The sequence below is a fragment of the Peromyscus californicus genome, unplaced genomic scaffold (assembly GCF_007827085.1).
Source record: "Peromyscus californicus insignis strain IS unplaced genomic scaffold, ASM782708v3 Scaffold_18__1_contigs__length_77618521, whole genome shotgun sequence".
Taxonomy (NCBI): domain Eukaryota; kingdom Metazoa; phylum Chordata; class Mammalia; order Rodentia; family Cricetidae; genus Peromyscus; species Peromyscus californicus.
Window position 1 is genome coordinate 11,133,278 of NW_026294480.1, and position 576,716 is coordinate 11,709,993.

The following is a 576,716-nucleotide window of genomic DNA, read 5'->3' on the forward strand; positions in this document are numbered from 1 at the left end:
AGCTTAAATTAATCCATTTCTATTAATCTATACTTTGCCACGTGGCTTGTGGCTTACCGGTACTTTACATCTTCCTTGTCCTGATGGCGGCTCGCAGTGTCTCCCTCACCAGCTTCCTGTTCTCTCAATTTTCCTCCCTGTTAGTCCCGCCTATACTTCCTGCCTGGCCACTGCCAATCAGTGATTTATTCATTGACCAATCAGCAACACATTTGTCATACAGACCATCCCACAGCAAGTATATAAACCAAAGAATGTCTAACAAAGGGCTTTAAAGATCTCAGAGTTCAGAGAAGTATTACAGAAAATAGGCAGAGGGGTGACATGAATGGAAACTGAGTAACTACAAAGTTACTAGATAAAATATCAAGGGATCCATTCAGGGGGCTTTCAGGGGCTGTAGAAACCAGCCTGTTCTGGTAAGGTAGGTTAAAAGCAAGTGGGTGAGAGGAACAGGACCAGACCTGTCCAAATGAACAGTAGTCATGAGTTGAAGCCATGAGGATGGTCAAAAATTCATTGTCTGGCAATAATGTACATACACAGAGAGGGAGAGAGAGAGAGAGAGAGACAGACAGACAGACAGACACAGAGAGACAGAGACAGACAGACAGAGACAGAGATAGACAGAGACAGACAGACAGACAGACAGATGCACACATTCACAGAGACAGAGACAGAGACAGATAGACAGATGCGCACCCAAACACACATACACACACAGAGAGAGACAGACAGATGAACACACACACATACACACACACACACACACACACACACACACACACACACACACAGTAGGTAAGTTAAGTGACAGGTTGGTTGGTTCCACTATACACCAAAGTTAGGTATGCCTCCTTTTATTCTGTACACAGGACTAGTCTTTCTGATTTAGTTTCTCATGACTATGTACTCATTTGTACCTGATCTGTATTGACCAACTCATAGGAAACACTTTTATTTAACTTGCATGAGTAAGTTACTCATCAATCTGTATCAGTAATAGTTGCCTCTGCACAAACAAAATAATTATACTACCTCATGATTTGTACTCCAAACACAGCGAACTGCTTTGAAAATGGAGTAATCAAGGACAACACAGAGCTTGAAAGCCACTATTCCATACAGCAGCATAGAGCAGGGTACAGCTTATTCTAATATGTTTATTACCCAGATTCACCTTCCTGAAAGATTGCTACCTTTAGCTGCCAGGTCCTTTAGTCTTTTTCTCAGCTACAAAGAACTTCCTAAAGGACCTTGAGATCATCCTTAACTCCTTGAAATAGACCTTGGCATGTATAGTGAATATCCAGACTAGGTTTAGCATTGACCAAAACCAGAAATTTCAAAGTAAGCTATAATCTCTCACCAAATTCCCTTTGCTCTGTTGCCTTTATGGAAAACGGTCTAGGGCTGTGTCTGGTGTTGATTACAAAGTCTCAGCAGAATTAGAGATTCCCCCAGAGCATCCAGGTTCTGCATCTCATGAGACTACATTCAATTAGCTTTTGAAAATTGAAAAGTCACTGCTAACTCTATAATTTAAGTAACTGAGTGCCCGAGGAAAGAAAGGTCACTGCAATAGAAAAGGAATTTGGACCTTCAAGATACTCTGACAGTTTACACAGTCAATACTCCAGAGTCAGGGAAGTGATGGTATACATCCTTATTCCAATGAGTGAGTAAGTCTTGGACCCTGGTCATGGATGATAAAGTCCTATTGGTTCACAGGGTACAAAATCAAGTCCTCTAGACTCCCAGTGCTGACCTCATTTTCTACCTACTCAATGGGAAATGTAATACACTCTCATCTTCCAAATTAATCTACTAAGTCATTAAAAAAATAAATTTCATGCAAGCAGATCTCCCTTGTAATGACAAAATTAATTGGATAGGGATGAGGGAGAGGAGTTCATAAGATCATAAGGAAAAAAAGAGAAAGGCAGCATGCCAAAGGCAGCAGAATACATATAAAGAAGTACCTCTTGTAACCTCAGCTTATAATCAATCAATGGCTGTTAGCACATAGAACTCTTTTTATATATTAACCAGTCAGTTTGCACAGCATCTTTGCCATGGAAAACCATCTCTGAACAGTTTCTACTTCCCCACATGCAAAGAAAACTGGGTGCTCAAAACAGAGCCTTAAAATGCTATTCACTGGAAATAGGAATATATGATATAAACTGAGATGACCTGGAGCCTCCAGGAGAAAGCTGGTTCACAGAATTGCAAAGGACATCACTGACCACAGAGTTCCAGTTGGATTCGTATCTGCATTTTTCAACTAGTACCAGTATGTTTAACCTGTTTGTTGGTGATTCAATCAATGAGATAATATGGGTCACATATACATCAATGTCAATAGAGATGAAGAATGTGCTGTTCCAGTATAGAAGGGCACTATCAAATTTCATCACTAAGGTACAAAATTTTTAACAAAATAGTAAATAGTAAAAAAATTAATGCAATATTTAAATCCACAATAGCGATTAAAAAAAAAAAAAAAACAAGTAACTCCAGATGTTAGTGTCTTGGATAAAACATTAGTAGACCTTGACTATCTAGCTTTTCTTTAAAAAGGTTAATGCTTGTAATTGGAGACCAAATGATAGGCTGAACAGCATTGGTCTACATATTTTTTATAAACTCAAACAGCCGTTATCTCCAGCCGTTATTTCCATCGTAGTGAAAACTACCATGTTTTCACACCATACCATTACTCAAAGACTCCAAAATACTTTAAAATTTCCAAATTTCCAATGTAAAAATGACAATAGAGATACATTTATAATTCATAGTTGTGTCCTGTCCCAAATGATGTCATAGCTAGTATAAACACAAAGAACATAATTGTATAATGTATTGAGTAATAAGCTGCAAAATGCTGTAAACTAAAAAATACATGTTAGAAATAATATAATCAAATTGTGTAGCTTTGGATCCTGTCCTGGAACTCACTCTGTAGACCAGGCTGGCCTCAAATTCACAGATATTCACCTGCCTCTGTCTCCCGAATACTGGGATAAAAGGACTGAGCCACCACCACCTGACTCAAAATGTTTTCTAAACATCATGGAAACAGTAAGAAAAAAGCAAATGACCACATTAAAATGAGTCTCCATAAAATTAATCTCTTTTTTATCAGGAATAATAGGGGGGAAAGTACTGTGTGGTGACCTAGTTAAAATCTTGGAAGAGAGTGATTGTCATTAAAAAAAAACAACAACAACAAAAAAAAAAACCTATGTATGGTAAAAAGTATTCTTCAAAGCTCAAGCAACTTTATATGAAAATCCCAGAGAAAGAGTCCTTGCCCATTTCCAAAACATTATTCAATTCAGTACCAGCATGCAAAAAAAAAACCTGTCAAATCCCCGGGAGGAATATCCTGCACCATTAGAGGAAGGGGAAGTGAAAATGATTCCTTGGCACTTTCCCAAACAGATATTGCTGTAATTTTCTTTTAAAAAAATTACACTGAGAAGGGATAGATGATAATGCATTTAGGAATGTTGGATACAGTTTTTGATCGAACAAAATGTCTAGATTCTCAAAAACATTAAATACAAAATTTATAGATTCTTTGAAATACTGTCATGCTTCTCATCTTAGAGTATGGTTATATAAAAGACATGTGCTAAATGAGGTCCTCACCAAATTCTATCTTACAGTTTACATATTGAGTCCATATTGATTCATGTTGAAGTAATTTCCCCTATTTACACAAGCGTAATTGGTACTGAGATATTTGAAATTTGAAGTAATTCACACATTGGACTGCTAGTCTCTGGAATCAAAGACATCTGAAACTGCAGCATGAAAAGGGCAGTTTGAATGAGAATGAACCCACAGACTCATATATTTGAATATTTCATCCTCCATTGGTGGAACTGTTTGAAAAGGATTAGGAGGTATAGCCTTGTTGGAGAAGGTGTCAATGGATGAACTTTTAGGTTCCAAAAAGGACTCCTGAAATTTCCATTTCTCTCTCTCTCTCTCTCTCTCTCTCTCTCTCTCTCTCTCTCTCTCTCTCTCTTCACCTCTCCCTCTGCCTCCTAGTTATTGATGGGTTCTCAGCTTTTCCTTTACTCTACCATGGGGACTCTAACCCACTGAAACCATAAGTTAAATAAACCATTTCAATTATAAGTTGCCTTGGCCATGGTGTTTTATTACAGTAATAGAAAAGTAACTAAGACAATGCAGTAGCAGATGTTATGATGAAAAATTTGGATGGCCTGTTATAAGTGACAATGAAATAACTACTCAGAGACAACACACTACATGGAGTGAGTATAATGGACACAATGAATCAGAGCCTTTTATCTCGTGTCATGTCTCCAATAAGAAAAATGCCTGAGTGGGAGGCAAGAGTGATCTTGCTTTTCAGTGATCCACAGGATATCCTTTACCCCTCCCCTACTCTAACTATACTCTCTAAACAACTGGAGATGTTGGATCCAATGGCTTTAAAAGCCTACTTAGCAAGTAATCAGGAAGGGTGCTACTGAACTACAACCAATGGATATGGTCAGGGAATGTCTGACTCCTTGTGCTCAAGGACTAGCCAGCAAGTAGATTTCCTGTCTTTCAGAGATGAACAGCTCTGAAGAGTAAGAGCAAGAACTATTTCTTCATGGTGAAGAAATAAAGAACATGTAGTCCTATGTTAGTGTCCTTTGATACTTTTTTTCAATTGTGACTGTGATAAATATATGTAATCACCCAAACAGGAGACAGGGACAGTTTCTAGAGGCTCAGGTCTCTCAGAAATCAGGATGTGATTGTTTTCACTCTTATATACAGCCTGACCACAGTTTCCCCTCTCTTCAGTCTCTCACCCCCACTGTCCCTTTCCTCCAGATATACACGCCCTCCCTCTCCCCCCAGAAAAGAGCAGGCCTCCCAGGAACATCCACTGAACACAGCATAGTATGTTACAATAAGACCAGGTACATCCCATCATATCAAGGCTGGATGTGGCAACCCAGAAGGAGGAAAAGGGTCTCATAAGTAGGCAAAAGAGTCACAACCATCCCTACTCCCATTGTTATGAATCCCACACTAACCCCAAGCTACTCAGCCATAACATATATGTAGAGGATCTAGATCAGACATATAGGCTCCTTAATCTCTGAGCGCCCCCATGAGTGCAAGTCAGTTGATTCTTTGGGCCAGATTCTCCCTAGTGTCCTTGTCCACTCTGGTTCCTCTGGTCCTTCCTTCCCCTCCTCCACAGGACTCCCCAAGCTCTACCTACTGTTTGGCTGTGGGACTCTGCATCTGCTCCCATCAGTTGCTGGATGAAGTCTCTTTAATGAAGATTCTGATAGGCTCTGGTTGCAGAACACTCTACAGACAGGACAAACTGTAGGTCCAAGGTTTTGTGGCTAGGTTGGTGTCCCTCCACTTGAGGCCTGGTCGAGTTACAGAAATGGTCAGTTCAGGTTCTGAGTCCCCATTACTAGGAGTCTTTGCTAGAGTTACTCTCGTAGATTTCATGGAGTTTCCATTGCACTAGGTTCCCACCTTGCCCCAGATATGCCCCCAATTCCAGTCATTTCTTCCATTATCTCCCCTCCCCCTGCAGTTGATCCCTCCTGTTTCCAACCTCACCCACCCCCATCCACCTGTGATATCTATTCTATTTCCCCTCCCTAGGGAGATCCTTGCATACTCCCTTAAGCCCTCATTGTTGCTTAGCCTCACTGGGTGCATGGATTGTAGCACAGTTATCCATTACTTTACAGCTAATATTCACCTATAAGTGAGTACATACTATGTTTGTCTTTCTGGATCGGAATCATCATTCAAGATGATTCTTTTTAAATTCCATCCATTTGCCTGCAAATCTCATAATGTACTTATTTTCAACAGCTGTGTAATACTCCATTTTGTAAATGTATCACATTTTCTTTATCCATTCTTTGGTTGAGGGATATCTATGTTGTTTCTAGTTCCTGGTAATTATGAATAAAGCTGCTATGAACATAGTTGAGCAAGTGTCCTTGTGATAGGATGGAGCATCTTTTGGCATATGCCCAGGAGTGGTATAACTAGGTCTTTTTGTAGATTGATACCAAATTTTTCTGAGAAACCATCATGTTGATTTCCTAAGTGAGTATACAAGTTTGCACTCCCACCAGCAGTAAGGAGTGTTCCCCTTGCTCCACATCCTCACCAGCATGAGCTGTCACTTCTGGAAAACAACAACCTTCACCATAGCCACAAATAATGTAAAATATCTTGGAGGTAACTCTAACTACACACGTGAAAGACCTGTATGAAAAACCTTCAAGTCTTTGACAAAGGAAATTAAATAAGATACCAAAAGAAGGAGAGATCTCCCATGCTTATGGATCAGTAGGATTAACATAGTTAAAATGGCCATCCTACCAAAAGCAATCTACAGATTCAATGCAATCCCCATCAAAATTTCAACACAATTCTTTACAGACCTTGAAAGAACAATACTCAATTTCATATGGAAAAACAAAAAGCCTAGGATAGCTGAAACAATCCTGTACAATAAAAAAAACCTCCAGAGGTGTCACCATCCCTGATATCAAGCTCTACTACAGAGCTATAATAATAAAAATCACATGCCATTAGCATAAAAACAGACAGGTGGGTCAATGGAATCAAATTGAAAATCCAGACATAAATTCACACACCTATGGACAATTGATTCTTGGTAAAGTAGCCAGAAATATACAATGGAAAAAAGAAAGCATCTTCAATTAATGGTGCTGATCTTACTGGATGTCAGCACATAGAAAGATGCAAAGATCCACATCTATCACCCAGCATAAAACTCAAGTCTAAGTAGATTGAAGACCTCAACATAAAACCAGATACACTGAACCTGATAGAAGAGGAAGTGTGAAATAGCATTGAACACATTGGCACATGCAACAACTTCCTAAACAAAACACCAATAGCACAGGCACTAAGATCAACAATTAATAAATGGGACCTAATAAAACTGAAAAGCTTTTATAAGGTTAAGGACATTGTCAATAAGACAAAAGGACAAGTCACAGAACGGGAAAAGATTTTCACCAATTCCAAATCTGACATAGGGCTAATATCTAAAATACATAAAGAACTCAAGAAACTAGATATCAAAAAACTAAATAATCCAATTTTAAAAATAGGTCACAGATCTAAACAGAGGAATCTCAAACGGCTGAGAAACACTTAAAGAAATGTTTAATATCCTTAGCCATCAAGGAATTGCAAGTCAAAACAACTCTGGGATTCCATCTTACATCTGTCAGAATGGCTAAGATCAAAAACACAGTATGTAATTCTTGTCAACATAGCAACCATTGAGATCAACAAAATAAGAATAAGGAGAATAGAAAGAAAGAGAGAGAGAGAGAGAGAGAGAGAGAGAGAGAGAGAGAGAGAGAGAGAGAGAAAGGAATGAAGGAAGAGAGAGAGAGAGAGAAAGAAAGGAAGGAAGGAAGGAAGGAAGGAAGGAAGGAAGGAAGGAAGGAAGGAAGTAGGGAAGCAAGGAAGGAAGGAAGGAAGGAAGGAAGGAAGGAAGGAAGGAAGGAAGGAAGGAAGGAAGGAAGAAAAAGGCGTAGCCATGTGTTCTGGCTAAAACCTGAAATCCAGCCGCATTCTCACTTGAGCCAAGTCAAGCCTGGGCTCCGGCTTCCATAAGCTCTGACCACATGAGTTTGTGTTTTGGCCGCAAGCAGCTCTATCTACAGTTGTGTGTAGCTGCTGCAATTACAGTCGAGTGCAGCTGGACCAGTAGCTCCGGCAGGGCCTGAGTTGGTAGCACTGGCTTTTTTTTTTTTTTTTTTTTTTTTTAAAGCCTGAGCCACTTGAGTTTTCAATCTGGCTGCAAGGAGCTCCAGCTGCGGGTAACTGCTTGTAGCTACATCGGTCAGGCCTGGGGCCTAGGCTGAGCTTTGCCGAGGCAGGGAGCTGGGTGATAGGGAGCCAGGCCGCCAAGCCGAGCTGAGCAGTTTTTAATGAATCCTTGCCACTTGGGCACCAAATGTAGATGGAATCGTCTTATGAAATAAGAAACACAGAGCCAAATGCAGAGTTAAAAACCCAAGAGGTCAGAGCAGTAGCTGAGAGTCTCTGAGAGCTGAGACTAAAACCGTCTTCTTATCCCTTGCTGCCACTGCCGTCCTTCCCCTCAGGAAGAGACCTACTTTCTGTGTGTGTGTCTGTCTTTTTATTGACTTTCTGTTCTGCCTTCTCATTGGTTGTAAACCCAACCACATGACTGCCTCATCACTGCCTGTCTATACAGACCTCCAGGTCTCTATGGTTGATATTGAGATCAATTGGCTGTATCCTTGAACACACAGAGATCTGCCTGTCATGTGATTGGGATTAAGGGTGTGTACTACCACTGCCAGATTTCTGCTATGGCTTGCTATTAGCTCTGACCCCCCAGGCACTTTTATTTATTAACATACAAATAAAATCATATTTCAGCACAAATAAAATATCATCATATTCCCCCTTTTCTATTTTAATAAAAAGAAAAAGGAAAAACATTATAACTAATATAAGAAAAACTATATACAAAAGTACAATAACTATATACCATATATACAAGCAATAAATACCTAAACAATGTCTAGTCATTTCTCTGAATGGACAAATTCAGAGAAAATAATTCCATTATCTATCCTATTTTGGTAAGTCCAAAATGTACCTGATTCACTTTCTATCCTAACTTATATTACTAGCAGAACTATCTTATAACGCCTTTCAAATTCATACACTTACACCTCTTTAGTGTGTTTTCCTTTTCTAAAATTCTTAACAAGGAAAACTACAACTATCTAAATTTTAACTATAACTATCTAATCTTCAACTCCCGCAGAGACCCAAGAAGGAAATAATAAAAAAATAAAAACAGGAAGTGCACGTGTGGCTTCCAAAAAAATGTGAGTTCACAGAAACAGCCAGCTGCCTGGACAGTCACCCGAGGCTTCTCCGCAGCATTGAGGCATCATCTTCAGCCTATAGGCATAGCGTATCTGACAGACTCCTTTGTGAAGTAGGATGTACACAAGGCCAACAGTTCGACCTCACATTTGGTGAGAGCAGTCCATGTACCAGAAACACCTGAATTCCACTAGTGTCCTGTCATGATTCAGGATTTTAAATTCTGGAAATCATTGATTTTTTTTTTTTTTTAGAATTCAGCTATCCATTCTTCTTGGCTTGTGTGTGTGGCTTCATCTCAGCATCCCGTTCTTCTCCGTATCCCTTTCTTCTCAGCTTGTGGGTGGCTTCAACTCTTTTATTAAATGCCAGTCTACCATTGAGAGGTTAGACTCCATCAGCTTAGTTACTCTTTCAAGAATAACTGTTTCAGCTGCTGTTCCATCAGGAGCCATCGGCCCACTGCCAGTTCAGCTGCCTTCGAAGAAAAGATCACTGTACCTTTTCTGGATTGCAAAGGCCACTTCAGGGATAGTGCCATATTGTCCTGGTCTCAGAGGATGCCTGTTGCTAAAGCCACAACCACACTTGTCTTGGCAAGAATCGGTAGTCCTTTGTTTCGTGTTCTGTTTGTCCATTTTGTCCTGCTTGTCAGAAGTCGATTCAAGGATACTTTGTTGTCCAGTGGCTAACTTTTGCCACAATGAAAGTTAACTCCATATGCAGTTTCTTCAATGCTCTATATAAATAAAATGCTGATTGGCCAGTAGCCAGGCAGGAAGTATAGGCAGGACAAGCAGAGAAGAGAATTCTGGGAACAGGAAGGCTGAGGCAGAGAGACGCTGCTAGCCACCATGAGGAGAAGAATGCTGTAAGAAATCGGTTAAGCCACGAGCCATGTGGCAAGGTATAGATTTATAGAAATGGGTTAACTTAAGATGTAAGAACTAGATAACAAGAAGCCTGAGCCATTAGGCCAAACAGTTTAAATAATATAAGCATCTGTGTGTTTATTTTATAAGTGGGCTACGGGACTGCCAGGACTTGGTAGGACCCGGAGAGAAAAACTCTAGCTGAAGATTTAAAGGTGAAGTCAATTGAAAAAGAAAGAGATGAATGCTAATTTCAGCTCTGATATTAACTTTAGCAAATGTAGCAACAGTTTAACCCATGCATGTTAAGTAAGAGTGAGAGTCCTCTACAGCCAACAACTGTACCAGGTTCCTTCTAGGCTTATCCAGTCTCCCTGAGAGTTGCACTCTAATTCAGGCACTCCTGTTTTTTTTTTCCCATCCCACTTTCACAGTTATCATACAGAAACTACAACAAAAGTCTATCTCTGCTCATTTTTCCATTCATCCCATCGCCCACTGGCCTATTGTGCTTCTAACTACAACATGATACCTCCTTCTAAGTGTTAAAATCTAAGAGAACACAACTCTTTTTTTTTTTTTTTTGGTTTTTCAAGACAGGGTTTCTCTGTGTAGCTTTGCGCCTTTCCTGGGACTCGCTTGGTAGCCCAGGCTGGCCTCAAACTCACAGAGATCCGCCTGGCTCTGCCTCCCGAGTGCTGGGATTAAAGGCGTGCACCACCACCGCCCGGCCGAGAACACAACTCTTTACAATGAAAAAAATAAATATCAGATAAGCAAATTGAACAGACCTATAACTCCTAACAAAATAAAAACAGTAATTAAAAAAGCAATTTGAACAGACCTATTACTCCTAATAAAGTAGAAGCATTCACTAAAAGTCTACCAAACAAAAATAATAATGCCTGGGGCCAGACAGTTTTACTACAGAATTCTGCCAGACTGTAAAAGGGTTAATGCCAATACCAATGAAATTATTACACAAAATAGAAACAAAAAAAACATTGCCTAATTCTTTTTATGAGGCTATAATTACCACGATACCTAAAACCACAAAAACACCCAACAAAGAAAAATGATCACAGAACAATTTCCCTTAAGAACATAAATACAAAGATTCTCAATAAAATACTTGCAAACAGAACATAAGAACACATCAAAAAGATGATCTATCATGATTAAGTAGGCTTCATCCTAGAGATACAGGCATAGTTCAACATACATAAATTCATAAATGTAATCCACCATATAAACAGATTGAAAGACAAAAAACACATGATCATCTCATTAGTCCCCAAAATAGCCTTTGACAAAATCTAACACCTCCAAAAAATAAAACTCCTGGAGAGATAGGGATATAAGAAATATATCTCAATGTAATAAAAGCAATTTACAGCAAACCCATAGCCAACATCAACTTAACCAGAGAGAAACTCAAACTACTTCCACTAAATTTAGGAACAACAAAATGCTGTCCCCACTCTCCATTCCTATTAAATGTGGTGCTTGAAGTCTTACCTAAAGCAATTAGACAACTGAAAAAGATAAAGGGATACAAAAAAGGAAGGGAAGTAGTCAATATATCTTTATTTACAGGTGACATGATAATATATGTATATGATCCTAAAAGTTCCACCAGGAAACTTCTACAGTTCATAAATTCCTTAAGCAGAGTAGAAGGATAAAAAATGAACTCACAAAAATCAATGCCCATCTATATACAAATGACAGACTGAGAAAGAAATCATGGAAGCAATATCTTTCACAATAACCTCAAATAATATAAAATATCTTGGGGTAACTCTAACCAAGCAAGTGAAAGACTTGTATGATAAAAAACTTAATGGCATTGAAGAAGATATCAGAAGATGGAAAGATTTTCCATGCTAATGTTCAGTAGGATTAACATAGTAAAACTGGCCATCGTACCAAAAGTAATCTACATATTCAATGTAATCCCCATCAAAATTCCAACACAATTTTTCACATTTCTTGAAAGTATAATTTTCAGCTTCATGTGAAACACAAAAACCCAGATTGGCTAAAACATTCCTGAATAAAAACAGAACTGCTGGTGGTATCGTCATTCCAGAACTCAAATTGTACTACAGAGCTATAGTAATAAAAACAGCATGGTGTTGGCACAAAAACAGACAGGTTGATCAATGGAATAGAACTGAAGTCTCAGAAATGAGTCAACACATCTATAGATACCTATTTTCTAATAAAGAAGCCAGAAATACACACTGGAAGAAAAGACAATATCTTCAACTCTTCAACAAATAGTGCTGGTCAAACTGGATGGCTCCATGTAGAGGAAATCAAATAGACCAATACTTTTTACCCTATACAAAATCCAACTCCACATGGATCAAAGATATCAACATAAGACCATGTACACTGAATCTGATAGAAGAGAAAGTGGAGAATAGTCTTGATTTCATCGGCACAGGGAAAGACTTTCTGAACAGAAACCTAATGCAGAAGCACTAAAAACAGTTAACAAACAGGACCCCCGAAAACTGAAAATCTTCTGTATGGCAAAGAACACTATCTTTTAGACTAAATTACAGACTACAGAATGGGAAAAGAGTTTTACCTATTATGATATCTGATAGAGGATTGATATCCAATGTATATAAAGAATTCAAAAAACTAGATATAAAAAATTAATCTAGTTAAAAAATGAGGTTCAGATCTAAACAGAGAAATGTTTACCATCACAGGGAAAAGCAATCTGATACAAGTCAGAATGGCCAAGGTCATAAAGACAAATGTCAGCTCATTCTGGCAAGGATATAGAGTAAGAAGAACACTCCTCCATTTCCTTTGGGAATGTAATTATGTACCATCACTATAGAAATCAGCATGGAGTTTGCTTTGAAAGCTGGTAACATATGTACCTCAAGATCCAGGGGCCTGCCCCTTTCTGAGTGGAGACTGATTAAGAGTGGATGGGAAAGGGGATAGATGGGAAGAGGGGAGGACCTGAGAAGAGGAGGGAGGGAAAACTGCTGTCCGTATGTAAAACAAATAAAACAATATTATTTAAATAAAATAAAATTTAAACAAAAAGATCCAGCTATACCACTCTTGGGCATATACCCAAAGACTACTCCAGCCTACTAATGATACATTTGTTCAACTATGTTCATTGCTGCTTTATTCATAACAGCCAGAAATTAAAAGCAACATAGTTGTCCATCAATGGGTGAATGGATAAAGAAAATGTGGTACATTTACATAATGGGATATTACTCAGTGACTAAAGTAAGTGAAACTACAAAATTCACAAATAATGGATGGAACTCGGAAAAAAAAATCCTGAGTGAGGTATCCCAGATCCAGAAAGAGAAATATGGTATGTAGTCACTTGTATGTGGATGTTAGCTCTTAACTCATTGATAAGCAAGTTACAATCCATAAAACTACAGAAGTTATGCATAGAGTAAGGGACTGGGGAGGAGGGCTGGATATCCCTATAAGTAGAACAGATAGTTGTGGATGGATGGGGGTGGGTAGAACATAAGGAACAAATGGGGAGAGAGGTAGAAGAGGGGGATGTGGGGAGAACATGAGGAGGGACAGATAAAAGTAAAGGACACCCTAGGGATCATGTAGAAACCTAACCCAGTAGAAGCATTCTAAAATATATACATATGGTGTCGATCTAAATGTAATTGCCAAATAACAAGGGAGGCAGAGCCCCCACTGGACATCACTCATCACCAAATAAAGCTTCCCATACTAGGAATGTGTAGCATGAATCTTGGAAGGTCTTATTAATAAAGTCAAACCCAGAGCCAGGTATTGGGGTGAACACTGGAAGATCAGAGAGACAGAACAAGCCACAGCTAACCTCACCTGGCCAACTTCTCAGCTGATCTTGTTTCCTCAGACTGGAAGCCTCTGTGTCCTCATATCCGAATGGCTCTCAGCTGAACTGTGCTGCTCAAAACCTAAAAGCTTAACCAGGCCAAATGCTTCTAGTTTCTGGTCCTTATGCCTTATATATCTTTCTGCCTTCTACCATCACTCCCTGGGATTAAAGGTGTGTGTTACCATGCCTGGCTGTTTCCAATGTGGCCTTGAACTCACAGAGATCCCAGATGGATTTCTGCCTCTGGAATGCTAGGATTAAAGGCGCGAGTGCCAACATTTTCTAGCCTAAGTATCTAGTGGCTTTTCTGTTCTCTGACCCCAGATAAGTTTATTAGGGTACACAATATTTTGGGGAACACAATACCACCACAGGAATGGGTTACATTTAATCCAGCTGTTGGCCAAAGGCTACAACGCAAGGCTATTGCTAAGGCTATTATTTGCCTCCACATACCAAAGGCCCTATTGTTGAAGACAACATCTACCCAACTCATTGAACATGGAGAAGTGGGGTTGGTGCCTATGGAGAGCCTTTGCCCCTGCAGGCTAGTCCTTGGTGATAGAAGATACTCTGCATGTAAACACCAACCCAGCCACAAAAACCTTTGAATTACAGTGGTGACTTGCCTGCAAGAGATGCTGGTGCTGTAGTGCCACAGAGTTTCTGCAAGTAATTAAGCGAGATCTTATTTGATTGAAGGCCTACTCCATGAGAGAGAATCCCGACCCACCATTGCTCGGGTGGCCAAGAATCTGAGACTAGATAGGCCAGGGACCCAGGGGAAAAGAAAATACTTCTGTTTTGGTAACAGAATATAGCAATAAAATCACTCCTAGGGACATTTGGTTGTTCTCACAGGCCAATGCCTTTGTCGGCCGTCATCAGAAAAGCTTTTGCCTGCAGGAGAAGGGAGATGGGAACAAATAGAGACACCCACAACTGGACAATGTACAGAGAGTGAGATACCTTGGAACATTAAGTTACTACATGGGATTTCTTCATCAAATCCCTCCCTCAGGGTTCAGGAAACTGTGGAGGAGAGGAGATGGAAAGAGTGTGAGAGCCGGAGGGGATGGAGGTCATCAAGAAAACAGGCCTTCTATGCACAGCATGATGGATACATGTGAACTCACAGAGACTGTGGCAGCATGCACAGAGGCCACACGGGTCTGCATCAGATGGGTTCTGGAGCTACAAGAGAAGTGGACACACCCTGCGTACCTAATGAAGACACTAGCTCCAAATGATAACCACTTGTGAATGAAAAATTAGTTTTCTCTGAGGGAGTCTCACTGGGCAAACGAACCACCTTTAAGTGTAGGCCCCATGCCCAGTGGTAGGTGGCCAACACAAAACAATGTCAACAGCATCTTTGGAGGATCTTTTTCTCATAATGTTGAATCAGGGAATTTTTTAAACCTTACAGGTCCTTTGACTATATAGCATGACTTCCAGTTTTGTGGGTTTTGGGGTTTTTTTTTTTTGAGATTGCTGTGTGTGCAAAGTGTGTGTCTCTGAGTTTATATTTGTTTCTTGTGCTTTTTCTTTGATTCTTCTTCTTGTTTTTTTTGTCCTGTTATGATATTTTTATTTCTGTTTTGTTTTGTTTCATCACTATTCCTTAGATTCCTGTTTGTTTTCTAAAAAGAGATAGCATATGGCTAGAGTTGGAAGGGGAGATGGGAAGAAAATGGGAGGGATTGTGGGAGAAGACACTATAATCGGAATATATTATATGAAAAAATGTCAGGTAAAAGAAAAATTGTATGCAGAGACAGAGGGAGTGACTATAAGTGACTATGGTGTGTAGAAAGTTTGTAGAAATGGAAACAGGAAGGTAAGTAAATGGTTCAAATGCTTATATTAACTAAAATAACATCTCTTTAAATCTCTTTTATGCTTATTTTATTTGGAGACATAATTTAAAAAAAATATGTCAATTACAGTAAGGAAAAAGTTTTCCCAAACATTTCTGTGGCTTTTTTTTTCTTAAGGGGAAATTTAAAACTGGTAAACATTTAGGTTTCAATGGAGGATCTCAAGTCGTTATTGTATAAGAAATAAGAGCTGACATTATGATTCTCAGTATAAGCTTGCCAAATAACTGCTGAGTTTCCCCTGCATTGAGACCCAGTAACTGTGCTAATAATAATCAGATCCTGACTATGTGTCAATGAAGAATAATGCTTGTCTTGGGTGTGACAGATGTAGATAATGCCTAGTTAGTGTCAAGGAGACTTGGTTAAATTGGGCTTGGGTAAAAGGACACAAGACCTTCCAGGGCAGAGAAGGTCTACAGCAGAGGCTCTCAACCTTTCTAATGCTGGACCCTTTAATACAGTTCCTCATGTTGTGGTGACCCCCAACCATAAAATTATTTTGTTGCTACTGTTATAAATTGTAATGTAAATATCTAGTATGCAAGATATCTGATGTGTGACCCTGTAAAAGGATCTTTTGAGTTCCAAAGGAGTTGTGACCTACTTGTTGAGGAACACTTGTCTAGAGCTGAATACACTGGTTTATTCAGGTAACTCTTCAGTCCCAGATTAGATGTAAAATCTTTTTCCAAGAAGTCCCATTTAACTAACTGGATAAACCTTAAGCTTTGTTTTATTAGCTTTATTATGTGAACAGAAATGGAGAGAGGAGAGCTTTGATGCTAAATATGTTTACTTATATGGGAGTTAACATAATCATTCTTTGCCAAGGTGCCTGCCACCTTGAAGACTTATCCAGAAATTTCTGTGTAGTAATTAGCACCTGCTCTGAGCCTTGGGGAACGTGTAAGGTTTGAAGGGGTAGAAAACAGATGGAAGCTTCACACAAGAGGGGGATAATATGAGCAAATTCATAGTCAGGGAATCAAGAATTGGAATTCTGGATGAGGATAAAACAGGATTAAGAGATGTGATTCAGAATGGAAATATGTTTGTCAATTTGCTAAATATGAATGTTGTAACACATATTATCCTGTTTAATTTTATTTAACATGTGAATCTAAGATAAGTAATGCCATTTCATCTGCGCACGTGCATGCGTGCGTGCGTATGTGTGTGTGTGTATGTGTGTGTGTGTGTGTGTGTGTGTGTGTGTGTGTGTGTGTGTGTGTGTGTGTAACTGGGGCTTTTGGAGGCTGATAAATAGTTCATGATTGCACTGCTAGAAAATTGACAGGCTGGAGATAAAAGTTCAGGTCAAATAGCTAAATGTGCCTCACCCAGGTCTATAAAACACAGACAGAAAAGAAGATTAAAAGAAAATTCAGGCCGGGCGGTGGTGGCGCACGCCTTTAATCCCAGCACTTGGGAGGCAGAGCCAGGCGGATCTCTGTGAGTTCGAGGCCAACCTGGGCTACCAAGTGAGTTCCAGGAGAGGCGCAAAGCTACACAGAGAAACCCTGTCTCGAAAAACCAAAAAAAAAAAAAAAAGAAAAAGAAAATTCAGAGAGCAATAGAGAACTTCCTTCCAAAATAAACACAGTGAGTTTTATTCTGTGAGCAGATGTGCATTGCAGAAATGCTATTTGACCTGTTTTTGAGGGAAGGATGGGAGACAGCTCCATGGGAACAATGTGAGTCTTGCAAGCATAAGGACCTGAGTGGATCTCCAGCACTCATATAAAAGGCTGAACACAGTGGTGTACATCTGTAACATGTGTGCACCTGTAGTGTGATCACTGAAAAGAGTTCCTGAAGCCCATTGCTAAGCAGACAGCCTAGCCTAATTGATGAGTTCCCGGTTCAATGAGACCCTGCTCAAAGGCTAAAGTAGAGGGTGATAGAGCCTGCTAGTGAACACTGGCTGTACATGCATGCACATACATGTACATATGCACACACATTCACCTGTGTATATATCTACATTGATAAACCACACACAAATGAATAAATAGGTTCTGATGGAAAACATAGTGATCACTTGGGGTGAAATTATAGTTCCCAGATAGAAGACTTTATCAGAACTGCAGTGTCCACCACTTGTCTCATTGATTCCTCCTGTTTTGTTTATCATAATGAGTCAATGGAAGCATCAAACATGTCCCCAATACACAGATGAGGGGACATTTTATTTCTCCATAACTTTCTTTTATTGCTCAATTAGACAAATAATACTTTTGAGTTACAGTTTTGTCTTATCTACTCAACCTATACAAATCATCATATTGGGTTTTTTTAATGTTTCTAAATATTATACCATGGGCTAGAATTTCTTTGTATTACATCATAGGTGCTCTGAACATTTTAAATACAATTGTACAAAAGGAAACATTCACAACAGCTTTATTTACAATAGCCAAGAGATGGAATCAGCCTACAGGTCCACTGGAGGTTAAATGAATAAAGAAACTATAGCACATACTTATAATGGACCATTACTCAAACTTTAAAAGTGAATCTTCTAACATACAACAGCACAGATGAAATTTGAGAACACTGAGTAAAGGGATCAAGTTAATAAAGGACAAACACTGTAAGATTCCAGTTGTGTTAAGAATCTAAAGTGTGAAGCAAAATGACAGGTACTAGAAGTGGTGGAAACTTGTTCAATGAGTATTGAATTTCTACTTCATAAAACCTAAAGTTGTAGAGATACGTTAAACCTCTGTATGAACATAATTAATATTACCAAACTGTGCAGTTACATCTTTTAAAAATACAATTGAAATAATGATTAGTTATGATATTCTTGGGAAAAAATGATAATTTCCTTCCTTATCAAGCAGTTCATAAAGAGCACTTCATAAGCAAAAGTAACTAATAAAATGAAAACAGCACCAAAGGAGGTGCTGACTGGTGCAGAGTTTTGCACGTCCCTTGCCTGTAGGAAAATATCTCCTGTTGGCCCCAGGTGTAAAGAGGGCAAGCCCTGCAGGCCACAGTGCCAGCAATAGGTTAACAGCCATAGCACTCATGGACACATCAAGCAAGTCTCCACACCTCTGTTTGCTTTATTGCTTTTTCTTTCTCCCTAGACCCTGAGCCTAAATGCAGACATGATGGATGCTCTTGTCACATTGAGTGCTGATAACTGTCACCCTTCTCCTCCCAGTCTCACTGTAATTTCCTTCAGGAGGCTTGGCTTGGTACTGCCTGAGTTAGAAAAAAGCCCATTTTTGTCAAGCTTAAGAGAAAGGAGAGAAAAGAAATATGGATTTGTGAGCCTCCATATAAATGAAGAGGTAGCACTTTCCTTGGAAATATTAAATTAGAAGACATGGTTCAGGCTTTTGGGTTTCATTCTAGCTGCTGGCTTTCACTTAAGAAGAGGGCTTGGCAAAGAAAAAAAATTAAACATAGTTATGATGCCATTATTTAATAGGACATTGGCATGGAGAATCATTCAGGTGCTCCAGTGAGACTTAGAATAATATCATAAAATGTATTTATTTCACATATCAAATTATATTGGTTACTGGGGAATTTGGAATCCTTGACTATGTATACGACCCTTTGGGGCAGATTAATCAAGAAATGTTTCCTGTTTGGAACAATCTCAAACCAATTGAGAACTTCAGAGAAGGGTGTACTTGATAGGACCCAACCTAACCAGAAGTTTTAGATCAATCGATTATGGTGAATAATGGAATAAGGCTAGATGTTCACCAACAATGAACAGGTAATGAAAATGTTGTGGTACTTAACAGTGGCATTTTTTCAGCCATAATGAAAAATAAAATTAAGTAATTTTCAAGAAAATAGATATTATTTTGAGAGAGGTAATTCGGGTTCTGAAAGACAAATACCACATGCTCTCTCTCACATGAAGTTCCCAGATTCTAAGTTGTATATCTATGTGAATGAGTGAGGGTGGAGGCCATGAAGCTATAAAGGAGCTGACCAGAGAGGAAACAACTGGTTTTAAGAAAGGGAGTAAGTGGGGTAAGAGGATGCATGTGTACTGAAAGTAGAATGGGAAATGTTGGGGGAATAAAGGTGAGGAGATAAGAAGGGAAACTGAAGCAAGGAACATGGGAGGAGGAGGTGACTCGGCGTTTAAGAGCATGTCCTGCTCTTGCAGAGGATCGGAGTGCTATTCCTTGTGCGCTCATCAGGAAGCCTTCAGCCTCATGCAATTCCAGCTTCAGCTTCAGGGATCCAACATCCTCTTCTGGGCTCTGTGGGTACTACAGTCATGTGTGCAACATACATGCACAGACATACACACACATGCACACACAGAGATATACAATATATATACATACACACATATAGGCATATATACACATATACTAAAAATAAAGGAAATCTTTAAAAAATAAAGTAGAAATTAAAACAACAAAGACATAAATTAAAGTAAATAAGGTAAGGGCTCCTTACAGCATCAGACAATACAGAAGAAAGTGAGTCATGTTCTGTTCTTAGTGTATTCTGACAGAAAAAAAATCAGATGGCCAACATCAACAGACGCGTATGATTGGAGGTACAGCTGCTATGATAGGCATTTCTACGGAAACTTAAACAAAAGGACATCTAGGAAGTCACCATTCCAGTTCAGTAATATCAGAAGAGCTCTTGTTTCAAACCTCAACATATCTTACTGACTTGGGGGCAGCAACTTCCAGGCAACTGAGGCAAAAGACATTGGTCCCTTTAAAGGAGTTCTGTTTCAAGAGTCAGAGTGTGCTCAGATCAGGTCCTGTGGTTACCATCTGAATCATTTTGAAGAGATAAATGAGCCTGTGAACCTAAGCAAGGAAGGGATTCCTGAGTAGGACCTGCTTCCCTTTTGTTAAGCCCAGTTCACTGTCCTAGAATTTTAAAGATTTTTTCAGTCAATGTGGGCATAACACAGTAATACCAAAAATTTAGAGGAAAAACAACTTTTCTTTAATTTCTCTTTTGACTTGGAATGTTGTTGCACTTTAGTAAATTAAAGACCATATCTAAAATCAGGCCGCAACTTATTGCTCCCACCTCTTACAAGGCCACAGGAGGCTGCAGTCTAAATGCTATCTGCATTAGAATCATGTTCAAATTAAGCTGCCACATAAAATAAGAGGTGCCTGGGTGGTGTTTACCACTCTTTCTTAATTTCTAAGTGTACAAGCTGTTCATCAGACCATAAAGCTGCCATACTGTAGCTGGAAGTTTCCCTGTGTCCTGCAGCTGCCTGGTCCCAAATAAATGCTCAGAGGTTTATATTAATAACATATTGCTTTGTCTATGGCTCAGGCTTATTTCTAGGTAGCTATTACATCTTAAATTAACCCATTTCTATTAATCTATGTATTTCCACATGGCCGTGGCATTACTGGTCTGCTGGCATCTTATTACTCCTTGGGCGGCTGGATCTTGTTTCCTTGACTCTGCCTATCTTCTCTCTATATCTTTGCTTGAATTTCCCACCTGACTCTAACCTCTCTTGCCACAGGCCAAAGCAGCTTATTTATTAGCCAATGGTAACAACATATTCACAGCATACAGAAAGACCATGCCATAGCAGTTATACCTCATAGGCAAGCAAGCTAAATACAGTATCATGGGCTTGGGAGGGTGGGGGGAAGGAAAACTAAGAGTTTCATTCAACACTCAGACCTCAGCATTGCCTGCTGGGACACACATAGACATCTGAAGTAAACCTGTGAGCCAAACACAAAAAGGGGGAGCCAAGACTTGTTTTGTTTTACTTTTCCTGAACACAGAAAATTACCTGAGAGCACAGGAATGGCCATCTTAGAAAGACAGAGGGAACCCTCACACTTGCAGGCAAGTATATGTGTGTATATGTGGAGGTTGTGGATTTATAGATGATTCCTCTCCAATTTCAACAACTGTAAAATGCTACATAGGTTGGGTTTTTTTTTCTATTAAAAAATGCAGGTAAGCAAATTAAATATAGTTGTTGCTAAGTCAGGATTCCAGGGCATAATAAAACTTTCTTTTATAGATCCAAAGTAAGGGGACAGTGCTTGGTAGCACTGTGATGATGCTGACCTCACAAATTACTGGATAGCATCCCTTTATCCTTAGCACTTTTGCTAAAGTCTTTTTAAAGACTAAATAATGTGATTTTAAGAAATTATAGGAAGCACATATATATTGGATATATATTACAGGAACATATATACACACAATACACACACAGACACACAGACACACACACACACACACACACACACACATATATATATATATATATATATATATATATATATATATATATATATATATATATACACACATTATGGGAACTTATAGTATAGTGTGATATGTGTCAAAGTGGTCAGAGGGCTGAGATCTTTGCAAAAGCTGATTATTTAGTGTTTAGATACTCCAGTCTCTGGGCCTTTGCATGGGCTGCTGTGGGATGTTCTGTATGGCAAATGTGTTGCTGATTAGTCAATAAATAAAACACTGATTGGCCATTGGCTAGGCAGGAAGTGTAGGTGGGACAAGGAGGAGAATACAGCTGGGAAGTGGAAGGCTGAGTCAGAGAGACACTGCCAGCTGCCACGATGAGAAACAGCATGTGAAGATGCCAGTAAGCCACGAGCCATGTGGCAAGGTATAGATTAATAGAAATGGATTAATTTAAGCTGTAAGAACAGTTAGCAAGAAGCCTACCACGGCCATACAGTTTGTAACCAATATAAGTCTCTGTGTTTACTTGGTCGGGTCTGAGCAGATGTGGGACTGGCAGGTGAGAGAGATTTGTCCTGACTGTGGGCCAGGCAGGAAAACTCTAGCTACAATGGGCTGTACCTTTCTCTGGCTGTCTATACTCAGAGTATCAGTAAGTTCCCCCATTCAACCTTTTTGGGTGTTTGCTCACCACCTTTCAGAGGCCTATATATGACTTTATAAGGAGCATGTAACTGCACAGACATGTAATAGATGTGATTAATCGATACAGTTGACATTAAACAAGGATTATTGATAATTGAAGTGGGTATAATTATATCAACTGAAGACTTTTTCTTTCTTGTCTTGATTTTTTGAGGCAGGGTTGGCTAAGTAACCACAGCTCTCCTTGAACTCAGAAGTCCCCCAGTCTTCCCTCTCTGCTTTCTTCAAGTTGCAACGTCAATTCCTGCCCAAGCTTTCAATGTGCCCCACAGACTTCAGACGTAGTAGCCACCAAATTTTTACAGTGTGTTTACTATTCCTTAAAACAGTGTGTAGCTTGTACAAACACATACACACACACACACACACACACACACACACACACACACACACACACACCTCTGTTTATCTAGAGAATTCTGATTGCTATTGCCTTTTCCTCCCTTTTTTTCCTATTTCATCATTCTTCATGAGAGTTATCACATCACTTCTCAGACATATACACTTGTTTCTTTTTAGTTAGGTCCATCACAGCAACTAGGATTAGGAGCTTCAACACTCAGGCAGAGAAGGGGCACTCTCACTAGTCCCTGACGCTTTGCATGGATGTTCTTATTTCCTAGTCCTAATTAGACTGTAAGGTTGATATTCTGTCTTGTTCCCTTTTTGTAGGTACAGAACTTGAATATAAAATGAACCCTCAAATCCACAAAGTTGGCCTGAGTAATATTGTTCACTGAAACAAGGCAGCTGGACCCTGGAATCCAGACTCTCAAACATTTCATCTTAGACCTATTTCTGACTTTTCAGCTGCACCAAAAGACCATTTGCAGAGAGAATCTTCTTTACAAAGCTAGAAGAATTATTCATATACAACAATGGGTTAAAATTATCTACCAATCTATAATCCTGTGATTTGGAGGGACTCAGACTAAAAACAATAGATTTTTATCTTAGAAAAAAAGAGAAAAGAAAAAACGAAGGGACACTGAATATTGTGAAATGTTACATAGATTTTAGTAAAAATAGATCTAAAAAAAAGTAAAGTAGAGCAAATTGGCCAATGCAAAAGCTCTAAAAGGAAACACAGCTGAAAGATCAAGGGAGACATTTGAAAATGAAAGCATGTCTACCATCCCACATCATTCTAGTGAGGAGGTAACTAAAAATGCAGGGAAAGAAACCAGAAAGAGACAGACATTTGGAGCAGTCCTCTAGTGAGCCCCAGAATAGGAAAGAATAGGATCTTTTCCCTCTGGCTGTACCTTCCCACTAGGTCCTAGAGTCCAGCCCAGGCATCTTAGCTTCCTAGCCTGCTAAAAGTCCTACTCAGAGTTTCTAGGACACTGTCCCCACCTAGAGGCCAGACAGCAAAGAAAATGAGATGTGTTAAATACTGAACCACAGAATCCAACTGACAAATTTAGTCAACAGTGGCCGTACATCACTAATGGAACAGCTTTTAAATGTCCAATAAGAACTTACCCAAAGAGGTGGTAATACCAAAGAATAATCATTAATGAGTTTTCAGCCATAGTGGTCTTTTAGAATACTGGCTCTAAATTTTAGCAATATTTTTTTAACAAAAATTGCATGGACAGTCTGGGGGAGCATTATAAAGAAATATAACTGACTTATAGTCACTTAGTCTGAGAGATGATTCAGAAATAATATGCAAATGTTGTGGATTACATCCCAGGAGAACAGCGATGTAGCATGAATCTTCAAGAGTCTTATTAATAAAATCAAACCTAGAGGACAGTTATTGGGGTGAATGCTGGAAGATCAGAGAAGCAGAACAAGCCACAGCTACCTCAACTTGCCAATTCCTCAGCTGATCCTGCTTCCTCAGAAAGGAAGCCTCTGCGCCCTCATATCTGAATGGATCTCAGCTGAACTGCTTCTAGAAGCCTAAAAGCTTAACCAGCCAAAAGCTTCTAGTTCCTGGTCTTCATGCCTTATAAATCTTTCTGCTATCTGCCATCACTCCCTGGGATTAAAGGCTCACTTCTTGGGATTAAAGGCATGTGTCACCATGCCTAACCTCTATGTTTAATATTGTGGCTGTTCTATTCTCTGACCCCCAAAAAAGTTTATTAGGGTGTACAATATTTTGGGGAACACAATACCGCTACACAGCATTGTGTTTTACTAGAAATAAAGCGGAAGTCATAGTCATGGTGAAGCAATGTGGTACCTGGCTGAGAAGGGGCACTCTATGTTACCTGGTGGCTTCTTACTCTGACTTCATCACCTCCATCTTCCATGGTCTATGTCTATATTCAACTACTGGGAGAAAGGAGAATGCAGTATGGCTGTGTAACAGAACAGGTTGTATGTTTGGACCATACCTAGTCTCTGCAGATGGCCAGTAACAGAGACCCAAGAAGTCAGAGCTGGCTCTCTTGGATGATTGAATCACATATTTGATTTGGCCAATCCTTGAATACACCATGTTATGCGTGCTTGAAAATACACATCAGTGTGATATGGCTGCCTGTTAGTTGCATGCTGTGAAATTCTGAACTGCCTCTGTCATTTCAACACTCAACTCCTTGACATACTACTCTACTACAAAGCATGAATCCTAGTTCTCTTCTCTTCAAAAAACAGTTTGGCAAAGCAGAGATTGACTCTGGAATGGGTGATATCGGAAAGGGACTGGCATTTTAGGACTGGCATTACTTGAATTTGGATCATTTTTTTTTTTATTGTTTTGGAGGTTTAAAGTGGGTTCTAGATCAACTTTCTAAATCATGCATTGCAAACTCAAGTCCAATAACACATTTCTCTCAACTCTCTCTTACTGAGAAGCCTGACTATTCATCTGATGTGCGCTTTACCAAAGTGTTAGAACAAGCTAAAAGCAGGCTTTGTTTTCCTCCGGTGTATTCCTTGTGATCCTCAACTAGCAGTCATGAAAATGAAACATTGCCGTTGCCATCTATCAGGTTGAATATTTAGTCTTTTATAACTTCACCGCTTCAACATGCACATGAACCAAATGATGGGTTGGGTTTCTGTTTGCTTGTTGTTTGTTTCTTACAGTGCGGACTCTGACAGCAGAAGGAGGTTAAGAGCATAATATTTCGTATCCCTATCAGGCTCTAGATCAGTGATTCTCAACCTGTGGGTCAAGACCCCTTTGAAGATCAAATGACCCTTTCACAGGGGTTGCCTAAGATCATTGGAAAACACAGATATTTACATCAAAATTCATAAGAGTAGCAAAACTACAGTTATGAAGTAGCAATGAAAATAATTGCATTGTTGGGGTCACCACAGCCTGAGGGACTGTATTAAAGGGGCGCAGCATCAGGAAGGTTGAGAACCACTGCTCTAGATGATGCCCACATGAAGCCTATATCACTGATCTAAGGCATATATTTGGTTTTGACATTATGTCTTAATTTTAATAAAATCGGTTTACTATAATTAACTTGCAGATAAAAAAAATCACAGTTAGAATAAGACTTGTGAGCGACCATCTAACTATGTAGACATTTACTGAGTTGCTCAGAATTTGGGACATAGCAAGAATTTGAGTGGCTACCTTAACCTGTGAGAAGGCATACACTTTGAATAGTAAGACTTTAGCTCAATGAAATTCAAGCCAGCATTCTGTTTAAATCACTAGGATAGCTACAAAACATAACAAACACTGAAACTTGGTTCTCAGTTGCAGGAACCCAATGTACCTGGTGCCATCCAGATGAGTAAGTCTGAAAAAGTAATTTCTACTGCTCTGCGTTCGATTTGGAGGCATTAGGGCAAGGAAAGTTAAAACAATAATTTTATAAAAGAGTTAGAAATTATTCAGAAGAGCCAGGCACAACTGGGAAATGATTGGTATTTGTGAAATCACAATAGTGAGGACAGTGAAACACTAATATCTATGTTCTATGTTACTCAAGTGATGGGGCTATTATGATAGTGGTGTTATAACATGCAACCCACATTTCAATTTAAAAGGCTGTAAGTATAGACATGGTTCCAGCAGTCTAATCAGCAGCACCATGAGGAAAGTTCAGAGAGGACAATGGAGACATTGTGATGCATGAAAAATAAGACATCAGAAGGAAGGACATCGATTATTAGCAAAAGTGTTCAAGGGTATGTGTGTGCATGTTTGTGTGTGGTCTTTGAGGACTTATGGACTCTGTCAACCATAGCTTCTCCCCGTGACTTCGGTCAAGTCATTATGTGCAATAAATTATGTAGTTAAACATGTCATCTTCCTCTTTTCAGTTACCATTCCTTATAAAGAAATGTCTGTGCCTACCCTCTGGTGCCAGACAAATCTCTCCTCATTCACTTGCTGTTTCAGTCCTTACCATCAACTCTTTGTTTGGTCTGATCACAGCAAGGACTAGAATCCAATGTCAAAAGAACCACCGTCAAAGTCTGGGGATGAATCCTTACTCTAAACTGACTCAGGACAAGTACCCCTTCCTCGCAAAAGAATCACCACCAGCCACATCCATAAGGGACATTTTATTTTCCCAAAGTGAACTCATCTCTCTCCAAGGAGTCTGTTTATGAACAAGACAAACCTACACATACTCTTTAATTTCAGAAGGATGCATTCTCTCTGCTCAGTTGTATGAATAAAAGCTTTATGCTGTTTGGTACCTAGTTGATGTAGGTATGAATGGTAGCAAACACACTACTCCCTTCCATTTTCCTTTAGGTGATGTTATCTAGCCTTCAGCTGTTCTTTATCTTTAAACAAAATAGCAAGTAAATGAAGTTAGTCTCCTTTTAACATCAAATACCCTCACTTGATCTCATAGTCTGCAGATCTCAGCCAAATATTTTTCAAAGACCTCAGCTATATATAATAGCAATTAAGTTAAACATGACCAAGCTACAATCCACAGATTTTTACCCCAGAGAAGCTTGGTAAAAAGGAAGACCTTAAGAGGGACACACATAGAGGGCCCCAGGAAGGGAAACTAAGATCTCCTGTGGAAACTGGGAGAGGAGGCAGAAAGGACGGGACGGGGGATGGGAACAGGAGGGACTGAGATGACCAAGTGGAGGGAGGGACAGAGAGGGAGAGCAATGACAGAGATAGATATCTTGGTAGAGGGAACCATTAGGGGATTAGGGAGAAACCTGGTGCAAGGGAAATCCCCAGGAACCCACAAGGATGACACCAGCTAAGATTCCTAGCAATAAAGGAGAGAGTACCTGAACTGGCCTTCCCCTATAATCAGATCAGTGACTACCTTAATTGTCATCATAGAACCTACATTATAGGAGCAAGTGAGGTCAAGATTATAATGAGGCAAACCACAGAGACAGCTGACCCAAACTGGAGGGAGCTCATGGACTCTTACCTATCAGTTGGGAAACATACATTAGACTGCACTAGGCCCTCTGGATGTGGGTGACAGTTATATGGCTAGATGTTTGGGGAACCCCTGGCAGAGAGACCAGGACGTATCCTAGGTACATGAAATAGCTTTTTGGAACACATTCCCTAGGGTGGGATACCTTGCTCAGCCTTGACACGGTCGGGGAGGGGCTTGGTTCTGCCTCAACTTAGTATGCCAGACTTTGTTGAGCCCCCAAGGGAGGCCTTACTCTTTCTCAGGAGTGGATTGGGTGGGATGGGGGAGGTGGGGGCATTAGAGAAGAGGGGAGAGAGGGTACTGGGATTGGTATGTAAAATGAAAAAAATCTTTTCTTAAAATAAAAAAAAAATGTTTTTAATGTTTATGCAACAATGCCTTCCAAAAGCAAACTCTGAAAAGCACACGTTAGGAGGAAATTGGCATGCCATAAATAACACTCAATGGGTAGTTATCCCTAATGCAAAAATGCTCTTACATAGAAAAAATGAATATGCTTGCAGGAAACTGGTAAAATGTGAAAAATTGATATATAGAAGAAAAGGTGTAAGTGGAGATAGACATTGTTCTTATAGTTCAACTTACCAAACCTACTTTTAGTGGATCATATATGGACTTATTTGTCTAATAATGTGAGAAAGTGAATAATTATAATAATTATATGTTACAAGAAGAAATGGTACTTGCTATATTATTTTCCATAAGTAATTTACCAATTTCCATCAAACCCCACAAAATATTCTACTAATTCAACTTTTAGGAATTTGATGTTAAAAAAAGTTTCAGACATATAAACTAATTTATTAATAAATATGTTAACCACATTGTTTTTATAAATAACAAAGAAATAAATGTGTAGCAGCCTAAATCTAAAGCACATGTGTGATATAATATCATAAGCAACAGATATGTCATGAATCAAAATTTATATCAGAAGCCAGGCATGGTAGCACACACCTTCAATCCCAGCACTTCAGATCTCTGTGAGATTGAGACCAGTTTGGGCTACATAGTGAGACCATGTCTCAAAAAAATTTATGTCAAAATAGCATTCAATGAAGTAGATAAAGAATAAGTTAGAAAACTATGAACTCTGTAATATACATACTTTTTAAATAAATCAGGGGATAAGTGGGTGTGCTTATTTCTAAAGAGCATGATATATACTCATCCAGTGTGATATAGGAGCGGCAGGATAGGTTAGAAGATTGAAAGAGGGGAAGAAAAGATCTGAGGGAAAGATGGCAGGGAGAAACAGTAGGTAACAGAACACACAGGAAGTGAAAGTGAAGGGGAACACTGATTAATGCAATAAAGAACCCAGCAGTAGGGCTGTGGAGAGATGAGGAGAAAGTACAAATCAAAACAAAATATAATGATGTACACATGAAACTGCCTTAACAAAAACTATCGCTCTTGTCCTAATTCAACCTAATGCAAGCTTGGTGGTAGCTCAACATGAGAACAGCTGTGAATTCCAAGCCAGCCTGGGCTACGTAATTAGATCTTGTCTCAAAAAAAATGAAGAAGAAGTAAAAACAGCAATCAAAGTAATTTATTGATTGGTTGGTTGATTGCATTGTTGTTTATTCTCTCTCTATTGTGGTATCAAAGGTAATTCAAATGTTCTACATTCATATTTTTGTCTTTATTTTACTTTCAAATATATTTGAAAATATATTTATAAACTGACAAGTAAACACTGGGCATATTTCTGAATTGAACATGAAGTCTAACATAGTAGTTCTGATATTTATTGTATTCATTTTAGCTTTTCTCTGGTTTTATTTTTGGCTTTATTATGTATTTATTACTTTTTGTGTTTGTGTGTGGGTGGTGTATTTGTAGGCATATGGGTGCCATGGTACTTCAGTGTAGGTCAAAGGATAATTTGGGGAAATGGTTTCTTCTCTCCCTTTCTACCATAGAGGGCCTTGAGACTGAACTCAGGTCCTCAGACTTGGTGGCAAATGCACAGTGAGCCACCTCATCAGCCCTCATTTTCCATTTCTAAATAAAATTTGGTGCCCTTTGAATAATAAATACCCAGACTTCTCATATCCCACCCAACTTCTGGTAGGCTATTTATCTTTCTCTGCCTGGCTATGTCATTTAGTATCTCCCAGGTCTACTTTAAGCATAATTACAACACCTCTAAGTTTTTAGGATCAATATTATCATTGTGTGTGTGTGTGTGTGTGTGTGTGTGTGTGTGTGTGTGTGTGTGTCACATTTCCTTTATCTCTTCACCTACTGATGGATGCTTTGATCAGCATTTGTGAATGGACAGCAAGGAACCCAGAAGTTCAGCTCCCTCTTTCAACAAGCTGATGAAAATTCTTTGAACTCCCCTCCCTGCCCCCAAGCAATACAAGTTATTGCCATTGCTCTTAGTTACCCACCATAACGTCTTGGTAAGCCTCTGTTGTTGTAGACAACACACACTTAAGTCATAGGACATGGCAAAATCAAGCTGGTAGTGACTTGGAAGGTTTTTTTCTGCTATCCAGTTTTCATGGTACCAGAATGTTCAATACAGGCAACTGAGGAAGAAAAGTTATCAGTTGATAAACCTAGCTAGACGACCCCAAGAGCTACAATGTTGACCAGCCTGGCCATACCCACTGATACAATAGTGGCATGAACATTATAGAGGTAAGCAGCAGCTCTCTGCTTAAATCTAAGGCTTACTCCACAGAACAGAACTCATGTCTGGTACTATAAACCTGGTCAAGAATCCATGGCTGTGCAGATCCTGAGCCCTGGAAGAGAACCTTATACTATTATTCTCATAAATAGGCATAGTATTAAACTGCCTTCTAAGTACCTATCTTTATACCTGTAGACTAGTGCATTCGAAAGTGGATGATGCTTAATGCAGACACTCATAACTGGTCTAAATGAAGAGATTAAGTGACTTTGGGGTACTCACCCCTAAATAGGACATCTATATTATCCCATCTTCCCCCAAGGCTTGGAAACATCACAGAAGAGAGAGTAGAAAGTTTATAAGAACCAGAAGTTGGGTCCAACTACCATGAAATAGTGTCAAGTTCACTGTACTCATGAACTCACAGTAATTATGGCCGCCCCAACAAGACCTGCCTGAGATCAAGTCACAGTGGGTGGTCTTACATCCGATTGCATACAGGCAGTAGTAGCTGGACTCAAAGAGTCAATTAAGAAAACAAAGAGGGAGGTGGACATGGAGGGGTCTTGGAGGAGTTGGATGAGGATGAATATCATTGAAACATATTGTATACATGCATGAAGTTCTCAGAGAATAGTATGTGGGATATGTCTAAGTAGGTCAGTTAGCTATGTATAAATAAGTCTCGAGTCCATCTCTTAGCATCCATCCTAGGCTGCTCTTAGTATTCTGGCTTCTGTTTCCTCTGAAGCCCAAACCTAACCCCTTCATAATCTTGACAATTAAAAGCACAGCAGAAAATTATCAGATGCTATTTTCCCTTCCAATAAACAACATCTCCTCAGTAAAGTTATTTCTTCCAGGAATGCCAAAATCATATTACCTCTTTTCTCCAATCTAAGCTTTTATGTCTATGGACCTGAAAGGGGGACGAGGCTCAAGAATTGTCTGTGGTCAGTCTCTGGATAAAAGACTTTTACATTCTCCTCCTGATATATAAATCTGTGTTACCTGACAGAATCTCTCCATATCTCCAAGAATAAAATAGAGATATTATTTGTAACACCCTTGCTAATTCAGAATCTCCATTATAAGCAGCAATTATGCAATGGACAAACTAAGATTCAGATCTTTGCATCACAAATGAGTTAATGTAATTGGCATCAAGTAAATTCACTTCTTTAAGCCTTTTGTTCCTCAAAATATTTTCCATCAAAATATCTCTTGATGGTTAAATGGCATAAGTCAGAGATAATTTAGCACATGATGAAAAGTGGCCACTCTTTCCCCTCTTTTGCTTTTAGTAGTAAAACACGTGTATGTAATATTCTTCATAATATTATTTTAGTACATTTACTAATTCATTGAAAATGTCATACAGTGTATTTTGGCCATATCCACCCCAACTGCTCCCTTAGTTTCTCCCATATCTGCCCCATCTCTCTAATCCCCAACTTTTTGTTTGCTTTGATAACACATCAGCCCCAGTTTGTGCTGTCCATATACTCTGGATGTTGGGTCATCCACTGGAGGATGACTGATTACCTGGAGCCATACCCTTGACGAAAACTGACTCTTCACCCAGGAGCCATCAGCTTAAGAGTGGGAGTTCCTCACTCTTCCCACTCCATGTTAGAATGTTGACTTGCTTCATCTGGTCCAGGCAGCCACAGCTGCTGTGACTTTATGAGTACTGTGGCCCTATTCTGTTAAGAAGACACTGTTTTGCTCTGGTTCTTCCAAACTCTTATTCTTGGTCTCTGTCCCTTCTCCCAAGATGGTTCCTCAACCTTGGAGATGACTATGATACAGATGTTTCTTTTGTGTCTGAGCACTAATCTGTCTCTTGGACCTCAACCCCTAAATCTTGGGTAAGAAGTACAGTCTTCATGATAGATGATTGTTTTGTAAAGGATACTGGTCATACCATGTAGAACCATATAAGGCTTTTCCTTTTCCTCTTTTATCACCCCACTCAGAATTATTTACTGTGAAGCTACTGTCTCAACTCTAATAAAACAACTCTACTCTGTTCTATTTTGTTCTATGATGCTGGAATGGGGTGCTATAAACCAAGCCTAATCTGCAGAGGCTCAGTTAGTTGAGTTCTCCCAAATGAGGGACCTATAGTGAGATACAGAAGAAATTAACTATAACACAATAAAGAGCATACAAGGCAAGGCCATAATTCTCACATCAGGCTCAATGATGGAAGAAGTGGAAAGATTTTCTTCTAAAAAAATAAAAGGGTACTATGAGACTTGAGATGTAAAGTGGCAGTGTCCTCCCAGTTGGGTTTCTGCTACTATCAGCCACTCAAGTACTTAGTTACAATCATGGGAATTGGTTCCAGTTTAATATTTTCCAAACACTTGGATAACAAGCCTCAGAGTCAGTAACAGCTAACCAGAATGAGTGCTTGGGAGTCTGTGCCCTGGGGCAATGTTACCTTTACTTTAAACATTTTTTTACAACTGTACTAAAAATGTGTATTTAACATGTATTCTTTATTTTTGTTCTTTATTAAGAAATTTTTATTCATTTTATATACTGACCACAGATCCCCCTTGCTTCCCTCCTCCCCCTGCCTCCCAACCCTCCCCCCCAACCCATCCCCTACCCCCTGCTCTGAAAAGGTAAGGCCTCCCATGGGGAGTCAGCAAAGCCTGACTTTCATTTTTTTACATTCAGTTGAGGCAGGTCCAAGGCCCTCCCTCTGCATCTTGGCTGTGCATCCCACCATAGGTAATGGGTTCCACAAAGCCAGCACATGCACCAGGGATGGATCCTGATCCTACTGCCAGGGTATCCCTTAAGCAGACCAAGCTACACAACTGTTTTGCTTACGTAGAGGTCCTAGTCCAGCCCATGGAAGCTCCACAGCAATTGGTCTAAAGTTCATGAATTCCCACTAGCTTAGTTTGGTTGTCTCTGTAGGTTTCCCCATCATGACCTTGATGCCCCTTGCTCATAGAATCCCTCTTCTCTCTCTTCAACTGGACTCCTGGAGCTTGGTTTCGTGCATGGCTGTGAATCTCTGCATCTGCTTCCATCAGTTACTGGAGAAAGGCTCTATGATGACAGTTAGGGTATTCACCAATCTGATTACTGGAGTAAGACAACTTAGGCACCCTCTCCACTATTGCTAGTAGTCTAAGTAGTGGGTCCTGTCATCTGCCATGTAGTAGTGTGAGTGAAGGAAAGATGCCCTCCCCCACTCACCCTGTCAACTTCCACAGGCATGGGAACTGGCCCTCCCCTTTACGAGCTGTAGCCCTCAAGAAATCACGTCTTGTACCTCATCTTGGCAGCACAGAAAAGCTGATCCTGTTGATGGGGGCAGAAATGAGCCAGCTCTGAGAACATGAGCTTGGGAGATCTGGCCCTGCCCCTCATCTGCCATATGGTGGCAGGGGCAAGGGAAAGATACCCTCCCTCACCCCCCAGGGTGGATGGGAGAGCTGACCCTGAGGTCATAAGAACAGGAGAGCTGGTCCTACAGCACCATGAGAGCCGGTCCTGCACCTCTCCTGGGCAGCATGGTAGAACCAACCTTTAGGGAAGGGGGCACAGGTGAGCTGGCCTTGAGGGGTGAACTTGGGAGAGCTTGCCCCACTCATATGTCATGTGGCAGCATGGGCAAGGGAAAGATTCCCCTGTTTAATCCTTTGCCCCTTGCCACCTGTGACAGATGAAGGAGCTGACCCTTACCGGCTGTGGCACTCAGGAAAGTGGGCCCTGCTTCTCACCTGGACAGCACAGTGGAGCTGACCCTGTTGGCAGGGGAGTACGTGAGCTGGCCCTAAGGATGTGAGTGTGGGCTAGATGGCCATGCCCCCTCATCTGTCTTATAGTAGTAAGGGTGAGGGAAATATGCTCTCCTCCCCTTTGCCCCTGCCACCTGGGGCAGGAGAGGGAGCTGACCCTTCTTCCCATTACCAACTCAGACTCAGGAAAGTTTCTTCCACAAGAGGTTATTTTGAAGTCACTATCACCAACATGTCAGCTGACATCATTTACCCATAAGAGTGATACAATTTTTTCCAAAGAGTGACCATGAAGTAGCTGTACAACCTTTTAGCAAATCAGAAGAAAATTTCAATGGCTACATTTAAAGTCTAATCCTCATACCATGTCTTCAAATTGAATACCTTGAACTTGCTAAGACTAACTGTGGGTGCCTATCTCAAGCAGTTCCTGGAATTACGGAAAGTGCCCATGGCTATTGTGGAAAATGCATTATTCTGATTACAGCCCTGCCTCGGGTCTCATTATGTGACATTTTATCAATATGTGGTGACTCATTCGTTAATTCTTTTTGAGTTTTCCTGCAGATGACAAGAGACAGCATCAGCTAGGAAAGGGGGAACAACACGTCCCACGTAAATCAGAGATAATTCCCATCCCTGCTGGCTTCATGGGGCTTGAAATGAAAATGTGAACAGGCTAAAAGCATCAGCAAATTGAAGTTTGAGGAAAATCTTAGGGTGTACATTTTGCAAGTGAGAAAATGTGATTAAATACATTTCTTAAATAGCAGAGGAAAAACGATGGCTTAATCTTATTAGGCATTTTGCTTGTTTGTTTAGTTTGGGCCTGTCTTGTTTTGTTTCATTTCTGCCTTTTTTTTCCAGCATGGAGACGTTGTCAGAACAATTGAAAACAATTGCTTCTCTCTAGGAGAGAATGACTCATTAAAAGGAAGGAATTCATCCCAGTGCAGTGGCAAGGAGGAGTGTGAATGCACCTTCGGGATATGACTGCCTCGTGTGCTACCAAGACGAGGTTCTGACCAGTATCAATGTCACTAATCTCATAGCTCCGGTCAAGCAGGGGAACTTGCGACTCAGTTACCAAAGTTCACGAAACAATGCTTCAGCAAAACTGTTTACTTAGCTAAAAATTAGTCAAACTGCAGGTCCTAAATATTAATTCTGATGAGAAAAACAATGCAAAAAAGTCAGTCTTCTGACTGGCTTGGCCTCTTAGCTCTAGCTAACACAGCCGTGTTTTTTTTTTTTTTTTTTTTTTTTTTTTTTTTTTTTTTTTGAGGCCTCAATTAAGTTTTCAGTTTCTCTAGAAAGATCATTCCAGCAACTGAAATTGAGAGCAAAAGCAAAGGCAGTTTCATAGTCCCCTGTCATGTTTTTTCTTTGGCTGCTTACATCCCTGAATCATGTAGAGTAGACTAGCTATGAGCTTTACCAGGGCAGAAGTGTCTTGTTTTGTTTTATTCCTTTTTCTCTGTCCTTTCACTCACTTATTATGACAGTTTCTATCGTGTATTGATTCTCTGCTACCTGCCACAGTCTGTCAACAAATGGCAAGGTCTCTCTCTGATCTGCAAAGTTTGCATTCTAGCAGAGGATATAAATAGCAGGTAAACATACATGCATTCCACTATCAAGTAGCAAACACTATGTCTCCTAAACAGGCTACAGTAGAGGAAGAGGAGAGTGTGATGAGGATGTTATTTCTCTCATCAAGGGAGAACTCTAGGATGCAGTGAGAGAAAAGCATGTGATCATCTGAAAAGCTAACTCGCAGTGCAGGGGGAAAACCAAGTGTGTGGCACTAAGGAGCATTTGTGAAGGGTTGGAAGGACAGAGTGATAGTCAGAAAGGAGTAGAAGATAATATACTCGGAGGCCAAAGAAAATATATCACCTCGCCATTATGAACCATGAACAAAATTTTGGGATTTACTACACAGGTGATGGAAAGTCCTTACAGAGTATCACTGGCTGAGAAACATTACAGGTAGAACACAGATGATCCCTAAGGTGCTGGTTAAATTATTAAGGCCACTCCACATAGTTAAAAGGGAGGTTTATTTTGTGGGGTACCTTACAAGTGAAGGTATAGGTAACAGGGTCTGGGAAATGTGTGGCACAGTCCGGCGGTGTTCTCTGGAGAACTCTGCTCGGTCTACCTCCAGCGTCCAGGGTCCAGGAACCAAGAGAGCCGGCATTTCTGGATCTCGAGTCTTCAGGGTCCTCTCTCAGCCCTGCCTTGTAGGCGTAACAGTTACTGAAGCCTCAATGGGGGTTGGAACTTCCAGATCAAAGCTGGAATGGCTACCCACTACACTAAGGAGCTACTCAACAGTCAAGACAAGAGTTTTCTAGAATAGAGTAGTTGGAGCAGACTGTGGGAAAGAGTGGATTTGGAGTATATTTTAAAGATGCTGGCAATAATTATATAAAGGGATAGATGTTAGGGAAAGAAGAAATAAAGACAAGAAGGTTTAGAATAGAATAGAGGATGCTATTTACTGAGCTAGAAATAACTGAGAGAAGAATGACGATACCATAGGGAGGGGTCTCAGATCTGTTTGAAATGTTCACTCTAAGAGTCTTGTTAATTTTCAAGTACTGATACCAAAGAGCAAATTATATATCTATATCAATATCTGTATCTATATACACACATAGATAGTATTAAAAGTCACAGGATTGAGATTACCCTTAACATACTCCACAAACTGGCTCACAGCCACATGGAGTCATTTTCATTCTTTTGTGAAAATGCTTTACTGAAAGAAAGCCAGAGTCATTCATTCATGTGTCATTTGTGGTTGTTTTATACTATGGTGCCTGAGTAGAAGGATTGTGACAGTGAATATTTAGCTTAAAAAAGTTATCATTTGATCATTTGTGGGATAAAAAAGAAAAGGTCAACATACCCTAGAATTAAGTAGAGATAAAGAAAACAGCCAAGTCTGAAGACAGGGCTACGGTATCTTTGAATGTCTAAGAACCACCCCCTCATGTCATTGGAGTACATGCAACATACCACACGGAAGGATCAGGCAAAGACACATTGCTTCACACCTATTTCCATCACACGTGGAACAGAGGCCACAGAGAGGATGCTCAGAGGATGCAGCTGAGATAGCAAATTAATGAACGAATGTAGGAAGGAAATTAATTTAAAAGTGAATAATTAAAGCATTTTTGCACTGCTGCCTGTCAGTGTGTCAACATGATTTTATGACAAAAGACACCTAGATTGCCCCCCGAGGCTTTTAGGAGAAATACAGAGACAGTTTCAAACTCACGTGGCTGAGATAATAACAGCAAACTCAGATGCAATTGTGATGTTTTAGGTTTACCTTTTGAACCTAAAACCAGGTCCTGCATATTTATATTGCTGGATCCAAAGCAAAGATGAGATTGCTAAAATGAGAGGTTGGGTCTTCCTGTGTTTGTCGTATCCCATTCCTGGAGGAGATGGGCACTTTAGAAGCCTGTCTGTGTAGTGTAATTTGTCCTAGGCACGCAGCAGACCTAAGTATTACTTTGGGGCTTGTTCATTCTCTGTGGTGTTTCATTTTGTATGCCATCCAGCATTTCTCACATCTTACAGCTGCACATGGTATCGAATATAAAACTCTGTCCCCAGGGGGCTGTGCACACTGCCCCCTGGGTTCCAGGCTTGTCGCCACAGGGCCTGTGCAACAATTGACCTATATTCTTGAATCCACCCTAAAGATTTTGCAGAGAAGTTTAGGCACCGTAAAGGTAAGAGTATCCTTAAACGTTTAATGAGCTATCCCCACATACTGCCCTATTTGGTAACACAAAACCTTCCAGAAGACACCAAAAAAATAATTAAATTCCAATACTATCAATAATCAGATTTCACTGATAAATTGTATTAGGCTAGCCTCAAAGTTTTTATGAGGTTTTTGTTTGTATGAAGAAGGTAGTTTGGGGCGGATGAGACGCCTCGCTGGGTGAAAGCACTTGCCACAGAAGCATGACGACCCGAGTTCAATCCCCAGAATGAAAGGAAAGAATCAGATTTGAAAATGGTCCTTGGCCCTCCACATGTGCAGCATAGCACTGGCATACAGACACACACGTACACATAGGTACATGACACTTATTTACAAATGTACAGGCACATAAACTCATGTGCACATGCACACATATGCACACAGATTCACACACACACACACATACAAATGCATACATGTGCACATACACACACTCACATATGCACACAAACACCAGTCACTGGTTCACATGCACACATACCCAAACATATACACACATATATGTAAACTAATAATAATGTACAAACACATTTTTAAATACTTTTATATTTTAAAAGGAAGAAATTTGAATCGGACTATAACAGTATAGCAAACTTTTCACTAATGCTTAAAATGAACTACCAGAATTTTACCTCAAATATTTGTGGCTGTAGCATTTCTCTTTTTTGTTTTGTTTTTCTGGATTTGATTTATTTTATCATTCACTCATCCTATACTTCTGTGAAGCATAGAAATGACACATGTATGGTTTTAAAAGAACACAAACAAGGCCTCCCATGATTGAGGGAAGCCACTTACGAGTACACTCAAGGTACAGATTCCATAAGGGTAACACTACCCTCGTGTGATGCAATCTAGTACCAATGCATTATACTATGATTAGCTTAGGTAGCTTTGTGACCTTGATAAGCTGTCAATTCAGTTTGGCTGAGATCAAATGACAATGCCTAACTTAAAAATCATGCATACTTATCTTGATAGGATTTCATTTCTACTTAACTTCCTGCCAAGTAAATGCTACCAAGAAACCACAAGGAGCATTTTCTTCATCTTTGCTAATTATTCTGCTTACCTTGTCCTAAACAAGCACTTTCTAAAACATACTTCATATTTTGCAGCATCTCTCAGGAATAGTAGCAGATGTCTCACCTGATAGTCTTTGGTAAAACATTTCATCGTTAATCTGCAAGTTTAAATCATCCTTCAACTTCTGTTCTTATTGTTTCATTTAATCTTTGATTCAGAGTGGAGCTCCAAGACCCTGAACATTGTATTTTATAGTGTAAATGTACTCATTAAGTTTAAAAAGTGGATGCCTTCTGATATACTTCAAACACTTCAACTATCCTAGGGTCCCTACTTGCTCCCACGCTCCAAGAAGCACAAATGCGTGCATCTGACTTTGAACATAATGGGCTTTACCTGCCATTTTCTGTTCAACCAACAGTTTGTAGCCAGTATTGGCCAAAAGAAAATACAGGATCTGAAGTTAGGAATAAGTGTACATGGGATGGGGGACCTACGAGGAGTTAGAGAAAAAAGGGGAAAGCATATCATTAAAATATATCAAATCATCTATGAAAATTTCAAATAATAAAATAGAGGCCCACAGAAATCCACAAAGATACCCCCACAACAGACTGCTGGCAATGGTCGAGATACAGCCCGAACTGACCTACTCTGGTGATGGGATGGCCAAACACCCTAATTGTCATGCTAGAAACCCCATCCAACTACTGAGGGATCTGGATGCAGAGATCCATGGCTAGGCCCCGGGTGGATCTCTGGGAGTCCAATTAGCGAGAATGAGGAGGGTTTATATGAGCGAGAATTGTTGAGACCAAGGTTGGATAAAGCACAGGGACAAATAGCCAAATGAATGGAAACACATGAACTATGAACCAATGGCTGAGGGGTCACCAACTGGATCAGGCCCTCTGAATGGGTGAGATAGTTGATTGACTTGATCTGTTTGGGAGGCATCCAGGCAGTGGGACCAGGTCCTGTGCTCATTGCATGAGTCGGCTGTTTGAAACCTGGGGCCTATGCAGGATCGCTTGGCTCAGCCTGGGAGGAGGGGACTGGACCTACCTGGACTGAGTCTACCAGGTTGATCTCAGTCCGCGGGGAAGGCTTTGCCCTGGAGGAGGTGGGAATGGGGGATGGGCTGGGGGTAAGGTGAGGGGGGCGGGAGGGGGGAGAACAAGGGAATCCGTGGCTGATATGTAGAACTGAATTGTATTGCAAAATAAAAATTAAATAAATAAATAAATAAATAGACCTCTGAAACTAAAAAAAAAAATAATAAAATAAAATCTAACTTGGAAAAGAGCTAGATGTAAGAAAAACATAAAGAAAAGTAGCTTTGATAAAATAAGGAACATGTTGTAGTTACCTAAGATCGACATGAAAGACCACCAGAGACTGTAAAACTCAAACAAGAGAAATGTATTTTCTGAGGTCAAGATACCAGCAAGGTAGCTGTTCCTGTGCCCCTCTCCCTGGTTTGCAGACACTGTCATCTCTCTGGATCATCATGTGGTCTTCCTTCTGTGTATGTCTGCATGCAAAGATTCTCATAAAAAAACATGCTAATTATGTCTGATTAGGGCACACTCTAATGACATTACTTAAGCTCCATGATAATTTTAAAGATCTTCATTCCAACTACAGTCACACTGAGGTTGGGGAGATGGACGAGACTTCAACATATAAACTTAAGGAGATGTGACTTGGCCCTTAACAGTAGGATAAACAGAGGAGAGAGGGGAATGTGGCAAGTGTAGCCTTGAGCCTTTACTGAAGCGATGTCAAGCCAGTTTCCTATAATTTCTTATTATGAAGATGTCTTAGCAGCAAAATTATTTCTGTCCTCAAGTGTGAATCTCTTTTTTAAAAATTTTTTTTTCTGAATTCCTTTTAAAGGAAGTGTCAGTTTAGGAAAATGTTAAGAACCCCGGAAGCTAATTGCCTGTGGATACGTCACCTCAGAAAGGCTCCTAACTTGCTGTAACACTCTACTTTCTTTCATAGACTGTCTAGTGGTGTGTTCCACACTAGTCCTACAAAATGTTCTGCAATGAGAAGCTTTCTGTGGCCAGGAGCAATGGGGGAGTGCTGATCCTGTGTCATCATTGACAAAGCTGTGTAGAAGCTTCCAGACAGACATGGCAGTATCCATTTTGCATAATTTGCATTCCCAATGTGATGTGCCCACAAACCCCTTTATTCTCATTGTTTATTACTATCTTACAGAACAGACATATGTGAAAAGCCATTACTAGCAGTATTTTGGAGTTATATTCGGACCTCAGTATCTCATAAATCAATCCCAGAGTTATGATTTTGAATGTGGGATCATTAAATGTTGAGACACCGTGGAAACACCCAACAATAAGAATCCACAGAGAAGGACCAACATAGGAAATCCACAGAAGGCATAGACATTGATGATGCCAGCTGTTTTCTCTTACCCCAGAGGGACAGAAGAATTTCTATTCCACAAAAACATCCATGTCCTAGTTTCTGGAACTTACGAGTAAGTTATATTATATAACAAGGGGGATGAAGTTTATAAATTAAGTCAATTTTGCTGATTATCAGACAGTAAAATCAGATTATCCAGGTGGGTTCTATGAAGTTATAGTTCTCCTCAGCAGGAAAAGAAGGCCGTAGAAATGTCAGAATCTGAAAGCACAGAGTGAGAAGAGCGGGACTGGCCACTGCTGTCTTGGAAGAAGAAGACACCAGAAACCACAACATACATAGCTGAGCAAGATTCCCCACTCTGCCTCCCAGGTGAAAATGATGTTTCTAACCACTTGATTTTAGTCCAGACAGCTTCAGACTTCTGACCTTCAGACTACAGGTGGTATGCTGCCTTAAGCCACTAATGTTTTTAATTTTTTATGAAAACGACAAAGAACTAAAATAAAACCTCACCAGGATGATTTGATGCGTCTTACAAACTATTTTCCAAGGGCAAGTTGTATGCTTACCAGAGACACGATGTGGTAACTAAACAGGGGTGTTTCCCATTCACTTTGCATGCCAGTTGTTTCAACAGTTGTAAGCCAACTCTGATTATGTTAAGAGCCACAGAGCCATCCCAGTTAACAGATACAATGTACAGATCAGAGTATACTGTGTGCATTATGTGCATTTGTTTGATTAGAGGTCATTCTCTGGAATAAATCCAAGATTAAGATGAAAGCCTAGAGTGCATAGAAAGACCTTGTCTCACACAAAGTAGAGCTCAGCTAGTCCTGTATATGTTGGTTGCCATGCCAAGCCCCACAATAACCATTCATTCTACAGATATGAATGACATGGAATCCACTTTATCACAAGCACTGTTCTAGGTACAGCGATGGAGATAAAGCAGACCCCTGCTCATGTACAACTTACATTCCAGTAGAAGAATCAGATAAACAATGATGCATGTGTTTTAGGCAAAGGGTAGCATATTTGTTTTCTGGGGCTACTATAACAAGCTACTGGAAACTGGGTGCCATTAGCAAGAGATATATACTGCCTGATAGTTCTGAAACCTAGAAACCTGAATTAAAGTGACAGCAAAGTTGCTTCTTCCTGAGGGATATGAAAGGGAATCTTTACCAGCTTCCCCAGGCTCCTGTTCTACTTGAGGATGGCATTCTTCCTGCATCTGTTCCTTTTGTGTCTCTCTGTATTGTGTCTCAACCAAATGGACCTTTTATGTAAGGACATTAGACATACTGGATTAAAGCTCACCCTAAAAAATCTCATTTTTACTTGATCATTTGCTAAAGCCCTATTTCAAAATAAAAGTATATTTGTAGGCACTGGGGATTATAACTATAAAATATTGGGCCAGAAATGTTGACATATGCCTGTAATCAGCACTCAGAAGGCTGAAACAAAAGAATGATGAATTCAGGGTCTTAGCTACAGAGTAAGACTTTGTCTCAAAAACAAAAAATGGAACACAAGTTGGCAGCTAGCAACTAGATAGTCAACCATAAGAAAGATGAACTGGTGGAACAAAAAATTATTCACAGTTGGAATCAACAGTCATGATGAAGGGTGAGAAAATACTGGAATATGACCCATGATGCACCAGATAAATATTTCAAAAAAGTTATTGCTTTAAGCTGCCTCGGTATCCCAGTAGATAAACTGAGAATTTACCTCTTCAGGTTATCAGTGCTCTGTTGGCTGTGAAGCTGGGAATTCTACCTTAGGAGAAAGCGTCTTGATCACTGATTTCCTGTGTTAAACAACCCCATATTTTACTACAAAAGATGTACACTTCAGCTTAATTCAATTTTATTCTCTTCCATTGTCCTCTTATTTAGATTTTTTTTCTAGAAATATACATATGAAAGGAAATTTACAAAAGGCAGATTAGCATTCCTTCATTAGAGGCTGCTCTAAATGCATTCTTTGAGGGTTTGATGTCTCCACAGTCACTCAAAAGGCTAACCAACTCATGGGATGATTAATTAAAAAGAATGTGGTGCATGGGCTCCAAAGAAGGGGAAGCCTCACTTTTCATTACAGCTCTGTGCTCTTTTGTCTTTGTAACCTTTGTAGAAACTGGCAAGGTGTCAGGGTGGTCCACAGGCTTCAGGATAAAGAAAGAGAATATTTAACAGGAATAGGTCAAAGACTTTGCTATTTCATAATAACTTCTCAGGGAGACACTTAATTCCAATGTGGGAACTTTGGAAAGGTTAATAGTTGGAGGGTGGATGAATCCATGCTCAGGAGTGATCATCAGATAACCTCTAACATCATTATAAGCATGTCTACATGCCAATGGTACACACTTGCATGCACACACACACTAATATCGTGAAAAGACATGATACCTACATTCTTAGAAAATCTCTGCCCACTTCCAGAAGAAAACACAGACCCCTTATCTGTATCTGAACCTCGTGTTGAGAAGTTGATTTATGAGCCTATCTCCCACTCACCTTTTTTTAAATGGGTTTATTTTACTTTATTTATTTTTTAATAACAAATTTTTTTATTCATTTTATATACCCCCTCTTCCCTCCTCCAGCCCCTCTAACCTCCTGCTCCCAATCAATCCCCCATTCCCTCCTACAAGAAGGTAAGGCCTCCCATGGGGAGGTACATTTAGTAGAGGCAAGTCCAAGCCCCTCTGCCTGCCTCAAGGCTGTGAGAGGTGTCCCATCATAGAAGTGGGCTCCAAAAGGCTTGCTCATGCACTAGGGATAGATTTTGATCCTACTTCCAGGGGGCCCCTTAAGCAGATCATGCTACTTTTTCTTAAACAAGAATAAAATCTCACTCTCTGCTCAATCAACACTCAATCTTGTTATCTTGTTATTAGAGTCATAATTCCAAGCAGCAAAAACAAAAGCAAATGGTGGCTTGCATTCACACCAAGGACTTTGACCTATGAGCTTAGATGGAAATATCCCAAATAGAAAACCTCCTCATGACAAGGACTTGACTGCATGGCCAAGCTTCCAGACTGGCTTCTCCCCTTGAAATGGTGCTGATAGACATATGTCTTAGTTAGGGTCTCCATTGCTGTGAAAAGACGCCATGATGGCAGCAACTCTTATAAGGAAAACATTTAATTGAGAGGTCTTGTTTACAGTTTCCCAGAGGTTCAGTCCGTTACCATCATGGCGGGGAGCGTGGGAGCAGGCAGGCGGGTGTAGTACTAGTGAAATAGATGAGAGTTCTACATCTTACAGGCAACAGGAAGTCAACGAACACACTGGGCAGTATCCTGAGCCCCGCCCCCCCCAGTGGCACACTTCCTTCAACAAGGCCACACCCACTCCAACAAGCCACACCTCCTGCTAGTGCCACTCCCTATGAGATTATGGAGGCCAATTATATTCAAACTACCACAATACATGATATGCAATTCGGTCACCTGTTTAGAAAGGAAACTTGTTCTTGAGCCAGGAGGCTTAATAGGTCTCTTCAAATAGTGTGCAAATCACTGCTAAATTTAGAACTTGGATGAATGGGGAGAAAGACAGAGAGAGAGTCAAACAGAAACAAAGACAGAGACAGAGAGACAGAGAGAGAGACAGAAAACAATATCCAACTATACCATAGCTTTAAAAATTTAAGCTTTTAGAGGTTTTGTTCAGGTCAGTTTCTTTGTCTACATTAAGCAATAATTTTATCACATCTCAGTGTATCTCTCTATAAATTACAAAGAATATATGTTACATCCTCTTATCCTCCAGCTTTACCTGAATGAAAGGTAGAGAGTACCAGGAATGTTGATATCCTTGCTTTATTGATTAAAAAAGTGAGGTTTGGAAAGTGTGGTAGTTGAATGCAATTGTCCCCATAAACGCATTAGGAGTGGTACTATTAAGAGGTGTAGCTTTGTTGGAGTAGGTATGGCCTTGCTGAAGGAAGTGTGTCACTGTAGAGGCAGGCTTTAAGATCTCATATATGCGTAAGACATGCCCAGTGTCTCAGTTCACTTCCTGTTTTCTTAGGATCAAGATGTAGAATTCTCAGCTCCTTCTCCAGCGCCATGTCTGCTTGCACACTGTCATGTTCCACCATGATGATGATGGACTGAACCTCTGAACTGTAAGCCACTCAATTAAATGTTTTCCTTTCTAAGAGTTGCTGTGATCATGGTGTCTCTTCGTGGCAATTAAAACCCTAAGACAGAAAGTAAATACAACTTGCTTCAGTTTCAAACAGTAATTGTTACATATAAAAGTTAGGTTTTTCAGGACAGACTACAGTCTCAGAAACAAAATTCAAATACTTTCTAGATTATCTGAAGCTCCATTTCATGAAGCCCATGTACACAGAGTTGACTTCACACACATGGATATCTACAAAGGTTTTAAAACTGTGTGCACCTGAACATGCTCCTTCTCAAACACTCATGTAGTTCCACGAGAGAAATAGTGCAAGGAAGTTGTTTGAAGATAATTTTTAATGTATCCAACATAAGCAAATGCCATTTATTCCACTGATCTTACTCTCTGTCATCTCAATTTTTCAAATATTGTATCACTGTGCATCTTCCCATATGCCAGGGTTTTGTCCATTGTGTCACACCTCCATTTTGTAAAGCTTTGGAATGCAAGAACCATGTATGTGCCTATTGGAGGATTTATTAAGGCAACTCCACATAGTTAAAAAGGAGGTTTATTTTGATGGGTAACTTATAGCTAGTAAAGGGATTGGTTACAGGATCTGGGAAAGGTGAAGTGCAGTCCAGCTGGGTTCTCTGGAGAACTCCACTCAGTCTATCATTCAGCATCCAGGATCACCAGGAACCAAGAGTGCCAGCACATCTGGATCTCAAGGCTTAAGGGCTCCTGTCTCGGCCTGCCCCAGGGGCAGGCCATAGGTAGATGTGACAGTTACCAGAAGCCTCACTGGCGGTAGTACTTCCAGGTCAAAGCTGGAACAGCTACCCACTACATGTGCCACATAGTAAACATGTCATACAGTGATACAGTAAAGAGGGCCCTATATGTCTCATTCTTTCTTATATTCTGAATGCTATGATGGTTCACTTGTTAAAATTAATGAATATTTGTTTTTGTTCATAAAGCCTATATTTTATCACATTTTCTTTAGCTCTCAACTAATTTTTTTCTTGCCTAATCAAGAATTCCACATTAAACATATCTGTTGTAAAATATAAATCATCAATGATTCATTTTCAGTATCTGGTACCTTCTTCTCCAGGCACTCTCTGTTCATCCTAGTGTTCATAAGTTACAAGCAGTCTGCTATGCAACTCCACATATCAGAAAAGGAGGGGATCTCCAGTCCCAGAACACACATTAAATAAGGCTTTGTGTCCTGAACCAATAAGGTAGAAAATTCAGAGAGGGGGCAAAGCTAGACAGTGGAAGAATCGAACATCCGTGAAGAACTCAGCCAATTAGGAATCAGAGTGCAGGAAAATGCACTTCAAGCACAGTTTCCACTTTTGCTTATTCCCTAAGCTGATGCCTAACATTTCAATGGTTTTAAAATAAACTGTTTAGCTTCTGCTATTTAGTCTCCAGTACTCTTATTACAAAGTGAGATTCATTGTTTCTGCCTCTTGCTATGTCTTCTTTCTAAAGGTTTAACTACATTTACCGATTTGGGGACATGAAGACAGGCCAAGGTTTGTGGTGTGGTGTGTGTGTGTGTGTGTGTGTGTGTGTGTGTGTGTGTGTGTGTGTGTGTGTAGGTCAGAAGAAAATTTGTGAGAGTCAGTTCTCTCCTTCCACCTTGTGGGCCCTGGGGTTTGGCTTCAGTTTGTCAGGTGCCTCCACTTGATCACTGATTTTGTCGGGCCCCCATCATGTCTTCTCAAGCTATGAGTAACTCTCACAGTTTTTCAGACTCCTTATTTTTGTTAAACTTGAGGTTATTAGGGAAACAGGTCTGTTTTTTTTTTTTTTTGTTTCGTTTTGTTTTGGTTTTTTGTTTATTGGGTTTTTTTTTTTTGTAGAATGTTCCTCAATTTAGTTTTATCTGAGTATTCTCTCACAGCCAGTAGGATTTTGGTAAAAGAGATCAAAATGTCATCTTAATCATATTGGTTTGGAACCTTTGAGAGCAGCAGAGCTTTCTTGGCTCCTGAGGACTTTAACCTGGGGAGTTAGAGTGCCAGACAATCAATGTTCACCGAAGCTACCAGCCTCCAGTTCATTGTCTTATATCCAAGAAAAACAAGTAAATGCAGCCAAGGATTGACAGAATGACCACACATTCATACAGGGAAAGTAAGAAAGGGCTCACAAGAGTGAGTAGAGATCCAAGGGAGAAGAACCAGTGTGCAGCCCTACCCAGGGGCCTCTCGTGAGACTCATACTTGGAATTGGGTAGAGAATGAGGTAATGTTTATTGTGATTGGTCATTTTTTAGCACACTGTGGGAAGTGCCAGTAAGTGCTCTACATAACCTTGCATGGTCTTATCCAGTTGAAATGATGACCCTGTGTTATTCATCCAATTAGGAGAGTTGACAAATAATATGGTCACCTTGATCCATCTGTCTCCCAAATCTTTTATTTGTTTTATAAGCTATTTGTTTGTTATTTCTCAGTTTTGCTCTGAAGCTAAATGACTAGTTTATAACAATTATGTGCCTACACCCCTACTTCCTATGGAGAGCCAACCATGCCTCAATATGATGTCAAGAATATATAATATCAACACAAGTTATCACTGTGAACCTTGATCATCTAACTGGGGCTATTCGACATCAGAGTTTCTACCAGAAGGTCTCTCTTTTTGTCTCCCTTTCTGTGCTGTACTGTTGGGTGAAAGTCATTATGAATAGCCTTCATGTCACAGAGGGAATTATCTCTGCCTTGTTGAAGACGAATGCAATATACACAGAATTATCTCTATAAAATGTATCTCATTTCCTCCACTTTTAAAATTCATTTGATTATTCAAGAGTTGTTGGATCGCATGCTTATATCAGTATAAACTCACTGATATTTACATTATACTCTGCATTGGGTCTAATTTTTAATTGAAAATATTTTTGCATATAGTATAATTTGATCAGTTTCCCATCCATAGTCTCCTCCCATATCCCTCCTATCTCCTCACCCATCCAAGTCCATGCCTTGTTTTTCTCTCTCTTTAGAAAACCAATAGGCAGGGACGTCCCCTGCCCAAGAAGAACAGGTAGGCCACTTCCCCACAGAACCCTTCCACTCACTTGGTTTAGTTCCCAAAGACCCAGTCCATTGCCACCCCTCCCCCACCACCCCATTTACCATGTCCCTAAACCCAAATCAGGTGGATGTCCCCTTCTCAAGTTCGGGCCATACCAGCCAGAAGAATAAGTAGGCAAGCTCAGGCAGAGACTGACTGTTGGACCAGAGGCCAGGCTAGCCACCAGAACTCCAGATAGGCCACCTGCCAGTGAAACTTCTCCACTCTCTCTATGTCCTCCACCCCTTCACACTATCCTCAATCCCCCCTGCCCTCCTCATTGCTGAGTCCCAGCCCTCAACTCAGGCAGAGAACACCTGCTCAACCAAAAGCCTCAGAAGCCATGAGAAGTCCAGATAGGCTGCTCTACTATGAACCTGCCACACTCTTTCAGTGGCCCCCATTCTTAATACCCTCTCCCCTGTTCATCACCTTGTCCCAGCCCCCAACTCATGCAGAGACTTCTTGCTGGACCAGAGGCCAGAAGATGAGAGCAAACAGAAACCGTGGAACAAAACACCCATCTAACAAAGACAAACTGAGGAATCAGCACCTAGACCTATAATCACCTCAAACTCAGATGCCTAGACACCAGAGTAAGAACATAAGTAACAAGCAGGATAATGTCTCACCAGAAAAGTCCAGCTATCCTACTACAGAAAGCCCTGAGCATTCCACAACAGCTGAAGTGCAAAGAAAAAAGAAAATGCATTAAAACCACCTTTATGAAGATGATAGTGGTCATTTAAGAGGAAGTGAATCAATCCCTTAAAGAATTTGAGGAAAAGACACACAAATATTGGAGGAAATTAATAAATCCTTTCAAGGAAGCCAAAAAAAAAAAAAAACCAAAGAGTTGAAGAAAACAAATAAAACTGTTCAACATCTGAAATGGAAATAGAAGCAGTAGAGAAAACATAAGCTGAAGAAATTCTGCAAATGGAAAATATAGTTAAGCAAACAGGAACTACAGAGGCAAGCATCACAAACAGAATACAAAAGATGGAAGAGAGACTCTCAGGCATTGAAGACACAATAGAAGAAATAAACACATCAGTCAAAGAAAACATGAAGTCTAAAAAATTCCTGGCACAAAACATTCAGGAAATCGTGAACACTATGAAAAGACCAGAGCTAAGAATAATAGGAATAGATGAAGGAAAAGAATCCTAGCTCAAAGGCCAGAAAATGCTTTTTCTTTCTTTCTTTTTTATTTTATTTAATTAACATTTTTCGTTTATAAATTTTGCATACTGACCACAGTTTCTCTTCCCTCCTCTCCTTCTGTTCCCTTCCCTCATCATCCATCTACCCTTCTCCCCACCTACTCCTCCTCCATCTTCTTTCAGAAAGGGACAGGCCTCCCATGGGCATGAAAAAAGCCTGGCATATCAAGTTGAGGCAGGACCAAGCTCCTCCCCCTACATCAAGGCTAGGCCAGGTAATCCAGCATGGGAAACAAGTTCCCAAAAGCCAGCTAAGCACCAGGGACAGGTCCTGATCTCACTGCTAGGAACCTTACAAACAGACCAAGCTACACAACCATCATACACATGCAGCGGGCCTAGCTTGGTCCTATGTAGGCTCCCTATCTGTTGGTCCAGAGTCCATGAACCCCCACAAGCTCAGGTCAGCTGTCTCTACGGGTTCTCCCAGCATGACCTTGAGCCCTGTCACTCATACAATCCATCCTCCCTTTCTTCAACAGTACTCCCAAAGCTTGGCCCAGTGCTTGGCCATGGATCACTGCATCTGCTTCCATCAGTTTCTAGATAAAGTCTCTCTGATGACAATTAGGATAGTCACCAATCTGATTACAGTAGATGGTAGTGGCATCCTCTCCACTATTATTAGGAGTCTTAGCTGGAGTCATCCTTGTGGATTCCTGGGGGTTTTCCTGGCACCAGGCTTCTCCTTAACCCCAAAATGGCCCCCCTTACCAAGACATCTCTTTCATTGCTTTCCCCCTCTGTCCCACCCTCAACCTGCCTCCAGCACCCACCCAGCCCAACCTGCTCCATCAAGTTCCTGTCCCCCTATCTCCCCCGACTGAAAAAGTCTTTAGATTGATTTCATTTATGTAAATGTATGAAGAATCTTCTACTGTAGTAGGCTTGCATATGACCTCTCAGATGGCCTTTAGTTTTAGCTATCCCTCCTGTATTCCCTCCCTTACCCCCCTCTTCCTTACCACTTTGTTTAATCTTCCCATTCCAGTCTCTCCTTCCTTGTCTTTCTGTATTCTGTATTTTTCCTACTTTAGGAACTTCTGTCTCCCTTAGTCCCTTTCTCTGTGCCTAACATCTGTGGTCATCAGGATAGTAGCATGCCTATCAAAGGTTTAAAAGCTAATATTCACATATAAGAGAATACATACCATATTTGCCTTTTGGGGCCTGGATTACCTCACTCAGGATGATTTTTTTTTTTTTTATCTCTACCCATTTGCCTGAGTATTGAAGTCTAGTCTTTTCAGAGGGGGTATCACAAGACATTCAGCTGAGATTTCATTCAGCATTTCTGAGTCTTTCCCGCAGCTACATGTGGCAGTGGGAGCTGCTATAGTACATAGGTACAGGAAATTAAAAGCTGAAAGTAATTTTTCTGCTTAAAATATTCTACTTTGGTCACTGAGAACTCTCTTCGTTAGACAAAGACTTCTATTCATAAAAATTAAAATATAATTTCCAGTTATAAGATGGTTTTAGAATTTGAGTAAACAACACATGCCTTGTAATTCAGATGCTTGGGATCTGGTTTTAAATTTATCTTCCTGCTCTTTCATACTGCCCTTTACCTATTCTGTAAAGATATGTAACTGTTATTTGTCTTCATACTGCATGCAACTAACCCTCACAACTGAGATTGCAAGATCCTGAAGAGTATTTATCCCTATTTTGTAGCCGAGAGACTAAGACATAGAAGGGTAAACTGGCAAGCTACAAGGCTTTGCACACCACATTAGGGAAATCAAACCCAGGATTCATCAGACCCAGCCCTCCTGTGGAGCGCTGGTCACCGCGGTCTCAGCCTCCCCTGATTAAGATGGGCCTTGCAATCAATGTGATGTTCGATGTTCGCCAGGGCCTTTGCGATGACTGGCATTTCTCCTGCAAAGGTCAGCTGGTGCTCCGCACTTCCTCTGGCATACATTGCTCCCTTCTGCAAAAGGAGCCATGCAGAGCAGGCTGCGATTTCAGCGGCTTCTTAGGACCACCTGGAGTTCCGAATCCCCAGCTCCCCAAAGAGACTTCACAAACAAGCTCTTCATTTTTGTCCTTATCCCACAAGACCTTTATCCAACATCCCATTGCCTGTTAGGCTTAGCCTTCCTTTCAAAACAAACAGGGCTCATTTTTGTTGTGAGGAGTTAAGCCCTATTAAGTCACTACCAAACGCTGGCAGGAGACTTGGCTGGGAGCTCCCAGTGCTGCTTCCCGCAGGAATGGGAGGAGAAGACAAAAAGCCAGCGGTAGGACCCCAAGTACCTGGCTTTCAGGTCTTTGCTTAAAATTAGCTTCCTGACTTCAATCCTTGACATTCCTTCTGACCTCAGTCGTCTCTCCATACCAAATGCGAGGTGTGTGAAGACCTGAGCCCTTCCACCCAGGTAAATGGAAGTCTTCACAACACAATTTCATTTTACACATGTACCACGGGATAAAAGTTTTCTCTGAAGCCGGGGAATGTCTCAGTGGGAAAAGTGCTTACTATGCAAGTATGAGGACCTGAATTGGACTTTCCAGAAGCCACATGAAAAAGCTGGGTGTTATAGCCTCGGATGTAATCCTGGTGCTCCAGCATGGAGATGGGAAGCAGACACAGATGAATATTCAGAAACTCTTGGGCCAGCTATAACAGTGTGTTCATCAGTAAATTAAGGAGGAGACTTTGTGTTAGACAAGGTGGAAGGGCTGACAGTTGAAACTGTCTTCTGTCCACCTGCATACCACGACCTGTGTGAGTCTGTGTGTGCCTGTGCCTACGCGCGCGCGCGTGCGCGCGCGCACACACACACACACACACACACACACACACACACACACACTTTCCCCAATGGTCTCTCTAACCAGCACCTATTTATACAAGTGTTTCATCTGAATTTTAATTTGAACGTTTTTCAGTCTCATTTTTAATTGGTAATTAAAAATTGTAATTATTGAGAGTGTACATGAAGTTTTGAGTTATGTATGTATAGTGGAAAGGTTAATGTTTCCTCTGGTGATACGCTAGTATTGTCTTTTGCTCCATTTCACTATTTTGAAGCAAGTGAATTGGGACCTAGTACAATAGTTTCCTGAGTTATTAATAGAGGTCTAAGGCTGGTAGAGCCAGATGGAACCTGACATAAGATCCAATATTTACTCGGCAAGCTTCTAAGTAGATGTTATTATCAGATCCACCACATATATCCTATAATCCCACCTGCTTCGACTGGATGTTTCTGTGTGTGTGTGTGTGTGTGTGTGTGTGTGTGTGTGTGTGTGTGTGTGGTTATTTGAGACAGGGCTTCTCTATGTAGCCCTGGCTGTCTTGGAACTTGCCTTGTACACCAGGCTGGACTCAAACTGACAGAGATCCTCTTGCCTCTGCCTCCCAAGTGCTGGAATTCAAGGAGTTAGCCACCACTGCCTGGCTTGGATACTTCTTTTATTGAAATAAAATTACATCACTCTCTCCCTCTCTTTCCTCTTTTCCTGTTTCAAGGATTCCCAATGACACGTATCAAATGTGTTTTGCCACTCTTCAGGAAGTGTGGGACCACAAGTAGGAAGGTGGTCTCAACTTAATCCATGCTGAAGAGATGGAAAGAATATGTCTCATTGTACCCTTAGTGAGACAATGTATCTTCCTTTGAAGATTTCCAGCCCACTCAGTGTAGTTGCTTACCAGGTATTAGCCATGGAACTTGCTAAGTCTGTCCACTACTCAGAATTATTCAGAAGCAAAGCTTTCCTTTTCTTACTTACTTCTATGTCTCTGCTCTAAGCGTGCTTTTCCAAGTACTTAGGAATTCCTTACTCTTTCTCTAATGCTACACCCCATCCCTGATACTTGCCATGTAGCCCCAAGGCTGACCTCCATGCTGGTTTATTCAAGTAGCCTGGCTTATTTTTCTTCTCTTCTCTATTCTCCTCCTCTAGGTAGCTGCAAAGATTTTCTTCCAAATAATGACAAAATTGTAAACAAGCTTCCATTTGAGTCTGTTCTTACATTCTTTTTATTGATTAAATTAAGAACCCCAAGAAGCCCAGTATCATCTAGCAACCATGAAGTGAACCCTCTCCAATTCCTTGCAGCGATACTCCACATTGTGACAAACAGAAATCCCTGTTACATTTTCAAATGCATTAACTCACACCGGTATTTCTATTGGTCAGGAGCCATTGCAGTCTCTGGATTTCAAATTAACCACTGATTAAAAAAAGAAAAAGGCAGACAACTTAAGAATTTATTGTCAGGGCCAAGGAGGTGGCTCAGTGTGTGAAGAAACTTGCCTCCAAGCCTAGTGAATTTAGTTTTATCCCTGAAACCACATAGTATAATAAGAAAACAGACCACTTCATGTGTCCTCTGACCTCCACACACCTGCCATGGCACACACATATGCATGAGTCCATGCACAGACAACAAATAGATGTAAGGGGTTTAAATAGTTTATTATTTCATAATAAAACACATTTTTATATAAAGATAATATAAAAATAACAGAATTTTAATTCTTTAGGCACTCATAAACCCAGACCCACTCTGTTTCCAGGGGAAAGATTCTGCAAATTTCCATTAAATTCTTTTGAAACTGAAGTATTCACTTCCCCTCCTATCAGAACAGGACAATTGATAGATGAGGGTTTAAACTCCCCAAAGGATAGATTTAATTTAATGTCTTTGCAAACTGTTCTTATACTCACTGATACAAGAAAAGATAATTGTGTCATTTTCCATTTTCATTACATTCCAAGATTGTGAGAAAACGGATTCATTCGATGCCCTTCAGAGTGCTCCTTGAAGACACAATAAAATGGAGAGTGCATTGCTGCACACGGTCCTTTTCTTGTTGTTAGCCTTCATCCCCATGATGAGATAAATTAAAAACAGAAAGGATCCGAATGAAATCCAGTCTATGTGCCTTACCATTCTTCGGGGACTATCTTGCACATTACAAAAGCTCCTTCTATTAGTTGAATTCATTCCCTACACATTTGTTTAAAAAATAAGTAGCAAAGACACTCCCTGATTGTTCATAGAAGTTAATTGCCATATAGATGCAATCCATCTATGCTTTGAAAACTTAAAAGAAATTTAGGACCATTTTCTAGAAACCCAAAGAATTTAATAACATCAAGATTGACTTTATTAACCTTGAAACGTGTCATTTTGGGCTACAAAGTTCTCCAATCTTTCAAGACAAGAGTATAGTAAAGAAAAGAACAAAGTGTGAGGGTAAGAGTATAGGGAAACAATCCTTGACTCAGTCTTGACCAGTCAAGGCCAAATAAAACTTCCCTTCATGAGCAGGTGGAGCAAAAAGACAGGTACAACTCTAGTTCAAAAATCTGATCTTAGTCGGGCGGTGGTGGCGCACACCTTTAATCCCAGCATTTGGGAGGCAGAGGCAGGCGGATCTTTGTGAGTTTGAGGCCAGCCTGGTCTACAGAGAGAGATCCAGGAAAGGCGCAAAGCTACACAGAGAAACCCTGTCTCGAAAATTTAAAAAAAAAAAAAATCTGATCTTTTCAGGACACTTCTCAAACTTAAATAAACACACAACTCACTCTGCAGAGTTTAGCCTTTCCCTGGTGGTTTAAGCATAGGGTATAATTTAGCTTTGGGTCCCAGCATTTCTTGTAGCACTGCCCATGTTGAAATCACACTGGGGTCAGTGCAGTTAACCAGCATTATCCTGGCATCAACTCCATCTTGAATCCCAGCTGAATCTGAGGCCAGAGAATTCAACAACGTGTGGTCACCTGACCAATGACGCCAGTATCAATAGAAGCTATTTTGAATGGCTGAGTCATCACTCCCACTGAGAACTTGAAAATTTAGAATCTGTATTTCAGCCTAATCTGAGAATGGTGGTCTTAGAGGATTTCTAATTGCCTTCATTGATAAAGTGGGCTCTCATTTTTCTATCTCTTTGTGTGTTTTCTCTGTACTTCTGGAAGTCTGTATTTGGGTGGTTTCTGTATGCATTAGGTAAAAACAAAAGTGCACATTTATTTCCCCACATCATCCTTACATATTTTGTATTTCTTATAGTATTTCTGAGACAACAGTGATAAATGGCCTCCAGAAACAAACAAAAGAAATTGCCCTCCTGTGGAGAGAAGAAAAAAAATTATTAAACTGGCTTTGGCCACAAAAATATTTGACATCCAATCAGAACTAGTTATTCCCAAGGTGAGCTAATGTTTTAAGAATGTCAAGATGGAAGTCATTAAACAAGTGGCTGTGTCTTGGTTATGAAGTTCTTCAATCTTGCAAGGCAAGGATATGGTGAAGAGAGGTTAAAGATAGGAGTGTCGAGAAATAATCCTTGTCTCTGAAGCAGATGGAGAAAACACAAAAACTCAGTCAGTCTGGGGAATCACCATGGACTGTTGGCCACAGAGTTCCACAGGTCTCCTGAAGGAAACTCGTACATTAGTAAATATTAAGTAGCTCCAACACCTCTGGGAAAATGAGCTTCTTAGAGAAGTTACACTTGATCTTCTGGCACCAGTGGGGACCTGGAATACTAAAGAATTAAACAACTAAGACTCGCTCAAGCCAGTTAAAAATTCCAATATATGGGATGGGGGTATTGATGCCATATCCCTAGCTGAGGAGCTATTGGCAGATGATGACTGTTACAAGAGAAAGGATCATTTTCCTTTCAGAATGTGGTCACTGGTAGTTTTCCCATGCTCTAGTAACACACATCCATGCCCATATGGGCATCATTGATTAGACTCTTTGGGTTAAAACCACAATGAATACCAATTTAAAAAAAACTCATGAAGTTGCAGAATTTTAGTGTTGATTTATCCTTAAATAATGAATTAATCAGGATGATTATAATTTAATCAAAATGAAACAAAATGCTGATATTGATGAAAAATGGATTTTTAATTATACTATGTGCCAAAGAAACAAAAATTAATTGATATACAAAATTTGAAAACTCACTTCTCTACTTGACAAAAAAGTGGTTCATCAAGCATAATATCAGAACATTAGAAAAATCAGCTAATCATTGATAATAAAATAAAATATAAAAGAATCACCTGGCATTTTGATGGTTAACAAAGAACGGTTAAATCTCCCCTGAAAGAACAGTCCAAACCACCATCTTTGACAGTCTGGGCCACATGCCCTGCCACTCTGGAACACTATATTTTTGATGTACAAAGTTCATCTCTTGCCGCCTTGCTTTCCCCTTAGAGCAGTATACGGAGTGCTCAGTTAGCCTCCTCTGCTATTGACTCTGACTGCTTCATTTTTTTTTTCAGCGTAATATTTTTATTGGTTATTTGGGAATTTCCACACCATGCACCCCAATTCCAGTCACTTTCCAGTCCTCCCAGGTCCGCCCCCTCAATCTTGTGACCTCCCGGACCAAAAAGTGAAGAAGAAAAAACGTCCAATTTGTGTTGCCCATGTACTCACTGGAGCATGAGCAAACCCTCAGTGCCCAGCCCCTTAAGAAACCAAGTCCGTCCCCACTCACACGCCAGCCAGAGGCCATCCATTGTGGAGAGCGACACTTCAGCATCCTTATCACAGTCTTTCAAGAGTTCTCTTTGATGGCTTTCTGTCTAGGTTGTTACTTTCTGGGGGATTGTGATAGGGATAGGGGTTGTCACAGAAGTCTATGTTCTTCTTTCTCAACTCTGACTCTGCAGTAATTGATACCACTGCAAAGGCAGCTTCCTTGCCCTTGACAGTCAGCAGGAGCATGAATCATGGACTTACATGTGGTTTCTCATTCTTATTTTCCCCTTTCTTACTTTAAAAAAAATAAATAAAGGTTTTTGCTGAAGAAGTTGGATTGACAGCTTAAGAGAACACAATTCTTTGTTTATCCAGAGAAAAGTAGAGAGGGAAAAAATTTAGAAAGCAAGGGAGTGGGAGTATCACTGACCTCCAGCATGCCCTCAGTCTCATAGCTGAACCCAAGCTCTCAGAAAGCCTGCTACCAGCCACTTTGATTTTTAAAAAAACTTCCCAGGAGTAGTGGCATTCTGTGAAGCAAGGTACAAGCCTAGTTATCAAATTTATTGTTACTCAATATGGAAAGCAGATGAGTCTGCAAGAAGGTAACAGAACCCACAGGTCTCCTAGCTGCACCATTTCTTATCTCAACAGAGGTGGATTTGACATTGTTCAACTCCACACCCAACATGGGACATCATCTTTGGCCTACAGGCTTAGCATTTCTGGCACAAACATAAAACCTTAAACAAGAGTGGAAATATACATAAAGTATAACAAAATCAAATTTGTATCAATAAACTAAAATCCATAGCAATGTAAAATATTTTAAGCAAGTTGTTGCTCTTTAAAAGTAGATTCAATAATCTACCCTTTTATCCTATCATATCTATATCCTATATTTCTATAGCATATCTCCCATTCTTTTTTTTTTTTTTAGAAAGACATTGACTATGACCTATAACAATTTGTAACTAACAACCTAAACAAAGACAAACATCCATTATCCACTTTTTGGGAATGTGGGTGTAGTTTCCTTGGCTACTTCCTGCTGATTGTGGGTGCTGGTAGTCTTATGGGGATCCCGAGAAAAACCTTCTTCTGCCTCACCATTGGCCAGCTTTATTTATCAACCAATCAGAGCAATACGTATTCACAGCATACAGAATGACATCACCCTTCATAAAACCAAGAGAAAGAAAGAGTCAAGAAGGTTTGACAAGAGATCTAAATCTGCCCCTCCCCCCCAAAAAATGTCCTGTGAAATAATGGCTTTAAAGTTAGGTATGCATTTTAAAGCTATAACTCTGGTAGACATGCTGTGGATAAATTTGGCTGCACTTGTTAAAGATGGTGGTATATGTCTATGTGAAAAACAAAGATTCTTTGAGAAGAGAGGACCATTTCTACTGTGTCTTATTTGGAGATCATTAGTGATTTCCACGGCAATTTGGAGTGGTCACTCAGCCAATAGTGTGTGATGCTATTAAATATAACCAGTTATATAAAAATTAAATGTTGAATATAAACCTTGTTTGTTCATTTTTACAAAATATGGCTCTGCAGAAAACACAAGAAAACAAAATTTAACAGAATGATGTGTTACAGGGGAAGAAAAGGCTTTGGAAATATTTATGAAGAGAATTCTCAAAGAAAAGAGATGAGCAACTTCGGAGAAGGGATAATTGACTCTCAGTGTTGTCCAGGATACCAGGGACTCCACATTCTGGGAATAGACAAGGTCACAAGCCATCTTCCCTCTGAAGACAAGCTCACACAGCAGGGAAGAAAGCTAAGTGGAGAAACAGGCCCTACGTGGCAGGGGTCCACTCAACACAGTGCTTAAGATGTTTTTTTTTTTTTTTTTCCACACATGATTTTCTAGTGGCTAAAGGAAAGGAGATGTATATTTAGAATATTCTCAGGTGGTTACATTGAACAAATATAATTAAAGAGTGATTCTTTTATCAATAATTATGATAAATTGAAACAGCAATGTCATAAAATGTTTTAGCATTCCCATTACTTTCAAAATCATTTATATTCTTCAATTGAGATTTTCAAAAAAGCATTAGTGAGATTGCAAAGCTCTGCTAGTGGCTTTTTAAAAGTTAATTATAGAGTTGCCATCTCCTATGTATTTTCAACTATTACTGCAATTTATTTGGTATGAAAAGAACCAAAAAGAGTTTTACTTTCAAGTGCAAAATTAGGGAAGAAAAACCTCTGAGTAAATATACTGTTTCTACCTCACCCAATGGATGTCTCATTCCCCTTTTATGACCATCCCTTTAGGTTCTTTTCTTTCCTACATGTTATGAACCAAGTTCAAGTTTATCTTCTCACTTCAGAGAACAGGGGCCTCCAGCTCTATTCTGAAAACCCCGGGATTCACAGCCTGTTCTGTATGTAGGTGACAGTGAAGCAGGCAGAGAGCCTCACTGCAGCCTCATGGGGATCCCAGGAGAGAGCAGAGTGGGAGAAAAATCTGCCTGGAAGTGCATAGGAGATGAGAAGCCTCCTTAGAAACACCTTTGTCCAAAATGAGAGAAAGAAAAGAAAAGAGGGAGGGAGAGAGGGAATGAAGGAATGAAGGAAGAAAAAAGCAGAGGGAGGAAAGGAAAAGGGAGCTTGAAATCCATCAGAAAGTGACTGGTTATCTTCATACATTTATAAGCGATTGAACCAAGGGACATATCGTGACAAGACAGTGTTTACTGTTGTTCACAGAGTTCACATCTGGGTAGAAGTACTGAAGAGTATTCTTCCTTAGCAGGTTGAAAAGCCCTGTCACTGAATGCTAGCTCACAGGGATGAAACCTCGTGTTAATACCAACTGCATTTCTCCAAGTCCTGTGATAAACATCTACAGCACAAAATCTTACCCATGATGTTCTGGTGGGAAAATAAGAGGAATGGGCAATGCTTTGCATTATTTGAGGGTGAGGGCTTCTCTGGGACTGCTGACCAACAACTTGAAGGGAGCTATCCCATACTTGGCATTGGATCTTTTATTTAGCAATCTGTGCCTTAAGAAAGGAGCACTATCCCCTATGTAGCGTAAGTCTATATGGGCGTGTGTGTTTATAAAATAATTTTCCAGATGGTGTTTTAGGGTTAGTTATCTCCTCCCCAAACTCTCCTCTCCGCTACCTCTCATCTCCCTCCTTATTACCTTTTATCTGCATGGTTAATGCTTTAAAACCTTAATAGTTAGCAACATTAGAACACATTTAACTCCCTAATGAATGTCGATCTGTAAGTCTTCTCACAACTCAATTGGTATGATCAAGGCGCAGGAAAAAGACAGTTGTCTATAATCTTAAGCATAATTTTCATTTTGTAGAAATCGGTACTCATCAGAACTTATAAGTTAGTTTTCAGTCCTGGAGATCTGCGACAGAATTTTTGTCAAAATTGGAGATATTCGTCATTTGTTCTTATTCCTTTGCTCTATTTTCCAATTCATCCATCAGAATGAGTTGGATATAAGCCACCACAATCATCCCCTCAGCGTTTACTAGAAGAAAAGAACCAGTTATATAACACATGCGGAGATTTCTGTCAATAGCTTGCATGATAGGAGATGGAGTAACCCAATGATAGCCTCCTGGGCACTGGAGAGACAGGGAAGCCAATTGCTGCTCAATTCATTGATCTGGAAGCCTCAGAACACAGAAGGGTTGATCAATGATGCAATCTGGTCCTGTGCCAAAAGCCTGGAAGCTTCCTGGAGAGTTGCTGTTATGTGTCTGTTCTGAAAGGAATTTAGAATCTAGTGTCTGAAAGCCAAGGCACAGCCGTACATGCACTTGTTGGTCCAGGCTGGCTGGTGCCACCATGTAGGCTTTCCCTTTTAATCACTGCCCTACATGCCAATCCTCTCTGAAAACACCCATGAAAACACACTCAGAAACAACTTTGCTAATCCTAATCATCTCTCAATATAGTCAAATTAACAAATTTGATCATAGATTTTCATACCTTTCATTCAACAGATTTTTAACAAGGGTATGTGCCATGCTGTGCACATAAATAGAACTGCTAATTGTGTACCAGCGGAAACATTCATGTTGTAATTGAGCTTATGGTTCATTGGGAAGCCAGAAATAAACATATATTAATACAAAACTACCTACTTAGGTTTTTTTCTTATGTTACAAAGAACAAATCATGAATCTGAAAAAGCAGTTATCAAAATGAACCCATTTTTGTCAGGAAGTGCAGGCAGGTCAAAGAAGGCTTCTCTAAGGAAATAGCATTAACCTGAAAAATGGGAGAGCTGCATAGATATTATCAGGGTGAAGACAAAGCCTTTGTAATGGCCCTAAAGAAGAAAAGGAGTCCCGATAATCTGAAGGAATGCTGTTGTGATTAGATAGGAGTAGATGTTAGAGTTGGGACAGCTGCAGGACTAACCCAGAGATGTCCTCCACTTGGGGTGAGGCATTTTTCTGTGAGGGGCCAGATAGTAACTAAAAATCAATGCTAACATATCAGGAAGTCATGAAAATTCTTTTTACTGAAAAATTGAGGTTTAAAATTAATAGTATATTTTTCTTTAATTAATGAGAAAAATATAATTATTTTCTTAGTGTGAGGAATCACATAGAGCTAAAAGATTTTAAAATTATTGTTTCTTAAAATTAAATTTTATGTATCTCATTTTCTAAAGAGATACCAAAAAAAACTAAAAACGTTGTAAATCCAAGAACATATCATTTTTACCTTGCATGTTTGTCAGTTAGAGTCAGATATTCACAGGATTTTATGAGATTCATATTGTGGTGTTTGCCTTTTACCATGTGGGTTACATATTAATCTTTGGAAATCAGGAAGAAACTATTCAACTATGCCCTTAAATGGATTCTGAAACACAGCAATGTCATTGGCATGTACACTGAGACTTAGAAATGTTACTGGCATTGCCATTGTCACCTGGAAATAGCTGTTTTTGTTTTACTTATATTCAATGATGTTGGATAATCTTTCTCCTGAAGTCCTGAGAAGGAAAAATTCTAAGGTAAATTCTGGGTCACAAGTAAATTGTTGCTTGTTATGAAACGATAGACAGTTTCGTCAGTTTTGAATACATTTGCCTAATTCTCTTAGCAGGAAGCAAACTTTCCATTTTGCAATTTATATAACAAACATGAATATTCCTTCTATTTCTTGACGTTTCCTCGTTTTACATACATAATAGTCAGGAAATAGAGGCAAAAACTCAACTGTGGAAGAATGTGAACAGAAGCTCTATAATTCCTAGGTTCACATCTTTCTTAGCTATTCCCATCAACTTTCTTGTCACAGGTGAATTCCTAACCTAAGATTTCATTTTACTGAAAATTCTGTTTTCTTACAAGAATCTCAGAGGAACTTTCAAAGAAGTTATCCGCAGTTCTTCAGTGTAAGGTAGAGAGCTAAGAAGTGTTGTTCAGTATGACAGTTCCACAGAATTTAATTCTAAGGTCCTGAATGAAGAAGAAAATTTTAAGAGTTTCTCGGTCATCACATAAGTCTACACCCTCAGAAAGAACAGAGGTCTCACTTCCTTCCAGATTCTGCATTGGGAAGGAGTCTGTGTTTGTAGAGAATGTGATCGATCATCTTTGGCAAGTGACTTTGTCAAATCAGGCACATCCAGGTATCAATCCACATTTTAGTGAATTGGGCTGTGTAACAACCTAATCAAAGGTAGTGATATCTATCCTAAGGATATTATTTTGTAAATTGTGGGCAAAGTGGATTTGGGGAACCACTTCAGAATTCTGCCAACCCTAACACCCATAAGACTATTCTGAAAAAAATGAGAAATTCAGATTCCCACACATATATCAGGGTAGATTCTTTTTTCCCTTTTAATATTTTAGATTTCATTTCTCAATCTCAATACTTCATACTAGAAATGGATTTTAAACACAGAATTTGTAGCTGAGGACATAATGACTCCATAAATATAAATCATAAACTCTCATAGGGTAAAAAGATTCATGAGTGTGAGATCACGAATAATGATTTCATTTTTCATGCAAGCACCACTCTTCTTCCATGCAAAACTCCCTTTTTGCCTGCACAGCTTTCTTACAAGGATTATAGTAGATGCAACATTTAGCTGAAAGTATGCAAGATTGAATATTTGTGAGTGTAAGAATATTTGAAATATTCAAATATTCAGAAACTGAACCTAATCTTTTTTTTTCAAGAAAATAAAAATTTTGGAGTTGTAGAAATCATGCTATTGTGGGGAATGCCTGTGTATTGTATAAATAGAATCCATTACTTCCCATAAAACAGGTACTGTTGGCAGAGAGAATTATAAAGGTGAGTTATTTTAGATGAGTGCTAATTGCTGTCTTAAAGCAAATTTAAATAGTCAACACACATGCGTAGTTATCTTTATTTTAAAATCAAGTCAAATTCATGATCATTGTATGAGGTCTTTTATTCACATAGCAATGAAATCATGGCCACTTCATGGCTTACAATGTAATCTAGATTATATTTGGACTTTGACTTCAAATGTGTTTTATTAATTTAGTATTTCACGAAGATTTAGATTTTATCCAAAACGCTCGAGCTATTTAAAGGTTAATGTAATTAAACAGTTTCTAGCTCTTTAATGACAGCCCAATATAAGGCTAAGAGTACTAGTAAGAAGCATATTCATATATATTACTTTATTTATAAAATCAATCAATTCTTCTGCATATAAAAATCTTCCCAGATGGCCAGTGAGATGGTTTAGCATGTACAGGTGGCTTCCATCCTGCTAGCACTCCATTTCTAGAACATTTGCAAGCCTGAGAAATAAGTAAAAAGTAAATACATGCGAATGTTTCACCATTCTTCCATTTACTGTTTAACTATGGTCATTTATCTCTGCCTCCTTATCTGTAGAGTTTATATATCCTGTGAGGTCTCTCGGTAAGCAAACAAATGCCACATTAAAGTTTATGTTTCAATGTTCTGTTTTGGCCATTTCTTTCGTTACACACTTGCAAATATGGACAGTTGATAAAACCATATTTTGAAATTAGTTCATTTATAGAGACAATGGTTGGTGAAGACAGTTTTTAAACTTCAACCATTTAGTCCAATTGCATATCACAATTTAGTCATGTAATGAACACAGCACTTGGTTTTAATTTTTCCCTTCATGAGAGGAACTGAAAGAGTGTTTAGGATCTACTATGTAGCTGTTGAATTAAAACCCTGAAATTAAAACGTTCTATCTTGGGATTAAAGCTCCTTAAGACAGAGATGTTAGAAAAGAGGTAAGTAATAGGGTGTCCTAATGGGAGGTGAAATACTTCACCCTGCAGGGTGATTCATTAAGTCAGGAAGCAAACAACTCAAAGGCTTCAGGAAGTCTCTGAAACTGACAAGATTCAGTAGTCCCGTTCCCTAACTGAGCATATACAAGCAGTAAGAACTTCTGAGGGACACGCTCAGAGGACCAGGGCCTTCTAGAAGAGGGTCAGGCCAGCTGAGTGGGATGGAAAAAGTAAGCACCACCTGTAAAACTCCCTGGAAGAGGAGCAGACCAACTGAGATACCAAAAGAGGATATATCCAACCCTTGAGCTACCTGCAAGTTGTGCAATAGGATCCACGTTTCCAGCTTTCAAGAGCTGTCATTCATTCTAGGGTGATGCATGACTTTTGGTGATACAACTCTCTTGATGCCATTTCTGTTTCTGTTTTGTTTTGTTTCTTTAAGTAATCTCTGACCCATATTCCTGCAAGTAACTCCAATAAAATTCATTGATTCTTCAAGTTGGATTTTGGTGGTCTCCATTTTTTTTTTTTGGTCCATTATTGGTTTCATATCTGTAATTGGCAAACATTTTTTTCATGTCAACTAAAGAATATTTTCTCAAAACTATAAGGTACATGCAATGTATAAGTTTTGTTTATGAGTAGCTGTGTTCAGCAGCAAAGTTTAGGACACGAGTATTACACAACCTGGCATCATAATGCCCATATTTGCAGCAAAATCAGAAACCGAATAAAAATATATTTTTTCTCCTAAAACAAGCAACAGCCCAAAAGAAAATCTCTATGTGGCCTTAGTGGGGTTCATTTTAAATAAAAAGGTTTAGATTTTTCAATAACCCCATACACACATACCTTCTGACGTGGATGCTATCTAGAGCGAACCTGTCAAGTATATGTTCTTTGGAAAATAGAAATGCCCTGATACCACCACTGAAGACTGCCTGTGGTCTAGCGCATTTACTTCTCTTCTAATTGAGGTGGAGAAACTGCTTCTAACTCCATTTCTACCAGTTAGAAATCACAATTGTTACCATGATATCTGAGTATTTAGAAAAGAGGTGGTAGTGTATGAAGAAATGATTGTATATATGTATTTAAAAATGATTTTATGGATATGATTTATTCAATGAGTCATACAAAAATGTCATCATGGAGGGATAGAGACTGACATGAAGTCCCTCATAGCTGAGGACCTGTTGGTATTGCCCAGTTGCTGGGAGAGGTAGGGTCAGATTACTTTAATGATGTGACCCTGGTAAGCTGGCCACACTACACAGCAGGTCCCACACATAAGTGTAGTTGGGAAACATAAACTGGACTAAATGAGCTGAGAGAGAGAGAGAGAGAGAGAGAGAGAGAGAGAGAGAGAGAGAGAGAGCATTTGGGTGGGTAGAGAGTTGGGGTAGATATGGTAGGAACTGGGGAAAGGAGGCTGAATTTGATAAAATACACAGTATAATATTATAAAGGAATTAGTAAAAATACTACTTTTTTTAAAATGAGAGAGGCTTGAGTTATAACCAGAGCTTGGTGCAGACTTACAGAATTTCTACTTGTCTCTTAGGATCCTAAAGACAGGGCTGGTGAGATGGTTCAGTAGGTAAAGGCATCTGCCACTGATCCTGACTGTCTGAGTTATATCCCCAGGATGCACGTAATGGAAGGAAAGTACTAACTCCCACAAGTTGTCTTCTGATCGTCACATGTGCTGCGGGATGCATGTACTCACAGGTACACACATAAAGAAATGCAACATATTTTTAAGACATCATACAGCTAGAAAGGGCTTTCTAATCTAATAACTCATCTGATATGGTTATTATGCCCCATGCCTTTGTTAAAAACTAAGTTAAACTTAGGCAATGACAATAATCCTTATTAAAATCATCAGTGTGGTAGGATTTTTATTTCATTATTCTTGAAATTTTTATACATGCAATGATCATATACATCCTCATTTTCCCCCGTAATTCTTGTATTCTCCCCAACACTTCCCCTAACCAGCTGCATATCTTTTATTAAGAAATAGCCCACTAAGCTTCCCTAAATGAAAGTCTGTTGACCGTTTATTTAATTGTCAGTTTGATACAATCTGAATCACTGGGGAAAGAAGTTTCAGTGAGGGATTATTATTGAATTGGATTAGGTTGGTTTTGGGGAATGTGTTGCAGGATATTTGTACACTGTGTGAAGATATATTGCTGTGATTGGTTTAATAGAAAGGTGAATGGCCAATGGCAAGGCACGAGAAGTTAGGTGGGACTTCTGGGCAGAGAGAGGAACTCAGGGGGATGCATGTAGGTGTGAAGAGAGATGCCAGCAAGACATGGAGCAAGTCAGATGTACAGAATGGAGGAGAGGTAAAAAGGCATGTGGCAGAATGTAGATTAAGATAAACAGGTTAATTTAAGTTATAAGAGCTAGTTGGGAACAAGCCGAAACTAAAGGTCAAGCTTTCATGATTAATAATAAGTCTCTATGTCATTATTTGGGGACTGGCAGTCCCAAAAGAAAGTCTGACAAAAAAAATCAATTACAGGAATGTTTATGGGGGATTTGTCTTTGTTACTGAGAACTCCTGCCCCACACAGATAGCACCATTCCCAGGGCCAAGGGACCCTGGGTTGTATAAGAGAGGAGAGATCAGGCTGAGCACTAGCATGCATTCATTAATTCATTGCTGTCTGCTCTTGAGTGTGGATTTACAGTCATGCCACCATGACTTCCCCAAGATGATGAACTGTACTTGGAAATGTGAGCCAAATAAACCCTTTTCTTCTGCAGTTACTTTTGTCGGGGTGTTCTCTCACAGCATCAGGCGGTGAAGCTAAGACACTCTGGTTTCATGAAGTTTAAAACAACTGAAGTTCAAAATCATCAGGAAAAATGTCCTTCTCCCGTGCACATACTTACATCTCTTGAAACTGAATAAATCCCCAAAACACATTCTCTCTCTCTCTCTCTCTCTCTCTCTCTCTCTCTCTCTCTCTCTCTCTCTCTCTCTCTGAGATATAGGGATACTCATTCCAACCTGCTGTCTGTCTTCCATTGGAAAAGGGGCATATATTTCTTATCATCTTTAAAATTTATTTTTTAGAAGTAAATTCTTGCCAATATGATGAGAAACCCAACTAGAAATCATCTAGCCAGCCACAAAACAGCATCTAGTTATTCTGACAAACATACTCCCTAGATTTGTCACTCACTCCCCTTATGGAATAGTTACTTTTTATCTTTGACCCTTTATTTGTACATTAATTTCAACATCAATATTAAAGGGTAACATCAAAAAGAGATCTAATCCAATGCCGATATCAATATCTAGCTTCCTTGTGTGTTAGGAATTGCTGGTAAAATTTTAAATGAAATTGCAGTGTTAGAAAAACCACGCCTACGTGCTATATCTAGTGTGGTGGGAATCCTAATGATTATTACTAGCAGAGACAATCTTCTACCTTTACAACCTGTGAAATTGCCACTGCAATGTATCTATCCAATTGAGAACTCTGTTTTAAACTCAGCCTCCCTTGCACCCAGATGGTCATGTGAGTTTCTTTGCAGAATATGAATCTGAGTGCTTTGCATCTTTCTTGGAACAGGCTTTAAAATGTCTGGTTTCTCTGGCCTTTTTCTCCTCTACACCAAAGGAATGCACAGGGCTCCAAAGCCCAAAAGAGTGAGCATGAACACTGAATCCCTGCCAGATGATGGCTGCCCAGGAAAACTTGCACTGATTTCCTGCACAGTAGAAATCAACTTCTATTGTGGTCTGCCCTTGCAGCCTCAGGGATTATCTGTTACAGTAGCTGGCATGCATCCAAACTAATAGATTTTTTTTTAAGTGAAGCTGATTGGCTAATTTGTATTTCCTAATCAGTGATATGGAGACAGTAAAATCCATCTCTCAGCATTTCTGAGAGAGTGAGTGAGGTCACATGTGCCAGGCAGTTCAGTTGCTACAATGTAGTGAATGCCCAGGAAAGAATGGTTTACAATCCCACCTATGTCCTGGACACACTCCTCCCATGTGGTTTTAATAGAAAAATCACCCAGAATAACCAATAATTAATTCTGTCCGTTGTAAACAGTGCTTAATTTCTGTGGTCATGTCTTAAAGGGCATTGTGATAAATATACCCTTAACACACCACATTCTCGCACACCAAACACACAAGCAACAAATGCATAAATTGACCTGTGTGTCTACCGTTCTTACCCTTGCCATTGTTCTTATTTGAAAGCAAGATTGGAAAGATGAGAAAAGTGAATAATAGAATGTTCACACTAAATAACTTTCTCAGTTTTTCTCTCACGATCGTCATTCCATGAAATGCCTGGCAGGGCTTAGTAGACGATACTCACAATGCACACACACCAAATACACTGCACAGCACCGTGATACCTACAGATTTTCCTTTCCTCTGTGGTCTGGATTGCTATGGTAGCATCTATTTCTCTCAGCTATTTCCATGAAAATAATGTATTTCACAGGGGAATGGTTAAGGTATAAATTCTTAGCGCATTACGGTCCTTTGAATGAAAGTGGTAACCAGAAGCCCATAGGGAGTGGCACGATTAGGAGGTGTGACATTGTTGGAGCAAATGTGGCACCCTTAGATGTCATCAGTTTTATCCCACCCTTGGACCTCCATTGTGCCCTGAAAAGTCGCCTGTTGATAGCATGCTATGCTTGACTATGATAGTCCTAAACGTGCTCAGGAGACAGTCATGCAGTACTGATGTTTGCCCGGCATTTTAACTTTTGACTTGTGTACTATTTCCAGTGCGGCTCCTGTATTTGATAACTGAGAATATTGAGAGAAGAAAAATTAAATTTTCTTCCTCAGTGGCACTGTTTGCATGTTGGCATTTCCTCACTATGCATATTTTGTTCATAATTTTAATTGCAGAGCATATGAAATTTTTTACACTGACATATATTTTGAAGTCACAATCAAGTACCCCCAAAGATCATCTTAGCAGATGGCTTTAAAATTATTACAAGAGTGAGAAATTTGCTTTCCACAGCCAATTTGTGTGTCCTGAACAGAACTGGCATTAGGGAGGGGAAGCTGTATGGTTGGAGGCTTTCCTTTAAAAAAAAAATAGAAATTTTCAATAAAAGTGTTCTATCTCAGCCCTGGCATCTTGCTGAGTGAGGTCAATTCATTAGGCATTTCATCCCATAAGAAACTACCAGATATCACACTGTCTGGATTCATCTAAGAACTTGGAATTTAAATTCTCCCCAAAGATGCCTTTAAAGTAATTCTATATGGAAGGATTGCACTAAAATTCTACCTATTTTGTTGCTTTGTGCTGATAGACAGAAGAAACTTATTGTTGTTGGTTGTTTTTGCTCTTTTGGGAGCCTGCCACCCAGCTCCCAAATAAATCACATTCTTAATTATAAATGCTCGGCCTTAGCTTAGCTTGTTTCTTGCCAGATTTTCTTAAATTATCCCATCTAGATTTTGCCTTTGGGCTTTTCCCATTCTCTCACTTCTGTAAATCTTACTCTTATTCTGTGGCTTGCTGGGTAGCTGGGTGGCTGCTGGCCCCTGGTGTTCTCCTCCTTCTCTCTCTCCTTCTTTCTGCTCTCCTCCCAGATTCCTCCTTCTATATATTCTCTCTGCCTGCCAGCCCTACCTATCCTTTCTTGTGCCTCGCTATTGGTCGTTCAGATCTTTATTAGACAATCAGGAGTTTTAGACAGGCACAGTAACACAGCTTCACAGAGTTAAACAAATGCAACATAAATAAAAGCAACACATCTTAATATAATATTCTCCAAAAAATTATGCCCTCTCATAAATGCCTGCAGAAAGAAAAACATCCTCTCTGTTCAAAAATCTCAAATCATGGTAGGTAGCAGCTAGTGTCTTAAAAGAAATAGAAAATCTTAGGAAAATAAACTCTACCACTGGACAAGTCTTGTAGCAAACTGTATGTGAGTGATTTAGGAAGATGGTGGCTGTTGTGGGAGATTTGTCCACACTGTCACTCTGAGACAGCCAATGAAGTGAAACCTTGAATCAGAGGGCAGAGTCCATGTTCAGCTGGCCAGAATACACCGTAGAGCTTTTGGTGGACCCAAATTAGGATAGAGAGTCAAAGGGAGGAATAGGGAGAAGCTCAGAAAGATTCTTGAGTCTTTCCAATCTGGCAGAGTCAGCTGATCACTAATATTTAGGTTTCAGTAAAAAGACATACATAATACACTTTGTACATACATACATACACACACACACACACACACACACACACACACACACACACACACACACACTGTACAGTATCCTTGCTTGTGCATGGATAGAATCCACAAATGTTAAGGGAAATCACTTGTAACTAAGTGACTTTGCATCATGAAGTTTAGGGGGCCTTCACAGATGTAGTAAAGGCTCCACATCACTTGGCTTTAAGCTGATTGGTTGACAAGAAAGTATTGTTGGTGACCTCACCCACTGAAATGAGCTCTTTATAAACACTAGACACATCTGAGTCAAAAGTATGGAAGACATTTTCTGTTGGCCCTCTCGCTCCGCCCCCCAACCAACACACATATTTTCAAAATTGCCAGAGTGCCCTTTCTGCACAGAAGGTCTGTGAGAAGATATTTGGTTAGGAATAGAGAATCTTTAAGACTTGAAAATTCTAACATATGATTGACAGCTAGAAAGGAAAGGGGCTCAGTCTTATAGCTTCAAGGAAGTGTTATTCTACCAACAATCTAGGAGCCTGGATATTCAACCTCAGGCCACACTAATCCCATGCACATATTTAGATTTTGATTTGGGAAATTTTTAACTGAGCATCAGCTAAGAGATGGCTGTGACATCGGGTCTCCAGATGATTGATAGAATGGATGTATGTTGTTTAAAGCCCTTCAGCTTATGGTATGTTTTATGCAGCAATGGATAACAAACACAGAAGGCAGTAGAAAAGTCAGATAGGAGAGGAGAGAAAAAACTCAATCAACATATAAGGTTCACCTTTCTCTTCCACGCTGTTTTAAACTTTCTCATTGTACAACACACTTAGCACAGCCAGAGTCCAGGAGGAACACATTGGGGAACCTGAAAACATGTCGACGTCTCACTCTTTGGTCCCCACAGCTATATTTTACAATGAAAAATGTTGCTGTGGCAACATCACAGGACTCTAAATAATTTCTTCTAATTCATTGAAAACGTCAAATGAGGCCTGCAGTGAGCAATGCTTCTGCTCCATAAGAGCTCCAGACACAGGCTGTGATAAATCTGTTTCCATTACCCCACCTGCCACCAGAAAATGTCCAAATAAAAACTTCAAATGAATGACATTGTTTCAACAAAGATTTAATGAAACAAGACTTATCTCCCACAGGAGAAATACAATGTCCATACTATAGCTACCTAATTAAAATCACTGAAAATTATTCTTCATTAAACTACTTTAAAACTCAGCTCTAGTGAAATGTTCTCAGTTCTCTTTAATTAAATACCAATTTAACATCAAGAAAAAGCCATCTATATATTTTGCTTTTAATTATTTCTGCCACAAATGTGAAGTTTTATTAAAGAATGTATCCAAATTGAGACTAACAAAGTGTGAGCATATCTGTAGTTTGGGTTGTTTCAAAGCCAAAGAAGAGCCCCCACACATGAAAGGCACCATGTTAAAAGAGTATCAATACTTTGATGTTGGCTTGAACCTTCCAATATCTCTATTCATTGTATTGGAAACAGGGTAACAAATCTGTAACACTCCCAGGAACCTTTATGTAAGCGAGTAGTTTGCTGCATGTAGAAATAAAACCAAGTAGAGAGCCCCCCCCCCCCCCGCATTTCTGTTTCTTGACTGTACTGTTAGAAAATCTGCACAATTCCCCAAACCCAGGATGTCAGTCCAAGACAAGAGTCCTAGTGTTTATCTCATATCAGTATTAACTAACTGGGACTTTGTTGTGTCATTTGCAAAGTCCAGTTACTAAAGTTTCTACCATAGAGGTGCTGAGATGGATAGGTCTGGTGATGTGCATGTCTAATAATACCCCAGGTGGCCATGATGCTACTGGCTTGGGTCTCCAGCCTGAGAGCCATTCCCATCATCTTCTTAGATGGGTGATTTTGGAAGGTGATGGCTGTTGTGGAGATTTGTTCACAATGTCTCTCCAAGATTGACAACTAAGTTAAACTTTGAATCATCATCATGCAGAGTCCACATTCATCTGGCCAGAATAAACCATAGAGTTTTAGGCTGACCCAGATTAGGGTAGAGAGACACAGGAAGGCCTAGGGAGGGTCTTAGACAGATTCTCAGGCCTTTTCTATCTGGGTGGGTGGAAAGACAAAGTCTGCTGATTGTTTCTCTGTCACTCTGTGGATCTATCAGATTTTCACTCCAATATTTGACTCCTGAGTTTTTATTGATAAAAGAATAACTTAGATAAATGCTTCAGGTGGCCTTTCATACTATTGCTGACAAGGAATGATAGATCTCTTGAAGGCTTGGTAATTTTTTATAGAAAAATTCCATGTGTACTGGAGGAGTACAAGCTGACCTGTTCTCCTTCCTCTTCTGAATGTTGTTAATTTCATGTGATGCCTAGAACATCAGCATTTGTCTGGCGGAGAGACAGAGAGACTAACATAACAAGCAAACATAATATAACAAGCAAACATAGCACCTTGGAGAACTGAAAATACCACCGTTAGCCATCGTACTAACCATCCCTGTCCTACTCTATTTCTGACAACCAGTGTGTCATGTTTTTACCTTAAAGCCTCTTCTGACTCAGTATTACATTACTAGGGGAGTTATCAGAATCAACAAAGATTTACTTTGTCAACCCTAATAAAAATGAATAATAAGTTAATATGGCCCGCATATTTTATACAAAAGAACATCATGTTTTGATTTCCTTGTAATTGCACCATGACTTTGCCTGAGGCTCCATCATACACACAGCCACCCCAGTCTTATTCAAAAGTAAATCTGTAAGTTTTCTCCAACGTTGGTTGGTTCAACCCTGAGCCAATAAAATCTTGTTTTTGTCATGTTGTCCAAATGCTATTGTTCCAGCATACCTTGTAAAATCCTTCTGATGCTTGTCTTTTAAACATCCCCTTGCCTCTACTTCCTTGACACACTCGTAGTTGAGTGTAGCTGGACAGTTTTCTCTCCAGCTTCTGCCAAGCCCTGGCAGTCCCGCGGCCCATTTATAAAATAAACACATAGACACTTATAGTATTTAAACTGTTTGGCCTAATGGCTCAGGCTTCTTGCTATCTAGTTTCTACGTCTCAAATTAACCCATATCTATTAGTTTATAAGTTGTCACGTGGCTCGTGGCTTACTGGTACCTTACATCTCACTTTTCATGGCGGTGACTGGCAGTGTCTCTCTTCCTCAGCCTTCTGCCTCCCAGAATTCTCTGCCTCCTTGTCTTGCCTACACTCTCCTTTTTGTCTGGCTACTGGCCAATCAGTGTTTTATTTATCAATCAATCATAGCAACATATATTTACAGCATACAGGACATCCCATAGCAATTGAATGTGACCTACTTGTTCCCACTACAATGCCATTCTATTCCCAAGTAAATGTCATTGTTTTGGGACGACTATGCTCTAGTTTTATTTCTGTTGCTGTGTTTAACTAGACTTACCAAAAAATAAAAAATAAATAAAAACAGGAAAAGAAATTACTTATTTGGCTAACAATTCTAGGCTATAGTCCATGTTAGCAGAGAAGTCAAGATTGGAACTTGAAATACATCATATCCATAGTCAAAACAGCCAAAAGTGGAGAGAAATGACTACCCCCAGGAATTTAGGCTCAGCTAGGTTTCTTCACTCTATACAGTTCAGAATCCAGCTCATGAGTGGGGCTGTCCATACTCAGGCTGGGTCTTCTCAAATCAATTAACAAAAAAGACAATCTACCACAGACATGCCCAAATTCAACCTTATACACATAATTTTTCATTAAGACTCTTTTCTCTTGCGAATCTAGGCTGTGCCAAGTTGACAGTTAATACTAATCATCACAGACAATCTCTCTCTCTCTCTCTCTCTCTCTCTCTCTCTCTCTCTCTCTCTCTGATATTTTTGTTAGAATTACTCCAATCCTCAGTCTTAACACTATCAAAAATTAGAATACTTATTCATAATTAAAGAGTTGAATAAATAAGAAAATGTCATTATTAGCAACAATAAGTTACTGTTTTCTCTACCTATTAGTCATGTTTGATCTTACCATCTGAACTATTTAGATAATCAGTTGTTTATTATTAAAATTACAATATTATAAAATTAGTTTCTATTTTTTTAAAAAAATTTTGAGTTTTTATAATTACATCATTTCTTCCTTTATTTTCCTCCCTCCAAATCTTCCCATGTATACACACTGCTCTCTTTGAAATTTATGGCTTTTTTTGTTGTTTCACAGACACACATACACATACACAGACACAAACATTCCTGAATATGTAATTAAAACCTGCTCAGTCTGCAAAATGTTACTTGTATGTCGGTTTTCAGGAATGACCATTTCGTATTGGTGTAAATTTTGAAGGTGAAATTTATGAGACAAAATAAAATTCTGAGCATATAAAACTAAACTAAAAAATACTAAAACATTTCTTAAAATATTACTACTCAAAATATTACTACTCCTGGCTTATTTTAAGCAATTACATAGCTATCACTAGTGACTAGATTAAATGAGTAAGCTAGTTAAAATTACTGGCTTTATTAGTTATCTTGTATTAATCGACTTTTGATTACTTCACCAATAATACTTGAGAAAATCAGTGTCAAAGAACTGAAAATCTGGCCTGGATAGACGGCTCAGAGATTAAGCCATCTAGCTGCTCTTTGGATGTCCTGAGTACAGTTCCTAGCACTCACATGTTGACCCACAACCGTCTGTTGCTCCAGTTCCAAGAGGATCCAGCACCTTCTTCTGCCCTCCTTGAGCACTGTATGCACACAGTACACAGAAATACATGAAGCCATAACAGCCACATAAAATAAAACAAATAAAATCTTTTTAAAAAGATGACTTGGCCCAGTAGCTGGAGGCCTGCAGAGGTCTATTGCATCATGGCAGTTGAGGCACATGGTGGAGAAGTTTGTTCACTTTATGAGAGCCAGAAATGAGAAAAATGGAAGATAAGGGTAAGAGACAGGCTTGGGTTCCAATATCCCCTTCAGTTTCTCACCTGCCAACGAAGACCTATCTGCAACGACTCAATTTGCTGTTATTATAGAGAGTTTTAACTGTCAACATGATACACTTTAAAATCACCTGAGAGGCTCAGTAAGAGATTTTCTAGATAAGGTTGGTCTGTGGGTATTCGGGGGTGGTAGACTTGATTAAGGTAACTAAGGTAGGAAGTCAGACCCATTGCTAGCATCACCGTCTTCTGGGTTTGGGCCATGAACTGTACAAGAGTGGAAACTTTGGGCTTGGCACAAGCATGGATTCATTCTTCCTCTGTCCTTGCCTGTGGTGGTAACTAGTTGTTTCTAACTTCTGACTTGACTTTTCCACAAAAATAGACTATAACCAGGAATGTAAGCCACACACGTCACCTCTCCCTTTTGTTCAGGAATTCTATCACAGCAAAGGGAGACAATGAAAACACCAACTCTTAAATAATCTACTACTCCCTGGTAGCACCATGAAATGCTGACCAAGCCTTCAATAGATAAAGCTTTGGAGAAATTTTAACATCTAAATTACATCTTCTCATAGAGATTTGGTTTTTTTTTTCATTCTTTTTTCTTTTTTAGGAAGGGTATTATTTATTTATTTATTAAAAAGTTTTTTTTTCCATTTTACACACCAATCCCAGTTTCCCCTCCCTCCCCTTCTCCTTCACCCTCCACTTCCCCCCTTCCCACCCCCATCCACTCCTCAGAGAGGGTAAGACCTCCCTTGGGGAGTCAGCAAAGTCTGGCATACTAAGTAGAGGCAGAACCAAGCCCCTCCCCACTGTGACAAGGCTGAGCAAGGTGTCCCACCCTAGGGAATGTGAAGTTTTTAATGTTATTTCACTTTTCCTTTCCTTAATTGTTACATTCAGATCACAGTGACTAGGTAGATTTAGGTAGTCTGTTTTGCAGGTGATAATTTGAAACCCAGGGGTCCCCTTCCCTCTCCATTCAATAATTTGATGCTACAGAGATAAAAATCAAAGCTCATCTTGTTTGTCCAAATCAGGTTGGTTTTAAGACTTCATATCCAGGTTAGGACAGCTTCCTCATTAAGAATTCTTTGGGTAATGTACCAAGCAGTGATCTGTTTGGCTTGCACACTTTGATGAAGACATTATCCTGAGGGTCCTTCTTGTATAGAACTTCTGAAAGATCCAAGAACTTATTCATGATTCTGGTGGAATTTTTCTACATGAAGTCACTGTACGCAATTGCCCTTCCCTAACACTCTTTTCTGGAAGTTGCAGTGAACACCACACCCTTCAGTGGGCTACAGGTGCGCTGCTGTTTCTCACATGCCTGTTGTTAAACATGTCCAGGAACATCTCAGTCAGCTCTAGATAGCTCTGGACCCAGCATTCAGACCAGAGCTAAAGGCAATTCCACACCAGCATTGATTCCAGGTCCAGTGGCTGCTCCAGCCAGCACCAGGGGCCAGCACCAGTTTAACAGTTTGAGCCTAAAAGTTCTTTCATTAAAAAAGAAGAAGAAGATTCATAGTTCATGTGTTTCCATTCGTTTGGCTATTTGTCCCTGTGCTTTTTCCAATCTTGGTCTCAACAATTCTTGCTCATACAAACCCTCCTCTTTCTCGCCAAATGGACTCCTGGAGCTCCACCTGGGGCCTGGCCATGGATCTCTGCATCCAGTTCCCTCAGTCATTGGATGAGGTTTCTAGCATGACAATTAGGGTGTTTGGCCATCCTATCACCAGAGTAGGTCAGTTCGGGCTGTCTCTCAACCATTGCTAGTAGTCTATTGTGGAGGTATCTTTTTGGATTTCTGTGGACCTCTCTAGCACTTTGCTTCTTCCTATTCTCATGTGGTCTTCATTTATCATGGATCAGGCCCTCTGGATAAGTGAGACAGTTGATTAGCTTGATCTGTTTGAGAGGCAGTGGGACTGGGAGCTGTCCTCAGTGAATGAGCTGGCTGTTTGAAACCTGGGGCTTACACAGGGACACTTGGCTCAAATACCAAATGGTTAGTCCTAAAAACTTAAATACAATTGATGTTATACAGATTGAGCAGGTTGCATATATCTGTTTAAAAATATGTATACACACACACACACACATACACACACACACACACACACACACACACACACACACATAAATAAAGTAGAAGATGCCATGAATTTGAAAGAGAGCAAGAGGGTACATTGGAGGGTGTAGAGGGAGGAAAGGGAAGAGGAAAACGATGTAATTAAATTACAGTTTCAAGAAAATAAAAGAAATAAAAAATCAAGTAAATATGTGAGGTCTCAAGGTAAACTACACACACACACACACACACACACACACACATACACAGATATGTGTAATACATTATGTATTTATAAAGCTTTTCTATATACCAAAAGTAAGTAATGAGAAATTGGATTTTTTTTTCTTTTGGTAAGGAATGAAGCTATATTTATGGAGTATTTTCTGTATGCCCATGGGATTTTTTTAAAATTTCCTTTTTATTTATTCTTTGTGTCTTTCACATCATGCATCTCACTCAATCCCATTCATTTCCTGTCCCTTTGTATCTGCCCCCTGTCCTTGCATTCTCTCCTCTAAAATAAAATAAAATAAAATTTAAGAGAAAAAAAGGAAAAAGGGAAGAATCTCATCATGGAAGCTGTAATGAGACACATTGACTCACGCAGTAAACCGTTTTGTCCATATATCTTTACTTGCAAGTGTTCATTGAAAAGATTCATTGGTCTGGTTTAAGACCTCTGGTTTCTGCTACACTACCGATGCTGGGAGTCCTTTTGGATATCCTGTTGTTGCCCTGTGTCAAGGAGATCCTACAGCTTTGAGTCTGCAGAACTGGCCCCTTCTCATGGTCCAGCAGATCACAGATGGTGGATGTTGGGGTAGGTCAACTTATAACCCTGGTTCTGGGCCTAGGTGGTTGTAGCTTTCCCCTGTCTTCATTACCAGGGTGAGCTCTCGAGCATTGCCCTGACTAGTTCACCCCTTGAAATGATGAACAAGGGGAGGGGCCAGTTATCCTGCTTTCAAGCCCTCAGGGTTGACTGTCCCATACCTACACCTTCAGGGCCAGCTCTACTGTGTTGTCCAGGCAAGGTGCAACACTTTCCCAAGTGCTGCAGCTGGTGAGGGACAGAGGCAGCTCTCCCACTCTTATGATCTCTCTCTCTCTCTCTCTCTCTCTCTCTCTCTCTCTCTCTCTCTCTCTCTCTCATGTATTTGCTCACCATAATAGTGCCTGATTGCCCAGAACCACAGGGAGGGCCCATGTTTTCTCCTCAGAGCCCTGGGCAATCTACCCTGGACCTGCATGTGGGTCTCTTTGTCTGACTCAGTCCGTCATGGTGCTGAGCAGAAGAAATTGAATTTTAAAACATAGTATTATTACCAAAGAAACAATAATTAAGAAATAATTAAGGAGCTGGGCGGTGGTGGCACATGCCTTTAATCTCAGCACTCAGAAGAGCCAGGCAGATCTTTGACAGTTTGAGGCCAGCCTGGTCTACAGAGTGAGATCCAGGAAAGGCGCAAAGCTACACAGAGAAACCCTGTCTCGAAAAACCAAAAAAAAAAAAAAAAAAAAAATTAAGGAGAAAGCAATAAAATGAAACAATTTAGAAGAATTCTAACCAAATAAAACAGATTCTATACTGCAGAAAAACATAAAATTCTGAAGAAAGAAATCAAAGATGTAAGAAAATGTAGAGTCACTTTTATTCAAAGAATGGCAGATTCAATATTATCAAGATGGCAATTATTCCTAAGTTGACTAATGGGATCAATGAAATCTCCATCAAAATTCTTGGAATCCATTTTATAGATACAGACAAACTGGTTATACAGCTGTGTGAAAGCACAACAAGAATATGCAGTTTGATAATAAAGAAGAAAATCTGGGACTCACATTCCATTTCAAAGCTACAGCCATAAAACTCACAAACACAAGAGGCTGCAGTAGGAGCAATGAAATTCTGAGGCTAGTCTGAACTCTATGGCATGTCCCTGTCTTATAAAAGCAAATCGGAAATCAGTAATCCAGAGACAAAATACAGAAAAGCCTGAAACTTACACCAAAGGTAGCTCAGGTCTGCCTAAATATAAAGCGTAAAAGTAAATAATTTAAAAAAACACAGGAAAATATCTGGGTGGCTTAGATTTCATGAAAATTAATATATAATTTACAAAACAAAAATTACAACCCATCAAAGAACTTAATTCTGGGATTTTAATTAAAACTTAAAACTTCTGTTCTGAAAAGATACTGTTAAGACACTAGAAATACAGGTCATAGACTGTGACACGGTACCTAAACTTTTACCCAAAATCTACAGCAACTCTTAAATTTTACAATATGAAAACTAACAACCAAGTTAAAATAATAAACAAAAAAAATAAAGAGACACATCCTTGAAGAAGGATACGCAGGTCATGTTTATATTGCATATAAAAAGACACCAGCATCACATGGAATTAGGGAAAAAGTCATGACCAGTCTCATTCAACTGAGAGCCCTGTGAGCTATAATAAAGCTTTCCCGGAGAGAGATGCCCACCGATGCAATAGTGGCATGCACATTAGGAGAGTAACACTTGACGATTGGCTTTAAGACCAATTCCATGAGATGGAGTGTAGTGGGTAGCCATTTCAGCTTTGATCTGGAAGTTCCAACCCCCCCTGAGACTTCGGCAACTGTCACGCCTACAAGGCGGGGCGAAGGGAGGCACCTGGAGACCCGAGATCTGGATGAACCAGCGCTCGCTCTGTTCTGTGACCCTGGACGGTGGAGGTGGGCCAAGCAGAGCTCCAGAGAACACCGCTGGACTGCGATACACCTTCCCCAGACCCCGCGACCTACCTATCCCTTAATTTGTAAGTTACGCCATTAAATAAATCTCCTTTTAACTACGTGGAGTGGCCTTAATAATTTCAGAGCCCTACCTGGCACCATCAATAGGGCCAACACCTAAGCAGGTCATAGGCCACCCCCTACATATTGACCACGCAAGGCCACTTTCTTACAGAAGAACATTAAGTAAAAGAGCCAACTTAGACAAACCTGGCCCTAGTCAGATGATCCATCCAAAGTGATTCTCACAACAAGAAGTGATGTTGGGATGATGTGATGACAATCACATTTAAGTTCTTATGTCTTGCCCCAAATGCATAGAAACCCCATCTAATTATGAGAGAAATTAATCCCATTGGTCTTAATAAAAAACAACAAGTTGTTGCTGCTCTAGTGGTTGTGGTTGTGATTGTTGTTTTGAGATGAGGTCTTATTATGGCTGTCTGTGTCTTACTATGGCTGTCTTACTATGAGGTCTACTTGGCTGGCCTGGAATTCAGGCTAGTCTCACATTCAGAGATGGCATAAACCTGTGCCTCCCAAGGGTTGGGATGAAAAGTATGCTCCACCAGGTCCAGCTTATTTTTTTTTAATTACACCTATGTGTATTATAATTTCCCTTCTATAGGATAATGGAGCATTGTACAAAATATGATCAAGTCTCCTAAAACTGTCAAGGTCAAAGGGAAAAGAAAAGTCTGAATAAAATGTCACAGGTAAGAAAATCTTAGGAGAGCATGACTACCACCACACATAATATATTTTATATGAAATTGTAGAGCTGGAAGATTGACGTTAGTAAAAACGCTAAGAAAATCTTTAAAGAGTAAATACTTAGTCAATAACAAAGAATAATTATCAGCTATGAACTATCCCAAACATACTACATCTTGGTAAGAGATTTAAAAGAGTACATAAGAATAAATATTAAGCATAAATGAAAACTCTATACTCAAAAAATTAAAGTTTCGGCAAAATTAAAATTGAAACATTTACATTTTATTATGAAACATCCTCATTAAAATTGACACAACTTTGGAATCTACAATAGTAACCCTATCAAAGACTCCTAGTAATGAGGGACATGGAGCCTGAACCAGCCATCTTCTGTACCAGGCAAGGCCTCAAGTGGAGGGACTGGGACACCAACCCAGCCACAAAACCTTTGACCTTCAGTTTGTCCCACCTCCAGAGTGTTCTGAGACCAGAACCCAGCAAAATTATCGTCAAACAGACCAGAGAGACTTCATTCAGCAAATGATGGGGACAGATGCAGAGTGCCACAGCCAAACATTAGGCAGAGCTCGAAGAGTCCTGCAGAGGAGTGGGAGGAAGGACCAGAGGAACCAGAGTGGACAGGGACACCATGAGAACACAGTCCACAGAAGCATGGGGATACACAGAGATCAGGGAGCCTGTAGGGGGTCTGACCTAGATCCTCACTTATATGTTACAGCTGAGTAGCTGGGGCTGTCCCTGACTCTTTTCCTTGCTTGTGGGACCCTTTTCCTCCTCTTGAGTTGCCTCGTTCAGTCTTGATGTGATGGTATGTGCCTAATCTTATTGTAACACATTATGCCGTGTTTCGTTGATCTTCCTGGGAGGCCTGCTCTTTTCTAATGGAAGACAGGGTATGGGGGTGGATCTGGAGGACAGGGGAGGTAAGGATGAGAAACTTGGGGGAGGGTAGAGAGGGGAAACTGTGGTTGAGATGTAATATATAAGAGAAGAATAAATAATAATAATAATAATAATAATAATAATAATAATAAAGAATAAAAAATTAACGTAAATGTATTTTACTTTCCATCTTAACCTAGGTCATCTCCACTTGTTGAAACTTAGGCGTGTTATTTCCTCTCTCCTGCAATCAGATCCCAACACTCATCTCTGTAGAAGACTCTGCGTTGTCTCTGCTACCTGTAGTTGAGGGGAAAATCTAGTTTCTTATGACTGCTTTCTGAGGTGATGGTCCCTTCAACTCAAGTTTCCATTCCAGTGATTCCTTTACAGTATTCCAGAAAGCGAACATGATTCTCAGTGAGCTGGTTTAAGAGCCATAAAATGATAATTTAAATTTATGAAACACTGAATTAAAATGGAATAAAAAAGTATTATTCTAATAAATTTAGAATACAGATTATCTTGATTTTTCTTAAACTTTTTGTTCCTCTTTTACACTTCCATTTTGTTTCTAGTTTACAATTCTATTAATTAAATTTTTAATTAATTAAAATTTTCTTGGATAATTTCATATGTGCTTGTAGTTTACACTGAACAATCTCAGTCTCTACACTCTTCTATCTTTGTACAACACCTGACTACTCACCTTCCTCCTAATAAATCTTTCTCCTATCCATGTCCATTAGCTTTATTTTGTGACTCCCTTGGTTTAATCATAGCCATCTGTTAAGACTATATTTCATTTGGAGGCAATCTGAATGTATAATGTCAGTCAGTTTTGGCATGATAAATGTTTTAAGAAGACATGATTCAACAGTTAGATATTAAGAGCTCATTTTAATATCAGAAATTACCTTTACTTCATTAAAACTGAGTCGATGGGTCTGTGAGACTATTTCTTGTATTTCTGAATAATTTTAACATATGTATCACTGAACAAACTAAAAGCCACTTGATGCTGAATTGGGGGTAAATAATTTGGAGTTTTATTTTTATCAATGGCATGAAAGTTATCCCTTCAACTAAGTGAAAAAAGTTCTATAAATTTTCTAGGAATATCTTTATGATGGCACTCAATGTATCTCTATTTATTTGTTTGTTTATTTATTTGTTTGTTTGTTTGTTTGTTTATAGATGAAGCATATCCTTTACAAGAGTTTCATATTCGCATCTGTCTCATACCTTCCTTCATTTGCTTGGCTTATTTCTGAAAGAGAGGAAATTCACTAAAAATATACTTAACGTTTTCTAAAGTAGAAAATTATAGAATTTTCTCTCAGATCAACAAAATATCACAATTGCAATTTATTTCTTGTTTCTAAATTTGTGTCAATTACACTTGTCAAGAGTCACTTGTATGGAATCTTGTCAGTCATAAGTGAGTGTAAATTTGTTTGTTATTCAGCTGCGATCAGAAGGATCACAGCCAATTAGTTCCACAAACACCTGAGTATCTACTCTTTTGATGTGTATATGCTCCACACTATAGAGCAATCAGCTGCCTTCTGTAGAAAAGGGTCATAGAGCAAGTAGAATTGGCTTTGTGGACCATAAGAATGAGCCACAATTACTCAGCATTGTTGCATCATGAGAGTAACTGGAGAAAGCACAGTATGTCTGTGTTCAAGTAGTGCTTTATTGACAATAACATACTTGGCTTACTGGCTACAGGTTGCCAACCACTGTCATAGTACAGGAATTAAATTAAGATGACAGAGACCGTTTACTGTATGAAGCCTAGAATGGACCCTCGTTGTCTTTTTCTCTGCCTAGAAAACCTCTTCCCACTTTCCTGAAACAACTCACATATCCTACCCTTTTCACTAGATACGGTTGACTTTCTATTCATTTACTTGTTCAGTGTGTGTGTGTGTGTGTGTGTGTGTGTGTGTGTGTGTGTGTGTGTGTGTGTGTGAATGTGTGCATTCTGTGCATTTGCCACAGTATGCATGTGAATGTCAAAGGACAACTTGCAGAGTCCGCTCTCTCCTCCAACCATGGGAGACCTAATAACCAATCAAGCCAAGGTCATCAGGAACCACTACAAGAACCTTCACCCACTGACTTATCTGGCCTGCCTGACCAGGTTTTCTATTTTTTGTGCTGTCTAATTATAACCATTAATGTTTGAATCTTCCGTTTTTGCTGAAGAGTGGAGTTTTGAAGAAGTGGCCACCTTTATCATTCAACTTAACACATATTTGAGGCCTTTTAGTTGAGCAATGCAGAGATGCTTCTTGGAAACAAGAGGGGCATACAACTGCTGTATCCTCATGTATAATAGAAACAATAGTTAACAAATGAATAAAATAAGTAAAAAAAGTGGTGAGAAAATGCATTAGAAAATAAAAGCATATTTCATGAATTAAAAGGAAGAAGAAGAAAATGTCTTCAACTGGAGGAAAGGGAAAAATGTCATCAAGCAAGTTGTCTTGGTATGATATACACAAAAGAGGAAATGGGTTTCATTCTGCAGCCTTTGTCTGGTGAGCAGCCCCTCCATCACCCTCCTACCTTGGCATGTGTATGCCCTGGATAATCCTCTACTGCCTGCAGGCTGGGTAGAAAGACTCGCTTGGATGAAATACTACAGATGTGAAAAGAGTCCTTTAAAGACCAGGTTACAAGAGCATCATGACTTACATTTTACTCACTCTCTTGTATCACTTAGGAGGAGGCCAGATGGCACACTGTGAGCCAGCCTATAGAAGAGCCTCAGGCAAAGAACTGCTGGCTCCAACCAGCATCCAGGAGAACCTGGGGCCTTGCAACAATCGCAGGAAAAGGTCTAGAGATGGGTTGTTCTCTAGCCAGCTGTGACATGACTGCTGCTCCAGCTGAGACCAGGACCAGATGCTTGTGAGAGATCCTGAGCCTGGGGCACCTGGATGAGCTACCACTGGGTTTCTGACGAGGAGAAATTAGTAGATAATAAATGTGTATTGCTTGCAGCCACAAAATATTGATGTGATTTGTTACATTGCAATATTTGATTAGCATCATGCCAGGAATTTTAGATACATGTTCTGGTCTATTCCCCATAAAAGACTACACATAATAATTATCAGTTTTACTGACAAGAAAACAAAAGCTCAAGAGACTACATATCTTTTCTAAAAATGCACAATGAGCAGCAAATGTAGCATTCAAATGTGCGTTTTTCCAGTGACCACAGAGGAGAGAAAAAATGAGCTAAATAAAGTGAAGGCTTAAAGAAAGAAAGCTCTCTGGGATCACCCTGCTAGGTCTATTTTGTTTTTGTCTGTTGTTTGTTTGTTTTGTTTCTGTTTTTTGTTTTTGTTTTTCTGTAAATTGGGAAAATATCAGGGGTTTTGGACAGTTTATCACATTAGCAAGACTCCCAGCATGTGTTCATCAAAATAGTTGTATGCATGTATCTCAACTGTCTTTGTCTTTCTTCATGAAGCCATCTTTCTTCCCTAGTACAAAAAATCAGCCAAGAAGCAACACACTTTTTTTCTGATTACATTTAGATAACAGAAATAGCTGGATGGTCCCAGACATACCTAAAATCAGTGATCAAAAGTATCCAGTTTGAGCTATGGAGAAGGCTCCATGGGTAAAGTAAAAGAATGAGCATTTGTGTTTAGATACTGTGGCGGTTTGGAAAAAAAAATGGCCCCCATGGGGAGTGGCACTACTGGGTGCTGTGACTTTGTTTGAAATAGTGGCCTTGTTAGAGGAAGTTTGTCACTATGGGGCACACACACACACACTTCAGTCTCTATCCCTAGAAATATCCTTGCACCTCTTTATTTGGCTATACTACATAGACATCTACTATCTTGAGTAGAAACTCCTGGCCAGACTAATGTATATGCCAAGAGGAACATGCAATGGTCTCCTGGGTACAACCCTCCTTTCTTCTATCACAAGTTGCTGTAGCTTCCTCTCGCAGGAGCCAGGTGCCATTCTGCAGTGTCCTTCAAATGCAAAAGGCACGCAGCGAGGGTACTGAGTGAACTCATAGGAGTACTACTACTTGAAGATCTCCTATGCCTAACCATTTAATGGAGGTGGGAGTCACCTTTCAATATTATCAATTCACCATTGTCTCAACTTCATCTCTCCACATTAAAAATCTTATGGATGGAGGAGTTCAGAGTCATGAAACATTCTCTGCTACTTCCTCTGAAAATCTGCTCTAGTCTAGCACTTTGATGAAACTTTGATTTTTAACACCAACTTTTAGCACCATCAGGGTTTTGCTTCAGGGGGATGCAGGCAGTCTGTGTGGGTGATATTGAAGTTTGGAGGCCCTGAAGGAAATGGACATGCTAAGCGGCTCTTGAGTAGTAAGTTATCTGCAAGTGAGATGTGAACCATGGTAATAGAGGTGGGGATAAACATAGGAAGACTGTCTTCAGAGTCGTGGTAAAAGAAGATCAATAGGAGTGAATGAATATGAGCAGCCACAGGGGCTTGCAAACTAAAACAGCCATCCTATAAGAGAAATAACAATTCAGAAGTAATGCATCTGAAGGGGAAATGGTTATCAGGCTTGTGATCTCTGGAGCAGAGTTCCAATAGTATTGTCAATAAATGGCAAGGAATTGGAAAACAGACCTCGGGGTTGACACTTGCAACACTATTTGCGCAAAGGTCATTTAACCCATAGAGGTCATAATATTAACATTAGAAAATGCATGTAACAGCACAAAAAGACTGAAAGGAAATTTCCTCCTAGGGAGGGGCAAGATGTAACTACCATGGAAACATGAGTGCCCAATGCATGAGCAAGGTAGGGCTAGCATGGAGAAATGGTGCAGCCTCGAGAAGACAGGCTCTCTGGACTGTGAGGCAAAGCCAGGTGTGAAGAAGGAAATACTTGAGACAATGAAGTCATTTGAGATAATGAAAATATTAGGAGTAGTTTGGGGATGGGGGGGGGCATTGTTTGTAGGTTTGCTTTTGCAAAGAGTATACACATTTTGAAGCCTGTGCTGGACAGGATGAAAATTTTAAAACAGGCAGTGAAGATGATAAGGAATCCTGACAAATGCTGAAGGTTCAATGAAAACAAACCTTTTTCTTAATTTACTATTTTTAACTGACTCCAGAAGTGCTTGTCAGTTTATCTAGAAGAACAGAAAACTCAAACAGAGCACTGCCCCGTGAAAGGTCTTAGAACAGCAGGTATAGAGGAAAGTCACCATGGGAAGAGTCAGAGAAAACAGAAAAGAAAATCTGTCCTCTCATGGCTATCCCACATCAGTCATGCAAAAAACGGTTATAAAAATGCAGAGGGAGGACAGCTTAGAGTACAGGATGTCAGACAGTGATGGAAGGATGGCAGGCAAGTCTGAGAAAGCAGAGTCCTGGAAGATGGCAATGTCCTTCCACGATTTACAGAGAGATGCAGACAAGCTGAATGTTTCATCTGGCTTGAGCTTGCAGAGGTCCATGTATCTTGTAACACTGACGGTGAGCTCATATGTGGAGCTGCCCTCTTATATCTGGAGAACTGTTTTCTTGTAATCACCCACAGTCTCTGGCTCTTAAAGTTGTCCTGATTCTGCTGCCACAATGGTCCCTAAGTCCTGGGAACAGGGTTGCAAAATATATACCCCACTTAGGGCTGAGTTTTGCACAGTTTTGGTTGGGGAGTAGGCTGGATCTAGGGGTTGGTAGAGGGGTGTGACTATGATCAAAATACATTATATGAAATTCTCAAAGAACGAATTAAAAAGAAAATTGAGTATTTTCAGAATAAACACAATGGCTGGATAAACATGGTTTCTCAGTCTGTGGGTCTTGATCCTTTCACCGGGATTACTTATCAGATATCCTGCAAATCAGATATTTACATTACAACTCATAACAGTAGCAAAATTACAGTTACGAAGTAGCAGCGAAATAATTTTATGTTTGGGAGTCACCACACTATGAGGTACTGTATTAAATTAAAGAGTCGCAATGTTAGGAAGGTTGAGAACCACTGTGTTAGAAGGAACGTAACTACTGGTATTTCCCTTCAGGTATTCATTAGCTCTGCCCTGATTGATATGATGACATATTCTTGATTGTGGGACTGGGAAGAACAAGATGTTCTGAAGGCTCTGTTTCTCCTTTCTCTACTGGGTAATAACTCCTCCTCCTAGGAAACCAGTCATCTCCACTGCTCTCCCATGGCTGGGGAGGGCTACGATCAGGCACGAAATTGCAACCAGTTTTAACGTTCTGGTCTACTTGACTCTTGTGCTAAGTCGCATGATGCAACATGGCTGTCATCCATCATTTTACCCTCCATCTGTCATTTGGAAGAGGATGAAGAAATGAAGGTTTCACAGATGCATCTGAGAGAATTCACGGAGTACTGAAACCTCCTGACATCCTAAATTTTTCAACTGTTTTCAGTCATGAACCATATCTAGAAATGCAACCAAATAAAGAAAAGGTCCTTTCCAGACTGATTTCATGGACATTGTGAGCTAGGCTCTTCACTCTTTAGGTCTCTAATGAATGGCAGAACACTAGCCAAGTAGAATACATAATTAAGCCATAAAGAACAAATTGGATCCAGCTCTACTAGCCAAGGGAAGCTTGCCAGTGGCAGAAAATTGTAATTCTAGCCTGGTTTGTGATTTAAAAACATGTATGAAGATGGATAAAATTGAGCATGTTTTATTTAGAGCAGAAGGAAATATTGAAATCTGCCAGTCTGAAAAAAATTTACAGTGGACTCAAGAAGTTTAAATTTAGAGTAATTTGCTTAAAAGCATTTAAAATTAAGCTCTCTTGTACATATCCAACTAGATCTTTGATCCTTGATTTAGAGTCAGGGTTATATATATATATATATATATATATATATATATATATATATATATTATGATTACATAGGCCATTGCTCCAGTCTCATATAAATAAATAAGTTCCATGTGGTTTTCTTTTTTTCTAAGTACAGGTGTATGAATTCCAATCTGATGCTCAAATTAAATTTATATTATACATAGGAGTCTTTGAAATTTCTATTTCTGTAAATGAAACTGTTGCCATAGTAACTAATGCACTTCCAAAGAGGGAAAAATAGTAGCAAAACTTTCCCTCTTCAAAAGCAAAAATTAAAGTAAATAACAACAAATCACAGCCATTTCATTAAAAGGTCATTTTCTCAAAAGTGGTATTATCAATCTCACATACTTCTTTGAAGAAATAATATCTTGTTCCTCAACCATGTATATTTTCAGTCACTGTCATAAAATAAAAGGTCATTGAATAGCATGATGATAGATTCATGAAGTACTCACCAAGTAAATAAGAATGAAGTTGTGATTACATTACATTCTATAGATTACATGGCCCATGTTTCTGATATAACTAATCCAATCGAATCATGATGACCTTTATCTCATGCGCAGGGTAAATGCCTGGACACAATTATATTCATGTAGTGAAATAATAATAAATTCTACTCAAGATTTTGTATGTCCTATACATATACACATATATATGTACGTACAGATGTGTATGCATGTATGCATATGCATGTGAGCACAAGAACATGGGGGTCAGAGGACAGTCTCTGTGTCAACCCCCTCCTACTTGTGACAAAGTCGTGTTGCTGTTCCCTCTTCCGTGTGCTAACTGGTGAGCTTGCTGTGTTCTCCTAAGGGCATTGCATCTCAGCTGTGCACTGTGGTGCCCAGCTGTAAAGGGGGTCTGGGGACTCAAACCTGGGTCCTCACATTTGCACAACGAGCATTCCCACGCTGCACCTTAGATTCTCCTCAGACTTTGATTCACGGGAACCTCAGAGAAACGCTTTTTATGCTCATCAAGCAGCAGTGGGCAATCATAAATCATAAGTCGGTTCCCTGGTTCTTCATTTGTTTAAGCGCTACTTTGGGCGTAATGTTTTGAGCAAATATATATTTAAAAGGGCTTATTAGATCAATTTATTTTCTCTTTGGTTACATTGGATCCGTGTGATGGAAGAGGTAAAAAAAATTATAAATTTAGATGTAACAACTTCAGAGTTTACTGCTTGGCATATATATTATGAAATAAAGGATCTTGGTCAAAGGTTAGAATTTGAATTTGAGATAATGCAGCATGTCCCACTGTAATAGGCTATGGTAAAGTAATTGAATACTGACCATGAGACTTAACAATCTTTCTCAGTCTCAACATAAATCCTTTCACTTGATCTCTTCACTGCTCTTCATTTGAAGTTTCAATGTTTTATTATTTATGAGACTGATTCACTACTTACTGTGCTGAGGCATCTCTTTGTTATTTAGAAATAACAATTCCAATAAATATTGGAAGCACTGGTTTTGTATTTTGTGTAAGCTAACCAACTCTGAAGCCTGTTGAATGAAGCTCCTCTGTATGCTTTTGTGTAATCAATCCTAATGTCACTCGTAATAGGAATTAAACATGAAATAAGCAAAATGGAGAAAAATAAAATTACATACCAAAGATATGAAAATATCACCTTTATTTGATTAGTAGCCTAATGGGAAGAAACAGAATTATTTGAACCCAACGTTGGTAAAACTTCAGACACTCAAGCCATGATAACACAGCACAAAGAAAAAATAGGTTTATATAATGGTCAGATGAATGACACATACATGTTCTTAGAATGCCTGTCACAGCAATAATGCCTGTTTGGGGGGGAAATTGTGAAATTACTTTTATTTATTTATTTATTTATTTATGTATTTATTTAGGTTTTTTGAGACAGGGTTTCTCTGTGTATTTTTTTTAAGATTTATTTATTTACTTATTTATTTATTATGTATACAACATTCTTCCTCCATGTATGCCTGCATGCCAGAAAAAGGTACCAGTTCTCATTATAGATGGTTGTGAGGCACCATATGGTTGTTGAGAATTGAACTCAGGACCTCTGGAAGAGCACCCAGTGCTCTTAACTTCTGAGCCATCTCTCAAGCCCCTACTTTTATTTCTTGAAAGAAAAGGGATGTGGTGAAATGAATAAGGGATGAAATGCAATGATTCGGCATTCTGTTCCCTTATTTCTAATAAATATTCATATTGAGTTCCTACATGTGTCCTTTAATGAGTTGAGCATTTTCAAAGTATCAATGGCATATGATAATGAAGACATTCAACCTCATGGTCACTGCTGCCATTAAAAGATTCTGAGTGATTCTAATCCAACACAACTGACCACATCTTTTCAGGAAATGAGCCTATCTCTAAATGTTGTAGATTATTACACACAGCATTCATAAGGGATTATTAATGTTTTCTATCACTATGTGAAAACCAAGTTCCTTGGCTCCAATGTTGGGGCAGTTCAACCTATCAGAAATCCAGCCAACCCCAGATGATATTTTGGATTTTGCCATACAGGCTAGAGAGCTGACAGCTGATTGAAGGCCAAGGCTTCGCTGTAATGAGCCTTTCCAGTGTTGAATCCATCACTGCCACACTCACAAACATCAAGACTTGGCACCTCCCATTAGGAATTATTTAACCTGTAAGTCTGCATGGTGCAAGGGCTGGTACAAACTGTCAAGCTAAAAGCTTGTAATAATGAAAACGTCTTTAACTGAGCTGCAAAACTAAGTAGCACATTTGTCTCAACAAAAAGGACCCTGAGGATTGAGGCATTCAAAACTAGCTTGCTCACACTTTTAGCATACATAGGTGATTATTCAAAATTCCTGTTTTTAGGATTCCCAGAATCTAAATACAAAACTCAGAAGCAAAGCATACAAATCTATAAATATAAACTGTATTCTTGGATAACCAGTGTTTAAATAAACTAATGAAAATGTCTGAAGACAAAGCTCAGGCTCTGTTCATAGTTGTTAATAGAGATTAAAATAGAAATAAACTTTTACCAAGGAAACACTTTTCTGAATAGAATAAAGATGGAAAAAAATCACACACCCAGGTGAAACATGATCTGTAGGGTAAATGGGTAGAAACATGTACAGATATCCTATATCCATGGAATTCTCCACACTCCTCAGTTCTCCTAGAGTTACCAGGAAATACATGACTATTCCAGACAACATACTCTATAGAGGAATGAAGAGTGGCATCTCTGGTTTGAGGCATGTGACAGTAGGTGTGGGCTGTGTGAGTTTCCTCCTCCCCTGCCACAGTGATCCATTTCCCAACATGTGCGTGTCATCGGACAGTATGTACCTGTATCTCCAACCACCATTACCAGCCTACATTAGATATGCATAGGGAAAAAAAGACGATTGTAAATGGCCACTGCAATCCTGAAGATAACTTGTAGCTACAGTACAGCTCAACCTCACATTAGCAGATAATAGTGAGAGGAATTACTGATTCTTGGGAAAATAGTTGATATCAGGACAGTTCTAGAAAACAAAAATAAGTGACACTTGACAGATAAGGCACCGTGATAAGGCAGTCCAGAACTCGTTATACGAAGAGTTCCATGCAGATGAGCAGAAACAGAGCCTGGTCATGGCTCAACCCGAAGCATGACTTCTTTCCTGGAACAGGGGTGACAACGTGGAAGTATGCTCATGGAAACAAGGGAGGTGCTCACTTATCCACATAGGGACACGATGCAAAGACAGGCATGAAGCTGCTGAGAGATGACTCCATAAAACTCTCAGTAACGAAGGGTAAAATTTTTGTCAAGGCCATGGCAGCGTTAGACTATGCTAAATGTGCCAGCAGAGGTCTGGAGGTCACAGTTCCACACAAAGGTTATTCAGAGACAGAAGCAAATGTTGAATGATTTATGAAAAACCTGAGAGTTGTAATGAAGCAAGGCATCCAGAGACTTAAAAAATATTTAGGAGTGTGTGTGTGTGTGTGTGTGTGTGTGCATGTAACAACAATTAAAGAAAAAAGAATCCATGAATGTTTAGGAGAGCAAGGGGCAGAGTACATGGGAGAGTTTGGAGGAAAGAAAGGGAAGGAGAAATGATATAATTACAATATAATCTCAAAATATAAAAAATATTTAAAAACTGAAATTTCACATCCAACTAATTATCATGTTTAGTGAGCTTAGCATTTTCTGCTCACATTATTTGGCCATTATTTTGATCAAATTACCACCCAATGATTGATTCAAATTTGTTGCTAAAGCAAATGTCATGAGCTGTCCTTTTTTTTTTCAGTCAGTTAAAGGGATAATCAGTTTGTAAATAGTGATTAATATGACTATTACTACATGTAGACAAACCATGTCTCTATGTAAAAAGGAATGATTTTATTTCTTTAAGTTAGCTAGCCAACTAAATGCTGCAAGCCGTTTAAACAAGCCCTTTCTTGTTTTATGTGCTTTTACTGACATCATAAAAATGAGCTAAACTTTTTCAACTCTCTATGAATTAGTGCAATATTTTACATTTTACATTTCTGTCTCTCAAGCAGTAACATTAAGCTGTCACTTTGGTTGTTCAATAACCTGATGGCAAATGTATGTACATGGTCACACACATTGTGTACATGTGCAGTTTTAAAATGTCACCCCACTCATATCAGCAGCATAGAATTTACTGACTCAATTCTGTTTTGAGTAGAAGGAAAAACAGGCAGCAGAGCTTTCTAACAACTTTTCAGCAGCTCATACAATTTTAAACTTGTTTGTGATTATAAGGAAATCCATCCACATCATGTGACACTGATAAAATAAATAGCCCAGGGATATGTGAAGGGGGCCAGATTGTTGTCCCGAGGTATGCAACCAAAACACCAGGGGATATGTTGAGGTTACAGAATATAAGAACATTAACCTTTTTTTAAACCACAGAGGATGTGTAATTACTTTTTTCTTCTTCTGGTGGTTTCTGAATACTTGAATGGGCAGAAGTATATGTGTATGCTTACTGGGTTCACTGACAAAGACACACACTCAGATTTACAAATTGTCCCACATGTTCTATGCCTGCAAATGTTTTTAACAAAATGCAATGATCGGGTTAGCAAATGTACTCTATTAAATCACAAATAAGGATAAAATAGTAAATACTGTATAAAACTTCAATTCACTGCCAAGAAGTTACTTAATGAATACAACCTTTCCCCAAAATAAAATTATCCTCCCAGGAAATTTACAGCTTAATGAACATTTCTGAAAATACATCACTAAATTTAGACTTTAAGTAAGTCAGTCCTAGATTATCTACCATACACCTGCCCTCAAAATCCAGGGCTTTAGACAGGCAGATATATGGTACATCTTTCAAAATTTCTGTGACACAGTACCGGGTCTTAGTGCCACCAGCCTGAAATTAAAGCATACACATTAAAATATCATAATAAGCAACTTTTCTTTAGAAACAAAAACTATAAATTTCAATTGTCTCTGACAATTATAGCACAAGACAGTGTGATGATATTTAACTGACCCATGTTTTTCTCTAAAGTGTGAAATCTTTCCTATTTGTTTAAATTTACACAAAATCTTATATACAAAACTGTTATAATGACTACCATGTTTCAGGCCCTTCCTGAGTTTGCCCTGCTAAAGAATGACCTTAAACATGCATGCCCACATTCAAGGATGACTTCCCACTTCCATGACCCACAAGAAGAAAAGAGTAAATAAAGGCCATGAGTTCATCAGTGAACTTGCGACAATTTTTAGATCACACAGACATTCTAAAGCAGAATAAGATGTAATAAGTTGAGCCAATTGTATTCTCTATTTATAAATTTAACTGACAGTCAAATAGGAGCCAGAACTATAATTAAAGGCACCCAGAGGAGCCAAAATAATAACTCCTAAATAGTCACCCAGTTTTCCATACAGATTCATATGTTTATGACGAACACATTTGCAAAACTGATTTTGGTATTATTTGAGTGAGTCTGGGAAGCTATTGAACATCTCCAGAGACTAACTCAAGTCTTTAAAATGCTATCATTAAAGACAACATGGGGAACTATGCCTGGTTTCCAGTCTTACACAAATAGATGAGAAAAGATAAATGCCATCTACAGGAACAACATCACCTTTCTGAAAAGTTGATCAGGCTCACCGCATTTGCAGCTTATTTCTAACATTCACTGTTTAATTTGCTCAATAGTAAAATAATAAATGAACTCTGTATTCCTAAAATATTTGGAGGGATTAGAGGATAGAATGATAGTCAATAATATCAAAAGAATGATATTGTGATCCTATATATAATAATATCAGTAAGGCGTAAACATCTGGGAAGGGGAGTCAAGCACACTGATGTGAACAGAGATTGCATATTAGTAATGGCTAGCTACATCGACCCTTAGTTCCATTTTGCATTTGTTCCATTTTCTATTTGAATGAGATATATACATCCCATAAATGGGTTTCTGAAAAAATCCCAACTTTTGTTATCAACATAGGTTTCCTCACTTAGTTCAATTTTTCTTAGTCACTTGATCAAGAGTGAATAAAAATATTCTTTGATACAAAGAATGTCTCAGTGAAATATGCTAAATTTCATCAAGTGAAATGTAGGACTCAATGGGACAATATAAATATTCCCTACATAGCCACACTGCTCTATCTTCAGATCCTAAATCATGGACTGGTCCACAGTTAGCATTCTATAGACATCTAATTAATAAATTAACAACTGGATTAAAGTGAGGAGAATCAACTAACTTGTTGAAAACTTCTTCCCCTTCTCCCCAAACCTGTGTCTCTATAAGCATTGATTTTAACATGTGTAATTTGGTGTCACAATATCTAATGTAAAGAATCAGCTTCATGTATTTAGGTAAACATAGATAGAAATATAAAACAAGCCTTGGCATGGCCCCTATTGCCCCATTCCAGCCCATGAATGTCCACAATGGGCCGCCTGACTTCTCCAGTAGCCAAAAGCAGAATGCTTCTGGAAAGTGAACATTAGGTAAGGAGGGAGTGCTGTGGGATAGTCTGTATGTCAAATTGCTCTGATTGGTCAATAAATAAAACACTGATTGGCCAGTGGCCGGGCAGGAAGTATAGGAGGGACAAGCAGAGAAGAGAATTCTGGGAAGTGGAAGGCTGAGGCGGAGAGACACTGCCAGCCGCCACCATGACAAGCAGCATATGAAGATGCCGGTAAGCCATGAGCCACGTGGCAAGGTATAGATTTATAGAAATGTTTTAATTTAAGATTAAAAACAGTTAGCAAGAAGCCTGCCATGGTCATAGAGTTTGTAAATAATATAAGCATCTGTGTGTTTATTTTATAAGTGGGCTGTCAGACTGCCGGGACTTGGCGGGAGCTGGAGAGAAATTCTCCAGCCACAGATGGAGGAAAATTAGGACAAGAGGGCATCCTGAATCCCTCTACATACAAAGCCTGGATTTGCCTCAGCTAATTTCTCCACCAGTCTCCTCACTCCTGTTTCTGCCCTCTGAGAATGTTTGATTTTGTAGAGCAAAGGATGCCTAATAATCTTCTAAAATGGACCCTCACAGAGGAAGCCAAAACATGACCCAAACACCCAGAATCGGACACCTTTCACACCACTTCACTTTGCTTCCCCACTGACCCTGGCAAAGGAACTCGCAATTGCACCCTGGCATAACTGAGAAATTTATGCTAAATCTTGAATTTAAGCTATTTTGATTGGAAAAGATACTGGTTTTTCTCCCTTGTCTACTTTCTTAAATTGTGTTTTTTGCTTAAAAGATAAATAAAACTGACTAAAGGAAAAGGAAAACTCCCCATCTTCAGACAGAACACAACTCTGAGTTGAGAGAGTCCCTTCTATACAGGCTGGGAACACAAACAGTCATAGCATTGATTTTTATGCTTATAAGCCCAATTCTTTAAAGGTTATTTTATTAATTCTGCTTACGGGTTGTAGTTAATAGAAATAATTAAATGAAACCCACAAGGTATTAAATACTTCCTATTTAATGGTCCTTGTGTTGAACCTGAGAAAACAACAGAACATCACTATTAGTCCACTTCTTCCGAGCAATTTCTGCTAGAAGATTGACAAGTGTAAAAATAGGTTGCCAATTGTATTCACAAAACTGTATTGGGTTACAGTCATTTTCTTAGCTACACTCAGTCCTTGATACAAAAGGTCTCCTGCTGATGTTTAACATGGTAATTTGTAGCAGGTTGTAAAATACTTATTAGTCACCCCCTGAGCTCTCAAAGAATAGATCAAATTCTTTAATCTTATGATAAAATCAACACATTCTACCTGCATTCAAATGGTAGATTTTTAGCTATCAAAAATAACTTAGTTTTGCTTTCTCTGTGGATCTACAAACCATATAATGAAATAAAACATTCTTTACAACTGCCAAAGTATAACAAGGAAACTCTACTCCACATTTACTCTCCCCTCTTGATCTTAAAAATATGGTCAACCTAATACTCTGCCTCAACAAAGTTGCTCATGGACTTAATACCTTGTATAGTAAGTTACATTTTAGTATTGTAGAGAAAAGAACAGTGCCACAGTGGAGAGTGTGTTGACATATTAGCTACAACTGTACTGCACATACAAACTATGAGAATTTGAAAGGAATGTAAGTATGTACCTGTTTTCAGCTAATTCAGAAACAAAGAACATAAATTCATTTATGTATTCAAATTCTGTGCTTTTCAAAAGAGCATCTTTAGTTCTCTTGTATGTTTAAATATAATGTAAATATGATCCTATAAGAGTATAAACTCAAATACATGCCATGGAGAAAAGAGAGCTAGGTAAAAACTTTTTATGAAAATCCATAATTTCTAAATAAATACTCACTCTTGCTGAGCTGGGTACTTTTTTTTCTAAAAAGCAAGAACTAAAATAATAATAGCAACCTGTGATTACTATATACATGTCTATCTGGAAACCCAAGTTTAAGTTTATAGAGCAAGACAATGTTCCATACCAATTGGAGTCTTCCACATATGTAGTAGACCAGAGCATGACACACTGTGGCAGACTGTAACAACCAAAGGTCACTGCAAAAAGAAGTCAACAGCCAGGATGTAGCCATAACTGAAGGTCATGTAATAGAATCATCTCAAAGCCCTCTTAACTAACCCTAAACTAACCCTAAAACACAGACAGAATGGAATTTTCTCAAACCAAGACAAAAACACAGGATTCTGGTGTTGCCCTGGAGACATTTAAAGTAAGTCAAGTTCCCACATTTAATAAGTTCCTGACTTTGGGCAAGCCATTTAAACTCAGCTTCACTAAAATCATCTTGTCTTATTACAGATGTGACGTGGTTATGACAGTTCAGTAGCGAGTGTTTCCCGTGTGATAGACTAATGAAAGAGAAAGAGGCCAATGTTAGCCATGTGAGATAGATCCCACACTTAAAAACGCATGTGTACTCTTTGAGTTTATGAGATTCTTAAAATGATATGTTAAGAATACCTAATTGTGGCAACTCTGTTTCAGTGATAGGAGTCATGAGGAGATGAGAAGGGCAGAGTAATAGAAGCAATAGACTTTCATCGAGAGAAAAAAAGGAAGTCTAGGCACGGAAACAAAGAAAACATAAATGCACTTTCAGAGATGTAACAATGAATGGCTGGCTGAGTTTTCACAGAAACGTATTTTTAGAATTTTTGTTGTCTGAAGTTGGTTAAATTAAAATCTATGGAGGGCTTCCTGTATGAACATGTGTATGTTGTTTGTACATGTGTGTCTTTTAACTTGAGATCATGGAAATCTCATTTCAGACTCTATTAGTTGCTTTTCTGTCGCTGTGATGATAATGCACAATGACCAAGGAAACTTACAGAAGGACAAGTCTATTTAGGCTTCTGTTCCCGAAGGATAAGAGTCCATCACCATCATGGAAGGGAAGCGTGGCAGCAGGCAGGCATGGTGGCTACAGCAGCATGTTGAGAGCTTATGTCTTAAGCCACAGGCAGGAAGCAGAGAGAGTGAGCTGAGAATGATACATAGCTTAAGCTCTCAAAACATACCCGAACGGACATACTTCCTCTGGCAAGGGCATGCCTCCCGAACTGACTGTGGAAGGAGCATTCAAATACCGGAGAATGGGGGCGTGGCCTATCATGCAAACCACCATACAGGCCCTACAAACTTATCCCACCTATTCTTTTCATGGCATAATATCCCATAACGTGAATGGATCTGGATTTATTATATTTTGTTTCTTTTATTACAAGTGTGTCTCTGAGTTTATGGCCTATTTTCTACAAAGTTACAAATTAGATATAATTGATTAGTTGTTTTTAATTGTTTGTGTTCTAATAGATTAAAAGAAAGAACAAAGGCCAAATTCAATTGCCACAATGTATATTTCTCTGAATAACAATGACTCTAATATATTTTTCATGTATTTATAACAATTTGTAATTCTGTTTAATGTGCTGCTTGTATTCTACTTTTTTAATAGATGTTGAAATATTATTTATCAATAATGTTAGTTTTTATCTGCATATGCATTTATTTTATTGTTCATAATTTTAATCTTTTTATATAATTTTTATATATAAATATAATATAATTTAAATATGTTTTTAAGTTAAGTTTTAAATTTTTATATTGAATTTCATATGCAAGCTTTTATATCTAAATTTCATATATATCACTAAATGAAATCAGTAACAAAATTTGGTTTGAAAAAATAATTCAATTTTTAAATGAATATCCAGATATATTATTTTAAAAACTGAATTTCCTAGGTTGATTTAAGATAGAAATTTTATCCTGTACAAAGTTACTCATCCCATGTCAGAGTTCACATGAATATAAATATATATATATATATATATATATATATATATATATATATATATATATAATATTCAGTTACATCTTTTATACCCAGTTTTATATAGAGAGATACATATTTTGTTTCTTGGGAGACTATGTTGACTTTGTTTCTATATGACTATCTTAAACAAAACAAATTTACTTTTACAATAGAATTATAACATGTTAAGTCATCTCTGTACCCATGAAGATATTTTCTCAATCTTGAATATTCTTCCCTGTTCTTTGTAGTTAGTTCCAGCATTAATTTTCCAAACTCCTTTTAATTTCTTTAGTCCTTGTTTCAACATTGGTGGTTCTAAAGTTAATTTTTTAAAAAACAAATCAGTATCTTATAGACTTCCAATAGTGATTGCATATTTTTCCATTTAATAATTTTAGCATTTTTTACAATACATGTACAAATAACATACACTTTCCTGATTCTGAGTAAAAAAATGTGTGCAGCAATATGTATGTTTATGATAATATGTTTCTTTTGTTCAAACTACTTTAAATTTGACAGTGTGTCATGGAGAGAGCATTTAGGAGAAGAAAAAAATCACACTTCTTAATATATTATTTAAATATAGCTAGATATTTTATGCATATTCAAGTATTTTTTGTGCTATCTTTGACATCATCACAAAAGGTTATTTCATTGTAAAAAATTCTATAAAAGAAGCATTTTAATTATGTTCTTTTTAGCTTTCTGTGTATGTTTTGACTGAAATATACATGTGCACCATATGTCTGCAATGCCCACAGTTGTCAGAAGATGGAATCAGAACCCCTGGAGCCGGAGTTACAGTCAGTTGTGAGCCACCATGTGGGTGCTGGAAACCAAACCCAGGCCCTCTGTAAGATCAGGAAGTACTCCAAAAAAAAAAAAAAAAAAGAAAAGAAAAGCCGGGCGGTGGTGGCGCACGCCTTTAATCCCAGCACTTGGGAGGCAGAGGCAGGCGGATCTCTGTGAGTTCGAGGCCAGCTTGGTCTACAGAGTGAAATCCAGGAAAGGCACCAAAGCTACAGAGAGAAACCCTGTCTCGAAAAACCAAAAAAAAAAAAAAAAAAAAAGAAAAGATCAGGAAGTACTCTTAATTGCTAAGCCATCTCTCCAGATCCTTCATTGTATTTTTAATATATCTTATAACTAATATTAAAAACCACAGAATTGTTTTATAATGAAATAATTATTTATAAGCATTTGTTTCTTAAGTATCATGTGCTGGGATCATGCTGTTTTTAATGAAACACATGTTGTCTATTTGTAATGTTTTCTACCAATAGTTTGTTCATAAAACAATTGTGTGAGTCAACTGACTTATTTGAATGTTATTAACCCTGATATTACAATTAGTTGCACTAGAGTGTTAGAAAAAAAAAAAAACACTAGAGAGTCCTACCTCTAGGACCTAGGCCCTCGGGCACAACCCATGCCCCAGAACCCCCACCCATTGCTGCCCCAGTTGCCAGCCAGCAGGGAAGACTCCTGTGGGCAGACTTCCCCACCAATACCCCACATCCAACTCTGCAATCTACAAGATCCACTACCTACCCCAAACTCACCCATCCCTCTGCAACCTTGGCAGATTCCTGATACACAGAATCTGCCAGCTCTGATTGGATCAAGAGGTGAGCAACTCTTTTCCCACCCAAAGAGTCCTGCCTTTGGACCTAGGTTCTGGGGCACAACCTGTGCCCCTCCACCCCCGCTCATCTCACCTCCAGTTGCAAACCAGAAGAGAAGACTCCTGTGGGCAGGCTTCCCCACCAACACCCCTGTCCAACCCTGCAATCTACAAGACCCACTCCCTACCCCAAACACTCTCATCCCCCTGCAACCTCAGCAACTCCCTAAGACACAGAATCCACCAGCTCCAATTAGACCAAGAGCTAAGATTGGACTAAGAGAGGCTCCCTGAGACCCAGACACAGCAAGCACAGATTGGACCAAGAGCAGCTGCCTCAGACATAGACACCTCTTGCACCATTGAAGGAAGAGATGGGTAGACTTCAGTGCAAAAATGTATCCGACAACATAAAGAGCAATATGGCATCACCAGAATTTAGCGGTTCTACAACATCAAGACCTGAACATCACAATATAGAAGAAGCAGAAGAAAGCAACCTTAAAAATAACTATATGAAGATGATAGAGGCCTTTAAAGAGGAAATGAAAATTCTCTTAAAGAAATTGAGGAAAAGACAAACAAAAAATTGGAAGAAATCAATAAATCCCTTAAGAAAGCCAAGAAAACAAAGGAAAAGCAATAAAAAGGTGAAGGAAACAGTTTGACCACTGAAAATTGAAAGAGAAACAATGAAGAAGATACAAACCAAAGGAATGCTAGATATAGAAAATCTGAGTAAATGAACAGGAACTACAGATGCAAGCATAACCAACAGAATACAAGAGATGGAAGAGAGTATCTCTGGCAAGGAGGATACAATAGAGGAAACAGATTCATCAGTCAAAGAAAACACCAAAGTCAAGAAAAGTCATAACACAAAACATCCAGGAAATCTGAGACACTATCAAAAACTCAAACTTAAGAATAATAAGGATGGAAGAAGAAGAATACCAACTCAAAGGGACAGAAAATATACTCAACAAAATCATAGAAGCAAACTTTCCCAACATGAAGAAGAAAATACCTATGAAGAAACAAGAAACTTATAAAATACCAAATAGACTAGACCCAAAAGAAAACTCCCTTTGCCACATAATAATCAAATCACTAAACATACAGAATAAAGAAAGAATATTAAGAGCAGCAAAGGAAAAAGGCCAAGTGACTTATAAAGGCAGACCCATCAGAAAGACACCATATTCTCAATGGAGACTCTGAAAGCCAAAAGGTCCTGGACAGATATAATGCAGACACTAAAAGACCAAAGATGCCAGCTCAGACTACTACATGTAGCAAAACTTTCAATCACCATAGACAGAGTGCACAAGACATTCCAAGACAAAACCAGATTTGAACAATACCTGTCTACAAATCCAGCCCTACAGAAAAACAAGCTAAGGAAGTTAGACGCACGCATAAAAACATAGACAATAGAAAACCCCACAGCAGCAAATCCCAAAGAAGGGAAATACACATACACTATAACCAAAAGATAACAGGAAGCAACAATCTCTGGTGATTAATATCCCTTAATATCAATGGACTCAATTCGCTTTTAAAAAAGATACAAGCTAACAGAATGGATATGAAAACAGGATCCATCCTTCTGTTACATATAAGAAACACAACTCAACTTCAGAGACAGACACTACCTCAGATTAAAAGCCTGGGAAAAGACTTTCCAATCAAATGGACTTAAGAAGCAAGCTAGTGTAGCTATCCTAATATCTAACAAAATAGACTTCCAACTAAAAATCAATCAAAAGAGATTAAGAAGGTCATTACATATTCATCACAGGAAGAATCCAAGAGACAAAGTCTCAATTTATGCTCCACATACAAAGGCACACACATATGTAAAAGAAACATTACTAAAGCTTAAATCACACATCAAACCCCACACACTAGTAGTGGGAGACTTCAAAACCCCACTCTCACCAATGGACAGGTTTGCCAGACAGAAATTTAACAGAGAAATAAGAAACCTAACAGATGTTATGACTCAAATGGACTTAATAGATATCTACAGAACATTCCACCTAACACAAAAGAATATAATTTCTTCTCAGCACCCCATGGAACCTTCTTTAAAATCAACCACATACTCAGTCACAAAGCACATCTCATCAGATTAAAAAAAATGGGATAACCTCCTGTACTTTATCAGACTACGATGGCTTAAAGTTAGACTTCAGCAACAACAAAAATTACAGAAAGCCTATAATCTCATGGAAACTGAGTAATGCTCAACTGAATCATCAATGGGTCAAGGAAGAAATAAGAAAGAAATTAAAGACTTCCTAGAATTCAATGAAAATGAATGTACAATATACCCAAACCTATGAAACACTATGAAAGCAGTGCTAAGAGGGAAATTCATAGCATTAAAAGCCCACAAAAAGAAGTTGGATAAATCACAAACTAGCACTTTAACAGCTCACCTTAAAGCTCTAGAACAAAAAGAAGGAATTTCACCCAGGAGGAATAGATGCCAGGAAATAAATTGAGGGCTGAAATCAATGAAATAGAAACAAAGAAAGCAATACAAAGAATCAATGAAACAAAGAGTTGGTTCTTTGAGAAAATCAACAAGATAGACAAGCCCTTATCCAAACTAACCAAAAGGCAGAGAGAGAGAGAGCATCCAAATTAGCAAAATCAGAAATTAAAAGGGAGACATAACAACAGACAATGAGGAAACTCAGAGAATCATCAGGTCATACTTCAAACACCTGTACTCCACAAAATTAAAAAATCTGAAAGAAATGGACAATTTTCTGGATAGTTAACTACATACCAAAATTAAATCAAGACCAAATGAACAATTTAAATAGACCTATAACCCATAAGGAAATAGAAACAGCCATTAAAAGTCTCCCAACCAAAAAATACCCAGGACCAGATGGTTTCACTGCAGAATTCTACCAGAATTTCAAAGAAGAGCTAATACCAATACTCTTCAAATTGTTCCACACAATAGAAACAGAAGGAACATTACCAAACTCCTTTTATGAGGCTACAGTTACCCTGATATGCAAAGCACACAAAGATGCAACAAAGAAAGAGAATTACAGACCAGTATCCCTCATGAACACTGATGCAAAAATACTCAATAAAATACTAGCAAACTGAATCCAAGAACACATCAAAAAAATTATCCACCATGACCAATTAGGCTTCATCCCAGGGATGCAAGGATGGTTCAACATTTGAAAATATGTCAATGTAATACACTATATAAACAAATTGAAAGAAAAAATCACATGACCATCTCATTAGATGCTGAAAAAGCCTTCTACAAAATCCAACTCCTCTTCATGATAAATGTTTTGGAGAGATCAGGAATACAAGGAACTTACTTGAACATAATAAAGGCAATTTATAGCAAGCCGACAACCAACATCAAATTAAATGGAGAAAAACTCAAAAAGATTCCACTAAAATCAGGGACAATAGAAGGCTGCCACTCTGCCCATATCTATTCAATATAGTACTTAAAGTTCTAGCTAGAGCAATAAGACAACAAAAGGAGATCAAGGGGATACAAATTGGAAAGGAAGAAGTCAAACTTTCGCTATTTGCAGGCAATATGATAGTACACATAAATGATCCCAAAAATTCTACCAGGGAATTCCTATAGCTGATAAACTCCTTCAGTAATGTGGCAGGATACAAGATTTACTTAAAAAAATCAGTAGCTGTCCTATATAGAAATGGTAAACAGGCTGACAAAGAAATAACAGAAGCATCACCCTTTACAATAGCCACAAATAATATAAAACACCTTGGGTAACTCTAACTAAGCAAGTGAAATGTATGACATTTGTCTGTATGACAAGACCTTTAAATCTCTGAAAAAAATTGAAGAAGATATTAGAAAATGGAAAGAACTACCATGCTCAGGGAGGTTTAACATAGTAAAAATGTCAATCTTACCAAAAGCAATCTACAGATTCAATGCAATCCCCATCAAAATCCCCACAAAACTCTTCACAAACCTGGAAAAAAACATTACTCAACTTCATATGGAAAAACAAAAAGCCCATAATAACTAAAACAATCCTGTACAATAAAGCAACGTCTGGTGGCATCACCATCCCTGACCTCAAGCTCTACTATAGTAATAAAAACAGCTTGGTACTGGCATAAAAACTGACATGTGGACCAGTAGGATCAAATTGAAGATCCTGACATTAATCCACACACCTATGAACATCTGATTTATTACAAAGAAGCCAAAACTGTACAATGGCAAAAAGAAAGTATCTTCAACAAATGGTGCTGGCATAACTGAATGTCATGTAGAAGATTGCAAATAGATCCGTATCTAGCAACATGCACAAAATTCAAGTCCAAGTAGATCAAAGACCTCAACATAAATCCAGTTACACTGAACCTGATAGGAGAGAAAGTAGGAAGTAGCCTTGAATGCATTGGCACAGGAGACCACTTCTTAAATATAACACAAGTAGCACAGACACAGAGAAACAATTAATAAATGGGACCTCCTGAAACTGAGTAGCTTCTGTAAGGCAAAGGACATGGTAAGACAAAATAACAGCCTACAGAATAAGAAAAGATCTTCACCAACCCTACATCTGATAAGGGGCTGATCTCCAAAATATATAAAGAATTCAAGAAACTTTACATCAAAATACCAAACAACTCAATTAAAAAAATGGGCTACAGAGCTAAGCAGAGAATTCTCAACAGAAGAAACTCATGTGGCTGAAAAACATTTAAGGAATTGCTCAACATCCTTAGTCATTAGGAAAATGCAAATCAAAACGACTCTGAGATACCATCTTACACATGTCAGAATGGCTAAGATCAAAACCACTGAAGATAGCTTATGTTGGAGAGGATGTGCAGCAAAAGGATCACTCCTCCACTTTTGGTGCGAATGCAAACTTATACAACCACTTTGGAAATCAGTATGGCAGTTCCTCAGAAAATTAAGAATCAATCTACCTCAAGACCCAGCTATACCACTCTTGGGCATATACCCAAGGAATGCTCAATCAAACCACAAGGACACATGCTCAACTATGTTCATAGTAGCATAATTTGTAGTAGCCAGAACCTGGAAACAACCTAGATGCCCCTGAACCAAAGAATGGATAAATAAAATGTGGCACATACACGCAATGGAGTACTACTCAGCAGAAAAAAAAAAAACAATGACATCATAAAATTTGCAGGCAAATGGATGGAACTAGAAAATATCATCTTGAGTGAGGTAACCCAGACTCAGAAAGACAAACTTGGTACATACTCACTCATAAGTGGATACTAGATGTAAAGCAAAGGATAACCAGACTACACCCCACAGCTCCAGTAAAGCTTGCTAACAAGGAGGACTCTAAGAGGGATTCATGGATCACCTTGGGAAAGGGAAATAGAGTAGATCTTAATGGAGGTAAGGGGGTCAATAGAAGGTAGGGGATGGGAGATGAGAACATAAGGGTACAGGATGCTCTAGCTGGAACAGGAACAGAGTGAAAGAGCAATGAAAAAGATAACATGATCAAAAGAGACATCATGGGGATAGGGAGAAACCAAGTGCTAGGGAAGGTCCCAGGAATCCACAAGGATGATCTCCGCTTAGACTCCTATCAGTAGTGGAGAGGGTACCTGAACTGGCTTACCACAGTATTCAGATGGGTGAATACCCTGCCATCATAGAGCCTTCATCTACTAACTGGTGGAAGCCAATGCAAAGATCCACAGCCAAGCACCAGACCAAGCTCCAGGAGTCAGGTCAATAAGAGAGAAGAGGGATTCTATGAACAAGGGGCATCAAGATCATGATGTGAAAATCTACAGAGATAACCAAACCAAACTAGTGGAAACTCATGAACTTTAGATCAACAACTGTGGAGCCTCCATGGGACTGGACTAGGTCCTCGGCATAAGCAAGACAGTTGTGTAGCTTGATCTGCTTAAGGGGCCCCTGGTAGTAAGATCAGGATCCATCCTTGGTGCATGAGCTGGCATTTGGAGCCTACTACCTATGGTGGGACACCTTGCATAGCCTTGATGCAGGTTAGGGGCTTGGACCTGCATCAACTGAATATACCAGGCTCTGCTGACTCCCCATGGGAGGCCTTACCTTGTCGGAGAAGGAAATGGGGGTGGGAGTGGAGGAAAGGCTGGGGTGGGAGGAAGGGAAAGCGGGGATCTGGGGTTGTATATAAAATGAATAAAAAAATCTTAATTAAAAAAACAAAAAACAACCATTTAAAGAAACAGATACTAAGGATATCAGAGATTTAATAATAAGAAATCTCATTAACAGAGCTGCTTGTCCTGGGTCAATGAGGCTAATAAAATTAGAAGCCAAGATTCTATAATTAGCAGCAAATAATCCAGTTAACATCAATATGTGATAACAATGTTAGTCTCCTCATGAACCGGGCTTAACCTACTATTTAAAAGGAAATCATATGTGCCTTCTGATAGTTTCTCTCATGCAATACTACTGGAGAGGTTTAGCATCTACAAGGTCCACAGGGGGGAAAAATCCATTAGGAGGGATCAGGAAGTTTCCCAAGATTTCAAAACCTAAAAGTAGAAACCAGTTTTGTTAGAAGTCACTATCAAGCATGTCAGGTTTCTGTCTTCCATAACACATGAACCATATTTAAAATATCCTTCCACATTTGATATAGTTTAGATGTTGAATATCTCCCCAAGAGCAGGTGTTGAAGACCTGGTGTCCAGCAATCAGAAGTAAAGGAAACTTTAAGGAGATCAGCCCAATGGAAGATGTCAGAATCCAGCTCCAATATGTTGAAGGATTCTTGGGGGTAGGAGAGAGGAATGAGAAAGTATTAGATAAAAATATAGATGGAGACAAGAAAGACAGAGACACAGGATAGCTTCTGGAGGGGCCTGGGTCAACACCTAGCCGCCCAGATTTTTATTCTAAAGGACTTTTTATACACTACCAAGGGGGAGAGGCAAAAGACCTCCATCTTTCAAGATCGAACCACAACTCATAGCCAAGTGTAGACCCTTCAAACCACCTGGTAACCATGCCCCTGGCCAAATCATCCTATTATGCAACCCTGCTGGGTAAAGCAAGCTCAGACTTTCTGACCTTGAGTAAGGCCTTACTAGTGAGGCTCTATAGGCCCCCACAGGAAGGGAGTTTAGGTTGTTGAGAGGCTGGCTCAAAGTTGCTTGTGGGACTTTGGTCTTTCTCCTCTATTCTCACATCCCAGTCACAAAATGAATCGTTTTGCAAATCCTGTGCTTCCAGCATGCTGGGCTACCACCATCCCCAACCAGAGATAAAAAGCAAAGGGTTTTCTACCCACGACTGAAACCTCCAAAACTGTGAGCTGAAATCAGCCTTGCCCTTTGTCTCTTAGAAGGTGATTCTCCCAGGCATGTGTATAGTAACAGAATGAGGAACTGATGATATCAAAGAATTTCTGTTGTTTTGAGTCTCACACATTAACACAGGAGTACGTTCCCTAAGTGGTATATTGTTGCTGGAGTTTTCCTGCCTGGCCCACAGTCAGGACAAATCTCTCTCACCCGCCAGTCCCAAGCCGCTCAAACCCGATCAAGTAAACACAGAGACTTATATTGGTTACAAACTGTATGGCCGTGGCAGGCTTCTTGCTAACTGTTCTTACAGCTTAAATTAATCCATTTCTATTAATCTATACCTTGCCACGTGGCTTGTGGCTTACCGGTACTTTACATCTTCCTTGTCCTGATGGCGGCTGGCAGTGTCTCTCCCTCAGCCTTCCACTTCCCAGCTCTATTCTCCTCCTTGTCCCGCCTATACTTCCTGCCTAGCCAATGGCCAATCAGTGATTTATTTATTGACCAATCAGCAACACATTTGACATACAGACCATCCCACAGTACTTCCCCTTTTGTTTTCTTAAAAAGGAAGGTTTTAACCTTTACACATCTCCAAAGTCAGCTTGGTATATTTGGGAATTTGGGCGTAGCTTTTCTTACTACTTCCTGTTGGAGGGGGGCGCTGTATCTTCTGGGGAAACAAAGAAAATTTTAGGATCATGGAGTAGTCCGTGAGGCTGTATCATCTGAGCCAGTTGTCTTGAAACGGTTCTGGATGTTGGATCATCTGGGCCATGGTGTCATCGGAGACCTTTCAGGGGGTCTTGGCTGGTCAAACCTGATGTATCTTACTCTGGAACAAATCCATAGCCTCTTGATTTCTGTGGAAACAAAAGAGACTCTTTTCCAAAGCAACATATCCTTACATCCAAATTTTGAAGTCAAAGTATCTTTAAAATATACATACTGGTTTAACTCAGCTTCCTTTACAATCAAATATCTTTCTGTAGTTAAGAATCCCAAAGACAACACAATCCAGACTCTCTGTGTAATAGTCATCTCTACGTGGCTTATTTTTTATATTAATTTTACTGTCTCTTTAAAGACTTTATTTTTTTTTAAAACCATGTATTTGTTTCTATACTGTATATATCACCTTTTTTTGTCTCTTTTAAGCCTACGTATATTTTACACACATTGTAAACTATTACATCTGAATCTGTCTTATTGTGAATCTATTGCTTTAAGCTGTAGCAGCTGTGGCTGCTGGCTCCGCCCATCTCAGCTTCCCAACATGGCGGCAGTATGCTTACCGCCAGCTCTGGGAGCTATCGTGGGTCTATGTTTTTATCCAAGCAGCATGTAGCTCAGAAACCTCTTTTTTTGTTTTGTACTAGCAAAGGCTAAATCCATAATGCAGCTTAATGTGCCATTTGCAGAGACTTCATTCCTGCCATACTGCAGGTCGAGCGCGCACGCCAGCAACCCGCCAGTAGCTCAAACCGGCAGCTGCCGCTCATTTGAGAGAGACAATTAGGAACTGTTTTTAGCTCCGTTTTAGAATCTTTTTTCTCAGGTTTTAGGTGGAAACTCTTGCCCCACGTTGGGCGCCATTTGTTGCTGGAGTTTTCCTGCCTGGCCCACAGTCAGGACAAATCTCTCTCACCCGCCAGTCCCAAGCCGCTCAAACCCGATCAAGTAAACACAGAGACTTATATTGGTTACAAACTGTATGGCCGTGGCAGGCTTCTTGCTAACTGTTCTTACAGCTTAAATTAATCCATTTCTATTAATCTATACCTTGCCACGTGGCTTGTGGCTTACCGGTACTTTACATCTTCCTTGTCCTGATGGCGGCTGGCAGTGTCTCTCCCTCAGCCTTCCACTTCCCAGCTCTATTCTCCTCCTTGTCCCACCTATACTTCCTGCCTAGCCAATGGCCAATCAGTGATTTATTTATTGACCAATCAGCAACACATTTGACATACAGACCATCCCACAGTAGTATATGGCCTCCAGTGCTGCTGCACCTGCCTATGTGGAACTCTATCTATGGCCTTCTCCAGAACTTTCTCGCATGGACTTGAGTCCCTGTAAAGCAGCCTCACCTACCTAACCCTAAATGGGGATACCATTTTTTGCTTTTTTAGAGTGTGTGAATTAGATATGAGATTACATTTTATTGAGGCTGTGGTCTCAGATGTGAATGAACAATGGCTTATTGTTAAACATTTTATTTTATCTCCAATTTCCTATAGAACTCAGGTATGAGTTTCATCTCAAAATAATCTTAAATATAAACATGTGATAGAGGTTATTCTAAGACTGTATTATGCAAATAAGAATGGGCCTGACTTTTAGAAGTGAATCACCAGTAACTCATATTGTCTTAAAACATGATCTTATTTTATCAATATATATCCTTTATAGGAAAAATCCAGTTACTTGGGAGATCATAGTAACTACAGTATTGTGATGGGTAGTCTTGTATGGCTCAGAGGTTAAGAGCACTGGCTACTCTTCCAGAGGTCCTGAGTTCAATTCCCAGCAACCACCTGGTGGTCGCTCATAACCATCTATAATGAGATCTGGTGCTCTCTTCTGGCCTGTAGGCATACATGCAGGCAGAACACTGTATACATAATAAATAAATAAATCTCTAAAAGAAAAAATGATATAAGCTAGAATTATCTGAAAGGAGGGACCCTCAACCCAGCTGAAAGTCATTTTCTTAATTAGTGATTATTGAGGGAGGGCCCAGCACATTGTGGGTGGTGCCATCCCTGGACTGGTGATTCTGGGTTCTGTAAGAGAGCAGGCTGAGCAAGCTATGGGGAGAAAATCAGTAAACAACACTCCTCCATAGCCTCTGCATCATTCCATGTCTCCAGGTTCCTGCTCTGCTTGAGTTTCTGTCCTGATTTCCTTTGATGATGAACTGTGATATCAAAGTTCAAGGTGAGTAGACCCTTTCCTCCCTAAGTTGCTTTGGTCATAGTATTTCATCACAGGAAGAGTAACTAAAACAAGTACAATCCAGCTTTCAGATTAGAATCTGGATTTAGGTTCTGTTGATGGAGAAAAGGAAAACCAATCCTATCCTGTTTGTCCAAAGTATGTCTAGATATCTACAGGGTAACCCAGCAGTCAGGAGTACCCAAATACATTATAGCAGCAGCAACAGCTTAAAATTTATCACATCTCCATACTCTGATATGAACTCCAATTTCTTCTTGATTTCAACAAATATTACAAATTATATATATATATATATATATATATATATATATATATATATATATATATATATATATACATATACATCTTAATTTCTTCAGTAAGATGGAGCCCATGAGATGGTAGATAGATTGATAGATAGATAGGTAGATAGATGGATAGATAGATAGATGATAGAGAGATAGAGAGATGGCAGATCTATCTGTATATGTATATGAGAGGGGACATATTTGAGTAGTTAGCTCTGATAACAGGCTGAGCTGTTCCCCCATAGCTGGATACTCTTATATCTGTAGCTTGTCTCTGTCTACATCAAAAAGTTTGAGAACCAGTGGCCACTGAATTTAGTCCTAGAGAAAAGGAGACCCATCCCAACCAAAGGACAGAGAGTTTTCACTGATACCCAAGGACAGGTTGTGTATAACCCAGCTCCAGAAAGGAGAGAGACATATATATGAGTCTTGTGTTGTTCTTCTCTGGAATGGCCAGCATTCTTGAGTTAGTCCACCTAGACTAACATATGCCAAACTCCTGGGGAAAGATACACACTTTAGAAACACTCAAGATAGCCCATACCAGTTTTCTAGCTGTTCCTCACTCCACTCAATGTGACACTGAAAACTAGCCAGCACAGTAGAAAAACAGTACAAATACCTCGCACATAAACCTGCAGCTTTCATAAGCTCTTGCTTTGCAGTCTTCTGTAAGTTTTCTTGCTTTCACAGTCTTGTTAATGGAATATGGGGGGAAAGCAAAGACTAATAATAACACTCTCTTTCTGCGAGAGAGGAGCAGAATAAACTGGTGAGAACTGTTTCAACCACATTCAAAGCAGATTTGAGAGCAGACTCCAAATCCAATTACCATATTCAAAACTCCTCCCTGTGGGAGCTGAGTTCTTAGCATACAGCTTCATCCAGCTTCCCTAGACCCCCATTCTTAATCTAGAGCACAGGCTCTAAAGAACAACAGCGAAAGTTTCATATAGCTAGAGAGGGGAGGCTTCCTATGCACTGCCACATTGAAACTTAAAGACCTTATTAAAATGCATAACAAATCCTTCATCACCAGAGGACAAAAGTAGCTTTCAATACTTCATAGGGGTGTACATATGTTATTACTGCCTGGTACAGAAAGTAGCTCAAACACTTTCCAGAAGTTTCCTTCCTGTCATAGAAAAAAGGGGGTCTGCTTTTATCCCCTTAATCCCTCAACAGTATCAGAGTGTAATTATTTAAAATCTTATGTTGTAACTAGGGGGAGAGAATGGCACTGTTTACATGCTTAAATGAAATCTCTAATTCTCTCAAATTCTGAAACAACTTTTAAAAATCTGCTTCTTCATCTCATACTCTGATAACCCCCTTTGCATCTGCTACCTATGAATCATGTTTTTTTTTTTAAATCTGTATATGTCAGATATACTGCTACTGCTGTCACGTTAGTAGTCCAGTAGAGCTTTCACTAATTCTACAGAGTGAAACATGCCCTACTCTGCACTGAGGCGGTTTCTGATTTTTGTTGAATTCCTTTTTAACCTGAAACTCACAAGATTAAATTTTAATTTCTTCAACAACAACAACAACAAAAAATCATGAAACCCAAAACCTATTTCAGTAGCACAGCTTTGTAACACCTATTAACCCTTTAAGCCATAGTCCAAACTGAGCTGTTATTGAGTCTCGCTCGGTACACCATTCATTCAACTTTAATTCTAGAAATGCTTTGACATTTGCCCTGGGTTTTTATGTCTGCTGGCCCCATCTTTACAGTAGTCAGCAGATTTTATTCCGACCCAGTTAATCGCTAATGTTCAACCAAACCCATAAAGGATTCCTGACCAAGCAAGACACAGAAATGGGAAGCATGTTCCCCTAACCTACTGTCCTACTTCATGGCTCCATTCCTGGTTTCAAGCCTCTCTCATTCAAATGGAATCATCCAAATGGAGGGAAGAGAATGAGAGTGTGAACTGACAGGGGAGGAAAGAAGGAAAGGGGGAGGAACTAGAAGATACCATGAGAGAGGAGTGGTGGGGAATTTCTTCCCTGCTCTCTCTCCTTGCTTCTATGCTGAGTTCTGGTTAGATATCTTTCTTGGTAGAAGCTTATCACAATCGTCTAAATCTCCACTTATACTCTTTCCTTTCCCCTTCCAATTCCCAACCCTACTGTCCCACAGGGTCCTCAGCATGCTCTCTAAGTCCACTAAATTTGTTACACCTCTGTATTTCCTAATTAATGTCTCTCTTGTTGAGAGATTTGAGTTCTGTTTCCTGACAGAATTTCATCTGATGTTCTCATCTTACAATAGACCAACGAAAAGCTTATAGAGAAGATTCAAGCACCAAAAAGGACCTGAGGATGGCATTCTTCCCGTGCTAGTAGTGTAATATGCAGCACGCAGCAGTCAACAACACTGCCATTTATTGGTAGTGATATTAGATGGATTAATAATATTTTCTGATTAATATTATGAGGAATGGTGGATTGTTGTTAGGCAACTGGTATGAGGTTTCTTCTCAGAAAAGAAAACACATTGCTCCTTTAATTTTGCATCCTAGAACTTTTCCCATGAAATAGGCAACAAGACTCTATTTGTGGGAGAGGTGAGAGTACATCTGCCACTGTAGCTCTTTTTTTTATGCCAAAGTCCCTGATGTGGGAAAGACAGCAATCTGTCTTAGATATTAATATTGCAGAAAAAAAGCAGTTGAAGAAAACTGCAGAGTCAATCATGCTACAGTCAGAACAGTAAATGTTTAAAAATTGCTTTTATTTTTAAATTTTAATTCTTTTGTGTATGTGTTTGCACGTGTGATATGTCTGTGTGTGAGTACAGATATACACGGTGCCACCACACTTGTGAAGAGGTTGGAGTACAACTCTTTTCTCTCACCAGGGGTTTCAGGGACAAAGAGAGGTCTTGAGGTGATGGAACTCCAGTCATCAAGTATGCATGGCAAGCACTGTTACTCACTGAACCATCTTGTCAGAAGTTATGAATTCTTTTTTTTTTTTTTTTTGGTTTTTCGAGACAGAGTTTCTCTGTGTAGCTTTGCGCCTTTCCTGGAACTTCACTTGGTAGCCCAGGCTGGCCTCGAACTCACAAAGATCCGCCTGCCTCTGCCTCCCGAGTGCTGGGATTAAAGGCGTGCGCCACCACCGCCCGGCAAGTTATGAATTCTTTAGCAAGAGTGGTGGTCCCTTTCTTTCTTAGTGTCTAGGGAAATGGGAGTCTATGTTTAAGTTATGTGCACAAAGCTTTTTACAGCAAGAACAAGTGTTTGTTTTTGTTTGTTTTGAAGAGAAGCAAGTGAATGTCTGAATCATTTAAGGCATAAGTTCAATAGATTCTCTGAATTTACCAAAATTTTTGAACCAATAGAGCATTTCACAGATCAAATATTCCCGAGAGAGAGAGAGAGAGAGAGAGAGAGAGAGAGAGAGAGAGAGAGAGAGAGCTGACTGTGGGGAAAAAAAGGCAAGCCTGTGGCTAAGAGTACCTACATTTGAGGAAGGAAGGGTACACCCATAGTTAGAACTCAAGTGACCTGCTAAAGTCAGAAAGTATGACTATAGAGTGAGTAGGAAATGAATAATCAATAAAATGGTTCCACAGACTTGCTCACAGGCCAATTTGATGAATGCAATTCTTTGTCTGAGGCTCCCTCTTTCCCAGTGTGTAAAGTTGACAACAAAGGTCAGCCATCACAACAAAAACATGTAATTTATAGTAAATTCTATAGAGTCACTACCCAAATGCCCATGGATTCTTTATAATCTGTAGCTTGTGCTCTAGTCAACAACTGTTGAAAGACCCCCGTTTGGAGTCTTCCCTCTGGAGAGACCCTCACCCAGAGATCACACCGAGACCACAAGTCAGATGCAAACAGCAAGAGGCTTTATTCAGGAACACGGGTACCCTGGGCGACACAGTCCCTCCAGAGGCTGAAGAGACTGGCGCGCCGACGGGCTGGAGTGGAGGGTTTTTATAGGGTTGGGCAGCGGAAGGGCGGGTACAGAAGCAGGAAGCATAGTTTACAGGGTTCTGATTGGACGATTCGTATGAGGCCAGGTTCAAACTCAGGACAGCTCGACACGCCTGCTGACTTGGCTCTTATCCAGGGTACAAGTTGTTTTTCTGACCTTTAGTTCCCTGTTCTGGGGCCAGGTGGCCGACCGCAGACACCCCGCTCGTTCCTGCGCCCATGTCCTCCAACTGAACCCTCCCCGTACTCCTCAGGCCCTGCTCAAAATGGCGTCAGGCCAAGCAAGCATGCTGGGGCCCCTCAGCACCACCCCAGAAGAGTCCCGGGGTCCCGGCCTGCACCTCCCTGCAGGGCTCCCCAGTCCTCAGGCCGCGCCACCCCCACAGGGTCCCCGAGTCCCCAAGCTGCGCCACCCCGGGGGTACCCGGGTCCCAGTTTGCACCGCCCGGAGGGTCCCCGGCCCTTGGCCTGCTCCACCCCGCAGGGCCCCGGGCGCCCGGGTCGCGGCCCGCACCACCCTCGCCGGCGGCGGCACCGGGCGCTGGCGCCGGGCAGCGGCGCCAATCGGGCTCGAGGACACGGCGGGCCCGGGCTGGGAGCCTGCGGTCTCCGCCCGCCGCGCTACGACGCGGGGCCCGGGCGTGCGGGCCGCTGCGGGGCGCGCATGGCGGGCGCGGGCGGCTGGCGCGGAGACGGAGATGCGGCCCGGCCTGCGCTGCCCGCGGCTCCACTCCTGGCGGCCTTTCACTGTCTATACTTGCAAAGACTTGGTGAAGGAGGAACTCACCCAGAGGTCCTTGGGACTTATGCCCTAAACAGAAGCCAATGATTGACTAATGCTATAGTCCATTATCTTGCCTCTTTCACTCAAGTGAAGATACTGTGTGCATTTTATGTCCACGTTATATTACTAAGTATCTGCCTTGGGATTACACCTTGTCTCTTTCTCATTTTGTTACTGAATTTTCTATAAGTTACTCAGAATACCTCATTGCTTAAGAATTTCCATCTTGGGCGGTGGTGGTGCATGCCTTTAATCCCAGCACTCAGGAGGCAGAACCAGGTGGATCTCTGTGAGTTCGAGGCCAGGCTGGGCTACAGAGTGAATTCCAGGAAAGGCACAAAGCTACACAGAGAAACTCTGTCTCAAAAAACCAAAAAGAAAAAGAAAAAGAAAAAAAATTTTCCATCTCACATTTGGCTTCTGAGGAACTTATCTCAACACATAAGCCTTCAGATATAGTAGGAAGAAGAAAATGTGCTGAAAATAGCAGCCAAGAGTTAATTATCAAAAGGAAGACATCGTGGTTGATTAATTGAACCAAGAACTTATATGTTGAAACACACAGAACTCTTAACTGAAGCCCAATTATCCAACCTGAGGGATTAATCACAGCTCTGTCCATTTGTAAAGTCATGGTGCATTATTGAAAACATAATGAAGTTGGAACTCCAGATAGTTCATAGGTCAAAGAAATCGTTGCTGCCATACCAGGTAATTTTAAAACTATGCATATGCATATTTGTAAAAATAAAGTATGCCTATCAGTTATCATGCCCCTGTATGTAACTGATAACTTATTTTTTTCCATTTAATGAATCAACTATGATTTATCAATCTCATTGCATTAGTATGCTTTAATTTTACTCAACAGCGTCATCAAAATCAATACAGTGGTAAAAGAAAATAAGGAAGTGTGAATACACGAACCCATTATTGAATCCAATAAAGTAGAATTAGATGTGATTGGCAGATAAATTTTTACCTGGGTTGGTAAAAACTCTCCAATAGGAAAACGGAAATGGATCATAGGTGTTAAATAGAAATGACATTTTCTAAACACCCTGATTTTGTTACCCAGACTTTAAAAGCACACTTATGTTTGATGTTTTATAAAGCAAAAATGCAAATAAGATCTGACAAGATGTGTTTAGGATAGACTCTGTGGTGCTCTATCTTGCAGGACCCCCAGAGCCCGTGGGAACAGGGAAGCAGTCCTAGGACAGCAGCTGCCTCCTGTAGAGTGTGGAGATCCATAAAGCCCTTCCCACTAGGTTCCAAGCTAAAACAGAGTCAGTGGGTGGACCTGAGGAGATCTTTACCTAATGTAGAGCAGACAAACTCTGAGGAGCTCTACACCAGAGAAATACCTTTCCTTGGTCCATTGGATGGAAAGTGTGGGTTTTGCCTCAGATTTTCATGTCATCTTCATTGAAAGCTCTAGGATTTGAGCTGTCTACCACCTTGGCAGAGATACTTGGTAGGGGAATGAAAAATGTTCAGACTCTTGGGTCTAGAGCTCTCAAACAGTAAGGCTATATCAACCTAGCTCTCAGCCTTTTCTGAGAATTGATTCATATATTTCAGTCCAGACTAAGTTGCCATCACAGAGGGAGATGGGACAGGATATGATTATCTTGTATGAACTGGAAGTGGATGGATAAAACCTCTGTGATATTTTCTTTCCTATAGAACATCAGGACTGGGCTCTTAACTGGTTCCTTTCTGGCTATTTTCTCTTCTTTGAATTAACTCCCCCTCTGCTTCTGTATTTTTCATGTATCCTTCAAACAATGGTATTTGAGTGATATTATTACCTTTCCACATGCCAACCAAAATTTTTCTCCAAAAGGTTCATGCTTTCATTAACTAGCTGGTCCCCATCAAACATTATTTTAGGGGAAGCTACTGAGGGCTTCTTTCTTCTCTTATTTGCCAGCTCTTGGGATAATAAGGTTGTGCCTTACTACCCTCTACTTATGACAAACAAGATTTCAGGAGAGACGCAGGCTACCACCACAATGCCCAGGATTTTAATACCAATTTGTCACTACAAACCCATGGATTTTAAGCTTATTTCAGTCCATTGAATTAAATCCTATTCCAATCCATTATAGTCTTTGTTCCATTTATGTTCAAATTCTTCAATTTCTGGGTCTTTAGGCCCTTCTTCAAATTGCTTCTTTATCCTTTGGCAAGGCCATTTATAGTATAATACTTCCCTTGCTTTCTTTTTTTTTTTCCTTTTTTATTATTAAGAAATTTTATATACCAACCACAGATGATCCTCTCCTCCCTCCTCCTGTCTCCCAGCCTTCCTGCCCAACCCATCCCTCACTCCCACCTCCTCCAAGGCAACAGAGCCTGGTACATTCAGTTTAGGCAGGTCCAAGCTTCTCCCCCTGCACCAAGGCTGTGTAAGGTGTCCTACCATAGGCACTGGGCTCCAAAAAGCCTACCAATGCACCAAGGATGCAGATCCTGATCCCACTGCCAAGGGTCCCTTAAGCAGGTCAATCTAAACAACTGGTTTCAAATGGCTGAAAGACATTTAAGGAATTGCTCAAAAATCCTTAGTCATCAGGTTAATGCAAATCAAAATGATTCTGAGATACCATCTTACACCTGTCAGAATGGCTAAGATCAAAATCACTGAAGACAGCTTGTCTTGGAGAGGATGTGGAGCAAGGAGAATACTCCTCCACTGTTGGTGTGAGTGCAAACTCGTACAGCCAGTTTGGAAATCAATATGGCGCTTTCTCAGAAAACTGGGAATCAACCTCCCTCAAGACCTAGCTATACCACTCTTGGGCATATACCCATGGAATGCTCAATCAAACCACAAGGACACATGCTCAACTATGTTCATAGCAGCATTATTCATAATAGTCAGAACCTGGAAACAACCTAGATGCCCTTCAACTGAAGAATGGATAAAGAAAATATGGCACATATACACAATGGAGTACTACTCAGCAGAGAAAAACAATGACATCATGAGGTTTGCAGGCAAATGGATGGAACTAGAAAATATCATCCTGGGTGAGGTAACCCAAACTCAGAAAGACAAACATGATATGTACTCACTCATAAGTGGACACTAGATGTAAAGCAAAGGATAACCAAACTGCAACCCATAGCTCTATGGAGGCTAACTAGTAAGGAGGACCCTAGGTAGGACGCATGGATTGCCCAGAGATGGAGAAATGGATGAGATCTACATGAGCTAACTGGGGGTGGGTGGGTAATGGAGGGCAAAGGATAGGGAATGAGAGCTTAGGGGAATGGGAAGTTCTAGCTGGAAGGGGAACAGAGTGGGAGAGCAAGGAATGAGATACCATGATAAATGAAGACACCATGGGAATAGAGAGAAGCAGAGTGCTACAGAGATTCCCAGGAATCCACAAGAATGACTCTACCATAGACTACTGGCAATAGTCGAGAGGTTGCCTGAGCTGTCCTGCTCTGGTGATCTGGATGGCTGAATACCCTAACTGTCATCATAGAACCCTCAGCCAGTGACTGATGGAAGCAGATGCAGAGATCCAAGGCCTGGTCCCAGGCAGAGCTCCAGGAGCCCAATTAATGAGAGAGAGGAGGGATTCTATGAGCAAGAGCTATCGAGACCATGACTGGAAAAAGTACAAAGAAAACTAGCCCAACTAGTGGAAACACATGAACTGTGATCCAATAGCTGAAGAGCCTCCATGGTACTGGACTAGGCCCTCTGGATAAGCAAGACAGTTGTTTGGCTTGAACTGTTTAGAGGGCCCCCAGGCAGTAGGATCGGGACCTGTCCCTAGTGCATGAGCCTGCTTTTTGGAGCCTAGTGCCTATGGTGAGACAGTTTGTGCAGCCTTGGTGCAGGGAGGAGGGGCTTCGACCTGCCACAACAGAATGTACCTATGGTGATATTTTATTTGTGCTGATATGTGATTTTATTTGTATGTTAATAAAGGTGCCTGGAGATCAGAGGTAAAAGTGAGTCATTTAGCAGAAGTCGGGCAGTGGTGGCACATGCCCTTAATCCAATCACATGGCAGGCAGAATCTCTGTGTGTTCAAGGACACAGCCAAGCAGTGAACTGAACCTTTAATCTCAGTACGAACCATAGAGACCTGGAGGTCTGTATAGACAGGCAGTGACAAGGAATTCATGTGGTTGGGTTTAGAACCAATGAGAAAGCAGAACAGAAAGGCAATAGAAAGGACACAGGAAGAAGGTCTCTCTCTCTCTCAGGGGAAGGACAGCAGCGAGTGGTAAGATAAGGTGGTCTTAGCTCTTGGCTACTGCTCGATCTCTGGACTTTTAACTCTTTATTTGGCTCTGTGTTTCTTATTTAATAAGACCGTTTAGAATTATATCTACATGTACCAGGCTCTGCTGACTCCCGATGGGAGACCTTGCCTTGGAGGAGGTGAGAATAGGGGGTGGGTAGGGGGGGAAGACTCGGGGACAGGAGGAGGGAGGACAGGGGAATCTGTGGTTGTTATGTAAAATGAATAGAAAAATCTCTTAATAAAAAAATGAATAAAAAATTAGCATTTCCTTCTCAAAATTGAAGAAGATTAACATATTTATCAATATTGATATACTTTTTGTGATACAAACCATAGCATTTTTCACAGTTCTTCACTTGTTCAGCTCATCCTTGAATTAAATAAGAATATTACTTAGATGCACATAAAATATGGTATAGTTTTATTAAGAATAGGGAGTCTTATTTATTTATATATTTTATTTTTAAATTATATGTAATATTTTCCATAAAACACAGATGATGATGTAAAATTTTATTTAATGTCTACAACATACCATGTTCAATGTAATACATAGTGCATATTCTACACCTAGATAGTTATATACAGTTCTTACTGAATGTCCTACTAGTAAGAGCTAAAGGAAGTATACTTTGTACTGTATTTGTTGTGTTTGCTTGAAAATCTTCAAGCAACATATTTCTCTTATAGTGTTTGAACAAACAAAAGGGAAAAAATAATTCTCAGTTCCTAGATTTCCCTAAAACACTTTCGCAGTCAATTATACTTTTTTTCTATTTTTCAGTTTGAGGAACTCTGTAAACTAACTCTCAGTTTCTGTAGACCAGAGTAAAACATGATGCAAGAATTTCAGAAGAGCCAAGCATGTTCTTCTTGACCTTGATCCAGACCTTGTCTGGAGAACTAAGAACATACTAATTGCTTTCCTGACACATTTGACTTGCTCTGCCTTTGCAGGGAGTTGTCAATGCTACTGCCTTTCTGTGTATCATTGGGATGAGTTCCCTTCAGAAGCAAGTATGAAATAGATTTTTAATACAAGACCCATTTCCTCCCTGCTAATTCAGTTTCACAAGGCAGAATGGAAATGAGTAATTTTTTCAGGGATCTGAGGCTGTGGTATATTTTCTCAGATATGAAATTAAAGCATTCTCTCTTTGTAAACAAGTCAGGCCAACTAACTCATTTCATACAATCAGGAACCAATCTGTATTTAGAGGATGCTAACACTGGTATTCTGAGACTTCATTTGGCATCTCTCCATGGAGATATAATAAATAGGAATTGTATCATAAAATGTAATCTCTAAAGGACTCTAAAGAGAACTTTCAAATGTTCTAAAATATCAGGAAAAGTGAAGTATGCAATTAGAGGCACCATATCTAGACAAATAGTCTCTTCCTACAGCATGTATTTTCATTCCCTCTGCACTACCGTGTAGGATCAGAATCTACTCTGAGAATCACTAACCATAAGACCAAATCTTGAACACAGAGCATCTTTCACTACACAGGAACTTTAGAGTGTTAAGAAACTCGGTGACCATCATCACTAAGTACTAACCACCGTGTGGCACTGTTCATGTCAATGATGGGAATACAGCAACACATGAGAATTGATGGAATGACCTTTGCACAGAATGCTTACATTACATTGAAGATGCTTACATTGAATTTGAATACTAACAATTATATGGCTTGGAAGTTTTGGCTTCTCCACATATACACCTGCCCCTTTGCTAGCCCACAAGGATCACTACAAATGGTCATTCACTGCAAGCATGCATGGGTTTCAGACCCATGTTAATGAAAAGAATGTGAGTTTCCTACAGAGAAGTCTCATTCTCCAAGGTTTAATACATCAGATATCCATTTCCTGTCCACGTAACTGTTCTGTACATGTTTTACAGATAGTTTTCCACATGTTGATTCAAGTGTCCAGGCTCTTCCATCTTGACTCTCTGACACTGGGTGTTGAGTTCCACCAGAAGTGGGGAGAACAAAAAGTTGAGGAGAAATGTTTCTTATATAGAAAAGTACAATGTGACATACATTATTTCTGCACACATTCCATTAAAAAAAAAAAAGACAGTTATCCAACCTGACTTAGATGCAAGTCCAGTCAGTAATTGTAGAACTAGGCTGTTCAGATTCTCCCAGGAGCTGGAATCTAGCAGAAACTAGAGGCTTCTCAGTTTCTGTGCAGAATTCAGTGTGTCTGAGATGGGTGTGTGAATGCTAGTACATTGAAGAACAGTTCTCTGAGGATAAAATTGGAAATGCAAACTCTACTAGTCTAGTGATTACCAGGAAACAGTTGTAACTGGAAGGAACACTAAATTTGCTGTTTGGATTCTAAATAATGTCAACTTTGTGTCCATTTTTGCTCCCCCAAAGCCTGATGCACATTTACTATCCCTAGCCCATGCTTGATCTCCCAAGAGAAACAGACCAGCTGGAGGCCATGTCCATGATGTGGACCAATGACAATTTACCTGGTGGCCTCAGGCTTACCTGTTTCTCGCCTTCACCTTATTAAGAGTACAGCTTTTGGGATAAGGCAAATAAAAAACTTGAGTAAACAAATAAGGTGCAGTGAATAGCGGGAGGCAAGGGTCCCAGACGAGGGTTTCTGAGTCTGTACAATCCACTAAGGGTTTTAGGAGAGAAATTTCCCAGCAAGGAGAACAATAAATGATTACCCAAAAGTTATTTTATTTAAAGCACAATAACTGGAATAACTTGAGAGTAATTATCCCAAAGAATCCCCGATCCGTTTCTTACAGAGTTCTTTCTCTTACTTTATACTTTTATTTTTATATGTATTTTCCTTTTATTTATTTACATTTACTATTTACTTACATTTACATTTATTTTACAATGTTTATTTATTTTGTGTGGGAAGGTTGCTGGGGGAATGTCTGACTAACATATCCTCCGACATCCTGAAAGCCAACTATTTTGAGTGCTGGCAGCTAATGGCTCATGTCCGCCCTCCTGTAGGCCACTGTCCTCAGCCTGGCAATGAACTTGGTGGAGAGGTTGAACATGGGCCCTCATATTGACCTGGGGCAGCACTCAGACAATCCCTGCCTGACCTGTGCTACAAACAAATGGCTTCTGTACTGCCCCTGCAGTATGTTGTTCTGACAGAGTAGCATGTGTGATCAGGATGGCACTGGCCTCTAGCTATGGCCTATCAGTCACCATTTCCCCCATGTTCCCTCCTGCCTGCTCACTACTGCTGTGGGATGTTCTGTATGTCAAATGTGTTGCTGATTAGTCAATAATTAAAACACTGATTGGCCGTTGGCTAGGCAGGAAGTGTAGGCGGGACAAGGAGGAGAATAAAGCTGGGAAGTGGAAGGCTGAGTCAGAGAGACACTGCCAGCCGCCACGATGACAAACAGCATGTGAAGATGCCGGTAAGCCACGAGCCATGTGGCAAGGTATAGATTAATGGAGATGGATTAATTTAAGCTGTAAGAACAGTTAGCAAGAAGCCTGCCACGGCCATACAGTTTGTAAGCAATATAAGTCTCTGTGTTTACTTGGTTGGGTCTGAGTGGCTGTGGGACTGGCGGGTGAGAGAGATTTGCCCTGACCGTGGGCCAGACAGGAAAACTCTAGCTACACACTACCCTTCTCCAGAGAGTCCTATGGCATCATAATCCCTGGTTGGGCTTGTAGAAACCCTAACTTAAGACAGTACAGTTTGAAAAAAGAGTAAAGGGAAGAATGCCCACAGCAGAGAGTACAGGATGGAAGGATCTGTTTAAGAGGTCCTCACTAACCGGAAAACTGCAGAAAAGTCCTAAGAGGATGGCTCCTAGAAGATAATAATAGAAGCAAAGGTGGCCTGCCTTGCAGTCCTGAGAACAGTACAGTACAAAGAAAGCCACAAGAAAAGCCACAGCACAGAACTTCACTCGGGGCAAAAAAAGAAAAAAGGTGTCGAGGCACAAACAGTGACAGGCTTTGCAGACACTCTCTGTACAGTGAAACGGTGATGCACAGTCCGAGGCACTCGAGCACACACCTTTGTCATTTCATGCCAAGCCCGGTGCGATTCACTTCTGTTGTATTCCAAGGTTTTCTCTGCAGACCTATAATTCTGTCTCCCAGGAAAATTGCTTAGTGGCCTTCACCCCCTAACAAACTCTGTATTGATGGATTGGCCCCCTCTGGGAGCATAGTTACTGCAAAGGGAGTAAATTTATTTGGCTTGTCATTCAGACCTGTGCTCGTCCACGGCCTGGTGCACATTCACTATCCCTAGCCCGCACTTTATCTCCCATGAGAAATAGACCACCTGGAGGACATGTCCATGACGTGGACAGATGACAATTTACCTGGTGGCCTCAGGCTTACCTGTTTCTCGCCTTCACCTTGTTAAGAATACAGCTTGGGATAGGGCAAATAAAAAACTTAAGTAAACAAATAAGGTGCAGTGAATAATGGGAGGCAAGGGACCCAAAAGAGGGTTTCTGAGTCGGTACAATCCACTAAGGGTTTTAGGAGAGAAATTTTCCAGCAAGGAGAACAATAAATGATTACCCAAAAGTTATTTTATTTAAAGCAGAATAACTGAAATAACTTGGGAGTGATTATCTCAAAAGAATCCCCGATGGGTTTCCATCGGAGTTCTTTCTCCTGTTTTATATTTTTATTTTTGTATGCTTTTACATTTATTTATTTATTTTGTGTGGGAAAGTTGGGGCAGGATGTGGGTGAAGTTGTGTGCTATGGAAGTCAGAGGATAACTTGTAGAACTCAGTTCTCTCCTCCCATCATGGGGGTTCTGGGCTTTAAACTCAGAACGTCAGACTTAATAGAAAGCATTATTATGGAGTCTTCTACTTTCACCCTCTTTCTGGGTTCTTTCCAAATTATCCCTTTACCTTGTATTAATCTAGATGTGGGAAGTGGGAGAGATTGAGGGATGGAGAGGAGACAGGTAGAGACTACTCCAAAAAGGTGCATAAAATAACCTGATTCTGTTTTTGACATACAAACAATTGCTTAGTTTTCATTTACGAAGGTTTGTCTATGGGTTGGTTCATCTTGTTTGATGTTTCTTGTGGTAAACATTTGTACAAATGTTATCTCCTAAGATTACTGGAGCTGAGGTATTCCAACTTGGCTTGCACTCACTGCACAAGAAAGTGCTTTTATTCCACAGAAGCAATGTCTTTCTTCGGTGCAATTAACACTCTGTGTATCTAATACTTAAAAATTATTCTGTGAAATGTAGATCTCATCCATTTCTCTGTCATTTGGGCAACCCCTGTGTCTTCCTTAGGGTCTTCTTTACTAGCTAGCCTCCATGGAGTTGTGAGTTGCAGTCTGGTTATCCTTTGCTTTATATCTAGTATCCACTTATGAGTGAGTACATACTATGTTTGTCTTTCTGAGTTTGGGTTACTTCACCCAGGATGATATTTTCTAGTCCTATCCATTTGCCTGCAAGCCTCATGATGTCATTGTTTTTCTCTACTGAGTAGTACTCCATTGTGTATATGTGCCATATTTTCTTTATCCATTCTTCAGTTGAAGGGCATCTAGGCTGTTTCCAGGTTCTGACTATTACAAATAATGCTGCTACATGTGTCCTTGTGGTATGATTGAGCATACCTTGGGTATATGCCCAAGAGTGGTATAGGTGTGTCCTGAGGGAGGTTGATTCCCAATTTTCTATGAAAGTGCCATATTGATTTCCAAAGTGGCTGTACAAGTTTGCATTCTTATCAACAGTGGAAGAGTGTACTTGCTCCACATCCTCTCCAACACAAGCTGTCTTCAGTTTTTGATCTTAGCCATTCTGATGGGTATAAGATGGTATCTCAGAGTCGTTTTGATTTGCATTTCCATGGTGACTAAGGATGTTGAGCAAGGGTTGGGGAAAGAGAGCTTAGGGAAGTGGGGGGTCACAGCTGGATCAGGAACAGAGTGGGAGAACAAGGAAAGAGATACCATGATAAATGAAGACCCCTTGGGAATAAGAAGAAGCAGAGTGCTAGAGGGGTCCCCAGAAATCCACAAAGATACCTCCACTATAGACTACTGGCAATGGTCAAGAGAGTGCCTGAGCTGACCTACTCTGGTGATCGGATGGCCGAACACCCTAACTGTCATGATAGAACTCTCATCCAGTGACTGATGGAAGCAGATGCAGAGATCCATGGCAAAGCCCCAGGTGGAGCTCCAGGAGTCCAGTGATGAGAGAGAGGAGGGATTCTATGAGCAAGAGATATTGAGATGATGATTGAAAAAAGCACAGGGACAAATAGCCAAACTAGTGGAAACACATGAATTATGAACCAATAGCTGAGGAGCCCCCATGGAACTGGACCAGGCCCTCTGGATAAGTGAAACAGTTGATTAGCTTGAAATGTTTAGGAGGCGCCCAGGCAGTGGAATTGGGACCTGTCCTTGGTGCATGAGGTGGATTTTTGGAACCTAGGGCCTATGCTGAGACACTTTGTTCAGCCTTGGTGTAGAGAGGAGGGGACTGGACCTGCCTCAGCTGAACCTACCAGGCTGAGCTGACTCCCCAGGGGAGACCTTGCCTTGGAGGAGATGGGAATGAAGGTGGATTGGGGTGGAAGGCTGGGGGGTGGCAAGAGGGAGGACAGAGTAATCCATAGCTGATATGTAAAATTAAATTAATTATAAAATAAAAATATTTAAAAAATTATTCTGTGAAATGGTCTGCTGTGCTTTGAATTAAAATGTCCCCCATAAGTTCATGTGTTCAAACTCTTGATCTCAAGCTAGTGGTGCTATCTGGGAAGGTTGAAGCACCTTTAGGAGACGGTAGCTTGCTGAGGAAATGGGTCTTTGGATATGGACCTTGAGCCTTCATAGCCCAACTGCATTTCTTCTTAATGATCTGCTTTCTGACTGTACTGCAATGTGACCAGCCATCCTCCACCTTCTGCCACTGTGCATTCTCTGATTCCTGTCTCATCTTCCTAACCATCTTCCTCTCTTAGGCATGTGATTACAGCAGTGATAAAGAGTGACTAACACATGATCTGCAGATTCAATGTGATGCCCATTAAGAGTCCAATGCCATTCTTGACAGAAATGACCCATCGGACCTGACCATGCAATCTACAAGACCAACTTCCTGCCCCAAACCCCACCAACACCCCATCAGACTGGACCCTGCAATTTACAAGACCCATTTCCTGCCCCAAACCTACCCATTGCCCTGCAACTTCAGCAGGTCTCTGAGACACAGAATCTGCCAGCTCTAATAGGACTAAGAGCTTTGATTAGACCGAGAGGACCAAGAACTCTGATAGGACTAAAAGTAGCTCCCGGAGGCACAGAATCTGCCAACCCTGATTGGATCAAGAGTAACCCCTTGAGACGCAAACACAGCCAGCACAGAGTGGAACAAGAACAGTTCCCTCGGACACAGACACCCCTTGCAAATATTGGAGGAAGAGACGGGTAGACATCAGTGCAAAAATACACACAAAAGCATAAAGAGCAATATGGGACCACCAGAACATAGTGGTTCTAAAACAAGACCTGAACATTCACAACATAGAAGAAGCAGAAGAAAGCAACCTTAAAACAACTGTATGAAGATGATACAGGCCTTTAAAGATGAAATGAAAAATTCCCTTAAAGAAATTAAGGAAAAAACAAACAAAAAATTGGAAGAAATCAATAAATTCCTTAAAGAAAGCCAAGAAAACTAAGAAGCAATTAAACAGGTGAAGGAAACAGAGGCAATAAAGACGACACAAACCAAAAGAATGCTGGAAATAGACAATCTAAATAAACAAACAGGAACTACAGATGTAAGTATAACTGACAGAATGCAACAGATGGAAGAGAGAATCTCTGGCGTAGAGGATACAATAGAGGAAATAGGTTCATCAGTTAAAGAAAACACTAGAGCCAAAAAAGTCATAATACAAAACATCCAGGAAATCTGAGATATCATAAATAGGCCAAACCTAAGAATAAAAGGAATAATAGAAGGAATAGAATATCAACTCAAAAGCACAAAAAATATATTCAACAAAATCATAGAAGAAAAGTTTCCCAACTTAAAGATGGAAATACCTATGATGATACAAGAAGCTTACAGAACACCAAATAGGCTAGACTCCCTCAAAAAAGTCCCCTCGCTACATAATAATCAAATCACTAAACATACAGAATAAAGAAAGAATATTAAAAGCAGCAAAAAAAAAAAAAAAGGCCAAGTGACTTATAAAGGTAGATTCATCAGAATGACACCTGATTTCTCAATGGAGACTCTGAAAGCCAGAAGGTCCTGGACAGACATAATTCAGACATTGAGAGACCACAGATATCAGCACAGACTACTATACCCAGCAAAACATTCAATCACCATACACGGAGTGCACAAAACATTCCAAGACAAAATCAGATTTAAACAATACCTACCCATAAATCAAGCTCTACAGAAAGCACTAGAAGGAAAACTCCAACCTAAGGAATTTAGATGCACCCATGAAAACACAGGCAATAGAAAACCCCACAGCAGCAAAATCCCAAAGAAGGGAAATACACACATACTATTACATAAAGATAACAGCAATTAACAATTGCTGGTCATTAATATCCCTTGATATCAATGGACTCAATTTGCCTGTAAAAAGACACAGGCTAATAAAATGGATATGAAAACAGAAGGATCCATCCTTCTGCTGCACACAAAAAACACCTCAACTTCAAAGACAGACACTACCTCAGATTAAAAGGCTGGGAAAAGACTTTCCAATCAAATGAACTTAAGAAGCAAGCTGGTGTAGCTATCCTAATAGCTAACAAAATAGATTTCAAAAAAAAATCAATCAAAATAGATTAGAAAGGGTATAGTATATTCATCATAGGAAAAATTAGTGGATTTTCAATTCTGAACATTTATGACCCAAATGCAAGGGCACACATATATATGTAAAAGAAACAATACTAAAGCTTAAATCACACATCAAACCCTGCACACTAGTAGTGGGAGACTTCAACACCCCACTCTCACCAATGGACAGGTCTGTCAGAAAGAAACATAACAGAGAAATAAAGGATCTAACAGATGTTATAATTCAAATGGACTTAATAGATATCTACAGAACATTTCACCATAACACAAAAGAATATAACTTCTTCTCAGCACCCCGTGGAACCTTCTCTAAAATCAACCACATACTCAGTCACAAAGCAAATCTCATCAGTTATAAAAAAAATTGGAATAACCTCCTGTATTTTGTCGGACCATCATGACTTAAAGTTAGACTTCAACAAAAACAAAAATTACAGAAATCCTACAATCTCACAGAAACTGAATAAGACTCAACTGAATCACCAATGTGTCGAGGAATAAAGAAAGAAAGAAATTAAAGACTTCCTAGAATTCAATGAAAATGAATGTACAACATACCCAAACTTATGGGACACTATGAAAGCAGTGCTAAGAAGAAAATTCACTAAATGCCCACACAAGGAAGTTGGGGAAATCTCACACTAGTGAAATAACATCACACCTTAAAGCTCTAAAGCAAAAAGAAGCAAACTCACCCAGGAAGAATAGATGCCAGGAAATAATCAAATTGAGGGCTGAAATCAATGAAATAGAAATAAAGAGAACAATACAAAGAATCAATGAAACAGAGTTGGTTCTTTGAGAAAATCAACAAGATAGACAAGCCCTTAATCCGAACTTACCAAAAGGCAGAGGGGGAGCATCCAAATAAACAAAATCAGAAATGAAAAGGGAGATATAACAGAAGACAACGAGAAAATCCAGAGAATCATCAGGTCATACTTCAAACACCTGTACTCCACAAAATCAAAAAATCTGAAAGAAATGGACAATTTTCTGTATAGTTAACTACATACCAAAATTAAATCAAGACCAAATGAACAATTTAAATAGACCTATAACCCATAAGGAAATAGAAACAGCCATTAAAAGTCTCCCAACCAAAAAATTCCCAGGACCAGATAGTTTAAATGCAGAACTCTACCAGAATTTCAAAGAAGAGCTAATACCAATACTCTTCAAAATATTCCACACAATTGAAACAGAAGGAACATTACCAAACTCCTTTTATGAGGCTTCCATTACCCTGATAACCAAACCACACAAAGATGTAACAAAGAAAGAGAACTACAGACCAATCTCCCTCATGAACATTGATGCAAAAATACTCAATTAAATATTGGCAAACCGAATCCAAGAACACATAAAAAAAAATCATCTACCATGATCAAGTAGGTTTCATCCCAGAGATGCAAGGATGGCTCAACATATAAAAAATCTGTCAATATAATACACGATTTAAATAAACTGAAAGAAAAAACAACATGATCATCACATTAGATGCTGAAAAAGCCTTCTACAAAATCCAACACCTCTTCATGATAAATGTTTTGGAGAGATCAGGAATACAAGGAACTTACTTGAACATAATAAAGGCAATTTATAGCAAGCAAGAATCTCAAATGGTCGAAAGACATGTAAGGTATTGCTCATCATCCTTAGTCACCAGTGAAATGTAAATCAAAATGACTCTGAGACACCATCTTACACCTGTCAGAATGGCTAAGATTAAAAACACTGAAGACAGCTTATGTTGGAGAGGATGTGGAGCAAGGGGAACACTCCTCCACTGCTGGTGGGAGTGCAAACTTGTACAGCCACTTTGAAAATCAGTATGGCAGTCCCTCAGAAAATTAAGAATCAATCTACCTCAACACTCAGCTGCACCACTTTTGGGCATATACCCAAGGAATGCTCAATCATACCACAAGGACACATGCTCAACTATGTTCATAGCAGCATTATTCATAATAACCAGAACCTGGAAACAACCTAGATGCCCCTCAATTGAAGAATGGATAAATAAAATTTGGTATATATACACAGTGGAGTACTACTCAGCAGTAAAATCAATGACAACATGAGGTTTGCAGGCAAATGGATGGAAATAGAAAATATCATCCCTAATGAGTTAACCTGGACTCAGATGGACAAACCTGATATGTACTCACTCATACGTGGATACTAGATGTCAAGCAAAGGATAACCAGACTACAACTCTAGAGAAGCTAGGTAATGAGGAGGATCTTAAGAGGGATGCATGGATCATCCTGGGAAGGGTAAGTAGATGAGATCTCCTAAGTTAATTGGGGGTGAGGGGGGACAAAGGAGGATAGGGGATGGGGAGTGGGAGCGTGGAGAAATGGGATGGTTCAGCTGGAACAGGGACAGAATGGGAGAGCAATGAAAGAGATATTTTGATAGAGGGAGACATCATGGGGTTAGGAAGAAATCTGGTACTAGGGAACGTCCCAGGAATCCACAGGGATGATGCCGGCTTAGACCACTAGCAGTGATGGAGGGGGTGCCTGAGCTGGCCTACCCTGGTGAACATATTGGTGAATGCTGTTACATGAATCTTAAAAGTTCTTATTAATAAAAACAAACCTGGAGCCAGGTATTGGGGTGAACGCTGGAAGATCAGAGAAGCAGAGCAAGCCACAGCCACCTCACCTTGCCTGTTTCCTCAGACTGGAAGCTTCTGAGTCCTCATCCAAATGGATCTCAGCTGAACTGTGCTGCTCAAAGCTTAAAAGCTTAACTAGCCTAGTTCCTGGTTTTCATGCCTTATATACTTTTCTGCTTTCTGCCCTCACTTCCTAGGATTAAAAGCTCACTTCTTGGGATTAAAGGCGTGAGTTACAATGTCTGGCTTTTTCCAGTGTGACTTTAAACTCACAGAGATCCAGATGTGCTGTGGGATGTTCTGTATGACAAATGTGTTGCTAATTAGTCAATAAATAAAACACTGATTGGCCATTGGCTAGGCAGGAAGTGTAGGCGGGACAAGGAGGAGAATAAAGCTGGGAAGTGGAAGGCTGAGTCAGAGAGACACTGCCAGCCGCCATGATGAGAAACAGCAGGTGAAGATGCCGGTAAGCCACGAGCCATGTGGCAAGGTATAGATTAATGGAAATGGATTAATTTAAGCTGTAAGAACAGTTCGCAAGAAGCCTGCCACGGCCATACAGTTTGTAAGCAATATAAGTCTCTGTGTTTACTTGGTCGGGTTTGAGCGGCTGTGGGACTGGCAGGTGACAGAGATTTGTCCTGACTGTGGGCCAGGCAGGAAAACTCTAGCTACACAGATGGATCTTTGCCTCCCAAATGATAGGATTAGAGGCATGTGTGCCACCATTTTCTGGCCTCTACATCTAGTGGCTGTTCTGTTCCCTGACCCCAGATAAGTTTATTAGGGTACACAATATTTTGGGGAACACAAGACCACCACAGAATACCCTAACTGTCATCATAGAGCCTTCATCTAGGAACTGATGGAAACATGCAGAGAGCCTCAGTCAAGCACCAGGCCAAGCTCTGGAGGTCCAGTCAAAGAAAGTGAAGCGGAATCCTATGAGGAAAGGGCATCAAGATCATGATGAGCAAACTTACAGATACAGCCAAACCAAGCCAGGGAACTCATGAACTTTAGACCAGCAGCTGTGGAGCCTGTATGAGACTGGACTGGGCCTTCTGCTTGGGCGAGACAGTTGTGTAGCTTGGTCTGTTTGAGGGACCCCTGACAGTGGAAGCAGGATCTATTCCTTGTACATGAACTGGCTTTTTAGAGCCCATTACACAGCCTTGATGCAGGGAGAGGGGCTTGGACCTGCCTCAGCTTAATGTACCTTGCTTTGCCGACTCCCCACCTTTTCAAAAGAAGAGATGGAGGATGGGCTGGGGAGGAAGGCTGGGGGAGAGTGGGAGGAGGGATGAGGGGTATCTGTGGTTGGTATGTGGAATGAATAAAAAAATTCTTAATCAAAAAAAAAGACAAATGAACTCCAAAAGTCCATTGTATAGTTTACTTACAATCATTAGTGACATGTTATACATGGAAACTAAGAGGGTTGATCTCATCTTAAGTATTCTTACCATAATAAAACAAACCAAATGAATATATGGTAAAAAATAAATAAATAAATAAATAAACGAAATTTTATAGCAGAACAAATATGTGCAGATGGATAGAGGAAAAGGTGGATGGAAAGTCTACAGCCCTGAAGCCAATACTAGCCAATATATTTTGTAAACATCTAAATATGACTGAAAATGCACTAATGAATGACACTTGTTGTGGACATGAGGTAGAGAGGCATGGAAATAGCCCAGCAACCTGAGACTCCATTTAGCTTGGGCTGTGCATGCACCCATCTCCTAAAAACGCACCCAGCAACCTAGAACCCTCTCCCACAAGGAACAGCAATGAACACTCCACTCAAAAGAATGAGCTGTTTTTCCTCCTCTAATGACCTTTAGTAATTGCCCCTGTGTTGTCTCTTTGGAGTAAGACTCACAAATGAACAAGGATGGAAATGGAGACAACTGTTTCTTAACAAATCTTCCCCAGTCCAAACCCATGATTCATATTACATTGGTTGTATTTTTTTTTTTTTTGCAATACAATTCAGTTCTACATATCAGCCACGGATTCCCTTGTTCTCCCCCCTCACCTTCCCCCCAGCCCACCCCCCATTCCCACCTCCTCCAGGGCAAAGCCTTCCCCGCGGACTGAGATCAACCTGGTAGACTGGGCTGCATTTTTAATTAAGAAAAAAAAAGACCAACATAAATTTTCTTCATGTGTCACAACCTAAAATGTACCCTTTAAACAAATTCCTTGAAACTGCTGGTGAAATTAAGTTTTGAATACTGAGCTAAATATATCCAAATACAGTTGACACCAAAGCATGACATGCCTTACCAGCCCAAGTTTCTGCCAAGGAATAAGGCAAAATCTTATGAAGTGACCTCATCTTTGTCATTCCATTCTGATGTAGATGGGACTGTGTGTTGTCTTTATTTTGATCCATGGTGACAGGGCTCTGGCCAACATAGCATGACAATAGGGGAAATATCAGTTGAATTCTCTACAACCATCTTCAGCTGGATTGCTACTCATATACACTGAGAAGTCAATAAAGTCCTCATTTACTAGTGGCATGGACTGCAGCTCGGTGGCATGAAGTTTTCCCTGTAGATCCCACTTCCGTTTCTACATTTAACCCAGGTTTGATCTGAAAAGGGACTTGCACACCCCTTGCTCACATAAAGACTACATTAAGGGGCTGGCAAGATGGCTCAGCTGGTCAAGGTCCTTGCAGTCAAACCTGACACCCTGAGGTCAATCCCTGAACCCACAACGTGGAAAGAGAACCAATTCCTGCAAGTTGTCCTTTAACCTACACACGCACGGTGCACACATGCATACTCATATACATGCAAACACAAAAAGAACAGATTAAATGGGTGTAATTTTTAGAAGGGACACATTCATTATCAAGTGTTACAAAAGCTGCGATAATTAGGTTTCAAGGTGAGTTGCACTTGCTTAGGGCCTCTGTCGGGCCTCTTGACCACTTCAGAGTGTGGAGAAGAAGAGGAATGACTTGGAATTGCCTTGGGATCTGCTTATGGCTTTTCCTAAAGGTATGTTACTTGTTTGCTGTCACCCCTGTGGCCACTGGAGAGGGAGATGACAATTTCTAAGACATAATTGGAGCAGAATGTCCCCCCTTTCTTTTGCTCCTAACCACCCTTAGAGAAAATCTGAAGCTTGCAAGGAAATTAAAAATAGACATTCCTTCCCCAGGGGCTCACCTACATGAGTTTGCTCTCACCCTGTCACCTCTGAAAAGGACAAGCGGGATCCCCCTGATCCTACAGCTGAGTAAGACCGAAAACATTTGGTGGCACTTTACTTACCTGCCACTAACTAACATTCTGTGGATGAATATTAGAGATGGTCTTTCATCAGAAGAAACATGAAGCATTTTAATGTGCTTTTTATTCTACATTTCCTCTTCTTTCTAGAAAGTTGTAATCAAAGCTATTATTTTATGAAATGATTTAAAATTAAGTATGGAGGCCTGAAAGAAGCTATCATTTGATCAGACTGCTATCAAGAGAGGAACACTCTGTCTTCATTATCACACTGGTTCTACACAAAGACTATTATCAGTAATTTAGAGAGAAGGAAACAGATCATGAGGTCAACTGAATTGCCCCTAATTGGCTCCATCTAAGAGGAATGAGGACATGGAACTGTAGAGCTTATGATGTATTCAGTATGTAAGCTTTTTTCTTTCTCCCTCCGCCTCTTCAAAATGTGTGTCCTTGGACAAAAATCAGACTCAAGACTCTTTGGTCACTCTGAGGAAGTGAAAGCCTTAGAGTCTGCTCATGGCCAGAGTTGGGAAGTGACATCTGACTTATCTCCTCAGGCAAGAAGCAGAGGAAGAGGAACTCATCCTCCTTTCCCTGTTACTCTTTCCCCTCCCTCTGACCTTTAGGCACCTGACCTATAGTGAGAGACGAGCCTGTTGCCAGCTGGCTCTGCCTACCACCTGGCAAAGGCCTGGCAGAAGAGAAATCCAGCTACACCGTTGCTGGGTACCTGAAGGAATACTGAAAATGACTCCTCAAAGCTGAGAGGTCTACAGCTTCCTGAGTATCCCTTAGCCCACCCAGTGAGAGTACGGCAAGACCGCTCCACTGCAGGGACATTCCAGTGATGTCCTATTGAAGAGGTTCTCTCAAGATCAGCTCTGCCACACATTCCCCACAGAATCATGAAAAGTTGCTCATTATCCTACCACCACAGGACTCTTAGGCACAATCTCTGAAACAAAGGATTTTTGGAGGCTGTGGTGAGCACCCTCAGAAAAACCATGTACTGTCTAAAGGGCTTGCTGAAGCCTACCTATCCTCATTAATAGCCTTAACAGCCAAGGAATAAGTTTCGTAAAACTCAATGGATTCTCTAAGATGTCTTTTCAAATCTCACTCCTCTCTTTAAGAAATCTTTTTTTTTTTTTTTTTTTTTTTTTTTTTGGTTTTTCGAGACAGGGTTTCTCTGTGTAGCTTTGCGCCTTTCCTGGAACTCACTTGGTAGTCCAGGCTGGCCTCGAACTCACAGAGATCCGCCTGGCTCTGCCTCCCAAGTGCTGGGATTAAAGGCATGCGCCACCACCGCCCGGCAAGAAATCTTTTATGTCTTCCCTAGAGGTGATACGTTTGGGAATCCATACTACCGAATCTCACATGTAACCTAGAAACATGAAATCATCTGTAAATGCCCTTGTATTTTGATATCACACTCAATAGTTACAATGAATCTTTATCCACATGGGAGAAACTGACACAAATCTGGACCTGGAGAATACAAACATGCCCTTTTCCCTACAGTAATCTGCTGACATAAAGGTCAGACAAAGGTGAAAATGATGTGATGTGAGATGATGGAAGTAGGAGATTGATAATTAGTGAGGAAGTCTCTTAGAAAACAGCAAGATGATAAAACAACCAACATACCTGATAATGAATACGTAGAACAGAACCTCTTCTAATACAATCATCCACCAGCTCACCAGAGATTCGGTAGTTCTCTTCGTATCATTTTGTGGATTATCATGATTAAAATATATATTTGAAGCCATCTATATGGTCCATAAATTTATAGTGAGGGAAACAAAGACAGAGAAGTTGCTGATAAGCCCAACTTTATAATGGCACAACAGAAACAGCATTCAGGAAACTTGTTCTCAGCAACTTTTCACTTCACATTAGAAATGGCTTAGCACAAAATTAGAAGAATTCAAACAAAATGAAGGTATAGTAGATATGTTTGGGGAAAATTACATTCTTAGTGATGAGATTCAGTGAAGATTTAAAGTATCATCCACATTTCCATTGAGTTTTGAATTATTAATTCTAGGCTGCTTTTTTAAGACTAAGATTCAAGGGAAAAGACTAGAGGTAATACCTGCTAGATTTCATGAGATATAAAATATCTCCATTTTTATGCAAAGGCACCCCCCACCATGAATTTATCAGTACAGATAATTTCCCTAGGTGTACTGAAAAATGAAGCTGTGTGATCCAAGGCATCATTTATGCCCAGAATGATGCACCAATACTGCACCTTGCTTAGTTAAAAAAAATAATACTCCTGCGCAAGTTTTATTTTTCAATCCTTGTTTTCATATTTGTTTCTAATCTCTGAAATATTTACACAGTCAGTTAAAATAAAAATTTTCTGATTAAGGTGAGAATAGGAGACAGAAACTGGTCAGATAGGTCAGGTCCCTAAAGAAGCCGTTGGGAGAATGTCATTAAGTCCAAGAATGCCAAAAGTAGAAGATTGCTCTGCTTCCCATTTCCTGCTACTTCCTAAAAGAGCACCTTTGCCTGTAGCTATGCTTGGGAATGAGATTGAACTGAAAAGAGGCATTAGAAACCTGTAGTTGGGCCAACTGGACTGCCAGCTCTTCCCCTTCCCCTTGCCTAATCTCATATCAGTGTTTCAAACCAGCTTTGGTGTCTGTTGACTTTCCTAGAACTGTAACCCACACAAAGCCAAGCAATGATCCTTCACTCTCAAAAGATATCCCAATATTTCCATATCAATGTTTTCAGAGTGGTAGACTAAGATAAGCATGTTGTGCAAATATGTTTCTGAATAATGATTAACATGCAAATATTCCTATTAACTAAGTAGGACACATATGGGCTCACAAAGATTGAAGTGGTAAACCCCAGGTCTGCATGGGCCTGCACCAGGTCCTCTGTGCTATGTTACGGCTGTTATCTTGGTGTTTTTGTGAGATTCCTAACAGTGGGGTGTGTTTCTGACATGTTTGCCTGCTCTTGGGACTCTTTCCCTCATATTGGGTTGCCTTGTCTAGCCTCATTATGAGGGCTTTTGCCTTGTCTTATTGTATCCTGGTGTGTGTGTGTGTGTGTGTGTGTGTGTGTGTGTGTGTGTGTGTGTGTGTGTTGTCTTTTGGAGGCCTGCTCTTCCCTCTTTTCTGAAGGGAAATGGATGTGAAGTGGATCAAGAGAGAGGGGAGTTAGGAGATGCTGGAAGGAGTGGAGGGAGGGGAAACTCTGGTCAGGATGTATTGTATGAGAGAGGAATCTATTTTCAATTTTTAAAAAAGAGATGCAAATGCCCTTTTAAATTATGTACTGGAAAGATCGCTTTCAAACTACTCCAAACTACTTTGATTTTTTTTTCATTAATGGACAAAGAGGATACTCATTAAAATGGTAAGACCTCTATAGATATACAGACGCATATGTAATAAGGATACAGATTGATACATGTAATAAAGATATAGCCAACATCACTCCTGAGATGAGAAGAAAGGCATAGCATTTACAATTAGCATGGCTTGTTTGTGTAAAAGCATGGTTAAGAATTAAATTCACATAGTCAGTGTGGTACAGGTGAGACACTTGGCCTCTGGTCCTTCTTTTAGAACTGTAACACCCTAGTCTAGTCATTATAAAAACATTGGAAAATTCCCAGTAGTGAGCAAGACATTGAACAAAATTCCTTCTGGCCATGTACCTCAGGAATGTCAAGAGCATCCAAACAAGGAGAAGCTGAGAAACTTGTACAACTAAGAGGAACATATAAAAACATGTGAAGAGATGTAGTTAGAAATGCTGAGGGCAAAAAGAAAAAAGAAAATTATGTAAAAAAATACAATTAAATCTCAGAAAATACGTTTTTTTTAAATAATGAATCAACATTTGCTTATTAATTACAACAAATGCAACAAATTCTTTGAAAAATGTTAGTAAGGAAAAACTAGGTGTGGGATGTTTGAAAACTATACTTCCTTGCTGCTGTGGGATGGTCTGTATGTCAAATGTGTTGCTGATTGGTCAATAAATAAATCACTGATTGGCCATTGGCCAGGCAGGAAGTATAGCGGGACAAGGAGGAGAAAAAACTGGGAAGTGGAAGGCTGAGTCAGAGAGACACTGCCAGCCGCCATGATGAGAAACAGCATGTGAAGATGCCGGTAAGCCATGAGCCATGTGGCAAGGTATAGATTAATGGAAATGGATTAATTTAAGCTGTAAGAACAGTTAGCAAGAAGCCTGCCACGGCCAAACAGTTTGTAACCAATATAAGTCTCTGTGTTTACTTGGTCGGGTTTGAGTGGCTGTGGGACTGGCGGGTGTCAGAGATTTGTCCTGACTGTGGGCCAGGCAGGAAATCTCTAGCTACACCTTGCCATTTTTCTGACAATGTAAAAGTATTTAAAATTAACACTTAATATATAAATATGTAAATGGATCAGCAAGATGGCTTAGCAAGTAAAGGTGTCTTGTGCCAAGCCTGATGACCTGAGTTTAATAGTCAGGACACACGTGGTAAAAAGAGAAATATGACTCTTGTGTGTTTTTCTCTAATTTCACACACATGCATGTTGCTGTATGCTTGTGCTATGCATGCATACACCCACATGCACACAATAAGAACACAGTAAATGTCTCAAAGAGAGACTGGTGTATGTTTGCACGCAGGGCAGAAGGATCTTATTCTACTCTAGGGCAAAGCAGGATCTTTCTGAGGCAATCTTCAAACAGAAGGATTATCCCTGGAAATGCCCTTCCTTTGCTATTGTCCACAATGTCCAAAGATATTTACTATAAAATGTTCCTTCTAAATATCGGGAAATGAAGGGAATTTTCCTGTGTCTCTTATGTATGTACTACTGAATGGTCTAGTGTTTTTTGTCCAGCTTAGATTCACCTAACCATCAATGAGTTGGTATTAGGAGGAGGAACTTACAGGAGCAGTTAGCTCACATGGACAGGGCCCTCACGGACTGAGTGATCTCTTAAGTGACATTTCAGAGAGCTGCCTTCACTTTCTACCATGGGAAGAAACAGTGGGAAGGTGCCATCTGTGAACCAAGAAACATGCTCTTACAACACACCATCTGCCATCTCCCTAATGGTAGGTTATTCTTCTATCAAATAAGTGTCAAGTATCTGTTCTTCTATCAGACTGGCTACAACAAGGGTAAGGACCAAGTCTTATTCATCACTGAATTCCTGTGGCCCACATTTTTACACATTTGATTCTCATCCTCCCCATCCTTCGAAAACATACTGATCTGTTTTCAAAAGAAATGACACAATTTACACAAAGACTCACGTGTTTAAAGAATTTGTCATGTCTATTGTTTTTCTGACCTGCATTTAAAGTAGTCATTTATACTTGCTAATTCATTTTGGAGAGTTTGGACATAGAATTTCATGTCCAGTGCCTTGAGTGAATTCCAGAAATGTAATAGTTTTGAGGCAGAAAAAATCAATTTGTATAGGACATAAAGTTCACTGTAATGGGAATTTCACCTGTTACCTCTACTATATTTATTTTTATGAAGTGAATGAAATGATGAATATGAACTTTTGATGATGTTCTGAGGTTCTCCCCTTCTGGGATTTGTGGCCTTTGGTTGTAGCGGTATCTCTTTTTAGAATATCATTTTTATCCTCAACATTTTGAGTTCTTGAAGAAGGAAGTTAAAAACATTCCTAAGAACATTCTCCTAACTTAAAATTAATGAATTTTATCAGCATCTCAATATTTCCCCATGGGTCTGGTACAGTTGGCTGGTACTTGCTCCAAGTTATTGTTTTAGTCTGGAATTTGGATGAGTTGAAAGATCTTACATGTCAAGTTCAGGTGAAAATTTGTTTTTGTTAGAAAACAGAACCTCAGACAAAACTTTAAGGAACTAGTATTTGGAAGATCCATTGTATATAATACATATAATTTTAAAAATTTTAAATGTTTGGATACACAAAGTAAATAAAACTTAACTGATCACATAACTTATATAAGTAGAAATGAAGAGCTGGGTAATTTGAGATACATCAGTGAACTCACTCATTAATAGGGCCTGCAGAGCATTTTAAACTAAAGAAGCTGACTCCACTGTCTCGCTGTATTCAGGTTGTGCCAACAGATACCCTAGAATAAGTGACTCACAAATGACAGGACTTATTGGCTCACAGTTTGTAGGCTGGCAAGTCCAGAATTAAACCATCTATCCAGTTAGTTTGCTGGTAGACTTGCACTCTGATTCAAAAATGCACCTTCTCATGGCTTCCACTTGTAGCATTAGGACAGAAGAGTAGAAAGCATGAGATTCTAACAGGGTCCTTATGGTCCTTTTGAATGATTTTGATCATTCTTGAGAATGCTAGACAAACATTGTATCACTGAGATGCATCCTTACCTTTATCCTCTGACCTTTTCATGAAGGGAAAAATCTCACTCATCATAGCAGTGCTGTCAAGTCTTACCTAATCCCTTCCTGAAGGCACCGCCCATTAACTTAGTTTGGAGAATGAGTTTCAACACGAGTTTGGAACAGACATTAGCAGCCAAACCATTATTATCTGTGAGTAGATTTAGATCTACTTCAAAAGTATAATGTAGTAATAAATACCCAAATTATAGACTTTTGTATGAACTACAAAGCTACAGAAACATGTAGTACAAACTTATATTAATGACATTTTTTGAAAAGTCTACAAAATAACCACATCTCTTATCCATGAAAAGATATGTCTACAGCAAAATAAAGAGCACAAATAGAAAAGATAGTAACATCTTTAAATAAGCCCCCTTTAAATAAGTCCCCTCTGGGGATGGGGAAAGGGCTTAACTGCGTTTGCAAGTTTTATTGCCTTAAATAATTCTGAAATGAAAAATAAATGCCAGAGCAGAAATTCAATTGTTTAGTATTATTTCTGAATTAAACGAAACAAACCAGAATATAGTTGACCTGTATTAAATAGCCTGTATTAACCTATCACCCTGCTATTTTCTCATTATATTATATATACTACAAAGCCATGGAAGCTGTGATGCACTTAGATTATAGCACAAAAGCTCATTAATCATTAACATATGATTAAGTACAATTAAAGCCATATATTGACTTTGCCTCATAATAGTCAATTAACTTACGACCTTATCAAAGATAAAGCATGGCAATTTGAGCCTATTGGGGGAAGAGTTGGTCTTTATTAAAGGAACAAAATGAATCACAAGAGGTAACTGAATCTTTCCATTTATTTCAAAGAAAAAAGGACCTTATAATTACCAATTGTGTTTCCTTACATTTATTTTGTCCTGTTTGTATTCCAGCTCTGTGAATAAAAAAGCAAAAATGAGAGTCTAGGGCAAGAAGGGAGTGAGAAAAATGAAACACTCTCTAACTGGATTTAAGATCTGCTCTACAAGTTGAACCCATACCTGGCACCATCGTTCGTGCCAAGAACTTGTGGTTAAACAGGTCATAGACCCTAAGGGAGAAATTACCAATAACTCTGCTAAGAGGCCATGGGGTTTTACTGAGTCCTAATGACTTGTGGCTGGATCCATAGATTAGTGCATCTCTTAACCTTCATCAGACAAACTTTTTTTTTCCAATAGGTGGAAATTAACACAGAGACCCACAACTGGTAAACATAGAAAGAATGAGAGACTGCAGAATGCTCAGTCCTAAATGGGGCGTCTATATCATACTCCCTGCTCCCAGGACTCAGAGATCACTCTGAAAGAGATGACAGGAAGAACATAAGATGCAGAGAGGTGGAGATGATTACAGTAAAACAGTGGGGCAGTTGCATATGTAAATCCACAGAAATTGTGTCAGTATGCACAAGGCCATCACAGCAATCATGACAGTATGCACAAGGCCATCACAACAATCATGACAGTATGCACAAGGCCATCGCAGCAATTGTGTCAGTATGCACAAGGTCATCACAGCAATCGTGACAGTATGCACAAGGCCTGTGGAAACTCAAGTAAGACAAAATCCTAACATGGAGAAGAAAGGTGGACACAAAGCCCCATTCCAAGCAAAGGAGCTGTTGGTGATTGACAGCTTTGGAAGAGGGAGAGTTCATTTTTCTTTAGCAGTGTGGCCCTAGTAGGTCACAAGGCCATACATCCACGATTATATGGTCATCACAAATTGTACTTGATGGGTCAAAGAAACAAGACACAATGTTGAGTGGGTGGAGCAAGGAGGACTTTGGAGTGGGAAGAGAATATGATCCAAATACACTATAAGAAGTTCTCAAAGAACTAACAAAAAACAAGAAAATAAAAGAAAAGGAAAGAAAGAGGGTGGTTATGGAAATTAGCCTGGAGAACAAGGAGAGGATGGGAGTGGAGACCAGGATGGGGTGGAGAGGGAAGAAAATGGGAAGTAGAGCCTGGATGGACATTTCCTTACCAAAGAAAATAACCACAAGCACCCAACCCTTCCATAAAAGAGATGCACAAGTATTGAGAAGACTTGGATTTTTTTTCCTATGAAACTTAAACATAATTTTGTTGGCAGGAGGTGGAAAAAACAGAAATTGGAAACCATCCCACTGGTTGCCTTTAATATGGACAAGATTATATTCCCGATAATAGTTTAAATTGATGGCCTCATAAAACATTTCTATTCTCTAACAACTTATAATTCACACATCAGTGAATTTTAGGGAATAGTGAGGACATTCTCAACCTTAAGATCATTTTTCAGAACATTATTTCAGTCTATTATAATTTTTGCTCTTTTTGTGAGTATTGTATTAGAAATACCTTAATTTTAAGAAGCTATAATCCACAAGAAAATATAATGTGCCACTTTGCAAAAGTGAATACAAGCTATTTTGTTTGTGCTCTAACAAATGAGTTTGCCTGCAGATCAGAGGGTGGAGCTAACCACTAGTTAATCATAGAGGCCAAGCAGTGGTGGTGCACACTTTCAATCCCAGCACTTGGGAGGAGGAAGCAAGAAAATCAAGAGTTCAAGGCCACTCTGGGCTATATAAGATTGAACCAGTCTAAAAGAGAAACAGAGCCAGGTGGTAGAGGCTCATTCCTTTAATCCCAGCTCTTAGGATCTCATGCCTTTGACCCTAGTACTTGAGGCACATGCCTTTAATTCCAGCACTAGGGAGGTAAAGACAGGAAGTGATATGGCTGAGCAGAGATAGGAATATAAGGGAGGAGGAGACAGGAGCTCACCCCATTTTTGGTCTGAGAAGTCATGAAGATAAGAAGTGACTTTGGCTAGATCCTTTGTTTCTCTGATCTCTCAGCATTTACTCCTATATCTGACCAGTTAGAATTCACGCCATAAGCTAGTGATTGCCATTAATTTTTCCTATTTTTTTTTTGTTTGTTTTTCGAGACAGGGTTTCTCTGTGTATTTTGGATGTCTGTCCTGGATCTCGATCTGTAGACCAGGCTGGCCTTGAACTCACAGAGATCTGCCTGGCTCTGTCTTTCGAGTGCTGGGATTAAAGGCGTGCACACCACCACCTGGCTTGACTTTTTGTGACTTAGAAAACTATAGTTACTTTGTAAAAGTATAGAAGGCATAGATGAGAAAATCTTTTAAGCTAAATTTTCTAAAGGCTTTTATCTTATATCGTAAAAGTTTTCTTCCTGTTGTAAAAAAAAATTATGAAATCCCATTACCAAATAGAATAGTAATAAAAGACAAGGTTTTTTTAAAACCATAATCCTAATTATCTGGAGGCATCTCCTACTATCTGCTAGTATTTTTACATGCCAATCATGGTTTCTAACAGCAACAGTATTACCACGCTTCCTCAATCTGCATTCTCAAGTTAATCCAAGCAGTACTCAGCAGCACAGACTCCCATCCAGGGAGCCTGTGTTCCAGGATGAGCCCCTGCCAGTGGACTCATCCAGCTCTGGACCCAGAAAGGCCAGCTCACAGTCACCACTGTTGCTCATTTATTGCTAGAAAATGTTAAAGTTTCATTTAATTAGGTACTTTTTTTCCCTTTATGAGTTTCAATGTACTTTGCAGTAATAAAGACTCCAAGGAAAATGACCACCCTGATGGATTTGCTTGTGTGCTAGAGATGAGCAGAAGGCATTCCAACTTGGACTGAAGAACTGAAAACGTTTCAGGGTTGAAAACAAAAAAAGTTTTTCAAGGAAGCTGAGAGTAGAACCAAGATTTGAAGCCATGCTGTGGAAGATTAGTTATAGATGTGCTAAATTTGTTTATGCCATGAAACATTTGTTTAATGATGCAAAGACATGTTACATACTTCATGTTGCATTTGTTTAACTCTGTGAAGCTGTGTTACTTTACCTGTCCAAAACACCTGATTGGTCTAATAAAGAGCTGAACAGCCAATAGCAAAGCAGGAGAATGCATAGGCAAGGCTGGCATGCAGAGAAAATAAATAGGAGGAGAAATCTGGGAAAGGAGATCTAGGATCAAGAGAAGGAGAGGACTCCTGGGGCCAGCCACCCAGGCTACACAGCAAGCCATGGAGTAAGAAGTAAAGAAAGGTATATAGGATATAGATAAAAGCCTACAGGCAAAAGATAGATGGCATGATTAAAAGCTGGCAAGAAACAAGCCCAGCTAAGGCTGGGCATTTATAAGTAAGAATAAGCCTAATGTGATTTATTTGAGAGCTGGGAGATGACTCAGAAGAGCCAAAAGAGTAAAAATCAACAACTACAAAGCAGAGTAAAAAGTAACAATGATTCTGATCTAGAAATCGTCCCTCATATAGTTTGTGCTGACAGATCAAAGGGGAAAGGACCCCAGTCAAATTGAACGAATCCCAAAGTCCTTACTTTGTCTTGATGGCACAAGCCTTTAATCCCAGCACTTGGGAGGCAGATTCAGGTTAATATCTGTGACTTAAAGGTGGGCTTGGTCTATGTAGGAAGTTCTAGGCCAGTCAGGGCTACACAGAAAGATCCTGTGTCAAAATAAATGAGCAAATTAATTAATTAATTAAATCAATTAAAAAAATAAGGTAGTATGGCTTGTGGAAACATGATGAAACAGAAACTGACCTGAGGAAGAACTTCCAATATGTGAGACTCAAGGTAAGCTGGAAAATTCCATTTCTCCATGAGTAAATGCAGGCATGTATTCAGGCACTATAAATCCCTAGGATTTTTTTGCACAAACAACCTATGAGAGGGTTCCCAACATACTTCTCCCCCAAGCAGGAGAGTAGTTTCCTACTTCATGCTGTGATTTTCACCACAAAGTAAAATTCAGCAGTGAGTTTTCCTAGTTCTAAATTACTGCAATAATTCTTAGTGATTTTTAAAGTACATAAGCCTGTTCAATTTTTATTTCATTAAGTCATTTGGGTAACACCCATATCTTTTCTCTCATCCTGGATTATAATCCTCTCAGGACAAATCAAAATTCTTTGTATCTCCCACCAACCTTGGCAAAGCACCTGTCAAAATTAGACTACCCTAGAAGGAAAGCCCATGGAAACCAAAGTCTCTTCTACAGAGGTTAGGAGCCTGGGGCAGTTTTCAGCTACTCACTGCCAAGAGGACTGAAAATTCAGAAAAAAAAAAACAAAACTATGAACTGTCTTGGATTCAAACATCGCAATGAATTTTAAATCCAAGAAGCCATCCTATTTTCATTTTTCTTTCAAGACAGAGCTTGCAAAGCACTTACAGAATTGAATAGACTTTTATTTATTTACCTTTTCACATTGTTGAATGAAATGTGAATTTTTAGTGGTGGCTTTTATTGATTTCTGTCAAGCCAGACAATGATTTGTAGAGCTAGTCTATCATTTCAGGAAGAATGGAAAGAAGGCTGCTATATCAACTCTTCTTCTTTTCAACAAGACATCTGGAAAGAAATCACTCTGCACTGACTTCTAAAAGGATATGGTCTACATTTTGGGGTATAAACAACAAGGATCAGCTCCCTGGTCATTTCTAACATGCTACAAAGCAGAAAAATAAAGGCTGTCACATATTTACAGTTCCCTAGTGGCTTCCAGTAATGGTAGTCTAGAATGACAGTCTCTCCACCAACCAAAGCCAGGGAACTATGCAGTTCATGCTCAGTCACTCAGCCCATGGCCAATCGTCTGTCAGTGTTCCCCTCACAGAAGACTGACATCTGAACATAAACTGACAAGCAGGTATCAACAGAAGGACACAAGCTACCAGCAAATAGGGAGCTCAGAACAACTTTACACACTCAGGTCTTGGTACCACCTCTTCCAAAGAAGAAAACTCAAAGATAATAAGGTATTATAACACACTCATTATACTGGATGAAGGATTTAATAAGTGAAGTTGAGATGAAAATTATTCCAGGGCACTGTATAACATTTCTCAAAAAAACAAAACAAAACAAAGCAAAAAGTTCATGTAACCCACAGCTGATCTCAGATAAAGGGCATTGTGAAGAGTATGAACTCCTGGAAGAATTTAGTCAGGGCAGGAGCCAAAGCCCTTGCATAGATAATGGACCTGAACAAGTGTTTCTAGGGTGGAGACAAAGGAATGTTTCCTATCCTGTTTGGATGCTGTACATCTACTAAAATCAGTGCAGTACACATTAACAGGAAGAAAAGCCATTACAGTTACTATGTACACAAGAGACTCACATGAAAATGATTGCCCAATACACCAATGAGATTCAGAAAATAACATACCCCTCTTCAAAAAGGAGAGGATAGTAGACATATTCAAGACCCAAAGGATGGGCAGATGTTTGTAAATGAGTCTCTCTGAATGTTGAGTAGGTACAAAGAACAGGAAACAGTTTGTGATATTGTTTGTACAGGTTCAGTTCTATTCTTCAGTTCTCTTTCCTGGTCATGAATATAGTCTCACCTGGTTAGTGACATTTGGGGCAAGGACTGAATGCAAGAGGATTCCTTTTGGAGGAAAGCATAACATGGGAGTTTCCAAGAGTGGCACTATGCTTAGGTTTGAAACAGCAAAGATTTCAAAGCTCTTCTTCATCTGCCTGGGGACTAAATCTCCTAAATATCTCCTTTAAATATTTGCCTATAATTCTATTTTCTAACAAACTGAGAGAATTTAATTTAAGAAATTTGGGCTGAAGCATAACTTAGAGCAAGTACCAGCCGACTGTACCAGATCCATGGGGAAATACTGAGATGCTGATAAAATTCATTAATTTTAAGTTAGGAGAACATTGTAAGGAATATTTTTAAATTCCTTCTCCAAGAACTCAAAATGTTGAGGATAAAAATGATTTTCTAAAAGGCGATATGGCTACAATCAAAGGCCACAAATCCCAGAAGGGGAGAACCTCAGAACATCATCAAAAGTTCATATTCATCATTTCATTCACTTCATAAAAATAAATATAGTAGAGGTAACAGGTGAAATTCCCATTACAGTGAACTTTATGTCCTATACAAATTGATTTTTTCTGCCTCAAAACTATTACATTTCTGGAATTCACTCAAGGCACTGGACATGAAATTCTATGTCCAAACTCTCCAAAATGAATTAGCAAGTATAAATGACTACTTTAAATGCAGGTCAGAAAAACAATAGACATGACAAATTCTTTAAACACGTGAGTCTTTGTGTAAATTGTGTCATTTCTTTTGAAAACAGATCAGTATGTTTTCGAAGGATGGGGAGGATGAGAATCAAATGTGTAAAAATGTGGGCCACAGGAATTCAGTGATGAATAAGACTTGGTCCTTACCCTTGTTGTAGCCAGTCTGATAGAAGAACAGATACTTAACACTTATTTGATAGAAGAATAACCTACCATTAGGGAGATGGCAGATGGTGTGTTGTAAGAGCATGTTTCTTGGTTCACAGATGGCACCTTCCCACTATTTCTTCCCATGGTAGAAAGTGAAGGCAGCTCTCTGAAATGTCACTTAAGAGATCACTAATTCAGTTCGTGAGGGCCCTGTCCATGTGAGCTAACTGCTCCTGTAAGTTCGTCCTCTTAATACTGCAATGATGGTGATTAACTGAATGTGAGGGGAACACAAACATTGGACAAACATTAGTAATACATGCACGTAGACAAACATGGTAGTACATGCATAAGAGACACAGGAAATTTTCCTTCATTTCCCAATATTTAGAAAGAACATTTTGTAGTAAATAACTTTGGACATTATGAGCAATAACAAAGGAAGGGCATTTCCAGCAGACAGGGATAATCCTTCTGTTTGAAGATTGCCTCAGAAAGATCTTGCCTTGCCCTAGAGTAGAATGAGATCCTTCTGCCCTGCGTGCTTGCTGTTTGCAATGCAAACATACACCTGAATTTTCCTAGTGCCTTCCTTTTTTCCTGTGTTTTTTGGTTCTTTTGTGAAGTCATCTTAACCAACTTTATTCACTGTGACAGTTTCTCCTAATTTTCAGTTGGAAAGTTCTGGGACATTAAACAAAACATAACAAAAAGGGCTCTTTTAAAAAATATTATTTTACAGAGCTATTTGCTGCATTTATTTGATACACAGCATGATGATTACTTCTCCAGGCTTTTTCCCCTTGTTTTTGCTTAGAGATAACTAGATGAACAATTTTTAGGAGATAGTTACATTACTAAATGCTGAGCACATTTGGTGAAGCTTCAAGACCATTTGTAACACCACTGAAGACATTTTCAATAACTTACACAATTTAGAAATGGAAATTGCTCTTGATGTTAAATTTTAGAAGCAATTTTGTTTAGAAATATTAGTGCATTTTGCAAAGAAACATCAAATCATACAGTGAAGAGGACAACAGGTTTTACCACAGGCTTTACTGACTGAGAGTTCTCATTCTGCACCTATCATTGAGTTGTTTATTTTTTTACAGCTAAGATCAGAGTGTGAGGTTTTATATACAGGTAGGTATATAGATATTTGGCTTTATGTAAGTGTATATAAATATTTTCATTGATTGCGTAACATAAAAACATTAAAAATTTTAGCCAAGGCACACTCAGAAGTTGAAAATATATAGAGGTTGAGTTCATTTTTAGGCTATTTAGAAATTGGGAATAAAGAAATTTAACTAAGACTAGATAATTCATTGCACCAAGGTTCAGACCTTTCTCTCGCTGCCCGGTAACTGCTCTCCCTTAGCAGACATTGTCCTTACACTTACAAAGAAGCCTCTGCTGTCATGAACCACACCCAGACTACCACCCAAGTCAGTGTCAAGGCTTATAGAGGAGTAGGCTAACAATTCAACCTTTCTGAAGCATGCTACTTAAATTTAAATTAACCCCACAAAAGGAGGAAATCCTGAACTGAAATGGGGGAAAAGATGTGAATAAAGTATTAGGCTTTTACTTGGGATGGAATGGTCCTGCTCTATCATTAGAAATAGCCTTTTGATATCATGAATAGAAAACAAAAATGTACTCACTGTGTTACTAATGTGATTAAATAATAGCATTTTTGTTATTGTATAAGCATAAATCAATGCTAAAGCAAACACAAATTATTATAGAAGTAAGCAATGCAGATATTTTTTAAATAGTTGATTCTTAAGATTGACTCAATCTTAAATTTTCCTTGTTCTTCATGTTTCATTCAGTTCCTTTCCCTCTGTATTACAATAAAAGTAAACTGCCTTCAAGAAAAGAAATACTTATATAAGACATAAGCTGCACTACACCTTTCTGCCCATGGGTAGGCCACCTATAAAACAAGACAACAGAATTGGCATGGGCACAGTGCAACTCAACCTCATAAACATCTCCCAATAGGAAATAGGCATCCTGCAACAGGTGAAGAATTAGAGCTTGGGTAAGGACGTATAGTCTCATGGCCCAATGAGATGTATAGCTAATAAGGACAAAGTGTGGCTTAAACCCAGGCACTTGGGCACTGCTAACTCCCAAGCTACACTCTTATGTAAAAATGTCCAGCGTGCCTTCTAGGACCCAACTGTAGACCAAACAATAGAAATTATATGATGACTTAAGTCATCATGTAAATATAAGGTAAACTTTTACTTTAAGGCTCCCAGGATGGAACAAAACATCCTAAGCTAATGAATTCATATCCAAGACATTTGGTGAAAAGTCACATGACTGAGTGTACAGAATAATTGAGAAAGAGAAGAAAAAGAGCTTTGCATATTTCCTAATACTACTGACATTGTGACATTGTGTCTCACCATGAGTAATAAAGAGTCCTGAGTGAGCCGGGAAGTGGTGGTGTACGCCTTTAAACCCAGCACTCGGGAAGCAGAGCCAGGTGGATCTCTGTGAATTCGAGGCCAGCCTGGTCTACAGAGCGAGATCCAGGACAGGCACCAAAACTACACAGAGAAGCCCTGTCTCAAAAAACAAACAAACAAACAAAAAGAGTCCTCAGAGGAAGAGAGTCCTTCCCATTCTAATGCCCTGACTAAAGTATACAATGGAAAGTTTAACTTCTCAGTACTGCCATATAAACTCAGGTTATAAATTTGATATTTGGGCTTACTTCATGCTCTAAGTTAAGTATAAACAACATGGTGCATCACCTATTATCTCCTAGGAGATTTTCTCCCATTCACTGCAATAAACAATAGTGCTGCAATGATGATAACCAATTACTCATTCTTGAATCTTGGTGTATTCTGCCAGTTAGAAAACAAACACCACAAAGGTAAGCTTTGATTGCTATTTTCTGTTAACTTCGATACCTTGAACTGTGTTCCATATTTTTCCTTATTCACTCACAAGTCACAAGATAATTAGGAGAAATGCATAGAATTGTTGAAAATCATTCTACATTAATGTAAAGAATCATGATTTTTGATAATTATTTTCAAACCTAAATGATTTGATAGCCAGGGAATAGAATTCATATATTTTAGAAACTTTTTCTTTCTTTTCACTGGTGGTATGTGAGATTTGAGGGAAATAGTTTCTATTAACTCTTTTCTAGAGCCTTCTTAACCCCATCAAAGCAATTATCTTCACTCACCATTACCTAGGCCAGCAAGAACCCTCTGTAGAAAGTTGTGAAGTACCTGGTGATACAAATCAAAAGCCACCATGTAAGGTGACAAAAGCAGACTCTTCCAGGTGCAAAATCCTTTATCCTTGCCATGAAGTATCTGCCTATGTGTTACCCCTCCATCTATGTGTGACTCCTGGGTAGCAAAACACTCACAAGAAAGCAGATAACTTCTAACATTAACTATTGAAAGAATGTGATGTATGTGGTGGTTTCAATGATAATGATCCCCATAGGCACATATTTTGAATACTAGGCCCCCAGTTGGTGGGACTGTTGGGGAAGGATTAGGAAGAGGTGTGCCTTGTTGGAGGAGGTGTCATTGGCCTTTGAGATTTAAAAAGACTCCTGAAATTCCCAGTGCTACCACTGCTTCCCAGTTGTCGATCACGATGTGAGCACTCAGTTGTTCCTGCTGCCATGTCTGTGCTCTGCCATCATGCCCTCTAAACTTCTGGAACCACAAGCCGGAATTTAACACTTTCTAAGATTATAAGTGCCTTATCACAGCAAAGAAAAAGTAACTAAGGTAATATAAGATGATTTTTGAGAGCTAAAATATTTATTGCATTAAAAATAAAGTAATGGTTATTCAGAACTTATTTAAACATTAACTCTACATCAGTACTGTACCAAGGGGCTTTGCTACAATTAGAAAGACAGAGTGATACTCACAGCTGCCTCTGCAGTGTATTTATGAAGAACCAGCTTATTAGGAAGTAGGACTGATTTTAGTAGGGTATTGGATGATGAATATGGAATTTCTTAGAAGCTAAGAAAGTTCCTATTCGGTTTTCTCCACAAGTCTACTGACCACTGAGTAAACAGAAGTGAAAGACACTTTCCTAACAGTGGACCCCTTCCTAACACACTTAAGACAGAATTCCTAGTGAGACAGGACAAAAGCCCACCGCTCACAAGGAAATCCTTACAAAGCTGCCGTTCTCTCTTGACCTCTGGATTACCGCTGAGCCACTCGTGACAGTGCCACAGAGCACTTTACTCTCTTAGCAATCTCCCAAACGCTTAATCGGAAGACTTTTGGAAAAGTTATTACACAATTCAGATGTCTCTTAGAAGTTTATGCTTGTTTGTATCTGAATAGTGTGTAGATATTCCATACTACACATATAATTAGAGTAATATTCATGAAAGAGTTGCACAATTTATAATTGTTAGTTATTGCTGCTTATGTTCAGCAGACACAAGTCTTCCTCTCTCTACCTTGAGGTTCCATTGAATTCTTGCAGCTTTTGTATTAGTCATTATCATAATCACAGTGGGCACCATCATCACTGGTAACTAAGAGAGCATCAATGCCAAATTTTAAGTGGAATACATGTGTCTCACCAGATCTTACAATGTCCCCATAGGATATCTGCCAGCATATGTCCCACTTAACAGATGAGAAAGCTGAAAGTTAACTACTTTGTTCTTCTAAATCACAATTAAAATGTTCAAGAACTATGATTTGTTTTTCCAGATGACAAGCTTTCTAAAGCTCAAGTTTCCAACTTGTTGTGTGACACTATTCCAGGGAGATGAGAATAAATTTCTATTCACCTGAGACAGGAAACTAAAAACAGACCAAAGTAATGAAACCACCACCGTCCTACTTGGAGAACCAGTGAGTTTACTGGGGTTACTTAGAAGAATATGGGAGAAGCATTGCTTACAAAAACAGAAGTGACTCAGAGATAAAGATAACCAAAAGTCCATGCCAGCGTGGGTGACAGCTCATGAAATCTGAAAATCTGGAGCTCTCTGTACAACTTGTAGGCAGTTCAGCAGATTAGACAACATATACTCAGGTGGCTAGGCTGGTCCTCTAAGCAGCTCAGCTTCTCTGAGAGTGTCTCTCATCAGTCCTGACTACTTAAGAGCTTAGCATATGTGGCCAGTTTCAGGGATTTCCTGAAGCCCTGAGCTGTTTACTGCCTGTGCATAATGAGCCTCCCTGCAAGATGGCTGGAATGGTTCATGGCTCTCTAGAATATCCTGTCTCTGATGAGCTTCCTTCCAAGAGGGAGGATTATCTTGCAGGAAATTGTACAGAACAGAGCTCTAGACCTCTCTGCTTTGCTAGACTTTGAAGCACATGGAAAAGGGGAGAGCTGGAAATAGTAAGACCTGTTGTTAAGATTACGCATCAGGGTCGAGGAGAAAGGGCAAACATTTCTCTTCCAGATGTACCCTGCAGTCCATATTGATAAGTATTGTCAGTTTCCTGGCATGAGTGCTTAGAGTGTACTGTGACCCTTGTCCTAGAGACCTTTGACTGGATCATGTTTATGCATCAAGCTAGATGTCAAATGAATTGTCAGGCAGTGCTTCCAGGCCTTGGACATAAATTTTATGTATAATACAGGACACTGCACTAAGAGAAGTCTAAAGCGACTTTCAGTTGAGGGATAAGGTGGAATGCGTGATCAGAAGACAGATGTCCTGCTCTCACAAGTTTCACTCCCTCCTTCAAGCCCTACTTATCCTCTCCAACTTGCTTATGTCCACCCCACTTCTGAGCTCGTAGAAATTGTAACAAAAGAAGTAAAGCTATACCAGGCGGCTGGACTGTAAATTCCCATTATCTGATTCACCCAAGACTTCTGTCCCAATCGGTAGCAAATTCTGTCCAGTTCAGTATCATTTCCATTCCCCAACATGCTGAGGTCATGGAACTTTCCCCCTCACGCTGTCCCTCATCTCTTCTCCAGCAGTCCTATGGAGAATGGTTTACCTGCATCCTATTCCTCCTTGAAGACTGAAACAGTAAGATTTGAGTTTCTTCCATTTTCTTCTTTCCCATCACAAACTCTCTGATCTTTCACATCTGAAAACACTCATTCCCACATCTCTTCATTTAATCACAACAATTAAATCTCATTACACTCTTTACTTCTTAGAGTCCCAAACTCTCTTGCTTCATCCTTTATCATTTTTGCTTTTGAAAATAAGAGTAACCACCCTTAGTTGTACTTTCAAATGTGGCCGCCATCTGCCACGTAAATCAAACAAAAGGTTCTCGTATTCTAGTCTTCCAAATTAGAGCCTTACTATTCTTCCCCATATTTCATTTGGTCAGTCAATTCCTTATCATGATTCATTCATTCAGTAAACGTGTGTGCTGTCTAAGTATCAAGCCCCAGTCTACTAGATATAATGGACAAAATACCTACCTTGTAATATTTACGGCCCAGTGGGGAAACAGCAATAAAATGTATTGAGAAGTTAAATATTCGCATCTTACAATATTAAAGTGACAAAATTAAATCTGTGAAGGACAAAACAAAGTGTTGAGGAATAGGAGACTGAAGTGACAGAACAGCCAGCATCCGATGAATCCCTTGAGAAGACATTCTCATAAACAACCTCTCAATGCATGCTTTTTCAATATCACGGATCGGTCCTGTGTAAAATGAGAAACAAAATATGGGTGAGGCATTTGTCTAAGCACATTGATATCCCCACACATTCTGAGCCAATTTTTAGAGAAGGAAGAGTGGACAATGGGCAATGAATAGTGACATACATGTTTTTCAACTTTTAACCCAAAAATTATGAAGTTAGGTAAAGTGGAAACCTGAGTTTAGTGGTTATTTTTAAATGTATTAAAAATAAACAAGTAGACTAATTTTTGAGACAGGGCCCATAATAAGTATTTTAACAGTGGGAAAATGCTTATGAAAACTGTAAGTTTCTTATTTGTGCTGTGGGAATATAACAATCATGACTGCCGAAGAAAACAGCCAGGAGCCATATATCTACTCTATATGTATGATCACAGGCAAAGTATTTCAGTTATGGAAAGTGATTCCTCAAAATTCATACCAAATTTGCATCCCCTGAAAATCAAGTATCCATAAATACACAAGAAAGGATTTGGGCACAATGCTGTCAACTTTAAATATTATATACATGTGTGTGTGCCAGTATCATTCAGAAGTCAAGAAGAAAACAGATACAAGACATACACTAAGCTCTCACAGAATTAAAATGTTAGGGAAATATTAAGAGAAAAGCAGGGCCTCTCTGCTGGCCTGATGTGTGGCAGATAAAAGGGACTACATGTGCAATTTCAAATCGTTCTTAAACAAGAGAACTCATAGTTTTCTTATCCCTGAGACACTCTCTTGTGACCATAAAATCCCTTGCATCCCATGGCATCACTATTTCTAGGCATGATTTATTTTTGTGAAACATTTCCAGTTCCTGTAAGGTAGGTTGTTAGTGTTTTTTTTTCCTTTCCCTAGAACTAAACAACCTTCTCCCATTCAGAGAAGTTTTGCCAGTATCTCCAGGATGCTGTAACCCAGAGTCATTCTCTGTAGGCACTGAGTGAACATTAATTAATGATGACTGGAGGATACTTTACCATCTGCTCTGCACTAATTCAAGACACACTGTTGTTACTTAATTGGATTATTTTTAGTCTTGTAGTTTCAGCTGGATGAACACTGGTGGCTGCCACTCTGAGATGCCCTGGCAAATACCAACTGATGGCTGTCACTGTGAGATGCTCTGGCAAATCCCAACTCCTTGCTCTTCCTCCTTGTCTGGAGGGGTGGCTGCATTGAGTGACAAGCACATCCAAAGAACGATGAAAGCTGTGTTTTGACATTTTATTTTCTTAAAGTCATTAAGCATTCTTCGGGATAATCATTCAAGTTGGGAACATCAACTGATAGCCTGGAGGATGGAGAGTCAAAGAAGAAACATAAAGAACTACATTTTTAATTAAAATATAATTATATTCTTTTCCCTTCCCTTTCCTTGAAACAAAGCCCCCATGCCTTTCCCTTCAAATCCCTTCTCATGGCTCCCTTATTCCCTCCCAAATCCACAATCCTTTTTCTTTTTTATTTTTTCATGTATATGCAAAATCTATAAATAAAATCTGCTAAATCCTTTTAGTGTGTACTTCTAAGTTCTTTTAGGGCTGTGTGCGTGTGCTTGTGTGTGTGTGTGTGTGTGTGCGCACGCGCGCGCGCACATGCTCATGAGCACACACATGCATGTATAGAAGAAATTTATCTTTTAAAAAAGAGGTAAAAGTTGGAATTTGCATATGTGGAAACTAGTCCTTTTTGTCTTTAAACCACTGTTTCCTCTTCACACATACTGTTAGACCATGTGATCTACTGGAGCTGTGTTCTGATATGCACTGTAAGCAGCAAGCCAGCTTAGTCATTTCAAGCTCATAGCACAGCTATTTCTTCATGAGACAGTCATTCAGATAGTTTCCAGTTACCTAAAGCAAAACATTCTGAGAAGCTACATCCACTTTTCAAGCACTTAAATTAGGATTATGCATAAGAAGTAAATACATTCAGGTCTGGTTGGTGATTTATGGTTCAAATTCAGTGCCTTGTTTTCAAACTCTTTGGGTCATTGTTCTAAAGCTGTGGTTCTCAATCCCTTTAGGAGTCAAACCACCTTTCCCCCTGCTTATCAGATCCATACATTATAATTCATAACAGTAGCATAACTACAGTTATGAAGTTGCAACAAAAATAATTTTATGGCTGGGGGTCACCACAACATGAACTGTACTAAAGGGTTGCAGCATTAGGAAGTTTGAGGACCACTGTGCTAGAGTGATTTATTATCAATATCCCTGAATACTATGGGCCCACAAGAGATTTAGTGTGACATTTGCCTTGTCTGCCTTGATCTGCTTTGGCAAAACATAACCATCTGAGGTATTCGTTAGCACCATACTTAAAAACTATGTAGAGCACACACCTAAGAGGCATATTCTTGTTAGCAGAGTACATGGCAAGAGGTGATTTCTGGCTTTCAAATCCCGGTTCCATTCAAATTAGGTGTATGCCTTTGGCCAAGCTGCTTAGCATCAATACTCTCAGAATAAAAATGAGTATTTTAACAAAATTGACATCATGAAATTGCCTTCAGTATCACAATCAAAATTCATATAAGGTATTTTATACACTATCAGGATCTCTGAGTCAGTTTTTCCTGGGGAAAAAGAACCATTACAATATATATAAATATAAAGAAAACAATGCAACATGGGAAACAGGCTCATGAGATTATGGTATTTATGAAGTCCTAGAGTCTGCAGTCAGCAAACTAGAAGCATGGGAAATCAAGTGCTGTTGTTCTTATGTAAGTCCAAGGGCATAAAAGTAAGAATGCCAATGACATACTATGTCCAAGTCCAAGGTCTTGAGAAGCCAGATCACCAATATCCTTAGCAGGCAGATGGATGCACCAGCTCAAGAGCAGAGAGAAGATTTGGCTTTCTCCTGTGTCTTGACCTTACCAAGGCCCTCTACTGATTGGAACATCCTCCATGCACATCGCTGAAACTTATTCTGTACTTGATGTAGCAATGTAATTGTTCATCTCTCCCAGAAATGTCCTCAGAGATACACGTATAATAACAACAAACTATGACATACTATGTTATAGTTACACAGTATATAATCATTTGATATAATAACATAATATATTGTATATTCATATATTATATAATCATATAACCAATAATGTCATTAATGTATTATATAATTATAATTAAGTTTTATTATGGAACAAATATTTATTCTCTACAAACACTTTGCTACCCCCTTTAGGTATATTATTAGTTTTAATCTGACAAAAGAATAAAGTATTATCCACATTTCTATAAATACATATTATATAATTAACATAATTAATATAAAATATACTATGTTAGTAATATGATATGTCATCATGTAATTAATAATATTGTATAATTATACTTAATATATTGTTTAATATATAATAATAATATATTACTATTACATGTATATCTATAAAGACATTTCTGGGAGAGATAAACAATTGCATTGGTACACTAACTGTATTACCTCCAAGTACAGGATAAGCTCCCTGTGATGTTTGTGGGGGATGCTCCTCCAATCAGCAGAGGGACACGGGCAAAGGCTGAATCTGCTCTCTCCTCTTGTGCTGGTTCTGTCTGCTAAGGATATTGGTGATCTGGCTTCTCAAGACCTTGAACTTGGATGAAGTATGTCATTGGCATTCTTAGCTCTATGCTTGGGGCTTACACAGGAGCAACACTTGACTTTCTGTGCCTCTAATTACTATATATAATAACATAGACAAATATAAAAATACTTCATAAGGTACCTGAGGATTCTTTAACCTAGTCAAGTTGAAACATAAAATTAACCATCATTTTTTTTACTTAGCATGTTTTCTATAAATCTGCATTACACCTAGTCAGCTGAAATTGCTCTCAATCATTTGAGCTAAAGACTCGCCATTATTCCATAATTCCATGGCATAGTCATCTCCTTAACTAATGGGCTCATTCTTTCCTTGACTCAAATGTTTTTTATTTCTTTTTTTTTCTGTACTAACACTCTGAGATATGCTAGCATGAGAATACTGGCTTATCCTAGCAACGAGGTTTTTTTTCTAGTTTCCCATACTTGCCTCATGTATAAGAGTATACACACCTCCACCTCCACCACCACCACCACCACCACCACCACCACCAGGAGACTGAGTCCATTTTTGTTGTTTGTAGGCATATGGTTTCAAGGCTGACCACTCTGCACCAGGCAAGCAGTGAGAGTGCTCATACCTGCAAGAGGCTAGTTCCCCTCCCAGTCATCATTAGTTCTAGGAACCATTTTTGTAAAAGATTGGAAATCTTTTTTAATAGAAAGTGGTAAGTATGAGAAACCAGAATAAAATCTCTGCACTCCCACTGTATAAGCCTGAACTGAACACCAGCAGAGCCATGTCTTGTGAGCCTGCTGTAATTTCTTAGTGAAATGTTGCTGTGAAATGTTATATATTAATTTTGTAACTCTCTAAGAGTAATTTAATAACTTTAATTCCCAATTTCTTGGGGCTTACCTTATTAAAAAACCACCTACTGCCCAAAAGTAATAAAGAGATACATAATTTCTGATGTTACAGGTGAAACTTGAAGCTCAAAGAAATTAAATGTCTTCCCTGAAGCTTGCAACAAAAATTGGAGAAAGTCACACCAGGGCCCATGAAAACCCAAAGTCTGTGTTGTTTCTTAAATATCTACATTTTAAAAACCTGATGAGAGCATTCTCTCAAAGCTGAGGATAGCAAGCAGGGGAGGGGAAAAACACAGGAAAGTTTGATTTTTTTCTCCTTCCTTTAGGAAGCAATTGGAAGTTCATTGAGTTGTCCCAGAGAACTATGGTTTATTATTTTCACAATACAACTTCAATGGATGGACTAGATGGATGCATCTCTAATTCCTTTTTTTTTTTCTAAAATCACTACCAAATCTTCTCATTCTAGTGCAAATGACTCTCCTATGGTGATATTTTATTTGTGCTGAAATGTGATTTTATTTGTATGCTAATAAATAAAGTTGCCTGGGGGTCAGAGCTAATAGCAAGCCATAGCAGAAGTCTGGCAGTGGTAACACACACCCTTAATCCGATCACATGGTAGGCAGAGTCTGTGTATTCAAGGACATAGCCAGCTTGGAGACACATGCCTTTAATCTCAGTAACAACCATAGAGACCTGGAGGTCCGTATACATAGGCAGTGACAAGGAGGTCATGTGGTTGGGTTTAGAACCAATGAGAAGGCAGAACAGAAAGTAAATTAAAAAAATACAAACACACAGGAAGTAGGCCTCTTTCTCAAGGGAAGGACAGCAGCGGCAGTGAGGGGTAAGAAGGTGGTCTTGGTCTCAGGTTTTGGCTACTGCTCTCTGATCTCTGGGCTTTTAACTCTGCATTTGGCTCTGTGTTTCTTATTTAATAATACTGTTCAGAATGACATCTACACTCTCCTTTGAAACCCTATAAATATAACAAATAAAAACTCAAACCATGAATCAGTTGTAGTTCTTAAAGTACTTACTATGTTATTCCACTTTCTGGACCTCTCTTCTGATAAGTCACAAGCATTCTTGAAGGTAGGAGTTGTGTCTCAAGCAGTTTTGTATTTTCAGCAACTGCAACAATGTATGCAGCTCCTGAAAGATGCTCTGGAGATGTTAATTGTGAAGCAATGAATGAATGAACAGGAAACCCACAGATGAATGTGATGACCTACGATGTGTCACTACTAGAATAATAATGATAAAATACCAAGGACAGAATTCCCCCAGATGGATTCCTCTTTTGTTCAGCTAAACCAGTCAGCAACTCAAAATACTGATTCCAGTTCTGAAATACCTATAACTTTAAAAATTAAATATTAACTTTTTAATTTATGGAACAAATACTTATTCTCTACCAACACTTTGCTATGCTCCTTAGGTACATTATTAGTTTTAACCTGACAAAAGAATGAAGAAGTGTTATCCCCCTTTCTTTCCATATTAACTGATGCAGGCTAAATACACTGAAATAAAGTCACACTGTTAGCCCACACCACCGATAGGATTTAGACCCAGTGTGCCTGATTCTAAAGTTCCTGCTCTTCACCAACTGTCAACAGCTCCTTTTAAAACGTTACTAAATAAATCAAGCTCTGGGGTAATTCAGTGTGGAATAAAAGAATAAAAACAGATCCCAACTCTTAGTGTTTCACTTCAGTTTCCAGCACCGTTTGGTTGGTTGCTTGAGGGTGGATAGACCTGTAATGGCAATTTTATTAGGGAACACTTAAAATGGCACTGCAGAGAATGTATTTTATCACAGTGGCACCTCAGTTTGGCACTGCTTCCCGTGTCCCTGATGAAGCTGTTTCATCTGAGATTTCTTTGCATTTATTGTGTGTGTGTTTTCCACTGTATCCAGCCATTCCGGTGGTAGTATATGGTTAGTTTTGTTAATTGGACTTTCTCTTATGCTGTGTCTGCAAAGCGTCTTGTGATTTATATTCAAATGTTTGTCATGCCTCCGAAGTCTGCTCTGGGATGCCCAGGTTTGTTTTGTGGCCCATGACTATAGCATGTATTCTGTATTCTGGCAGAGATTTTGAAGATTTCCTGATATGTGCTGGCTTTGTATTACAGTGTAATTCCTGCTGTTTCCTTGACCAGACACCAGAGTTATCACAGGGAAGGAGTAGATAAGGGGAAGGGTCATCTTTTAGCCAATTCGAGGAACCAAACTAGAAGAAAGTAGTTTTGTTTGTCAAAGACAGAGTGCTAGAGGATTCATGCAGCATTAAACATTTATGAAAACTTATAATGTGACATGCACAGGCTATGATCAAGGCTCGGAAGATGTAAACAATGAATATAGAGAGGCCAATAAGAGCTAAACTCAGCCCAGATTCTTAAATGCAACTTAACTGAACTCAACAAGGTGAGTTCGATATTCACCAGGTGAGCGACACTGGGCAAGGTATTACAACACTCTGTGCTTCTGTTTCCCACTCTCTTTAGCCAGGGTGATGATTATTTCAGGTCTGGTGGGAGATAAATGAGCTATTGTTTATAAGGAATTTATAACAGTGGATATAATATCACTTCTGGTGAGGAAGACCATGGGAGCAACTTGGTGAAACAATAAGCTATTGACCATGTTTCTAATTGTTTAAGATCAAATTCTTGGAAATTCATATGAAATGGCAATTGTGCAATTATGAGATACAAAGCAGAGGGAGGGAAGGAGGAAGAGAGAGAGAGAAAGAGGGAGAGAGAGAGAGAGAGAGAGAGAGAGAGAGAGAGAGAGAGAGAATCCTTAAAGCAATGTCACCACTAGAGACAAGATCCTGTGGTATTTGGAGTATATTATCTTTTGATAAAATGATGACATTTCTCAGGAAAACCCAAGAGCATCCAAATCCCACAATAAAAAGGACATAAAACCCAACCAGCCTTCTGGGACCGTCATGCCGCTCATCTGAAATCCTGAAGAGAATTTTTCCTCTCCATTTCCACTTAGAGGAAGTATAACATCTGTTTGTTTCTTTATCCTACAGTTTGCCACGTGCTTCTCTGGTTGGGGGAAAGTTAGGAAAAAAAGGGGAAAGAGGGAGCCTAGAGGAATAAATTAAAAGTAGGCAAAAATCAACATGTCTGATAGACATCATTATATGAAAACATAACCTCACTGCCAATGAAACCATACTTTTCTTTCAAAACAAAAGTTGGTATGGAAATACTTTGGCACCTTTAAGTGTCAAACGCTTAGGCATTAGGCACTGAAGAGGACCTGGTGAGCCTGAAAAACATAGTTCCATAGCTGCCCTCGCAGGGATGGCGATGGGGTTTCATGTACAGATCTGAGCTGAGCTGGAAGGAGTGACAGAGAAGGGAAGTAAGTGGCAGCTAAGAATTGGAGGGATGGGTAGAAATGGACAAAAGTAGTATGGGAGAGAGAAGCAAACAGAAGAGAGACAGACAGACAGACTGACAGACTGGTGGCTAGGAATGAAATCAGGGCTTGGTGCATGCTATGTAAACCCCCAACAACTTAGTTAAAACCACCTCCCTTAAGAAGCACCCATCAAATTCCACCATGTGATAGGTGTTGGGGTAAATCGATAGCAAGGGTACACACAGGATGCTGAGGGAACAGGAGGGGCACTCAAGAGTCCGGGCTACAAATGTGGAGGGGTGGAGTAGAGAGCAATGGAGGGGAGCATGATCGTGAAAGGGGCTTTCTGTTCACTCTTCTTAAAGAGGGAGGAGACTAAGTGTGTAAATAGTGTTGAGGAAAACTAGTAGATAGAAACAAAAACCTAAAACATCAAGTAATGTCTCCGAGAACACAGAAAGTGTGAGAGGGAAGAATCTGGAGCTAGATAGGGATTGGTGCCTTCATTGATGCCCATGTGTAGTAGGTAGCCATTCCAGCTTTGACCTGGAAGTTCCAACCCCCATTGAGGCTTCGGTAATGGTCACGCTTACAAGGCGGGGCGAAGAGAGGATGCTGAAGACTCAAGATCCAGATGCACGGGCTCGCTTGGTTCCTGGACCCTGGACGCTGGAGGTAGACCGAGCAGAGTTCTCCAGAGAACACCACCAGACTGCGCCACACCTTTCCCAGACCCTGTAGCCTATCCCTTCACTTGTAAGTTACCCCACAAAATAAACCTCCCTTTTAACTACGAAAGTTTCACCAATACCCATGGTATATGATGACATGGTATATATTAATGGGGAGTTAGATATGCTGTGAAGACTTTATGTATTCATAAATACAAGACAAAAGAAAGTGGACCCTGTTTAGGAAGGCTAAAAGAGGACATTTCAAGGCCAAAATGTGTCAAACAGCAGTAGCTCACAAGCATCTTTTAACAATTCAAATCTCGGGGCTCTATCAAGAGGCAGAATGGTTCATACATAATTAATATGCCTCCTTCAGAACCCTCAATTCTGAGTTTGACTGAGATCTTCAAGTCCTCTAAATCTGAGTTTTCTAACTAGCAGAAGGCAAGAAAATAGACTTGATGGAGGGACACTCCTATGGAGAAGAAACATCTGTAAATTACCAAAACTGAAAATTGAGAACCCAGGGCTGTATATCTTATCACTCACAGATTTTCACACTCAGAACAGTGAAACCTAACAGAGCCATACCAAATAGGTATTTGTATTTATCTTACTTATTTATACTAATAATGATTTCCAAAAATGTTTTTACATTTATTGTTTTAATCTGTCTTTGAACAACTTCACATTTGTATCCAATCCCAATAATGCTTTTTGGCTAGAATTGAAAATGTAGTTAAGGCTACAGTGGAATATTTGGTCTTACGATATGACTCTTGGGTTTATTTATAGTCTAGACCCCGCTATTATCATACAGATAACAAGTAACAAATATATGTCTCAAATCCGTATCTAAATGTAATGGGAAGTCTTCCTAAGCACCAATTAGGAAAGGCTAAAAATTAAAAAGTTGTGGGGCAAGAGACTGAAGAAAGGCTGGGCAAAAGAGATAATAGATCTAATAAATGTATTAAGTGGCAATATATTAATATGTATTAATACATATTTCTCCATATCTTTAGAGAGAGAGCAGAAAGAAGAGGAAGAGAAGATATCAAGTTGAGAGAGGATGTGGGAGAGGGCGCTTAGGACTTGAAGGGAGAACCACAGGGGTAAAGGGTAGATATGACCTAAATCAATTCTACTCATATATGAAATTACCAGAGAATAATTTTTCAAAGAGAGTAAAAAATTCCAGGAATTAAGAAAAAAAATCATTGTTTTTTTAAGTGAAAGAGACATAAAAAGTACATACAGCCTGGTAGTGGTGGTGCACGCCTTTAATGCCAGCACTCAGGAGGCAGAGCCAGGTAGATCTCTATGAGTTTGAAACTGGCCTGGTCTACAGAGCAAGATCCAGGTCAGGCACCAAAACAACATAGAGAAACCGTGTCCAAAAAAAAAAAACCCAAAAAGTACATACATACATTTGCATTTTGTAATGTGTTTAAAACATATGAAAAATGATTCACAGTTATAGGACTCAGAATAGTGAACCATTAATCAGACTTTTGTCACGGTGACATGTGACAAGAACTGTTTAAAGCAGGAAAGATTTATTTTGGCTTACAATTTCAGAGACTTTAGTCCATGGTTGACTGGTTCCCTTGTTCCGGGCCAGAGGTAAAGTTGAATATGGTGGTGGGGAGCAAAGAAGGCTGATTACCTCAGTTCAGCCAGGAGGAAGAGGGAGCAAACACTTGCCCTAGCTTGCCTCCTGCTCCTTCCCATTTTAGTGCTGCCTGCATACCCAGCCTGAGGGATGGTGTTGCCGACATTCAGGGTGGGGCTCTGGTTAGTTAATGATCCCCCAGAAGAACCCTTACAGACACGCGCAAGAGTGATTTACTAATCTCATAGATATCAGTCATCACAAATGGGCATCATAGTAAAGGGTAATGGGAGCATCAGGCCCTTCTTGACCTAAGTGGGGTTTACACGTTGTGTTGATATGATGATGTCATAAGCCAGAGACCGCCAAGAACACACCTCTTCTGAACTCTTCTTGTACTTGGGGCAACAAGAAGCTCCCGTGGGGAAGCTTGTTTTTCTGATTCATTTCCCTTTCACAGTCCAGCTGTCAGTAGGAGGAAATTATATCTTTACCACTGGGAAGATATTTACTGTACATTTGTATATTTGTTGAGTTTTACATTGATAATGCATGTACTTTACTAACCTACCTCATACTTCAATAAGAAGATTAAAAACCAAAAAGAAACAATTTTCTGCATTTCTACTTGGCTATTCTCTGCCTCTTCCCTGATGCCTGTCCACTTTCCCACTGAGCAGCTGTTCTGTAAACCCCAAGACCCTGGCTTCCTCCAAGAATTGCCTTCAGAATGTTGCTGCCCCTGATTCTATAATGTTCTTTGGGAAACAAGCTTCTCTTTTTCTCTCCTGAGACCCTGTCTCTCTCCTTCCTTAAAGAAACCGTCTAAGTGTATGAGGTTTTTCCAAAGCCCCTTGCAGGACAGGAGAAGCAGCACAGAGGGGCACCCCTGGTGCTGGCTCTCCACATCACATACCATTCTGTTGCTTTGTGCAACTCCACACATTTCACTGAGATGGGGTTGTATTTGTGACTATTCCATGTGTTTCAGAAACTTTCCAGCTAAAATATCATCATCTGCGTGTCTCAGATGTTAACAGACACATATACCCATGCCCACATATTCCTTGAAACCTACACACATCATGTCTTCTGTAAGCACATTTTAGGTACGCCGGGTCCTCTGTCTTAGTATGATTTGAAATTAGGCTGTTTTTATATATGATGTTTCAGAATGTACTTTTTATTACATATGAAGGAAAACAGTTTATTGTTTCATTTCATTTGGGGATCAGGAAGTTTCTTTCTCCTGTTCTTCCTTTCTTAATATCTTCCTCTGTAAATAGAAAAGTTCTTATCTTTTACCACTAGGTCATCATAAAGCTCATAGAAGAAGGCCCCTGCTCCGTGATTACATTTAAGGTTACTTTGCTGACATCTACTGGATAGGATCTTATATACAAATATGCAACCAAGGCGGGGCACAACTATTCTTTTTCAGCTGTGATGTACCAATATTTTTAAGATGAAATAAACTGGATTGGCCAAATTTAATTTTCTTGTGTTTTGTAAATAGACTTGTTTCCTTCCTTCCCTCCTCTGTCCTTTTTTTAATAAGTAGGGAAAATATAAAGGCTCAACATTTCAATATTTTGGGCTTGAAAACTAGAGTATTAACTTTTCTCTAGAACAGTAATGGAAGAGAAAATTGGTGTATACTCAAGAGGCTGCATCACATTGTTATCTTCCTGCTGATACATCTCCCAGCTTAACAAAACAGATGAGATGAAAATATTATGTAAATGCATCAGCTGGCTTCTACTGAGAAGTTAATGTGCTCCCCTCAGTCACCAAGAAAGGCCATTTTAACCCCAGCCAAGCACTTAGGAGCATCAGAAAGCCCAAAACAAGTAAGGGGCTTATTTAATAGCTAACTAGAGGTGATGACATTATTACTCTTAGTTGTAACTCTAATGCTACAGACAATGTACACCTATAATAGAACTTAACATTTATCTGGCTCAAGCTCTTCATTGTTAGGTTGTACAAGTGGAAGTTTCTAATAATGAGAATGTCATAAAATGCCTGAGTTAGTTCTTAGTTTATAACCTAAACAGCAGGCCAACATTTCACCCAGTTGCCACTACATGCTTGGTCTATAGGTGGTGACTTAATTATTTATATCTCCATAGCAACTCCTGAAATTACATGAAGGATTAAGATCTGTAGATGAATTTCTAAATGGTCTTATTAAATAAAAATCACAGAGACAAATATAGGAGTGAAAGCCTTAGATCAGGGAAATAGGGAAAGCCACCAGCCAACCTGACCTCACCAACTCTGCAGCTTCCAAATGTGAGTTACTTCCTGTCTACCCACGCCTTTATTGCCTTGCTGTTCTGCCCTCTCATTGGCTGTCTTAGCCCAGCTACCTCACTTCCCTTTCCTACACAGTTCTGTCACCTTCTGTCTGTCTGTACAGACCTCCAGGCCTCTATGGTTGGTACTGGGATTAAAGGCGTGTGTCACCATGCTTGACTCTATTCCCTAGTGTGGCCTTGAACACACAGAGATCCTGCCTGCTAAGGGACTAAGGGTGTGTGCTGCCTGACTTCTTTGTTTACTTAAAATGGCTGGCCTTTTCCCCCTGATCTCAAAGCAAGCTTTATTTATTAACGCACAAACAAAATACCACCACATTTCAGCACACATTAAATATCAGCACAAAGATCAATTGTCATTTCAACTCACAGCTTGTACTAATGACAGAGCACATGACCTGGTGACAAATTTGGTAAATATGCAAATATGCATGTAAATTTAATAATATTTTATAATTTTTATATGTATTTATTACATAGATATTAATTTATTGCTATAAGTCATCCAATATTTAGCAATTTCTGTATGTAATATCTACAGCTGCTGTGCCTCTGAAATTTAAGCACAGCTTGGCTAGGGCCTCTGCTTCTGAGTTCCACAGAACTAAAATAAATATGCTGGCTGGGGCTGTAGTCTTATCTGATCTCATCAAGTCTCAGCTTGGGAATCATCTGTGTCCAGGCTCTCTGGGATTGCCAGACTCATTTTCTCAAAGCTTCAGAACAGAGCTCTACTTTCTACAAGTTATGTGTCAGAGACTGACTCAGCACCGTGAGCTCCTCGCCATGTGAGCATCCCATGGTTACTCATCTCTGGTTTCTTAGTCAAAGTCAACAGGAAAGAGACTCCATCTAGACAGGGTTATACTTTTGTGGACCACAGCCACATTATGCCATCCATATAATCAAATAATGCCTTTGCTAAATTCTACATAGGAACAGATGAAAGATCACTTCTACATGAAAACCTGAACACCAGAGCTGGGAACACTGGGGACCACCCTTGACTCTTTACTTGACAATACAGTTTCAAAATTACCAAACTCATTTTCATGTGAAAGACATGATGTAAGTTTGTCTTGGAAGTGCTGTGTGTACATTAATTTAATTGACAACATTCAGGTGATTCTGGGTCCTTTCAAAAGATGAAACAGCTCCAGTGGAATGTGTGAGGCCAAGGAAACCCCTGGCCAGCATCAAAAACTGCAGGAGATAGTGCAGATGTAGTCAGTGGTAGAGTTGCCTATTAATGCCATAGCATTGATCCTTAGTCTACTATAAGAAACAGTACTTCTTGGATTATGTGTGCCCTTCAGGGACAGAATACATATGTGTCCAAAGAAAATTTATCTCAGTAAAGCTACAAAATAGGCAAAAAGATGAAAATAGACCTGTTGGTATAGCTCAGTGATAGAGAATTGTGTAGCATGCATGTGACCCTAGGTTTCATCCCCAGTACAGCAAAAGTCAAAATCATAAAGGAACCAAGTAGACCATTTTACATAAGCCTTACAGCCAGATAGCTATTTTAGATTTTAAAATCACACTTTCCAACAACTGCAGTCAAATATGTTCATTGCTGATAGGATGCCACATATTTCAACACCTATTTCAATGGTCTTGAGTGCATTTTAAAAATAGCACACATTTGAAAAGCTCCCGCAACAAGCCAGGCACTCACAGTCTTGCCAACCTATTTGTCCTCCATTAATTCTCGAAATTCATAGCCATGGATTTAAGCAGAACTACAAACAATGCTGGAACAAATGTTGGGAATGTTTCATTAACACGAATGAGCAATGGTAAATCGTTTCCTCTATTTAGAGAGCTGGGCTATGATGATATGTGAGAGATGTTTTGTAGATTTAAAGGTGAGTTGCAGCCAACTTAACATCAACTCATCAATGCAAGAACACTCACTGCCAGGTTGATAATGAATGCTAAATAGTCTGATTTAATCTTCAAGGTAACCTTGCAAGCCACAGTAATACCCTTACATTTAAAAGAGGTAACTTAGGCAACTAGCTCACGAAGATAAAGGAATATATGCATGGATGTACCCTTGGTTTCAAAACACTGTCACATCAGTGTTCTGTGGAAAGGAGAGGACACTAGGTAGGTTTGTGGCTATTGGGAACCCAGATTCTTGGGCCTGACCTATATAAGACCCAGAAAGCTGTTGACAACTGCCCTACAGAAACCTTCCCTATTTCCATGGAAAAAGAAAACTTCCCATATGATCCAGAAACTTTCAATATGTTCCTTTCTGTAGCTCAGTTCTTGTGGTACATCATTCCAACTCTCCAGTTCATATTTTTTATTATGACCAAATTCTATCCAGGTCACATCTTTCAGAACACTTTTCTTACATGGGGTTAGGCATAGAACCAGAATAGATGAGGGCTTTTTTTGTAATTGTCCAGAGAAAGATAGATTCTCCCCAAGGTTCTGGGACTTTAATATCCTGTACATCTGAATGTGTTAAAGGAGGGGAAAGGCAGAGTAGAGGAAAAGATGTGTAGTGAGAACAAGGAAAGTAATGAGATAGGTGTAGCACACCTTTTAAATAAATGATTTTAGTCTTGAGGTGATGTTTGAGCCCCAAATTCCTTTGAATTCTGAAAAAGTAAAGAATTACAAATTTTGAAAAGCTGGGGCTCCTTAAGTGACTGTGCTCAACCTTGTGATTTTGAAAGTCCATCCACATTCAGGCAGAAAAAAATTATCTAGTGATGGCAATCGAAATTAAATTCATTAAGAAAATAAGTCATGCGTGTATATTTTCCATTTTATTGTGTTTTATGCAGGATTCTAGCTATGAATCCTTTTTTATTTCCCTCTGTCAACCTCTATTGAAGTCTGTAGAGTTTAAGGAAGCCTACAGATAAGGAGGCTGTAAGGTTTTATCCAGAAAACCTCCGTGATCAGAGCAACCAAGAGCTTATATTAGCATAAAATTCTCAGCAGCACCTTCCATGTTTACCCAAATGCATGCAAAATGATGTCAACTAATTTGTACTTAATCCATTGTTGGAATAATTTATTTATGAAAGTAAACTTGAGTAACATTGTAATCAGTGTGAGAACAGAGAAAAGTGGAGGCATAAATAGCTTAAATAAGTAATGAAGTGAAATAAATAGAGGAATAAGACCATCATTTCCCACTTAAAAGCACGATAGACCTGTAAGTCTTCACCCCATAAAGAAAGCGAGTACCAACGCTCTTGCCTGCAAATGTCACAAAAAGTAGAAAGAGTCAACTCTCAACTCCTCAGTCTTAGAGAATGGTTTTATTTGATATTGAGTAAATCCTGTCTACAAATTCGCTCGGTCTGTTTTACTTTCCCTGTCATTTGCAAAGACTCACAGGTGATGTCATCATTTTCTAGTCACTTTCAGGTGCTGGCTACTTTCAGACGCCATCACTTGGAGACCACTCATACTCTCACGTAGAAAAGTGTGCAGTGAGAAGGACCATACCACTCTTTCTTTTACTTTTCTTGCTACTTCTAAGCAGCAGTTGTTCAGCTCTGCCTGGGACTCAGTGAGTGATTAATTCCTGGAGTCAGACTTTAACAAAGTCATGTACATTACAGTAGAAGTCTCATTCTGCAAATAATTTTGACCTTAAGTTGAAATAGCCCTACATTTAAATTTTCCCTCTGGCCCATTTTTGTTCATAAGATTTTAGGATTTATTTTTATGTTATGTATTTGAGTCTTCTACCTGCATCTATATATGGACACTGCATGCATGTCTAGTGCCCAAGAAGGTCAGAAGAGGCTGTCAGGTCCCCTGGAACTGGAGCTACAGATAGCTGTAAGACACCATGTAGATTCTAGGACCCAAAAGTGGGTCCTCTACAAGAGCAGCAAGTACTTTTAATAGCTGGGCCATCTCTCCAGCCCTCTGGCAAACGGTTGGTTTATTCAGAAAAGAATCAGACAAGAAAAAAAAATGTTATCCCTTGAGTCTTGATGGTAATCTATATGTACTGTCAGTCATTAGGTATGTGATGAGTCACCGCAGGTAACTTGAAACATTCCCTTGTTCTTGGAGCTGGCCTGACCCACTGTACACATGCCAACAGTGAGGACAGAAGCCAGGCCCATTCTTTCACATACTCTCTCCTCTCCTGTTCAATAGAGGATCTTCCCTTCCCAACTCCAAGCAAGGTACCTACCTTTCGTTCCTCACACTCTAGCATTTCCTCACCCCAGGTGGCTGCTCTCCCATGATGGTTCTTTCAGGACGGCTTGAGTCCAGTCTTCCACCAACAGACAGTATGGTAGCCACACTCAGAACATTGAAACCTGAGTCTTATATCCATTATCCAAGTGACCTTGTAAAGTACCAGAATTATATACAATAGAATTTTTTTAAATCCAATAATATATAAAATCATAAAGCACAGCAATGTCCATGCACACAGTATAGTTACAGTGAAAGGTCAGACTAAGATCTCAGGGTTCTCTTTTCCAAAGCAGTCTCACTATTTCCCATTGTGATGCCCCCTACTGCAACCCCTATCTCAATATCCCCCCTTTGTCAGGGATTCCCTCCATCAAGTCACTATTCTGCTCATATGGAATAGATGGATAAAAGTGTAAATATCAAAAGGTGAGTTCGGTTACCTCTCAGCAAGTCCAGAGCTGGCCAAAAATGGATATTCTCTTTGTGATGCGAACTACTCAGTGGCAACTTCAATACACAGCAAATATTGTAGACAATAATTAAGCAATTATTAATGGAGCATGTGATAGAAAAGTCTTATATACCATGACTGAATAAGACATCTCAGCCAACAAGAGGCAGTCCTGGTTAAATCACGCTTCATTACGGAAGTAGGCTCTTAGCTTTAAAGGCCGTCACTGCAGGATCTCGATATTCTCACTTAACTGTTTATAACTGCTTGGACCTCAGTGTCACATGCTTCTCTGTCTCCATACAGAAGAAACAGCCTCTGTTCCTTGACTGAAACTTTGGGAACTCTTAGAGCAAGTGACCCTCAAAGGCCCTGCATGCATTGTTATTAGCCTCTAAACATAATTCCCACGGGTCCTTTAACCATGCTCCTCTACACTACAAGACTACGAGCTTCTGAGAAGCAGGGACCAATGGTCTATCTTGCCCTAACATAGTGCCTGTCCATTATGTAAAATAAAATTCTGTCAATTATGTCAAATGCATATAGTTTAGAACTGATCATGAGAGAAAATGGTTAACTTTGGTGCAGCAGTTATAAGCCATTTCATGGGTGGAAAAAAGGATTAAGGATAGTAAATAAACTACCCTGCATTCAAAAAATGTCCAAGAGATGTTTGGGGAATGAATGAGAACAAAAGAAGGGAGTGAACAGCTCAAAGAACAGAGAAGATAGCCAACTGCATGGTAGGGAGGCTGAAGGTTAAAGGCAGAAGATAATCAATAAAAATGCAGCAGGTGTTCCAGAATGGTTAGAAATGGGGTCCAGTATGTCCACAACAACAGCTTAATTAAGCATGCACACACTTAAATGCCATAAAAGTATTCACAGCAAATAGAAAAACATATTCAAAAACATCTTCTAAATGTCAGTAGGAACAGTGAGGGTTTGTAGCATTTGAATCACAGTCTTCTCCCATTCCACCCCAGTCTCCCAGTCTGTGTCACAGCTTCATCGCACCACAGTAGCTATAACTTGTTAGGATATCCCCTACCCAGCCAGCTGCATATGAGGTTGTGATTTTACCCCCATTATGTCCAGCAAAAGCTCTATTCCCAGTGGCATGCTGTAGCCACTTTTGCCTATCTGAAGAGCAGTGATTCAAGAATATTGAGGTCCTATAATGTCTGCTCAAATGTGCATATAAAGAAAAGATTCTTACACTGGGAAAGCAAGAAGAGAAGATGAGATGCTGTCAGAATCTCCCACTAGTACCCTCGGAGACAGCAGGAAGTGGCACTGTTTCTGCCCAGAGAAAGAAGCAGAATAGAATGTAGACTTATGGACAGAGAACTCCGGTGCTCCCTCTAAGGGAACTGACTTGTTTTGAAACACAATAGTAAGAACACCATGTGCCTAAACCCATGTGGACAGTAGAGTTAACAGTTAAAGGGGACAAGGGGTGCTCTGGTGTTAGTAATAGGTCAAACAGAAGAACAGCACGATTTTACAGAGGGACATGGGAGAGGGTATAGCAAAGAGCCTTCCAGAAGTCACAGGAAAACTGTGCAAGCAACAGACTCCCCCATTCAAGAACACTCCAAGCAGGGTGGATGCATCCTGCTCCCTACGTACCCACCTACACATACGGCATTCCTAGTAAGTCAAGAAGGCTTCCTGGCTTAATGTACTTAGTAGTCATATCAAACAATGAATGTAAACTCAGCTATTCTGTCCTGTGAACAGTTTCTAGAAAAAGAAAATCCTTATTTTAAAAAATCATATACTTACCTAAAGGCCTGGAGGATTGTATGCAAGTTCAAAAATCACAGCTCTTTAGGAAATGACTAGAGATGAAATTTTTCAAGCTATGATCCTTGAGTGAATGTAGAATAAACTACCAAAACTCTTAGAACAGCTTCAAAGCCATATATACAGCCACTGCTAAATGACGGAAGTCTAACTAGTGTGGTACAAAGTGCTTCATTCGGCCCATAAGTGGCTTACGTTGATTCAGGAGCTACTCCAACATGCTAGGTAGAATAGAAGACAAACACAAGAGAAGACAAACTATGCAGGAACATTGGAGGCTACATGGTGCCTGGGAAACAGACTTCAGAGAATTGATTCAGTCACATCTTCAATCAAGTAAGTAATAGAAGCAAATAACAGATATAAGTCCCATAGAAGACGTGCACTAAGGACAAGAAATACAACACAAATCCAGAAAAATAAATAAATTAATTTTTAGGGTATTAGATGTTGGACTTAATATACATTGTTCATGAGATAGATGATATTAATGAAAACCAGAAATGATGAAAGTGAATATTTTAGATGTTCTTGAGTTGCAAAGTATAGCAGCAAAATTATTAAAGGGACATACATCAGTCTATTTGTTCTAACATGTTAAGATGCCACAAACTGGGCAACTTAAACAGCAGGGCTTGATGACGTCACATTCTTCAAAACCAAAAGTCTCAAATCATGTTATTAGTATTACTTCCTTCTGTCTCTCTCTCATGTACCTCATTTTTAGATGCTGATAGCTTGCTGTCAATCTAGAATATTCCTTGATTTCTACTGTCATCTCAGTGACTACCTTCATCTCCACATGTCATCCTCCTTGTGAGAACCAGGGTCAAAATCTCCCCTTTTGATAAGGACAGTGGTCATAGTTGATTCAACGTCCACTCTACTCCAAGATGACCTCATCTTAACTAATTATAGTCTTTTAAGTATTTTATTTATTCTTTGAAATTTTCATATGTGTAGGCAACATATCTTGATCATTTCCACTCCTCGATGTCTTCCTCCCGCTCCCCTTACAAGAAAAAAAACCCCACCTCCCTCACAACTTCATATACCACTGGTTCCAGACATTTGTGGGTCCCACCACTGGATGCTGTGGGATAATCCTCTTGTATACTGTAAAGATTTGTCACTCGAATTGGTTTAATAAAACGCTGACTTGCCAGTAGCCAGGCAGAAAGTATGGGCAGGGCAAGCAGACTCAGAGTGCTGGGAAGAGGAAGAGCGGAGTCATTAGTCACCAGTCAGACACAGAGGAAGGAATGTGAGAATGCCAAACTGAGAAAAGGTACCAAGCCACGTGGCTACACATAGATTAAAAATTATGGGTTCACTTAAGTGTAAGAGCTAGTTAGTAATAAGCCTGAACTAATGGCCGAGCAGTTATAATTAATATAAGCTTCTGAGTGTTCCTTTGGGAAGCAGCTGCTGGGTATTTGGGAGTTGTTGGTGGAACAGAAACTTCTACCAACAACCAGTAGACTGCATCCCCAGGGAAAAGTGACCCTGCCTTCCCCAAAATCTAATAGCTGCCAATGGCTCCTCAGCCAAAGATAGGACCTTGGGGTCCGCTCCCTCATCTATGCTTAAGTTTAAACTGCCTTGATCCTGTGAAGGTCATATGCAGTTTATCACAGTTACTATGGCTTCCTGTGTTCAGCAGCCATCATGTCGAGAAGACAGCATTTCACAGTACTCCTTAGCAATCCTATATTAAAATAAGATCATGCTGTATGGTATAGTGTTACCAGTAGTCTGCATTTGAGGCAGTGTCTCTAGGTTCTCATCCTATTTAAGAAGGAAATAAAAGCCCATACATATTGCAAAGTAAGGAAACTTTACTTAAAGCAAAGCAACATGTCAGACCAGTGGGACCCAAGAGTGACAATACTCAAAGGCCTGGGACTTCTTTATATGGAGTTCTGAAAGACAAAAGGGATCATTACTAATGGGTATAGTTTGGGTGATTCTATATTTTTATTAATAACCTAAATCACATAATCATTTTTCTACTGTTTATGTTCATAATGCTTCTGATTTTAATCATATGCATTCCCAGATATGCAGAGACATAAGATGGTAAATAGGACATGCTCCCTAAAAGTTCATGAGTAAAAGTTCATGAGAGGACATAGTTCCACTTGATTATATATGCACACAAAACCAGTCTAGGCCAGACTGGTATTTTTGGTCTCATACCTGGGCTTGAGGAGAGTAAGACTAAACAGAAAAATCTATCAAACTTGTGAGGGGCAAGAGAAATATATTACATTTTGGGGAGTAGGGTATACATGTAGCCCAGTGTACATGGGTGTTCTAGGTAGCTAACAGGTTGTTAGGTGTGTTGTTTGGAGAGTAGTACATTCACAAAGTACATTCAGGTAAGGGACCTAGGCTGCCAAGTGAGGGTGTGTGCCTAGCCCAAACTAAGTGGAATCATTGGTTGCTGAACCATTTTCTATATCTGCCTGCCTCAGCAGGACTTTTATACATGAGTTAGGGGGTGGTATAGTGAAACTCATCATGGAGTACAAATACAGATTTAATTAGCAGAAGAAAACACCTTTAGACTTAAAGGTAAGTCCATGTTGGGAGTAGAATCTAAAGAGTCAATAAAGTAGATGGTAGATCATTAAAGAAAGTAGACAGAAGTTAGACTTTAAAGCTGATCAATACAAGTTATGGGATCCAAAGAACAGAGAAGAGCCTTTAGAAAAATCAGCAGAGCCTCAGAGGACTTGAAACCATGACTTTTATAAACCAACATGCCCATAGTGAAGAGAATGAAAGGAAAACAGAAAAAGTATCCTAAAGGAAATATTGTCTGAAAACTAGTTAAGGTTGAAAGGATTGAGGTGAGAAGAACAAGGAAACAAGTGAAAAATGGGAAAATAATTAAAATAGAAAAATAGCTAGAAATGTGTAATGGCAATGTCTGTTCCATTTTAGATTTTATATGCGGTTACTTAATTTCATCACCATATCAGCCAGCTGTTCAAAAAATATCTGCTATACTCCACAGTCATATGTGATTAGTGCTGGGGGAAATTAAGAAAGAAAATCACTGAGATGGAGAAGAAAGCCATGAGCATAAAGAGAGAAATAGAAGAAAGATGGAGAAATCAGAGCCACAGCTGACTGAACAGAAAGTAATCAAAAGTCTCCTGATAAATGGCCAAACGTGTTGGCTTTTGCAACATACTTAAGATGGAGTTTTGGCAAATCTTAATTGAATCTTCAAGGACAATGAAAATCCAGCCACATTGATTTTGATTATAACTATTATAAGTTCAAAAATAGAGAATGCAGTAATTGTCTAAGTGGTACTGGATACTTAATGAGGAAGACCTAAAGTCACCACTTATCTTCAACATATGCCTAAGCATTAAATTGTAGAGAAAGAATCCATGTTTCCATCTTGCTTCAGATGAGTATGTGTTCTATTTCCTTTTAAATGTATTTAATTCACATCATTTCTTTGTATACCTATAGGAATGGGATTAAATCAAACTTGCAACTGTCATTTCTTCCATATGATCATTCCCCATCTTTCTGTGTGAATCTTCACCAACAGGAAGTACCTACAAGTGATTGTGCTGCTGGCATACCTTACAGCATATCAAAGCCTCAGGTGTACCTCAGCAGCAAGCCACTCCAGAATAGTAGACTACCATTCACATTATCATAAAGCTCCTTAAAAGCTGGGCACTGAGTTTGTTCAAGTTGAATCCTTATGCATAAATGATCAAAAACCTCATAATAAAGTCTATCCATTTATTCTGAAACTTGGCTTGGAGACAAACACCTGCAGTTGCTCCATGTTTGGACTAAAATAATTTGAGACTACTAAATGAATATATGTTAACAAACACAAGAATGAGACAAACAAATAGAATTGGATTTCTGCGGTTTATGGGAATGGCATTGTTGGGTAGTTTATGATGTCATAGACTTGTATGTGCTGCTGTCCTGGTACCCTTGTTACCCTAGACTAGAATCCTTTTTCCTGAGAAGCACTAACTGCATTATTATCCTCTGCCTTGGCATAGAAAATTTTTTTTTTAATAGAGCTAATGAGCAACCAGTGTCTGAGATTCAGCAAACCCAAAGCACAGCAGGTCAAGGAGCTACTGCAGGTGTTTGTCTCCGAGCTGAGTTTCAGGGTAAATGGAAAGACTAGTTAAGATTAGTGCAGGGAACACCAAACTGAATCTGGGACACTTGATAAATGAACATAAACTCCTCAGCCAAGCATTCTACACTTTTTTTTCTACTTTTAACTTTGGCTTCTGCCCAGGTTAATACTTCTGAGCTACAGTTTTCTTATATGTAAAATGAATACAACTTTTACCACATGAAGTTGTTCTGGAACGTAAGACATGATGGGTATACACCAAAATTGCAAATGTTGAATCTTTGCTTCTGCCATGCCAGCATGTAAAGTAGGTCACAAATAAAATCTGTGAAAATGAGGAACTTGGGAGGGGGAGTGTAAGTTTTTGAAAGGAAGGGTGTTTTTACCTATAAGAAACCCAGTCTGAAGCATCCGTGACTTTCATTTAGAATAAAAGGGGGCTTAGGCCTGCCTGATCTACAGAGCGAGATCCAGGACAGGCACCAAAACTACAGAGAAACTCTGTCTCGAAAAACCAAAATTTAAAAAAAAGACAACTTTTAATGTTCAAAGAGACATAACAAGAATATCTGTTTTAGCCAGGCAGCAGTGGTGTATGCCTTTAATCCCAGAACACGGGAGGCAGAGCCATGTGGATCTCTGTGAGTTCGAGGCCAGCCTGGTCTACAGAGAGAGATCCAGGACAGGCACCAAAATGACACAGTGAAACCCCTGTCTTGAAAAACAATTAAAAAAAAAAGAATATCTATTTCATAAGACTATCATGCCTAATATTAAGTCCTAGGAAATTATTAATTAATTCAATGGTCAGATGTTAAATAAAAGACAGAAAATTGCAAAACTCTTGTGGCCACTTCCACAGAAAGTAAGTTGTGTATGTCATCTTGCAATTCAGAATCTACCTGTCAAAATTCTTGTCTATATAGATGAACAAAAGGCAGGCGGAAGGGGTCACACTTGTTTTATAGTTCTAATTGCCAGTTGTTGTTTTTTTTTAAAAAAAAAAAAAGATGTCATGTAGCATAAAAGCCATTTAATTAACTGACATTCAAGCAATTGACTGATCACTTTTAGCAGAGACATTAGTGAGGATGGATGAATACAGAAATGCTGGTTTGAGGGGAGTCCTATAAGACTGCTAATGAATAACTGAACACCTCATTGAAGCTTACAATAAACCAAAAACACCTGGATCTTATGAGAGATGCTGGGAATTGGATTCTGTGTTCTGCCTGCAGAGGGGTGTTATCATTTGCCATGTGAAGAAGCAGAACACCATGGACAGCTAATAGCACAATCTAGGAAGCTGTGGATTCTGAACCCATCTGGTGCTAATGGCTTGTCTTTGAGCAAGTTACCCAAACTCAGAGGACTCTGGCCTGAAAATACCTACACTATACAACTGTGAGGGCTAAATAAAAGTTGTTCCTGCAAAGGGTTTTCTCAAAATTGAATTTCTAACACTGTAGTGGGGACCTAGGCAAAAACATTCTTGTGGAAGAGGTACCATGTAGGACCCAGAGTTCTGCAATTCTAACATTCTCCTAGATAACTTCAGGGCGACTGGTCCTCAGGTCAACTTTTCAATGATGGAGAGCTCAAAAATTACCTCAGTCCTGGCATAATGTAAATTATTTATAAACATTAGCCCCAAATCCAAGAATTCCATGTTAACTTCTTTTTTTAGTTTTGTGAAATTCCTTTGACTTTCTAGTGACCCACAAGAGTAGTGCCTATGAAGAAAATTTTGCTTATGGTAAGATAATACTAGCATTGCAGTATACTGAATAAGGGTTACCCAGAGCTATCAGGTCCTAAATCCCAAAGACATGCTGTTTTTTAAGGAAAAGTGATAGTTTCAAGACATGATTAAGTCTGAAGTTTGAGATTAAGGTTATCCAAGAATATCTAGGATGCCCCTAAATGTCATCACAGTGTCCTTAAGTGATAAAGACAGGGGGAGATTAGACATATACATACGAAGGAAGGTGATGAGGTGCTGCTAGCAGCTGCCTTAAGCTGGAAGAGGCTGACAGGATCTGTGCTGTTAGGCTTGTGGGAGAAAGAGGAGAGGGCACTGAGTCAAATGAAATCATCCTTCAGGGAATAGATTTATTAATACCAGAGCAAGAAATAGAGCAGGAAGCTGAAGTGAGACGCTTCAGTCTGGTTAAACAAAGCAGTGGTTGTTCTCAAAGGTTCCCAAAGGAAAGTTGAGGTCCTGCATTTCTAGGAAGCAGGCTTAGTTAATCCATGACTATATCAACATCATACCAAGAAATACCAGGTGGAACATTATATGAATGAAACAGAATACCTTATATGATAACAAAGGAGTGAAATCATCATGAAGATGTAATAGTCAATGTAACGACAGAGCTTCATAATACACACAGAGGTATTATATGGTGCCTTGAAGTCAGTGCTAGGACAACTTAGGAACTTTCTAGAAATACCAAGTCACAAGTTCCACTCCTGACCTGAAGATTAAAGTCAGATAAATTATGAATCCACATTTGTAACAAGATGTGACTTCAGTGCTGGTTAAAAACTGAAGGCACTGAAATAGTCTTCTGTGGCATTCTACACCAATATGGAACATGTTGTCATCACAGTTTAAAAGAGTCAGTCCCATGGTTTTATAAGGAAATAGAATTCAGAAAAAAAATCCTAGGTAATGTAGAATTGGGAAATAGGAAATGCATAAACTATATTATCTTTAAATATTTTAATTTTTGTAATTATTTCAAATTGCTTGTGCTTGTGTATATGTTCACATGAGTGCAGGTGCCTGAACAGGCCAGAAGAGGGTGCCAGATTCCCTGAAACTGGATTAACAAGCAGTTGTGAGTCAACTGATGGGGTACTGGGAACTAAATTCATGTCCTCTGCGAAAGCAGTTTATGCTCTTAACCTCTGAGCATATCTCCAGGCCCACAAATTATTTATATAAGAAAAATTCCAACATTACTCTCTAAACTGTGAGTTTTACCACAGAAATCCCTCTTAACTATGTGATTGCTCTAGGTTTTGTAATCACAAAATTGTGTTTCCATTCAACATTCATTCATCATGAATAAATGGCTTTTATTGTGATATTTTCATACATCCCTATAAAGTGCTTTAATGATACCCACCATTATATTTTGGAAATATCACCACCCCCAATTCCCAAATAATTCCCTGTCAATAGATCAGCTACTCTCATGATATCTTAAAATTCAGGAAAACTCATGAATAAAATAAGACAATTCCCAGAAATTCCACAAGGATGAAATTTAAAATCAAAGGGAAAAAATTTAAATTCTGCATATGAGACAAAACAGAATATTTAGCTTTTTAATTCTAGCTTATATAGCTTATAACATTTGCTTATGCAAATGACATATTTTGTTATTTATTATGGCTGAATATTACTCCATTGTGTGTATGTTATGTATTCTTTATCCACTCACTGATGAACAGCTAAGTTGACTCTATAATTACTGTAGTGGGTAGCCATTCCAGCTTTGATCTGGAAGTTCCAACCCCCATTGAGACTTCGGCAACTGTCACACCTACAAGGTGGGGTCAAGGGAGGCTCCTGGAGACCCGAGATCTGGATGGGCCAGTGCTCTCTCTCTGTTCCGGGACCCTGGATGGTGGAGGTGGGCCAAGCAGAGCTCCAGAGAACACTGCTGGACTGCGATACACCTTCCCCAGACCCCGCGACCTACCTATCCCTTAATTTGTAAGTTACACCATTAAATAAATCTCCTTTTAACTACGTGGAGTGGCCTTAATAATTTCACCAATAAATTACTGTTGTCTATTGATAATAGCACATCAATAAAAATAGGTATTTCTAATATATGCTAACCTGGATTCCTATATCTGGGTGTGGTAAAACAGGATCATATGATACTTTTATGTTTAGTTGCTTAAGGAAATTCCACAATGACTTCCAAAATAGCTGAACTAACTAACACCCTACAACAGTACACTCTCAGTAGCCTTACCAGCATTTGTTGTTTTCTTGATAAAGGCCATTATGACTAGGATGAGGTACAGTTACAATGTAATTCTGATTTTTATTTCAAATTCCTTAATGGCTAAAAATGATGAACATTTCTGCGTATCTATTAGTCATTTGTGTCTTTTAAGAAATGTCTAGTTCGTTTACCAATTTACTGATCAGATTCCTTTTTTCATTGCTGTATAGTTTCTTAGCTTTTTGTTTTTAAGTACAGCTCTTCTCAGATGAGCAGCTAGCAGATTTTCCTCCCTTTGTGGATTGTTTTTCTTTGTTGCGCAGAAGCTTTTAAAGCTCACGTGATCTTTCATTTCTTTATAACTTGGATTGGATTCTACCTTGTCAGATATGTGTAGCTGGAAGTTTCTCGAGATGAATCTTTCCTGCCCACAGTCTCACAGCTGCTTATAAAATAATCACTCAGAGGCTTAATATTAATTACAAACTGTATGGCCTATGACTTAGATTCATTACTAACTAGCTCTTACAACTTAACCCATTCCAATTAATCTTTGTTTGCCATGTGGCTTCATGGCATTACCTATTCTCTCACATCTTGCTTCTCCTGGCAATGGCTCACAGCTCCTCCTGACTGTGCCTTCCTTCTTTCTCTGTCTGTCTTGGATTTCCCACCTGGCTATAACCTGTCTTGCCATAGGCCAATGCAGCTTTATTTATTAACCAATGGGAGCAACACATATTTACAGCATACAGAAAGACATCCCACAGCACTTCCCCTTTTCTGTCTAATCAAAAAGGAAGGTTTTAACATAAAATTATGTATAACAGAACAGTTATCAAGCAAGAATTACAGTTACAATATCTAGTCTATTTGTATTTGGTAAAATTAAAGAAAATATTCTATCATCTATCCTATATTTGTTGAGTCTAAAGTTTTATATCTAATATACCTTTTATCATAACTAAAGAAAACTATAATTATAACCACCTAGTCTTCAACTCCATCAAAGACCCCAGAAGGATATAATATTACCTAAGTAAACAAGAAGTGCATTGTAAGCAACTTCTAAAATTCCAGAAATGACAGAGACATCTGGATGCTTGGACAGTCACCCAAAGTTCCTCTGCAACATTGGAGCATCCATCTTCACCTACAGGCCTAGAGTCTCTGGCAGATTTTTTTTGTGAAGCAGGAAATTTGAAAAATTGTCTTACCTATTGGCAAAGTTCATCAGTCTCTTCTACCCATGTCCTGCAGAATATCTGGCAGTCTTCTCTGTGAAGCAGGAACCTGAAGAACCATCTCACCTTGTTTTGGCAAAGTTCAGTGGTCACCTTCCTGTGAGTCCTGTATGTCCAGTTTATACAATATACTGTCAAGCAGTCCAAGAGCAGATCATTGCCCAAATGGCTAACTTCTGCCACAAAGAAAGCAAACTCCATATGGAGTGTCTTTGATGCCTATCTTCCTCTTTAAAGTAAATTGGGGCTGCCGGGATCAGACGTGTCTCACTGTCCAGAAAAGTCTAAGTTTTTAAAACATTTTAAATGTCATATTCTGTAGGTCTTTGAATTTGAAGATTACCTATCCATCTGAAATATATCTATGCATATCTATAAATCCTAACTAACATGACTATAATAGTTTGACTATTAAGATGACTATTAAATTGTATTTCTTAATTATATATTACATTTTTAAGTAAAAATATGATAAAACATTATATTTTAAATTTTTACATTACATTTAAATAAGCTATATAAACATAATACTCTAAACAAGAGTAGAAATATGCATACAGTATAAGAAAAATAACTTTAAATTTGTATCAATAAACCAAAATCCATACTCATGTAAAATATGTAAGATTAATTGTTTTTTATATTAAAACAGATTTAATAATCTACCCTTTTATCCTATCATTTCTATATCATACATTTCTATCCCATATACCCTTTTCTTCTTTTAGAAAGAGATTGATTATGACCAATAACAATTTGTAACCAATACCTTAAACAAAGACAAACATCCATTATCTATTTTATGGGAAAGTAGGATTAGTTTTCTATGCTACTTCCTGCTGATTGGGGGTGTTGATAGTCTTATGGGGACGCAAAGAAAATTTAGGATTATGGTCAAGTCCAAATTGGAGTAGTTTGGGAGTGGATCATCTCAGCCAGCAGCCTTGAACCTATTCTGGATGCAGAACTCAGAGGAAACTGCAACAAATATGAGTAAGGCAGAAGCCACTCCATTTTCCTTCCAGAGTGGGCTGGTATTTAGTGTTCATCTTTTGACTTTCAGTCCCTATATATCTTTACAAGAGAATTGTGTTTCTTGCAGACAGCAAAAGGATGTAGCTTTTAATGCAATCAAATAGTCTGTGTCTTTATTTGACAAATAAAGACTATTTACATTTAGAGTTATCATTATGAAATGCTGATTCCTATGATTTTGCTGTTTAACTGGTTGGTTTAATAATTATTTGTTTCGTTCTTTCTCTTACCCATCCAGGGACTTTCTGGTGCACTGAGTTGAACATGTCTGATTCCTCTATAATTTACATTTGCTCAGATATTCATCTCTTGAGATATATTCCTTTCTGAGTTCTCCTGTTTTTTGACCACATCTCATCCTATCTGTGTATAAGATTCCTTGAAATGCTTTCTGCATTCCTGGCTTTATGATCATGAATTGCTTTATCTTACAAGATTTTATTTCTCAATCAATTTTAATGATAGCTTTCTGTTTCTTGGTTGGCAAGTATTTATTATTCTCATTGACTGAATACGTAGTTGCATTTTTTTTTCTAGCTTTGGTCATTGCTACTGAGAAGTCTGGAATTCTGATGAGTTCTAAAGACGTTTATGGCTTTTTTATTAATGCTTTAAGTATTTTTTCTGTGATCTTATTATTTAATTATAATTTTAAAAGAAGAAGTTCTTTTCCAGTTATATGTATTTGGGATTGTAAATGGTTCCTGCATTTTGAAGTCCATATCTTTCACAAGATTTAGAGAAATTTCTGCTATAATTTTTCTTGAATATGTTTACTCTACCTTTATCTTGAATTTCAGTTCCTTTTACACCACAGATTCTTAGTTTTAGAATCTTGCTCATATCCTAGAGTTGTGAAAAATCTGTGGTCATTCTTGTTTGTTGTTTTTTTTAAATGATATCTTCATGAGTCCCTGGTATTCTTTCAACTAGCTTATTGGCAATACTTCCCATGATAATTTAAATTTTATTTGTTGTTTTTAACTTATGACATTTCTTTTTGTCTTATTTGTTGTTTATTTATTTTATTATAATAAAATCTTAGTTTCTTTCCTGGATTTTTCATTGTACTTTTGAATCTATCTCCTCATTCCACTCATCTATTTGAATACTTTTGAGTTCATTGATAATTTTTACTGCTGCACTTTTGAATTGTCTTACCATGATTTGAACCACTTCATTTTCTTTGGACTCAGTTGTTGAGGAGCTATGAGAATCTGGAGTGCAGTATTGCTTTGCTTGTTCATATTGCTTGTGTCTCTAAATTAAAACTTACATATTTGTTAGGATTATCCTCATTTCTGTTAATTGTTTTTAAATGAGAACCTTTATATGGGACAGCCTCTCTTGGGATCATGATCTACTACTCACTCAAAAGGAAGGATGAAAATAGAAGAAGAAAAAAATTAAAAATAACCTGGTTTTTAAGTGGAGTAAAAGGTAATTGGAAACATTAATTATACCCCAAATAAAGTCAGAAAAGAAAGTACTATAATACTTAAAGAATGAATTAGAAGTTTGAAAATTACTAAAGGTGATGACTAATAAAAAATAATAAGGAAAAATGGAGATGACCTAAGGAGGAAAAGAGAATTACATTTGTCAGAGGTAAGAAATAGTACCAAAGAGAATCAACAAAATTAAAGACAAAACATTAAGAAAAATCATAACAAGCAGAAAATAAATGCAAAAAAAAAAGCAAGCAGATAAAATAATTTAAAAAAAAAATCATTCTCATTCACTATGTCTTTCTTGCTGAAGAGAAAAGAATGAATTCTCCTCCAAACTTCTTTTTGAAGTTCACTTGGGGAAAGAGCAGTAAATGGCTATGCTATTTTTTTATATGTTGCTTCATTAAAAAGAAGGAAAAAATACTCTCTTTGGAGTCCAAAAAAATGAGCCAGAAATTGCTGTCTGCAGGATGATCCCATTCTGCCTTCCCTGCTGAGCTGAATTCTTCTCAGTGTTCTTCTGTATACTGACTTACTATTTCAGAAAATTCAGGAGCCACTCTCAAACTGCTCTTGTCAGCAGAGCCCTGGGAACTCTTAATTATATTATCTTCTCACACGAAGGGTCTTTATTTGTGCAAATTTGGTGTGAGAAAGTCCCAGGCAGCAGTGGCTTCATTCCACCAACTTTCTCTGAGGTCTTCTGTATGCAAAGTGGTCTACCCTGTCCTGAAAAGGCACATGTTCAGTGGGTATGCGCTGGACTCATTTCTCTGCCCTAGCCCTCATATGTGCCTCTCTATGAAGTCATTCATCTGCTGTTCTGTTTCAGATATAGAGATTCAGGAAAGAGCTAGATTAATCTATCTATTCCCTTCTTGGTGAATGTTTTCAGTGGTATTAATTAGTACAATAGTATTAATTAGTACAAACTTTAAATCAGTAACTCAATCCTGGCTGCTGTAACAGATGATCCTGACTGCTCTTTCCACAGAGTTTGGTTTAATTAGACCATGGAAGGATCTTGTTAGCAATATCTTTTAAAGGTCATTCAAATTACTGTAATGCACAGCTCCAATTAAGAACCATTACTCTTTTCAATTAGCATTTTATAATAAAATAACAGAGTTTTGTAAGTCTGTATTTGGTCTTCATTGTTTTACATCACCTTTTCATCAAGTCTTGTGTATGACTACTAGTTTGTGAATGCAATGATCAGTTTCACTACTTTAGGTGAGCAAAAAGTTACCTCTGAATGAACATTAGCATCAGACACCAGCGCTGAATGCCATAGTCTTATAATGCTGACTGTATTTACATACTACACATCCTAACTATAGATAGTTGTCTTAGATAGGGTTCCTGTTGCTATGAAGAGATGCCATGACCAAGGCAACTCTTACAAAGAAAATCATTTGAGGTGGCAGCTTACAGTTTCAGAGGTTTAGTCCATTATCATCACGACAGGAAGCAAAGCAGCATGCAGGCAGACATGGTGATAGAGAAGGAGCTGAGAGTTTTTACATTTTTGACTCACAGGCAACAAGAAGTGGTCTGTCTCATTGGGTGTGGCTTGAGCATATATGAGATCTCAAAACCTGTCTCCACATTGACATACTTTCTCCAACAAGATTGCACCTATTCCAACAAGACCACACCTCCTAACACTGTCATTCCCTTTGGAGGCCATTTTTTTTTAAACCACCACAAATGGTTCAGATTGTTCTTTAGAATTTACTGACAAACACACTCCACTCAAAACAGTGCAGACAAAAGGAAGCTTGGGCAATCAGTTTGCAACAAAATCATAAGGAGGGCTATCATTGGTAGAGATGAAACTGGGATTGGTATTCAGACTGTAGTAGAAAGACTATATTCACAAGACTTAGTCCATTCAAACTGCTGAAACAAAGTACTTTAGCTCAAGTGCCTCATTCAATAAAACTTACACTCCTTGAGCTCTGGGTGCTAGAAAGTCTAACATCAAGGTGACAGATGTGCTTTCTGGGAAGATTTCCCTTGCCGGTTCACAGATGGCCACTTCCCTGTGTCCTCACAGAGAAATAGCAGTAGGTCTTTTCCAGGAGTTCATTCATCTCTTTCATGCAAGATCTGTCTGTATGTCCTAAATACTTTGTGAGTGCCCTACTGCAGGTACCATCACGGTGGGAATTAGGTTCAACATACAATTTCAGGATACAAACGTTCAGACAATAGCATTCTTGATCATCAAGGGTGCCTCCTAAAGACACATCATCATACCAAATGAAGGAAATTTGTCCCCTATCTCTTCCATATGCAAATAGACTTGTAACAAGAAGCATGAAAGGAATTTACTTTGATGAGGCACTCCTTTGTCCTGGGCCTTCATTGTTTAAATATGTTGGGGGATACCTAGAGTGCCTACATTTTCTAGGAGGCCACCATGTCACCGAACCTGAGAAAGAAATAGCAGAAGTAGGAGAATTAGCAACTCCCCCAGAGCAGAGCTGGAAAGGCTTGAAGGAGGACTGCAAAGGGGGAGTATTAGTGTCATAATCCACAAGCACCTGTGTCTTTCTTTTCCTATAGAAAATCAGTAACTGTGTTACCTCTCTACCCATGGTTATTGTCATGATTGCATATAGAAGTGCTCAAAATTAACAAAGCCATATTGAGTAGGTTGGGAGAAAAAAATAATGAGATCAATACAGCGAGCAAATTGGCCAGGAAATTCCTGGTTGACAATACACTTTCCCGTGGTGGAGCTCAGTTTTGCCGTTCTTGCACTTTGTAGCAACATTTTACTAATTACAGTTCCTAGCCTAGGAGGAATGGAAACTGTACTTTCTGTCATGGTCTTTCTGATGGTGAATCCTAGCTGTCAGCTTGACTGCATCTGGAATTAACTATAACAGAAGGTCCTGTGAGGAACTTTCTTAATCAGATTATTTGGAAGAGGAAGACCCACCCTAAATCTGGGTAGCCCCTTCTGGCGGCAGCCCACAGAAAAAGATTTGAAAGAAGGAAACTGTTTTCACCTTCCTGTCTTCATACTCTCTGGCAGTCCATTCATCCTATCACTGCAACATGTCTTCACTAATATCAGAACCAATTTCCTTGGAATTCCAACACAGACTAAAGACCAGCAGTGCTCTAGATATACTCCAGACCCTTAAGCCCCAGATTGAGACTGCTGAGACATTCACTCTTATAGACTGAACAACTACTACATACTCATCCTCCCCATTGAGAGACATCCGTGATTGGACTGCCCAGAGCACAATCTAATCAATCCTTTTAATATATATTTATTCTATCAGTTCTGTTCTGTTAGAGAATCTTGAGTAATATAGTCTCATATGTGATGTGATTTAAAAATCATATTAGCTCTATTGATTTTTTAATTTTTTGTCAGGGTCAGGGGCCTTAAAACTCATAAAGACCCACCTGTTTCTGCCTGCTGAGTTCCAGGATTAAAAACCTGCACTATCATGCCCAGCCAGAGTTCTCCTTCTAACCTGTGGTTAAACTTTAAAGGTAACCCGTAGTGGACCCTCTGGATTAACTATCTTTCACACTATGATGATGCTTCAGTGAACATTCTGACTGTTTCCTGGAGGACAGATGAATAGTGTAGGCCAATGACATTGGGTCACAGGTTTCTTCAAATCCAGATGCCTATCTAAATTCAGAATATTCTTTCCAGAGGCTATCATCTTAAATCTTTAGTGTTCAGCATTACCTGAGATGACAATGAGGAAGAAAGAAAAAAAGAGTATGGAAAGACACATAAGAAATCTTTAACCTGGAAAGTCTTGTTGGAATCTGTATACTATCCAACATGCAAAGGTTTGCTGGGGTCTGTATGACCCTGAAAAGCACCCTAAGATTTAGCTGAGAGTCTAGAGATAACCCAATCCCAAGACTCACCTTTAAAGTCTCTCCAAGAGCAGTGATCCATGGGCTCCATTCCAGGAGAGCTGCTGTGATAACACTGCTTCAAGGTCACACACTGTCGACTATGTGCAAGTCTCTGGTCTAATTTCTCCTTTAAGAAGTACTGTTTCAATTACTAATTGCCTGTCATGGAACCATATTGCTAAGTCTATTTAATTGCCAAATGATGTCCCATTCTCTTCTACCATTCTCTTAAAGAACTTTTCATGCTTCAAAAATGAAAATTTTTCTTTTTAAAAGCTAAGCTAACTGGCTTGTGTATGCATGTAAGGCACTGGTTTTAGAACCTACTTTTTTAAAGCAATATCATGCTTATATACAACTGCAAGCATACCAAGATTAGCAGACATTAAAAGAACTGAGTTTTCAACAATTCTGTGAAAGTTACTTAAAATCAAAATGGAGCTGCTTGTATCAACACCAACAAAACCAAATGAAGTTAAGTTATGAAAGGTTCTCATTTTGTCCATGACTACTATTATTATTTCTACAGAAGACTCTGACAGAAACTTTCTTATGAAAGGCTACCATAACCTCATACAAATTTAATTCAGAAAGGACATCTGTCCAGCAGCTCTCTGCCAATTTTTAGACTAATTTTACTCTTCTTATTAATGACTCTGCTCAAGGATTGATGTCTCAAAATATTTTATATACTCCAACTCATTTTTGCCTTTTAAAAATTGCCTTGCCTCAATTTTTTTAAATGTAATCTGATGATAACTGTTGATAATTCACTATGGTACAATGCAATCACTATTTTATTATTAGCTTGGCAATCCATACTGCTACAACTTAGAAAACCTCTCACTATTCCACATCTATCTCAAATTTATCAGTGAAATCTTTATCCATGTAATATCAATATGAGTCAATAGTATATTCCCTAGGCTCTCAGCATGGAGAAAATAGGTTAATAAAACAAATAATGAATAAAAATAAAGTTAAAGAAAAATAGATGTACATATTAGTTATTACCCCAGTTAGTGCTCACATTTCTTGTTGGAGACCGACTCCGGACAGCTGTGTCTTGAATTTTGTGTGACCTTCCTTACTTTATCAAACCTTGCAAAAACAGGTTCCTGGCCTAACCGCGGGCTGTACAACTTCCTGGAGTACGTGCTAATCAGCCAGCTGCAGGGGCCTGGGACCAAAGCGACCTCACCCTTCCTTAGGAATTTCCCATTCTTCTCTCCTTTTGTTTCCCCTGCTCCCCCTCCCTGCCTGAAGCCCTGCTTATAAGCCTCAATACCCAGTCAATAAACGAGACCTTGACGCGACTCAGACTGACTCTGTCTTCCCTTATGCGCCTGGTCTCCTTTCTCTCTCGCCCCCATTGATCTTTCAGGAGGTGCCTCCTCGGGTCTCCCCAATAACCTGGCCAGCGGGACGGGTCAATTTCTGACTCCTAATACCAATTACAGAATTTTTTGTTTTCTTAGAATATCATTCAATTTAACACTGATAATCTTTTTGAATCCTCTTATTTATATCATTTATGAATCTTCAGTATCAGTTGTGCAATGTATCAGGAGGTATGAAATGGGAGCAAGTAATTTACCATGTTCCCAAACTACTAAAAACATTTTCAGTACTCGCTAGAACAGCAAAAAGTGTCACTGGTGCATGCAAACACTTTGCAAATGTTAAAACACTAAGATGTTTTAGAAGGTCTTTTCCTAAAATTCTCCAGGGATTTGCTTTATATATTTGCATAAATAAATTATAAATGGATACATCACAGCTGACTGCATTGAGCAAGGTGAAATTCAGAAATGAATATTAAACTATCCTTGGCCACAAAGAGGAATGTTCACTATCCATTACCAGCACAGGTCTTGATTCATAATCTTTCCTGGTCTCTTTACTCTGGTATTTTCCAGATATTCTCTTTGGTGTCTTTCATCACATTTAATCTTCCTTTCTCAGCTACTCAGAATGCACACTCTATGTGGCCCTATTAAAAGTGACTCCTGAACAAAGTGTTAGAGGAAACTTAATTGGCTCTCCAAGTAGGTCTGTTTGGAATAACATTTGATATGAATTCTGTGCATATTAGCCTAAGCAAAGAAATAAATAAAGAGCAGTATTACAGCAATCATAAAGCATTACCAGAGCAGAGCGAGCATCAGGCTGCACAATGTGCCTTGGTTTTGCCCACGAGATGCACGGTGAGGTGCAATGATATATTGCTCGATGAAAAATACCATTTGGCATGCTAATTAAAGAGCGGACAAGGCACTTGGTTCTGCATCCACCCAACATAAACTTTGACTTGGAAACAATTAAGCACACTTATAAATCCAGAACCCTGGAAAACTAAATGGAGCCCTAAATCAGAGAGGCCCTAAAGACTACAGGTTAGGCATACTTATTAGCCAGATCCAAAGTGCGTGTCTGGGTATTCCAAAAGGAGAGGATAGTAACAGTCTAATAATATTTCATATTAAATACTTTAAGGTATTGAAGTTGCAATATCATATCACAAAACTTTATCATTTGAAAATACCATGTTCCAGAAGGCAAGAGCCCCACCTCCCCGGCCCTGCTTTATTTGTACTTGCTAGTCAGTCATTCTGCCATGACCTGGAGACACAGCTCCTGAAGGTCATTTTCCAGAGGATCATTTGAGGAATTATGAAATCAACCTCAGTGTCTCAATCTACCAGATATACAGTTATATGCTTAACAAGAAAACTCCGTGTCTAAGAAGAAGCATGAAGCCCCTTCTCCATTGTTGTCACTCACACAGAGCATGCCCTTCCCCACAGCCAGTTCCTTCTTGCCCACCTGTCATCTTAGATTCGTGGCTTCCCAGATCAGAGCCAGTGAACTCTCACAGGTACAGATTAGAAACAGTACATTCTACCTTTGTATCAGTCAAGGTAAGTTTGTGCAACTGAAAAGAGTCTTGCCATTGAAGATGGCTAAAAATGTTTTTATGGGCTCTGTTTCTTATGTCAAATGATGTATCTGATTCTAAAGTTGACCTTGAATCTTCTACTACCCTCTTCCTTTTGAGTTATTTATGGATAGATGATGACACTATCTACTAGATACACTCTATGTTCATCAGTAGAATATAATGCATAGAACTCAAGAGTGTGGCCTGATCTCTTCCTGTTTTCAAAGCCTACTTGTTTGTTGATTTTTCAAACCATTTATCCAATCTGGAGGACCATATTGTGAATATAAATATACCATTGTTTACCATAAAAGACATTATTCTAATGTGTTGGTTGTGACTAGTAACCAAAAGTAACTAGTTACACACTATATTTTGATGTCACTCCTGCAAAACAATGCCTGCAAAAGAACTATTTAAATTATAAAGGTAATCATGTGTCTCATGAGGAGCATTTCAGAAAGAAAAAAAAAAAAAGACCACATTGCAGATTTTTGGGGAAGTAGTCATTTTGAGAATGTTGCTCACAAGCATATATGTTATAGCTTTCCTAAAAATTTTCATGTCACTAAATCTTTATGTCATTATGTACTCACATTTAGTTTTATATTACACTTAAACTTCAAATAAATGTTCATTGATGATAACATTTTTAGTGCTGAGTGGTTTTGGATTAAATCTTAAAGCTGCTAAAGTATAGAATGTTTGGCTTTCTCATTATGTTTCTTGTTATAGAGTTCTTTTTCAAGAGCTTATTCTATTGCAAACAGTATCTAATACTTTTCATCCCAATTTCCTAGAAACCTGATTCCCCCATTAGCTACACACCTGTCTGCACCTGCCAAAACAAGGTGTGGGCATGCCATTGACAAAGCAGCCCTCTGCCACCCTCCACACCAAACCAGATGTTCCTGTGGGTCTTCCTCCTTCCCCAGATTCACACTCCCTTCAGAGAGCATGCTAGTTAGCTTTTCTGTTGTCAGAGGGAAAGCAGGGCTGGAGCTCAGAGCAGGAGCCTGGAGGCAATAACTGAAGTACAGACCCTGCTTACTGGCTTGCTTTTCACAGTTGGCTCAGTTTCTTACACAGCCCAGACTCACGAGCCCAGAGGTGGAACCACCTATAATGGGCTAGGCTCTACCACATCAATCATTATTCAAGAGAATCTTTGCACAGGCACGTCCACAGGTCAATCTGATGAAGGTGTTCTCTCAGTTAAGATTCCCTCTACACAGCTCAATCTAGCTTATGTCAAGGCAACGAAAAAAGCAACCAACCCAGGAGAAAGAGGACAGTCCCAGGACATATGGGTCTGAGTTGCTTCCATTTCTCCTTGAGATCAAAATGTAGATGTCACCTCTTCAAACCTATCCTTGCTGTCTGTCTTCGTTACTTTTTTATTGCTGTGATGAGACATTATGATGGTGACAACTTACAAAAGAGTTTATTGGGTCCTTACAGTCCACAACCTCTTACTCCTTTATGACTCTAAACCATGTGGCTCATGCTGCCACTTGGGGTGGAACCTAGCACCATCCTTGAATTACATTTGCATAGAATTTGCCTGGTTGTTGCTCTTTAGGAACAGATAATTCCTTAGACTTTTTTTTTTTTTCAGAAGTTTCAGGACTACCTAGGTGGGGTCTGCCCTTGAGCAACTTCCCTTTATTCCAATTTGCATCAGACCTCTTGGTATTTCTTTCAGCACGAGCCTTGGCTCCACCATTACATTTTCTGATGTTCTTTCTCTCCTTAAATTGCTTACTTTGTATTTCTTTTTGCACAGCTCACTCTTTTTCATTGTAGACCTACATGAGTGTGATTACTAACAACCAAGCAACAAAGTTAATATTTGGTTTTCTTGAAATCTACTCAGCCAGTGAAATTAGTCAAACTACTTCAATTTAGCCCCTGGTAGATTTTTAGTACTAAGGAAGAAAGCAACCACATTCTTTGCCAAAACATCACTTCTTTATCACTGTGATAAGATGCCATGACCAAGGCAACTTACAGAAGCAAGCATTTACTGGGGACTTACAGTTTCAGAGGGTTAGAGTCTGTGACCATCATAGCAGGGAGCACGGCAGCAGGCAGGGAGGCAGGCAGGATTCTAGAGCCATAACTGAGAGCTTACACCATGATTCACAAACAGGAAGCAGAGAAAGAGCTAGCTGGGAATAACATGGATTTTGAATTCTCAAAGCCCACCCCCAGCAATGCATCTGCTCCAATAAGATCTTACCACTTAATTCATCCCAAACAGTTCCAGCACCTGGGGACCAAGTATTCATATATGAGTCTATGGGGGCCATTCTGATTCAAACCACCACATGGCCCAATGATAAAATGTCACTTGAGGCAAATAGCATCCAGGGTGTAGATGATGTTTAGGAGCACATAACTCTTCTTTGTCACATATGGGGACATGCTCTTCCTAATTCTGGATTGATTTACTTTTCATCAATATCCCCTATAACTCAGAGGGTGGGGGAGATTTGCATATCAGACAGGCAAGAGCACACAGCTGTTGTCCAGCTTATAGGAGCACTTCAATTATATTCTATACACTTAGTAAACACCAAATGGTAAGTGTATGAGGATGCAACTCAATGAAGATCACTTGCCTAGCATACCTAAGACATTGGGTTCAAACCAACAACACAAAACTTATTGATCCATGATATAATGCAAATTCTGCCAACCTTTGCTATTTGTGTGTTTGGCATCCAGTGTTTTCCTTCATAGTCCTTAACTCATAATCTTGGCATCACTTTCTATACATCCCACATATGTCATTCTATCTGCTCTAAAATTGAGATTATATATAATTACATGCCTAAAAAATTGCTTGTTTTCTGCATCTACACCACTTAGGTCCATTGTATCACCAGAAAAGCAGAGGGACTCACACATATGCCCTATGAAATAAATACATTTTAAATAACTCAGAAGTGATACTGTAGCTTGAGGTTTTCTCTCCGGATCCCGCCAAGTCCCGGCAGTCTCGTAGCCCACTTATAAAATAAACATACAGATGCTTATATTATTTAAACTGCTTGGCCTAATGGCTCAGGCTTCTTGTTAACTGTTCTTATATCTTAAATTAACCCATTTTTATTAATCTATACTTTGCCACATGGCTCGTGGCTTACTGGTACCTTACATCTCCCTTGTCATGGCGGTGGTGGCAACGTCTCTCAGCCTCAGCCTTCCAATTTCCAGAATTCTTCTCCTCCTTGTCCCGCCTATACTTCCTGCCTGGCTACTGGCCAGTCAGTGTTTTATTTATTAACCAATCAGAGCAGCACATCTGACATACAGAACATCCCACAGCATGATACAGATGAAAAAGATGGCTCTTTCACTCTGCAATGATGCTGGTCCCGTGTAGTACTTCATACTACATCCTAAGCTGTCAGTAGACTCAACCATTTGGTTCTCCCTCAGATATCTGATTCATAATGCTGAGCACTTTCCCATCAGCAGGAAGAGATGGGATGGAAACAGAGTAGTGAAGCTCATACTGACTTCAGGACTATGTTAAGTTCATTTCAAACATTTTATAATTGTTTGTATAGTGTCCTTTTCTATTTTGGGTCTCTGGAACTTATACACCTAAACTAACAACTTGTATCATAAAGTTATATGAGTTACAACATTTAAAACTTGATTAAAATGCAGTTTTGAAAGTATTTTTCTGAGTACTCAATAGCAATTATCCTCTTTCAGAAAACAATAAACAATCTCAATTTTGCCATTTACTAATATTCTTTTATTAATTTGTATCACATTCTAATTTTTATTATCTGTTCTTAAAAATAAAAGTCAGTAAGTCACAATTCTCAAGCATCAGCTGATATATTAATCCATACAAAAGAAGCAGTTCAAACAGGAGTAATATCACCCATGATTGGTGGGAGTCACACAAACCACACAGTATAATGAGCATAAAATAATGATGCTGATCACAGACCTGCACCTGGTGGGGAACAGACACCTTCTGCACCCACTACACACATAGGAAACCCATCTCCTCAGAAGAAACTGCAGTTAATCAGACCTAGAGCTAAACTACAATTCTAAGTACAATCCTGATCAAGTTTCTTTTTTTTTTTTTTTTTTTGGTTTTTCGAGACAGGGTTTCTCTGTGTAGCTTTGCGCCTCTCCTGGAACTCACTTGGTAGCCCAGGCTGGCCTCGAACTCACAGAGATCCGCCTGGCTCTGCCTCCCGAGTGCTGGGATTAAAGGCGTGCGCCACCACCGCCCGGCCCTGATCAAGTTTCTTAATCAATACGTAATAGGTGAAGCAGAAGGTCATTAATAGCCAGAACTTAAAACAAAAATAAATGAAGAGTTCCTTGGAGAACATTTTTCCTAATTAATAAAAGCCACTTTGGATTCCCCACACACATTTTAGGTCTTTAACCCTCCAATATTCCTCTGCTAAACACTATATTTTTTAAAACACTATTATTTTATTATGCCATCACACCTGGTTTTAGTTTTCTATATTGCTATCTAATTTTTGTCCACATTAAAACTCATTTTTCATAGCTGTACTCATAGAGAGATAAATAGTTTGTAAATTGTATCTTTCATTTATTACTATGCTTGTCATTTTCTTCTAATGAGCTCTCCAATACTACATTTTATAGTTGTTTAATAACTCCTGTTATTGTTAGCATAGTTTTATTGTTGGACATTTGGAGCAGGTCCATTTATTTCCTTTATTAAATACAACTTTATATATAAAATTTGCCTTCAGCAGGTTTAACCCCTTGGTATAGAGCAGTAAGAATCAAAGTGTTTGAATGTTTTTATGTTTCTTTCTCTGTTTAACTTACTTTACAGAAATTTTGGATCAATTTACATTGTTCTAACAATCCGTGAGTGTATCAGCGGTATGGACACCACACTTTTTGGGTAGACATCAATCAGTACCTTGTTACTAATTATAAGTGAGACTGAGCATTGCTCTATGTGTTTGCACTCCAGGCTCACCTGAGCTGTCTATTTGCAATCTGAATCAATCTTCTATTTCATACTGTTTTATAAAAAGATCTTTTAATTATCTGCTTGAAGCCTAGAAAACAAGTCTCCTGACCTGACCAAAAGGCAAAAGGCAATAGAAACAAAACTGTCACAAGCGTCCCATGTTACCTTAGGGAACCTGGTTGCTGCCAGAACCACATTAACAGACCAGAAATCCCTTAGAGGAAATAGCAAATGCTTAACATAAACTTCAGATGGAAAGAAGAAGAAAATACATGATTAGAGATTTGATGCCCACAATTCATTAGGAGGTTGTTAATGATGCTTTTAAATCAGTAAGTATTTTTCAAAACAAGTGCAAGGGTAGATTGCCAATGACAAGACAAGTAAAATACAACTAAGCATCTAAGGAAGTATGTGGGGCAGTGTCACCTCATTAATTAGACACAGCCTGATTTATGCATGTCCAGCCCTGACAGAGAAATAAAGATTAAAATAATTTGGACTATGCATTTCTGTTACTTGACATCACAGAGAAGGGCAACCCCACGGAGAACCCAGTGTTCAGGTGCCTGGGCTGTCTTGAGGTCCACAGCAGCAATGTAGTTCAAGTCTGTTCGAACTGGCTTCTTGTAGATGGGGCAACAGTACAACCGGGAATCTCTTGCAGCTACAACACACAATTCATAGCAGAAAGGAATTTGATTAATTTCTAAGAGAAGCATTTCAGAGCATAGAGCCAAGCTTGTATATTCTGGAAGTCATTCCAAAGATGGACAAGGTTAATAGAATGAAGAACCACCTTTTGAGATAGTAGGATCCCCGCATATGGCGGATACTATCACAGCAGCTACAGCAAGACAGTCAGCCTCATGTTGGCCTTATTAATTTCTCACCCATGACCTTGACAACAACTTCTCCTCACATTCTTTCCCTTTCTCTCCACATATGAATCTGGCATTCCTTTCCACTCATTCCTCTTGACCTCAACTACTCAAGTCTTGGGCACCTACTTTCTCTTCCTTCACTACCATGTCTTGTGTTTGGCACAAGGATCCATTCACTTTTAATCACATTGTATAGCATTTACTTTATTGTCATCAGTTATTTACAACCGCATTTTCAACCTTCTGGGCTGTAGTTTTCATTGTATTTAAATTACAGGAGATGGAATACCTCCAGCCAAGCAAAGTGTTGTGAATTTCCTTTATAAGCAAAGGACTAAAAATAGCTAGGAAATGGAGAGACATCCATGGCCATGAGATTCAATTCTCCCTGGAGAGAATTGGGAAACAAAGAAACAGCACAATCTGAGATTCAATTCTCCCTTCTTTAGAGTATAGGGCTAAATGTTACTTCCAAAAACAACTAGTACATATGAAATCCTAGTATATATCCTTCAAAAATCCTCCATAAATCATCCTCAGGCTCTCTTGTTCTCCATCCAGCCTTGGACACCCCAGTGCTCATAGACAGAGCCAAGTCTGAGGAGCACTAAACTTCAGAAGTTATGCCAGCCCTCTTTAAGGAAAAGTGTGAAATTTTACAAATACTAATTAGACCTGGGAGCAGCCTGAGAATTGAAGCTCCATTAGCTTTTTTTTTTTTTAATCCATTCTGCCCATAGCAGTTTGTCTTCATGTTTGTCTAACTTCCATCTCTGGAAGTAGCATATTCTTTTATGTGCTCTTTTAGACTGTAAAACCTTTGCAAACAAAAGATTTCACCCACTCCAATCCCTGTACTGCTCTGAAAGGCACATGGAGCATTATGCACGACCCCCATGTGACTACTGAGATGGAACCACATGTCATCAAGCGTGCAACTTGACTTAATGTGTTAGTTTAATGAGTCTGGAACTGAAATAGTTATCACCTCCCTAACAAACTACAAAAGCAAGGTACTAACAAAAGTTAAAATCCCATTATTTTACTCAATAGAAACTTCATCTAGCTTTCTGTTTTTAAATATCCACTATAAATTACCTTGAAGGGTTACTAATATTTTATTATATTTTATGTATGTCTCAATACAATATAAGTATTCTGAAGTGATGACTCAGAACCAGAGGTGATCCTACCCTTAGTGGGCAAACAGGATATTTAGGGTTATCATAACTGCTTAGTATCTAGTGAGTAGATGTTGGGATGCTGCAACATCCTATAATTCTTAGAATAAGACCCTGTGATGGAGTTATCCACACCAAAAGTGTATGTGGTGTGAAGTCTGACAACTTTGTGCTGAACAACAAAGTCATCTGTGTTATAGTGTTTAAAAGCCCTTCATGGACTTAATTTCATGAAAGTCATTATTAGTAATAGTCAAAAATAATATAATATCTAATTCTCAAATTCTTCAGTTACTATTAGGATAATGCTAACTGCAGTAATTGGGCAGATATGTAGACTGCCATGTCAGTGTGTGTGTGTGTGTGTGTGTGTGTGTGTGTGTGTTCACATGAGCATGCATGCACATGTGTGTATAAAGTTCTGATCAAGTGAATGTCTGACAATGAATGAATCACAGAAAATTAGCTATACTAACAGATATGTTTAAATACTTTAATTCTAGGACCTATACCCATCCACAAAAATATACAACTAATTGTTCCTGTTGTAAATGTGATTAATAGCCATTTTATAAACCTTGAAGAAAGTCATTAGAGTTTTACCTCTGAGTCTGATGATAATTATAATAATTATACCTTGTACAGTATGTGTCTACTTGGATTTTAATTCCAAAAAAATAGAATTATAAAATAATAGAGTCATTTTTAGTAAGCAAAGAAAAACAATTCTCTGAAATGTTTATCCAGTTTTATTTATTTTTAATTGTTTCTTAACCAGAGGCATGCATGCCAAGTCACAGCACGTAGCCTACGCCTGCAACAGGATTAAAAGTCACCCAAAATATAATTTCATGGTGAAAATGCTACTACAAAACAGATTGTGTGTGCCCAATCCCCTGCTTAGACAAGTAACTTTGAAGACAAATGTTCAGCGAGAACAACTTAGCTACATATGTTTCAAGCCTTAGGGTTCCAGAAAACAGATGGGGACACGAAAACTGGCAGACTCCACACTTTAGGATCCTAGATATTTTAATAAAACGCCTTGGAGAAATTCTGTTTTCTAGCCACTTAACATCCCCATCTATCCCATACATTCATTCATACACACTGCATACGTTACTGCAAATATCCAAAGTAACCAAGTTGGGAGTCTTTAAGCTATTCTTTTATTTGACCTCCCTGTTGTTAACATTTAGATTACTAAGCATTTTACTCCATAAATGTCATTTCTTCCCTCTTTTTTTTTAAATCACATAAAATCCTGTGATTTAAAATGGTAATGATAGTAATACTAGTAAAATTATTTCATGTTGTGTCTTCTAAGTGCTCAACATTGTCAGTTTGATTGTTTCAACAGCTCTGTTGTGGGTACTATCGTTAAGTCGGGTCCTTTACTCACGTTACAGATTAGAAAACTGAAATATAAGGAAGTGAAATATTTCTCCAAGACTGTCAAGCCTTAGTGACAAGCTGAGAATCAAAGCTGGCCAGCAGGGCCCACAGCCCACTAGGCTCCTAATCTTTGCCACACTTGGCACGTGCCGTGCATGGCTGCCTCTTGGTCTTTGCAGGGAGATGTGACAATGAAGTGGAGAAAATCTGACACCCTAGTTGAACACGTGGCACATTCCAAAGCCACGCGATCAGGGTCTGCACGCATCACACCCAGCATTGCTGCTGGGGAGCCACAGTCACTGACAAAACTAAGAACTTGAAACTTCAATTTCCCCATCTGTAAAGGGAGAAAATAACATTTTATAGATTTGTTGTGAAGTTTAAATAAGATAATTATGTGAATGCCCGTTATAATATAGTACTCTGGATGTCACACATGCCTACACTGTGTCATTTGCATCCCCTCAACACACATGCATATACATGCATGCATACACACATATTCTCATGTTCACACAGGTATACACACACACACACACACACACACACACACACACACACACACACAAACACATGAACACACACATGAACATTCATGTACACACACACACACACACACGCACGCACGCACGCACGCATGCACATTCATGCACACCCATGCATGCACACACACATAGATGTACTTACAACAGTTTTACCTTTCACTAAGAAAAAATCCTCAGACAGATGCTCCCCATTTCCTTGACAGAGTTCTGTGTTTATAAGTTAGAAGTAGATTAACCGCTGTGAGGCCCACGAGTCAGGAGGTAGCCTCCCAGTCACCTTATGTGGCTTTCCCCATCTCACATCCATACCCATACCCATCTCACACAGTCTTGGATGTGAGTAGGTCAAGGTGCACTGTGAGAAAATGCATTTATCTGGCAGGAAATAACCTCATGAGCTTAGGAAATCCTGAAACCTCCCTCAGACTCCACTGAGTGTTCAGAAGAGTCTTGCCTTAATCCCCCAAATGTTCCAACTCTTGTGCCCTCCAGCTCTTTGTAGCTACAGCGTTGAAGTTGGTTTAGACGCAACATTCTGCCCATGTAAGTAATTCCACACAGCAGCACACTGTCTCCTATATTTCCCTCACCACAGCTTCCTTTGAGAATAGAGAATCTGGTTTGTGTACTTAGTTTTCCCAGTTTGGAGAATCTGAAACCTTAGTGTTCCTCTGCAATGTCCTCATGAGAATCATGAACAGTTAAATTTAAGAATATGCCATTCACATACTTCAATGTTAAAACAAATATCCAGATATCTTCCTTTTGAAAATAAATGAATCAGTCTTGTTTCTGTGCTTCAATAACAACTTTATTTTAAAGTGATAAATTACATTCCATGTTAATGTAAAAACTATTAACTGAGAATTCTAATTTTAAAGTGCTACACTTAGAGTGTCCTTCGGTCATTAACGATGCCATGTTTCTGTATCTCAATTAGAATTGTTATTTAGTTATCAGAATGAGATGAAATGAAATGTTCAGCATGAAGGACCAAGAGGAGTGTCAAGGTTTCCATTAGCAAATACAAGTTTCTTCAACCATAAAGCAAAACAAGTTTCCACCTATATCTACTAAAACAAAGAAAGAATAACGAACTGAATTTTATGTTTATTTTTCAGTACCTTGAAACTGATCCTTTTTCCTTTGCTTATTTTATTTCCCTGCCACTTACCTGCTGCTAATGAGTCTCAGAACTGACTAATACCCAGCAGGATGGGCACAGTTGTCCTGTAAAAATCTGTTATTAAATAACAAAGAATTGCTTGTATTATGAAATTATTGCTGCATTATGACCATGCTGAGATGTTCAATGTCAAATTGTTGTGGACTTTTACAGTTTAGTCACAAGGAAAGAAAAATAACACTTAACTCACTGTAGGAAGGACAGCTCTTTCTTTTTATGAGGAACACATCTTCACAATGACTAGATATGATGATACGATGACACAAGCTTTCAAAAAATATATTTTGGGCAAAAACAATATTTCACTAATATTTCTATAAAATAACTCCTGCCCCAGGCCTTCACGTTGACAACCCCAAAACCAACGATCACGACGCCTCAGCTGGATCTTGTCTCGGCCATTCTAGTCTTATTTACTGTTCTAGCTTCAGCCACAAAATCCAAGCAACACATGTGCTGAGCAGAATGCTGAGAGCCTTCGCCTTCCTCCTCCCTTCACGGGTGCCACTTCCTTCAATCCTTCAACACTAGTTCTCAACCAAAAACATTAAGCTCCTTGGACAGGAACTCTCCAGCTAAAGTCTGTCTAGAAAACTCTGGAAGAATCCACCAAAGAATCCACCCACCTATAAAATGATCTCAATAGGTTCAAGTTCTCTCTTCTGACCCATGCTCACCTCCTTCTTCTGCTTGAACAACCTTCTTCCTTTGTTGTACATCTGAATACCGGAAATACGCAAATGTTCTAGACTGAGTCTATCTTTTTAATCCCACATTAAACTTTAGGAGAAACTTCTAGAACCATAGGAGTCCAGTTCTGAAGTCAGACATGCTGTGGGATGTTCTGTATGGCAAATGTGTTGCTGATTAGTCAATAAATAAAACACTGATTGGCCATTGTCTAGGCAGGAAGTGTAGGCGGGATAAGGAGAAAAATAAAGCTGGGAAGTGGAAGGCTGAGTCAAAGAGACACTGCCAGCTGCCACGATGAGAAACAGCATGTGAAGATGCCGGTAAGCCACGAGTCATGTGGCAAGGTATAGATTTATAGAAATGGATTAATTTAAGCTGTAAGAACAGTTAGCAAGAAGCCTGCCATGGCCATACAGTTTGTAACCAATATAAGTCTCTGTGTTTACTTGGTCGGGTTTGAGTGGCTGTGGGACTGGCAGGTGAGAGAGATTTGTCCTGACTGTGGGCCAGGCAGGAAAACTCTAGCTACACAGACAAACTAACGCTGACATCCCAGCTCTGATGTTAACAAGCACTTACGTCCCCTGAGACTGAGCGCCGTCCTGCTAAAGAAGGGATGAAGAACAGGTAGGAACAATGAACTGTTGAGTAACCGCAGGGAACGGAGATATTTCTAGAAAGGTCCGGGGGTCTCTAGTACATACCACAATTTAAAATGAAAACAAGGTATTTTTTTCATGTTGTCACTATTGCTACAGTTAGTGCTAAACACTGACAAACAACTGTACCGAATGTATTGGCAGCTCCTTCATATAATGCTTTTTAAAATATGTATATAGACTTTATCTCTTGGATTGACCTCTACTTCCTCCTCCTCTTCCTCCTCTTCCTCTTCCTCCTCCTCCTCCTCGTCATCATCATCATCATGGTCATCATCATCATCTAGTATTTCTAGTCAAAGGGAAATGTATTTTCACTGAGATCTCCATGATCATTCCAAACTCTCCAGCTGATCAGATGTTAAACCAGAGTTCAAGAGTGGACAGTGGAGAGCTGGGCTTTCCTGTACCTGAAAATGCAAAGATGCAGAAAGCCCCCTGGTACTGCTTTTCCTTTCCCTCTTGGCCTCTGCAAGAGATTGTGCTATGATCCCACTGGCCTTGACTTTGACTCAAGAACCAGCAAGAATGTGTAGGATCCTATTTCTTCTATCTCACCACTCTGTAATTAGAGGTGCATTATTGACAGGTTGTATTGCTCCACAAAGGTAACATAAACTGAAATATGATGGGGTTGTAGCACATCTGTGGTCCTGTTTCTCTCTCAATCCTGGCAGAACTCCACCTAGAGGACCACAGTAGCACTGTTGGGTGCCACGTGTTCTTGGAACAGTCTCTAAAATGGACCACAGCTGTCCACTCTGGGACTTCATTCCCCTGCACTTCTGGAGCTTGCGCCTTCTGTTTGAGAGATTCTGCAACCCAGGTTCACTGTGCTGATTTGAATGAGAAATGGCCCCACTGGGTCATTTACTTGAACACTTGGTCCCAGTTGATGGTGCTTTAGGAAGGTGATGGAACCTTCCTGGAGGAAATATGCCACTGGGGGTTGGCCTCAAGCTTTTATGAACTGGCTCCTCCCTGACTCTCTCTCTTTCCCCCTGCCTCTCCCCTACCCCTCCTCTGTTTACCATGTGCAGATGAAATACAATCTGCTTCCTAACTAATCACACTCCTGCTTCCATGTCTCCCCACTGTGATTAAATCTCTAGAACTATAAATGAAACATAAATTCTTCCTTAAGTTGCTTTTCGGCAGGGTCCTTTAGTACAGCAACATAAAGTACTAATACATTCATGATGCACATGCCATGGATGCCCCCAAACATGAAGTCTTTCCCTGTCCCCTCCTTCCTCCACCTGTCATTCTAAGGACATACTTCTCTCTGTCTTGACTCTACAGGTTCCCACCTCACGCTTAACAATTCTGCTTATGCTTTCCTGCAACATGCCAAGGTACCCTGTTACCTCTCTGCACGCCCTCTTCTCCTCCCTCTCACAACCTCTTCTTCTCCATCCCTTAAAAACTGATCTTCATAAGGAAAATATATTCACGACACTCACACAAAATAATCTCAAATCTGGAAATCAACCACCTCCTTCACACCTGAGCACCCTCTCCCTTGGCACCCTGATCCCATGTCAGTCACCTCCAGCATACAGAAGTCCTGTTCACTGTGTCCTCACTGCATTGTGGGTTCTCACGCATACCTACAGATTTGTTCCCACCCATTTATCACCCACCCTAGTTGCGTATACCCACCATTTTTCTGCTCCTCATACAGGATATAGTTAATGCTACCTCATACCTCTGCATACTTCCTTGTGCTGCTGGAGGTCAGCAGGGCCTGTTTTGTCTCTGAGACTCGGAGCAGTGTCCCCTCCTCACTGAACTCTTAAATTATTTCACACTCAACCATACATGTGTGTGCTCTCCTTAGATGTGGAGAACTGTCTGTGCATTCACTTATGGTCGATGCTCAGTAGTCACCTCATTTAAAGCCAAGAAGAAATTCTTCTGTTCTCATGAAATGTAGTTAGCAAACAAATGGCTAAAAAAGTCAAATAACACAATCTGCAAATATATTTGTTTTTTACAAAACTGAAAAAAAAAGCCATCAATAATGCAGGTTAACAAATGCTGAGCTGTCACTCAGATTTTGGGAAATGACAGGTTAGCTTCCTGCAAACCTCTGAGCATGTCACATTTGTCATCAACAGATCAATATATAATCTTGTTTATGTGTTTTTCTATTTGATAGCACTTTTTTAATGTATCCTGATGATTCATTAGCATACAATATCACCAGGACCATAACTTGCACCTAAAGGAAGTCTGTCTAATAGATACATTTTCTCTATAAAGTATGTTACGGAGACTTCCTATCCCTAGAAAAGTAAGTTGTTCTTAAGTACTATACTGGGAGGCAGCCATATTGGACAGAAAAATAAATTATATATAATGTATATTATTATATATACGTACATATAATAAGCGATGATGTATAATAATATATGCAATAATTACAAAATATATAAAATATAATATATTGACATGCAATATTGGATATATTTTATATATATATATATATATAATATAACATATTATATATAGAAGAAGAATAGAAAATGGACCATGAAAATGGCATTTGTTTATAGCATAATAGCTCAAACCAAAAGACTGAGCATCCCCATGTTCAGCCTCACCAGGAGCGAAGGTGATTATTAGGCAGCTCAAACACTGTGCTTCTCTGTGCACATCTCGAGATGACTGCAGGTACTGACATCAGTATTAAGACTAAACTTTAGTATAAACACCAAATCCACAAGGAGCAAACCTGACACTCGCTTCCTGTATCTCCCCTAAGCTTTGAAACTGAGTTCCACTAGAATGGGAATCCTGTCTGGTCTTTGCTACTACAGCTTTAGCAGCAGAATGACATTTTTCAGATGGCAAAAATCAGGTAGATAGTCACTGCCTGACTAGATGAACTCATGCTATTTCCCTCTACCAAGAAAAGTCTTCCTCCAACTCCCAGCCATACTCATTCTTGCCCACATCTCAGAATCAGTCTAACTAACCCAAGTTCGTGGGCAGAGGTGTTTCACCTCTAGGTTACCTAAACATTCTGAACACATCTCTATCACAATATTTTTCTAATTGTATTTTAATATTAGTTTGTACTGGTCTTGGTCACTGGGTCGTGTGTCCTTACAGTCAAGACCTGGTTCATAATTATCTTTGTCTACTAACATGTAAGGTTATAGCTAGTATATGTTAAATGAGTAGCAAATGTTTGTTTGCTTAGAAATATTTAAGGGCTGCAGAGAAAGCTAAACAGGTTAGAGTGCTTGCTCTTTTTGCAGAGGCCATGGTTTGTTTCCTAGCACTCACACGACAGTTTACAATCAACTGTTAACCCGATTGTAGGGCATCCAGACCACTCTTCTGGCCTTTGTGGACAGAATCTAGGCATGCGTGTAGTGCACAATAGACACAAAGACAAAATACTCATATACATAAATAAATAAATACTTAACCCAGGTCTAGTGTCATAGGCCTATAATCTCAGATCCTTTGGCAGCTGAAACAGGAGGATTCCAAGTTCAAGATCAGCATTTTCCTTACATGTGGGAGACCCTGAATTCAATCCTCAGTACCAAAATGAAAAGAAATATGGAGTTTACAACCTCTCTTCCATGAGCCAACTTTCCAAGTCTGATACTTATCTATAGTGTCAGAATATCATCATCCTTTAAACATGTTATTTCTTTCTTTACTTATTCAAAGAAAAAAATCATTTGTGCTTATATCATTAAATCACATCTTTCTAGGAACCCACTATCATGGCTATCTCTAGAGTTTATAGCTCATGCTTCCAAATGAACTATTCCCTGGAGAGAATTGTAGAGAAGTTAGTTGGAAGACAGTTGCATTGATGTAACAAAGGCCTCTAGAAAATGTGAAGCCAACAGTGGGAAACACTTGATGTATTTTTAGATTTCAGAAATAGAACTTCGATAATGCAGAAAAATGTGTGCCTCATCGAAACAGTGTTATGTCCATTGGATAAAATAGGAACCCACCATTTTCTCCTTTAAGCTACACAATTAGCCTAAATGTCCCCAGATTCAGTCTATATTTCACAACCTGACTCAAACCCACAAACTAGTAGAGCCACTCCTCTTGGCAAGCCCTATGTACAAAAAAACAAAATCATATTACTTGCCTCAACTCCCTCCTCCTGTCCATTCTTCAATACCAGGACAGAGCCAACAGCTCCTGGTGCTCGGTTCCTGGCCTCTTGGCCCCACAGTTATCTCATACTTCTTCTCTCCATATATTTCTTTCTGTTCTCATCTGTGAAACTATATCTATGAAGGCCCCATCAGTCTTCATGCATATGTTATCTGCTTTACCAGGCAGGCAAGAACTGACTATTATCTCTATTCATTCAAGAAAAGGTCTGGAGATCAGTAGATAGTCATTTAACATTGGCATGAATGTGGAGCTGGTTGATAAAAGAGTAAAATCCCTATTACTTGATAGCAAAGTCATGAGACTATGTATTTATAATGTCAGTCAATGCTGTAATACCAACCCTCTCTGAAGATTCAAGACAACTTACTGTTGTTTTCTGCATAAATCCTTATGACAGGCATCAACTCAAAAAGCACTTTAGGCTTGGATTCAATGAGTCTCATGTTCCTTTTGTCCCAGCCAGCACCCTCAAGATATAAGCCGTAGACATAGACCCCTTCTGTGGGAGGGGCAGAAACGTCATCCTTCATCAGTTTGGTGACTTCATTGCAAAGAACCATATTGTCCAGAGCCCAGCCTTTGTTGGCCCGAGTTATTTCCTATTCAATTCAGCAAAAAAGACACAAGGAACAATTAGAAGCTTGTCTTCATCAGAGAAGCAAAATTATGATCAAGTTATTCAAGTTATCCTCATTCAAAGGAACTGGGGTAGTATTTAAAGAATTTAAAAGATTCTCTCATTTGAAAAAAAAAATGTCCATTTTCTAATTTAACCATTTGCACTTTAAATGGGGAACTATAAAATTAAAATCAACATAGAAATAAAAGTAAATATTTGAAGTTCAAGCTATCAGTCTGGGAATAAATAGCTATATTTATACTGACAACAAGGTAACTGCTAGAACCAAACAGAGGTAGTCACTCTCTGTCTTATTATATTCTTTAAAGCTATAAGGAAAGAAGAGGGAAATTACAGCAACACAATGAGCCTAAGTTAGAGCCATTACCTGTCGCATAGCAGTTAAAAACCCCTGGGGGTTAAAAAAGCCAGTCATCCAAAAGCAATGGGGTCGGCCATTGAAAATCCAGGAGGTGAACTGACAGTTTCTTTCTAAGAGTTCAGTAAACCAGAAGCCCAGTGTACTTGAAACCCATGAGGCCTGAAACACATACATTAAAACAACCCTTCAATGTAGGTTTGATTCAGCCATGTAAACTAACTGTGCTCACTGGGGAAACAAGCAGGCAACTGTCCTTTAAGTCTTGAATTTCCCTTGAGCTCTGACCTGTAAACTTCTCAGATTATTCTTTCTCCCTCGCATTAATGATGTGAAAGTAAGTTAATGATGTGGATTCACAGAGCTGAGAAGCATGACACTACCACCACCTTCTTCTACCTGTGAGTATATTCATCACTAACTCTGCTATGAAGAATCAAAACCATCTACAGAATGGAATTTAATAGGCATAGTTATCAATCATGATTAGGCTACAATTTCAATAGATACTGTATAAAGACAAGATTTCTATTTACATAAATAAGCTCATGGCATCGTCAGGATAAGTCAACACTTTAAAATGCGTTCTGTGCACAACACATCACAGAAGCCATTCTCTGCCTATTTTAATGAAGTAAACAACAGTTGTGCTCTTGAGTGTGTATCTCGTTAAGAAGCAGAGAGGGAAACCTAGCTCCCTTTACCATCCACAATTTATTGGTCCATGTTGCTCCTAACTTTCTCCCCAAATTCACTTGAGTAATTTCCTTTATGACAACGGGCATGCATGTCATTAATGCAACAGGAGCAGCACCGTGGGGAAGAATCTGCAAATCATAGGTTATAACATTTCACTGTAATTGCAACATTTTCAGTAGGAATAAATGTCGTAATCAACTTGGGTAGGTATCCCACTTGAATTTTAAATATCATTACAATTAATTTGCCTATATTTCAAGAGCTTCTGTAATTCTACAGACTGATAGTAACATTAATGGAAGAAAACTGTATAAAATGATCATAATTTAAGAATTAGGTAGCTCATTCTAACCTACCTTTATAGGTATGTTAGATAAAAAATGTGCTAAAAATCACATTTGGCCTCAGAGTAAAGGGGCTCTTAAATGAGAGGCTGCCACCTGCAAAAACTCTTGTTCTGTTCCAGTGCCTCTCAGGGGCTGGCAGGGCTGAGTGAGATGGCTTAGAGGGAACAAATTTGCAAGGCCAGTGACTTGGAAGTTTCTCCATCTGTCGGCAGTAAGAATGGGAGTTCAAATGGGAAGTGTTCAGGCCTTTGCAATGAATTTGTGAAAGGTGAGAAAGAAAGAAAGGGACTCTGGTCAATGCTGATTCAGAGTTCCCAGGCCATGTGACTCAAGATGCATAGTGACATCATCAAATGAGGTGGAGAGGAAAACAAGACGTCCTAGTTGCCAAATGTTGGTCAATATCTGGGTGAGATATGTGAGGCTCAGCATGGATAAGCCTCGTGAGTGTGGTGTGTGTGTTTGTGTGTGTGTGTGTGTGTGTGTGTGTGTGTGTGTGTGTGTGTGTGTGTGTGTGTTTCGCATTCATGTGATTGTGTGGGTGTGCCTGTACCCACGTACACTACACACTTTAAGAAAGCAGGGGACACCAGGTGTCTTGCTCTCTCACTCCCCACTCTCCACTTGCTGTCTGAGACAGGCTCTCTCACGGAACTGGAGTCTGCAGTCTCTCAGGATCTGCCTGTCTACATCCCCCAGTGTTGAGGTACAGGCGTGGGATTCCATGCGTGTATGAATTTTAACATGAGTGCTGGGGTTTGACCTCGAGTCCTCATGCTTATGTAAGCAAGCACTGTTACTTACCAACACAGCATCTCTGTCCTAAAAAAAAAAAATCTTTCCCCAGACATTGCTGGTTCTAATCCTATCAAGATACCTTTCTATTTTGCTGAAGAAATGCAAGCCTCCCAAAACCTCCTTCTGCCCATCTCACCTCTTTCCAGTGCCTCCCTCTGTATTCTCAGCCTGGCCCCATCCTCAACAATCCTGCTCTCCCAGTCCTGCATACTTCATCTTTAGCATCTAGTGCCGTGAACAGAAGATACCTCTGGACCCTACACCTCTTCCCTAAGCATTGCCTCCGCATCTTCTATATACTGATATCAGCCTCCTGCAGACTGCTGGCTTTACAGCCTTCTGTCTTCCTTGTACACCATAGCCCTCCAAACAAGGGCTGTCACGAATGCCCTTATCCTTTTTGTTATCTGCTCTTTACTTTGGAAGCATTTCTTCTTGTGCCTATACATTCCGTCTTATCCATTCTGGCGTCTGTCACCTAATGATCATCCGCTGGTAGTCATGCTGGCTTACACTTACACTCAGTAACTCAGATACTCCAAATGGCAATGGTGGTGACGGTGTTCGAAGTGGTGGAGGTAGAAGAACTGAAGATGACTGTGGGGAAGGTGGCCATACTAGAGGAAGAAGTGGTGCTGGTGCTGGTAGTCGTGGTGGTGGCCACAATAGGGGCAGCAGAAGCAGACATGGTGGGGGAGATGGCAGTGGGAGTGATGGTGTGACAGCGGTGGTGGTAGAGCTGGGAGTCGTTAGTAATGGTGCAGTCTTGCTAATAACCACAAGCACGTACATGACACTGGCCACACACCATGCAATCTTATGAGCAAGGTAACATCAGCATCCATAAGAATGATTCATTTAGCATAGTACTTTTTCAACTAACAATCATCTCAGATCAGGCTCTAAGTAGCCTCCAGAACATATTTCTTTATTCCTCTACTCCCACATTCAAACCCCAGACACATTCATCATCAAATACTGTTTGGTTGGGAGGCATGCTCTTTCTACACTCCTAAATTTTCTCTATTGCCTGACAGCTCCATATTTATATAACCCTCTGGATACCTCTACACCCTTCCTCTCATACTAATGAAGTAAAGAGACTTATTTGGCTGGAGATTGTTCCAAATATAGGTTATCAAACTGCCCATGTGCTTTCCATGCTCTCCAGGCTCCCAAACAGTTAGGTTGGGTCCCTGGCTCAAATACTGATTCATAGACTATAAATGGAAAAGCCACGGGGCAGCTCCTGGCTAGGAGGCCTACATCTAGTTCCCTTGACCATTCATCTGCCCTCTGCTACAATAACTTCAGAGTTCCTACGTTCCAGGTGGCACAGCTTTCAAATCTCAGGGTCTCCACTAGGTTCTCACAGAGTAATTTGGTGGAACAAGGGGCCCACTTGACTTCTGAGAAACATATCGAAGTTGGTAAATGATAATACAACAGCATCTCCTAAAATACGTGAAAATATGATTCAGTGTGTCATATGGGACAGCAGCTTTTCAGAACATCACAGCACTTTCAGGAAATACATAGATTCCTATCAGGGAGCCGAGCTCTTCCTGTTTTGTTAGGACGAAAGTGTCTGTAGGAAACACACAGCTTGCTCACTAGCTACTGGAGGATGAGCTGCCCATTGCAATGCTGTCTATGGGTAAACTTGCTAGTTTTAGGTTCTATTTTAAGAAACCCTCTTGTCAGCCAATATCATACATATTTTCTAACAGTAGCCTTTTCAGCAAATGCTCTATAATCTTCCAACACTGAGTTGACCTTTACTTTTTGAAACCAAGTAGGAAAAGAGCCAAATATTAAATCTTCACAATCAGGCTAGTCTATACCACCCCCAAAACTCCCGTTTCCCATTTCATTCTCTAACCATAACCTATAGCTTAAAGAATTTATGCAACTTGAGGTAATAATGCTCATCCCCAGAGTCATGACTAGGGAAGAGGAACATCCAGGAGTCTTATCTATGGTGATATTTTATTTGTATTAAAATGTTATTTGTATGTTAATAAATAAAGTTGCCCGGGGGTCAGAGCTATTAGCAAGCCATAGGAAAGCAGGGCAGTGGTGGCATACGCTTGTAATCCCAGCACTTGGTAGGCAGAGCTGGGTAAGTCTCTGTGTGTTCAGGGATACAGCCATTATTGGATACACATGCCTTCAATCTCAATACCAATCATGGAAAACCTGGAGGTCTATACAGACAGGCCATGACGAGGCGGTCATGTGGTTGGGTTTACAACCAATGAGAAGGCAGGACAGGAACTCTATATAAAGACTTTAACACAGGGGTAGCTCTGGTTCGGAGAGGTAGGACCACTGCAGGAGGAAGGGTAAGGTTTTAGCTCTTAGCTCTGACCTCTTGGCTTTCTTCTTTGCATTGGTTTTGTGTTTCTTATTTAATAAGAAGGTTGGTTACATCTACACTTATCCATCTGTAAAACCTATGAAGCAAAATTATGACTGGACCAAAAACATTCCCAGAATGGTAACATAGTGGCACATTCATCTTGAGTGTTACCAACAGCTGCCTAATTGAATTTAAGCCTACTTGGCGGGAAGGAAATCATTTCTGATACTATAAAGCTAGCTAGCTCACTACAGCTGGAGAGGTCATAGATGTGTGAGGAAAACCTACTGCTTTCACTTTCCTAAAGCAACATAACTATATTGTAAATATTCATCCTTGTACTCACAGACAAGTATAGATCCTACCCTCAAAAAGAAGTTTCTTTTTACAGCAAAAGGAGACCATTATAGAAGGCCATAACTAATCAAAATGCAGAGAACAACAAACCACGAGGTGCTCAGCTCCAGTTGGTACAACACAATCCCCGAATCTAAGTCTCAGGGAACATCAAAGAGGAGAGTGGAAAGACTAGAATAGACAGAGGACCAGGAAGCCTGCTGTACGATTGTGCCTTCTACATATTGCAGGGAAGCTGTACCCGTGAAATCTCAACAACACAGCTACCCAAACAAGACCTGCACAATGTCAGCAACAGTTGATATCCCAATGTTCATGAAGAAATTTCATGGGCCCCACTCCTAGATGAAGAGCTGCAAGAGATTAACAACTGCTGAGAGAGGGAGATGAGGCCCTGACTGGTTATGCAGTACCTAGTGACCAACCCTAGACACATATACATGCAGGAAACACTGCCCAGATGCAGCAGATTGTATTCATATAGTTATTCATTTATATGCATATGTAACAACAATGGCTAAAGAAGAGGAAACTCAGGAACAGGGGTGTGGGTGCATGGGAGGAACAGAAAGGAAGAGTATGAAAGGGCATGCTGTAATTATTTTAAAATAATAAATAAATAAAGGGAGAGGTGGCCCAGTGATTAAGAGCACTTCCTGCTCTTGCAGAGGACCTGGGTTCAGTTCCTAGCACCCACATTTGGTGACTTACAACTGCCTGTAACTCCATATAAAGGGGATCTGATGACCTATTGTGACTCTGTGGACATCTGTATGTGTGTGAACCACATTTACAGACTTAAGTACTGAGGTCCACATAAAATAAATAAATAAACCTTTTTTATTTCAAAATTAAATTTGGTAGACAAGCACAGACTGAGGAATGGCCCCTAAGCATCACTAAGCCCAGGAACCAAACTAAGTCAGTGACTCTTCGATGCTCCCACTCTCTAGTGCTCCCCACTGAGGTTATAGCCACTCACGGAGTAGGAATAGGACTGGACTTACCTTTTTCCATCGAGCAGGGATTCTGGCATCAAACATGCAATCCAGAGCATCTCGCAGATTTTCGCTCATGATAATGGTGCCATCCACAGCCAGTTTCAGCTCAGTCAGGGTGCTGCGGACGAGGCTGAGCACCCTCTGCATCCTGTCAATCTCCTGCCTGAGGAAAATGTTCATGGGCTGGAACGGCCCCATCTTCTGCAGTCTCTCTTTCACCTTCCATGGAGACATTCGAAGTGCACATTAGGAATTAGACAGCTACGGCGGTAGCATAGGATGGCGCCCTGGGCTTCTAAATAAGCCCTGCGTTTTACAGCGCCACAAATAATAAGCTTTTCGTTTTTCAACAACAAAATAAAAAAGCATGTATAAGAAAGCAAGTATCTTGTACAAGACAAAAGCACATATTGTATAGAGCATGTGAAAAAGAACAGGGAGCCATTAATTCAGAGGAACCTGCAAAATGTATATACCTATATTATAAAGTGTATATAACCACTTTATCAAATGAATTATTTATTCCCTGCCAATGTGACATATGTGTGAGTACATGCAGACAGTGTGTTCATGTACGAAATCACTGTGCCAGTTGTCTCAAATAACTAGACATCTATTTTTAAAGCACTCGTTTGTTTTTTTTTTTTTCCATAAGCACAGATACCTGTTCATTCCTCTCTATTTTGAAGGTATTTGTTGAGCATCTTCTATTTAGCAGATAATGTGTGAGGCTGGACTATTTTATGCTAGAGTGCTTCTGACAAATTCTGCAAAAGAATGTCTCTTCGGAAATCTAGTTAACATGTTTTGTTAGAGAATGATTCTATTTCAGATATTTTAATTGCTTCATAAATATTTCGACCTCCAGTAGATGCAATGGCCTCTCTTCCAACACTGTAATAAAGAGACCTTACGAAAGCTGGTAACAGTATTGATTTTCTCCAACCAAGTGATCAGAGATTCTCCCAGGGAAATTATTCCCTTGTCAAGAGACCCTTGAGCACAATTTTAGTCGCCAAAACAGACTGCCTAGTAGGAATGACAGGATGCCAAAGCCACTTGTGTGTGGCCAGGCACTATCATGCAGGCGCCTCTTAGACCATATGGAAAATAGCTCACTTCTTGTTTTATTAAAGATTTCTAAACCATATCAGAGTAATTTTCTCAAAAAAACACATTAAATGCTAAAACATTAACTTCCGTGATTATAAATTGCTTAGAAGCCATCTATATACCAAAAGAATCCGTTTTTAAAGTTAATTATATAAAAAACAGCAGAGTGATGCTAGAAAATGCAGCCTCCCTGAAATGAAGAAGACCTGCATTGTAAGTGTGCATTAAGTCACACACATACACACACACACACACATACACACACACACACACACTCACTCACATGCACATACACACTCACACACACATGCATGCACACACATATACATGCACACACACGCACTCACACACACACACACACAAGCATGTACACATAACTAGCTGGTCCTTCACTCTTATAATCCAATGCTTTCATTCAAACAATGGCACTATGAAGAACCTCAAGAAAGGCTCTACAAAGTAACACTAATCCAGCAAGACACATATCAGCAAGTAATAAACATTGACATTCATCTAAAGTTTCTTCATGGTTTTCCTTCTGTAGTTTGTCAAGAAGCTCCTTTAGTTCTGAATGTTATCTTTCACTTCAGAAGCTTAATTTTGCCCTGCTTCCTTCCTCCTTACTCCCCGACAAACAGAGTCATCTGAGGCGGATGCCAGGATTTCATGGACTCACTTCAAAAGGGCTGTAATCTTCTGGAAGCTTCTCCAGCATATCATCAGCCAGGCGGGTCACTACAGCCTCCCGCGTCTCGTCCCCTCCACCGGAGCTGTCCTTAGGCTGGATGCCCAGGATGGTGTCCAGTACATCCTTGGCCAGCTTGCTCTGGTAAGTAATGTCGGCATTGGGGTGCAGCCCAAACACTTCTGGGCTGTCATAGGCAGGCAGGCTCTGAACAGCAAAAACCCCAGATAAGCATGCACTGATATTATCAATTAAATTAGAGAGTCAGGAAATAAAAAGGTTTCGATTAGGATAAACACTTATGTCTCACTTGTGACCCGCTACAAACCCCAGTAATTTCTCCACATACCCAAAATGAAAAATTGTAACATTGAGAAACAAAAAACAAACTGAAGTAAAATTTACCCAGAGACACAGACTTCTTATACACATGCAAGATAAAAAGGGAGCTTTTTTAGATTTAAACAATTAAAATCGTTTTATATGAATGTTTTATAATTAATGGCTATTGTATTGACACAAATGGCAGGAAATCAGAGTTTTAGGAAGCATGGCTCAAGTAAGACTGAGGGTGGAAACTGTTCTGTCCCAGGGAGAAAAATGGTGACTAGGAAAAGAGAGTCAGAACACAACAGAGAAAAACGGAGTGAGAGAATGAGGCACAACCGGAAACAGAACAATCAAGCAGGAAGTCTCCTCAGGCACTGGGAAAAAGAGAATGTACCGACAATCTGACATGCATTTCTAGATGTGGATCTCATCCCTAACGTTATCTTATCACTAGTCTGCCTCCCTTCCTCTGCCTTATTTTATTCCCTTCACACACCTCCTTATGAGCTACCTCAGTTTCATTGTGGAATGAGGTATATATTTAGAAATGCAGGTACAGGTATCCTTAAATTTACGATGTCTCAGACACTTTTCTATTCACTGCTAATGATTTAAAGACACACACAGTAGAGTAAGGCAAATGTTATTTGTTGATTTGAATTAATAAAAGTGTACAAGTGGTAATATATGATAAACTCATCACATATATACATCAAAACCCTATAAATATACTGATAAATGTATCCCTTTGGGGTGCTATGCTTTAGCTTATTTATTCTGAGATAAATCTGAGACAGAGGCCAAAGCAACTGCTAAATCATTATCTAATGCATTCAGGGCACAGAAAGGGAATGTAGATATCTTCAACACTAGATAATCTTTCCTTGCATAGTCCTGACTGCCCTATCAAAATCTATATTACTCTGTCCTACAGCAGTACTCCTCTGCCAAAGGCAGCTTTTCCACCAAGGATCATTTGGCAACACTTGGAAACATTTATTGATCTTAAAATCAGGTAGGGGATACTACTGGCATTTAGTAGGTAGAGGACAGGGACCATGCAAGGCATCCCACAAGGCACAACAGAGTAATGCCAATGTTGCCAGAGTTAAGAAATTCTGTCTTAAACAAAGGGCTCATGCAAGGCAAGTTTGTGGATGCCATATCTACATCCGGCCTTAGGCCTGGGCTAAGGATGAGTGTCAAGGACTAACCAACCACCTGGGTGGAAAGTAGAATCAGCTGAGTCCAGAAACTTTCCTTGGTCTACAAGTGTAGTAGCTGAAGTCTCATGAGCAGAGAGCCCCACATGACTCCTCCATACATTGGCCTAATCTGTCATCTCACCAATGAAAATCCACCCCCCCCAAGCCATTAGAACAGAGGAGTGTGGAAAAGGGGTTTGCACACAGCTTGTTTCTCAGAGCGAAGATAAGCATGATAATCAAGAGGTGATAAAACTATAAAGAAAGCATTCATAGCAGAAACCTTTGCTTCCACTGTCTTTACAATTAATTTTCAAAACAGTATGAATAGTGTCAATAAATTTTGTAAGGGTCCAAGAGCTGCAAAGTTCTGTTCTACAGCTAAAGTCTTAAAGCAAACGAACCTGTATGTACTGAAGATAGCCATCCACTGTGCTGCATTTCGGAATGTTGTATCCTTGGTAAAAGGTGAAATCTGGTCCAAACATGTTTTCACTGAACCAAACCTTTGCAAATGTGTTCAGTAACCTCTTATCGTAGTCATCGGTGACTCTGCCTCCATACTGAATCTCTCCAATCATGTAGCGGACAGTGGTCCAGGACACACCCTGGGAGCATTCACCACAAACAATTATGCACCCTCATGTATTCACCATCATCAATGTCAGCAACACAGTCATTCTTAATCATTTCAAGATACAGACAGTGTAGAAAAAGAATCCAACGAGCCGATGTGAAGAGTGACTCCAAGGTCACATTCATAACTTCCAATAGACTCTCCGGAAATTCGTGTTTCCACACGTCAATATTTCAAAGGTTTACTTTTAATAATTTATGTCTGCTTTTTAATTATGCCTGTGTATATGTGGTAGGGGAGTGCAGGTGCGGGAGGAGTCCAGAAGAGGGTGTCAATCTTCTGAAGCTGGAGTTGTGGGCAGTTAGGAGTCACCTGAACATGAGTGCTAGGAGCTGAACTCGGGTCTTCTGCAAGAGCAGTGTGTGTTTTTAACAACTCGGGGGTCTCCCAACCCCTAAACGTTTCGAAAATACTTAGGCAGTTCTTAAAAAAACAAACAAGGGCTGGAGAGATGGCTTAGAGGTTAAGAGCACCGACTGCTCTTCCAGAGGTCCTGAGTTCAATTCCCAGCACCCACATGGTGGCTCACAACCATCTGTAATGAGATCTGGCGCCTGTTCTGTATACATAATAAATAAATAAATCTTTAAAAAAAAAAAAACAAATGTAAATGTAATCTGAACTCTTGTCTTTATTTCCAGAGTTTTGCTCCCCTCCACCCCACACGGCACCCCTGCCACAGGTCCTTTTAGGTTGTCTTATGAACTTGCCTTTGAGAAAGAAATGGCTGATAAAACATTTCCAGTTTTTTTTTTCCCCCAAATCAAGAAGCAGCTATGACACAAGTGGACACACCTTTAAAATACCCTGCAACCTTATCAAACCCTCATAAGATTCACCCCTGAAGCTGGACCATTGTGTGAGGCTGGCCACATATGTTCAGCACACGTCATGGTATGAAGAAGCAGGCTCAGCAGTACCTTCTTGATATCCATATCATCCAGGTGGTTTTGAATGAACTGCACAGTGGCATTGAAGTCTGCTTGGTTAAATTCATAGGGGATATTCCACCCTAGGGGGCCAAACTTGCGCCTCTCCTGGACAGTAGAATGTAGGAAGGCCACTGCATACAGCAATGGCTTCCACTGGATCCCCACACTCACATCCAGCAGGTCCTGGCTCACACCTGTTGTGGTCGGGCAGATGGAAGAACATATCATCTCTCAGGCATTTTCATTTATTATTCCTTGTATAAGAAACCATTCTGGCAAATTATTTATGCTAAGCTCTAGTATTTACACTACTTTTATTACATTCCTATAGTAATTATCATTTGAATTTAGATTGTTTGGAGACTATTTCTCCTTGAAACATCTGCTAAAAGCCTAGGTCAGGGGAAGGCTAGCTAACATGAGACAAGTTTTTGCAAATCCTGCAGGATAGTATGAGAATAAAACAGAGATGAAAGGAAAATGGCTATAAAGTGAATACTACTATTATTATGAGTTAATAATAACTATATTAATATCTGAGGTATATACTTGGAGCATACATTAATTTAATTTATTAATTAATGTATGTAAAAGCCCACTTCAGTCCAAGTACATGGCCCAAATAATAATTGTACATTAATAAATTATATTATATATACCATTTTCTATTACCATTATCTTTCAAACTTTATTTTATCACCATATTATCTTATAGATTGGCAAAGTTTGACTCTTATTAGCAATTCCCTTAAGCATATCTGTAGTTTTTAATTGGAATATAATCACACTATTATTATTAAATATTTTCATTATAATTGTATCCTCCTAGATAGGTTGTTTTTTATTTTATTTATTTTACGTCCTGGCCACAGTTTCTCCTCCCTCCTCTCCTCCCTGCCCTTCCTCCTTTCCCCTCTCTGTCCCCACCCCCCAATCTACTCCTCCTCTGATTCTGTTCAGGAAAAGGCAGGCCTCCATGGATGTCAACAAAACAAGGAGTATCAAGCTACAGTAACACTCAGTACCTAAGGTTGGACAAGGTGACCCAGCATGAGGTAGAGGGTTTCCCAAGCCAGAAAAAGCCAGAGACTGCCCCTGCTCCCACTGTTACCCCCTAGACAGCTTTTACTGAGCCAACTTTACACATGAAAACTGACAAGTTTGTGAATGAACAAAGTATGTGACTAAGACAACTGTCAATAAGCAGGGACAAGATGAAGGTTCCTGTCTCCAGTCTCCAGGTTCCTTACACGACCGTGAGTTCCAGGCCTGGTAGGAAGAGGCAGAGAAAGGGAAGACAAAAGCATAATCTCAGGTCCAGTTGTGACAAGAGGGTTGTCTCGGCCTTGTCTGTTGACACTTGGATTTTTGTTATTGGTGGTCTTCTTCACTTTGGTTTTCATTCTGCTTTTTAAGACATAGTCCTACTGTGTCACTCGGGGTGTTTTAACCTACTGTGTAACTCAGGCTGGCGTTTATCTCATGATTCTCCTGCCTCAGCCTGCTGAGTCCTGGGGTTACCGCATGGTCCATGCTCCACCATTGTCTGATTCTTAACGGAGCTGATGCCCTGATGTATGGCCCTAGTCAGATGGATCGGGCCACACATTTAGCTCAGACCTTCCTTTCAGAAGACGCTGCTCTGCTACACCAATGCACGTACGGCGTCGAGAGACACAAACAACAATGACGCCCGGCACAGGCTTAAGTAGAACAATATTAGAAAGACAGAAAAAGCGAAAGCAGAAACTCATGGGCTCATGAATTCACATCATTTTCCAGGGAGCACAATACAAGCTACCAAGTCTCTGATGGGCAAAGGAAGAGTACTATCTGCTCATTCTGCTTTTATAACTTCTTTAAGAAAACAGCTTGTGTGCAAGTCCTGCCGACTCAGGAGCATTCCCCAACTTACCACCATATGTTCTTTTCAGGCCTGCCCGGAGGCCCTGAGGTGGCTCGTTGGCAAACTTGATGGACATCTGAAGGAGAGTTATAGGGAACTGCCTGTGAACCTCGGTGGTAATCCACAGGCGGAAAGTGTCATGCACAGTCTCTGTTTCTGTAATGATGTCCATTAGTTCATCCAGGAAGTCAAGTCCCAGATGGCAATTCTGTAAAAGTACCCATCCACCCTAGGAAATACCAGTAGCAGATGGAAATTAGGTTAGTTCCGTTCACCTGGAGATTTCAATACAACTTTCTTGAGAAATTATGTCATTAAAATTTAAAACAGAAGCATAGCAATCACTTTAAATTAATCTAGGCCAACTCTAAGAGTTCAATAATGCTTACTTGAGATACACAATGTGATTTGGGGATATTGTTGCACACATTTGTCCCATAGCACACTGTCATGCCAATAGACATAATGATCCTTCAGATCACTCATAGCAATAATCAGAGTAAAAGGTAACAGAACTTACAAGTAAAGCTGAGCTCGGTTCCCTCCCCCAATGCTATTAAAACTTCATCACAGGCCTTTAAGGCATGACCCCAAAGTCAAAGACAGTGTGATAAACAATACTGATGACATGTAAACAGATTCCAGAAAACTGAACCCTAAGCTGCACTCAGGATGCTTCTGGGAGTGGCCAAGAGTGGCTGAAAGCAAAAGATTGAAAGAGGCAGAGGAGAAGAAAATGGTACAAAGACCAAAGAGCAAGATATTTGGCCTGGACTGAGAGGAGAGGGAAGTCAGCAAAAAAAAGGAGATACAGTGCCCAGTGTGTCCACACCTATCTAGGGAAAGATGAGAAGCTGGATCTGTAGAGGGCAAACCAGGCAGGGCCTGGACTGAGAAACCAGCACCTTGGGTGGAAAACAACCACACTGAAAACACTTGGAAGAAAGTTTGCACACAGAATTTTAAGAGTTTTCCTTCTCTTCTAGGTTCTCAACTGGCAACCAAACATATACCTCTAGACTACGGAAGAAACTTCCCTATGAATCTAATTTTGTTCAAAAACAGAGCCTTAAAATGATAAATCTTAATTTTCACATGAATTACACTATAACTATGAGATTCTTTACATACAGCCACCTAATGTGTGGACTATGCAAAAAGTCCCTAATATCTGATCTGTGGGATATTTTAAATAAAATCATCTACAGTGTCCATATCACAATCTCAAGGTTTTTTTTAATCTAGACATTTGGCCTTACATTTGCCATGGTCTGGTGCAACAGCTTCCTCGCATGGACCTCCTGGCCCTGGCCCATGGACACATAGCGTGTTTCTATTTTTAACCTCTTCCCCAAAGCAATGATGGAATCTGTGGGATCAGAGCCCATGGACAGGAGGCAGATGAGTGGTGTCCGTGGGTCAGATTCCTCCCATGTCTTTTCCAAGTCCAGGATAACTCCCTCTGCATAGTTCTCTCCCATAGAGTCCATGATGTACTTGCGAGCCTGCCAAAAGTGGTTCAAAGTCAAGAAAATACATCTAGTCCCTTCATGTATCACAATACAGTATGACTTATTGTTTTTATGTATTAAAAATATAAAAGTTAGCCGGGCGGTGGTGGCACACGCCTTTAATCCCAGCACTTGGGAGGCAGAGCCAGGCGGATCTCTGTGAGTTCGAGGCCAGCCTGGGCTACCAAGTGAGTTCCAGGACAGGTGCAAAGCTACACAGAGAAACCCTGTCTCGAAAAACCAAAAAAAAATATATATATATATAAAAGTTATGCTTAGCTCAGAAGATACCTGAGGCATTGATCAATTTTGTTGGGGAGGCCAAGCCTTCATTTTCTAACTCCTTGATAAAGAAAGCTATTTTATATAAAATGGAAATTATGATAGAATTTTTTGATAAAATCCTTGTTCCTGGGAAAGAGAGGCATTCTTGGGATCACAGCCACTGTTTCTGATTGGCTTCAAGTCCAGGGTTTGCAGTTCATTCTGTGATGTAAGCCTCAAGACAAAACTACAACATGTGTGAGTAATAATAAATTTCCTCTCCTCCATAACTCAGCCCAACATAAGCACCATCTCATTGAGCCAACAGGCAGTACTGAGCCTCCCCATCCCTATAAATCTCTGTCACAACAGTCATGAAACTTCAACCTCCTTCTCTGTCCAAGGATGTGTGTCAGGTGGCCCAGTGACAAGATGATTCTCCTGTCTTTGGGAATCCTGCTTCTCCTCAGGATTAGACATAAAATGACCAAGTAATAGCAAAGAAATGACACCCTCCAGAGGATGTACAATGACAAAACCAAATGTTATTGTAGAAATGCATCAGAGCTTGCTTATTATCAAACAAGCATTTAAGCTAACCATAGAGTTTGGGTGGGCCTTGTCCAGACAAAGGAAAGTCAGAGTGGGATGTACTTCACACAGTGAACACATGTGCAGGAATTTTGGAGCAAACAAGAATAAATTGTCTCATCTGCACAGAGGACATCCAGTACAATTTGTGTAAGTGATGATTTGGTGAGGGCCAGCCAGACTTCTGCACAGCCTGCCAACCTATAAAAACTTAACACCTCATTGGCACGAATAAATATACAGTGCTACATTTCCACAAGTGATTCTGTCCAACTCCAAAGAACATTCTGTTCCATCTGGTCTCAATTAAGCAGTCTCAACCTTTGAGTAGAGGGGAAAATGAACTCAGAAGCTATCTCATATGGACTGACCTCCCTTTGTGGCATGTTTTTTAGACATCACTGTGTAAGTAGCATTAGATACCCTCTGACAGTGTGGTATTCTTGTGGCCAACCCACCTGACATTCCCTACTGTGGACCATCACACCACACAAGCTGCAGTGAATCAGTTGCAGCCTGATATTGCTAATGGGGAATGGGGACAGAGTATATACACCTTGTAGCGATTATCTGGAAATAAATTTTAAAAAGACTCATACAGATACAAATTTCAGAGGGTGTAATATATTGCCAGAGGACCATTTGGATTTTATTTGGGAATTCATTGTGACTTGAAAAGCTAGGAAGTGGAATGTTCTTGACATTTCTTTTAGAATATAAAGGATGTATCGGAGTGACCAAGAAGATACACAGTGTGCAGAAAAGAAGCCATATTTGTGACCTGTCTGAGAACAACAAAGCCATACAAAGAGGTCAATGTTCCAGAGGAGTCTGAAGGCCTTCATTTTAACTTTGAAACTAAATGTTTTCTGTGGAAAAAGAGAAGGGAGGTAAGGAGGTAGTGATGGATAAACAACTGTACTTACATCTTCCCTCCTATACCACCCTGAAAAAGGCAACTGTTGGACCATTCATTGGGGCAGAGTGGAAATAATAAAGTTGATAAGGGAAACGGAATAGACGAGTGACCTCAGTGCCCTAAGTGGCAAAACTCATTTTTCTTTTCTTAATAAGCCTTTGGATCTAGCTGTTTTTATGATTCGTGGTACCTGAGTCGAGTTGTAAACTTTGTAATAGTCTTTATAGAGAATAGGGTGATACAGAGTCCAGCAGATTTCATTCTATCATTGCTTTGTGGAAGCCATTACGACGTCCACCTGTGCTAAATTTTAAAGTTTTAATTGTGAAAGCAAGACCTGTGCCCCCTGCCCCCGCAGTGGGTGAATGCCTAGATGTAAGGACAGCATATAAAAAGCCTTGGAGAAGATGAAGCTTTTGGAGGAAGGATTCACATTTTAGCCATGTGCAGAACTCAGTTTTAGGACAACCTGATTCCTCTCACTAGAGCTGTGGCGTTATCCAGGGAACTGACACCACATCTGTCCTGCTAGATTGCTCTCTCACTAATGTTTCTGAGGTTTTCTTGCTTCTACAGGAGCTGAATTACAGCTGGTAAAATAGAGCAGCTCTATCATTTCTGAGTTATTGTAAAATGATACATGAGAATAATACATTACATTTATGTTATTCTTACGTGCCAAGCTCAGAGTCATGATTTTCTCATTTGATTTTGTTGCAGCACTAGGACCAAAGGGGTTTAAGAAATCATTCAGGGAAGTATACAGTTCAGTGCTTCATTCACTGTTTACGTTCCCATTCATCACATTTGTTTCACTAGAAAACTGCTTGGAAGCCCACAAGGAAATTCTGGTTGGTAATCACATTCAAAATACTTCCCTAAAGTTAAAGGAAAACTCTCCTTTAGAACATTCTCTGTGGTTTCCTTTTAATACACACTTTACCTGGGCGATGGTTCTATCGGGGCACCACGACCTAATGAGAAGAAGACGTCTAAAGCAGTCAAGCGATTTATCGTAAGCATTTGGAAGAGGTTCCTCCTCTGGGTTTTCCTTGTCAAACCAAATTCTCCACATTTTTTCATTTCTTGATATCTGAAAATACCATGGGATAAGAAGTGGGTCATGTTACACAAAAGTCTTTCAGTAAATGCTCATGGACATTTTCTATTAAACTTTCTGACCATTCTAGGCATAGGTAAGCTATATACCTTCACTATTTTTAAACTTTATATGTTCTCATGTCAAAAAGTCTAAGATCAAATATCACTTGCTCCCAAATCAGTCTATGTTAACATTAGCCAATAGCTAGCTGCCAAGGTAGGGAGAATCTAGAGATACTTGATTTCACCTCTGCCTTTATGGTAATAAATTTATAAATAAAGAAAAATCAATGGAGCCTCATTTTCATTATCTCAGAGAAGTCTGATTTGCTCCACAAAATCCTCTTATAATTGGACCTTATTCATTCATGTTTCCTCATTTCCTAGGACCATTCTTGACACAAAGGAAGACATTTAATACATATTTGTTATTGAATAAACAGGTTTGGGATCAATATTCTATTGATCTGAAGTAATTTGAGTGATTACATCCAATATCATCATCACATGGATGAGCAGACACCTGCTACTTGTAGGCAATTGGCAAAACACACAGTATATTATCCTCTGGAATCCAGAAACCAATAGGACACTAGTGTCACAGAGGCTAACACATCAAAAGCTTCACACAAACAAATCACATCTATAAATTAATAGAATCTGATAATCTCTTTGATGAATGCTTCAAGTATATTTCCTGGTTTAATCAAAAGAAGAATTTTTCTGGATTCATGCTCAGAAAGCACCATATAAAAATAAAAACTAATCCGTTTCAATCATCAAAGGCTGCATCATGGGGCAGGATTTCACACATGTGACGCTCTCTCCAAAAGGCAGCAAATTCTGATCAGAGTGATCCAGGGAAGAGTCCTGGATCTATCCTGGTGGAAGGATAAACTGCAGTATGTTAATAATTCCAAAATTAAGGTATTTTTCCTAAAACAACTGATTATACCCAAATTACAGGTTAGTGATAATAAACATCACCGGTTGTGAGCCAAAGTATAAAAACATATCAGAATTTAAACATCTGGTAGACTTGAACTATGGAAGTTCAAATCCCATCTCAGGATATTTCTTAGTCAAAACAAACATCCATAGCCCCTGCAATCTGTCCCTGAATAAAGTCATCAAGATGTCACTGTCACTTCTCTGTGATCACCAGATCTTGAATAACCTCCTTGCAGCCTTGTTTTATACTCAGCTTCTACGATTCCTACACATACACTGATCGTGGGCAACTGAGTGGTTTAAAGAACAGTGACATCTACAGATCAAGGGACAAATGTCAGCATGAAGTTCAGACCTGGTTGACTAATTAAGAAGAAACTGGAAGGAAGGGCAGAGGAAGAGCAAGGAGAGAGACAAAGGACAAGAAGGAAAACTTAGTAGAAAAGGCTGTTTATATTTCTTTCCATTTAATCTCTAAAAAGAGCACATACATAGAATTATGCATGCATTTAATTATTCTATCTCATTGGACCTATTAGTTTTTCTAGATAGGCCTTTATAGGGACATGTAGGCTGAGATAGTGTCAGTGAAACTTCCTGAGCACACTTCTTCCTGCGTATCCAGCCTTCAGTGAGTGCTCCTGTTTTCAGGCCATGGACAAGTGCAGGAAGGCCAAACACGTACAATACCTTCTGAGACTGACAGTGTAGGAAGGAAGCATCTTCTCCCCCACAAACGCTGTGGTGATGAGTCTGAAAGCTGCTCACCATGGCAGCAGCTTAAGTACATTCAAAGAACGTAGTACCTGATCAAGGATGTCTGAAAACTGTCTAAGTTTACTAAGTTCCACCAAATTCAGCCAGGACATGTCTAGGATCCATTTCGACGGTTTAGGAGGACAGGCTTTAAGATCCAATGAGGCACCACCTTTAAAATCAAACATGAGAAGTTGCTAGTTTTTCTTTCTTAACTTTAAAACCGTTCATTTAGTAAATGTTTCTATTTGAAGTATCTTAATTTCAATTACTTTACTACTTTGACAGTTATTAAATTTGGAGATATAAATCATAGTGAGGAGCATGCTTCAAACCTAAATAAATGAATAGATGATTATAGAGAAACTTTGGAAACAAGCTGATGCTGGATTCTAACCCAGTTAACCTGGCCAACATCTAGGACAAGCTATCTTATCGGCCTGGAACTCTCCTTCCAAGTTTTAGATAATATGGCCTACATGTCATACTGTAAGTGTATAAACCATGCAGGATTGAGGACATGGCAGGTCACTAAATGAAAAGCTCTTGTCAACATACTGGCATGCTAATTTTAAATACATAGTTTGCCTACAGATGCTAGTATCACTAAAAATATCTGAAGGATTCACTTCCATAAACAATTTACATCTGTTTTGACCCTATCCTAGGGACTGTGTCACATTGCTTATATTAGATAATCTAACAACAATATCCGTTTGATACTGACTCCTGTCTTTTTCTGATAACTGACCTAAGCACACATAACTTTTAGCACCAAATGATAAATGACACCTTCAAAATACCATTGTCGCAACTTCAACAACAACAACAAAAAAAACCCAGCAGGTAAAAATCATATTTTAAGTAAAAGAAAGCATTAGGGAATCTTTCAAATGATAAAATATGCTGTCTACTAAATAACACCCATTGAAGGATTTCAGAGGAAAATGTTCCAAACATTATTCATAAAAGGAAAATTAACCCACCTGGTCATCTTAAGATTCTTTGTTTTATAGAGCAGGTTATAGACAAATAATGTAAAAGATGTTTATTGAGCCGTTCTCTACTTAATCTAGGCACCATGCACTGTCAAACTGCATGCTTTTGTCAAATCAATCTTAGTTCGTTTATAATAAGATAAATGGGGCCTTGAAACTATTTCAATGCAAATATTAGCTCATAAAGTGAAAACAACTTGTTGTAATAGCAGGGAGGAGCTAAAGACCTAATGATCACAGCACCGTGATCAATAGATGTTTCACCAGTTTCCATGGTAACTGCCTATTTTCCAGCAAAATGGAAAAAATAAGGAAGTGACCCATGAGTTAACCAAAGACTATTCTTGGAAAGGAATGAGAGAGCCTTGTAGGTTGAAGCACTGTCCAGTATTTAATAGAGGACAACTATGTTGCAACTTTCTTGCCTGTTCCAAAAATGTACTGCTGTGGGATGGTCTGTATGTCAAATGTGTTGCTGATTGGTCAATGAATAAATCACTGATTGGTCAGTGGCCAGGCAGGAAGTATAGGTGGGACTAACAGAGAGGAGAATTGAGAGAACAGGAAGCTGGGTGAGGGAGACACTGCCAGCTGCCATCAGGACAAGGAAGATGTAAAGTACCGGTAAGCCACAAGCCATGTGGCAAGGTATAGATTAATAAAAATGGATTAATTTAAGCTGTAAGAACAGTTAGCAAGAAGCCTGCCACGGCCATACAGTTTGTAACCAATATAAGTCTCTGTGTTTACTTGGTTGGGTATGAATGGCTGTGGGACTGGCGGGTGAGAGAGATTTGCCCTGACCGTGGGCCAGGCAGGAAAACTCTACCAACAAATGGCGCCCAACGTGGGGCCCAAGTTTCCATGTAAAACCTGAATAAAAAGATTCTAAAATGGAGCTAAAAACAGCTCCTAGTTGTCTCTTTCAAGTTAGCGGCAGCCTGCCGGTTTGAGCTACTGGCGGGTTCCTAGCGTGCGTGCATGCTCGACCTGCAGTATGGTGGGAATGAGGTCTCTGCAAGTGGCACATTAAGCTGTGTGGTGGATTTAGCCTTTGCTAGTACAAAACAAAAAAAAAATGAGGTTTCTGGGCTACACACTGCTTTGATAGAAGCATAGACCCACTATTTCTGAGAGTTGATGGCTCCCAGAGCTGGCAGAAAACGTATCACCGCCATGTTGGGAAGCTGAAGTGGGCGGAGCCAGCAGGGCCAGCGCCATTTCAGGCTTAGAAGGCTGCAGTTCAAAGCAATAGGTTCAAGCTAATATAAAAAAAATAAGCCACATAAAGATGGCTACCACACAAAAAATCTGGATTATGTTCTCTTTGATATTCGTAACTAAAGAAAAACATTTGATTACAAAAGCTGTTGAGTTCTGCCAAAATGTATATTTTAAAGATACCTTGACTTCAAAATTTGGATGTAAGGATATGTTGCTTTGGAAAGGAGGCTCTGCTTTTGTTTCCACAGAAAGCCAGAGGCTATGGATTTGTTCCAGATTAAGACACATCAGGTTTGACCTGCCAAGACCACCTGAAAGGTCTCCGATGACACCATGGCCCAGATGATCCAACATCCAGAACCGTTTCAAGGCAACTGGCTCAGACGATACTCCCTCATGGACTACTCCATAACCCTAAAATATTCTTTGTGTCCCCATAAGATACAGCGCCCCTGTCCAGCAGGAAGTAGTAAGAGAAGCTACGCCCAAATTCTCAAATATACCAAGCTGACTTTGGAGATGTGTAAAGGTTAAAAACCTTCCTTTTTAAGAAAAGAAAAGGGGAAGTGCTGTGGGATGGTCTGTATGTCAAATGTGTTGCTGATTGGTCAATGAATAAATCACTGATTGGTCAGTGGCCAGGCAGGAAGTATAGGTGGGACTAACAGAGAGGAGAATTGAGAGAACAGGAAGCTGGGTGAGGGAGACACTGCCAGCCGCCATCAGGACAAGGAAGATGTAAAGTACCGGTAAGCCACAAGCCATGTGGCAAGGTATAGATTAATAAAAATGGATTAATTTAAGCTGTAAGAACAGTTAGCAAGAAGCCTGCCACGGCCATACAGTTTGTAACCAATATAAGTCTCTGTGTTTACTTGGTTGGGTATGAATGGCTGTGGGACTAGCGGGTGAGAGAGATTTGCCCTGACCGTGGGCCAGGCAGGAAAACTCTACCAACAATGTACAATTAAGCACAATGAATGGTTGTATATTAGGGGGAGGGAGAAACTATTTTTGATAACATCACAACAGATTAAATAGATTCTTTAAGAAACAGCTGAGAAAGAAAAAAACTGAACTCAGCAGAGCTCACATGGACTCACAGACACTGAAACACCAAGCCCAGGGCCTGCATGGGGTCCTCTGCATATATGTTATGGCTGTTAGCTTGGTGTTTTATGGGACTCCTAACAGTGGGAGGTGGTGTATCCCTGACTTTCTTGCCTGCTCTTGGGACTCCTTTCCTTCTATTGTCTTGCCTTGTCCAGCTTTGATATGAGGACTTCCGCCTTGTCTTACTGTATCTAATTTTGTCGTGTTTGCTTGTTGTCTCTTGGAAGCCTGTTCTTTTCTGAAGAGGAAATGGACGGGGAGTGGGTCTGGGGGATAAGGGAAGTGGTGGGGGGAGTGGAGGGAGGGGAAATGTGGTTGGTATGTATTGTATGAGAGAGGAATCTATTTTCAATTTTAAAACATTCCCAGCTGGGCCAAGATTAATTTTTTATCTTCATTCCTTGAAACTCTTGCTTTGGGGGAAAAAATGTCAATTTCCATTTTATTCTAATATTTTCTTTTTAAATGACCCATGTTTATAATGAAAAAGCAGCAGTTATTCCATGTCACCATAAAATGCAACAGTTAAGAAGAATTTAGTACCTCACATAAGCTTTGTCATCTTAGAGATGAATAAAAACTGGTAGTGGAATAAAGTTACTTTTTCTCACAAGCTATGTGCGCTGCTATAATAGACTACCTTTGCTTGGTAAAAGACTCCTTAAAAATTACAGAAATTAATTTATCACAGCTCTTGAGTATGGGAACTCTAAGATCAAGACATCAGTGGAGTTAGTGTCTGGTAAGGGCTCAATACTTACTAGTTCAAAGAGCTCTTTATTTCCAACTTAACCTTCAATGGTGGAGGCAATTAGTCTCTCACCAATATAAAAAGAATCTTCTATGATGAAGGGTGAGAGTGCACTATCAGATAGTTACAAATGCAAGTATTTAGGATGAAATTTAATACTATGTCCATCCATTGGCAATGGAGAGCTGCTGCTAGAGGATAGTCATCAGCGATGCATCCCTGTGTACCACTGCATGGCCCTATACTCATGAACATACGCAGCATTGAGTGGATTCAGTGGATTTAAAAAGAGTAGTTGAAGTTGGGAGGATAAACTAATGGAGGCTTGTATGGGGGAAGTTGGAGAGAAGGAAAGTAGAGTTGATATTCAAAAAACATATTCGTGTATTAAATTCTCAAATTGTGCTGTGCTGGTTAGCTTTATGTCAATGTGACACAAACTAGAATCATCCAGAAAGGAGGGAATCTCAATTCAGAAAATGCTTCCATAAAATCAAGCTGTAATCAAGCCTGTAGGGCATTTTCATAATTAGTGATTGATGTGGGAGGACCCAACCCATTTCTTATGGGGGACCCCTCTGGGCTGGTTCTATAAACCCCTATCCTGTTCTATAAAAAAAAAAGGATGTGTAAGCCATGGGAAGCAAGGCAGTAAGCAGTCGCCCATGCCCTCTATACCAGCTCCTTCCTCCAAGTTCCTGTCTTAACTTCCTTTGATGACCAACAGTGATATGGCAGTGTAAGCCAAATAAACCCATTCTTCTCCAAGTTCCTTTCAGTCATGATGTTTCATCACAGCATAGAAACCCTAACTAAGGCACAAACAATTTTTAAAAAAATTACATCAACAATGCAAATTAAAGTTATCCTTTGCTATTCTGTGGAGAATGATATTTTCTTTAAGATTAAAATATTTCAAAGACCTCAAAAGAAAAGAAAAGGAAATACCTTATAGTAAACCTAGCCAGGAAAATAAAAGACCTCTACAATTAAAAGTTCAGAAAAGTGAAGAAAGAAATTCAAGAAAATACCGGGGGATGGAAAGACCTCCTATGGTCATAGAGCAGCAGACTTAATTCTGTGGAAATGGCTAGATTCCAGGTGAGTGCTAGCTTGCTCTCTCCATGTTCTATGTATGACTCAAGTATGTAGTTCCTTCAGCAATAGGGTCTTCACATCAAGTTCCAAGTAGCATTGGTAATAGCCTATAATGTTTGTGTGTCAATGGGACCTCATGAGCCAACAACTCCAAGAGAAGTAACCAATCCCTGGCACTGGAATTTTTATTTCTTAGACCATGGGAACTAGCAGAGACACTGCCACCCATTATAGGGTGTCTTAGTTACTTTTCTAAAATTTGCTGTGGTAAAATGCCATGCCCAATGCAACTTATAAAAGAGTTTAATTTGGCTTACAGTTTCAGAGTATTGAAGTACATGATGGTGGAACAACAGAAGACCTGAGAGCTTACATTGTGAGACACAAACATAAAACACAGAGAGAGACTGGGAATGGAACAAGTTTTTGAAGCCTCAAAGTCTACCCCCAGTGACACAATTCTTCCAACAAGGCCATGCCTCATAATTTTTTCCCAAAAAGTTATACAAGCTGGGGACCAAGTACTCAAAAATATGAGATTGTGGGGGGCATTCTCATTCAAACTACCACATAGACCCACTATCTTTTCATTTGTTTTATATATGCATATATTTAAGGAAGTGTTTATACTAGTAAGTTTCCAAATGAATTTTTGAAATGTACTTAGTGTTAGTTATCCCTCCCCATATTCCCTCCTCTACATTGCCCTTCCCCATTTTAACCCCTCCTGCTCCTTTTTTCCATTTTAACCTTTTATACCACTATGTTCCATCTCCCCTGGACCCACAGCCTTGTAATAATTTCCTGAATATCTATGGGTTTTCTAAATTTAAAACACATATCTGAAGATTTATTGTAGCTAGAGTTTTCCTGCCTGGCCCATAGTCAGGACAAATCTCTCTCACCTGCCAGTCCCACAGCCGCTCAGACCCAACCAAGTAAACACAGAGACTTATATTGGTTACAAACTGTATGGCCATGGCAGGCTTCTTGCTAACTGTTCTTATATCTTAAATTAATCCATTTCTATAAATCTATACCTTGCCACATGGCTCGTGGCTTACCGGCATCTTCACATGCTGTTTGCCATGGCAGTGGCTGGCAGTGGCTCTGACTCAGCCTTCCACTTCCCAGAATTCTTTTCCTCCTTGTCCTGCCTATACTTCCTCCTGCCTGACTACTGGCCAATCAGTGTTTTATTTACTAACCAATCAGAGCAACACATTTGCCATACAGAACATCCCACAGCAATTTATAGCTAACAACCATGAATGAGAGAAAACATATGACGTTTGTCTTTCTAGGTCTGGGTTACCTCACTCAGAACATGAAGAAATCAAGCTGCTACTCACCTTGAAGCTTCATCCCTACTGGCTAGCTTTCCTAGAACTCAAATGTGCTATGTATACTATGGAGGATAAAAGGAATCCTTGATCTCACATAGCTGTGAACCTTGAGAACAATATTAAAAACCAGACTAATACAAGACACCTACTCATTGATGCTACAGTAGCATGACTGTCATTGTAGTATCTAACTACTTGCTGACCAAATTCAAGGCCCATTCCACAAGATCAAACCCACACCTGACAGCATTACTAGAGCCAAGAACCCATGGCATGGGCTTTAGGGGAAAACCTGCTATTGTTCTGCTGAACGTACATAGTATTATACAGAGTCCTAATAATGTTCTGGTATGACTATTGATTAGTGCGACTCTCAATCCTCATCAGAGAAGCATCTTTTGTCAATAGATGGTAATTAACTCAGACCCAAAACTGGCAGAAAGCAAGAGACAGCGGAACAGAATACTCATCCCTAAATGGAATATGAATACCACACCCTGTCCTCCAAATGCTCAGGGATCATTATAGAAGGCAGAGTGGAAAGACTGTAAAGACTCCAATGGCACAGGAAATAAAATGAGAAAATTGAGAAATGAGATGGAATATTTTTTTTTAAATATGCTTAACAAAAACTAATCAAGTCAAGAGAAAGAGTACAGGATGAAAGAAAAATCTTTGTAAGCTGTATGTCAAACAATTAGTATCTAGACTATGGAGAGAACTCAAAAATCTAAGTAGCAAAAAATTAAACAATCCAATCAATGAATGGGGTGATAAATAGTTTGAAGAAGAGGAGGAGGAGGACAACAATGACAATGACAATAGAGCAGGAACAAATGGCCAATAAGCAAATGAAAATTCAGCATCCTTAGTCATCAGGAAATAGGAGCTTAGACTATTAATATTCCATCACCCCGGTCAGATGAGCTGCCATTAAGAAAACAAATAATGACAAGAACTGGCAAGGATACATTTAGACATTGCTGGTGGGAATACAAATCACTCCAACCACTGTGGAAAACAGTATAGTGTTTCCTCAGAAAATCCAAATTACCATATAGTTCAGCTATTCCACTCTTGGGTATATATATATGGAGGCCTTTAAGTTACCACACCACAGAGATAATTTCAAGATGTATTACAGCACTATTCATAACCAACAAATGAAGACTATAACAGATAGATACACAGACACATGTATATGTACTTACAGTAGAGATTTTATTCAGCCATAAGGAGTAAAATTATGTTGTTTGCAAGAAAATTGATGCAAATACAGATCATATTAAGTGAAAGCAGATTCAGACAAATACCACACTTTATTTTCTTTGTTAATCTTAGACTTTTATAAGACATGCCAAATAGTGGTGTTGGCACACGCCTTTAATCCCAGCACTTGGGAGGCAGAGGCAAGTGGATCTTTGTGAGTTCAAGGCCAGCCTTATCTACAGAGCGAGTTCCATGACAGCCAAGGCTGTTACCTGTCTCAGAAAAAAAATCATGACACATACATATGTCATGAATGTAGAAGTGAAACTGAGGCAAAGAAGGGGACTAGGAGTGGGGGAGGAATAAGGAAATAAGAGGATAAATAAGATTGAATTGTATGACATATTTGTATGAAAGTATCTTTATGTAACTGCGAAAATAGCTCAGTAGTATTAGAGTACTTGTCCAGAATGCATTCAATTCCCAGCACTAGAAAGAAAACTTCATGAAAGACATTACTATGTACAATAAATAGATACCATTTAAAGACTGTGTGCCTACATGTCTGTGCCTCCTGGCTTTCCATTCAACTGTATATCCTAGTAACCCAAAGGACTACTCGTGATCAATGCAATAAGTACAGAATAAACAATCTATGAACTAGCTTGAAGATCACCCCACCCATTCTGCTCTGAGCCCCTGGAAACATTGTTTTGTCTCCAACACACTGCTCTCATTCCCACTGGAAGCCCTTGTGTTACCTCCTTCCTCTTCAAAACTCCTTCTATAAACTTTCTTCTCAGTTATTTCAAACCTTCAATCAGGTACCAATCACTAAGGAAGATCTACTCTACTAGAGAATCTATTATATACCCAACGTAGAGCTTTAAACTGTCCTTATGTCTCATAGCCTATGTTTACCCATCCCCTCCTTCATATTGAGTGTTGTCACCTTAGCAGGATGTAGAATCATGTAAGAGATAAACCTCCAGAGAGAGCCATGTTGGGGGAGGTAGTTAGCCACTGAGCATGCCTTTGAAAGACTATGTTGCTTAGGTTAATTGAGGTGGACAGACAGACACTAAAAAGTGTGGGCACTATCCCTTGTGTTTGAATCCGTGATGGTATAAAAAAAAGAGCAAATGCTTGAGCACAAGCATCCCCTGTCCCCTGCTTTCTGACTCTGGGTGTGATATGGCTGGCTCATTAACTTCTTGCTGCCCTAATTTCCTGCCATGATAGACTGCATCTTAAATTATGCACCAAATGAGTCCTTTGCCCCTTGAGTTTTATTTTTTTTTTTGCAGGGGGAGATGAAGTTGGATCAAGGAAAAGTTGGATCATAGCAAAAGAAAAGTAAAAACTCATTTCCTCCCATTTTTCTAAAGTGCTTGTTAGCTTCCCACATAGTATGTAGTTTATTTGTTTCTTTACTTTGTACTTTCTCCCTCATCCCTGAATCAGGGACTCTGCAAAGGGTTTGGTTCAATAAAATGTCTGTTCCATGCCCTGAGACATAGTAGATCTCCAACAAATATCCATTATTCAATAGATGATCAAACAAAATAACTCATGTAAGTACATCATAAATGAAATGCAAAGAAACTAATGTGAGTCCAAAGGTAAAATAAAAGTACTGTGAAGAGCAGTCACAGCATCTGCTCTGTGCACAACACTTTCTACTGACCTTTAATGAGGGTGAGAAACTCTTCATGCTTAACTTGGTTCCTCTGAATGTCAATCTTTAGGGTGAGCAACAATGTGAACAGGAATTTGTGCTCCTCATATAAGCCTCGGGCAGCATACTTAAAAATTTCATAAGTCATGTGCTCAATGATATTAGCAATCCTCTTGCTTGTAATTGGGCTCTTGACAGACCTGAGGAAGAGACCATTTAAGAGATGCTATCCCACTGCCCTTTTATTGTCTGTAAAAAACAGCATTTCCAGTGGGAAATAAAGGACTAATTTTTACTTTTACACATCAAGAAAAGGCTCCAAAATCTAAAATAACAAGAATTGTCTCAACATGAAACAACATAACAGGATTCCTCATTGTTATCTAAATCAATTTTACCCACAGGCCATTATTACAACAATGTCTTGGAAATTTTCCCATTTAGTGGAACACATGAAACCAAAGGAGGTAAATCAATGGATGAGTGGCTGGCATGGCTTCCTTGGAGCCTAAGATGACAAGTCTGAATGATTTGTTAACATAGTGATAACTACATTAATCTCAGATTCAGGAAAAGAAAATACTCTTACTGACAAGCAAAAAGGAGATTCTAATATCATCGTTCTAGTCCACAGATAAAGAATTCAGCTCGACTTCCTAGAGACAGATGTACCTGGCCAAGGAAAGGTCAAACAAGCCCAGAAACTGACGGAGCGAAGTCTGATACATCTCATTAACCAAGCGCATCTCAGTGATGAGGAAGTAGAGGATGCTGCCCCGTGTAGCAACTGAAAGACAAGGATCAAGGATGCACACAGCATAAGAATAGAAAATAAATGAGCTGTACAAGCATATCACCCCAATCTATTACTGAAAACAGTTTTTTTTTTGCCTCATCAGTAACTGCCTACTAACAATGAGATCTAGAACAATGCTTATTATTTAGTTCTTATGTACAAGTTTTTCATAGTTTATTTATATTTATCAAATGGTACTAATGATACCAAGACAGTTCTCATTTTAAACTCTCTACACTCCTTTTATAAGTATAGTTTTCTATGTTTTATCAGAGATGAAAAGAAAAGAAAATTTTAAAGGTTTTCTATTTAACATTTAGCAAAGGATACAGAAGGTCACACAGGACCTTATTCTGAAGCTCACAAAGAACCAAGCCTAAGCTTGGCCTCAAGCTTTCAATACAAGACATCTCAAAAATGATGCCTTTGACTATCCATAAGGCCATACCATAGTTTCAACTCTTTGTTCAGGAAAATGGTTAAATAGCAAAAGAATAGCCAATTGAATACTTTACATGTCTGAAATAACCAATTAACACCACCTATTTATTAAACAGGCGGCAAAATTAAGCACCAGAGAACTGGCTTCCAAATGAACACATTGTTGCTACATAGTGTGGAACTAACGGAAAGTCCACAGTATTAATTTCTCAGATTTCACTAATTTGTAGCAGTATTTTAATCTCTTGTTTTAAAAACAAGAGTGCCTTAAAGATTTTCCAGCAACCACAGACAGTACCTAAAGTTTATACCATTATATAATTTCCCCATTTCTGATTTCCTAAACTTCTCAAAAGAAAAGGCAGAAAGCGTAATTGGCCACCCCACATTGCACAGTAATTTCTATAATGTCCTCATTTAATCATTGCTCTAATTCTCTTTTCTGCCTTGCTCTATTTTCTTGTGACATTTGTCTTCCATTACCAGACTCACCCGGTCGGTACTCCTCCCGGGCTGAGTTAATTTGGATTTCTGTCTCGACAGAAATTCCCAGCTTCTGTGTCACCTCCTCGGCTGTCCTTTTGGTGTTGCTCAGCACAACCATGAGACTCTCGTCTTCCACCAGTGACCCTTGAGTGCTCGTCAGGCGATAAAGCAAATTATCTTCCAGCTCCTTCATCCTTCTTTTATTTGCCGTTACATCCTCCGTGAGAAGAGTCCGCTCTTTCTCCAGTTCCTGTTAATTTACATAAATATATTTTCATCATAACTGAACCTCTATTTTTTGAGGGCATTACTTAAAATGTGGACCTCTCTGTCTGCTATTAGGCATCAGTAATGTACTGCATCTACCACCCTTGGCTGAAAATAACAAAACAAAAGAAAAACAACAAGACATACATCAAAAAGCAAAGAAAAATAGGTAGAAAACAATATCCAATGTATTCAAATATATAATCAATATATTTATTTAAATGATATATAAAATGTATACATATACTACCAAAACCTCTGTTCTTGTTTATGTATTCTCTAAGTCATCATTTTAGTGATTTTTGTGATTATATACAGAGAGAAGTCAAATTTGAAGAAAAACATACAGATCTCTAATTAAACATAATTAGTTCTGTTAACTTCTTTGAAAGAGTTCTGCTGTTTTAGTAAGATTATCCCTAACTTGTAGATTAAAATGGTACTCTATTCTCTGAGGAGCAACTCTTTGTAATCTGGCAAGTAATCTAAGCTGTCTCCACAGTTACATTTAAATTGAAAAAAAAATCTCAACCGTCCATCATGGTCGCATATACCTGTAATCCCAGCACTCAGGAGGCTGAGGCAGGAGAATTACAAGTTCAAGACTGAGCTGGACTACATAGTAAGAATCTTTTTGAAAAACATACCAAAATAATTTTCTTTTCAATTGAAATTTTTTCTTGACCTGAAAGGTACTATTCTCTTCAAAAAAAAAATGTATAATGTTGGATGAGATAGTCAATGGGTAGCATGTTTGCCTAAAATACATTAAGTCTTGGATTCAAATCTTAGCACCCCCCAAAACCAGGTATAGGTGCATGCCTATAGTCCCAGAACTCAGGAGATAAGGCAAAAGGTGCAAAGTTCAAGGTCACCCTTACACAACAACAAGTTTTAAGCCAGTGTGTAATACTAAAATCTTGTCTTAAAATAAATCTCTGTGTGTGTGTGTGTGTGTGTGTGTGTGTGTGTGTGTGTGTGTGTGTGTGAGTGTGTGTTAAGAGACCATCATGGAAGAGTGAGCAGAAAGATTATAAGAGCCAGAGGTTTGGGCAGGGACTGAAGTGAAAGAGTGATTCTAAACATGGCTAGACATTCGTATTCATGAACTCACAGAAACTATAGTTATGGTAATATTTTATTTGTGCTGAAATGTGATTTTATTTGTATGTTAATAAATAAAGTTGCCTGGGGATCAGAGCTAAGAGCAAGCCATTTAGCAGAAGCTGGGTGGTAGTAGCACATGCCTTTAATCCGATCATATGGCAGGCAAAGTCTCTGTGTATTCAAGGACACAGCCAGCATGGTGACACACACCTTTAATCCTAGTACCAACCATAGAGACCTGGAAGTCTGTATAGACAGGTAGTTACGAGGAAGTCATGTGGTTGGGTTTAGAACCAATGAGAAGGCAGAACAGAAAGGCAATAAAAACACAAGACACAGGAAGAAGGTCTCTCTCTCAGGGGAAGGACGGCAGTGAGTGGTAAGATGAGGTGGTCTTAGCTCTTGGCTACTGCTCTTATCTCTGGGCTTTTAACTCTTATGTTGGCTCTGTTTCTTATTTAATAAGACTGTTAAGAATTACATCTACATATAGTTGCCAGCCCAAGATCTGGACAAGATTAAGCCATTCATCATTCACATTCTAGCATGGAGTGAGAAAGTGTTCATGAAATCCCAATCCTAGATGAGAAGCTATGCTAGTTCATGGCTTCTTGGGGAGGAAGGGGCAGTTTTATTTAAGGGTGTGGTTGATCATGCTCCAGTGGAGGGTCCAACATCCAGGAGTACATGGGAAGCACAAATTGAATCTATGAATTATTAAATTTAAAAAAGAGAGAGAAAACACAAACTTGGGGATTGGGGGTATACCTGGAAGGAGTTAAGGGGAGAAACTGGGCAGAATATGATCAAAATACATTTTATAAAATTCTCAAAGAATTAGTCATACATTATATAGTACTTATACATATATATTGCACCACAATGTATATTAACTCCTCTGAGATATGTCTTACAGTTTAGACCTTGTAGTTCAGGAGAGCAAAGCTCTGAGAGATTATTGTCAATGGTGGTTCTTTCCTCGGAAGCTCAGAGAGAGAAAGAAAGCAATGCATTGACACTGAGCAAGCCACAGGAGTGTGACAGATGCTCCAAGGCAAAAGGACAGCCAGGAAAATATACTGATGCTAAGGTAAGCTGTGCATGAAAGGGAGGCACGTATGTGAAAGACTTTGAAGTTAAAGAAAATAATCAAAAATGGAAAGGACAGTAAGTAAATACAGTAAGTATTGGTAAAAGAAACATGCATCCCCAAGTTTACTTGAAAAGCTTTCTAAACACAGTGCCAATTAACAATGTGACTAAATGTAACAACGTATAATTCCACATAATTACAATCAGGGGAAACCCAGGGTTAAATGTGAGGTCAGCAGCAAAATCACAGTGACAGCCTTTCTCAGTTAGGAGTGTGACTCACTGCAGCTACAAGTCCTCACTGCACTGCTCAGATTCCTGGGGAAGAATCAGAAAAGAGCATTTCACAGGTAGGTATTCAGGATTCCCTCAGCAGGCTTCTAAATTCTACTCCCTGAGTCTAGGCAGCAATGAATCATATGAAATAATATTACATAATAAAGTACTGCGTAATTACTGGATGGTGTCATCTATCTGTTAGGATCCAGTGCTCATACAAGCCTCTGGAAAAAGAAGCCAGACCTAGAAAAGGGTCTTATTAAGCAATATTCAAGTCCCTTCTCTTTTATGGCTAATATAATTCTTCATTTCTAGGAATTATCTTCTGATTGTGAGAAAAGAAACCCATAGCACTCTGCAAATGTTGCCTTATTTTGATCACCATCAATATGCTAATCACTCAGCTGGGGACGTACTTCAGTTAATTAAGTATCATTTCCCCACCACACACAATGCCCTGGCTTTGATCCTCTGCATTGAAAATAGAAGACAGATAATGAACAGATGATAGACAGCAGACAGAAGATAGACAAATAGATGATGAGAAGAAAGAAGGAGGGAGGGAGGGAAGGAGGAGAGAGATGAAGATGATACATAGTAATATAATGATAGATATTGATAGTAGGTAAATAGTTGATAGATTAATAGATTATACACACATAATATATAGACAGACAGATACATATATGATGCAAAGATGTATATATTATATACTGACAACTGCCAAACTGTGTCTCAGCTTCTCATCAGCTCCTCATTGTATAACCTTTCAGTGTCTCCACTTGGGACTTCAAAGAGATGATTGCTACTTAGCACTGCCAGCAAAGCTGACCTCTGCTCAACCTTCTTCATCCCAGCAAGTCATACACACTCCACACTTCCAGCTTCTCAAGCCAAGGCCTCTGAGGACTCTGCTTTTTAAAAGGATAGTAAGAGTAGTAGTAGGTGTGTGTGTGTGTGTGTGTGTGTGTGTGTGTGTGTGTGTGTGTGTGATTTTTGTGCATGTAGAGGTCAGAGGACAATTTGTGAAGTCGGTTCTTTTCTTTCATATTTAAATGGGTTCCAAGGATTGAAGGAGGATCTCCAGGCTTGCGTAACAATCACCTTTATCCAGTGAGTCATCTCACTGTGCCCCAAGTATGCTTGCAGTTCCTTCCTTTCCCCAGACTCCACAATAAACGCGTGATCAAAGCCTACCATCTCTACATCAGAATCTAATCTTTCCTCACTACCACTATTCCAGTCTAATCTCCTAAATCAGAAGTTCCCACAACTGGGCACATTAGAATCAAGCAGGAAGCTTGGTTAGCAGGCCTGGAGCAGGGTCCAGGATCTGGAATTCTAACATGTTCCGAGACAGTGTGATACAGCTGGTCTCAATGCAAGACTCTGAGACCTGTGAAGTCAAATACATGTATCATTTTCTTCTCTTGAGACCTCTGCACAGACTACTGATTTATCAGGTCTTTTCTTCCCCTACAAAATTAACTGTCTTCCCTTCTTCAACTCTTTCTCAAATGTACCTTCTTAATGAGGTGTACTACCCACCCTAAATGTGCAGCCTACCACCTGATTCCCCAGCTCTCCATCTTGTCATGCTTGGTATTTACTTATTTTGAGAGCATATAATACCTTCTAACAAACATGAGTACTGAGGTATATGCTATTCCCCTAGGAGAGTTGGAGGTTTGATTTTGTTGGTTTTGGTCTAGTCTGTTTTGGTTATTTGGTAATATCCTCCGATTCTTACAGTGATGCTTGGTACCCTTGTGTGCACTCCATTAATATCATGGAACAAATGATCAGGTGTTGTGTCCCTATCAATTAAACTGCAACATAAAGTGAACTGGAAGCTCTAATCTCTGTGCTGGAAATACAGACATGAACATTCTCTCTCTACAAACCGCAAAGTTAAAAATAAGGGCAGTCATGACAAAATTGCATAAATGCAAACAGCGAAGACCACTGAGTCTACTTTATATTCCGGCCCATGAATCCTTACTGGTTGAGTAGTTTGGGTGGGAAGGGCCCCCACCCAATTCTGAAACTCATGGTCTGAGCCCAGTGAGCCAGTTACGAGGTCAGGATGGAAAAGAAGCTCATCTTTAAGCAAAGCAAAAGTCTACACATCTACTGTTCTAAATTCGCCGAGATGTGGCCACTCAAGGAAAACGCGGTCTCCCCATTCACCGCAGCCGTCTGTTGTGCCGCATCCAAAGCCTCCTTAGTCGTCACTTGAATTCATTTATTCACTAAATGAGAATTTCAAATTTCAGTAAATGTAGAAATTAGTACCAAACAAGTGACATTTACGGGCTGCTAGAGCACTGCTTTCCACCAGCAATTTTCATAAAATCCCACACTTTTATGGCTACAGTAGGAAATAAAATGAAAATAAAGTACAAAACATTTAAATGTATAAATTTCACCTAGTATGGCCTCTGAGCTCCTCAAGGTAAATGCTGTGAAATCTTCATCTATAGCAGGTACAGAAGGGAATGTCAGATGACAGAGAGACACAGACTCGGATGGTTATCTGCATCACAGCGGCCGTTTTACAAAATCACACAAGCCTTAGGGCTTTTACCCATAAAGTGGACATGAAAATAACAATAGAGTGATGGTGCAGTCAGCCCCAGCGTGAAGCTAAGAGAGACACTGCATCACCACTCAAATTCTCTCTCCTTCTCCTAGAAATATGTGTATTTCTACTAGAAATAATAAGCTGACTATTTCTTAAAAAGTAGAATAGTTCACAGAAATGTTTATTCTTCTATATATGTGCCTTTCTATCTATATATCTATCTAAATATCTTGGTTTGCCAAAAACTATTCTCTTTGATGAGAGAAAGGTTTGCATGTTAGTTGAAAGATACTATCTCCTTGAATGTTGAAGCTCAATTTATAATTCTGTGTTCATGAAGCACATAGAGAAGGCTCATCTAAATGCAGTGACTAGATTATGGCAAATGACTGTGTGTGGGTGGGGAGAAACAAATCAGCTCAGACCCCCTGATTGACACCCAGACTGAGAAAACTCAGCCACGTAAGAAGGTTCAGAGATAAGGTGGAAAGAATAGATATTGGGGGTGGGGGACCTCCTTGGAAAAAACAGGCAATGTTAATCCACACAAGTAAGTCGTGGGACTGGAAAGAAAGCTTAGTCAGCAAAGTGCTTGCCTGAGTTCAGATTCTAGCACCCACACACACAAAAAAAAACAGCTGTGTGTCCTATGCCTGTAATTCTAATGCTAGCAAGTTGGAGACAAAAAGATCCTAGGGCCCATTGGCCTGCCAGCCTCATCTAGTTCACAAGTATCAGGCCAATAGGAGACTCAGTCTTGCAAAATGTAGGGAATGGTGCATGGGAGCAACACCTGAATTTGACCACACATAAACACACACACACACACACAGACACACACACACACACACACACACACACACACACACACACACACACATGCCCAGCCAAGTCGCTCCTTTCATCATTACCCTTTATTTGGGGAAAGCTAAAGGAAAAGATAACTGCAATTATTATAATGATGTACATAGTAAGATAATCCTCTGGGACTGAAAAAATAAATATAAGCAAATAGACTGTCATGCCACCCCGGCCACAATATTTGAAAGAGATGTTTATTATGAGTGTGTGTTCTGCTAAGGATAAGTTAGTAAGGAATTATTTTCTCAAGACATTCAATTTTCCCAAGAAGAGGGAAAACACCAACCCTGGATCCATATTGATTTGTAAGGCTGATGAAAGTCTTTAAGAGACTAAAATCACCCCTTGATACTATAACCCTCTCCCACCACTGACTAAGTGCTGGTGGTTTTGTTGTTGGTTTTCCTTTGTTTTATTGCAACCAGCATCAGTCAGACAAAATTGTTTCTTCCAGAGAAATTGTATTCATCTCAACACGATATAAGAAAACCAAAGGCAATTACATTACACAATCTGCCACCAAGGCTACTCATCTCCCTGAAGCCAAGGCTACAGGTGACATCAGAGCCTAGGGCTGTTATGGTGGATGCTGGCCCAAAAGATACTCAGGATTCACGTGCTCAACAGTACATTCTGCTGATCAAAACCCCAGTCCTTACTGAAGTAACAGTGTGGCATTGCTGCATTGCCCCCTCCAATCACCTCCATATGCTTTAAGTCAAGCCTAAAAGGTACCAGGTACATGGTGAAGGTTATTATTTCCTCAACAGCTACTTTGCCGGAATTACACTGCTTCCTGCCACAGTAAGGTCAACCGCCCATATGAACATATGAAGCTGGACTAAAGGCTCCTCAACCAAGTTCTGAATTCATGAGTATTATTCACATTTTACAGTTAAAAATGCAGAAAGAGATGCGAGGAGAGAGAAGAAGGAGGTAGAGACAGCTATTTTCCCTTTCCCTTCCAGTGGTAGAGCTCAGAAAAGCAAGCCTGACGCAGTATACAGAAAGCATACAGACAGGAGGAGGTGCAGATCCAAGGAATTTGCCAATGATCTTAACCTAACAAATCTTCAGGTCAGTGAAGCATGGGCCATAAAGTAAAATAACCTCAATGCTATCGAACTCATGAGAAAGTCAATAGCAACTTCAACCTCACCATGGTAGTCTCATTAAAACCTCCTACATCTCCTTGCTTAAGCTTCTCACGTTTCCCAGAGGAAATGCTGACTTGGAAAAGGGAAGTTTATAAATTATTGGTCTTTTTTTTTTCACTGAGCACTAAGCTTGTTATCTCCAAAAAATAGGGGCAAAGAAAGCTGACACTGAGTTATGTTTCCAGGGTTTCATTATGTCGGTTGCCATCCTGGCTAGCTGTCACTGTCACCTTAACATGACTTGGAGTCATCTGAGAGGAGACCCTTAGTTTAAGAATTGCCTAGACCAGACTGGCCATGGGCATATCTATGAGGGATCCCCTTGATTATTAATTGATATGGAAGGGCACAACCCACTGTGGGTAGAACTATCCCCGGGCAGGTGGTCTTGAATTGTATATGAAATCTAGTTGAGTATAAGCTGGTCTATGGGCCAGCAAGCAGCATCCCCCCATGGTTCCGTCTGTACTTCTTTGGCTGTGAAATGAGTTCTTTTGTCAGAGATAATAATGTATAGAATAGCAGGCAGGCTTGCCTTCAAGTTCCTACCTTGAGTTCCTGTTTTGACATCCCTAAACAACGGGCTGTGCTCTAGAATTCTTAGCTGAAAGGAAAGCTTTCTTCCCCTCATTGCTTTTGGTCAGAGTATATGTCACAGCAACATAGATCAACCCAGAACAGTAAACTTTAGAGGCTACATTGTAGATGTAACCAACCGTCTTATTAAATAAGAAACACAGAGCCGATTCAGAGAAGAAAGCCAAGAGGTCAGAACTAAGAGCCTTACCCTTCCTGCTTCAGCCAAGAGAACTCTCTGAAGAGGGGCTACTTCCTGTCTGTTCGTCTTTATATAGACTGTCTGTTCTGCCTTCTTATTGGTTGTAAACCCAAACACATGACTGTTTCATCACTGCCTGTATATACAGCCCTCCAGGTCCTATATGGTATTGAGATTAAAGGCGTGTGTCTCCAATGTTGGCTGTATCCTTGAACACACAGAGATCTACCTAGTTCTGTCTACCAAGTGCTGGGATTAAAGGCGTGCGCCACCACCGCCACGCTCTTGCTATGGCTCTAATAGCTCTGACCCCCGGGCAACTTTATTTATTAACATACAATTAAAATCACATTTCAGTACAAGTAAAATACCACCACACTACATGAATTCTGCTTTATTTTGTACTCCATTCATTTACTTGTGGAATGGAGCATGTGTCATGCACACATGTCGAGGTCAATTTACAGAAGTTGGTTCTTAAGTTCTACCATGTGTGTATTGGGGACAAACTCAGGTCAACATGCCTGACACCAGGAGCCTTGACACCCTAAACCAACTCAACCACCAAACAGCTTTGAAAGGTTTACAAGTCCCAGACTTATCAGGGACACATGGAGCTCTTTTAGATAACAGGACTAGACTGGGGGACTAGAGAGATGGCTCAGAGTCTAAGAAAGCATATTGTTCTTGCAGAAGACCCAGGTCCAGGTCCTAGCACTCATGCTGGGTAAGAACAACTACCTGCAACTCCACTTCTAAGAGATCTGACATTCTCTTATGGTTCTTCAGACATCTCTATACATGGGGTACATATCAGTGCACAGAGGCACATGTGTGTGTTTACACACCCACATAAATAAAAATCAAATAAATAGAAAAGCTAAGATTGCTTATGGTCTAAGCACAAAGCTTACATCTTATGTGCTAAGAAGAATCATAATGAAATGAAAGCAGACAAGAAAACTGAAGGTAAACAGGTAAATAGAATTCATAAAACATTAAGCTTTTCATAAATAAGACAGTGGAAGAAGAGAATAACAAAACAAATGATAACTATGTCCTCAGAGTTATATTGTTGGTGTCTAGAAAAGTTACTGGTGGCATGCATAATCTATAAAACTATATTAAACGTGTGGCTGGGGAGGTGACTTAGTCAAGTGACTGCCACAAAAGCATGGAGACCTAAGTTTGGAACCCAAGAATTCATGTCAAAAGCCAGGAATTGTGGTGTATGTGCCTGCAACCCCAGTGCTTGGAGATGTGGTGGGGAAACAGGTCAATCACTGAAGCTGACCTACTGGCCAGCAGAGCTTAAGTACCCAGCCTCAGGTTTAATAAAAGGCCACATCTTAAAAAAAAAATATATATATATATATATATATATATATATATATATATATATATATATATATATATATATATGATGGAGCTGGAGAGATGGTTTTGTAGCTAAGAGCAGCACTTGTTATTCTCACAGATGACCCAGGTTCAATTCCTAGCACCCACATGGCAGGTCACAGCCCTCTGCAACAGCAGTTTCAAAGGATCCAATGGCCTCTTCAGGCCTCCACAGGCACCAAGCATGCATGTGGTACACAGATATTCATGCAAAGCACATGTAAAAATAATCATTATTATTTACAGTCAACATTTACAGTCATCATTATTATTATATGGTGATGATGATAAAATTTTAAATGAAAAAGGTAGGAAGAAATACTCAATGTCTATCTCTCTCCTCTACACACATTTGCACATATATGTACATGTACACACCACAGCCCAGCACATACATACAAGAAAATACATGTGTAGATAACTGACTAATACTTCATTACATGGAAAAAGAAAATACTGAGGAATTAATGTGTATTTAAGATTCCAGATTAATGGCTCCTAAAGCAATTCCAGTGTTACAACTAAGATTCAGGACATAGGAAAACCACTGAGATGAAGGGGAAATCAAGTCTATGGCAACTTTCATATTATTTTTTATCAACAAAAGACAGTGAAGTGCAGAAATGGAGTCGGCCTTGATTTCCCACCTGTTTCTCCATGAGGATGACTCTCCCAAGTAACTGATCCTCCAAGCCTTTCATAGTGACAGTGAAGTCAATGATGGAGGTCCGGGCACTTATTTCTGGGGTGTAGGCTGGATTCGGCAGCTTGGTAGTAATGTAGAGTTTAAAACCATCCATAACATCTACTTCCTTGTCACCAACTTTCACCTTTATATAAAAAGAAAGTTAAACAGAGGAGAGATACACCTGAGTCCTTTCCATATTACATCAGTTATTGATTCAATCAGTTTGTTACTGAATGTAATTTGTATAGTAAAACATAAAAAGAAACTGTCATTAGATACGAGTTTCAAGACACTAGGATAGTAAAGAAGGAGGAAAGAACAAAGGAAAAGAGAAGGGGGTAGCTAAGAGTTCTGATCATACCATGAAATGGATAAAGAATTTGTTGTCAAACATGTTGGGACTAAGCCAAGGAACTGAGACAAAGCTAACCCACAGTTTGCTCAGGGGTTGAGAATGACGAGCAGGTTTGCTACCCACACACTGAGATTTTGGAAGTCCCACAAGCAAGACCCAAAAATGGCATGGGAGAGCAGAGTGGTGGCATTGGTATTGACTTTATGACAGTCAAGGGACAGGGACAGGCTGAGGGTTTGTGAACACACATGAACTTATGTGGCTTGAATTTCTATCCAGTGCCATGCAACAGAGTTCCAAGGATTTCACAAGTGTGCCCATATCTGTACAGAGGAAGAGGGGACATGAAGGTTCTTAAAGGTTTCAACAGTCAAAGATCAAAATAGAATCCGTTTCTTTGTTACAGAAGTAGAAGAGACAAGCATGAAAGTGTTGTTCTTCAATTAATTTGGTCTCAACTTAAGAAAAGCAGAAAAATAGCCCCTCCAACCAACTCCAATTGCTGTTTCTTGAGAAAATTCTGTCTCATCTACTAGGATGCACAATTGCTCTGCATATTGTTATCAAGGTTAAACCTACCTTAAAGGTAGATCCAGATTTAATAAAGTTTTTTTCCAAAACATTGTCCAGAGCAGGATCTAGTTCCTCCCCAACATCTTCTATAAGTAAAGGCCGTCCAAGTGAAAGGCTGTCCTCCAGGTGGTTTCTAAAGTACTTATGGTTTAGAGATGTGATCTACACATGGAATGGGATCGCAAGGTTACTTGGAGGAACAGGCTCATGATGCAGTACACAGTAATGCCTTGTGAGCTCTAAACCCTCTGCCACAGGAAACAAGGACTTAGAAAGCCTTGGTGTTGAAACCATGCTATGTGAAATGGTGCAGAAAGCTTAAATGTTTTCATTCTGCCTTCAATAGACAAACATTATCACCTGCCATGAAGCATGTGAAAGTTGTGCGGGAGGTCTCTGCTCTGTCTGGCCTCCACCATCCCCATTGGTAGACAACTAGAAGTCTGCTTGTAAGCACAGCACATGCAGAGTGATGTGGCTCTGTTTTTTCTGATTATCAAAGACAGCCATAGCATTAACAGATAAGAGTCTGAGCCATGACTCACTGAAATATGGTGCTAGTAGATGTGGCCAAAAATGAAAACAATACGCTTACGGAAAATATTTTGTTATTAGATATAAGTTTGTATCTCTGTTTAGGATTCCAACAAAATCTGTAAGACATTCAAATATTTCTCCCCCTTTGAGGGAGGGAACTCTATAGAGAAATACAATCTGAAGTGTTTAAATGTACTCAAATGAAAGTCACCTGGAGTTCATTTTGGCTTTCTTTGTTTTTAATCCAGATCTTGCCTTGAGTCTGCGGATCAATTAGCAAAGGATAGCGTGATGCTTTTGTGACAATAATTCCATTCTGAATAGACAGGTCATCGTTTGGAAGGCCTTGGAGGTTCCATTCACTGATAGTCGGGGCATCAATCAACATCTCATTAAGATTAAGATCATTCCCGAATGGAATGTTTCGGGCTTTCATTTCCTTCTTCCAATCATTTAACAGCAGATCTCGAAACTCTTGGTTAAATGGACCAGAATATGATAGAAAAGCTGTTGCCAGCAGCACATCCCCTAAAATGGAAAGCAAGCACCCCTAAAATATTTTGTGACCATTCATGCAATAGTGTAAGTTACTGAAATTGAAAAGGAAAGTAGAAAACTGCAATCATTCTTTTAAACTAAATTATACCAATCAGTCCATAAGCGTGGGCTGCAAATGGTTTCATAAATAAGCATGAGTTTGATTGACTGTTGAACAGAGTATAAATGTCCAATCAAGAAACAGCTGTCAGAAGTCAAGCACTGGGTCATCATAATTTTATTGTAAGAGAGTGACCTCTAGCTCAAAAATGTAACTATAAAATCTGGAGAAGACAGAGTCTTCATCAAAGGGCCCTTGGTCAATACTCCCACACCTATAGAGCATTTTAAGTGAACTAGGGAGTGTGAAGGTCATTAACCCATCAAATCAGCACACACAGGCACCAGACAATTACCCATCTCCTTGAAATGGTGGTAGACACACAAACACACATACAGGAATTTAAAATAAGCAAGTGTTGTTTGATTAAAGCTTATGGCTTCTGACTTCACCACAGTCAACACACAGTCTCATTAATAAAAGAATTTACAGACCTACAAGTCGTTTAGTCTGCGCAGCAAACTCCTTGCTTTGTTCTGTCCATCGTTCCTTTTCACCTGCCAAGCCACTGATGAGCGTGGACGCCGTCTGCATCTTATGCCTGCATCGCTCTGCATCTTCAAGTAAGGTCTGAAGAAGGCCAAAACCAGAAAGAAACCTTTACTCAGAAAAAAAAAGTAGCTTCTATTTCAAATGTGTAACTTTAAAACATCTATTGTCTGCCTTTCTGGGACATGGAAGACCTATTTCACAGGAAACACAGCTTCTATTTCCATGTGTCTGCTTGGCCCTGTTCTGTCTCTGGTTCTCTGTCCAGTGCCTTCAACCCAGCAGCCAAATCCTCTCAGGTGTTAATAACAGACAGGTGCTGGACATTCCTGTCACTTACTAGTAAAATCACACATGATAGCATCATGTAGCACAAAATATGTAAAGAATACAAATTCTTAGGAAAGTGCAATCAAGAATATCTCTCATGCTGAACCCTGGGGTCATCCAAGCTTTATCTGAAGCAACACCTCATTTTACATCAGAAAAAGAACTTAGATTACTTTTACCTCATTGTACCCCAGGGTGCCTGCATAAATTTCAGCCTCATTTAACTTATATGTATTTTTTAGATTTTTCCTTGAGCCTAATGAAGACTTCCATATATTACTGCCAATCAGAACCCAATCCTATCCTCAGTTTCTGGTTCTGGTGATGGAACCCAGGGCCTCATGCATGCTAGATACATACTGTACTGCTGAACTATACTCCCAGCCCAAATATTTCTTGTCTTCTATGTTTAAGAGATGACTGCTAGCTCTACATGTGAAAGCATAGGAAATAAATTATGGACAAAGAGGTGTACATCAGTAGATGTCCATCTATAACAAATACACACTACACATTTTAACAAGGTAAGTTCAATAGGAATATCTATAATGGTACAGAAAGTTTAAACTATTTCAATACTTTTTTTTAGTGGGACTACTTAAACCACCACTTAAATTATTATAGTGTGCTGATATAAATACTCTAAACTGATTAAAACTATCTTGTAAATTTTTATGACCAAAAAAGAGTGCAATATTTTATGAAGTTAATAACTTAGATAATAAAACAGTGTGTACTGAGGGCTCTGTTTTTAGTATATGTAAAATATATAGCATATGTTCAGATACAAGAACAAAGTATTATTTATATTCCTCTCCAGGATTGCCTAAATGCATTTTCTGTAATGAATAGACTGCTTTTCTAAGAATAACACAATACAGTGTCTTGCAAAAGGGAGATACTTAACCCAATTTGTTTTCATCTTCCTTCTGGAGTTTTGTCTTCCCATTTAGTTAATGAAAAATAACCAAAAACTCACTTCTGTGGCATATCCCACCACATGTGTCTATTGCTTCATCCCAAAAATAAAGATACCAGCTGTATGATGTTTGAGTCCATATAATTTATTTAAAACAATGTTTTCAATTAAAAGATATTATTCTTAATTGCATTTTCTCTTCAAATTTCCCATCCTTATTTATTCATAGCCAATTGAGAAAACTCCTAGGCCCTCCCTTCCTGTCTTTATCCTCTTGGTACCCAGGTTCCTTTTATTGCGGCAACATAGGCCAAGAGTGGTTAGTGTGTATGGCACAGAGAGGCAGATTGTTCCAGTGGTATCAAATAAAGGTCAGGTACAGAATCCCCTTGCTTCAGCTCTGCAGTCTGGTCTCTCCTAACTGCCCAATATGCTGGCTCATTCTTCAGAAGACCAGAGAAATTGGATCCTATGACAAGGCACTGCACCCTTTGTGAATAATAACCAGGGACACTCTTTCAAAAAACCATTCAGGCCTGGGTTACAATGAACTGGAGACTAGAGCCCTTTTGGGAGGTTCACAAGCTCTTATCAGCTTCATCCAGCTCTAGGGATGAGGAAAATGCAACAAAAATGAGTGAAGGTTCTTCAGAAGTTGGTGACAGAAAACTCATGGCTAATTATTTTTTAACCTAAAGAAATTTGAAATTTGTTGAAATGCAAGTTTTCAAGCTATGGTCATATTTTTACAGTAGCAGTCCTTACGTGTTCATTTATCTAAACCAGTGGTTCTCAGCTTGTGGGTTGTGACCCCTTTGGGGGTCCAGGACCCCTTTCACAGAGGTCACCTAAGACCATTTGAAAACACAGATATTTATATTATGATTCATAAAGTAGCAATATTACAGTTCTGAAGTAGCAATGAAATGATTTGATGGCTGGGGGTCACCACAACGTGAGGAACTGTAGTAAGGGATTGTAGCATTATGAACATTGAGAACCAGTGCTCTAAACCAACAACAGATGCTCCAGAGCAGCAGTAACAAGAAGGACTGGAATGAGCCAATGCAAATCTGCTAAAATTTAAACACAATGATACTAGAAAGGAATTTTTATTCATGAGTGTTTCTGGATACAAGCGACTATCCAGAAAGACAGAAATTAGTGCTCTTTCCTCCTGCTTTTTAAAGTGGACTCTGAAGTTACAAAGTTAATTTTCTCCTTATGCAATTGAACTCCCTGAGTGTAAACAGGCACATCCATGCAGGTGCTACTGACTTCCTCCTGTAAACATCTTTGGAGACACTTTCACATGACTTCCAGGAGACTTTGATCTTTAAGAGAAGCAGCATGTATTCTGCACACAATGACACTGCAGAGTCACGAGCAGGTGTCTTAATCTGGACAGGGTCCACTTCCATAAAATATTCAGAGGAAGAGTCAACATGGCTCCCAATTGCCAAACACAATACAGGCTTCTCAGGCACAGATGATCTGAGGCTAAAAGCTTATGTCATCAGTATGGGGAGTGATTTAAAAATATATCATCTGTATATACAAAATATACAGGTATTTAAAACAGTGGGGAAATCATGAAAAATAATTTTGTGACTTAGAAGCTCCAGTGTCTTCTCTCTGAATCCCTTCAGGCATTTTGTTTGAATGTTAATATACAGGTGTCTGCTGAGCCCAACCCAGCCTCCTGTCACCATAAGTCTTGGTGACCTGAGCACTCATAGCCACCTACACAAGTGAGGAACCCTGAAGCTTCAACTGCGTGAGCTCTCTATTAAATCTACTTTGATTTTAGAAGGAAGGGGTCTTTAGGGGAGCTGGGGTTTGTATAATAGATGACAAGTGTATGAACCTAGATTCTAACAAGAATAAAAATCTCTCTTCCTCCACACCCCCTCTGTGTGTATCTGTCTCTCTGTCTCTGTCTCTGTCTCTCCATCTGTGTGTGTGTGTGTGTGTGTGTGTGTGTGTGTGTGTGTGTGTGTGTGTGTGTGTGTGTGTGAGAAATTTGTAGACAACCACTGTCATTATAGTATACTCCTGTGGTCAGCTACATCCATGTAGCAGGGAGGCCTTAAACCAATATCAAAATATCAAAGTCCAGTTGGGGCTTCTTTAATTGACCAGCCTAAAGCCAGAACCCTCCCTTGACATTTCTGTGCCTTGGCTACTGTATGAAGTATCTGCCCCACCTAGTTATAAAACTGTTTGAAAGACTCAATGTAATTGTGGGGGGAGGGATAACTTGGGATACACAGGTATCATCACTGTCCACATGATTATAAGAGATTTGGAATAGTTATCTCCTATAAGTAGCTTCTGTGGGAGTAAACCACCCTGAAGCTTGTCAGTGGCTTTCAGTGTTGGTTAGATACAAAGCCAACAGATCAGAGAGTATAGTAGAAATCAGAGGCCTTGCACCAGATCAATGACTCTTTGCAATGAACACTTGCAAGTAAAGATATGTGGACAAAGGGGTTTACTGTATGACCCATTGTGTCACATTGTAGCTTCCATGATAAGATTTTTATTTCCCCCCCCCCTTATTCCTTTTTATTCTCTTAAATTTTGTTGGGGTTTTTTGGGGGGGGCGGTACCAGGGCAGAAAGTGGATTCAAAGGGACAGGGAAATGAATGGAATCAATATATATGATGTAAAAGACACATAGAATAAATAAAAAGAAAGTAAAAAAAAAAAAAAAAAACAAAACAAAGCCAAGGGCTCAGTGAAGGATCATGTGCTATATGTGGGTTATGCATAAAACTCAGTGAATTCTTTCAAACAACCAATGCTTCAGATAAAGATAGCACAGGAATGAGAGCTCACAAGAGCCAACGGAATGTATAAGCATCCCTCCCATGTCACATTTTTGGCTACCTGCTTTTCAGTCATGGCCCGTTCATACTCTGCCTGTACCACGTCGAGCTCTGCTTGCTTGTCATCCAGCTCAGCCTGGGCTTTCTGCAGGTCCTGCATGGCCAGCACATGACGATTCTCTTGCACAACCAAGTTGGCCTGCAGGGGACACAGGGTAAGGGAGAAGCAGGAAGTCCCCAAACACCCATAGTTTAGAGGGTAGGAGTTCAACAATGGCCCATGCTTACACCTATGCTTTCTACCTCTACAATCACCTCAATTTGCATAAATCTGAAACAGATATTAATGTGAATTTGTCATCCATGTTTTTAAGCATAAATTAATTATGAATCATTAGAATAGCAGTCAGCAAATTTATTTTCTATAGTCAAAATAGCCTAAAAATTATTTTAGGCTATGGAGGCCAAAAGGCAAAAGCAAAGCTTTTAAATACTTGTTTAAAAAACATTTCATGAGCCACCAGTAGAGATGACAGGCTAGATTTGTCTTTCACTGGAGCTGAAATATGAACCCCAGAGAAAAGTTTTCATTGTTCTGCCTTTTTGGAGGTCTTTGTTTAATGGTTTCAGTTCTCTATTCTTAAAACAACTGCAATAAAACAAAAATTATACATTATATGTTTGCTTGGAAAATATAGTAAGAGTGTCACATACTTCTCATGGCCAATCCTGTGCTATGTTAAAATCTCCAATGATCACATTCTTGTAATGTCAGTGAGCATGACATCAATTATTTGCTCTGAAATTCTCTCATGTGAATGAGTCTTTGATCCTTTACATAGTTCTGGGATCCTGAGACTCACTCTCTCTATTCTGCACTATTTCCTTGAGAATCTTATTTTATCACAGTTATTAAATTTCATAGGTAGTTGACAAATATAAGTAAATTTTGGCTTATGGTTGAAAAAGATCTAATTTACAAAACCAAAATCAAGCCACAAGATACGGTCTTTCAGATGTTTGTGTATTTAAAATGTACTCACCTCTCTGTTTGCTCAAGACTGGGTATCTTTTTAATAGTGATGGTGAATATAGAAATGATGTACATAAAGTAATCCACCTGGGGAAACGTCGGCTTAGTCTCAAGATCACATTAAGTTACGAATAGCTGACATTCTTGCCTGAGGTGCAAAGAAGGGAAAGGGGAAGCCTACAACTTCCTTCATCCAAGGCCAGCATTTTCTGGCCCCAGTGTCTACATCTTAATCCTATCTCATTCACTGGATTCCTTTGCTTAAGATCTTGAACATTGTTGGAAAATTCTGTGCTATGATTTCTTCTTTTATTTTTAAGTAACTCACAACAGACTCAGTGTCTTCACAGAAAATTGGTTCATGCTTAAAAGCTCCTGCAACTTCAGATTTGGGTTACAGAAGAAAGAAACACCTTTGTCTCTGTCTTTCAGAATCCCACTCTCCCTATGGATCTGAGGACAAATACACTGACCGCCAAAGCTCCTGAGCTGCTGTGCAAGGATGAAACCAACTAACCCACAGACTTTCCCAGTCAAGGGTCACACAGCTCCCTCTAGGAGTCCTACCTTCAAAGGCAGCACCTCCTTGTTTATAGAAAAAAAGGAAGCCATGGCTTTGGTCCAGGAACAAAGACCAGCAACATTCCCACATACGCGTCTGGCAGTCTCAATGTTGTAGTCGGCCATTTCAAAGTAAGGATTCAAAAATTCTATCACTTCTTCATTGATCGTGTCTTTGGGGAATTGCTGTGGAAGGAAAGAGTAAATCATGTCAAAACACTTATTTTATGGGGTATATCCAAACCCACATTCTGTTTTCAATGTAACTGAAACTAGTAAGCTGGATGAATGGTATGGCTTTTTGTCAATGTCTCCAGGTGTTGGATGAAAGTCTTACAGCTGAAAACACAGTGTGGAGTGATTGCAAAAGAAGTCTGCAGGATGCACTCTGTCCTGGTAGTGCAGACACCATCCTGTTTAAATATATTGGGATCCAGAGAAAAAGTATTTAGGTGATGAATACTAATACAGTTACTAGAATTTCAAAAGCAATACAAATTTCTTTCCATTAATCCTAAATAGGTGAATTACAAACCCATAATATCAACAATGAAAAACAAACACACACAGCTATATTCTGGCTAAGGACATATAGATTTAACATTTATCAGCAACTAAATGCTTAATAGATTCAGACAGAACTTCTATTAAACTCACATGAAATATGAGACATTGCACCTTGAGAATGATGAATTAATTTTTAATCATGGAGCTATCACAAATATGAGAGAATTATTTTCTCCTGGATAAATACAATTTTAAAACACAGCATAAATGGATTTAGAATACCTTCCTGCATCAGGAAGGGAAGTCCAGGCAAATGATGAAATGGAATGTTTAAAAGATGGTGTTTCCTCTTCTAAAAGGATGATTATTTTCCAAGAAGAAATAAATAAAAAAAATTCCATGCAACTAATAATTGCATGAAATAAACCTTCATAGAACATGTGTAGCAGAGTAGAATCCCCTTAATTTAGACCTTGCCTGTCACAAGTTTCTTTCATGAGACTTAGAGAATAGTGGAGACAGAGCTCCCATAGGCAGTGAATTTTTCACCATATGCACAAGGGGGAAATCTGGAGTCACTCAGGAGGTATCAATGCAAAGTCCAATTGCACTGTCATACAGTCTCACGTGTCTCACGTGGTCTCACATAGTCTTGCTGTCACCTGTCCACATACCCAGACAAGTCTATGCTCCACGAATTTCATAGGCCACTCGTTGCTGGAGCAGAGAGAAGGCACCTTACGACGTCACAGCGTCAGCAGCCACATGAGTGGTGGTACTGAACTGAGACTGAAGGAAAGGTGGCGCTGAAACTGGAGCTTGTGAAATGGGCATGGGTCGGGTATTCCCAATTAGCTGTCTCAAGATCTAAATCTGGAAGATAAGACAGTATAACTTCTAGAAGGAAATGAAAGAGAATTTATTCTTCCTCAGAGGGAAGCCAAGATTGAATTGGAACACCCAAAGTGCTATTAAGTTGAATATCAATTAAAAAAAATCCTACATTAGAATTAAGAACTCCTGCTTAGCAAAAGACTGTATTGATAAAGTGAACAATTAAGCCAGGAAGTGGCTGGAGATATCTGCAGCATTCGTAAAGTATTTGAATCCAACAGACAAGCGGCATTAGCAATGGGCTGGGGAGATGATGGCTCCTTGCTTAAGAGTACTTGCTGCTCCTGCAAAGCCCCCAAGTTCGTAACACCCATGCGGTGGCTCACAGCCATCTGCAACTCCTGTTCCAAGAATTTAACTTTGTCTCTGGTCTCTGTAGGCACTGGACACACACACACACACACACACACACACACACACACACACACACACACACACACAAGCAAACACTCATACACATAAAATGAAAACATCTACAAAACACTCCCACACCTAAGGCTAGGGGAACATTGCAGAAGAGACACAAGAAATATTGTTAAGAGACAAGGAATCAGAAAGTTTGCTGTGAGATCATATCTCCTAGGAATGCCACACACTGCACCCATAAAGTCTCACCCACATGAATGCCCAAATGTGAGCTGAACAAGGAGGACACCAATAAACGTGTCAAAGTAGACAGGGAAGAAACTCCATAAGCCTCAACACTACACAAAGACTAAGATGTGGAGAGTGGGAGAAACAGTCTTCCCAAGGGAAGAATTGGTTATCCAATAGTGAATGGTTAGCCTGAAAACACATATACAGGGAAAATTGTACAGACTGAGCAAGTTAAATTTAGGAATATACGTGTACATACATATCTCTGCATGTAAATCAATGAAAAAGGAGACTGTGAACTTGAAAGAGAGTAGGAAAGGCTATATGAGAGGGTTTGGAGGGAGGAAAGGGAATGGGGAGATGATGCCATTGTAAGTTCAAAATAGAAAAGAAATTATTAAAGAGAGAAAAAGGTCCAAACAAGCCCTTAACACAAAAATTCCTGAGAAGTTTACAAACCCACCAGAAGATTTTCAGCATCATTAGTTGTCAGGAAAATGCAAATTAAGTCCATAACAAAAAGAAGCTGCTACCATCACACACAGAAGGGTAGTGAAAAGCAGGAAATAATGAGGATGTGGAGTACTATGCAGTATGCCTTGGTGCTGAGTATGTCAAATGACTCAGAAATCCTACTCCTGCAAATATGGCAAGCAGAAGTAAGTACGTACAGCCCCCAAATGTCCTGTATATTGGTACAGACAGCAAATTCATTTGTAATAGCCAAAGCTTAGCAATAACCCCAATGGTTGTTTCTACCACAATGGTCCCGGAGACAAATGGAAGCATATCACATGTTTCACAAAGTGTTGATTCAGAGAATCTCATGGAAAATGACTGTAAACATTTCAGAAAATCTAAGCACTGGTTGTTAAGCCTATTAAAGGCCTGTTGCATACACTCACAACTAAATAATTTTATTTAAAGAAAGGCAACCTATGGTCAGAACTCAGTTTCTCCTGACTTTATGAGGCTTCCTATCGCCTACACTTTGTAGGTCGTTGGCGCCAATGGCACTGGCATGGTATAATTCTACAGAAGGTCGTGTTGTTCTGCTTTCTTATCTCTGTCTCTAGCATCATTTTTTGGAGTTTGAAACTGGTCTTTCTGGGAGAAATTAAACTGTGCAAAGACTAATAACAAATGTCTTTGTTCTCTTCTTACTTTTTTCTTATTTTCCTCCTCAAAATAAAATCTAATTATTATACCCTTACCACACAGCACTGAACACTCATATCCTGGAAAGCTATAACTTAAAAATAATGGAGAGTTGCCTTTTGCCACAATAAGAACAAATTTCATCTATCTAGTGAACGACTCTCAGAGCAAGACTTTGTATGTAATTTTGTATATGTCAATTTCCAAACAGACAATGATGAGGAGGAGGAGAAAATAATAACAGTTACTTTATGGAAAGTAACTGATTGTGTTTAAGCATGAGAGAGATTCTAAATATATGTATTTTGCTTTTGGTGATGGTTAATATGTATATGCACATTCATCACATGGTACACTTAAAATTTGTACATTATAAATACAACAGAATTAAAAAGATACAAATTATTCCTCCCATAGTACTACTGTGGACATCAAATTGTAAATGTGAGCACAGACAATGGATCCGTGGTACTTACAGACCCCAAAGACAAACCAAAAATATTCACGAGAAATATCATGTCTATACTGAACATATACAGACTTCTTTCTCATCATTGTCTCCTAAGCAACACAATATAACAAACCAGACATGGTGGCACATGCTTGTAATCCCAGCCCTGGAGAGGCTGAGGCAGGAAGACCATGAGTTCAAGTGGGATATCAATCATCTAACAACAAGAACAAAATGTATAGTGACTATCTGTGTAGCATTTACACTGTGTTGGGATCATAAATAACCTAGCAGTCATTTGCAACATACAGGAGGACATGCAAAGACATATGCAAAGCCTATGTCATTTTACATAAGGGACCTGAACATCCTCACATTTCTGCATCCACTGGGAGTCCTGAAAATACTGAGGGATAACTGCATTTGTGTGCAGACAGTACAACATCTATTTAGTCTCATCAGAACAATTTGATTACTTTTTTTTGGAGTGTATGTGTCAACATAGCTGAAGGTGTCCAGAAAGGATCTAACACTCATGTCTTATATTTGAAAGAGAAAATTCTATTACAAAAGAAGACTCACATGCATTTCCAAAATACATATATAGAATGAGTTACTTTTAGAAATGAATTATATTGAACAACTCAAACAACTGAGTCTCCCTTCTAATCCATTAGCACCAAAAGACCAACCTGTAAGTTCTGGAGAAAGTTCCCTGCCGTCATCAGTTTTAAAGATTCCTGCCAGGAAGGCACAGTGCAGCTTTTTTCCAGGTCAATTTTCACCGGGTTGACCTTCCTCTGAAAGAGCAGCAACACACAGTCCATAATCCGCATGATGAGGTGAGGGGGTCGACCAAGTGTGCGCACTGTGGCGATGTCAGAGGGCTTGATGGTCTGCGGGATGGAATGGGGGAGCATCCAAGCTCAGACACGGAATTCAGACAAACTGTCATGTATAAATGCTGCTGTTTCAACAGAGGACAAACAACACTTTCAAACTAAGAAGTCAGAAGGCATAGATGAACATTTAAGCCCCAAGAAATGAATGTCCTGCAAAGCCAAAGTTTTTTACAATTGTTTTATATTTTTTATTTTTTAATAAGCTTACAAACTTGCAAGTTTCATTTTTATGTTTTAAGACATTTTATTTTTTATGGTTTAATGGTATTGGTATGTGCATATCAGTGCAGGTGTCTGTGAAGGTCAGAGCACCAAATCCCTCTAGAACTAGAGTTATGAGAAGTTATGATCCACCTAGTGGATATACCAGCAACCGAACTAGAGTCTTCTACAAGAACGGGTCATGCTCTGAACTGCTGAGCCGTCTCTTTAGACCCTGGTTACAGGTTCCTTAATGGCATTTTCACACATACTTAGCTTTGGTTGATCCTTGCCATCCTGAGCTCCCTCCCCCCACCACTTTTCCTGTCCCCCTTTGAACACCTACACCCCAGGTAGTCTGCCTACCACTTTCATGTCACAGATATTCCATTATCCTTCCTACTTTATTCCCTTAAAACCTCAGTTTTTAATACATGGAACTGGAAAATTTTATATTTAGTGAGATACCACAGGCTCAGAAAGGCATGCACTGCATGTTCATGCACTACATGTTCATGCACCCTCACATTCAGATGCTAGCTTCTGACTTTTATATGTGTATTTGTGTGGGGTTAGGGTATGCAGAGGCTGAGTTTTTACACTTCTAACAAGTAGCAAAAGGAGAGAAATGTTGGTGAGCAGATAAGGAGCTGTGACTTCCCTAACAATATACAGGCTTCTTTGTGTTTAAAAAAAAGTACTCTAAAACAAAATACTCAGCACTTAAGTAGTTATCAGGATTTGAAATGAGGGGGAAAATATTCACAGTGCCTTTTCACTCGTTAGCTATATAGGTCAAGAATCTCTCTTTCTCTAAAGCAACTCAGGCTGTCACAGTGGACTGACACCAGAGGGTAGCCTTGGGGCTGACAGATTAAATAATTAGAGGTTTCTTAGCTGAGAACTGACCTTTAAATGAAGGGACTTGGGCAATCCGAATTTCACACAGCTCTCAGGATGGTTCTGTTCCAATTCTGGTACAGATATTCTTATGCAGTAAATTACTTAATAATCAGCCTCTTTTTGCTTGGTAACTCTCTCCTGAACCTTTTATGAAATCAGTATTGGGAAAAAGAGGAGTCTACCACAGGCTTACTTCTTGAATACACAGTGCACACCCCCGTGTGTCTGTGTCTTAAAGGCTTATGTCTCATCTACACCCCCCTGTCAGAAGATGAACTTTCTCTGAAGAAGGGGGACACACTTGTACTTCACTTGGTGATTTGCTGTGAAGAGATGTATTTCAGCCTACCAGCATTTCTGAAAGTTAAGAAGCTAGAAAATTAAATTGGAAGTAAAGAATTAAAAATGTCAGACCTTTATTTGAGATATGTGAAAAAAAAAGGAGGGAAAGAGAGCAACAGCCAGTGGAAAACTAGGAGTAAGTTACACTTCTACAAAAATGCATCAATTACATATGTGGACAATTGTGCTCTTCTGTCAGGCACTCGGGTAAAGGAGCAGGCACCGATGCCGTACCCAGAGACCAACCTGCTTCAGATAACTATTGAAGTCTATTTTCTGCAGGTGCTGTAATGTGACTACTATGTAAGATGCTATAATATAAATATATCTAATATAAATCTATAAATATAAGAGTTGTTTACCATTTGAACACTCTTTATTCTTGCACTGCCTGCTAGTTAACGTCTGATTAAACATTAAGGTAGGAAAGGACATGTTCTACTTTAATTTGTTTATTTATTTATTTATTTATTTATTTATTTAATGTGTATGAATCCCTGCATGCATGCATGTTCACTACTTGAATACCTCGTTCCCACAGAGGTCAAAAGTGAGAGTTGGATCCTCAGACCTGAAATTATGGATAGTTATGAGCCACTGTGTAGGAGCTGGGAATTAGACTGGGCCCTCCAACATCAAGTGCTCTGAACCACTGAGTTATCTATTCAGCCTCCTGGGGCATATTATCCATGGTTGACTTTTCTCAGATTGATATAACCTGAGGCTGCAATGTTAGAGTCTAGCTGTATTGGGAGTTTTCTCAGAACAGATTGGCAATACATTTCCTCAGAAACACAAAGACCCAGTAAGAAACACATGGGATCAATAGAGGAAATTACATAATTCTCTTCTATACATGTTCCTGTGGTTTGGATGCTAAATATCCTTTTGAAGGTGGATCAGAGGAGAAAACCATTATGGAGTCCTGCCCTTTTGAAGGGGATGTTGGAACTTTGCTCCTTCCCTCTTCTTTTGCTTCCTGTCCATTATGTGCCCCAGCCATATGATGCTGCCTCATACAGCCTCAAAGCAACAAAACTGTAAGTTAAAACGAGCCTCGTCTCTTCGTACGTGAATTATCTCCAGCATTTTGTTATAGTCACAGGAAGCTGCCTGACACCTTACTCCCACGTATGTCCATACCAATGGTTATATGATGCCGAGTATTGTAGCTGTAGAGAAACACAATTTAGAGGAATACTAGAAACATCTGACAAGATGAAAAGAAGATGCCAACTCTTAACTCTTAAAAAGGAGGGAAATGTTGGTCTCCTTTTGAAAAACAGTACCCGAGAAGACTTAAGCTCTACTCCTATGAGTATGGGTACCCTGAATGCAATGCAGTTTTAAAAGTTCTTGTTGATCAAAGACTATGTTGATCAAAGACTCTCTCAGTACAGCCAAAGTGACGTAATTGTGGCAGAAGAAAGTCTGCCGCGTCCACAGATCTTAGGGGCTAAAGACCCAGGAGAGCTTGAAGGATAGAGGAGGACAGTTTGGCCAGAACACAGGGAAGTGAGAAACAATTAGGGAACACACATCCAGTGCAAGTATAGTATAGAAAGTCAGAGAGAAAGAGAAGGCAAAATCTTCATTATCTCAATAGGTAAGAAATGTGTGTAACATTTACTCTTGTTGTTTGTGATCCTAGGAACTAAATCTAAAGCCTCACATATTCCAAGCAAGCATGGTTCAGAAATGCCAAAAAAAGAAGAAGGAGGAGGAGAAGAGGAGGAGGAGGAGGAGGGGGGAGGAGGAGGGAGGAGGAAGAAGAGGAGGGGAAGAAGAAGAACAAAACAAAACAAAACTTAAGGACTTGGATCAAAAAGGACTTGGAAATTTCTCAGGCATCATGTTAAGAAAGTGGTAAGAGAACAGACTCTCCTTCTCAAGCAATGATCCATGCCCAACTGAGGTCAAATAACTCGAGTTAGCAGTGAACATACAGCATGATTCTGTTGCTTTTCTTTCATCCACTTCTAAGCCAAGGATCAATAGCTTAAAGGAATAGATGAATAGAAGTGAATTAATAGTAATCTTTTCAAAAGAAGTCTACAATCGATTCTTCAACGCTGACCTGTCCTATAAGTCATTGTCTAGCTCATGAATCATATTATACTTCTCAAAATATCACCTCCTTTGTCATTTATTATTTCTTTTACGGCCACACCACTGCACTGACTGGGTTGGAAGCCACTCTGCCTCTGCCGTGAGTGGGCCGCATTCAATCCTCAGTCTTTGTTTGGATGGTTCACCAACAGACTCAGAGGAGGCTTCATCTCCTGGAGCAAACCCACTTCAAAGTCTTCAGTGAGTCAGGAAACATTTTGGAAACTTCATGCAACTTTCCCACTGTCACACAGACTATTAATGAAAAGGTTGAAGTGATAACCCAAGACTCTTGGCTGCTATTCTGTGACAGGGCTCATTATCCCTTTAAAAAATGAGCCCAAGATGGTAATCTGTCTGTGTGAGATCTAGCGGACTGATAGTCTCTGCAGGCACAGTGGCGAAAGCTTTGGTCTGGCCCACCTCCCTTCCCTGTGAGCACCTGCCACGTCCCTCAGAGTCACCTGCAGTGCGGCTTCCGCTTCTTCTAGAGCTGGCTTTGCTGCCTCTAGTTTCTCCTCAGCAATGGCTTTGTCCTTGGAGATGCTGTCTACAATAGCCTGGGCTTTGTCCTTCACCTTTTGTACCTCAGCCTTGACCTTCTCAGCAGCCTGTGCTTTCATTGTGACTTCTTTTAAGACCTAATGGAATAGGGGGGGAAAAATTCATCAAAGTTTACAGGCAACTTGGTTACTGATTTTGTCCACTTATCCGATTTTCATGCAGAACAATAGGCGGTTTACTACAACAGGAAAGAATAAACATCTGCAGGCCCGCGGCCATCTACCTACTGCGTCGGCTTTGTCGTTGGCCACTTGCAGTTCCCTTTCTTTCGCTTCCAATTCTTTGCTCAGGGCTGCCACCGACTCTGAAGCTTCTTTCAGCTTTTCCAATCCAGTGTTCATTCTGGGGTTGAAAAGTCCGTGCAAGCGATGTTAAAAATTTGTAGCAAGCGCCCTTGTTCTCCAGTGTCAATTCACCAGTAATAGTGGTAGGGTTGTGTTTAAAGGAAGAATGCGTAATAAAGAAAACCTAAGAGGGCCTCACCTAGGAAGTACATCTAGATTGAGTTCCACACTCACAGGATGTCTTTCATCAACCATATACAGGAATGGAATGCAGTAAAACATGAACAACAACCATAACCTAGACGACACCACCCCAGGCCCAATAACAATGAACTTCAAATGTTGTGGGGAGGAAAATAACTTGCATTTTTCAAAACAGTCCAATGAAATCAGAAGAAGAAAGATCTGTGCTCAAGAGATAAAGTAAAAGTTAAATGAGAATAGGTATGAACTAGCTACATGCATAGACCTGAAATAATGTTCTCTAGAAAATGAGAGGCCTTGGGCCATTCAGTCACCAACTCATGGATCCCTTACATATAATCTAGTCTCCCACCCAGGAATTCCTTTACATGGTAATCCTGGCTAGTTCTGGCTACTTTCTGGAAGAAAATGTGAATGTTGAGAAAAATATAGTGCAAAGCAGTGACATCTGCATTCAGACTTCAGGAACACAGGCTATTCACTTTGCTGTGACCATAACCATCAACCTGACTCTTCTACCGTGGTCACACAGGGAATATGAATGCAAAGGATAAGAGGATGTAGAATGGGAATCTGTATTCTCACCTCCCTTCCACATCTACTATATAATTAGATCAATCAATATCATAAAAAGTGGCAGTCTATATAAGACACCTGGAAATTTCATCACATTAGGCAATAATAAAGCCCCCTGGGGAGCCCAGAATAATCCTCCATGGGACTCTAGAAGAGGATTCCCAGCCTCAGCACTAATGACTTTGGGCTGATGATTCTTTGCTCAAGGGGCTGCCCTGGCCTCTGTCTTATGGTGATACAACATTATGAAAACATCTCTTACATTTTTAGAGTCTGGAACTTTTGCTGAACAGCAAATGGGGAAGAATGAGAGATACTTTATAGAAATCGTTAACAGGATTTTCTGAGGTATTAAGTCACTGATTTCATTTAACTCCAACTGACCCAGATAACAAACAAATAAATACTATCAATTAATATCGGTATGCTGTTTCCAGCATTTACGGTGAATATTTATCATTTAATGTTGCTTTTAAAATGCTATTTTCAGCATTTGTTACCATATCATAGATATGCATTTCATGCTGAACAGCCAGAGTTAATAATATACCTTGAGGTCACTTAAGACTGACTGTATAGTCTGCCTGATTGTTTAACCTGCCTTTAAGCAAAATTTAACAACAAACCTTCCTTGCCTTGGACTTGGCATTTAATCAGGTTTTACAATCTAAGCGAGTGCATAGCTTTAATCTTAAAATATGTACTTTTCTATGCCCCTGATCCATAGAGAAATTCATATCTATGATATGGTAACAAATGCTGAAAATAGCATTTGAAAAGCAACATTAAATGATAAATATTCACCGTAAATGCTGGAAACAGCATACCGATATTAATTGATAGTATTTATTTGTTTGTTATCTGGGTCAGTTGGAGTTAAATGAAATCAGTGACTTAATACCTCGGAAAATCCTGTTAACGATTTCTATAAAGTATCTTTCATTCTTCCCCATTTGATTCTCTCTGTACTGTTCAATAAATACAGAGCAAAAGCCCTTTGTGGGGGACAGACATGGGCACAGGGCCAGACAAGAGACAACATTCAGGCAGGCATAGATTCAGACGCAAACAGCAGATTATAGACAAGAGAAACAATGGGAGACACAGGAAGAGAAGTAGAGAATTCAGTCTGAGTTTACTATTGACCAAACTACTCCAAGGGGTTTTTGTTTGTTTGGTTTTTGTTTGTTTGGGTTTTTTTTCTTTATGCAACACTGATACATTTTTGATAGAGTGAGGCTATTATGAATGCATTTGAATTGATGCTGTTTGGTGGCCCATGTGAAAAACTGGGCCTTACTGTCCCTTGAGGTGGCAATTGTGTTGACCTCACACTACCCGAACTTTAGAACCCCAGTTGTGACCGCCAATAATGTCTCTGGTCATTTCAAAATGTATCCAACCAACAACTTGGCTCCGGGATGAGAACCAGTGCTTCAAGACGACTTTTATTTGACCTTCCCACTCACCTGTTGGCCAGACTCTGCACTTCCACAAGTTTTTCTCCATATATGAACTTATAGCCCTGAATAAAGGAGAGGTACGATTTGGGTGTCACATGGGTAGAGCGCCGGAACCTCTGGAAATAATCAGCACATTTCTCAGCCACCCCGTCCTGAAAGGAGCCCATACACTGGACGACTTCCTTCTTGATTTCCACACTGCAGTCAATGTCATGGGATGAGAGGAAGTGCTCCGACACTAGGAAGAACAAGGATGACAGTGTTGTATCAAACAGGCACGCCAATGGCCGTTCTCAAAGTTGCCTGGCTGTGTTTAAAAGACAGTCACTTCCTAGGTCAGCACACAATCTCCGTTGCCCCCAGGTAGAGATATCTCTCAGGACTTTGAACCCCAAGCCTAAGACATCAGCAATTTCATTGTCCTTTTCATATAAAACACTATAAAAACTTCAGGCTTATCATCGTTCCTTGTTTTCTGGAGCTTGTACAGAGAAGCCTCCTCTGCAGAGCTGCAGGGTCCAGTGGCAGCCAGCCTGCTTTATGGGTTACATAAGGACAAAGTGATTCAAGTAACAGACATCAGTGCCCTTGCCACTCAGACCCACGTATTAATCATTTATTATTCTTTTGTTAACTCTGAACCTGCCAATCCTTTAATTCCTTTCAACTCTGGCTCCATTTGTCATGTGGAAATGTTTGTTATTACATTTGTTTGTTTTTGTTTTTTTAATGATAGTCATCTTGCTCTTAAAAGCAGTGACTGGACATTTGTGATCACACCTAATTTACAGCATCCTTTAGATGTTTGGGTAAAAATCTCCTATTAGAGACTTTTACCTTGCCCACAGGATCTAACAATGAGTCAATTGTTAAGACACATTTTTCCATTATAAGAACAAGCCAGCTCTGGGAATGGTAGGAAACATCTTTAATTCCAGTATTGAGGAAGGAAAGGCAGACAGATATCTTGAGTTCAAGGCCAACCTCGTCTACATAATGAGTTTCAGACTATAGTGAGCCCATGCCTTAAATAAAAACAACCCAAAAGAATAAGCCATAAGGTAAGATCAAATCTATTTTGTCACATGTGTGCTGTGTTCTGTCTATCCATCACTGAAATGGGTGAGAGAGAACTATAAAACATACTCTTCAGTCCTCATAATTTTTCAAGATTATGCATAATGCATCTTTAAATTATGGCATGCATTTTAAGTGTCTTATAAGAAATACCCTATGTATGTGAGTTGAAAATAGAAATATGACTACTGGAAGTAGGAAGGAAAGAAAAGGAATCAAGTGAGCCCAAGGCTGGCAGCACAGACATAAAGAAAAATGGCCTTTTATCTCTACTACCTGATCAGTAAATTTAGCTCTCCGTGGAAGAGAAGAGACCATTCACCAAATTGCTTGAAAATAAAGTTGACTAAATACTAAAGGGCAATAAATTAAGGTATCTGTATGTTTCCCAAATAAGTTAATCAGATACTATAATGAACAGCTCAAAGTCCAATCAGTTTAAATCTAGGCATTGGAAACATGAATTCATACCTATGACAAAATTTTTACTTATTAATTAATTAATTAATTAATTAATAATGCAGTGTTAGGCATGGAGGTCAGGGCCTCACATACATAGGCAAGTGCCCTACCACTGAGCTACATCTTCAGACTGTCTAATACATTTTTAGAGGTGTTAAACCAGCATGCCAACCAGTTACTTCAAACTGCTTTAGTTGAAATTATGGGATGGGTTCTAGAAATTTACCATTATTTTAAAACTTCTTTATATTCCCTACGTAATGAATGTATGTGAATGGACAAAAATCTCTTGGTGAAAACATATACTGGAAAGATGCTTTCTATTGTAAAACCCATGAAATCCTCAAATGGTCCCCAAAGCTGCCTGGTAGCTGGGCACTGAAGACTGCATGCTGGTGACTTATCCTGAGATGAGATACACTGATCTGTATTGTTTAATTTTACCTGCTCCAGAGGTATCAGTGAAATAAAAATGAAAGTCCTTAGATTTCATCTCATTTTACTTATTTTTATTCCAGGAGGGACAGAAAGACAAGTGACTACATGAAGGAAATGTAATCCTTACTTATGTTTTCTGATAACATAAGTAATAATAAACATTCCATGGTGTTGGGCAGGGGTTTATATAAGTGAGAGAACACTTGGCAGCATGAGCTAGGCCCTAGGGGTTTTTTTGTTTTTTTGTTTGTTTGTTGACTTTTCAAGACAGGGTTTCTCTGTGTAATTTTGGTGCCTGTCCTGGATCTCGCTCTGTAGACCAGGCTGACCTCGAACTCACAGAGATCCGCCTGCCTCTGTCTCCCGAGTGCTAGGATTAAAGGCGTGTGCCACCACCGCCCTGCTAGGCCCTAGGTTTAATCCCAAGCATCACACACACACACACACACACACACACACACACACTTTACAAAAATACTATGATTGATAAAGTAATACAAAATCTAGTATCCAATTTCTGAACTTTTTTATGTGATAAAAAGCACAATCATTTAATGCTCTTTTTTTGGGCAATATCACCTAGCATCTAAATAAAATGCTAACACAAATACGCAAGTGAAAAACAGGTTAAGTATCCCTCATTTAAAATGCTTGTTGTTATAAAATCAAAATATTTTTAAGTAATAAATCATTGCTCAAAATGTTTTAGATTTCAAGGCATTGGAGATTTTCAGATTAAGGATGCTTAATCTTTATTCCTAAATTTTATAGCTAGAGACAATTCTAAATTTAAAATTAGCATCCTTCAGACAACCGAAGTAACAATTTTCCTAGAAACCTTTTCATTAATTTTCTTTGTATATATATGTATGTATGAGTGAGTGTGTGTGTGTGTGTGTGTGTGTGTGTGTGTGTGTGTGTGTGTGTGTGTGTGTGATGTATGATGTATGTTCAGGTTCACACACTCAAGAACAAGTGCAAGGGCGTGAAGAGGGCATTGGAGTCCTGCTTTATTACTCTCTGCCTCATTTCTTTGAGACAAGATCTCTCACTGAACCTGGAGCTACACTGGCAGCCAGCATGCCCCAGCGGGTCCTCCATCTCCCTCTACCCAGCACACACACATACAATGGTGGGATTGCAGACATACGTACAGCCATAACTGGATTTTTAAGTGAATCCCAAGGATTCTCCCAAGCCCAATTTTTCAAAATACAATCAATAACAACATAATCTCTGTGTGTACTAAAATACTGGTTATGTATGTATGTAAAATACCTGTGCTTCAAATACCTGTTGATGAAATTCTTCTAAAATGTTGTAAGATACGGTATTATTAAGTGTTTAATTGCTGACTTCCCAAAAAGGATTTTTATATTTTCTAACAAGAAATGAATCATTTTGCATATGTCATTGTAATTATTTTACCTGTTACTAGGACTTAAATGTCACTAAATATCCATATAGTATACAAGTCAGAGGTGTTATTAAACTCTTTTGAAGATATCAACTCAAGAGCTTACTGGCTATGAAAGTTTCAAACTATTTAGATGCCAATGACAGCATGTAAAATGTAGATGCTAGAGATACAGGAAGGCCAAGAAAGGGGGAAATTTTAAAAATATTTTTTAAATGTTTGTAACACAAAAGTATCAAAAGATGTGATTGGGTCTTGACTAGCTTCGGTACTTGGATTTAAAAAAAAATGGGAGATGAGTTGTGGAAAGGATTAAAGGACAAGATGGCATTTCTAAAGATGGGAGAGATGACATGACAGAATAAAGAAAGACTGTGAATAAGTTAAGGCCAAATTACGGGAGGAGGATGAATGACAACATGGCCTGACTCATTCATTCAACACAATACCATACATTGAGAGCACTGAAATTGTCAACTAGAATACATCACCCTTGGCATCATGGGGGATTTCACCTAACAGGACTAAGAAGCACAACCCAACAAATACCCTAAGTGTAGATCACAAACTATGATCAAGGCAAAGTCTTTGGGTAGCCTTGAAAAACTGAGGTCACTAGAGACTTAATCAAAGAGGCATACATGGAAGGCTTCACTCTCTGGCAACCACACTTCAGAATAAAAAAAAAAAAAAAGCTACTGAGTTAAAAAGAGCAACATCTTGTAGGAAAGGTCCTCCAATACTGGGCAGAAGTTGTTCAGTCCAGTGCAGAGACAGCTGCTAGCAGAGAAAGTAAATGAATAAACAAGAAGCCCCTGTGAACGAGAACACATGACAGGGTTATTTCCACCACACTAACCGGCAACTAAAGCATCCTTGGGCCATCGGCTGAACCAGTCAATTGTGCATCCTGAAATAAGGGCAGGGAACTTCAAAGCTCGGTTTCGAAATTTCTCTCCAACAGGTGAAAAGCAGAGCACAATGTGAAGGTTCCCTCGGACCCTGCTCATGAAATACTCATACAGGTTGTCATTAGTGGGAGGGCGCTTGGGGTGTTCCTTTTTCATGATTGACATCAGGTCACTGTTAATCTCATCAATTTCATCCCGAGCAAATAAGTTGGAGACCTCAGAAAGAAATACAAGTATATAAATTCAGCACATACATATAAAAGGAAATATAGACTCAAAAAGTCCAAGATTATCCTCCACTTGTTCTTGTAAGTTCACATTTTTTTAAATGAACTTAAAATTTTCAGGATGGAATAAATCACATCTTAATGCACATGGATGGCTCTATGGCTAATAGTCATGATGCTAAGAGAGGGAGCCCAGCCTTCCGAGCCTCCCTCCCGCTCAGTCCATATTTCTCTTCACTCTTATAAATGCCTAGCTTCACATCTTAATTGGGAGTTTTATTCTTTAGAAACCTAATAGAAAAAGTCATTCTTCATGCTGATGGCCAAATTTCTAACAACATTAACTCAAATCTCTAAAGGAAGAAAAAAAATGGAGACTTCTGCACTGGAAGGAATCTAGAGAGGCAAAGGTATGAAAATAACTGAGCTCCTACCTCTCCTGATGACAGAACGTTGTTCATGTATTCCAAAAATGACTCATCTTTAATCTCATTGTCTGTGAAAATGAAAGTGATTCCTTTGCCTTGATGGCCAGCGGTCCTGTACAAAACCTTCAGGTCTTCCATCAGATTCGATGTGTTGTAGGATCTGAAGAAGCACAGTGATTGTGTCAGTCACTAAAATAGTACCGTGGGAAGGCAAGAGCCTTATGCTACCTAGCCAACCAAACAATGCTGGTTTTATTCCATCATGTGGATACATACTATCTGTGAGTGTGAGCTAACTGATTCTTTAACTCCATACTCCACAGATACTGTAATTAATGTTTGGGTACACAAAAACATCCCCAAGGGAAAGTTAAACCTGAAGCCAATATAATTTAACAGAACCTAATATCATTTGCATACATATATGTCATGTGACTGTGTGCAGATACTATTTTGAAAATACATGTTGACAGGGGTAATATTTGTTGGACATAATAAATAGAATGTTTATCAAGGGCTAAGTATCCATCTGCAAAGGACATATTAGAAAATACCTCATAGATTGAACTAAACTAAACTAAATTGATTCAAGCTTTCATGATATAGAAGAGAGAAGCCGAATCATGACCCACAGTGTCCTTCTCATCTCTCAAAATCACTATTATCCTCATTTCTTTGGATTCCACATAAAAGAACTAGTTTCAGAGCAATCAGTACATTGTTTCAGACTAGCTGAAAACATTTGAAATACACCCTATCATAAATCTCCTTTCACTCCCCAAAGCAATCCTCAGATAGAAGTCATCCTACAATCAAGAAATGCTAGAGTAGTCTCCACACAGAATAGTCTAGTACTGCCAAAAGCATTAAAAAAAATTTCATTTCTGGAGAGTTAGATTTATTAACTTATTCTCTGTGTGTGTGTGTGTGTGTGTGTGTGTCATTAAAACAAACTCAGAACTCATTAGTCATTTGATCTTATGTTTTAAAGATATTAAATAAATAATTAACATCTAAACTCTGTCATTTCTAATATTCATAAACTAAATCTACAATCATAGTCTTAGTTATGGTTTCTATTGCTGTGATTTAATTTAAAAAAAAAAAGACCAAAAGCAGGGCAGGAACTGAAGCAGAAGCCATGGAGGAATACTGCTTGCTGGCTTGTTCCACATGGCTTGTTCCACAGGAGGCTGGTCCCTCCCACATCAATCATTGGTCAAGAAAATGCTCTATAGACTTTCCTACAGGCAGCCTGGTGGAAGCATTTTCTCAATTGAGGTTGCTCTTCCCAAATAACTCTAACATGTCAAGTTGACAGAAAACTGACCAGGGACAGTCAGATATCAATATTTTTAGGAGTCTTTAGAGAAGGGCCAAGTGATCATAAAACAAAAGTATTTTAAAGACACAGTCTTCCCTTTAAAAGGGGGAGGGGAATGCCTCTCAGTCAGTAAAGCATAATACAAGCCACAGGACCTGAGCTCCATCACCCAGAGCCCATGTTTAAAATAAAAATGGGCACAGTGGGTGTAGAACTCCAATCCTAGTGCTCAGGAGACAGAGTCAGAAGGGACTGTCACTTGCTGGCCAGCTAGTGTAGCTGAATTGATAGCTCTGGGTTCAGTGAGAAAGTCTGTATCCAAAATCTAAGATAGAAAGCAGTGAGGGAAATGCCTGAGACTGACCTTTGGCCTCCAATGTGCGCACGCACACACACACACACACACACACACACACACACACACACACACACACACGAGAGGTAGAGAATAAGAGCAAGTGAGAGATAATGCGAATCTCATCTCATCCAGCTTCTTGACTGAAAGTAGGAAATTACTGCCCTCAAATAGTATGAACAATGGTTGTGTATCCCAGCTGGCAGGCTGCTCAGGACAGCCTTGGCCACCCATCTGTGGCTTATGGAATTAGATGGTGTCTTTAAAGCTAAGAGAAGGTGAGGAAGACCTTGCTTTTCCTCATGTTGGTAATGGATCATTTTCAATGTGACATGCAGAGGAACCAATTTGTCAGCGTGAGAGCTGTAGGTGTTTACTGAGCCATTGGGTTGCAGTAGGAGTCACACTTGACTAGACACCTGGATGGATTGCAAATCCTGCAGTGCAATCAATTCCCCTACTCTGTCTGATGTCCAGCAATTCTCAGGCTCTCTGAACTCCAGCTGCAAGATGGACTACTGCTGCCTGACCTCCTAACGGACTTCTTCAGAAGATTTGATTAGCTCAGATATGCAAAAGTGATTTGAAAACGCAAGGTTTTGTCCTAATGTTGGTGCCAAATATGTGAGTCAAATCTCCTTCCTGTGCAGGTTTTCTGTTTTCCCGGCTTGGCTTCTACACACAGACTAAAACTGCACACATGGTAACCCGGGCTATTTCTGTCATCCTACTACATGTATTAAACAGTAATCTTTGGATTTATTCTGCAAGGAGAGTCCTATAATTCAGACCAAGTATGACAACCTCAGCTTGAGTAACAGGATCTCCAACTCCAATATTTAATAACTTTCAGTCTCCAAGCTAGCAGGTACATATGGGTCTCCCTCAATGAGACAGGTCAGTGGCATGTTATCCCCGGGTGTCAAATAAGCAGAACTTCCTACCCCCACATGTCTGAATTAATTGCTAATGATTTCATTTCAGCTAAACTTCCCAAACTGGCTTTACGAAACTTCATTTGACTTCTCTGAGTCACCCCTACTTATCTGTTCATGTTCACTGTTCACTTACTAATTCTGCCTTCTACCGATAACACACACACACATACGTGCACACACACACACACACACACACACACACACACACACACACACACATACACATCTGACACAACTTACCTGGAATTCCCTCTCTTCAGGAATAGGGATTATCTATATAATTGTCTATCCCAAAAACACAATTAGCAAGTAGAGCTCCAGTTTGCTAGTAATCTCCTGGATTTCCACCCTCCGTTTCTCCCCTCTCACTGTCACTCCTCATGGCAATAGTATGTCTTATTGAGACCCCTAAGACGGCTTTATAACTATATCAGTGTTGTTCTTTCTATCCATCTGCCAGACATACAAATCACACACACACACACACACACACACACACACACACACACACACACACACACACACACTCCTTTACTGGCAAATCATCAGTGCTTTCCTATTACTCTATGGTGATCTATCAATTCCTTACTATACCTTCAATTGCCTCCACGACTCAGGCATTCCCATTTGCCATCTCACATTGCACACTCAATCATATTTGATTCTTCCAGGGATCAAAAGTAACATGCCATGAAGTTAACTTCAAAACACCAATGCTTTTACCTAAAAACTCCTGAACTTTTCTTCTGGAATTCCTACTCAGATGCAGGTTTCATTTTAACATCATTTCTTCCAGAAACCTTTTACTGCTGTGTCTGCATTTATGTTCCTATTAGACACAAACGGTACCTCCAGAGCATATTTTATTGAAATGCTCATCACTTGTCTCCTTTGAGTGGCTATAAGTACCACGATGATACTGGCTAGAGTTATCTGTGCTATTCACTTGTCCAGGACTGTCTCCCAAGGACCCGTGTATTGGTGGCTTGGTCCCCAACCCATGGTGGCATTGGGAAGTGATAGAACCTTAGGGAAAAGTTTGGTCACTGGGCCTTGGGGGCTCTTGAGGAGGATATCAAGATATGCATGTGTTCCTCTTTCTTGTCCTCCATATCTCTATCTCTCTTTCTTCTCTCTGTCTCATTCTGTTTCTGTCTCTCTGCCTCTTTCTGTCTCTCTTTCTCTGTGTGTGTCTCTCTCTGTCTCTCTCTCTGTATGTGTATCTCTTGCTCTCCTTACATATTTCTTTCTCCTCTATTTCCATGAGGTAGGCAGTCTTGCTTTACCACATACCCATGCACAGTCTATCATGATTTTCCCTCACTGCAAATCCATAGACAACAGAGCTAATCATTGTTTAAAACCATGAGCCAAAATAAATCTTTCTTCCTTAAGCTGATTATCAGTTATTTTTCCCCAAGTAACACAAAGGTAACACAGTCATGTCCCCTGAGACAGTGTTCAGTATCTCCTCAATATTCAACACTTTAGTGTTTGCATGTATAAATTTTTCATCTATTATTCATTATATTAATATTGCTGAAATCTGCATTAACACTTATGATATATAAATGCCTTCTAAAAGACACAAAAGATACACTTAGTGCTTATACCACATAAAACATAAAAACAAAGAAGCATCGATGCTGTGTAGTGAGAGGCTGAAATGTTTCAAAAGCAGGTTACTAATAGAAAATGTTCTGGTCCATGACAAAGGGCAAAAGGGGAAGGCGTGTCAGTATTCGAGGAGGAAAACTATTGTGATTCTTAGGGTACATAAGAAAATGCATTCTTAACTGTTGGTGACCTCTGAGAACCTTTCTTCAAAATCCATTTTATGGTAACATAAAAGCTCTTACCTTGTCAGAGTGATCTGGAAAGAGGTATAGCCAGCGATGAACGAAGCCAACCTTGTCAGGCTCTGTTTTCCTGATCCGCCCACACCAACCAGGAGGGCATTTCCCTGAGGAGTGCGAATGACTCGAGAGATCTACAACAGAAAGCAGAAAAGACTCACATCTTTCAACATGTAAATTCCCCATCATATTATGTACTCGATGTAAAAATAAAGCCAAATACAACTAATAACTGATGGAAGAGGGAGAATTAGTCTCTCCCTGAGATGAGACCTCTTATTGGTTATCTGATACAAAGTAGTCAGCCCTGAAACCACACACACACACACACACACACACACACACACACACACACACACACAAAATGGATTCGGAAGCTTGTATTGTGTGTGTGTGTGTGTGTGTGTGTGTGTGTGTAATAATCAAAAAAGAAGCCAACAATTTGAGAATAGAGGGACATTAGGAAGAGTAGAAGGAGAGTACCTAGGACCGATATAAGGAAGAAATGGAAAGGGAAATGATGCAATTCTATTTTAATTTAAAAATGTATTTTAAAATAATGAATTTTTAAGGCAAATCATTATTTAGAAGACAAAGGTAGCTCAAGGTCGGAGGAGAGAGCCATACTGCTGAAGGCAATGGAACCCTCCTGCACTGTGACAGCACTCGGGTTGCACTATCAGGTGGCACCTGGTCGGTGAGCCCTCAAGATCCCATAAGGTACCAGCATCTTCCAGACTGTGACTGGCTCTGTTCACAAGTAGAAAAACTAAAGGAGACCTTGAGGTGTCCTTTTAGTATACGCAACCTAAAGAAGCCTGCTAGGAAAGACAGCGGGAATGTTAGGACAACGCTTATCCTTAGAACTCAGAGCATGCCCCGACTGGATTATGCTCCACATGTGAAAACAGAAAGCTCAAATCAAAGGGAAGAAAACTACCTAAGAATAACAGAGATGATGAAAGGAAAATGTGCATAATCCTCCTACTCCTTGACAAGATGGTGATACCCAAGGTTTCTGTCAAGAAGTGATGAAAGGTGGGTCAGGAGTCTACAGCACCCTGCTCAGTAGACACAGACCATCCCCAGTCCCCCTCCTGGGAGTCATTCATTAATTTAGCTTTCCTGGTATAGAATAAAGTGCTCCCATCAGGCTTCCAGCTCTTTTAGAGAGGATACAGCATAGAACTCTGGATGGTCTTTTCACTTTATGCGCTAACCTTTTCCCTCCTAAAATACACATTTAATCTGGAGTATTGTTGTAAAAATTGCTTTTCTAAGTCCAATGACAGTGAGAGGTGAGGGCTGAAAATAGGTCTCCTAGAACTCTGGCTAGCATTCCTGAGGCTTTACATCCTGGAAAGGGTTTGCTAAGCACCCTTCCTCAAAACTTTCTTCTCTTAGCTCAGTGTGTTCCATTTCTGCTTGGATTTGCAGCCAATTTGCAAAAATTTGAGCATGTGGGAAATGAGACTATGCTACCTGCCTCTATATGATCCTAGAACCTGAGGACAGATGTGTGCTTCAATTTTCCTAGTTTTTTGCTCTCAAACTGTGACTCTGTAAAGTCACTGTGGGCAGAGGGCTGCCATGTGTCCCCTCATACCTTCCCTTGGTGTAAATTCAAAATGCTGACACAAGACAGATGAGGAGCAACCAGAACCACACTAGACCCTACTTCCCTTGGTTGCCACTTCACAATGATAAGCCTGTCCTTTGTGTGATGTATATGAATATGTTAGAGGCTTATATAAATTTTTGTGTATTTGGCATTAAGAAATCTTCATTGTATTTTTTACCTAGAATTGTCTAAGGTATTAAATTAATGTTTCTATTTCAGTTTCTGCCACAGGATAAATCATCATGACATTAGAAAGATGAACACACATATGAACAAGCAAAAAGAATGTGTTAATGTTAAAGCAGAATTAAAACACTTATCCTGTTAAAAATCAAAGAAAGAGCACTCCAGAGAGACCCTACAGTGGGGCTCGTTTGTCCAAGGTTTGGACTAGGATTAAGGTGTTCATGTTTTGATTTCACTAGCAAATCTGTAAAAATTAGTGACACCCATTGTGCCAGACTCTGGCACTCATGCTCCCACGAGGGAGAGGGACTGGATGGTGGGAAATGAGTGAGTGTCTGAGCAAGGAAGCAATGGTAACAGTGTGAGCAAGGAACTCCAAGGAAGCATCACTGCCTCAGAGAGTGGAGGCCAGGGGTGGGGCTTGAATCTTATTTAAGTCTTGGAAGATGACTTGAAGTGTAACAGAGAAGGGGGCTCGCTGGCTGGGCAAGGAGACATACACCATAATTTTATCAAGAGAATAGAATGGTTGAGGCTAGCCTTTGATTCATAGTTGAGTACACGACCAACTGGGCTACACAGCAAAGACCATATCTCCAAAAGCAAAGCACAACACCAAGGAAGGAAGGAAGGAAAGGAGGGAGGAAATAAGGAAGGGAGGGAGGGAGGAAATAAGGAAGGGAGGGAGGGAGGAAATAAGGAAGGGAGGGAGAAAGGAAGGAAAAGGGAAGGGAAGGAAGGGAAGGGAGGGAGGGAGGGAGGAGGGGGAGGAAGACACATGGAAAAGTGAAAATGCTGCACGCAGCTGAGACACAAATTCCCAGAGTCAGCAAAAGGCCCGAGGTGGCCCACCAGGGTTGCAGCAGGGATATAGTAGGGATGAGGCTGCAAAGTATTATGGTGATATTTTATTTGTATTAAAATGTTATTTGTAGGTTAATAAATAAAGTTGCCCGGGGGTCAGAGCTATTAACAAGCCATAGGAAAGCAGGGCAGTGGTGGTGTACTCTTGTAATCTCAGCACTTGGTAGGCAGAGCTGGGTAAGTCTCTGTGTGTTCAGGGATACAGCCATTATTGGATACACATGCCTTTAATCAATACCAATCATGGAAAACCTGGAGGCCTATACAGACAGGCCGTGAGGAGGCGGTTATGTGGTTGGGTTTACAACCAATGAGAAGGCAGAACAGGAACTCTATATAAAGACTTTAACACAGGGGTAGCTCGGGTTCAGAGAGGTAGGACCACCGCAGGAGGAAGGGTAAGGTTTTAGCTCTTAGCTCTGACCTCTTGACTTTCTTCTTTGCATTGGTTCTGTGTTTCTTATTTAATAAGAAGGTTGGTTACATCTACAAAGTATTGTTTGGGAACACACTGGGGACTTGTTTAAATTCCAGATAATTTGTCGGCGTTCCGTGTGTGATCATCTTCCAAGCATTTTATCAGGAAAGACTGAAGTAACTCAGAGGAAGTTTGCCTTCATGGAGCTCATTGTCCATTGTGAAGAGATACCCAGATCAATGGCCCAAAATCCACACTGATGAGGTGTTCTGTAATCAGACATGTCTAACCATTAACAGTCCATTTTTCTAAATTATATACTGGGTAAACTGTTGTTCATGGGTTGATTGCAATATCAGAACCTAGGTTATGATAAACCACTAACAATATAGTTAAACTTTCACACACACAAAAGATACATATATCTCTTTGGCATGTTTATTGTTGTTGAAATCTGGCAAGGCCTCTACCCTGCAAAAAACTACAGGCAACTAGGGAATACTGAGAGTGGGAGAAATAGTCTTCCCAGGGAAGAGCGTACCAGTTGGTTATCCAACACTAAATGGTCAGTTCTGAAAACACACATACAAGTAACACTATTCAGGCTGAACAGATTATAATTGTGAATATATATGCAAATTCATACCTATATGAATTTGTTGAATGTAACAACAATAAAATTAATTAATTAATAAAAAGAGGCCTTGAATTTGAAAGAGAGCAAAGGGATATATTGGAGGGTTTGGAGAAAGGAAAGAGAAGGAAGAAATAATGTAATTGTATTATAATCTCAAATTTTTTAAATAATATTAATAAAGATACATAGAACAAAGACATAGTCTGTGCATTTTCACAAATAAAAGAGCTGGACCTCATATCACAGCACATTTGGTTGCAGGTTTTACCTCCATCTGACTCTGACTTCTGTTGTGTACACACACACACACACACACACACACACACACACACACACACACATACACGTGTTAAGGAAGAGTCAGCTTAGAACACAGTGAGGAATGCACAATTTTGTCTCAAATGTTCTGGACATGTGTTCTTTGACCAATTCCAAAGCAACCAGGCTGAAGGCTGAGAGCCAAAGAAAATACCTCTGAGCTAGGGCACTGTGCCTGCAATGGCATGCTCAGATAGATGAAGAAGAGTTTGTAATTTGTGTTGTAAAACAGAAAATGAAGGAATTTCACAAGACTAGCAAAAATAAACTCTTTAGTAGTTTTAGGGATGGGTAATCATAGGCCAACCAGACAACGTCTTCAGCAGGCATTTAGTCATGACATCACCATTGGCAGAGCTCATTCATAACATGTGAAGTGTTGGGGATATTTTGTTTTGCTTTGTTTTAATTTCTTTACCCTCCCTTTCTTTTAACTATTCAATGTTGCAGAAGTTCTATCCTTAATGAAACATTCTATTCTTAATCAACTATAAATCTGAAGTTCATTTCACACTATTATTTATATTAGTATTTGGAAGAACATTGGGCTTCATCATTCACTCCAGACAGACGTCTCTAAGAATTCACAGAGACACCAAGTTCCATCCCTCATGCTAGGGAGACCGGAACTATGAATCATTTTTCTGTCTTCTCTTTGCCTCAGACTCACTTTAGTCCTGCAGGGAGATCCTTGCCCTCATATGGAAAAAATAAACAGGTGAGCAAACCCCAATCCACAGGACCAGCTCCTCGGTTAAAGCTCTCAAACCCCCTCCACTGCTCAGATCTTGTAACCACTAGAGAGGGAAACTTCATCTATGAGATCGTTCTTCACGGTTCAACCGAGATGACGGAAGACAAGCCCAAGCCACCTACTTTCTAACTGAAAGTGTGTAACAGTCTGAAAAGTGACTGCTGTCAACAAAGGAAGGAAATGGATGACATCTGATAAATGGCAAATCTAATGTTGTAAATAAATTAGGTCATATAAGTTTCTAGGCAAAATATATATATATATTGCTTCCAGCATTTAAGAAATGACCAACTCTCTCATATAACAAAGTAGGATGGAATTCTACTTCCCTAGTGGAATTCACTGTAACAGAATTTTCACCTTCTCAAGATCAACTTTCCACACTGTTTTGTTTTGTTGTTGCTGTTTTGTTTTTATCTTATTTTTACAATTACTGTCTTCGATTATAAAATACATGTGATGGCTAATCTTTATTTTGTAATTTGAGTTAATTTATAGACACCACTGAAATATACCTCTAAGTGTACTGTGAAAGACTTTCTAGATTAGATTAGTTGATATAGAAAAAAAATCATCCTAAATGTGGACATTATCATGCCCTGGGCTTGGGTCCTAGTCTACATAAGAAGTGAAAACCAGCTGAACACCAGCATTCCTTTCTCTCTCCGCTCCCTGACTGCAAACGCAATATGACCAGCTACCTCAAGCTCTTGACACTGTGATAGACTATTCCTTAAAACAGTAAGCAAAAAAACAGTCATCCCTTAAGCTATTTTTATCAGATACTTGGTCACAGTACCTTTCCAGAAAAGCAGATGATACTACCAATGCATGTAACAAAATTTACTAACATAACTAATTAGAATGCATAATTTAATATTATTAAGTAGATGTATACTGTTGTGCAACCATTAGGACCATCTACTTCCATATCTCTTTTCTCCCTGCAAAACTAAGATTCTACTCATTTAAACGCTGACACCCAATTTCCTTCTCCGTCCAGCCCTGGCATTCTCCATTCTGCTTCCTATCTCTGTGAATGACTACACTGAGTGCCTAATGTGAGTGGAATGCTGTGGCGTTTGCCTGCTTCACTTATTTCACTTGATGTCCGTTAGGCTTACGCACCACTTCAGAGTGCTATTCTTTAGATGATGTAGAAATAAACAGACTTTGTTCTTTGAACTCAAATAAACCACATTCATCCTGTGTAACAAAAACACTGAGCCAGAAGCTGAATATCAACACTGAATAAAATTCTCACATCGCACATTGAAAATATACAGGCCCTTATTTTAAGCCTATAATGTGTGACATGTTGCATTCAGCTTAGAAATTCAATGTAGCAATGTAACAATGAGTTCACTTTTAAACTGAGTATTCTCCTAAGAGGTGAAAATGAAGGAGGGGGGTCATTCAGGGTAAAGCCAAGTGTCTGTCACCTGGGTCACACTTCTTGGTGAAGTAACTGTACCTTGACTAAGTGGACCATTGCATCTGTGAAGAACACCATGTCCATGCCAGTGCCGCGGATGCTCTCATTATAGAGCTGCAGGAAGACACTCAAACGCTCTCTCAGGTGATGAAGGGATTCAATCGGCTCATAAAGCTTTGGTATTTCAGCATCAGTCTCCTCGGATGTTTCACCTTGGCAAGAAGCAGTAAGATTCCTCAAATCACTGACCTTGACTAGCTCTGCCTAAACTAGCACACTCAAAGTGCTACAATTTAATATTAATGTTTTTCATTAAAATACAGTACTGTAAATTTTTAAGAAAACAAAAGCAGACAACAGTAGAAGTATTAGGACTTTCATAATCATATGCTTATAGTTCTTTCTTTTCTAGAAGGAACTGGTTTCAAATGATATTTTTTTCATATAATTTAGTGAGAACTCACAATTCAACACTGTATCTTAAAGAGCATGCTAGCGACATGAGCCTGCTAGTTAAGATGAAAATCAAAAGAAATGGAGATTTAACATCAAAAATCTTGAGGTCAAGAATTACATGACTTTTTTAGGAGGAATATAAAGAAACCCTCTCATCAACGTTCAACTCAAGCTTCAACAAATAAAGTGTTTTGAAGTCACGGGAGGTTAGGCATTTCCCTGTGGCCTTGCCCTCTCCGCAGATGGAGCAGTTATACTTCGCTCCTTGAGAGGCACAATCTATCTAGTCATTCTCCTCAGAGGATATGAGATACAGATGAGTAAAATGAACACAGAATAGATTCTAGTCATTTCTTCAAATGGCCTCACCAGACTTTCTATGTGCTTGACTTGATTTACAAAAAAAAAATGTGCCGCTTCTTTCCAACTGCAGAGGACGAAGTGGTGTCCTTTTGTAGTTGTTACTCGGAAACTTTTGATGGATCACACATTTTGTTACCACACAAATCAGAGACCCTGTAGCCATGCTCAACCATTTAGAAGACATAACTGCATTAGCCTAGAATGCCCAGTAAGTCAGTGATGTCTTTAGCTCCTCCAGCCTTCCAGCTGTTGGGATAACAGGCTTGTGCCCCGGCTCCCAGCTTATGAAGTCTAAAGCTTTATGTGTGGTGTGCAAGCACTGTACCTCATAACTGAGCTATAGCCCCAGTGCCAACAGCCCTTTATATATGAAAATTGAGCAAAAAAAAATCCATCTTCAGTTTCAGAAACAGTTTTTAAATTAATAATAATGTTCATTTAAAAACCAGTCAGTAATTCACCTTTAGGAACTGAAGCCCTGAAAATGTACAAATCTTCTATCATTAGCTCTCCCTTTGGGGACCACCTTTTGGGGAACTTCAAACTCTGCCCCAATTGTTTACCTGTAGCTTCTGGTGCATCCCTCAAGAAATCCACAAAATAAGCATCAACTCCACAATCCACCACCAGCGTTTTCTCTTCATCAAACTCCTCCTTGACCAAACTGACTAAAGCCTTATCAAACCAAGTCACATCACTAGACATGGTGAAGCGGTCAGCTATCACACGTTTACACTCATGCTTCCACAGCTTGAGCAGTTCCTGTTGAAGGCATAATTAAATGAGTCATTAATCCTGACTGGGCCACAGTTGAGATGAGATTTCAAGTGATATACCATAGAGCTTCATCTCTCTGGCTTATAGATCAGATACACCACTTTAAAAATACATACAATACATTTAAAATGCCCTTATTCCAATTTGTATCGATGTTATTCAAGTATAATAAGGAGAAATCAAATTTATTCTTTTGTGGTCTAAATTAAAAAGAAAATATCCCCACATAAAAAAACACTACAAATTTATCAGATTAATCAACAAACTAATTGACGATGTGTGAAAAGGTCTTCAATTGTTATTAAATCGGTTACAACATTTCCTTTCATGAGCCATTAATAGTGTAATGTACAGTGTATGAGCAACTCTTATATGTGTGCAATTGAGATCTACAAAGACATATTTAATTAGCACAAATAAGGAAAATTTGTTGCAAATATAAATCTGGCATATATGAAAAAATTCAGGGACCAAAATTCACTGGAGAAATTGATTAAACAACAGTCCTATTCTAGTCTAAGAAAAATAATATTTGCTGAAGCTCATTATTTGGTTTAAAATACTAATAGAAATTTCTTACCTTTCAAGTCAGGTTTTGTTACTAATGACAAAAAGCTATTTGCTTTCCAGAATATAAAAGTTTCTCTTAAGAGAAAGTTTACTATAGCATCAGTTGCTAAAAATGGTTTGTATTCACTTAAAATAAGTGACAAGAATGGCTAATGAAGAATAGTAGATGAGAATCACATTCCACAGTTCCATTAATTTATCAATAACACCGAGAGAGGAAAATGCAACTTGAGAGCAGGCCACATGGCTGAGAATGTAAAGGTGCTTCCCCTGCAAGCTTGATGTCTTCAGTTGACCGCTGGAAGCCATATCAAAGTGGAAAGAGAGAAGGTACTCCACAAAGTTGCCTTCTGACCTCCATATGGGTGCCATGGCATGCGTGTCTGTGTCCGTGTCCATGTCCGTGTGTGTGTGTGTGTGTGTGTGTGTTTGTGTGTGTGTGTGTCTGTCTGTCTGTCTGTGTCTGTCTGTGTCTCTGTGTTGTGTCTGTGTGTCTGTGTCTATGTCTGTGTGTCTGTGTGTGCACACGTCCATGCATGCACACACCTGCACACACACAATAATAGTACATTTTAATTTTTATAAATCAACTTGAAATATTCACTGCCGCTAAACTCCATGTCAGTTTTGTCAAAAGGATTATGAGCTTTCCCCAAGACTGTCTAGTTTTCAAAAGTTAGCCTGTGTGGCTGCCTGTTGGTGAGCATCTGGAGCAGAGATGAAGGGGTGTGACAGTGAGCACCGACATGCTTACCAACTATTTGTTAGATGTCTGCCCTCTGAGTGTTTCTGTAGCCAATACTCCTGAAGCAGTCACCGAACTATGTCCCCAGATCCAGAAAGGCCAGGAAAGTGGCACCTGTGACTTAGCCTAAGCACACAGGCATGCTCGGAGGGTAACAGACATATTGGGTTTTTAAGCTATTGTTCTAGCTTGAAGGAAATTCTTACAACACAGGAACTGTCATATTCACATACATCCACAAGTACTCATTTTGGTTTTTGTATTAAATGAATTTTCTACTCTGCTGCCTCTTTTTAATTGCAGCAGAATGAATAATTCTTTTACTTCATCTAGTTACAAGAAAAAATCACGGCTGATTAACAACAAAATGGTTTCTTTTCACTCTGACTGTTGATTTATAAATATAGTTACTTTTTTTTTAGGTTTAAAAAGTCAAGTTTAAAGTACCAGGACTATTATAGAATAAAGTCAATCACAATTGTGTCCATTATTTATTGAAGAAAAATAGCATATTATGAAAAAAACAAAAAACAATGGTTTCTTCTATTCTACCCTGTGGTTAATATTGACTATCAACTCAACAGGACCTGGGGTCACCTAGAACACAAGCCCATGCCCATGTTGAATCATCTAGAACCAGACAGCTGAGGTGGGAAGACCCGCCTTAACTATGGGTAGCATCACCCCATGGGCAGAGACTGATGCAAGAGGAGAAAGCGTGCTCAGTGTCAGCATTCATTGCTGTCTGCATCCTGACTGTGGCAGCCACATGACCAGCTGCCTCACCCTGCCATCATGACTTCCCCTCTGTGACAATCCATGCCTTCCGATTAAGAACCAGAATAAATCCTTTCTCTTTTAAATTGCTTTTATCAAAAAAAAACAAAAAACAAAAAACAAAAACAGAAACAAAAAAATTGCTTTTATCAGGGTATTTTATCACAAGACTACGAAAAGAAACTAATACATACGCCCTTAGATAATAATTCTGTTTAATGTTTCCCTAAATATAAATTGATTTAATTGAAAATTATAATTCAAATTTTCTAATTAATATTTAGGTTTTTTTTTAACAGTGTTAGCCAGACATGGATGAAGAAATTAACAGTATGCAAAAGGATCCAAATTTTTTTCAGACCTCACATAAAAATCAAATTTAAATATTTAGGATAAGAAAATAGCTATGTGAATTGTTTTTATGTCTTAAGTATCACTTACACTTGTGTCTTTGATGATCTCTGAAGTTACGTTCAGCATGCCCTGCCAGATCCTGGAAAGGTCTCGAAGGTTAAACACATAGTGGAATTTTGCAGGGGTAGGGAGCATCTTCACTTTGGTCATCTGCCACAGGCGGCGGGTCAGGGGCACCAGCTTCATCACAGCATCCCGCACGTCCTCTGAGAAGCCCCGCTGGGGACAGTAGTAGCCTACACCAATCACACCTGGAAATAGGAGGATCATCACATTCTGACTAATCACACGACTCAGTCCAGAAGCACAATACAGAATTTATACAAATGTGCTGGTGTATGTTAACAGGTGGCCAAGTAGTATAGACAATCACATCAATTAATGGTCTATTGATTTTTTCAAATACTTGAAAACCAGTCATAGGTTCAAGTAAGTCAGCATTCAAAATATCGGAGTGTTAATTTAAAAATACTGCTAAAGGGCTAGAGAAAAACAGCTCAAGGGCAGAGCATTAGCCTAATGTGCTCAAAGCTCTAGATTCTATCTCTAATAGAGTAAAAACAATAATTATTATTATTTTATATTATTATTGAAGAAAACAAATACCACTGAAAACACTAGATACACTAATTTTTTATTATTAAATAACAATAAATATATAAATTGACTTATAAAAAGATAAATGGTTTTCCTAAGTCCTCTATAGTCTCCTCTTCTGTTGTCCCATGCATTATAAAATTACTTTCCTTATGCATCACATTTTCCAGGCTCCAAAGAATAATTAAAAGTCATAGTAGTCATTCCTTCTCATCTACTTTACTTTCCCCAAGTTTAGATAATTCAAATGTCATTTGGTCTCCAAACCTTCCCACTGCTGTGACTGAAGGAGGAGCGCTGTCACACTCTCCTAGCCTGGGGTGATAAGATGACATTTTATCCTGCCAGAAATTAATTAGGGTAATCTTAATGAGTTTTATGTCAGTGGCACTTTCAGAAATTGTAAATTAATACCTAACGGAGAGTTGTTCACAACTTCACACTCTTTTTTTCTGCAAAGAGTAAGTCCAGAATAAGTAAAAAATACATTTTCATGGTTAAATTAAATATACTTGGCTATATATTGAGTTAGTAGCTCTTCAATTTAATTATCGCTGAAGTATTACATGTTTAACCCATCAGTAATTGATTGCAATTATGTTGACTACCCTGATGCCCAGATGGGGGACTCTTATGTTTTGTACACTGTCATTCCTGTGGCAAAACATTCATTATTTGTGTTAGTTAATCAGCCACATGTTCTTAACAAAGGAATATACAGGCTGCCCATGTGAAAACCAGCTTATGTACATGCCGTGTTTAACACCCTCCCTTGAGAAGCTAGCAACAGCTACTTAAATAATCAATAATAATGTTAACAAAGGAGACAACATAAACTGAGGTATCCACCTCCATAAATATCCAGAGTTAATCACTGTAGGGAAGAAACTAAAACAGTGATAAAGGCTGTTTTGCGCTGCCCTAGAGAATGTGTCCCTCTTTTCCCTTGCCCTCTAACAACCATTTTACCAAAGATTTTGTCCATGGAAGCATCTGAAGGCAAGGTGCAGTTGAATATGGAGAACTGCCTCTTCAATCGCTGTGGTATGTCATTGCGTCCACCCCCAGGATGGATCATGGCCGCCAAGAACTGGATGTCTACAATGCTAGTAAACTCGCCAGGCTTCTCTAGGTTATAGAATCCATTTTGTTCCATCAGCTGTCGGACAATCTCATTAGTAACCTAAGAAAAATAACGTCTAGAATTAAAATGCCATTTCTTGGACCAAGGAAAGGCTCAGTGGGGACAGTGCTTGATGCTCAAGCATGAAGACCTAAGTTCAGATTCCCCAGCACCCACGTAAAAGCCAGGTGTGGTCATGCACACCAATCACCTCCAAGCTGGGGTTGGGAGTAGAGACAAGCAAATTCCAGGGTCTCAGTGGTCAACCAGCAAAATGGTGAGGCCCAGGCTCAGAGATAACACCTGATAACAACCTCTGGCCTCATAAGTCCAGTTAAGAGGAGAGTGCATCTATACACCCACCACACACGCAGAGTGAGGAGAGGAAATGCAGACAGACAGACATGCTCCTAGTGTGTAATTCCTTAAGTTTTCTATAGAACAGAGTTTATTGAAACTCAGAAGTTGCATGCTGAACAAATAAAAAAATTTAGTCATCTAAAAATAAATAAGTCACAAATTAGCAAAATAAAAATATACAGTAGGCTCAATATACCTGATCACCCCATTCATTGATCACTGGCATATTCAAATCATCAATAAAGACAGCCATCTTCTTCCCCGCGGGAGGACCATATGTTGTGCCCATACGTTTATCCACATAGCTCTCTATTGTCCTCTGTTAAACAAGAACACCAAGAGAAACATCTGTGAAGTCTCCCCTAAGACATGATCAACTACTGCAAACAAACAGCAAACAAAACTCCAAACTTTCAAATGACAGGAGCTACTTACTTATAAAAGGCCAAAATGTCCTCCTTAATGTTGGCAAGCTAATTAGTACCTACATTATTTTGCATAGTATTTACCACCTTTAAAAATCTGGTTTCTGGAATTGAACTCAGAACCTCTGGAAGAGCAGCCAGTGCTCTTAACCTCTGGACTATCTCTCCAGCCAAAATCTGGTTTCAACCGGGCGGTGGTGGCACACGCCTTTAATCCCAGCACTCGGGAGGCAGAGCCAGGCGGATCTCTGTGAGTTCGAGGCCAGCCTGGGCTACAGAGTGAGTTCCAGGAAAAGGCGCAAAGCTACACAGAGAAACCCTGTCTCGAAAAACCAAAAAAAAAAAATGTTAAAAAAATAATGTTAAAAATCTGGTTTCATTTACCATTTTATTAAGTTCTAATCAATGTAAATTCTGAATAGATGATGTTCTTCCATCCATTTATGAGAATTTATTTTCATTTCCTTGTGCCTATATCAACGACTCCTACCCACAGTTCTGTAAAAGTTGTCACAATCAACTTTTATATTGTTAAACGGTGCTATTGTCTAACAGGCTTCTTAAGTCCATAGTCTGAGCTGCACAGCCTACCTTTAACTGCAAGTTGCTACAATGCCTGTTGGGTCCAGGAGCCTTATGTGACCCAGATGCCCTGCTGTGGGGCAGATGCAGCCACATGAGTCTTTCCCAAAACAGCATAGAGAACAAAGCCCACTGTCTCCTTACACTTCTACACTCCTCAATGATAGGAGAGGAGGCCATACTGTGCTGTACAAAACCAAACCAATATAAAGAACACTGAAACTCTTAAAGGAGCCTTTGAAGGTGTGGAGAGAGGGGACGAGAAAGATCTTGAACCCATTTTTTATTTATTCTTTGAGACTTTTGTACATTATATTTTTGTCATATTCTTTCCTAACCCCCAACTCCTTCCAGATCCCACTCTCTACACTCCCAGCTCACGTTCTTTGTCTTAAAAAGAATCTCAGACTCTTGGCAGTGGTAATGTACTTGTTTCCATGGCTGGTCACAGTGGCTTGGAAATAAACCATCAAAATGTGCTCCTTAGTTGGCCCTTAGGGACTGGGTCTTTGTCTTTATCTTAGGACTCTCCAGGAGACAAACTACAGCAATAATCATTTGTGCTTTTCAGTCTTAGCTTCTTTTGTACTGCTGTTAATAAATACCAACTGCACTTAAGTTAAAATAAATGCATAGACCAAGTAACTGGAATTTAGCATACCAGAACAAACAATAAATTCAAACTTTTCCAACTCTATAAACTCAGAGTTCTAGAGTCCTCAAGTTATTTCTACAACTGTAGGAGCTATTCATGACTGATTTTAAATCATGTTAGAAGCTGCATAAATGCAGGGAGAGTGAAAGTGCACTGAAATAAAAATGAATTCTCCTATCCAAAAATGTATTCTTACATCATATAAAGAGTAAACCAGTTAAAATTATTTTTATAACCAATATATAACTATAAAATGCACTAAAATAAGGAAACAGCTATATATTTGCCTCCAGAAATCTTCAAAGTAATTGCAAATGATAAGTTTCCATCATCATTTTAATAAGCAATAGGGAAAGATGTGAAAATGTTTTCATCATTTTCAATAGAAACACATGTAAATATATCACAACTCATTCAATTATAAAACAAATCTCCCATGAAATTATATAATAGAAAAGAGAATTACATCTTCCCCTGACATAAAAGCATACTGTTTAATGTACTAGGTTAAATTTAGCTCTACTTTTCAATGAATTTAAATGCATAAGCCAATTAATAACCTTCCAACAACCCCCCATGGCAAACCAGAACCTCCCAGACATCCCACGTCTATTAATGAGAACTCTTTGTCATGTGAAGATTTTTATGTCTTATGGGACCTTCCAAGAGCTAAAAATCCATAGGTGGGATAATTAGAATAATACAGAGTAAGACCCACATACCTGCACTTTCTCCCTCATCATTATGACCCTAATTTCTTTTAGATGGCAGGAAATGATGAATTCATTACATATCATAAAAACGGCTATGCTGATTAAAAAAAAAAACAGAAAGAGGGCAAAAATGGAACAGTTCATGAATGTGAAGCTGTGTAGTCAAATTTCTAAGAGTTCTTCCCCCTGTGTAATTTTCTAGTGAATTTCCAAGTTAGAAAAGCCTGATACTAAACTGGTATGAATAACTAACTGAAGGGCTGTGGAGGAAGCCCCAATGGTTAAGTGCTGGTCATGTAAGCATAAGGATCTGCGTATGGAGGCAAATGCTTATATCAGTGCTGAAGAGGGAGAGACAGGCAGGTGCATGGAGATTTCTGGATAGCCAGTCTTTCTTCTTTGGTGAACTACAGACCTGTGAGAACCCCCCTGAGGACCTACAACAAAGTTTGACTTCTAACCTCCACACATAGACCACACGCATGCACATATGACTTCACACATGTACATCTGCACGCACACGCAAACAAACACAAGCAAGTGAATAACTGCACTTCCCCACTTGGGTGCCCACAGCATCATAAAAATAAACATAGACATATATAAACTCCAAGTAGGTGCATTCTATTATTTACTTAGCATCTGTTCCCCACTCTAGAATGCAATGGTACAGGCATCTTATCTATATACTCCTCGTTGTATCATCAGTATCTAGAAAATTACATGAGACCATGCACATTTGATACATTGGTGAGGAAATGCAGGAGTCCCAGAACTGATTTGATATCTTTCAACAATATCCATTTAACTGACCGCAAATCTTACCCAGCCACAATGTAAATGAGTCCATGTGTTCTATTTCACTCCCTCTTCTGAGTCTTGGTGCTATCCAACCTCCCTATTGAATAGTTACTGCACCCGTCTCTGTCAGATATCTCTTAAAGCAGTCAGTCATCTCTTCCATCTTGCCCTCTGCTCTACATTCAGAAACATCTTCCGGAAGGGTGGTACAACCCTGCTCACTACTTCAAGGGATTACCATGAGTCACCTCCAAGGAGCTTCAAGATGCTAGCTGCCTACTCTAGAAACTCTTCTTCTGCCTCCGAACCAGTACTCAGATAATAATAAAAACACACACTACGAAATGGTGCTCATCCTATAGGCTAGTTTATAGTGTTTATGATGGGAACCTTGCTCACATACTCCTAGAGATATGACCCAAAACATCTCCCAGGATGGGCACTAGCCAACATGCCCAGTAATTTATATATATATATATATATATATATATATATATATATATATATATATATATATATATATATTAGATTAATGATCTTCCATAAATGTTACTGTCTTTGACCCAGCTATTGATTGTTAAAGAGCTTAAATCTCTGGCAGAAGACTGGATGCTTCTTTGATAATAAATGCAACAACTTTACTCTGAAATTGGAGGTTATAGTCACCATGGTTTCACCTTTTAATCAATCGACCCTAAACAAAATTCTGATTCCACTGTCTATTTATACTTCACAGACTTAGGAAACCAATATTACTGCCAGGCACAGAAGTGAGGATTGCTTTTTAATTTCATTTTTTATTTAAGAATTTTTTTTATTCATTTTACATACCAACCACAGTTCCCCTTCTCGTCCCTCCTCCCATTCCTCCCCAGCCTTCCCCCCCACCCACCCACCCACCCCCTATTCCCTCCTCTGAAAGGGTAAGGTCTCAAGTGAGGTTTTGTTTTGTTTTGTTTTGTTTATTTTGCAATACAATTCAGTTCTACATATCAGCCACGGATTCCCTTGTTCTCCCCCTCCCGCCCCCTCACCTTCCCCCCAACCCCCCCCCCCCATTCCCACCTCCTCCAGGGCAAAGCCTTCCCCACAGACTGAGATCAACCTGGTAGACTCAGTCCAGGTAGGTCCAGTCCCCTCCTCCCAGGCCAAGCCAAGCGATCCTGCATAGGCCCCAGGTTTCAAACAGCCAACTCATGCAATGAGCACAGGACCCGGTCCCACTGCCTGGATGCCTCCCAAACAGATCAGGCCAATCAACCGTCTTACCCACTCAGAGGGCCTGATCCAGTTGGTGACCCCTCAGCCATTGGTTCATAGTTCATGTGCTTCCATTCATTTGGCTATTTGTCCCTGTGCTTTATCCAACCTTGGTCTCAACAATTCTCGCTCATATAAACCCTCCTCATTCTCGCTAATTGGACTCCCAGAGATCCACCCGGGGCCTAGCCATGGATCTCTGCATCCAGATCCCTCAGTAGTTGGATGAGGTTTCTAGCATGACAATTAGGGTGTTTGGCCATCCCATCACCAGAGTAGGTCAGTTCAGGCTGTCTCTCGACCATTGCCAGCAGTCTGTTGTGGGAGTATCTTTGTGGATTTCTGTGGGTCTCTCTAGCACTTTGCTTCTTCCTATTCTCATGTGGTCTTCATTTACCATGGTCTCCTATTCCTTGTTCTCCCTCTCTGTTGTTGATCCAGCTGGGATCTCCCGCTCCCCCAAGCTCTCTTTCCCTCGACCCTCACCTTTCATTACCCCCACTCATGTCCAGGCTGTTCATGTAGATCTCATTCCATTTCTCTGTCATTGGGCGATCCCCGTATGAGCTAGGGGATCAAGTGAGTTTTAAACAGTTAAAAACTAAGTGGTTAAAAAACTAACTAGGCTTAGGAATGGAGTGAGGAAATTTCTCACCCTTCCGTCTGTGGTAAGAGACCTAAAACTCAGTGCAGTTCAGTTTTCTAAATGAACTTCTCAGTAGACAATTCAGTCTTCATAGCTCCAAATATCATTAAAACAGATGCAAACACCTCTCATACAGAAACGCAGTGTGGTCAGTTCTTCCATTACATTCATTTGTATAAGTTTTCCTAAAGTACTCACACCTTTATCCTCTGTGATTCACAGTCCTTTCATTACATTGTAAGTATATTTATCACACTAGCCATACTTGGCATTATAGATGTGTCTGTTTCTCTAGCCAGAAAAGGGAAAGAATCTGCAGGGGCTTTGTTAGATCAAAAGATTTTTTCATTGATAGTTCTGGGAATTGCCATTCATTCACACAGCTGTCCCTGTGAATGGAACATGACGTAAATCTGCATAATTTGCACAGTTTCATGTAACAGCTCTCGCAGGGTTTAGAGTCATAAAAAAGAAGGTTAAACGACTCCTTCTCTCACTTATTAGCTTTGTGGCTTCATCTATCTCTTAATGTTTCTGAGGCACAGCCCAGAATCAGTATAAACACATACGACGGAGTATTAAACATAAGTGATACATGAAAAAGGAGTTAAAAGTTTAAAGCCATTGTAAAAATATAAAGGTATTTTATTATTTCAATATGAATGGCATTCAAGAAGTTAAGTCATTTCTCATAAGTAGCACATACAATTAAACTGAAATATAAATCTACTTACATTATGTTTCCATCTATGTGTGATATGTATCTAAAAATTATAAAAATTGAGAGGTTTTGCTCTTTATTTAAAGATCTACAGCCTAAATAATAGAATCTTCCCACTCCATTGAAAACAGTCTTACATTAGCAAAGTTTAAAAGGCCAGTCAGGATTACACGGTGAGACCTGTCTTGAAAAAAAAAGGAAGGAAAGAAGATAGATGATAGACAGATAGATATACATACAATGTTCCATGGGGGATTTAAAACTTAAAATCTGATACTAGAACTGGCATGGGAATATAGATATTTATATCTAAAAGCTAAAGATAAAATCAGCACACTATTGATAATTCAGTTGTGAGTGTTAGGGCAGATAAAGAAAGCCCATGGAAAGTAGGCAGGATGGCAAAGGGAAAGGCACAGCGGAATAACAGGACCAGGCTTCTAGCTTACGGATCTCCACCAACCAATGAACAGTTAGTAGAAACAGTGAAACCAGACACATTAATGATGGTTAAGCATCTGTAGGGAGTCTCCTCTGGAAACTACTGCCGTGTTGTTCTGAGAAGCCAAAGGAATTCTCTATCACACAGAAGAGAGGACTGCAAGAAGCAAAGACCAGTCTGAAGGGGCTTGAAGGAGCCGGTTCCGTGCTCACCAAAGCAGCCCATGCTTTCCTGTTTTATAGATCAAGGTTTTTCTTAACATCGCCTATACAGTTTGTTCTGATGCCAGAAAAGATGTGAAATGTGGTGCCAGGCTTTATGAAACTCATTTTTTAAAGTTAATATTATGGATATAAGATAGTTGCTATATTCAAAAGATATTAAGACAATTTTGAAAGAGATCAAACTTTTTAGAATTTCTCTTTATTTTCTTTTCATATTTTTGGATTATTTAAATCGCAGAGATATGAATTGATAATTTTAAAAATAGAGAAAATAAAAATAAAACACTAAGCTTGGAGAAAAATAGGTCATTTGTCTTCTAAAAAAGTAATAAATTCTCTTGGTCAAAATGTAATTTGGGCTGAGTATAAATTTTTTTATCCAAACTAGACACTTCGGATAGCCTTAGGAGACATGATTAATTATTAATAAGAGACAGTGGATGTAAACCTGAGTGTCCCAAGCAAAGAGGAACACATACACCTCCCACTGATTCAAGATGCTAAAACAGCGGGAACCATCGTGAAGCAGCCCGGCAGCAGCAGTGTTCTTAGTCTGACTGCGCAGCATCATGGTAGCAGACAGGCGGTGGGCAGCAGTGCTTTCTCATCTACAATTTCAATTTGCTTGAGATCCATCTAAGTGGAAGACGAAGAGACAAATGCCCTCTGATCTATTGGCTCTGTTTAGTGACACTGACTGGAAATTATAGGGAGAAAGTTAATTACAGGAGTTTGGCTAATTGAAAGCTTTCTTAAACTAATGAGTCCAGCTTGATAGACAGTGTTGATGGTAAGCAGTCAAGCAAGCCTGGTCAGGAAGCAGAGTAGGCGATGCTGTGGTGTTTCTGGGCAGGAGAAGAAACAGTGATGTAATGAAGTAACAGAGACAGGAGGAGGTTTCCTGTCCTTGAACATTGAGAACATACACATCCCAGCAGATGCCTGCCAGACCCCTATATCCTTCTCTAACAGTGATTTCCAGTCATTCTAAAAGCCAAAGATGTACTGTGTTCTCAAGAACAGTGACTAGGTAGATAATTACTCTATGTAATAAAAAGAAAAATCACACTTAGATTTTTTTAAATGTTCATTCTCAAATAAGGCTATAATTATAACCTTTAAGGAAAATTGTCCTTCTAAAGTAAAACTAATTAAAATTATTTAAATATGATGCAGTATTGTAACATATGTGTATGATAGTAGTATATGTGTGTGTATGTAGAGATATAAATGTATAGCTATATGTCCATTACTAGTCTAGTATAATTTAATGTTCCATTCCACACCCATACAATAATAATAATAATAATAACAATAATAATAATGATAATACAAAACACCACCACTGAGTATCTACAATTTGGAGGTGGCATTTTATCTAGACTTCCATGCCAAGATACTGTATAGATGTCATTTATTTGCAGAGGGCTAGCCAGTATTGGAAATTTCATCTCCAGCAGAGGAGTATAATGAAGTTGACAGTCTTATTCAGAAATTCAATCAATAGTCTTAGTGTATTGGTGCTCTGATGCCAACAATTAAATTAAGCAATAAGAAGTCATGAATTATCCATGCCCTCAATAATTCTCATTGAGCTGATATTTTGATTTCAATAAGCAAAGAACAGCAAAGTTCATCAGAAGTAAAGCTTTATGAGCTTGCTTTTCCATAAATATTTGCCTTCCAATTACAATTTTTGATGAGTATCTTTTTCAAATTTTATTAATGTTCTAATAAAAACATTAAAATTTTCAGATAATTGGGGTATAGACTAACATTAAGAATTCCTTCCCCCAAATTCCCTTCCTAGACACCATAAGGCTATCAAACAAAAAGCCGAGTGACAGATGCAAGTTACCTCTTTCAAGTTATTGGTCAGTGGGGTCTCATAAACCACCAAACACTACAGGCTAATGACACTGATATGGATTACCCTCCAGACCATGATGGAATATCTGATTGCTGGAGACACAACATATTTGAGTTACATGACATGAAGAAATCAAGCCAGTACCAACCTGGCAGCTTCATCCTTACTGATTAGCTTTTATAGCACTGGAAGGTGCTGTGCATGCTACTATAAGAAAAAGTGATCGATGGTCTTACCCAGGGGTGAATCTTGTAAGCTACAATAATGACTGGCTTGGCAATACATACGCTAGTGACAGAAATATTATGGAAGTAACCAAACAGTTTCTGATTGAATTTAAGCCCTGCTTCACAAGACATAACTCATTCCTGGTAGTATTAACTTACCCAGGAATCTATAGCAGACTGAGTCGTAGGTCCTGGGGGAGAACCTCACACTAATATTCTGCTAAATGGACATAGAATTAAACTGAGTCCTAAATACTTATCTCTAAACCTGTAGATAAGTGCAGTTTTCAGTGCTTATCAAAGAAGCTTCTCTTGTAGTATATAGTAATTAACAAAGATATTTATAATTAATTGCAGTATAATTAATACTGCAACTCATCAGTGTGCAGAAAAGAAACTGTGGTGTGCTCAGCTCGCTCTCTCTCTCTCTCTCTCTCTCTCTCTCTCTCTCTCTCTCTCTCTCTCTCTCTCACACACACACACACACACACACACACACACACAGAGAGAGAGAGAGAGAGAGAGAGAGAGAGAGAGAGAGAGAGAGAGAGAGAGAGAGAGAGAGAGGAGATGAACAAGCAGAAATCATATTGGAAGAAGGGGGAGAGGTAGCTGAAGACTACTACAAATCAGTTTACTTCCATACACAGCAGGGCCATTACCCATGTGACCTCAAAGTCCAGTAACTGTATGCACAAGGCCTGAATTTGCCAGGCAAAAATCCCAGCATGGATGAGAGGGGCACTCACCAAGTACTGCCTCTAACAGAAAAGCTATTAGCAATTGATGGCTACTGAGGGAATGTGTGTTAGTTTGCTTCAGGCATGTGACCCCTGATCAGGCATGTGACCCCCTGATCAGGGATGTGGCCTCCTGATAGGCTGCCTGTACACACGGCCCTGTGCACATGAGGGCAGCACTAAGTGAGTCAGTTGGCTTAAAACAATCATCGGGGGTTGGGAGGAAACCTAGTAGAGGGAAGACTTGGAGGGAAGGAGTAAGGATGAATTTGATCTAGGTACAATATATACACACATGACATTCTCAAACAATTTTTAAAACTATATTTATTTTTATTTTATGTGTGTTTGCCTGCATGCATGCATGTCACCTTATGCATTCATGGGGCCCATGAAAGCCAAATAGTGTCAGATCCCCTGGAACTGGAGCCACAGTCTGTTCTTAGCTGCCATGTGGTTGCTGGAAACCGAACTCTGGTTCTCTGCAAGACCAGAGAGTGTTTTAACCATCTCCCTAGTCCCTCACACAATTCGTTAAGTGTGGTGGGTGATTAAAAAAATAATTTCTTTCTTGGTTTCCCAGAATGGTAATACATACCTTTAATACTTGCACTTGGGAGTTAGAGGCAAGAGGATCTGGAGTTCAAGACTCACCCAGAATACTTATTAAGTTCTATGCCATATATCTGTAATATATAAAACCTGTCCACGTATCTACATTTTTTCTAACAAATGGAAATGTGGATGAAAAAGAAGAGTAGAGAGAATATGCTCAATGTGCAATATGTACTCATATGAAAATACTCTTATGTGACATAATATATTATACAATGAACATATACAATGATCTTGGTGATAATTAACAGTCGTCTAAATGAATTTAAGCCCTGTTTAACAAGAGAGAAGCTATGCCTGGTCCTGGAAACCTAGCCATGGATCTTAGAGAATAACCTGATACTGCCATGTTTTCAGACTGGCATAATTCCTAACTGCATTCTAAACTTATTCTTATATCCACAGATAAATCTCATCCATCACCAAAGAAGTTTTTCTTTGCAATATAAAGAAAATTTATCAAAATGCAGAAAATAACTGATCATTTAAAAACAATAAGGGGGCTGGAGAGAGATGGCTCAAGGGTTAAGGGTACACACTGCCTTTGCCAAGGACCCGAGTTTGATTCCCAGCACCCATGTCAAGTGTTTCACAACTGCTCACGACTCCAACTCAATGGTAGCTGATGCTTGACCTCCACGGTCACTGCATTTATGTGCACATGCACACATACACACACACACACACACACACACACACACACACACACACACACACACCGTATGAGTGCACAGATATGCATGCATAATTTAAATAGCAATAATAATAATTGACTGTTGCTGTGCATAAAAGACACTGAGGAAATTTTTCCTCTCTAGTTGCAATAGTTTTATACAGTTTTTGTACCAGCATAAGCGGAAGAGTCAGCCATTGCTAACTCAGTCAGTCTTTGAAGCTTCACTGACTAAAGCAGTGCAAATCTAAGTTTTTTGTCTTGTCATCATATGACGCAAGGATATATGACATGGCAAGTTTCATCTGCTAAGATTCTAGGATTTTATGCACTGCTACAGTGTATCATGGGAGTTGTGTCAGGAAGTTACACCAGTGAAGGACAAGACAAACTGGCAATATAGGAAATAGTTTGGTAAAAAGCATAAAATCTAGTGGCAACATATACTGGTGCAGCCCCTATGGAAATCAGCATGGAGGCTCCTTGAAATATTTAAGGTAGAACTTTCATGTGGTCCAGATATAACCAGCTCTAAGTATCTACCCAAAAGAATCAAAGCCATTTGTGAGTGTATCCTTCTGAGTCTGGCTTATCTCACTTAACATAATGCACTCCGGTCTGTCCTTTCCCATTCTTCTATAGGGTGGAATAAAACTCCACTGCACACATATGCCACACTCTATGCATTCATCTGCTAACAGCTACCTCAGCTGATTCTGTAACTTGGTTTATAGAAATTGTGCATCGATGAATATAGCAAGTGGCATATAATCCACTCTCTCTGATTCTCTACAGTGTGTACCCAGAACCAGCACAGCTGGATCATATGGAAATTCAACTTTTAATGTTTTGAGACACCTCCATGCTGATTTGCATAGTGGCAGCCCTCATTTATATTCCCATGAACAGAATATAAAGGTTCCCCCACTGGCCCTGCATCCTCACAAATATTTGTTTTCTTTTGTTTTCTCAGTAATAGCCAGTTAGATGAGAGTAAAAATCAGTTCAGTGTGGTTTTATTTGCATTTTGCTAATTCCTAAATATTTTGAACATTTTTCTTCATGTTTGTGCAGGTCATTCACATTTCTTTATTTGAGAAGCATCTGTTCATGTCATTTTCCCGTTTTGTGACTGGATTATTTGGGGGGTTTTGTTGATTAGTGTGAGTTTTTTGCATTCTTAAATATTTCCCCATGAGATGAATAGGTGGCAGAGATTTTCTTGCATAGATTTTTATATGCCTTTCCACTCTATAATTTCCTGCACAGATATTCAATTTTATGAAATCCTACTAGTAATTCTTATTAGTGAGCTATTAGTGTCCTACTCAGTGATTGTCTCTATCTCAGGTTTAAAATTTTTTTCTTCACTTTCCTACATTTCTACACAAATGTTTTAAACACCACTGAGGCCTGTAGCACCTTATTCACCTATTTTTTTTGTTTAAGAGTTTCTTATTTCTCCACAATTTAAGATTATATAATATAACCTAACCAGAAAGAGAATTTACTACATTTGAATGATAGAAGACATTATTCGTATGATGTCATGGCTACAGAAGGTCTGACAAGGTTCCACAGACACTGAAAACACCTTGAGCCTCCAAAACTGGCACAAACCTAAACTTGTGGGAAACATCAAAGGCAGTACCTGAAACATCAGTGGGGTGGTTGCCGAAGAAAAGTTCAGATTCTTGACCATGTGACTTTCAGGGTCATATTTTGACACAAATCCTTTGATTATGACTGTTTTGGCTGTTCCTTGCTCACCAATTAACAGCACAGCCTAAAATAAAGGAGTTCAGAGGGAAAGAAATAAAACAAACAGCATGGATTGAACTGTGTCCCTCCCGCCCACCAACTCCTAAACTAAAGCAGGGATGGGCTGTATCTCCCAATGTGACTAGAGAAAGGGACCCTACAGAGGTGGCTGCCCAGATGAGGCTGTTAGGGTGCTTGGTCCTGCCTATTGATGGCCTTATAGAAGCAAAGGATCTAGATACACAAAGAAACCACCAGAGAAGCATGCTCACAGAAAAGGGACATGGGAACACACAGGGAGGAGGTACTTACTGTCTATCAATCAAGGTGAAAGGCCTGTGGAAAAACCAACCTCACAGTACCTTCATCTGGGGCTTTCAGCCTCCAGCACTGAGGAAAGAAACTGCCACAGTTTAACCACCCAAGCTTTGGTATTTTGTTAAGACAGCCGTAGCAAACTAAGTCAGTAACCAAAAGGGAAGGAGCTGTCTTAGCAAAAATAAGTCAAAATTCCGCTTTCTTCAACTAATACGTGAGGAATGGTAAATTAGGAATTAGACTCATATGACACATTAGTGTGTCATTGTGAAATAACAAAAGGAGTTCACTCATTTGGGTATTGTTTTCACTTATTCTAAACAGAAACAGAAAGTAGTGTAAAATAAATGCCAGGTACTTTTATATTTTTATACGACCTTTTAAATTACACTATTTTTAATAGTAGTTAAAAAGTCATACCTTGCCTTGTTTGGCAATGGTTTTAATTAGGAAGTCAGTCCTCACATTGTCTACATTTGGCACCAAAATAGAACCGTATTCTGGGGTGGTATCAGGTGGATACACATATTCCGGGGTACACATGCTCCAATGCCTCCAGGAACCTGAGAAGAATAGGAAGTATTCACACCTTCCAGTTAATAGTGTTTGTCCCTGTAATGATCAGGCACCTTCAAAATGTCACAAAGATATCTTCAAACACTCTCCATAAAACAAAGACCATTAAGGGAATGCAGATATAGCCCAACTGATAGAGTGATTGTCGAGCATGTATGATATCCTGGTTAAACCCCGAGCTCTGATTAAAACAGGGTCTTCTACTTTTCTTTCTTTGCTATGATAAAATTCTGACCAAAAACAACTTAGAGAGGAAAGAATGTATTTCATTTTATACTTCCAGGTCACAGTCCACCACTGAGGGAAGTCAAGACAGGAACTCAATGTAGGAGCATGAAGTGGAAACCGTGTAGGAATACTGCTTCCTGGCTCACTCGCTGTCTTGATTTCTGGCTAATGTTGAGCCAACTTTGTTATACAGCTCAGAATCACCTGTCTAGAGATGGTGTCTCCTACAGTGGGCTGGGCCCTTCTGCATCATTTAATAATCAAGGCAATCCCCCATAGACATGTACACAAAGTAATATGATCTAGGGAATTTTTAAGGTGCTTCTTTCCTCTCAGATGATTCTGGGCTGTACCAAGTTGAAAACTACAGCTAACTGAGACACCAGGTACAGCGGCATGTATTTGTAATATCAGTACTTGAGACATGGAAGCAGAAAAATCAGAAGCTGATGGCTATCTGCAAGAACATAGCAAGTCAGAAGCCTGTCTGTCTGAGTTATGTAAGACCATGTTCCCAAGAAATATTCAGTAAAGTTAGCTCTAATGTTAGTTGGCTTGATCAAAACTTGCCAAGGAACTACTCCAAATAGAGTCCTCTATTTGGGCAAACTCAGCAATGTTTTAGAACTGTTTTCTCGGTATGTAGCTTTTCAACACTACAGCATACATAAAGATACAGAAGAGAGTGACAGAAGCAATGTACCTGAAGCCATTAACCACTTTTAAACATCAAACCTCACAAGCTTTTCACTTGGGGAAAGATCCTAGATGGCATGTGTATGAATACACATAAAAATATAAAGTTGCTTCTGTGTATTATCACATATATATGTGTGTATACATTATGTATGTTTATGCACATATTAGTTATTTCAAAGTATATATTGATACATATAGAATATACAGATAAGTCAATAGACATCTGTAGATATAGACACCTATATTTGAATATCATTTTTTTACACCAATTGTTGGTTCCATTGAATGCCTGTTATGTATCTAAATAGGAAACTGATTCAATTCGCCTAAGTCACTAAAGGTCCAGCCTGCCCATGCAAATGGAACTTGTACCTGGAACCTAAAGTAAAGCTTGGGGAAATAAACAATTACTATCTTTCTCTGTACATTAAAATTCCTATTTCAGTTTTATCATCAAGAGTTTCAGTTCTCACTTTAATAACACAAAAGTATGGTGGATCGAACAATCTTTGCTTGTATCCTGAATGCAGGACATGCTCACCATCCGGTGCAACGTAGTAGTCGAACATGGTGTCCTCAGGATCCGTTGGCTGCGGTAGGGGCAGCGTGGGTACCTCTCGAGAACGTAGCCAGAGTTCCATCCTCCTTCGACCTTCCAACTCCAGGACGGCGCCCACACTCCACATCATGGCAAAGACAAACAGCCTCCCCAGGTGCTCTGAGCTCACCTCCCCAGCCTGCTCCTGAGGATGTACAAAGCGTTCTCTTTTAATTACTCGGTTCTCAGTCTCCATCTAAATCTTTGCTCAATGAAAACAATAAACCTAGGAAAGAGGTATAAGCTATGCCCAAGAGAATAAAAGACTGGATACAACTGGGGAGCAGATGAGAAACCGAGTTCCACGGATACTAACTGGTTTATAAAATAAATGAAAGCAAGCATGATGGCACCGTGGGTAAAGGCACGTAACACCAGTCCTGATAGCCTGAATTTGATTTCCCAGACCCATATGGTAGAGTGAGACAACCAACAACCCTGACACACACAAAATAAATAAATATAAATATAGTAGAGATGTTTTTAAACAAAAAGAATGACATTTGTTATCTTGTTATGATAGCCAGCAACAAAATTCAAATCAACAGTTTGCTTTGTTCAAAAAAAGCTATGGAAAAAAAAAATGGCGTGTCTGAAACCTCTCCCAACCCACACCACACGCTCACCAACCCTAACCAAATCTGGTTTCCATTGCTGTGTTCTCTGCACAGTGTGCTCAGGAGGAAGGTACAATGCCTTACCTTTGGAGGGATCAGTCCTTGCAACACGTGGGTGCTCTGTGTGATCACAAAGGCTTCTAGTACCTCCATCTTGTACTCCAGGTTCTGAATGCCGAAACGATACAGGTCCGGGAAAGTCTCTGCATACAGCTGTCTCAGGATTTCAGCCTCTTGAGGAGATCGTCTCTTGAGAAAACCCTGTGGGTTCACACATCTGTGCATTGGTGAAACCAGGAAAATGACCATTGGGAGGATAGACATTTTTACGGCATGATTAAATTAATTAACATTAATTAACAATTAATGATTATGCAAAGAGTTGTGCTTAAGATGCACCAAGCCTATCTATAAATTTTTTCATACAATAATTCACTTAAATATTCCAAACAACTCTCTGAGATAGGAACTATTATGAGCCCCCTGACACTTCAAGCTCCAGTAATCCACCCAGTATCCCACAACCAGTATGTAGCAAGGCCAGAATTAGCACTCAATGAGTCTGTCTGCAGCATTCACATGAGCAGCTCCAATGCCACGTGTGCAGAAACAGCCCTCAACTAAAAGTTAGTTAAAATGTACTTCAAGGAAATGGGGAGGTGGTCAGAGGGAGTCGCTACGATGACCAACAGCAACGAAAGACGAGCCAAGGAACTCCACTCTCAGGCTTTAAAAATCAAGAAACAAAAATTTAATCCCAATGGTTATTTCCATTCATTTCTTCTAACTTAGTAAGTGATGTGCAGAAAATACCAAAGGTATTCAGAACATGGGAAAATTTTGTCATTTAGTATTAAACAAAGGAGTCTGTCATTCAGAGAGAAGTTCTGCTTAAAACTTTTCTCTTCAGGGCTGGGAGTGCAACCAGGGCACTCCATCACTGACCTACTGTTTCAGGTTTTCTTCCGGTAAATTCTCATGGGGTCAAGAAATGAATGGACCCTTCAATTCAACATCCCAGGAAATAATTAGGGACTCAAAACAGAAGCAGCAAAATCTTAACTCTAAGTTAGTCATTAATTTGTGAACTTACCATGATTCCACATTAAAAAAAAAAAAAAAAAAAAAAAAAAAAAAACATGACACAGAATTTTTTTGAGTTAAGGGGACTAGAAAATGACTTGTCTCCCTGCAGTAACAACATTCTACCACCACAGTCTTTCACAGGCCTGACTCCTTTTAAGGCCACAGCTCCCTGCTCTAATGTTTTCAGTCTGGTTCTTGGTAAATCCTGCTTCTTCCTGATCATGTCCAAGAGGATACTGCAATAATTTTTTAATTATTGCTTTTTATTTTTGAGATTATAACATAACTATCTCATTTCCCTCTTCCCTTTCCTCCCTCCAAACTCTCCCATCTACCCCTCCTTGCTTTTTCAAATTCATGATCTCTTTTTTTCATTAATTATTGCTACATGCATGTATGTATATACATATATACTCATATATATGTATGTATATGCATATGTACTGTTTATGTATACAGTACATAAACACAACCTGCTCAGTCTGTAGAATGTTACTTGTATGCATGTTTTCAGAGATGACCATTTGGCATTGGACAACCAGTTGGTGTGCTCTTCTACTGGTGGCCATGTCAGAGGAGCTGCAGACAGCAATGGAGCTTATGAGATACAACTCAAGTGATAACAAGCCCACTCTCGGTGCATCCTGGAGAGGCAAATCCCTGGAGGATTGTTTCCAGAATGCCCCTTGCTTCTGCTGCTGCCCTGATCCTGCTGTATCTGGCATGGCGTGATTACTGTTTGATGGGATCCCACCGTGTCTAGTATGGTGTGACTGTTTCTTGGGAATATCCCACTCCTCACTGGGCAATTTGCTTGTAGATCATAATGAAGATGATTTTTATAAAAGCAACGATGATTTATGATTTAACTGGACTTTCTGTGTTAGCCTAAAAGATACAGGTGGTTAGGACACCTGTTAGTGTGTGAAGATGATTAGGGACAGGATTTAGGTTATTCTGCCAATTGTTCCAATAAGAGATACAAAAAAGGCAAATATAGGCTAAAAGTTAATTTCCCCTTTGCTAGATGTGAGACTTGCAGAAGATGAAAAATAAGAACAAGGAAGTTTCATGCATTATAGACCCGTGAACTCTACTTGTAGGAAAAACAGACCAGTGATCAAAGAAAGCAATTATGTCCCTGCACCCAAGGTTAGCTAGCTCTGAGTTCTTTGGTCATGTAACTTACAGAATTAATCACAGGCCCAGGTATGCACCTTGAAAAAACAAAGTTGTGAAAGGAAATTAAATGACCCTATTGTGCGTAAAGAAAAATAGGTGGGGAACTGACCACTCATTTAAAGTTTCTCTAGAGGAGAATTAAGAATAGAAATCGGCTCCACTGAATCCACAAACAGCTGCCTACCAGTACAAAGGAACTGGCTGAAATAGACTTGGCTGGCTTGGACCTGCCTAGGCTCAGTGTGCCGGGCTCTGCTGACTCCCCATGGGAGATCTTGATTTGGGGGATGTGGGAATGTGGGGTGGCTTGGGAGGGAGAGCTGGGGGTGGCAGGAGATGGGATCTGTGGGTGGTATGTAGAGTGAGTAGAAAATTTCTTAATAAAGAAAAATGAAAAAAAAGAAAAGAAAAAAGCTTTGTTAATCAATAATAAAAGAATCATTGCATATTGGTGAGACTTTATGGGTGTATTTTCACAGCAAGCTCCTGATCCTTTGAGGACACTGCACTATTTAAAAGCATGTGAAGAGGTGATTCTGTGTAGTATTTCTGTAAAAATCCAGGTAAGATATAATAGAAGTATGTTTTATAAGGCACAAGCTAAATAGTTGTTACTTAATAAATTAATGTAATTTTCAAATAAACTTATAAAATTTAAATATTTGGGGGGATGTGTAATTACAATTCACTCACATTCCATTGTGTCTGTGATCACCAAGCATAGATATATGAAAAAATATTTACTGTGATAATTTAAGCACAAGGAGCCCTTGGTCCTCTCCCTAGAGATTGTAACTTGGTAGGATTCAGATCTGACACAATTGCCTGTATTTTCTAAATTATCACTGATGAGTACTTTTGAACATCTAAGAGCACCTGTACTTCATTTTTAATGGATATAAAAGCTAATTATGCAGTATGAAGTCCTTAAAAGTGATTTTAGAGTCATATTCAAGAATGTCCGTATCATTTTACTATGAAACATGTTCTTTTCTATTTCTATCTATATGTTATGAAGTCTAAATCCTTTTGTATATATGCCTATATAGATAGGAGTATAAAAATATAATGGAAATATAGAATAATAGCTACCTGATTTAAACTAGGAAGTTTTAAAATAAAATTATTTTCAAAATATAAAAGCAAATGAAAATTAAAAATCTAGACAACTATGTCATAAAAGTCACATGGGTTCTCCAGTAGCATTTACTTTTATCTTATAATATGGATTTAATAAGATATATAAGTATGCAAGGTATATAACTATAATCAAATTCTAATTAATATATTTTAGAATATATTGACAGTAATAAACTACTCTACCTGGTCATAAGTTGAAGTAATATCATATGAAATATTATTTCCAACCACAAAGTTAAAATTAATATTATGACTACTGAAATTTTTATATGCAATTTTAACAAATTATCTTTAAGTTAAATTTATAAGATGGTTGTTCCCAAATTTTATGTGAACAAGTACCTTTCAAAACTGCCATGGATCCACAAAGTGATGAAATTAAATTTTATTCTTCAGTCCTCAGACACACTTTGGCAGGATTATTGATTCACGTAGGCCTGACAATTACCTGGAAATCACAGTTCTAAGTGATTAGAAGAGGACTGGAGAAGCCTGTGAGGGCCAATCAGGGTCTGAACACCCCTGTGCATTCAAGAGCCTTTCATAAACAGTTCTATAAAAAGGTAATTACACCACCAGCTGCAGAAGAATCAGCATGCTCACAAAAAATGCTGAAGACTCTTTTCCCTTTTTAATTATACAAAAGAAAGAACTCAATCATACCTCAAGAATAGGGCTCCAATCAAGGACAGAGGAACTCATGAAAACCATTCCATTTCTTGAGACGGTGGCAGGAGAAGCATTGTCAATGTTATGAGGTTCAAAAACAATCTTGCAGTTTGGAGCCATGGGAATCCGATCGCCATTGGCCAGAGTCAGAGTTTTATTATCATCCAAAACGGAATTCAGATTTTCAATCCAGATGGCATCAACTGGACCATCAAGAACTATCCAGATATGTTCCCCTGGAATGCCACCCAAGAAGAAAGAAAGAGAGCACACAGCATACAGGTGCCTATGTAAGTAGCTACGAAGCTTCAGAGAGCACTAGAGCTCTATATAATGTCCATAATTTTAAATAAAGCATTGATCTCAATGATGACTAAGTTGAATGAGCACAAAGGACCTTCTAAGTTCCTTATGTTATGCACAAACTATAGTAAAATCAAAACTCCTTTGTTCCTTAAACAAAGACTCACTAAGCACCCTCTACATGCAGCACTGTTCTAGGGGCTGGGATATGGCAGCAAGTTAGACAAACAATGTACCACCTTCAGAGAGCTTACACTCTAAGAGGGAAAGACAGACAAATAAACAGAGAAACCATAAAGAAATTTTAAACAGATTCAGAGAAGAGGCACTATTTTGGATTAGGTGATTAGTTAAGGATTTCACACAGAGAATGAAGTGATTTAAAGATCTGGAGGTATGATTTTTTTTTTCCCAACTATGAACAGAAAGTAAAAAGACCCTGGAGCAGGAACAAGCTTCAGGTGATAAAATGGACTGAATGCTTTGTACTCTCCAAGGTGAGATGTTGAAATATTATCTCAAGATTAAATGTATAGGATTATGGAATAAAGGAATGATGTCAGGAATGGGGCTAGTGTCCTGGTATGAAAAAGAAATCCCTCACCCCTCTGTCCATGAAATGATACAACCAAGAAGTTGGCAGCCTTCAAAACTGTGCAAAGTAACATCTGTCTGTAGTTTGTGGACCATCTTGTCTATTGTGTTGTATTACAGCAGCCCAAAGGGATGGAGAAAAGTAAATAAGACAGTCTAGGACAGGAAGAAACCAGACCTAGCTAACAAGATGAGAAGGAGTGGTACATCATTGTAACAGGAAAGACAATGAGGAGAGACAGGCAGAGTTAAGAACAAATTCAGTTTTGCATATGTTAATGTCCAACAGAGATTCCCAAGAGAGTTGTTGAACTAGAAGTTTAAGAGAGAGATCAGGACTAAATATTAGAATATAGAAACTTTCAGCTTAGAAGTGACATTTAAAGCCACAGGGGATGTATAGGTTTCTTCTAGAAAAAAAAATGTAGAGAGAGACAGGTCTGAAAACAGAGACAATGCAATATTTAGATTTCTGTCAGGGACTCCGTTGTTGCCCCTCCAGCCTCCCACCCTTTCCAGACATCTCATCCCAGTGAATGTGGGAGGAAGGAAGCCCACAGGATGAAGGATCTCTGAGACCAAGCATTCACGATTCAGAAAAGGGTGATCAACTATGAGAGAGACCATTGAAGGCAGAACTAGACTGAAAAGAAAAGGCAGTCTGTATCTGATAGGCCAGAAATCACCAAAGTCCTTCAAAGTGTAATTTCAGGAGAGAGTGGGGACCAGCCTGACAGGAGTCCCGTAAGGAGGTAATTGGAGCTAGAAAATGACAAGCAGAAGAAGGCTCAACAAGAATGCAAATGTAGGTGAAGGTTATGTGGCTCCCATTGTAGCTCCTCTTCATGTCTGTCTGTCTGTCTGTTACTCAGCAACACTGTCACTGTCTGCTTCTAAATGTTCTTTGCTGTGCATGACTGTGAGTATTCTATTCAAGTTAAATGGCTTGGGATCCCTCATGAAACCCACTCAGCTGGCCATTGGTGAAATGGTGACCTCATTACAGGTCTCTGTGGAAGACAAAGTTTCTGTGCCCTCTCTAAAGGAGACTGCCTGCTGAGCAATTCTGGGAGGGAAAACTCACCACTGGATCCACCTTGATGCAGGGTTATTGAACAAATCAGAAGCAAACTTGTAATTTCCAGTAAAGTAACTGTTACTAATAGGGGCACTTTCACTCTCACTACCATTTGAATACCGATGTCAAAGGAGCTCCTTCCCGCCTGGGAGAACTCTGAGGGTGCTATCTCACACAGGTGTCAGCGGGGGTCTGCTGCCCAAAGTGAAGGCAGTGTCTGCCAAAAGCTCTTCCTGTGTTCTTTGCCCTGCAATTGTAGTCACTGTCCCTTTCTCCCTCAGAAGTGAGAAGACACAATGAGAGGCCAGCTGCTGCCATCTCTGCCTGCTGAGCTTATATTCTGAGAACACACTGCGCTCTGCTTACAGGGTCCAGAAGTGAGACCACTCAGACTGAGCAGCAAGTCTTTAAATGTTTGCTTTAACAACCCAATACCAGTGTCCCCCAAACAGAAGGATTTGCTAGCTCGCTTTTGGTATATATAATTTTCTGCCCAAAGAAGCTCATTTCTCTACATGATTTCTTAGGAGAATCAGTTTTTGAAAACAAGCTGTATATAAATAAATGTTATATTTTTAAACTATGCAGTGAACATAGTCAGTCACAGTAAAAAATCATTTTATTCAATGCTATCAACCTTCCTTAGCAGCTTTTCTCTATTCTAAAATATTACAAGGATACATAAGCATTACTTTAAAAACAAACGTTCTTTTAAAGAGGAAGCATTTAGAGCCAGCAAAAGAGCTCAACAGATAAATGCCCTTGCCTCCAGGCCTCAAAACCCTGAACCCACATGGTAGGAAAGACAGAACCAACCCCTAAATCTGTCCTCTGACTTCAACATGCACACTGTGACATATGCACACACACACACAAAAAATAAACAAACAAATAAATAAAATGCAATTAAAAATGTGTAGTTTAAGTGTACTAATCAATAATTTCATCACTTCAACACTCACAAATGAACTGAAACCTTTTACTTAGTCTTGGCTAACGTATGTGGACAACACTGCTGTTCGGTAATTCTACCTAGCCACCTACGGTTTTATTTATAAGTGTATGTTTAAAATAATATTAATTCCTCTACCTTTCTTGGCTTTCAGTGTTTTCCTCCAAAGGGTAGAAAATATTCCATCGGTCCAATCATTTGTGGCCACATCAAGTCGACCAAACATCTGTGGGGCAGTAATTGCTTTGGGATTCATCCTCATTTCTCTGTGCGGTTTTCCACAACCTGCAGCAAGTGCATCCAAATTTTAAACATCTCAGATGTGGCATGAAGCAGCATTGTGCTAATTTGTGGTGTACTGTCAGTAAGTGGTCAAAATATGAAAAGTGAAAAATCACACTGAAAATATATGTCATTCTGCATTCCAGGTTATAATTAGCCTTGTTATCCTTTACTGAGTACAGCACTTTGCTGTCTAAGAAATAAATTTATATTGCCTTGGGGACAAAAGGGATGCCATACTGGAACTCTGAGAGTACTTTCTGTGTATAAGAATTATCCAGTCCATTGGAGGGTCCTAAGAGAATAAAAGACATGAGAAGGGAAGAATCCCCCCGCCTTTTTTTTTCTCTTTTGTAACTGAGCCTAGGCAGTTGTTCATCGTCTACAGTCTTCCAGCTAGGACTGATGCCGTCTTATGCCCTGCCTTTCGGTTATAGAAGTACAGAACCAGCTCTCCTGAGTCTCCAGTTCGTGACAAACAAGGGAGAACTGCTTGGCATCCATCACCATTAAAGCCAATTTACAAGAAATCTGTGGGGGGGAGAGGGAGTGGGTGTGTGCATGTGTGTGTGTGGGGGGGGGGTGTGCATGTGGGGGGGTGTGCATGTGGGGGGAGGGGGAGGGGTATGTGCGTGGGTGTGGGGCGCGGTGTGCGTTTGGGTCTGTACTGCATCAGTTTTCCTAGAGAACCCCAACTAAAACACCCACTTAGGAAAACAGAACCAAATTTCTAATTTTTTAGAAATCACAAAGCAAATTGGGGTAATTATTTGCAGTATTCTATGTTGCTAAAGTTGAACTGAAGCAGAGCTTTCGCAATGGATGACATCCATAATGCTCTGGCTACACTACTTTTTTTTTTTTCAATACAATCACACTTTATGAAAATCTTTAAATGTATGTTGGTCGGTTTCATCGATGAAACCCGTATCTGTTCTAACAGTCTAAGAATAAATACTTGACTTCCATAATGTTGCTGAAACCAATTCTGTTGGGTCTTCCTCTGGGCGTTTCTTGTCAGAGTCCTGACCACTCCACCTCTGTGGACTCTGACCTAGTATGGGCACCTTTCCTGACTTTCAATCTCTATAAGCCTCCTACCCCTGACCTCTTCCCTCCATGGCCATCAGATGGGTTTCTGTATGTAGGGATGATCATGCCACACCAAGTTCAACGGCTTCTCTAGACACATGGAATGAAACCCAGGTATTTAGTGTAATTGGAAAGCTCCCCATAGCATAGCAACTGCCCTAGTTTGGGCCCCATGAAGGCAGAGACCAAAAAAAGGAATTGGATTCTGGGAGTCTGGAATGAAGGGACAAAGAAGCAGAATAAGTCGGTCAATGGCACATCACTAAACTACTCAACTACGGAGTAGACTTCAAAAAAAATAGGAGGTGGGACACTGGCCATCAACTCTTCTCCCCTACTAGTTAAGGATATGGCTGCCTCAAGGACATTAATTCCTGCTCGAGTCATTTCCTTGTCTAGAAATAAAGTATAGAACTAAAAGCTGGGAAATATTTCTGAAGGTAGAGTGGGGTCCCCCCAACACAGTTACACCTACACCAGAGTGCTAAAGCGGAGTGATACTGGATGTTAAGAGTAAGCTCTCACTACACCTCTACACACAGCTTACCACACCCAGCCCCACCACCGCCCACAAACTGTGTTTCAGCTGTGCAGAAGTACTCCATCACTGTATCACATCCTTCCCAATCACTCTTACCCTTTACAGGCTCCTCTTGTCACAAAAAAAATGTCTTTTATCAACTAGCTCAACCCTTAGATGACATGGCACCTTCTCTGTAAGACTCTCTGTCACAACTTAGAAAGTTTCACAGCCCCTCCACTTCTATTCCCATTATAGCAAGCCTTCCTCATAACAATTAAATGTTCGGTTATAATTATGTGTCTATGCCTGCTCTCCCTGCTTCATTGTTAACCTCTTACATGCTTTTGTATGCTTGTTTCCCTGCTTCTGATATCAAACCTGGCAGAATCGCAAAGAACAGAATATTACAAAACAATTAGTGTGAGTTGCATTGTGAATCAGCAAACAGCACGCATGGGTCATGCACCTCTTTAACAGGAGTTCCACCCAATTATCTCCTTTGTATTTTGGATAATTAAACTTTTCAACATGAAACAATGTGCTACTTAATCTAATTAATGTTTATCTTATACACTAAAGCCAAGAATAAGTTAACAAACAGTAAATAGTCTAGTAATAAATTTATCTTTTCAAGAAACTCCTCCCAAACCCACAATGCCAAATGGATTCTATAATTCAGATGTAGTGTGCATAATGTATCTATATTCTTTAATATTTAGCATTTCATTTTGTTCAAGTCATTGCACCAGGTGCATATACAGTTGATTGTTAACAGAAAATAGCTTCAACTGTAATAAAAATATTGAGCAGACTTATGAAAGCATCATCATTTAAAGACATATAAAAAATCCTAAACAGAAGGTTCACAGCATACATGAAAAGCCATGTAATAAATCCTCAAGATGTGAGTCCTGAGTTTGGAGAGAGTAGTTGCTGGCAAAGAACACAGTTTGTCACCATCTGAGGACATCTGGTAGAGCCCTCACATACAAAACACACATTATCCAATAATTTCTGGAAATGAGACCAAATCTATCATGTGAGGAGCTCTGCCGTAGGGACTGTCAATTTCCAGCAATGAACAGCAGTGTACCAGTGTCGGTGAGCTGGGCTCAGTTAACTGGAACCCTGTGGTACCTTTTCCCACTTTGGTGTTGTATATTTCATTCCAACAGACCAAGTTCATAAAATTTTGTAATTTAGCTCTGCAACCACTCAGGCTGCTAACATGTTCAGAAGCATCAGTGTTCAATGAGAATCAGAGAACACAAGAATAATGGCCAACATGGCAATACCCATTATCCTTAGATGGCCTAAGGCCATCTTGAATGTAAAGCTGAGGGGGCATCTGGAAATAAAACTCATTTATTGAACTTCACTAGAGAAATATCTGCATTTGTGGTACTTTAGATGACTCTTCATGACAGAATTTAAGAGTTGAGAGTGGAATTATTTTTGTTTACTCGAAAGTAACATTGTATTATGGATTAAGTAGGAAGCAGCATGGTATGTTGGGTATTTGCTGATGGACCCTTATCATAACTCTGTCCCATCACTTACCATTTTCTGACCTTAAGCATTTCTGAATCTGAGCCTTGATTTTATTTTGTACTAAATAACAGCCTCCTCCCAAATTTAACATGAGGAGGAAATTAAATGTGTAAAACACCCAGCACCATGAAAATGCCACTTTAAAATGTTTCCTTTCTGTGGTGCATGAACACAATATATTATTTCTTTTTTTTAATATATTATTTCTTAAATGTTCCCAATTAGTAGTAAATTACCATTCCTTCCTTAGAAAAGATGTGTTTACCTCTCTGTCTTCATGTCTCTCTTGAGTACTCAAATGTGCCGCAACTGTTGAAATGTGTCCCCCAGGGCAATGAAATTGCTGCTTCGTACCTGTCATGGCTTTCATCAGGGTGTGGATGCATGTGGTCTTCCCTGCTCCACTGGGTCCCAGGGTCATCATTCCGTGCCTCACCCTCTGTGTTTCAAACAGCTGGATGACTTTCAGTTTCCAAGGAGGGTGGTTAATTAAGCCAGCTTCCTCAACCTGGAGCACAACAAAATCCCTGTATTAGATACCATCCAACGTGATCCAGATTTACTGAAGATTAAAGGTGGAGAAGAAATGGGGGGAGGGCATTGTGGATTAACAGCTGTGGAGCTTCTGTTTGCAAAGAAAGAAAGCGACCTGAGGGTGAATAATAGGGGTGACGATATAATAGACACCCGGGAGTGTGAGGACACTGACTGCAGTCAGACTGCCTCCTTCACAGCATTCAAATTCATAAACTGTATGGTGTGGACTTAACCACAACTTAAAAAAAAAAAAACCTACCACACAGAACTAATGCATGCAAACACAGACAATGAGTAGACCAACATAATCAAACAATCATCCTAAGCTGGAAAGAAACACCTAAATTTCTCTTCGGGAACTGACCCATCAGTACTAATATTTTAATAAATGTAAGTCTGAGGAGAAACTTAAGAAAAGAGAACAAAATAGCCAAATGTATCTGGAACACTTGATTTAAATAATGATATTTATAACCAGAAAAAATGTTTAGTAGATCAGATTGATTGAAAGTCCATGTAAATTCCAAGCCATCTCAATACTAGCCAGCACACTACGGCTTCTGTCTACTAAAGGCATGGAGTGAGGAGTTTCCAAACACTGTTCTAAGATTAACCTGCAAAACAAGATGACGAGATTGCTACTATCAACAAGGCAGAAAATTGAACCCTAGAATGATCAATGTTCCATGAGGTACAACTTGTAGCCATGAAGTTGGAATCTGAGCCCAAAACATCTATAGGTCTATGATCTATCTATAAAATGACAAAATCACACTTTAACTTGCTGTAAATCATGATTTTATTTTGACTAGGATAGTTTCGACTTCATGAACACAGTGGCTTTGTCGAGCCCAGAAGAAGGTGTTCTGCACCTCTTCTCTTTTCCAGTTCATGCATTCTTTCTGCACCCTCTCCCACAATGCTCACTGAGCTATAGAGAGGACGTCATATGTACAGTTCCACACCCATGGTCACGTGGTCAGCCCTGATTAAACTCAGGAAGTTGCAAAACCAAACAAAAAGACATGAAAGGGGATTTATAGTAAAGATGGAGGTGGATAGGGGTGGGAAGTATATAAAAGAAAGTATAGATGAGGGTGATAAGAACGTGTCATATACATTTATGAAATTATCAAACAATAAATTTAAGTAATAAAATATTAAACACAAAAATCATTTTTGGATAATGATCATGTATCTTTACATAATATACACTCTTCAGAAAATTCATTTCCTACCAGCAACTGACATAAGTCATCTTATAAATTACTTAGCCTTTTAGAAAGGGCTGTAATTAATTTAGCCGAATGATGAGGAAATATTTTTGCAGAATGAATTATTACTATTATGGATCAGTAAATGCAGACTTCAGAGCACTAATTCTAAAGCAGAAATACACAGGAAGTACTACCGCATTTGAATTGTACTGCAAATATTTTCAACAAAATCAATTTTATGTTAAAAACTAATGACCATGGGGAAAAAAACAGTATTTTCTCCCCAAAATTTTTCTTCATGGAAGGCAAACTGAGGGGCAAGGCTGACACTGTTCGTTTCCCCTCATAGAAAGACTCTGGTCAATTAGACAGTACCAAGTGTCCATAAATCCAGACACTTAACTAAGCACATTACAATGGATCCCTCTACCACAGAGACGATGAAAGACTACCCAAGTGTCCAGAAGACAAGAATGAATGTGGAGAAGTCACATGATGTCACTGCAAGCAGAACACAGAAACAGAAGCCTGGAGACCACTGTTGGAGATGCCAGAGCCAAGCAGAGGCTCAGCAGGAAGCCATTCAAGTCCCCCACAGACCCTGACAACTGTGACATTTTATTTCTGAATCTGGTGGAATGATTGCCACTAATGCAGAGGCCATTTGGATATGACTCACTGGACATGTGGCTGTCGGGGGAGCTTCATCAATGGCCTGCAGTGACTTCTCCTTTAAAAAAAGCTGCAGCCTCGGTGTCACTCTGGGGGCCACAGGTGCAGGTGAGGACGTTCCCCTTGATTCCCACCAAACTCAGAGAAATCAGACCCAGCACTTGGTTCACCATGAAATGCATTACCTGTTTACCGATCGCTGTCTCCAGCTCAGGGTAGCCTGCTTTGTCCAAAAGGATATTTGGGAATAGATCTTCAATCAAACTCAAAAACAGGGGTTCATCTTCATCAATCTACAAAAAACAAATTCGGAAATAAGACCAACTATTTTAGCACAAACACAGAATATACAGAAAGTTTGAAAACATTCAACACAGGCCAATGTGACCACTAGTAGATGAAATATAACCTCTATCAAATTTGAGTAATATGCTCCTCATGCTTCCCATAATTAAAAAGTTAAAATGAGAAGAGAAAAGAAAGAAATAAACAGAAGGAAAGAAAACCCTACCTACATTACAAATGTTTTATAAAATCCCCCATTCAGAAGACATAGTCTGCAATTCCTAATTTAGGCTAAAGTACGTTCATACTTCTTTTTGAAACAAAAACAGCATTTTGTCATTCCATAGTCATTGACACTAGGCGTTGATTATCAGTAGTTACTATAAGAATGAGAAATTAGCTGGGCAGCGGTGACATACGCCTTTAATCCCAGCACTCGGAAGGCAGAGCCTGGCAGATCTCAGTGATTTTGAGGCCAGCCTGGTCTACAGAGCGAGATCCAGGACAGGCACCAAAATTGCACAGAGAAACCCTGTCTCAAAAAACTGAAAAAAAAAAAGAAAGAAAGAAAGAAAAGAAAAAATGAGAAATTATTACATCCTTGTAAAATTTAATACAACTCTTACCAGGCTCCAAAGTTTTTTTTAAAAAAAGCAAGTTTTTTGTTGTTTTGCTTTGGTTTGGTTTGGTTTGGTATGGTTTGGTTTGGTTTGGTTTGGTTTGTTTTTTTTGTTTGTTTTATCCACCACACAGAAATGATTTAAACTCTTTGGGTCTTTAATGGATGGGTTTTTTAAATAATTTTTTATATTTCATGGACATGTTTTGCCTGTGTGTATGTGTGTGCCTCATGCCTGAGGAGGCAGCCACCATGTAAGTGCTGGGAATCAAACCTGGGTCTTCTTGAAGAGCAGCCCATGTTCTTAGGTGCTCTTGACTGCTGAGCCATCTCTCCAGCCCTGTGTGTGGATTGTTTTTTAATCAATTCAATTCTACTGAAATAGAAATATTTCTAACTAGGTGTGAGCCATTTGAAAAGGACCTTCTCAAAATGTACAATTTAAACTCTGATCTTTAGCACTTGATCTGAGAATTGGGCATTGAAATAAATTTAAATAAATATTTCTAAATATGATTCGTTAAACTCATACTTAAGCAGGTGGAATACTTCCACGTGTGAGTCTCACCAGTTTAGAAAGATTCATGTCACGCAGCACACGCATTACAATGGTAGATTCTGTATCCGTGGGACTGGCTCTTTTTGCTGCCCCTAGGGTGCGCAGAACTGACAAAATGTTACGTAGACCAAAGTCATAGTGGACCTGAAAAAAAGGAAGTGCTGGGCTTATTTCCAATACTATCCTAGTCATGGAAACAATATGAATTTGGTGGAGAACACAGGCATGATAATAAATTAATGCTGAGTTCCTTAAAGAAAAAAAAAAGTATGCCATGTTTTGTTGATACTCAGGGAAGACCTGCCCTTTCTTAAACAGAAATGGAGGAGGGGTGGATTGGGGCATAGAAACAGAGGGAGGATTGGGGGGACTGGGAGGAGAGAAGGTAGGGGAAACTGTGGCTGGGATATAAAACAAATAAATTTATTTTTTTTAAAAGTAGAAAAAATTCTCTTTATTGACACGCTTTTGGAAAAACTGAAGACTATCTGAGAGTCTTTCTTTCTACCATCATTAGCCTAAGTCCTTAGTTTAAGACTAAGATGAGTCTAGACAGGGGGAAAGTAGACATTTCCTCTTAGACTGTGACATCCCTTTGACTTCCTCTCAAACATTCATACACGTGAAAATGTATTTGTGTCTCTATAGCTAAAATTCAGGACCAGAACTAAACTCAGACACTACACTCTTAAACTTTTGCTAATAATAAAGGGCTATTAAACATGAGGAAAAGAAGCCACATTCCAGGATCACCTGGAGGAAGAGTCCCGCTAAATCTGGAGCCATGCCCCAGCTTTGTGCTTAGGATAGTAATTAGGAAAGTTCTACATTCCAAATGCTAGCATATATGAGGTGAATAGTTAAAATTCCATTACCCAACCACTGTGGAATTATAGCTGGCAGTTCTACAAATTGAAACTGGAGCAACCAGGCCAGGTGCACAGGCAGAGGCCTGTGATCCCAGCACCTGGAGACTGCAGCAGGGGGATTTCAACTTTAAGGCGAAATGGCAAGTTCCAGCCCATGCTGAGTCACGTAGTGAGACATTGTCTTAAAAATGTAAGAAGTTGACCTTCCATGTGATGCAACAAACCCAGTCTCGAAATGATGCTTGAACAACTATGTATAACATTCATTTTTGACTAGTCACAAAAAAACAGAAGTAGGGAGCCCCCCAATGCCCAGCTGCCCTGCAGCAGATGAATGGAGAATGGAAACAGCATTTTCACACAGTGGAGTATTATTTCGACACATAAAGAAGGCTCTCCACACCACCTCACAGATGAACCTTGAAGATATTATGCTAACTAAAGTATGTCAGCCACAGAAGAACAAACACTGGAGGGTTTCATTTACATGAGTTTTCTATTAAGTTCCAAGACACAAAAATTAGAATAGTGGCTACAGGGGCTAGGAGAGGGAAAAAGGAAGCAGTCAATTTGCAGAGTTTGGTTATAATAGAAATTATGAAAATTATCAGTAGATTTATTCATTGTAAACACACTTAACACCACTGAACTGTATACTTGAAGTGGCTGATATAGTAAGTTATGTGTTTTACCACAATAAAGTCCTAACTACATGAAAACAAAATTAAAATTGAAAGTCGTTGGCTAACCCACAGGGAGATGCTGCACCTAGCTCAGGGCTTGTGCATTGAGGGTGGAGCATAGGAAAGCACACAAGGTCAGTTCCTGCCTTCAAGGAATTCAAGTTCTTAAGAGAAACAAAGAAACAAAAGTGTGAGGGAATGTGCACCAAAGTGTCAGTGGATGAAATTAAGCAAGCGAAACTTCCTTTCAGAACTGGAATTGTGTTAAATACATGGGCCTGAGGAGTATCTGCCAGGGGATGGCTGCTCTGTAGGCATGGATTCCTGTCATTTCCTGAGGGCTTTGTGGATGTGACTACAGGAGCGAGGCAGGTGGAACACAGAAGCAGCGACGGGAGCTGGTGACATGGAACGTCCTCTACGTTCAAGAAACAGAAGGGAGGAGATAGTTCAGGAAACCCATGCCCGACCAAGAGCGAGATGACATCACCGCTCTGGCCACCACCTTCATAGCAGTCTTGGACCATACATAGGACCCCCTTAAGAAGGCTTCAGAGCCTCAGACATTATGAAATATTGCCCGCTGTTTCAAGTCGCTAAGCTTGTTGCTGAAATCGTTACTCGGTGATAGACAATTAATACAGATGCAATAATTAACTCATGTCTCCTAGCCATTAACTCTCATGGGGGCTTGATTTGATAGCCCAAACCTATGGGAACCTATCAAGAGATTTACAGCAGAAAAGGCCATTAGCCAAGCTTGGTTAAATATACGGGTGAGCTCAGGAGTAAGAAGAGTCAATGACTCATAAGTTCCTGAAAACTATGCCATCACCTGGTACACCATGTTCGGATACAGAATACATAAATTGCTAACAGCAATACCATTCATATTATAGCTCTTAAGTCAGTTTGCAGAGTAAACTGCATCACTCCTATGCTAGAAATAGTAATTTCTTTAAATGTACTTCTTAACAAAAGTCTAGAGAATATCAATTTTGTGGGGGCTTGGGAGATAGCTCTGTAGGCCACATGCTTGTTGTGTAACCATAAGATCTGACATCAGTCTGGAAACCTATGCATAAAAAAAAAAATGCCAGGCATGGTAGCATGTACTTGAGTTCACAGCACTGGGAAATCAGAAACAGGCAGGTCCCTAGTGCTCACTGGCCCTAGCTTACTTAGTTAACTCAAGGCCAGTGAAAGCCCCTATGGCAAAAGCTGAGGTGGACAGTACCTTAGGAACAGTGCATGGACCTGATCTTTGGCCTCCATGCATGTGCACACACAAAGCACGTGTCCCTGCACACACACACACACACACACACACACACACACACACACACACATACACAATCAGCGTTTGTCATTTTAAACTTAGTGTCAGAGTTACCTTGTTAAGAGTTCTAATCCGAGCTGAGAAGCTATTGGTAATTGGTGGCTTCTGGCAGTGGTCAAGGTGGTTTTTAACAGGAATACAGCTGGAGAGGCCACCCATGCTCCTGTAGAGCGGCCTACACCCATGCACATACTGGCAGCTCTATGTAGACTCAGTTGATTTTTTTTTGAAAAAACACATGAAATTTGGAGAGAAAAGTAGTGAAGGGGATAAAGAAAGAATTGAGGGGATATAATGTGGGGTGGATTTATTAAAATACATTATCTGCATATATGAAATTCCCAAACAATTTTTTAAAGAACTGGAAATATTCTAGTGAACAGAAAGATGAAATGTTGCCAACCACATTAAAAAAAAAAAAAACCTTCAGAATAACACACCTGCTTCGAGAGCTGCTCCTCACACAGCTGGTAGAGTGTGAAAAATTTCCTGGCCAGAACTACGTTGTCAATGAAGCCACAGCTGGCCAACTTCACCCTGATGATAATCTGACGGTCAGGGACCATCATGGCCACGGATCGGAAGTTTATCTTCAAGTTTTCCGGGAGTTCCTGGCGCCCAGCATAGCCAGGGTTCTAAATGGAAACAAAACCCAAGGATGAATGACAGACACACTCCTGGGGCAACTAGGACACACTGGCATGATATTAAAAGATTCATTATGCACACAACACAAATCGGGAATGTCAATCGGGGAGCTCATTTACATATCTCACTCTTCTATTGCCTGGACAGACTAAGTCATGAGTTATTAATACGAGCTTTGTTTAGCACTTAAAGACTTTCAAACAGGAATGATAATTACAATCTCAATTTTCATTCCTGAAGCGCAGGTGACACGGGACTGGGGAGAGGTATGGGCACCGTGACAAGAAGGCTGAGTTTCTGTGGCTCACCTAGCAATTCCTCACCATAGTTAGAAAAAGTCCAAATTCTGGGTTCATGGTCACATTATCTCCATCAGTAAAAATGAAAGATCTTTTCCGCTCCTTTTTGCATGTGAGAATAATGGAGATTTGCTGGGCTGCTACGGAGAGAACTGGTAGATCGATACGGTTGAATTCGTCAAAGCAACCCCAGGACCCAGACTGTGCCAGCCCTTAGAAAGGAAATTAAACAGAAAATCCAATTAGTATATCATTTCTGAAAACCAGGAAAACGGATATTACGCAGCTGCCAAAATGAACCAGAGATCAGTTTATTCAAAACTGAAGTCAGGAAATAAACAGTGCATGGAGAGGCCCAAAACGGCCAACAAGTTGGCAGCTTGTCTGTAAACATCCAACCCATGGTACTGACAACAAGTGCCTAACAAAAGGCAAATTACATCCACCTAACACTGCTCAGACTGAGCTTGTCAAATAAAACAACCTGGAAAAAGAACACCAAAATATATCTAGTTCTTGAACAAAGTAAACAAATCTTGCTGTTCTTGTTGCTGCAGATTGAATCAAGTCTCCCACAAGCTAAACTGTGTTCCCAGTGGGCTGCATCACCCACCCTGAGAGAGAAATCTTATCTTTAAATTTGTTTGTGTCTTGTAAGTATATGGGTGTTTTGTTTGCATGTACCTCTGCACACCAGAAAAAGGCATCAGATTCCATTATAGATGGTTGTGAGCTGCCATGTGGTTGTTGGGAATTGAACTCAGGACCTCTGGAAGAGCAGAGCAGCCAGTGCTCTTAACCACTGAGCCATCTCTCTAGCCCTGAGAGATAAATCTTAACAAGAAATTTCACCTGGCCTGGTATTTTTCAGTCAGTGAAAGACACAGGGCTCACCTTTGAATATCCGCCCAAGTCCTCGGAAATCCATCTGGTCTGAGCAGTTGAAAACCACAACGTATTTCCCAAGACACCGGCCCATATCCTTGGTGGTTTCTGTCTTGCCTGTTCCTGCAGGACCAGCAGGGGCTCCTCCCATGCTCATTCCTAGAGCTTGAGCCAATGTGATGTAGCACCTATGAGGCCAAGTTGTCGTTAGAAACTTGCTACAGCATCCCAAAGGCACTCAAGTCATCACAGAGAAATGAACCTGTGCATGATTAAAAGACGCAGGAAGAGGGCCAATTTCCCTATACCTAATTTCCAGTGCTATATCCTAAGACAAATGCCCTCATGCATGTTGAGATGTGCTATGGAGAAAGAAGAAGGAAGTTTAGGAAGTCTGTAAAAAGTTAGATTTCTTTACTGACATTTTTCAGGCTTTATGTTCATGATAATTATTGGGAATGTATAAGCATGAGAAAAAGAATGTAGAGCATTGCCAACATTTATTTGGCAACTCTTCCCTAGAAATCTATCCATATCAAAAGAATGACATTTAGACAGTCTCACTGATCATGAGGGAAATGCATATCATTGTATATCACCTGGCACTCTAAAGGAAGGATGTCACTAAAAGAGTAAAGGGAAGCATTGCTGAGGAGATTGCATACTATTGATGAAGATGAGGCTTGGTGAAGTCACGATTGAAAACTAAATGAACTTTCCCCCAAAAAAATGAAAACCAGCACTAACACACACCCTAACAATCTCCCATCTCAGTGCATACACAAAAAAGATGAATTCACCCCTTCATGAAAGTGTCTATCCTGCTACGTTCACTGTAGGCCAAGAAAAGACCCAGTTGTCAGCTAATGGATACTTTGATACCCACAAAAAGACCCAATTGTCAGTTAATGGATGAATGAACTTTTCAAAATATGGTTTTATACAATGGAATACTTTTTAGTCTTTAAAAAGAAAATCCTACCATTTGCCATACAGGAGTAGACCCAAGGAAATTTTACTAAGTAAAATAAGTCAGACACCAAAAGACAAATACTGCATGATTTCACTCACATGCTAGGAAGAGAGTGGGCAGAATACATAGAGAATAAACCAATAGTGGCCAAAGGCAGAATAGAGACAGGAAATAAGACGTAGGGCAGATGATTCAACATATCTATTTTGTAAGGTCAGTAAATACAGACAGTTGATGTGCAACGGGATTATAGTTAATAAAACTTTATTGTCCTAGGAGTCTTCATCAAAATTAATAGATTTTAGCTGTTCTCTCCAAAATAAGTAACTGTGAGCTGCTGGCTATGCTAACATGCATCACTATAATAACTACTTCCTATCCTTGTCTACTATTCCATTCTGTTGTAATCCTCAAATATACATAAGAAAGAACAAAAATAAATGATCTAGCCATGGTAACACAAGCTGTACTCCCAGAGGCAGAAGGATGATGAATCCAAGATCAGCCTGGGCTGCATAGTGGATTCAAAGTTAGCTTGAGCTGTGTAATGAGATTCTGGCTCCCCCAAACTCAAACTCTTGGGATGCAGCTAGGTGGGAGAGTGGCTATCTAACATGCCCAAGGCTTTGGGTTCAATTCACGTCATGAGAAAAACGGAAAAATAAGTACATTCTATTTGTCAGATTGGGAATCACTTAAATAGATTCCTTGTCTGATGAATCTAAGAGCTCATAGTTCCACATCCTTGATTTAATTTAATGTTTTATGAGTGTGAATGTATGCATGTGTGTGAGTGTATGTGCACCATTCGTGAGCAGGAACCCACAGAGGCCACAAGAAGGTATTGGATCTACAGATAGTTGTGAGTTTTGATGGAGGTGCTAGGAAGTGATCCCAGATCCTCTGCAAGAGTAGCTAGTGCTCTTAACACCTGAGCCATCTTCCCAGGCCTGCATGACCTTGGTTTTAAGCAACACCCTGCTAAATAATAACATTCCGGCATCTGCAATTCTTTCCACATCTTACCATAGGAGGATAACACGTGAAAGATTTGGTGAGCAAATACAAGAAAGCCTGTAAAGGAAAAATTTTACCCTAAAAATATGCTGATAGATTCCTTGATTCCCAGCACCACCTGGTGTTGCCAGAGAAAACAATCCATAAGATAGTGCAGCTTTGTTTCCTATGGCGGAATATAGTAGTCGGAGGGACCTGAGGAAGAACTCAGAGACAAAGCAGCAATTTACCCAGCTTACAAGTGGAAGTGAACATCGAGTACACAAACTGGGGTCTCCCAGGTTCTCTACTAGAAATAAGTTTCTGAAAACCAGGTGAGCAACCAGCCTGGCCAAGGAGGAAGAAGCCTGGTGTGAAAGCAGATGGACACTTGCACTCATGTCCCTATTTCCCTCTAGGCAAAGGCCTAATTCCCCACCTGCATTTCGCAATTCCTTTCCAAGCAGTCTTTAACAACCACTACCTACACAATGATCTCTGTGTTATCTCATTAAAACCCCAGAGTAACCTGCAAGAAGTCCCTGATCCCACCTTGGGAAGGGGAAACAGATGAGATCTCCATGAGTAAACTGGGGACGAGGGGGTGGGGCATTAGAGGGGAGGGGATAGGGGATGAAAACACAAGGGAACAGGATGGTCAAGCTGGGGGAGGGACAGAGTGGAAAGTATGGGAGTAAGGGAGAAACCTGGTGCTATGGAAATTCACAGGAATCCACAAGGACGACCCCAGATTAGACTACTAGCAATAGTGGAGAGGGTGCCTGCACTGGCCTACCCCGGTAATAACTGTCATCATAGAGCCTTCATCCAGTGCCTGATGGAAGCAGATGCAGAGATCCACAGCCAAGCACCAGGCCAAGCTCCAGGAGTCGAGTTGAAGAGAGGCAAGAGGGATTATATGAGCAAGGGGGGGGGGGGGGGGGGTCAAGATCATGATGGGGAAATCTACAGACACAACCGAACCAACCTCGTGGGAACTCACAAACTTTAGACCAACAGCTGTGGAACCTGCTTGGGATCGGACTAGATCCTCTGTGTATGGGAGACAGTTGTGTAACTTGGTCTGTTTGTGGGGCCCCTGGCAGTGGCATCAGGATCTATCCCTGGCACATGAACTGGCTTTCTGGAACCCATTACCTATGATCAGATGCCTTGCTCACCCTTGATGCAGGAGGGAGGGGCTTGGTCCTGCCTCAACTGAATGTACCAGGCTTTGCTGACTCCCCATGGGAGGCCTTACCCTTTTGGAGGAGGGAATAGGGGAGTGGGTTGCAGTGAGAGAGGATGGAGGGATGAAAGGGGGATCTGTGGTTGGTGTGTAAAATGAATTTTAAAAAATTTTAAATAAATAAAAAGAAAAAAAATCCCTGATTCCACTTCACAATGAAGAAAGAGGCTCACACAACAGAGTGATTTTGCTCAGGATCTCAGAAGAGCTGATGCTTAGTCTAGCCTGTGGCTGCAAGCCAAGCTCTTTCTGTTAGACTCAAGGTGCATCCAGTCTTCAAGATAAGGAACCAGCTCTGGCCACCCACTGCTGCCCTGCAGAGCTCTCTACACCCGTGAACATGGGGCGATTGTTGTCGCTGTTGCTATTATGTATCCATGGCATTATAGACGCTTCTTATCACATGGAAAGAGATGTGCTTTCTACATCTATTGATTTTAAAGTGCTCCAAAGTTTCTGAAGGAGGACAACAGGGTACATACACCGGCAAGAAATTCCCAGTGTTGAGAATTGGAGTTAGTTACAGACTTTGAACTAGGACACACATTTGTGCTTAAGAGGAGCTGATAGGAAAGCTGCTAAACAACGTACACTCCATGATTAAGAAAAGCAATAAACCAGGTGTGGTGGCGCACTCCTGTAATCCCAGCACTCACTAGACTGAGGCAGGACAGACGATGCTCATGAGTTAAAGTCATCTTGGGCTGCATATTTTCAGACCCATCTGAACTGCATCATTGGATCCAAGACAGAGAGAGAGAAAAACAAAGACAGAGACAGAGAGACAGACAGACACAGAGACAGAAAGACAGAGACAAACAGATACAGAGAAAGAGAGTTAGTGAGAGACAAAGAGAGACAAAGGGAAGAAGAGATGATAGATAGATAGATAGATAGATAGATAGATAGATAGATAGATAGATAGATAATTAATCATCTATATACCTCAGCTGGGTACATACAATTCCTCCTTATCCGTGCACTCATCTTCTGAAGTTACCATTACTTTAGATAGTCTACACACTGAATATTTTAAGAGAAATAAAGACATATTTGTATAACCTTTATTATAATTCATTTTATCATTAGTTACTGGTAGTCTCCTGCTATGTATAATTTATAAATCAAATCTCAATATGAATTTGTATGTATAGGAAAAAGTAGTATGCCTAGAGTTGAATACTGTTTGGGATTTCAGGCATCGGCTGAGGATCATGGAACATACTCCCCACAGATAAGGGAGGTATCATGATTTTAATATGAAACACTCCTTTAAGCTCATATAATTGATGGTACCATTGCCAGATGATTGGTTTTGGAGCAATGACTGGATCTTCAGGCCTCTATCCTAGTCCATGGGTTAATACCTTGATGTGTTTATAATGTGTTGGAATTAGTGAGGCCTAAATGGAGGAAGTAGCTCACTGGGGGGGTGTCATTAGGTGATATATCTTGCCTTCTTCCTCCTATATTCTTCTGCATAGCTCCTCTCCATCATGAGGTAAATAAGCTCATCTACCACATGTTCTCACAATCATTATGTTCTGTTCAAGTGCCCAGGGCCAGGAAATCACATGCTGCCCCTCTGACAGCAGAAGCCAAAATCAAGTCTTTGGGTTCTTCTCTCAGGTTCATATCACATCTGCTCCAAAGCAACTAATATGGGGGGGGGGCTTTTATGCATGATTATAGTTCAAGGATTTCAAAACAAACAAATGGGAGGGGTTGGAAATCTTGCCCAACACACCACAGCTGTGAAGGACGGAGTGAAGGAGTCATAGAAACTATGTCACTATGTCATAGGAAAACACATTGTGATTTTCTGTTTGTCTGTCAACAGGAAGCTCTAACTACCTTGATTTCATCTGGCCTCTGCCTAGGTGACAGTAATAGTGAGGACATTCCAGCCTCCTCTGCATGTACTCAGAAGTACAAGGAGGATGGTTATTAAAACCTTCATGAGTTTTGGGGAAAGGTAATATGTGTTGTTATCATGTGATGATGGCCATTTGACTATCTGAAATGTCAACGGGTCTTTCTCTGTGATGTGAAGCTCCTCAGCTGCCACGGCTCCAGAACTGTACCTTTAGAAGACATTTGTTTTCGTTAGGAGCTTTCTTACTGTAAAAGGACAGAAAATCCTGTACTCTGAGCCAGCAGCCGAAAATGATGCCTCACTTCTCACACATTCAAGCTGAAGAAATGCAGATAAGGAGGCCCAGGGGTGAAAGTCTAAGATGAATTTCAAAACTGTCTGCACTTACAGTTGCAAATACTTGCTTTGCTTTCAAGGTTCTCTGGTTTTTAATGGTGAAATAATCAAGTAACAAAAAAGATTGGACCTGACACATATATGTGAACGTTGGGATTTTGGCAAATAATTATCCAATATGTGCATAAGAATAGCAAGTGAGCTAAAAATTTAAAAACTTAGAAAAGCTTCCCACTCCCAACTTTCTACTTTCTCTTCTTCTATTTAACTTCGTCATAAAAAGCTAATTAGCCAATGAGCATTTCTTCTGTTCCTCCAGAAGTGTTTATTTAACAACCGTTATGTGACAGAGACATTTTAGTGAATTCATCTCGTGAAGCCTGACTCAGGAACCTTGCATTTTCAAGGAAGAAAGGAGATTGATTTAAAATAATAGTTAAAAGGGGGAAATCTGGGTCAGATATGGGGAGCAGGAATCACTGTATCTGGCTAATGTCAGATTTACAAGATCCCTCCGAGGTGACATCTGAGCAGAGAAAGGAAGGCCGTGAAGAAGGGAGGCAATTCTCTACCAGTCAGAGTATTTCAAACGCAAAAGCCCTGAGCCAAGACTGTGCTTGTCTGTTTGAGAAACCCCGAAGAGTGTATAGATGGAAGTAGATAAGGGAAAAAAGACAGAAGTGGCCAAGGCAGCTTGTGCTAATGCGATGGCAGCCTTTACTTTCTGTGACATGGGACCAAAGTAAAGGGTTAGAGCTAAAGGGGTGACATAATATCACTTACATTCTGTTGTCTGTCCTGCAAACAGACAACAGGGCGCAATGTAGGGAAACCAGCTAAGAGACCTCGCCAATAATCTAGGTGGGGGGTTTCAGTGGATCACAAATGGTTACAGCAAAGGGTTAAAAGGGCCATCACATTTCAGATACTGATGATAGACTGGATAATGGATTAAGAGGATAGACTTCAAGGGTGCACCAAGGAGTTCTTGCTTGGTGAAGGAGAGGTAGCAGATTCCAGAGTTAGGAGATGGAGGCCACTACATCGATAAAAATAGGATGTCCAACTACTAGTGCGAAGAAGATAGGAGAAAATCGAACAAGCTTCAGTTAGTCTTTGAGCATCCAGAGGGCCTTGTCATGCCAGCAGGTGAATGGATATACATCCCAGGAGCTCGGGAAAGGTGCTCTGGTGGTATTCAGTTTGGGGTCAGCATCTAGATGCTATTAAAAGTCATGTGAGATCTGGGCAGTGCAGCTAGAGACAAGAACCCCAGTGTGCAATGGAGGAACAAGCAGTATCAGGAGCCACATGAAAACGTTAAATCAAAAAGGAGGCAGCCCAATAATGCCAGTATTAATGATTACGCAAGGAAGGTGAGGCCAGAGCTGACATGGGATGTGGCAGCTTGAGGTGTGAGTGACTTTCACAGGAACACTTCAAGGGAATGGGGACGTGTAATAGAATAATGTTGTCCCCAAAAATGCCCATATTCTAGCCTCTGAACACTATGAGCATACCACCTTATATAGCTAAAGGGGCTTTGCAGACATTATCAATGTGAGGACCTTGGGGTAGAGACAGATTATCCTATCCCGGGCTACCCAATGGATTCAGTCCATTCTGAGGAAACAGGAGACAGAAAAGCATGTCAAAGACACAAGAGGGATAAGGTACAAGGGACAAATGGCATGAATTCAGCCCACTGTTGGTGCTTCTCAAGGTGAAGGAAGAGATCATAGGTAAAGAAACAAGGCAGCTCTCTGGAGCTGGGGTGGTTGGTCTTCTGCTCACAGCCAGTGAGAAGTGAGGATCTAGGTCCTACAGCCAAGAGAATTTCTGCCAACAACCTGAAAAGGTGGGAGACGGCACCCCCTTGTGTCTCTAGGAAGGAATGCAGCCCTCTTGTGATTTACGAAAGGGTAAAATAGGTTTGTGAAAATTAGCTTCTGAACTTGGAATGATTTGTTATGGTAGCTGTATAAAATTGACACTGTGAGTCTGAACAGAGTACCTTCAAGACAAGCAAGGTAGAAAGAAATTGTGCTTTTTTTGGGGGGGGCGGGGGCGGGTAGAGGATACAGATATGGAAAGGAAAACAGAGGGTGCAGGAGGGTTTTCCAGACAGAAGCGAATGCATCATGTAACACGTTGCTGACAGTGACCTGACAAAATCCTGACTCTCACTAGGTCAGGAAACAGAGACGGAAGTTCGGACTCGGCTGCCCTTCTCCTTTTCACTTCTGATCCATTCTGAGACCCTCGTCCATAGGATGGTGAGACCATTCTAAGTTAGCTCTTGGAGGGAAAAACCCTCAAAGACAGCTAAAGGTGTTGACAATGGATGGACTGGGTGTTTCTTGATCCACTCAAGCGGACAATTGTAATTAGCCAGCGTGAGTGCAGGTGATGGGCAAAGGGAAAAGAGATGGCAGCTGCCATGTCCCTGCCCATACCCCACCGGTCTTCCTGCTTTGAACTGTGCTTTACTCCATGTTTTTTCCTGCTTTTTAAACAACACCTTAATTGTTTCTCCAAAGAACAACAGGTACTGAAGTTAATAAAGTGACCTTCACTGCCCACTGTGATTCACACCTAATGGCACACAGTAATTAATTCCTTTCTTGTCCATCCACAGACACATTTACACTTTGCCTCTGTAAGACTGAACGCAAAAGAAGTGAGGCCTGTTTCAACCACAAACCTGAATCCCAGGTGAAGACGCAGGAAAAGCTAGAAATACTAACTTTCAAAGGACTTGCTATGAAAGAGCTGTTGGCAAAAAAGTCCCCTGGGCCACCAGAAGGACTAAAATGCTAAGTAGAGGAGAAGAGGGCTATGGAATGACAGAATCCTCCCGTCACCTGTCTGTGAGTGGAGTTATGACAAGTCTGTCAGTGCAGCCTAAAAATTCATTCTGGTATATGAAAGCCACGTCTGTGATGTGGATCATCATCTTGTCAGAATCTTCCTTAAAATAAAATCGGCACTGTTTCAGCCACTCAAAGTCCGCAGGGCTCTTGACATGCATGTGGCACTGAAATTCAAAAGGTGTGTGTTAGACCACAGATGAGTCGCTTGCTAAGTAGACACATTCGCATTTGCACAGACCACAGAGTCAAAAGGAGAAAAACCAAGCAGGTGAGAGACACCAAGTCTCTCGTCATCTGACCCAGTCAGTTATTGACCAACAAAAAAGCCGCTTGAGATGCTATGGGAACGTGAGGTATCAAGACCACTCCAGCTAGGTTGCTCAGATTGAAATGACACTACAGTTAATAATACGAGAGTCATCTCTATAATTGCGCCCCTTCGTGCACAGTACCACATATCTGAACCATGAGATTCAATCTATGAGAGTACAAAGACAAAGCTACAATCACATGGCAAAAAAAAGGAATCTCTTAAGAAGATGATGAAATCGTAAGTTTTTTTTTTAACCATTGTTTTTTTATGAATTTTCAACAGATCAAAAATCCTAACATTTAAATGGCAGGTTAATATCTGGCAATGGTTTCATTTAAAATTTTTACCAAAATTTTAAGACACTTTAATCATTTCTCTTTGGCAAATAAGAAATCTAAAATTACCCTGTGTCCTCTCTTTCTCTGAGAATCAAACAGTGCGCTTAGCTATTAGGCAAGAAGATTAACACAAAATAGCACAAAAATGCAGTCTTTTGATTCCACTACATCAGGACCAATCTTTCATAATCTTTCTTTTTTTTACATAATGGGTCTGAGACACAATCCAGAAAATTATTATGAAGATAAGAGCTTCTTGCCTCTTACTTAATATTACATTTTATAGAAGAGGACAGTTCTAATTTCTTTTCACACTTCACATAACTATAACTATGGATCTCCCCTTATCCATCCCTTTATACTTTTAAAGGGAAACTCTGCGACATCTGCTGTGGTAAGAAGGGCCACTTTGCAATCAACAACGTAAAGGGCGGTACGATTCTTGAAGGATGTGATTTGTCAAATCCAACAAAGAAGCCTTAAACAGCTCTACTACCAACACGTTTATAATTTCTGCCCCCAAGAAACCGGCAATCTTCGATCAATAATTACAAGGGAAACGAGAAAGAGAAAAGCTTTTCGGGACACCACATGACATTTTAGCATCTGAAATAAACACAAAGAATTTTAAAGTAGTGTCTCATTACAGAATATGACTGAAATTTCAGCTTACAGCTGAAAAGAGAGTCTGACACGTATGCTCTGATATCAGTGTGCCTGTGCCTGAATTGGACTTTTTCACAAATTCAATCTTATCAGTTCAGTGGGTGAACACAGATGGCACCTAGAGTTTGCTTTTCTGTTTACGATAGAACATTTATAAAGCATTTACCAAGTCATCAAAGATGTCCCTTTGGTGCACATGAATAGTAATCAGCGTCTCATATTTAACTCGTTCCATGGAACTCAGGTCCTTTGTAGTAATGTCGATCAGCGTGTTCAGTAACTCTAGAAAGGACTGGTTGGTCTTTTGCATGATTTTCTTATCAAACTTGGCATTTCGAAGGGCTTCTTCTGAGTCCCGGGTCCATATCATCTGAATTCCTAATAATCCAACCTTGTAGAGATTTTAAACAAAAGAGGCTAAGGCTTTATAAGAGTATATATAGTATGTTTACAATTTGCATAGAATTTACATAGAAGTCACTATAATGAATTACTATGGTTATTATGCAAATGGACGGCCCTGATTATATAAACTTCCTTGATTTATTTCAAAGTCTGTGGACTCGATTCATGTTATTTATCTAATTCGTAAGTGCTGGAAACCCTCTGGTGTGTCTACATCTCTCTTGGGATCTTAGATCCCCCAGGTTTAGCTCACACTTCTCTCTAAACAGACTTTTAAGTCACATGTAGATAAGGAATTAAGTTGGCTTTACTTAATTAGGCACGGTGTTTCTACATAGTAGACACCCATACAATCTTTATTGACCAGAAGGACTAAGAAAAATCATTTCCTGTATTTTAATACTAAAGAATATTTTTTCTAGTTAAGGGTGCTCTGAGTACACTTTTATGATCTATGTACATTGTTACCTAAGCATATTTGTTAAGAGAAAAACTGTTTTAAGTTAAAAAAAATGTCAAATATCTCTGTAACCCCAAATCATATGTAAGTCTATAATTATATATGGCCAAATAATCAACAGTTGAAATCTTTAAGCTTATCCATATTTGGTTTTTATGAAAACCCTAATGTTCAGCCAGAATAAAATTACACCATTTATGAGGCTTATAATAGGCAATATCTAAGATTTAAAATGACTATTTGATCAAAAAAATAATTTCCAATTTCAATACACTGACCTGGGCAGGGAAGGAAGAAAGAAATTCAATCAGTTGGAAACCTGTTTCTTGAATATTTGCAGCTGCCTGGCGAATCACAAGATGTAATGAGGACTGAGATTCCTCCAGTAGGGAATTAAGCCAGACTTCTACATTGCCCTCTGCCATCACAGGTTTGTCCAATTCAATTGTCTCTCCCTCCCGAGAGGAAATTGACAGGATTCGATCATAGATCTATGTTAGAAGATGAAAAAGATAGCCATATTCATATAAAAATAAGAAATACCTTTCCTCTGTGTCCTCTTGTCAATGTTACCCTGCCCACAAAAAGTTAAGGCACAAGTCATAAAATAGATGGCAAAACAGGACATAAAGTCATTTCAAAATAACCACAAAGAGCTGGCTTTAAAATCGAAAGAAGAAACCCAAGTCAATTCCAGCTCATCAGTACTCTGAAGGACTGGGGTTATTTCTAAAAGAAATACTTAATACAAATGTGCTGATGGAAGAAAAAAAAGAAAAGAAAAACCTCTAAAATCCTCCAAGCAAAGTGGAGCTCACGAAGAGGCTGTAACTCCACACCACATGATTATTGGGTTGACATCAGGAATGGCCTGATCAATATGGTGATGAGAACAAAGCCATTACAAAGTCATTCTGATTCTGTACCAAGCACGGGCTCTCTGCAGGAGAGGACTCTGAGGTGTCTTCTGATCAAACCCAACCCCCATTCCACTCATTTCATTCAGTCTCCAGGCGGCACAGCATCATGAGAAGAGCATGCTGTCTGGAGTTCAGGACCTAGATCTGATGGACCTCTTCATGGAGGACAGCACTAAGACTAAATTTCTTGTCTGCACTGGCCATTAAAAGAAGGCACCTGTCCTGCATCTCCCACCTACCTCCCACTGTGCATGACAAACAAAATGAAGTAAAGGAAATGCAAATGCTTGCTGTTGTTTCTCCTCTTTGGTTTGAAAAATAAGCCAACAAAACACCAATTCTTTGGGGTTGAAATTTAGTGCTTATAAGTTCTCTTCAGTTGTATATAGATGTGATCTACCAATGAGGGTAACACATCTTAAACTTCAGTCTCCTCGCTTGCATTTGGTATTTATAATTTTATAAAATTTAGAACCCAGGACCTGATTCTTGATGTACCAACCTCCTGGTGGGAATAAGGAAAAAACAAAGGCAGAGTGACCTGCAGATGTGGCTGCTAAACAGAGACTAAAGCTGAGTCAGCATTTAACCTACAAACTAGGAGACAAAAAAACTTTGTTCCTCAGCCTGGGAGAGTAAAAAGCTTTTTCTGTTGAACATGAAATCCCAGTACTGTAGCAGAAAGATTTCCCAAATGTAAGGAAGGACTTCCCTCTTGATGTAATACCTTTTTTTAAAGTATTTTAATGTTGATAAATATAAATACAAACTGCTGAAAAAGAAACACTGTTTTAGACTACGTTCATAAATGACCTTTAAAAAAAAAAAACTAGGGCCGGGCAGTGGTAGCACACGCCTTTAATCCCAGCACTCAGGAGGCAGAGCCAGGTGGATCTCTGTGAGTTCGAGGCCAGCCTGGTCTACAAAGTGAGTTCCAGGAAAGGCGCAAAACTACAGAGAAACCCTGTCTCGAAAAACCAAAAAAAAAAAACTAGTAAGACAGGCTGGCTATAGTTGCAGATGTCTGTGATCCCAGCACTGGGAAATCCAGGGCAGGAGAATCATAAGCTTGAAACCAGCCAGAATGAGTTCTGGGCTAGCCCTTGCCACACAACAAGTCCATATTTCAAACCAACAGCAGACACAAACAGCAAAAAAGAATAAAAAGAGATTGTATAAAAGAGAAAAAACGCGTACAATAAAACATAGTGCCAACTCCATTAAGGGGTCGTTCCTAAATATCAGACAGGAACACTAACCTACCTGTCCCATATAGTAACGAGAACCACTGCTCTTGAGCATTAAAACCCACCCTGTCTTCCCCTCTATGCAGCAATTCTGTTTAGTAATGACAATACGCCCCTCCTGTGAAGTCTACTTCAGTAGTTCCACTTTCCTGACCCCTTCCATTCCACCTGACCACTGCACCAGACACACTAAGTGTTCTACTTAGAAGCCCCCCATGGTTTTCTGACACATGCTGAAGTGACAGTCCATGGCATGGCACACTTGGCCTTTGGAATCTACCCATGACTCTTTGGCTCATCAGTTCCTCTTGTGACTTGAATTACATTCTCCAAAACAAGATACAATGGAGTTGCAAGCACTAGGGTCTGTGGATTTGAAATACTGGAAACTAGAATCTTTGCACATCTCATCAGGTTGTGGTGAGGTTACAATGGATTAGGGTGTCCTGATGAGGATAGTTGACCCTACAAGAAGAGCAGATTTTAGACACAAAAAGGCTTCTAGTGGCCAAAAGCACCAAGGACTGCCAAAAGCAGTAAGAAACCATAGCAAAAGCATGAATGAAGTTCTCTCTCAGGGTCTTCTTTGGACAACCAACTCTGCCATCATCTAAGTTCTGCCTTCCAGCCTCCAGAAGTGAGAGAGAGCATGCTGCTGTTGTTCTAAGCCATGAAAACCTTCCCTTCTTCACCTTCCTGGTTACATCCCACTCATCCTCAAAGCATCAATTGAAACCAATTTATTCCTTCAAAAAGTCTTCCTAACAACTGATACCCCCACATTAGCGCTTCCTGGCAGGTTTCCTTATGTAGCATGTGCTTAACACAAGCACAATAATAATTTGGTCCAAGTGTATCAACAATTTAACAGTGAGATTTCGGAATAAGAAAGGAAATCTGTGTTAGTGATGATACATTCTCCCTGGGAACCCTACAGCCAGCCTCACTGTGGCACATAGCAAGGTGCCTGACCATAATGGCCAGTTTTTAATTGCCTACCATGGAATCAATCTATCACAGCACTAACTGCACTCTGTAGACTCCATCTGTTTACTTCTCCATCTCTTCCATCAGAGCATGAGTTCCCTCAGGCTAGTTGGTATATTCCCATTCTTAAGCAAAACATCTGGCACATGATAGCTACTCAATAGCTTAAACTGGCTTATACGGTGAATAAATGAATACTACGGAGCTGATATGAGGCACCAGAGGACTGAACACAATGTCAAAGGAGAAAGGTCCTTTTCCTAGGAATTTGGATAGAAGGATGAACAGTGTGTTCTGGAACTATGCAAATGAACTCTCCATCAGGTTGGATAACTTATACGACTCCATGATGCCATAAACGCAGTAGGAGTATAAAATAAAATAAAGTAGTTTGAATGACACCAAAAACTTCTGAAGCCTGACAAAAATAACCAAATCCATGCAGCAATTCTGTTTAGTAATGACATTATATATAAGCAATTGATTTCCTTAACTCACTGGATTTCTGAATACTTAATATGTAAAACATCAAATATTGTAAAATATGTTTTTAAAGTTGGTGTTTTATTTTGCTTTTTTTTTTTTTTTTTTTTTTTTTTTTTTACTTGCTTGCATGTTTTGAGATGAGGACTTGTATTACAGTCCAGGTTAGCTTTAAACTCACTGTATAATCCAGGCTGGCCTCAAATTTGCAATCCTCATGCCTAATCTTCTTCTTATACAATACATTCTTGATTATATTTAATCTGCATTTCAGATACTAATAAACCATAGAAAACTGATTGTAAATTTGTACACTGGCGTTTGTCTTTAATTACTGGCCAAGAGCTAATGGCAAGGGAGTAAATCTTTTATAAATACAGTATTAAAGAACTACTTGATAGAGACAGTTGACACTCTGAGACACAGAAATTGCAGGCAGTGATGAAAACTGGGCAGACCTTGTCATGGAACTTGACAGTCTTAATGTTGTCAAACACATTCAGCAAATGGGCCTGGATGGTGTGGGAGTCCGACGCCTGGCCCAGAATCTCCAGCAGAGCAGGGTCCGACACAAAAAAGAAGCGAGGAAAACACAGCCTTTTCTTCTCCAGGTATCTGAGGAGGGAAAGGCAAAGCTCCTTTATGCAAATGAGCTGACCTTTATGCAAATGATATCCCCTGGGTTCAAGAATGAGGAAAGATCATGCAACCATCTGCTGTTCCCACCTTCATGTTTTTGATGTTGTTTTGTTGTAAGTTGTGTCAAATAGCATTTCATATTCAACAGAAAAGGTAAGTTGGGTTTTTTTTTTCCAGAGTAAGTGGTAGAATTTCTTTATTCTTCCATAAGTGTTAAGTTCATATTTTACTTAAACTAACATATCATTTATTTTCTTTATAGAAAGCAAGATAAAAAATACAGTTTACAGATTGATGTGGGATTTTGCTTTGCTTCTTGGCATTGCAAAAAGGCTTCATATCATTAGAAGACTATCTTAAGGGAGAAGTAAGTACACCCTTCCCCAGGACAGAAGCAAACTCCAGGAATCGATAAGCTCTATGACAGGCCTGCTGCCTCTCAGAGGTACCAAAATCCTGTTACTATGCCCCATCGTTTCACAGCACTTCAGATAGCCTATCCTCTGGGTCCATGCCAGGATTAAAAATTTCCCCCAGCTATTGATGCAAGCCAAATGACCTTAGTTCAATCCTCAGGACCAGTATGGCAGAAGATAAATAATGCCCACAAATTGTCCTCCATCAGGGCAACATGGCATGTGTCCACATGCGTGCACATACCAGAGACACACATCCTCATTATCATCACTATCATAACAATAAATAAAATATAATTAAATTTTTAATAAAATACTCATGGTTGGAGCTGAGGAGATAGCTCAATAGGTGCAGTGCTTATGATCTAAGTTAAATGCACAGAGCCATGTTTTAAAAACCATCCAGGTGTGGTGCAACACACTTGTAATTCTGAAGATGAGATGAAGACAGACCCCTGGGGCCCACTGGTCAGCCAGCCTATCCTATTTGTTGAGTAACAGGCCAGTGAGAGACCTTATCACAAAAAAAGAAAAAAAATAGGTGAACTGCACCCAAAGGACAACAGCTAAGGTTGTTCTCTGACCTTCAAAAGCATGTGTGCCCACGTGAACACACACATGCAGCTCATGGTTGACCTACACTGTGATGGGATAGCAGATACACAGTGGAATTTCCCCAAAATATCAATTCACACACAAAAACACACACAAAAAAAGAAAAAAACAACAACAACTATTTTCCTGGAAACAAATATGTTTTATGCTATGGAGCCTAGGAAAGTTGTGCCTAACTTTGCATGGTTTTTCACATTTCTCTCAAAGGCTCTTTTTCATTTGACTAAGATCTACTTAGGGGAGAGGTACACCAGTATTCCCTCCTCATTATTATCCTTCTTTTTCTTTGACCTCAACTTTGCAGCAACTTTATTATTTTTCAACAGCCATCTCAAAACCAGTTTTTAGTGGGCAAGGATAAATAAATGATCCATAGTACTTGTATGTTATCATACATTATTTTTTCTATCTTCATGGTAACCATTTTTTTATTTTGTTCAAATGTGATATATTCATCTTTTCTTTACTTCACCAAAACCATTTCAAAGTTCCACTTGAAGCCCAGTATTTTTAACTGTCACTTACGTCCGTGAGAACAACCTAGCTAGTTCCTCGGGGCTCAGGACAAGCTAGTCCAAACACTGTCCCTGATCATGAAGATACAGAGAAGCACACATGGGCAAAGGCCATCGTTGTCCCAGAGTTAGGCAAGGAATCATCATGGCTCAAGTTCAATTCAGATGAATTTCTACCAGGAGTGTTGATATACACTTAGAAAAGTACTTTCACCGTGCTTCTAGTTAAGTAATTTTCTGAGAATCACTGTTTGCTGTTTTGTTGTTGTTATTGCTGTTGCTGCTGGTGGTGCTGTTGTTATTGTTTGACTGGTTTAACTGTGTGTTTTTTATTTCATTGTTGCTGTTTTTTTTTATTAGTTTGTGTCTTGGGGTTTCTATTGCTATGAAGAGACACCATGACCATGGAAACTCTTATAAAGGAAAACATTTCATTGGCACTAGCTTACAGTTTCAAAGGTTTAGTCCATTATCATCACAGAAGGACATGGTGGCATGCAAGCAAGCATGGTGCTGGAGAAGGAGCTGAGAGTTCTGCATCTTGATCTGCAAGCCGCAGAAGCAACTGTCCCACTGAACATAGCTTGAGCACATATGAGACCTCAAAGGCCACCCCTATAGTGACACACTTCCAACAAGGCCACATCTACTCCAACAAGACCACACCTCCCAAGAGTGCCATTCCCTATGACCAAGCATTCAAACACATGGGTCTATAGTGGCCATTCTTACTCAAACCATCACATTCCACTCCCTGGTGCCCATAGACTTATAGCCACAGCATTAAGTCCAACTATAAAAATTCCCATAATCTGGGGCTGGAGAGATGGCTCAGTGGTTAAGAGCACTGACTGCTCTTCCAGAGGATCTGAGTTCAATTCCCAGCAACCACATGGTGGTTCACAACCATCTATAGTAGGACCTGGTGCCCTCTTGTGGAGTGCAGGGACACATGCAGGCAGAACACTGTATACATAATAAATAAATAAACTTTTAAAAAAATTCTCATAGTCTATCACAGTCTCAACAATGTTCAAAGTGTCTTCTAAGATTCATACATTCTCTTAACTATAATTCCCTATAAAATCAAAATCAAAAAACAGATTACATAATTCCAACATAAAATGGCAAAGGACTTATAGTACCATTCCAAAATGGAAGAAATGGATGATGGTGAGGAAATACTGTACCAAAGCAAGACTGAAAATCAACTGGGCAAACTCCAAACTCTGCATCTCTGTGTGTAATGTCAAAGCACTCTTCAGATCTCCAACTCCTGTCAGCTTTGTTGATGGCAACACAACACACTTCTTTCTGTTCTACTCTCTATTAGCAAGTATACTCAGCAGGTATCCCATGGCTCTGGTATCTTCAACATTTTGGGGTCTCCATGGCAATCTGGGCTTCACCTTCATAGCGTCACACAATGGCCTCTCTGGGCCTCCATGCAGGGACACTCCTGACACACACCTAGCATCAGCAGCTTTCCTTAGTCACAGAGGAAGATTCCATAACCCCTTTCTTCTATCCTTGACTCTAAAGCCAGAATCATGTGGCCAAAGCTGCCAAGGTCTGCTGTTTGCTGTGGCTGGAACATGGTCCCCTTGTTCAATTACATCTTTACCAGCTTTCTGTTTTCCTCACCGCCTAAGCTTGGCTGTCCGGGAACTTGCTCTATATAACATCCTGGCCTTGAACTCAGAGATCCTCCTGCTTCTGTGGTGCTAGGATTAAAGGCCACACCTTTAATCACACCTCGCTCTGAGCTTTTCTTTAAACCCTTTTCACAAGTTTGAAACTTAGTTGGGTGGGATCTTGCCCTGAGGTCACCACTCCCTTTATTTCATTTCTTAATCTGTTTATCTTCTTTAACACAGGACTTAGCTCCATCCCACTTCCTGATGTCCCCTTTCTCCCCAAATTATACATTATGTATTTTACCTTGTTCAGCTTGCTCCTTTTTCATTATAGATCTTCATAAGATGAATGCTAATAACACATGACAGAGTCAATACTAGGCTGTTTTGAGATTTCCTCTGCCAATGGAACTAATCCAAAGCTCTTCAATTTAACCTCAGACCTTGTTTTCAGACAAGGGCAAAAAGAAATCATATTCTTTGCAAAAATATCATAAGAACAGTCTCTAGGTCATGGACAAATATTCTTCTTCTCTGAAACCCACACTTCAAATCTCCCTCAGCACCACTGTCTTCCATGTTCCTACTAGGATGATCCATTAAGCCCCATTTAAAGAGTTCAGCTATTTTTATAATCCACAGTCCCAAAGTCCAAATTCCTCCAAACAAAATATGGTCAGGCCTATCACAGCAATAACCCAGTTCCTGGTACCAACTTCTATCTTAGGTAGGGTTTCATTGCTATGAAGAGACATCATGAACAAGGCAACTCTTATAAAGGAAAACATTTAATTGGGACTGGCTTACAGTTTCAGAGATTTAGTCCATTATCATCATGGAAGATCATGGCGGTGTGCAGGCAGGCATGGTGTTAGAGAAGGAGCTGAGAGTTCTACATCTTAATCTTCAGGCAGCAGAAGCAACTGTCCCACTGGGTATGGCTTGAGCATATATGAGATCTCAAAGCCTACCTCCACAGTAACACACTTCCTTCTATAAGGCCACACCTATTCCAACAAGGCCACACCTCCTAATAGTGCCACTCCCTATTGCCAAGCATTTGAACACATGAGTCTATGGGGGCCATACCTATTCAAACCACTACAGTTTATATATTTGTGTATTTTATTTGTTCGCTTAGGAGAGTTGTTTTTGTTTCTGTGTTTATTGTTGGTTTGTGGTGTGTGTGTGTATGTGTGTGTGTGTGCATGCATGTCAGTGTAGGGGTGTGTTTTGGCTTTTTGTTTGTCTAGGTTGGTGTTTTGGGGTTTTTTCTTTTTTGCTTGCTTGCTTGCTTTGATTTTTTGATACAAGATCTCATTAGTTAGTATAATCTGTTTTCAACCTTACTATCATCCCACCTCAGCCTCCTGGGCTCAGACTAGATGTGTGTCCATTTGTACATGTGCACTGGTAGATACTACTCCATACACTAATATCCCTAAAGTCCTGACTGCTTTTCTATATACACTATTTCATATATAATAAAATAATGGAATGTTACGGTTCTGTATCTATAGATATAGAAGAAGATAAACAAGAAGAATGACATAAATGGGGTACAATAATTTTCAAAACTGGGACTCTACAAGAATATTTATAAGTACTTATCACTTTAAGGAAACATTTCGAGCCCTGAGTCCAACACCAGGATGGGCATGGAGCATGAGGCTCCAAATAAAGAACTTCACCTGTGCAACAGTTTACATATGAAGCTAATCTTAGCCAAATGGCACAAATATAGCTTTTATTACCTGCTCTTTCTGTTCCCTTTAATCTCCAAGATCCTGAGAGCTTTCAAAGAACCACTGAACTCACCCTGTGAGGGACTTCTGGCAGATTTCCAACTGGTCCAGTAAGTGTGGCAGCAGCTGTCCCATGGTCTCATCTCCAACACAGCACTGAACAACATTGGATATCTCATGTGCCCGTGTCATAATCTTCACCCAAGACTTATCTATATTGGAAAAGCGCTTGGCTTCCTGTAGAAATGGCATGGTGAAGAAGTCTATGGTCTGTGTCAGTGATGAAGCATCTCACTTGCCTCTGGCTGAGACCATCATTCCAACCAGGATATACATCAAAACAATACATGTCTAATGCCCATACATTGTATTTAAAGCCTCCTTGTGTCTTTTTCATTACAGCATCTCCTTTATTGAATATGGATCTGTACCTCAACTCACCCTGACATTTCTGCTATGTTAAGTAAAACAGGAATTGAACTTAAAAATAACTGTCTATACAAGATGACTTGGGAGGAAAAATAACTCCCAATTGTTTCCCTTAGTTATCCCTAAGTAGAGTGAATTTGTTGTTTTCAAGAGTCTTGAAGAGGATTAGATTGCGTGTATGTTTAGAAAAGAAACACCAAGTATTTAAAAATAACAAGACACATGCAGAAACTCACAACTAGTCAGAGTGCAGAGAGTGAGTGTCAGTGGAGTGTTCAGCCACAAAAGGAACATCTATAGTACACCCTTTTCCCTCAAGACTGAAGGGGGAGTGGTATTTCATAACAACTGTAAAGAGCCAGGGGTTGAGAAGACTAGAATGGAACTATGTCTTCTGAACATGACAGGACCACTGCACTTAGTAATTCACAGCTGCTATGGTGGCATGCAAAAGACCTGCACTAAATCAAGACAGTCGACACTGTAGCATGATGAGGGAGAGCGTTCATGAGCCCACCCCACCGTAATGAGGAGCTATGAACAAGTAGATGGCTTCTGGAGGCGGGAGGGCCAATTATCCTTAAAAGTGTGGTCCTTGGTAGGTCAACCATGCATGGATGACTCCATACCCAGACATATATCGACATTAATTGGACTCAGTGGGTTACTTAGAAAAAGAAAAAATAGAACAAGGAGTTGCGGGCAGAGTGGGGCAGTAGATCTTGGAGGAGTTGAGGAAAGAGTGAAGACGGTGAATATGATCGAAATAATTAAACAATTATTAAATCATTAAAATTCTCAAACAATTAAAGACAGGCAGTGGTGGTACACTCCTTTAATCTCAGCACTTGGAAGGCAGAGGTAGGTGTATCTCTATGAGTTCAAAGCCAATCTGGTCTACATAGTGAGTTCCAGAACAGCCAGGGATACACAAAGAAACCCTGTCTCAAAATGCCCCCCAAAAAATAATAATTCTCAAAGAATTAATAAAAAATAATTTTAAAATAACAACAAAATTCTAATATAATATTGAAAAAACAGTCATTTTTCAGGAGAAAATGGAAATGAATAGATTATTTGAGGATTGTTGGAATAATTATTCCTCCTTTTCTTCCTTAACAGTTCCTATATGCCACTAATGATAATAGATTCCCAAATATGAGAGCAAGAAATGAAACTTTAGACCTTAAATATTATATGTGAATGTTTCTACTGACACATGAAAAAGAAAAACCAAAAATGCATAAATGAACACTTTAACTTTTAGTATATGAATGTATTTCCTGCTGACCAAAATAAAAATTCTCCACCTTACAAATGATTAACAGATTTGCCTACTACAGTTCACTTAAACAACCAAGGGGAAAGTTACAGTGGACACAGTCATGGGCCTGAAATTAAAATAGGATGCTAAATGTCCTCACTTTACAAGTAACTCAAGATAGTTAAATAAGGGTTTTTAAAGTTTAGTTTAAAATGTCTTAAGAAAATCTCAAAATGCATCCAATGTGTGCATGGTAAGGTAATTACAATTTGATATATACACTCAACATCTCAAAGAGACAGCTTTTCTTGCAGATTTCCAACCCTTAATTTTACAGCACATAGATAATTGGGTATATTCTATAGTGAGCATTATTTTAAAATACCAAATTGTCCTACCATCATCAAGATAACGATGCCATACGTTTATACTGTTCCAAACTCTACCTTCAAATTATCTGAAGACACATACCAATGACACAGAAATTCATTCTCTGGTTTTTTTTTAATCCTCAGTTTCCTATCAGACACCATAGTTTCGTAGCATTTCTATTCTCTAATTATCATCTTATCATCCTTCTCTTTCCCATAATCCCTCACTTCCTTTGAAAAATAATAACATCAAAAAAGAAAGCTAAGTTGCCCAGAAACAAAGGTTCAATGGAGATTACAGTTCTTAGATCTTTCTCAAACTGAATAACCTGATGAAATCATAAAGAAAATTCCAGAACCTTGGGCAGCTGCTTGGCAATGTCTCCTCCCACGAAGACAGCTTCTAGATAAATCCACAAGTTTTGAACCGTCATCCAGTTCTCAATGATGTCTGTTGAGTTAGAAAGGCATTGAACCCATTTTTGAATCTGGGCTTTGAATGGCATGTTGTACCTAAAATAAGAAATACGTGTTTTTGTTGTGTTTAAAAAAAAAAACAGTTTTTAACTTATATTTTTTAACTTTTATTGTACAGCCATTATAGCCAGTAAACAGGATGCTGCTGAATGTTTTGAGTATGGTTGTTACCGCTTTGATCCGGAGTATGGATAGCAACAAGAGACTGATAATCTAAGAAAGAAATCAGGTGTGAGATAACTGCACCCAGATTCCAGAGAAATATAATTGAAGTCATTGTTGTGAAATCCAGGAATGTAACATTCTCTCTGCTGAGTTTCTGTGCCTGTCACACAGGAGGTATGGATTGTCATTCACTGGTGGCAATTCCAGGGCTATCGGTGGAAACTGGATAACAAATGTGAGCTCCAGCTGTGATAACATCTGGACTCTCTTTAGCCTTCTTCTCCCATGTCTCTTCCTAATTTCTCACCCTCCTCATGTCCAGACATTTTATGCTACTACCAAATTCATAATGTACAGATACCATGCCTATAATAAGCAGTCAAAAAAATATATAATTGAATAAATGTTTCTCACACAACTCTTTGAGGTAGATGTCATTGGTCAAGAAAAAAATACTCCTCCATCCCTAACACAGATCATTTACTTAGTATTTATGCTTGCTTTTTCTGTCTCTCTAGATGTGCTATCATTCCAATCACCATCATTCTTTCTAGTTACAGTGTATAGCATCCAAGTTTATTAAAAACTCACCAAGTGCTGAAAAGTCCAAACTCAACACTATCAAGGGTCCAAAGACTAAATTGTATAGTTCATATCACTCACTCAGGTGTGCCAAATAAATGAAAATAATAGGAATTTTTTTGAAATAACATTAAATAGGTAGTATTTCCTATATTTAAATTATTGATTTATAGAAGGCAAATGCCTAAAATTACAGTGCTCAGGAGGCAGAGGCAGGAAAATCATGAGCTTAAGTTCATCCTGGACTACATAACAAGATCCTGTCTCAAAAATGTATTTTTAAAAATATACATGAGGTGATATTTTAAGCCTAGAAAGGTATAACATCTTCATATCTCAGTGATAGGCATACAATTATCGTATTGTAGCTTAAGTTTTCCTGCCTGGCCCACAGTCAGGGCAAATCTCTCTCACCTGCCAGTCCCACAGCCGTCAGACCCGACCAAGTAAACACAGAGACTTGTATTGGTTTCAAACTGTATGGCCATGGCAGGCTTCTTGCTAACTGTTCTTTCAGCTTAAATTAATCCATTTTTATAAATCTATACCTTGCCACATGGCTGTGGCTTACCGGCATCTTCACATGCTGTTTCTCATCGTGGCGGCTGGCAGTGTCTCTCTGACTCAGCCTTCCACTTCCCAGCTTTATTCTCCTCCTTGTCCTGCCTACGCTTCCTGCCTAGCCAATGGCCAGTGTTTTATTTATTGACTAATTAGCAACACATTTGCCATACAGAACATCCCACAGCACTTCCCCTTTTTTTTTTCAAAAAGGAAGGTTTTAACCTTAACAAAGTAAAATTACATATAATTTGGGAATTTGGGCGTAGCTTCTCTTACTACTTCCTGCTGGAGGGGGCCGCTGTATCTTATGGGGAAACAAAGAAAATTTTAGGATTATGGAATAGTCCATGAGGGTGTATCGTCTGAGCCAGTTGCCTTGAAACCATTCTGGATGTTGGATCATCTGGGCCATGGTGTCATAGGAGACCTTTCAGGGGGTCTTGGCTGGTCAAACCTGATGTATCTTAATCTGGAACAAATCCATAGCCTCTGGCTTTCTGTGGGAACAAAAGCAGAGTCTCCTTTCCAAAGTAACATATCCTTATATCCAAATTTTGAAGTCAAGGTACCTTTAAAATATACATTTTGGCATAACTCAACAGCTTTTACAATCAAATATTTTTCTGCAGTTAAAAGTCCCAAAGACAACACAATGCAGATTCTCTGTGTAATATCCATTTTTACGTGGCTTATTTTTTATACTACCTTTACTGTCTCTTTAAAGACTTTATTTTTTAAAACTATGTATTTATTTCTATAACTCTATATATCATCTTTTTTGTCTCTTTCAAGCCTACGTATCTTTTTACACACATTGTAAACTATTACATCTGAATCTGTCTTATTGTGAATCTATTGCCTTAAACTGCAGCAGCTGTGGCTGCTGGATCCACCCACCTCAGCTTCCCAACATGGCCATGGTTTACCGCCAGCTCTGGGAGCTATCGGGGGTCTATGCTTTTAGCCAAGCAGCGTGTAGCCCAGAAACCTCCCCTTTTGCTCTGCACCAGCAAAGGCTAAATCTACCATGCAGCTCAAAGTGCCACTTGCAAAGGCCTCATTCCCGCCATAGGCAGGTCGAGCACGCACGCTAGGAACCCACCAGTAGCTCAAACCAGCAGCTGCCGCTCATTTGAGAGAGACAATTAGGAACTGTTTTTAGCTCCGTTTTAGAATCTTTTCTCAGGTTTTTAGGTGGAAACTCTTGCCACCACGTTGGACGCCATTTGTAGGTAGAGTTTTCCTGCCTGGCCCACAGTCAGGGCAAATCTCTCTCACCTGCCAGTCCCACAGCCGTCAGACCCGACCAAGTAAACACAGAGACTTGTATTGGTTTCAAACTGTATGGCCATGGCAGGCTTCTTGCTAACTGTTCTTTCAGCTTAAATTAATCCATTTTTATAAATCTATACCTTGCCACATGGCTGTGGCTTACCGGCATCTTCACATGCTGTTTCTCATCGTGGCGGCTGGCAGTGTCTCTCTGACTCAGCCTTCCACTTCCCAGCTTTATTCTCCTCCTTGTCCTGCCTACGCTTCCTGCCTAGCCAATGGCCAGTGTTTTATTTATTGACTAATTAGCAACACATTTGCCATACAGAACATCCCACAGCATCGTATCTTTGAGGTTTTGGTGTACAATAAACTATTTGGGGAAGAGTAAAGAGAAGTAAGTTCATTGAGAAATATTAGCCCGTGGTTTCCATGTCAACATGGACTTGCTTGCTGTTATAAAACCAAATGGTCAAACAGAAGTGTTAGCTGGTTTCTGTCTGCACCATTCTTCCTGCTGTCTTGATCTGCCATCAGTGAAGTATGCACACAACTAAGTGCTTCCAGATCAGAAATGTTTTTGATCAAAAGGTTTTGCAGGCAGAATGATTCTAGAATTCAGAATAGCATTCTCATTGGAATCTGCAGCTTGTTGCACTGTCAGCTGTGCAGGGAGGCATGTCAGGAGCCAAGATGAAATGTTCAGTGCAATCCAAGGGGCTAATTGCAGGTACCACTCTGTCCAGTTGATGACTCAGACACACCCCGCAGGGAATAATGAAATGAAACCACTGTAGATCTCAAGAATAAGGAAAATGGCTTCCCTACCTGTTGCTCAGGAGAGAGCTTAGCAGCATCAAGCTGTCCTCCATGCTGGCAATGACTTCTGAAGTACTGTCTCCTCTCAGGAGGAGTTCTCCACGGGTCTTAAAGCTGCTGAACGTTAATGTTTTGTTGTCCCATTCAGAGATCACTTGTTTCAGCTTTTGTTCAATGTCTCTCTCCTTCACTGCGCTGATGCAGATGTCCTATCGACACAGTAAGCTCTCATTTATTCCGGGAAAGCTACATGTCTTATTAATAGTCTAAGTCCGGAAGAGCTCCTCTTATCTATTTCATATGTATTTAAAGCATATATGTTTCCAAATATCAAATGCAATGCCATAAATGGTACGAATGTGTACATATAAGTAGAGGGAGAGGAGAATAAAGGTATGTGTAAATAGAACCTTAATTTCTAAAATTTTCCATCATGTCAGAAAAATAAATGACAAAAAAGATTCAATATCCTCTTACATTGTAAAATATAATCATAGACTTAAGATTTGCTGTCTCTGATTTTCCTCTCGGGTCAATAAATGCAATGTGAAAGGAGAGAATCAGCATAACTCTGAGTTCTTCTCTGCTCTCCAGGCACATTCCCAATTTCCTGTGCAGCTTCACCATCTCCCAGACTCATAGATAAGCCCTGTCTTTATCTCATTTCCTCTCACTGTGTTTCTTTTCTGGAGAGGTCATCTCTGTCCATGTATTCAGTATCCTTTATATCTCTAGTCAAACCCACGTCTATTTGCTTCCCCATTTTTCTGTGTGAGTATTTCAACAGAACCACAAACACAACCCATGACCCCACCCAAATTCAAGTTCGGCCTTTGCACCAATCATGCAGTATGACTGCTTACAATGTCGTCTATCTCTGTGATCAAAGGCAGACCTGTGATCTATGCAGACCTCTCAAAAAGAAATCCACAGCTCATCACTGTCCCATCTTGGTTTTTCCCATCGTCCCCCCTCCTTCAACAAATTCTGTCCCATTTTACTCCCTAAAAAATTCCATGGATCTTTCCTTTACCCATCAGCTTCACAACCTCTGCTGTCTGTCAACAACTCATTCCCTCTCCCCTGATCTAGCCTTACAATCTCTCAGTAGGTTTTCCCATCCCTTTCTTCTTATCCTCATCTCTCTGCATATAACTATGAGGTTGAACTTTACAAAATGCGATGCTGTGTCATCCCCAATGAAAACACAGTTCCCAGGTGGCTCCACATTGCTCTGGAGACCAAAACCAATGACAGATTCAACACACACTCCACTTCGCCGGCCTCAACTGTCTCCCTTCTCTCCTCAACCATACCAGAGGGCCACAGAGCCATCTTCTGGTTCTTCCAACACACTTCAGACACTTTACAAACGATGTTCTCTCTGCCTGGAATGGTTTTCTTTGCTCTTTCACAACCTCTCATCTCCAGAATACATCTACATTCCTTTCTTTCACCCAGACAGATTTGCATCCAGATAATACAAGCCATTTGTCACAGGCTTTCTGGGAGTAAGCAGTATACTTTTCTTTTGGTGCAATGTTCTACAGCTTATAACTATAGCTTCATTTGAATTACTAATTATACTCATTATTTACCAATCTACAGAAGCAAGAATACATCTCTATATTTTTAACATAGACCCTTTCCCATAATAGGCATTCAATAAACAAGGAATTGGTGGATGGATGCCAGGAATGCGTTGTTCTACTCCCTATCAACTGTACCTCTATTTCCTCTTTGTATTTCAGAAGAGGAGCCTCCATGATATTTCTCAACTTAAAGCTTTCATTGCCCACGTCCAGACTGTGTCCAGTGAGAGCAGTTATCCTCTGCCAGTGTCTCTCCATCATGGCTTTACTGGCCATGTACTCCAGCAGTGGGCAGCACTCGCTGAAATCATCAATGGTCTTCTTCAAATCCAGAAAAGCCTGCCAATCCTTTAGGGCCCGGGGCAGCTTCCGACACCTGTGAGGGAAACCAACAGAAAAGACCATTGAATTATTCAAAACCCAGACATTAACAATGAAATATTGTCTGCTAACATTTCCATCTGAAATAATCTCCTCAGACACCATCTCATTTTGAAAGCACATGACTCATAAGCTATATATTAAAATAACATACTGGCACATATTGTGGAAAAATCTTTCTCTAAATCAGAGGTTGGTTTTTTTACAGTCTTTCATGACAATTGCCTAAGTGGACGCATTATTTTTAAAGGATAAGAAGTATCTTTCAACTCATTTCAAATTTACACACATGAAGTTGAGAACTCTCCCAACACACAACACAGCATAAAGTCTCCGGCTGTTGACTCACGCACAGCCAATGACCTTCCACTTTCCTCGGGCTTGGCTCTTAAACAATGCCAGAAAAAAAAAAAAAAAAAAAAAAAAGATGATCCTTGTTTTCATTGAAGGAAACTACCTACCACAAACTTCAAATGCTTCTAAGTGTGATACAAACAAATCAGCTTTCCTCCAGCTACAGAAAAGGCCCTGGTCACACTCAACCAGCTCTGAAGGAGGTGCTCCTTTCATTGTGCACACACAGGGAAGGCAATCAAAGAGCATTTCACAAGGATGACGTCAATGGTGACAGCAGTGAAGTAGGATGTGCCGGGGCGTATTTCTGAAACACCTGCAGTGGCAAGAGAACTTGGAAGCCTATCCCACATGGATGTCAGGTAGGCTGGTGAGAGGCTCTGAGAGGAAGTGCTTGCAACCATGAGGACCTGAGTTCAAGTCCCCAGCACCCACATAAAAAGCTGGTCACGGTGGCCAGTGTCTGTAATCCCAGAACCGGGGAGGCAGAGACAGGAAGGTCACTGAGACTCATTGGCCAGTCATTATAGCCAATCAGTGAGGTCCATGTTTGTAGCATGAATTGTTCTAAGGTCTTATTAATAAAAACAAACAGGGCCAGGTATTGAGGTAAATGCTGGAAGAGCAGAGAGATAGAACACAAGCCACAGCCAATTCCTCAGCTGATCCTGTTTCCTCACACTGGAAGCCTCTGAGTCCTCACCTGAGTGGATCTCAGTTGAACTGCTGCTCAAAAGCCTAAAAGCTTAACCAGTCTATAGTTCCTCATCCTCACACCTTAAATACCTTTCTGCTTCCTGCCATCACTTCCTGGGATTAAAGGCATGTGTTACTATGCCTGGCTGCTGTGGGATGTTCTGTATGGCAAATGTGTTGCTGATTGGTCAATAAATAAATCACTGATTGGCCATTGGCTAGGCAGGAAGTATAGGCGGGATAAGGAGGAGAATAAAGCTGGGAAGTGGAAGGCTGAGTCAGAGAGACACTGCCAGCCGCCATGATGAGAAACAGCATGTGAAGATGCTGGTAAGCCACGAGCCATGTGGCAAGGTATAGATTAATGGAAATGGATTAATTTAAGCTGTAAGAACAGTTAGCAAGAAGCCTGCCACGGCCATACAGTTTGTAACCAATATAAGTCTCTGTGTTTACTTGGTCGGGTTTGAGCGGCTGTGGGACTGGCAGGTGAGAGAGATTTATCCTGACTGTGGGCCAGGCAGGAAAACTCCAGCTACACCTGGCTGTTTCCAGTGTGACTTTGAGCTCACAGAGATCCAGATGGATCTTTACCTCCGGAATACTAGGATTAAAGGCGTGTGTGCCACCATTTTCTGGCCTCTATGTTTGTCTAGTGGCTGTTCTGTTCTCTGACCCCAGATAAGTTTATTAGTGTGCACAATATATTGGGGGACACAATATCACCACACAAGTTCAGTGAAAAACCCTGTCTCAAAAAAAGAAAGATGGATAATGAGAGAGGAAGACACTAACATGGACCTCTGTCTTCCATCTATCACACACAGAAGCCCTCTCCCCCCACAGACGTTATATTGAGATTTCAATGGCTCTGGGAATGCAAAACATATGATTTCTTACCTGTTCTGGAATTCTAAGAGTTCGTTGTTGATTTTTTCAATATTCACTTCTGACCAAAGGCTGTCTTGATAACTGTTCACAGTTTCTATGACACTGTTGTATAGGCTGTATATTTTCTGTAGAAGATTCAGCTGCTTCTTTATCTCAAGAAGCTGAGGATACTGAGTCACTGGCAAACCAAAAAGTTCCTCTCCTCCAGTGTAGGTGATATATTTACGATATATGTTATCAAATTGATTCTGATAAAAAAAAAAGAAACATAAGTGATAACTCCATCTGGATGATTTACATAAGGGCTAACACACAGGCAAGCAAGAATGTAATAGCTGAGGGCACATGTAAGTAACAGTAGTAAAGGAGTATAAAACACTTCCTTTTTCTGAAAATACTTCTAATTATAACCACAACAAATTATATTTTTAATATAAGTACTTCCTAATTCATACAATAGAATTTTTACACTTTGTGTGTGCTTAAAACACAAGGGTATTTATTACTTAGGAAGTTTGTAGAAATGTACAAGCTTACCTGAAACATAATAAGCCTGTCGCTGGCTTCCTGGGGCTTCAAGCCACTCGCCATTGGACCATTCTGATGCAGATTAAACACAAAACATTAAAATGAACATCAGCACACAAAATGTCATGAGATCAACATACTGAGATATCAAAGTTTCTGTGTATGATATATACATGATAGGAAGCTGGGTGTGTGTGTGTGTGTGTATGTGTGTGTGTGTGTGTGTGTGTGTGTGTGTGTGTGTGTGTGTGTGTGTGTTTTCAAAAAGAACTCTACTCTAAATGTAATCCACTTTGGAAGATGTTTTTAGTCTAATAAAGCTAAGGAAATACCACAGTTTCCAGAGGTTAAGGAACTTGAAATTTTTTAACTATTCATCATTTACTTCTCAGGTGATACCAGCAAGGAGGAATCAATGGTTGTTCCAGAAAAAGCTTAGTGTTCTGGTTTTGAACAAAAGCACTGATGCCATTAGCTCACAGATTCTACCACTCTATCCACACATTCTAACAGCTATTTGGAAAAATGAAACATAATCTCTATGGTCCAGTTCAGCGTTCCCGCATTATGACATCTTAAGTAACTTGGCTTTTATGTTTCCTTGACTGTGAAGTGAGTACACAGACCCAGTCTTCCACCTTTACAAGCTTTGCAGTTTAGAGTGCCGGTAGCTAATAGATTCAAAACTGACCCCATACTTACCTGCTTCCCTTCTGCTGCATGTTATAATTGGTTAGAAATGGATGTCATCACACAACACACTTCACTACAAGTTTTGCATTAAAACCTATATACATGATTAAAATATGGATACTGGGGGACAAGGCTCCATCTGCCTTGTCTACCACTGTGCATGTCTTCAGTACAAGGGACAGCATCTACACAGGCTGGGAGCTTGGAGAATTAATGTGCACTGTGGAAAGGGGGGCCGTGTTTGTATTCTAATAGTATTATTCTATATAAACTTAGAAACCATTCCGGTTTTTATTTTAGTTTGAGGTAGGGTGGTACTGTAGCCCAGGAAGTAACTGATCAACTTCAGAACTTCTCAATCATCATTTCATGATGAATTAACTCTTAAGGGGAAGAATTAAAAAAGAGAAATATGTTTCCTCATGCAAATATAAAATTACTATTCCTAGGAAATTTTATGGAATTTAACATATAATTTTTTAAACAAATACATTTTGAGTATCCTGCCCATTCTCCCCTAAATTCTCACAGAGAGAAAGCCAGAGTCATACCAAATCATAGTCCAGGTAAAACTGTTGACAGTCTTGGAGGAACACTTCAACCACACCAATCAGCTCTTTCCGGAAACTGGGCTGCAGAGAGACTAGCTCATTCTGAAGGTCACCGGCCCGGGCCAGCAGCTTCTCCCAAGCATAGCGCAGAGTGTCAACTTTGTCCATCTCTTCCTTGGCAACCAGAAGTCCATACTTGTTAAGCAGGGCATAAGATTCCTATAGACAAGAAGGAAAACAGAATTTCTGGCAGTCAGATGTATAAATCCTTATACCGTCACAGGCTGGAGCTGAGAATGGTGGGGACCAGCATGATGGAGAAGCCATCCTAAGGGCAATAAGTATTCTATTCATGAACTTTAAGGACCTAAGCTAGCAAAGGAGCCAGTCAGATCCAGTTCTCTCATCTGTGAAATGAAGAGACTCTGGCTATTTCCCAGAATGTCTGCAAGTATCTAAAAACATCATTTTCAAAACTGTAAAACATGACACAAATAACAGATATTTTTACACAGGCCCCAAAATTGTATCTGAACACTGTAAAATTATATCAAGTGAATGAAAAAAAAAACATATAAAACTTAACTTCTAAAGTTAGGATAACAAAACGAGACACAATTTTAATTCAATCTTAGCTTCCTTTGTTCTTAAGAATGTCTGACAGTCAGACTCAAGAAAGTCCATTTCAACCAAAGCTTGAGCCACGGCTTTTCACTCAGACTGCAGAACGTTTGAGCTAAAATATTAATGTGACAGGTTATGTCATCCCAAGTGCCCATAAACGTAAAAAAAATATTAAATGGACTTAGTAGATTGTATGCAAATAGGTATATACATATATAAAGAGAGATAATAATTTTAAAAGAGGTTACCAGTTTAGCAAGGGAAACATTGGAGGGGTGAAAATAGTGTAAATACTAACTGCTAATATGGCAACTACTAATATAGGGGAAAAAATTTTAATTCAGTTGAGCAAAGTTGGGATTTTTCTCCTTTGATTTATTCTTTTTATAATTTTTCATGCGTGCATTCATTCTACATGGTTTTGTGCTACACATACAAGGACATTTTCATATAATTTTCATATAAGCCACTCTCAAAAAGATAAATATTGTGTGTTCTCACTCATTTGTGACTCCTAGACTTTATACAGATCCATAAAATTAGATGACCTGAAGGTGGAAATGAAACTGTCTGGGGAAACCAAGTGAACTAATGAAGGAAGGGGCGAGGAAAATGCAGGAAATGTTGGTGGGGGCATACCCTCAAAGTTTGCTTTCATAAGAAATTATTTTCCCTGAGTACCCCTGGCCTCTTCTCCACCATTGTCCTCCCCACATAGATCTGGGAATATTGGATTGATGGTCTGGAAGTAGAGGAGAACACAGATTTAGGCAAACATAATCCGTGCCTGTCTCCTCTTCCTTCTCCTCTTCCTTGTTGAAGACAGGCTACAATCTGTGCTTCAGTATAAATAAGATCGGAGTCACAGGGATGCCTAGAGCTGGAAGATCCAGAATGGTATCTGGATCTACTACATCACAACTTCCAAATGAGACCGTTGACTGTACTATTGTCTTAACTCTCAGGTAGAAAGATGTAGGGCTGTCTTCAGACTTAAGAGACTCCCCAATAACACACAGATAAGGGCCATTTGCCTTGATAGTTGAAGTCCTAAGAAGAAGAGAGGCCACATAATTCCCCAAAGATGACAAAATATGAATGTGCCTTGGTCTATACCATTCATGGTAATATGAAACTTTTCAAAATTCAAGGAGAGACAAGGAAATTCAAAAATGGAAACTGCTCCTGAGCTTGAAAGTGTAAGTCCAGACATTTGAATTAAGTTTGATAAAAGGTGATGTTCTTACATCTGGATTCTTTTAAAGATTTATTTATTTCTATTTTATGTGTGTGAAAGTCTACCTACATGAAGTTAAGTGCACCCTGTACATGCAGTGCCCAAGGAAACCAGAAGATGGCAGTGGATCCTCTAGAGCCAGAGATACAAGGGAATATGTGCTATCACATGGGTGCTGGGAACTGAACCTGGGTCTTCTGCAAAAGTAGCGAACACTCTTAACCACTGAGCTGTGGCTCTCCAGCCCCTTAAATCTGGATTTTTATAATGCCACAGTTATAGTAATACATTTAAAACAATAAATGCAGTAGCCCATTTTTAATAAGGTTTTTCAGGGGGAAAAGTCAGTGCAGTATGTAATAAAACAAATGTAGGCGAGCAAGGTGGGGAGGCTCAATAGGTAAAATGCTCGCCATGCAAGCATGAGAACCTGAGTTTGGATCCCTAGCATCCACATAAAATCCAGGCACAGTGGTGTATATATAACCCCAGTGCTGGGGGCTGAAACAAGTAAATCTAAGATTCACACTGACTACTCAGTCTAGCTGAAGAGGAGTGCTTAAGGTTCAGTGAGATACCGTAACTCAAAATTAAGGTGAAGATGTGGCTGAGGAAGATATTTTGACATCAAAGTTGGGCTTCCACCTGCACCCACCTGGGCAGTCACACATGTGCACACATGCATACTACAGAGAGAGAGAGAGAGAGAGAGAGAGAGAGAGAGAGAGAGAGAGATGCAATATTTCATTGTATGACTTGTTTGGCGTGTTTCCTTGTGTGAAGGAGAGCTTTGGTAATGGTGGAATGGTACATGCGTGCCTGGGTGCTATCAGACTAATAGCACATATCAAAGCTCTACTGACCACCTGGGATTCCCATCTCCAACTGCTGAGGGTGTTGGTTTTAGGGACTGCTGCTTCCTCTTCTAGAAAATGGCGCTGGATGGATGATCGCCCCCTCATGGAGAGATTATGGTCAATGGCCCACTGACTCAGAGTCACAAAGAGAAGGATCTCACGCCTCCAGGAGGATGTAACTGTGTGACAAAATTTACTCCAGAGTCCCTAGTGGTATCAGGCTGAAGATGGTCCACAGCGGAGACCTCAGCCTCGCTTAGCTTTTCTCTCCTAATTTTTCTGGCTTCCACCACTCCCCTTCCCCCAGGAGCATTCATCCATTAATAATTTGTCCAAAAACATAAACCTGGCTCTTGGGCACATAAACTTGAGCCTGAAAGGTTCCCCACAAAGGGCGATCTCAGTGCTGAAATTGCTGCTTTTAGCTCTAATGCTCATTTGTCATTCCAGCACAGACCCAGTTAATACTCCTGCCAATGGCTTCCAAGGTGTGGAAGTATTTCTATAACAGACAAGCTGCCCATCTACCTCAATGGGTCCCACTTGGAAGTCCGTAGAGATCTGCTGCTCCCTGATTTCTTTCAGAGCAACCATTGCAATCCGAATATCATCCAAGTCTTTAATGGGCCGGTTCAGTTTCTTTTGAAATTCTTCAACAACCGCAAAAATGCTTTCCATCTCACCCCTGTATTTTTTGTTACAGTGACGGCCAATAACAACCATCCAGGCTTTTGTCTCTGCCGTCAGAGAAAACTTCAAATCAGCTGTAAAAGCAAAACACCCACAGGTCAGTCTGAGAAGCCTGAACCAATGTGAAAAAGACACAGAACGTTCTTCACTCACGGTAAACACTATGAGTTAGAGCCATGTAAGTAAAAGTAGAATAAAAAATGGTTACCAAGCTGGGTGTACAGCTCAGTCAGTGAGCACTTGCTATGCCATCAGCAAAGCTGAAACCTGTCAAGCTCCAGGTTCAGAGAGAAACCCTATCCCAAGGGAATAAGATAGAGATGAGTCCAACAGGCCACCTGACGTCCTCCTCAGACCTCCACACATCCACACGCAGACATCACACAGACAAATGATACATACAAAGAAACTTTCTTAATCATTATAACTCAGTCATCTTATGAATCTTATTTTTACAACAATTCAAATCACATTTTAAAATCTTTACACACACGCACATGTGCATGCATGAGATAATTAAGCTTCAAATGTTTGTTATTGTTACTTATAAAAGCTAAATCCTAATTCTAACTACAACACACTCATCCTCTCTCTCTAAACTATCCTTTATTTTCAAGTTAAACAGCAAAGATAGGCCAGAATGAATAATTATGCAGAAGGGAATTAAAAACAAATCTATAAATTGGTCTTAAATCTTGAAGCTCATAAAAGGAAAGCTTTCTTTAAGAAAGCTAGAACTCTCTGGAATACTAATCTAGACCAAGAGACAGAGCAAATACTGTTGGATTCACATGATTGTCTGAAAGACAATTAACCAACCTGTGTACAGAGCAATGGAACCCACACGAATGTATTCGGGCTCTGCATTAATTTCCTGCTCCAGATGTTGGAAATAAAGAATCCTAGACTCAAATTCAGAAAGCAAAGGGTTTTGTGCAATAAATGACATAACGGTTTCTTCTTTCTCCTTCTGCCAAATGTGGTTGTAGCATTTGAAGCGATCCATGGACGTGATAACTTCCTAGAATAAAAATAATAGGTTTGTGTAGAAAAGGAGGACTCTGAAATGGCATGAGGATACAATTGAGGATTGGCTCAATGTTGACAGTTATCACATGTTTAGTTAATGATCTGGGATGAAATGGAAATGCCATAGAAACAAGCTAGATACAATAACTAACAGTAACTTGGGGCTAGTATTTTGAAATCCCCAGTCTAAAGGGAGAGGAAAGAGCTGTGTAAAAACAAGAAGGAAAGAAAGTCCTTGTTGACCCTTGGGGACAGGAACCTCTTGACTAAAGGTCAACATTAGATCAAAAAGAAGAAGTGGGGTTGTGCCATTAGGAAGCACATGAGAAAAATCCTGTGGGTCATTCTCTGCTCAAGTCTCCTCCAAGAATCCTCATTGGTTAGACTTGATGTTTCTTTCCTATGGTTAAAATAAATACCATATATGTTTTTTGTTGCTAGCCCTAGGTCACAAAAACTACTATGCCTCATCCTTAGACTGCCATGATAGGGGCTGGTGATTTTCAGAGAAAGCATTGGACTCTACTGCTGTGACGATTAGTTTTTATTTTCAATGTGATTAGATTTTAAATCCACTAGAAAACACTTTTGGACATGTCTATAAGGACATTCCTGAGAAATTTAACTGAGGAGAGAAAGCCTACCCTGAATGTAGGCATCACCATCCTAGGGGCTGTGAGTCCTGGACTGAATGACAATGGGGGAAAGAAAAAGGAAGGTGAGGACCAGCATTCAGCTCTCGATGCCTCCTGACCACAGATTCACCGTGGCCAGCAGCCTCAGCTGTGCCCACCATGCCTTCCCTGCCATGATGAACTGTGCTCCCAGACTGTGAGTCAACATCAACCCTTCCTTTCTTAAGATGGGGTATCTCCTCACAGCAGAGAGAAGTAACTAACACAAGTGTTGACTTAGTTTGATGCAGTCTCTATAATTTCTGAAAATATATCTAATTGCTTATTTTCATACACTACTTTTTTCTCCACCCTTTGGTATAGAGCCTGATAAACTAAGCTCTATAGATACATAATTGTTGAATATGTGAACACTGTCCCTAGAGGGAAGTTAAACACAGGATCTTCAAATCGCTAAGAACAAAAGATTAAATATGCATAAATGCAAAGACTTGTTGTTCCCCGGGGAATACATTAAACAAAACTTAACAACATTTCTTCCTCTTGTTGTAGCCACAGAAGTTTTTCTGGTGCTCTCCAACAAATGTAGCTCCTTCTAGTAAAACGGCCCCAGAAAACATGTGCTCACTAAGCAACTCCTCGCTCAACGCTGAGAAACACCTGAGAGTCAACTGGTTTTAATGAATGTGTGCCTAATCGTTAAACAAAAACTGATTTCAGGATCTTAAGTCTTCTTACCCACAAGGGCGAATTTGTCTGAATACAAAAAGAAAATTGAAGTGGGGGGGGAGGGAGCAGGTTGAAAAAAAATGGACTGGTTTTATAGCCAACCAGTATGAGTTAGTGTTGATGGTAGAAATATTTTAAAACTTGCTTTTATCTGAATTTCATGTGGCAATACATATACATATGTGTGTGTATGTGTGTGTGTGTGTGTGTATGCGTGTGTGTATGATTGCATCTGATGTTTTATAAGATTTGCCTGTCCACATATAAGAAAAGTAGCACACATCATCTACTGGCCAGGATACAATTCCTGGTGTGGAAACTCGGAAACTCTGAGTCTGGTGAAATAACTCAGTAGGTTAAGTGCCTGCTGTTCACACAGGAAGCCCTGAGTGGGCATCCCCAATGTTCACATTAAGCCTGGTGCAGTAGCACACCTCCAGAAAAAAATAAAATTTAATAAAAAAAAAAAGTGAGCCTTTTCTTCAGTGAGAGACCCTGTAGAGAGCAATAAAGGATGCCACAGTGACCTTTATCCTGTATGTACACATACAGGTAAGTGCACCCATACAAACACACGATGGACACATATATATGCACACATACACACACACACACTGACTGAACACCTTTTTCTATATATGCACACACACACACACACACACACACACACACACACACACACACACACACACTGACTGAACACCTTTTTCTGTTTTATTCTTTAATGGGGAACTATCACCTCTGTCTGAAGTTACATTCATTTATGTTAACAGAAAAGGTTAAAGACATTAAACAGAACAGGATCTGAAACAGGGAGTTCACAGCTCTTTTCCATTGCATTCTAGATTAAAGGGTCTTTGGTGAACACTCAGTCACTGAACACAGACAAGATGTCTCTCATTGATTAAGGACGCTATTGGGGGTGAAATTTTGCATGCAGGGTGAGCATAGATAAAGTTCATGTGAGCACATGTAGGGCAGCCCAGGACACGTGACAGCCTCATGACACATACCTTCTTGGTGGAGTTGATGATTGTGCTGAGCACGGAGACTAATTTTACAATCTCTTTGTTGTCAGAAATATTCTTATAGTAATTCTGGGTGTGCACAGGAATGGGCAAATTTACAGACGCTATCTCCAGGGTTTCTAAAGCAAAAGAGGAAAAGAAAAAAAGAAGATGTACAAGTTTCTGTCACGACAAAGATACTGAAAATCTGCATAAAAGTGTTGAATATAGTAGAGGAAACTGGCAACCTTAGCTGTTTGGGTACTAAGAAAATAAATCAGAGTCTTTGACTATCCAGAGAGTATCCCTTCAAGAAGAAATGCTGGGTCTCAGGGGCAACAGCAAGTTCTGTGTGCCGTGCGGTCCTCTACTCTTTCTCATTGTTTCCTCTCTGGCTATGTGACAGCCCTGAAGAGTCGCAGTTCGCAGTCTTCCAGCTATGGAAACCAGCAGCCCACTAGTCCACGGTGGAAGGAGAAGTGGATTTGGGTCTTCTTGGCAAGTTCTGAAGAACCATTCCTAGCTGGCATGGCTCGAAGCTCCCTGCATGAACTGGATCCAAAGAACTGATCTTTGTCTAGCCTGAGTCAAAACTTCACGGAATGGGGGAGATGAAAGCTGTAGCCACACATTATTTGTCAAAATAAAAGATAAACGACTATACCATTGGCCCCAATCACTTAAATTCACCATTGTCTAAGACAATGGTGTTAATTTGGGGTGAAGATAACGGGGGTCAGCCGGCTTAGCCTGGGATCAAGAAAGTAAGGAGAGACCCGGGGAACGACACGGACAGAGAACTTCCAGAAAGCTCTGGAAGGATCCTGGGGTTCCCAAAGTCCGTACACAGAGCTGTGAGCATGCCCAGGAAGGATGGGGAAATGCCCAGTCTTCATCTCTGGCTAGCATTGAGGCCGTCATAATCATTATATAAAGCTTGGGTAGTATTACTGTTCTGCGCACAGAGTCCCTAAGCAAAGGGTAAAGACTTAGGGACTCAAAACAGTGAAGTTTTATTTTTTTTTTCTTGAAATCTACACACAATCCTTAGCTGACCTCTAAACAACCAGACACTACTGTAGCTGATGCTGGAAAAAAAGTGTTTTGTTTTGTTTTTTACAGATTTAGGCCATGGAGGCCAGAGTTGATGCATAATGTTCTTCCAGTGCTTAACTGGTTTTTTGTTTCTTTCTTTGTGTGTGGGGTGTGTGTGTGTGTGTGTGTGTGTGTGTGTGTGTGTGTGTGTGTATTTTGTTTTTTAAGTGACATGGTTCAGCATTCCGACTTTATTTTATTTTCTAACTTTTTTATTGTACCTCAATCCCAAGAGTTCCTCTTTTATTACTTATTATTTATTTTTTAATTAGTCACATTTTGCTCCCTTCCCCCAACTCCTTCCAGATCCACCCCATCTCCCTACCCACCCAACTTTTTGTTCTTTCTCTTGCTGTCTTTCAAAAAAAAGAATCAAAACAAGCAAGCAAAAACCAAAAGACAAAATATGCCAAAACAAAACAAAAAGTCCATACACAAAAGAGTTCATTTTGTGTTGGCCAACGACTCCTGGGCATGGAACCTGCCTGGGGTATGATTAATACACCCAGTGATACTCCATTGGAGAAAAGATTTTCCCTTTCCTGGCATCAGGTCTCAATTGCAAATGTCTTCTTGATTAGGGGTGGGACACTGTGTCCACTTGATCACTTCAATCCTAGGATCTTGACCAGCTTTAACTTGTTCAGGTCTTGCGCATGCTGCCACAGTTTCTGGAGTTTATATATACATCAGTCCTGTTGTGTGATCAGAAGACATGCTTTGTGTAATTTAAATCCTTTTCAATTTAAATGTACTGCAAATTGATGTACACATTCAGCATATCCCTATATAAATGTTTCAACTGGTTTTTTTTCATAGAAACTAACAAGCTGTTCCTAAAATTCATATAGAAACATGAAGGATCCAGCACAGATTGAGTTTTGAAAAAGAATGGAATAGCACAGGACTCATACTTTCCGACTTCACCCTCCCAAGGAGCTAGAGATAGAGTAGGTGTTGGGGGGGTGGGGTGGCAATATTCCTCAGTGGTGTGGCCCTGCTTCATTGCCCCACTCAAGCAAATGAGTGTGGCCACCCATGCTATGAAGACAGTCCTAATTACATGCCATGGGGCACAAAAAAGGAATGACATGAAATAGGGAGAGGGAGGCACTTCTTATTTGGAAGAAGAAAGGGTTTAATGGGAATGGAATAAGAAAGAATGATGAGAAGGAACTTTGAACAAGGAAGAATATGTGAATATAGAGGTAAAAGAACAAATAAATGACTTTCTGAATGCTTACTTCAAAGCTATAGTAGTAAAGTTAATGTGGCACTATAATAAGCATGAGTTGAGATTAACAGAGTAAAACCAAGAGTCCAGAAATAAAGGTTGAGATGTACACTCATATTTAAGGGAGTTTCAACAAAGGTCTCAAGAAAATTCAATTATAGAATAATGATTTTTTTTTTTAGCTAACAGTGGAAGAACAAGTATACACCCACATGGAAAATAATGAATTTAAACTCCAACTTCACTAAAAATGAATCATAGACTGAAATATAAATGCTAAGCTATGCAACTTTAAAAGAGTATAAAGTCTTCCTAACCTTATGTTAAGTCACTGTTGCTTAGATACAAAATGAAAATACAACTAAATAGAACTTAAGCCTCAAATTTTATTCTTCAAAAGGTATCAATAAGAAATTGAAAATAAATCTATAGTGTAATTGAAAATGTTTACAATTTTATTCAGAACATAAAAATCTTACAGAAATTTGACTAAGTGAGTGAATTTTTAAGAACATGGAAAAATTGATAGATATTGCTCCAAAGAAGCATACAAATGACCAGAAACCACACAAAAAGGTGTGTAACTTCACTGGCCATTGGAGAAATTCACACCAAAACTACAGTGATGTGCCACTCTGTAGCTATTATAATGGCTACAGAGAAAAGGCAAAAATAACTATCAGTGACTAGAAGAGAAAAAGCAATGAACCCCTCCTGCATTGCCCGTGGAGAAATAAAATGATGTTCTCACTTCCAAAGGTAGCTTGGCATTTCCTCCCAATGTTAAACATAAAGTTACCAAATGCTCAGTAATCCTAATTGTCAGTCTAATCCAAGAGAAATAAAAACATTTCCACATAAAATGTTGGGCTTGGAAGATGGCTCAATTGGTAAAAATGTTTTCCACTTAGGCATGAGGACCTGAGTTTGGATTTTCTGCACCCATATCGACGCTGAGTATGCAACAAGCATGTGTAATAAAGCAAGCACTGGGTGGGATGGGGAGAAACAGGCAGACCCCTGGAGCATTCTCACCAGGCAGCTTAGCCAATTGATGAGCTCTAGGATCAGTGAGACTCTGTCTCAAAACACAAGAGTGAGTGCAATTGAGGAAAACATCCAACATCGACTTCTGACCTCCACACACCCATGTACACACACATGCACACAAATGCCTGCACACACATGTACACATGCATAAAACACACAAACACCACTACACATTTAGAAGAATTATTAATAATAGTGCAGAAATGGAAACAACCTAACTGTTCATTAACTCACTAACAAATAAATAAAATGTAATTTATCTGTAGTGTGAAATATAATTCAATGATAAAAAGAAATTAATACTATGTGCCTGCAATTCTAGCACTCAGAAGGTAGGGGGTAGGATAATCTTGAGTTCAAGACTAGCCTGGACTATTTAACAAGTTCAAGGCCAGCCTAAGCTACACAATAAAATCCTGTCTCGGCCGGGCGGTGGTGGCGCACGCCTTTAATCCCAGCACTCAGGAGGCAGAGCCAGGCGGATCTCTGTGAGTTCGAGGCCAGCCTGGGCTACCAAGTGAGTCCCAGGAAAGGCGCAAAGCTACACAGAGAAACCCTGTCTCGAAAAACCAAAAAAAAAAAAAAAAAAAAAAAAAAAAATCCTGTCTCAAAGAAGCAAGGTCTAAGAATGAAGCCAGTAGCAAAGCATTTGCCTGGCATATGCAGGGCCTGGGTCCCATCTATGTCACTACAGTAGAGAAAATGAAAAGTGAATGCTCCCTGCTACACATGGATAAAAATGGAAATACTATGCCAAATGGAAGGAACCAGCCACAGAACACCACACACAGAATGATCCATCATCAGGGATAGGAGATAGATCAATGGCTGCCTAGGACTGAGCAGAAAGAGAAAGCAAAATGAATGCTTATTGGAGCAGAGGTTCATCCTAAGATAATAAAAAATGCTCTAAAATTAGACAACGATGATACTCTGATTTTACAAAAAACTCTGAACTCTACAGTTAAAAAAAAAAAAAAAACAGCCAGACTGTAGTCTGTTGTTTTAGTTCTGTGGTCATGTTTTCAGCACATATTTTTTTCTTCTCAGGCTGTGATTCATGATTGAACATATTCACATTAGAAGACACTGAATTTTAAAAGATTCTAGGAACTAAAGCAATGTTTCCAGATAAAAAACAAAATAGAAGCTAATAAATAATAGCAAATGTTCTTTAATATTATATTTCTTTTTTAATTGTGTATATGTATATGTTGGGGGCTGGTCATGTGTACATGAGTGAAAGTACCCACAGAAGCCAGAAAAGGGTATCAGATGCCTTGGAGCTAGAGATGCAAGCAGTTGTAAGCCACCTGACAGGGACGCTGAGAACCAAACTCAGGTCCTCAGCAAGAGCAGTATGTACTCCTAACTGGTGAGCCATCTGTCCAGCCCCAGAAAGAGCTTCTTAGCTTGTTAATAAATAATGATAGATAGATGACAGATAGATAGATAGATAGATAGATAGACAGACAGACAGACAGACAGACAGACAGATAGATAGATAGATAGATAGATAGATAGATAGATAGATAGACAGATAGATAGACAGATAGATAGATAGACAGATAAATAGAGTAAATAAGTAAGTTATGGGAAAGAATTTTCAGCTACCTTCCTCATTAGTGCTATTTCAAAAAGGTACTGGCTTCCATTTCTTCCTTGTGGTTAGTCAATTTATCATCTCAGGGGAGAGCAATACCAACCAAATTCTATGTCTGTTAACTGTCAACTGTGATGCTGATTTAAAAGGAATGTGAGGACTGAAAAGGACATCTGATATCGTTAGCAACTTGGATGCCACCTCCCCCCCATTTTCCAGAATGCAAATGAAAACTGCTGGATACACAGTGACACTCAGAATGTATTAACAAAACAGAACTCATAATGGGTCGAAAATATCTATAACATTCCAGGAAATATTCATTGTGAGGATAACCAGTTTTTCAGTAAAGTGTGAAATTAAAAACATTTCCTATCTTCAGTCATTAGTAGGTCAGACCAAACATCATTTATGCACGAGCAGTTTGTGATGGACACAACAGAAGCAGGAGATGTGTGATACTAAGGTATCAGTATGTGATTCTTAATGTTTTTTAAACTCAGAATGGCTCAAAGATTAATACTCTGATTGAACATGATTTGAAAACCACACACAGCACAGGAGCTATTGTAAATTCATATTACAGATACTATAGTATCTATATTATAGGTAGTATAAACATTTGGCTTATAATGACTTTGTTTTAAAAGTTGGGTAACATGGCTCAGCAACTGAGAGCACTTGCTGTTCTTGCAGAGAACCCTAGATCAGTTCCCAGCACCACATCAGGTGCCTCACAACTTCCAGTAACTCCAGCTCCCCTTTCTGGCCTCCATGGGCACCTGCATATAAATACACATATGCACATAGAAACACTCACATACATACACACATACAGAGAAAGAGAGAGAGAGAGAGAGAGAGAAAGAGAGAGAGAGAGAGAGAGACTTTTTTCAATTTTATTACCTTGCAGCTCACTTTCCTCCACCTCAACATCAGAATCACTGTCTTCACTGTTCTTCAGGGCAGCCATTTTTCTTTCATGCAACTTCCTCTAGAATGCAAGAGGATACTTTTCAACCTTGCCCCATCTTTAAACAGAGCAGTTTCCAAATGAAGCAATTTTTTTTTCATACTCTACCTACCATGGACAGCAGCTCAGTGCTCCACTGTCTAACCCCCTTGGGGACATTGATGATGCATTCCACAGCTTTGTTCAGTGTCTGTTGTATGTCTTCCAGGGCAGGAGTCATAGCAATGTTGGGAATGGCCAGAGTGATGCTTGCCCGAAAAATGGGAAGATGGTTCTGCTTTGTCTTTGATGCATTGTTACTGTCTGAGTTAACATATCATTTTTTAATTGAAAATAGAATATACTTAACAGACACCCCAAAAAAATTAAGACATACATAATACATATATAAGCAGACAAATATTTGTCAAATAAGTGCATAAATATTTGAAGATCTGATATTGCTCCATATAACAGCAATTCAGTGGATTCCAAGTCATTCTGCTGATTATAGTTTGCTGGTACATCTACATAAAAGAAAATGTTCAGTATAGAAGTAGCAGGATGCCAGCAATGAATTAAATTCAGAGTAAGCAAACAAGAAATAAAGTACAAACTATAATAAATGAAAGTTAGAACAAGTGATTTTTGGAATTTCAAATAAAACACCTTCCACAAGGAATGTATTCAAAAATTTGGGACAGTTGTCACATGTAGGGAAAAATTTAATGTAACTCATTATTTATAATAATGGAGCTTTTAAAGTTGGATATATCTGTAAGTTTAAGGATGTAGACAGAGATGCATGTGTAGCATGTGCATGTGAACCACATACAATTTTATATAGTTGAAAATACCTGCAATGCACAAAGTTATGCAGTAACTGTGATTTACTGTTTTAACATATGAGCCAACATTTGGTGAATCCTTTTAAAACCTTGTGTCTAAGGAAGGAATTTTCTTCCATTCTGAGGTAAATGAAAGTCATGACCCAAAACATTCTTTCACAGACCTTTTTCTTCATCCACTTCCAATGCAATATTATGCTTCACTTTAATTACAAATCTTCAGAATAAGTAAGTCTTTATTATCCTATTATTTTTTCTCAATTAATGGTGTCCCTTTCTACTATTCTTTAATTAGATTTTAATTTCAGAATATTCCTAATATTCATGGGGTTTTGTAGCATACTTAGAAGAGCCCAAACTTTTCTCTGGACAGTGCTAAGAAAATGAAGAAGCCAGCTGAAATATCATGAAAATAATTAAATAAATTCTAATTTTAAAGGGATGGCATCAATCTTTTCTCATTAATAAGATTGGTTAAACTTGGGAGAGCAGGCCCTGCACCTCACCTGGGCAATACAATAAAGCCAGCTTCATTGGCAGAGGTGTAGGTGAGCCAGCCCAGATGTTGTGAACATGGGAGAGCTGTCCCCATTACTAATCTGCTGTGTGGTAACATGGGTGGGGAAAAGATGCATGCCCCCCATGCCCATCAATGCCTGAGGCAGGTGGTTCTGAGGTACTAAGAACAGAGAGATGTCCCTACCCCCTCATCAGTTGCAGCACTCAGGAGAGTGACCCCTACACCTTGCTGGGCAACACAGTAGAGCTGTCCCTGAAGGTGTAGGTGTGGGGGAACCAACCCTGAGGACAGGGAAAACCTGAGAACTGGTCCCTTCCCTTGCTCATCACTGCAAGGGGTGAACTAGCCAATGCTGGAGAGCTCCCCCTGGTGGCGGAGTCAGTGGAAGCACTGGCAGGCTGACCAACCCTGCAACTCCCAGGGCCCAAAACCAGGGCTATGAGTTGGCCCACCCCAACATCCACCCTATCTATGATCTGCTGGAGCACAGAGGTGGTGTCAGTCCTGTGGACCCGGGGCTGCAGGGTCTCACAACATAGAGGAACAATGAGATATCCAGGAAGAGTCCCACTGAGGGCCCAGTGTCAATGGTCCAATGATTGAGACCAAGGGCCTCGAACCAGACCAATGATTCTTTGCAATAAACGCCTACATGTAAAAATGTATGGATAAAGGGGTTTACTCTGTGACTCACTGTGTCACACTGAGTCTTCCATGATGAGATTTTTCCCTTCTTCCTATTTTTTTTTCTTTTTTTCTCTTAAATTGTATCTTGTTTTATTTGGAGGGGGAAGGAGACAGGTGGGATCTAGTGGCATGATGACACAAATAAATAAATAAATAGATAGATAGATAGATAAATAAATAAAATGTTAAAAAATAAAAAGATTAATTAATAACTAAAAATTCACCACTGAAAAAATTCTCCCATATGTCTTCTGTTAAAACTGCTTTTCTCTCTTGGATCAAACAATTTTCTTCATGTTTTTATTTTATTACAGGAGCATTTTAAATTACATTGATTTTTATGTCATCAATATTTCAGTAACTTTGGCAAAAAAAAAAATCTTTCCAGGCCCTAGATTTCTCAGTTTTAATACAAGTGATGAGAGGACCCACGTCATAGAATAGGGCAAAAGTCACACCACTGAAACATATTAGGAAGTGCATAATGAATGGTATTGTTTTTTAGATTATTAAAATTTAACAGGAGTGTACACACACACACACACACACACACGCACACACACACACACCACACACACACCACACATACACACACACCACATAACACACACACACACACACACACACACACACACACACACCAGCCTTCTACCTGGTCAACCAATAGGAAAATTGTGCGAGACCGTACCCCGCAAGTTAACCATGTGGGAGAAATGAATGTGCCGGCGAATGGCCTCCAGAGTATTCCTTGTCACTTTCAAGAGAGCATCAGCGTTTTGATGGTTAAAATGGGAAAGCAGCTCCCGGGCTTCCTCTAACATCTCACTTTCCTTTTTCTTCCTTGTGGTTGCTGTCAAAGGCAGAGGATAAGACCCAGAATTAAAGGAAGATGATAACACCTCAGAATGTCCTTCTCTTCTTCCTGAGAGAGAGAGAGATCCATTAAACTACAGGGAAAAATTAAGATGAATTACATGCAAGCTCAATATCAGTTAAATGTCCTGCATCTCAGAAAATAAGATTGCTAAAGGATAGGAAGAAGAAATTGGGGCATAAGGTGGCCCAGTAGAAATCATCTCAATATGGGAAAAGAGCCAATAACAGATCAAGGACTATAGGCTAAAAGTTGTACTGGGCCTCAAAGACCTGTGTTCTGGTGTGTTCTCTCCCAACAACAGCTGGGGGGTGGGAGGAGGGAGGACAGGGCATTTCGTGGCTGGTATGTAAAATTAAATTAATTATAAATAAAATAAATAGTGAGAAGCAACCAAGTCATTGCCATTTGTGCAGAATCATAATTTCAGATTTGTAAATATCACTTTAAAAATGGGGTAATATTTCTCAATGTATGAAATTGATGGCTGTGTAGAAAATTAAATTTTAGTTTTCAGTAACTATCCTGAAAAAGAAAAACAGACCCTTCCATTACCTCCCCTCTCACCAGAAGTGTCACCATTAGAACCGGCATTCTTGTGAGAGACTTTTTCACCTGCTTCTTCAGCTTGGACATCCACATCCAGTAACATGTTTATTAGCTCATTGACTGCTTCCTCCACTAGGGAGCTTTTAAAATGGAGTCTCTGAGCACCATTCACACAAAGGTCCTAACAACAATAAGAACAAAAGATGACAGTCACGCATCATTATCAAGCTCTTGAGAGTTCGACAGGAAGATCGGCAAAGACGCAGATTCAGCCTCCAACTGATACTCTAGCTCCAGTGATGGTTGGACAACTGTGGTGGTTAATCTCAGTCATCAACTTGAGACCTAGGATCAGCTGAGGTAAGAAAACCTGTCTAGAGTGGGTGGTTCTGGGGCTTGGACCCTGCATGTTACAAAAGTGAAGAATGTGTGCTGAACAGGAGCATCCATCCCTCTTCACCCCTTCTCTGAGGAAGCAACACGAGCCGCTGCCTCAGGTTCCTGCTGCTCTGACTTCCAGGCCATGATGGATGGTACCCTCGAACTGTAAGCCACAATAAGCCCTTTCTTCCTTAAGTCACTTTTGTCATGATATTTTACCACCACAACAGAAATAGTAACCTTGAGGGGTGGCCACTGACAGGTTGCCTCTGTCCCAGTGGATTATCCCACAGGCTTGTGTATGTGGGTGATGTTAATTGGGCTCAGTATGTTATTTTTTAAAACGAACTTGAAGTTAGATGAAGGACCAGCAGAGTTGGAGGGAGGAAGTTGGTATAGACATGATTAAGATATATTATGTGTATGTATGAAATGTTCTAAGAATAAATTAAAATTATTTTATGCCTGCACTCCATAGGACATATGTAAGTGCCAGGAGCAGTGTCCAGAACAGAAGAAGTCCTCGATCAGTCCTTACTATTATTGACTAGCCAATGACATCCAACCAGGGGACCTGTTTGCAAAACGTGTTTGCCTTGTTCTAAATCAACTAGCTCCTTGTTCTTTAAGAGATCCTTAATATTTTCTTAAACTGCTTCTTGAGTCCTCCGACTCTAGGCTGGAGAGGTTCAAAATGGACCATGATATCATCTCCCATTCTCAAGGCTAGATCTCCCAGGATATAAGGCCTCCATTGACCTCCTAGTAGTTGCTCAGTCCTCCCAACAGCAGGAGCATATATCCAAAATCTCAGAATTCCTTTCTACTGGGTGTTTTGGAAAGTAGCTCTCAACAACTAATGTCATTCCAACAAGATTACTCAAATCCTTCAACTCTTTCTAAGAGAAGCTATAATTATAAAAGTGCAAACAACATAAAAATTAATAAAGCAGATTATAAACAGGATGAAGGCAAAGTAATAATGGATTCATCAAAATGTCCCTGCATCAAACAAAACAAATCCAAGACAGGGCCTCTAGCACCTGACACGTCATTTTAGTGACTCATCTCCATGGTGACATCAGGCACAGAAACTGTCCAGAGGGTCTGTCCTTGACTCCCCTCTACCTCCCTCTTCACTAAGCAGCTAATGTGGAAAGAGAAAAGCCCAAGAAGCCTCAACCCCTACACAGAACACAGAAGCAGCTAAGGAGTGAAGAGAGCAGGAGAAATCGTCTTCCCCAGGAAAGAGCACTCAAATCGGTTATCCAAAACCCAGTGGTCAGCCTGGACAACACACATCGAAGTAACATGATACAGCCTGAGCAGGCTATTGATTTATGTACTTAGGAACGTACGTATGTATGTGTAAATATATACATATACATGTGCAATTAATGAAAAAGGAGCCATGAATCTGAAAGAGAGCATAGAGGACTGCCTGGGAGTATTTGAAGTGAGGAAAGGGATGAGGAAATGATGTAATTACATTATAACCTCAAAAACAAAAGAAATAAAAATAAAAAAACAAAATGTCTATAAATGAAAAAATTAAAAATTGTAAAACAAATAAACATTGTAGAAAGTAAAACAGTCAACAGGAAGCACTTCTATGGGTAACAAAAACAGATTAATTTAGACTGTATGATTTTGCCATTCAAGCTAAAATTAATAAATTATAATAGAACAGTGTTTGTCTTGAGGGTAGTGACAATGATGTTATTGCATTATGGCTTTATACATTGAAATTGTCCTTTGGAAAACAATTTGTCTGTGACTATAAAGATCTATGAAATAGAACCATACAGTTTGACGCAATAATCTTATTTGGGGGCAATGATCCTGAAGATCTAAAAAAAAATTATACATATATATATTTATTATAGCTCTTGGCAAAACTGACTAACTTTGGGAGCCATTTAATGTCCAGTAGTAAAAAAACAATATAGATCATTTCAACACAATGTTACGAAGGTGTCATTTAAGTGGTGCCTGTGAAAGTCATGAAATACATAAAATTCACAACAATGGTGAGATGATGGGCGTAAATGCTAATTTCTCCACTTTTAAAATCTAAAACTTGATTTGAACATTTTAAGCTACACTTTATAAATAACAGAGCTAAGTGGTTTCTCTTATGATGAGGAGAAAACTTAAAAATTACAGGAAAAATGTTAAAAATCATTGTGAGGAGGGCAAACAGAATTCTACAAAGCAGTCATTAAGCTTTAATCAGCTAATAACAAGTTAATATAAATCAAAGTTTAATATATATGCAAAAAGGTGTTAGCACCAAATGCCTCCTTCCTATCCTTTTCAATGGTTGCCTTGAACTTTGAAACCCTCTTTGTGCCAAGGAGGTCAGATTCAGGTGTGTTCTCACTGCTCTCTAGTTGAGAAACGTGGCTTCTGTGGCTAGAATACTTCTGTAAACAAGACAGTTTACACTCAATCCTTGATTCCTTCTAAGAATCTAAGCCTTTTCATGAAAAGCAGAATGTGCCATGGTGACAAAAGCCAATAAAAACTTAGAGCTTGCGGACTGAAGAGGTGGCCCAGTGGTTAGGAATGCTTGTTACTCTTCCAGAGTTCAGAGTTCAGGCCAGAAGAGGGCATTAAGAGCTTAGCTCCAGGAATTTGATGCTCCTCTTCTGGTCTCTGTGGATACACACACACACACACACACACACACACACACACACACACACACACACACACACACACTAAAATTTTAAATAAAAAAAAAACAGACTTTAAATGTCAAGCAATGAACTTCACTGGGCAGAAAGTTTGCACATGGATTGCTATAGTTTCGTTGTTGGGTGAAGAGTTCTCCATGTGCCCTCACTGGAAAGAGCTAGCATAAGAAAGGCTCCCCGCAGGGTCTTCTGTATCATCCAGCTGTGGCTGCCACTCTGTTTTGATGATAAATCTGAGATCTAATATAGCCACAAGCTGAATGGAATATAATGGATCCTCCAGTAAGCACTACTGGCCAACAATATTAAAATCATCACTGAAGAGTTCCTATCACCAAAATACCCATAGGGAATGTCATAAATGAGGCCAAAGTGCCATTTCCAAAAGGAGTAGGGCCTCTCTACTAGTAGCTTGGGCCTAACATAGGAAGAAAATGTGCCATTTGCAAGGATGTTTGAGAAATTATGGAAACCTTCTGAGGGTTTTATTTTCATATATGGAAGTGTGATAAACCTGTAAATACAGTCTCCACCCTGTGTGGTTTAAGCACAAGCTTCTGGCCTTTCCCAGCTTTCCTAGGGACAAGTCCAGAACTCTATGCTACAAAATACTAGTTTGGAAACAGCTCTCTGGAAGTGCTTGAAGAAGAAAACTTGCCCAGAATCTGCCCCAAGTGCTGCATAATTAACCCTTGCTTACTGAAGTTCTTCTTTAAAAAAATACCTTTGCCCCTCATAAAACATGAAAAAAATGAGAAATGTGTGCCACAGTGATTCCCCCTTCAACTGATCTGAAAGGAACTAATTTATTAGTAACAGCTTAGATAAAATTTTCTTTATCTTCAAGTTGTCAGAAGGTCCACATTTGAATAACATCTATCAGAGAGCAAAATTTTTTAATTTTTAAAATCCCAATTTATGATTAAAATATGCCTTTTATAAAAAAAAAGTTTTTTGTAAAAAAAAAAAAGTCAGTCTTCTGATAACCTTTGTCATTTGGAGGAATTCTTCACAAGTAAGGGGGACCTCCTGAGGGAGCTGACAGAGTGGCATGCTGCTCATTTCTTCCAGAATGGCATTGATTCGGAACTCAATCAAATCGTTCACCCGGTCAAGCAGCAGCTCCAGGTCCTCTTCGGGAAAAACAAAATGAAAGACAGATTAGGTAAAGCATTTCTTTAAACATGTACACACAGTTCAATGACAGCAGGAGCATCGGAATTAAAGTTACTTGGGTTACACATATCTGTCTTGGTTACTTTTCTATTGCATGAAAAGATGCCATGACCAAGGCAACTTATAGACCAAGTATTTAATGGGGGCTTTCTTGCAGGTCAGGAAGTGAGTTGGTGACCGTCATGTTGGGGAGCATGGCAACAGGTAGGTAGGCAAGGTGCTAGAGCAGTAGCTGAGAGTTTGCATGTTGAGACAGCAACCATGAAGCAGAGAGAGTACACTAGGAATAGCACAGGGTTTAGAAACCTCAAAGCCCTGTCCAATGAGGTGACATACTTCCTCCAGGAAGGACACACCTCCTAATCCTCCCCAAATAGTTCCACCAACCAGGGACCAAACATTCAAATATATGAGCCTATGGGTTCATTCTTGTTAAATCACCACAATTTCCTTGGTACTTTTGGCTGTTTCTACACATAGCTGTTGCACATTCTTCCTTCTTTAATAGTTCCCAGCTCTCCTGCTGGCCTGGCTCTCTGACTCATCTTCCCAGGAGGCCACCTGCGACTGGGGTGGGGTGGGGTGTCTCTGGTCCAGTCCTGCCTATCACTTAGGCATATATGCATCCCTGGGTGCATCACACTGGCTACTCTTGTGTCTGCTCCTTTGGTAATTTGTTTTTCCATCTTTACATCTTGAACATTTATGTCAGTGCCCATCCCAAAGAGTGTCTTCAACAACCATGATTGAAATGAAAGTCTACTACTTTTCGACATTTCCTTAAATCAATGCCTTTACTACATACCTTCACTAACTTAAAAAAAAAAAGCCTCAGTTTCAATAATTTTCAAGCTACTATTCAGGCAACTGCTCAATATACCAAATGGTTCTTCCTGACAACAGTAGTCCATGCAGAAAGAACCACCACTTCTCCTTAAGTGTTTACAGTCCATAGAAATCTCTTGTTTCCCCCTGATTCTTCACATCGTCAAAGGCATTTGTGGCAAGTTGAAAAAAATGATCTCCCTGGGGATTCCTAGTCCTCTGGGAATATTACCTTATTGACAAAGGGGACTTTGTATTAAGGATCTTGTGATTCAGGGACTGTTCTGGATTATCTAAGCAGAGTTGTCATAAAGACCTTAAAAGAAGAAGTTAGTGAGGTAGGGAAGAATATGGCCATGGATGGAGAGGAGGTGAAAGAAAAAGAGTTGGCCACGAGACACAGCTAGCTCTGAACGTGACATGGTCATTCTTCAACAGATGTAGGCAACCTGTAAGACCTGGAAGGTGCTAAGGAAAGGGTGCTTTGCAGAGTTTCTGGGAAGAACTGTCTCTGAAGATGCTTTGATTTTAGCCACATGAGATTCTTTGCATTCTAAACTCTGTAATTGAATTACGGAAGCCATGAAGCTTGGGGCAAGTTGTTACAGCAATTAAAGAAAATGCAACCGCATTTATGCATAGAATACACAAACGATGCCCATCGAAGTTCTGCTGAGGACATTAAAGAATAGTGACTTTTTTTCCCAAATGTGTGGCCCAAGTAAACACCTGTAGTTCTAAAGGTTGGCTCATTTATTTCAATACAGAGTCCAACTGTTCTTGAGATTTAACACAGTTTGTTTACCCTCATCAAGGAGCTTCTCTATGCAGCATACTGAGACCATCACAGAAAAACCACAAATGGCTAAAGTACAGAGAACGATGCACCATGAGGTGCCCAACCACAATGGCTACGTCTACAATGACACTTCATTTTGTTCTTCATTATCGTCTTTAAGTTGCAAAAAGAGAACACCACAGAAAAAGAGAATTAAGATTTCTTTAGACACTATCTCTTTGTCTCCAGCTAGCATCTAATAAAATATCTAAAGTGCTAATACTCTAATCCTAATACCTCCCTAGGGAGAATACTACTAAAGACTACCTTAGCAACCTGTTCTAATTTGGTTGTGATAACTCTCACTATGAAGTTTCCATATACCTTATAGATGCCTCCTTAGAGATTTTAACTCATTTACTCTTCTTATATTTCCTAAGGAGAGATATTTTGGAAAGAATCTTGGCTTAAAGGCAAAGGAACCCATCTTTATTGCTTCTATCTGCTCCACACTAAATGTCATTTGACATCTCTGGGTTGTTGCTTTCCGATCTTTAAATTGAGGATCCTTTTGAAAACTGTTTCACAACTTTCTCCATCCTCTTGATGCTATGGTTATCAAATTGTGCACCTCTCAACATCCCACTCACAAATTGTAATGAGCCTAAAATACACTTCTTTAATACACGAACACTCTGTTAAAATTTACCTTTGGCTCTAGTTCCCTCTTAAGTAAGCAGAATTAAAGCAAAAGTATGCAACTGTCCTAGGTAAGTTTTCTATTGCTGTAATAAAACACCATGATCAAAATCAACTTAGGGAGGAGGATTTTTTTCATCTTAGAGTTTTTAGTCTACTATCCAGGAAGCTGGAAGCAGGAACTAAAGCAGAAGTCATGGACAAGTACGGTTTACTGGCTTGTTCCTTGGGGCTTGCTCAGCCTGCTTTTTCACAAAATCCAGGACCACTTGACTGGGGGTGCCACCACCCACAATGGGCTGGGCCTCCCATGGAAATTATCAATCAAGCTTACCCACAAATAAACCTGGTGGAGAAATTTTCTCAATTAAGATTGCTTCTTCCCAAATTACTCTAACTTTTGACAAGTTGGGGTGGGGGGGGGGGGGGACTAGCTAGCACATCAACCACAATTCCTTACTTCAGTCTCTGCCCCAACCCAGAACCTCTCAAATATTCTTGAATAGAATGTGTCTGCTAAATTAGTATATATTAAATAGTATATAGTTGTTTGGAAGGTGCAATAAGATACCTACTGGAAAGACAAGCTCCTAGTCATCAGTTACCAACAAACTAAATCCTGCTTTGGGTGAGACCAAGAGAGACAGAAACAGAGACAAAGAGAGACAGAGAGTACTAACACAGGAGTTACCTAGTAGGGATCCAAGGAAAATGTGACCCAGAAAGGAAGTAACATGGCAAAGTGGGTTAGAAAGAGGTCAGAGGGTAAAGAAATGGAAATTATGCAATTTTAATCCATAAGTGTGGGAGCACCTCCAACACCAGGCTGACACAAAAGAAGTAGAAGAAACAGCCTGGTGTTAAGCCCTTTGAAGCCAATTTGGGAGAAAGATGGAGCTGGGCTACACCATTTGGGCACAAGTGCAATACAGAGCCTCTGGTCCTAACTGTCAGCACAACAGAGACCCCGGGAGGAGGTGGACTTGAGGTAACATAGTCAGGCTAGGATCCTTAGACTTTGTATCCCAGACCATAAAATATAGGTGAAGTTGGGTCATGAAGAAGCCATGACAGACAACACCAGGTTGGAAAAAAGAATAGAAATGTCTCAGTCTAAAAAAAATTAAACAAAAACTTCTGCCATTATGTTCCAAGCTGTATGCCCCTGTTTATACAGGAGATCTGGGATAATATAGTCTAGAAGGCAACTATGACATCTGGGAAATACCTCATGAAAAAGCTCACTTTTGCACATTGAGGTACTGAAAAGTCATATATGAAACAAATATTTCCAATTGTTTAACATCCTAGATGGACTTGAGCCCAAATTTTCTTGGTAAAATACCTATACTTATGCTGGGAAGTTGGATTAAATGGAATTTTCCATCTCATATACACTTTAAGCTCTGCATCCCTAGTTAAGGAAAACCAGTGATTGCTCAAACTATTCTCACTCAAAGTGTCCTGCCCTTCATCACGCTGCTCCATCCAAATCCATGTCACCCAAACCACTGAGTGGTCTTCAATCGAGCTCCATGGTAGAGTTCTTGACTACTATATGTGGAGCTCTGAGTTGGATCTAAAAGATGAGGATAAGAGGAAGAAGAGGAGGAGGAGAAAGAGGAGGAAGAAGAGGGAAAGGGTAAAAAGGGAGAGGGAATGACTAAAAGAAAACAATTTTAATGAACTAATCAATTAGTGTGGAAGTTAAATGGCCCTAAAGATCTTTGGATACTAATATACAGCAATAAGAATCAACAAAATTGCATGGATAACCTCTGGGAATAAGATTAAATAATGAATATTTATAATTTGTAAGAAATTACTGAACTCATTATATTTTGCTACTGTTCACTGTAGAAGTTTTGAGTCTTATTTCTCATTTCATTATTTATAAAAGCATATTAATAACAAATTATCCAGTAGGCAATAAGAACTCAGCTCCTAAAACTGAGAAATAAAACTCATGTAGACAGACTCACTGATCTTTGCAAAAGCATTTTCTAAATATGTCCCAATATTCAGGGATGTCCAAGTCAGAGCAGCCAAGCCAGGCTGGAGGGCTTCATCCACTCTAGCCAAGTGTGGGACCATCAATTGCTCAATGGGAGGAGGCATTTTCGACTTCACTCTCTGGTATTCAGACAGCATCATCTGCAATGGTATGAGATTAAATAGCCAGTTTACACATCACTTTTAATATGTATTAGTATTTTTATCTAAAAAGATAACTTTTATTATTGGGATCTAATGTCCTGAGAGGAAGAATGTTGCAAACAAATAAGACAGATGTGACAAGCACTGTCTCTACAACCACCAAATCCTAACCCAGTAAGTTATGATTGAGAATGAAAAAGAAATTGAGGATCATTTCTCAGCATCTACCCAGTCCAAAACAAAGAAAAGATGTTGGCCTGTGCCTCACTGGGCTCACTCATTCCATTTTTTATGGGGACAAGATGCATCCTGCTTCTTTGAGCATCTTGTATAGACCACGTTCACAATCACAGTTGTCTGACTCATGAGAGCCTTGCTAGATAGAACTATCAGCTAAATCTTGATGCAAGACCCAAGAGGCAGAGGGAGAGTAAAGAATCAGTGCTGATTTCAAGTGACTTTAAGTATCACCTCTTGTCTAAAACAGATGAGCACACTGAAGACAGGGTAGGCTAAGCCACAATGTTCATTAACTTAAGATGCAATTAATGCATTCTTTACTTACAGTACTTCCAACCTCACCATAAGTCAAGAGTAACTGTATAAGTAATACAAGGACAAGATTTTTACCTGGTTTTTCCAATTTGCTTGAAACATTAGCTACAACACATGACAGGATCTATCAGCATTTTTTAAACTAATCAACTAGTTGTTATCAGAAAAAGAATTTGTGATCAGAAAAGTGAGGGGTGTGAGTTCTCCATTAAAAATCACCTACAAGGTAAGTCATCATAGGTCCCTAGTCTGTCCATACGCTATCATTTTCAAATACACCTACTAGTTCATCCTGCCACTCTTTCTCACAGAGGACATGAATGTGCTTCTTAAAAACAAATAGTTTTAAGTCTGTACTTACACAAGAACTATTGCTATTACCATAATGTTAGATCAACATCTGCCAAAATGTTTTTATTGATGTGCTAGAACAGAAATGATGCCTGGGTGGCTATGTTTGCAAAACTCTATATACAACAGTATCACAATCAACATTCATGATTTTATAGAACCTATCATAAGGGTATAGGAAGTCCTGGTAGACTCTGAGAAGGCAATTAAGCCTAACATCTCCCAAAAGAGCCCAGTCTTCCTATAATACTTTTCTGTGGTTTCCATAATACCCTTTCATTTTCCATAAAAGCCACTTGAGAAAAGCCTACATTTGATGATTCTATTAGCAGCTGCTTCCACATTTCCTAAAGCCTTTAGTCACTGCTTACTGCTGTTTTTTTCAATGTCTATTACTTATTCTATCAGAAAAATGGTTCTTAGACTCTGCCTCCAGCAGGCTTTCTGCTCCTTACCGTTAATCCTTTAAACCCAGGAAGTACAATTCATCCCTTTTACAAATGAGAAACTGAGGCTTAGAAGGTAAAGTCATTTACCTAAAAATAATAGTTTGAATCCAGGTCATACTGGTTTCAGAATCTATATTCCTCACTATTAGCCCACAGTAGCTCATCTTGTTTTGGTTTCAAATATCTTCCAAGAAAAAGATTAATAAAACAAACTTCCAGCTACTTTTGCGTATCTGTAGAAACCTGGAAACTCTGTAAGATGCCCAGTGCAGTGCTCTTGGGGGGAGCTTTAGAGGGGCTCCAAGTGGGCCAATAAGTCTGCTTTACCAGCTAGCCATGTTGCACAGGGACGTCTCTTTCCACCTCCAAGATATCATAAATGCCAACCAGATAATAATTTCCTTGTTCAAATCTTTGGGTGGAACAGTAATAGCTTGCAAACATTCTTTGCAAATCTTCTCATGGAGTGGGGTCTATGTACCCTTCACTGAATCTGGATGGGCATTCAGAGTACTAACAGGGCTCAACAGAAGGATCCTGGGAGAAATCTGGGACTGGCATAGGGACTATGTAGCCTCCTTAATCAGTGTAGCCCTTGCTCCTAGGCAGGGATATAAGGTATTTTACCAGTGGGGGGAGTCCATACCAGAAATCCTTGCAAAGATGCCCAAGTCCATAACCCCAGCTGAGTATATCATTCAACATCTGTTCAAACCCTTTAACCCAGAACCATGAAAAAATACGCTAAAAGCTCCTATATTTTGAAATTATGTGTTACCTGGAACACATAATCAAGAAAGACTTTGTGGGGGGAAAATTATTAGTAGTTATTGTATGACTGTATAAATATGATTTCTTGTAAAACATATATTTTGTAAATACATAAATTGACCAGTTTTTTTTCTGACACAAAAGAATTTAAAGAGAATGTAAGCATGCAGACTAGTGTTTTGTGGGTCCACATTAGAGAAATATCTGCCCATGGCAAATTTTAACTTTTCATAACAAGAAGTAGTGAGAAGATCATAGAGAACAATTTTGGGTTCTGTCATTTAGTTACGAGACCTTGACTCAGTCAGTTTCTCTGAGCCACACATCACTCTGTCCCTCCTATCTCACATGGGAGTAAGAAAGAAGACATTAAATAATGACCATGAAAAGGCTTTACTTGAATGGAGAATGGAGGCACAGGTCTGTAACCTCAGCTACTTGAGAGAGAAGTTCCAGAATTGGAACTAGATTACAGGAGTGAGCGAAAGGTGAGACCAGAGGACCAAGACGACAGTAAAGACAGAGCTGAGGATGCAGCATGGTGGTAAAGTACTTTTTAGCAAGCATAAGGCTCTGTATTCAATGTGCAGTAGAGTAAGGTGAGAGAGGGGAGGGAGAAGGAAGAGTGATGGGGAGGGAAGAAGTGAGAGAGGCTTAAACCATAAGGCACCATGCAAGTGCATGGTCATAGTGTCATCATATGATGTTGATCACTATAATTTCTTTGAGACAGGCTCTCATGTATATTAAGCTAACCTCAAACTTGATTCATAGTCAAGGATGACTAACTTCTGGTCCTCTTGCTCTGCTTCCCAAGTGCTAGGATTACAGCATACTCCATCACAGCAGGTTTACTCTAACGTTTTAGTAACAGTTTCTATGTCAAGGCTCCATCTTTGAACTTCTGTTTTTATCCTCTGGGCAGTGGATTTGTCAGTCATGATCAGTCCCTCCTTGCAATTTTTTTCTTTACTCTTGGCTTCCTGATATTTGGTTTCATCACACCTCAAAATCCAAGTCTGTTTTGTGGGTTGTAATCTTCCACTAGATCCATTAATATTGGTACAACCTTATGTCTAATCCAGTGGCTCTCTACTCATTTCTGTCCCTGTCCCTCCCTAAAAGTTCTCATCCAGGACAATGCCACTAACAGCAAGCACAGTCTTTCAGCTCCAAAAAGCATGCCTCCAACTTGGAATGCTCTTCTGAGCCCCGACTTCTAGATCTAATTGCATGGGTGCCATGGCTATGTGGATGTCTAAAAGCCATCTTGGACTTAAGATAAGAACTACAGATCCTAATAGGCCTGGCAAAATAAACCATTTCAAGCCTTTATCTTCTTATAAATGAGACTTTTAGTCAAGGCCACTGCCTATTTTTGGCCAAGTTGTATAGACACAAGCTACCTGGCCATGCATGGTAGCCCCCCTTCAATTACCCTTGAGTTCCCTCTTAACCTGTCTGTGGACATAACTTTAATTGTCTGACCAAGTCTGTGCCTGTTCTAGCTCAAGTTACTTGCTCATTCTCCATTCTGGATCAACGCAACAAAATATTAACTTCTCACTGACACTCTTATCCCAATTAAAGTGCAAAATTTTCTGCCTAGCCACCATGTAGCAAAGATTATTCTTAATGTAAACGAGACTGTGACTTATTTTCCAGCCTAAAAATCCTCCAGTGACTTCCTGAAACACTTAGAATTAAGCCAGCTTTCAATCATAAGAACTGGAATTCAAGTCTTAAGAACCCACATAAACAGGGCAGCCTGCCTGTAATTCCAGCCTCAGACAGTGGAGATGGAGAATACCCAGAGCAAGCTGACTAGTGATATTAGTCATATTGGTGAGATCTGAGTTTGACTCAATGAATAAGGTAGTAGAGTGATCAAGGATGATTGTTGACATCAACCATAGGTGTCCATGTGCACATACACACATATATGCATGCATACATTCCAAAACAAATGTAGAAAAAAGGAAAAAGAATAAATGTATGCTAGAAACATCCAGGAGGGGGGAACAAAACTACTATACCTTCATGTCACTGAAGTTCTTTCTGTACATGTCCCGCTTCTGGAAAAGAGCAGCTGCAAAAGGCGAGACTGGCAGACCCATCTGGGACATGCATTCTGTTTCTCTAAATAAGATTAATATCTGAGGATCAAAGTTCACAAACAATTCCCCTGTGCCTGGAGCCTTCACCAATAAAGAAGCCTCAAGACCTATGTGAATTTCTTCAATCTGTGGGAAGAGGTCAGTATTATTACTATCAGAGTGCGCTGTACACAGATATATGTATCTGGCTCAACCATTCCTGGGACTCAGTGAACACTTATTCAGTATTCTCTCATGGACTTGACCTTGCTAAATCCCCGCAATGGGGTCACCCATCCTACTCCTAAATTCCCTTTCAGAAAACAGCTTTCAGGGTCTTGGTAGTGATATTGCATAGTCAACTGAGTGCATTTTCTTCATCCTTGAGACTCACACATGACAGATAGGGAGAGACTGTAGTAGCCTAGGAGACTGTGAAAGAGACATTTAACTCTCTGATGTCTTTATGCCTAATCAGCTGCATGTCCTAATAAAGGTTACATGAACCCAACTGAACTCAGTTTTTACTTATCTAGAAATTCAAAGGATGCAGCTATTGTATAGCTATTACTTCCTGCTGATCTACAAAGAAACACAAGTGTCGGTTGGCTATATCTTGATTGAATGCTAGCACAACCAAATAAAATATAAGACTTTTTTGACAGACATACATTCAGGGTCTCTCTGTCTCTGTCTCTGTCTCTGTCTCTGACTCTCTGTGTCTCTGACTCTGTCTCTGTTTCTCTCTCTCTCTCTCTCTCTCTCTCTCTCTCTCTCTCTCTCTCTCTGTCTGTGTGTGTGTGTGTGTGTGTGTGTGTGTGTGTGTGTGTGTGTGTGTGTTTTGCTGGCATGCTAGCAAATGTTCTACCACTAAGCTGCACCCCCAACCAGGATCTTATTGAATTTTTAAGAGTCAAGAAAAACAACCCTAACTGACAGAGTAGTGAAATGCTTTGTGACTTTCTCATTTAGGAAATTATAAATTAAATCATCAGCTACTATTACCTAGCTTACTGTTTTTTCAATATTAATAATTATTTTCTTCCATGGTTATGTTATATACTTTGATTTCTTAAATTCAACCAAACTGATTTATAAAATATCCCTGTTAGAAGAGGGTTCCCTTTGTCTGGACACTAGAAACCACTTAAGAAGCACCTATTCAGGAATTCACCTGCTGAAGCCATGCCCTATGGTAGAGGACCTCAAACTCCAAGAGGACCTTGGCTATCCTGTTGTAACTCCGTATCACAGGCTTGGCCTCTGCAGTCCTCAACACAAAGGGGTGCTGCTGGAAGAGTTGCATTGGCTGCTCCAGCCTGTGGAATAGCTGCCGGGCCCACAAGATCTTCCCAGCTATGGGAGGCTGGTTCCGAGCCAAGGGAGGATCATATTTCTGTCTTGTGTACAGCTTAGAAATCATGTCGATGTCAGCACCAAAATTCTGAAAAATTACTTGATATTTTTCCTCAATACCAAGGTTAGGTATATTCAATCTGATTGAAAAACAAAAAGTACAAAGTTTTGGATTAATAAGAATATATATATATATATATTAATACATATATTAATAATTATTAACATCCATTTTAAAACATGCCAGCTGAAAGCAATGGAGTAGCTGAACAGTGTATTTAAAGAACAAAAATAGTATCAATCCTTACAAGGCAAAATTGCTAACCTGGGAAGAATTATCTCGAATTATTCAGACATTAGGCGGTATTACTATAGGCAACTACAGGCTACTTCAAAGCTAAGAGTATTCTCTATTGGCAGAGATGAAGCAAATCCTTAATCCTTCCAGGAATTAATCCTGTTAAGCCTCTGAAAAACTTAAAACCTGTGACCTTGTGACTCAGACTGTCGAGAGGCTTTTCTTCACATTAGAATACCAAGTTATAATAAGAGTTATAATTACAATAAAAGATAAGCTATAAAAAGAAGCTAAACTGTGCTCACATTATCCCAAGTTTAGAAGACAGAACTTGGGAAGTTATTTCAAATCTTTACCTTTCAAATTTCTTCAGCATGCTCAGAGCTTGCCTTGTGCTTTGAATCTCTTCAAATGTGACGTCCATGAACTTCTGCAACTCATCCTAAAAATAGAACAAAACTCCACCATGAACAATAAATTAGCACTAAGATATTCTTTTGAGACCAGGTCATCCTACAAGGCCCAGACTAAACTCAAATTCACAGCCCCCCTGCCTGCATCTCCTGAGAGCTGAGATTAAAAATGTGTGCCACTGTACTGAGAAATAGTGAGGATTCTCTACTTGACAATAAAAGAAAGGAAATCCACATTCTTTACACCACTTCTAATGGATGGGAAGATGTAACAGAAAATTTAGTGAGCTAAAAAGGAAAATAAATGTCCAGAAGCCAGAAATAGAGACCTAGCCATCCTAAGAACCTCATAAGTTTTTTTACTATTGTACAATTTTGCACCTAAAAGGTTTACATGAAAAATAAGCATAATATGTTTGTTACTTATCTAAGATTCCATTAAGATTATTATTTAAATATAAATTTAACTAGATAAAACTTAGAAAAGCCATTATGTTATTTTTTATTTTTAAAGGAAAGCATGTTCCCTCTCCTGGTAGAATCATTGCTTCTATCCACCCGCCCACCTGTGCGGTTTCACTCTGCTGCTTCTCTCGAACCTGTTAGTGCCAGCATGGACTAAGTCAGGACAGGATCTAAGGCCTCCATGCCCTCACCAGCAGAGTTACGATCCCAATCATTCCCTGACCTCTGAAACCCCACATTCCTTCCCCAAAAGCCCCCCCCCCCCCCCCCGCATTCCTTGTCCCTGAGATCCATCAGCTTCACCCACTCGATCCAGAGCCTTGGGGATGTGGGTATTTTTACTCCGGTTTTAAAGAGATGGGGGTTGAATTCAAGAGAGTGGGTTTGTTTCAAAGACAAAGTGAGAAATGATCAGTTAAGGGAATGAGAAGGGGAAAGGAGTGAGGAAGTCAAATGTAAATTAACCAGTAATCCAAATTCAGAATTGGGCTATTTTTGAGATAGAAGAGATGGACATATGTTGAACTTTAAATGTATGTATGTGTATGTGTACATGTGTATACAGATATATACACATATACACACGCGCACATGCACACATACATATATATACATACACATACATCTGAGCAACAGTAAATGGACCCAACAGGTTATGTATACAGATATACATACATTTATACATATATACACATATATATAAAACAGAAGAAGTCATAATTTGAGATAGAGGGGGAGGGGTGAAATGGTGTAAACATGGTACTCAAATATAAAATTCTTTTTTAAAAACCAACTCTTTTCTTTTTTTCATTGAAACAAAGAAGAAAACTCAAGGGAGAGGAGGAGCTAGCGCATGTAGCTAAAGCTTTAACGTCAGACGCCAGAACGTCTGCAGTTGTTTCTCAGCACTGTGAGAGGACACATGCTTCTGCTCATGTTCACGCCCACCTCACTTGCAGGGAAGTCCCTGCCAGGAGTCACGGCCTCCTCCCTGAGACAAACACAGCAGCAGTGTGATTTCCTCCAGGCTCCCATCCCGTCCCATGAGGTGCAGGAGTCATCAAGTTCTATGCATGTCTCGTACCCTTCCAGTAAGTTTCTATAGGACTCTGTCTTTTTACCTTTGAAGTTTCCTTTCAAACGCGGTATCAGAACACAGTTAATTTATAACTGATCATTTCCCTCCTCCATCACCTTTTTGAGGTCACATCCACCCTTCCCTGTCCAGTTGATGCTGTAACCATCCCTCTTTCCTAACTTAATGCCCATTTGCATTTAAATCGTATCACTAATCTCTCTGACTGAAAGCACTGAGGCCAAACCTACTTCAAGGGTATATTTTTTTTTCTTCTTTCCCAATCCATTGCACAGAAGCCTAATCCACCACTGCCTTTTTTTTTTTTAAATAACTCCACATGTTCTTACTAAGCAATTGAGACAAGATATGACCCCTGCTTCCCGATGCTCACCGTCTCTCTACATCTACAGAGGAGCTACGGCAGACAAGTGAATGCAATCTCTATGGAAGCAACAGGTGGAAGTTGACTGAAGGCTGTGGGCCATGGAGGACATGGTAACAGTCAACTACAGTCTACCAGTTTCCAACAAGAAGAGGCAGGATCCACTGTCCTTGTGTTTGAATCAGCTCCCAAATAGGTCATTGCTTAAGTTCTAATGGGACCTGTGTCTTCCCATCCAATGAAACACACCGTATGACTTAAGAGTTCAGATATGGAGCTCCAGAGCCAAATGGTCCGGGTTTGGCTTCAACTTTACCATGTACCCTTTGTCTGCCTTGAGCAGGTCACTGACAGCCATCCTGCTCCCCCTCTGGAGGATGAGAGCAACAAGAGCAGGGACTTTCTAGGATTGTGGTGATTGTTATATTCATTTACAAACTTCAAATACAACAGCCAGTCCTTTCTTATAGCTCCCTCTTCCCTGAACTCACTGCACCCACAACACCTCACACCATTTTCCCTCCATGTATACAAATTCAGTTCAGATCATAAATTATGGGAAGAGGTAGCTGAACAGACATTTTACTTTTACCTCAGGAGGAAGTAAGTGTGGTGATATTGTGTTTCCCAAAAGTATTGTGCACCCTAAAAAACTTATCTGGGGTCAGAGAACAGAACAGCCACTAGACAGATATAGAGGCCAGAAAATGGTGACACACATGCCTTTAATCCTAGCATTCTGGAGGCAGAGATCCATCTGGATCTCTGTAAGTTCAAGGCCACACTGGAAACAGCTAGGTGTGGTAACAAGAGCCTTAAATCTCAGGAAGTGATGGCAGGAAGCAGAAAGGTATATAAGGTGTGAAGACCAGGAACTAGCCTGGTTAAACTTTCAGACTTTTGAGCAGCAGTTCAGATGAGACCCATTAGGATGAGGACTCAGAGGCTTCCACTCTGAGGAAACAGGATCAGCTGAGGAACTGACAAGGTGAGGTGGCTGTGGCTTGTTCTGTTTCTCTGATCTTCCAGCTTTAACCCAATACCTGACTCTGGGTTTGATTTTATTAATAAGACCTTTCAAGATTCATGCTATAAGTAAGTGTGTGTGTGTGTGTGTGTGTGTGTGTGTGTGTGTGTGTGTGCCCATGCATGTATGTATACAGGTGTGCTGTGTGTGCAATGCATCCATAGAAGCATTTTTGCATTCAAACATCAGAGGATGACTTTTAGTGTCATTCTTCAGTAACTATCTACCATTTTCAGAGAGAAAAAAATCTCTCGTTGGCTTAAAATTCACCATGCAAGTGAGGCTACTGGCCGGCAAGTCCCAGGGATCCCCCTGTCTCCACCTCCCCGTTGCTAGGCTTACAAGCCTATGTCACTATACCTAGATATTTCTGACATAGGTTCTGGAGCTCAAGCTCGGGTCCTCATGATCGCAGGGAAAACACTTTGTGGACTGTGCTATCCCTCAAGCCTAATTGTATTCCTATAAAGATGTGCCCCTGCATCTCCTAAGGATGAGCAAACTCTGCACATTAATATGTCAGACAGCTACTAAGTTGTCTCCCACCTTAGCCTCCCTGACTCCCATTTCCTAGTAACCAAGATCCTCCCTGATGATGCCCAGGGTGTCCCACCTATCCTTGGTTTCTCACATGGCCCCACAACTGATAGGTTCTAGGCTGTGCACTCTTACCCCTAGCGCTGTCCCCCAGAACCTTCCCCAGGAACCTGGAGCTGCACTGCGTCTGTGCTGTGTTCTCAGATGCTGATAAAGGCCATGCTGCCCAGGAGGGCTGAGAGTCAGGGTGGGTGGTCTGTAATGCGTAAAGATGATTGGAAGGAAAGCAACTGGGAGCAAGAGGGGCCCCAGTACCATGGTTTCTAAGGCCTGCCTCAGCCCTGCCTTTAGAATCAGTCAGGCATAGCTGACAGTCTGTTAGGTTACCTCTGATCATAATCATTATGATCATTAATACTCCATAGTAACAAAGGGAAACAAATGTCACAGCTTAAGGAAGCTACAGAACATTTCAGCAGAGGATAAAAGTTAAACTTCCTAAGAACTAAGACGGAAGACGCACAGAAGTCTGTGATTACTAATCATTAGCCAAGCTGCATTTATGACCCTTTAATCCAGGGGAAGGAGACCTCAATTATTCATCTGAAATCACAAAACGCAGGCTGAGGTTGCTGCCAGCCACCTCTGTGATGAAGATAGCTCTGCCTGCTGAATGGGGAATGATCATCAGGGTAACATAGAATGGATGAAGAAAGCGTGTGACTGCCACTGGGGATTTCACCATGCAACCTACATGAAGGTCATTAGTCCGCTTGCAAAACTCTTCATAATCCTGGTCAAAATCCGTTTTCCGCTGATCTAAGAAGTTATATTCCTTCTTCTTTATGGAAGCAACAATATCCTGAAGTAGATGGAAGAAAGGAGACAGTGCTTCATTATCCCTTTAAGTCTCGTGACTTGTAGCCTTTAAATGCAGAACTTGACAAAAAAAAAAAAAAGGGGGTCCCAAAGAGATGTCTGTTTAAAGGGAACCTTATTTTCTACTTCAATCCTTGATTTGGTGCTACTTGTTTTACACACAGTAAAATTCTGCCATCCTGCATCCAAAGGAATCATCCAGGAAGCATCATCACATGGTTTTACAGATTATTTGGACAGATATATACAATTAAATAGTTCACACGTGGAAATAAGCAGATGATTTCTCAAAAGTTTCATACATCAATCACATCTGAAATAAGCTAAAAAGAAGCCCAGAGTAGAATTTAATAGAATATTATTTTTGTTGAAAGTATTAAATAATCTCAAAGAATAGACAGAAAAGATTTGAACAAAATAAAAACCAGATAGGAAGAAAATGGGGGTGCTGTGACACCCACAGAGGAGATGTTATCTCCCAAATCAAATACTTAAATGAGACGTCAAACATAGGCTACCACTTTCAACGGCTCTAGAATTAATTTCTTTTTGCTCTCCTGTACAGCTACAGTCTGTGACTAGGAAAGTATAAATTAGGCAGTTCTTCTCCTTGAAAATACTATTATCAGAAGTTCTGTTTGCTCAGAATGATGAGCAGTAATGCTTTGTGATCATTCTTAACAAGGTGCTAAGCCATTCTCAAACTCGGAGCCCCACATTGTTGACAGAGGCATATAATTTTTATGAAGAGTACGGGCCCTCCTCCCACAATCTTCTCTTCAAAGTCATTTCCACTCAGGCATCATTCAAATCTCTTAATATACAAAAAAATGCACAAGCTACTTAACTTCTATAGTCAAGTCTACTAGTGAAGACATCATACTCTTCCTTGCTGTCTCCATGCAGACAAGAGTGTTTATTTACATGTGGAAACTATGAGTGTACCTATAGTATGTGACATGCTAAGACAAACGTGGAGAAGCTGCATTAATTATCTTTTTCAACATATATTCCTTTTTTATTCAATTTTTTTGAGAATTTTATATACCATACTATTATTTGCAACATCTCTACACCTCTCTCTCCCACTTCTGACTCCATTCATGTTCATTCCTGCTCCCTTTCAAATTCACAATTTTTTCTTCTGAAATTATTATTGCTACATATCTCTGTGTGGGTTTTTGTGTGTGTGTGTGTGTGTATCACATACACCTACCAACTCCATTTAGTGTTGTTCATGTGTATCTATGTTTAGGGTTGACCACTTAGAATTACATAACCTATCAGGGGCCTCATCCCTGGGAAGACTGATTTTCTTCCTTGGCAACCACTGACAGTAGCTCTTCATCTAAAGTGGGGCCTTGTGGGATTCCCTTCATCTACATTGGCATTGTTGACTGCCATGGCCATTATGTACGTCTTGCTTAGGCTACCACATTGTTGAGACTGCATGGCTGTAATATCCTGGTCGTGTCTAAAAGACATTGCCTGGTAGTATCTGGCCATTTGACTCTTACAATCTTCTACCCTGTCTTCCACTGAGCCTCAGCAGGAGGGACTGTGTTTGGATATACCAGCTGGGGTTGGGAACTCCATGACTCTATAACTTACATACATGTGTATATTTGATAGATATGTGTGCAAGTGCAGGTTTGTGAGTGTCACAGTCTACCTGTAGCAGCCAGAGAACAACCTTTGAGAATCTGTTATCTCTTTCTACTGTGTGTTTTGAGGAGCCAACTCTTCTGCATGCCAAACCATCACACTGACTCTAGCTCTTTATATGTCTTTAACATGTACACAAATAAAATGTATTCAAATGACTGAATGTCACTCAAATCTTCATATCAAATAGTGCCTGACATATAGAATGTTCTTCATAAACTATCTCTGCATGAATTGAGTAACAGTAAAAGAGACTAAGAAAACCTAAATAAAGGGGGATCGGGAAGAAGTGAATGTAGATCATGGATATGAGTTATGAAAGAAGATATAAAGCTAAGCATTTTTCTAGTTCTAATTAGGTCATGGATGTTTGGGTCTTGGAGGCCAGTAAGTGCATAGAATATATTCAATACTGAAAGTGTAAAATCTAATGTGAAGCTTCACAGCTTCCATCTCAAATTCCAATTCTAATTATATTTAAGTTCATCAAGTTGTATGACTTTGGGTCTTGTTAATTTTGGTGTGTGATGATTTTATTTATTTGCAATTTTTTAAAACAAAATTAATTTTTTAAAAGGAAAAATTATATTTTAACAGTACTTTTGTGTTAGTAATGAAAATGCTTTTTCTTAAAGATAATGAACTTGAAACTACTGGGACAGCATCCTTGTAACCACACACCTGAAAAGAGTGTACCAGTCCCACTACGCAATTCTCAAATAAATCCAATTTCCTTATTATTAATGAGTCCAAACATATTTTATATTATGTACTGATGGTTTCTCTAAATATCACTGTTTTGTAAAATATTTAAGTTTAGTTATGGACTGCTGCAGGCCACAGAAATATATCATAAGAACTCAGCTGGTTATGGCAAAGTTACTACCTGGAGGGATCAGGGAATTCCTCCAGAGGAAGCCAAATCCCAAGGAGTTTTTGGTGTTACTTGGCTTGTTATATATTAGCTGTATTCCGTTATGAAAATCATGTGTGCCTTCATAGTTTTCCCAATTGACTTTTCCCTAAGAAGGGCTAACAGTGTGGACTGATCCTTCTCTGGACATACACATTCCAGATATTTGGAGAACAGCCTCAGGAAAGGCTTTCTCTGGAATCAGATATCTCCCTTAGCCACTTTCAAGGACTAACAGTGATAACAACCCACATGCAAGTCTCCTGACTTAAGATAAATTCCACAAGGAGACACCGCCTAGGTCAGGTGGATGTTAAGTAATAGCTTTACACAGTTTAGCTTGAACCCTCCTTTCTTATACAACCTTACTAACAGATCCCAAACTTCTTTCCTAACCACTTCTAGGAATGTAGACTGAGCACATAGATCCCCTTTTTGATAAGCTAACCTGTCATTAGCACTCAGTTGACCTCCTCTTTTACCACTCCCACTTTGGATTGTAAAAGAAAGCCTGGTGGTTACTGCCCGAGGAAAATTCTTACCTGCCTTTATGACCCTGTAGAAATCAAGCCTGGTGACCTTGCTTGACCAGGGGCTTGATATAACTGGATTCCTGGGAGACTTAGGTAGAATGAAGAGAACGGAGGATAGAGAAGAGAAAAGAGAATGGAAGAACTAGATGAGTAAGAACTTGAGAGGAACAAACTGAGATGGGGAAGAACTAGATTGAAGGGCTAGAAGAGAGTACTAGAGGAACGAGATGGAAGATGAGGAAGAGCCAGATAAGGAAGTACTAGCTGGGTAAGAACAAGCTGAAAAGGACCTAGATGAGGCAGAATTAAGACGAGAGAATTAAGATAGAACTTAGAGGGAGCAATAGATAAGTATAGAGAGAAATCAGGTAAGAAAGGAGCTAGGCACGAGAACAGAACTGAAGCTGTGTATATAGGATGTTATGCCAGAGGAATTAAAGCAAGTGGACTATAGAGATTCTATTTCTCGAAAATAGTCTTCGCCATTAGTAGTTCTCTCTCCTGAGCCCCTGGGATGTATAATATTAAGGCTGGTCCCACTAATACTATACAAGAATGGACAGTGACAGGAAATAGTATTTGAATGTCTAATACCTGGTATTTAGTGACCATGTCTTCCAACCCCTCGATTTTAGAATCTTGCAGAACTGAGTATGTCTTGAAGGTTGAAAAGATGTCCATTATCTTGGCCAGACGTCGATGGAAAGTTTCAAATTTTCCAAATATATACATCTCACTAAAGTCAAACTGTTTTTCACTTGGATTTTGCTTAAGCTTTTGTTTTGTCTCATGAAAGCAGCTCTGGTACCCCTGACAACCAAAAGCAAGGAGTGTAAGGAAGACATGGCTCAGGGTAGAGCACTTATGTAACATCTACACAACCTGGTTCACCCCCTAACATGGAAGGAAGTGAGGGAAGGAGATAGTTGGGGAAGGAAGGAATTCATCTTATTTCTTAAGTGAAGAAGGCAGCAAAATTAGACTGAAAACCCCGATCTTTCCATAATTGTATTCCTTTGCATTTAGCCATCAGTCTAAACTATTATCTTTCCTGATCTTCTAATCCAACAAACTATTATTCCTAGTACAACTCAAACCTGTGCCCTGTCCTTGTTGATCCCACTGTTTCAGTAACAGAATCAGTTTATGTCCATCTTACAGTGATATTTTATTTGTGCTGAAATGTGATTTTATTTGTATGTTAATAAAGTTGCCTGGGGGTCAGAGCTAAGAGCAAACCATTAAGCAGAAGTCTGGTAGTGGTAGCACACGCCCTTAATCCGATCACATGGTAGGCAAAATCTGTGTGTTCAAGGACACAGCCAGCATGGAGACACACGCCTTTAATCCCAGTACCAACCATAGAGACCTGGAGGTCTGTATAAGCAGGCAGTGACGAAGAAGTCATGTGGTTGGGTTTAGAACCAATGAGAAGGCAGAACAGAAAGTCAATAAAAAGTCAGGACACGGGAAGAAGGTCTCTCTCTCTCTCAGGGGAAGGGCGGCAGCAAGTGGTAAGATAAGGTGGTCTTAGTTCTTGGCTACTGCTTGATCTCTGGGCTTTTAACTCTTTATTTGGCTCTATGTTTCTCATTTAATAAGACCATTTAGAATTATATCTACACCACCTCCCCATTGTTCTATATGATACTTAAAACTAATATTAGTCACCAGTATATCTCAGAACTTTAGTAGGATAAATGAATAAACTTTCTCAGAAGGTTTATTAACACTCAATGTTCTTAACAATAAGTTTTCTATAAAAATAAAACAATTACTATTCTGTTTAGCAACCAAAAATATCATTGCCAAGTGATTTAACATGGCCTCAGAAAAGCAACACAAAAACAAGACATGGGAGCACACTACAAACCTGAGCTTACCATTCATACCTGCTTAAGTTGAATGGCAGATGATATCTTTTGCATAACAAGGTCCTGAGGCTGGCTCCAGATGGTGGCAGTCCCATTGCTGGTGATATGGGCCTTACATGCAGATATCATCTGATTTGTCACCTGGAATTGTTCCAATAAAAACAAGGTTAGGTGCATAAAACTCTAATAAATTATACATCTGAATCGAGTCCTTGAGTCTTCCTTCTCTCAGAACCCACAATCCGTGACCTTCATCTTCGGCTTTGCTTTTCCCTCAGAACGCTGATCAACCCGGACCCTCCACTATAGTCAGAATCAACAGTCTGCATTGCAACTGACAATCCGAGAAAGATGGAGGAGGAGCCAGGGTCTTCAGAAGTCAATGTCTTCAGTGACGCAGTCAGCAGGAAGTATTCATGCTGCAGTGAACGGCTCCACACCTACACCCAGCGAGTCACAAAGCAAGAACAAAAACGAAAGACATGAAAGTAGGATGGGTATTTTGACAGCAGGCAGTGGGGATTGTAAGTGCAGAAGGAGGGTTCTATAGGATGGACAGGTGAATGTGACTGAAATGTATTATATGTGCGTGTATGAGACTATCAAAGAATAAATTTAAAAATGATCTGTGAAACCAAAGTTGGACACATCATGAAAATCAACCATGGGGTTCACATGTTTATACAAAAAAAATGAAGCTCTTAACCAACCAAAGATTGGCTCCCCATGTCTAACAGTCACTAGGATTTCCTCTGTAGGTCCCCTTCTCTACCATCTACCTCATAGTTAACTAGCACCATGTAAAGTGCAGTCCAACTTGATAGTTTATGTCACCATGACCTACAGTGAAAATATCAAAAAGAGGACATCTGAGACACACTTACAAAGCTAATGTAGATAGCCACTAATACCATATTCACCCCTCAGACTTCAAAAACATCTTCAAAATTTTTCTTACTGCTTTTAAATAAATCAAAAGTACAATTAAATGGCTGTACAATATAAAAGGGATGGTACCAAGTGGGTCAGGAAGCATGGGTAGGGCTGGGGATGGTTCAAGCACTTAAAAGCATTTATTTTTCTTGCAGAGGACCCAAGTTTAATTCCCAGCACCCACATAGTGAATAAAGCTGTCTGGAACTGCGGGTCCAGGGGATCTGATCTACTATTCTAGCATATGCACCAAGCATGCACACAGTGCACAAAGATACATGCAAGCCAAACACCCATACACATAAAATAAAAACAAATAAATTCTAGAAATGAGGGTATAGGCAAAGCAGTATTAGCCACGTGTTGGTGTCCGATAATTTTAGGACTATGCATGTGTTGGGAGCTGAGGGTCAATATATAATTTCTTCTCCTCTTGTACTACTAATCAAATAGGGTTTTGTGTCTCGTTTACCCAGGGACTATCCCCTCTAACCCAAAATACCTACAAGTCAAGAGTGTGGTCTTGTAGTCTAAATATCATTGTGGTTTGGGGCAGCATCATTTTAATTACTTTATATGATTCTGAACTATTGCATCTTATTACATGATTACTATTGTATTAATACAACCAAACAAGCATGGCATCAAACAGATGAAGGACTGCAGCATGAAAGATAAATACAGGATGGCCAATATCATCCTTATATTCTTGTTTGGTGGGGTTTAAGGGGCATGGGGTATCTGTTTCATTTTTGTTTTGGTTTGTGCACTTTTTGTTAGTTTGGTTGATTGGTTGGGTTTTGCAACAGGATCTCACTCTGTTGCCCAGGCTATCCTAGAAGTCACTCTATAGTCTGATTAGTCACAGAAATCTTCTCTTCGTCTCTGAAATGCTAGGATTATAGGCATGAGCCACCATAACTGGCTTAATACCATTTTTCTTGATTAAAATTTCCACAGTAGGAAATGATGGCAGGCTAGAAATCACATAGGAAAATTCTGAAAAGAATCTTAATTTTTAATACGTAAAATAATAGAATATTTATTGTAACAATTACTTTGGGAAACAATGCTTTGTTTGCTAAAATTCACCTGTCACATGAATTTAACTACATCCATTGACAAATTAAGCCCTCCTGAATATAAAGTGCACAGATAGTAGATCATGCCAACCTCCTGAATATAAAGTGCATAGACAGTAGATCACACCAAGCCAATAAATTTTAATTATCCAAAAATTGGCCATTGCGGCTATGTGACCACAAACTCTCTCCTGGGCACTCACCTTTACAAACAGAGATGTGATCTTCTCAGAGGTGTTATAGTACTGAGAGATGCTGTAGATCATTTTAATTGCATTTATAAGTGTAGGAATAGCATCTATCATAGTTATCTAGAAGAGATTCCAGAAAATGTCAAATTAAACAAAATTCTGATTATGATAGTCTAATCATTCTATTCCCATTAAAATAAAGTTTTGTTGTTAACAATAAAATCTTAAATAGTGCCTGATGCTTTACATAGATATATTTTACAGTAAGTTCATTTTTATTATTTTAGACATAATTTGGTGAATCAAAATATATTCCAGTACAAAAAGCTTGCTGTTCATGACAAGTAAGTGATGCTAACAGTTGGCTTTGTAATGTACACAAGCAGACATTTCCTACATCTAACAGATGTTTTTAGAACATCAGCCAATGAGTTTCCCCATAGTTCTGTGAGGTATAATCTAGAATAGCAGCTTCAACATTTAATGGGAAATGTAATACAATATATTTTTGAAATATAACATTTTTAAATATAGAACATCCAAAATAAATAGATAGATGATTAATGGATAGATAGATAGATAGATAGATAGATAGATAGATACATACATACATACATACATACATACATACATACATACATACATAGGTAGATGATACATACATACACACATACATAGATGAGGGCATATGGTATATATAAAGCTATATGAATGTATTCTTGAGAACATGAGATTTCTAAGACCTTTCCATAGTCACATCTGTCAGCTTAAACTCAGCACTCCATTCTGCTAATGCAGAAAGGGTCACCAGTGGACTTAAGGAGCAGAAATCATAACTCACAGGGTCACTGCTGTACAGAGGGTCACAACATTTCTCCAGTGTATACAAATATTTGACGTTGTCCTTTGCTTCATTAGCTGCATCAGTAATCCTAATGTCTGTCTCCCGCCAAGCCTAAGCACAACATCAAAACAATTTTAACACAACTATCCCCAGAGGAACTTGCAAAGTAAGAGCTCCTAATCACCACCTCCCATCCCTTCATCATCTCCATTTGCTCTCTGCCTCCTGCATTTAAAAAATGAATCTTAGAAGGATATGGAAGAGCAAGACAAGAAATTTAACTAAATGTTTAAGGGCGTCCATTTCTGGATTTCTCTTGCATACTCTACTCTAGCACAGAACACTCACAGGCTAACACAGTCCTATAAAGCCACAGCTTCCTGCTCTGAGGCCACCAGACTAGCTTTGTGTCTCATGCTCATGTTTTCCATATTCTCTCCATTCTAACCTGAGTTCCCTTTCTCCAAGGCCCTAAACTTGTGTCCATTTGGTGGTATAACAAGTATTTATTAACTATCAACTATTTGTCAAGACATTAAAATAGAAAGCTATCTAAAAATTAAAGGGTGATATAAGACACTGAATTGGCTTTATGTAAACCATAATGGTAGTATTTCTGAACTATATGGTATCACAAAATGTGAAGTTACTTTAAAGCACAGAATGTAAGAAAAATCTAGTGGCTTGCTGCTAATAAATGGAGTATGAGAAGAGCGATGCTATGTTGCTCCCAGGATTAGCATGCAAAGACTATGGCCTCTGTGTTGGGTGCTCTCTTACACAGCCACTAATTCTCTTTAAAGGAAGCCTGGTACCCCATCAGCTGCCTGTGGAGGGGAGTATGTGGTAAGAACTGAATGATGCCTCCAGCCAACAAAGAGAAGCCGTGTCCTGAGCAAACTCGGAAGCAGGTCTTTCCCATGTAAACCTTCAGATAAGCCAACAGTCAAGATGGAGCCTCAGAGGAACCCTGAGGCAGAGGCACCTAGCTAAGCTACACCCCAGTTCCTGGCCTTGGGTAAAAATACTGTTTTCAGCTAATGAGTTGGGGGTTATTTGCTTTACAGTATAAAACTAATATTTGAGGACTTAAGTTTTCATGATTGCTACACCTTTATTGTCTGAATTTATTACATGTGTGTGCATATGTACATGTACAGTCACCTGATTGTATTATACCTTAGTTACTTGCAATGCTCACTAGTAATACATATACATACAAGTATAACAGCCAATAAATGTCTTTAACTTGAAGGTTAATTCACAGTATGCAAAATTATGTGAATAATATTATTCAGTCTTAAAAGACTTGTATACGGATAAAATAACACCTTTCTGTTCCTCACTGCTCTGTGGAGTTGGGGATGGAGAGCTCTCTTATTCCCTTATCATAAGTCATGGCAAAATGGCTAAGAACCTTCAGCAGTTTGGACTTGGCTGCAGCGAGCACCGCCAGCACAGCCTTCACCTCCGGGCCTTTCAATTGATCTAAAAGGTAATTAAATTTGGAGAGCCTTTTTTTCCAGTGTTCCAACTCTGCTCGGGGCCCCACATCATCTGCTTCCTTCCGCAGCTGATTGTTCTCAGCAAGGATCTGTGGATGCAGAAGAGCAAGCAATTGTGTGAGGCTGAGATATGAAAACCATGCATGAGCAAAAAGAAGAGGAGGAAGAGGAGGAGGAGGAGGAGGAGGAGGAGGAGGAGGAGGAGGAGGAGGAGAAGAAGAAGAAGAAGAAGAAGAAGAAGAAGAAGAAGAAGAAGAAGAAGAAGAAGAAGAAGAGAGGAAGAAATTATACTAAATGGATCACGTATTTTATTCAATTCCATGATCCCAATGATGGGACTCTAACCCAGCGTGCACCCAGTTTTGTTTGTTTGTTTGTTTTTAATTTCAACAAAGACCTAAGATGACATTCACTACCTGACAATGACAATGACTTCGAAAGTGCTCTGGCTTCCAGGAATACATTTAGTTTCCTTGCCTGTTCTTTTACTGCATAAACTGAAGCAACATAATTTCAAGAAACTTCATGAGTTAAACAGGTTAATTTTACATAAACATATTGTTTGGATGGAACAGTCACCTCCATTTTTCCAAAAAAAAATTAAATATTTTTTACGCATGTGTATATGTTTATGCGAGGGTGTTTGCAAGCGAGTGCAGGTACCTATGGAGGCCGAACAAGGTTGCTGGATTCCCTGAAGCAGGAGTTCCAGGCAGTTATAAGTCACTTGATGTGAATGCTGAAAACTGAACTCAAGTCCTCTGCAAAAGCAGAAGGTGCTCTTAGCCACTAAGCATCTCTCCAGCCCTCACCCCCAAAAAATATTGTTAATAGCTAAGTCTCAAGCTCTCACTTGCAGGACACAATGGATTAGGAATCTCCCCTATACTTCTACAGAAGTTTTCTCAAGAAGAATTAGCAATGTGTAGCATTCTAGTCACTCAAGTAAACAAAGTCACCAACTTCTACTTTCTCTTTTAATAAGAGTTTTATTTTTCCTTAAAAATGACCATACACAGAAGCTACAGCCAGGAGGTGGTGGCACACGCCTTTAATCCCAGCACTCAGGAGGCAGAGGCAGGAGGATCTCTGTGAGTTCAAGGTCAGCCTGGTCTACAAGGCAAGTTCCAGGACAGCCAGGGCTACACAGAGAAACCCTGTCTCAAAAAACAACAAATAAACAAATAAATAGAAGCTGCATGAGGCTCCCATCTTTTTAAGAGCATGTGCTATGCTATGTGGACAATGAGAATGCCAGGGCAGACCTCTCTCCAATAGACACTCCAGTGATGTGGCATCAGAAACTAACCATGGATTTCTGGGAATTACCTGCTCTGTCTGTTTGATCCACACCTTCATACAACATTCTGCCTTTTCCACAGTCTCGGGGTTACTAGCTAGAGCCAAGTAGTCCACGGGTTCCTTCAGGGATGTCAGTTCAAATATATCACATTTTTGAAGGTTTACCTAATTAAAATTAAGATTACAATAATAAGATAATGTTTATAAATGCCTATATACACTTTTGGTCAATTTGAGTCTACATGGAGTCCAGTAGAATCTTCACATCTTTACTACCTTGGACATTTGATGTACTTAGTGAAAGGGTGGTACCAAATAATTATGATAACAACAATAATACCTACTCTTTGCTATATCTTAAGTGCTACAAAAGATTCTGAGGCCAAATTTTGGGGGCATCTTAGAGATAATGTATCATAAAATGGAGACATTAATAAAAAAAATAGTAATAGTCACCAAGTTATAACACCACAGAGAGTGAGACAGCCTGAAGAAAATTAGCATGGGAGGTAGAAGTGGGTAGTTCTCAGTCTATCACTGAATTCCATTGTGGAACTAATGAGAGAAAAAGATTCTCATGCCGTCACAGTTAGCAAATTCAATTGCAAATGCTTGGGTACAGTGTAGAGGGCAGAGACCCACAAATAAGCCTAATGTAGTTTGCAGCACACATGGCATGCCAAATCACAGTATGGCCCTCTCTGCTTCTACACATGCTTTCCTTCTAATGAAAGGGCTCCTTAAAGAGTTCCTTGTGTACATCTCAGAACTCAGTGCTCAAACTCAGTTCAGCTTTACCCTCGATAAAGATATGATTCATATCTCAGCATGCTCAGAGCCAACCAAAGGGCCATTGCTGTTTGTCACTTATAAAACTGAAACATGGAGTCACTGCATTAAACAGAGCTCCAAATAATGCTCAAGAAAGACGGTATAGAGGCATATATGGAGGCACCTCCCACTCCCAGGGTCTACCACAGGGAGGCCATCACACTGGAACGCCTCCTGAAGGCTGCTCATTGCTTTCCTTGGGTTTCATAATAAGCTCTGTCAGTCCACCTCTGGTAGTCTCTGGTCCTGTCTTCAAACCCATTCCTGCCCAGTAGGATGATTGTCCAGGCCTTCAGTTCCCAGCCAAGATCTGCATCTCCCCAGCTCAACTAGCAAGACTCGGAAATCTGAATCCACAACCCCAGAAACAGCCTCACCCCCCACTTTTGCTACCCTCCCACAGACCTCTTACAAACCTATTCAAATAACACATACATACACCCAAGCCACCCCCTGGGCTTTGGCTGGCACTAATCCAGCCTGGACAGGCCTTCTGGCACTCTGCCATAGTCCCACACGCCTTTAGCATTTGGCCTAAAGCCCAGTGGCTCCTCCCAGCCACTCAGAGACAGTGCCTCTGCTGAGTGAAGACCCATCTTGTTCTTTTCATATCCCCATCACACATGAAGAAGAACCACATGTAAGCCCTGCTTTGGGTAAGGACTTCCATCACTTTGGTTTAACCTGCGTTTTGTCTGGCCTGCAGCCTAGTTAATTGTGAATGCAACTAAGATGTTGGCTGGAGTGAACTCCTACCCCTGTCTGGATAAAATTGCTCAGTGTCCCAATTCTATATCATTTGGTAAACAGTTTCCACTTGCCTGCTCCCCCTCCCCCGTATCTCCCCCACCATATCTGTCTCTCATACACACACTCCAGATATAAATAAGTGAATAAACACCAGTCTCTCTTAAATCATCAAGGAAACATGCTGCACAAGTCATAGAAATGGCAAGTCTCACATTTGCTAAGCTTATTAGTTATTTAGAAGCCATTTTATTTATAGGCTAAACTTCAGTACCCAGCCGTATTACTTTCTCTTTCCTTCTTCCACTGGATTTTCCTCCCACTCCATCCTGCACCTTCCTACTTAACACACACGCATGCACACACACACATACACACACATACACACACACACACACACACACACACACACACACACACACACACACACACTCCTATAGCTCCAAACTCCTTTTCATTCTAGGATGTACATCAGTGACACAAGTATCCTATGTTCCATCTGTCAGACTGAGTCAAACCTTACTATAAACATTCTTACATAACTCAAAAACATTACACCCTGCACACTGTATGTATTTAAGTCAAGCCACAGTTACATCCTCAGAAGACACTGAAATTACCTACAAGCACTTTGAAGACTTTCCAACACAGTAAAATAAAGTCCATGTAAGAAAAGTATCAACCCTCATATTTTGATTTGTTGAGAATCTGATCAGTTTTTAATGAACCACTCACTCCTTCTTACCTTCTCCTTTAGACTCTCCTGTGCACCTGACAAGATGCCCACAAAACCTTCCAGGGAGCTCAGGAACTCCTGTCGAATGCTGGACGCATCCTGCAGTCCCTGGAGCTCACCCCAGCCATGGCTGGAGTCTCTGAGGGCTGGAATGAAGATGTCTGCGAGCAGACGCCTCACGCTGTTCAGCAGGCCCCCATCTGCAGTGTCTAACGTGTTGAAGCTCACCTCCTGGAAGACAATTTCATCATCCTGTGTTGTGAAAATTAGCCTCGACTACAGCATAGCAAGGAAGTCACTGCACATGTTAATTAACCAAATAGCCAGTGAATCTTTTGTATTTGATACTCTGTTTGAGAAGGATACTTTTATACCAGTCCAAATTATAACCCCCTAAATAAAAAATGAAATAAATTAATTCTAGATATTCACCAGTTTATTTGCTACAAGAAAGTAAGGAGGTCACACAACCTCTAACACACAAGGAACATCTGTATAGGTGCACTTTGCTTTACACAAAACATAAAGTTGTATATCCACTTTTAGAAATCTTACTAATGAGTAAATTATGGGTGGAAGTTTCTTTTGGAAAGAAAAGAGCTCCCTCTATACAGAGATACAATGTTGTGTGAATATTTATTAATAAATTGACTATGAATTCCTCATTATCAAAAGATAAGAAGGCAATATCTTGTAAATTGCCTGTCTTAAATGCAAAAAAAGAAATGAAAACAGGGTTTCTTTGCTGTTTATTTGTTTGTTTGTCCATTTATTTATTTGTATGTGCATCCTAGGCATTAAACTGAGATCCTTGCATATGCTAAGCAAGCACTTGACCACTAAACTAAAGCCCCAACTCCTGAAAGTAGCTTTAGACACTTGAGTAAGCCTGTGGTTATTTCTACAAGAAGGGGTAGATTTGAGCAATGTATGAGGTTTGGAGAAATTTGAAGTAAATGGCTATCCCCTTACCCGGTGGATATTCTCAGCAGTAATGGCTTTGGATGGGTCAGACTTGATGAAGAACACACATACTCCTGTAAGAGCAACGTCTTTTCCTTCTGTCACGAACACCTTGGGCTTTTTCAGCTTCCCAGAAACAGGATTTACCCCTCCTGAAGAGCCAAATGGTCCTACCAATGCAAAACAATTTCAGTTTCACTAATGCTGTTTGTGGTGCACAGAGTTGACTCCTAGCACAAAGATTCCTTCTAGAAATTACTATGGCTGACCTGCCTGTATGCTCCAGATAGAGCCATCATTTGGATGATCTCTAGTCTCATTTTGAAAGAGGTCTAAAATGATCTGCTAAGTTCCAGATCACAGAGCCTTTGAGAGAGACTGGGAGTAGAATGGGGGATAAAACTCACTGGCTGGCACGCACTGTGTCTCAGGATTTCTCCTGCACACATCATCTACACTACTAAAGCCTACAACCCTGAGGCACCTGTCCCAGGCTGTCCTGACAATGAATGGCAGAGGAAAGGTCAAACTATAGCTCTAACTACAAGACTCAGGACTCTCATTTCTCAGTGCTTCCAGGACACCATCATAATCCAGGCCACTGGTTAGGTCTGTATATTGCTAACATGAAGCCTGTGCAGAGGTAAGATGGCAACTCTTATTCTTGCTCTAGAGTGAGACCCAGAGCTTTAACCTCCATCTGTTTCCCAACCACATGACCTTTAACCTCCATCTGTTTCCCAACCACATGATCTTGAACAAGTTACCTGTTCTTCCTGTGCTCCCATTTATCATTTTATGTGTATGGGTGTTACATATGTGACTGGTCTCCAGAGAGGCCGGAAGAGGGTGTCAGATCCCCTGGAACTGGAGTTGCAGATGGTTGCATGCACCATGCAGTTGCTAAGGGCTCAACCTGCATCCTCTACAAGAGCAGCCAGTGTTCTTTATCTCACCAGCCCCTCCTATAATTTTTTAAATGGAAAAGGTTATTCTTTTTTTTTTTTTTGGTTTTTTTTTTTTTGAGACAGGGTTTCTCTGTGGTGTTTTGGTGCCTGTCCTGGACCTTGCTTTGTAGACCAGGCTGGCCTTGAACTCACAGAGATCCGCCTGGCTCTGCCTCCCGAGTGCTAGGATTAAAGACATGCACCACCACCAACCGGCGGAAAAGGCTATTCTAATTTAACATTTTTTTTTGTAAAAATTTTTGCAAAATTTTTGTGAGGATTAAAGGAGTTTGTGTGTAAATCACTTACATAATTTCATAAACTTATTAGCTCATCAAGATTATCAGAAGGATCTGAAAGCTCATGCTGGTTGTCTAAACTAATTGTTTGCAGAGTGGATCGGTTAAGTACATCAGAACATGCTCTGTGTTGTAGTATTGTTGTGTTCAAGTAAATTTAGTAGCCTTGAGTGAATTGAAGGTTCAATTTACTCCCACTAAGATGAGAGGTTGGGGTTCAGGGAAGAATTTGGGGGAAGGTAGTGGAACCGATATTGAGTTCTGAGCCCTGAGAATACATCTTTTCCTCCCTCAAGGTGCTTCCTCATGGTGCTGAGCTTCTGAATAGGACTTTGGGGAAGGACCAGAAAAAAAAAGGACAGCCAGATATTCTAGCATTCAAATGAAGCCTCACTTCTCATGAATGCACTCAGGTCTGATTAGCAGTAAGGTGCAAGACAACCAAGTCACCAAGATATGATAGATACCAGGAAACAGTCTCTAGGAAAAATCTGGGGTGTAGGCAATGGTGCTGTACACAGGAACTGTGAAATCCTTCTGCGTTTGCTTCAGGTCAAGAAGGAGGCAAGCACTGTCCTAGCTGCCCCAGAGCAGGGAGTTTCTCTAGGATGCTAGAACCAGGAAAGTCTCAGGCAAGGAAAGACAGTCACACCCTTAGTAAGAAGCAGGATTTTCAATGTGACCTCCAATAAAGTCTGAGTTATTTATGCCTCCTGGATCTTGGGGATGTCATGGGCTGGGATATGAAGACTGTTGCCAATAAATCCAAACACAGCACACAACATACACAGAGAGAAGTGGGCCTGGGATGGTAGCTAACCAAAGCCCTACATTTGAAATGACAAGAGAGTAAGTGCTTCAGCTGAGAAGGGTGGGGCAACTTCTGTGGAGAGAACCAACATGGAGCCACGTGCTCAAGAGGCATGCTGGGAGCGTACAAAACCGATGGAATCCAGCTGGCATGCACTGTGAAACACCACGGCAGAGGGCTGCTGGTTTATAGGGACAGCACACCACTGTGGGCTGTGTAGGCACTGCCCCACAGGGGACCCACCATGGTCGCAAGAGAGTGAGCTCAGAGAGCCCAGCAGTAGCAGTCAAGTGTAAACTTCCCTCTCGGCCTCACTTCTTGTCTGTATCTGGCCTCCGATCTGACACAGACACTGCGATTTACCTGAGCTGAATTGGGATGAAGGGCGAAGCAAAGGAGAATCATGAGTGCCTCTCACAACACAAGTGGAAACCGTCTGCGGCTCCGGATGAGGCTCAGAGAAAGCAGAGAGTGAGTGCAAAGAACGGTGCGTTCACCTCACTTCTGACCAACTAGTTTTGGTCAACTGGATACTCTTCTTGTTTAAATCAATACTGTCTTTTCAATTTGAAATAACCATAAGAACTTTTCCAAAGAATGTCTAGAAAAGACATTCAGGGGCTGATTCTTACTCCAAGGTCAGAAGAACTATCCATGCTGAAAAGACTAAAAAGGAGAATGAGAGAGAAACAAAAAAAATCTTGCTTATATGTTGAGATGCTGTGAGCCCTTCCTGTCTTGTGCAATTTACATGGACTGAGCAATTTCACCCTGGTCATGGTTATGGCTGAACATGATGCTTCCTGGTGTAGCTCAAGTTCTGCAATCTGAGATGGAAATCAAAACTTCTATTTTTATTCTTTTGGATTCTTTTTATTCAAAATGTAATAAGCATTTTTGTGGGGAAAAAATCAAATTTAAGCCGGGTGGTGGTGGCACATGCTAATTTAATTCCAGTACTCGGGAGGCAGAGGCAGGAATCTCTCTGTGAGTTTGGACCAGCCTGGTCTACAAAGCAAGTTCCAGGACAACCAGAGCTGTTATACAGAGAAATTCTGTCTCAATAAAAAGAATTAAATTTATAACTAAAGAAATATCAGCTATTCAAAATTTTCACATGTAATTAATTTGTATGTATGTGTGTGCATGCGTGTGTGTGTGTGTGTGTGTGTGTGTTTAAAGGTGCATGCATGTATATGGACACACATGATGGAGGTTGACACTGAGTGTCTTTATGAATTAATTGCTCTTATGTTTGTACGTCAGGGTCTTTCACTGAACCTAGAACTCACTAACTGCCTAGGCTTGCTGGCCAATGAGCTCCAGGAATCTTCCTGGCTTTGCCCTCCCAATGATGAAATTATAGGCACAGTCTATACCAAGTTTTGTTTTGTTTTTTAACGTGGGCTCTGGGGATAAGAATTCAGGTCCTTGTGCTTGGGTGGCAAGTACTTTACCAATTGAAGAATCTACTCTGTCTCTATCCACAAACAATGTCTCTGTGAAACAAAGAAGCATTTCCACACCACCTGACAAGGTTGATAACTATTTCCAATTTTCAAAGGTCTTAAAAGGATGAATACAATACTATAAGCATAATGTATTTAGTCATGCTCCTACTTTGACCTTTAACTGATGTTAATCTAATTTCAAGCATAATGGAGAGCTCACTTTGACAGCATATACACTAAAATTAGAATAATGCAGAGAAAATTAGCATGGCCCCTGCACAAGGATGACACACAAATTAGGGAAGCAGTTCATATTTTTATATAAAGGCAGACCTATTAGAATCACATGCAAGTTCTCAATGGAGACCCTAAAATCCAGAAGAGCCTAGACTGATATCCTACAGACTCTAAGAGACCAGGGATACCAGCCCAGACTACTATACCCAGCAAAACTGCCAGTCACCATAGATGAGAAAAAAAGATATTTCATGACAAAGTCAAATTTAAACAATATCTATCCACAAACCCAGCCCTACAGAAGGTACTAGAAGGAAAACTCCAACCCCAGGAAGTGAACTATACCCATAAAAACACAAGCAATAGATAATTTCACACCAGCAAAACCCAATGAAAGGAAAAACAAACACACACACATGCACACACACACAACAACAACAAATAGCAGAAATTAACAACCATTCGTTATTAATATCCCTCAATGTCTATGGACTCAATTCACCAATAAAATGACACAGGCTAATGGAATGGATATGGAAACAGGATCCATCATTCTGCATACAAGAAATACACTTCAACATCAAAGGTAGACATTACCTCAGAGTAAAGGGTTAGAAAAAGATTTTCCAATCAAATGGACCAAAAAGCAAGCTGGTGTAGCTATCCTAATCTATAACAAAATAGACTTCCAACCAAAACTATCAAAAGAGATGGAAAAGGTCATTTCACATTCATCAAATAAAAAAATCCACCAAGATGATGTCTCAATTCTGAATATCTATGCCCCAAATGTAAGGGCACCCACATTTGTAAAAGAAATATTACCAAAGCTTAAATCACACATCAAACCCCACACAATAACAGTGGGAAACTTTAACATCCCTCTCTCACCAACAGACAGGTCATCCAGACAGAAACTAAACAGAGAAATAATGGTTCTAACAGATGTTATGGCTCAAATGGACCTAACAGATATTTACAGAACATTTCACCCAAACACAAAAGAATATACCTTCTTCTCAGCACCACATGGAACATTCTCCAAAATTGACCACACACTCAGCCACAAAGCAAGTTTCAACAGATACCCCCCCCCCAAAAAAAAAAACCAGGAAATTACTCCCTGTATCTTATCAGACCACCATGGATTAAAGTTGGGTTTCAACAACAGAAAACCTACAGACTCATAGAAACTGAACAATTCTTTACTGAGTTACCATTGGGTCAAAGAAGAAATAAGATGTTAAAGACTTCCTGGAATTCAATGAAAATGAAAGTACAACATACCCAAACTTATGGGACACAATGAAAGCAGTACTAAGAGGAAAGTTCATAAGTGGATATTAGTTGTAAAATAAAGGATAACTATGCCATATTCCACAGACCCAGAGAGACTAGGTACCAAAGAGGGGCCATGGGGGGGGGGACACCTGGATCTCCCTGGGAAGGAGAAATAGAAGAGATTTGTGAGTGGGCTGAGGGCAAGTGGTGATGGGAACATGAGCAACTGGGTTGAGGTGGATAGAGAGAGAGAGAGTACTGAAAAAGACTACTGAAAGAGGGTGCATTTCAGGGTAAGGAAATAGCCCAGGAATCTACAAGGATGACCCCAGCTAAGACTCCTAACAATAGTAGATAATGTAGTCTGAACTGGCCATCTCCTGTGACCAGATTGGTGCCTAGCCCAATTGTCATCAGAGAGTGCCATCCAGCAACTGATGGAAACTGAGGCAGACTCACAGCCAAACTTTAGGCAGAGTTTGGGGATCCTACAGAAGAGGGGAAGAAAGGATTGAAGGAAGCAGAGAGGTCAAGGACATTACAAAAAACCACAGAATCAACTAACCTGGGCTCATTGGGGCTTACAGAGACTGAACCTACAACCAGGGAAGCCTCATGGGACTGACCTAGGCATTCTGCATATATGTTACAGCTGTGTTACTTAGTCCCCTTAGGGGACTCCTAACAGTGGAAAAAGGGCCTGCCTCAAACCCGTATACAAGTTTTTGGGACCCTACTCCTCACACTGGGCCACCTTGCCCAGCCTTAATACATGGGAGGTACTTAGTCTTACTACAACTATGCCGTGTTTTGTTGATGCTCTGAGAGACCTGCCTTTTCCTAAATAGAAAAGGAGGAGAAGTGGATTGGGGGCGTGGGAACAGAGGAGGGAGTTGGAGGAGGGACTGGAAGGAGAGGAGGGAGGTAAAACTGCAGCTGGGATGTAAAATTAATTAATTAATTAATTTTTACAAAGCATAATGGGATACAGGCAGTTGAATTCATACAAAGACGTATAATGTTTTCTTAAGTGCAATTATTAAATCCATCATTCAACATTACACATTTCCATCAAAACCAGAAGAAGATAAACATAATGTGGTATTTAACCGAAGGAAGTTGATGCTATGCTTATCGACAAGAATTCCTGTGTTAAAAATCCAATGCCTACCGGAAGTTTTAAATTATGGTTACACAGAAGGAACTGACACATAAGAAAAGTAAGTATCAAAACAAAATCTGCCTGATTGTTACTGTGGGATGGTGTTTATGTCAAATGTGTTGCTGATTGGTCAATAAATAAATCACTGATTGGCCCGTGGCCAGGCAGGAAATATAGGCGGGACAAGGAGGGGAATAGAGCTGGGAAGTGGAAGGCAGAGGGAGGAGACACTGCCAGCTGCCATCAGGACAAGGAAGATGTAAAGTACCGGTAAGCCACAAGCCACGTGGCAAGGTATAGATTAATAGAAATGGATTAATTTAAGCTGTAAGAACAGTTAGCAAGAAGCCTGCCACGGCCATACAGTTTGTAACCAATATAAGTCTCTGTGTTTACTTGATTGGGTTTGAGCGGCTTGGGACTGGCGGGTGACAGAGATTTGTCCTGACTGTGGGCCAGGCAGAAAAACTCTAGCTACAAATGGCGCCCAACGTGGGGCAAGAGATTCCACCTAAAACCTGAAAAAAAAAAAAAAAAAAGATTCTAAAACAGAGCTAAAAACAGTTCCTAATTGTCTCTCTCAAATGAGCGGCAGCTGCCAGTTTGAGCTACTGGCGGGTTGCTGGCGTGTGCTCTCGACCTGCCACCATATGGCGAGAATGAGGCCTCTGCAAGTGGCACATTAAGCTACATTGTAGATTTAGCCTTTGCTAGTACAAAACAAAAAAGAGGTTTCTGGGCTACATGCTGCTTGGATAAAAACATAGACCCACAATGGCTCCCAGAGCTGGCGGTAAGCATACCGCCGCCATGTTGGGAAGCTGAAGTGGGCGGAGCCAGCAGCCACAGCACCAGCCATTTCAGGCTTAGAAGGCTGCAGTTCAAAGCAATAGGCTCAAGCTAATATAAAAAAATAAGCCACGTAAAGATGGCTACCACACAAAGAATCTGGATTATGTTCTCTTTGATATTTGTAACTAAAGAAAAACATTTGATTGTAAAAGCTGTTGAGTTATGCCAAAATGTATATTTTAAAGGTACCTTGACTTCAAAATTTGGATATAAGGATATGTTGCTTTGGAAAGGAGATTCTGCTTTTGTTTCCACAGAAAGCCAGAGGCTATGGATTTGTTCCAGATTAAGACACATCAGGTTTGACCAGCCAAGACCCCCTGAAAGGTCTCCGATGACACCATGGCCCAGATGATCCAACATCCAGAACCGTTTCAAAGCAACTGGCTCAGACGATACACCCTCATGGACTACTCCATAATCCTAAAATATTCTTTGTGTCCCCATAAGATACAGCGCCCCCCTCCAGCAGGAAGTAGTAAAAGAAGCTACGCCCAAATTCCCAAATATACCAAGCTGACTTTGGAGATGTGTAAAGGTTAAAACCTTCCTTTTTAAGAAAAGAAAAGGGGAAGTACTGTGGGATGGTGTTTATGTCAAATGTGTTGCTGATTGGTCAATAAATAAATCACTGATTGGCCCGTGGCCAGGCAGGAAATATAGGCAGGACAAGGAGGGGAATAGAGCTGGGAAGTGGAAGGCAGAGGGAGGAGACACTGCCAGCTGCCATCAGGACAAGGAAGATGTAAAGTACCGGTAAGCCACAAGCCACGTGGCAAGGTATAGATTAATAGAAATGGATTAATTTAAGCTGTAAGAACAGTTAGCAAGAAGCCTGCCACGGCCATACAGTTTGTAACCAATATAAGTCTCTGTGTTTACTTGATTGGGTTTGAGCGGCTTGGGACTGGCGGGTGACAGAGATTTGTCCTGACTGTGGGCCAGGCAGAAAAACTCTAGCTACAGATTGTCCCCTGATTGCTGGCATGACAAATCAAAAGGAAAAGGAAACAATTAGAACACCTAGGCTGACTACCATTCTCCAACCTCTAGCCTGAAGAAGAAAACAGACACCCTTCCACAGGGGCACACACATACACTGTACACACACCATACATACATACATACTACAGGAATATCACACACACACACACACACACACACACATATATATCACATATATATATCATATATACACAAACACTACACACACACCATACATAAATACCACAAGGACATCACACACATACCACACATACACACCACAAAAACATTACACACATATATATACACACATCATACATATGCAACACAAGGATATCATATACACATATACAACACACATGTACCACACATACACACCACAAAAATAGTACACAACATATACACAACACAGCCCTAATACACCAAGGCATAAGAAACTTGTTTAGTCCTCTGTTACCTTTCTTCTTTTTCCTACTCTCAGATGAATTTAATGACATTTCTAGGCTATGTCATGTCAAATATCAATACCTGCTTCTGCTCCCTCGACATCCTGATAGTAAAACATGAGATGACGGAGTCCTCCAGCCAGAAAAAGCTGATCGATTCTTTCAATCTGGAAAAAGGCAAGGTAACATTTTTGTTCTGAATTAGAAAATGCATTTAAATCAGTACTGATGGCATAACAAATCAATTCATTACCATCTTCTTATTCAAATAGTACAGTACCTAGTCATCTCCTAGAGATGGAGTATTTTCCTAACATTAAAAAAAAAACAAAACAAGAACCAATGTTTCACCATAGTTAAGCACTCAATTCAAAGAAGTAATTTCACCGATCATAGAAATATTTGCTACATATGTACATTTGACAAAGACGCATTCTTCCATTTTTGCTAACTCCCCAAAGCATTGAGCTGTTGAAGGCAGACATAAATATAAATGAATGTTTAATGTTTAGCAAATTGCAAGTCAGAAAGAGAAAGCAAAACTTCAAAACATAGTTAGCATACTAGAGACAAATTAATATTTAAATGCAATAATCTTCTAACGCTGTTTTGAGAACATAGATAGCTGCCAACTATTATTTCAGAAGCCACCAGGCACTTGGTCCCATCCATGAGGGCCAGTGTACATCTATCTGATACATGGCCTGATCACAACAGAAGCACCTCTTGCAAGGAGTCTACAGCATGGTTTAGAATTCATATTCTAAAGAAGAGGAAGGGTGGACTAGGAGATGGCTCAGTGTGTAAAGCTCTTGCCTCTCATGCATATGGATCTGAGTTTGGAGCCCCAGAACTGTCTCATAAGAAGTCAATTACAGTGACACATGACTGTAACTCCAGGGACAGCCACATGGAAGGTGAAGACAATGGACGCAAGGAAGCTTGCAGGCCACATGGTAAAGTCCTAGGCCAATAAGAAACCTTGTCTCAAACAAAAGATGGAAGGTACCTAAGCCCCCAAATCTGAGGTTGTCCTCTGACCTCCACATTTGTACTGTGCATGGATACACACTTATCACATGTGCGCACACACACACACACACACACACACACACACACACACACAAAAGCAATAAAGCAGACAAATGACAAATAGATGGATAAGAAGGTAGATAGAGGACAGCAATAGATGATAGATAGATAGATAGATAGATAGATAGATAGATAGATAGATAGATAGATAGATAGACAGATAGATGAGAGGGAGAAACAGATGATAGATAGATTGTATGTAGTTGGTTCTTTATTTTTACTCTTTGGGGGCCCACTACCCAACTCCTAAATAAATACATGGAGACTTAATTCTTACTTATGAATGCCTGGCCTTAGCTTGGCTTGTTTCCAGCCAATTTTTCTAACTTAAATTATCCCATTTCTCTTTAAGATTTCTCTTTAATGTTTTGCCTCTGGGCTTTTTTTTTTTTTTTTTTTTTGGTTTTTCGAGACAGGGTTTCTCTGTGTAGCTTTGCGCCTTTCCTGGAACTCACTTGGTAGTCCAGGCTGGCCTCGAACTCACAGAGATCCGCCTGGCTCTGCCTCCCGAGTGCTGGGATTAAAGGCGTGCGCCACCACCACCCGGCTGCCTCTGGGCTTTTTATCTTTCTTTATTTTATGTATCTTTCTTTCCTTCTTACTCCATGGCTGGCTGGGTGGCTGGGTGACTAGCCCCTGGCATCCTCTTCTCCTTCTTTTCTCATTCCTCACTTTCCACTTCCTTTTCTCTTACTTATTTTCTGTGCCTGGCAGACCCGACTATTTCTCTGTCCTGCCTAGCTATTGGCCAATCAGCTCTTTATTAGAACAATTGGGTGTTTTAGGCAAAGTAACACAGCTTTACACAGTTAAACAAATGCAACATAAAAGAATGCAACACATCTTTGCATCATTAAACAAATATTCCACAGCATAAATGAATGTAGCACATCTTTAAATAATCCACAACAATAGATAGTAGATGAAATAGGAAAGAGGAAAAATCTGCATATTCATTCAGATGGCTACTGCCAAAAATAAATAGATAAACACACTGTGGGAGTATAAAATGTGCAACCACTGTGGAAAACAGCACAAAGTTTCTTCAAAATGTCTAACTTGGAATTATCATGTGATCCATCAGTTCCACTTGTGGTTATGTATCACAAAGCTCTGAAAGCAGGATCTCAACGGGATGATTGTATTCTTGTGTCTACAGCAGTTTTGCTCATAATCACCTCCACAAAAGATGGAAACATGCTGTGAATGGAGAAACAAAATCTGACACCTGTGAACAAGAAATGTCCTTCAACTGCAGTAAGCAGAGAGCTTCTGACATATAAGGCCACGACATAAATGACCCTTTGTGATGGCTAAGCTTGGCGATCAACTTGACTAGATCCAGAATCAAATGAAAGCCAATGGATACTCTTGGGGGATATTTTCTTTATCAGATTGTTTGAAGTGAGAAGACCAAACCCTACATGTGGGTGGACTGTAGAGATTCAGATAAAAGGATACAAAGAATGAAATTTTACTTTTTGCCTGCTTGCTTTCAATCTTGCTGGCAAGTTCATCTATTCTGTTGCTGACTCTGCTGCATCCCTTTGCTGATACTAGAACCAGCTTCTTTGGTCCTAACATAGAGATAAGAGCAGCAGCTTCCAAGAGTCCTCCAGGTCTTGGGTACTAGATTTGGACTGCTGAGTAGAGATGAGATTGGGACAGCTGGCACACCCAGCCTCATGGACTGAACAACTGCTAGATTCTCAGCCTCTACAGACTACCCAGACTGCACATATAAACATATATGTGTGTGTGTGTCCTATGCTATATATATTATTATGTATTATATAATATTACATATATTAATATTATATATATCCTATCAGTTCCATTCCTCTACAGACCCCTGACTAACATAACTATGAAACATTACACTAATGAAATAAACCAATCCCCAAAGAACAATTGCTGTATACTTTCACCAGTGTGAAGTATCTAGATGATTCCAAGGGCCAGTGCAATAAGAGAAGCTAGGGGACCCCCTGTGCTTCCTTTTTGGAAGAGTATTATCTACCTCCTGATATGATGGATACAAATGAGATTGGAGGTGAGACTCACTCAGAACAGGGACTGGTGTATAGTAGATATTCAGAAATGTTGCCTGTGTGGAGAAAGAAAGAGGAAGAGGAACTTCCCTCCTAAATGAATCTTTTCCCCTTCATTTTCCTCTAATTCCCTTTAATTACTCCATAGAGTTTCTTTAAAAGGCAACAAGCTAGAGGTTGCTGGTGCTGGGTAGGGAATGAGTCTGGGCAGTCCTGAGGCTTTCCAAATCAGTGTTTACAGCAACACAACGGAAATCCAAATTCAGCTATGGAGCCTAGCAAGGTCTACACACACAGAAACGGACTCTAACTCAAACCAGCACTGCCCTACTCTATACCTCTTCTCGTGTAAATGCAAATGTTAGACATTTATAAGATCAACACCAGAACATGTTATCAACAACCTCTCCCTCCCTCCCTCCCTCCCTCCTTCCCTGTCCCTCTCCCTCTTTACCCCCCTCTCTGTCTACCCTCCCATGGCATGTGTTTAAAACATTAAGTCTTTGGGAATCTCATTAGGGCTCCTAAGAGGACCTCCTCATTCACAGAAAACTCTACTTTCTCAGTGATTTGACCTTCCCTATCAAGGTCAAATCATCAAACACACATCATCCCAAATTTTGGGGAAAAAAATTGTAGCAGAGAAATCAAAGTTAGGAACAGAAGAAACCAGTTTCAGATGCCAAATCAAAACCACAGTCAGAAAAGCATGGCACAGTCCAGTAGCCAAGCCTAGAATAGGACCAATAAATAAATAAGTAAATACCTCTCTATTCTACCACCTTCACGCAACACTCGGATCACCACAGAGGAATGGATGGAAAGATTATAAGAGCCAGGAGTGTGAATAACTACAAAGAAACCGTATTTTCCAGGAACAATAGGGCATATATACCTATGAACTCACAACAGCTGTGACCGTATGCACAAGATCTGTGCAGGCTCAGTCAGGCCAGACAAAATCCCAGCATGGAATGGAGAGGTGGTTAGGAAGTCTCACCCCTAGCTAAGACCTGCTGTGATTGATGGCTGCTGGGAGAAGAAGAGTCAATTTTCTTTAAGTTCCCTGAGAGGTACCTCCAATAGATGGTTCCACACCCAGGCATACACTGGCAGCACTAAGTCAACTCAGTGGATTTAAAAAAAAAAAAAATCAGGGGATAATGGTGGGGGGACAGGGGAGGAACTCAAAGGGAGGGAATGAGGGTGGACTTGATTAAAACACATTGCATACATGTACAAAAAATTTTAAACAATAAAAATAAATACATACATCTTACATAAATACATACATATATATATATATATATATATATATTTACCTACATATATACATAAATCAACAGCTTGAAAGATGGTTCCATTCCCTAACCTCAGGTTCCAAACTGGCACAAGAGCTCAGCCTCATTGGCTATAAAGAGACATACACGGGCATCATCATGAAATAGGTGGAACTCAAATGATGACTATTAGTGCCATTTATTCAACCTGGAGAGCTGAAGAGTCCTAAGTCTGTCCTGCCTAACCCAGTGCAGCCCCCGCACATTAGGCTGGCACCTCTTCAGCGGCACAGTGCAGGTTCTTGCCACTGGATGGTGAGGACACAAAGGCTTACTACCTGATTACCCTCGAGGAGAGCATCTTCCACTTCGAGCTTGCTCAGGTCCAAACAGGAAGCCACGATTGCAAACAGATAGTCATGCCTCCCGTCCAGACGAGCCCTCTTGGCTTCCTTCTCTTCTTTCAGCCGTTGCTAAAAAAAAAAGGAATGAAAATGTTGTATTGCAACTGCTGCTCTCAGATGGTTCATTTTATAACAATTTCACACAATTGTGGTTTTCAAGTCTTCGGGATCTGCATAACAACCAGCTTAATGGTGCCAGTTTTTATGGACTCTCCTCTATTTTTAGAAATAAATTTACTTCTCTTATACAAATAAGGTGTGGCAATTGTTCTGAAATTTCACAATACAGACAAACAAAGAGAAGTCATAAAAACCGTCTGCCATTAATAAATTATTACTGTTAACGTTTTTTTTTTCTGTCATTACAGGCTTATTTCCACACACATAAGAAAATTTAACAGACAATACGAAAAATGAAATTCCCATTTTTGTAAGCGTTTTTCTTAGCCATGAAGTAATATTCTTATCTCTTATCTTTACTGTTTGTAGATTTATATCTAGTCTTGGATTTAATTTCTGACTACTACCACTCATGCTCTTGACTATTAGTTGGTAATTACAATAGTGAAGAACACTCAGTGTAACCAGGGTTAGCAGCTTAATGCTCGCCCTTTCATACTCTTTGCTCACATAACATGTGCACATGTCTATGCTTATATCATGATCTAAAAATTCTTCATGCATTTCTCCCTTAACAATGCATCAGGGTTGTTTGAGTTTAATACAGATTTTTTTCAGAACTTGTATAATAGCTACAAAGTTTTGGGTATGGGTATACCATAATTCATTTAACTATTTTGCCATTAGTATGCATTCAGATTCCAATCCATTCCTTAAATAAGCACATTACCTTTCATGTCAATCAGTAGCTCCTAGCAGAAGAACGAAAGCTGTCCCTTTGATCAACAAACATTTATTAAATTTCTATATGTGCCAGTACTGCAGCAGTAAACACTACCAGTAACCTCAAAAAAGTATATCATCTGGCTGTCAGGGTGTGTGTAGAAAATTTAAATTCTATAGGTGGCATAAAAGTTGGGTGAAAAATCAGATTTGTGGGTCCCAGAAGACAGGGATCTTCAGAAAAGGAGCAAGAAAGAACTCTCCAAGTCTAAATTGAAGAGGGACAGAGGTAGGGATAAAAGCAAAGCTTTCAGGAGAAAACACCCTGAGCCTTGAGCTGATATCACTCTCTAGGATTGAAGACATTTCTACACCTGCAAAGTGAGAGGAATGAGAAAGCACAGCACCCTCTGGAAACACAAGACAGCCAGGGTGGCCAACTAACAGACTAAGAAACACAGTGGGAAATGAGAAAGAAGTCACAAGATAAAATATTTTATTAGACACATCGGAAAGTTCAAACATTATCTAGAATCCACAGGGAATCACTGATGAGCTTTGAATAAAGGGAGATAGCTGTTAGCCCTCTTTCTGCAGTACCAAAGCTCCACCATCCTGTGAAGCACAATTCTAATTGGTCTTAACAACAAAAATCCGGAGTCAGACATTGAGGGTGAAAGCTGAAAGATCAGAGAAGCAGAGCAGCCACAGTCACTTCCTACCTCTATGAATCCTCAGACCTAACTGGGGGCATGGGGATCCTGTCTCTATGAATCCTCAGACTGAATGGGCAGATCCTGTCTCCACCTCCCTAGTGCTGGGATCAAGGGCTTGAGCCTCCCATGTGCTGGGATCAAAGGTGTGCACCACCACTACCCACTCTGTTTCTCTTTTAGACTGGATCAATCTAAATTGATTGTAACCCAGGGTGGCCTTGAACTCCTGATCTTCCTGCTTCCTCCTCCCAAGTGCTGAGATTAAAGGTGTGTGCCACCACTGCCTGGCCACTATGGTTAACTAGTGGCTAGCTCCACCCTCTGATCTCCAGGCAAGCTTTATTTGTCAGAACACAAACAAAATATCACACAACAGTCTGGCTTCAGAGTGGAGAACAGAATGTACTGATACAGCCTAGAGGCAGGCGAGTGGATCTCCACAGTCCCAGCCTCTGCGATGACAGCTCACAACCAGGGAATCTGTTGTCCTCTTCTGGCCTCTGTGGGCAGCAGACATGCATGTACTACATACATTACGTACTTATAGACAAAAGTACTCATACACATAAAATAAATACATCTATCGGGAAAATAAAGACTTTCCAACAAAGATCATGGAGAGGGAGAGACAAGGAATTGAAAACCTTGGCTCAGGGAGGGAACGAAGTGCAAATAGAGATGGTAGAAAACACGCAGCGATGTGGACGCAGGAGACAATATCATCGATCAACCGCGGCTAGTGACCGGCAGCACTAGTGTCGTAGATGATTGCTCAAACTAACTAGAATGTCTGTAGGGACTTTGTTTATAAGATGGTTGCAGCATTTCACAGCTGTTTTGCAAAAGTGAGATGGTAAAATTTCCCGGGCCTGTAGCATGAATCTTAAAAGTTCTTATTAATAAAATCAAACCTGAGCCAGGTATTGGGGTCAACGCTGGAAGATTAGAGAGACAGAACAGGCCACAGCTACCTCACCTCGCCAATTCCTCAGCTGATCCTGTTTCCTCAGACTGGAAGCTTCTGAGTCCTCATCCAGAATGAATCTCAGCTGAAGGCTTAACCAGCCAAACGCTTAACCAGTCAAATGCTTCTAGTTTCTGGTCCTCACACCTTATATGTCTTTGTGCTTTCTGCCTCACTCCCTGGGATTAAAGGCTCACTTTCTGGGATTAAAAGTGTGAGTCACCATGCCTGGCTGTTTCCAATGTGGCCTTGAACTCACAGAAATCCAGAGGGATTTCCACCTCTGGAGTGCTAGGATTAAAGGTGTGAGTGCCACCATTTTCTAGCCTTTGTATCTAGTGGATATTCCGTCTCTGACCCCAGATAAGTTTATTAGGGTGCACAATATTTTGGGGAACACAATACCACCACACAGGCCAGCCATTAGATAACTTCAGCTTTTGCCTCTGCATTTTAGCCAAGGTCATGAGCTACAGAGCTATGCAACTGAGTCCAGTCACAGAACCAAGAGAGATGATTGTTGCTGCTTTGGGCTCTCAAACTTTCATGTGGTTTATAATGCATCAATGGGCAACACAATCATACTGTTGAAAAATTTTCACTGGGAGACAAAAAGCAAATGAATGCATGCTTGAGAAATGGGTGGTTGGAGAAAAAGAAAAACAAGCTAAACACAGGCTTTTCTTTCCAGAAACTTGGCTGTAATGGAAAAGGGACATTGTGTTACTTAAGAATTTAGAGTTAAGAAAGAACTTTTTAAGATACAAAAGATTGACATGAAAGTAAAAATGAAAGTGCTGAGGGTTTCAGGAAATAAAGATAATGAGGCAGGTAGAAGGCGTACACCTGCATCCTAGCGCTCTGTAGAGAACAAGGCAGGAAAATCGCCAGCATTGAACCCATCCTGCACTACACAGACCTGAGAGAGAGGAGGGCGGAGGAACAAAGGAACACGGGGCGGCAGGGAGGAGAGAAAGGAGGGAGGCCGGCTGCTCACTGCCAACCCTGTGTAGTTGACACTCATCTCTCTCATCCTGCAGGACCAGCTGGGGACAGCTTGAGGGGAAGAGTACAGATTGTGGTTTAAAAAAATAAATAAAATGAACAGTCTAACTATTTTCTTGCTGTTTCTCTAAAAAAGGTCTTGACATAAAGTATACATTCCATAAATGTCAAGTAGAAGACCACGGAAGTGTATTTTCAAAAGTCACTAAAACCAGGAAGATGCCAATTTTTTTTTCAACTATTTTCTACCTTCCTGGCAGGGACAAACAGAACACTTTTCTCAAAGTGATCTCTCGGAGTTTGTAGTAAATGTTTTTAACAGCTTGAGAGCCTGGGGGTCAACCAGTGACAAAACACACAGCAGATGCACAGAAGCCAAACAAGAAATAAAAGGGACAGAGGCGGAGGATTCAAGATTCAGTAGAACTGAAGGCTTGCAAAGAAGGCAAGATCCTAAACAAGATTCCACCATGGCAACACATTACTCCATGACCTGATTTTACAGGATTCCAGAGGGGAAGAAAATATGGAGAAAAGAGAGATCGGTCCCTAAAACAGAACACTAATTATTCTATTTTTACCCAGCTACCACAGAAGGGAAAGCTCCCAAAGTGGTTTTGTATATACAAAGAAAGTGGTCAGCATGGTTTTAAAGTAAAAGTTTTCACAGGCTATTTTTAAGTGTGTTCATTTCCTAAAGACAAGCAAGGATGAAGCCAACCCTGGCATCATGGAGATGTAATTTTGCCAGTCTCGATTTTCACTTCCCTCCATTAGGTACATCCTGAGGCAATGAGAGTTTTTTGTTCTTTTTTGTTTTTAACTACCATGATATAGTCAATAATATTAGGCAAATATTTAGCAATCCAATCAGTACACTGTCAGGTTATGCAGTTAATCCACCCCTTTCTGGCTACTCAGGGACCACAGCAGCAAGGTGACCAGCTGTCTACACTTCATGCTTCCTGCTGGACACGTGGAGGGTGAAGTCAGAATGTGATTAAGAAATCAAAAAGTGCGAATGAGGTGGTACACCTCTGTAGTCCCAGCACACGGAAGATGGAAGAGAGAGGATCATGAGTTCGAGGCATCCTGAGCTTCGTGTCAAGTTCAAGACCAGATGACTGCTGGGATGTGGTTGATTGAGAATGGCCACCATGGGTCCATATGTTTGAATGTTTGATCACCAGTTGGTGGAATTGTTTGGGAAGGGTTGGGAGGTATGGCCTTGTTGGAGGAGGTGTGCCACTACACAGATGTGCTTTGAGTTTTCAAAAGTCTACATCATTCCCAGTCAGCTCGCTGCCTCATGCTTGTGGATGACATGTGAGCTCTCAGCTGCTGCTCCAGCACCACGCCTGCCTGCTGCCATGCTCCCTGTTGTGATGGTCATGGACTCACCCTCTGAAACTGTGATTCTCCAATAAACTCTTTCTTCTATAAGTTGGCTTAGTCACGGTGTTTTGTCACAGCAATAGAAAGGTAGCTAAGACAACTACATAGGGAAACCCTGCCTCCAAAAACAAAAGGCAAGAAGTAACCATGTGTGATAACTAATATTTTGTCAATTTTATGAGATTTGCTATCATCCTGGAAACACACCTCTGAACATGTCTGTGAGGGATTTTCTACATTAGGTTAGCTGAGGTGGGAAGACCTTCCCTATTGTAGGTATTGCTATCCCACCCACTGGGGTCCTCCACTGAATAAAACATAGAAAGGCAGATAATCCTCCATAGTCATTTTTCTCTGCTTCCTGACTACAGATACAAAGTGACCAGCTGCCTCATGTTTTTGCCACCACCCCATGCCTTCTCTGCCATGATGGACGGTACCCTGAAACTATGGACCAAAACAGACCCTTCTTCCTTAAACCACTTTCCTCAGGGAATTTGTCACAGTAGAGTGACAGATATACTGCGTGATGAAGTTTTTTTCTCTCACTGCTGAGAATAAACCTCCGCAGCCTCACACACGCTACTGCTTTGTCACTGAGCAACTGAGAGGGTTTGTTTTGTTTTGTTTTTAAGCATCCCATTACAGTTCTTTTACACTGAGTTATCAAGTATCAAACTAAGGGATGGGGAAGGTAGACAGAGATGCATTTAACATCCCAGGAAATCTGGATGGTGTTAAGACATTTGTGCTGAGGTTTGTGGCAGATGCCTTGGGATGGGCGGGTGGTTAATGTGCTTGCCTACACTAAATGAATAATACTCCTCAGGCAAGACAACTCTCCGCATATAGAAAAGCTGGTGTCGGACAGGGTCATGGGTTCTAGTCCAAGCTCCTCCACCAATTGCAACCCCTCCGGTCTGTCATGTAACCTTTCTGGCCTTCAATTCCCTCAACTCCAAGATCCCAGTACTGAATGATGTAAACAGTGAAGATCTAATCCTCCTCTCTCGTGTAGACTATTTCTCAGTGGCCTCAAATTGAATACAAACTATAGTCCTGAGATTTTTAAAATACAGATTCCAGTGAAGTTCCTAATGCTGTGCCCTTTCCCAAAGCTCTAAGACTTTTTATCAAAACCAATCTGCCCATTTGGTTGTTTTAACTCCTACTTGTTTTGCCTTGAGCTGTTCAGAAGAGTCCATGTCTGCATTTGCACACTCAAACAGGATAAACTGCATATGCTCAGTCTTCTATTGCCTCTAGCAGGGAGACAAAGGGGATGGAGACAAAAGTCCTTATACAATGGGGATCACCAAACCAACCAGCACATGGGTTAAAATTGCATGACCAAGGGTTTTACTCCAAACAACAATTCAAGTGAAACAGAATCAGTGGTTCCTCAATTACATAAACGTTTAAGCTTTCTCCCCGATGGCATGACCTTCTATCAGGTTTGCCTCTGACTCAGACCCACCACACTGACCCCACTAACACCCAGAAGAAGTGGGAGAGGGATGGAATTGTGGAGCTGAGAGCCCCTTTGTGACTGAGCAGGGATGCTCCTTTGCAGAGTTCTCCTGGAGGGCACATTATAGTTCACCCTGCTTACAATGCCTCCTAGACTTCTACTTCACATTGTTTGCTATGATGGCAAACAGACACAGCTTCAAAGCAGACATAGCTAACTCCACACCAGAAAATTGAGACTATGGACCACTTACAACTTTCCTCACATGTAAGTGGCAGGCTGGGGGTCAAGTGGTAGAGTCAACAGGACAAGCTGAGTCACAGTGTCCGAGGGAAACTAAGATTGTTGAATCCATTCTATGGACCGTTTCTCTAAATGAGCAGTTAAGGATTATTCTAGGGTGTTCTAGAAGGATAGCCAGGGACTGTATGCAAGTCACGTAGGGAGCTGTGGGCAAAGATTAATATATTCTGAGTTGTTTACTGCCGCCTCAGTACTGTCTTCCAGCTTTCCTGTCATGTGTCCAGCTCTATTATTCTACTCCTGAGTCTCACACTAACTGGGAACTCCCCCATCTTCCACCCTTAAAATTTCTGGGAGCTGAGTTCTCTGTTCATGCATACAAGGGACTCGGCTCCATGCTGTCTTGACTCTCAGATGCTTCTCTTCCTTGCTTGTACTCCCAGTGGAAAGATGCCTTTTTATCTACATTGTATGTTGTACACCATGACCAACCAATATTTTCACATGGGGAAGTGAGTGTGTAAAAGAATTAATTCAATAAAAAGATAGATAGATAGATAGATAGATAGATAGATAGAATGATAGATAGATAGATGATAAATAAACAGATAATAAGCAATAGGTATCTGTTAAAAAGCTTTTCTATACGATGTGATTAGCCTGTTACTTGTCTAAATCTGACAATTCCAGTTTAATCAAATCCAGTTCTATATTTTTTTAAGTGAACACATTCCTACTTGTTTGATATGGATGTTTTAGTCTTTTATGTCCATGTCCATGTATAACAGTAGAGTTGCTATGCAACTTAGGTAGCATCTACTAGAGCGTCAAGCCCCCACCTGAGGTAACTGTAAACAATATGTAATCTATGAATTGCTTTCAAGTCCTTATCTTAAATAACCAAAGTAAATACCCTGGTGATTGATTTTGATTTAGCTGTCCATATCAATCTCAAGCCTGTGGGTAGTTAATCACTTGATGAAGAGATTGAGCTAACAGGGCCAAGGACATGGGTCTGGTCAAGCCACTTAGCTTTGCTTTATTCCAGTCTCCCCAGCTTGATGAAGCAGGACAATCCATGACCTTCCACCCATGGGAATTTATGAGAAGTGTCTATCCAGATGAAATGGATAGATACTGACAGGATATATATTTCTTTTCTTTTTCTAGGTGTACCCAAATGACCCACCAGGCTTAGCTTATCTACAAGCCACAAACAAACCTGATCCTTTTTATCTATCTCCTGAGCAGTGAGGCAAAACAAATCCCAGCTGAACGCTGGCCTTACTTCAAGGGCACCAACACTGTAGCCAAGGATGGTTTTGTTTTGGTTTTTGTGATATCAATACCCAGAATGGTGTCTGGCACATATTTCAGGGGCTCTCAAAATAATGAATGCTAAAGCATTGGTTCTCAACCTCTGGGTCATGGCCCCTTTGGAGGTAGCCTATAAGATACTCTGCATATCAGATATTTACATTGTGATTCATAACAGTAGCAAAATTACAGTTATGAAGTAGTAAGGAAATAATTTTATGGTTGGAGGTCACCACAACATGAAGTCACAGCATTAGGAAGGTTGAGAACTACTACTCTAAAGTGTGGTGCTTCTGTGAAGAGAAGTAGACACGAAGTCCCACCCTAACCAAGAGCCTGTTTGCAATTGATACCTGCTGGGAAAGGGAGCATCAGTTTTCTCCAATAGAGTGTCACTGGATAAATGAACCACACTGCAGGGTGGGCCCCATCAAGACCACAAGTCCTTCAAAGTAAGCCATAAAAACTAGAAAGGGCACGCTCCCTTCTGTCTTCTTCTTTGGAAAACTTTGTGCTCAAGGGGTGCCAACCCAGATCCCATACCCAAGGGGAAGGAAAGATACACAGAGAAGCCGAAAGGAGCTGAACAGACAAGTCTTGCTGCGTTTCCCCACTCATGAGCTCACACTGTCTTTGCTCAGTTGACCACATTTGTTAGAAAAAGAGAAAGTTTCCCTGGGCCCTCAATTCTTCATTTCTGAAGGCTTCTGCATCATACAAAGCTTTGATTAAATAACTCTGCTTTGCTTTCCTCTTGTTAGTCTGTCTTTTGTTATAGTCTGTGGCACTGACCTTTAACAGGAAAGGTGCCTCACCTCCCCACCCCATGATATGTAATCAATGGATAAATTAACTGGGTGATTTACTTTACAAGTCACTTCCAAGTAAAGGATTGAACCAATTATTTCAGATCAATGTGGGTCCGTGATTGGAGGCCAGGATTCAGTCAGTAGACTCCAGGTTGACTGATGCTGATGAGACCCAAGTAAAAAGTATTCCCTGAAATGATGCTATGTGTGGATAACTAGCCTAACTGAACCAACTTCCTAGTTATGTGTATTGAATTACAGACATGGAGGGAAACAGATCTCTTACTCTTTTCAGACTCCTCCTTTGCCTTTTCCTTTTGACCCAAGGGGACCACTTCTCCCAGTCTGCAGGATGCTTCCCAACCCATCCTATCCTGCTCTTTAATTAGCTGTTTTTAAAACCAATTTTAAAAACTGGCTTTCACATCTTCCCTTTTATTTCTTCAAGTAAAGGGCTACAGCTACCAAGAAGGCAGGGCTGCTCCTTCATGATGAAGAACCCTTCAGCAAAGTGGTCTCCTGAAGAGAAAGGACTTCCCTGAGGCTAATCCCGCTCACAGCAGGTGCCCGGTGAATCCCTCTTTGACTCAGTACAACTACACTCCCCATCTCAGAAAGAGCACTTACACAGAGAAGATGCCATCCAGTCTGGGTCCAAGAGTATGCTTTGGAATTTCAACCATTTCATTTGAGTTTCAAGGGGCCCTTAATCTCCTCGTTTGCTAATTCCCTTTTCCATCGTTCTTTTCAGGCAAGTGAAAGATTCTCTCTTTTTTGAAGGAAGTATACTAAAGATAGATTTTATAATGCACACACACACACACACAAAGGGTTAAGACAGAAATGTTCAGAAAGTCATACCCCAGAGCAATTGGGGTTGCCTTCCCTAAGAGACAGTCACACTTCACATGCCATACATATGTTTGTATAGGTTTCAAAGTTGTTACCTTCTAAAGGTGGCAAAAAAAAAAAAAAAAAAAAAAAAAAAAAAAAAAAAAAAAAAACCCTAAATGAGATCACAGAATGACTCCCAACAGGACAAAATTGATGAGGTGAACTCTGGCTCACAGGGATGCTGGAAGCTAGATCTTCACTCACTCTTAACAGAGTTAAGTCTCATTTATGTTTCCCAGAAAGCCTACATCATTGCTATTTTAACATAAATTATTTCTGTATGAATATAGTATTATCTCTACATCAGTAGCCCTTACAGCAAGTATGATATCTCTTTACTATTCAATTGAAGTGAATTTCCCCAAACCAACTATAAGCTGACTATAGGGATATTACCATCACCAAAACTCCCTCCCCATCCCAATATTCCATCCTCCCAACTCAACTCTTTTGTAAGTAAGGGCGGCTCACTATGTAGTTCTGGCTGACTTCGAACTCACTATGTAGATCAGAGATCTGTCTGCCTCTTCCTTTCAATGAGGGAGATTAAAACAGCATGGGTCACTACACCCACCCAGCCAAAGGGGAAGCCAGAGTTATAGATATTAATGGTGTACCAAGTCATCTCTCCATCCCTCCTCTCAATGCTCACAATCTGTTTCCTGCACACCAAATCTTTGGACGTAAAAGATTTAGTGAGCTTTCACATCGCCATATATATCACCTTCCCCCAATCCAACAGTGGTTTTACTCCAAAATCAGAAATACTTCTCTTATAGAATTCTTCTCTTACAGACTTTCTTCTAGCAGCTGGGGTCATTAATTCAGGTGGCTCTGATCCAAGTACTTAAAATATATATGTCAGCATTCACACTCTATGTGACACCAGGGTAAAATTTCCAAACTTCACTCATTCATAAAATAAGTCATTGTGCTGAAAGCCAGTTGTCCTCCAGCATCACCCAGAATTCCCGATGGCTGTGCCTCCCACCACAAGGAAGCCTGACTGTCCAAGAGTAGAGCTCAAACACAGCTAATTCTCAAAGCTCCCCAAGTCCATTGAGCATCGTCTGAGGGCACGATGATTGATTGGTGCTGCCAGGTTATTGCTTGAATACCAGCTCATGATAGAAGGTCCGAGGGCAGAAAAGGTGGGGTCCCTCTAACTTAGCCCATCTTTTTCTGCTTCCTAGAATTGTAGAAAAAAATGAATAATCGAATAAATTCAGCTCTAATTTCTGTGAGGTCTGGAGAACCCTTCCCCATTGTGTCCTGGAACACAATGTTTGGCATAAGGTGGGCGTGTAAGCGGCAGCTGTGAAATCAATGGAGACTGAAGTGTTCTCTGGAGTCCACTCTCTTACATCGTTACAGTGTGGGCATCTTTGGGGCTAACTAGCTCAGACCCAAGGATACTCACCTGCCCATTAGCAAGCAATATCCACCCCTTCCCCACTTTGCCAATAAATCCTCAAGTCATTTGCTTTCCTTGGTTCCAAGGGAAACATTTTGACCTGCTCAATGTGAAAAGCTTTCACCAACACCATGCAAGTCTAGGCTTGACGAACAAAGGACGCCAGCTTGGCTATGGTGCAGAGAAAACAATACTGACAGCTTTTCAGCTTTTGGCAGGTATCACACAGCTTAGGTTCTTTATGTCTTGGCCTCCACTGTACACCACACTGAAAACAAAGTTGGGCCTCCTGCAAAGGCCTCAGTGGGAGACGTTATGCCTCCCCAAGGGAGCATTGTGCTCCCCATCAGCCTCTACCCACAAGAATCCCTGTGTAGAAAATCGTTGGGAGCAAACTGAAATCCTACCAGCAATAGCATTTTCTAACATGAATGCATACAAAACTAACAACAGATCTCTCTGCAGCCGGGAGATAACATGTCCATTCTAAAATCTTCCTCCCTCACAGATAGGTGAATTCAACAGTCAAGATGACTGTCATATGTCTTTCCAGTTGTACCTTTTCTTTGAAGTTACAAGATCCACCCACAAAACGAGTTATCAGGTCTGTACTTAGGTCCATTGTAAATAGATACTAAGCATTTTTTTTTTTAATCTATGAGAAAAAAATAAGAAGGTAGATATAGCTGGACTAAGGTTTTGCTAATAAGTGAGTGAATATATACAGAATTATTTTAAGTATTTTTTAATTGAAAAGCATTTGAGTTTATTATGTAGGGAAAAGAGGGATTAGAGAGATAGGTTAGTGGTTAAGAGCACTGACTGGTGTTTCAGAGGGCCTGGGTTCAATTCCCAGTACCCACACAGCTGCTCACAACCATCTGTCACTCCAGTTCCAGGAAACCTGGTGCCCTGCTGGGTGGTAGTGGCACTCGGCTTTAATCCCAGCACTTGAGAAGCAGAGGCAGGCAGGTCACTGTGAGTATGAGGCCAGTCTGGTCCATAGAGTGAGGTCCAGGACAGCCAATGCTACACAGAGAAATCCTGTCTGGAAAAAAAAAAAAGAAAGGAAAGGAAAAAAAGGAAGAGATGACCTGTTTTTCAATATCCATAGAATTTCTACATTTTCTTGCTGCTGACATGGATACATATGGATAACACCAATTAACATATCGTTGTAACCTAATTATAATATAGCTTCAGAGTCAAAAAGTTATTACTCAATAATTATCATATCAGTCAGCAAATGAACAATGTATATATAATATACTGCAACACTATTAAGACAATTCTGTTCCCATCATACTTCAGTGGAGTGACCATAACTAGCGTTCAAGAAACATAAATGAAACTTTCCAAAAGAGATTTACTCTCAAGAGGTAGGACATGTTGAAGAAGAATTTAGTTCATAAATTATATCTAAAAATTTGTATTTTCTTACAATGTCTTAGATGTGGTAGAGGGGAACAAGAAAAGTTTTCAGAAATGAGAGAAGACCAGCTCATTCCATTACCTCCCAAGCATTATTGGTATTATATCCAAAGCTCTATAGTAACAGAAAGTTATTTAGAAAACAGAGACCTCTGAAGAAATGATATGCAAGTGATGGACATGCTAGATTGCCTCATTCTAAACAGCACGCATGTATCAAAACACCTTACATTCCCCCAAATTTACAGTTTTTTGCCAATTAAAAATTAAATCGTTTAGCTTATGATGTAGCTTAGTTGTGCCCAGCAGACACACAGCCCCGGATTTAGTCTTCAGCACAGTATAAACTGCATGTGGTGGCACTCAGAAGGTGGAGGCTTACAATCAGAAGTTCAAAGTCATGTTCTTGGCTACATAGGGAGTTCAAAACCAGCCTGGGCTAGAGACCCAGTCTCATATAAAAAATAAAGCACAGAGTTGGAGATGGCTTGAGAGGTAGGATAAAAGAAAAATCTGCGTCAAAAATCTCAGGGATGGATGGCAAGTTCTGAAGGGATCAGAAAACACAGGATTGTCATCCCTGCTCTTTCATAGCTACAGAACAGGCTAGATGGCTTCATCAGGGCTGTTCCTGAGTTCCTGAAGCAGTTAGACAGAGTCTAGTAGGTAGCTTCCTTCAGAACTGCAATTGTTGACTTAATCTTTGGGATTTACTGTTTCATGTCCCCATTTGAGTATGTGCCCCATACTCCCTGCTCTACTACAAGGCCTGAAACAAATGCTGACCCATGGAAGGCACACTATGAATGCTTACAAGGTCAATCCAGTTTAAGCCACTTTGGCAGAACAAACAGGCCTCTGGCCAGACGTGGAGCATCCAATGCTAGGCCTGGCTTGTTTGCAGTTCTGAAGGAAGCAGCCTACTAGACTCTGTCTAGCTGCCTCAAGATGGGAATTGTCACAAGTTCATCTGTTACTCTGGGGTAGGTCTGTCCATGACAACTTGACAGGAGACCTCTTCCATCAAGAGGTCTGTACCTGGACATAAAGAGCCTTGACCAAGTCAGGCAAGAAGCAATAGAGTAATGTTGGAGGGGAAGTCTTTGGGACAGTGCCTAGCAGTGAAAGGTTCAAGTCACTAGGAGCAGCTGATATGCAGTCACTGAAGAGTGTCCTGTGTGGGGAAGCTGATTCTGGTTCCTTCTGTTCAGGCCTTCATTTTTAAGGACATTAGACTTGAGGCGGGATGTCAACGATCCTAAAAGTATTGTATGCTAGAACCTGCCTCCACCATATCTAATAACCAGCAAAAGTTTACATGCCTTAAGGAACATACAGTGCCCAAACTACCAGCCCAAATGTATTTTTTACCTCAGAGAAGCATCTTCCCTAACGATAACTCATAAAATTCTTCCCTAAAAGATAACTCACATAATTACACTTGGACAGAAATATACAGTAAGTCGAAAGATGTAGTTCTTCTACATGTGAAATATCAACACGTGCCCTGTGCCAAAAAATTAGTAAGCAAACAAGTTTTTCATAGATTTACCTGTGTATAATTTTGAACTCTTTTCAGGTCCTTTTGGACCTGGTATTAGAGGTGTTCAGGCCACAGTCACCAGCTCTTACCGTTAGAACGCGGCTGACACTCTGCTTCCAGAGCTGTCTCCTGCCAATCCTGAACATCTCAGCAAACTGTCTGCTTTATGCTGGAGCCCAGAGTCAGCTCTTCTAAAATGGTCTTCTAACTCCAAAGAGAGATATTCGCCCTCCAATGGAATTTCAGAAGAAAAGACTCTATGAGGGTCACATGTCACTCTCCTATATCCCATGCCCATAACTGACTCTCCATGGTCACAGAATTGAGGAGAGAAGCCCATCCATTCATGCTTCTCTGATTTTCCTCCCAGAGTCTCTGCCCTTGGGCCTTTCCTTGTTTCTGAGGTCCCACGTTGTTAGGGTAATACTGTTTCCATGCTGTGCAGTTTAAGCATGCTTCTTAATCATGTTTAGCAACCAGAGGAAGCATTTTAACTGCTTGGTTGCAACCGCAACTTCTAATGTTCCATTTCATACACTGCCCAACAATACGCTTTGAGTCAATAAAGAAGTTTAAATTATTTCTTTGAACAATAAGAAACCTTAAACCAGATCAAAACAGAAGGCGGACAAGTCACAGCTCTGGATATATTGCTCAACTTAAGAAATATAGTCTTACTTTGTCTAAACAACTTTGTGTGCACAATTAACTGCCAGCATTGTGACTAATTGTGACTAATTGCTTGATAGGCTAATTGTGACCCAAAGGAGCCGTTTTCACTCCCATAAAGAACAAGCAGCCTATTTCATATGCAAATGGCAAATGGTGTCCATAAATTACTCCTGTTCACATGGCCGCCCATGCTCAGAAAGCAAAGTAATGCATTCCATGAGACTAAACATCTATAGCTTCCTCACTGTGCAGGTAAATTGGGAAAACATAGCCAGGTGCTTGCAAAATTCCTCACTTATGATTCCTCCCATCAAGGTACATAAAAGGAAGAATATTTGGGATCAGTGTCATTGAATCTGGGGTATTGTCTTTGGAGTTTAAAGTCCAGAACTAAAATCCTATCAGGTCATTCAAAGATCAGCAAGAAATTGAGGACTATCCTACTATTCAGCCTCATTGGGGGCAGAATTGATAGCAGGGTACTTGCTTGATAGCAGCAGAGGAGATTGACCTTGCCAACAGCCAATGCTAGGGTGTGGCCTCCATTTATAGTGTTAATATGGACACAACATTTGAAGCTGAATATTATGTGGCAAGCAAATTGCAAAAACACGTAAAGTTATAAGCATATGCACAAAAGAGCTTCCTATTTTCCCTCTGACTTCAGTGTTCGAGTCTGATCATGGCAGTAGACAGACTGACAGGAGAGAAGGCATGCAGAGTATTGCACACACTAGAAACCACACAGGTGCCCACCAGCTCAGTGAGATTTAGAAGCTTCCATCTGTTCTTCTTAGAGGAGAGAGAAGTATTGGGCAATTGCAGCAGAAGAGTAAATTATTTTTAGAGGAGATGAATGGACTCAAAAAGCAGACAATGCCGTGGAGTACTGCCCCTGTGGGTCCCAGTTACAGCTGCCATCACTCCTTCCTGCCATATGCATCATTCTCTTCTTTCTGCTGAGATAGCTGGCGAAGACATTTGCAGCAAATGGTATCTTCTGGAGCATATGGACTTGAAGATAGATAAAGGAACTGGGAGAAAGCCCTCGCTGAATGTGCGGCTCTTCATGTGCCCTCCCTTTAAACTGTAGAGCTCTATGTCGGGGTATCATCTTCTGAGCCAACATTATATGTGAATACATTTGGGGGAGTTCCAGGCTCAACACAAGGACTCATGCAAGCTAAGCACACACCGTGTATGATTGCCTGAGTTACACCAGCCCCGAGATATGTTTTAATCAACCTCTGTGTGTTGATAAGCAGCTGTTGACTGTTATAATTGTGAATGATGGCCACAGGTCACAGGAGATACCCAGGCATGAGGCAGGATAGAGTGATCCTCCCTGCTTAGCAGTTCAGATCAGTCCCAAGACCCCTGTCAACATATGACCCTCGGGAGAGACATAAGCCTCCCTTCAGCAATGCTCACCTTTCACTAGTGATGTGAAATCGGGGCCACTTCCATGGTATATATACGAGGTGCCACCCTCGTTTCAGCAACAGCCATTTACAATGTGATCTCCTGGGGGCCATTACTCCCTGGGAAAATTTCCACACGTGACTGGTGGCATTTATTTTGTGTTCGGCATGCCTGCCTACAACTCTCCTGAGGTTTCACGGCACACTTCAGAGTCTTCAGCCTCTGCAGCTCCATTTCTACCTCTTTGAGCTAAGTAGAGGAAAGCTGTGGTGCCGTAAGGGATCTTCTTGAGAGTCCCTGAACCTAAAAGAGACTCCCTGAGAGCTGCCCTTGAGCAGAACAAATAGCAAATGTACATCCAACTAACCTACTCTCAAGGGCTGGAAAAAAAAACTCCTATTTCTGGTAGTTGGAAAAGAGTTATCACACATTTGCCAGTAGCAAAATCAGGAATGTATGCACATCCACTAGCACATTCTGCCAGGCAATAGGTGAAAATGAACCTTGCAGGCTGAGAAGGGTTAGCCACACACAAATCCTGCACTAGGAATGATGGGAAAACAGAAATGGGCCATACACAGGCAGAAGGCTTCATCGGGAAATCCAAGTGCCTTCAGAAAAAGTGTGACATTTCACCTTTAGTCATTCACTCATCAACTAATGTTTCTGTGTGCTTTTCATGGGGTGAGATTGTGGTAATTTGAAAGAAAATGGCCCCCAAAGGGAGTGATACTTTTGGGAGGTTTGGCTTTCTTAGAGTAGGTATGGCCTTGTTGGAGGAAGTGTGTCACTGTGGAGGCAAACTTTGAGGTCTCATATATGCTCAAGCCATGCCCAGTATCTCAATTCATTTCCTGTCGCCTGCAGTTTAGAGATGTAGAATTCTCAGCTCCTTCTCCAGCACCATGTCTGCCTGCAGGCCACCATGTCCCACCATGATGATAATGGACTAAACCTCTGAAACCATAAGTCACGCCATGAAATGTTTTCCTTTGTAAGAGTTGCCATGGTCATGATGTCTTTTCACAGCTATAGAAACCCTAACTAAGACAAAGACATTAAACTATATACTACAGATAAAACAACTAATAAAAATATGCATTTCCCAATCATTAAAAAACATTAATTGTGAAACTGGAGAGATGACTCAACACTTAACAGCATCTGCTGCTCTTCAGGAGGACCTGGGTTCCACTGCAACACCCACAGCAGATAGCTCAAACCACCTGTAACTTTAAGAGGCCAGATGCCCTTTTCTGGCCTCCATAGGCAGCCATGCACATTTGGTACACACGCACACAGATAGACACACATACACACAAGGAAAAAAAATAAAATAAATCTTTAAAAATTAGTTGTATGATGCATAACTATTCTACACTCAGGGAAAAAACATAATATGCTGATGATTTTTACATCCTCATTTTAAACATGCATTCTGATTACAGCTCTTAAAATAAAAAAACATATATCTCATCAATGAAAACTAGCAATTTCTGCCTTCAAGGCAGGCTGATAATAAATAAATAACGTAAGTGTGTAATCATGAGTAAAATATAATTACAAATTGAGAAAAGTGTCACTTTAAAAACAAGTATGAGCTTTACTTGAACTTGTGTCTTTAAAACATAACCTTTTTATGCTTACATTGAAAGAAAACTCATCTCTGGTTTGCAGAGTCATGCACTTTGGGCCTTGCAGCCCTGTGTGTACCACCTGTGCTAAGTGTCCTAATGGAACTGGGCAATGGCAGGGTCCAACAGACATGGATGCAAATCTCAACTCTGCTCTCTTCCTAACTGTGTAAGGGCTGTCTTCCTCCCAGGTATATAGTGTCAGAACTTTTGCTTGCTCAGAGGTTCCATGTGTCTATGTGTATCTGTGACTATGTGTGGTATGTGGGCATGTGGCTATGTATATCCACATGTGTGTGGACACACATGTGTACAAATGCATTTGTGCATGTGGAGGGCCAAAGTTGATGTCAGGTGTCTTCCTCAATCACTCCCCACTTTATTTGTTGGACAAGGTCTCTTACTGAACTCAGAACTCACCAATGCTGGCTAATCTAACTAGCCAACTTGCACCAGAGAGTCCGTCATTTCTGCCTCTCAAGTAATGAGGTCACAGATGACTGCTATGCCTGCCTGGTTTTTAAGTGGGGTCTGGGGATCCAAACCCCAGCCCTTACACAAATGTGGTGAGTGCTCTACTGAGCCATCTCCCTAGCCCTTACATGAGTGTGGTGAGTGCTCTACTGAGCCATCTCCCTAGCCCTTATACAAGTGTGGTGAGTGCTCTACTGAGCCATCTCCCCAGCCCTTACACAAGTGTGGTGAGTGCTCTACTGAGCCATCTCCCTAGCCCTTACATGAGTGTGGTGAGTGCTCTACTGAGCCATCTCCCTAGCCCTTATACAAGTGTGGTGAGTGCTCTACTGAGCCATCTCCCCAGCCCTTACACAAGTGTGGTGAGTGCTCTACTGAGCCATCTCCCCAGCCCTTACACAAGTGTGGTGAGTGCTTTACTGAGCCATCTCCCCAGCTCTTACACAAGTGTGGTGAGTGCTCTACTGAGCCATCTCCCCAGCCCTTACACAAGTGTGGTGAGTGCTCTACTGAGCCATCTCCCTAGCCCTTACACAAGTGTGGTGAGTGCTTTACTGAGCCATCTCCCCAGCTCTTACACAAGTGTGGTGAGTGCTCTACTGAGCCATCTCCCCAGCCCTTACACAAGTGTGGTGAGTGCTCTACTGAGCCATCTCCCCAGCCCTTACATGAGTGTGGTGAGTGCTCTACTGAGCCATCTCCCCAGCCCTTACACAAGTGTGGTGAGTGCTCTACTGAGCCATCTCCCCAGCCCTTACACAAGTGTGGTGAGTGCTCTACTGAGCCATCTCCCCAGCCCTTACACAAGTGTGGTGAGTGCTCTACTGAGCCATCTCCCCAGCCCTTACACAAGTGTGGTGAGTGCTCTACTGAGCCATCTCCCTAGCCCTTATACAAGTGTGGTGAGTGCTCTACTGAGCCATCTCCCCAGCCCTTACACAAGTGTGGTGAGTGCTTTACTGAGCCATCTCCCCAGCCCTTACACAAGTGTGGTGAGTGCTCTACTGAGCCATCTCCCTAGCCCTTACACAAGTGTGGTGAGTGCTCTACTGAGCCATCTCCCCAGCCCTTACACAAGTGTGGTGAGTGCTCTACTGAGCCATCTCCCTAGCCCTTACACAAGTGTGGTGAGTGCTCTACTGAGCCATCTCCCCAGCTCTTACACAAGTGTGGTGAGTGCTCTACTGAGCCATCTCCCCAGCCCTTACACAAGTGTGGTGAGTGCTCTACTGAGCCATCTCCCCAGCCCTTACACAAGTGTGGTGAGTGCTCTACTGAGCCATCTCCCCAGCCCTTACACAAGTGTGGTGAGTGCTCTACTGAGCCATCTCCCCAGCCCTTACACAAGTGTGGTGAGTGCTCTACTGAGCCATCTCCCCAGCCCTTACACAAGTGTGGTGAGTGCTCTACTGAGCCATCTCCCCAGCCCTTACACGAGTGTGGTGAGTGCTCTACTGAGCCATCTCCCCAGCCCTTACACGAGTGTGGTGAGTGCTCTACTGAGCCATCTTCCCAGCCCTTACACGAGTGTGGTGAGTGCTCTACTGAGCCATCTCCCCAGCCCTTACACAAGTGTGGTGAGTGCTCTACTGAGCCATCTCCCCAGCCCTTACACAAGTGTGGTGAGTGCTCTACTGAGCCATCTCCCTAGCCCTTACACAAGTGTGGTGAGTGCTCTACTGAGCCATCTCCCTAGCCCTTACACGAGTGTGGTGAGTGCTCTACTGAGCCATCTCCCCAGCCCTTACATGAGTGTGGTGAGTGCTCTACTGAGCCATCTCCCCAGCTCTTACACAAGTGTGGTGAGTGCTCTACTGAGCCATCTCCCCAGCCCTTACATGAGTGTGGTGAGTGCTTTACTGAGCCATCTCCCCAGCCCTTACACAAGTGTGGTGAGTGCTCTACTGAGCCATCTCCCCAGCCCTTACACAAGTGTGGTGAGTGCTCTACTGAGCCATCTCCCCAGCCCTTACATGAGTGTGGTGAGTGCTCTACTGAGCCATCTCCCCAGCTCTTACACAAGTGTGGTGAGTGCTCTACTGAGCCATCTCCCCAGCCCTTACATGAGTGTGGTGAGTGCTTTACTGAGCCATCTCCCCAGCCCTTACACGAGTGTGGTGAGTGCTCTACTGAGCCATCTCCCCAGCCCTTACACAAGTGTGGTGAGTGCTCTACTGAGCCATCTCCCCAGCCCTTACATGAGTGTGGTGAGTGCTCTACTGAGCCATCTCCCCAGCCCTTACACAAGTGTGGTGAGTGCTCTACTGAGCCATCTCCCCAGCCCTTACATGAGTGTGGTGAGTGCTCTACTGAGCCATCTCCCCAGCTCTTACACAAGTGTGGTGAGTGCTCTACTGAGCCATCTCCCCAGCCCCTTTCTAGGTTTTATGATAGAACTAAAACTATATATGTAACAAACACTGGAAACTCCTATATCATGGACACTTGATAAATCAAACACATCCCCTCCTTTCTAATTTACAAAAGAGCTGTAACCATGATTAGCAGCAATAACAACATAGGGAACAAATTCTCGCGTGAAATGACTTTAACCCACGAACCCTAGCCGAGAGCTGCGTGGAAGCTTTTGCTTCTGACTATGTCCCAAGAACAGAGAAATCCAAGTTTCATCTGTTACTATCAATATATTTCCCATGGACTTGCATCTTTAAGAATGCTCCACTGAGGTCCAACAGAATGATCCTATAGATAATGATACAAGGGACAGCATATAAAATTGCAAATCCATTCTGACTTGCACATTATTTTCACTTTTTACAATACAGAAATTGAATGTTTTCTTTTTTGGGGTGCTGGCAAGGGCTCTACCACTGAGCTGCACCCCATCGCTGCGTGGCTGCTTCTTATATTCAGTGTCCTCTTGTATTTGCTGTTTGCAGGCAATGATCATGGCATAAGTCTTATCGCCAGCACTTGTACAGACCCAGCTGTCACCCCCAAATATCAGGGCCACTACAGCACTTTATATGGCAACTCACAAGCCACTGAGAGTTCGTTTAAGGAAGAAGCATGTGTCCTGGCTGTTATCTAGGAATCTTCACTGACACCTTCTGGGATGGTCAGGAAAACACGCCAGTGTTGTAACTTAAACAGTGTTGTCACTGGCTTCTAAAGAAAATCCCCAAAGAGTCAGACTCTAAATGTGAACAAGTTTTATCAATTTCTTGACAGATTCAACACATTTACCATTGCATGGATCCACAATGGAGTATATGGTTTTTTTTAAATCCATGTTCAAGTCTAAAACAGCTTTTTCAATTAAAGTAAAATGTAATCCTAAGAAAGCAGCATACTGCACCCTGGTTTAATCGATAGCTGCGCCCGAGTGGTGAATGACAGAATGGTCTTTCTCTGATGGTGGCTTAGGTCAGATGAAAGTAAATTTTTATGATCTCTGATGATCAAAGAAACTTTCCAAAAGAAGGGCAGAACTTCAGGCAAGCCTTGAAGCAGGGTAAGATTTTTAAAAGGCAGGGCATGATAACATGTGAGGAAAATATCAAACACAAGGTGAGAGGCTGCAAACTCAAGAGAACCTGTTTGTGTGACATCTGAGGGGAAAAACAATTGGCAGATCTCTTGAAGGAATCCGGAGATTGAATGTGGATGTCTACCTTAGGAAGAGGCCGTCATAGGCATTAGGAAGTCACTGAAGAATAAATTAGTAAAAAGTCTTGCTCAGGAGGATTATACTGCTAGGTGTGTGCAAAAAGAATGCAGTGGAGAGAGATTGAAGACACTATCCAGAGGTATGAAAAAAACAGATTATTGTGTACCCTAATAAACTTGCCTGATGATCAGAGGACAGAGCCAGCCACTAGATAAGACACAGAGGTCAGGCAGTGGTGGCACACACCTTTAACCCCAGCACTTGAGATCTCATGCCTTTGCTTGGGAAGCACACACACCTTTAATCCCAGGAAGTAATATGGCAGGGCAGAGCAAGACATTTAAGGCATGAAGAAACAGGAACCCACTCTCTTGAGGCTGAGGATTTTGTAGAGGTAAGAACTAGTGGCTGGCTGTTCTCCTTCTCTAATCCTTCAGCTTTCACCCTGATATCTGGCCCTGGGTTTTTTATTAAAAGACCATCTAAGATTCGAACAACAGATGATATGATAAAAGAGAAGTGGTGGTGACCAAGTGATGGGTGATATCGCTCTGTATGCTGTGAATGTGTTTCTGTGATTGGTTGATAAATAAAACGCTGATTGGCCAGTAGCCAGGAAGGAAGTATAGGCAGGATAAGCAGACAAGGAGAATTCTGGGAAGAAGAAGGCTGAGTGAGGAGATGCCTGCCCACCATCCAGGGAGCAGCATGTAATGACACACAGGTAAAGCCACAGAACACGTGGTGACATATAGATGAACAGAAATGGGATGAGTTTAAGTGTAAGAGCTAGTCGGTAGGAAGCCTGAGCTTATGACCAAGCAGTTTTAATTAATATGAGCCTCTGTGTGTTTACTTGGGTCCAAGCGGCTGTGAGTGAGAGAGATTTGTCCTGATCTCAGGCCAGGTGGGACACAGGAAAACTTCAGCTACAACCAAGGCTAGCCGAAGCTGAACAAGCAAACCAACTAAACTCTAAAACTAGGTTCCCTTCCCTGACTTAACACTGTACTATTCTTGGAAACCATCGCCGAGGCAGGAACAAGAAGGAATGCATAGAGCAAACCATGTGTACATACACACCGCGAAAATATGTAAACAAATACATTGATATAAACTGGCCACTAACCATAGAGGAAAAAGAGACACAGTGTTCCAAGATGGTTCTGTGTTGTCTGGCTTAGGGAAGACGAAAATCACAACAGCTCTGACAGAAGGAGTAACAAAGCAGAGAAGCATGTTTATAAAGTTAGGCATTCCTGACGCAAGAACTGGAAGTCTAAAATGTTCCAAAATCCTTAACTTTTTTAGTGACACCACAAGTGTAAAACTCCACACCAGATCTCTAAGCCAATATGCACTTGCATATTGAAGATATTGTATAAAATTTACTTTCTGTGTGTATAATATAAATATGAAACACAAACATGGTTTTTACTAAGACTTAGGTCAGGGATAGGGAGATGGTCAGCCTGTAAATTGCTTGCCATACAGCATAAGAAGACCTTAATTCTGATCCCCGGCACTCACATAAAACACCAGATGCAGAGGCATTGCCTGCAATCACAGCAGAGATAAGAGGATACCCTTGGGCTTGTCCCTGAAGCAGTGAACTCCAGGTTCAATGAGAGACATTGTTCTAAAAACTAAAGTAGATAGCAATTGTGGGAGACACTTAATATTGACCTCTGACCTCTACATACACACACACACACACATACACACATGAGAGAGACAGAGAGACAGAGACAGAGAGACAGAGACAGAGAGACAGAGACAGAGAGGTCCTATTCCAAGGGTGTCTCACTATGTATACAACTATTCAAAGAACTTTATTACAAAATCTTAAATACTTCCAGTCCCAAACATTTCAGATACAGGCTACCTGATCTGTAATTTCTCATGTTGAATCTATTGAGATTATATGGTATAATTTACTTGCTCAAATGTTCCTTGTTTTGAACAAAAATTACAGCATTACATTGTACATAACTCAGAAAACAACACTGTCCAAGTAAGAATCCTATTGTAATTATCATTTGGAAGGGCAATGGGCATCTTGGGATTGACCCCACTCCTTAATTACTTGTACTTTCAGAAACTCAAGATTCAAATATCTGACCAGTATTAATTAGAAAAATTGGAAGAAGCCCCTAATTAATGTGATAATTCTTGCCTTCTGAAAGCAATGGGTGCTAGTAATCTTCAATCTTGTCTATTAATGTTCATTATTCTACTCCAGGCATGAACATTCTTTTTCTCTTTTACCTTTGTGTGTACTACATATTTGTGTATGTATGTGCATGCAGATGCACCGTCACGTGTGTACGCACACATGTAGAAGTCAGAGGCCAGTGTCGGTGCCCTCCTTAGCTGCTCTCCACCATGTTTTGAGACAGGACTGCTCACTGGACCTGAAGCTCAGAGATTTTAGCTATGCCAGCTGGCTGATGTGAAGCAGGGAGCCACCTGACTCTACCTGTCCATGCTAATGGTTCAGATGGTCCTCTTCATGTTATGTGGGTACTGGGGTTTTAAACTCAGATCCTCACACTTGTGCTAGAGACAGTTTATGACTAAGCCATCTCTCCAGTCCCCACTTGAGTCATGAAAATTCTAAGGTATCAAAGTGTAATTATTTCCCCAAATAGAAAGAAAATTTTAAAAATAAAATAATAAAATAATAAACTCATATTCCCTTCTTGGAAGAAGGAGGGTTCTCATTTAGCCAGCATGTTTTCATTTGGGGAAAATAAAGAATTCATTATAAAAAGCCATAGTTTTATGAATAGGATGACCTCTCTGTTCTAATCAACTTATAAATATGAAAGGAGTATTTTGGCCCACAGTTTGGAGATTCCAATCCAAGCTCAAGTAGATCCACTGCTTTAGACCAATGGTAGATGGAACAGAGGGCAAGTGGCAAAACAAACTTTTCACCTCAATATAAAGGAAGCAAAAGAAAATGAAAAAAGACCTGAGGTCCCACGACTTCCTTCAAGAGCTCACTCCTAACAACCTTAAAACGCTCCATGAGGCCCCACCTCCTATAGCTTCCACCACCTCCTAATAGTGCCACCGTGGGTCACACCCATGGCATATTAGGGGAACATTTTTCCAAGCTAAAGCATGGCCGTACCAAAATTTGTCCTCTAGTGTAGAAGATAGCAAGGAAGAGTAACAAGTTCCAAGATAACCATTGGGTGCATGTACCTGCTCTTGATAAGCTCTTTCTTCAGGCCCACCACAACCCCACAGACACCCCAGGTGAGATCCATGGGAATGGAGACCACTGGCTGAAGCTCTCCTGAGGGATCACTTTCAGGCTATCCTTCCTATTGTCATAGTAATTCACTTTTATCAAGCAAAGAAAGAAAACATTAGTGTTAGGGTCACCAACAAGCTATAACTCTCACTTCATATTTAAATCTCTGCCTTTTTCTTACACTATCAGGAAATTGTAATCTCAAAACTGTGTTCCTTTTCTATGTGAGAAAAAAAGGAATCAAGTGTCATTTAGTGTAAAAGAAAATGCCAGTATAGGGAAGTGTTAGCTGGTTTACTCAAGTGATACCTTCTTAAAGTAGCAAAGAATTAGCCAGCCTGGAGCCTCACCCCATCAGAAGTACATTTATTATCCAGAAACACATTAATAGAGGAAGCTTCTAACTAGTCATAGCTCAACTTTGCAGACCCTTTTGTAGCTGAAGTTTTTCTGTGTCCCACCTGGTCTGCAGCCGCTCAAACCCAAGTAAACTCACAGAGGCTTATATCAATTAAAACTGTTCAGCCATCAGCTCAGGGTAACTATTGACTAGCTCTTACACTTAAATTAACCCATAATTCTTATTTATGTTTAGCCATGTGTCTTGGTACCTTTTCCTCATTCTGCCTTCACATCTTGCTTCTCATGGCACAGCTGGCAGCATCTCCTGACTCAGCCCTCCTGTTCCCAGAATTCTCCTCTCTCTTTGTCCAGCCTATATTTCCTGCCTGGCTACTGACCAATCAGCACTTTATTTATTAACCAATCAGAGCAACACATTCACAACATACAGAGTGATATCCACAGCACTTCCCTTTTTTTTTTTCAAAAAGGAAGGTTTTAACTTTAATGTAGCAAAATTACATATAACAAAATAACTATCAAGCAAGAATTACAGTTACAATATCTAGTCTATTTATATTTGGCAAAATTAAAGAAAATATTCTATCTATCCTATATTTGTGAGTCTAAGTTTTCATATCTAACTTACCTTTTATCATAACTAAGGAAACTATAACCATATAGTCTTCAACTACATCAAAGACCTCAGAAGGATATAATATTACCTGAGAAATGGGAGAAGGACACAAGCAACTTTCGAGAGCCTTGCGAGAGTAAACAGAGATAGCTGGCAGCCTAGACAGTCATCCAAAGTTCCTCCGTAAAGTTGGGGCATCTGTCTTCAGCCCACAGGCCTAGAGTCTCTCAGTCACTTCTCTCTGTGTCCTGTAGAATATCTGGCAGTTTCCTCTGTGAAGCAGGAACCTAAAGGACCATTTTGCCAAGCCAAGTTCAGTGGTCACCTTCCCATGGGTCCTGCATGTCCAGTTGATCAAGCAGTCCAGGCAAGAACAGTTTCTTGCCCAAATGGCTATTTTTGCCAAGAAGAAGATAAACTCCATATGGAGTGTCTTTGATGCCCATCCTCTTCTCTGAAGTAATCGGTGCTACCAGGAGCAGACATGTCTCACTGTCCAGAAAGTCTAAATTTTTAAAACGTTTTAAATGCTATATTCTGTAGGGCTTTGAAGTGTTTGAAGACTACCTAACCAATTGAATTATATCTATGTATAGCTAGAAAACTTGACATGACTATAAGTTTGACCATCATTGAAGACTAGTTATTAATCTGTATTTCTTAATTATCCATTACAATTTAAATGAGTTACATAAACATAATACCATAAACGAGAGTAGAAATATACACACAGTATAACAAAATTAATTTTAAATTTGTATCAATAAACTAAAATCCATAGCAATGTAGAACATTTCAAACAAATTGTTGCTCTTTAAAGTAGGTTTAACAATCTACCCTTTTATCTATCATATCTATATATTGATATCCACAGCACCCCCTTGTAGTCTGACTTTTCTCATAACTAAAAACCTGTTAGAATAAGTAAGATGTTGCAATAAATACTCAAGATTAGAACTCATACACATGTCAAGGGGGTTAGCAATAAAAAAGGGATGTATTGATCTGAGAAACAGAAAATCTTTGATTATTAGGACTGCGATCAAGGATAGCAAATCCACTGATCTTAAACTAAGCAGTAATTTTTTGCAATGAAGGTTTTTTTGCCTTTGAAAAACTTAAAAATAGGTGCAGGAGACATCAAAAGAAGATCTTTTCAGCTGGGGAAAGAATGATTTCATCATTTCAGAAACAGCAGAGTTAGAGCATGTCCAAGTAGACCCAGGAGCTCTGCTTACAGGAACCCAATGTCCACCAATGCCACTGTAAACTCGAAGTGTGGGGATCTGCCCATAGTCATACCTGTGTGTCTGGGTCTTCACAGTGCTTGTTAAATGAATAAAGAACAACACCACTGATACTCTCATCCTGGAGCTGTCTTCAAACTCCAATTGCCTACAGTTACAGCAAAGCATAATAATACTGCCATGGAAAACAAAAATAACTATTCACTGCAGCCTGTTTTTTACCTTTCTTCAGCACCATAACATAATTTGCTAGAAATTTCACTACTAACTATAGAGGTCACAAGATAGAATTCAGGCTCTGCCCTTCCTCTCAACAGCGACAATGTTGCCGTATTAGTTTAGAAATCAAGCACAGATCCCATTCACCACACACAAAGAATAAAATATTATTGCCCGCAAAACTAAATTATTGAAACTCCATACAGATCAAATGTGCCTTCAGGGGCTGCTTTGAGAATGAGTGTCCATGCTGCTTCTTTACCAAAGTCAGCATCGCGGCATCCTGACAAAGCGGAGGTGGAAGGACACCCAATTAAAGTGAATACGCTCACAGACATCCTACTGTGCAAATGCTTGGCAGCATCCTTATAATGCAACATCTAGTTTCTGTATCTTAAAGAATTGTCTACATCCTGACTTTTATATACACACATATATATATATATATACATATATATATATATATATATATATATATATATATATTTTGTAGGTCTTCCACTAAAAATACTGAGGCTAATATTCAAACTTAGCCCCTGGGTATACACAAACATCCAAATGAAACGGCACAATTAGCTGTACAAATTAACCCTCATTGACTGAAATAGATTCCAAGCTGGGACTTGAATGTTGAATGTATCTACATACAAAAACAAAAATGGTATAAAATTGTTCAGAACAAGCTATTGGATTGTTTTAATCTCAAAATAGTATATAACATCAGAAGTATGGGAGAGACTCACAGGGCCTTGTCCTTTACATCTGAACTATTGGCTATTGATAGATTCCAGAATACATGGAATTAATGTCTCTAGTTGTATACCCAGGACTGAGCCCACCAGGTTCCAACAGGTATCTCCAAACCCATGGTCACACAGATGGCCCTGGCTAATCTCAGTGGATCACAAAACAAAATGAATATATATGACCGTGACAGGAATTCAAGGGAGCTATGAACTGGGATGGTAGGAAAGTGCAGGGTAAGAACAGTCAGTGTTCATTGTGTACCTGTGAGAAAATGTCCAAGAACAAATTTAAATTAGTAAAAATAAGTTATAATTTATTGTGGTTTTTTTTTTAAAAAAAAAAAAGAACCTGAAAGGAAAAGTGGCAGCCCAGAACCCCCAAGATCAACTTCCCTGCCCAAAGGAGACTTATTTGTCCCAGAAGGACAGAGGGCAGAGAATAAGAGACAAAGACAGAAGACAGTTAATGAGAAAGAAAGTGAAGGGAACAAGGGGGGCACAAGGGGGGCAGGGATATTTGTCCTGATGGGGGTTGGGGGGCAAGGGACTGCCTCTGGATAGAGAGGAGACAGGACTGGGCCATAGGAAAATGGCAGTTTATAAAGGTACAAGGGGAAACCCAGTGTTAGTATGCGGTGTTTAATTTTGATTGAGCATGTTAATTGGGCGAGCCAAAGGAGGCTTTTGATTGCTGGATTTCCGTACTTTGATAGCTGTATTTTGGTAGTCAGCCTCAGGAGGAAGAAGTGGCCAAATAAGGTAATCTACCTTTGAGGCTAGCTTTTGGAATGTAACCTAATGGTTTTTTAGCAAGGCAGGGGGAATGGGGAGAAGGACAAGGCCTGCCAGAGCCATGTCAGGCATGCTGGAGCTGGCCAGAGTCCCTTCAGAACCAAAGATAGCAAGAAAGATGGGGACACGGGAAATTTTTTAGCTATGACTATGAAGATCAAACTTGGTGGTATAATTCCGTTTTTCGGTAATCATGGAGTTAATTCCATGTTCTAGGTATTGTCATGGTATTCTGTCGCTGTGCTGAAATACCATGATGAAATCAATTTGTGGAAGATAAAGTTGATTGAGGTTCATGGATCCAGAAGGATGGGGATCTGGTCTGGCAGAGTGGCATGGCAGCAAGCAGCGAGCATGGCGGCTGGAGCAGGAAGCGGAGAGATCACATCTCAACCACGAGCATAGAGCTCAGCAAGCAAACTGAAAGGGGTGTAAGGATTTTTTTTCTCAATGTCCACCCCTAATGATGTACTTCCTCCATCAGAGTTGCGTCACCTAAACCTCCCCAAACAACATCACTAACTGTGGTTCAGCTGTTCAAATACCTGAACCTACGGGAACGCTTCTCATTCAAAAAAATCTATGGGTATGACTTTAACAGAATATTATGCATTTTGAGAAAAGTATTTAGTGAAGCTCATTGCTCATTAGAAGCAATCAGCATGCGTGTATTTATTGAGCTTTTCTAGCACATTAAGGATGTTATTCAAATTTAGGTTAACTTCCTGCCTGAAAAAGCTTATAACACAACAAAGGTATCCCCTGGGTTCAGTACACACACACACACACACACACACACACACACACACACACACACACTGGGTTCAGTACACACACACACACACACACACACACACACACACACACACACACACACACACGGAAATTGAAGACGGCACACGAGCCTTCTGAAGTACAATATGGAAAACCAATCCTTAAAATGCCTGAAGACTTACAATTCCAAAGATAATGTCATCTCATAAAATTCACCACTGAAACCAAGCTAAATCATGTAAATGAGAATTTAAGGGGAAAATTAAAAATGAGATGAAATCTGCAAGCAGTTGCTTTCAGTATAGAAGAAAATGAAGGAAATGTGGATCTTGGTTCTGAACCTGAACTAGAGAGTCCTAGGAGAAAACGGTTTCTCTTAGATTTCCCACTTCCTTCCTTCCTCTTCCCTAAAACACAGGCTGGCATTTGAATTCGTCACACTGGAAAATTCTAGGAGAAGCTCCTCATGGAAGCAACACAACATTCAATTTTGTCATCGTTTCCTGCAACAGCCCCTTCCCACCTCCTGTCTCCAGCTTCTCTCTTCCTCCTCTGCCTTCCTTTTCCCTCCTTTTAGAAAGGCCAACAAGAAACCTCAAAGGAAATGTCACCTCTCGTTCCAGTCTCCCACCATCACCCCTTCTTGCCATCCTGACCCCAGACTGAGCTCACATAACCCACATGAAGGTGGAGGCAGACCCCCTAGGACACCACTTCAGTCTACTCCATAACAAGGAAACGTTACAAAACAAACTGGAAGGGGTTCTTCCCTGGGTGATGGATAACAGAAGGGGGATATCCATTGCTTTGCCAGCCAGAAAGCACACAAACCTGAAAGCCACCATCTCCTAGGAGAAAATGTGAGGCTGCTACACAAAAAGTTACCACTGAAAGCAATGTTTATCCACCCTATTATCCACATTTGAATACAGCATGTCTGTATTTTTTTATTTTAAGAAAATTAATGAAATAGAAAACATCTTTAAATCACAAAAGCTCACCCTTGTAGAAAGTGTCTGGAGTCACCAGCAATCTGTTTAGGGTTCAGTTTTTCCTAATTAGTTACATTCAACCCTTGTATAGATTGGACCTTATTAAAAGCAATTCAAAATTCTAGATTGAGTATTGAAACATTTTACTTGGTGTTTATGGGAAAGGAAGAGCTTAAGGAACTGGGGGTCCTTGTGTGATAATGGAGAAAGAGAAATTAAAGCAAAATCCCCTGCCCTTTCCCACACACTACCCCAGCCCACACCACAGGCATCCACTTTGGCCAAGAGGTACACAGGTGAGCTCCCAGATGGACTGCCAACATTTGTCTACAGACACTCCTTCCTTTTCTAGTGTTCACTGTCTCATTCAAGTGTCAGAAACCTGTTCTTCATCCCTTCTTTGATGGGATATTTCAGAATCTCATGGCTTTCATCTGAAATTGCATTGGCCATCCCTTGAGTCTGATCTTGAATCTAATAGTTTTCATCATGGTTTTTGAGACATGAGTCCCGGGAGTCCAGACTGACTTCAGACTTGCTATGTAACTGAAGATGATCTTGAACTTCTCATCCTCCTGCCTCTACCTCCTGAGTGTGGGGATTACTGGCATGCACAACCATGCCTGATGTATGCCATGGTGGGAATCAAACCCAGGACATCACACACTGTGGGCAAGCACTCTACCAACTTAGGCATATCCCCAGCCCAACAATGATATTTTACAAGTATAACATAATGAGTTTTTTTTAAACAGTGACTTTAAACACTGTCATTAACACAGCATCTGGCACATTCTAAGTGCTCATTAAACAGACATTGAATGATAATTTTTTGAACTGCATCATGTATAATAAATCAAAATTATATTTCTTTTTGGTGAGGAATAATCTCTATTTTTCAATCCCACTGACAGGTTCTCTCATGTCACTAAAGTTCTCATTCTTCTTGTTTTTCTTTCTGACATGTTGGGATAAAATAAATATTGGCAGAGATGTGTGGGTGTGCAGTAGAAGAAAATGATGAGGAATGGAAAGTGCCAATCCCAGCCCCTCCTGGGAGCCCACCTTTCCTATTGTGGCCCTGATTATCAAACAGAGGGTGTAAAATCCTGATTCTGCCTTCTTACTCTCTTTTGTTAGCACAGGAGATCACCACCAAGATTGACTCCCATATTTTTTTTTCTTGCCTTGAAAGACACGAGTTGTTATGCTTTCCTCTTATCAAACGGATTAGAAATGAAAGCTAGCATTCTATTAATTGAGATGTACATAAAAGTGAATTTCAATGTAATGAGCATCAACTCGCCCTTCACTGGAGCTACCAGCCTGAGCTTCAGAGTTTCCTTGCAGAGAATTGTCGCCTAGTGTTTGTAGTACAGGAATGTCATATTGGGAAAGTTCTGTTATTAATAATGGATCTATAAACACGAGAAAAGAGTGCTGTACCTGCTGCCATCAGCAGGCAGGTTTGTCAGGCTTTCTCCTTTTAAGAAGAAATCTTTAGAATTCCAGTTACAAGAGTTACAGCCTTTCAATCTCATGCCCTATAAAATCTTATGTTCGGAGGTTAATAAAATGAGATTAATCCGGAGATACTACGTGTTGTGTTCTTTTCTTCATTCCTTTGAAGCAAAATCCATTGAAGGCAGCACAGTCTGGGGAAGGGACGCTAACACTGCCGGCCAATTGTGGAGCTGAGCTGCCCTCCAGCGGTGGAAAGGACAACACCATAAACACATCCACAGAGTTGAAGAAAACAGACCAGGGCAACTCCTGGGAGTGCTGCAGGTTATCTTGGTTTATACCAACTTTCTCATGTCTACAGAAGAGATGGCCCAGCAGGAGGTAGCATAATGAAAGAGACGCCAAAGTCTTCTGTTTGATAACTCTAAGCCTGGCAACACATCCTTATGCCTGGCATGTTAGGGCAAGCCTGTAAATCTCTGTAGTCTAAAATGTGAAGCATGAGGATCTCAAGCTTGAGACTGCAGCCTACACTCTGTAGGAAGACCCTATGTCGGAACAAGTCTTTGTCCACGTTCCAACCTCTCCTTTCACAAATTCCCAGTTTAGAACTTTTGCCCATGTTATCAAATAAGATAAACAATAATTATAAATAGTAAAATACATTTCCTTGCATAAAAGACAGTGGGTTAAAGAAGTCGAAAGTTTCTATCAGTCTCTAAGAAACAGGACTCAAGAAATGGCTCAGAGGTTAAGCGCACCAGCTGCTCTTCCAGAGGACCCAGGTTCGATTCCCAACACCTACATGGAGGCTCACACCCCAGTCCCTGGGGATCCGACACCCTCTTCTGGCCTTTGTGGGTACTACACATGTACCGTGCACAAACATGCATGCAAAACACCCATATAACATAAAATATGAACAACAATTTGAAAAATAACAATATGTCAAATATATCTACAGCAATCCCAGTGTTTAACTTTGAATTGATTCTTTTGTTTGTTTGTTTATTTGTTTAGTTTTTTTGTTTTGTTTTGTTTTTTTGTCGAGAGAGGGCTTCTCTGTGTAGTTTTGGTGCCTATCCTGGATCTCGCTCTGTAGGCCAGGCTGGCTTCGAACTCACAAAGATTTGCTAGCCTCTGCCTCCCAAGTGCTGAAATTAAAGGCGTGTGCCACCACCTCCTGGCTGGTTATCATATATATATATAAAAAATACGGTGTTCCCTTTGGGTGATTTTTTTACCTCCTTTCAACAATTTTAGTACTGCTTTTGAAATATAGGGATCTTTTTAAAACTATAAGAATAGCATGCACTTCTTGGAGAAGTCATTAGCACCGTAAGTTTTCACCACAATCTGAGCATGAATCTTCCAATCTGTGTGACATGCACTGCCTCTAACTTCCTTAGAAAAAAGGGGAAAACAGACCTGGGGGTGTGGATCAGAAGGATACATGCTTAGTATGCACCAGCCCCTGGGTCTGATTCCAGCAAAAATAAACAGATGAAGAACTAACTGAATGAAATTGAATTGTGTTTGTAAACACACCCACACATATCTTCCTTATTTCTACCTTAAGAAGTAAAAAAACCTTTCTGTCACTACATAGTTAACAGAGTGTGAATTAATGGCTATGGGTTGCCATTTAATTTAGTCAATACTATTTATTTTACCTTCAGATTGGGTCTCATCGTTCACCATTGTAAATAACGCTATAATAAATATCTTGGTGTACAAATCCTTGCATAGGCCTCTGCTTATGTATTTCAGTAAGTTTCTAAAAAAATCATTTATTAAAAATTATGCACTAGCTCCCATGAGAATAATTTTAAAGAGATTGTATTTCATCTTTGCCAAATGGCAGATGAGAGACAGTCCATCACCATTATCCCCTTACAAATTCAATCTGCAAAACCTTGACAACAGCAAAGCTAGAATTTTAAAAATATTTATTGGGCATTTGTGTTTTTACAGTTTGTTTTCTTTGTGCTGTTGTGAATTGCCCGTTCATGTCTCTTCCAATTTTTCTGCCAATAATTTTCTTTCTATTGGTTTGATTTTTTTAATGTAAAAATACAGCACACATTCAGAAAGTGAACAGCTACCTCAATACTATTATCTTACAAAGTAGAGCTAAAGAGAACAGTCTTAAGCAGGCTGGGGCTTAGGAAATGATATGCCCTAAAATGAGGCACTAAGACACACTGAGAACACTGAACTGGGGAGGCACCGAGGAGCCTTGGGAGCAGTCTAGGAGTCCAGATCTCTCTGCCCTTCTCTGCCTACCTGTTTCTTGCTCCTCCATCTCCCTGGGGCAAACCATTCAAAGCAGAATTCTTCTTCCCCAGACAAGAGCAAGTCATAAAATATGGGACCATTTTTTCCCCAAAGCCAGCCATAGAAAGTAGAATTATTACTCTAACCTTTCCCTGTCTTCCTACCTAGTCACTAGCCATAAAGAAGTCTCTGACCTGCTCTTGTCCAATAAGTCATGAGACTCTCGTTCCAAGGGGCTTTGCCAGGTACCCAGGAGGACGGGATATTGCACCAGACAGGATGGGGACTCCAAGCAGGCTATTACATTAGCTCATACAATTTTTGTCCAATCATATTTTCACCACCACCCCCCGGCACCCTGTTTTTTAATCAACCCTGAGCACAAAACCAGAAAGTTGTCATATGCATGCGTGGTTCATTTTCATGTATGTATGGGTGCGTGGGTGTACAGGTGAGCATGCATGAGCAAGCACACACATGTGAAGGCCAAAGGACAATTTCAGGAGGCTTCCTATGGAACACCATCCACCTCTTTCATATCAGTGTCTCTGGCTGAACCTGTAGCTCACCAATCAGGCTCTTTCAGCCTCCAACTCCTTTGTTTTATGTGGTTGCTGGGGGTTGAACTCAGATCCTCCTGGTGACAAGAATGAGTTGTCTCCTCAGCCTTCCAAAACAGAAAACTGAATCTTTGGGTCATTATGTCTGAAGGTCCAAACTTGTACTAAATCAAACTTGTATTGAATAAATTCACTATGGTTTCTCTTGTTAACCAAACTTCTGCTACAGAAACATCATCTGTGACCCTTATAAGGAGTATAAGAACGATTTCATACTCCCTGCCCCTAGAAAATTTTGGAACAAGACCGCCTATTTTTTCCATATAACATTTTTATTGATTTGCTGGGAGTTTCATATCATGCTCCCCAATCACAATCCCTTCCCAGTCTTTTCATGTCCAACCCACTCCCAATGACCTCCCCCTCCCAAAAGAAGTAAAAAAAAAATTTTTTTTTTAATGTAAAAATGAAACTCCACTTTGTGTTATCTGCATACTCCCTGGAGCTTGGTCAAATTTTTAGTGACCTGCCCCTTAAAAAGAACTGAGTCCTTCCCCTCTACACCCCTTCAGAAGCCATCAATTGTGGAGAGTTACTCTTTGGCATCTCTGTCGCACTTTTTAAGAATTCTCTTTGGCGGCTTCCTGTCTAGGCTGTTACCTTTTTTTTGGGGGGGAGGGGCTGAGGGTTGAGGTGGGGGTTGTCCCAGGGACCTTTCGTGTTTCTCCCTCTCAACTGTGCATCTGTAGTTGGCGATATCTCAACCTCTTAGCTCTTCACAGTCAGTGGGATCGTGGATCATGGGCCTCCCCTCGGTTTCTGGTGACAGCACAGACCATAAACATTGCCCCCTGCTGCAATGGGACCATGGGCCAAGACAAGGCCCTGGGAGGCTGCCCTGACCACAGACATCCATGTGGCCTCAGGTGGCAGTGCAGAACTCCCACATATGCCCCTGGTGGTACCATGATGCACAGACATCTAAGTGATTTCAGGGTGCTACACAGACCACAGACATCTGCCTGGCCTTCACTGGTAACACTGGCTACAGACATCAGCAAAGACCCCTGATTGCAGTAGGACCATGCACCCACACATGGCCCTTAGTGGCAGAACAGGTATGGACATCACCTTGGCTTCAAGTGGCAATGCAGGCCACTCAGATCAGTATGTCCCCAAGGAGCAGTACAGCCTACGGACATCATTGCTTCAGGCTGCAGCACGGACCATAGACATCCACATGGCCTTTGGTGGTAATGTGGACCACAGACACCAACACAGACCCCAGCAGCAGTGGGACCATGGACAGCCTTTTATATTTTTATATGGCATGTATGGCTAGTATATTATGAACCTGACATAAGTTAGAGATATCTGAGAAGAGAGAACCACAATTGAGAAACGTGTCGCCATACAATTGGCCTATAGCACAGTTTCATAATTAGTAGTTAATTAGGAGAGCCCCGCCCACTGTGTGTGGTGTCATCCCTGGGCAGGTGGTCCTGGGTTATAAAAGAATGCTGACTGAGGAAGCCAGGAGAAGCAAGCGGTGTTCCTCCATGGCCTCTGCTTCAGTTCTCGCCTCCAGATTCCTGCCTTGACTTCCCTCCATGGGGAAGTTTGACCTGAGCATTGTGAGGTAAAAGAAACCCTTCCCTGACCAGGTTTTATCATACTGTTGTATGACAGCAATAGAATCCCAAACTAAGACAAAGTATAATCTACTATGAGGATAGAATTACTATGTGCTTAGAGATTGTGTCAAAAGAAAAGAAGAGAAATACAGGCAACATCAACAGAACAATAAGAAAAGAATATGCTAACAAAAATGTCTTAACTAAAAAATATTAAACTTTACAGTGTCACAGGTGGTTAACAAAATCAACCACTAGAACACAGAAGACGTCGGTGCATTTCAAAGCACAGAAGTCACATGTGTCCCCATCTTCTACGATAATGTTCTAGGGTGGAAATTATTCGTGAAGCCGCATTGTGTCTGCTTCCCTTTCTGTTTCTCCTCTCAATGGAGCATGGCTATGAGGCATTTCTACAGTAGGTGGGAGAGGCAATTAAACTGTCTATACTTGTAACCTGAAAACAATTTATATCCACTATGGTGTGAATTATAGTCTGTGATTACAGCTTCCTGTTTAATTAATGGTCAGTGTTTATGGGGTGGGCCACAGTCATGCCCACTATGAAAATCAGTACTTGTGTGGCATTTTCCTCTGTAAAGGCAACAGGATATCCCTAAGGGGGAATTCTACTGGGCATCTGCTCATTTCTTATGTAAACTTTTCCTCCTTTGATGCATCTACATCATATCAGACAATGGATATGTACATTGGGCACAACTTAATCAAATAGCCAGCATTTGGTTGAGTATTTCCTGTAAATCATACCATGTCCTTAAAGAGCTGGAAGCTGTGAGCACAAGGCATCTTCGATCCTTTAATGAGTCCCATTTGAGAAGGCTGTAAGAGGGAAGGCCAAGGAACACCCAGGGCCAGGAAATGGCAGGTGGCATGGATCTGGAGGGCTGTCCCTGGTCAACCTGAGTGGCTAACAACATCTGCAATTCAGAAATGGTGCTCTCATTCCTAATGTCCAAATGCAGGTTCCTTTTAATAAAACCCAGGACCTTGCTTATTCCCCTGAGTAGATTACAAAACTTGGAGCTTTTAGTTATTGGTAGCCTTTTATTTATATGTTTATTCTTTAAGTTCAAATCAGGTTCCAATATGTGCAGATAATAAGTTTTTTATTTTAGGTTTTTCTCTATTATTAATACATCCACTAAAGTAGAATTGATATTTTTAAATTATACATATTTAATACAACAATTTAATGAGTTTGAACTCACACTCACAAAACCACCATCCAATCAAAGTAACGAACATATCTATAATTTTTTTCTATTGCTCCAAGAAACAATGACAAATCATGTTCTCGTAGCTTAAAACTAGTAAGCTTCTTGGGGCTGAAGATGGCTCAGGCCATGAAGTGTCTGGCATACAAACATGATGCCCGGCACCCACCATGCGTCAGGCATGGTGACACAGATTTGTAGCCCCAGAGTTGAGAGCAGAAGACAAGTGCAAACTTGGAGCTTGGTAGAAGAAGGGAAAGGAAGAGGAGGAGGAGGAGGGGGAGAAGGAGGAGGAAGAGGAAGAGGAAGAGAAAGAAGAAGAGGAAGAAGAATCATGAAGTCTTTAATACTTCAAAATGTTAGCAATATAGAAAAGATTTGTGGGGTTTGTAGGTTTTTGGATTACAAAGAATCAAATTAAAAATCAAAAAACATTTCCATCAATCCAGATGTTAATGAGAGGATCCTAGTGTATCTTACTCCATCAGTAAAACAAAGCCTTCTCATGAGCCCATGCCTGGTGCATTGCCCTACCCTTGGTCTATCAAGTCTCTAGCATAATAGGAATCTTTATTCAAGTCCAAATAGTCATGAGCACTCCTTGTCCTCAGTTTTCTTAGCCCACAGAAATGTACTAGAGTTTAAAGTAATTCTTTGTACAAGAATTGGGCATGTGGATATGTAGCAGGAATCTTAGACGGTCTTATTAATAAAATCAAACCTGAGCCAGGTATTGGGGTGAACTGGAAGATCAGAGAACCAGAAAAAGTCACAGCTTCCTCACCTCGCCGGATCCTCAGCTGGTCTTGTTTCCTCAGACTGGAGCCTTCTGTGTCCTCATCCCAATGGCTCTCAGCTGAACTGCTGCTCGAAAGCCTGAAGCTTAACCAGCTAAAAGCTTCTAGTTCCAGGTCCTCACGCCTTATATATCTTTCTGCCTTCTACTATCACTCCCTGGGATTAAAGGTTCACTCCCTGGGATTAAAGGCGTGAGTCACCATGCTTGGCTGTATCCTTGAACACCTGGATTTCTGTCTCTGGAATGCTAGGATTAAAGGCGTGTGCTACCACTGCCTATCCTCTATGTTTAATATTGTGGCTGTCCCGTTCTCTGACCCCAGGTAAGTTTATTAGGGTGCACAATATTTCGGGGAACACAATACCACAACATGGGTGTTTTCCCTTAAGGTATTAATGAGATTACAAAGATTTCTTACCACCTGTGTGACGCGGCTTTATCTCATCTATGAAAAAATAATGTTCATAAATTTTACATAAATTATACTGACCAGTATAAATACATAACTTGATACATAACATATATAACATCTATACATCTGATTATATAAAACTTAAAGATAGGTGTTTTCCAAAAAGAGTTATAATAATAAATTTCAAATGTATTTTATCAAAGCTCTTTTAAGTCTGAGGCATATGTCGCTATAATATTTCAGATTTGTCCACAAGGTGGAGGTGCTCTCCAAGCTATTCTGTAGCTAAACCTCACAGCTTAGGTATTTACTTTGGATTTCATTCAGTGTCGCTCACATTAGCATGTGGACAGGGGAGTTCATTAATAGCGACTTTGAGAGCCATAAATGACGGTAAAATGGCAACCTTTCTAGAACCATCCTAAAAACTGCAGCTTCTCAGTCTCTGTTCACTGCAGCCAAAGAGGCCCATCCTGAGGCTTGCCAGTGTCGCCACTCAGGCTGTCCAGTACAAAGAGTGAACGATGTCCATTGCTTCCCCTGACCCCAGAATCTATTCCCAGGGTCTATCACCTCTCTAGCCCTTGTCTTAGTCCCATAAGATGCTATAACTTATCACCATAGACTGAGTGTCTTATAAACAAAAGAAACACCTCTCATAGTTCTGGAAGGTGGAAAGCCAAGCTCCAGATGATTACAGACTCTATCATTACAGGCCATTCCCTTGCCTACAGATGATGCTGCTGTAGCAGAAGAAAGGAGAAACTCTCTGGGGGTCTCTTTTTAAGGACATAATCCCATCAGTGAGGACTGAGTCCTCATGTCTTATCACCATCCAAAGGCCCCACCTGGTAACACCATTGCTTCAGGGGTTAGGGTTTAATCCGATTAATTTATGGACAATACAAGCATGCAGTCTGCAGCACTCTGATTCCTTCCTAGGAAACGCTGTGCTTGGTTTTGGTCTTGAGAACACTCACCCCATTAGCTCAGGAGAAGCAGAAATTCTCCTCGAGCCTGGTGGGTAAAAAGCAACACAGGAAGAGAAGGAAAGGGAAGCCAGTAACCCTGGATCAACTATGGTGTGTCAGGAAAAATGCCAGCTTCTTCTGAATGGAGTCTCACAGCTACCTTGCATTGCAACTGGACACCATCTTACGGACAAGGAAACCCACAACTTAAAAAGGCGTCTGTCTGTCTGTAGATCACGTGGCTGAAGTGAAGGGTCAATCTGAGAGCAAAACCTTCATACTTTTCTGCCATTCCATCTGTAACCTTACTGACAGAGCTGGGTTGCACATGGGCCAGTCTCAACATGGAGACCTCCGTTACTGTCTGGTGTTTGTTTGGGCTTTTGGTTTGTTTTGCTTTTTTATGTCACTCTTCTATTGCTGTGAGGAGACATCATGACCAAGGCAATTTCTATAAGAGAAAGTATTTAATTGGGGGCTTGCTTACAGTTTTGGAGGCTTAGTCCATTATTATCACGGCAGGGAGCATGGCAGCAGGCGTGACAGGCAGGGTGCTGGAGAAGTAGCTGAGAGCTACATGCTGTTCTGTGGGCAGAGAAAGACTGGGTCTGGCATAGGTTCCCCCTGTGACACACTTCTCCAAGGCCACACCTCCCAATCCTTCTAATCTTTTCAGAGAGTTCTACTCTCTGGTGAGAAAGCATTCAAATATACGAGCCTGTGGGGGCTACATTATTCAAACCACCACACTGGGCATTCTCCCAGAGTCTCGTTCATACTAGACAATTACTCCACCATGGAGCTACATCCTTCTCACATTCATTATATAAAGGATCAGAATTCTGAAACTAAATTGTTTGTTTGTATTAAGTTTCAGCTGTTACTTGTATTATCTCCAAGAAATATCTAAAGGAATTCGGGGCCTAGTCAGTAGCAGCATGTCTCAAAATTCCTGGCCTCCAGCCCTTCTCTGCTTATATCTCAAGACTTTTCTACAAGTTATGGCCATAGAAATCTTACAGGCTCGCCTCCCTTTCTTCCATCTTGCACCCTCCTTTCTCCTTCCTGGCTTTGGCTCAATTCTGACCCTTTTTTGCATCTGTTACAGCACTCTACTGGCAACCCCCATCCTCCCTGCAGAGGGGAGGGGATCCATAGATCTCTCAGCTGTGGCCCATTCCCAGCCCAAGTCAAAGGCACTTAACACAGACTGGATACATCTAGAAAGATACTGTAAGCTGTTAGGTCCTCAGGGAGGGAAAGTCCCAACAGTCGACTTCCATAGGGTTTTGAGAGTTCTCTTTCCCTTGGTCATGTTTTGACCACTAGAGAAGAACCTGGTACAGTAGCCCCACCTTCAGTGGCAAATAGCTGAGCCCCTCACCTGAGGGTAATTGCAGAGCCTGAGAGACCTGAGCCTGAGCCTGAGCTCTGAAGATGTCCCAACCTCTGGAGTCAGCCATCTGCCATAGTGCTCATTGCCCCAGGGACTGAGAACTCTGAAGTCACACCAAAATACTTGAATTCTGCAGCCTCATCCCTCCAGCAGGGGTGTTTAATGCTGAACAGGTTTTGAAAGCCTGGAAAGTGGTTCTCATAGATGAGATACCAGGGCTTTGTTTGTTTCTCCTACTCACAATGTACTCAAAACACATTATCCACATGGAGCAGCGTGAACCGGGAAGTCTAGGAATGTGGAAGGACCTGCCTGGCCCACATAAGACATTGCTTATGGTGGCCAGTTGAGACTTCTGAATATAAAGGAAGGACGCTTCTAAAAGAAACAGACATTTGACACTTGACAGGTCCAGTTAGTAATGGTCTCAATGGCAGAAAAGACACAAGTCTTCGATTTCAACTGGACACACACTCCCTTACCTGACAGATTCCAGTTTTAGAGGGCTCAGAAAGCAGCTACTCCGTCTCACTTATAACCCTCCCCCATGTCTCTTCTTTTTCTTTTGAGTATGCATTTACAATTTTTGTTAAGCTTTTTTTTTTAGATTTTTTAACTTCTCATGTTACATTCATCTAAATTAATTTATGCATTTTTCTTAATTTATTCTTTGACAATTTTACATGTGTATATTACACATTCTGATAACATTCATCCCTTCACCCTCCAAAATATTGCCCCCATACCTAGCAGCTCCTCTCTCTTCCCACTCAGTCCCCATTCCACTTTAATGGCATTTGCTTTTATCTTGCTTTTGCTTTGTTGCTCACTAACTTAACCAGGGACCCTCATATAGACATGGGTCTTTAGTTAACTTAAGAGCACGAATAACTCACCAGTGCCTAATGTCACCCAAGACAATGGCTTCCTCTCTCCCAGCTGCCGTAGACTACCAGTATCACCCCTGAGTGAGATGGGACCCCATGACCCATCTAAGACTGATTGTCAACAGGCTCAGTCTTGTGCAGGCAACGACAACAGCTTCTGGGAAGTCATGAGCATCATAACCATGTCAGTCCCCTAAGACAGCATTTCACAACCCTCCTCACATCATCTGCATTTTATATTCTCTCCACCATTCCTCTGTGATGTTCCCTGAGCCTTTGAAGAGATCATATTGTTGTCCCATTTAAAGCTGAGCACTCAACAGTCACTGTACTCAGCATCTTGGCCAGTCATTAATCTTTGAATAAATCCTTACTTGTTGCAATGAGAAGCTTCTTTGATGAAGGCTGAGGGCAGCTCTAGTCTATGGATATACACACAAATATTTAGGGGGAAGTTTGACAATGTGTCTGTTATTTAAACAAACAATAGTACTAGGTTCGCATTTAGTACCTACTCACGGGCCTTGGACCAGGCCCATGGTAATAGGTATGAACTCCTTTCTGTAAGAATAGGACACTCAGATCCAATCAGAAATCAGTTGGTTATTCTCATAACAGTAATGCCACTATTGTGCCAGTAAACACCTCTTGCCCAACAAATAGTGCAGCATACAAGCTCCAAAACTGGGAAAGATGGTGGAAATTTCTCCCCTAGATACTTGCATACCCACTACCAGAACCATGAAGGCTGGTCAGCAGGGAGGAAGCTTCCAAATCCTCAATGGACTGAGCTTATTTTTTCTTTATAAGATTACCAGACTTAAAATCTCTTGTTCTTTTCTATCCTTTTCTAGGACTTTCTCCTATATACTTACGGGTACAGGGCCGTCCATTGAAACATGGTCAACTTACCAAAGACCACACCTTTAAAGAAAGCTGGCTCTTCCTTTCCCAGAAGCCACCAACAGTCAAGAGTTACTCAAATAGTGATGAGAGCTGATAAGTCCTTCTCGGCTCCATGCTGAAATGTTTTCTGGCTTGATCTTATGTAGGTCTTATGCAGGCAACCACAGCCGCTATGAGTTCGTGAGTCTGGGAGCTCATGAGTCCCATCACGTCCAGAGACACTATTTGAATCTGGTCCTCCTAACCCCTGCCTCTTACACTCTTTCCACCCCTCTTTATCGTGGTTGCTGAGCTGGAGAAGGGGCTGTGATATGATGCTGCATTTGTGGCTGAGCACTCCAAAGACGCTTATCTGCTGCACTTGGATTCATTGTGAGTTCCTGTGTTAACCGCCATCCACCACTCAAAGAAACTTCTCTGGTGATGTCTGAGAGCTGCCCTAATCTACGTGTATGAAAATATAAATTTAGAGAGCAGTTTGATATATAGCCAAACAACAGTAGTAGGTTAACCAGTGTGCTTATGCTGATTTTCAAAAAGAAGAAGAAAAATAAAGCCAGATGCTGTGGCAGTTACCTCTAGACATGTAGGCAAAACTTACCTCATGTCCCTGAATATGTTTAACCCTCAACATAACTTAACCGTGAACTTCATGTCCTTGTCAGCATGACTCAGTGAAATTAATTAAACACGTCAATTACAGACACGTTGTTGTAAGCAGTTCTCTGTCCCTCTCCCCTCCACAGAAAAACAATAGGGGATAACCACTCCTCCTGAAAAGAACAAGCTACTTGCCCCTCTGAGCTCTACAAACTGCAGGTGACTGCCATGGGTCAGCTTCCCATCACTTGGTCTGATCCCGCCCCCTCCCGCCCCCCCCCGCCCCCCCCCCCCCCCCCCCCCGATCAATATCTGTATCTCACTGTGTAAAAATAAACATGTCAGTTTTTCCTAACTTGATCTGATTTGGCTTTTGACAGGGGAGATTATTTGTCAGCCCCTCCCTCCGAGATCTGTTGTCTTAATCTCTCTCTACTTTCTTCATCTCATGCAGTCTTCCCCGGGCTTCGGATAACTGTAAAGCATCCAGACGTGTGCACGTGTACTTGGAGGACAGTGGCAATTGTGTTTTTGCACAGGGCAGGGAGAAAGTAGCAGATCTCTCCCCTCCGGAGCAGGCTGACTGTTGTGAGAAGTCTCGGTGGGCACAGCCTTGAGGGGGCCGCCATTCCACTCTAAATCACTTTCCTTTACCTTTCTCAGTGAATTTGGAATGCCTGCACAACCTCCATTTCCTGTGGATTAGGCATCCATGCATAAGCCTAGCTGGTGTGTGTGTGGATTCTCTGGGATGGATGGTAAAAACACTCTGAGCACTGCACAAAGAGCCCAAGAAAGTAGAGTTTTTCCGATTCCCAGTTCATGTTCATGCCAACTCCAGCAGGGGTTAAGGAAGGAGCTGTGGATAAATGATGGCTTCTAGGAGAGGGGGTGTCGATTTCTTTAGGGGCATGGTTCCTAGTAGGTGAACGACATTCCAGTAGACTGCCCCACAGCCTGGAGCAGATGGGCTAATGAACACATTTTTAATAGAAGACATGAAGTTGTAATAGGAAGGTGAGAGGGATCCGAGAGAGTAAGGGGAGGAGCTGGGGGGAATACAATCGAAATGCATTGTATGATATTCTCAAGGAATGATTAATAATAATTTTTTCTCTTTAACTGCGCTTATGGGAGAGTGCATTCCTCTAGGCAACGCCCCCAAACCTGCAGGCTGAGGTCATTAAGCACTGAGACAACGGCTTCAATATTTCAGGACTCAGAACATTTCTCACTCTTAAAATTTGCCATGGACTGTCTAACATACATATGCACATGGATTTATAACTTGATATTAACTATACAGAAGTTAAAACAGACAGGTTGAAAACACAAGGATACACAAGCACATTCCTCCCATCAGCCATCAAAACACTGGTGCAGCTTCCTGGTGGGGTGTCTAATGTAGGTATGAACACATTTTGGACCTCAAGGACCCCTTGGAAGGATGTGAGGCTGCCCAAGGGTTCTGAACCATTTTTGATAGCTCTGGGATATGGGAGTAATCAGTCCCCAGGCTCCCTCTGGCTCATCCCCTGTATCATTGGAAGGAAAGAAAGTGCTGGAAAACTACTTCCAAGGCCATCAGCTAAGGTTTTGAGGAGGTGGGTAATCTGAAATCCTGCAAGCCTACATCTTTCTTAGTCCCTCCGGACATATTCAGGAGCAGGTTGCTAGTAACAGTAGATGCCTATCATAGGAGAGTGACCTTTCGAGAGTATGATGTCTTAACTCCCAGCACCTGCAGACACATTCCCTCACCTAGAAAGGGAGAATTTAAGTTGCAGGTGGAAGTAAAGCTGGTAATCAACTGGTGTCAACATTAGAAGAATGCTCTAGACTACCCAGATGAGCTCAGCGCAATTGTGGGCATCCTTATAATAGAAAGAGGGAGGCAAGAAAAGGGGGTCAATGAAAGATGCACTGAGAAGCATAATCAAAGATGATACAAGGTTGCCGACTTTGCTGGGAGTCAGGCAATACAGTGGCCTCTAGACACTGGGAAAAAAAAAACAGGGACTAGATCCTCCGCCGAGCCTCCAGGAGGACTTCTACAGCTCTCACAGGCCCAATCTTAGCCCCATGAGACCCATGTCAGATCATAACCTCCTGAAACTAAAATATATGTTATGTTTTACAGCACCGGAACACTGACACTGACAGGGAATGGTCTAGAACTCCATCCAGGGAATTGTTTCCTATGGGCAGAGTTTGGTAGGCACTAGCAAGTAGGGAATTCATACTCTTCTGTCAACATCAAGATGTGCACCTGAATGAAAATAGTGTCTTCACTTTATATATGTTTTGCCTGCAGGTGTTTCTGTGAACCTTGCGTATGCCTCGTACCCAAGGTGGCCGGAAGAGGGACCCCCTGGAACTGGAGTTGTAGATGATTGCAAGCTGTCATGTGGGTACTGGAAATCAAACTCAGGTCCCCTGGAGGAGCAGACAGTGCTCTTAACCTCTGAGCCATTTCTCCCAGCCACCCTGAGTGAAACTAGTGTCAATGGGTATTATAGTCACTGTTCTATTGCTGTGAGGAGACACCATGACCAGGGCAACATTTAAAAGAAAGCATCTAATTGGGGACTGGCTTACAGTTTCAGAGAATTAGTTCATTACCGTTACGGTGGGAAGCAAGTCAGCAAGCAGGCCAGCCTGACACCAGAGCAGTAGCCAGGAGCTCACACTCGATACAAAGGTTGTAGGCAGAGAGAAAGACTGGCATGGCAAAGGCTTTTGAACCTTAAAGCCCATCCCCTGTGACACACCTCCTCCAACAGGGCCACCCCTCCTCATCCTTCCCAAACAGTTCCACTAACTGGGGACCAAGCATTCTAGCATATGAGCCTTTGGGGACCGTTCTCATTCAAGCCACAACAATGGGTGTGCTAGCCAGAATTCTGTGCTCCACTTTCCTTCTTCAGACTTTCCCACCAGAGGTTGCCAAAAATTGTAACCAGGCTTCTCATCCCACAAATCTGAATAGATCAGAGGAAAACATGTGACCAAGCTAGACCAATCCCTGGAATTCAGAATTGAAATTAAGAGAAAATCCAACTTTTCAGTGACTATGAACATGAGAGCTCATTAAGTTAGGAGTTGGCCATCTCTGCCCACAGAAAAAATATGGACACAAATAAAGCACTCTTCATAAGGAAGGGCAAGAAGAAACAGACATTGCAAGAACAGAGATGAGTGGCTCCCTTTTCTTGACAGTCCTGGATCTTCCCCCTTCCTCAGAGTTATCAATACCTATCTTCTGATGCTATGGAACCACCCTGGCCCTAGTATCCCCGTTTTACTTGTTTTCTACATCTTGCAGCTGAAATAATCCTTGCCCACATGTGACATTTCCATCATCAGAGTCTAGAATTCAATATGAAGTACTTATTATAAAACACAGTGCAATCCAGACATAGTTTTTAGGTTCACCATGAACTCTTCAAAGCAAAATACAGGCTACAGATGATGTGCCTCTTCTCTCTTGACCCAGAGGTTTCCTGTTGTCACAAGACACTTGGGATCTGCTTGTCAGCCATAATGCACAACTCAAAGTACAGAGGTGTTAATGCAGATGGAGTAAAGCATTCACCAATAGGAAAATGGAACTCAAGATGCACTCTCCCATCCTCTCTGCTCACATCCCCAACACACAACACACACTCACATGAATATCAACACACAAATGCATGTTCACTCAGACAAACATGCACACACATAGTCATACATGTGCACCCACACGAACATGAACATATACATACACACAAAAAAACTGAAAGAAAGGAAACCCACTACAAGAACACATTTCCATCCAGGGGATTCCCCTGAAATGGAGTTATGCAGTTGCAACGTATGTCGTGAAGACCTGAGAAGGGACTGGTATCCACTCCCAGCCACACTATCATTTCCTAAGACTAAAAGGAGGTCAAGAGGATGAAAATATGTTATTAACCTTTTTTAAATCTTTATAATAAGGTTTAAAACATTAGTTCACAAGGTGTACATCTGCGTAGTTACCAAGACACAATTAAAAGCCCCACAGTGAAGTTTAAGCAGCTTTCTCCATTCCAAGCCAGTGGCATCTGGAGATGGCTAGGCTATGACCCAGTTGCTCCTCCAGGTACTTTAATTAGTCCCAGAAACACCAAAGCTCCTTTTTTGAGAAGTGGAGATCTATTTCTGCTATTCATTAGCACCCTAAAAAGCATTTCTGCAGGTATTAGATGTAATTCAATGGCCAGGCAATAGAATGTCACAAACACAGGGCATGATGAATGTCCTCCATAGAGCCTGTAGGACCCCTTCTTCTTCTTGGGTGAGCCCTGTGTGCGCATGCTTAGCTTTACACGAGAAATGCACAGATTCCAGCTAGGACAAAATTAGATTCCCAAACCATCATGAAGTTCATGAGCAAATGTGATCATGAGGCAGATGCCAGCACATGTTAGGAAAGGAGTTAAATACCCTGTGTCTTTGTTATGCTCTAAATTTTCTCTTTAAGCAGGTGGAACATATTTTCAAGATAAATGGATTGACTGGGTAGTTTTTCATTTTTAACTCTCTGGGTCTACATGAGCCTAGGCAAAAATGATATACACAAAGGCTCTGAAATCAATTCTCTGAGCAAAAAGAAAATCAAATACTCCGGCCCCTGTACTATCGATCGTAAATACAACAACATAGAATGCATAGCATTTGGAGTCATGAAAGGATTGCATCATAAGGGTTTTTATTAGCCCAGGATGCTCAGTACCGGGGTGGAGACAAACAGGTGTTTCCCGGGTAGTGGAAGGACCCAAAGTGAATCCTGCAGACCATCTTCAGGAAACAACCGATGTGAAGTAGAAACACAACTATGGAAACAGATTTCCTCCTGGGTGACTCTGGAATCTGCCTTGCTGTGTGTAGTCAGGCTCCACAGAATGCTGTGTCTGTGAGTCAGCCCTAAGGTTCTCCTGCTGGACTTCCTGAAAGCTACACTAGTCCCTTCCTAAAACAAGAGCAGACCCCAGAGACTGAGAGACTCAAGACCGCCTCCCGCTCTCATGTACTTCCTCGGAGGGTGCCAGGTATACAACACAGCCCATGGCTCAAATCCCACAAAATGACAAAGGGACTCGTAAGGAAGGAATCTCCTCAGAAGCTCAAAGGGAGAAGACAATGTCCATTGCCAGTGCCTCCACCCTCGGGCTGTCTCCTGCTCACTTCTGCCCTGGAGGATCTTCTCCTGTATCTCCTACCATTCACACACTAAGCCCAAATTGCCCTTCCTATCCTGTGCCCACATCTCTTCCCTAGCACCCCACTGTTCAGCCACCACAGCCCAGCCCCAAAGAACTTCAGGAAGCTATTCCCTGTCTTTCAGCATGCCACCCCCTCAGCTCCTATCTCTCATGTCTAGTGACATGTCTAAGATTCCCTCCACCCTCAAAGATAACTTTCTTCCAAAATAAACTCTGCCGTTCAAATCATCAGTTACACTGACATTTCTAGACAGGTCCCAGATGAAGCAAAAAGCAGGCTACAGAAATGTAGACTTACACCGAGACCTTGGTGAAATAACCATGCCATGAGGCACACACACACACGAAACATTAGAGCCCTGTTATAAACGACTGGCTGTACATCTCAAATACAACACGTTACCTAACGCCTGGTGCAGCAGCTACACGAGACCGCAGCCTGATGTAACAGGGAAAGCAGCGTGATCTTACTACCTGCCAAGGAGTCATGCCACAGGGGGACAGTATTTCCCATGCAGAAGCTTAAACGGGCAAGGACATTGCACTAGGTTGACTAAGACAGACCTCAGTCAGAGCTCCTGGTCCACCTCTTCCTTCTGGCTCCAGGACAGCATTCAAATGGCTGCTCACCTAATTGTCTGTCTGCTGCCATTACTGCAGTTACCCGTCAATTTTCTTCTGTCACATGGCTGGCTGGCTGCTGGCTTAGGGGTCACTGAGAACAGCTGCCTGGGTTCTCTGCCATAATTCACCTTCAGCAGCAGCTGTCCATCACACAGGGGCTGCTGGGAACTGGGATGCATGCAGGCTGGAGGGCCACAATCAGGAGAGCACAGGCATGAAGCTTCACAGACAAGACCCGGAGCCACTGGTAGAGGCCAGTTTGAGGCTTCACCACAGCGATCCTCCTGTGCTTTCACACCACTAAAATCATGGGCGTTTTGTGCTGAGTTAGTTTCAGCTTCTTAGGATTTTCAGGACCGCTTGGCATGCTGGTCTTCCCAGGGAGAAGGGTAAACTTTTGCAAAAATTAAGACTCTCATCATTTGTTTCTTTATCTTTTGTTTGTGCAGGTGTGTGCACATGTGGGGATGTGTGTGTGCACACTCATGTGTGCCTGTAGAGGCCAGAGGTTGTGTTCCATGTCTTGTCAATTGTTCTACTTTTTTGTTTTTTTGTTTTTTTTTTTCGAGACAGGGTTTCTCTGTGTAGCTTTGCGCCTTTCCTGGAACTCACTTGGTAGCCCAGGCTGGCCTCGAACTCACAGAGATCCGCCTGGCTCTGCCTCCCGAGTGCTGGGATTAAAGGTGTGTGCCACCACCACCCGGCTACTTTTTTTTTTTTTTTTTTTTTTTTTGAGGCAGAGTTTCCTGTTGATCTGTAGTTCATTGACTGGGTTAGGCTGACCAGCCAAGAGACCCCTCACCTCTGCCTCCTCAGAGCTAATATGACCCGTGAATGTCTCCATGCCTGATTTTTACAGGGGTGCTGGGACTGAACTCAGTCCCTCATGTTTGCCTTTCTCTAGACCTCACTTCTCAAAGGTTCCACCACCTTAACACTGCCCCACTGGTGTAGCTAGAGTTTTCCTGCCTGACCCACAGTCAGGACAAATCTCTCTCACCTGCCAGTCCCACAGCCGCTCAGACTCAGCCAAGTAAACACAGAGACTTATATTGGTTACAAACTGTATGGCCGTGGCAGGCTTCTTGCTAACTGTTCTTACAGCTTAAATTAATCCATTTCTATAAATCTATACCTTGCCACGTGGCTCGTGGCTTACCGGCATCTTCACATGCTGTTTGTCATCATGGCAGCTGGCAGTGTCTCTGACTCAGCCTTCCACTTCCCAGCTTTATTCTCCTCCTTGTCCCGCCTATACTTCCTCCTGCCTGACTACTGGCCAATCAGTGTTTTATTTACCAACCAATCAGAGCAACACATTTGCCATACAGAACATCCCACAGAACACTGGAGACCAAGTTGCCAGTTCATAAGCTTTGGGGTACTCATGAAAACCACATTCAACCCATAGTAGCATGTCTGTAATGATGTAGTCACATTATCAGGAATAGTCTTGGAGCTAGGAGATGTCTCGGGGCTTAAGAGCACATACTGCTCTCACAAAGGACCATTTTTGGTAACTGGAGCTCTAAGGGATCCAACACTCTCTGCCAGCCTCTGCATGTGCCTGCACTCTCATGCACATACCCATACACAGACAAACATGCATCAGATTATTAAAAACAAATCATAAAACAGTCTTAAAGGAAGGAAAATGACAATTTTGATCAATGAGAATCCAATCTTCCACTATCTGGTATCCAATCTTCCACTCATCTGGTCACATCTAACGACTCAAAGTGTTGCCCATAAACTGCTCAGAAACCAGTCTCTCTAAATGGCTATCACACTCATGAACAGGCAGCTGTGGTGGTTATCAGCATAAGACCTACACAAGATAGAGCTAGCCAAGATTCTAGCATAGAGGAGGAGTGCTCTCCAGGCCCCATCCTTCCCTGAGAAGCTGTTGGCAGCTGATTGCTACTAGAGAGGAGGAACATTCTTCTTTGAAAGTGCAGCCACTGGTAGGTTTCCCAAGCTCCAATGGAGGGACCCATACCCGTGTACACACGGCCAACACTAACTGGATTTGGTGAGTTATAGAAAAGGAAAAGAAGGGTTGAAGAGCTGGCTTGGCAGTTAAGGATATGCACTTGTCTTGCAGAGGAACCAAATTCAATTCTCAGCACACACATGCACACACACACACAATTAAAAATAATAGAAACAAATCTAAAAAGGAAGAAGACATAATGCATGAGGGGTACATGTTGAAGGAATAGAGAAGAAATTGTAAGGGCAAATGGGGAGTGAATATGATCATATTTCATTGTATACATGTATGAAATTCTCAAAAGATAATTATATAATAAAAAAGTTAGTCCGTGTGATGAATAGTTTGATGTCAACTTGGCACAAGCTAACCTCATCTGAGAAGAGAAAGCCTCAATTGAGAAAAGGCCTTCCTTAAGATCAGGTTGCAGGCAAGCCTGTAGTGCATTTTCTTAATTAGTGATAGATTAGGGAGGGTCTATCCCACTGTGGGTGGAGCCAGCCCTAGGCTGGTAGTTCTGGGTTCCATAAGAAAGCATATGCTGAGAAAACCATGAGGAGCAAGCCAGTAAGCAGCACACCTCCAGGGCCTCTGCACCAGATCTTGACTCCAGGTTCCTGCCCTGCTTGAGTTCCTGACCTGACTTCCTCCAATGACAAACAATGACATGGAAGTGTGAGCCAGATAAACCCTTGCCTCCCCAAGTTGCTTTGGTCATGGCGTTTCATCACAGCAACAGTAATCCCAACTAAGACCATCCGTCTTTCACAGAATAAATAGATGCTGTGCACAAGAACACAAGGTCACAGGAATATGACCTTGGCCACGGTCCTTCAGATTAAATCTCTGGATGTATGCGTACATCGGAATTGAGGAGTGCTGACAGAAACACATCTGGAAATACATTTATGTTAATGATCTAAATATATACCACAATCCCAAAATGAAATGTTCTTTCTTTGGTTGGACCTGAAAGATCTGTGACCACTATCCCTCTACCACTCCACAGGGAAGACAAGAAAGGGGAAACCACCATGGGGAGAGACAGTATATTGGCCTCAGTCATTTGGAGCTGCTCTAAGAAGATCTCTTATATTGGTCAGTGTCAGAGATGTTACAAATGAGCTGGGGTGTCAGGGTGCCTGCCTTTCATCCCAGCACTTAGGAGGCAGAGGCAGGTGAATCTCTGAGCTTGAGGCCAGCCTGGTCTACAGAGCGAGTTCAGGATAGCCAGAGCTACACAGAGAAACCCTGTCTCAAAGAATATAGAAGAGAGAGAAAGAAAGGTAGGAAGGGAGGGAGGGAGGGAAAGAGGGAGAGAGAGAGGGAGAGGGAGAGAGAGAGAAAGAGAGAGAGAGAGAGAGAGAGAGAGAGAGAGAGAGAGAGAGAGAGAGACTTCCTAGTTCTAGTAGCTGTGGAATCCAAGTTCCTGGTAGATTCCAAGTCTGCTAAACACTCACTCTGCTCCATATATGGCACTGGTTGCTGTATCCTGGGATGGTGAAATAGCAGAAGGGACCAGCAGACTCCCTCGAGCCTTTGTAAGAACACTAATCTCATCATTATGACCTTCTCATTTCCCAAAGGTTCCAGCTAATACCAGTACATTGAGCATTAGATTCAACATGAACTTTGAAGGGACACCAACACTCCATCCATAGCACCCTTCTTTGGCTAATTCCTTGAAACTATGTGCCTATGGAACACACTGCCTGGGCTTTCCCTGTACCCAAAGCTTCACGGTGAACCCAAGTGAGAAAGGGAATAACGTTGACTAAGGACTGGACATTTTATATCTACTGTCATTCTGTTCCTAGCTTATGAAGATGATAATAGTTCCATTTCATACACGAAAAACTGCAGGTTTGCAGCAAGTTTATGAAAAGATAGTTTTAAAAACTGCTGTGACTGTTGTTTCTAGTGGGTAGAGCTGACCTCTCATGTCGGATTGCAGGCATATGCCACCAGGCCTAGTTTTGTGGGCAGGGCTGGCTTCTTGAGTACCAGGATTGAAGGTATGCACTACCATTCCAGCTTTGTGGTTGTGGTTTTTAATTTTTTAAAATAATTCTTAACATACTTTAAAGCAAAAAATTCAAAGGAGGAAATTGCTAAGAAGTTCATGAACTTAATCATTCTTCTGGGCTGAATTTATCACCTCAAAAAAATGCATTGAATTCCTAAAGCACGGGACTACAGGCTATTTGGAAAACACATCTTGAAGACTTAACCACATTATAATGAAGTTATCAGGATGGGTGCAAATTCAATATGATTAATATCCTAAAAAGGAAATATTAAAGCAGGCATGCACAGAGGGAAGAAGATGAGAAGACACGGGGGAGACGATAGTCATGTGGCTGGAATGATGCAGCTTCCAGCCTAGAAACATCTGCAGCACCAGGAAAGGAAGAACTGTGTGCAACCTTCATATGGGGCCATCAGAAGCCAAGGGAAAGAAAGACACAGAATGAGCTTCTAGAAAAAGCCTGGCTCTTGCCAATACCTTGATTTCTGACTTCTCAGAATTAGGAGAGAACAGATTTCTGTTGATCAAAAGTGCCCAGTGTGTGGCACTTTCTCACTGTAGCTCTAGAAAACTAATAGCAATACCCTTCCTTGATTAGTTAACTTTTTAAGATGTCAAAGGGCTGGCATTAGTGTGGTAAAATCAGAAACAACAGACAACTATGTATAAAGCAGACACTGCCTCCCACTTGGCCCTTCAAAGGCATCTGGCAATATCAAAGTCAATAGCAAGCAAGCAATGAACCCACAGCCCAGCCTACATATGGAGGTGAGTTTTAATATCTTTGTCTATCAATGCAGTGCTGAAAAAAATCCAGCTAGAAAAGAATTCATTTGACAAAGGAGATTTCAGATGCTCACTGCTGGTGGGTGTGTAGATTTATCTTCTGATGTGTACAGGCTTTAGAATATCACTGGGGATTAGCATTTTCCTGGCTTATGTATTTTTTCATGTTTATAAAGTTAAAAATTAAACATATGAGCATACTTTAAAGTTGACAATATTGAAAGTTGGAAAACAAGATCAATTTGACTGGATTTAGTAACTTTGAGGAGGTAAAAACATCAAGCAAACTTATTTGGTTTATTTGGCTAAAGACTGTGAGTTTAACTATTAATATTTTGTAAACCACACTTATCATCAAGATATTATTCCTATAAACAAGTCTATTTTAGCAAATGTTTTATATTTAGTGATTTGAGCATTCATTTTTATATGGTGAATAAGATTTGTTCATTACAGCCAAAATTTAGGATGTTGAACAGAAGAATTCAAATTTACTTCTTTTTTTAAAAAAATGCTGTTCCTAAGAAAATGGGAGGAATAATTATCCCCAAAATGAAAAATGTCCTTGAGTATAGCGGAAGCCTCTCCCTGGTGCAGTGTCTTCTAAACACTCCTGGCTAAGCCTGCTCACTTTCCTGAGTTCTCACTCAAACTGCAGGGCTTCCTTCCCCCTCTAGTCCCCTGTTTCATATACTGATCTTAAGTCTGCCCTTTCACTCCTGCGTTCTCATGCTCCTCCATGATTCTTCCTAAAGGCAGTTTCTCACAGATTTACATAGCTGAGCCTGTCTGTTTCCCTGACCTCCAACTCAAAAGATTTTTTCTCTCCCTCTTATCCACCTCCCTCCTCCAGCAGCCGTCAGTATTTACTGCTTGCCACTATATTGTTTTCTCTTAAACGCCAATTAAATTATCCTCAGGTTTCAAAAAGTTCCTTAATGTATTCCACTATTCATTCCTTAATGTGATCGTTCAAAAGTCATGAACCTCCTAGAAATAAAAGTGACCAATAAATTCACACTTTCACAAAAGGAAACCGCCAATGAATTAAAGAGCAATGGTTACTGAGTTGTATTTAGAATAAAACTGTTTTAAAACACAAAACAAATGTTGGGCATAATGTCAGTACTAGTAAATTCCTAGTACCCAGGTGACAGAGGCACCAAGATAAGGCTAACCTGAGCTACAAAGTGAGACCTTGTCTCAAAAAAAAAAACCATAAAAAAATAAAGAGAATGCACATGTGAATTCACTTGAGCGTGCACATACACACACACACACACACACACACACACACACACACACACACACACACACACAACACCTGAAAGCCCAGCGTTTGGGAGGTAGAGGCAAGAGGATCAGGACTTCAAGGACATCCTCAGCTACATGATAAGTCCAAGACTAGCCTGGGCTACATGAAATCCTGTCTCAAGAGAGAGAGAGAGAGTACACAAATGTGAAAGTAACTGAAAACTAAGCAACAGATGTCTGGTTTGGATTTTTTTTTTCATCTATGTGTGTCTCTGTATGGGAATGTGTTCATGTGTAAACATACCTGTGGACATCTGAATAGTATGTCAGAGTTCTTGGGGTTGGGAGTTCCAGGTGGTTGTGAGTTGCCCTGTGTGGGTGCTGGAGACTGAACTCTAGTCTTGTAAGAGCATCAAGCCCTCTTAACTACAGAGACATCTCTCCAGCCCATAGATGTCTGTTTTGATAAACAAGATCATTTCCATAATAAAAGTTGCAGCTGGTACAGCACCTGGGAGCTTGCACACGTAGAGGTGTGTTTTAGTGATTGGTATTTCCACAGCCTTTCTAACAGCAGTCCAATACTGGAGCACATTCCTCTCACGGCTCTCTTTCTTGTCTTAACAGCAGTATGTTAATCTAACCGGTCTAGGTCTACAAACTGGCTCTTTTAATCCAGATTATACATCTGAAGAAAATAGCAGGATTATACATGAACTTCTAAAGCTTTGTTCCCACATGATTATAAATTTCCCTCACCAGAAAAAAAAATAAATAAGAATAAAAATTAAAAAGGTAAGGGGTAATGATGGGAATTCATTCTGTATTGTTTGGTAAAAAGTAAATTGTCTTCATGGTCATCACTCATTGATTGGAATGATAGAGTGGCCCCTTTAGTGGGAGCAACACTTAGGTGGGGAAAGTCTAATAGCAAGTAAAAGCTCATCCAAGAGATGACTATTAGCCCTGATCACAAGGACCAAGTCTGCCTCCCTCCTCCTCCCTGTTTGCATGCTCATTTGTAACTTTGGGATTACAAAGACCCCCCAAACTATTCTCATCCCACATATGCCTCCCATTGAGAGTGTATTGGCTGATTTTTGTGTGTCCACTTGACACAAGCTCGAGTCTTCAGAGACAAAGGAGCCTCAGTTGAGGAAAAGCCTCTATGAGATCCAGCTGTAGGGCATTTTTCTCAATTAGTGATCAATCAGGGAGGGACCAGCCGATGGTGGGTGGTGCCATCCCTAGGCTGGTGGTCCTGAGTTCCATAAGAAAGCAGTCTGGGCAAGCCAGGGAAAGCAAGGCGGTAAGCAGCACTCCTCCATGGCCTCTGCATCAGCTACTCCCTCCAGATTCCAACCCTGTTGGAGTTCCTATCCTGATTTCCTTCAGTGATGAACAGAATATGGAAGTGTAAGTCAAATAAACCCTTTTCTCCCCAACTTGCTTTTTAGTCATGGTGTTTCAGTCACAGCAGTAGCAATAGAAACCCTGACTAAGACAGAGAGGAAGTGTGGTGTTCTGAATAAGAATGACCCTCATAGGCTCGTATGTTTGCACGCTTAGTCCCCAGGTGATGAACTATTTGACAAGGGTTAAGAGGTGTGACCTTGTTGGAGGAGCTGTGTTGTTGGGATGGCGGGACTTAGAGGTTTCAGAAGCCCTCCTCGTGCTCTGCCCTCCCCGCCTTCCTGCTTGCTCTCTGTAGACCTGCATGTAAACCTCTCGGCTAGGCTACCGCTCCAGAGCCATGCTCGTCTGCTTCCCACTACAATTATCAGGAACAAACCCTCTCAAACTGTAGGCAAGGCACCAATTAAATGTTTTCTTTTATGATGTTTTCTATTTGCCTTAGTCATGGTGTCTCTTCACAGCAATAGAACTAAGACAGGGAGACTGTCACTGCTTTGACCCAGAGGGTAGAACAGAAGTGACTTTCATGGCCAGGTCATGAAAGTGGCCCAGCTGTCACCTTACTCTTCAGATCGCTCCTTGTAGCTTTCAACCACACTGAGAACCTGTCTCTGCCTGAAGCCACCCTCCCATGAGCAGCCCAGAGCACCCCTGCAAAGACACTACATAAAGCTATATAAACAATGGGAAGAGCCAGTTGCTGGGCTAGCCCCAGATACTCCAGCCTTCAGGATCTACATGGTGGACTCCCCCAGCCAGGTCCACGCAGCTGACATGCAGTAAAGCCAGGCAAAAAGACAAGTGACATTTTTAAGTCACTAAGTTTGAGTGTGAGCTGCCACGCAGCGATGGTAACCAGAGCACCCTCCAACTTTCAGAACCTGGGTTTCTGTTCTGTGAAAGTAAACACTCTCTTAATGGGGGCAGTGGGAGATGGAGCTGAGCCCAGGGCCTCGAGCATTTAGTTAAGCAAGCCTCTACCTCAGAGCTGCAACCTCTGCCCAGAAATACCTCTAATAGTTCTGCTTTATCGTCTGTTTAAACATCTGCAACTGGGAAACGGGACGATCAAGACTAGGTCTGGGCTAGCTCTCCTCATCCAGTCATCCTTGGCTGAAAGGGGTAGAAGGGAGGACGCTGAGGAACACCAGGCCACATGGAAAACAGAGAGACCAGGGGCATCTACCTTTCTCTGGTGAGCTGTGAGCAAGCTAATTAAAGGCCTTTATTGCCAAATACAGAGAGGGCAGAAGGGAGGAAAGGGGAGAGTGATAAACCACAAAGCTGTTCTGAGAGCCAAGCAACATGGAGGCAGCCCTGCCCTGGGGCTCTTTATCGCCAAATAGCAGCAGTTTGGCTTCAGCTAAGTTTATCGACAATGCGTTTTTCATCCCCTTTCCTCCTACAAGAGGTGCCTTGAGCTGTATAATATATAAGCTAATCTTCCCATGGTTCTGAAGGCCTGAGGCCCACGACCATGGTGTCGACAGGGTTCTTTATTTGAGGCCTCTCCCCTGGGCTTGTGGATGGCTATTTTCATACTCGGACCTCCCGTGTTCAATCCTTCCCTCTGGGTACACTCATGTTCTCATCAACTCTTTTTAAAAAGGAAAGCAGTCAGATAGGATTGGGGCCCATGCTCAGGGCCTCATGTGATCTCTTTTTTTTAAAAAAAAAAAAAAAAAAAAAAAGACACTCTGTCCAAATACAGTCACATCTGGGGGGTTCCGAGGGGATCGGGGCGTTAGACCTCAGCCTGTGAGTGTGAGGACAGGAGTGAGTCGGCGGGCCTGGGAACACTCAGTGAGGATTTGAGCAGAGGTCTGTCTCATCAGAACTCCCCTTGTTGGCCTCAGTGCTTATGCCTTTATTCTAAGTGATCCTGCTTGCTGTGGGTCTTGGTGTTGGGGATCTTCCTGAAGCTGCCCTTTCCAAACCCCTCCCTCAGTGCCCCAAGCAAGCGGCCCCTCCCTTGGAGCTGCCCTCTCTAGTCCCCGCCCAAAAGAAAGCCGGCCAAGCAGCGGCTCCACCCCCTGAGGATACTCAAGGTCTGGCCCATGGACTTCCCCTCGTGGGCTTCCCTGGTGGCTTCTCTTCTTCCCCAGGGACCACCCAGGAATGCTCTGCTCAAATTAAACCTGGGCTTATTTATTTCGCTTGATTGGCTTAGTTTTTCAGGGGAGGATACCCACGAACGGGGGATATTTTCTTATCACTTGGTACCCTTCCTTCCCTCTCGCTGATATTCTTCAAAGCCCTATCTGATCCTCAGCCACTGCTACAGCATCCCCCGCTGCCTCCCTCCACAGGGTCCTCTGCTTGTCTCCACTGGGCCTCAGCTCCTCACGAGGCCCTGTCTTCAGGCAGGACTTGCTCTGCCCTCTGCCTCTTTCTGACCCACTGCCAACTACAGAGGAGGCCCCTGTCCTCATAGCTGTCCTTGTCACTCTAGCACACAGAGGCCACTCTGTCTGTTCTTTGGTGATCTCAAGTCCCCATGCAGTTCCTGAGTTGGCTCCTTTCTCAGAGGTAGGCCTTGAATTCTATTTCTTAATGAACAGTCAATGGTATCAGTGTTCAGAGATGACCCATGTTGTGGAATATTAGTTTAACTATGTAAAGATGTGTTGCATTTGTTCGTGTTGCGGAATAATTGTTTAACTATGTAAAGATGCTCTGCTTTTGTTTATGCTGCATTTGTTTAACTATGTAAATATGTGTTGCTATTTTTACCTTGCCTGCCTAAGGCACCTGATTGGTCTAATAAAAAGTTGAATGGCAAATAGCTAGGCAGAGGAAGGATAGGCGAAGCTGGCAGGCAGAGAGAAAAGGGCAGCCAGTGTCAGGGGAGGGGGGACACACAGACAGACAGACATGGAGGAAGCAGGAAAGCAGGATGGACTTTGTGTGTAGATGAGGTAAAGATTTATAGAAATGGGTTAGTTTAAGTTAAAAAAAAAGAGCTAGCTAGAAACAAGCCTGAGCTAAGGCCAAGCATTCATAATTCATAATAAGTTTCCATGTCATGATTTGGGCTGGTGGTCCCAGAAAGCCTGCTACAGACCCACTCAGCCCACAGCTTTCCAAGAGGAAGATTGCTAAATTTTGTTCCACTGTCCGAAAGGCCAGGACCATGTCCTGTGGTAGATGCCCTCAGAAGACTTGGCCCATGTCCTAGAGTCTCACTCTGCTGGTCCCACCTGGAAGCTGCTTCCAAACAGCTGACCCTGCACATCCGCTCTCAGGGCAGCGATGCTGGCCTGTGGGAATTTGATCATAATTCTGTTCCTCTTTGGGACAGGTTTCACCTCAAGCTTTCACTAGAAAGCCAATGTGGAGTGTTAACTCTGGAGAGATGCCTCCCAGAGGTTGACGAGTACCACACTACTCCTGGAGACAGGCCACCCATCTCACTGCAAGTCAGGCATGAACAGCAACAGGGGCTGCAACTGTTTCTTATTTGTTCAAAAATTAAATGAAGGAAAACACCATTAATTACGTAGTGACTATCTGAGATGCCTACGAGTCACAAAGGGGAATTTAAGACAGACAAGGGCTTCTAAGAACTGTGTGGGCTGCAGACATGACTCCCTGGGGAAAGTGCCAGCTGCACAAGCTGGGGACCTGGACTCAGATCCTCAGTACCCATATAAAACTTCCATGCAGTGGCCCACACCTGTAAGCCCAACCCAGGAGCAGCAGCAGCAGCAGGAAGAGACAGGAAGACCCTAGAGGCCCTCAGACCAGCTTGACTACCTAAGCCATCACTGAGCCACAGGTTCATTGAGAAACCCAGTAACAAAATACAAGGTGGAGCCTGAAAGACACCCCCTAGTCAATACATGCACATGCAAAATAAATGTGCACACACACACACATCCAGAGACTCAGGTCAATATATACACATGCAAAGGAAACTTGCACACACAGAGACACAAAGAGACATAGAGAAGAGAGATATTATGGTCAATATACACACATGCAAAGTAAACCTTCAGACACAGGGAGAGACAGACAGACAGACTCTGGCCAATACATAGGCATGCAAAATAATCCTGTGCACACACACAGACACACACACACACACACACACAGAGACGGAGAGAGAGAGAGAGAGAGAGAGAGAGAGAGAGAGAGAGAGCACTTAATGTATATGAAGGAAGAGAAAGAGGGAAAAGACAAATGAGGGAAGGAGGAGAGAGGGAAAATGAGACAATAAGCTAAATATGAGGGAAAGGAGAACAGAGGGGAGGGGAGGGGAGAGGAGGAGAGGGGAGGGGAGGAGGGGAGAGGAGAGGGAGGAGAGGGGAGGAGAAAGAGAAAGGGAGAAGGGAATGAAGAAATGAATAAAACAGAAGGGAGGGAGAAAAGAACCCGAAGGCCCGACGCACTCTTCCCTGAGTGAGCCTGTTGTACTTAAACACAGTAGGTGCTTCACAAGAGTTTGCTAAACGGAACTGAACTGCTCAAGTGTGTTAATACCGCCCCTTTTCTAACTGCATTTTCGAAGTACTTTCTCCAGTGAGAGGTGAAAGTAGAAGAAAATCGTGCATTCCGTCAACGCCAGGTCCTCCGCAGCGCAGGTGTGAAGTGTCAGGACCCGCCTGCCCTGACTGGAGCAGACAGAAGGAGCCACTGGTCTCCAGGCTGGTTTCCCTGGAGGAGACGCAGTCTGGCAGATAAAAATATCCTTGGCAGATGATTTACTCGTGAGTCCTGCCACTGGTTTTTCCTCGGAAACAAAGTAACCGAGAGCTGTTCCACTCTTTTTTTGCCTGTTTGTTGAAGGCCACAGACACAAAGCCAAACGCAAACAGCAGAGAGGTGTAAATAAACACGGGCTCTGGCCCCGAGCCAGGAAACAGCTAAGCGTGACAAAACGGGAAAATGTAACAGGTGAGCCTCCGCCTGGAGTCTTTTAAGCAGCCAAGAAGATGCAGTTCCTCGAAATAGCCATGTTCACAGGATCTTTTCTCTGATACTGAGCCTGGCTTCATGAATTCCATTACCCAGACATGAGGCAGGCAGACAAGGAGCCCTGACCTCCTGGGGAAGGTGATGTCCTATGAGATCACTTTTCAGCAACATGACACCATATGCATTATATTTTGCTTCAGTGTCTGTAACCATAGAAACACACCTTTGCAGTATTCATGATCATTCTCCAGGGCTGCCAAAATCTTGTCCCTGTCAACCTTGGCTTAGGGGCAATGATAGCACTGAGGAGAGAAGGCTGCTGTGTAGACAACAGGACTGAGCCCTGCCTGAGTTTCCGTCTTTGACTTTGTTCTTCACACTGACCTGGAAACATTTCCCACCTTCTGCCTGCTGTTTCTATAAACCGGAAGCTGCTTGCTTAGCTAGGGAGGTGTGGCAAGAGCTGCAGGGAGTAGTTACAAAGATGTGACCCATCCGCACAGACAAAGCATTTACCAAAGGATGCTTGGCTTGTCTCAGCACCATGTGCAAATTTCCAGAAGGGATATTCTAGTGCTTGCTTGATTTTGTTTTTTTTGATACAAAGTTTCCTGATGTAGCCCAAGCTGGCAGACAACTTAAACCCTTTTTTGCCTCAGTGCCTAAACACTGATATTACAGATATGTTTCTCCATGGTCAATCCAGAAACATTATTCTCTGACCTTTTTCTAGATACAAAATTATATATACATGAATTTTTTACAAGAAAAACGTAAAAAGACAGGCTCTCTCTACATAGCCCTGGCTGTCCTGGAACTCACTATGTAGACCAGGCTGACCTCAAACTCAAAGATCCACCTGCTTCTGCCTCCTGATTGCTAGGATTAAAGGCATGAGCCACTTCACCTGGCAATTACAGGAAATTTTTAAATAAAGAAAAAAATTAAAATTCTACTTAATGTCAGTAGCCAGAGACAGTATCAATACTTAGTCGTGTGTTTTTAATTTTGCACTCTAATCATATTTATAGAAATGTATTCCCTTTGTAACCTATTTTTTCACTCATTAATTTATAAAGATGATTTTTAAAAAATATTGTTTCATATATTGATTGATTGGTTTGTGCATGCATGCCATAGTGCACATGTCAGGGTAAGGTAAGAACCTGCAGAAACTGGTTCTCTTCCTCCATGTGAGTCCTGAAGATTGAGCTCAGATCCTCAGATATGGCCATAAGTGCCTTTACCCACAGAGCCTTTTTACCAGCCCCTTAACATGATTTTCAAGAACATTTGGGGACTGAAAGCTTCACAAATTTGATAGCTAAAAAGACATATATCAAGTTAACTTTTTTGATGTGCTACTGAAGTTAAACAAGGAACATTTGCTGTGCATGGAGGTGCTTGTCTGGAGGTTGAGACAGGAAGAAAGGGAGTCAGAGGCCAGCCTGGGATACTGTATAAGATGCTACCTCCAAAGATAGATAGATAGAGAAATAAATAAATAAATAAATAAATAAATAAATAAATAAATAAATAAAAACAATACCCTAAGGGTAAGGACGTAGCTCAGTAGTAAGAGGCCTAGAATGTGCAAGGCCCTTGATTAGATTCCCCAGCACCACCCAAAACTAAAACAGTATACCTGATCATTTTAAATCTTTCCATTTCAATAGATCCACACCCAGAGAAAATTAGAGGCAAAGAAAATAGTGGTGAAATTTTAAGGTAACCACAGTTAACAATGCACAAGAACACAGTATGAAGCTAGCAGGCATGCTGTGCATCTTTACAAGATAAAACTTGAAAGCACAGGTGGGCTCATATCATGTGGCGTTAACAGTCATTGGTTTTCCCAGTATTCACGTCACCTGTCACTTCATGGTCTCTAGTTCTTTAGACAATGAAAATGGAAGGATCACTGAGAATATTAAAATGAACCAAATATCACCTTTGATGAGACAGACTTATTAGAAACAAGAGGTATTTATGGCATATAAATTATACAAAAAAAAAAAACCCAAAAATGTTAACATACCTCCCACAACGAAATGTTCATGGTACAAAGCAGCAGCTTTTAAACAAGGTAAATGTTTACAGAGAAATTCTGCATGATCTCATAAGTAGAATCTAAAAATGTTGAGCTAGTGGAATCTCCTGGAGGCTGGGAGCTGACCCCAGTAGAGATGTCAGGAGAAGGATACAAAATTTCAACTAAGAGGCAGTAATAAGATTAAGGTATCTATTCTGCAAGAGAGTGACTAGAGTTTGTAACAATGTATTGTCTTCTGGAAACTAGGTAGGAACAGATTTTTGTGTTCTGTTAATCAAAAAAGATACTCATTTGGGAAAATGTGTCCTTTAATTAGCTCCACAACCACTACAGTTTCAATACTTTTGTGAATCAGGGGCTGTAGCTCAGTGGTAGAGCACTTACCTTGCATGTGCACCTGATAAATGTGAACAATTTTATCAACTAAAATAACTGAAGAATTTTACAGAGAAGAAAATGCCAAAGTAGATGAGCTGTCCATATACACTGTTCTTCATTCAGTATGTACTCACATTTATTAAAAACAAGTTGCGCCGGGCGGTGGTGGCGCACGCCTTTAATCCCAGCACTTGGGAGGCAGAGCCAGGCGGATCTCTGTGAGTTCGAGGCCAGCCTGGGCTACCAAGTGAGTTCCAGGAAAAGGCGCAAAGCTACACAGAGAAACCCTGTCTCGAAAAACCAAAAAAAAAAAAAAAAAAAAAAGTTGCATATTTTATTGATTTTTGATTTATTGATTTTTATAGTAATGTAGCTATATGTGGTATGGTTAAATTTTATATATATATATATATATATATATATATATATATATATATATAAAATACATATTCTTATTCAATCTTCCTTGAAGACAAATACAATTTACCTGGATTCTTTTTTTTACTCTGAAACAGTCACTGAAACGAAACAGGGCTAGGGTGTGGGTCACTGGTAGAGTTCTTGCCTGCCTACATTCACAGAGCCCTAAGTTGGATCCTCAGCCACAAAGAAACACCAAGAAACAGCCTAATATTCAAAGGGAGTAAAACCGCACGAAAAGGGAGCTGGTTTGCATGCACCTCTTGCTCTCTGCGTCTCACCTGCTGTAAAAAGGATTGGAAACCACCTAATGGGACTTTTATCCCTAACCCAGTCTAACCCTAACCTAACCCTTACTCTCCCCTAGCCCTACCCTTCTCTCTCCCTCTCCAAGGGAACTAAACATTTGCTTTGGCCCGAACACAAAGGACTAGTGAGAGCTGGTAACAGCCAACAAAAGTGACCTTTACCACACCTAGATATCTGTGATGCTCGCTATGGGTCAACCAAGTGGCTTGAGTCTCAGCCGCTGACAACAAGCGTCTGCTTAGCAGTGAGAGTAAGCGGGATAAAGACAGGGCGAAGATACTGGGTTGGGAGGAGGTGACCCCTGAAGTCCCCACACTTACATTTAGTGTCCCAATAGGCGGGACTGCCCTGTGCTGCCAGGGAAAGCCTGGCGGGGGGCGGGGGGCGGGGTAGTTGGAGGGAACAGCAGTTCTTGCCATAAAAAGCTCATGAAAGCGCTTTCAACCCCCAAACTCCCGAAGTTTAACCCCAGAACAAAAGCCTGCCAGACCCCCTCTCCTCTACCACCACCCGCGGAGCTGGGAGCCCTGGGTTCACTGGGTGAAGGAGCCACGCGCGTGGAGCGCACACAGTACCAGCTTCTCCATGGCGCAGCGCTCCTGGGACTCTGTGCAGTGGCCACGGCCTGGTGCGGGGGTCCCTGCCGCTGGCGTCCCCAGCCACAACCTTCTTCAATAGACGCCTCAGGTTGCCTGTGGTCCGGTATGCAGGGCTGTTTGCTGCTCCCCGGGTTGCCATGACGACAAGCAATGCTCCTCCTGGACCAGCTCCCTCCTCCCGCCTCTGACTACAGGGCACATTCCCAGCTCCTGCTCCAGACAAACTAGGGGGACATTGGGCTCAGCACTGGGGAGCAGAAGGCAAATTCTGGGCCATTTCTTAACAGTTAGACATCAGGTTTCTCTAAAGTCTCACATTAACGTTATTCTCAGCGTCATCTATAAACAAATCCATGTATTTGTAATTTGTTTGAATGAGAAATTTTAAGTGTGTCAAAAAAAAGTGTTATATTCAAAATATAACTTGAAGGTTCTAACACTAATCCGTAGTTCCCCACAGCCTGGAATCACTGTTAACTTTCCTTGCTTCCTGGTCAAGTCATTTCCATCACAATAGTTTACGTCTAAAACCTCAAGGGAAGTGTTTAAACTTGGGTTTTCATCTGCACGTGACAAAATTAATTCTACATTTTGGCTCCCCTTAGCCAGAACTGTAGTGCCTGGGAGAATTCCAAGGAACTGTCCAAAGGAATTTAAATAGAAGCATTCCAAAAGTGCCAACACTCATGTGGGTCAGCACTGTCCAATATGAAGAGAACATGTGACATATGTGTGCTTGCAGTTTATAGAAGTAATACTTCTGAAAGTAAAAAAATAAGTGAAATTAATAGTATGTTTCATTTAACCTAGTATATTGGCACTATGTAAACAACATATGAAAAAACAATATTAAGGTTACCTTTTACTCTGTTACACTGAATCCAGAACTCTGGTGTGTGTTTGGTACTTACAGCACATCTCAGTTCCAGGGCCACATTTTATGTTGCAAGAACACCAAGTGAGTGGTTGATACTATCCTGGACAGGACAGATATCCTAAAGCTATCAAATCTATGATGGCCCACCCAAGTCCTCATGAGCAAAGGAATGCGTATGTTCATAAGGCCCAATTAACCTGATTTTCACCAGAAAGAAAAAGTCCCCACGCAATCTTCAGAAACAAAATATAAAAATATCATTCTAGGAACCAGTGAGGTTGCTGTAGTGTGTGTATATGTGTGTCTACATATAAATACAAAAAAATTAAAGACATTCCAACTATCTGAATTTGTAGACAATTTGTGCCCAAGAAGGGCATCTTTGCCACGTAATACCTTTCACATTCAGGTAAAGAGGGTGCTGACAGGGGCTAAAGGTAGTTGAGTTTGTCCACGAGGCTCTACATGTCATTGTCCAGTCTCCCTCATGACATTATCATCAAAGTTAATCTCCTACAATTGCCCCAGAAATATTTAAACCCAGCTATCTTTGTTTGATTGTTTCCCTATGTAGCCCTGGCTATCCTGGAATCCACTTTGTAGACCAGAACTCAGAGCTCCACCTACTTCTGCCTCCCGAGTGCTGGCATTAAAGGTGTGGTCCACCACCTCCTGAACTTACCCAGCCATCTTAGTAGAGATGAAAACTGTTTCATGGGGGTTGGGGATTTAGCTCAGTGGTAAAGTGCTTGCCTATAGCAAGCACAAAGGCCCTGGGTTTGGTCCTCAGCTCTGAAAAAAAAAAAAAGACAAAATAAAACTGTTTAAGCCGGACGGCACTTTGGAGGCAGAGGCAGGCAGATCTCTGTGAGTTTGAGGCCAGCCTGGTCTACAGAGTGAGATCCAGGAAAGGCATAAAGCTATACAGAGAAACCTTGTCTCAAAAAACAAAAAAAAAAGAAAGAAAGAAAACTGTTTCATGATTAGAATATCAGATGGTAGGCCTGTGAAAGAAAAATGACAAGTCACCCCTCTCTCTGGACTCCGGTGCACTGACTTGCTATCTTAAAATGCCCTCTGAGTCTGTCAGTTATCAGCATCGTCCTTCTTGCTCAAGGCTACATAAGTAGAAGAGATTGAGCACCAGGCCCAGGCAATTTAGCTCAGCTGCTGCCTGTCCTCTAGTCTATACTGAGAGAAGATACTGGGAAGCCGGGCATGGAAGTAAAGGGGTGTCCCCAGGATGCTGGTACATCAATCATCACAGCTCTGACTGAACCCAGAAAGTGGGGCTAAGGTTGGGTTACTAGAGTCCTGCAGTTGCCTGATTTGCATCATCTTAGGTAAAACTGCATAGTAGACATTGTCGTGTTTGAAATTTCAACTTCCTGAAAAAAAAATAATAATTTGCTTGTGGTGGAATGGTATTAGTTAGGATCCCCGAGCTAGAGCAAACCCCCTTGGTCATGGTCTAAGCCCTGACCTTCATTAGTCATACCTGCCCACATTAATATTTAACTATTCACTCTCCTCAGTACTGCCCTCTTAAGAGCCATGTCAGTGGACACCCACAGCTAGCTGCAAGGGAGGCTGGAAAGTATTTCCAGCTCCTGTCTCTCTTGTAGAAGCAGGCCTACAAGAAAGAAGCTGAAATGAAGTGAGTTCTACAGCAGACAGTGACTTCTGCCATTACAAAGTTCTATCATGTAAATGTAGTGATTTACAAACTACTATATCCTTCTTTGTTTGTTGCTGCTTTTCAGCCCACAGTTTATGATAAGTAATGAAATCTTCACCTAAAAATCATGTAAGTGGCACAGTTAACAAAATTCTATTGGATAGTATCTATTTGTCTGTCCGTCTTTCTACTCACCTACCTATTTTCTCTTTTCTTTCCATTACCCTCCCACTCTTTTGTAAAATAAAAAAAAAAAAAAACATTACTACTATAGACTGTAGTGATGCCCCAAACCAAGGAATTTCATGAGACTTCAGAGAGCTGACATAGCATTTGTTAAGTATGTAAATCCTGAAAATCAGGTTCACAGAAAAAAATATAGTTTTCAATTATCACAGTATACTAAAAGATAAAATAAAAAAACTGTTCCAGTCAACACTTATGTGACTCTTAGTGAGCCTGTCTTTGCTTTCATTTTCATAAAATGCCTACCTTCTTTTTTTTATAAAAAATGAAGTCATTGTCTAGATCAGCTCTTCCCGGATCTGAAATGTTGCAACTCTGTGTAATTAGTCTTAGCACCTATGACACAGTGTTCATGAAGTGGGTCTTCTTAAATTCAAGAACTGATCTAATTCATGCTGGGTGACAAAAGCACCAAGCAGGAATCTGTTGTTAAAAGATCCAGGGGCTGGGGAGTAGATTGAGGCTTATGTCAAAATCTTTCAAGAAAAGGAATGGGCTGCTTTCTGGAAACAGGTAATGCAGTTCCTTGACGGTGGTGTGATCTGTAGCCAAGACAATAGCTAAAGAATACCTTCATCCCATTATCCCCCTCAATCCTACCACCACTCTGAGTCAGCATTGCATCACCTAAGCTGACCCTATCACTGGAAGGTAAAGTTTGAGTAGCTGAGCCAGCTGCCTCATTAAGCCCAACAGTTTTGCACTGAAGAAATTAATCTACTCTATTGTCAGGAGCCATCATGACTCTCTACTAGCATCCTGGGAATGTTCCCGCTTTTCTAATGAGAGAAAAAGGACCCGCTCTCCCATTCACACCTTAGCTGGAATGTAGCTACGATGTCTGAGGCATTTGTCTTCTTTTGCTAACCACCATCTAAATCATCTTTTATATTTGAAGAATTTTCTACCAACAAGAGCCTTCTGTCCCCTACAGAAATTAAACATATCCACCATTTTCCCAGACATTCTTATAACTAGGGTAACCAGACATGTGCAATCAGAGCCATCAACCTTGGACTTCAACCAAGCCCATCAATCTTGGACTTCAATGAGAAGCTCATCATGGCTGCCTAAACACGAGCTGACCAAGGACAATACCAGTAGATATGCTGAAGTGGTTGGGGAAAACCCCAAAGAACTGCAGGTAACTAAGGAGTACTGAGAACGGGAGAAATAATAGTCTTCCTCAGGAAAGAGCACCACCAATTGGTTATCCAATACCAAACGGTCAGCCCCAAAAACATACATACAAATAACAGTATACAGACTGTAAAAGTTATGTTTAGGAATATGTATATATATTTTTATATAGGCATGTAACAATAACAATTAATAAAAAAAAAGAAGCCATGAATTTGAAAGACAAAGAAAGGGCATATGGGAAGATTCTGGAGAGAGGAAAGGAAAAGGGAGAAATTATATAATTATAATCTCAAAAATAAGAGAAAAGTTGTTTTGTTTGTTTGGTTTTTTTTGGGTTTTTTTTGGTTTTTCGAGACAGGGTTTCTCTGTGTAGCTTTGCGCCTTTCCTGAGACTCACTTGGTAGCCCAGGCTGGCCTCGAACTCACAGAGATCCGCCTGGCTCTGCCTCCCAAGTGCTGGGATTAAAGGTGTGCGCCACCACCGCCTGGCTTTTTTTTTTTTTTTTTTTTGGTTTTTTGTTTTGTTTGTTTATTTAGAGAAGCTAATCACTAAAAACACAGTACAACGGGCAACACATCTGGCAGAGGTGCCCGTGCAGACCGGAAGCATCAGATCCCCCAGAGCTGGAATAAGAGGTGGTTGTAAGCCACCAGATGTGGATGCCTAGAATCAGACTCTGCTCCTCTTAACTGAAGAGCCATCTCTGAAGCACCCAATAAAAACATTTTTTATAATTAAAACATGGGCTTTACACCAAAAATAAAACCTTATGTCTTCCTTTCTCTAAAGAAAGTGTTACTTAGCCAGGTGGTGGTGGCACATGCCTTTAATCCCAGCACTCGGGAGGCAGAGCCAGGCGGATCTCTGTGAGTTCGAGGCTAGCCTCGTCTACAGAGCAAGATCCAGGACAGGCACCAAAGCTACACAGAGAAACCTGTTACAAAAAAAAACCAAAAAAAAAAAAAGGAAGAGGAAGAGAAAGAGAGAGAGAGAGAGAGAGAGAGAGAGAGAGAGAGAGAGAGAGAGAGAGAGAGAAAGGAAGAAAGAAAGGAAGAAAGAAAGAAAGAAAGAAAGAAAGAAAGAAAGAAAGAAAGAAAGAAAGAAAGAAAGAAAGAAAGTTACTTGCCACAGAAGGATTTAATGAACGGGAAACCTTCAAGGAGGTTCAGCAGGCTTTGCCACCTTGCTGTGTATGGGTAGAATCACAGCTTATCAAAAATACTATAGCTAAGAACAGAGAATGTATTATCCACAAAGGGTGTGTCAAGATTTAAATGTCTAATAAAAACTGTTACGTAATTTGAAGAGTGTCACATATATATATATGATGAGATTTATCTAAAGTTGTAATCTTTTAATGAAAATTATAAAGCTGAATTTACTATGAAAACTTACTGTTTTAGCAAATGTTATTTTCTATCTAAATATAAACAATTCATTATTTGAATAATTAGAAAATGCTTGATGATTTGTCTTTAACTTGTGTGTCTGTGATGTGTGTGTGTGTGTGTGTGTGTGTGTGTGTGTGTGTGTGTGTGTGCACATGTGCATATGGAGGCCAGAGATGGGTGTCAGGTGTCTTCTTCAGTTGCTCCCCCCACTTAGTTGTTGAGAAAGGGTCTCTCATTGAACCTGGAGCTCACTGACTCAGGAGGACTAACTGGCCACTGAGTTCCAGAAATAATCCTTCTCAGTTCTTGGATTACAAATACACATCATTGGCCATGTGATGGTGGTGCACACCTTTAATCCCAGCACTTAGGAGGCAGAGGCAGATGAAGCTCTGTGAGTTTGAGGCCAGCCTGGTCTACAGAGCTAACTCCAGGACAGCCAGGGCTATTACACTGAGAAACCCTGTCTCAAACACACACACACACACACACACACACACTATTGCACCCAGATCTTTTATGTGAGTGCTGGTGATATAAACTTAGGTTCTCATTCTTCTGATATACACACTTTATCCACTGAGCCATCTCCTCCTAACCCCAGGTTGATTTTCTTTCAATATGGAATAAATGCATAAGTTTCTGATTATATAAATTATCCTTAAATTGTATGTTTTAGTTTGTGCCTTCAAGGCATAGTCTCAGATTATCAAAAAAAAGTCATAATTTATCCACCTGCTGCTTGCTGGCACTTGGATGACCTTGTTAATAATTTTTAGAATTGGAATATTAAAACAACCTCTCAGCCAAGTTGAGAAAAGTATATGTCAAAGTTTTATTTTGAATTCTCCGTAGGAGAAAAAAAAGCAGCCAATTCGAAGATGTTCCTTCTGTTAGCTATATTTATAGAAAAGCAAAAATTGACAGTTTATTTAAAAAGTTCCAAATTTTGGATATCAGAAAGAACACTCATGTTTTCTGAGGCTCAGAACTGAGCAGAAAAGGTTGGCAGGACGAAAAGGTTGGTTCTTCTGGGACATTATCTTGTAAACAAACATCCATCAGGCACATATTGTGCTGAAACAGGTCTTCTGTCCGGTAAATACGAAAATGATTTCTGCCTGATGCATTAGGTCATTACAGACATTCTACTGTCATAGAAAACATCAACCAGCTTAGTGCTAACAGTATGCCATTGATGAAAATACTTTGGAAATCTCTGTAACCTAGCTGGATCTTCATTAACTGTTAAAAGTCATTCATGTGTTATTTCATGTTTATAAAAGTAGCATGTTTTTAAAATCTATACATTGTCATGACACAATGTAAAACACATCGAGTGGCATTGGAGGCCACAAAGGCCAAAGTCAGCGAGGAAGGTAGTCAGGCACGCATAACTTTGCAGAAAGATTTCCCAACCTTCTTCCAGTGTACCAGAATCCGAAAGGGAGCTACACATTCTTGTAGTCACAAGTTTTCCTGTGTCCTGCAACCACTTGGGCCCAAGTAAACACAAGGAGGCTTATAATAATTACAAACTGTTTGGCCTATGGCTCAGGTTCTAGAACCCTTTCTTCAGTTTTCACAGGTTTTGTGTGGAAATTCATGCCCCATGTTGGGTGCCAAATAAAACAATAAATCCATGACCAGAGCAAATACCACTACACATGGTCTCTTCAGAAAACTTCAGACACACAGGCCAGTAGAATAAAATAGACTAACACAGCTGCAGCCATGCAATTGTTTACTAAAATGCCAAATATACACACTGGAAAAGAAAACAGCTTTTTCATCAAATGGTGCTGGAAAAATTGCATATCCACATGTAAAAGGGTGAAACTAGATCCCCATCACCAACCGTGTACAAAACTGATCAAATGTCGTAATGTAAGATCTAAAATTTAGAAAATATTAGTGAAAAAGCAGAACAAATACTTCAAGATATAGGCACATGTAAGGACTTTCTAGATAGGACTCTAGTTGCTTGGGAATAAGTTGCTTGGGTCCATTAACAAACTGGACCTCATAAAATTACAAAAGCTTCTGTACAGCAAACAAAATAAACAAGAAAAGAGACAGCCTGTAGAATGGCGGAAAGTTCTTGCTGGCTGTATAGCTAACTGAACATTAATAGCTAGAATGTACAAAATCAAAACACAAAATAAGAAGTCAAACAACCAAATAAATCATAAACTGTAGGTGGTCTTTTCTGTCCTGCCAGCCAGTTCCCAAAATAACCACACAGAGACTTAACCTTAATTATAAATGCTCAGCTGATCGTGTAAGCTTGTTTTTAGCTGGCTCTTATAACTTAAACCAGCTCATGTCTATTAATCTATGTACTGCACCGAGGCTCATTTACCTCATATACATACTTCCTATCCTGCTCGCTCTGTGTCACATGGTGTCTCCTCGAGACTCCTCAGACTCTGCCCTCCTCTTTCCCAGCATTCTCTCTGTGCCCCCAATCCTGCCTAGCCATCAGCCAATCAGCTTTTTATTAGCAATGAGACCAACACATCTTCACAGTGTACAGGATTATTCCACAGCAATGAATGGCTAGGAAGTGAACAGGTTGTTCTCTAATGAATGATATATGGAAGGCCAATAATCATGTGAAAAAGGCCAACATCTCTAGTCCTCAGAGAGATACAAATTAAAAGTACATTGAGATTCCATCTCACCCCAGTCAGAATGGCAGTCATTAAGAAAATAAATGCTAGCCCGGGCTGTGGTGGTCCATGCCTTTAATCCCAACACTCTGGAGGCAGAGGCAGGCAGATCTCTGAGTTTGAGGCCATTCTGGCATACAAGAAAGCAAATGCTGGTGAGGATGTGGACAGAATGGAGCCTTTACCCAGGGCTGGTGAGAATTTTAACTAACCCAGCTACAGTGGAAGTTAATATGGGGGTTCCTCAGAAGACTAAAAACACATCTACCATGTGACCCAGTTACAGCATACCTGAGTACTTCTCCAAATCACTCCAAGTCAATATGTCACAAAGACACCTCCTGTCACTCTCAGCTGCTCATTTGTGGTGACAACCTGGTGCCCGGCAACAGAGGAGTATACAGAAAGCAGGGTGGAGATGCATAATGGAATTTTTTATGCCTATAAAGAATGAAGCTGTTGGAAGGGAGAAATGGTATGATTATATTATAATCTCAAAAATAAAAGGGGAAAATGACCAAGATATGTCATTTATAGGAAAGCAGAGGCAGCTGGAGATGATCACAGTAAGTCAGTCCCAGGAAGACAAATGCGCTTTGTCTCACATGTGGTCCCTTGACTCTGTATAGACACGTAAACCTGCGTGTGGTTTTATGACACGAATTAAAAGCAAACTTGTATGGGGGAACAAAAGGGACCAACTAGAGGGGCGGGAAGGAAGGAAGGGGGGAGGGAGAATGTGCTCAATGCGCAATATATGCTTATATGAAATGTCCTTCTGCATGCAGCATCATATACAATGAATATATGTGTTGATTTTTCTAAAAAAATAAAAAATATGTTTCCAGACCTTGTTTGGGACAGTTTTCCTTCTCAGTTGCCATTTCAAATTTTGAAAATATGTATGCCATCTACCACTGCTTGACAGAAAAAACTGTAGAAATACAGTCTATCATGGGACTAAACTGGGAGAGGAGTATCAGGAGGAGAATATGCCAGCGCATTACTAGAATTGGGCACTTAGAAAATTTTCTTCTGCCAATAAAGAAGAGACTTTATCCACAGTGTGCATGTTTCATAGTCTATCTCCCCATTGCTAAAAACTCAAGCCAGAGAGGGAACTTCGAAAAGCCTCGTCATTGTCGAGATGAAAAGAAAGCAAAGCCCACTCGGTGTGGCTTATGGGAAAAGCAGGTACAGGAAGAAACAGAAGTGTCCCAAAAAAGGGTAAGCAGGATGTCCTGGGACAGGGCAGAAGCACCCACTGGCACCTCTCTGTATGGCTCTCTGTAGTCCTTCACTTACCCGTGTGACATCCATGTTGACAAAAACCTCATTTTGAGCAGCCAAAACAGATGTGCTGTCAAATATAACCCTAAACCCTAAAGAGATAATCTTGAGTCTAATACTCAGCTTGGTTCCATCAGCTGTGACCTGTAAACCAGCATCAAGGATAGTCCCATCCCTCTGTGAAGAAGACAGTCAGAGAAAAGCATGGAAGAGACAGGTACCCAAAATAGTGGTGTCCTGGCATACCCAGGCTGGCCTTACAGAACACCACAGATGGGGGGCTTGAGCAATGATATTCCTTTTCTCACAGGGTGTCATTATAGTTGGTTCTGAAGAGGGCCATCTTCCTGGCTCACAGATGTCGTCACAGCACACCTCCACATGGTTTTCCCCAGTGCATATGCATATACACGATACATTCCTCCTCATTTGTTTCTATTTTACAAAGCCACCACCCCAAGTCCTGGCAGATGACAGCCCTATATTTATGACCTTGATTACCCTTAATAACTCTCTGCAACTCCTGTCTCCAAATACAGTCACACTGAGGGCTAGAACGTCAAAGATAAATTTGAGTAGGACACTGTCCATTCAACGGCAGGTGTCTCAATGGCAGGTGTATTCATTTATTTTCTGTATCTGTGATAAAATACCCTGACAAAAGCACTTGGGGTTTATTTTAGCTCACAGTTCAAAGCATACCATTATGGCAAGGAAGTTTAGCCATCAGAAACTTGAAGTGACTGGCCACATTGTATCCCCAAGTGAGGAGAAAAAAGCAATGAATACATGCATGTTATTCAGTTACCTTTCTTCATTTATACAAGTCCAGGACCCCAGGCAGGGAACGGTGCCACCCACAGTAGACAGGTCTTTCCACGTCAATTAGCATATCAAGATAATTCCTGTCAAATATTCCCAGAAGCCTATCTCCCAGGCAATTCTGGATCATTTCTAGTTGACAATTAACACTAAAGATTGAAGCGGGTGTCTATTGCAAGCCAAAGGGGTCATTGTGGGGATGTAGAAACTCTCCCTTCTGCCTTCCAATCTCTGTTTCATGCTGCAAGGTTTTTATTCATTCATCCATCAATCAACCAGCACCAGACACTGCACATGGGACAAAAATGAACGAGATACAACTTCTGTCCTTATGGGTGCCCTTAGCTGAAAGAGGAGGGAGAAGGGAACAAATGAAGAAACAGTGCAACACTGTGACATTAAGAGGCCACCTGTGCAGCATTTCCTGGGTTCGTGGGACAAAAGACCACAAATATGCCAGGGACCAGAGACGTGCCACAGAAGCCATTCTTCACTGAGTTAAGACCACATTCCCACTCCACATTCTTTTGTGATTTTGATGATTCTGTGTTGTCAGAAGTTTCGCTTTTCTTTTTCTTTCTTTCTTTTTCTTTCTTTTTTTATTTTTTAGGAAAATTGAAGCCCTTCTTCACCTGTGGTGGTATTGTGTTCCCCAAAATATTGTGCACCCTAATAAGCTTATCTGGGGTCAGAGAACAGAAAAGTCACTAGATTCAAAGGCTAGAAAATGGTGGCACTCACGCCTTTAATCCTAACATTCCAGAGGCAGAAATCCCTCTGGATCTCTGTGAGTTCAAGGCCACATTGGAAACAGCCAGGCATGGTGACACACGCCTTTAATCCCAAGAAGTGAGCCTTTAATCCCAGGGAGTGATGGCAGAAAGCAGAAAGGTATATAAGGTGTGAGGACCAGAAACTAGAAGCATTTGGCTGGTTAAGCTTTTAGGCTTTGAGCAGCACAGTTCATCTGAGATTCATTCTGGATGAGGACTGAGAGGCTTCCAGTCTGAGGAAACAGAATCAGCTGAGGAACTGGCGAGGCGAGGTAGCTGTGGCTTGTTCTGCTTCTCTGATCTTCCAGCATTCACCCCAATAACTGGCTCTGGGTTTGTTTTTATTAATAAGACTCTTTAAGATTCCTGCTACATTCACTCTGTTAACATGGGATGTATTCCATGTGACTCTTTAAGGAGGAGCATTTGTAAATCTCACTGATCTCTGTGAGCAAGTTAACTACTTTAGGTCATGGAACATGTCTCTTCTCTGTAATCCCAAACATGCCTACACCTAAAATTTCTCTTAAACCAATTCCCTACTCAATCCATCAGCTCTTGACAGAAAATCAAGCTGCCACCTTATCTTTATCCCCAAGACTCTCAGATACAGGGGTGCAAGGACAATCTGAGCAGAAGAAAAAAAAAGTTTAAGTAATTTAATTACCAGGTTAGAATTTGAGGGAAACATAAGCAATACATAAAGACTTAAAGTAATATTTTATTTTAATCCAATTTTTAAAACATAAATTAATTTTGTGTCTATGAGATGGTTCAGTGGGTAAACATGCTTGCTGTCAAGACTGATGACCAAGTTCGAACCCCAGACTCCACTGTGGAAAGAGAGAACAGACTCCTGAGTGTCCTCCTCTGACCCGTACACTCACACTGTGGCAGTGAGAGCTTACATTAGTTCCCTCTTATGGCACTTGTCATTTTTCCTAATGAGACAAACAAACCCAGTTCATCCTCTTGGTTTTGTGTGCCAGGGTAAGAGTCGTCAGAACAGGTCACAAGGAAACTCTTTCCTCCTGGGGTGGCTCTGCAAAGCCACTGTTTTCAGTTCAACACAAGACAGATCAGCTCAAGCTGTACAAAGTCCCATAATGGCAATGTCACAAAAACTAGGCATTTCTGAGAATGTCAGCAGGAGCTTGGCTCAAGTGTATCATTTGTAAAGAAGGGATTGGCTAAGTAAACAAATGGTGTCTACAATACTTAGTTGAACAGAGAAAATTTAGCTCGTTGAATCCTTCTGTAAGTAATTATGTTTTCCAAATATTTGTAAGCACTCCAGAGAACTATGTATTCATAAATCATTGATAAGTTAATTGGAAAGCATTCTTATGTATTCATCAAATGAGGATCCCTATGGGCTCCTGCTAAGCAGAGCTTTGCTATCCTGGACAGATTGCTGTATTTATTTAAAAGTAATAAATACTGTACCTCTTTTCTTAACAAGCTGAAGTTTCTTCCCCTGGATTAGTAGTGTGTGTGTGTGTATGTGTGTATAAACATATATATGTTGATGTATACATATATATGTGTAAATATTTTAAATTTTGATTTGTCTGACCCCCTGTTGCCTCTCCCCTGCAATTTTACCAGAGTGTAGACAGTTGGGGTCCCCTCCCAGCTAACAGAGCCAGGTAACCCTTATTTCACCTTAAAGGTTAAACTCCAGCATCCAAGCCCCTGCTGTTCCTTCTAGAAGGCTTCATCATGTAGGATCCACATTCAGTGTGAGCAGCTGAAGGAAGAGATAAGCTTGTGGACCCTTGGCGATGACACTCATCTCAGGCCCTGTTTCACACTAATCACATCTTTCCCTGGTCATGTCTGAGAGAGGATAGATAAGGGAGTGTTTCTTTTTTATGTTAGGTATTCTTACTAATTTCACTTTTGTTCTCTGGCATGTCATGAGCAAATTATTTATGAGTGACATCATTGTTTTGGAAAACTCACTGGCAACAACCAAGCATACCATGCTCTTTCCAATTTCTAAAATGTTCATTTCTCTTCCTCCAAGTCCTTGAAAAGGTGGCTGTGAATATTTTGTTATAGAAATAGTCATAGTAAGAGTAAAATCTTGGGAAAGTTGCAGACCTGGTTCAGGTTAATGAACACAATGATTATATTACTCTTTTCATCAGTGGAATTGATTAAACGGCTGTTTAAAGAATTTTAAAGAAACATGACTCCATGTCTATCAATAACAATTTCACTAATATAAAATGGCACATGTTCCCTACAATGTGGCATTATACACTTTCCAGATTACATGGGCAGAAGGTACTAGAAGGTGCCGCCAGGTTCCCAATTTACTGCCCTGTGGTTTCTATTTGCTTAGGGCTGCACCACAAGAGGGGGATGTAATGAAGAGGTTAATGTTCACACTGCTTTGAGTGTGCATATTTTAGCAAGATGTGGTTTAAAACCCTGAGAAGCACAGATGGTTGATCAAGTAGAGAATTGTGATGGATGGAGGATCATATCAGAATGCTGAGCCCAATTATAAAGTCAAGGAGCAGTTGGATTAGCACTCACCATATTGTTGCTTTGCTTACTCTGCAATCAAAAGTTGATGGCAGATGACATTGCCACTTTACAATACAGCCAGCGATTTTTGAAGAACTCATCTTCTCTGCATTCTCTTCTTCTTCTTCTTCTTCTTCTTCTTCTTCTTCTTCTTCTTCTTCTTCTTCTTCTTCTTCTTCTTCTTCTTCTTCTTCCTTCTCCTCCTCCTCTGCTGTGGGATGGTCTGTATGTCAAATGTGTTGCTGATTGGTCAATAAATAAAACACTGATTGGCCAGTAGCCAGACAGGAAGTATAGGTGGGACTAACAGAGAGGAGAATTGAGAGAACGGGAAGGCAGAGGGAGACACTGCCAGCCGCCGCCATGATAAGCAGCATGTGAAGATGCTGGTAAGCCACGAGCCACATGGCAAGGTATAGATTTATAGAAATAGATTAATTTAAGATATAAGAACAGTTAGCAAGAAGCCTGCCACAGCCATACAGTTTGTAAGCAATATAAGTCTTTGTGTTTACTTGGTTGGGTCTGAGCAGCTGTGGGACTGGCGGGTCACAGAGATTTGTCCTGACTGTGGGCCAGGCAGGAAAATTCTAGCTACACTCCTCCTTCTTCTTCTTTTTTGCCAAGTTTAAGAGTCAAAAGTGTGAAGAATTCAATAGGCTTTCCCTCTGCATGTTAGAGAATATTTCTAACACACTTCTGTATTCAAGTCTGGCAACAGGGTGTTCAGCCAATTATTGAAGCCATAACCAGCCCCTTGGAGTTACTGGCTCACTCAGTTTCCCTCTTTCCCAATAACATGGCAATTCTGATTTCCATGTTTCTCAGAGATGTAGACAGTATCTCTTTTTGACAACCAGTCTGTTACAATCCTAGTTTTGCTTTTATTGTTGCTATGCTTTAAAAAACAGAAACAGAAACAAAACAAAATTGAGAACAAAAAAGCAACCTAAGGAGGAAGAGATTTATTTTAGCCTACAGTTCAAGGGTCCTTCATGGTAGGAAGCCAGGCCATCAGGAACTTGAAGCAGCAGTCACATCGCACCCACAATCAGGAAGCAGAGAAGGCCAGATGTAAACTACTACCCGGTTCTTTTTCTCTGTATAGATGGTTCAGGACCGCAGCCAGGGAACAGTGCCACTCATATTGCATAGGTCTTCCCACCTCAATTAGTACTATCAATATAACGCCCAGAGACCCATCTCCAAGGTTATTCTAGGTCCTGGCAGTTGAAAATTTATACTAACAGTCACACATTCCGTGCTTCTGGAATGAACTCACTTGTAGATCTTGCTCTTTCCCAGACCTTGAAGTCACAAGAAGGAAAAGTACAAGAATCACACACCAAAAGCTCTGTTTGAGACCTGGTCAGCCAGCACTCTCTTGTTCTAGACACTGGGCTGCTCCTCTCAACCTTGTGCCTCACCTTGCTTTGCATTAGCCCTGTTCTGATAAGGTTTGGCTTGTTATCTCAAGAAGTTCAGTCCCTGGCTCTTGGATATTTACATGGGAGAAAATAGGAACAGCACATGGGTCATGGATACAACTTGTGAGAATCTGAATATGAACAAAAAAGGTTCTTCCTTCTATATCTGGATTCCTTTCAAAGGGGGACCTTTTTCTACCTACATTTGCCTCAAAGTAGGAACAATTTCTGTGCTCTGGCTCCTCTTAGTATAGTTCAGCATTTTAACCTTGTTACAGTTCAGTAGACAATGGTCTCCAAAGCAAGAAAAGGAACAGGGACTCTATTCTTCAATGACCCAACAGTCAATCAATAAGCAAACTACAAGGCCACTCCTAAAAGCATAGAATTATATGTGTGCTAGACACAAGGATCAAGAGAAGGTACAAGACAAGGATATTTGCTAATGGTAAGTTAGCTATGAACACATCTATGTAACCACAAGCTAAGACATTGAACATGTAACTGGGGATACCTGGTATTCAGAATCTAGGGATTTGAATTTCCTAACTCGGTATCTTCCAGAAACTGTGGTCTTAACTATGGAGAGAATGAATAAGAATGTGAATAAGGGAATAAAGTTCCTATTTCATAAGGTCAAGTTGTGTGGCACCGCATATATCCACTCACTCCAGAAGGGAAGCCCTCAACAGACCAAAGTTAGAATTGCACCAAAGTCCAACTTGGTGAGACAATGAGTTTTTATTGGAGCTACTAACAGGTGTAGAGGTGCCGGGATTACTCACAGGAGCAGGGATGACTCAAAAGAGTTGATGTTTCACCCAAAAGGCAGCCCAGGTAAGGACTAATTAAGCTAATAAAACTGCAGCCTGGGAGTGCTTTGCATGACTTACAGGCAGCTCCACACATCTTCCCTGCAGCTGGGTGCTCAGGCTCCTGCCTGGGGTTGTTTATCCTTTTATAAAGCCTTCCTGAATCTTTTAAGTTTTCATTTGTCCAGACATTAAAGCCTCATAAGCCTCCTCACCCATTCTGAGAGGAATATTTCAATTTTCAGGGAACTACCACATAGGTCATAGGGTCTCCTGCTACTTCAAGATCTTTTACTAAAATAATAACCACTGAAGTTGTTTTTTTTTTCCCATGACGCAAGTGTGTAGATTTTGGTTTCCCATATTTAAGTACTAGATACTAAAAAGCCACCTTTTGAAGACTAATAAGGGGCATTTATTTCACTCTCTGTCTCTGCAGGTATTCCATGCTTTTCTGATCCATTATCCTTCTACAATTTTGGGGTCCTCTGTTCTCCATGGTTCATGACTCCCAACTCCCTCACCTCCTGAGGCTTGCATTTGACTGCAACCCTGTCTCATAGCAAGATGTTGAGATCACAGGAACATGGTATTTTTCCCACTGTGCATTGACTTCTCTCTAGAACTGTGTAGGAAGGAGGAGAAATGAAGGGAGCAGGTGTCTGAAGACAGAGACAGAAAATCCAACACAAACTCTGTCTCTTCTATTAAACACAACACTGTCCGTCACTTCTAAGGCCAAATGTCAGGAGGGAGGTGAGAAAATGCCTTGATTTCTAATTTTCCATCACACCACCACAATCAATACAGAAAGCTCCTGTGACCTCTGGATGTGGGAAGTCCTCCCACCAGTAAACTGTCAGTCAGTTCCACAACTGACAGCAGAGGGTTTCCTCTGCCTCAATTCAGTCCTTGCCTCTCTACATGAAGGCGCTAGAAGAGCCCCGAGGCTGCAGCTTAGCCCTAAGACATCCCCTCCCTCCGTGACTCCAGATGTCAGTCACCAGTCCAAGTTGTTTCACCTGTTTCTGATTGGTCGACAGGCCACCAGTCCCACAAGCCACTGTTTGAGTTTGGTTAATTTTTTTTGCATGGCTCACAGAACTCTGTAAAACACTAACCCTTCCTGGCTTATTTCCGAGGGCACAAATGGAGAGATATACAGGCTGAGGCACCAGAGAAGGGGCATGGAGGTTCTGTGTCTTCCCCAAGCATACCACCCTCTAGGAATTTAGCTATCTGGCAGGTCTCTTTACACGGTCCTTTGGAGTTTTCCTGGGAATGCCACTGTTGTGTCACAATTCCTAATAGAGTGGAAAGGCAGCAAAGCCTGTCTATACAGACCCCTTTGGGACTCTCTATATAGCATCCCTTCCTCCAGTGCAGAAGGCAGTACTGCTCTGGAATGAGGAGGGTTTCGTGACCTACTGTGCACCAGGGCACTTCATGTACAGATACACTCAGTCGCTGGTGAAATGCAGATCAGGACCACAATGAGATAATACTTCACAGTCACTGGGATGCCCAAAAGAATAAAAGCAACAAGTGTTTGCAAAGGCATTCACAAATTAGAGCCCTCATTCACTACCGCTGGAATTCAAAATCAGTGCCTTCCCTTTGGCAGGCAATCCAATAGTTCCTCAAGGTGCTAACTGAAGAGTGATCAAGTCATGATCCAGGCATTCTGTTCTTGATCAACTAAGAGATGTTCATAGTCCCGTTACTTATGCCATTAAAAGGTAGAAAGAACCAAAATTGTTAAATAACACCCCGATATGTAGATGTGTCATATCACCAACCCACTGGATGAATGAATAAAGAGAATGCGGCCCAGCTATGCAATGGAATATTATTTGTCCCTGGAAAGAACATTGGCATAGAGTGGGCCCTGGACGGTGACTGTGTGACACTTTCTTGAGTCAGGGCAATAGGGACAATTGGATGTTGTGTCCGCCTACTTCTTCCTCCCTCTGTTTCTCCCACAGGCGATTGTAGAGAATCATGAGCCACCACACTGGGTTGGCAACATGACTCAGTGGGTAAAAGTCCTTCCCACACTAGCCTGAAAACCTGCATTTTATCCCTGGAACTTACAAAAACCTGAATGTGGCAGCTTGCGTTGGTAATCTCAGCACTCTGACAGCAAGATGGGAAGTAGAGTCAAGAAAACCGACCAAAAGCCAGTGAGTGGTCCTCAAATATGTAGAGTGGCAGAAATAAGAGAGGCACTGCCCTGGCAAGGTGGGGGGACAGAACCAACTCCCCAAAATTGTCCTCTGACCTCTACATGTACACCATGTGCACACATCTACACACACACACACACACACACACACACACACACACACACACACACACACACACAAATAAAAAATAAAAGAGCCACCACACTAGCCCCTGGCTTCACAGGTGACAAAGTCTTAAGGAGTAAATTCACAACCTAAGAGCTCAGATAGATTTCTTCCTTCCATCTTCAGGCTTTGGGATGGAAGCAGAGAGCTAAACACTATCCTAGCAGACAGAAGGAGGAGTGGAAGAGAGTGTAGACCTGAGAAGCTAATAGACCTAATACCCACAATGCACAGGGAGAGAGAAGAGTTGGGGCTAAGGCGAGTGATTCTGCTTTGTAACCGCCTAAGTGCTGATGACCAGAAAATTTTAACTGAGCTGAATGATTCCACAACAAATTCCTACTCTCCATCCCACAGCTGGGTTCTGAATGCTTCTTGACAATCATTCTCCTAATCACCGCACGATTCCCCTTCCATTCCCTCTGCAGCTGGTATAAGCCTCCCCACTTCCATCCTGCCCTCCTGTCTCTTCGTGGAGGATGTTGTCTCTGGCGTGAGGGGGACACCACAGCCTGCAATCAGCGTCAGTACCTTTCTTCAGCTCAAAACCCATTTCTTCTGCTCCGACTTGGGTCAGTCACCCTTTCCCTTGTTTTCTCTTAGGGAAGGTCCTGATGAAGACCCCCAAGAATCACCCCCCCACTCTTGGTCATTAATATATATATATCTCCTATTCAAATCCTGGTACCCCATTCCTATCAGATGGGCAGCCTTGCTAAAGCATAAATTCTGTTTGGGGCTAGGGAGATGGTTCAGAGTAGAAAGAATTTTCTGCACACACATAAGGACATGGGGTCAGATCCCTAGCACTTATGTAAAAGCTGGGTGTAGTGGCATATGCATGTAACCTCAGTGTTTGGTATGGAGAGAAAGGTGGATCCTGGGAACTGTTGAAATGGTGAGCTCCACATTCAATGGTGGACCCAGTGTGTTAAGATGAACACTAGAAAGAGGGCACCCAACAGCAATCTTCATCCTCTACACATGCCCCCAGTGTGAGTGCACCTGCACATGGGTGAGTGCATACGTGTGTGCGCATGCGCTCACACACACACACACACACACACACACACACACACACACACATACACACACACACACACACACACACACACACTCTTTTTCATTGTTACTAAAATAGGCTAAGAGTACCTATATCATAAGACCGTCATAAGGACATCATCTCTGTCGTCTGTGTTGTAGGTTTGAAATATTTCACAATGAAATTTTGAGGCAGGGAAGACAATTCCAAAGCTACTGGATCTGAATTAATAATTATGTCTTAAATAGCTACCACACCAAGCACCAAGGATTGCACAGCAAACAGAAAACAGTGCCTACCTTCATGGAGTTGAAGGTCTAGTTGGGGAGACCACAAACAACATGTGAATCATAAACTACGTATTTAATTATGCATGGAAAGAGAGGTTATGGAGAAAATGGCAGGTGTGTACAACAAATGGGACCTGAGAGTGGGGGCACTTTCCTGAAAAAGTGGCAATTAAGGTGGTACCTAGAGTCAGGCAGAGGTTAGAGCATCAGGGGAGTGGTGAGTCACTAGGCTTCAGAGGAAGTGAGTCAAGACTCATACATCTGGAATGCACAAAGCAAGGGGAAATCAGCAGGGACTGGTCATCCGGAAGCTGTGATGGAGAGATGTGGTCCCATGAATGCAGTAGGAGGCAGTTATAGTTAGTCACAGCGGATTCTGGGGCAACAGAAAGGATGTAGAAGCCAAGAGCATTGCTTAGGGTAAGAAGCAGATGTGTGATGGTAACTAGAGGTCACAGCTCTACTCCATCCTGTGAAGAGAGATAGCAACCAGTTTCTGGAACAGCCAAGGGCCCAGGCCCAGGACTCAACCAGGAAGATCCAAGCAGGAAAAGCTCTTCTGTTTAAGTGACAATAAAGCACCCTGGGATGACTAGGCCTTTTGCCCCAAAGCCTGTCCCACATCCATGTCAAAATGCATGGACATCTAGTGAACAAGCGATGCTACCCACCCAGTGATTTTGTGTTCTCTTTTTCATTTCTTTCAATGTCGTCTCTAAATTCCCATCCATCATTTAGTCCTCACCCAATCTGACTTTGACCCTTCTTATGCATTTATTTGTATGTATTTATTTTTCCCTATGCTGCTCAAGGTAGTCTCAAACTCCTAAGCTCTAGTGATTGTCCCCCTTTAACCTTCCAGGTGACTGGAATCAAAGACACGTGCCTCCATACCCAGCTTGATTACTGCCACTGCACTGGACAGACTTTGCCTACAGCCTTCTTGGGGCTCATTCCTTTCAACCCTTTTCCTACCTGGCCTCTCTGTCTCTCCAAATCCGTTGGCCACGGTGGTCATCCTAAGAAGGTTTCATCGACTCCATACACCAGTTTTCCCTCTGTCTCCCTCACCTTCCCTTTTCCCAGTCCCTGTATGGGTTTCTCTTCCCATGCCCATTCCTGGGATTCCTATAATCCTCTAGGCCAGTGGTTCTCAACCTATGGGTTGTGACCCCTTTGGAGTGGATAGACCCTTTCACTAGGACTGCATATCATATATCCTGCATTATCAGACATTACAATTCATAACAGTAGCAAGATTACAGTTACGAAGTAGCAACAAAGTAATTTTATGGTTGGGGGTCACCACAACATGAGGAACTTTATTAAAGGGTCACAGCATTAGGAAGGTTGAGACCCACTGCTCTAGGCCCTTCTTTCTCTCCCCATGCCTGCTCTTAAGTAGTCTCATCCATTCCTATGCTTCCAGTTTCCTTCTCTCCCCAGACTCCACACCAATGTATTCAATACAATTGTGTGGTTATTACAAACGAACTTGTGTTCCCCAAGAGACTTGAGGGAGTCATTACCTCTCATACCTGTGAATGGGTCCTGATTTGGCAACAGGATTATTATGGATGTGATCGCTTTGTCATTCTGAATTAGAGAAGGCCTGTAAGTCCTGGGGCTGCTGTACTTTTAAGAACAGACATATCTGACAGCATGTGACCCACTCCGGTAATGAGAGCAGAGATCAGACGGAACTGTACACAGCTAAGGGATGTCCAAGACTGCTGGCAACCTCAGAAGCTGAGAGGAAATCACCGAACAGCTAGTGTGCAAGCACTTCCAGAGGGAACACAGCCCTGCTGACACAATGGCACCAGACTGCTGGTGTACCCAAATGCTGAGGAAATGGATGTCTATCGTTCCGAGCCACTGAAGTTCATCAGCACTTGTTTCAGCTGCTCTAAAGTGAACATTCTACATCTGCCCTATCCAGCATGAAGCCTCTGGGCACAGGTGACTACTGAGCGGAACTAGTGTGAAAAAGAATTGCATTTCAGGTTTTCTATCTTTTCATTAACTTAAGTTTAAATAGCAACCTGAGACTGGTGACCTACCATATTGTACAGCCTACAAGTGCCTGTGGGGTGGGTCCTCAGGAGATCTTATTCACAGCTCAAACTTGGAATATTCACATTAGAGGTCCTCCCCTCAAAGCTTACCCTCAAGAAAGATGTGTATTCTATCAAATGCTGCAGCTCAAAATTACAGGTATCCTCCTTCAATCTCCCCTTCAGCGTATTACCAGGTCCCCTTCCTAAGTGTGTCTATCATTTCCTGTACCACGAAGCTCTTCATGAGCTGGCCTTGGTTCCTTCCTCCTGACTCCTAGACATACCCCACTGGGTCTCTACACCCACTCTTCTTTTTTTTTTTAAGATTTATTTATTTATTATGTATACAATGTTCTGTCTGTCTGAATGTATGCCTGCAGGCCCAAAGAGGGCACCAGATCTCATTACAGACAGTTGTGAACCACCATGTGGTTGCTGGGAATTGAACTCAGGACCTCTGGAAGAGCAGCCAGTGCTTTTAACCTCTGAGCCATCTCTCCAGCCCTACACCCACCCTTATCATCATTCGCTGTTAGGCTCTTCACTCAACACTTCTGGCCGACTCTAGTCACCCCTCAATACTCACAAGGGGTTAATTTTAGGATCCCATGAAGGTACCAAAACCCATGAAGTAAAGCCATGTACCATTTGTAAATAACCTAGAAACATCCTTCTGTGTACTTTAAATGGTCTCTAGATTATTCATGGGACCTGATTAAAACTAAATACTACATAAGTAGTCCTGAGATAAAGAAAACAAGTTACAAATAGGTCTGGGCTCTAGGTAGATACAACTTTTTTCTAATGTTTTTTAAGTGTTGGCAGTGGAGTCTGAAGATACAGACAGTATGCAGAATAAAGAATATAGACAGATGCATAGAGTCACCACACTTTGATTTCCCCTAGTTGAAACCTTAAAACATTATAACCTCCTTTGTATTCTCTTATGCTGCCTGACGTGTCCTGCTGGGGGCCTGGAGCTGAAATAAAGCCTTCTGTCTTCTCTGTCTTGTCATGACATTTTGAATTGACAGTCCACAGTTTCTGTTTGGTACACAGTCAGTACCCAGTAATTATCTCATGAATAAATGAGTGAATGAATGAATGAATGATCAGAACAAAAACAGTATGAATTACTAACAGCGGTAACCCACACCATGGGTTAGGGTAATCGCTAACATTGTTGCTAATTATGGATACTAGAAGAAATAGCAAAAATATAATAAATTAAGATTTTCCTGGGGTAACACCCAAGCGCTACTAATTACAGTTATTTATGTGAAGTCTTACTTTAATGCCTAATTACCATACAGTGCAAGTAAGGATTATGTATATCATTAAACGCAGTGGATCCACTCAGTTGAGTTTATTTCATTAGAATAGTGAATTACACATATGCTTAGACTAGTAAATTATGGTTGATGTCTGCTGTCTGTTCCCAACCTTGAAAAACTTACATTGCTAAACTTGCCTTCTTTCGCACCCCAGTAATTTTTATTTTCTTGTCCCCTTTTGTGACCTAGGCAACAGGAAGTGGGTGGTCAGAAAGGTTAAGTTAATTTGGTCAAGGTCTCAATGGTCATAAATGATGACTTTTGAATGAGGTCCTTTGGCCCAAGAACTTACACTTTTCCCTAGACTTAGTGTATCCCTAATGACGCATGGTCACCAGGAAAGCCTCTGGTAGTTAAGAGGTACTAGGCACAAGAAGTTAAGAGGTACTAGGCACTAGTTAAGAGGTACTAGGTACAAGAAAGGGAGGTAGTGACAAACAGTAACTGTAGAGTCTCTTCCAAAACCAAATTACCCATTATAGCCTGGTCCCTTGACCCCTCTCCTCTCCTCCCCCTCCTTCCCTCTCTCTCTCTCTCTCTCTCTCTCTCTCTCTCTCTCTCTCTCTCTCTCTCTCTCTCTCTCTCACCACCCCCTCCACCCCTCCCATGCTAGTGAGCCCAGCATTGGCACTCAGTCAGCTCCCAGCTGAGCTCAGCCTCCTCCCCATCCCCACTGAGGTGCTAGACTTTTGAGTGAAGCTGTCTCCAACCCTTCAGACCAAACCAGCTCATCAGCCAACCAAATACCACATGTGACCTCAGTCAATGCCACATGGCAGAGTATAATTGAGCAGCTGAGCCTGACCTGAATTCCTCACCCACAAAATCATGAGGCATAGAAATGGCTGCTGTTGCAAGTTTGGAATTTGAGAGATAGCTAGCCAGTGATAGGCCACATGCCACAAGTCCATTTTATAGAGTATCTCACTTAGGAGTACCAAACAAAGAGCCAAGGGCCAAGCTAATAAACTATAGTAACTAACGAAACAAGCTTCATTCTCTTTCCTATGGCAATCCCCATACAGAGACAACAACAGCAATTTTGAATTTCCAGTAAATAGCCTATCTGTGAACCTACCTGAAATGTCAGCCATAAAATAATTTTCCCTTTGCAAATTATAAGCCCTGAAAGAAAGGAGCTGTCTGCAAGAAGCCAGCCAGAAAACCCTTGGACAGACATTTCATTGATAATTTTCCCATTTCCGTTTTTGACACGCAGAACCTTTTTCGAGTCAACTTTGAAAGGAAACAAGATAGTATCTGTTTCCTCCGCATCCTTCCATGCAGTTAGCAGCACCCAGACAGCCAGGTTCATTTCCCTGGAGAATCGTGTTATTCGAGCTCACCTTCTGGTGATGCTAAGACAAAATGGCATTTTCTATAGCTCCATCTAGCAGGGCCGGCCAGGAATGCAAAATAGATAGCCTCGGTGGGCCGGTTACCCAAAATGCGCAGCACAAACGCTGCAGCTGTCTGCTGCGGCACCGTGGTATTTCTGACAAGGCAGATCATGCTGATGATGTAAGACTCTTTTCTTAAATGTTGAAATGCGAGAAGGTGAAAACACGGCGCTGTTGGAAGATGTCTTTCCTTGTTTGGGGAACCAGATTCACAAATGACTAGGTTACCCACAGTTCTGGGTTCCCTCGGCTCTTTGAAAAATCCACATTTCTGTGGAGTTCTTCATCGACCCCTGCTGTTGGCTCCCCGCGCTCTTGGCTATCTCACGGGTCTGCTATGCAAGTCACTGAACAGGGAAAATGACTCAGGGCTCTAAAGAAAATCTAATTCATTGAACTAAACCTTGGAAAAGAACCTAAATGAGTCATTGTATCCTTCCCCCTGCCTCTGGGCAGCACCACACCTAGATCATCGGAGCCAAAGGAGAGGTAATCACATTTTTTAATAAAGCAGTCAGAGAGGAATCGTGAACAATATTACAAAATCCCACTTCTATATATAACTACGTCCAAAAGAACCAACAAAGACATTACGGAGTTGGACCCAACACACTAACGACAGAGCCAGGAGCCTGGCTCCCAGAGTGCTTTTGTGCAAAGTTCTGAAAAGGTGGCCCTTCCAAGCAAAGGAGCCAGGGAAAGCCGGTCCCTTGGGGAAGCAGCTGCCCTAAGCCAGTGTGCAGCTTGTGAAAGAACAGATGGGTCGGACAGGTCGATCCACTCATTCTTCCTTCCACATCTCAGAGGACAAATTGCAGGACCACATGCAGAGACATGGGAAGAGGGTGAAAAATGATACAGGAAACTCCCGCCTCATTGTGGATTTTTGCTTTGTTTTTTAATCTATCTTTTTCCTTTCTTTGTACTCATTGGTTGTTACTGCTGACACCAGGGAAAACTGATTTTTTTTTTTAATTTAATCCGCCACCCTTCACTAATAAACCTACAGCGGACAGGTAATATATCTTTATACCTCCAGACACCTGGCAGGTGCTCAGTCACCATTCACTGGCAGATTGAGTGACTTTTGGAGAGAATGAACACAGCCCTAGACCACCAACTCCTAATGTTTCCCTCCCTTTAAAATGAAAAGAAGACTGTGACCTCATCTCCGCTGAGGGGAAGCAACTGAGCAGTGGACTCATTGGTCTTTGGAGCAGAATCCCAGGTTGATAAAAAGAAATTCTGAAAGCATGGGGCTCCTGGTTACCGGATCAGAATCCCAGGCTGGGGCCATCACTCTGACCTTACTTCCTGTCTGAGCACCTTCTCTAACTAAAGAGCACAAGAGACTGACCATTAAGAAGAGACGCATTCGTTCTTGTCCCTAAGAGTACTCTGATCCTCAGCAAAGCGGCTGCCACTCTTTATTCTTAGGGAGAAGACTGGATCACCAGAGTCATCTACCCAGGACACGACTTCCTGACCTGTGTCCTATTGGTACCTGGTACCTTCAGCAATCTGATAGGCCAGAAACAGGCACCTATCATTTTGTTATGAGAGGCTATTCTTACCATGACCAAGGTCAGAAAGTTGCAAGTCCAAAGGCCAGCTTATTTATCCTGTATTTGTGTCTGTTGTTAATATTTGAATGTTGTCAGAATGAAGATGGATCACATATGAAAAGTCCCCCAAAAAATAATAGAACTGGGAGGCCAAGAAGGAGGGGATTGTACATGTATACCTGGTAGCAAGAAGTATCACACAGAGCTGGGGTATGCCCAAAAAGGTAGAGTACTTACCTAGAATTCGTGAAGCTCTGAATCCAATTCCCAGAACCATGAAGAAGGGGGAGCCAGAAGAAGAGAAGGCCTCCAGAACCACAACCTTGCACAGAGGCCACCACACCCGCACATAGAAAATGTTTTTTTTTTCAGCGACATCTGCCAAACGGCCTATTCCACCTTGAACAACTGCTGCCCTGGCAATTGATTTAAGGGTCAAGGGTTGTTATTTCAAAATGTAGTCCTGGTCATCTTGCCCTCAATCCACCTTATCTCAACCTCCTTGAGTAGGAACAAGGTTTACTATGGCACCTGTATTTCCATGGCAATGTCCATTCCTGAAAAAGTAATCTATTATTTTGAGAGATCATTTTCCATTTGGTGTTTAGGTTGATATACTTAATGGCATTTTTTTTTAATATGAAATATCTAGCAGTCATGCAAAGAAAGATTTGTCGCTATTAGGTCTGGGGAGAGAAAGGAATGGGGAGACTTCCTAACAGGGATGGGTTATTTTCCAGGACAATGAAGAAATGTTATGGAACCATGTAACAGATACAGCCATACAACACTGTGACTATGCTACAGTCATGGAAACCCCACCAATGAGTGGCTCACTTCAAAAAGGTTACTACTATATAATTTCACCTTTATTATTTTTTAAACAGGGCTTGCTATGCAGCTTAGGCTACCCTTGATCTCTTGTTCCTCCTGCCTTGGCCTCCCATTAAGTCTTTGTAAGAAAAAACATGTTTTAAATTGAAGGCTTCAACTGCCATATTTCTGGGTTCCCTTGAGAAATCGGAAGAGCTGCAGAGCCAACCTCACCTCGTGGTGTGGCAGCCTTCAGCCGGTGCTGAGCAACAGCCATCTGCTGCGGAAGGGGCATTTGCTCTTCCTGTTGCCTTTCACCTCTGGAGTTCCTGGCTCCTGTTCCACCCACAAGGAAGCCACTAGTTTACTCCAGAGAAGGAGCAAAGTCTCCACAGAGCTGCTGTCTTTGGAAGAATGGAAGGCAAAAATCACAGATCAAGATTTGAGACTAGCCAATGCAAAACGAAGACACAAAGGCCAGGAGAGAGAATCACAGACACAGTAGGAGACCCGTGGGTTCCTATTTAAGTGCCTGGGGCAATACCTTCCTCACCTTACAGCCCACTTCATCCTCTTATCTGCCTTTGTTTCCCATTTCAGTTCTTCCTACATCCTGACTTACTGTGTGTAAGATTGCTTAGGGCATTCTCACCAAATCATCTCAAGATGGCTGAAACAGCAGAAATCTATTGTTGGAGGCTGGGAGTCTAAGATGAAGGTGCCTTCAGGGCCGTGTGCCCTCCAAAGGTTCTCAGAATGCAGGCTTCCCAGGTCCTTCAGCTTTTGGTTCATCCAGGTAGCTGTGCTTTCACCTGTGGCATGGCCTCAGTCTCCATCTTCCTGTGGCTTCCTTCTGTCTGTCCCAGTGTCTCAAATCTCTCTCTCTCCTGTTTCTCCTAAGGACACAAATCATTGGGTTTTAGGTCCTACCCTAACCCCAGGATGATCTCTTGAAGAAACTTTTAATTAAGTCTGTAAAAGTTGTTTTCAATAAAAATCATATTCACAGGCAGATGCCAGAACATAGATATACTTTGTGGAGTCATAATTCATTCCACTCTCCTATGATAATTATTTGCTGTTCACATTGATGTGTGACTTGTGGCGTGTTGAGTAGAGACTTTGCCATTTGATTCCATGCTGGCTCCCCATAAACAAGGCCTGGCACATGGGTGCTCAATAAATACTCCCAAATGAAGAATGAGACTGTGTACTTAGAAGCATGTTTGGTTCAAATCAGCCAACAACTGATTCAACCAGAGGTGCAATGATAGCAATCCAGGACAGATAAGGCAAAGATGAATATCAGTGTACCCAGGAATGAAACTGCTGTGTATTTATTGTCTGCAAATGGAAACATTCCCTTCTGGAAGGAAGAGGGAAGCTCGTAAGAATCAGGAAACTAACAAAACTCAGAAGCCTCACTAAAGAGACAGGATTCTCAAGTCCCACCCCCAAGATTTGACACGTATTGGGGACAATTATGGAGAGGGAGGAGAATCTTCAATAATTCCCTGGAAGTTGAACAGGGAACCTCAAATCTGAAGTCTCATGAGTCATCACTCACGCCAAAGCAGGCTTTTTGATGCTGCTCGTGCTCCCGGAAGTAGTTGTAATAAACTCCGTGTGGTCTCTGATTGGTTCTGAGTTCATTGCATTGTATCACTGCCCGTTGCCAGCAATTGGTTCCGAGGCCAGAAGGTGACTCTCTCGTGCTCCCTTTGGTGTGTGTATTCACTTCTTTAGTTTATAATCAGTGCCCTATCTTAAGGGGATGGAGGCTTGTTCATGTCTCTTCGAGAAAAGTCACATAACACATTTTACCAATCATGTATAAAGGCACCAGGCAGTATGAGGAGCGGCCTGGCATGCTTAAGAGTTTTATATTAATGGAGATTTCCTGACATGACAGTTCAGTGGCATACACCCAATCTTCAGTGAGGGCAGATTCTAGACCAAGGAAGAGCTTGAAAACTTTAGGAAGAGTTAAACTTGCAATGAATTCCTGCTGGGGTGATGACAGTGTCTGCTGCAATCCCAGCTCAGGCTTCTGTGCTCCTGGAGCCACGGTCAACTAATCACCTACTTCAGAATCACCTAGGCGGAGTGAATTAGAGATGCGCACTCATGGGCCTTACATCCAAACCAAAATCCCAGGGATTCCTTCTCAAATCTTTGAAGTGAGATTGCACAAAGGTCTATTTAATAATTTAGTAAGGGGTGCTCAGGAATACAGAACAAGGCACCACTGCTAGTCCAGCTTCAGTTGTCCTGTCGTTCTATCCAGGGGCGATGAAGACCAAATGCCAGCCACACTCTCCTCTGCTTGCTTCACTCTGACCACCAAAGAGGGTGCGTGACCCCTCCCTCTCAGATCTAAAGCAGTTGCAGACAAAACCACGCCCTAGGGCTTCTTAGCCTGAAGCCATTGGCTGAAGGGAGCGAATTCCCACAACAAATCTTCCTGTGTTTGCCAAACTCTTCTCAGAACCTCCAACATTCTGATCTCTGAGAATATTAAAGCTTAGAGACTGAAGAAGCCCAAGTTCTTCTTAAGGTAAGAAGTAGAATTCTGCTCTTCCTCAACTGAGAGCATCTCACAGTACTGGCTATTGGCAATAGCCACTGTCCTCGGCTGAGGCAGGTAATTGGCAGGCATGCTCCAGTGTCTTCCTCCCTATTCTCTTTCTCACACTCTCACCAGAGTTAAAACATAGCAAGAATGGCACAATTTCTGCCTTTGATGGCTTCTCCATTGTCAAAACTTGATCGCCTACCAGTGATTGTCTACCCAACATCCATCTCTTCTTTGTTGTACAGTGATTTCATGCAGTTGGTGAGGAGAAAAATGTGTTCATAGAAGGGTGAACCCTACTAACTACTTTCAGGAACTAACAGAGATTGATCCCAAGTCAGTCGTCATCATGCTACCTGCCAGCAACTGGTTCACTGCTCTCTAATGAGACATGAAGGGCACCTACTGAGAATGTCTAGGGAAAATTCTCTAACACAGAGAGCACCTCCCCCACACTGTTGCTACTGGTTTAGATGCCTCCCATTGCCTGCATAATACCACTTAGGTTCTGTAAAGATCCTGAAGAAGACTCTTAGTTATCTTGATTTTTCACTTTACCTCATTGGTAAAGATTCTGTTCTGGGGCATGGTGACTGAACACTCAGATCTAATTCTAAATGAGTGAGATTGATAACAGCTTGTTAGATGAATACACTCATAGTCTCAGCAAAAAGAACACCATTCCCCAGAGGAAGGCATGTAAGAGGTATGGTCTGGAAGAATGTAAGAGGGGCTGCAGGTGGCTAGTTTTGCAGCACCAAGAAGGAGGTATGCCCCTGGTGCCAAGAGGAGAATGAGGTTCTCTTCTTTGGATAAGTCCATGGTCTAATAAGGAACTGGAACGTTCCTTACTCAAGGATCAGCAGTAGCAGTCCCTGCCCCCATGGTAATGTGGATTGCTCTGTTGGAAGAGTTTATGCATGAAGCAGAGCAGGAAGGAGCACCTTACTTTGCCTCTCTGCTTTAGATGTCAAGGCAGCAGATAATATTGGACCTTCACTGGGGACCTTCCACCACAAAGATGCGTGCGCATTCTTAGAGAGCTCAGATTCACTTTGAAAGGACAGCATGCCAATCAAGCCAACAATTTCATTTCTGCTTGATAATCTCTCCCACTGTGCTCCCCCACCACCCTCTATGCCTACATTCACAACACTTCTAGTGACTGGGGAGAGGCGCAATGGTAAAGGCTTGAGAAGCTCCATCTTCCAGGTGGATGCTCTGGCCTCAATCTTGTGCATCCCAGTAGATAGAGGCAGGGTGTAGCTCCTGTTATCCATAGGTATAGTCTCAATGGCATCCCTTTACATTGGCTTTTTCTTGGTCAGTATCTCATGCTTTCTAGTCATTCACTTCTGCTCCCGAAGTCATCTGAGGCCTTGGTTTTTATGGAAAGCCAAAAGAAAGTAAAGTTCCTATATGGAGTCACAATCCTATGAGGACATGACATCTTGTGGGTTTGAGAGAACAAAGTTGAGGATGAAAACAGATAAGCTGAATATGATGATATCAGAGCATGAAGGTATTTGGGCGGGTGCGGGGGTCAGGGGGAGAGTCCCTTGTGAAAACCCTGAGTGTCTTCTTCCTTCACTCATGATGGGCCTCCATGCCATCTTTTAGGAGACTTTCTCTGAATCATCCTAATTTATCTTGATGATGGTCCAGGACCTACACATTAGTCATAAAAAAGAGTCTTAAGTACAAGCAGGAGGTATCAGTGGCTGTGGTCATTTATTGCATTGGTATCTTGCAGAGGAACACTATAGACATCTTGCTGGTGCATCACCTGTCAAAGCCACCCTGGAGTCACAACATGTGATGAGTGAAATCATCTCATCTTTGGCCATTCTCTCCCCCATCTTCCTGTCTCCAGCTGCCACCTGAATTTCACTAACATAATCATAGATACAGAATTGTGAGGCAAATTCTTTTTCATAGCTGTAGAAGGACAATTACAGCCACTAACAAAGAAGTTCCTTTTTACCACAGCCTTTTAGAAATCAACCACATTCAAGTGTCCCAGTGGTGTGTCAGCTACCGCCATGCAATTGTCATGTGAGACTTTTATATAAAATATGTAAAATGAGGACTAAGATTTAGAGACTGAAAATGCAGCTCCCAGCTACTCTCTGAGCTCAGACAAAGAAAAGAAACAAAGAAGGCATCAGAGACTATTTTTTTTATTGATTGGACAATACTAATAGTTGTTTAAAGAGAAATCTTCACAAATGTCTTTAGATATTTCTCTTCCTGCTGTAATTAATACCTGACAAGATGAAAGGTCTGAGTGTTAAGGAAGGCCTGAAGGGATATAATCTATCACAAGGAAAACATGGTAGCTGGTGGCTCCATGGTAGCAGAAGTGTGCAGCTGGGACTCCTCACCCCCTCACACCCTGGTGGGACAAGAAATAGAGAGCAGACAGAAACAGGGCTGAGCTATGAAACCTCAGGACATGTTCTACTGACCCACTTTCTCCACGGAGGCTTTACCTCCTAAAGGTTCCACAACTTTCCAAACAACACCCCTAAACTGCAAATCAGGTATTCATGAGACTATGGGGAATGGTTCACATTCAAACCACAAGAGGTAGCCAGCTCACGTTACCCTCCCAGGGGGTACCATTGGTGTTGTGAGAGCACGGGAGAGGGCAAGCTAACAGCTGGCGATTCACTACAGTATGGGGGAGACCTCATGCTGCCTCTTCCACCAGGTCTTGTAGGGCTTGTTCTCTATACTCCATTGACCTCAGTATACACCAGAGTCCTAGCCCTACAGGCTTCCCAGACCAAGGACAGCCCGCTCAACAGCCTCCAGCCGCTTCCCTTTCACCACTGAGTACTGTCCAAATAAGGAATAAGGAGCCAGATATACATCTAGTTGACCTATATCTCCTCTATATTAGTTTCTCCTTCATTGCTTATTTCAATCTATTTATTCTTTGGGAATTTTATATATATTTTATATATATATTTTGATCATAACAACCTCCCTCACTTCCAAACTTCTACAAGATATCCCTCCTAATTTCATATCTTTTTTTTTTTCTTTACAGCCCAGTGAGCGCCATAGCAGCTATCCATGTGCAAAGTCAATCGTTGGCTCAAAGACACCCTAAGAACGATAACACTGAAGAAAGCTGACGCCCACCCTCACTGCAGCTATCAGCTGATGATGGCTCTCAGCTAGGGGTGGGCTTCATGAGCCCTTCCCCTACTGTATTAGTTTCTTGTTGCTGCTACGACAAATGACTTCAATTCCCTGGTTTTAAATAATACAAATACGTTATCTCGCTATTGGTATAATCACAATCTGAAATTAGTTTCACTGGACTGTAATCAACCTTTTGTCAGATCAATATTCTTTCTGGAGGATCTGAACAATAATTTGTTTCCTTCCCTTTTTTTTTGTTTTGTTGTTTTGTTTTGTTTTTCGAGACAGGGTTTCTATGTGTAGCTTTGTGCCTGTCCTGGATCTTGCTCTGTAGACCAGGCTGGCCTCGAACTCACAGAGATCCACCCGGCTCTGCCTCCTGAGTGCTGGGATTAAAGGCATGTGCCACCGCCACCTGGCAGTGTTGTTTTTTTTGCTTGTAGAGGCTACTTACACCTCTCTCCCTGTGGTCCTTTTCTCCATCATCAAAGCACATCTTCCCAATACGGTGTCCATCACTATATAGTCCTCTCTCTTCCACTGACTCCTCATGTGTTCTCTCTCTTACAAGAGCCCTGTGATTATAACCAAAAGTACCCCCTACCTCATGATGTGAAAAAAATTAGATAAAAATTATACTTACTTAATTTCTCTCTGTATGTATATGTATGTGCATATGTGTGTATAGCCACACATGTGGAGGTCAGAGGAAAATTTATAGGAGTCAGTTCTCTCCCTTTCTCTATACAGGTCCTGAGGTCAAACTCAGTTCATCAGGCTTCAAAGCAGGTACCTTTACCATCTAAGCCCTCTGGCCAGGCCCCACCTTCAGAGTCCTAATCACATCTTCAAAACCCCTTAGCCAAAAAGACTGGCCACAGGTTCAAGGGACTTCACACTCCTGTGGGCCTCTTGCTAGGAGGAAGCTATTTAGTTGGTCCAGTATACCCTACTTCACATCCTAAATGATCACAAGCTAACGAGTTCTGGAGAGCTAGAAGAAAGTAAAAAATACCTCTATCCATTAGTTGCAGGGTATGTAAAAGAACCACATATAAGAGGACAAAAACTCTGCCGAGCAGTGGTGGCGCATGCATTTGATCCCAGCACTCAGGAGGCAGAAGCAGGTGGATCTCTGTGAATTCAAGGCCAGCCTGATCTACAGAGGGAGTTCCAGGATAGCCAGGGCTACACAGAGAAACCCTGTCTCAAAAGGAAAGAAAGAAAGAAAGAAAGAAAGAAAGAAAGAAAGAAAGAAAGAAAGAAAGAAAGAAAGAAAGAAAGAAGGAAGGAAGGAAGGAGAGAAAGAAAGAAAGAAAGAAAGAAAGAAAGAAAGAAAGAAAGAAAGAAAGAAAGAAAGAAAGAAAGAAAGAAAGAAAGAATCAAAATAAGAAAAGACAAAAACTCAAGCTGTAGAGTGGTGCAGGTGCATCATAAACCCAAGGATGGATTTGGAGACCTGAGTGCACAGACAAGGCACAAGTCTCTTTTTAGCAAAGAAAATAGCTTCAGCATCTCCTCTCCATCATGCTCCAAAAAGTGATGAATCAAGTATGACAAAGAATGACTGTCCTTAAGAAGTCCTGAGGAAGTAATGGGAAACTCCACGGCTAAAAAATAAAACCAAAACCTAAAAAATCACAGGATTAAACACGAGCTGATGCTGGCAGTGCTCTGTGGGAATGGGAGAGGAAGCAAGACTTGGGAACCGAAGAATTTGCTTTATAAAGGATCTACATGTGGAGAAGACAGTAAGTCCATCCCAGATGGAGAATTTTACACGACTCTGAAACAGTCTAAGAAAAAAAACGGAGCCATTGTCTCAGCAAAACTGTAAGGAAACTTACTGCATAATTTGGAGTTATGAAAGAATAGTAGAGTTTCTATAACAAATTTTAATTGGGCTTGTCCTCGCTGTGACTTAACGTCTAAACTTTGCGTGATTTTTATGACCCCGGTAACTCAAAGCCAAAAAGGAAATTGATGTCACAGCTCTTCTTGGGCTGCTATTCTCTCTGCCCAGATTGAGATATTGTTCTCCAGAAAGAAAGAATGGAAGCAGCATAAAATAATGAAATTCAAGAGTGTCATATAAACATCTTATGACACAGCAGACATAATTGGCCATGAATACAACATGTTTGATTGCAGAGAATCAAATACCTTATAGAATACTTTGTTTTGAATTCCAAAGAACTTTCCTTGAAAGCATAATGTTTACAAATATTAGTTAAAGAGCTTGGAGAAGGCATTAAAAATCTTATTAGCTTTGGAGGAAAATGATTGGACAGAGGAAAGGAGAGAAAGAGAAACATAATCACAGGTCCCAGGGGGAATTAAGAGCCTAGGAGAGAGATACAAGGGATGATAGACAGCACCAGGGCCACCATTCCACAGACAAAGCTGAAGGAGTTTACAGCAAGAATTTCTGATTCCTAAGTATTAGGGTATATCATTCTTCAAATAAAGACTAAAATAGAGAGGAGTTATTTGTGGTGGGGGGGGCTTAATAAAGCTATGCCAAACGTAAATCACCAGTTACCACTCCCTTTGATAAACTCCATGTCCATTCCCTAGGAGCGACAGTGATTACCCAACATGCAAAGGCCCTAGGACTTTGGACAGCAATGGACAGGGCTGAGGGTTCAACCTCCATCTCCGACCATACACAAAAGTTAATGTATACAAATTCACATAACTAAAACAAAAGAAATATTTGAGCAAACAAACCACTGAAGAATGTATACAAATGTCCAAGTGGGTGAAAGTATGCTTACTACATTAGTCAGCAGGGAAAGAGAATTGAACTTTCCAGTAAGGTGTTCAGGAGGACGGCCAGAGTGTAAAAAGACTGAGCATATAAACTGATGGAAATGATGTGGTGCAAACAGAACTCTACACATTGCTGGTAGAAGAATAAAATATCACAGTCATTTTTTTTAAAATAGTGTCTTATGAACTTAAGAATATGCTTAATCATATGACCCAATGATTACACCTTTTGGATATTGGCTTCATGTAAAGAAAAGGATGTGAGGACTGGAGAGATGGTTCAACAGTTAAGAGCACTGGCTGCTCTTCCAGAAGACATGGGTTCAATTCCAAGATGACAGCTCACAACTGTCTGCAATGTCAGCCCCAGGGAAACCAATGCCTGCTTCTGCCTCCACAGTCACTGAACATATATGGTGCACAGACACACATGCAGACAAAACACCCATACATCCACACATGTACAAGTAAGTACTTTTTTTAACGAAAGGGTATAGTCACATAGTACCTTTACTTGAATTTTCATTGCAGTTTTATTCAGAATAGCCAAAACCTAAGAGCATCCATCCCTTAACAGATGAATTAATAAACAGATAACGATATATTTGTTAAACAGAATGTACCAAAAGGACCAAAACTTTCCAATATACTCAACCACGTGGATGAATCTCAGAAACTTATACCAAACAAGCTACGTTCATGAGAATATATACCACGTGATTTCATGTATTAATTTTGACACAGGAAAACCTAATATGGAATGGCAGAAATAAGATGAAGGGCTGACTTCCCAGGAATGATCAACTAGATAGAGCATGAAGGGAAGTTCTAGGTGATCAGATCGACCAATTGTAGAAGTTGATACCATTACTACAATTCATCAAATAAAGATTCCTTGTACATTTTATTCTGTGTAAATGGTTTCTCGATAAATATGATTTCACTTTTTTAAAAGAAAGGGTGGAGAAGCCAGCCTATAAATGAATTTCTAAATGGTCTTATTAAATAAAAACCATGGACCCAAGTATAGGGGTGAAAGTCTTAGATCAGGGAAATAGGGAAAGCCTAGATCCGAGGGGTGTCTTGTATTAAGTGCTGTGGGATGGTCTGTATGTCAAGTGTGTTGCTGATTGGTCAATAAATAAATCACTGATTGGCCAGTGGCCAGACAGGAAGTATAGGCGGGACAAGGAGGAGAATAAAGCTGGGAAATGGAAGGCTGAGTCAGAGAGACACTGCCAGCCGCCACGATGACAAACAGCATGTGAAGATGCCGGTAAGCCACGAGCCACGTGGCAAGGTATAGATTAATAGAAATGGATTAATTTAAGCTATAAGAACAGTTAGCAAGAAGCCTGCCATGGCCATACAGTTTGTAACCAATATAAGTCTCTGTGTTTACTTGGTCGGGTCTGAGCGGCTGTGGGACTGACAGGTGAGAGAGATTTGTCCTGACTGTGGGCCAGACAGGAAAACTCTAGCTACACATGTGGATGTGTACAAGTGGGGTAGGGGACTGAAGGTCAACACTGGATATCTTCCTCAATCCCCCTCCACCTTATTTTTTGAGGCAGAATCTATCACTGGACCTGGAGCTCATTTGATTTGCCTAGGCTTGTTGGCCAATGAGTTCCAGGCATCCATCTGTCTCTGCCTCCCTTATGCTGGAATTACAGACAGGTACTGCTGTGCCCAACATTTACATGGGTGCTGGAAACCAAACCTCAGGTCTTCATGCTTGCATGGCAAGCACATCATGGACTAAGCTACCCCCCTAGCCCGAGAAGAAGGTTCTTAATCGAGTAGGAAGAAAGAGGTTGAAGACAGCAAAAGTAGAAATCATTCTATAAAACTGAAAGAAGTAGGGTGGGATTCTAGCTGAGGTCAAGAAAAGATTAAGCAATGAACAAGTAAATTAAAAAGTAATGATTCTGAAGATGGGGGGGGGCACTTTCTGGAGAATAAGCTTGGAAAAAAGAGATGGGTCCGCTATGGAATTCAAGGCCTGGGTACTTTGAAAGCCCAAGTATTTATTCCATGGTAAGAGGAGAAGAAGGAGAGTACAGGAGCACATTGGTGATGCTAGGTGGTAGATGTGGGGTGAGTACTGTCAGCCTCCTCTCAGGTAGGGGTGGCGTGGTGCTCACTCACAGTACTTGCACTTATGTGGCCTTCTCTGAGAAAAGAAAGATTTCTCAACGACTGCCTAAGAAGGAAGGAGCCACAAAGGTGAGAAAGGACTGATAGGAACATGCAGGTGGCAAAGAATTAAATGAAAAGAGGCTCTTGTCATCACCAGAAAACACAGCATCACCTTGAGAGGTGAGATTGCTTTTCTGAGAGGAAATGGAGCATGATGGTAACAGAGATTGCTTCCATCAAGGAAAGACTCCTGTGACAAATTGCAGAAGTCAGATTGTCCTTCTGCACATCTGAGTAATGACTCTAAATTCTTGATCCTCCAGGCAGGAAAGGGGAGATTTAACCAAAATGCACTACAGTCACATATGAAATTCTCAAACAATGAATTACAAAACAAATTCTAGATCCTTGCCCTCCAAATGTTACATGAAGCTGGCCCCCTTGACGGCATATGATAAAGTCACAGAACAATGTCTGACCTATTGGTTCTCTGCCAGGGGTGGCTTGTCTACCCAGGACACATTTTACTTCATCAGGCAATTATTTTACTTCTTACAACTGGGTGGATGCTACTGACTCTAGCAAGTGGAAGCCAGGCATTCAGCTGAACATGCTACAGTGCACAGCACAAACCATCCTCAGTAAAGAATGATGTGGTCTCCAATGTCTAGAGAGCTAAGGTTGAGCGATCACAGGCAAATCCAAAGTCCTTTCTAGCTACTCATTTTCTCAGAGAAATAACTTCCTCTTAGCTGGTCCACCTCAGCTTTAAATTTCCAAGGTCATTGGCCTGCTAACTACATTTTGGTGCCAGAGACAGCCTGACCCCAGAGTCTGTGCTTCTTGAGTAGGCTTTGCTGTACTACATGATCAGTCAAAGCAAAACCATGGTACCTTTGGGTGTATGAACCCCACTGAGAGGCTCTGGGGAGTTTTCATAAACGCTTCCCTTTCCCCAAACTCTCCCAACAAACATTCTTAGGACTAGGACTCCATCATCAACCCCTTTGGATAAAGATTTCCTTCTCTTGGTGCCCCAGACAGCGGGGTCTTCAACAGGGACCTAAAGGGAGGGCCAGCGAATGAGAGGGACAAGAGACACAAAGAATGAGTGCAAGATAGGACGTCTGATCAAGCTCCAAAATTTTATTTTTCTCACAAGGCATATATAGGTAGGCAAAGGGGGGTGAGAGCAGGAAGGGACTTAATTATGGGCTGTTTGGCCAGCAGCAAATGTTGCTCTGAGGGTTATCTGTCTACTCTTGTCTAACTGCCTAATTGCTTAACTGCAGCTCATTCACCTGATATCTGAGAAGAGGTTCTGGTATCTGTGGGAAGAGGTTCTGGTGCTATGGAGACTTAAGCAAGGCCTAGATCTAAGAGAAGAGGAGAGAAACGCAAATATGGCAGCATGTGTGTCAAGGGTCACTTAGGCTTATGGCTCCTGTCACCTTGGGGAGCATTCTTTGGGAAGGCAGGTAGGTACTCCATTCATGGTAGTGAGCGTTGTTGAAGTTGACAAGGAATTTGACCTCCATATACCTCATCATGCTCATCTGTAAGATCCATTGTTCACTGTGCATGTGTTACAGGTTGTCCTAAAGATTAAATGATTTTATGCAAAGCCCTTAGAATGTGCCTGTCATATAGTAGGTACAGTATATAGTTGCTGATTGCATTTTCAGGAATTCATGGGAAAATCTGAATGGACCCTTTAAAAAGCCTGGCAGAAACCCAGCTTCAGAAAAATTAGCAACAGAAGTGCAGCTTCTGCAGTTTCTTTTCAAGTGAGACAAGCCATTCGAGACTGAGCAAGCATTCATAAGAAGTTGAGGAGTTGAAAGTGTGAGTGACTATTTACTTGGTTGCCAAGGAAACAATCCAGGTTGGAAAAAAAATATATTGTTATGGAGGTCAATGCGGAGTCCGGAAGCAGCCCATAGGACTCTGTCCTTCTTCCTGGCCACAAGAAGACAAGAAAGCAAAAAGCCTCCCATGGTGTTCAAAACCCAAGCCTTGTGGTTTAGAGAGAAAGCTGTACATATTATCAGACAGCCTGCCTCGTAAAGCTTAGGATGTCCCATTAGCCCCATGATTAATTACTTTTCACATTTCCAGGACAGACGATCTGACACAACCAACTGAAGAAAAGGTGTCTTTTGGATTCCATCATAGTAGGAAGCCATGGCAGGGGAACCCTGAGGCCACAGAACACCCTGCATCTACAGCCAGGAAGCAGAAACAGATGATTGCTAGTGCTCATCTCACTTTCTACTTTTCCATTTTTTGTTCAGTCTCATAGCACCCCAGCCCATGGGGTGGCACTGCCCATGTTCAAGTCAGGGCTTCCTTTCTCCATTAAACCTTCCTGGAAAACACTCTCACAGGCATGTTCAGCTGTGTCCCCCAGGCGAGTAGACACCAGAGATTAACAATCACCAAGCAAAGAAGAGTGAGGTGGCGTTCTGTTAAGCAGTGAGCAGAAGCTCAGACCCAAGGGGGTTAAAAGGAACACAGTCAACTGTTGTCTCTAGGCCCCTCCCCACACAAATGTCGAAGAAAGCTGTGTGAGATAATTTTCTCCTTGCTGCACAAAAATGCCTGACAGAATAGATTTAAGGGGGGAGGATTTATTTAGGTTTGAGAAGTCTTAGTACATAATTGTGGGGAAGACATGGCAGAGTTCATGGCGATGGCAGCATATGGCCATGTGACCTCACATCACAGCTGCAGACAGGAAGAAAAGAGCACAGACCACAGCCTGAGACACTTTAACATTCCAAGCCCTGCCCTAGGGGGCCTAAATCTACCAGTTAGGACCCATGCTAAAGGCTCCACAACCTCTCCAAACTGAGCCTCTAGCTAAGAACCAGGTGTTCAGATACATGAGACTGTGAGGGACATTTCACATTAAGACCATAGTAGTTGAATATTTCACCTCATTTTTTTTAAGAGAAGAAAAATATGGTGATATTTTATTTGTGCTGAAATGTGATTTTATTTGTATGTTAATAAATAAAAGTGCCTGGGGGTCAGAGCTAATAACAAGCCATTTAGCAGAAGTCTGGCAGTGGTAGCACATGCCCTTAATCCTGATCACATGACAGGCAGATCTCTGTGTGTTCAAGGATACAGCCAGCATGGAGACACATGCCTTTAATCTCAATACCAACCATAGAGACCTGGAGGTATGTATAGACAGGCAGTGATGAGGAGGTCATGTGGTTGGGTTTACAACCAATGAGAAGACAGAACAGAAAGTCAATAAAAAGACAGACACACAGGTAGTAGGTCTCTTTTCTAAGGGGAAGGATGACAGCGAGGAGTAAGAAGGCAGTTTTGGTCTTAGCTCTTGGCTGCTGCTCTGACCTCTTGGGCTTTTAACTCTGCATTTGGCTCTGTGTTTCTTATTTAATAAGACTGTTACATCTACAGAAAAAGCATAAGATGAGCCATGATAAGGATTATGGAGTGTCTAGATAGTAATATTTCTGAAAAATTATTTTCTTATCACGTTCTTGATTTGGTGTAGATTTTTCTATTATGATAAAATATAGATAGCATATAATTTACAATTTTAAAGTGATTTAAGTCATTAATATATTCATAACATTGAATGACCATCATCTAAGTCTAGAGCATGTTCATAAGCAGTAGTCACTGACCCACCCTTACTTAGCACCTAGCTGTCAGTAACCTGTTTTCTGTTTCCGTGGATTTACCTATACTGAACTCTTCATGTATGATCTAATGGTGCTTCTTTTACTTAGCATCAGGGTCTAACCTGTATTTGAATGTCGTTCCTTTTTGCGGCAAACTTACTATTCTGGTACACAGATATACCGAATTTAGTTTGAGCCATTAGAAGCTACTGCCAAACTCAACGTGAGAGACACTGGTGACTTACCTGGGGCAGGGGAGTGGGAAGGGACACAAGCAGGCAGACTTACAACTCAGACTTGGTGAATGATTGCCATGGTGAGAGAGGAAGGTGTCAGGCTGGCCCCAAGGCTACCGTATTGCTTCTAGGACTTCGCTCTGGGTCTTGAGTTAGGACAGTAGAATCTGTTGCAACTACTTTGTAAAGAGGGGGTTTGTAATGAGGAGTGGAAGGTCTACAAGACTCAAAAAAAACACAGTGGGCTCCAGGCTTCAGAAACAACTCTCCCGAGGAAGAGACAGGGAAGCTCCAACGCAGTGCTGGCTCTGTCATGCCTGTCCTGAAGAACACAGAAGCGACCCTGTCCCGCTCTTCACCTCCCTTTCCGTAGAATCAAAGTCTCATGAGGACGCATCTGATGAGCAAGCTCTGCCACATGCCTGAGTCCTGGCGGTAATCGGGGGCTGGGAAGTGTGGTTGGTTTTGTTTTGTGCTTTGGTTTCTACACCAGAGGGGAAAGTCAGCTTTAGAGATAGTGTCCCAGAGATTTGTGGCTGTTTTACAAGGTACATATCTGTTAGAAAGGACCTATATTTCAGACAAAATAAATCTGAAAAAGAAAGAACATAGTGAAAGGATTTATATGACCTGGATTTCAACACTTAACAGAAAGTTCCGGTCATCAAGGGATTGGAAGCGACAAAGTACAGTCAAGGTGAATGAAGATGAAGGAGTCCAGCAACAGAACCCCAGACAGAACCCCAAATTAGTGCTCAAGGAAGGGATCAAGGAATCCGACAGAAAGAAGGTGGGCCCCTCAACAGAGGCGACTGATCCAACCGAGCATCACAAAGAAAGATCTGTCCTCTTACCTTACACCACAAATGCGTCATAAACTTAAAAGTAAAAGTTAAGCCTTAAAAGAGAGAGAGAGAGAGAGAGAGAGAGAGAGAGAGAGAGAGAGAGAGAGAGAGAGAAAGAGAGAGAGAGAGAGAGAGAGCGCGATCATTGCGAGCTTGAAGCAAACAAAAACTCTTAGGACACACGCACAAGCAACAGAACCACTAACCATCAAAGAAATCAGTTGAAAAACTGAATTCATCAAAGCTGGAGGCTCCTCCTTTTCAAAAAATACTGTTGAGACAATGAAAAAGCAAGCCACCCAAGAGTAGAAATTTACACACATACGTTTCTGTTAGTGGGCTTGTATTAAGAACATATAAAATGTTTATAGCTCAATTATAAGAAGACAAACCACTCCGATTTTAAACGGGCACAGGATTTCAACAGACTTCACTAAAAGGGATATGCAAATGGACAACGGGCACATGAAAAGATTCTCAACATCATTAGTCATCAGGAAAATGCAAATGAGAAAGGCGCAGTGAGCTAGCAGCATACACCCACTAAAGTCTAAAATTAAAGAGGCTGGCACTGGAGTGCTGGCGAGGAAGTAGAGCAACTGGGGGGTGGGAATTTGCTTTGGAAAACAGTTTGGCAGGTTCTTAAAAAGTTAAACATACACTTAGCATATGACCCAGGAATTCTGCGCCTAGATATCTACCCAAGAAAAGTGAAAGCATGTTTATTCAGAAGATCTGAATATGAATGCTTACAGTAGCTTTCTTAAATGAAGTTGTGTTAATCCCTACACTAAAATGCTTCTGGGCAAAAATAAAAAAATACACACATGTAAGTACATTATTAATATCTCAGGAACCTTTGCATAGTGACCCTAAGCCAGAAGTTATACCCTACAGTTCTTCTTACAGAATCAGTAGGTCTGAAAGAATTTGTCATAGTGGTCCCATAACGTCTACAGATGTCTCAGGGTTTCCCTTAATCATTTAAAGCATCCATCTGGACATGGTAACACATCCCTTAATCTTAGTAATAGGAGGAGGACCCTGGGGACCCTTGAGTTCAAGGGCAGCCTAAGGACCCCCCTCCTTTATCAATCTTGTGAATACACACACACACACACACACACACACACACACACACACACACACACACACACACACACACACACACGTGCGTGCAGATAGACAGGCAAGCAGACAGCTCACTAAATAAATGAAATGAAAAGTCCATGATACACTGAGAAATTACTAGAGTATACCAGAAGGCCATGGCAAAATTTGGAAAGGCTAGAATTAATTTCCAGTGACTGAAAGAATAGTAATCAGCTTGGGATGGGCCACCAAGGAGTTTTCTAGATGGTGGAATTGGTCTAAATTTTGATTATGGTGCTAGTTACACATGTGTATAAATTTATCAAAATTCATCACAACAAATTTCCAAAATTTTATTGTATGTCAAATATATCTCTACAAGGCTGACTTAAAAAAAAAACTCAAAGGTATCCAGGTATCCATCTTGGGTTTGCAAACATATCTTGTGGACACACACACCCAAGGGCACACATATATACATTCACACACTGTTTGCAAGTTCCAGACTCACAGATGGTGCCCATGAGCTGAGAACTGACATCAATTGCATCCATGCCTCTCTCCTTATACCACTAACACCAACTGAAGATATTTTCATTTTTAGTCCATTTTTGTTCAACGTCCATTGGCTTAACTGTATTGAATTTATTGAGACTCAATGTTTTCTGGGATAGGATGCCATTACTACTAAATACCTTTAATACACCTCCCATACAGCCTACAAGGCAACCATTTTATTGAGCATCTGTTTTTCTGATAGAAACTGTGGCAACTGCTTTTCGGTTTTGCTTTGTGAAACCCCTCAGCATGGCCCAGAGAGGTTTAGTAGATTCACTTGTTACACAGGTCCTGGGGTTGGGGGCACGGGTACTCGGGAAAGGCAGAGGTACTAGGGGGGACATGCACTCAGGGGGAAACAGTAGGATCTGCATTCCAATGTGCCTGCCAGATGGGCTCACCTCTCAGCCATGGCTACCCAACTGGCTACCTGGTCCTGATCTGATTGCTACAAAAGAATAGAACATGCTGATGGGAATCTGAATTCATCATATACCAAGAGTGCATGGCACAGTGTCCTCTCTTCTCTCTGGGGGTGACAGGTGATAGAGAATCCTGTTAGCTGCCCTCTGGCTGCACCATTACAAGTACAGTTTAGAAAGATTTTCAGGTATGGAAAATCAAGAACCATATACTCTTTTTGGTGGGCAAAGATGAGACACTCCGTGTATGTTCTTTATCAAATGACAACTACATTGTAAGTATCTAAGTATTGACGATCTGTGTGCTTAGATTGTCACCATGAAGAAAGCATTCACACTGCAATGATCTTCCCAAACACCACAGCTATCCTCGTCAGCTAAACACTGTTGATGCCACACCATCTACCCAATGCCAATGAGTTCTCTGAGCTCATCTCAGTAACCCACTCAGGCTGGTGATAAAATTATTGGTGCCATGTGACCCGCCTAGCTGAGGAGACAGGAAGAAGCACCATGATAAAGGCTGTGGGAAGAAAGGGGCTCTGTCCTCTGTGGTGGCTCCAAGCTTTGATGGGACGCCTAGAACTGCTACAGCCTCCTTGTTCGCATGCCGGCCAGCAAATAATGACAAATGAGATGGTCGTGCTGAAGTACCCAGAGCAACTGGCCGTCCACAGTTGTCAATCTGCTTCCCCCAGAGCCATTCTGCCTCTGCCTTGCCCCACAGGCACCACAGCAGATGCTTTTGTTTCTAAACCAGTTGGATTCTGCCACTTGCAGGAGAGACCCTGCCGATGCCTCTGCTGTCTTCTGCTTCGTGGAACTGCAAGGGAGTAAGCGCCTGCTCTGTGTCACACTAGGAGAGTGACTCAGGCTGGATCGGGGTCCCCAGGCTGGTCAACCAGGTCACGTCTCTCACCCTGCAGCTGTTGATTGGTTGAAAATGATCTTACCCAGTTTGGTTCAAGGAACATCCGTGAAACACTCTAGTTTTTAAAATTAGGAAAATTTAAATTTAGCAGGAAATAAATGGCTGTTGAGTATGATAATGTGTGACAGAGATATTTTGCAGCACTGTTCCCTTACAACGTAAAGTCCAGCTGAAAACATCTGTTTTCACATAATACATGAAATAGCAACATCTGCAGATGCATGCTCAAGGAAAACTAGTCTTTTTCGAGTAAGATGCATGAGGAAGAATGTCTGCAAAAGATCCTTCCCTCATAATTTTTCTTAAACTCCAAGTGAATAAGACGTGAGATCATTTCTTTCTATGTTACAGTCACTAAATGTTTGGGTTTGTGGTTCCCCCCGTGAAGGCTTGTGTTTTAATGACACAGAGATTTGCGACAATTTTTTTTAGCTAAATGATTTTGTCATCTTTGGAACATTTTACAACCAATGGTTTTATCTTGTATTGGGTTCTGGAGCTAAAGGGGCCTAGACAGCTGTTAATTCATTACACTCTCCCAGCAGGAAGTTCTCTGCCTGGGATGGAATAAATCCATGCTGCTTTTAGTGCCCCAGAAGCATTCACACACCCGTCTCTGAGACATCTTCTCTGTGCCAGGGAACTCTTCCTAGGTCTCATATAAATCTTGAATTCTGCAGTTTAAGCTAATTTTCTCTTTTCATACTTGCACTTTCAGCCGGCACTAAACTGCAGGGTCTCCACACCAGAGCGTCTAGGTACACCTTGAGTGTCTTTGCTCAGATCTCTTCAATCTCTCTCCATGCCCACTGGACACTACAGGCCACTCAGTGACTCCTACAGTGACTGTGACCTCAGGGTCATGGTCTAAACGTCTTCTGATGAAAATCTATAACTAAAGTGATCCCTTGTCTTTGTCTCTGAGTCAAGTGCTGGTGAAAGCACATTGCCTATACAGTCATCAGGTTACCCTCTTTCTGTCACCCTCGTAGTATTTGGTTTGCTTAATAATCTATACAATTATATCTAGGTAATGAAGAATGGGATTTCTCTGAACCTCTCAATGTAGGTACTCCATCACATAAATCCAGAAATCAGAACAGAGCACTTTAGAACTATACTGTGCAGCCCAGGAGCCAACATGCACAGGGCTAAGGGGCCACTCCAGATTGAGAGGTATTGAAAGTTCAAAATACCTTCCAGAGTATGAAAGTTTCATTTCAACATACGCAAAGTAGATCATCAATAACTTTTATATTGAGTCTGTGTGTTGTTTAGTGGCAAAATGCCTTTTTTCTGTGTGTAAAACTATGGGTTCAATACCTTGCATAAAAATAACAACCACTACATTAAAGTTATATCTTGGACCTATTGGATTAAAATTATACTTATTGAAATAATTAATATATGGGCCTGCAAGATGGTTCACCAAGTACAGGCTCTTTCTGCCAAGCCTGATGACCTGAGTCTGATCCCCAAGTCCCACATGGTGGAAGAAGAGAACTGACTCCCACAGATTGTTCTGTTATCTCCACATACATATATATACATAAGCAAAATAAGTAAATGTAATAAAAGTAGTTAAATAGAAATTAATATACTATTAAAATTTAAATATATTCTCAAAAGTATTTATTCTTTTAGAATAGCACTTGCTTTGGTTTGATTATAGTTTAGCAACTTTGATTATGGTGTTTAAATGTGGGGTCTTTGGGGAATGATTAGAAGTGAATAAGACTTTCCTGGGAAAGCCCCCATGATTAAATGTGTCTGTACAAGCAGATAGGGAGCCCAGGACACACTAACAGTCCTTCTCCCCTGTCACATGATGCTTAGCAACTCTTGGAACTCTGATGTCAAGAAGGTCAACACAAGCTACAACTAGCTGGTCAGCCTTAGACTTCCAGAACCAAGAGCCTTGAGTATGTTATTATAGTAGCAAAAACTGACGAATACACTTGTGGTTTGAATGCCAATGGCCTTCACAGACTTATACATTTGAATGCTTGGTTCCTAGCTTTTGGAACTGTTTGGGAAGGATTAGGAGATGTGGCCTTGTTAGAGGAGGAATGTCAGTTCGGGTAGCTTCAAGGTTTCAAAAGCCATGCCATCCCTAGTTTGCTCGTTCTCTCTCTCTCTCTCTCTCTCTCTCTCTCTCTCTCTCTCTCTCTCTCTCTCTCTGTCTCTCTCTCTCTCTCTCTCCCCCCCATGGCTGTCTCTGAAGACATAAGCTCTCAGTTACTGCTCCAGCACCATGCCTGCCTGCCTGCTGCCATGCTCCCCGCCCTGATGGTCATGGACTCTAACCCTCTGGAACTGTGAGCCCCAATAAACACAATAAACGCTTTCTTCTATAAGTTTCCTTGGTTTTGTTATCTTTTTGTGGCAATAGAAAAGTAACTAATACAACACTGCTAGGAAATTAAAATTCCATGTGTGGAATTTTCTCCTGGATGCAGCTGCCCTAGACCAAGCAAATCCCTCCCAGGAGTAATGCTAATTTCCTTCTCCTACCACACACTAACCAGGGGTAAATGGTGAAGTTTTAGATATTACTCCTCCCAGATGATATTTGCCTAGTGACCATGCCATTGTCCTGTAAACCAAGGAAGTCTAGGATACACAAAGGACTGCTCTCCAGTTGAAGGACTGGGGTCTATTCTCAACACTGCCGATGTGTAGGCTTAGTTTAATTACCAACCTCAGGGGGCTTCAGGTCTCCCATCTGTTAAAACAAGCAAAGGCTGCAGCTTCCTGACTACTAACACCCTTTTCATGTTCTTTCAAAGAGGCCTGAGCCAGCTAATGAACCCTGTGGCTATTGTGTGGATGCTCATAGTCTTATGATTTGGTAAGGATCCTTGGTTGCCTTTTAAGTTCTACCCTGTATGCCCAACCCCCATTGACACTGTCCCATCTCTTCCCACAGCAGCCAACTCAGGAGCTGTTGGATTAGAACTGTTTCTACAGATAACACTGCAGGTTGCTCAAAAATATATAGGATTATGAAGGGCTTTAAAACTGAGCAGTAAGGAATCCATTGCAAGCTATTAAGCAAAGTAAGAATTACCTTGAACCAATAATCATCTTCTCTTTTCTCACTAATGCTTTCTTAGAAGCCATGCAAATCTTTTCCATACTGGCTATACTGTGGTTAGGGAGATATACTTCTCACCAATGACCTCACACCATAATAATCACAGATGTAAGGCTGTGCCAATGTACACAAGGGCCCACACGCCTTGCAGTTATTTCATTTTTCAGAGAATAACTTTAATGAATTTCCTACACATGGACCATGAAAGCCAGGTAGGCTAGAGCAGACCCTGTGGAGCAAAGGTGTTTCCTAACTCTCCTCCTGTCTCCAGGGTTTGCCAAAGAGCAACCAGGTGACCAGCTCCCTGAACAGTGTGGAGAAACTGTGAGGAAGGAGGATGGGTGCTCAATGACCTGGAGGCCCCAGAGGATGTAGAAAACAGCATAAGGAAGTGGGATTCCCAGACACCAGGGGGCAGAATGGGGCTCAGACAAGACAGGGCTGACTGAGGTCAGCAGAAGACAAAGCAGAGACAACATAACTCACTTCCTGTCCGTCCTTGCTGCTTCCTGTCCATGCCCACTTCCTTTCATCAGAGCTATTTAGTACAGGCCAGAAATAATCTGAAAAACGTATATGTTTATAGTGAATTGTTTCCCCTGTGTCTCATGGAAAGGATTACTCTGGTGGGAACCGTGGGCCACTGGGTCCTCAGTTTTGCTACCTTTTGGGTTATCCTGAGGATGCAGGAAAGGGGCTACAAATGTTTGACAAAGGATACCAGATATCAGAATGAATAATGCAAAGGAAAATATGATGGCATTGGGAAGGGAAAATACCCTATGAATCAGAAAAACAGGTGGATAAAGAAAGGAAATACAGGAAAAGGGGAAATAGAAAGGAAAAGAGAGAGGCCAGAGGGACAGAGGCCAGCAGGTCTTGGTAAAAGTAAATAGTTCAGGTCACACCTTGTAACTGAAATGAGAGGGCCAGGCATTTGTGTCCATGTGTCCTCATCCTAGAATAAAGGCTGTAAACTCAGCAACCCAAGAACTGGGGGCCCTGTCCAGTATCTGAAAATGTGTCTGTGCTAGTTTATCTCAACTTGACACAAGCTAGAGTCATCTGAGAGGAGAGAACCTCCATTGGAAAAATGCTTCCATAAGACCAAGCTGTAGGCAAGCCTGTAGAACATTTTCTTAATTAGTGATTGATGGGGAAGGGCCCAACTCAATGTGGGTGGTGCCACCTTTGGGCTGGTGGTCTTAGGTTCTATAAGAGAGCAGACTGAGCAAGTCATGAGGAGCAAGTCAGTTAGCAGCACCCCTCTATGGCCTCTGCATCAGCTCCTGCCTCCAGGTTCCTGCCCTGCTTGAGTTCCTGCCCTGACTTCCTTCCATGATGGACTATGATGTGGATATGAACACCAAATAAACCCTTCCCACCCCAAGCTGCTTTTGTGCATAGTGTTTCATCACAGCAATAGTGACTCCGAGTAAGACAAACCTGTTCAGAGCCAGGCATGGTGACACACACCTGTAAGCCCAGCACTTGGGAGGTAAAAGCAGGAGGATCGAGACTTCAAGGTCACCCCCAGCTACATAGCAAGTCTAAGGCCAGGCTGGGCTACATGAGACCATGTCTCAAACACAAAACCAAAGCAAAAACCTCCCTGTTTTGGGGTTACAGTTACAAGGTGTGACCTGAACTAAATTCACACATATAAACAAGGGCGAGTCTCAAAGACAAATTGAGGTACTCCTCAATTTGCCTTTTATGTCCTGATAAACCCATCACAAGTTGAAAATACTATAATAAAAACACATGTAACACATGTCACCCACAACACATCCTAGTTTAGCAAAACACACATATGCACACACACACACATACACGTGTGCACACACACACACACACATACACACTGTAAAGCATCAATCACTTCCTATTGTGACTGTGTGGTTGATCGGGAGCTATGACTTCTTAGTCTGTTCAGAATGTCAAGGGAGATTTCACACACCCAATTTCTCTGATATGTGGATGATAGCTCATGAATGTTAGACATGTGTGTTTCAATCAGAATAACCAGAGGGTAGGTACCTAGAAAGGGACCAGGAGGGAGGAGGGACTATTCCAAGGAAGGGGAAATAGAATGTCATGTTATGAAGAGATAAAGGGTAAACTAAAATAAAAGGATTAAACTGAGGGGGTAGGAGGACAGGGTATAAAAGGGAATATGGGGAGGGGCAACTAACACTAAAGGCCTTTTGATCAGCCACATAGAAACCTAACACTATAGAAGTTTCTTAAAATATATGCATGTTTGAAAGGAATTTAAATGGAATCATAATTTACTGGGGAAGACAACATCCCAAACTAGACATCTTATGCCATCCAGTACCAGGGATGGGTTACATCTTTTTGAGTCACTGGTTAAAAGAGTCCCATAGATCCCAACCCCTCCCCCAGCCTCTAAACATCACAGGTTATTGCCAAAGGCTTTTGATAAATCTCCATAACCTGATTGGCAAGGTCCTATTACTGAAGACAAACATGGAAAAACCGAGGCAGTGTCCAGCTAGAGGCTTCACCCCTACTGACTGGCATCCATGGTGCTGCAATATGCTTTGCATGCATCCAGAGGAGAAAAGCAATCATCAACATCGCCCAGATACAAACCCTGTGGCCTACATCAGAGACCTGCCTGCCAGATATACTGGTGCATCAGTCACTCATGAGTTCTATCTGTGCTCTTCTGTGTATTCTAAACTCTTCAAGTCATCTAAAGAAATGACAGAAGTTAGTTTGGAAACTTGTAGGCAGAGTTTCTCTGTGTCCTGGAGGCCACTCCCAAATAACCACACAGAGACTTATTGAGTATAAATGCTCAGCCAATAGCTTAGGCTTGTCTCCAGCCAGCTCTTACAACTTAAATTAACTCATTTCTATTCATCTATATGCTGCCCTAAGACTCGTTTACCTCATCTATGAATTTCCCATGTTGCTTCTTCCAAGTCTGGCTGAAATCTCCTCAGACTCCTTCCTTCTTCCTCCCAGCATTCTCTCTGCTGCGAAAATCCTGGCTAGCCATCCACCAATCAGCTTTTTATTAACAATGAGAGCAACATATTTTCACAGTGTACAGGGGGATTATTCCACAGCAGAAACTTGGCAAGCTGTCTGAGTGGTAGAGAAGGCAACAACAACGCCCTGGCCTATAGACCCCTTAGAGACCCACTAACAGTCTCCCTCACTAGCTCTCACTCTTGCTTTCTCTCACTCTTCTACTGCTCTCTCTCCCTCCTTTTACACACACACACACACACACACACACACACACACACACACACACACACACACGCGCACACACACAGAGGTAGAACATTAGCTCTTCCAGCCACCCAATGAGTCCAGGTGTGTACAGAGCACATGAGACTCCAGAGATGCACCATGCCTTCCTGTAGTTGGTCATCGATGATCACCAGGACACAGACTGACCACTTGTATACACCTCCAGTAGCCAAGGAGGCCAAGGCAGGTGCTGGCCATCACTCATGATGAGGAGACATGAGCTTCTTTGTCCAGGATAGCACAAGGTCCTCTGAAAACTAAATTCACAAATTTCACAAATACCTCTAACTCTTCTTGAAGAAACTAATATCTGAGCTGGTATTTTACAGGACATGATTTCTCCTGGTTTAAATAAATAAATAAATAAATAAATAAATAAATAAATAAAATCTAAGGGCTGCTTGAGTTTGATTCCTAAGACCAATGGTGAAAGGAGAGAATCGGCTTTCCTCTGAGCTCTGCATACACACAAACAATGGCACATGTGTGCCCATACACACACACACACACACACACACACACACACACACGCGCGCACACACACACACACACACACACACACACACACACACACACACACTAAATTAATTAAAAGCATTCTAAACATAAACAAGAACTCACAACAAATCTCAAAACCATCAAGTACATTCCTGGGGAAAAGGATAGTAAGGAAATGACGCAAAGAAGGTCCAAGTGAACCTGATTCTTCTGGATGGGCTTCAGTTGCTCCATAACAACTACATCCTTAAATCCCTGTGACAATAATCACAGCAAAGCTCTGCTTTCCACTCACAAAGCACTCAGTGCAGCAGCATCTCATTATCCTTGTGACCTCTGGAAACTGACCTTCCCAGCTCTTCCTTGGACTGAGGCAGCCCCCTCCAATCTGTACCACATCTGACTTCTCTCAGTCTACCTATGTCTTAATTTCCCTAAACTTCTAAAGTCATCAGTCTTAGATTTAGGCCTATCTTCAAGCTTTTACTTTCATTGGATTACATCTACAGCAATCCTATTTCCAATCAAGCCCACATTCACAGATAGAAAGTTTCAGAATTTCAACGCAACTTTTAGAGGGGCAGAGTCCAATGGATAACTCACACATGGTGGGCAAGGTCACCAAGGAAGGACAGGAGAGAGTTGAAGTCTACCATGGGATGTTTTGATATGCTTAAAGGTCAACCTCAGATGTGAATTCTGTTACTCTTTCCTCATAACCAAAACCTGGCCTCTGGTTCGAGCCTCATCATAGGAGACGAAGGGGAATGTCAAGGACCACACAGACATCAGTAAGCATCCACCTGGCAGTGTTCTCTGTGATCAGCAACTTCACTCTTTAGGCGACAGAAAGCCACCAAATGGGGAAGTGAGAGCACCAAAGAATGGAAAGTGGGGGCCTGACCCGGGGAACACCACTAGGGATAAGCAACTCAGGGCACAACCCCACTTAATATGCTGTAAAAGTTCTACAGAGTGTGGGTGATAAGGGTCTACAGTGATGCTGTTCTGTTGAGAAGGGAGGTGTGTGGTGGTATAAATAAAGTTGCCTGGGGTCAGAGCTATTAGAGCCATAGCAAGTGCGTGGCAGTGGTGGCGTACACCTTTAAGGACCTGGAGGGCGGTACATACAGGCAGTGACGAGGCAGTCACATGATTGGGTTTACAACCAATGAGAAGCCAGAACAAGGAGACTATAGAGACAGACACACAGGAAGTAGGGCTCTCTTTCGGAGAGCTCTCTGGGCTGAGGAGGATCCCTGAATCAGGAAGGGTGAGGTTCTTGGCTCTGACCTCTTGGCTTTCTTCTCTGAATTGGCTCTGTGTTTCTTGTTTGATAAAACCGTTGGCTACATCTACACTGAATTACATCTACAGAGGTGAAGCTGGCTGTGAGAACATCTGGGGAGACAGAGGCAGAGAAAGAAGAAGCGTCTCTTCTGACCTCCAATCCCTGACATCAGGATATGAAAGAGTTTAAGACAAATGAATACATCTTGCCTTAGAGAAACTCTTCTAAATAGCTTGCAACATGCCATAAAGCTATCCGTGGTGTCGGTGTCATCAAAGCCAGGACAGAAGATGAAGGAGGAAACTCCAACCAGAAACGTCTTGAGGACTTCGGCCCCTTTACAAGGGGATTGCAGAAAAAAAATTGGGGGGGGGGGGGGAAATACAGCAAAGTTTTCACGTTTTCTGTCAGCCTTATAAGACAAAGTCACTCATGGATGAGAGAAAGGACCTCTGAGGCTAGCCAAGGCTACTCCAGATTCTTGTTGGAGACAATGACTTCCCATTGACTCAGGATGGAGTTCCATCCTTGCAGGAAAAAAAAAAAAACTTCCTGTAGGACACTGTCCTCTGTAAAATAGACAGCTTTCCAGGGTGGAAGGTGTCCCCTCCTTCCCTCGCTGTTTCCATGTTTATTTCTGGGGACATGTCCTCAAGTTTCCTTCTCATTCCACAGTGGACATTAAAACCAATTATCCTGTTGCTCATAACTAAGAGGATTTCTTTTTAATTCTTTTATTTTTTATGTATCTTTAATAATTTATTCAACTTTTTATTTCATGTGCATTGGTGTGAAGTTATCGGATCCCCTGGACCTGGAGTTAAGGACAGTTGTAAGCTATCATGTGGGTGCTGGGATTGAACCGGGGTCCTCAGGAAGAACAGCCAGTGCTCTTAACTGCTGAGCCATCTCTCCAGCCCCTGCTGAAAGGATTTTTGAAGCACGATGCCCAGAGAGATTTATTCTTCAAGAGAAGGCACAGCCCCTGAAAGGAGACAAGCTGAGGGCCCCTCCCAGGCAGTGCAGGTCCTACCAAGGCCTGGAGGTTTGTACCAAAGTTTCTGTCTGTGTGGCTAAGGGCTCAGCCCTCGGATGGATGCGTTCACACTGGTACACATATTCCTTTCTTTTTCATTATTTATTTTATTTTTTGAGGTTATAATATAATTATATAATTCCCCCCGTTTCCTTTTCCTCCCTCCAAACCCTTCCATATCACCTTCCTTGGTCTCTTTCAAATTCACAGCCTCTTTTTTCCTTAGTTATTGCTACATACACATACACGGACGTGGTGTGAATACACTTTGTTCTTCCATCTTGCTGCAATCCAGAAAGTTATCTTTAGGTCCAGCATGACATTGCACGACATTCCTCCCTATGCATGGAGGAACTGTACCCAACTGACCTCTGCTTAGAGTGATGGTTCTCAACCTTCCTAACGCTGTGACCCTTTAGTATGGTTCCTCATGTTGTGGTGACCTCCAGCCATAAAGTTATTTTTATTGCTACTTCATAACTGTAATTTTGCTACTGTTATGAATTGCAATGTAAATACCTGATATGCAGGATATCTGATATCTGACCCCTGTGGGGTCATGACCCACAGGTTGAGAACCGCTGGCTTAGAGTGACAAATAATTGTACTCCAAGTTCAGCACATTACACAGTTTTCTTTTTTCACAGGGTTTCTCTGTGTAACAGCCCTGTCCTGTGACTTGCTTTGTAGACCAGGCTGGCCTCAAACTCACAGAGATCCATCCACCTGCCTCTGCCTCCTGCATGCTAGGATTAAAGGCATGCACCACCCCACCCAGCCATTAAACAGTTTTCTAAACTCACCGGAGTCAGTCAGAGCTCAAGATATGCCCTGGAGTTATGGGATTTGAATAGTACCCAATACTTTGAAAATGTTTCTGCTAGAATTCTGTCTGGTGTTATCCCCCATCTCCCTCCCTGCCCCCTCTGCTTCCCCTACTCAAATATTGTTTCTACCAAATCCCACCACACCAAGAGCACAATCAGGTCAGGAAAATTACTGTAGAGTGCAGCACCACAGTGTAAGGTCAAAGGCAAGTCAGATGGAAGGTAGAATGGCAGTCACTCACCTGCAGCAAGCGGGTTCATCCTCCCCTCCTCCGCTCTCAAGGGTGAAGACTTTCATCTTTCTCAGGTGCCCTCCATCAGCTCAGATCCAGAAATGCATGTTGCGGGTATTTGTTAAGTCGCTCGTGACTAACTGAATGCTTTGTTATGCCTCAGCTGACTTGAAAGCAGTTAATTAAAGGCAACCTCACTTATCATAGAACTCGACCCTTGTGTGCACCCACTGGAGAGAATAGTTGGGTAGATGTTTCTCTCTAGCAGAGACTGTTGGAACAGATTGGAAATGCCCCATTAGGGTGCATTCGCCTTTCATAGCTACAGAAGCTTCTAACATATTTTAATCACACACACAAACACCCATTTGAGGTTAATGACTTTTTTTTAAGACCTGCCCTGACTTGGAACTTGCATGCATAAAGCTCTTCAGTGGCTCTCCATGAATTGGCAGAGATGCCTAAGGCCCTCAATCTTCGAGGTTTTTACATCAGCAGTTCGCAGAAATTTTAATCTCATAATTTGTTGATATGGATCTGGGGTGTAATTCAGTAGCTCCACATGTGCTTAGGAAGCACGATGCCTCCCATCTCTAGAGAGTTGGAGGGAGGCAAAGAGAAAGAAAGGAATTGGGGGGGGGGGGTCCTTGATACCCATACAAGATTAGGGAGCCTCAAAGTTTTTGTGTAAGTGTGCTGTGTCTCAACATTTACCATATTAAGAATTTAAGCTGAAAAGATTTTCTCTTAATTATGTTATCCTTTGAAAATAACAATAAAACAAATTTAAATGTGTTTAAACAGTAAAGCTTTTATATTAAGATGATTAAAGCAACATATTGCTGATAGCTAACATTTATGAAACCTATTTTTAAGACAATTTCTAGTGAAAAGGTAGTATTGTTTTACAATTTTGCAAATCTCTAGTGCCAGAGTTAACAGAAGATGACGGATTTCTACTGCATTTGCTATGTTGTAAGTGTTGTCAATAAATCTAAAGGTAGGTAATAATTATATTCTGTCATGGTACTATACCAGATTTCAGAGCATGAGTGTGCTGTGGGTGTATGTGTGTGTGTATGTGTGTGGGGGGGGTAGGGGGAGTACGTATGTGTGTGGTATGCACATATTTATTTATATATAAGCCAGGCCAAACATCAGGTATTCTGCTCTATCATTCTCCACTTTATTCCTTTGAGAATGCACAACTGGGATTTTTGGTGACTTTCCTTTGTTTGAAGACTCTCTGGGCTGGTAAGTTTTGGAGTGGGGGGGGGATGGGGCTTTCTGGATTATTCAGGGGCAAGCTGGAAGTTCCAACCAAACACTTCACATGTCCAACTCTTGGTCTGGAACAATGCCTTCTGAGCATAAATGATACTTCTGGAGAGACATCCCTGAAACCTTCTGTCACATGACTTTTCCTGAGGAGATATAAAGAAATGTCTGTTCATTTACTCTCTCTGGTTCAAGACAGCAGTGGTCATGTCCAACCCCAAGCTTTACCACATCCACCATTCTCAAACTGGTGTCCCAGTTACAGTACACGATTTTTTCCCTCCATCAGCCATGTTACCATCTGCAAGTGTATGTCTGTCTCATCGTTTATGTACATGGTTCCTTTCTACTAATATATTATCTCTGAAGTAGAAAAATGAAGACCTTCTCTATAATTTTTATCAGCACAAAATGCAGCCATTTCCTCAAAGAGAATATAAGGTTGTTTATTCATGAGCCCAATATAAGTGACTGTGGCCTGAGAGCAGGAAGTCTCCAAATTCCATGCTCTACCACAGAAGTGGTTACATGAGGCTATATTAGTTACAGAGCAAATAAAGTCACAAGTCAAAACATTTAACTAATGCCTTGGTGGGGACAGTCGGGCAGATTACAGCAAAGCAAGAAAACTCCACTAGGTGGGTCTTGGATGCGTCTTAGCTTTTGGACTTGTAGAGACTAGTGATTTGCTAAGAACACATCTTAAAGCTTTCACCTGCTAGCAAAAGGATGTTGTATCAGACCAAGAGATGATCAATTAAGTTGCCATACAAAGTAGCTATTAAGTAGCTAAAGATATCCCAAGACCATCTGACTCTGGGTCTGTAACATCCCAACTTTCCACAGTCATGAAATCCTAATTGGCCATTTAGTCTTGTCAAATCTGTAACATGGGTATACCTCTTTTTTTTTTGAGACCTTTAGATTACAACTTTTTTCCCTTCTATTGTATCTAGAATATGCCTGGCACACAAATGTTCTTTGTACATTTGTCAAATGTATACACAGGTGCTGATCTAGTTACTGTTCTATTGCTGTGAAGAGACCCCATGACCGATGCAACTTATAAGAGAAAGCATTTTTGAAGCTTGCTTACAGTTTCAGAGTGTGAATCCATGTTCATTATGGTGAGGAGCAAGGCAATAGGCAGGCACAGTGCTGAAGCAGTAGCTGAGAGCATACACCCTGATACACAAGCAGCAGTAAGAAAGAGAGAAACTTGGCCTGTCATGCGCTTTTGTGACCTCAAATCCACCCTAATGACATGCCTCCTCCAACAAACCCACATCTCCTGATCCTTCCCAAATAGTCCCACTAACTAGGGACAGAGCAGTCAAATATATGAGCCTTCAGGAACCACATCATTCAAACCATCACAGGTGATAAGTACAAAAGCACGTAAAAGGCACGTAACTAAACTTTTTGAAAACAATTTGAAACAAGTCAATGAGACACTGGAAGACCTAGGTGCTCTGCTGACTGTCTCACTTCATACCTGAACACTGGGTTCATGTTTCCTGAAGGAATCACATACTTGCCCTGTGATGGATCCAACTCAACAGCAGGGTAGCATGGTTCTGTGACAGTCATCCCCTCCTTCTTCCTTTCCCCCCTTGGTTCACTGAAGATCTGATTCCCTATTAGGAATATGATCCCACAAGCATGCATGTACTGGCTTTTCTTTTTGTTGTCCACTTCACAAAAGCTTGAGTCATCTGGGAAGACTTTCAATTGGGAAAAATCCCTCCATAAGATTGACCTATACACCAAGTCCATTCTGTATTTAATCATTGATGTGGAAGGGCCTAGATCACTGTTGTGGTACCACCTCTGGGCAAGTGGTCCTGGGTTGTATAGGAAAGAAGCCTGAGCATGGGGAGCAAGCCAGGAAGCAGCATTCTTCCAGGGTCTCTACTTCAGTTCCTTCCCCTGGGTTCCTCCTTGAGTTCCTGCCCTAACTTCCCTGGATCATTGACTATAAGCTGTATAATGAAATAAACTCTTTCCTCCTCAAGTTGCTTTTGGTCATGGTGTTTTATCACAGCAATAGAAACCCTAAGACACCATGGGCACCACACATATGAGCCTAGAATGAGAAGAAAGGAGTTCCCAGGGAAAGATGCTTTGGGTGACCATAATTCTGAGAACCATCACAGCCTTGGATGATGTGAATCCCAAAAATTATCATAAAATCCAAATGGACAATGGACGAAAATTAAGAAAGACAACAGGAAACTGGGTGTAGTGGTATACATTTGTAATCCCAGCATACAAGAGGCAGTCAGGAGGATCAGGAGTTCGAGGTCAGTCTTGGCTACATAATGAGTTCAAGGCTAGCCTGGGCTACAAGACCCTTTCTCAAAAAAAGGGGTATGGTGGTTTGAAAGAAAATTGCCCCAAAGAGAGTAGCACTGTTAGGAAGTGTTGTGGTGGTATTTTACTTGTACTGAAATGTGATTTTAATTGTATGTTAATAAATAAAGTTGTCTGGGGGTCAGAGCTATTAGAGTCATAGCAAGTGCATGGCGGCGGTGGTGCACGCCTTTAAGGACCTGGAGGGCGGTACATTCAGGCAGTGACGAGGCAGTCACATGTTTGGGTTTACAACCAATGAGAAGGCAGAACAGGAAGACTTTAAAGACAGACACACAGGAAGTAGGTCCTTTTCAGAGAGCTCTCTTGGCTGGAGAGGATCCCTGAATCAGGAAGGGTGAGGCTCTTAGCTCTGACCTCTTGGCTTTCTTCTCTGAATTGGCTCTGTGTTTCTTATTTTATAAGACCGTTGGTTACATCTACAAAGTGTGGTTTTGTTAGAGTAGGTATGACCTTGTTGGAGGGAGTGTGTCACTGTGGGGGTAGGCTTTGAGGTCTCATATATGCTCAAGATACTGCCCAGTACACAGACCATTTCCTATTGCCTGCAAGATGTAGGACTCTGAGCTACTTCTCCAGCACCATGTCTGCCTGCACACTGCCATGTCCCACCATGATAATAATGGACTGAACCTCTGAACTGTAAGTGAGCCACCCCAGTTAAATGTTTTCCTTTATAAGAGTCATGGTGTCTCTTCACAGTAATAGAAACCCTGACTAAGACAAGGAGGGAGGGACTGGAGGGTGGGAATATAGTTGAAGGAACTTATCTTTCTGAATTTCACACAGATTCTACTTTAGTTTTCCAAAGCAAGTCACCAAGTCATTGGGAAATGTGGAAGGTGGGCTATGAAAGGGGAAGAGGGGCGGCTTCTTTGCAGCCACAAATAGCATCAACTAGAAAAACTTAACAAAAAGACTCTTGCAAATCTCTCAAAGCACGCTAGGCATTTTGTGCCTGTTACAATTTTCAAATACTTGCAGGCAGAAGAGAAATCCACATAATCATCTCATTCCTTCACATACCACAAATGCCACGAAGCTCTGTGACTGACAGAGAGCTTGCAAGCCCTTCTCCAGGGTTATTAAAACTGCTGCTGGGAAAATGCTAATTCTTCCAAGCCCTTTTTCTACCTCGGGCCTATGGGAGACTCAACCCCAAGTTTAAATGCCCAGGTGCATGATTTCATATGTGTGTTGAATAATGGCATCGGTGCTCGGGAAAATCAAACAGAATTAGGAAAAGCAATTGCTGGCGGAGATTTTCATTTTGTATTAGTGACATGAGATCACTCATATGCCATGGCCTTTCAACCATTCAGCACTGTGGAATTAGAAACCTTTCTATAAATCCACCCTAGAATTCAGAGTGTTCGTTTTCGTCCTATTACCCAGGGTGAAGGGAAGAGCTGGTCTGAAATGAAGGCAGCGACAAGGTAAATGCAGAAGCCATTTGCTCGATGAGAAACACATGTGTTTCTTTTTTCTAACCGAAGGGAGTCAATATTTGATTTTAATTACTTACGTAGTAGAAGAGGTGTTGGGTCAGGGTCAGGGAAGCCAAATAACCTCAACAAAACACACTGGGGCACCAGAGGGAAGAAAACAAGCATGAAAAGGGGAAGTATAGCACAATAAATGCACAGACACAGCCTGTGCTACACAGTCCCCACAGCACCGCCCTTTCTTAGTTCCCAAACACAAAGCCTGCATTCAGGGTTCTTCTAATGTCTGGAGCCCCAACCTCCCAAGAGTGGCATCCTTAGGCAGGCTGTACACTGCAAATTATCTACCCCCAAGGAAACACACAATAGACACCAGGAGGCTGCCTCTGGCACTCTGGCATACAGAAATCTTTTCATCCTGGGGATTCCTTTTTGCTCCTGACTTCTCAAGACCTTTGGTACACAGTCAAGTAAGCCCACATTTGGAAAGCTCAGGGCCCAATGTCATGCCTGCAGAAAGTCAATACGTGGTAGGGGGCCCTTAAAACAACTTTTACAGCATCCCCGAGACTCTCTGCCCTTGTAGAGTAACACCCTGGCATCTGCCTAATGTACTCTGAGGCTTCTGAGGCCAGCTTTACAAGCTTGGACCCCTAACCCTAACACACAGCGTCTCACCATTTCCACTAAGAGCCTGCCCTTTGGTGCCTTGGTCCTCCTTCTTCTGCATTGTCCTGTCTTATGGCTGTCTTTCTCATGAGTCCCCTGTTCCTAATAACCTGCCCCTGCTCCCTGCTGAGTGCTCTCAGAAGCCAGTGTGCCTACCCATGGGCAGCTGCCCTATTGTCACAGCCACTCAGAGACCCAAGGGATAGACATTTAGTTCCATAATCCTTTATCCCCAAGTCACAAATGTTTCCAACCCTCCAAGGGGCTCTCTAGCCTCTTCCCTACTCACAAAATCAGCAGAGTTTTCAGCTCTTTTTAGCAATTAAGAGAATAAGCAAAATGCATGCTGAAAGTCCAGCGTTTCTGGTTTGGAACTTTCTGTGTGCCTTTGTTCAAAAAAATAAAATAAAGTAAAAAATAAAAAAATCAGGGTCTCAGCAGCAGTTTAAGTGTGGGTGCTGGCTCTGACTGATCTAAGCCTCACAATATTGTCATGAGGGTCCATGGAGCACGAAAATGCTCATTTTAAAGATAAGGAAATGGAGATACAGAGAGGATGAGAAAGTAGATAGCACAGCAGAGTCTGAATTTCCAACAGGACAGGGGTCTCTGGAGCCAGAACCAGCCCACAATAAATGAACAATGACCTTGGGTTTTTGGTTTACGTTAGTCTATTATTTCTTTGCAAGAAAAGCTCAGAGGGTTATTTTAATCATTCATTTATGCATTTAGTACTTATGGTTTGGGGTTTACATGCTTCACAAAATTAATCAAACAGCTATAAATAAATACACTGTGTTCTGGAACCATAAATGAGACGTTTAATTCTAAAAGGTGAAATCTGTAAGCCTCTGTGGAATCTTCCTGGCCCCCAATAACTGACAATTACTAATGGATGCCTCCAGGCTGCATTCCAGGGATCCTCCACCATCTCTGGCTAGGATGATCTCCTATGCCTAATCCCATTCTTCAAGCAGAGTAATTAACTATGAGTGATGAGAGTCTAAGCTGGTGTGTTGCCTGCTTATTAAAAAATTATTTTTGACCCCTTCCCTTAGGCTCCATACTAGGTAGGGCCCTCAGTCCTGTCAGCCTTACAGGAAGCCAGGCTGATCATAGGAACCCAGGTAAGACACTGCCTACTGCCCTCAAAACCCCCTTTAAGTCTGTCCAACACCGAGACTGTACACACTGCCTCCCTATCCCACCATCCCTGGTTCCATATTCTGGTCTACAACTTCAGAAGAACGCTTCCACTTTACCAGAGGCCAGGTCATACCTAGGGACCCCTAGCCCCAAAAATCACAGAGGACACCCTACTGGACCTGAAGACACACTAATCACCAGAACCCTTGGCCATTTAGGCTAGAAGACCAGAGAGGAAAGAGAAACCAAGGAACAAAACACCCATCTAACAAAGACAAACACAGGAATCAACACCTAGAGCTATAATCATCCCAAATCCAGATTCCTAAATGCCAGGGTAAGAACACAATCAATAACAGAAAAGGCAATATGGCACCGCCAGAGCACAGGTATCCTGTAACAGCAAGACCTGAGCAATTAAGCTGAAGCACAAGAAAATGACCTTAAAAATGACTTTATGAAGATGATAGAGGTCCTTAAAGAGGATATGAAGAAATCCCTTAAGGAAATTGAGGAAAAGACAAATAAAAAATCAGAAGAAACCAACAAATCCTTAAAATAAAACCAAGAAAAAAACAAACAAACAGATAAAGGGAACTGGTCAAGACCTGAAAATGGAAATAGAAGCAATAAAGAAAACACAAACTGTGGGAATCCCTGAAATGGAAAATCTGAGTAAGTGAACAGGAACTACAGACGCAAGTATCACCAACAGAATACAAAAAATGAAAGAGAGACTCTTGGGCACTGAAGACACAACAGAGGAAATAGATTCACCAGTCAAAGAAAATGTTAAATCTAAAAAATTCCTAACACAAAACATCCAGAAAATCTGGGACACAATGAAAAGACCAAACCTATGAAAAGAATAACAGGATTACAAAAAGAAGAAGAAACCCAGCTCAAAATCCAGAGAATATATTTAACAAAATCATAGAAGAAAAATTTCCCAACCTAAATAAGGGCATGCCTATAAAGGTACAAGAAGCTACAGAACACCAAACAGATTGGATCAGAAAAGGAAATTGCCTTGCCACATAACAATCAAAACTCTGAACATATAGAACAAAGAAAAAATATTAAAAGCTGTGGTTGATATATTGTGTACCCTAATAAACTTACCTGGGGTCAGAGAACAGAACAACCACTAAGTTAGACATAGAGGCCAGAAAATAGTGACAGACACACCTTTAATCCCATCACTCGGGAAGCAGAGATCCATTTAGATCTCTGTGAGTTCCAGGCCACACTGGGAAAAAAAGCCAGGCAGTGGTGGCACACACCTTTAATCCCAGGACTTGAGATCTCATGTCTTGCTTGGGAAACACACACGTCTTTAATCCCAGGAAGTGATGACAGAAAATAAAAAGGTATATAAGGCATGAGGACCAGGAACTAGAGACTTTTAAGCTTTTAGGCTTTTAGCAGCAGTTCAGCTGAGATCCATTTGGGTGAGAACTCAGAAGCTTTCAGTCTGAGGATTCGTGGAAACAGGATTGGATGAGATGTCAAGATGAGGTTGGCTGTGACTTGTTCTGCTTCTCTGATCTCTCAGCTATCACCCCAATATCTGGCTCTGGACTTTTTATTAATAAGACCATTTAGCAATTCGAGTTACAAAAAACAGCAAGGGAAAAAGGCCAAGTAGCATCTAAAGGCAGATCTATTAGAATCATACCCAGCATCTCAATGGAGACCCTAAAATCCAGAAGGCCTGGACTGATGTCTTGCAGACACTAAGAGACCACAGATGCCGGCTCAGACTGTTATACCCAATAAAACTGTCAATCACCATAGATGTAGAAAAAAAGATATTTATTTCACAACAAAGTCAAATTTAAGCATTATCTATCCACAAATCCAGCTCTACATAAGGTACTAGAAGGAAAATTCCAACCCCAGGAAGTTAACTGGCCCCACAAAAACACAGACAATAGATAATACCACACCAGAAAAACCCAAAGGAAACACACAAAAAACAGACACACACACACACACACACACACACACACACACACAGATACACACACACACACATGCATACACGCATATAACCAACAACAACAACAAAATAACAGGAATTAACAGTCACTGGTCATTAATATCCCTCAATATAAATGGACTTAATTCACTAACAAAAAGACTCAGGTTAATGTATTAGAGACAAAAACAGGATCCGTTATTCTGCTGCATACAAGAAACACAACTCAACATCAAAGATAGCTATTACCTCATAATAAAGGGTTAGAAAAAGGTTTTCCAATCAAATGGACCTAAAAAGCAAGCTGGTGTAGCTATCCTAATATATAACAAAATAGATTTCCAACCAAAATTAATCAAAAGAGATGGAAAAGGGCATTTCATATTCATCAAATGAGAAATCCACCAAGATAAAGTCTCAGTTCTAAACATTTATGTCCCAAATGCAAGGGCACCCACACACATTTGTAAAAGAAACATTATTAAAGCTTCAATGACACATACACACAATAATAGTGGGAGACTTTAACACCCTACTCTCATCAATGGACTGGTCATCCAGACAGAAACTTAACAGAGAAATAAGGGAACTAACAAATGTTATGACTCAAATGGACCTAATGGATATCTGTAGAATATTTCACCTAAACACAAGAGAATATATCTTCTTTCAGCACTACATGGAACCTTCTCTAAAATTGATATACTTAGCCACAAAGCAAGTCCCAACAAATACAAAAAAAAATTGAAACAATCCCCTGTATCAGACCACTATGGATTAAAGCTGGATTTCAACAACAGAAACAACAAAAAACTACAAATTTATAGAAATTGAACAACTCTATATCGAGTTACCACTGGGTCAAGGAAGAAATAAAGTAAGAAGTTAAAGACTTTCTAGAATTCAATGCAAATGGATGCAAAATATCCCAAACTTATAGGACATAATGAAGGTGATGCTAAGAGGAAATTTCATAGCACTAAGTGCCTTCATGAAGAATTTGGAGAGATCTCACACTAGCAACTTAACAGCACACCTGAAAGCTCTAGAACAAAAAGAAGCAAACTCACCCAGGAGGCGTAGACACCAGGAAATGATCAAACTGAGTGCTGAAATCAATAAAATAGAAACAAAGAGAACAATACAAAGAATCAGTAAAACAAAGAATTGGTTCTTTGAGAAAATCAACAAAATAGATAAATCTTTACCTAAATTAACTAACTAAAAAGCAGAGAGAGAGAATATCCAAATCAATAAAATCAGGGGAAAAAAGCAGTACATAATAACAGACTCCAAGGAAATAAAGAGAATCGTTAAGTCATTTCAAAAAATTGTACTCCACAAAGTTGGAAAATCTAAAAGAAACGGATAAATTTCTTGATAGATACCACTTACCAAAGTTGAATCAATAGCAGATAAACAATTTAAATAGCGTGATAGTCCCTAAGGAAATAAGACAAGTCATTAAAATCTCCCAACCACCACCACCACCACCCCCCAAAAAAACCAAAGACAGATGGTTTTAACACAGAATTCTACCAGACTTTCAAAGAAGAGCTAATATCAATACTCTTTGATTTATTCCACAAATAGAGATAAAAGGAACATTGTCAAATTCTTTTTATGAGGCCACAGTCATTCTAATACCCAAATCACACAGACTCAACAAAGAAAGAGAATTACAGACCAATTTTGCTCATGAACATTGAGGCAAAAATGATCAATAAAATACTGGCAAACCTAATCCAAGAACACATCAAAAAGATCATCCACCATGACCAAGTAGGCTTCGTCCTAGAGATATAGGGATAGGTCAACATATGAAAATCTGTCAATGTAATCCACCATATAAACAAATGGAAAGAAAAACACTACATGATCATCCCATTAGCTGCTGAAAAAGCCTTTGACAAAATCCAACACCCCTTAACGATAAAAGTCTTGGAGAGATCAGGGATACAGGAACACACCTACACATAATATAAGCAACATGTAGCAAGCCAATGGCCAACATCAAATTAAATGAAGAGAAACTCAAAGCAATTCCACTAAAATCAGGAACAAGACAAGGTTGTCCACTCTCTCCATACCTATTCAATATAGTGCTTGAAATTCTAGCTAGAGTAATAAGACAACTAAAGGAAATCAATTGGAAAGGAAGAAGTCAATGTATCATTTGCGGATGATATGATAGTATATGCAAGCAACCCCAAAAACTCCATCAGGGAAAGCCTATTGCTGATAAATACCTTTAATCAAGTGGCTGGATACAAGATTAACTCAAAATAATCAGTAGCCATCTTATATATAAATGATAAATGGGTTGAGAATGAAATCAGGGAATCAACACCCTTTACAATAACCTCAAGTAATATAAAATACCTTGGTGTAACTCTAACCAAGCAAGTAAAAGACCTGTATGACAAGAACTTCAAATCCTTGAAGAAAGAAATTAAGAACATATCAGAAAATGAAAAGATCTCCCATGCTCATGGATCTGGAGGATTAACATAGTCAAAATGGCAATCTTACCAAAATCAATCAACAGATTCAATGCAATCCCCATTAAAATCCCAACACAGTTCTTTGCAGACCTTGAAAGAACAATACTCAACTTCATATGGAAAACAAAAATCCAGGATAGCTAAAACAACACTGTACAATAAAAGAACTTCCAGAGGTATCACCATCCCTGATTTCAAGCTCTGCTACAGAGCTATAATAATAAAAACTGCATGGTATTGGCATAAAAACAGACAGGTGGATCAATGGAATCAGATCAAAGACCCAGATGTAAATCCACACACCTATGGACACCTGATTTTCAACAAAGAAGCCAAAATTGTACATTGGGGGAAAAAAAGCATCTTCAACAAATGGTGCTGATCTAACTGGATGTTGGCATGTAGAAGAATGCAAATAGATCCATATTTATCACCCTGCACAAAACTCAAGTCCAAGTGAACCAAAGACCTCAACATAAATCCAGATATACTGAATCTGATAGAATAGAAAATGGAAAACAATCTCAAAAACATTGGCACAGGAGATAACGTTCTGAACAGAACACCAATAGCACAGGTACTAAGACTAACAATTAATAAATGGAACCTCATGAAATTGAAAAGTTTCTGTAAGACAAAGGACACAGTTCTAGGACAAAACAGCAGCCTACAGAATGGGAAAAGATCTTCACCAACACCACAACCAACTGAGGGATGATTTCTAAAATATATAAAGAACTCAAGAAATTAGATATCAACAAAACAAATAATCCAATTTAAAAATGGAGTACAGATCTAAACAAAATTCTCAACAGAAGAATCACAAATGGCCAAGAAACACTTAAGGAGATGTTCACTATCCTTAGCCATTAGGGAAATGCAAATCAAAACAAATCTGAGATACCATCTTATACCTGTCAGAATGGCTAAGATCAAAAACACAAGCCCCAGCTCATGCTAGAGAGGATGTGGAGACAGGGGAACACTCCTGCACTGTTGGTGGAAATACAAACTTGTACAACCACTTTGGAAGTCAGTGTGGTGGTTTCTCAGAAAACTGGGGATCAATCTACCTTAAGACCCAGCTATACCACTCTTAGGCATATACCCAAAGGATTTTCAATCATATCACAAGGACACTTGTTCAACTATGTCCATAGCAGCATTATTTGTAATAGCCAGAACCTGAAAACAATCTAGATGTCCCTCAACCGAGGAATGGATAAATGAAATGTGGTACATTTACATAATGGAGTATTACTTAGTTGTTAAAAGCAAGGACATCATGAAATTTGCAGACAAATGAATGGAAATAGAAAAAAATCATCCTGAGTGAAGTAACTTAGCCTGAGAAAGAAAAATATGTCATGTACTCACTTGTAAGTGAATATTAGCTGAAAAATAAAGGATGACTATACCACAATCCACAGACCCAGAGAGGCTAGGTAACAAGGAGGATTCATGACAGGGTGGGGGCAGAGGGTAAACACCCGGATCTCCCTGGGAAGTAGAAATAGAAGAGATGTTGTGAGTGGGCTGAGGGCGGTGATGATGGGAACATGAGTGATCAGGTTAGGGGAGGATAGAGTAGGAGAGTACTAAAAAAGACTACTGGAAGTGGGGGGCATTTCAGGGTCAGGTATAAACCTAGCACAAGAGAATATTCCAGGAATCTACAAGAATGATCCCAGCTAAGACTCCTAGAAATAGCAGATACGTAGCCTGAACTGGCCATCTCCTGTGACCAGATTGGTGCCTAGCCCAACAGTCATCAGAAAGGTGCCATCCAGCAAGTGATGGAAACAGAGGCAGACCCACAGTCAAACTTTAGGTAGAGTTTGGGAATCCTACAGAAGAAGAGAAGAAGGATTGTAGGAGCCAGAGTGTCAAGGGCACCACAAGAAAACTCACGGAATCAACTAACCTGGGCTCACTGGGGCTCACCGAGACTGAACCAATCAAGGAGCCTGCATGGGACTGACTTAGGCCTCTGCATAAATGTCACAGTTGTGTAGCTTGGTCATTTTGTGGGACTCCTAACAGTGGGAGCAAGGACTGTCTCTGACTCTTTTGCTGGCTTTTGGGGACCCTACTTCTCATACTGGGTCACCTTGCCCAGCCTTAATACATGGGGAGGCACTTAGTCATGAAACTTGATATGCCATGTTTTGATACTTATGGGAGAGCTGCCCTTTCCTAAACAGAAACGGTGAGGAGTGGATTGGGGGGTGGGAACACAGGGTAATGGGGGGAGGGACTGGGAGGAGAGGAGGGAGGGGAAACTGCAGCTGGGATGTAAAAATAAATAAATAAATTTATTTTTTAAAAATAAATTATTTTTAAACTATAGAACACATTGCATCACCACATGTTGGGGCTAAAGGAGCTAATCAAATTCTCAGAGAACAGGTGTTTATTGAGCACTTTCTTCAAGCAGTGACTGGAGAGACCTAGAAAGATCCACTGAGGATACCTGTGAACCCAAGCTGCTCCCTCTGGAAAGCGGGGTGAATGTGCATAGAAAGGACAATACTAGATGATTCATGTCATGACAGTTGTAAAAATGTAGGAATTACAGTGTTGTCCCATGAAACAACAGAGAGAGAGATGTCTCATACAGACTGTGACTAGGAGATGTGGCTCAGCTGGTAGAGAGCTTGCCTGCCTTGAAGGAAGCTCCGCACCCTCTCCAGGACCACATAAACCCAGCACGGTGGTAAGAGCCTATCATTCCAGAACCTAGGAGGCAGAGCCAGGAGAGTTAAGAGTTCAGAATTATCCTGTTCAACAGCTGTGGCTACATGAGACTCTGCCTCTGAAAGAAATAAAAACCAAACAGTCTAGAAACCAATGAGAAAGAGATAGGGACTAAACGATTGTGTTTTACGAACTTTACGAGCATGGGAAGGACTAGCATGGGAGACAGGATTGACCTGTCTCCCTCTCTGCCTTTTTCTTGCCCAGACTGAGCTTGAGTGGCGAATGGGGCTGGTGGATCATCAGTAGGGTTTTTCTGCTTTTTCTGGCTCTAGGCAATCACTTCTGAGGCACTCTGAAGTCACAAGGGGGTATGGATTGCTACCAGAAGTATGAGGTTCTCATAGACACCCAGGAAAACTGCTTCTTATTAGAGAAGCCAGCACTTCTGGAATATGAAACTAAGGATGGGGAGGGAGAGAGAATTTTGTAAACAAGAATGCTAGTATAGAGTGTGGACAAGAAGAAGTTAAGAAATAAACTGATCTATTACTGACCAGCCCACTTCCTACACAGACTCAAAAGGAAAGGGCTTTTATGCTAGTGGTAGATTCAAGACATCACATCTGACCCTGACTGATGCTGTCCATGAATTACAACATTTATAAAGTCACTGAAGCCTCCACGCTACATTCAGATAGATGACGCCCTCTGAAAAAGAAGAAAGGGTTTGAATCTCTATCTTCTATCGATTTGAATTGACATCCAACACAGGAATTGTTTCATTTTGCTGTGTTTTGTTTTTGCATTTTTCTTCTCTGGGGGCAAAGATCTTCCAAGGGTAAATCTATTATTCAATAGGATGTCCCTGTCTTGTTTAGAGTAAAATCTACTAGTCACATGTTTTATGTTGTATTAATGGCTTGATGTGATCAGTTGATAAATAATGTGTGTTTTGTGTACTAGTTTTCCAAAGTAATGATCATTTACAATATCATCAACTTGGAATTTTTATATAAGAGTCAGTAAAACGTGTTTGAGCAGAGTGTCCCTTGGAGTGCTCATGATAATGTTATTAAACCTGAGTTATTGAGCTTGTGGGCAACATTTTCATCTAAATTAATATGATTCAGCCTGAAGGAAAGAGAACATATTAACTAAGGCTCCTTGGAGAAATAGCAAATTCCAGGAGCAGAAGAAGAAAGTACAGCATGAGCCTGGGACAACTTGATATGCCAAAAGCTATAGAAAGTAAAAATATGATCCAAGGACCCAGGAGCTAGTTTTCGGGGTTTCCTGACTTTCCCTAATACGGGACAAATAGAGCACCAGTATGCACTATTAATAATGTGGTATATCCTATAATCCATTGAGTAAAAAGAAAAATTGAATGTCCACACCTATTGAAGAAGTGAGTGGAGAAAGGGAGGTACTTACTCACAGTAGGCTGCTATCCATTACACACAGAGAAACAACAGAAGCATAAAATTACCCTTTTGTAGGGAATCTAATAATACACTTGTCTTTGGTTATCCCTGGAGGACTGGTTCCAGGCCCCTAGTGGGAAACAAAATCCCCAGATGTTTCAGACCTGGATTTGTAGTTGTGTAGCATTTGTACAGACCTGTATACATCTTTGCACTTTAAAGCCTTTCTAGGTAACTCACAATGTGTGACATCACAGAAACACTATGTCATCACTGTATCAGATTATTCGCCTCATACAGCTGCACTTGATTATTTGGAAAATGACACCAAGGAAACACATCCAGGCTCAAGGGAGATGCAATTTCTATCTGTGACTAAGCAAATCTAGAATATGACATCCATAGAGATGGAGGGTGAACTGCCATAGTTTCAGGCCAGTATCAATGACAACATAAAGTAGAGTGAGTTTTCTAGCAGTTGACTTACAAAGTATAAGGAGAAATGGTTTTTAGTCAAGAGGTCTTCGACTGCTAAGACAGCTCAGCAGGCAAAGTACTTACCTTACAAGCCTGGCGACCTGAGTTCAATCCCCCAAACTCATGTAAAAGTGAAGGAGAGAGCTGACTCTCCAAAGTTGCCCTCTGACCTCCATAGGCACTCTGCGGTATATATTCACCTCTCCCTTCTAGTACCGCCCCACCACACACATACACTCTCACACAAAATCACAATACATAAAACTTTTAAAATTGTAAAGAAACCTTACAGACATTATCTTAGTCAAGATCAAAGTCAATATCACCGATAATGGGACAGACGAATATAACATGCCTCCCAGTGTCATACTGGGAAGAACATATATTTCCTATGCCGTAGTTTGTCCCAGATGGATAGCTTGTGTACATTCATTTGTAAATGTCATACTAAATCAAAATAAGGGAGATTTTAACAGGCTTTTTAAGGGAATTTAAGTAAAAACTCATGCTTTTTCTTCCTCGGCCTCCTAATTATGAGGGTTGCAGAAATGCACCAGCACACCTGGCTTGTAATTTCTCAAAATCTATAACATGAAGTATAATGTAAACTGAAGAATTATTCTCATTTAAAGCTGAGAAAAAAACTCCATCAGTAAAACAAAGGTAAGAGTTTAGACCAAGTTCAGAACTAAAATGGGGAAAGCAGACAGGAATCATCACTCAATTATTAGACAAGTAATGAGGTCTGAACAGGAACTAAATAATTGATATTTTTATCAATTGATATTTTATCAGTTATTTAGACAATATCAACCACATTGTCTCAATGATAAAGTCTCTGGATTTGGTATCTCTACTGTTGCTATTTAACAGAAGATCCTTATTTGGGGACAATATACCCAACAGCATTCATGGGTAAAGAGCGTGATATTTTCAACAAACTCAAATGATTCAAAAAAAAAAAAGCAATGTGTGTAAACATGAACAATTAATGAATCTGGGCAAAGTGAATTCAAAAGTTCTCTGCATAGTTTCTGTAACTTATTAAGTGGATCCTTAACATTCCCTTCAGTCACATGTAGTGCCCCGAGTCTACAATATCATTTTTGATGAGCAAAGATGGCCACTGTCATTTCAGGCTCTCTGGCTGAGTGTCACCGCTGTACCATAGACTTGCACTACAATGTCTTGTTCGTCTTCACCACACCACAAAAAAAGTCATTGTAGAGGGGCTGACGAATATGTTAAGTGACAGGGCTGTCCTGTCAACATGCACCTAGACCCCTGCTCTCTGCCAGAGGTACTCTTTCCTCCTCCACGTTTGTTGTTCTTGGGCCATGGAATAAATTTGGAAACTAGGATGATAGTGAAGAAAGTATGAGTAGAAACCTGAAATATGATTGTCTTTTTAGCCATGCTCGCCCTTTAGAACTTCTGCCATCATTATGAAGAAAAGATATTTTCAGTAAAGTGTTGCTGGTTCAAGGATGATGAGAGACACCCCGAATAAGTCTTCAGCTAACTCCCATCTTAGAGCCAAGGCCATCTGAATCCAGCCTAGGCCAGTCAACACTGAACCAATCCAGGGACGTATCTTATTAGATGTGGGTTTTACAGTGATGTGTTAAACAATATTACAGAGAAAAATAGATAGCAGATACAACTAACATTTCTGAAACCCCACAGATAATGATATAAGGCAAGGAAGTTCAATCAGGTGTGTTTCTGTGGTTCCTCATACCACTTCTGCACCAAAGAATATTTCCAAATATGTACAGCCTTGTGAGTCACCATGATGGCTCTTGACCCTGAATACTCCTTGTGTATTTTCTTAATCATAGAACAAATGTGATTAGGGCATAAAAGGCAACTGTGTTTTTATTCTCAGTTTTTAGTCATTGGCAATCATGGCATATTTAATTAACTCTTTCTGTTTACTAACTTAGTCAAGCAACACTACAATTTGTCAACTTCAACAATCGTAAGAAATATTCAATATACATGGATTTTCAGTGTTATAAGTAGAGGCATTGCTTGAACAGTCACTAGTATCTAATGTCAGATGGGAGAAAAATCAATTCTTTTAAAATTGGAGTGAATTTTCCAGCATGGGCTTTTACTCGCCTGTGTCCTAAGATACAAGAGAATAGATTTTCTTTTTTTTTATTTGATTCTCTGAACTCAAAATAAAAAAATATACCTGTTCTCAAATTTTAGATCTAAAGCAAGTTTCCAATTTAATTCTAAGAGTAAGTTAATTTCCCCAATTACTGAAAATAATCTGATATTTTTGCTATAACATCGAAGACTGTTTCTCCTACAATAATAAAGAAATCTTTTAGCTTTTATTTAGGGCTATTTTCATGAAAAGTAAATTCTATTACAAAAAGCATCTTGGCATCTCAATTATAACACAATGGTTAATCCTTGGTTTGTAACTCTCCTTTTGGTTAAGCAATAGTGCCTGGTGTAGTTTGAGATAAGCAAAATCTAATCAAAGAAATGAACATGGATGGGCTGGGATGATGACTCCGTGGACAAACCAGAGTTCAGACCCCCCCCCCCAACCTATGTCAACTGGATGTGGCAGTGTGCATCTGTATTTTGAGAGCCCGTAAGGCAAGTCATAAGACAAAGACAAGGGCGGCCCCTGAAGCTTGTGGGACAGCAAGAGAGTCAGCCTCAAAAAAGTTTGCAGGCAAAGACTTAAGGTCATTTATCCCTGACACAGGCACTGTATGTGAGGACTGCACTCACACAAACAATCAGACACAAATACACATGACACGGACACACACACACACAGAAACACACAGAGAGAAATACACACACACACACACACACAGAGAAATACACACACACACAGAAATACACACACACACACAGAAATACACACACACACAGAAACACAGAGAGAAATACACACAGAGAGAGAGAAATACACACACACACACACACACACACACACACACACACAGAAACACACAGAGAGAAATACACACACACAGAAATACACACACACAAACACACACACACACACACACACACACACACACACACACACACACACACACGACCATTGCTAATTCTCTTCAGATGAGGTATCTCAAAACAAAAGGTGGAGGAAGAAAAGGAGAGAAGTGGCAGAGAGAAGAGGAGGAGATAGATAGAGGTTGAAAGACAGAAATGCAAAGTTAATACCCAGTCAAAAACATGCTGTTTTTTGTATGTACAAGTACAGAAAATTCTAGACTAGAAGAATTTGTGTGTTTTTCTGTTTTGGTTGGTTGATTGTTTATTGTTTGTTGTTTGTTTGTTTTTAAGAAAGGGCCTTACTATACAACCTTGACTGGCTGACCTAGAACTTGCTAATGTAGACCAGGCTGGCCTCTGCCTCTCAGAGATCTGCCAGACTTTGAAGTGCTGGCATTAAAGAGGTGTGCCACTATATCCCGCCAAATGGTTTTTTGGTTCCTTTGAAATAACTAGCAAACATATATAATGATGAACTTCCTAAAACACAGTCTCAGTGTCTAAAGACTAGGTGGGGTTTTCCTCCTATGTATGAGTAGGAGATCATTTACTGACATAGAAGTTTAAAATAGCTCTGCTGATACTGTTTACAAAGCTGAAAATGTTCTTTTTGTGTTTCATATTTGCATTAAAGAGAAAGGAAAAAAAAGGAGTGTGAAGTAAATGGTGAGAAAACACTCTCCTAAAAGAATAGAACACTAAAGTTCTCCCACTGATGTGTGAAAAAAAAATACATGAAGCATAGTTCAAATTATATTTGAACTAATTCCATAATAACACAGCTTCTGTTAAATGGCTGGAGAGATATAATTAATTTTTACAAGGTAAATGGCAGAGTCTCCTTTATGCTGTCATGAAAAATAGTCTTCTGCCACCTTAATTGGATGAAAGGGACTCTCTGCTGCAGAGATTAAAAGCAGCTGACCTTCCCAAAGGAAGACACCCCAGGCCTTCCCATCCTGGTGTGTGTGCATTATGTGCAAACAAGAAGCACAGCCAAAGGCTGAGGGGACATTGCAGAAAGAGGACGGAAAGAGTGTAAGAGCCAGAGAATCAGGGAGTTTGCTGTGAGACCGGGCCCCCTGGGAACGTCGGCAGCTGTATCCATGAAGTCTCACCAACACGCCCGCCCAAATGTGAGCTGAACAAGGCTGACACCAATGGACATGCCACAGTGGATGGGGAAAAGCCCCCGAGGCCTCAACTCCACAGAAGGAACTATAGACAAGACAGGAAAGCTGGGAGTGGGAGAGGGAACCTGGGGACGATTTCCCCAGAGAAGAGCGAGCACGCCTATTGGTTGTTCAGTGCCAAGTGGTCACCCTCAAAACACGTATACAAATAACGTGGCCTGAAGAGGTTAAATTTAGGAATACTATGTCTACACACACACACACACACACACACACACACACACACACACACACACACATTGCGCGCGCAATAACCATCAGTGAAAAAAAAGAGGCTGCGAATGTGAAGGAGAACAGGGAGAGATACATGGGAGAGCTTGGAGGGATGAAAGGGAAGAGAGAGATGTCATAATTATATCTTAATCTCAAAAATAAAATTAAATTTAAAAAGAGAAACACATCCAGATTTTGTTTTTAAGCAACAAAAATATATAAATAATGGCAACAACTTTGTGTGGAAAAGTTTAGCTCCTATTACGTGACCTCCAATAAGCAATTGTAAAACACAAGATTTTTTTTTTTTTTTTTTTTTTTTTTTGGTTTTTCGAGACAGGGTTTCTCTGTGTAGCTTTGCGCCTTTCCTGGCTCTCGTTCTGTAGACCAGGCTGGCCTCGAACTCACAAAGATCCGCCTGCCTCTGCCTCCCGAGTGCTGGGATTAAAGGCGTGCGCCACTACCGCCCGGCAAGATCATTTTTTTAACAAAGGAAATCAGTACTTGATTTTATCACCACTGTAGAAGAGCCATGTTCAACAAAGGTTAAAGCCTTTAATGAGATGTAAACTGTACCTGTGTTAGTGAATTGTCTCGTTGCTGTGGGCAAACACGTGAGAAGAAGCAACTGAAAGATGGACGATTTCATTGACCGTAGCCATCAGGCCAGGGAAGGCCCAGCAGCAGGACAGGCACACGGCAGTGGTGGGAGCATAAAACTGCTTGCTCACGTCTGTGTGGGTAAGAAAACATACCAGACAGGAAGTAGGGCCAGGCTGTAAGCCTCCAAGCCCACGCCCCCAACCCCAAAAGATCTATCTCCTCCAGCCAGGCCCCACCTCCCAAAGGTTCTATAATCTCTCAAAACACTGTTCGAAGAAGAGGATCCAATATTCAAACTCAAGCCTCCGGGGGACATTCTTACACCTAAACTCTAACAGTATCAGAAGTGGCAAAGTACCAAATGTGCACACCTACAGACTACCCTGTGAGGCAAGGGAGTGTCTCAGTAAAAACTCAGGGAATTTACAAGTCATCCACAGTGGTGCAAGAACCGTTGGAATAAAAACCCATCAACAGGCTGGGAGGTGGTGGCATACGCCCTTAATCCCAGCACTCAGAAGGCAGAGTCAGGTGGATTTCTGTGAGTTCAAGACCAGCCTGCTCTGCATAGTGAGTTCCAGGACAGCCAGGGCTACACAGAGAAACTCTGTCTCAAAAACAAACAAAAACAAAACAAAACAAAACAAAAAACAGAGCTGGAGAGTTGACTCAGCAGTTAAGAGCATTTGTTATTCTTACAGAGGACCTGTTTTTGTTTTTGTTTTTGTTTTCCCCAGCACCCACATGGTGGCTCACAACCATCTGAAATTCTAGTCTCAGAGGATCCGATGTCCTCTTCTGACCTTTGCAGGCACCAGGCACACGTGTGCTCCATAAATCTAAAACAAATTCTTAAAAATGTATCAACACACCAATGACCACAGTATTATACTGATTACTTTCATTTTTAATTTTTTTAATGATTTATTTTTATTTTATGTGCAGTGGTGTTTTGTTGGCATGTATATCTGTGTGAGGGTGTCAGATCCCCTGGAACTGGAGTTACAGACAATTGTGAGCTGCCATATGGGAGCTGAGACTTGAACCCTAGTCCTCTGGAAGAGCAGATAGTGCTCTTAACATCTGAGTCATCTCTCTAGCCCCTATACGGACTATTTTCAAAGTCCTTGACATCAAAGGAGCCATACAAACACATCTATGAGGGAGAGTCCATTACGCTCTCTGTAATTCAGATTCACAACCACAAACCAATGGGTATTACAAATTAAACTTTTTAGTGGTGACACCTGGCGGCATGAGTAACTAATAAACTGTGAAATAGTGGGCAGGAGAGATGGCTCTGTGGTACATGATGTAAACTGCGCTTACAGAGGAGCAAGTTCAGTTCTCAACAGCCACATCAGATACCTTCTTCTGGCCTAGATGAGCACTCTAATGATGTGTGCCCATGCACACACACACACACACACACACACACACACACACACACACACACAATTTTTAGAAACAAAATATTTCTAAAACCATGAAATAGTGGTTATAAATGAAATATAGAAAACATATCTCAGCCGGACAATGGTTGTGCACACCTTTAATCCCATCACTCGTGGAGCAGAGGCAGGGGGGTTTCTGTAGGTGTGAGGCCAGCCTGGTCTACAGAGTGAGATCCAGGACAACCAGGGCCACAAAGAGAAACCCTGTCTCAAACAAACAAACAAACAAATCTTCCTAATAGGAGTTTGGCTTTGCTAAACCATATTGACCTGAAAATGAATATATCTGACACGAGTTTGTAGATATGTCAGCATTTCAATAAACAGTGCCTATTACATTGGCCTATTACTGCCGGTGTTTATAGGTTAGTTAGTTATCTCTAACACTTTCAAGGTGCTTTTCCCTTTCTGAATTAAAGTTTGACAGTGACAAGACCCTGCACTGCATTGATGTGAAGTGTCAGGACCGTCTACTCACATGTCTCAGAGTAGTGTTGCTTTCTGACCTCTTCCTATTCCATGCCACGCAGTGACTCGGGATTTGAACTGAGCAGTCTCATTCCACAGCCTATTACTCCCTCATAAAAAACCACGTCTGTGATTTCAGAGCTTTCTTCACTTCACGTCTGACACTCACTGGCTCTAGTTGACAGTGACCTTGAAGTCTTTTATCCTTATGCGGTGATTTCAATGTTTTCGTCTCCAAAACTCATGTAGCATGAATCTTAAAAGTTCTTATTAATAAAATCAAACCTGAAGCCAGTTATTGGGGTGAACACTGGATGATCGGAGAAACAGAACAAGCCACAGCCACCTCACCTCGCCAATTCCTCAGCTGGTCCTGTTTCCTCAGACTGGAAGCCTCTGAGTCCTCATCCAGAATGAATCTCAGCTGAAGTGTGTTGCTTCAAAGCCTGAAAGCTTAACCAGCCAAATGCTGCTAGTTTCTGGTCCTCACGCCTTATAAACCTTTCTGCTTTCTACCACGACTCCCTGGGATTAAAGGCTGCTTTCTGGGATTAAAGGCGTGAGTCACCATGCCTGGCTGTTTCCAATGCGGCCTTGAACTCACAGAGATCCAGAGGGATTTCTGTCTCTGGAGTGCTAGGATTAAAGGCGTGTGCTACCACTGCCTAACCTCTATGTTTAATATTGTGGCTTTTCTGTTCTCTGACCCCAGATAAGTTTATTAGGATACACAATATTTTGGGGAACACAATACCACCACAAACCCATGTTGAAATTTAATTGCATTTGTAACAGAATCCGGAAGTGTGACATTCAAAAGACAGTTCAACCATGAGGGCTTCACTACAATGGGTGGGAATAATACCATTATAAAAGGTTCAGTTTAGTCCCCTCTTGTCTCTTACCCGCCTGCCTTTTGCCATGTAAGGGTTCAGGCAAATTACGAGGTGCCATATTGCAAAAAGAGGACAGTTTTACCAAACACTGAAACGGTTGGAGCCTCCTCCTGAGGCTTTGCAGCCTCCAGAGCGGCCAGTAGCGGTATGTTTATATTTCCATGTTACTCAGGCAGTGATGTTCTACTGTAGAGGCACAAATGAGTTCAGATGCTGCACTATGAAGAGCCCACTCGGTGCCTGGAATTGAAGGAAAGGACAGTGGCGGAGGTGGCGGTGCAGATCTGCCACTTCCTCATTTTGCACCTCATGCCTTTGGAGAGGCTGGGAAGCACCACACGTGATTTGCCCTAAATCAACACAAGATTTAACTGTGAAATAATAAGGCCACTCAGAGGTTATGTAGCGATAGAATGAACACCACAGAGGTAGGCTTATTGTCGTTTAGTGTTTATATCCCTCGCTGAAGACGCCGGATAAACCACTGGTAGAGTAATAATAAAAGTTCAGTGTAGTCGCTTGCCAGCGTAGACACAGCTGGTAAGATTCATTTTTCAAAGCTCATTTCAAATCTTAAAAATGGGTTTGGCGAGTTGTTCAAAGGCAGGCCATTCGCCTAGTCCCTGTGAGGTTATGAGTTTGATCCTCAGCACCAATAATAGTTAGTAGTAATATTTATTATTTTATTTCAGGACAGTGTCCTTTGCAAATGAAGAAATACATGCCCAATGTATCAAATAAATCCTGGTGAACACAGCAAGGATGTGTGTGGTTCCTACTCCACCATCTGTTCCCTCTTCCCAGCTCAGCATGGAGGGAGTTCTGTTTCAGATGGACATGGCCAAGGAAACGGAGCTTGCTGTCACCTCAGCTCCCAGGCAGGGGCTCCAGTTTCTCCCTGGCAGAGCGAGGCTGCCAAAATTCTTCATCCTCATCCCCAGGTCTGTGTTGTCAAGGATGAATTCCAAGTGAGCATGCCAGGAAGTCAGGGGTTCCTTCCTCCCACCAGGCCTCCACTCAGAGGGCAGAGAATCTCTCCCAAGCACGGACTGAAAATGGGGCCGTTCTCTTTGCACCCTCCCTAGCTGACTCACTGGCCAGAAGCCCACATCAGTAAAAACTAGTGCCCCGGACAGAATCTGGTATCACTCAGAGTAAAACACACCCAGAACAGTGGCTACAGGGTTTCCCAAGGAGGACAGGTAGACACTGATTCAGAAACTTTGGATAATTATCCAAGAGAATTGATGTTATTTAAACTCAGAGGTTAAGAGCACTGGCTGCTCTTCCAGAGGTCCTGAATTCAATTCCCAGCAACCACATGGTGGCTCACAACCATCTGTAATGAGATCTGGTGCCCTCCTCTGGCTTGCAGATATACATGCAATCAGAACATTGTATACATAATTAATAAATAAATAAATAAATAAATAAATAAATAAATAATTCTTTTTTTTTTTTAAAGCACTCTTGGGATCAAGAACAAATTTCAAAAGTTGGCCTTAAAAAGTTCTCCTTGGAGCTGGAGAGATGGCTCACCGGTTAAGAGCACTTGTTACTCTTGCAGAAGATCCAGTTTGGGTTACCAGTACCCACAGAGCAGCTCAGAATTGTCTGTAACTCTAGTTCCAGTGGATCTAAAGCCCCCTTCTGGCCTCTGAGGGCACCAAGAGCACACACAGTGCACATACATACACAAAGGCAAATACTCATACACATTAAAAATCAATACATCTTTATAGAAGAAAGTACCCCTGAAAGATCTGTTGAGATGGCTCAGTGTGTAAGAACATTGACTGCTCCTGCAGAGGACCTAGATCTGGTTCCTCTCACCCACCTGGTGGTGTACAACCACCTGTCACTCCAGGTTCAGGGGATCTGATACTCTCTCTGTCTCCCATGGGCTTTCTGCATGCATGTGGTGTACATGAACTCACACAAGTACACACACATAAAATTAATAAATATTTTTTAAAAGTATTCCTCAAAAGAGGCATACACATAATTGGATCAGACCAGAACAATCGATGCCTAAAATAATTGTCAAAAAATGAGAGTAGCTGGCACTTGGTCAAGTCTAACGGTTGGGTGTCATGTTGACAGAGGGAAATAGCTTGGGTGAATGACACCTGTTATAACAAGGTGGCTGTGCACACACCCAAGGATGCAGCCTTTTATACCAGAGGCATTTCACTACAAGGAAAGAGACCTTGTTATAACATATCCAGCCAAGATGCAAAAGAAATAAACTAGGAAATAACTATAAGCCCTGAGGTCAAAAGAATCATCTTCCAAAATTCCTACAAGGTCTAAAATGATGAACAAAGAAATTAGAAAATATGACTTCAGGGCTTGTTGTTTGGTTTTAATTTTGTCTCCTGTCCTCTTCTTGTGCTTTCTCTTAGCCTTATCCGTGTATTTCTCCAAAAACAAAAGCAGAGCTGTGCGGAGTAAAACAGCACGCCACAGAGACTGCCTGTGACAGGAACCAGATGCCACACACAGAGACAATGATTTTAAAAACATCGTGAATACGTTCAGAGATTTTAAAAGAAACTGTTCTTAAATATGTAGGGAGGTTAGAATGACAATATGTCACCAAACACAGAATGCCAGCCAAGAGCGGGTAGAAAAGGAACCATGGCTGGACAGATGGCTCAGCAGTTATGAGCACTTGATGCTCTTGCACGGGACCAGGATTCTGTTCCCAGCACCCACATAGTGGCTCGCAACAATCCATAAGTCCAGTCCAGTCCCAAGGCGTCTAATGGCTTCTTGTGGCCTCACTGGAGACCAGGGACATAAAAAGTGCACATTCATAATGTAGGTGAATACTCAAATACATGAAAAAAATTTTAAAAGAAATATACGAAGTCTAAACACAATAAACCCAGGTAACAACTTGTACCCACAAGAGCAAAAAGTACAAATCTGTGACAGAGACTCAACATTCATGTTAGCAAAAAAAAACCAAAAAACAAAAAACAAAAAAACCCACTAAGTTCAAGAATAAATCTCTTGAAAGTATACAATCTGAAGAAAAGAGAGTGGAAAAAAATTAACACGGTTTAAAAATACAAGTTGCCAACACACAAGCATTGAGGTGGACAGAAACAAGTCTTCATATTCAACATAGGCTGACTCTCTCCCTCGAGTGGGTTTTTCCTTTGGATTTAGGGTGCTTGAAGTTCACAGTCATGCAAAACTTCCATTGAGTCAGTGGCTCCGGATCTTGTCTCATGAATTTGAAGATTGAAATTCATGGACCACAGAGGCTGCATTTTAGAAAGAAGTTTTATTATAGGGAGCTGAGGAGAGAGAAAGAAGGCAGAGCTCCTAGTTAACAGGATCAGGTCCCAGAAAATGGAGTACCATCAGCTGACAGTCTGGGGTAGAAATTGGGGTATGTTGAGGCATGGGGAAGGGGCAAGCTGGTCAGTCTGGTTGACCCAGTCAGCAGGTGTCCAGGCACTTTTCAGGTCGGACCACATCCTCATTCCAGCCTCCAGGCAGAGGTGCTTATTATAAGAAGAGAGATCAAGAACCAGGAAACAGAGCTCTTCTGATGAGCCTGGTCTCCAGAACTGTCAACCACACCACAGAACATTCCTGGACTGCTAAAACTAATCAGAAGAGACAAAAGGGGGCTTTGCATTCTAATCAAGGAGAAAGGCAGCCAAGGAGACATACTATCCTAAACATACACTAAATTCTGCAGTGCCCAATAGCAGCAAAAAATCTACTGCTATAAAGACACAGATTAATCCATTAATCAGAGGTGATTTTAATATCCCACTTTCTCCAATAGACAGGCCATCTGGACAAAAACTCAGAGAACATCAGAATTAACCGATGTCATACATCAAATGAACTTAACAGGTATCTACAGAATGTTCCACCCTAATACCAAAGAATCCACATTGTACTCAGTAGCACATGGAAGCTTTTCTAAAACAGACCATGTCCTGGGACACAACACAAAGTTTTACAAATTAAAAAAGACTGAGAGCGTTTCTTGTATCCTCTCTGACCATGATGCAATAAAACTTAACGGTGACAGCAAACCAATCTCCAGCGAGTGCTCAAATTCATGGGGCTTAAAGAATTTATTACGGAATGATGAGTGGGTCAAAGAAGAAATCAAGAAAGAAAGAAATGAAAATAAAAACACGACAGAGCGAAGCCCCTGGGACACAATGAAAGTAGTACTGCAAGCGAAATTTATAGCTCTAAGTGCCTATGTTAAAAATCAGAAAAAAAAGGGGGGGGGCTGGAGAGGCGAGTTAGAGTTAAGAGCACTGCCTATTCTTGCTGAGAGCCCATGTTCAATTCTCAGCACCCAGAGTTGCTCACAACCATTGGTAACCCCAGTTCCAGGGGTTCCAGTGTTCTCTTCTGGCCTCCATAGGCACCAGGTGCAAAGCACAGAGGTGTACACAAACATACATGCAGAAAAAAAATACCCATACATGTAAAATAAAATAATGTAAAACAGTTTTAATGAGGAAAAAAAAACAGAAATACATGTCTTAATGACGTAGCTTAAAAAATAATTGGAAAAACAAAAACAAACCAAAGCCATGCAGAGTCAATGGCAAGAAATAGTAAAAACCAGAGCAGAAATCAATGAAATAGAGACAAAGAAAACAATACCAAGAATCAACAAATCTCAAAGCTGGTTCTTTGAGAAGATAAGATTGGCAGACCTTTGCCCAAGTAACCAAAAGAAAGAGAAAGAGGAGCCAACAGGTGATCATTTAAAAAAAAAAAAAAAAAATGAAGGAAAAGAAAATCTGAAAAACCCCTCCCCCAAACAAAAAACAAAAACACATCAGCGGTAGGAGGAAAGAGCAGAGACTTCTTCAGACAGGACATAGAGCTTCCTCTTGGTGCTGGGCTGGGTGGATACCCGCTGAGCTCTCCGCCCAGCGAAATTAACCCCATTCACTTTTATGGAGATTTTGACCCATTCAAAGGCAGATGATTCCCCGGGGCTCTAATTGTTTTAGAGGGAAGGACGCTAATGGTTCTTTGGGAATGCGGAAGACCTTACCAGGGACTCTAACCTCAGCGCAGCTTTTAAACTAGTGGACGGAAATTACCACACTTCCGGATAAAACACGACCCAAAGCCCTGCTTGAGGTCAGTGGTGAACATTTCATTTATTTTTCCAATCTGTGGTCTCAGGGCCACCTGCCTATATTGAACAGAAAGCCCAAAGTAAGTTGGACGCCCACATCACCAACCCACACGCTCCTGTCGATCTTTTTTCTTTTCTTTCTTTTTAAACTCGCTTTGTAGACCAGGCTGACCTCAAACTCAGAGATCCTCCTGCTTCTGCCTCTGGAGAGCTGGAATTAAAGGCGAGTGCCACCACTGCCCAACTGTCCTTATCTGTCTTTAAACAGCTTCAAATGTACTGACTTTTTTTTAACTGAATTTCATCTTTTATTAAACATTTTTCCAAGTTTATAAAGATCTTACCTTCTTTTTGTTTCCTACACAGAAGGGAAAAACAGTTTCCCCCTGTATCTAGTTTTCTAGCAGGATTTGATGAGCAATTTCATGAAAACAAAATGTGTCAGACCTACTGGGATATATGTGGATTAACAAGTTGTAGTGTATTAATACAATAAAATGCTGTTCTTTTTTTTTTTTTCACAGTCTCACTGAAGCTTCATTTGAGAATGTAACTTTTATTTGAAAACCAGAGAAAACCATACTCTTGTTTTCAAGTTAGGAGTATGAAAAAGAGCTGGGAGGTGGCAGCTCACGCTTTAATGCCAGCAGAGGCAAGTGGATCCCTGAGTTTGAGGCCAGCTTAGTCTACAGAGCGAGTTCCAGGACAGCCAGGGTCACACAGAGAAACCCTGTCTGGAAAAAAAAAAAGTATCAAAAATAATGAACATGTAGATACATTTCAAGAGGCACACGCACAAAAAAAGTTTAACTGGAAAAATTCATCCATCTTTGTGGGTTTAGTCACTCAGTTCCCGATTTCTCTAGTTCTGGTCAGTTTCCTTTCTTACTAATTAGTTCCATTTTGTGTTCTTTATTTTTCTGTGGTAGATTATAACAATACACTTCACATATGAAGTAACGCAATAATAAAATGATTTGATATAGTTTCAAATGTTTCATCTTTTGATTATTTCGTTTATCTTCTCTCCAAGAAATATGTGGGAGTAATTTACCTCATCAACCATGTCTTTTTGTTTTTCTGTTGAATTTGTTTTGGCTTTGTTTGTTTTAAGACACACTCTCAGTGTGTAGCCCTGGCTAGCCTAGAACTCACTAAATAAACCAGGCTGGCCCTGAACTCATGGAAATCTGCCTGCCTCTGCATCCCAAGCATCAGGATTAAAAACATGGGGATCACAGTTGGCCTTTTGTTTTGTTTGTGATGGAAAGACATTTTTAATGATATTCATTTGCTTTGTAAACAATATTTTAATCATTGACATAATTTATAAATAACCACTTTCAAATTAAGTATTTTACTGGTCATGTTAGATTCATATACTTTCTTATTTCTTAACTTTTATAAAAAATTTAAGCTAGGTGTGGTAGCACACAGCTGTAATCTAAGCATTTAGGAGGTATATGCAGGAAAGCTGGAGTTTGAAGCCAACCTGGGCTACAAAGCCAACCTGAGCTACAAAGCAAGAACTTGTCTCAAGCACCACCACCAAAAAAAAATTAATAATTAGAGTAAATTTAATTTATGGTATAATTTACACCAAAATGTTTTTGTTTTTTCACAAATTTCAGTGGATATGAATAAATTCTGACAAATGTATTCATCCAGGCAGCCAACACTCCAAGTTATAGTTTTCTGTTTTTAATGAACCACCAACCACATCCTGGCTATCCTGGAAGTCACTCTGTAGACCATACTGGCCTTGAACTCAGAGACTCACCCTGATTAAAGTCATATACTACCAAGCCCAGCTATTCTCTCCTTTTATATTCCCAGTGTCTTGTAACACGAATCTTCTGACTACAGTGTCTTTTGCTCAGAATCATACGGGGATGATTCATCCATGTTGCATGAATCAATAGTTTGTTCCTTTGATATCTAATTAGTATCCCATTGTATTAATACATCTATTAACATACAACTTGTTCATCTACATTCATTCCATCCATATTTCATGGATGTATATACACACACCTATCTATCTATCTATCTATCTATCTATCTATCTATCTATCTATCTATATGTATATATATAGTCATGTATAAGACTGCATGTATTCAATATACGATATGACATATACAAAAAATGTTGTAGCCTCTGAGTTGCCTTCATTGCTTCTGTCTCTAATACATCATTCCTGTCCAATTCACTTGCCTTTCTCTTACTGGCTTCTGTTGTACTTGGCACTAGTTCACTTTAGGGAACAATCTCTCTGGCTTTCCAGTTTTTACTTTATACAAAACAGCACTTTCTTTTGTGGGGTATCCACTAGAGAAGGCTGCTCAGACATGGGCTTAAGCTAATAGAAAGTCTTTATTAGCTAGCCAGCCACTACACTGGGTGTTCGGGATCCCATTGTAGCCTTGAGCCTTTCTCAGGGCGAACTTGAAAGCACAAAAACCGTGTCCTAGGTTGACACACTTCAGTTAACAAGAGCAGTGAGTCAGAACCAGAACTACAGAAGCCAAAAATCCAGGTTAGTACATTTATAGACTTTTCCAGAACTATGGACTTTGATGGATTAGGAGGTCTTTGTTTTTTGTTTTCGAAGGTGGTGCTGTCGACATGCTGGGTTTTACAGCCTGAATGGCACTTCCACCATGGAGTCAGTTGTGCTAAGGTCTCGCGGCCTACTAAGGTCTAGGCCCTGTTACATTTCTACTTTGTGTTATGACTATATACTTTATATATTTATTGTTTTCAGTTACTAGACTTTGCTTCAAGTCAGGATCCAAATCATATTTAGGTTTGTCTGGTGTATAGTACTTAGCAAACAGCTGGCCTATGAGAACCAGTAAGTGTCTACTACATAAATGAATAAATAAGCCAATGTTTCTCACAATAGTAGCTTCCATGGCTCCCCATTTTGCAGCTTATCACTCAAAATTGTGTACAAGTAAGCTTTTCACAAGCATCCCATGATTTTTCATCTGTAATTCCTCTTCTCCTGTTAATCTTTGTGTAGGCTTCCATGCCTTACCTTTAATCGAGTCCCTGCCTAGTAAACACCCCCCCACACACATACACACACAGAGTCTCTACTCTCTCAACTTCCTGAACAAGAATTAGAACTTTGGGCCAGTGAATTTAGCTCAGGAGGTGATGATGCCAGCAAGCCTGAAGACCTGAGCTGGACCTCTGGGGCCCATATGATGGAAGGAGAGAACTTACTATCAAAAGTTGTCCTCTGATCTCTACATGTGCCCCCTATATACACACATAAATAATTAAATCTTAAAGGGGGAAAAAGGAATAAGAATCTCAAGGTTTAGACTTCTGGAAGACCCTTCTACTATCTACCTTGGTCAACACCAACCAACTACAAACTACAGCTGTAGATTGTGCCCAGGAGGGGGAGGTGTGCCCGTAATCTTCCACCGAAAGTAAGGCTCTTCTATAGCTGCAGAGATTCCCAGAGCTGCACTTACGGAACCTCTTACAGATTATAGACATAGACCACACTTCAACTACCCTGTTCTCTATGCATCCACAAACTGGGATGCTAGTAGTTGTACTACGAGCCAAAGTGCAACTGTATCAGCCCAAATCACAAAGACACTTGATTTTAATCTGGAAGGAGCATATTCTGCCTCCCCATTAACAATAAAATAACAGCCGGGTGGTGGTGGCGAGCACCTTTAATCCCAGCATTTGGGAGGCAGAGCCAGGTGGATCTCTGTGAGTTCGAGGCCAGCCTGGTCTACAGAGCAAGATCCCAGACAGGCACCAAAAATACACAGAGAAACCCTGTCTTGAAAAACCAAATTAATTAATTAAATAAATAAATAACAAAAACCAAAAAAACACTCATAGATTGAGAATTAAATCTTGGATACAGTAATGGAAAACTGAAAACTTACCTCTCATAAGCAATAGTTAGCTTCAAAGAAAAATAAAATCCACGCTGCCTTCGTTATTTTTTACCACATGAACTTCTCTCTGCTTAAATTTTAGAACTGTGTTTGGTACAGTTTACTACCCAGTAGTTGTCTCTATAACTCTATCCAGGCTTAAGATACCATAGGACCCCGCCTGACTTGAATGGTAATATTGGTTCACATGATCACACCAGAAGTGAAGTCATCTGGAAAGACATCAATTGTGTGACATCACCTGGAAAGGAAAGATAGCTCATGTGGGATTTCATGGAGTTCAGGCTTCAAAGTCCTAATGCAGTGGGAAGGGATCTGTCTTTCTCACAGGTGGGGAAAAGATCCGGGCAGGTGAAGTCAGAGGCCAGAACTGTTAGTGATGATGAGTCAGAGCCCAGGACCCAGCAAGTGGGACCTGTGCTGTATATGAGGCTCTTTGTCTATATGGTATTTGTTGCTAGGAATGGTGTCCTAACCAGATTGTTTTTGTGCCTAGGTCCCCTACAAACACACTAAGAAGGCAATGCAAATATTGAGTCTTCATAAATCTCTAGAGAGACTAGATTTTGGATTCTTATGATTGCCTCATAGGTACATATTATCTGTTTTAGAATACAGACCTTCTATATAGCCCAATGGCTTTAAACTTCTGTATAGCCTAGGCTGCCTTTGAACTTGTAATGCCTAGCTCACTAAACATATTTAAAAAGAACTTTTGACCAAACCTATTGAGGAAAAAGCAAAATCTATCCACAATGGGCATCGCACCAGTTAGTACAGATCCTATTCATTACCTTAGTGGTATTTGTTTGGACAGTTGAGGAAACAGCCAGGGAATTTTATTGTACTAGGCAATTCTGCTTCCCTTGAATCTCCAATATAAGTGTACTGCTCACATTATATCAGAAGCAGTATAGAAATGTCAGAAAGTGTATTAAAAATAGTGCTACAGCAGGAACCAGGTATGATACACCTGTAATTGCAGGCTGAGACAGAAGGATAATGAGTTCTAGGCTAGCCTGGGCTACAAAGTGAGACTCTATCTCAACAAGGAAGATTACCATCACCACACTGGGGATGGAGGTGAAGTACTGTGATGGAGCCCTTGCCTAGCATGGGTGAGCCCCTGGGTTCCATTTCCTGTGCTCTAAAAACATCAAATAACTAACAAACAAATAAATATCATGGCAGTGCCTGATCACAATGGTACTCAAGGTTTATGGTTCTCCTGGCAGTGGATCTCAACCTACCTGACAGATACTCATTACATTTCAACACAGTAATATTATTCTGAAGGGGCATTCTACTGTGATTACTCTCTTCTAGTCACCGAAGCGGGGGAGAAGATAATTTAAAAATCTGTCCAGCAAGTTTAGTTTTTAGCCCTAACCTAACCTATTTATTTGTAATTGTGCCAAATTTTATAAATTATCTCTAGGACTCCTCTCGGGAACAAGTTTGTATAAATTCAAATTAGATATGAACTAAGTGGCTGATTTAGTCAGGAATAGAACTTCTAAGTCCTGGGTTCATCCAGAAAGACACAGGAAGTATCTATCATCTGAGATCCCAGGGGTGAGGTGGATGGGGCAGCTCACGGCAGAGAGAGAGTGCACCTTCACAAAAACACAGCTGTTCTTTCCTCAACTGTCACTATTAAAAATTAATCTAAGAATTAAGGTTTGGAATGAGGTAGGAGGATGGGGGGAATCAGAAAGCAAGGCGTACCCAGACAAAGATGGTTTAAATATTTATGATTTTTTATTTGAAATGAGAAAAAAAAAAAAAAAAAACCTCTACTGTCAAGACTCAGAGTGCCAGGGTAATTAATACTTCCGATACTTTCTAGTAAGTCAGATGGGTTTTGACTTCAAAGGAGGGTGCGGGGCAAAGCATCAGCCAATGCGGAGCTTGGCTGCAGCCCCAAAGTATCAGTCTGACTTCAGTCCAGTCCTTCCGGAGGGAACTCT

General features: G+C 40.5%; 1 protein-coding gene and 1 non-coding gene across 12 annotated transcripts; one reads left to right on the forward strand and one right to left on the reverse strand.

Moving 5' to 3' along the window:
• Positions 1 to 197,734: 197,734 nt before the first annotated feature.
• Dnah5 (dynein axonemal heavy chain 5) lies at positions 197,735 to 486,737 on the reverse strand. 11 transcript variants are annotated; one of them, XM_052743034.1, is made up of 79 exons: positions 486,607 to 486,737; positions 420,508 to 420,642; positions 415,829 to 415,913; positions 407,286 to 407,446; positions 406,323 to 406,544; positions 404,027 to 404,164; positions 402,610 to 402,786; positions 401,190 to 401,303; positions 400,361 to 400,468; positions 398,161 to 398,283; positions 396,863 to 397,078; positions 393,033 to 393,140; positions 388,733 to 388,818; positions 387,897 to 388,218; positions 386,663 to 386,869; positions 382,326 to 382,497; positions 377,853 to 377,998; positions 373,852 to 373,966; positions 373,051 to 373,212; positions 370,441 to 370,631; positions 370,262 to 370,349; positions 364,380 to 364,513; positions 361,793 to 361,994; positions 360,812 to 361,047; positions 357,566 to 357,784; positions 356,331 to 356,393; positions 355,803 to 356,041; positions 353,607 to 353,847; positions 351,889 to 352,088; positions 348,360 to 348,513; positions 346,010 to 346,173; positions 340,828 to 340,984; positions 337,011 to 337,223; positions 336,034 to 336,258; positions 334,542 to 334,714; positions 326,257 to 326,435; positions 325,387 to 325,574; positions 324,856 to 325,050; positions 321,534 to 321,668; positions 320,247 to 320,354; positions 317,990 to 318,143; positions 314,326 to 314,472; positions 311,255 to 311,496; positions 307,268 to 307,444; positions 306,510 to 306,711; positions 304,886 to 305,028; positions 304,038 to 304,172; positions 291,989 to 292,111; positions 291,279 to 291,492; positions 289,740 to 289,963; positions 286,993 to 287,191; positions 285,650 to 285,822; positions 279,381 to 279,511; positions 274,911 to 275,064; positions 274,198 to 274,465; positions 269,951 to 270,182; positions 267,645 to 267,759; positions 267,318 to 267,494; positions 263,089 to 263,292; positions 258,796 to 258,975; positions 257,257 to 257,394; positions 253,060 to 253,195; positions 252,179 to 252,495; positions 251,437 to 251,592; positions 250,462 to 250,644; positions 240,298 to 240,541; positions 239,241 to 239,355; positions 238,578 to 238,768; positions 229,202 to 229,323; positions 227,287 to 227,436; positions 224,318 to 224,563; positions 223,068 to 223,287; positions 221,141 to 221,346; positions 219,988 to 220,191; positions 218,040 to 218,255; positions 216,257 to 216,469; positions 210,696 to 210,848; positions 210,056 to 210,287; positions 197,735 to 199,648 (listed from the first exon to the last, which is right to left on the reverse strand). In XM_052743034.1, exons 1-79 carry the CDS (start codon positions 486,616 to 486,618, stop codon positions 199,497 to 199,499), a joined length of 13,701 nt encoding a protein of 4,566 aa, XP_052598994.1. In that variant the 5' UTR covers positions 486,619 to 486,737; the 3' UTR covers positions 197,735 to 199,496. The 11 variants fall into 11 exon arrangements, with proteins under 11 accessions (XP_052598994.1, XP_052598992.1, XP_052598990.1 ...); XM_052743032.1 differs by having other exon boundaries at positions 373,804 to 373,966; XM_052743030.1 differs by having other exon boundaries at positions 373,051 to 373,284; positions 373,804 to 373,966.
• LOC128113871 (U6 spliceosomal RNA) lies at positions 410,997 to 411,103 on the forward strand. Its single transcript, XR_008219681.1, has one exon. It is a non-coding gene; the product is annotated as a U6 spliceosomal RNA (small nuclear RNA).
• Positions 486,738 to 576,716: the final 89,979 nt, after the last annotated feature.

What these genes read in the sequence shown, in the direction of transcription:
- Dnah5 (XM_052743029.1), bottom strand. An exon ending in CTGCTGAGAATATCCACCGG is followed by an intron (nt 406,545 to 407,285) that starts GTAAGGGGATAG and finishes ATTGTCTTCCAG; the next exon opens with GAGGTGAGCTTCAACACGTT. An exon ending in CTGTCAAGTTCCATGACAAG is followed by an intron (nt 337,224 to 340,827) that starts GTCTGCCCAGTT and finishes CTTCTAACATAG; the next exon opens with ATCTATGATCGAATCCTGTC.